This window comes from Mauremys mutica, chromosome 8 (genome assembly GCF_020497125.1).
Source record: "Mauremys mutica isolate MM-2020 ecotype Southern chromosome 8, ASM2049712v1, whole genome shotgun sequence".
In the NCBI taxonomy this organism is placed as follows: Eukaryota; Metazoa; Chordata; order Testudines; family Geoemydidae; genus Mauremys; species Mauremys mutica.
The window spans coordinates 88814173-89390888 of NC_059079.1; the positions used below are offsets into that span (position 1 = coordinate 88814173).

Here is a 576716-nt window from a genome sequence, read left to right on the forward strand (position 1 = left end):
AATAAAGTATACTAAGCAAAACTGTTTGTCCATTTTCATTCAGAAAGAGGGAATGTGGTCTTTGATGTCTCATACAAACTCTTTCCAGATTATTGGAAAAGCATAAATTAGCATGGCTGGTCAAGAAATTATTTTCTTTTTACAGTGAAAAATTTCAGGTTTATGTCAAAAAGCTGAAAACCCAAAGACTCTCATGTACATTGCTATGTGTGTTGCAAATGCTGCTTATTCTCAGTCTGGTTTCCCTACCGTGGAAGGGCCTCTCCTGATGAAGCTGTGGAGCCAAAGACAGCAGTTGTCTTTTCCAGTTCTCCTGATGTTTGCTGCCTCTGTCACAGTCCTAGCTACAAGGCATCTTCTAAAGCAGGCTAGTTACCCTTATCCCTTGCCAGTATGAACCTGGTGGACCTTACTGTTCAGATACACAACTCTGGTACTTTTTGTCGCTTATGAGGTTCCCCCCGTCTTGCCCCAGCCTAAAGTAGCTTTGTTATTACCTTGTCTCTAGTCAGATTATACGCTTGCCTTAAAGTGGTTCTGGCCGACAGACCACTCTGCCCTGCATCTGTGGGCAGTTATATGGACTCTGCCCCCTAGGCTGCGCTGCCCTGAATGCAAGGGCACTGTAATTGATTCTGGCCAATGGGCCGCACTGCCCTGACTGCAAGGGCAGCCATATTGTCTGCGGCCTCTGTGCTATGCAACTTTCAGCCTAAAGACAGTCAGGTAGACTGTAACCATGGTGGTATCACAACTCCGCCACGCCCCAAAGGAGGACAGGGTATGCATACCGTGTGACACGCTTCCTCACTTCCCTAGCCCCTCATCAGATATAACTTGGTACTGAGGAGAATCTGGCCCTGTATGTGTAAAAACAACTCCATGGAGTTCTATGGGTCTAAGACTGGTGAGGTGGAGAATAAGGCCCTTTAGAGCTTTTTTAATTCTTCCACTATCCCCTCTAACCTTTTAAAAATACTAAAAGGCTTTTCTCTTCAGCAGGGCCAACTACATAAATCAAATGCAGAGTTTCCAGGCCAGCCCACTTTGGAGATGTTATGAATCAAATGAAAGTTAGGAACATTTTCAAAAAGGAAACGGACAGGTCAGTTTTCAAAATACCATAACTTTGATACACCTTTTTTATTTTAACCAAAATTACAAGGAAAATGTTACCCCAGGATGTGCTCTACATGCAATATTTCAAGATCAGATTCCTGTTTTAAGAAGGGACAGTAAAAATCAAGCTTATAGTGGGAATCTAGCCTCAACCTAATGCTGCTTCGAAGCAAACAGGAAGGGTTTCATGAGAGGCCACAAATCCCCCTTTAAAAAAAAAAGAAAAATAAAGAACTTTACAGAATTTACTTTACCAAACAAAGAAACAGAGATAGTGATGCAAAGTGCAACCGCTATATAGAAGAACAAATAGAGAATGTGTTTCTACATAGGGACTTTCTTATGGAAATTCAAAACAAGAAATCCACTTTTATGCCTTCTTTTTCTCATGGCATGGTCCAGGGTGTTTTAAGCCAAGTTTTCCACATGCTGCCCTAAAAGAGAGACACACGGACAAAGAGATAAGATAAGACACAAAGATTTCAGTGGCCTAGTCTTGGAGGGAAACCCTCTAACCTTTCCCACTAAACTTATGCAGATAACAGTAGTTATTCACATGGGCTAGATCAGATTCTGCCCTCATGTGTGCACACTGGCATTAAGGGGAGTTGTGAATGCATATCGACTGGAAGAAGTTACATTCATTCAAAAATGCACTCTTTCCTCAACACTACCACATTCCCAAAGCAAGCACACACCATGTCGGAAACAATCATACCAGCATGGCTAAGCCATGGACTGTCTTTGTGTTTATTGTACAGCTCCAAGCATAGTGTAGTAGCTAAGCTAATAATAATAACATTTACAATTTGCGCTTTTAGAGAGCAACACTAGAGGCACCCATCCTGCTTAATATTGATGCTTTATAAGAAAGCACTACCATAGTAGAATAGCCCCAGGCACTACAGCTAGCACTAGTGATATTTCACTGTTTGGGTGGGACTATTTCTGTAGGATTTGGTGAAGTGGTGCCTTTAAAGGCTCAGTTTTAAGCATGATGGCTGCCTCCAGTGTTACTTTCTAAAATGCAAATTGTAAGTAAAACTTACTTTGGAACTATTAAAGAGATGCCATTTGCTTTCCTTGCGATACTGGACTCCATTTTAAGAAATGGAGATTTCAGGGTATAGAAATTTAGTCTTCTGAGTGATAATAAGTACTGAACTATGAAAACCTCTTGGCGCTGCAATAATGGGCTGGAAATGTCATGAGAAGAGGCCATCTTTAGCTCCCAGAGGCAATATCAGCCTCTGTCAGGCTCCTTCAAAAGTTTTGCTTTCAAATAGACTGGGAAGGGCAGAGATCATAAAAACAAAAAATTATTGTGAATTAAAAACAAACTTTCTCAGTAAGCTGATTGAAAGTCATGGGAAAAACATTTTCCAGTGAGAACAACTTTTTGTTCTTTTTCATAGAAAGTGGTCTCTATACTCTTGTCAATATTCATTGAAAACCCCACATTTTTCAATGAAAATAGAATTTTTTTTCTGTGAAAATGTTCCAAAAAGTCATTTTAAAAAAGTTTCAGTGGAAAATTTCCTACCAGCTATTACTCTGACCTTCAAAAAGTTTGATTCAGTTTTTGTGGAGGTTTGGAACATTGCTTATTGTCTGATGAAGAATCAAAGAAAGAGCCGATATCTTCTACCACTGAATAAGAAATAGAATTTATGAGAATAGAAAAATGTTTTTACCCCAGAAATTACTCTGCCCTGTCAACTTCACTGTAGAGCTTCTGCTTAGAACCTCTTTCAGTCCCCCTATCTGGCTTCCTTCTTCATTTTTAAAGAAACTATGCTGATATTCTCAGTCTCGAGCTGGCCAAAACCTTTCTGCAAACACACATTTTCAATAGAAAGGTCTTCATTTTTTTTGGCAATCCCCACCACCCCCCCAAAAAAATCAAAATAAATTCTTGACAAAAATTGTTTTCACCAAGAACTTTTTCGGGGGGCGGAGGGGAACCATTTTCCAACCTGCTCTGTCTCATTTTATTCAGTTAGGTTTGCTCATTCCCAGTGCAAAGATATTTCCATCCTGAGCGAAGAAGAAGAAAATGTAAACATTTAATATTTTCATATGAACTATTTTGTTCAATTACTTTAGTTCTTTTAAAGCCAGATGGCAACTGATTACAGTACACCGCTACCTCGATATAATGCCACCTGATATAACACGAATTTGGATATAACGCAGTAAAGCAGTGCTCCGGGGGGAGTGGGGGGGCTGTGCACTCCGATTGATCAATGCAAGTTCAATATAACATGGTTTCACCTATAACGCGGTAAGATTTTTTGGCTCCCAAGGACAGCGTTATATTGAGGTAGAGGTGTATCTGGTACTGAGCTCCCACCAGGGCCGAATTAGGCACAGTGAGCATGTGCTTACGCGCCAGTGTTAACTACCGTATATACTGGTTCATAAGCTGAAATTATTTATCAAAAAGGGAAGCATCAAAGAAGGGGGTCGGCTTATGAACGGGTATAGAGAGGGGGAGAGTGGGACACAGCCCCCGCCAACAGAGGGGGCAAGGAGAGGCAGCACAGTCAGCAGAGCCAGAAGGGGAGAGGTGGGGTCAGAGTCTCTTCTTCTGGCCACGCTGCTCTCCCCGCAGCCGCCGAAGCAGCTGCAGCTCTGGGGCTGGCAGGCTGCAGCTGCGCTGCCCAGCCTGCTGGAGCAGCTCTGGCCGGGCCAGAGACATCCTTCCCTGGCCTGCCCCAGGTAAGGTGGGAAGGGATGGGATGAGGCGAGTGTGGCGGTCCCGGGCTAGGGGGTAGGACGGGATGGGTTACACGGGGAGGGGTCATGTGGAGAGGTCCCAGGTTAGGGGTGGGGTCATTTGGGGAATGGTCACTGGGATTACTCCCCTGACCCTCAGCTTCTCCCCCCCCAAAAAATTTCCCCACCAGTTGCTGTCCTGGCCTGTCAGGGTAAGCTGTTGGTGGGCTGGGACATTTTGTTTTCTTAGATTTACCTCCGTGCCTGCGGACGCGCAAGGTAAACCAATCGTCTCGGCCCGCCAGAGGCTTATCCTGATGGACCAGGAGCGAAAGTTTGCCGACCCCTGAATTAAAGGGTCTGCTTATGAATGGGTCATAAAAAATTGCCATTTTTACTTATCCATCTTGCGGGGGTCGGCTTATAAACAAACTGGCTTATGATCGAGTATATACGGTATGTGATTTTCTAGCCCAGTTGGGCTATTTTTAGCTGTCAATTACCGGGGTTATTTAGCAGTTGTGAGTTTTGGTATTTTGGGTTGTTTTGCTGCCACTGTCCACATTGCCACTGGCTGCACTGCTCGGGAGTTCTTGGGAAGGAGGGAGCCTGGCAGGTGCATTTTTTCCTTAAGTGAAAAGCCACAGCATTCTTCTTGGAGCCAGGTTAGGAGGCAGAGTGGGCCACATAAAACTGCTGGGGGCTCCAGGCAGGCCACATAGGAAGGCAGAAGGGGCACTGAAGATGCTTTGCCTCGGAGCACAAAAAGTATAAATCTGACTCCCACACAGCTGAGTGCTAACAACATTGCTTTTCAGCCAGATGACTGCCAGCTGTACATTTTAAGAAAGCAGCTGGCCAGATTCTGACCCGTTTATACCATTGTAAGTTCAGAGGAGCTCTATATGCACTGGTATAACTAAGATCAGAGTCTGACTCAGTGAACTTGAAGAGAGAAGTGGAAAACTCAGGATCATAGCAGGTTTTCCTTTATTATTCCTAATCAAAGAAGAATCTGTTCTGGTCATCAGTGGGCAGGATTGAACCTCGGGCCTCTGGAGCTAAATGCATGAGCCTCTACTCCATGAGCTAAAAGCCAGCTAGCTGTTAGCTAAGGCTGTAGAGCAGCTGGCTAGAGCTCACTCGCTCTCTGTCTCTCTCTCTCTCTCATATGAATTTGAATCAATTTGGCTTTGTTAGAGGACAGCTTTTCCATGTCAAAGCAATTGCAGAAGAAACTTTAAAAACCTGGAAGCAGATGAGTAAATTGAAGGGTGCTGCTCCTATGGGAGGAAAACCCTTCTGGAAAAGGCAAATAGATTAGCTCTGAGTGTTGTTTTTATTACTCTGCATAAGTGGTTTATTTCAGTACTCACCTCATGGCTCTGCCAAAGTAACAGTAGTTTCTATAAGTTCTGCCATCAGTGGCACAGACACGTTCCCGGACTGTGGGGCACGGGATAGGATCATTCTTTGGGTCATAATCACATTTTGTCTGCAAATATAATATATCATTTTAATTCCCTTTGCCATCTTTTCCTCCTATGGCTCTATACTGACTTGCCAGTTCTCCTCTTTCTACCTCTAACCCTAATCTTACCAGGTCCCGTGGCCATAGTGTCAGCCTAACTTGGGTTGCTAGCTCTTTGAGACATGGGCTCTTGTCTTCCTCTTGATTGTACAATGCCAAGTACATTGACAGTGCTCAGTAAATAATAGTAATGTCGGGAGGGAGGGGAGGTAAATCCAACATCAGAAGTAAGACCCGTTTCCCCAGTCACCACCAGCAGAGCCAGGCCTGTGAACAGAGGAACGACGCATGAACCCAGTCCATGCTGAGGGTGTATTTGGAGGAGTGAGGTAGTGTTATTTTTGTGAAGTAGTTCAGGTTCCCAAAGATGCATTTAACTGGGTTTCAAAGAGTTAAATACTGAGGCTCTTCCCACATCTCTCAAATTGGCAGCTCTCTGTTGGACCAGCAACTGAGGTGGCAAAATTGAAGGGATTTTTCAGTTACAAAGGTTAAAAATCTGAAAGAGCATAAAGGCAGGAGAAGCCCGATTCATCCTTTTCTCCTAGTGCACCAGCTGCAGACCGCTCCTGTAACTAGGGATGGAGAGTTAGTTCAACCAGAATAAGAACCAGGCCAGACCTCAATCTAATCCCTTATCGAGACTGACCCAATCCTTTAGTAAGGCGTGTAGTGCTTCCAATTAGTGACGGGCTCCTCTTAGCCCCATAGTGTCACTGGGAGTTAGTCTGGAAAGATCTCCCGCAAATTTTCTGGATGCTGGGATCCTACTGGGAAGGGAGTTGTAGGAAACATTACCTGGTTGCAGGGTGAGGGTTTGGGGGATCAGGAGTCTGATGGGGAATTTGGGTTGCAAGGAGGAATACTCTGGGTCTTTGGTGGAATTGTGTCAAATGGACAGTGGGGATGCAGTCAAGGGAAGGAAGGAACTCCACACAAGCCTCTCGAAGTATGTATAGGGTGACACTGGGAGAAAAGAGTGAGCTGGGGCTATCAGGGAAGTTGCTGAGGGCGAGGAGAGCACTTTTGAATCAGAGAGACATCCTGAATTTTTTATGCGTATTGACAGTGTACTGAAGTGAGGGACACAAGAAATAATCTTGTCCATTGCTTCTACGGTCCAGTGGATATGGCACTGGGCTGGGAGCTAGAAGACGGGTTTGTGTCCCAGTTCTACCACTGACTGCAAATCACTTCCCTTCTCTGCGTTTCATTCAAAACTCCTACTCTGTAGAGCAGGGGGATATAAATGGTCCCCAATATGCCCCACCTCCACAGATTAGAGTTAAAGATTTTACCCTTTCTTTCCCTACATAGACACAGGAAGGGAAAAGTTATTATTCTGGCTGTTCAGATTTATCTGCTGCTGATAGAGATGTAGGACAGAGAGACTCTCATAGCCTTCTGTCTGATTTGTAACATGAACTGGCAGTAACTGGTCATTTGACTCAATGAACAGAAGAAGTCAGTCGCCAGTATCCAGAATCATCTGTAGTGGGAAAAGATTCTTCCTAATAAGGTATATAGGCAAACAATGGTTTGAAATTTCAAACTCTCTCCTTGATATTTTCCCCATCACTTCCCTTGCCGGTAGCTCTTTGATTCTCAAACAATCCAGCCAGGTATTGTATCACATCGAATTATGCATGGAAAACAATGATCTGACCATGTACACCCAGTGTAACTCTCAGTTTATGGGCACCAAGGTAGTCCCTTTTTGATGATCCCAGCCTCTTCATTAGCTATTTTGGAGAGGGGAGATGATTCTAATACAGAGTTCATGATAACATAGTGCTTACAAGGGTCTCTTGAGAGAAGGGAATGTGAGGGTTCAATAACAATAAGAGCTGGACTCACCTTGCCATAGTGACTGGCAACATCTGGAACAAAATCACAGACATACCAGATAAAAATGAGGGAAAACATTGGAAAGAAATTAAATGCAAAACATTCATCTGTCTGGAGCAAAACTGAATGCAGCTTCTAACCCAGCAAACACCAGGGAAAGCAAGTTCCCTGCACTAATGGGCCACACATAAAGCTGTACGTCTTATTAATAAATAATGTCTGCATTTAGCAGAGTCCATTCTTCTGGGTTTGGTGCTCCATAAAACGTTGCATTCCTAGCAAAATGTTCAGAAAACAATAACAGTTGCTAAATGTTGTGTATTTCTTGGCTACTTGGATCATTTATTGAGTCTGAATATTTAAAATGGATGCTGTCACTGGTATAGTCTGTGACATCACAGCAAGTGGAGCAGGAACCCCAATGGTGCCCTTTTTCAGGAGAATGGGATCATCACACGCCACTAATAAGGGGAACCTGCAGGATAGTAATAGTCACACTAAATCTATGTTACTCTCTGCTTTACAGGCATCTAATGCCCACTGAGGTCAATGAGAGGCTTTCCATTGACTTTAGTGGAGCTTGGCTCTGGTCCATATATTTAAAAAATGACATAAGGAGAAGATGGAGATAGTCTATGCTAAGACACATAAATGCAAGAGCTCACTTTGGTGCCCAGGACCCCGTGTCCTGTTGAGGTTCCAAAACCTGGACATACTGTCAAACACCAGCAGCCTTCTCAACAAAGTGTAGGAGAAGCCTTAGACTGAAGAACTAATATATCTGAATGAAGAACTTCAGAGTGAAGTGCACTCCCACAACCTCTTTCTCCTTGCTTTTTGAGGCCAGGACAAGATTAATTAATGCTGGCAGGTGGCAGAGAATTGGGCCACCCCTCTCACTACAGGGGTTAGTAAAAGTTACTCACCAGAGCAGCAGAAAACTGCCAGAATAAGAAGCACAATGACACCAGCTATCTTCATGGTGGAGACAGTTGCTGTCTCTCTGGTTGAGTCTCTGCTTAGTGGATTTCTCTTAATAAATTCCATGAGTTGAGCTCACATACATATATATAGATCTGTGTGTAGAACTCCAGATTCTTCTGTTTGATTATGAAATCACCCTCGTGGCTTGGTACTGCTAATGGAAACCAGAAGATTTTTGAGGAGCAGTTCCCAACTCTCAGGAATGCTTCCTTATCTATATGATTTCCAGAAAATCAGGATGAGCATAAGTTACATTCTTGATCTTTGCACCATGGAGCTTGTTAACAAGATTTATTGTACAATCAGTAATCCTCACTTCAACCCCACCTGAATATTTTCATGGAGGTACATTTCAAAAGGAGCAACTCTACAGAGAGGACAGCAATTTCTCACCATATTTACATCTTTATTGAGTCCTAGCCTCATGCACATTTCCTTGCAGTGAGGGGTTTACACTGGATTGAGTTATGTTCTGATGGATTTATTCAAAATAATTTAACCATGAGAAATGGTTACCAATTTGTTGGTATGACATTTATTTTCAAATAAAATTAGAATTTGGGTCAGCACTGGTGTACGGATGAAGTACAAAGCAGCAATTCTCTTGTATCAGTGAACGATGTATTCTACAAAAACATTGATACAACAGTTTGTGGTATATTAGGATTTTTCAGATCGTGTCAGTGAATGGATAAGAATGTGTTTGCGCTGCACGGGTGAACGTGTTGAAGAATACAGATGACCAATGATTGTTTAACATCCCATAAGCATCTAATGGAGACTGGCGATCAACAAAGGCCCTTCAAGTACAGTCTAATGTCACATAATGTCTAATTTTTTTCAGCTCTTCTGCCCTGTAAAAAGACGTAATGGAAGTGCAGGTGAAGAATGTGTTAGCAGGTGGCTGAGCCTATCATGGGGGACTGAATCCCTCTCACTCTTAGAAGCAGAAATGTGCAGACAAGGGAACATTACTTTCTGTAGGAAGCAGAAATACATCAAAAAGACATGGGAGGTTTGAGGTGTAAAATAAATATAGTAAATCCCAAGAGCATAAAAGCAATGAATGGGGAACTCCTAGAGGAACAGGGGTAAGAGGGAAGAGTGCAAGGCAGGGAGCTGGAAGAGCCTATCACAGCTCCCTGCTTCCCTGCCTTAGCCCTCGTCTGGACATAAATTAGAGCAGTCTTAAAGATGTTTCAACTTGTGACAGCCAGAAACAGAGCTTAAGGGGCCATCTGCCAGCTGAGCAAAGCTGGAGTGTAATGCACGTTGCCCCCCCCTTACCCCTCCCAACCTCCCATTGTTAGGAGGGTGATATAATGGATCCAGACACACCAGTCCTCCCCACAGTGGAGATTCCCTCACGCTGACAGAATCACCAGGAGAGGAGTTAGGGCCAGATTCCAACCCCTTTGTGCAGCAATGGCATTCCGACATTGGCAAAGAGATCCGAAAGATATCGGCAATTCACGTAGTCATCTTCGTGCCAGGATCCAACTCGGAGTGAATTTTTATGGCTGAATAATAAACTATTTGAACTGTGGCATGTAGAATGAAAATACCAACCTAACTTTAACTGCTGGTATTGCAGTAGAGGAAAGTATGCCTTTTGTCCAGAAACAGAGGGGTTAAAATTTATAGCATTGAGGTCTTTACTGAAATTCTTTGAAAATCCAGTAAAGTTACTACCATCTCCCCAACCTGAGGGTGAGATACTGTAGATAAGGCATCTGTCCAGGGGACAATTACAATGAAAAGTCCCTCCAAGTGCACCTCTAGGCCAATAACTCAATACTATTTGCCCTTTTTAACATTCCTTCTTAGTTATCTTGATCTGGTTACAACAAGTGACACTAGCTGGATATACACTTAGGGGGAAATCTCCCCAATCACTAAACACTAAAATAATCTGTATAGAGAGAGTGTGTCAGTCAGAACCAATAATGTCAACAAACCCAGCCAGGCACAGGAGAAAGACTCTGTAACAACCTGATAGCAAGAACTAGGCCTACATTTGTGTGTACATTTAGATCTCATGAAAGATTGTCCTTTGGGCCATACCAGAGCAGGATCCCTCTCTATCTGCCTTAGCCTTGTCCTAGAGGCATGACCTCTAGGAGTGACAGAGTAATTCAATTCCTGTGCCACAGTCTGCTGTGCTGAGATTGCCAACCAAGGTGTCCAATAGTTTTAGTTGTGCTGGCATGCTGGTAGTTTCTGTGACGAGGACACCTGCCCTCTAGGACGTGGTCTGAGACTCACCAAACTTATTTCATAATGGTCACAGAACAGCCAGCACATGGTAAGAACTTTGGGTCACTACTGACCTACGCTGGATTTAAACTGGGAACTAGGATGTAAATAGTTCAATGAGAGACCAGGCACTGAAGGAATAAACTGGACTGTGACACAGAGAAGGGTTACACAGCATCTGTAGGCACAATGTAAAAATCCATGCTAAACTTAAAGAAGTGACTTTGCAGAAATCCCCAAGCAGCACACTAAACAGATGCAGAAACTGGGGAACATGCAAATGTTGGCAGGAAGGGATGTCCCTTCAGAACTCTCCTGAAGAACTGAGCTGTATTGCAATACACAACCATGAACTCTATACTCAGAGCTGAGCTTGATTTTCCGAAGTGTTGAGCACCCAAAACTCACACTGACTTCAGCAGGAGCAGTGGATGCTCAGCGCTTCTGAAAAGTAGGGCAGTGTAATGTGGCACTGTCCTTTCAACCAACTTAAAGAGTTCTAGTGACACTTCATGCCTTCGTAGAATCTTAGAATCACCTAAAAGCAACTAGAGACAATGGGAGCTAAATGTAGAGGCAAGTTCAGAAGTGCATGTAATGGAGACCTTTAGTGTAGCTTCAATGCTGAGATGATTGGAAGAAGGAGTACATTATATCTTCTTAGATGAACCTGTGTAATTGTCCGAATAATATTAAGCAGGTTTGTTTCCATTTTAGGTTTCTAGACATCATTTATATTGTCTGACATGACCCTGGCTCAGAATCCTCACTCTCCAATCATTTCCCTCTTCAATTAGTGCCATTCTGTTGTATTTATCATATCAAATCCTCCTTTTCTGAATCTTCTTTATCCCCATTCTCCTCATCCCATTGTTCTCTCCCTCCCTCCAATCAATCCTGATACACCCCTTCCCACACCTTTCCCTTCCTCTGAACTCCTTTTTTTCTTATTATTGAGCCCAATGCCAGATCCTTCTTCATGCCCTCAGATCACAATCAAGTTCTCAGATGATCTCTTCCGTCCTGAATTTGGAGACTCCTTCTGTTCTACCAGTTGTTCGTTATCATACCAGTTCTCCTACCAGCCTGTTGATGCTATCTTATCACCGGTTGCCAGCAGCAAGAGGAAGCTTGAGACTTCATGGAGAAATATACCTGTGATTGTCACATACAATAGAAAAGATGATAACCTGCAAACCCCTATAAGTGTCTGTTGAAAAAAATGTTGAAGCAGCAAGATAATCTGGACAATCAAGTCTGTGGAATGGAGCAATCACTTAGAAACAAAGGACGGCGGGAAATGGAAAAACTATAAGTGACATGGCCGAGCTAATAAAACAATCTGTCAACAGATGGAGCCCAATGGTTCCTGTTCCAGGGTTCAGACACTGGAAAATTAACAGAGAGAGACAGAAATGGAGCTATAATAGAAGACAAAGGAAATCCCATTGTACTCAGAGGGCCTGATCCTAAAGTTTTAATACTGTATATTGAAAAAGATCCCATATATCAGTGGGGTATTAAATTGTTGCTTCTCACACTAATAATTTTCTTTTTTTTACAGCTATCCTAGATCTATAAGATAATACAAACACATAGTAAGAGACAGTCCCTGCCCCAACGAGATTAGAGACGGACAAGAAAGATGAAGGGTGGGAGGTGAAAAAGAAGACTGGTAAAGTGACTCGCCCAGATTCACCCTGAGGGCAAGAAGCTGACTCAGAACCAGAACCCCCAAGTCTCCTGACTCCCAGTACACTGATAAGCTCCTGAAAGTCAGCAAAGGCAACAAGAGACGTTACCTACTTCACCACAGCACTGCTGCTCTGTAAAGTGTTCTTTTAATCAGACCTCAGTCCCACGCCTCAAGCTACAAGCTAACGAAAGGAGTTAGAATGGAGTTAGAACGGTGAAGCATAATAGTATGGTAGTAATGTTCATTGCTGAGCTTGTAAAAATAATATTTTGGGGTTCCTTAGTTCTCAGTGACCCCAGCTCAAAGGCCTGATCCTGCTTTCATTGTCATCCATAACAAACCGTCCTGTAAATTTAAAGTTCTGGGATACAAAGTCCCTCCGTTTACAACAATATTTGTTTTTACCTAATTGCCAGTGCTGCAAATTTACTGTGGGATCTGAAAATTGAGCTGTGTTCCTTCTAGCTCATGCACTGTGGCCTGTAATAAAGACTTGATAGTTGCTCTCAGTTACACCCATTGTCTTCATCTTCACTCAACTACAGCTCTGCAACCCCATTAACTGTAATAGGTTGACACAGCTGCTATGAATAGTGGATATTACTCCAGCAATTGGAACTTGATGAATATTTCTCCTGATGGTGTTAGAGCCAGCATAGAATCTAGCTGTGTCTCCTATAGCTGTACTAGCTCTGCTGTGCTAATAGGAGTAAAATGTAGCAAAAGCTAATTTTTGTCAATAAAGCCAACATATATTATTATTTATTATTAATAATTATTACTACTACAGTAGTGTCAAAAATGTGCTAGGCACTGTACAAATATATAGGCAGATAAATCCCCTTTCCAAGAGTTTATAATCTAAAAAGACTGAGCAACAAACAAAGAGAGAAGCAAAGTAGTCAGGGTGATACAGGCATAGGTCTTGCAGGACTGCTTATACACATGCATATTCACATGAGTATGACATCTAGTGACTTCAGTGGCCTTTGGATCAATCCGAAAAGGAGCTGATTTAACATAAGAACGGCCATACTGAGTCAGACCAATGGTTCATCTAGCCCAGTATCCTGTCTTCCGTCAGGGGCCAGTGCCAGATGCTTTAGAAGGAGTGAACGGAACAAAGCAATATTGAGTGATCCATCTCATCCAGTCCCAGCTTCTGACAGCTGGAAGTTTAGGGATACCCAGAGCCAGACCATGGGGTTGTGTCCCTGACCATCTTGGCTAATAGCCATTGATGGACCTATCCTTCAGGAACCTACCTAATTCTTTTTTGAATCCAGCTATAATTTTGCCCTTCAGAACATATCCTGGCAACAAGTTTTATAGGTTGACTGTGCGTTGTGTGAAGATGTACTTCTTCAATAAAAGTTTGCTATTTTTACATAGTCATTTTTTCCAAGCAGAACAGCTTAAACCTGCTGTTCAAATGCTGAGAGTGCTCTGACGCAGCCATAGCAACTGGAAAACACTTCTGATAGATGAGACATTAGGTCAGCACCTGTCATTGCTATAGGCAGAGCATTATAAGATCCTGTTTTCAGTTGTTCATAACTTTGCCAAACTTTAATCACTCGTGCTGAAATTAACTATCCTAGATGTCTGCCTCAGGCTGAAATTATCTGGAAAGTTTCAGATAAAACACATTTGCCATTTACAAGGGAAGGGATGTATCAGGATTGATTGTGTAGTTTTGTCCATCTTAAAAAAATGCATCGATTTCATTAAGAAGCTCCAGCTCCTCCATACTTTGGAGGAGGGCCTGGTAATTTGGTCGGAGAGGGGAGTGGGGAGGTTGCCCTGGTGTCAAGGATGTGCCTTTTGCTGTTTCTGTGAAAATCTGCACAAATTTGACCAAGTTAAGAGTGTCTGAAAATCTAATTTTCCACATGCTCAGAAGAGGCTTGTTAGGTTTGGCAGCTAAATTCACCAAAGATTTCATCTGCACAGAGTATGCTCTGTCCCTTCACAACTCCTACACCCTGAATGGACAGCACATGTGCCATCCCCACAGAGTGACTGAGCTTGATATTCCATTCAAAGGCTATGGAGCTGAGCAAGACTTTCTCTCCAGTTGCTGCTCCTCTCCGCTCCAGTGCTGGGCACGGGAACTGAGGTAAGGAATATTGTCTCTCCTGTGTTCTCAGTGCCCCACTTGCTGGTGCTCAGCATGTGGAGAAGAAACAGCCATACTCCAATGCAGAAGGGTAAGGAATGCATATGGTGAAGCATATGGATAAGAGCTGCAGGAGAGGGGAAACTTTAGGGGCACAGAGAAAGAATGGGCTATAACCACTAGAAAACCTGTCCTTCCAGAACCTAGAATTGAAACTTGAATGCTGAGTTTCACCATTCCTTTGCTTTCAGCAAATAGCTGTGAAACCCGCTGGCAAAACATCCCATTCCACATCAAGGATAACAGCTTACTATTTCTACCAGTGACTCCTCTAGCTCAAAAGGTAGAGGTTTATGCTGTAGACTTAATGGTCCTAATCCTGCAGATGACCCACATTGGGAGTTGCTATGGTTTCATATGATAGAATTTTTTTTTCAGTTTGTATTTTTAAAATTAGTTCATTACACTGAAAGAACAACATTAACAGACTGTTCAGATTGCTAAGTCAAGCCCTTAGAAGCTAAGATATGCCAGCATTAAGGTTCCCTGTGCAACTTTAATTCAGCTCCCTCGTGTGTATGCCTTATGATGCAATCTCTGATTACATGATCAGATATTTTTTCCACAGTACCCTGCCTGATTTAGTGCATGGAATGGACAGTATTCTGGGAATGAATCAGGGTTGTGTAGTGAATGAGGCAGTTGTCTGGAGGATCTCAGCCTTGTTTGTCCAAGAAGTTCGAAGGTGTGGGGTGATTGATGCAGGGAACTTCAGGAAGAGAAAAGATGGTCTCGTGGTTTATGTAGTTGAATGTCACCCTAGAGAATTGAATTGGATCCCTGTCTCTGTCACAGAGTTCCTGTGTAGTGCTTGTCAAACTGCTTAAACCAATCTCTTCACAGGAAGTTACTAATTTGTGTGTTCCTCATTCTCTGGGTGCCCAATATGAGATGCCTACAATCCAATTTGAAGAAGTGTTCACTGTTCACAACTGCAACGGACACTGATTGTAGCTGCGTTTTGAACATATAAAGTACCATAAAAATGCTAAGTACTCTGAAAAATCAGGTCCTAGGGCACCCCAATTAGTGGGCACTTGTGGCAATATGGTCTGAATTTCTCAGTTCCTCATCACATGGGGATAAAGATACTTCCTAAACTCACAGTGATGTTGTGAAGATAAATTTATTAACATTTGTGAAGCATTATAGTGATAGTCTCTGTGAAGCCCATGGCCTACATCCCTTGCTTCATAGAAACACCCATCAGGAGATTAAAAAAATGTTATTCAGCGCAAGATTTGTATTGTGTGCTTTAAATAAGGCTACACACTTCTGTGGAGGATAAAAAAAAATATTGCGCTTTCATTGAATAAGGAAGGCCCTTTGGAAAATGTAGTATGTGATCATGTAATTAAAGATTGCATAGGCAATCTTAATTCTGGCATTTGCTAACTTCTAAGTGCTTGACTTTGCCACTTGAACATTCTTTTATTATATTTTTTGGCTGTGATTATATTAATGCTATATACCTGCAGAGTGTTCAGCCTCATTCAACACTTGAGAGTGTTGCATGCTGAATTATTGTAACAGAGCGGTCTGCCTCTTTCAGGTCCAGGGAGCAGCCAGCCCTGTTCTGGAAAAGGAGCCAAGCAGGTGTGGGGAATCATCTGATCCAGCTGGACAGCATTTAGTGATTGGGGCTAATGATTCCCAGCTAGGGGATGTAAAAAGAGCTCCAGGATACAAAGAGGGCTTGGATCAGTGGAAGGGTGCAAATGTGCTTTCCTATGGCTGCAGCAGAAGGTTGTGAGAGGGTAGAAAAGCCCATCTACAGAGTTGTATTCTCCAAGGCTAGATTACAGCACTCAGATCTCCCTCACTGGAACACTCCCAATTAAGTTCAGAGGCCTCTCACCTAGAATAAGGTGCCTATACTACTAAATACCAGTTCAGCAAGGATTCCCCAGAGCTGGTAAAAAAAGTCTAGTTAATGAATCAGGTGCAGAGAAAAAGGGTCATTTTTAAGAATGGAAAACAACTGGATTCTTGAGGATTCACTGATATTCCCCTCACACTATTTCATTTCCTGGTTGCTCTCTGTATTTCACATTATGTCGCAAACATTAATCTCTGACTGTATAGAAACCATGTATCTGGATCCAAGGGATTTACAATTTCAGTGTCATGGCACTTGATGAACCCATGTATTTTCCTGGGTTTAATGTTTTTCCAAAACAGAGATCATGGCACAATGGTATCACAAAACATTTATCTTAAACCAAAGATTGGCAGAAGGTGATAATTAACAGAAAAAGCCATACTGACCTTAGCCCTGGGTGTTTGGCAGCATCTGCAAGCAGGGCCGGCTCCAGGCACCAGCTTATCAAGCAGGTGCTTGGGGCGGCAACTCTGGAGCGGGGGCGGCACTTTCAGGTATTTGGCGGCAATTCGGTGGAGGGTCCCTCACACTCCCACTCAGAGCGAAGGACCTCCCGCTGAATTGCTGCAGATCGCGATCGCGGCTTTTTTTTTTTTTTTTTTTTTTGGCTGCTTGGGGCAGCAAAACCCCTGGAGCCGGCCCTGACTGCAAGAAAAGCAGCCCCAAAAGCTCAACAGAAGTAAAGTTTTGGACAGAAATGAAACTAAATCTAGCGCTGCAGAATATCCAAATGTAGCTGCCTAATTCAGTACATTTATTGTGCGACGGTTTACTTCTCTTAAGACCATGTGTATGGAAATTTAAATTGTAAAATAGTAACTAATAAGAGCATAGTTGACTATTTAATAAAGCAATTTCCTTGATTTACTATTTAACTAAACAAAAAGGTATTCCTGGAAGGACATTTTCAAAAGAAGTTGGTCCAATAAAAGATATTTCCTCACCCAGCTTGTCTCTCTAATCTTCAAAAGAACACATTTTTGTAGCATTTTGTCTTGCACCTACTTACACTGCATCTGGATTGATTTTTCAGTTACACCCTAATCTGTTCAAAGATATTCATTATCCTGAGTATCTGTCTTTGATTTGAGAGGGTTAGCAAGTGTCAAGACAGGACTCTTTCCAGGGCCGAGAAGCAGCATCAACAGAAAAATACCAGAATGGAGAGTATTAAGACCCTGATTTCCTTCATGCTGGAGATAGTGGTTTAATCTGTGTTGAAGATTAGGGCTCAGCTCTATTGATGCTCTTACAGTAAACTCCACAGATGGAGTACATGTATATAGACACCCAAGAAGTCAGATGTGTCCCCTTTGATTATGAAGGTGCTTTCTAATTTGTCATGGAAAATGAAACCTAGACAAAGTTTGTAGGGGCTGTCCTGCCTAATGAGGAATGCTTCTTTCTCAACTGCATTCCCTGAAAAATGGAGAAAATAGGAGTCAGACCCTGAATCTTGTAGATAGCGGAGACTAACAATTGTCATGACTTTACCCAAACAGGCACATTTGAGACTGACTACAGAGGGCAGGGAAATTTAATTACCAGATTATTTTGATCATTACAGACTACCATCTTGCCACAAGACTCAGTTGCACAGTGGTGGACCCGTGACCAGTTTAGGACAAAAATTGGCCACACCCCTTTCAGACAGTAGCCCTTTTCTCAGGGAGCAGTATAATCCCTAAAATAAGTAAATTAAAAGAAAAGAGCAAAGAAAACAATCAAAAGCAACAGTGTTGTTCCTCATTTAAGATTGCATGGCCTTTAGGTTTCTAATAGTTTAATGTACTAGACTTTCACCCAGCTAGGATGGTTGTCCTGATGGTTGTCCTCGGAAATTAGCTCACAGCCAGCCAGGAGCACCCTCTACAGGCCAGTGATCCACCTGTCCTCTGGCCCCATGTTCCTCCCTGGACTCTGGTGCCCCTTTAGCTGGGGTTCTGCCCCCTGGCAGTACCCCACCAATCTGGGTCTCCCCTCCCTGGGGAACCTCCAACCCACTATCCCCACTTTGCCAAAGTTTTGGCTACTGCCCAGTCTCCATCTAGCCTCCATTCACTGGGGCAGACTGCAGTATCAGCCACTCATCACTAGCAAGGAGGATTTGATCTGCTGCCTTGGCCTACCTCTGGGCTGCCCTCTGCAACCCCCAGTACCCCTTGGCCTTCTACTTGTTAGCTCCTCTGCCTTTCCCCAGCCCTACTTCACTCAGGTACCCTGTCTCTAACTCCCTCAAGCTAAAACAAGCCCATCTCCCTGCAGAGGAAGACTATCTGGGCTTCTGGCTCATTGCCTCTTATAGGGGCCAGCTGGGCCTGATTGGGACCTGACCACAGCTGAGCCTGCTTTCTCCCAATCAGCCCAGGCTTCTTGCCCCAGCCACAGCCCTCTCCTGGGCTGTTTTAAGCCCTGAAGGGCAAGTGTGGGTAACTACCTTGTTACAAACTCCTATGATGTCTAGGAAGAGAGGAGCTTCCAGCCAGGAGATACAGGGAGCGCATGCTATAGGCTCTATCTTGGGTGGGGAACTGAGATCCTGGTCAGGGGAGTGGAGGTTGCTTTGAGGAACTTTGTCCAAGGTAGGAGCTGCTGCTAGAAAGCCAGAAGCTGCTGCTGAAAAACTGTTGAGGCTATTGCTGGGTTTCATTGCAGCCAGGGCAGAGACTACTGCTGTGCCCAGAACTGACTGAAGTTGGCATGTAGTGAAGGTAGTGTGAGTAACCACCCGTTGTTTGGGAAAGTGCTTGCAGGGGAAGGAGGACAGCAAGGTTACTGTAAGGGGTCTGATAAGAGAGGGCATGGTTTTATTGGATCTAGGATTACTGACTTCTGGTTAGAACAACTTGTATTTTGCAGCTAGGCCCCTTGTTGCCTTGGCTGGACTGCTTTACTGGACTAACTGAGTGCTGTCTGCAGCTTCAGGATCTTCAAGAGCACCCATGCAACTAGCCAGTGCCTAAAACTCTGACATTAAGAGGAGTGCGTGCACAGGGGTGGGGTAAATGGTGCCAGGGTAAATGTGAGTTGGTTATGTTTCAATTTACTTCTGTAAATACATGTATTAATTGACTTAGTGATGTGCCTCCTACTGAGTTAAAGTGGCTGAGACATTTTAATTTATCTGTCTGTTATCATGTTTTTCTAAATTAAGTAAACATGTGTTATCTACTGGCTATCTATTGTTTATAATTGTACTTTGGGATTAGATCCATTGCATAGATTAGCTCAGTTTACCAAGGCATGCCAGGACCCAGCCAGCTGGAAGCATTGACAAAATTGATGTCCTTTGTAAGTGAAAGGACTGTAGCAGAGGGGTGGATAGAGGATTCCCATCTATCCAACATCACCATTGGGATACTCAGGATCTCCTTTACTCTCAGGTGCCCGGGCACACACGTGAGTGCTGCCTGCTCCCAAGTAACCAAGGAAGGAAAGAGGGACTGGGGCTTATAACAGTTTTGCTTATCAGAGCTGATTTCTTGTATTTACTAGCTCTGATGTTAAGTTAATGCCAATGAAACTGAGCTGGGTCACATGTTACAAATTATGACCCTGATCCTGCAAACATTTCATATGACTAAAGTTATACACATGATTGTGTTTGCAGGATCAGGACTTATGTATGAGAGGCTGAGAGGGTCCCTCCCTTATGATAATTCAGCAACTCCTCTCCATTGTCACCAGCTGATGATCAATCTGGATACACAGGAGTGTGACTTCCCCTTTTCCCATTGTGATCAATAATAGTGAATAGGTGAATTCTAAAGTCACTTCCCGTCTCAAAAAGTGGAACTGTGGGGAGATGTATACCAGGCTGCAACCCAGTTAAATATCTCCCAGCAAGTCAGACAAGACATAAACCTTTTGGGGGCAGTCCAATCCATGCCAATAATAATCTTGCTCCCAGTGATTCCATATGACACCCAACAATAACCTATTGTTGTTGACATGGAAGAGTACTGGGTGTCCCATATTGAAATAGGACACATACAGAAAATTAGTATTTATTAGATCCTTGCCTTCTGAAATAAGTCCCTCGTTTCAGAATACCTGTTAATGTCTATAGGAAAACTAGGCTACTTGGGCTCCTAATTGAAGCACTTGCATACCTGCTTAATGTAAAGCACCTTAAATCCCATTGACTTCAATTAAACTATATTCATTTACACCTGCTAAGAATCTAGATCTCTCTAATCTGTCCCCCTATTTCCCTCCAGGTCAAGTGATAAACTCCATTTTAAGCATTATGGCAAATGTTGAATATTTGATACTGCTGATCACTGAAAGCCCACTACCTAGCACCCTACACAACTCTAGTCTACCTCATCCTTCCTTGCTTCTCCATTGCTTTTCAGTTGGCCCAGAGCAATGAACCACGGCCACTGGGAGCCGCGATCGGCCGGACCTGCGGACGCGGCAGGTACACAAACTGGCCCGGCCCACCAGGGGCTTCCCCTGCACAACCGGCGGAACAAGTTTGGGAACCACTGCTTTAGCAGATCCATGAACAGACCTATTCTCTGCTCATCCTGTGCTTCTGATAGTATCGCTGTCTTGATCTACTTGTTCAATAAAGTAAATCCAGCTGAATTTTTTCTTTTGTTGTTTTTACTAGGGTTTGGGGAAGGGATATTGTTTCTGATATCTCATACTACGTGTTTACAGTTAACAGGAAAGAAAAAAGTTCCCCTTGTAGGATTGCCCTCTCTACTCTAGATGCAAAGTCTTTTTTTTTTTTAATTATTAGTCAAAATGTGTTAGCTAACATGCTTTAAAATGTAACCTGTTTTTCTAGTGTAGACGTGGCCTGTGTATCCAAGCATAGTCCTGAGTGTTCCTACTAGATATGTAGCTTTGCTACTTTCCTGGTTCCTTGTTGGCCCAAGATAATTTTGGTCTCCTTTTGCTTTTCCACTCCATTTCTGCCAGATGGGTTCTGTTTGCTGATCTGATCATCTCAACTGTTCTTCAGTTCCATTCTAAAAGGAATGGATCTGCCTTTTGCTACATGGATGGTTCCATTGGGAGAATGACCTTGGGAAAGTCATTTCACTTCTATGTGCCTTGGTTTCTCCATGTGTACCACAGGGGTAATAACACTGAGGATAATAAATCAGTTATTAAGTTTTTTGTTTTAGGGTTGTATTTAGAGTGACCAGATAGCAAGTGTGAAAAATTGGGACAGGGGTGGGAGGTAATAGGTGCCTATATAAGAAAAAGCCCCAAAAATCAGGACTGTCCCTACAAAATCGGGACGTCTGGTCACCCTAGTTGTATTAAAAATAGAAATGAGCAAATGAATATCAGCAATCCCTGCTGGCCACCACTATCAGTTGACAGCTAAAAGTTGCTACAAGTTGGGCAGTGTAAACACTGTTTGACGGCACTTTTGTGGTCAAAATACTTCCACCCCCTAGAAGCAGGGTTGCTGTTGTCGACAGGAGAGCACTCCTGTGGACAATGAGCCATTTACACTGCCAGTTGCCCCAGCAAAACTTTGGGGCGGGGTGGGGGGGGGGGAGAGAAGGGGAGAGGATTTTTAAGCATTTGTGAATGACAAAAGTTTTGTTGTTCAATTGGCACCGTAGACAAAGCCTAAGGGCTAGTCTACACTGGCTTGTGTAGTCACAGCACAGCGCTGAGAGAGAGCTCTCCCAGCACTCTAAAAAAACCCCACCTCCACGAGGGGCGTAGCTCCCAGTGCTGGGAACGTTACACTGGCGCTCTACAGCGCTGCAACTTGCTGCGCTCAGGGGGGTGTTTTTTCACACACACACACACACACACACACACACACACACACACACCCGAGCGAGAAAGTTGCAGTGCTGTAAAGTGCCAGTGTAGACTTTAAGATACACATAGGTGATGAGGAGGGATTTGAATGAGAAGAGGATAATTACTACATAGATTAGCTCAGGAAGGGTATTCCATGTGAAAGGGGCTATGTGGACTGGAAAGCACAAAGATGTTTGCAGCCGATTAACTGTCATTTACCTTTACATTTTATAGAAATGTCCATGTCTTTACTCTTCACCTGCGGGAGAATTTCTGAGTAACAAGGCCTTGTTTAAAGGCATTACCCATGCACATTTTAAAGTTTGAAGAGTTAACATATATTTGAGCACCTTATGACAGAGACTCAGAACATTCTGTCCTTACTGGTTAGGTGATTATTCTGTACTGGAGAGACAGCCATGGTATTATTACCATTACATTTTCTGTGTGTACTTATATATCAAGTCCAGCATTAATCGGTCAGAAACTGAAAACACAAATGCAGTTTAACCGATGAACAAGAAAAGGTGCTTAGATCCCACAGCAATAATCTTGGGGGGAACTTCAGGTCTTTAAATCTGAAGGAAACCAAATGCCAACAACAAAAAATGAAATCTGGTAGTATAAATTCTCTCAATCACAGGTCTCTGCTGTGCAAGGCAGCATGTGGGGGTGCCATCTTATTGCAAAGGGTCCCACAGCAACAGGATACCCTGAGCCTGACAGGTCTCGCAGGGGATATGATTGCCACATATAGTAACCCAGTGAAGTGAATAAGTTGCAAACTCCTATAGCATTAGCTAAAGAAAAGTCTGAAGTGATGTCAGAAAAAGTAGACAGTTGAGTGAAGCAATAACGGTTGGTTCTGATGAAGGATGCTCAAAGGGGAAGGCTCCTGGTGCCCTTCTCTCCCTGTGCATCAGCATAACATCCAGATTCAATCTGGCCTAAAAAGTCATTATCCATCTAAGGAACGACATACTGTAAGAAGGATGAACTGTGAAACACAATTGAAGGGCATCACATCTGTCTTCCAAAAGCCAGGAGTGTGTGTTGGTGCAAGAACTGGAAAGCACTTTTGATGGTGAGGACATAGAAACACTTCAGGCCACACTGTCCTAACTACCATTCAATGCACTATATTTTGCTAAATTGTAAGCCCCTTGTCAGAGGGTGACTGAGCTTTCAAGAAAGGTGGGATTAGTCCCCCTTATGACTAAACAGTTGTGCCCAGGTTATGCCTAATGAGGGGTGGGGTAATGCCTGGGGTTGTAAAGAGACGTGTGGCAGGCTCATAGTAAGGGAGTGCGGGGGAGGAAGAGAAATAAAGGAAGGAATTACAGAAGGGAAACTAGTGTCAGTAGTGGGCTATTGCCATGTGGGGGTACTCTGGATGTGGTGACCTGGTTACACCCCTCTCTCTGTGTGTGAGGCATAGGTGGAGCAGATAATAATCTCTATACTTTGGCCTCCCTGTGGAGCCACTGTAAGAAATATGCCCACTGGGGGAAATAGTCTAGTTTTTACTAATGTTAATGTCTGTTTTTTAAATATATGATTTCGGGCATGTCACACATTTGATGCAGTTTTCAGGGAACTTGGTTGAGAAAGAAGCATTCTTCTGAGACTGGGGTAGCCCCATAAATAGCCTTGTCTGGGTTTTATTGTCAGTGACAAATTAGAAAGTCTCTCACAATCAAAGTGGAGAATCTGACTTCTTATATGTGTTTACATAACCGACAGCTTAATCTGTGGTGTAGACTGTGAGAGCCTCTATTGAGCAGAACAGTAACAGACCGAGCTCAAACTAAACAGCCATAAAGATAACAGATCATGGCCTAGTGCCCCTCTCTCCAGCATTTTTCCTCTGTTTCTCAAGTAAATAACCATTGCTGCAGCCTTACAGAGCCCTCTGTCTGACACCTCTAACCCAGGGATCGGCAACCTTTGGCATGCGGCGCACCAGGGTAAGCCTCCTGGTGACTAGCACATCCTTTGGCCTGTGCCCGCAGCCTCCATTGGCCTGGAGTGGGGAACCGTAGCCAGTGGGAGCCGCGATCGGCCGAATCTGTGGATGTGGCAGGTAAACAAACTGTCCCGGCCCGCCAGAGGGCTTACCCTGGCAGGCCGCATGCCAAAGGTTGCCGATCCCTGCTCTAACCCTTGGGAAGGGTTTGACTATTAAAAACAAGTTCCATAGAATGCTTATTGCTAAAGAGAGTCTGATTTCTTTTTGAAAGATGGGTCTGATTTTTAAAAAGGCCTCAAACTGACCTCCAATTTTGCATCCATAAATATTTGCATTATCAATTAATTGTGGATGCCAATTATGGCATTTCTGTGTCTGATTTTGGGACTGAACTTAGATAGATTTAAACAAATAACTATTCCTGCAATAAACTTTGGATATAAAAGTATCTGTAAAATTGGATCCTAAGCATAAAGCTGAGTCTCTGGCCAGTAACTCACCAGCAATTATTCCAATCCCTCATGGTGCTGAAGGGTCCTGGCTCCAGGTGCTGTGTAGTCACAGGTGAGAGGAGAGCTGACTCATTAGTTGAGGAATGGTAAACAATCAAAATGTCAATAGGAAACAATTAGAATATTATAGTAAACAATCAAAATTCCCTCCATGGTTTACTAAAGTGACTGCAAATCTGCATAGCAACACACTGGGCTCCTTTTTCCTCTCACATTGCTATAAATCAAGAGGGATGCCAATGAATTCCATGGAGTTACACCTGTGTGAAGTGGGTGTATATAACAGAACAATCAGGCCTCTGGTGGATTAATGCAGGAAACCTTCACTTGGTCATGTTTATTGGGTTACAAAACTTCATTCAATCTTCCTACTGACAGATTAATGTTTTTAACTCAGTGTCCAACTGATATTTTCTTTCATTTTACGTCTTGTCTGTGTTTTGGTTCCAGGTGTTACCAACCAGGATGATGAGTGAGTCCAGCTCCTAGTTGTTTATTAATTTATGCTTTTCCTCAATCTGTGGTTGGTGACAACACTGACCATTATATCTGTGTTGGAAAAACACTAAAACTCACGGGAAAAGTGAGATGAATAAAGCAGCCAAAACTAGCCTATTGCCATAGGCATGAGAATAAATTTCTGGGATTCAGATATGTGGGTTCCAGATATGTGAAATTCATGGACAGTTGTTGTATGGGATACAGTCTGTGGTTAGAGTGTGAAGTACAGAGAGAAACAGAGGAAGTGAAATGTTAAGAAATCATGAGGCTGTTAAATGTTTCTAATTTCTGAATCTTGCTTGTTAACCAGAATCTTTCATCATCACAAGTGAATCTTTCTGAAACGGACATTTGATAGTTATGCATATAAGGCATATCTTCTGAGTTTATGAGCTCTGTTGTCCAGTTACTGCCAACATCTGGGTCACACAGTACAAATCATACACTGTAGGAAAGGCTGTGCGCATCATACAGAAACTCTCCCATCCTTCAACTCCAACAGAGAATGATGAATCCATAGCAGTAGGAGGGGTGACTTGTCCCCGATGCTGCTGGGAGACCCATCTTTTCACACACCTTGTTATACTGGAAGAATATCTCAACCCAAGAAAATGGGCTTTGTTGTTGCTCATATTTAACTCCTCCTCCTGGGAGAGAGGAGTGGGGTTGACTAGTCTGTCTCAGAAAGAAAGTGTGTGGGGATGGACAGATGCTTTGGTCTGACAGATACTGAATATACAGAACAAGATCCTCAGTTCAAAGGGGTCTTAAACCTGGGGCTTGATCTGTGGTTAAAAAAAAATCTCTTCCAATGGGAAGAAGCCAACAGAGCTTGCTCTGTAATATCCACTCCTCTCCCTCTCTCCCCCCAAGTATGGTGGCCACAGGCTAACTTTCTGGGTACTCTGAATTCTACTTTGGCATTGTGAACGTTCCATCACCTCTGCTCCTCCGTTGTTCTTCTGTGCACAGTTCTTTTACCCTGGCTTTGGTCAGTTGGGGCCTAACATTTGTCCCACTGAAAACTACTCATAGTTTGACAGCAGACAGATGCAGTAAATATGTCAAGTGTTCCTGCATTGCTTCTCCTCTAGCAGGGGTTCCAAAACTTGGTTTGGGGCTTGGTCAGGGTAAGCCCCTGGCAGGCCATGAGACGCTTTGTTTATCTGAGCGTCCACAGGTCTGGCTGCTCGCAGCTCCCAGTGGCCGGGCCACTGTTCCTGCAGCTCCCATTGGCCGGGAAAGGCAAACCGTGGCCACTGGGAGCTGGGAGCGGCCATATCTGCAGACGCTCAGGTAAACAAAGTGTCTCGCGGCCTGCCAGGGGCTTACCCTGAACAAGCTGCAAACCAAGTTTGGTAACCCCTGTCCTACAGAAAAGGAATCCAGTTCATGTTAGCAGTATTGCACTTTGTTCTCAAGCTGTGGTTTCCCCCCTATAAACTGGAAAGATTGTGTGAGACATTGGAGACCAACCTCTCTGTTTCTCATATTGATAATTAATAGTCAATATGTAATAATTTGTTGATCATCAATAGCCAATTAACCGATAGCCAGTAATTGATAAAATTTTAATTGTGGTTATAGTTTTGATGAGAATGGTTGTCTTGAGTTTAGTTTTGATTAATAATAAAACTCAGATACGTCAGCTTTTGATTGGATTTTATTGATTAAAAGATAGTAAAGACAGGACATTACACAGAGAGGTCTACAATTACTCACAGCCGTAGAATACCTTCCCCTGTAGTTGTCTCTGACAACGTGCTTCCAGTCTGCAAATGATCTCTTCCCCCTTCACAAATTATTTCCTTGTTACCCCTTTTTCTTTACCACAATGACCCTTAACTACTTCCTCCTTTTGGTACATACTTCTTCTTAGCTTAGGTTATTTCCTAAGTCCTCTGTTCCCTTGTAACTTTCCAACTGTCTCAACACCTGGTAATTAGTCATTGTTTATTCCCTTATTTGGATCATTTTATTCGTTATACATTTTGCACATATTTCATGGTTAGTATTACTAAAATATCTGTTACAATAAGTTCAAAATACATGGTTACTGCTTGGTACAGTTCCAGTCCTCATAGTTAGCCAAACTACAAAGCATCATGGGACTCTAGCTCCCAGACAAGCCGTAGATTTTTCCTTTGGCCTTAGATGGCAGGCCTTTTTTATGTTTAATCTCTCATGGCATGTATCAATAAGAGGAAACTGAAAAAATAGACACTTCCCTTTTGGCTAGCAATCCCCATGTAGCATCCATTGAGTTTCTTTCTGTCACTTAAAAAAACAAGAGCAAGAATGATAATTCCCAATAAAGATTTTTATAGTATGATCTTATGTTTATATTAGGGCTGTCAAGCGATTAAAAAAAAATAATCGGATTAATCATGCGATTAAAAAATTAATCACAATTAATTGCACTGTTAAACAATAATAGAATGCACTTTATTTAAATATTTTGGATGTTTTCAACATTTTCAAATACATTTATTTCAATTACAATTCAAAATGTACAGTGCTTACTTTATATTTCTTTTGATTAGAAATATTTACACTGTAAAAAGCAAAAGAATAGTATTTTTCAATTTTTCAAAGTACTGTAGTGCAATCTCTTTATCATAAAAGTTGAACTTACAAATGTAGAAGTATGTTTAAAAAAAGTATTCAAAAACAAAACAATGTAAAAGTTTAGTGCCTACAAGTCCACTCAGTCCTACTTCTTGTTCAGCCAATCACTAAGACAAAAAAGGAGATACTGCTGCAGATATTTGCAGGAGATAATGCTGCCTACTTCTTGTTTACAATGTCACCAAGGCATTCATATGGCACTGTTGTAGCCAGAGTCGCAACATATTTATGTCCCAGATTCGCTAAAGATTCGTATGTTCCTTCATGCTTCAACCACCATTCCAGAGGACATGCATTCATGCTGATGATGAGTTCTGCTTGATAACAATCCAAAGCAGTGTGGCCCCACACATGTTCATTTTCATCAACGGAGTCAGATGCCACCAGCAGAAGGTTGATTTTCTTTTTTGGTGGTTTGGGTTCTGTAGTTTCCGCATTGGGGTGTTGCTCTTTTAAAACTTCTGAAAGCATGCTCTGCATCTCATCCCTCTCAGATTTTGGAAGGCATTTCAGATTCTTAAGCTTTGGGTTGAGTACTGTAGCTATCTTCAGAAATCTCACGTTGGTACCTTCTTTGCGATTTACCAACTCTGCAGTGAAAGTGTTCTTAAAATGAACATGTGCTGGGTCATCATCCGAGATTGCTATAACATTAAATATATGGCAAAATGCAGGTAAAACAAAGAAGGAGACTTACAATACTCCCCCAAGGAGTTCAGTTACAAATTATTTAACACATTATTTTTTTAACAAGTGTCATCAGCATGGAAGCATGTCCTCTGGAATTGTGGCCGAAGCATGAAAGGGCATACAAATGTTTAGCATATCTGGCATGTAAATACCGTGCAATGCTTGCTAAAAAATTCCATGCAAACTCCTGTTCTCACTTTCAGGTGACATTGTAAATAAGAAGTGGGCAGCATATCTCCCATAAATGTAAACAAACTTGTTTCTCTTAGTGATTGGCTGAACAAGAAGTAGGACTGACTGGACTTGTCGGCTCTAAAGTTTTACATTGTTTTGTTTTTGAGTGCAGTCATGTAACAAAAAAAAATCTACATTTGTAAGTTGCACTTTCAGGATAAAGAGATTGCACTACAGTACATGTATGGGGTGAATTGAAAAATACTATTTCTTTTGTTTATTATTTTTACAGTGCATATATTTGTAATAAAAAATAATAATATAAAGTGAGCACTGTGCACTTTGTATTCTGTGTTGTAATTGAAATCAATACATTTGAAAATGTAGAAAACATCCAAAATATTTAATAAATTTCAATTGGTATTATATTGTTTAAGAGTGCGATTAAAACTGTGATGAATCGTGATTAATTTTTTTAATCACAATTAATTTTTTTTAGTTAATTGTGTGAGTTAACTGTGATTAATCAACAGCCCTAATTTATATATAGACTAATGTCTAGAGAACCTAGAGAACTCTACTTTCATGAAGTGCTTGATGAGAGAAGACTGTGTACATGGAGGAAGGAATAAAGCCTGAATGTTGAACTGTTTTGGCTCTCTCTCTTCTTATACTTAACACTGAACATAGAGAGAGAGATTTAATCAGGAAAATAATATAACCTCTGAGGTAAGTGAATCTGGGCAGTGATACTTAGGGAGGCAAGAACCTGAGAACTGCTTAGATAGGATCCATCATTTTCCTCATCTGTTTTATTTGTCATCATTTTAACAGCTGCAGCATCCATGGGTATGTCAATGCTGAATATCTTGAAATAATGCCAGATAGACAAGGATCAGGTCCTGTAGGACTATAAATCAACAGCAACATGTTGAATTGAACCTGGAGCAACTGAATGTTTCAAAGGGGGATTAATTCTGAGCTATGAAAGAAAGGTAACTGTCATCTTGGAAACTGGTGGTTGAAGTTGAACAGTCCATTTTAAGAGATTTGGAGTATGATAGGAGATACACAGCTATCAGCCAATACATGCTGCATTTCTACAGTGCTGTTGTAGGGGTGTGAAGGAACCTAAAGGGTTTCTGCAACAATGCAAAGACAGTTTACAGAGTGGTTTATGGGGCCCATAATGAAAATTTCCACAAAAACCTGTACATTATCAGACTCACTGTGGTCAGTAGGTTTTTTTTTCTTGCCATGCATCAACCCACAATGCTTATGAAAATGAAAAATTATTTGGGACAAAAGATCAAGAGGCCAAAGGGGAGGTTGAGAAAGAATGTATCATTTCAACCACACTGGGACTTCCTCAAAAACAACTTGTTCTGGTATCCAGTATCATTGGTGGCTTTTGCATGTGATTTCCTAATCAGGATGGAGGTTCTGGCCTTGGGTATAAATATATGAGATCTCCCTCTGGGTGTACTGCATCTACTGAGCAGAGCAGAGCAGAGCAGCTAACCTAGACTGAGCATCTCCACCATGAAGACAGCTGGTGTCTTCATGGTCCTCACTCTGGTACTTTTATGTTTCTTCTCAGGTGAGTACTCTTTGCTGTAGCCTCTATAGAGCTATGTGTTTGCTGCTTCCTAGTCCTCTGGAAGCCTTGACTATTAAGGTCAATGATATTCTTGTTTTTATGAAGAATCCTGAGATCTGGTCTGTTTTGCTTGGACAGTAGACAATCCAGGGAACCAGAAGAGTACAGGATAGTGTTAATGTCCTTTAACAAAATCTCCCCTCTCCCATGGTGCTGTGAAATGTACCATATGACAATTGGTTGCAATTAGAGACGGTGGTAAAACATTCAATATCAAAATATCAATGACATTCAAAATTCCAAAAAACTTGGGGAAAAAATCAGCGAATTTTTTGGGGGAAATTCCCCACCACCACCTTCATTTTTCAACCAACTATAGAGAAGGTAGACATTTTTCAAGTTTTTGAATTTTCAATTTTTTAAAACATTTCTTATTAAGGCAAAGTTACCATAAAATGTTAACATACTACATCATACATTATTTATTAAGGATCAGGTTAATATTCAAATAACTTGGATACAGATGCCATATGTATAACTGGGACATCAAATTTGTGAAAGGACTCATTTCAAAAAGAATTGAAATAATTCTGTAAGATGTTACTGAGAAGACTAAATACTAAGGACCTGCTTAACATCCAATGACTTCAACGGATTCCTAAGCATAAAGTTAACTTCCTGGCTTGTAACTTTCCTGCCTTATTCCCACTCCTGTGCACAACACATCATGTAGAGCACTGGATCCAGGCGCTGAGAACTCCTAAATATTGCCAATGACTGAAAAGGTTTTTGAATGATCAGGCTTAATAGAAGAAAAAAATATTTTCAAAAGTTGTAAGGTGCTATTAGTTACCCTGCATCTTCAATGGAGCAGAAGACCTGAAAAATATATAGTAATATTAAGCAAATGATAAGCCCCTTACTATATTTTCAAATGGTGCAAAACACCACGTATGGCCCATTTATTGCAGAAAAAGAGTTCAATGGACATTTTTCTTGAATTAATGCTTATAACTTGATTTCCATCACAGGGATTTGTCTTATTGTACATTGAGTATCCATATTTTTGCTCTAGGTGGTGCCAGTGAGTCTTCGAATCAGGTTAGTCCAGCTTTTTAACTGTTTAGTAATTTTCACTTTCCCCTAATCATTAGTTAGGAATTGCATTGTGGCCAACTTTTCCATGTTGGAAGAAACACTAAAACGAGCGGAAAGTGCTCAGATATTAGTGATGAGTGCAGTCTAGGAACCTACATCCAACAGAGTAGTGGGCAGGGCTGGGTTAATCAAAAAGCAAAATGACCCCAGATATTATCATTATTGGTATTAGTTATTATATATTGGTACTGTGGTACTGATATTTCCAGCTGGGGGATAGGAATACTTATTTTGGGGTGGATTAAAAAGTTCACTTACTATAGGAAAGAGGATATCCCCATGTGTTTCATATGGTCAGTTACTGAGTTTACCACACTGATAGTCGATAGTTCCAAAATGGCCAGCATTCCTAATATACCCCTACAAGAATTAACAATAACGGTTATCATCATTCATTCATCTGTATGTCTAGAAAATTATATATTTACAGTTGCAGAATGATTGTAGTGCTTTTCCAGAACCACCAAAGGGCAAAACCCTTCACCGCACATAGTGTTTTTCCTTCCATATGCTTTGTTAACTACACAATATTTATAGAGCATCATGGAAATGCAACTCTCACTTGGGCAGAGATTAGTTCCAAACTACAAAGCACAGTACACCAAAGGTAGGGAGGGGAGAAGTACTAGCAAAGACACATGGAAAAAATCTACTCTCACCTGTGTCACAACTGTTCTGCATATAAATGCCAGGGCTGCCATTAGGGGGTAGCAAGCACGGCAGTTACCTGAGGCCCCATGCCAGAAGGGTCCCTGTGAAGCTACATTGCTCAGACTTCAGTCCTGGCTGGCAGGACTCAGGGCCCTGGGCCCCAGCCCCATGCAGTCGGGCTTCGGGCTTTCTGCCCTGGGCCCAAGCGAGTCTAATGCCGGTCCTGCTTGGTGGACCACCTGAAACCTGCTCATGGCTCCCCGTGGGGGCCCAGACTCCTGATTGAGAACCACTGCTCTAATACACCCCAAAAGAATTAACAATAATAGTTATCATCATGTATTCATCTGTGTGTCTAGAAAATTATACATTTATAGTTGCAGAATGATTGCAGTGCTTATCCAGAACCACCAAAGGGCTAAACCTTCCTCTGTAAGACAGAGTACAGGCCTGTCTGTGGCACCAATGGTGTGACATACAACAACAAATGTTTTTTGTGCCTCACAAAATGGTGAGTAAATAGATCAATATTTTCTATTAGCAGTAATTAGATCTACCCCGGCAAATGATAGAGGAATGCTGAAAACATAGTGTGGTCAGAGAAGATTAATATCAGGGGTAGGCAACCTATGGCACATGTGCCAAAGGCAGCACACGGGCTGATTTTCAGTGGCACTCACGCTGCCCAGGTCCTGGCCACCAGTCCGGGGGGGGCTCTGCATTTTAATTTAATTTTAAATGAAGCTTTTAAAACATTTTGAAAACCTTATTTACTTTACATACAACAATAGTTTAGTTCTATATTATAGACTTATAGAAAGAGACCTTCTAAAAATGTTAACATGTATTACTGGCACGTAAAATCTTAAATTATAGTGAAATAAATGAAGACTCGGCACACCACTTCCGAAAGTTTGCCGACCCCTGATTAATATGAATATATCTGTCCCAATCACATATTATACATCCCATGTACTTCTGTGTAATTCCACAGTGATCTTATAAGATGTATAGCTGTGTAGGGACATTCATTTTGGACCTCTTTTTGTGTTTCAAGGCAAACTGGAGGCAGGCTTAGCCTACAGCATGAGGAAGTTTGTATGAAAAAAGTAAAACCAAGTGTATTCTATTTTTCATTTACATAGTGTTTTTCCTTCCAAATGCTTTACTAACTACACGATATACATAGAGCATCATGGAAATGCAGCTCTCACTTGGGCAGAGAGTAGTTCCAAATTACAGAGCACAGTACCCCAGAGGTAGGGAGGGGAGAAGTACCAGCAAAGACACATGGGAAAATCCTACCCTTACAAAAAGTCATGGGGTCTGTAATGCTGACTTAGAGGAGACAGAAACTTGATATGCCAGATCTCATCACCCCCAACATAAACCCCGCCACTCTCACTCCTTCCTGCCCCCACCTCTCCTCCACACACACATTGACTATAGGCGAGTGATTTGTCACTTTTGGAAGAAAGAAGGGCTGATCTAACTGATAGTATTTCAGCCTCTGATTCCAGGCAAAAAGCTGTATTTCAGGGTTTCAGTTTAGAACACAAAGCCATCCCCGCCTCCTGAAAGCAAAATATATTCCTAATCCCAAGGCTGCCAACACATTAAAGGGGAGTAAACCAAGATGTTTATAAGAAGGAATAGTAAAACTCTATTAGCAGTATCCATGTAGTCTCTCTTTAGATTCTTGTACTAATGAGAATGAAGTAAACAGTAAGTGAACTTTTTAATCCATCGCCAGATTAAGTATTCGTATATTCCAGCTGGAAATATCTTTACACTGTGAAGTCATTGATAAAAGCTAACTCCAACCAGGTTCAGGGCTTCACTGTCTTATGGCACCACATAAGGAGATGCTGCCCTGAAATGCTTCTAAATCTCCACTCAAATAACAACTTCTTCGTTTGGCAGATTAATTGCAGAAGATACCAACAAACAAAAGACCCACGCAAGATAGCCTGCCCACGGATCTATAGACCTGTCTGTGGAACTAATGGTGTCACTTATGACAATGAATGTACGCTGTGTGCAGCAATCTTGTAAGTTCTTGGAATAACGGAATCAATGGAAAGAGATGCTAAAAATAGTTCTCTTGTATAAGCATTTTCTTTAAGCAGGGATATATCAATGTCCTGAGGTAGGTGAGTAACCTCCATATTCTTTTGACCTCTCCTAGTTATCCCCCATATTCCCAGGACACCATACCTAATATGATCCACTATCCTCTAGCTTATGGGTTTATCTTTATGTATGCACAAAACCACAAATCCCAGAATGCAGTGGGAATCCATGGTTGGTTAACATCAGATCCATGCTGACTTCCATCGAGATGATGATTCTCACACCCCCAGTAACTTCTGAGATTGTATCAAAGAGAGAATTTGATCATTGCAAATCGTCCCTCTGAAATATTCCATATGTTCTTAACTGTTTCTGTAATTTCATAGTGAATTTTGAAGAGTGTTACTCACCAGGTAGACAATTTTATTAATTCACTGACAATAATTGTCTTCTCTCTTTCAACTTTTCATCCTGTAGAAATGGGGCTACCATAAACCTGGCACATACAGGAAAATGTAAGGAGAAGGTAGGGACACATTTCTCTTGTTTTGGTTATCATTAAAATTTACACTTAGCACAATCTAAATACTGATTACAAAATTGAGATAATACTTGAGCCAAAGATACATGGAAAAATCCTACTCTTACAAAAAAGGCCTTGGGATCTGTAATTGTCACTTAGAGGAGACTGGACCTTGATTTTCCAGCTCTCATCACCCCCAACACAAACCCCACCTCCTCTTCCTCCCCTCCACACCACACCACACCACACCATAACACACACACACTAACTATGGGCAACTGATCACCTTTGGAAGAAAGAAGGGCTGATCTAACTGATAGTATTTCAGCCTCTTATTCCAGGCAAAAAGATATATTTCAGGGTTTCAATTTAGAACACAAAGCCATCCCTTCCACCTGAAAGCAAAATATATTCCAACCCCAAGGCTGCCAACACATTAAAGGGGAGTAAACCAAGACGTGTATAAGAAGGAATTGTAAAACTTTATTAGTAGTATCCATGTAGTCTCTCTTCCTATTCTTGTACTAATGAGAATAAAATAAACAGTACGTGAACTTTTTAATCCACCGCCAGAATAAGTATTCTTATATCCCAGCTGGAAATATCAGTACACTGTGAAGTCATTGATAAAAGCTAACTCCAACCAGGTTCAAGGCTTCACTGTCTTATGGCACCACATAAGGAGATGCTGTCCCTGCCCTGAAATGCTTCTAAATCTCCACTCAAATAACAACTTCTTCGTTTGGCAGATTGATTGCAGTAGATACCAACGAACAAAAGACCCACGCAAGATAGCCTGCCCACGGATCTATAGACCTGTCTGTGGAACTAATGGTGTCACTTATGACAATGAATGTACGCTGTGTGCAGCAATCTTGTAAGTCCTTGAATATTACTTTTGGAATAACTGAATCAATGGTAAGAGATTCTAAGAATAGTTCTCTTGTATAAACATTTTCTTTATACGGGGATATATCAATGTCCTGAGGTAGCTGAGTCCCTGAGTCACATCCATATTCTTTTGACCTCTTCTGGTTAACCCCTATGTCCCCAGGATGCCATAGCTAATATAATCCATTATCACAGGGGTGGGCAAATTTTTTGGCCCGAGGGCCACATCTGGCTGGGGAAATTGCATGCAGGGCCATGAATGTAGGGCTAGAGCAGGGGGTTAGGGTGCAGGAGAGAGTGTGTGGTGTGGGAGGGGACTCAGGGCAAGGGGTTGGGGGCTCAGGGCAGGGGGTTGACATGCAGGAGGGGTGTGGTGGGGGCTCAGGGCAGGGGGTTGGGGTGCAGGAGGGGTGTGGGATACAGCAGGGGGCTCAGGGCAGGGGGTTGAGATGCAGGAGGAGTGCGGGCTGCGGCAGGGGGCTCAGGGCAGGGGGTTGGGGGACTCAGGGCAGGAGGTTGGGGTGCAGGGTGCAGGAGGTGTTCGGGGTGCGGGCTCCGGCTCTGGCTCAGCGCTGCTTACCTTGAGTGGCTCCGGGCTGGCAGCAGCATGCAGCGGGACTAAGGCAGGCTCCCTGCCTGCCCTGGCGCCATGCCGCTCCCAGAAGTGGCCAGCACCACGTCTCTGCTGCCCCTGGGGGATGGAGGAGCAGAGGGCTACGCATGCTGCCCTCGCCTGCAGGTACCTCCCCCACAGCTCCCATTGGCCGCAGTTCCCCGTCCCTGCAGCCCTCTGCCCCCTCCTGCCCCAGGGGCTGCAGGGACGTGGTGCTAGCCGCTTCTGGGAGCAGCACGGGGCCAGGGCAGGAGTTTGCACTATCCTCTAGCTCAGGGGTTCTCAGTCTTTTACTTTCTGAGTCCCCCTCTCCCCCCAACATGCTATAAAAACTCCATGGATCAGCTGTGCCAGAACTGGTTTTCTGCAGACAAAAGCCAGGGCTGGCATTAGGGGGTAGCAAGCAGGGCAATTGCCCTGGGCCCCATGCCACAGGGGGCCCTGTGAAACTAAGTTGGTCAGGGTTCAGCTTCAGCCCCAGGTGGCAGCCGTCCTGTGTGGTGGGGCTTTGACTTTCTGCCCAGGGTCCTAGTGAGTCTAACGCCAGTTAGGCTTGGTGGACCCCCTAAAACCTGATCATGGCCCTCCAGGGGGCCCCAGACTCCCGGTTGATAACCACCACTCTAGCTAATAAGTTTTTCTTTATGTATGCACCAATCTACAAATCCCAGAACACAATGGTTGGATAACATCAGATCCATGCTGACTTCCATCGGGATGATGAGCCTCCACATTTCCAGTAACTTCTGAGATTATATCAAAGAGAGAATTTGATCATTACAAATCATCCCTCTCAAATATTCCATATGTTCCTAACCGTTTCTGTAATTTCATAGTGAATTTTGGAGATTTTTCCTCACCAGGTAGACAATTTTATTATTCACTGACAATAATTGTCTTCTCTCTTTCAACTTTTCATCCTGTAGAAACGGGGCTACCATAGGCCTGGCACATAAAGGACAATGTAAGGAGAAGGTAATGGCACATTTTTATTAATTATCATTAAAATTGACATGTCTCATAGTATAAATACTGGTCACAAAAATGTTGATAACACTTGATAGATGGAAAAATGCTACTCTTACAAAAAAGGGTTTGGGATCTGTAATGGTCATTTAGAGGAGACAGGACCTTGATTTTCCAGATCTCATAACTCCCCAACACAAATCCCACCTCCTCTCCTTCCTCCCTGCCCTCACCACCCACCCTTCCGCACACAGATTAATTATAGGCAACTGATTTATCACCCTTGGAAGAAAGAAGGGCTGATCTAACTGATTATGCTTTTTTCAGTGAAGCAGATGGTGTTTCTTAAGACGGTGAATATGGTGGTGCTTGGAAACCATGATGATTGGGGCATTTTAATTATTTATTATACATCGAAGAGATGGGTTGGAAGTATGTCCTTTGTGGTAAAAGGAAAGCTGGGGAGATAAGAAACATGGGTTCTATTCCTGTTTATGTCACAGACTTTCTGCATGACCTTGGGAAGGTCTTGTAATCTCTCTGGCCCAGATTCTGCTTCATGAAGTGGCCAGTTCATGCCACAATGGCAGCATAATAGAGATTAAAGATCCCCACAGAGTACTCCTGTCTAAACGTTTTCTCCACACCCTTCTCCATTGTCGGGAGGTCTTATAATATCTATAGCCCTGATTATACTTCATGACATGGTCCGTTTATGCCACAGTGGCAGCATAAGGGGGGTTAAAGAGCCTCTTTACTCCCATCTCAAAGTTTTCTCAGTATAGTATCATACTAAAGTAATAACTGTGGGTGCAGAAAAGTAGGAATGGAGAATCTGACCCACTCTGACTTTCTTTCCCAATATGTAAAATGGCAATCAAATGAACTACTTCCTAGAGAAGCCTCATTGCTTAAAGAAAGGTGCTATGTTAGCTCAATAGATGAGTCTTACAACAGATGATTTATTACTCCCAACAATAAATGTGGTTAGAACGTTATATAACTACTTTTGCAGGATGACTGTGGTGAGTATCCAAAACCACAAAAGGGTATACAGCTTGCCTGCGCAACGATTTACAGACCTGTCTGTGGCACAAATGGCATCACATATAGCAACAAATGTAACTTGTGTGCAGCAAGATGGTGAGTAAACTTGTAAAGAATTTCTTGTGTAAAAGTCATTGCACATTTGGTGCAGATAATGTGAGAAAGCAGTTCCCAATTATGATGATATCGGGAGACCAGGTGTGAGTGGGACAAAGCACTCTTTAATGCTTTTTCTATAAACACAGGGCAGGGTTTTCACTGAAAGATCTGACTAGGCCAAACCTGTCCTGCAGATGCCAAGGAGTAAGAATATGATGGTTTCAAACTGGAAAAATTGGCAAAACATGCCAGATAACTGATCAAGATATTAGAGATTATTAATATGAATATGTCTGTCTCAGTCAAATGTCTTGTACTATACAGTCTATTTCCTTTATTTTTTTACATGTGACAATGAGATGTATTACTTTGAAGAAATACACATTATGCTTAATTTTTCTCTTCTCAAGGAAAACTGGAGTCAACATTCGCATAAAGCATGAAGGAAGATGTAACCGCAAGGTAAATCTACACGTATTATATTTACATTAATATAGTGCTTTTCCTCCCAAAGACTTTACAAACTACAGTATGTACACATAACACCAGTTATGCAGTCATCACTTGGGTGGAGAGCGGCAATGAATTTGCACACAGCAAACTAACCAAGTAATGGGGGTGGAAAATATTGATTGAGGAGATATGTAAAATCTTACTCTGACAAAAATTGTAATAAAAGCTTAAATGTTCATGCAGAGGAAACAGGACCATCTGCTGATTCTGAGAGACCTATGCACAGTAAATGGTGGGGGGAACTGAATTTATCTACCATGCAAGAATGAAGGACTCTGTGAAATTTTATCTTGTGAAATCTGAATCAAATAGATAATGTTTAGATTAGAAGGCGTTTTGGAGAAGTTGCTCATACAAGACTGTTGCATTGAGATCATTATCTCAATTTTCCCCCTGTTCTAGTTAAGCTTTTCTACGTCACTCATCCTAACAACTCTAAATATTGTCTCTCTTTCTCTCTCTCTCTCTAGATCAACTAACGGAAGAATTGGCATAACATAGAAAATATTCTGCTTCAGTATAAATGATAAATTCTTCTGATTCCTTTATGTAAAGATATAGTTGTCATTCGTCCTGTCCATCCAGCACTCCTGATGGCATTACCATCTTGAATTGGTGGTTCAATAAAGCAAACTTAGCAGAAATGTTTGCCTTTGTTCTTTTATCAGCACAAAACATTATGGGGTTGCTTGAGGGAATCATTGAATAAACAAACTTTTCTCTTCATTCTCTATAAAATGAATAATCCAAAATTAAAAGAATCAATTTGATAATAAACGGGTTCTGGGATTGGATTCTAGGGGGGAATCCACAGGAAACACACACAGTGGAGGACCTGAGTTAATATCAATCTTCCCCTGGAATCAATCCAGGGAGCTGCTGATCAAATAGTAATCCAGGCTCCACCCAAACATTCACCTTTCCCTCCCCGCCATCCCCTTAGGTTGCTACATGGGCAGCTATCAGGATTTTCATCATTCCCTTCATGCTGGGTAAATGCTTTGAAGGTATGGATGGATTTCTGGTAACGCAAAGCTGTGCCTCCAAGATACATGCAACACTACTCATCCAAATGTACTTGTCAACCATCCTTAAAGGTGAAGTGTACATTGCATATGCTAAGGGGTATATTTTCATAATCCAAGAGAAATTAGATCTGTTAAATTGTTGATGTCCTAAGCAAACATCTAAAGACCAAGATTAAAATCTTAGCAAGATACTTTCCTGTTCTGTCACAATAGAACTCGTTAAAAATCTTTTATTTCCAACATAATGGTCTTAGATTTCAGTTTTTTTAACATTTTGAATCTACTTTATATAGTTCTTGTATTAAATTGCTGTGGAGGTGGTTTGGGAATTGAGTCGTTTGATTCTGAAATGAACAGTGCCAGGAACACATCAAAAGAAATGACCAAGGATGAAACTAACATTAAATTCTTACCAGTACGGGGGCCGGCTCCAACCCCCACAAGGGGTGGGGCCTCAGGTGGAAGGGGTGGGGCTAGGGTGTCAGCCTCCCCCAAACAGCCCATCCATGCTGCCTGGTCCCCGCCACCCAGGGCTCCGGGGGTGATTTAAAAGGGCCCAGCACTCTGGCTGCTGCCGTGATAACGGCGGCCAGGAGCCCTGGACCCTTTTAAATCTCTGACTCAGGGCAGCTGCTGCTTTTGTGCCATCCATTCCCCCCCACCCCTGCCAGTGGCGGGGGGGGGGGGGCAAAAGGGGCAATGACGTTAAAGTGCTGCCTACAGGCTCATACAGACCCGTACCAGCCCACTTCCACTCCTGGAAATGACACCTCGTTCCATGATGCTCTTATGCCTTTATAACAGCTGAGGGATTCCTGCACACAAACAACTTCAGTGATGGGAGACAGAGGAGGGACTAGTTGAAGATACAGTACTATGCAACCTCAATTCTCCAAATCTTATAGGAGGCCTGGAGTAAGTTTTGATAAGCAAGGCTGTGGATTTTTTATAGCATTAGCAATTAAATAGGAGATTAGGAGATATGGAATTCTGAGTAACAGATGTTCAGAGACTCAAGAGTCTACAAAATATGCAGAAAATATTCTAGATTTTACCCCATGCAAAGTTCTGACACTTCTATCCCTCCATAGTAATTAATACTAATCCCTTCATGGGACAGTCTCATTTATCATTAGCAAAGGAGCTCTCCCCTTCTTTAGGTCTATGTATTCTTCCAAGAAATGGGAAGTCAGAACATGACATTCACAGGCAAGGGAGCTTCTGGTGAGTTTTCTCTGTAGACTCTCACTCTCACACATTAGTCACCCTGAATTTCTGCCAAGAAGCGAGGCATGCAAATTTTGTTTGCCAAGTAAAGTTTGGTTCTTGTCCTATGTCTTTCTACATACTCAATATCCTAATATCCAGACACTAGCTGTATCTGCAGTTGGGAGACAGTTAGCATGTATGCTACACTGGTGCCATCTAGTGCTGCAAATAATGTTCTGTCAGCAGGTTCTAGATTTTAAATCTCTACAGAACAGCAACAAAGAACAGATTTCTTTTTTCAGCAGAGTCTACCAGCTCCTTACTGCTGGTTTTCTCTGTTCAAAGGAGAGGCCCGCCAAGGATGGTTGAATGCAGATACCTCCAGTTCAGACCTTACATATCAGTGCTACTTCTGGGTTCCTGGGAGCATTGTGAGTAGTGTGAGATTGTTTGTCTTCATGGGAGACTGAATGCAGGTTCAACCACAAGTTTTCCTCTTAACCCACTCAGTAAGCAGGCCCCAACTCATCATTGTCATCAATTCATTTTGGCACCTCCTCCTTATCCTCATATACATGGTGAAGCACACAACATACCCCAATCACATATAGGGAATTAAACATTTTATTAAAGCTAAGGTTAAAAAAATTATGTAATACATAGGTTGAGAGAAGAGTGTCTGTACATCTGGGTATAGTGCTTAGATTATCCACAAATACAAAATGTGTTTTTAGAAGTCATATGATACATAGAGTACATAACCAGCAATAATCCAAATTTAGGTGAATAAATTTAACAATACAGTTTAGATATTAGAATCCGAATACTCAGGTATGTCGCTCATGAAAAGTTGTACAGAGATTTGGTTGTGGAAAGCAAAATATATCAATGAGTGGAGATTGTCCCTCAGTAATCACATGTAGGGAATTAAACACACTACAGTCTAAATGAGTCTGTACCCAGCACTATTTTGCTTGCAGTCAGCCAAAGGTACATTCCACCATCCTACACTTGCTCAATGTGTCATTAAGGAGAACAATGGACTAGCTCGCCCAGATGGAAAGAGGCCAGACATCTAGAGCACCTCGCCAGCGCATCCTGTATAAGTGTCCATGAATGTACCATGGTGTCCACAAGAGCTTATGTAATGATGGTGTCATATCCTTTCCCATTAAGATACTCATTTGCTTCAAATGGCATTCAGAGGATGGGTATTTAGGCATGCCACCAATCACCTGCACAGCTCAAGAACACATCCATGCAAACACCACAATTATTTCAGGGATATTTCCAAATTTTACAAACCTGGCCTCCAGCACAGCGTTAATTGCCTCATGAACTTCCAAGACTACTGAACCAGCCATGGACTTGCAAAGCCTGAACTGATTGCCAACAGTTCTGTTAACAGCCTGGAGTTGCCAGCTTCCACAAGACAATAACAACACGCTTCTGGACCATTATTAACTCTTTCATCTGGATGTCCTGCCACTCCAGGACCAGGGCAAACTCACATTTTTGGGTTCCTCATGGGAAAATCCTGGCCCCCTACTGGTCATCCCATGTTTCTAGCACAATGTAGTCCACCACTCTGCACTTGCAGTCCTGGTCCAGAAGCAGTGGTCTGCATGGCTGGGGAGAATCCACCCTGAAATACAGTATTGGTTCAGGCCAAATCTCCATGCCCACATTGTCCCGATCTGTTGCTATACTTCCACGTGTTACTGCAAGTCACTGCCTCTGTCTTCTCCAGGCTAACAGCCACCTCTGAAAGGCTCACTACCATTTCCTAGCAGCACTTTCTGCAGAGGTCCACCAAAGAAACACTGCTTTCATAAGAATCAGCAGCTATTGCTCCCAAGCAGAATTCATACCTTCAGCACTATCACACCACCTCAGGTCCCACCAGGAAATGAATTTCCCAGGCCTAGATCATTTCCACCCACCATCCCCAGAGTGGGCAGCTAATTTGTCTCACAACACCCTGGTGAAAGCAAGCATAGAGTGACACAGTGAATTAGGGCCTGGTGACATATTGGATATGCACCTTTGTATCTGTATTATCTCTCACAACTAGACAGCGCTCTAATGCTGATGTGGGACATGACACTAGCATTCAGTGCAGATATTGTGGTTGCGCTCTAGTGAGTGAGGCTACTGTGCATAGACTAACTTGCAATTGCTTAACCTGTGGTTAGCCTGAGTAAAGACATAGCCACAGGCTTTCCTACTGCACACCATTACGTCTGGATGTTTTGGCCTTCTCTACAGTACTTAATTTGTGCCAGAGCTGAGCCCTGGCACTTCTAGGCTTGGCAGTTCATAGCACCAGCACCTCTGGGCTTGCCACGTCACTTATGAAAGTAAAAAAGTTATTTGAGCCCTGGCACCTCTTGCATTACAAATTAAGCTCTGCTTCTCTAGTGGTGGCTGGCCCACACATAGAGGTTGATGAAGCTGCTACAGCTGTTGCCAAGAGTGATGAGCTCTTTAGTTCTGGTAATAATAGCCCATGCTTTTTAAATCCAGCAATCCCAGTTCAAATCCCACTGCTGATACCCCACCCAGGAGCATCATATTATACATGCAACATTTGCAGAGCTCCCAACCTAGCCAGGTCACAGTTTTCAAAAGTGGACAGTGATTTACGCTCCCTCGTTTTTGGGTGCCCAAATCTGAGACATTGGGTCTTATCTCCAGAAGTGAGGAGCACCCACAGCTCCCATTGAGTAGGCCCAATATGACTCAAATTGCACACCCAAAATATGAGGCACTACCCAAAATCAGTGACTGCTTTTCAAAATATGGCTGTAGATTTTTAAGCTTTCCAATGGATTATTTTGTATTGCGTGCTACCTAATTTAACTGGTATTTAAAGTAAAATAAATACTCAAGTTGTTTGTGAAATTCTTGTAGGGCAGAAAAAAACTGATGTTTGCAAACAGGAATAAGAAATATCTATTTATAGAATCTCACAGTGCTAGGCTAGCCCTGAGGATTTTAGGAAAATTTGCAGAAAATAATCATTAACATCTTCCAGTGTGTAAGGGGGAGAGCTGCAAACCTTTGAAAAATACAACGTATTATTTTACTTTGGTTTTGCCTTAGATGTTACTGAAAAACAGAGGAGGCTTTCAGAGCAGTGAAATATATGAACAGAAAATTGAAACCTGGTGGGGCTACCCTCTGTGAATTTTGGAGAACACCTTGTATGGCAGGACTCTCTCATTGCCCTACTTTTTTAGAAGGTTTTGGAGTACAGAGGGGAGTTGCAAATTCATTACTGCTGATTCATTGGTTCAGATGTGGCTTGTTAGACACCACTTTTAATATAAAGGAGATGGGAGAAGGCTTCTAATAGAGAGTCCAAGTGTTTGGGGGCAGACAGAATCCCAGAAACTGCTAAACCTGAGGAGTAGATTTAGGCTGGAGTGGTGGAGGTGCTTATGGTATTAGTTTGCAGTTGCCCTTTTGTTTATAAATCAGCCCTCAGGAGGGTGATTTTTTTGATTGAGTATGTTGTTTCTATCTGGAGCTCGCTGGGCACTTATCTAGCTTATACCCCAACAAGGGGGAAATGTTCACAACTGATTTTTTTTTTTACCTGCACAATGTGTTTTCCCCATTATACTTAGGGCCAGATCCTGAGATCAACTGGAGTTGAGGATGTTCAGCAGCTTGCAGGATTAGAGCTCTACAGCACATTTTCTTAATTTTATACAAGACGCACAGTAATGATTATACTATGGACACGTATAATCTTAAGCCCTCCAGGGAGTTCCTGAGGTATCAGCACTACCCAGGCTCTCTCTCTGAATTCATTCTCTTGATCCATTTCCATTAGTTTCTGAGAGATCTTACCCCATTAGTGATTGCTCGCTTCCCCCTTATCTGTTGTGAATGCCTCACATGGACTCTAGAGTTCTGTACAAAGGACTATGGGACAAATGACATTCATTGAGTCCACAAATCCCCATGGCAGCCAGTCAATACTGAACATATTTTCACCTACTGTCCAAACACTGGTCACACCAAATAACAATGTTTCACAAGCCATGACACACTCATAATGTGATTCATTTTGAAAATGTCCTTTAGAAACAGGGGTCTTAAATATAAACCCATCCTGCTGAGAGTCATGTTTTGATGTAGGACCAAATCATAGTCTACATAGACTGGCTACTGTACTTCACCAGCCCATGCCAAGGAATCACTGATAAAAATGTGGACAGTAGCAGAATGTTCCAGTTTTGTGGCAGTAAACTGGAGATAATTGAGTGTAAATCTCTGCTGTTGATCAGAGGCAGGGTCACTCTGTGACACAAACTTTCCTCATATTTTCTGCAAATTATGTTTTGAAATAAACATTCCTCCCTGCCGGCAACTGCCTGCAGAGAAATTCCCATGTCAGTAATATCTTTTGCAGGTGATTTGCTAATCCAGGTCACGAACCTGATTGCTTATATAGATATACAGAACTATATATATCTGTGAACACGGTCGGGGGTTAATTGCAAGGATACCTACTCAGCAAAGTACTAACAGAATCAGCACAGACCAGACACCTGTCTTCACCATGAAGATAAAAGGTGCCTTTGTGTTCCTTTCCCTGGCATTTTGCTGCTTCATTTTAGGTGAGTAATTCTCCCTACTCTGCATCATGTATTAACCCTATGACAGACACCTCTGGCATCAGAAATCTTCACTATTAAATGATAATGTTGCTTTCACTTATTTTCTTAAAGAGAAAATGAAGGTAAACATTTTGAAAATTAGGTGTCTAAAGTTAGGCACTCAGTGCTAGATTTATAAAGGTTTTTAGATCCCTAAAGATTCAGGTAGGTGCTTTGAAAATCTCACTAGATATATCTGCATCTTTAGGTGTCTAAATAACTTAAAAAATATGGCCCTTAGGGCTTGATTTTCAGAAGTGCTGTGCAGCCTAAACTCCTATTGAAGTCAATGGGAGCTGCAGCTACTGAGCATTTTTGAAGATCAGGCCCATAGACCCTAAATAAGTGGTCTGATTTTCAGAGGTGCTGACCAGATCTCATTGAAGTCAGTGGGAATTACAGATGGTCAGCACCAATGAAAATTAGGCCAGTAAGTTTGAAACTTTTGGCCTACAGCCCTGTCGTCTATGTGAGGTGTGGCACTTTTCCTAACATTCAGAGTTTGTGCCAGTGATCTTGGCCAAAATTTTCCCTCCCCTTCTTTGTGCAGTGTGATGTGCACCAGGTGACTATTGCTTTCCACCCTACAGGTGGCTGCACTTCAGCACTAGGTATTGCTTGTAATGCTTCTGGGGATTGTATGGGATGAAAATGTAATGACAGGAATTTACATAGACTTAAATAATTTAGACATAACAGAAATCAACAATTTGCATTCCGCTATGGCTAAGCTAGTTTTTGCCATGTTTTAAAGGTCTTTTAGTTTCATTCTGTTAGCTGTTTTAGTTTCACTGTGCTTCTCCTTAGCAGAGCATAACTCCTAAAATAATCAGCTATGTGAAATAATAAAAACTGCTTATTAATGAAATTAATACACAACCCATAAATGCCAGTAATATTAGGTGATGTTTGCTAAGTTAAAGTGCATTCTATTTTTCTACACACGGACAATTGCATTTAATCTCCTTCAAAGATTTTGTCTTATTCTTTCTTTCCTATCCTATAAGCATCCTTACAGCTCCATAGTTAAGGGTTAATTGAAATTTGCAACTAAAGCAGGAATAAAATACCTTTGTTAGACACTTAAATGATGGAAATTATTTTTTAAAATTTACACACCTGCTCTTTTGGGATCATTTAAATTTTTTATAATAACTTCTAAGACACATTCTGGTAACTTTCAAGGGTCTGTTTTAAATATTTCCTCTTGTAAAGTCCATATTCAATACAAACAGACATCTAGAGACAATCTCAGATCATTGGCAGTATTCATATTTGTCTATTGTTGTTTTTTTTCAGGAGTCACCACTCAAGGTGGGAGTCAGGTCAGTACAGTTCTTTGTGTTTATTAATAGTAAATTTCCTGGGATCTCTGTCTACAGACAATATTGTGGCCAAATTTTCTGTGTTGGGGAAACTCCTCTCCCCTAAAACTATGGGAAAAGCTGGTTGCATAAAAAACTAAAACTGTCCCATTGCTATTAAAATTAGAGGGTGTACCTGCAATTCAGATAGATCTGGTCTCCACACAGTCAGACTGATTACTTTCATACACTATTTTAAATGACACAATCTCTGGTTAGAATGTGTGAGATACAGAGAAAGAATTGGGGAAATATTTTAAAATATGACATTTTAAAATTTATCTGTTGCAACAGCGAGAGAGATTTCTTTCTATACCATATGTTAATTAAAATTATTTACTTAACTGACTTGAAACTGTCACATATTGAGGTTCTTCTTAGATTTTAGCTCTGGGTCTTTGTCTTCTGGTTTATTGTCATTAGTCTCATTATGGCAGTGACTTGTAACTGTGAAAAAAAGAACAATGACCTTCTCCTGTGAAATATCTGCAGTATTTTCCTTTTCTTCCAGCACAAATGAACTACTTTTTCCACACCCCATTCTAGATTTAGGAAACTATGAAAAACATTGCCCCTGTGTGTGCTTTCTCTTCTCAAAAGAACAAGTGAAGAGTGAAAAATGTCCACTCAAATGTCACCCTACTTATTTTGTAGCCTGACTGCAGTAAATACAAAACTCCAGATGGAACCTGGATAGGAGGCTGTCCAAGGAACTATGCACCAGTCTGTGGAACAGATGGCATCACTTACAGCAATGAATGTTTGCTGTGTGAAAAAATCTCGTAAGTACTTTGTTTGTTTCTTTGATAAAGTGAAATCACTGGTGTGAGCTACTAATAACAGCTTTTCTATTTAAGTATTTTCTTCATAGAGGGAAACATCAATTTCCCGAGGTCTCTTATCTCTTGATTATTATTTAATATTGATGTTTTTCTAATGCACAGATCAGGATGGACAGCCCTTTGTTTTGATTGTGTTTAATACCCGTCTGTCCTCTTCCACTTACTTTCCAACATTGCCCAGCCCAGATCCCCAAAGGGACTTTTATGAATACTTAAAATGTCAGAGTCACTGGGACAGAGCGAGTAAGAGAATGAACCTATAGACTGGTAGTTAGGGCACGTAGCTCGGAGACAGAGGATTCAGTCCCCCTGCTCCAATGACTCTTTAATTTTTTATCTACAGTGGAACAGCTTCATCAGGGGGGACTGAGGGAGCCCTCATCAGAATATCCCACCCCTCTGTAGTTAGAGCACCTCTTGAGAAGTGTGGGAGATCCTAGTTGAAATCCCTTCTCCCCCCTCAAGCAGAGGAGGGATTTGAACATGGGTCTCCCACATCCCAGGTGAGTGCTCTAACTAAAGGGTTAAAAGTTATAAATTGGGGACCACTACCACTCCTCCAGATTTTGAATGGGACCCAATCCCAAAGGCAATCTAACTAATTTAACAGCATCCTTATAACAGTTTTTACTCTTCAGGGTGACAACCAGGTACTTACTCATAATGGCTAATCTTTCTTCCTCTTTTCCAGGGAAACTGGAGTCCCCATTGGCATAAAGCACAAAGGAGGATGTTAGCGCAATGGTAAATCCAGGGCTATTATTGATTAATTCGGTGTCAGTTTCCTTTGTTTAATGTGTGGAATAGAGGACTATTTGGAATATTTCAATGCTCTGGACTAAGACATTGAGTTCATTTTGTCTGTTTTATAACTGTCTCTTCTCCCCCTCTAGGATGAATAATGGATGAATTGGTGTAAAGCACAAATAGGAGGTGTTGGAAGACCTCTGAGCAAAGACAGTCTCAAATCATCCTGTGCACCAGGGGTTCCTATTGGCTTCCCTGTGTCTCCTTATGTTTGTTCAATAAAGTAAACTAAAAAGGTTTTTCTTATTTTATTTTTCAACACAAAGCAGTATGTGCTTGGGGGTGGGAAATCATTAAATCAACAACTGATTTTACATATCAGCCTTCATAACATAAATAAACCACAGATAATAACGTATGTTCAATAATGAATAGGCTTTGTGGTTGGATTTATCTAGATCTGTAGGAAACACACATAATGGAGATCTTGAGTCAATAGCAAGTTTCCACTGGGATCAGTCCACATGGATTGATTAAAATAGATATTCTGAATGAAGAAACACAAATTCCACCAACACACTTTGGCACAGACAACTATTAGGATTGCAGTCACTGACTCTGTGCCTGTGTTAAAATCTTTGAAGATAATGTATGACCATTTTTCAAGTCAAAGTTGTATGCTTGATCATGATTTTTACAAATGTGTTCATTATAATTTTTTCAGACATAGCTTATATGAAGAAATGTTATAGTTCTAGCTATTCATTATTCAAAATTTGCTGCGAACTTGTGAGAATGGTCACTTAAGTCATATGTTATTGTTTCTGTTCCCATACTAGTTAAACAAACACTTTGGAACTACTTCTGCTTCTCCTCCAAACAAATGTATTGTGTCACAAACTGAATTTTGTTTCTTGATTAAAAGACTCTCTACAAGCCCCAAATTCCTTTTCTGTGAATAGTCATATGCATAAGACCTTGCTCAGATGAATGCTTGTGGCAAATGAACAGAAAAGGGCCTGTGCATGGGTGGATTAAAATCTGTAAGGGTACTGTGCACATGCTGCCAGCTGTCCACTTTCATGGGCTCAGTAATAGTGTCTCTGCATCCAGTGGACTCTCACCATGCACGGGTGAAAATCATGCACAAGCAGGATTAGACCCAAATCCTCAAGGTATGTAACCCCCAAGCTGCTTTTGAGGATCTGGGCCTTTCTCTCTTTCCCTCTCCCCAACCAGCCTGGGCCCGGACACCGGGGTATAGATGTACAACACAATAGTGAGACATCAGCTCTGTGCCTGGTGCCATGCTCCAACCTGGTCACCTGCCTACTCCCTGCTGGCCTTGGGCCCCGGGGAGCTGCCCTGCCCTGCCCTGCCCAGAGTGGGGGCTGGAGGCTGAGCCTGGCGGGGATGGTACAGGGGACAGATAGGTTTGCTGGTGGCTGAGCCTGCTCGTGCAAGGCAGTAAACCTGGCCTCCACCAGGGAGTAACAGACTGGGGTGGTGCTGGGATTTCCCCCAACTCCCTCCCATCGCCCACACAGAGACGCCATTCGCCCGAGGGCAGAGAGGCCACACCCAAGATGGCGGCGATTGGGCTGCAATGGGAATATCCTCGAGGTGCCACATCCAAGATGGCGGCGCGGGACGGCCCCAGAAAGGGTTGATTTCCCCCGTTCTGGGTTCAGGGACCGGAAGCGCGGCTGACGCTGGCGGAAGCGGAAGCGCTGGGTGGCCGGAAGTGTCTGTCGGGATTATCCCTCCCCCCCGCAATCACAATAACAGGCGGCACTGGCGGCCAGGTAAGGGGCGGCGGGGCTGGGAGGGGGCGGTTGAGGGTTACGTGCAGCTGCCCTGGCTCGCTGCACACGCGCCCCCGGGGGCAGGAGGGAGGCAGGCGCCGGGCCTGGCCCTGGGGAAGGGAAGGGGGAGCGGCGCGTGCCCCCCTTTCCTGGTGGGCGCCGCGGGCGGCGGCCGGGGCAGCGATGACCGTTGCGGGCGCTGGGGCGGGCGGCCGTTGCTGCGGGGGTTGGCTGGCTGGCTGACCTCTCGCCAGGGCCCGCCGCTGGGAATGGGGGGAGGGGCCCTTTCCATCCCCAGCGGCCTGGGGGGGACCCGCGCTCCGGGTGACCTTTTCCCCGCTGGGGTGGGTCCCCTGTGCCGTGTAGAGGGAGTGTCCTTCTCTCGCTCTCTCCCCTTCCCCGTCTTCCCCACCCGGCACGTACTGCGCTGTAAGTGCCTGAGGCTGCCCTGGGAGACCCTGCTTCACCCCCCCTTGATGCCGTGCTCTGCCTCGTGAATATCAAAGATACACTAGGAAATGGGGATTGGTGATTATCTATCTTACATTGCCTTTTGCCTACTGCACTAAAAAATTTATAGACATTCTTTAGGATCAGCTTACCCCATAATAGGACTATCATAGTAGATAGCATGTGGTTATTGTCTCAAGTGGTACTCCTTAAGTAGTCCCTGGTGTCAGCATATATTTGCCCCCCTTGTCTTCCAGGTCAGTGCTGCTATGTCTACTGATGAAACCAAGTTTTACAATACTTAGACCAGCAGTTTGATCTGGGTTGTATTCTTCTTTTCAAACTGTCAACAAAATTGTCAGCTCACTGATTCCACAATTGCTGTTGTGTTTGAAATGGCTCAGTTTGTTTTCCAAAAGGAGGCTAAGCTGATAGTTCTGGTTGTTACAAATCAAAACAGGAGATTTCTAAACTTCTCAAGTTGAACACAGAAGTCACTAATTGAGAATATAACACATCAAACCATTGTTCATGTATTATGTTTTTTACCTTAACTATATTAAAATCAAGAAGAATAAAATTCTCTGCATTTTCTGCCTGCTTTGTTTAAATATCAAAGGAATATGTATGGATTGTTTAGAAGAGTCATTTGTTCTAAAACAGCAGAACTAAAATAGTGAGAATGTGTTAGGTTTTAAAACGTGTATGTAGAGACTTATTCCCTACAATCATTGCCTAATGGCCCACACGCTGCTCTATGAAGATTACATAGTTCTGGGTGACCAGGTATTTTGTGTCTCAGTGATGAGATCTAATTCAAAGCACAGTCATCCCCAGAAAAGTCAGGAGCTGCTCATGTAGACTAACTCATATTTTCTGCACTGGACTCCCACAGGTGGAGGTGGCTCCTTTACTTCTCTATGGAGCTCTTCCCTGTTTTCCTCCTCCACTTCAAACCACTGACTTGCCTTCTACTTGACTTAAATCTTCCTTTTCATGCGTTATCTTATATCAAAGCAGCAGAGAGTCCTGCTTATAGACCTTATAGACTAACAGACGTATTGGAGCATGAGCTTTCGTGGGTGAATACCCACTTTGTCAGATGCATGCACATGCATATGACGAAGTGGGTATCCACCCACAAAAGCTCATGCTCCAAATACCCACTTCGTCGGATGCATGCACATGCATATGACGAAGTGGGTATCCACCCACGAAAGCTCATGCTCCAATACGTCTGTTAGTCTATAAGGTGCCACAGGACTCTTTGCAGCTTTTACAGATCCAGACTAACACAGCTATATCAGACACTCTTTTTACTTTGAAATATCTTAAACTCTGTATAAAACTAAAATGTTTTTCCATTCTCTGCTGCTGTCCGTCTGTCCTCTAACTGGAGGAGTATGGTGAAATTCACTTGGAATCCATATAACATAGCAAAACTTGGATACCCATTTATAAAAATCTGTACCAAAACCCCCCAGTGTCTCTGGATCCTATTTGGGAAATCTTGTCTTAAAGATGTTCTGGGTGGCTCAGTTGGGATCCTGATCCTTGCCTGTTGGTTGGTGATAAAATATTTAGTTGGCCTGTGTATTCCTCTTTTTATGGAGGTGTAAAGAGTGTAATTTTGTGGGCTGTTGTGAAAACAGTACTGTGATCTTATAGTTACAGAGATGCTTATATTTAGAGGCTTTAAAAAAGGATCCTGTCACGTTAAAAATCATACAATTAAAGTAGATTTGTTACAAACAACCTTAATATTAATCTGACAGTTCTATAAACCTAATCTTCCTTGGTTATGTTATGTATTTACTGCATGCAGTAATCTACCAGGTTGAGCAAAATAAATAAAATAATCTCTCATTTGTTTATGAGCCATTTCTAGTCAATTTCACTCTCGTACACTTGAACAATGCTGTAATATTTCAATTGAAAATATTGTAACAGATGGATATATAAATAAACATTTCTGTTGATACTGGGATTTGTAAAAGCTAAGTTTTGTAAAGCCTACAGTATATGTAGGGCAAAATATGACTTAATATCTCTTGAGGGGAAGGAGGGTGCTATTAACTTGGTGTGTGTTGTATGATTTCAAAATTTAGAATGCTGACAAATTAGCTATTAAATAAAACCCTTTTCATCATTAGATCTCAGTGACATTCATAACGTTTTGAGGTTTTCTGTCTGATGCAAAATTTACATTTGGTGAACACAGTTTTTCTCTAACCTGTTCTAAAATGCTCTTTATATGCCCATCAACCTGCCTTTGAAATATACTTACTTCAGGTTAGGACAATGTATCAGTGCTATATCCTTCAGTCCTTTTTAAATCTATTCTCCTTCATCTACTACTTAACCAAAGAAGGAAGAGAACCAAGATCAGTTAAATGAACTGGTTGTGAGCAGCTAAAGACCCTGGGTGTTGGGAATATAAAGAATGAGGGGAAATCATGTAATGTACTATTTGTATTGTGTCTATTGCTAGAATCACAGTAGAAATACAATATGTAGTTAAATGATAACATTTAACATCGACAACATATAGTGTTTCGTAACATTAACCACAATGTTTGCAACAGATGATTTTGATAATTTCATCTTTTTACACACTCCTTGGTTGCAATTTTCCATGTTTAGTCTCAACCAAAAGATGAATTTTAGTTTGTGGAAAACTGAAGAAAAATCTGTTGTTGCATATTGTGAAGCTAGGAAACACATTTCCTACAAAACACTTATCACAGAGAAATGATGAAAGTTCTAACTTGACATGTTAGAGGACACAGTCCACTTAAAATCCAGTCAGCTTAAAAAAGTTAACTCAAAGTATTTTCATGTCCACCTGCCCTGAGTCTTCCTGCCAATTATTTGTTGTACAATCATTTTCTTGTTGTGGGAAAGACCCCAACCCCGCAAAACAGTTTTGTATTATTTGAATTAAATTGAACAAAATCTTTCATAAAAGTAATAATTTGCCATCATGATCAGGAGAAAATATAGGCCATCTAAAACTTGTGTATATCACAATTTTGGAGTTTTTACACAATTTTTGTTGCCGTCTGGAAATTCTGAACTATCATTAGTAAAATGTTTTCATCTCTTTCTGTTGAAAGTTAAATCCATGACAGAGTTAACTGGTTTAACAATGCTCTGTCAACGTAATCATCCAGAAAACAGTCTTGAACTAAACAGCAGTAATAGCAAGGATGTGAACTCTTCCTACCTCATGCCATTCATCTCTGTGAGGTGTCAACTTAATTAAAGTTATTAAACGTGGCACTTTTTCTTTAAAACCAGACAAATTAATGCAAAACCCGCTAACATTTGGTTTGGATTATTTCAGTAGCAGAAAATGCATCATCATTAACTCAGCCATATTGCACATTAGATATAAAATTATGGTGAAACAACATTTACAGAAATATAATAAGGTACAAATTTAACAATAAAAATAGAGATTAAATGTATGCAGCATTGCTGAGTTAAGAACTTTAAGCAAGATTGTAAGAGCTTTTCCTTTTTAGGACAGAATAATTTCCTTTTGGATTGGACCTAGTACACTGAAATGTGTCCACTTTGGTTAGTAATTGTATCTATTTTTCCATGAGATGTCTTTGCTCATTGATATGTGGGTGGCAATTCCAGAGACATTTTATTGTTTTCTAAATTAGAAAAAGGCTACTACAGAAACGACTTATAATTAAATTACTGGGATATGTACATAAGAGATCCAGGTGGTATTCTGTTTACTAATTTTACTTGGTTCAAAGAGACTTTCTAGTTAGTCTTCGTTCATTTGCCTGGAATTTTTTTCCAGCTTCATACACAAGGCAGATTGATTTATATCTTTCCAGAACAATCCTTCCACTTTTTAGTTGATTCTTTTGGATAATGACATTCTAGAGTTAATTTTTAGTGGCAGATTTTGTTGAGTCCTTCTGTAAACTAATGTTCATTACTCTGTACCCTTTCTCCCGCCTTTTGTCTTTCAGTTGCACTGAATTTGTATAACATTGTAAAAATTGATCCTTTTAATCAGAAATCATTGCAAATATGGGGCCTCGACGGAAAAATGTGAAACCGTGCTGCATGAGTAGGGAAATCTCTGAAACTACCAAACTAGATGAGCCAAAAGATTATATGAACCAGCTCTCACATGAAGTACTTTGCCATATCTTTAGGTAAGAAGCTATATTTTTTGTCTCCCCATCCCTTCCACTTTGGTATCTGTGAATAAAAATCAAATGACAGGCATTCAGAAAATACTAGCTGTACCACTGGTAGTTAGATGGGTATTAAATGTAGACCTCAGTATTTGCGGATGAGGTTTTGCTGGACAATACAAAGGAAGTGTATGGGATTTCTTTCTTGTGGAACTCTACCTTTATTTGTTTTGTTAAAACTAAGCACATGGGTGACACTATGTAAATAGGTTACCTCTCCAGAGAAACATGCTTCATATTCCTTGATATAGTCATGTACCCTGAAAACTAACTTATGTGAAAATTGCTATTAGGATCATGTAGAAGCAAGCAAAAGAGCAGAGAAACATTATATCTTTTATTTTTTATTTTTTAAGTTAAGCTTGACTAAAAAAAGTCTGCAAGCGTACACTGATGACAGATAATAATTTGCCTTAGAATGAATATTTTTATACCTTGTAGATGCATGTCTAAAGTTTGTCGTTTAACTTTGTTTCACTCGTACAGATTCCTGTTCTATTAGCACTGCAATCTTGCTGTTCAATCTTTCCTTCAGGTTTTAAGCATGATCGTGCTCCAAGGTGGGCAGCCATGCACTACAGTGTCTCTGATAAATTCAGTTACTGTGCATACATTACAAGAGATGCAGTGATACATGTCTGGGTATATTGGAGCAGCATTGACCCTGCCACTGAGCGTTTTAGTCAAATGCTTCATTCCATTTAAAAAATAAATGGAATACTCTAACTACAATTTTACAGATACTCTGACTTTGGATAATGTGACTGGCATGTCAATATCTTCCTGACAAGTTTAAAATGTCACACAGATTGCAAGTATGTTTGTGGGGCTAATGCAATGGCAGCTGCTACTAAACAGATCCCAATTTACAGTGAACTAGAGAATTAAAATGCATACTTTAAAGCTATAAAGTTTCCAGATCTTCATGTATGGCAACTTTGCAAGAAAGGAAATAGGTCCCTACACATTCTAAAGCATCACAGAGTCTCCCGTCTCTACTTCAGACCCGTATCGACATGGCAAGGCTACTGTTCTGTTTTTTACCTTAAGTGCATTGGCTGCCTGATGAACAAAATGCTGTCCCTTCTGCCTAGCCACTTTACATAGGTTGCTACAGTACTATCTGAAAAATCTCATTTGAATCCATTCTTTTCTAGATGTTAGGAACGTCCGGGTTTGTATAGTAATTCTTTGGATGTTCTTTGGTGTGAGAGAAAATGAACTAAAGTCTTTGATGAACAGAGTTTCTTTCCATCCCAAAGGTACCTTCCCCTGCAGGATATCATGTGCATGGAATGCCTCTCCCGGAAGCTGAAGGAAGCAGTGACTCTGTACCTGAGAGTGGTGAAGGTCGTGGACCTCTGTGCAGGCCGCTGGTGGGAATACATGCCCACTGGTAAGTAGTACACTTCATGTGGGTATTATGTTAATGGGGTATTGATGAGACCTAGCTGAGCTATGAGATCATTTATACACAGACATATGGGATGTGCTTTTCGAAAGCAGGCAAGAAAGGTGAGTGCTTACCGCTCACTGACTTTCAGTGGTAGCTGGTGCCTTCCTCCCTTCGGTACTTTTGAAAATCCTGCCTGTATGAGTGTTGAATACTACAGTGATGAAAATGGGGCGGCTCTGTAACAACTTATAAATAATGTATGTTTGTTGTAAGGGGGTTTACTGTATGAATACGTGAGGTAATTCAAGAAGAGGCTGTTTGCATGCAGGTAAGAAAGAGTACGACTTCATCTAGCCACCCATCTGCCAACACTTCAAGGTCAGTGCAAGAGCCATTCACTTGGAGGTTCTACCTCCAACCCCTTGCTGAGCTCACCCATTGAATTTGTCAGGGGTGGGAAGAGCAAGCTTCTGAACAGCAAGACCTGCACTGGATTTAAAGATACACTCTTGGCGGCGGGGTCGGGGGGGGCAGGAGAGCTATGGTGAGCAACACTCCAGAGGTTGCAGGGTCTGGGAAGTTAGACTTACAGGGGTTACTGTCAGGAGGATGTTGAGATGAGATATACATGTATACAGGCTCTTTATTGTTTTTAAATCCTTTTTCTCTCGTATTTTGTTCCTATTGTTATGACTAATCAGTACTTTGGTTTAAGCAGGCTGTCTGATTACTGTATTCACTGCTGTTCACAGATTCTCAAAGGGAAGAACCACAGGTACCAAAACCCTCAGACCTGCTGGGTTAGCACCATTGATACATGGGGTCCTGTAGACCAGGGCCTCATCTAGGAGTGGGAGAATAATGAGATTTCCTCCCACGGGAAGGTAAATGGATGAGGCCTGACACTCATGGAGGTGCACTGAGAGAGACCTGGGAGAGGACAGAAATGCAGCTAGCCCTGTAGTTTTGACAGCTGCCCTGAAGGATATAAAGGCAACAGAACATGTAGAATATTAGTTCGTAAAAGCTGGGGATGGAACCCATCTGTTATATCATCTAATACCTCTTCTGGCATTGGAGGGCTGAGAATTATTTTTTTTACTATACACAGAGAATTGCAGCATAAGTTCTGTCCATACAACTAGATGTTTACTGTCACAAGAAATTCAAAACTTGTGTCCTCCTCATAGGTTTCACTGATTCCAGTTTCCTAACATTGCTGAGGAAGATGCCAGACATTGAACAACTCTATGGTCTTCACCCCAGGTACCTTGAAAGGCGCAGAGTTCGTGGTCATGAAGCTTTCAGCATTCCTGGAGTGCTAGAGGCCTTGCAGGCCTGCCCAAATCTGCTGGTAAGTGTGCAGGTTCCAAAGATAAATGCGTTTCATCAGTTGATATTATGATCCTTGATAAAGCTGCAGAGGAAATAGATGGTTGGGATAAAAAACTCAATGTTGTATCGTCTTGCTAGGATGCAGTAGTGTTGTGCATTTAATCCTTGTCTTGCATTGATGGCAGCTGAAGTAAACATTTACAAAATGTGCTGCTAGTTTACAAATGAGTGCAGTTTTTTTGTAGTCGCTTCAATGGGAGTTATAGATGCTCAGCATCTCTCAAGATCAGGCCATGAATTACAGCAGCATTGCAGCTGATTAAGTAGTTTCCTATGACCACTTCTGCTTTTAAGGCAAATGGCTCTGCAAATTTCAAATGAATTAGTGCATTGCATCAAGCTCTGGGCATTACCGAGATGTTTACTTGGTTAAGAGAAATATTATTGTTGCTTAATATAGAAATTTGAGCCTTGCCTTTGCTTATTGTTGTACTTTTATCCAGGGTGTTGAGACCTCTCATTTGGAGCTGGTGGAAGCCATTTGGACATACATGCCACAAGTTCATATTTTAGGGAAGTTCCGTAATCGTAATGGTGCTTTTCCAATCCCGCCTGAAAACAAACTGAAGATTCCTATAGGAGCTAAAATTCAGACGTTGCACTTAGTAGGTAAGAGTTTATTGGTGAAGTAGTTGCCTTAGATACAAATGAACTTTAAAAGATTTGAAATGCTGCATAATCTGAAACTTATGTTTGACTCTAGGCCAGCAGAGGTCCAGAGCACAAACTCCGGTGTGACTGTGTTGACAGATGGTGGTGAACATAGGCTCCGACCCTGTGGGTTCTCCGGGGCTGGAGCACCCACAGAAAAAAATTCCCTGCTCTGCCCCCCTGCTCCAGCTTACCTCCGCCTCCTCTGTGAGCGCGCCGCCGCGTCCTGCTTCTCCCCCCTCCCTCCCAGCGCTTGCACCGTGAAACAGCTGTTTCGCGGGTCAGGGAGGGATGGGGGAGGAGTGGGAACACGGTGCGCTGGGGGAAGAGGTGGGGCTGGGGCAGGGATTTGGGGAAGGGATCCAATAGGGGCAGGGAGGGGGCAGAGTTAAGGTGGGGAAAGGGGCAGGGGGGACGCGGGTACCCACCTGCACCGGAGAAAGTTCGCACCTATGGTGGTGAATTCCCAGTTCAAAGGCCCATAGTTTTTGAACTGTTCCATTTGCTCTTGGGGCGCAGTCTATAGAGATGGGTGTAAGTGCCCCCCATCAAAGTCAAAATCATTTATCCTGAGAGATGTGTTGTTAGACAATAAAAATCATGGACTGATTAGAGACACTGTATTAATGATTTATTACAACAATCTATAACCCATTTACAATCCCTACCCTCCTGCTTCTCCCCCACCCTTAATGACTGGAAGGGTGTTAACAGGCCACTTCACTTGTATGGTCCTTTGAAATATGTGTTAACTACTTATGCTAAACAATCTGTTCCATCTTGAATATAGCTGTGACCACTCTGAGGGCTTGTCTACATTTAAAAAGCTGTAGCAGTGCCACTGTAACACTTCAGTGAAGATGCTACTTATGCTGACGCTAGGGTTTCTCCTGTTGATGTAGGTAATCCACTTCCCCAAGAGGCAGTAGTTATATCGACCAGAGAAGCCCTCCCATCAACATAGTGCTGCTTACACCAGGAGTTAGGTCGGTATAACCGCGTCGCTCCGGAGGTGGATATTCTGCACCACTGAGTGATGTAATTATACCGACATAAGTTGCTTGTGTAGACACAGCCTGAGGAAGTTTCCCAGGCCTGAAGAAGAGCTCTGTGTAAGCTTGTCTCTCAGCAACAGAAGTTGGTCCAATAAAAGATCACCTCATTCATCTGGTTTCTCTAATTACCCTGAGCCCTGGTCTACTCTACGGAGTTAGGTCAACGCAAGGCAGCTTATATTGACCAAACTCTGTAAGTGTTTATACTAAAATTTCGCTCCCGCTGACGTAACTCTCCCACTACACCAACTTAATAATACCACCTCCATGAGAGGCATAGAATCAATATTGATGTAATTAGGTTGACACAGTGTCAGTATAGACACTGCATTGCTTACATTGACTGTTCCTGACTTTCAGAAGCTGTCCCACAATGCCCCACATTGACAGTTCAAACAGTTCAAACGCTCCTGGTGAGGACGTGCACAGCCAACACAAGGAGCAAACTGTAGACATGCACAAGCGATGTAATTACTGTGACAGCTGTATGCGGACCTAACTTAGGTTGACTTAATTTTGTAGTGTAGATGTGCCCTGAGAGATTCATTCTACAGTTGACATCTGAAAGTTTGTTTAATGTGGGACCTGATTTGATTTTTTTGTTGTTGTTCTGTATTTTAGGGGTAAATGTTCCTGAAATTCCTTGTATCCCAATGCTGAGGCATCTTTATTTGAAGTGGGTGAGGCTCACCAAACCACAGCCCTTTAAAGATTTTCTTTGTATCAGCTTACGCACTTTTGTCATGAGGAACTGTGCAGGTAAGAGACAAGAGAATCCTTCTGGGAAAGGGATGCATGTATATAGGAAAAAACTAGTACCTGTACTAATGATATTGCAACTGCATTAGTACTAGACTACCAAAGGACACTAGCTCAGAACAGTTTTCATAACATGATGGTAAAAATGCCTTAGCCCTGTCTACCATAGCACTTACACCTGTACAGCTGCACCATTGCTGGCAGTTGCTGTAGTAAGTTTACTAAGTTTTCTAATGCAGAGAAGGCCTTGGGATTGCCCATCATGCAGGACTCCAGAAGCAATCAAAGGCTTTATTTCATGTTTCATATTGAGAAAAAAATATCCTGTGCTGTATTGAGTTGTTACATTAATAGGAGAACACCTCTAGTTCTAAGTTCTGATGACTTGGTGAACTGAACACGTGCAGGTCAGCGTATCTGATGGCTGCATTATTTGAATGATGTATTCAATATAATTAAATAAGCAACTTTCTGTGTATATGTTCCCTATCAGAAGATTTTTTTTTCTCTGCAGGACCCACAAATTCTTTGAAATATGTCCCTTTAGTGACGGGTTTGGCTTCTGCCCGAAACCTGGAGCATTTAGAACTGGTTCGAGTTCCTTTTCTTGGAGGACTTATCCAGCATGTTGTAGAAGATAGCTGGAGATCAGGTATACAACTTCCTACTGCCTGGAAGAATAGAACAAAATTACCTAGGGCACCTGATGGGTAACGCTCTTATTCTACAGTTTGTTCTTTTAGCTGTGTTCAAAGGGTGTTAATAATGGACTTCTGTTTTATTTTGGGTATTGTTTTAATCTTATATGTATAACTATATGCTTTAGTGACACATTTTTGTATACTAATACTGAAAACAAACAAAAGCTAAGTTAAATTGAAGTTATATATTTCGATAACAATGGAAACTATTAAACAGTTGCTACCTTTTGACATGGCAACCAAATGTCAATCTTTACTGTCATTTCACTTTCTAGAGCAGGGGTGGGCAACCTGTGGCTCTGGAGAAGTTAATATGCAACTCCTTGTATAGGCACCAACTCTGGGGCTGGAGCTACAGGCACCAACTTTCCAATGTGCTGATGAGTGCTCACTGCTCAACCCCTGGCTCTGCCACAGGCCCTGCCCCCACTCCACCCTTTCCCGTCCCCTCCCCTGAGCCTGCCATGCCCTCACTCCTTCCCCCAAAGCCTCCTGCACACCACGAAACAGCTGATTGGGAGGTGCAGGGAAGGGGAGGCGCGTGGAGCTGCCAGTGGGTGGGAGGTACTGGGAGCCGGGGATCGGGGAGCTGATGGGAGGCTGTATTACTGTGGCTCTTTGGCAATGTACATTGGTAAATTCTGGCTCCTTCTCAGGCTCAGGTTGCCCACCCCTGTTCTAGAGGATAGAACTAGCAGAAATAATTTGGAGGAAAGTCACTTTTAATTTTTTTTAAAATAACTTCTTGAGAAACTTCTGTTCTGGTAATCAGGGCTACCTCCTACCAGTAGGTGTCAACATAAGGAAGCTTATATTAATTTGCTTAAAAATGGCATGTATTCTTGTTGTTAATTGCAATAGTGCATTGGTAAAATAACATCAGGAAAGTGGGTAATGTTTTAATGCCACAACCCGTTGACTAAAGTGAAATTTTGCTTTTCTTTTCCCTTATCAGGTGGTTTTAGGAATTTGCACACTATAGTTTTGGGAGCTTGCAAGAATGCTCTTGAAGTGGATCTTGGCTACCTCATCATAACTGCTGCACGAAGGTACTTGCCTTCCCCAGCCGTTGTCTTTCCTTTCTGGTTTCGCTCTCTTCAAATCACAGTTGTTTAGGTAACTTAATAAATTCCCAGTGTTTGAAGAACAAGAAGTTTTAAATGTTTAAGAGAAAACCCATGTGAACTTTTACAATCTATAACAAGAATACCAAATGGCTAGAGGAAAAGACTGGGAATTACCATGCCTGGGTTCTGTTATTAGGTCTGTCACTGACTTGTTCTGTGGCCTGAGCCAAGTCACTGCACTTTGTCATCTGTAAAATGAGTATATTAGTATTTTCCTCACAGGTGTGTATGAGGCTTAATTAGTGTTTATAAATTGCTTGAAGTTCCTCACTCTATAACTGCAAAATACTGTCACTGAAAGATGCAGGTATCCATTGGATTTCACCATTGTCAAATAAATGTTTTCATTTTACTGACTAGCGTGGAACAGAGGCATTCACTCAGATGTTTTCTGTACTAAACAGTGCTTTGTTGCATCTCACCTTGAATGTGAACTGTACTTGATTGCTTTTAGGTTGCATGAAGTGCGAATTCAACCTTCCTTGACCAAAGATGGTGTCTTTTCTGCACTGAAGATGGCAGAACTGGAGTTCCCACAGTTTGAAACCCTTCATCTGGGATATGTTGATGAGTTTTTGCTACAATGTATGAACATTTTTTTAAAAAAATTCTTAAATTACCTGCTGAGGGTTAGGGTTAAGGATAGTGCAAATTGATGGTTTTGGTGTATTTTTCCAAGACTTGCTTTTAAAAGAATATAAATAATTATTGCTCTTGTATCTTGTGTCGTATAGTCAAATATGTTTTTTCTGTACCCTCTGAAACTTCCATTGTAACTAGGACAGAGATTTTGCTTTGTCTAATGAAAGTAATATTCTGGTCTTTGTGTCAAATGGGATTACAGTATGGAATTCAGAAAAGGCTTATCTAAAAGGCTGCAACTTTCAGCGGCAGATTGCTGAAATCTTCTATTGTCTTTCTATAGGCAAAATGACTAATGGGGACTTGGTAAAGTATGGCTTGGCTGATGTGGTTGAAAATCCAGGAATCATCACAGACATTGGAATGAAGGCTGTAAATGAAGTGTTCTCTTGCATCAAGTATCTGGTCGTGTACAACTGCCCACATCTGCACAACCCAAACAATTGGATCACAGGTATTGAATGCTTTTGGAATGCTGGAGATACAGTGTGAATGCCTCACATCAGGATGAAGATTTGTAGTTAAACTCCTTTCAGTAAATGAACATCATAATCCTGCAATTTAAGGAAACATTTGAGACCAAGAAATGGTCAGATATTTTTTTAAAGATTTGGTAGTTGAATGCCATGCCTTCTGTGTGTGTGTGTATATAATGTATACACACAAGCAGAATATTGTTAATTTGCACTGTAGATTGGGATAGTAGTTAGGAATTATTGATGTTTGCAAATTAGTAAGTGAGAAATATAGTTGAATAGTGCATCATATAAAATAACATACCCATTTAATACAGATAGTCCAATTCAAAAGTGTTCACGATGCTTCATTGTGCTTGAACTCTGACTCCAGGACTACTACTGTTGATGAGTGTATTTTCGTGTCTATTGCCGATTCTACTCTGGTCCCCTTTCCCGAGAGTTGACAAGAGTGCAAATTAGTGCTAATTACGATAGTGATTTCTGTGATGCGGATGCTTGTCTATTATGAGCTAGACTGAGACTACAAATGCTTTTCATATAGGTCGTGAACAGTCATTATAGATGTTGGCTGTATTCAGACTGGTTACAGAAAGATGAAAGTAACACAGTTAACAGACACCTGAATTATCCCTTTCCCCAGTCAGCGACATTTTAAAGAACAGGTAGGGCAAAGAAAACCCCAAACAGAGAGAGAGCCCTAATAATGATGGAAGGTTTTCCATAATTCTGCTAACTATTCTATCCCATGATAAACAAATATGGAGATGCAGACATTGGAACCCCAATGATGCTGATAAATTTCAACTGTCAGAGCGGTGGTAATGGAAGGCTAACAGTCTCAAATCTGCAAAAGTTCTAATGGGAGATAAGAGGCGTGAAATCCTTCAAGGAACATGTATCTCTCTCCTTCCACAGATCATTCAAGATGGACCCGGCTAGTTGACCTCACCCTGGTGCGATGCCATGCAATAAAGCTAGATTCTTTTAGTCAGTTCATTGAATTACTGCCAAGCTTGGAGTTTATCTCTCTGGACCAGATGTTCCGGGAACCTCCTAAGGTAAGTTTTGAGGTTTGTTTTTTGAAATTGTTGCTAGGGCATCTGAACTATACCAGAGTTCTGTTAAGGTACATGCTTTTTATAGTTATAATTAATTAAATAGTTCAGTGAGTGACTTAGGAATATGATTTCCATGAAAGATGTTTCTCTAAAAGATATGTTCTGAAGTTCTATGGCCTATATTATGCAGGTCAAACTAGAGTATCACAGTTTTCCCTGCTGGCCTTATGATCGATGAATCTGTGAAATGCAATGAAGAACAGTTGTATCCATTTGCAGACAGCAGTAGTGGTGGAATGTAGTACTAATGATTGAATATTTTGTTGTCCTCAGAAAAGAAGGTTTAGATGTACTGTCCAAATTTTTATTAGGGTTTTCATTGCTATTTTGGGGTTGGTTTGATTTGGTTTTATTTTTGATTTATTTATTTTTTGCATGAGACTTATTTTTGTATTGAGAGAATTACACATTGTACTAAGTATTCTTATGATTTTGCAGCATGGTAAAAATGTGGTACTATTCCTTCGTGTATGTGAATACTTTCATATATAGATTCTCTGATTTTTGTCTCCCTTCCTCATTCCCTCCCCCCCCCCAACTGTTAAATTACTTCTAATAACAATTTTCACAACTGTGGCAATGTACTAAATACTGCTTAATGATAAGATTATTCCAGAAACCTTTATATGTTTTTGTTTTTTACTAGAAAATCAACAATAGCATCATGTTAATATCTGTCCTCTGTCTAGGGCCCATCTTGCTCTGGAAAGGAAATACAAACTCTTCTACTAGATTTTCTTTCATTTCTAGCTTCTCTGATCCTATGACCTATGCATTACAACTTCTTACCATAAGAGTGTGCTATTGAACTTTACATTTTTAATGCCAGATTAAAAGAGGAAAGGGAAAGGTGTAAATTTGGCAACCAAATATGCAATCTGTGCAATGTAAGTACAGAAAGTTTTTTGAGCAGATTCTTCTCCATATCTACACACATACTGCCCAACCACAAATATGACAGTATTGATACAGTGGTTTTGTATCAATGTTATGATATGTTGTTGAGATTTGACATCAGCAATTGAGAATCTTTTTGTGTTTTTGTTTATTTCAGGGCTGTGCTCGTGTGGGCCTGAGTGCTGGCACAGGGATTGGTGTTTCATCTGCCCTAGTCAGTAATCAGAACTCCAACAATGATAATGACAACAACAACAACCACCAGAACAACAACAACCCCAACATCCATCACAACAACCATCAACACCCAAATGACCAGAACGAGGAGAACGAGCTGCGGCAAGATGGGCAAGTGGAAGAGCAGCAGATTGCAGCTGAGGGTAAACACTGATCTTTTGTGAGCCTCTGAAAGAAATGGTCACATTTTGCATTGCTATTTGCACAGGACTGTAGGCAAAAAATGAGTGTGTATTGAAAGACACTCTTAAACTGTGTAGCCTTCAAACTATGGAGTTAATCTCCTCTATTTAGTATCTATCCATAAGACCAAACTTGATCTGCATATTAAATCTAATGGTTGAACTATGCTATCATAACAAGAAGTCATTTAAAGATAAACAATAATATAGATGCTAGCCCAGCAGTTCAAAGATTACATACTGTACTGTTCCACAGAGAGATATTAATTTGTGATTTGAGCTCACTTGGTCAGGGTTGGAATTGCATCACGTTACTTTGTAGTATACCATCCAGTTTACCCAGAAATTATACAAATGTTCTGGGGAAAGCAGCATAAAGACCTCAAGCAGATGGACTCGTCATGGTAATGCAAGGAACCTTTTCAGGGTGAAGAATGGAGAATCCTGAAGGAGCCACTTCCTTCAGCAAAACCAAGAGTATAGAATTGGGCCCGAATCCCCTAGAAGTTACAGAACCAGTAATCTCTGAGAGGCTTCAGCATGACTGAGTGAGGAAATAAGGCAGCTACTGTTAGTGATATCACATCACTACAGTGCCTCTCTGTGACTTCAGTGTGATTATCACTTGAAATCCTTCTACATATATTGAGCTATGTGCTTTGGCTTCTTTTTCTTGACGGTTGATTTTTATTATCTTGATCTTTTCAGCACTGAATGATATGGAGGAAGTGGCACAGGATGATGGAGTGGCTGCAGGGGATGGTCAGAATGAGGCCTCTGCTCATAATCCAGCAGTTATTCCTATGGATGTTGATGAGGAGCAAGCAGGTAATTCTGATCCTGGAAAGTACTCATTACTTCAAGATCCTTCGAGTTGCAAGATTCATTAGTTCAGTTTGACTCTATTCTGACTTGACTTTTCTTCAGCTAGGACATGTGAGACATTTGAATTAATAGCTCTAGTATGGTGGGATGCTGCAAAGAAACTTGTGATTTATAGTCTGCTCTACAGTCCCCACTTTTCTGCAGTTCATTTGGTGAGGGATTATGCTTTGAAGGCCTAATTTTCATACTGCAGTGTAATGAGAGTGTCAGAAGGCATGAATATTCTTACTTTGCCTTGTTCCAGCCCTCGCATTTATGGTCTCCCTCCTCCCACTGCAGTTTATGGACTCCTCCCCTTTGGGTGTGTTTTAGCCAGAGCATCTTGTATAAGCACTATTTTAAATTGCATTAATGAGTCGCATCAGACAGTCTCAATTACTGATGCCAGCCATTTGCTTTACAGCACGTTGCACTGTAGATATGCCAACAGCTTAAAACAAAACCAGGGTGTCTGTTCACTGGAGTGTTTTTCCAAAAAGCCCCTGGAAATTTACTTTCATGCTGATGTTCATTTCTTGACAGGTACATATACTGTGCCAGTTTGGTACAGCTAGCAGCACTCTATCCCAACAGCCAGAAGCATGAGAGTTGAGCCCTTCAGAGAGCATGGGTTTGCACTCAGTGCGGACACTCTGAGATGTTACTGAGAGGAAGATTGCTGCACCACTAGGGGTCTTTTCTGCCCATCTTTGAGGGTTGCCTGGGTGGAAGTTTGACATCCCTGGATGCTCTTTCAAAAGGATTTGAGAATAATCCCAATGTCCTGGCTAACATTTGCGCTCCCAGAAACACAGATTCTAAGGGATCAGCACAAAATGCCTTTCAAATTAGCACCTCAGTTACTGCATTATCAGTTTCTCACTGTTGTGGAAGATACTTCTGGGATACTTTGAGTGTGAGGCATGTCATAGAAAACCAGTATTCTAATCTATCAGAAAAAGGGCTGACAATAGGTCAGAACATCTTTGATTGTTTTAAGTGTGTTTTAATGCTGCATCTTTAAATCACTTTTGCAGCATTTGAGTTTTTATGCAGGATCCACATTAAAGAGTGCAGAGTTGGGCTTTCTATGGTATTCCCAAACTGCTGGAGAACTTCACCAGACAGGAACTATTGCATTATAACACTCTACAATCAGTGCTTGCCTTGCATAAATGAACTGTCAGCATTCTTCTCCTGTTTCAGGACCCAGTGGCCTTCAGCCTATCGTAAAAGCTGCACCTATTACTGTCCATGACTCGGACAGTGAGGATGAAGAAGAGAACATGGGGTCCTCAAGAGCCTGCATTACTAACAGCATTGCACAGAGTTACTCTGATGGAGAAGAGAAAATCAGAGATCCAGTGGAAACCAGAGAGCCGTCAGGTCTGAAAGATTTTGTATGGGTTGGCTTATTAGTAAGGGCTGGATTACACTAGGCAAAGTCTCCCAATTTGGAGACTGAAGCTTAAAAGAGCCCATTTTGCTTCTTTTCCATGCCTCAGGTAACGACTAGTCATACAGATTCATTACAACCTAGAATGGAGCAGTAGGATACATCCCCATAATGCTGCATTCACATGTGTAAAATGGGGACACACCATAAATGCCAGAAGCATAGCTGCAGATTTTTGCAGGCACAGGACTGCTCGTACATATTTGCAGGTACATTCATTGCGTCAGTGGCTTACAGTAGACATCTGTATGTCCAGATGCACAACTGTGTTGCTAATAGGAACTCTTTATCAAAGTGCCTACAGTCACAGGTTGAAAAGCTATCAAGCAAATGCTTAGGAGAGGAGTAGGAAATGCTACTGCCATCTAATGGATAATGTAGGCTTCCTGGGAATGTCCCAGAGAAAGTAGTCCAGATCCAGTCTTCTCTTTAAAGAGAATGTTATAGCTTAGGAATGAAGTGAATCCTCCCTTTTTTCAGCTGTCAGGCTCCTCTGCTTTGGAACAAGGCTCATTATTGTTACTGTCATTGTTTGTATTACAGTAACACCCACTGGCTCCAATAAAGGTTGAGGCCCGGTTGTACAATGTGGAAAAATACAGCAAGAGACTATCCCTTTCCTGAAGAGCTTATAGTCTAAATAGGCAAGACAGACAATGGATAGAAAGGGAAACTAAGGCACAGAGAGGTAAAGTAATTTGACAAAAGTCACACGGTGGCTTTGTGGCAGATATGGGACTGAAACCCAGGTGCTTTATCCTGGGTCTGTGGTACCTCTCCAAAAAAACAGATGACTTGAATAACATTTCTGAAGTCTTCATCTGCTCACTCTGAGTAGGACATTGGTCCACGTGTGTACGCAAGAGGAGGAAGTAAACGTTGAATTACACTCTCTATACAGGAAGCCAGATAATTGACATGAAGTACATATGGCCTGGTTCTTCTGGGGCTTGTAGCCTACAAAGAGTTTAGCTAACTGAACAGTATAATAATAATAATCCTATATTGGATAGAGCTGAGTGGTATGTTGGCTTAATGTACTCTACTAGCCTTTCATTTCTGCAGATCTGAGCGCACATCAGCCTTAGTTCAGAAGTGAGATTGAATTTGGTGGCTTCACACTAGTAGTTGGTGTGTATCTGCATCTCAAAATTGTTAGTGATTTAGTACTTTTTGACAGGACTTCAAAGGAAGTCCCAGGCAAGCTACAGTGTAGCAATGAGGTCGGGGACCCAGAGTTGAAATAGCAGGGGATAGCTACAAGTCAGAATTAAGATACGTTTGGAGAGCTGTTTGCAGAAGCTTTCCCAGTGATACCGGTGCCGTTGGGAGCTATCTGGTCTAGTACACTGAGCAGGGGTCTGGGAGCTAGATATTTCTGAGCTTTAATGCTGGTTTTGACGTTGATTCTGTCTCTATCCCTCTGTAAAATGGGAAAACAACTTATCTACCATACCTCACATGTAGGTGTGTAAATTAATGATTGCACAGTGCTTTGAAAGTCTGAAGCACTATCCGTTCTAAGTTGTCATTTAATTCCTTATTTTCAAGAGAACTAAGAATTGCTACAAATACATTCTCATATCATGTTCTTGCACATTGGACTTTTTAACCAGTGAGCTGCTTCCAGAAAGCCCTAGGGCACATCCAGCAAATGTGTACCTCTTGATGTGCCTGGTACATCAGTTCAGATGAGCAGCTCCAGGACATTAGAGAGATTCAGCTGCCGATGGGATAAGTGTTAACTTCCCACCACTTCAGAATAAGTCCTAATTCAAAATATTGGTTGTCACTGACCTCCCCACGGCCTTTGCTGCTGAACTCCTGGCTGTCTACACTTTTAGGTGGTGTCCTACCGCGTACTATTCTGCATGTTGTCCATATGCGTTTATTGAAACCTTGCATTCGCTTGCTTTGTTGTTCTTTCATGCTTAATGTTACTGTATCAGCAGTGAGCGGCAAAGGCAAGACTCCATTGCGGAAGAGGTGCAGTGCCAACCAAGTGGGCCAGGTGAAGCAATTCCATGCTGAGGAGAGCAGCTGTGAGAAAGGCTGTCAAGTGACCAGTGAACAGATTAAAGCAGATATGAAAGCAGCCAGTGACATGCCTGAAAGGAATAAAATCAAGGATTCTTACCCAGGTTGCGCCAATGCTGCTGGATCGACCGGGACCTCCAACTCTTGCAGTGCTGCTTCTTCAAGCCCTGATTGTGCAAGGACAGCTAATAGCCACTCTGCTGGCACCAGTCCAACAATTGCAGATGAATCCAGGCAGTGTGTCTGCTCCCCTTGTAAGAGCGAAGGCTCCAATGAGAGAGACAGTGAGGAGGGTGCCATTTGCTCCAGGTGCTCCTGCTACAGGCAGCAGGAGCCACAAAGGAGGATTAGTGGGTGCTCTGATGCGGAGTGCCCATCCACTAGTGGTGCCTGCACTAGGAATGGACCAAATAGCACTGGGTCAGATTTTTCACTTAGGACGCTGCCAAACAGTGGGTCTCCAGGAGAGGCAAACACTGAAAGGACTAATGGGAGTGTCTGTGGGATTGCTGGTGAGGAGGAGAGCGCTGGCTCACAGCCAGGGAACTATGAAATGGAGTATAATGAAGATTATCCCCGCCGGCCTCTAACAAGAGCCAGAAGCAAACTGTCCCATGTACCTCTGTTGTCTGAATCAGGTATGGCCTACACTTGTATATTTTACTTCAGAGTTACTGTTTCATACTAAAGTAGCAACTATCAAATAAAAGAAGCACCCATATTTTAATAACTCCATAATTCTGCATGCCTGTAAATAAAAAGTTTTATTGATTGACAGAAGAGCCAGAGAGTTGAAATGACTGATTTATCAGTTTCATAGCTGCTTGTGGTCACACACATCTTTCTGCAAGCGTGACCATGATCTCCATATTCTCTCATATGTTTTCATGTGTGTCATGCATATATGGTAAGGTTGGAACAATGATTGATCTATTATTTTGAAAAACACTTACAAAATTGTTGACAGCTCATCTTGGTGTTTCTGTCTTTATAAGCTATTATTCACTGAAACATAAGAATCGCTCCCCCATTCAAGAATTTCTTCTGTGAAAGAGGAAGCAGGGGTGCTCCACTCTTTGCCAGAGGAAAAAAGTTGATGAAATAATTGTGATAATTTATCAGCCAGTAAGGCAAAATGTAATTATTACCCAACCTTAGTAGTATACAAACACACACCTGCATAATGGATCCCACTTCCAATTGCTGAATAAGAGACGTTGAAAATGCATTTCTCATGAAACAGTTTGCATGATATCCAGAATGCTAAAAGAACCCATCTAAAGAGATGAAACAAAGACTAAAATTTGGGATGGAGGGAGGGAACTTGCTGGCATCTTCTATTTCTTCACTGTACGTTAAGAAAGGTTTCTCTGTCCAAGCTGCTATTGATTCCACTTGTCAGTCTGGGCTGGCACTTTTCAAAAATATTTTCCACATACCCAGAATTCCTGTCTGGAAGCATCTAACAAGTAAAATGGGACAGAAAACAAAGGTGTTAATTATAGAATCATAGACAGTGAAGATGGAAAAGATTTATTCAGTCATCAAATCCATATCTCTGCCAATGCAGAATTGATTTCTACAGTATGTTTTCGAGTGTTTGTCCAGTCAAGTTCAATGTCCCAAGTGCTGATGAAGCTTAACTCACTTCCCTTAGGAGACTACTCCTTAGCCTAATATATCTCAGATTCAAAACATTATCCTGATATTCATCTTGAATTTTCTATTTCCTAACTCGCTCCATTATTAATAGTAATGGAATGAAATCATTAAAGTATACAGTGCATTGTGTGCATGCCAGACAGGTCCTCCTGAAAATAGTGCTGCTCTCCTGTCTCAGTTAAGGAAAGGGTCTGTTTCTTCTGCATGTTAAGTGTCTTCACATTTTATATTTCATGGCATAAGCTGATTGCCTGCAGAAGTCAGGAATTATCCCCCCCCACCCCAAAAAAACCAAAAAACTACCACCAGCAGCCACACAAAGTGTGTGCACATCTATGCCCTTGTGCAGCATTTGCCTGCTCTGAAGCATTAGGTGTTGGCTTATGCTGGAGGCAGACTCTGTCTTGATGTCCCAGTCTAATCTGGTGTGGCCCAGGCCCAGATTCATGCTGTGTATGCCTGGACATATACAACAGTGAGGCTCCATCTGTCTAGCCATTATAGTCTACTTCCCTTCTCTTCCTCCATGCGGGAATGTAATATTTATTTACACTCAGTGCTAAACTTGAAAATGGTTTGTTACAAAACTGAAGAGATTTTCCTGTAATGGGTTTGAATAAACGCATTGAGATTCATGGCTCTTTATTGTTTTGCCTGTGAGTTCCAGAACAAAGTGACATTGTGGTTTTTGGCTTTTGTAACAAACTTTTATTTATGAAAGTGAATCTTCTATAATTGTTTGTCTTGAGTAATTGTTTAACATTTTCTCAGACATCCAAGTTTTAACTTTTTCTATTGCTTAATATGGTAAAGAGTGAAATAATCATAAAAATAATTACTAATACCGCAGATAAGTTGGCAAAAGGGAAAAAACCTATTGACTTGTATGATATTCTAATTACAGTAAAAAGCATCAAGCAAAACTGGTTTTGTCATTTAATAAGCATTTTATTTGAAGCTTGTCTTAGGTTTAACTTATAGCTGAAGGCAGCATTTTGGAATTACATCCATGGTAAGCCCTTTGAAGAAGAGATCTTTGCCTGGAGCTGTACTGTGCACAATTCAACATACATTTGGGATGTTTTTCTTGTATTACAATAACTGAATATATTCCTGGTCACATATGCTATATGTACTGTCATTAAATCATACTGGATGATGGTTCATATGTACAATGATTTGCTTATTCCAATTGTAGAATACATTTTTTCATTGTTATATTTCATCTCCCACAACTACTGGTCCTCTAGAGAGGATCCTGAATGCTGCAGGCTCAGTTAAAGTTTGAGTGGCAATTGTAACTCAAACTCCTAGTCTCAGCTGTAACATTATCAAACAGGCCTTTGTGTTCAACTTCCTTTTTTGTTTTTTAATGGCAGTATAACTTTCCTTGACATTGTCTCAATGTCATAACATCATGTCCACGGACTTGCATTGGTATCACCGTGAGAACTTTGTAACAGTGCCACGGTGAATAGAGAGAAAGCCTTGTCACAAAAGGGTAACTTAGGGCTTGGCTACACTTGCAAGTTGCAGCGCTGGTAGAGGCTTTCCAGCGCTGCAATTAGTAACTGTCCACACCTGCAAGACACATCCAGCGCTGCAACTCCCTGGCTGCAGCGCTGGCTGTACACCTGGCCAGGTTGGGGTGTAGCGATTGCAGTGCTGGTGATCCAGCGCTGCTCATCAAGTGTGGACACACACCAGCGCTTTTATTGGCCTCCAGGGAATAAGGAGATATCCCAGAATGCTTTAAACTAAATTACTCCCTTTGTTTTGTTATGCAGCCTCTCTTTGTTTTGTTGTGAACCTCCGGAGCTCCCCATTTCTACCGGAGCTGCTTATCAGCTCCTGTTTGCTGTGATCAATCTGTGAACAATCAAATGAGATCCTCCTCCCTGTTGTGAATGAGCTCTGTGGAGCTCCTCCGTTGCTGCTGCTATCTAAAAAACAAACACAGCTCCTGTTTGCTGTGATCATCTGTACCTGGCTGTAAACAATCAAATGAGAGGCAGGCAGGGAAACAGCGGGGAGTCGTGTTGCCTGCATGCTGTTTGCAATTAAGAGTTAAGACTAAGGGGTCGGAAAAATGTTCTGATTTTTCAAGTCAGGAAGCTAACACACAGTGTTGGCTCCAAAAATCCACTCTCTCTTTCCCCCCGCTCCCTGTCACACTAGACCCCACTCCACCCCCCTCTTTTGAAAAGCACGTTGCGGCCACTTGAATGCTGGGATAGCTGCCCATAATGCATCACTCCCAACAGCGCTGGAAATGCTGCAAATGTGGCCACACACCAGCGCTGGTAGCTGTGAGTGTGGCCACACACCAGCGCTGCTCCTACACAGCTGGATGACCAGCGCTGCAAACTACCAGCGCTGCAAACTGTAAGTGTAGCCAAGCCCTTACAGGCCATCCTCATTAGCAGGTTATCCAACTTTAGGGGACACGCTCAAGATTAGTCAGCTAAAAATCTGTGCCTCTGTAAATGTTAAATTCATCTCTTCATAGTATCCTAAAAGTAGCTTAATTGTTTTTCCTAAATGGAGGCAGTAGAATATTATTAGATTAAAGAAAATCTAACTAACTCTGACCTATAATATTAAAGTGCTGCCCAGGTTTTTTCCTCCCTCCTCTGATTTCAGGAGTCATATTAACTATTTGTCCACATTCTGCCACCTTCAGTTCTTATTGGCTGTACTCTTGTAGGCATTCATTGAAGTAAAATGTACATATGTCCCATTCTCCTGAACACTTAGAAACATAGGACTTGCCAGAATGGATCAGACCTGGGGTCCATTTAGTCCAATGTCCTGTCTCAATAGTGGCCAGCACAGACACTGCAGAGAAAGGTACAAGAACCATGGAATAGGCAGATGTGGGATAATCTGCCCTTCCTCCTCCCCATATTAGTTCTCATCCTGATCTAATAGTGAGTTAGGTATTGATTTAAACCCTGGGTAGGTCTACACTACCCGGATTGGCGGGTAGCGATCGATCTATCAGGGATTGATTTATAATGTGTAGTGTAGATGTGATAAATCGATCCCCAATCGCTCTCCCGTTGACTGCTGAACTCCAGCAGTGCAAGAGACGGAAGCAAAGTCAACGGGGGAGCCGCGGCCTTCAATCCAGCGCCGCGAGGATGCGAAGTAAGTAATTTTAATTCGATCTAAGATACGTCGACTTCAGCTATGCTATTCTCATAGCTGAAGTTGCGTATCTTAGATCCGTTTTCTGCCTCCCCCCCCCCCCCCCAGTGTAGACCAGGCCCCTGAAGCATAAGGTATAAGCTCCATTTTGAAATTTGTTAGCTTTAGCCATTATAACCCTTACAATATTCTTGTCATCCATATAAATGTGCAGTCCTTTTTCGAATATTGTCAAGTTCTTGGCTGCAACAAATAACACAGTTTTATTATGTGTTTTGTGAAAAATGCTTTTATCAGTTTTGAATTTGCTACCCATTAATTTCATGCAGTGTCTCGTTCTTGTGTTTTGAGACAGAAGCTCCTGATCTACCTTCTCTAGACCGTTCATTATGTTATATACTTTTATCATGTTCCGTCGTCTTGGTCTCCTTTTTCAAGTAAACAATCCTGCTCGACTAGTCATCTTTCTCCAAGCCTTTCTAATTCTGCAATATCCCTTTTGAGAGGATTCTTGTAAATGTCACTTTCCTGGAGATGTGCAGGCCTGGGAAAACACTAAACTTGAGAGTATGTGGGAACAAAAACTCAAACATTTGGCCTCTTTGGCTTGACAACATCCCTTTTAAACTTCCTATCCATTTCTAAATATCAAAGGGTATTTCATCCTCAGTGAAAAATTAATCTGTTTTACTTAACTATCTCACAGGGGTGTTGAAAAACAATCTTTATAAGGTATTCAATCCTGGGATGGAAGGTGCTATAGAAGTGCCAAGTGATGGTAGGGTCATTTGTTATTACTGTGTCCCTGCAAAACCTTGAATTTTAAATTGCAAAGAGAAACCTGCCAAAGTGTGAGGTCAGTGTTTCCTCTGAAATACTTGTCACTACTGAACCAGTGTAGGAGGCTGCTGGGCTCCAAACTCTGCTTTATGTGTTAGTGTCATCTGCAGCATCAGAGATGTGGCCAGGAAAATGAGGTGAGAGCAAGCTTTCAAATAGTTTGTTGATTTGTACAGTTAATTATTGAAAAGCCTATTACGGTTCTTATTTTTCCAAAAATTTCCAATTCTCTGTGGGGAGTGGCGCATTGTCTAGTTGTTACAGCAGAGGACTGGGATGTAGGGTTCTAAACCTGGCTCCCTGTAAGACATTGGACAAGTGATTTCAGCATCTTTGCCTGTGAAATGGGGAATTATATTTACTTTTTTCATTTGAACAGACTTGGACATTACATCTGAAAGTGGTGGTGTTGCAGTTGATGGGTTATGGCCCCAGTTGCTAGACTAGAGTGGTCCAATGACTACACTAGTGGGGCTAGAGCATATGAGGCTATTGGAGGTCCAATTAGGAAATGCTTCTGCTTTTCTCCTGGCTGTAGCTTAGTACAAAGGAAAGACTTCACTTTAATTTTCCCTTTTTGTTTTTTTCCAGAAGTGGCCAAGCCGAAGCCTCGACAAACAATGAAGCGGAAAAGGACCGCTGACAAGTCAACAAGCACTAGTGATCCTGTTATTGAGGATGACCATGTTCAGGTGAGACCTCTTTCACCATCTGCCACAGGTTCCCAACCAAGAGGCTTTATGAACATATGACTCACTGCAGGCTTGTTTTCACTGCAGAGCTCAGATTATAAATTGAGTTTGGTCCCCAGCTCAAGTCCCATCAACACACACACATCCTTAACTCAAGTGCAGTGGTGTTGGTAACTCAAGTTGGCTGGCCTGAGAGGGAGTAGATGCTAAAGCTCAAGTTAACACAACTCCTCAGCTGCCCACACAATTGCTTTGTAGTGTGGACTCAGGATAGAGTGCTTCTGTCCCTCCAGTGTCTTCCCACAGTTCCTCCCATATGCCCAGAAAGGACAGACAAGCTCTCCCACAATTCACTGGGAAAACATTCTTAGAGCAGTTCAGCTTACTGCAGCGCTAAGAACCATGGGATAGTGCTGCCCATGTGTGGGTGCAGTGCCAGGGTGAACACAGTAGCTCAAGTGTTATTTTGTAATGTGATGCTCTTACTCAACCTAGACTAACCTGAAGAATAAATTGAGTGTAGATAAATTTAATAACTCTGCCATGAAGATGTAGCTTAAGGATACATCTATACTACATACTTCTTTCAGCAGCATGTAGTGTACATGCTCAGCCCCCGTAGCATGGGCATAAATAGCAGGGTAGCCGGTGAGGCACAACTTAAGTAAGTAAAGGCACGCCTGAAGGGTGCAGGTATATATACAAGTACATACCCTACATGGCTCTCTACTCGCCCAAGCCACACCTCCCCATCTGTACTCTATTTTTAGCAGTGTAGTGTCCCACTGCCTCCCCTCAGCTGGAGTCTTTCTCTGCTGCAGAAAAAGACGGCAGCAATGGGGAAAACCTCGGGCAGCTCCCCGCTGCTGGAGCCCTTCCGTGCCACAGGGAAAGATCGAGGCAGCTCCCTGTTGCTGGATACTATCCCCTTAGCAGGGAAAGGCTCTGGCAGTGGGGTTTCTCCATTGCCTCCCCCTGCCAGAGCCTTTCCTTGCTGCAGTGAAAGGTTCTAGCAGTAGGGAGCTGCTGACGGTTTTCCCTGTTGCCCGACTCTCACCGACACGTATAGTTACACGTCGCAGGATGGACGCACACATGTACACGACACTCCTCTGACTCTGGTGTGTTGTATAGACATAGCCTCAGTGTGATTTCTTATTTCCTCTCTTTTATAACAAGAGGTTCTGTAAAGGGCATAGAAGTTACTTCTGAGTATGAGAGGAGTTCCTCTCAAAATAGGCTCTGTTTTAAAACAACACTGTTACGCTGAAAGTCATTTTTTGTTCATTCTGCAGTTACAATTAATACATTAGGTCACTACAGCTGAAAAGTTACCAAAAACCTACTTTCTCTTTTTTTTCAGTATGCTTACTCTGTGCATTTGACAGCACTTTGTATGTCGTCTGTCTGCCAAACAGATTCTTCCTTGCTATAAAGGTCATTACAAAATTTGCTGGATTTCTTTTTTAAATTCAAGTTGTCTTCCCTTAATTTTATATTGTTAGTGCCCTTCTCCCAGTCCCTGCAGTGTTAAAAGTGACTCTGCTCCTGTCCCTTGAGATATCAGAGTTTACATTTGCTTTTTCTTTAGTTCCCTAACACTAATGTCAGATGTACAGGATTGCATGAGCTTCAGAGACTAAATTTTCTTCTCACCATCTGAAGTTTTCCTCTTAGAGGCTCCTTGATGAAAGGTAGTGTATATGGGAATGTCACACTGTGATTCTCTGTACCATATCTTTCTGTATTTATACAGAAGAATAAGGCTCCACAACTGTGAGTCCCAAGTCAGCCCAGTATTTAGAATATGGCTCTAAAGCATAAATACTTTTTTAGATTGTTTGTGAGAGATAATACAGTGAGATTTTGGGTAGTAGGGAACTTGAGGTATTTTCTATCAAGTCAATGCTGCTTATAGGAATTTTATTGATGCTTTGTGGGTCTGAAAAATCACTTATTTTTAACTCATTTTGTAACAGTGTTGATCAGTAATACAAGTCCTGCTTTTCCCTTGCCAATCTGTTCTGGGCAGAGGCCATTATCACATTGGACAGTGTCCCAGAATGAATTTTCTCCTAGCATATTTACAACAGAGCTGCTTTTCCCATTTTTGGCATGATTTTTTATTTCTATTCCGACTTAATCCTTTCAATTAATTTTGTATTAATCCTATCCTGTGGATTATTTTTTAAATCTTCACCAGGTGCTGACTTTGAAATCCAAAAACCTTGTTGGAATCACATTGACCAATTGTGGAATAACAGACCTGATCCTGAAAGATTGCCCCAAAATGATGTTCATCCATGGTATGTTATTAATGTCATTGGTACTCATAGCCAAGCCTAGTCTTCCATTCTGTTTTTCCCCAAGAGCTTGCCACCTTTTCCATCCACACTGAAAATACTGGAAACATTTTAAAATATTCTCTTAGGAGCTATCCACCAGCCTTTTGCTTACTCTGTATTCATCAGCAGCTAAGCTACATGCCAGTTTTACTCAGAACACTGAGTAGCTGTAGGAAGCATAATGAAACATGTCATGGCGTCTCAGTTCCTGAGTTCCTTATTTCTCTAGCTGTAATAGATTTAATAAAGGTTAACACTACAAACAAACAAACAGTATTAAATAACAATCATAAGGAGAGACCTGTCCAGTAGACAAACCTTTCTTGGAGTTAATCAGATAACTGAAAGTTGACTAAATGGATTTAGAGTGTTTTGTTTTCCTTGTCACTTCTTCCTTGTTCCATATAGCTCTCCCTACAGTTATTTATCTTACACAATAGTGTTTCCTTCTTGAAGTGCTGATGAATGATAAAAATCTGTATTGACTAATGGCACTTTGAGTATATTACGTGCCGCATTCCAGTCTTCTCTGATTAGTTCTCCCTAAATCATCAGGTCAGTTGTTCTGTTTCCTTCAACATCTACAATCAGTAATAGTATTGTCTATCTGAATTGGTGACTCTCTCACCAGTCTCCATGAAGTCATATAAAACAGGAACGTGTTAAACCTAATCTCTGCAATTAATCTCAGAAGGCTAATCAAAGCGCACATTTTATTTTAACTAATCAGCTAAGTACTGATGGATCCTGACATGACAGCAAGGAAGAGAACTATATAATCCCAGTATATAGTGCTTTGCTTTCCTCCATATTACAGGTGGCGATGTGATGCCATGATTAGAGGTAGATTGCTCTAAAATAAGCACACCCTCAGCTGATTAGCTGTGCACACCCTTCAGTAACTGCCCTTTACATATATATGACTCATTTGCCTTATGTACCAAACAGTCTGCTTTTAGAGATCCCCTTAGGAAAATTCAAAGCCCTTTTATGTAGTATCTTGTTTGCTGCTGCTTTTATAGTTTTATTCATTTGTAATTTGTAGCTACGAGATGCCGTGTACTAAAGCATTTAAAAGTAGAGAATGCACCGATTGTCAATCGATTTGACTATGCCCAGTGCAAGAAATTAAACATGGATCAGGTACTAGATCAGATACTGAGGATGCCACCAGAGAGAAACCGGATCATTTACCTTCGTCCAATGCAGCAGGTAGTTTTCATTTAACCAAGACAAACTTTGAAGCTGTGTTCTTATTCTTTCATCTGTGCTTGCTTTATTATTTCTACTTACTGCAAGATAAATAAGTGTGAGCATTACAGGAAAATCATTCTCCTAAGATCATACCACCATCAGCTTCTTTCCTTTTTAATGCTTTCATTGCAGGATTTGATTGTCACTGCTAACATTAATTAGTGAATTTGTTAGTGTCACGTACTGTCTCCAATGCTAAGTTCATTGCATTAGAAGACTATACGTCAACTAAGTAAGGTGCTGAATTAATGCTGTACTAGTAACTAGAGGTTACATAATATTCTGCAAAACCAACTAGTTTTTATGTACACTGCTACCCTGATATAACACGAATTCGGATATAATGCAGTAAAGCAGTGCTCTGGGGGGGGGGCTGCGCAGTCCGGCAGATCAAAGCAAGTTCGATATAACGCAGTTTCACCTATAGATTTTTTTGGCTCCTGAGGACAGCGTTATATCGGGGTAGAGGTGTAGTTGCATAGTCATTTTCCTTTATGACAGGAAGTATGCCATAGGCCCTGTGTGTCTGGAATAGTTGGGTGGCTACTCTGCCACCCAACACCTCTACTTAGCATTTATATACTGTTTTACATCATCAAAGCAGACTTTCATCAATCTGCCAACATTGCAAGGTAGTTAACGTAGTATAACCTGTGTTTACATGTGGGGGAACCAGACACAGAGAAGTTAAGTGACTTACCCAAGGTCACAAAGTGAATAAATAGCAAAGCTAAGACTAGAACTCAGAACTAGTTCTTTGATTAGTTGATGTGACCATGCTGCTTGCTTAGCAGGAGCACTCTGAATGTCAAGTAATGTTCCCTCTTATCCGTGGTGTCGGAATAGTGGAACATTGCTTGGTACAGAAGACTATATTCTGAAAAACTAGATCACTGTTTGCAATCCAGTTCTTGGTTGCAGTGTGATGCATGATAACACTGTGTATAACAAAAACTTACACCAGGGCCACTTTCTGTAGGAATGAAGGCATCTTTGGCCACTGTGTTAATTAAACTAGTAACATGCAATTACTAAATCAGACAGTTTTATTGATTTATTCCCTACAAATCCTGCAGTGTGGCATAAGGTGCATTGGCAAAGCTGTGCTAAGAAAGTTGTATAGTGGATCTTCCCACTATATTTTAACTCTTTACTAACATTCATATTTTTTCTCCTTATACTTTGCTTCCCCCTAAAGTGGGGAGTATTGGTCAGATATATGCTGCTGACTCTAAAATCACCTCTTCTCCTTTCTCTTGGTTGTAAGTCCCTGTCTGACTTTTTCCACAGGTCGACACATTGACTCTAGAGCAAAAGATATTTAGCGGTCCTTACCCATACCACATTTGCATAATTCACGAGTTCAGCAATCCTCCTAACGTCCGCAACAAGGTGCGCATTCGCAGCTGGATGGACACAATAGCAAACATTAACCAGTGAGTATCCATCTCTCAGTGCTGAGCCAATAGACTAATATAGACTCAGTACATTATATTGGCCAGATAAAGGGGTACCCTAACATGTGGGATCGCTAATGTATAAATGATGGGATGAGGAGAATTCAAATAATATTTAATAGTTCCTGCACTGGGTTGTTTTCCATATGTAAAATAGTACAGTATTGTGCATCCATCTCTAATGCTACACCAACACAACTGTAAACTGTAGTGTTTTGCATCTTTGCTTTAGAAAGCTGTAGCATTCTCTTTAAAGGAGGCCGGGGGGATTTCTTCTAAACTTGTCTCTCTCATTGTTAAGTTCATTTTTTTTTTAAAAAGAGAGGCAGACAGACGCACGCAGACTGACTCTAGTAGATAGAACTTTAGTTTTGGGGGGGAAATAGAAATAATGTGCAAGGTTTCCCCAGCAACAGGAAATTATATGTAGCAGCACTTGTCCACCATTTCAGGCCAGGTTTCCTTTCTTCTTACATTTCCTTGGCAAGATTAAAGAGAGAGAATTTATTTAGCTCTAGTTCTGAAGGACAGTCCCCTACAAACGGGAGGCATCACAAACAGTTGTCTTTCATGCAGCAGACATAGACGTGATCTTTTACCTAACCCCGTGTCACATGTAGTTGCACTCAGGCACGAAGGGATTGGATACTGCACCCAAGTGTGTATCTTACCAGTGTGTTTCTATAGGTTCAGCCCTATTAAATCAGAGGTCATGTTGTTTCAGGGTTTCCGGTCTGATTCCTGTCCCTTTTTGTAACATTTCCCATTACTGCCACCTGTATTTTCTTCCTTCCTGTCTCCAGAGAGCTTATTAAATATGAGTTCTTCCCTGAAGCCACACGAACTGACGAAGACTTGAAGAAATACACCAAGTACCCTTGGGGGCGGGATATTTATACTCTAGAAGGTGAGTATTACGGAGGATTGGAGGCTAATCTGTTGCAAAAGCAAATTATTTTGTTTCCTCATGAAGTTGCTGGGGAGAGTAAAAATAGCTGGGGTAAATATGCCTTCTGACTGAATACTGGAGGTCACCTGCACACCACGAACTGAGACTGGCCCTTGTCTGGCCCTCAAGCACTGCAGTAGTTGATGTGGAATTAAAAACGTAATTGGGAAGTGTTTGAGATGACGGTGTGGAAATGGATAATAACTATCTCAGGAGATGACAGAGTTCTGGCTTGGACAGGTGTTGAATAGAGCATTCACAGCCTGAGGAAGCTCTGTACCAGCGTGATCTGCCTGCCTAATAAAATTGGATTCTTCCTGGTGAGACGAGAAGCACTGGCATTAAAAGGGCAACAGTATTTCCCCAACAGATCTCGCCATTTCCCTGTCTTTGTTTCTTTTAGGCATTGTGGATGGAGCCCCTTACTCTATGATTACAGATTTCCCCTGGCTGAGATCGCTTCGAACAGCAGAGCCAAACAGCTATGCCAGATACGATTTTGAGGATGATGAGAGAAGTGAGTAATTGCTGCCTTAACAGGCAGCTTGGATTCAGGCTGTGTCTTTTTTTTTTAAATAATTTTCTAAAGTTTGCATTGTGCAGGAGGTCGGACTAGATGATCATGGTGGTCCCTTCTGACCTTAGTCTATAAGAAGTATTGGGCATAGAGCTGTTTCTGCACCTCAGAGACATTGGGAACCCCTTGCACCAGGGGTATTTCCAGACAGCCCCTTCTATACCCCTAGTAGGTGTTAAGGGGACAAAGTCTGGCCTTCGGTCTGGAAATGAGTTTATCATCAGTTATGGAAAAGAAGGTTAATCCAACCATAATGAAGACCATTTAACAAAATAGAGTGACTCTTAGATGCATGACTTTACTTTATAACATGGACACATGGGAAAAGATCACCCTGTTCTAGTTGTACGGAATGCATTTTAAGGCATCTATAAAACATGTATAGTTAAATGACTTGGCAATTTTTGACAGCCAGATAATCTGTGGTCTGTCTTCAGCAAGTTCCTGAGTTCTCTGGTGCCATATCATTGGCAAAACTGATTCACCTGATAAATCTTAATAGTCTGAATCAAAGTAGATCTGTATTGTTTTTAACTGAACAATGAGAAGACACCTTTTAACATCTGGTTATACATCTACAAAACATTCAAAACTGAGGCGTAACTTCATCTTTAATTTGCCCCTGTTGTTTAGACATTTCAAAATATATGATTTTACACCATGATCTACAACATCTAGGCACATTGGGATAAGTTGTTAATAAAACCTAGCTTGTATAGTGCTTTTCATCACTAGATCTGAAAGTGCTTTACAAAGGTGGTCAGTATTATTTCTATTTTACTTCTCTATCCCCTCAGAGAAACTGAGGCACGGAAAGGGGAAGTGACTTGCCCAAGGTAGACCTGGATATTGAACCCAGTCTCCTAGGTCCCAGTCCAGTGCTCTAGTCATTAGGCTAGGCCAGAGTTTAACTGCAGTAGCATTTGTGATTTGTTTAGTAGAAAAACAGAGTTCCTGTACAAAAGTTCAATCTTAAAACAATTGAGACATTGGGGAGGTTTAATCAAAAAGAAAAACCTCAGACACAATTTCATCTTCTTATTCCTGACTAATGATTCTTAGCCTTTCATGCCCAAAGGGACATTTTCTCTGTGCATGTTTTACTTTCCAGGTAAAGGTTCTTTACATTCTGACTATTAGTTCTAACGCAGAGATTGCTCAATTTGTGACTTTCTTCATAGCAACTATCTATGCTCCCCGGAGGAAAGGACAGCTATCTGCAGACATCTGCATGGAAACAATAGGCGAGGAGATCTCAGAACTGCGCCAGATGAAAAAAGGTGTTTTCCAGCGGGTGGTGGCGATCTTCATTCATTACTGTGATGTCAATGGCGAACCGGTAGAGGATGATTACATTTGATTGGATCCCCCAGCAAATCCCTGGCCCTCCCTACCTTCCAGTTGGCACTGCCAGCAAAGAAAGCAGATGGATCCATTCCTACTGCCTTAGTACACTAAGGTGTCTTGGAAATTGTGTACTTCGCAGTTGGCCTGACTCAGTTTGGTATAGAATATGTAGTAAATGTATAATGAAATATAAAAATTGTATACTAAGGTTTGTACATAGAGGAAACAAAAATATTCCTAAAGCTGAGACTTTATTTCATATGTTTATACAATTTAATTTAAATTCCATTTTAATGAAGGCGAACAATTGGGACAAGGTGAAAAAGTTTGAATTTCTTAGCCCATACAATTCATAGCAGTACATTTTTTGTTTGTTACAAACATAACCCCATTTGCTGTGTTCAAAAGAATCGTTGGAGTCTCTCTTAATCTGTGCCTTTTTCTTCTTGAGCATCTAAGAGTCCAGTCCGAGTAAATCTGTTGAACACAGTCTGTGTGTCTTGTGTGCATTTTTGGGAGCTTGGAGAGGAACTAACTTAAAGGGGCTGCAAAGAAGGGCAAAAGCTGAACGGGACAAGCCATGTCACTGATCCATAGGAAGTTGTAATTATTCATTTCCTTTATTAAAAAAAAAAAAAGCTGTGAACCAAATTTCATGTTTGAGTGATAAATTCCAAAACATTTTCTATCATTATTTATTTCCTCATTCAATAATGTATGTGGTGCCTCTTGGAATAGGAAAATAAACCTTTATTAAACATTGGGTCCACTTGCTTTAAATATAAAGCTGCATCTGCGATATCTAACTGAAATCTATAACGTTCCTGTAATTCCAGAAGGTAAAGGGCCATGTAATTACTGGCAAATGGCTGACAGCACAGGGTTCAGCTGGCTTGAATTATGGAATCAGAAGCCCCTTTTGAATCACTTTGAACTAATCAGCCCTCTGGCTGCTTCATGCTTGCCTTTCAGCTGCACCTTTTTACAGATGCAGTAAGTTGTACTGTTGTGTGCTCCCCTGAACAACCATGGAGACTGTCCTGGTTTTTACTGTACTAACAGAATGCCATCAGTTTCCACTGTATCTACATATTCCCTCTATGGTTCCAGCAATAAGAGCCAGAATTTTGATTCTGTTGTACACAGTACATGCACTTACTGAAGTAGGGTAGGGTAGGCTTGAACTGCATTAGACGTTTGTCATAATAGATAGAACTAAATAGAGAAAGTATCTGAACATTTCCTCAGCAGAAACTGCCCCATATACTTATTTTGCAATGCAGCAAAAATATACCTCCTCTACCCACACAGGAATTGTTCTGAACATCTCTTCTGGCGTTCAAACAACCCTCAAACCCCCCCCCCCCCCAAATATCTCCAAACTCCTCACCAGAATCAAGTTTCTCAGACCTGAAGAAGAGCTCGGTAAGCAGGGAAGGTTGTCTCTCTCACCAACAGAAGTTTGTCCAGTAAAGATATTACCTCACCCATCTTGTCACTTATTGGTACATAACGTAAGCTAGCCTCTACAGCAGGGGTAGGCAACCTATGGCATGTGTGCCAAATGCAGCACACGAGCTGATTTTCAGTGGCCCTCACACTGCCTGGTCCTGGCCACCAGTTCAGGGAGCTCTGCATTTTAATTTAATTTTAAATGAAGCTTCTTAAACATTTTGAAAACCTTATTTACTTTACATATAACAATAGTTTAGTTATATATTATAGACTTAGAGACCATCTAAAAATGTTAACGTATTACTGGCACGTGAAACCTTAACTTAGAGTGAATAAATGAAGCCTTGGCACAGCACTGCTGAAAGGTTGCCAACCCCTGCTCTACAGCAATAGCAGGCTAAGAAGTTAATGGAGATCAATTATGGTCTGATCTACATTTAAAGTTTTATTGGAATGATTGTCAGTACAGGGTGAGATTTTCTGATACAGTTATGCCAGTAAAAGCTTGAGTGTAGATGTGGTTATACTACGGTGAGGTGCTTTATGTTGGTATAGATTTTGCTTCACCAAACTAAATTAAGCATTTTTATACCCATATAACTGTGCCTATGCTAGGGACATTTTGCCATTTTAACTATGCCGGCAAGGTCGAAATAGTAAAACTTTCCATTGTAGACACACTACTCACACCTGTGTTACCATGTTTGCAAAAATATTTGAGGGGTCCCCGCTACCACTTGAAGTGAATATATATGGTCATTGGATAGCCACAGGTCTCCAATTCAACAAGTGGAAGCAGCAAAAGATTTTGATCAATTAATGTTCTCCACAATGGGTGTAAGGAGTGCATTCCTGTGCTCTTCCAACAATGAACAGTGAACAGTAAGTATATTTTACACATTAACTGTATCTCTAGTCTGAGCTCTAAGTTCTTGCTAAATCACAGACTTGGTCTCTATAGTCTGTTATGCGTTTAACCAAACATACTCCAGTGAGGTTGAGGCTAGGGTCAGGCAAAACAAAATGATTCAGCATAACCCTTACTAGCTGGGTTACCAGAACTCTGGGTCACTGGCGCACACAGTTCAAATTTGGTGAGGGGCAGAGCCAATGTTTAATAGAATCATTTCTACTGCAATATGGCAATATATTTCTGGAGACTCTAGACAGCCAGATACCATCTACTATTTTCTGTCAGTTAAATCTTGGCCACTTGAGGAATTTGTGTGTACAGATGTATATACTACTTTGCCCTTATTTAGTCAACTTTTCCTCCTGGTAAACTATTAATGAAACTTTACAGTACTGCAATAGGTAGGTTATATCCATTTTACACATGGATCAGTTGAGGTACTGGGGTGTTTAAATGGCTTGCTCAAACTCAGTAACTCAGTGCCAGAGTATAAAATAGAACCCGCGAGTATTAGTACCATCCTTGTGTTCAGCTATGGACTATAACAGTGGTTCTCAAACTTTAGCAACCTGTGGACCCCTGTTTTGATTTAAAATTTTTCATGAATCCCCCAAGCCACTTCTCAACCCCAGGCCCTGTCCCCCCTCCACCCCACTCTTCTCTTCCCCACCTCTTTCCACTCCCTCCCCTGAGCATGCCCCATCCCTGCTCCTCCCCCTCCCTCCCACCCAGCACCTCCTGTATGCTGCTAAACAGATATTCTCCAGCGTGCAGGAGGCACTGGAAGGGAGGGGGAGGAGTTGATCAGTGGGGCCCACAGACCCCCGGAGTGTCCAAGGACCCCAGTTTGAGAAACGCTGGACTATAACAATTGATAATTCTGAATTTCATCATCTGAAATTGAGCCAAAGGATATTTGCCTACTTGACACAGGAGCCTCATTGCTTTTGTCATTTAAGACTGCTAGAGAATATAGAGTAGGAAGCAACTGACCAGTGTCCCTGTAAAATACATGAATATAAAATGATTAGTGATGGTTTTTTCCCCAGCTCTACATTTTAGGAGAGCAAACCACACTACACAAACATTTGCCAGCAGTTTCTGCTAAAATTGCCCAGCAATGAAATAGTTAATTCACCATTAGGTTTCAGAATCAACCCTGCAACTTGCTGAATGGGAGCAGTTTGCCTCTCTCAAATCTCCTGTGTGAAGTTAAGTCCTGTCATCGCTCCTTGACTTCAGTGGATTACACCTATGATGAATTAACCCATTCACTACTGCATCAATTCACCATCAGGAGGTTTTCTTGTTAATTGAAATGGCTACAAACTTTTTTCTAATGAAAAGAGATGGAATGTTGTTCAGGGCCTTTGCTGCTTACATGGAGCCCTGGAGAGTGAGGGGTAAGATTTGCATTTGTAAAGGTTTCTCTGACACCAGATCAAGTACATTGAGAAGGGATGGATAGTAGTATTGGGGAACGGACTCAGTCACAGTGTTCAACTGATCGTATAGTAAACCAGCCTGCAAAACCTAAGGGCTTGTCTACACCACCACGTGGGGTCGATCTAAGATCTGCAACTTCAGCTACATGAATAGCGTAGCTGAAGTCGACGTACTTAGATCTACTTACTGAAGAGTCTTCACTGCGGTAAGTTCACAGCTGACACTCTCCCGTCCACTCCGCTTGTGCTTCTTGTTTTGGTGGAGTACTGGAGTCGACAGGAGAGTGCTCAGCGGTCGATTTATCGTGTCTATACTAGACACAATAAATCAACCCCCGCTGGATCGATTGCTGCCCACCGATCTGGTGGGTAGTGTAGACAAGCCCTAACAGAAGCGAAGCCTGGTGTTAAGATGGAAGTTGAACCATTTCCTTTATAAATGTGGTATTCAACCCTTCATTTTTAGGGCTTTAAAGCTGAATTTGCCTAAATTTTTAGTCTACCAGGTGCTTTTTCCCCATCTCAGGATTTCAGCAAAACTTGTCTTACCATTCATATTTCAGCACTCCGGTGACCTCACATTGAACATTTCTGGAGACTGACTGTATATCTGCTCCATCTCAAATGGTTAAACACGTTCACTCTTCCATGGGCTGGGCAAGTGGTCTGTAACTCATCACTGCTTAATCAGCTTTAAAAAAATAATCTGATAGTTATATTAAAACTTGTCATAATTGTATCAAGAGAGGATGCTTCTACATTCCAGATACAGAAGCATTGCACATGAAACTTCCAGGAGGTGCCTGAAATTTCACATCACAAAGCCTCTCCTTGTTCAGCCTCTTACGTCTCAGATATGTCTGGCTGATTGTTAACCACGAACATAAAAATATATGATCTTGTGTTGCAAAATGGACCCCACCTTCAGGTGTCAGTTGTCAAAACATAACCACCGAACGTACCACTTGCAAGCTACCTTATCACCTTGCCTTATCAGCGGCTGAATGGTTAGTGTAACACAGTGCAGTTGTAGCCATGTCAGTCCCAGGATATTAGAGAGACAAGGTGGATGAGGTAATATCTTTTATTGGCCCAACTTCTGTTGGTGAGAGAGACAAGATTTTGAGCCACACAGGGATGGCACAACCCATTAGGCGACCTAGGCGGTCGCTTAAGGTGCTAACATTTGGGGGGTGGCGACCGAACCTTCTGCCGCCTCTGTCGGGGGCAGCATTTCGGAGGTGGGACCTTCCGCCACCTAGGGTGGCAAAAAAGCTGGCGGCGCTCCTGAAGCCACACAGAGCTGAAGAAGAGCTCCTCTATGATCTCACCCACCTTCTCTCTCTGGTTCGTGTAATGTCCAATTCAGACACTAGATGTAGCTACTCTATAAAGCTTAGGCCTGGTCTACACTAGGACTTTAATTCGAATTTAGCAGCGTTAATTCGAACTAACCGCTCAACCGTCCACACCAGGAAGCCATTTAATTCGAACTAGAGGGCTCTTTAGTTCGAATTTGGTACTCCACCCCGGCAGGTGGAGTAACGCTAAATTCGACATGGCTAGTTCGAATTAGGCTAGGTGTGGATGGAAATCGAACTTAGTAGCTCCGGGAGCTATCCCACAGTGCACCACTCTGTTGACGCTCTGGACAGCAGCCCGAGCTTGGATTCTCTGCCCAGCCACAGAGGAAATGACCCGCGAAAATTTGAATTCATTTTCCTGTCTGGGCGGTTTGAATCTGACGTTCTGGTTGCACATCGGGGCGAGCTCCGCAGCACCGGCAGCAATGCAGAGCTCTCCAGCAGAGGAGTTCATGTAATCTCTGAATAGAAAGAGGGACCCGGCCTAGACTGACCGGGAACTCTTCGATCTGATCGGTGTGTGGGGCGAGGAGTCTGTGCTTTCGGAGCTGCGCTCCAACGAACGGAATGCAAAGACCTACGAGAAGGTCTCCAAAGCCATGATCCAGACAGAGGATACAGCCGGGATGCAACGCAGCGCCGCGTGAAAATCAAGGACCCCAGACAAGCCTACCAAAAAATCAAAGCGGCCAACGGACGCTACGGAGCCTGCCACCACTGCCCCACCAGTGACCATGGACTCTGATGATGGGACAGTGTCGACGGACAGTTCCTCGACGATGTTCACAGACGGGGAAGATGAGGAAGGGTTTGTGGAGGACGAGGCAGGCGATAGCGCTTACAACGCTGGTTTCCCCGACAGCCAGGATCTATTCATCACCGTCACGGAGATCCCCTACCAACCCTCCCCGGCCAGGAACCCGGATCCTGAATCAGGGGTAGGATCTGTCGGTAAGTGCTTTAACCATGTTAACTTTTATTCTTAATATAACAGGAATCTGAAGTGTGTGAAAAGGAGGTCTGTCTAGATATGGGGATAGAACAGAAATCCTCCTGGGAGAATGCCACGAAGCTCTCCTGCCGTTAATCGATAAGCATCAGCAGGAGGTTCCTGGGGAGAGCTGCCTTATTGGGTGCTCCGTGGTAGCACACTTTTCCGCGCGAGGCTTTCACGCGGTATTCAGGGAGCACTGCCTCCCAGAGCACGGCTGCATAGGTCCGTGGTTCGTGCTAGATTTCACGCAGCATGCGCTCTCTATCTCCTTCAGTGCCCGTCCTCACGGTGATCTCGCTCGGAGACTCCTGCATCTAAGTAGGGGAAGAAATGTTACGTTACGCCTGGTCCAAAGTATTTTTAATAAATAAACGGACAGACGGCATAGCACAGACTCAGCACGCAGCTGCGTGACGAGCGTAACGGAAAGCCAAAGAATCAAATGGACGCTCATGGAGGGAGGGGGGAACGAGGACGCAAGGTATCCCACAGTTCCTGCTGTCTCCGAAAAGCATTTGCATTCTTGGCTGATCTCCAAATGCTTCTAGGGTCAAACACAGTGTCCGCGGTGGGTCGGGGCATAGCTCGGCAATTTACGCAGCCCCCCGACCCCCAGAAGTTAAAGGGAAAACAATCCTCTGTTGACTCTTTTACATGTCACCGTATCTGTACTGAATGCTGCAGATAGACGCGATGGTGCAGCACTCAACACCAACATCCTTGCTCCCCCCACGCTATGGATGGCTGATGATGAGGATGCATTTCCATCTTTTTGTACCATCAGCCTATTGGCACATGGGGCAGTGCAAAAGGGCTGGTAACCATGACAACCGTACCAACTTGCTTGGGACCGGTCGGTCAAGGCCGCCTGTTGCTAATTTTTCATGGTAGATGGTGCAGTATGGCTGGTAACCGTCCTCATCATTGCAACAGGGGGCTGAGCTCCATCAGCCCCCACCCTTCATTGTAAAGAAAAGATTCAATTGCCCCTGGACTAGCAGAGGGATGAGTGGCTCCCTCCTCCACACCCCTTAATGTCATCTCTGGACTATCATTGCAGCTGGAGGCTTCCTTCCACTCATTTCTCACAAACGACTACCTGTGTCTTGTTCATGCATTCTATATTACTTCATCACACAAGTGGGGGGACAATGGTATTGTAACCCAGGAAGGCTGGGGGAAGAACGGAATGAACAGCTGGGGTTGTTTCAGGAGCACACCCTGTGAATAGCGTTCAGCTCAAAATTTATGCAGGATTGGACAGAGAGCAGCTGTGGTCTCTGGTTGTATGATACAGTGGTTCTCTAGTACACTTGCCCATAATCTAGGCAGGACTGATTCTATTTTTAGATACCCAAAAAGGAGGGATTGACTCTGGGAGTCATTCCCAAATTTTGCTTTTGCGCCCCTGGCTGATCGACCAGGGGCACTTATGACAGCACCAAATGGCGCAGTGCAAAAGGACAGGTAACCATGACCATCTTATTACCGTCTTCTTACCAGTTCATGGTATGGTAGACGGTGCAGTATGCCTGGTAACCATCGCTGCTGTCATGCAAAAGCATAAGCATGCTGCTGTGTAGCGCTGCTGGTCCGCCTCTGTCAGCGGCATCCAGTACACATACGGTGACATATACAAAAGGCAAAATAGGGTCCATTGTTGCCACGCTATGGCGTGTGCCAGGGCATTTCATGGAAAACGTGCTCGAAATGATTGTCTGCCATTGCTTTCCCGGAGGAAGGAATGACTGGCGACATGTACCCAGAATCCACCGCGCAAATGATTTGTGCAACAGCAGGCACAGGGGTCTCAACAAAAAATTCACAGAGACAGCCTAGACTCAGTTAATTGTTCGCAAAAAAGTATCATTGCAAGGAATTAACTAACTGTTTCCCATCTCACAGTTTCCACTGTCTCCAGACCTGCCACAGCATCCACCTCGCAGAGGCTGGCGAAGATTAGGCGGCGAAAGAAAAAGACAAGGGACACGATTTTCGATGAATGTGTGGGCTGCTACCTAGCCGAGGCGGACCAGCAGAGGCAGTGGAGGGAGAAAGTCTCTCTGTACCAGCGCTCACACAGCGAATGGGAGGAGAGGTGGCGTGAGGAACACAAGCAGGCGACTCAAGCAATGCTTGTACTACTGAGGGAGCAAACGGACACGCTCCGGCGACTTGTGTATGTTCTGCAGGACCGCTGCAGGACAGAGCCCCCGGCAGTATCTCTGCAACTGCCCTCCCCCGCCACAAAGTCACATTCCCCCCTCACCTCAAATAACCAGGAGGATGCCCGCCCTGGGCCGTGAATACTGTCACTGCACCCCAGCAGAGTGCTCAAGTAACCAAAAGCTCTCCTACCCTACATTTGCATAAGTCCTTCCCTTCCGGACTCAAACAAGTCCCAATCCCAGTCCCATCCCATAACTGTGTACTTAAGTAATAAAAATACTTTGCTGTTAAGTACTGTTTCCGTCATGTTTCTTCACTGAAGACTGTGTTTGAATGGGGTGCGTGGGGAAGTGCGTTGCTAATTGCATAGGACAGGCACCTTTCGCAGGGTACAGACACGGGGGCCGGATCAGCAGCGGGTAACACACACAGTGCAGTCAGCAGGCACCGTGGTCGGTATGGGAGGTGGTTTCCAGGTTCTGTGTGGGCGGTGGGGATGTGACTTTTTAGCGGGGGAGGGCAGGTACAGATCTTATACAGCGGTCCTTGTCGTGGACCGCTGAGTCACGCAGCAGAGGAATCTGTATCCGTCCTCCTCCGCCACAAGGCCACATAGCCCCCCGCACACAGAATCCCAAAAAGGAGGGATGGCAGGCTCCGTTGAAACAAGCAGTCCGGCAATGCGGACCGCTGTATGAGCAGGAGCCTGTCATTCCTTGAGTTTAGAGGCGGTCTTTACATCAGCGCACACCCTACCCACCGCAGTCTGCGTTCCAGTTTCGACCCTTTAACGAAAATTCATGAATAAAGAAACCTCTCCTCAGTAACAGTGTGACATGTATTTTATTTTTACACGTGTCTTGGAAGTGGAGGAAACGGGGAGAACGGGGTATTTAACCGAAGAGGAGAGTCAACAGTAACTGGGTAAAGAAACAGGGGCAGGTTCAGCTTCTCTGTAAAGAAACTGAACAGTCACAGGTCACGCTGCTCGCTGGTATTTAAAGAGTTCCTTGTCGCTGTCCCAGGCGCCTGTATAGGGCTTCATGAGCAAGTGCATTAGCGGGCAGGCTGGGTCACCGAGGATCACTATAGGCAAATGCACATCCACAACAGTTATTTCGTGGTACGGGAAGAAACTACCTTCCAGCAGGCGTCTGAGCAGCCCACAGTTCCTGAGAACACACGCATCAGGAACCTTGCCCGGCCATACGACGTTCATGTTGGTAAAACGTCCCCTATGGTCCCCCAGTGCTTGCAGAACCATTGAAAAGTAGCCCAATTTCTCAGCAGCTGAATGTGGAAGAGGTGGACGATAAAGTGCGAGGAGGAGAAAACGGCGAGGATCGCAGCGGGCTCCATGCTTGCAGTGCTGTGGCGTCCACGCTGTCACTGACCAGAAAAGTGCACGAACAGATTGCCCGCAGGCGCTTTCAGGGAGGGAGGGAGTGAGGGCGTGATTGACGGTTCAATGACGACAGTTACCCAAAACCACCCTCGACACATTTTTTCCCCCAGCAGGCATTGGGGGCTCTACCCAGCATTCCAATGGGCAGCGGGGACTGCGGGAACTGTGGGATAGCTTCCCACAGTGCACCGCTTCGAAAGTCGACGCCGGCCCCGTTAATGTGGACTCAGAAGTTCGAATTAGTGTATTTAGTATGGATACACAAATTCGACTTCATAAGGTCGAATCCACAAATTCGAATTAAGTAGATTCGAAATAGTCCTGTAGTGTAGACAAGGCCTTAGTGCTCTATAGACAACTTTAAAATGCTCTTCTGCATAGACATTCCAACCTGCCTGTTAAGCTCTTCACGCTTTTACATACTTTTGTTAACAACCCCTCAATGACCTCCTAGAAAAGCGGTGCAGTTCCTGCAGAAGCTGCTTTTCTTTTATCCTACCATCTCCTCTCGTGCCTGTTCATGACACATAGTCCTAAGTATCAGAGGGGTAGCCGTGTTAGTCTGGATCTGTAAAAGCAGCAAAGAGTCCTGTGGCACCTTATAGACTAACAGACGTTTTGCAGCATGAGCTTTCGTGGGTGAATGCCCACTTCTTCGGATGCAAGAAGTGGGTATTCACCCACGAAAGCTCATGCTGCAAAACGTCTGTTAGTCTATAAGGTGCCACAGGATTCTTGCTGCTTTTATAGTCCTAAGAGATCAGGACAGAGCTGCCCTAGCTGGGCCGTTGCGCAGTTTTACTGCTAGTGCAACTTGTACCTTCTGCTTCTGTGAAATGACTAAATTGGGCTAAATCTGAATGTTGTGTAAACCTAGTGTTGACTTTAGTGGAGTCTTCTGGGTCTAACGAAGGGCAGAATTTGGCTCCTCATCCTAATTTCTTTGTCTTCCCACCCAATCCCCAGAACCTTTCCCCAGCTTCCAGCCAATTGGTTTGGAATACTGGCTCACTCAGCCTCCTGAAGGCTGTTTCAGGAGCACCTGATATAGAAAGCAAAACTTCTTGCAAAATTTCAGATGCTTTGGTTTCCTGGAATTCAGAGGCAAATTTGTTGGCAGCCTTGGGCCTGGTCTACACTGGGGGAGAAATTGATCTAAGTTATGCAACTTCAGCTACGTGAATAACGTAGCTGAAGTCGCCGTACTTATATCGACTTACCGTGATGGCTTCACTGCGGTGAGTCTGCTGCTGCTCCCTCGTCGACTCCGCCCACGCCTCTCGCGGCGCTGGAGTACAGGAGTCGACGGGAGAGCGCTTGGGGATCGATCAATGCTGGCCGATTCGGCCGGTAGTGAAGACATACCCTCAGACAAGCTGAGGCTTGTCATAAGGTGCCTATTCACAGTGAAAAATTAGGGTATGTCTACACTGGAAGATTTACAGCACCGGCAGTTACAGCGCTGCTCAGAGAGCACTGAAGGGAAACGGCTGTTGTGTGTTCATGCTGTCAGCTGCCTGCGCAATAGCGTGTTCACACTTGTGGCACTTGCAGCAGTATTTAGAATGGTGCATTCTGGGCAGCTATCCCACAGAGCATCTCTTCCTCTTCTGCCGCTAAGAGTTGTGGGAAGGTGGAGGGAGTTGCGGGGCATCCTGGGTCCTGTCCCAATGCCCTGTGATGCATTGCTTCGCATCCCAGCAATCCCTGTGCATCTATCCCAGAGGTGGGCAAACTACAGCCGGTGGGCTAAATCTGGCCCACGGGACTGTCCTGCTCGGCCTCCAAGTTCCTGGCCTGGGAGGCTACCCCTGGCCCTTCCCCTGCGGTTCCCCCTCTCCCACAGTCTCAGCTCACCATGCTGCCAGCACAATGCGCTGGACGGCAGGGCGGCGAGCTCCTGGGGCAGTGCCGCTGCAGAGCCCGGCCTGACCCAGTCTCGGTGCTGTGTGATGGCAACGGCAGCATGGCCTGGCTCCAGCTGGGCAGTGCGGCTGTAGTGCTGCCAGTCACCGGTGCTCCAGGCAGCACAGTAAGGGGGGCAGGGAGTAGGGGTGGTCAGGGGGTGGGGGTATGGCTAGGGGTCAGGGTGGTCAGAGGGCAGGGAACAGGGGGGGTTGAATGGGGGCAGGTGTCCCGGGGGGCAGTCAGAAAGGAAGGGGGGTTGGATGGGGCCACAGGGGGCAGTCAGGGGCAGGAGTCTCAGGTGGGCCATCAGGAATGAGAGGAGGGTTTGGATGGGGTGGTGGGTGTCTGGGAGTGGTCAGGGGACAGGGGGGTTGGATGGGGCAGGAGTCCCAGGGGGGCAGATAGGAGGTGGGGGCTGGGCCACAACCCCTTCCCCTAACTGGCCCTCCATACAGTTTACGAAACCCAATGCGTCCAAAAAGTTTGCCCGCCCCTGTTCTGTCCACATTTGGCGCCATCTTTTAATGGTTTGTGTACTGTGCGCCCTGCCTCTTCGGTCTGCAGGAACGGATCCCGCACTGTTGACCAATATGCTGCTCACTCTCACTAACACGTCATGAGTGGCAGTGGAGTTATTCCTTAACCTACAAAGGCAAGAGGAGTTCCACACTGATCTTGCCAGGCATAGTAGCTACGACATGAGATTGCTTGTGTTCGTTATGGAAGATCTCTCTCTGCTAAGGGTGAGCAGGGAATCAAGGGAGGGTCTTCTCCAAGACCGTGGCTTCTGCCCTGGCCCTTATGCGGCTCGTCTGTGTGCAGCATTGGTGTCCCCCCCGCGCCCAGTGATGGCAGAGTGGTGCAGCAAAGTTACCCTCAGTGGGGCAAGAAACAAAGCAGCTCTGCCAAAGAACCTGCAGCAGCGGATTGCCCAGTATCTCCATGCGTGTTTCCTGGAGATCTGAGGCAGATTCCCGTGAAGTGAGGGAGTCAATCAACAGCTTGTTCCACCACTCAGACTAGGCATGTGCTGGTACATGCATCATACAGACACACACAAGCCTGCTTTCTGCAACCCTCCTGCCCCCAACAACTTGTTTCAGCGATTCCCCAAATCAAAGCCACTTACCAGGGGCCTCCTCTCCTATTTGCACTTTGCCAAACTCCAACAGCTGTGACTGGCTAGCCTCCTCTGGGGTAGAGAAGAGCTCCTGGCTGCATGCATCTCTGGCCTCTGAGTTGTCCTCTGTCTCCGAGTCCCCCTCCACATCCTCGTCCAAGATTTCCTCCTCCTGGCTTGGTCCACGCTTGACTGGCACGCTAGCTACCGAAGTATCCACAGTGGCCTTCGCACTGGAAGTGGGGTCGCCAACAAGTGTCGCATCTAGCTCTTTGTGAAACCAGCAGCTCGTGGGCACAGCACCTGAGTGGCGCTTTGCCTCCGGCGCCTTGTGGTAGGCATCTTGCAGCTCCTTCACTTTGACCCTGCACTGCAGTGTGTTCTGGTCATGGCCCCTTTCTGTCATGCATTGTGAAATCTGTCCATGGGTATCATAATTCCTACAGCTGGAGTGCAGCTGGGAATGGACAGCCTCCTCTCCCCAAATGCTGATGAGGTCCAGCAGCTCGGCACTGCTCCAAGTGGGGGATTGCCTGGTGCGTGGAGCAGGCCTGGCCACCTGGAAAGATGTGCTGAGACCACTGCATGCATCGCCGAGCAAACAGGAAGGGGACTTTCAAAATTCCAAAGGAATTTATGGGGTGGGGCTCGCAGTTGGTCACCTGAAGGCAGGGCAATAGAGTTCAAACCGATGACCAGAGAGGCGAAAACAAGCATTGTGGGACACCTCTTGGAGGCCAATTGCAGTGCTGTAATCAACCAGGGCGTCTACACTGGCACTGCGGCGCTGTCGCAGAAAGCTGTACCCCTCTCTTCGAGGTGGTTTTTTTACAGCGCTGCAACTGCGCAGTTTCTGTGCACTAAGTGGCTTGGCAGTGTGCACACCTGGGGATTTATACCACAGAAAGCCGCTTTAATGCGCAGAAACTTGCCCGTGTAGACAAGGCCTGAGTTTCATGCTAAAAAGAACAGTTGCTTTTTCTCCATGCAGAAGCCCTTTCAAGGAAGTGGAAAGGAGTAGCAGGAACACACTCCATTTGTACAGATGGGTCCCTAGCCCCTTTCTGATCTCTGACAACCAGCAAACAACAACCTATTACAAATACATACTTAAATTAAAAAAAAACCTCTGAGGATAAATACACCCCACAGCTCCTGTGTTAACTGACATGGAAATCGATCACATCCTTGTATTGATGTTTAAACAATTTGATTCTGAGAGATCAACAGAGCTACAGCAGACCAGGTTGTGTGTTTACACATCTGCGCTTGTAATGTGTTATGTCTCAGATTTTCATCATGCCAAGGACTAGGTAAACAGTACTAATTTCAAGACAGAGATTAAAGTGGTATCTAAACACCTTTTAGGCTTTGCTGCAGACAGTTGTTTGTTTTTTAATGTTAATACTTTTCATGTGTTTTCAAAATGATTTGCACTAGGGCTGGGCCAGGTGAGCCATTTTGAGATCTATGGGCCGGAGCCGCAGATCGTGTATATTGACATCTCTCCACTGAAGTTGATGGCACTATGCTGATTTACACAAGTTGAGGGCCTGGCTTTAAATGGGGATGATCGGGCTCTTTGCTCTGGCTCTTCACATTTTAAAACATGGGTGCCTAAAGTTAGGTATCTAAATAAACAGCCCGATTTTTTTTAGAGGACCTGAGCACCTACGTCTCCCACTGACATCACTGGGGATGGGGCGTTCTGGTCTGATTCCTAACTTTATTTGCACTTCCCCTTGGGTTACAAATTTCTTTTCACTTGTCAGTTATGACAGTCTCTTGTGACTGACATTTTCCCGTCTCTTGGAGAGAGTTCTATCAGACATTTGCTCCTCCTGGGCCTCTAGGCATCTGTGCTCTGTTTGCCTTGTCAGACCAAAAATAAGGGGTACAAATGTGTTGCAGGGGAGGTGGGGTGAGATATGTCTTACCCCTCAGTTCTTCAAGTCCTTCAGCAAACAATCAAGCCCAAATGATATTTTTCCTCAGTAAGTACAAGACCCTTCCCACCTTGGATTCCAGTAGGAGTCCTCCGCCCTCAGAGTCCTTGGCACAAGAAGCTGCCTGCCGTTGATGCAGCTAACAGTGCCTAATTCATCTTTCCTGGAGACAGAGCAATCTCCTGCTGGGGTTTCCCATTTCCCTTGTTTGCATGCTGCAGCTCTGGAATGAGTTTTGAAATTCATTTACAGGCCACTTCACCAACGGTGATTACCCTGATGTGCATAAAAACAAACCAAGCTGCTTGCTGGAGTTTGAAGGCAGCTTGGCAAATATTAAACCTCATGGGTAAAGTAAAAGTGATTCCATTGCATGCCCTATTATCCCTGACTTGCTACATATTTGGGAGGGGTCAGGGATATTAAACAGAGAAAAGAAGGTCCATAGGACAGGACACCAGCCTAGGATGTGAGAGCATCAGCTTCAAGTCTTTGCTCTGCCACAGACTTCCTGTATCACCTTGGGCAAGTCTCTTAGGCCCAGATTCACAACATTATTTAAGCTCCTAACTTCCACTAATTTCAAAGGACTTCAGGATCCTAAATATGTTTGTGGCTCTGGGCCTTACCCTCTCTGTGCCTCAGTTTCCCATCTGTAAAAGTGGGGTCAGTAGCACTGCCCTACTTCACAGGGGTGTTGTGAGAATCAATACAGTAAAGACTACAAGGAGTCCGGTAGCACCTTAAGGACTAACAGATTTATTTGGGCATAAGCTTTTGTGAGTAAAAAAACCCACTTCTTCAGATGCATGGTTTTTTACCCACAAAAGCTTATGCCCAAATAAATGTTAGTCTTTAAGGTGCCACAGGACTCCTTGTTGTTTTTGTGGACACAGACTAACACAGCTACCCCCTGATACAGTAAAGACTGTGAGGCACTCAGACGGTAATGGGGGCCATATAAGAACCCAAGTTAGAGCTGGATGTGGGATAGAGGAGCATAGACAGAGCACCGAGCCACAGGAAGAGGCAGCAAGAGAGCGGGTATATCTGATTGCTGCCTCCAGGGGTGGCATCATCAGCTTCACATGGGAGGAAGATGGACTAACAAGCAAAACTAAAATGCATTTGGGGCATGGGGAGCAGGGGACCTTGGAGGGTGATCCCATCCCAGAGACAGGGCCGGCTCCAGGTTTTCTACCACCCCAAACGGCACCAAAAAAAATAAATAAAAAAGCCGCAGCAGCACGATTGCGCCGCTCCACTCTTTGGCGGCTGGTCCTTCGCTCTGAGTGGGACTGAGGGACCCACTGCCAAATTGCTGCTGAAGACCCGGACATGCCGCCCCAATAGCGGCTGGAGGGCCGCCCCTTGGTATTGGCCACCCCAAGCACCTGCTTCTTTAGCTGGTGTCTGGAGCCGGCCCTGCTCAGAGAGACCATGAAGTGTTTGTAGGGGTGGGGCATCTGGGTCTTGCTTAGCCCTAGCTTCAAAGGAAGACTCTTATTGGTGCCAGAAATTGCCATGGTCTCACCTCCTTGTCCACAATCTCTACACTGTCTGCTGTGTCTGCCATGCAGGAGCCACAATCATTAGCAGACTTCAGCTTAGTCCTGGTCCAATGCATTGCATGTGTGGGTATGCCTGAGAGCATGTTCAAACTCAAACCAGGGGCCATAGAGAGCTGCACCTCCAGCTCCACAGAGTCCTGATGAGCCAGACAGCTGAGATGAATGTCTCTCTCAGAACTAAGAGAACTAAGTCACCACACCCATGCGTGCAGGGAGGAAATTATCTTTGCTGTTGTCTGCAGAACCTCCCCCGAGCTGGAAACAATTCATTTGGTAGAGCAGAGATGAGCAGCATCTTAGCACATGCCCAAACCCAGCCACCTTGTCTGGAAATGGGAGGTTTTCTTCATCCTTGAGGGACTATTTAATCCTTATTTGTTTCTCTTCATAGGGGCTGTTCATTCAGAATGGGTGTTTTCAGATGTAGTCATCCTTCCAGAGAAGCCTGTGGGTAATGCTGAAAACTGCTGCCCTTTAGCAGAAAGCCTCATGGCACTTAACAATTTAGAAGGCACTGTCTCAAAAGCCTTGATTCATCTGATGCTGGACTCTCAGCATATGCTTCATTGTGCTACAGCCCTTCATTTAATAAACAAAACAAACAAAAGCAATTCCCAGTCCTTGGGAAAATGGCCACCAGGAGGAACAGCTGCTGAGGAATCAATGTGTTTGGAAATAAACCTTTCCCTGAACTCCGAATGAAATGATTTCCAGAAAGAAGCATGTTTGCAGCATGCATACTATTAGTAGCTGCAGAAGAGAGCAGGCCTCTGCTCCCACAGCATACATGCACAGAAACTAAGACATGGCAGAGCGGTCAGTTCCTTCCTTTACCCTCAGTAAATACCCCCATATCCAAAGTTCAGATCCAATCTTTTAAAAATATTAGCCACAGGGACAAAGCAAGCACTGAACATCAGGGCTTTAAAAGGGCAGAGTAAGAAGGAAAGTCTTTACTGCAAACAAACAATTATTTTTACCTGTGCTCAGTAGACAAGCTGTCAAACCTGTGACCAGAACAAGTCCCTGGCTGGGTTAGACGTGTGCAGATAGGGCATTAGAGAAGAGTGTTGAGGTTCTACAGATCCATCCATAGCTCCACCTACCATGGCAGGTGCTGCAGTTATACTATGCAATCTATGGGGCACTTTACACAATGTAAGGGGGCACCAGTTGAATGGCTGTGCAAGGGATTCAGAATGTCCTTACTCTGACCCAATCTGAAGGTGCTTGAATCCATGCTGAGCAGCTGAAGGATTTATGAATGGCTGAGAATAGAAAAAGGGAGGGACAGGGATTCACAGTGGCAGTGTGATCCTGCTGCCATTAACATTGTACCAGGCTAGCTTGACTCTAAGGGCCAGCCAGCCCTGTTCAATTATCAGACTCAGCTGGGAAGGAGTCAGGTGATCCTTATATAGGGCTGGGAAAATACAATTGAAAGGAGCTGTAAGGGGGAGCTTCTGAAGTAGACCCTGAAGCAGAGGGCTTGAAAGGAGGGGGTGTCCTTTTAGCATGGAGAGAGGCAAGGGGGAAATGCTCTAGGAGCTATAGTCTTGGGTAGGCAGAAAAGGTGTGTTTTGTTTGATATTTTTGCTTAAGTTTTATATTGAAGGTTTAAACTGTGCCCCGAGAGTCTTTGAGCATGGCAGTGACTCCTTCCTGAGCCAGGGAAACAGGCCAGAGGATTATAAAACCCCCTAGCAAAATTCTCCCTGACTTCCATAAGTGAAAGATCCCTCTCCTCCCCTGCCCCTCAGCCAGGGGGTGGTCTAAATCTTCCCAGTTGCGGCACTGAAGCAAGTATTGGTTTGAGACTTATTTCCTGGTGATCTGCCATTGTACTGTGTGACTATGGCACTGGTGGAAATGATGATTCAACTAATATCCCACAATGGATTGTACCACTATGCATGTGTGACTTTGATCTCTGTAGGCCACACTTGCCTTTCATCTGCTCTAGGTTCTAAGCTACCTTCTCCTGACTTCTAAACCAGCCTCTGCAGCTCTGCTTCCCCAGTGCTGTGGAAGTGAAACTGAGAAACACAGCAACTGTGATGAAAAGTGACCAAAACTGCAGCTTCAGTGTTAAACGATAACCTAGATTCCACTTGCCAGCTCAGAAATAAAGAGCCTTGTGGCCATGTAGGTCAGGAGGGTTGGTAATCAGATACAGAGATCGTTAGTCAAAACTCTGCCTGTTCCACTGGTGGCCAAAAGTCTGACAGCTTGACATGAGCTGCTGGGTTCAGACAGAACAATTCATGGAGGGTCGGTGCCCATGTCTCAAAAACTTCCACCACAACTGGCTTTCATGGTCAGCAGTGGCCGGACAGGCGTATTGGCTGGGGTTTGCATGGGAGAAGCTTGCATCACTTTTGCCTTTGCTGTATTTGTACGCAGGGTTAAACCAAAAAAGACTTCAGGTGCCTAGGCTGTTTTCTGGCCTCTCTCACTGCCCCTAAATTAATTTTAAAATACAGGAGTGCAACATCTCTGTCCAAGAGGCTGAGAGACCAGCACCCACTCCACTGCCTTTCACAGCACATTGGGTCAGTCAGTGTGACTGATGTAGGATGTGCTCAATTCTGTATGCCAAAGGGGTAATGAAACAGAAAACTCCCTGTGTTCTTTGTTCGTTGTGGCTTCTGCAAGATATGCCCAGATGGCCACAGCTTGAACACCTGTGTACAGATGATTCTGTTACATGCCCTCAGACCACTAGCTGGCAGCAGCGATGGAGGTAACAGGTGAATCAGCTCTTTCAAAGAAAACATTTCCACAGGGTGACAGTAGAACCCGGCTGTGGGAATCAATATGGATTAAACACATCTGTTTATTAGATGTCACAGGCTGCTAGTGTTAATCCACTTGGTGGAATGTATATCAATCCTGAGCTGATGACACTTGCTCAGTTATTGCCAGCTCTGTGTCACCTGTGATATCTTTGAGACCATCCCTGCTGGTTTCTGGCTTAATACATATAGGTGGACAAATCCTGGATCTTATTTGGGGATTGAGTTGGGACATTAGGGGTGTGAGGATCACCCTGTTGATGTGATCTGTGACCCACAACTCTTTCAGTGACATCCCGTTTATGTCTCTAGTGCCATTTGTGGCAGGCGGGAGACAGGATTCAGCTGCAATGAATCTGAAAAGGGATTTGTTACTGAGACTACTGGACACAGACAGGATCCTGTAATTCTCCTTGCTTCACTAACTTGCTGACTAGCTGCTCACAACCCATGCTGCTTAATGTCACCAGCCAGGGTTTCCCTAAGTCCTGGCCTGGAACAAGCAGTCATGGAAGGGAAATGTGGCGTATGCCACAGCACCCAGAAGGGTGATGAAGTTATTTATTGTAAACCAAAGAAGACTGGTGTGTGCACTTCTTGGGATCTCTAAGAGATAACAATATACCTCTTGACGATTCTAAGGTCATCTTTTGTCCTTGACTATCAATATGGTATCTCCTAAAGGTTCTCTTACTTTGTCACCCACAATATACTGGGATGGGGAAGTGACTTTGGCAGTCAGCCCATTCCCAGTCTGAGTAAATATAGCACGGGGGATGTTGGTTTTTAAATTAATTTCAGTGGCTTTAGATGAGTAAACGAATCATTGAAAAACAAATGACAAAGCAAATTCTGTAAACTGTCAAGGCAAATAATGTACATCAAAATAAATACCTCAGTGCAAAATCCTGAGAACGCATCAAGTAACAAAAATATATTAGAAAGGCCAACAGTACTAGAGGATTTCCTTTCAGCATATGAGGCTTATAACATATAATATAGAACTAAACTCAAATGGAATTTTTAATCAGGTAAATTTGAGTTAAACTAGACATTGTTATTCAATACAAAATCCCTTTAAGATTAAAATTGAATCACATTAATAAAATGCTCAATGAATACAAAGAGAATACTCTTCAGTTCAGAGAGATTTAAGATAAAAAAATCAATGAGCTAAATCAGAACTGTTTTTTTTTAATTGATTGGATTATCCAGTAGAAAAATCCACAGAATTAGGGATGAGTGACACGATAATAAACAGAGAGAGCTTTGTCACTCCAGTGCTGTGGCAAAGGCTTGATCCTGATAATCACTGAACTCAATGAGAGTTTTGCCATTGGCTTTAACAGGCACAGGTTTAGGACCTAAGAAAATGTTCTCCACCTCTGCTGTAGTATGGGTGAAGCCTCAACTAGTGAGGCTCTTCTGGGTGGCCAGTAACCTGATAAATCTGGGCTGCCTCCTCTAAGAAACAACCAACTGTGATGAATTTTCAATCTACATGAGGGATAAAATTCGACTGGATTTGGACAGGATTGGCTGGTTCCATTGTGCAGGATTAAGTGAGGCAGGAGTCAAGGTAACACTGCCCCTTGGGTTTCTTTCTTCCACCTGTTGCTCTGAGACATTTTTTTCAGGCCGCTCTGGATGTCTATTCGATTGTAATAGTCACAGTCTTTAAGTCAAATGATTTTGAGATCATTGCAAGTAATTCTGAATAACAAACAAATTCAGTCATTTTAAGATGGTGCTCAGAAAAAGTCCAAGCTGAACAATGAAGTGAAATTTATCTAGTAGTTTATTGCTTATTTGCTCACCTCTAATTTCCATGTAGTGGACTTCAGGAGCAGCCCGAGCAAAATAAGTGCCTTAAGTCAAGGGCAGCATATATGACCATCAGCTCTCTCTCAATCAAGTGTTTAACTAGTTGCCTAGCTGATCCTAAGCATTTCAAGTGTATGTTCTACCTGGAGTGTCCTTCATTGAGGCAGCCACACCTGTACAGCCAAAGTTTATAGACAGGATAATTGACTCTTTGAAGCCAAGATTTCATATCACACAGAATCAAGTTGACTCTGATAATGGCTTTAGTAGCTCACATGCGTCCTCTGTTAGGCAGATATAGCATGAAATGCTGCAACACAGCAACAGAATTAGTCCAAAATTATAACCCATTGGCACACAAGATTGTACTTCACCTAGCACTATAGGGGCATGGTCTATGACTAGGGCTCCTAGGGGGCTACAGTAATACCCATAAATAATTACACAAACAACAATAATAATGCAAGCTTACTAACAGCTTAAAAAAGTGAACGGTACAGAGTTTAGGCATAGAAGTTTCTGGTTATCAGGGAATAACATACAGATTATCGAGGGTGCAAAGTTTGGTTTAAGATCGGGTGGCATAAGGAATATATCATCTGTAATATCCCCGATTCTCATTTTCTACACCCCCTGCAATCCTCATATAGCTGGCAAAGTAGAAAGATGGCTAAGGGTCAGAGTCCACACTTAGATGAAGGCAACATGGTGAGATTAGGGCACAGAGAAAGGGGTCTGCCATGTGCACTAGGTGTTCTCATCTTTCTATCTGAAGCACTGAGAAGTAGCTTATGTATTTATTAGTGGGTGGGTGTAATTTTAGGCTTTAAAAAGCAAAACCGTAGGGAATAATACATAATCTTATTGGAGATATATGTTTATATAGATATACACACATATACACCCTCCCCACAACTTGATCTCAGTTATTTATATCATATTTCAATTATTTTTCAGGTGTTGGTGAATTTTAATGCTCAAAAAAGGTTAGATATGGAAAGTGTGGAAGAGCTGTATAAGTGTTCCCTGGATAGCTCTGCCAATATACTTCAGTCCCAATATCTGGCGCTATCTACTATTCCAGTCCTTCCTCTACAGCTCAGCCAATATACTTCAACCCAGCGGGCATAGAAGAGCACAGAATATTGCTTTTATGTAGGTCCTACATACATTTCTTGGCCAAAGATCAGTGGATTTCTTTCTTTCTTCTGTTTAGACAGACACCATATTCTGCAACTTTAACATTGGTCAAATGTTGGGCTTTCAGACGGCTTGAAAAAGAGTCTATAATTTATTGTAAGCTATATTTCTGATGGTTCCTTCTAAGGTACCCCTCTCTTCCCTTTTCATTCATTGCTCTACTCCACAATTAACAGCTGAGAACATATATTCAACCCTGAAATAATAGTGAGGGAAGGAAGTAGGATGGACATAAATCCCCAGAAGATTTCATCTCTATGTATGGTGTTTATTAGATAGTCTGCTTGGCCTGCAGCCATGTATCTGTATATCTCAATAAGGAATGCAGCCTCTGACTATCTGAAGTGCTGGCATTTACAGAGCACGTGTCATCTAGTTATTGCCTCATGTCCCTCCTGACAGCCTTGATCATCTGTTAATTAACGTGTATGGCCTCTCCTCTGCACTCTGCCTCAGAGCTTCCATTTCGCAGGCACCAACTTCTTCTTATTTGTGGTGTAGTCATTTATTATGCTTCTACATTTCACTTAGAAAAAGCAACACAGCAAAACGGTGACTGAATTCGGGGGGCTGTGTTGACAACAGAGCAAATCCTCTGAAGATGGGTGGTTAGCAATGAGTTGAGCAGCCAACTTCCTATTAGTTAACTGTGATGCTAGCCCTTTACCTCTGGCCAAAGGCTGGAGATAGAAGGATCTAACAGTCAGAATTACAGTGAGGCTCACAGTCTACACTTCAGAGACTTATTGCATGCCCAAGAATGCAAAATGATGCAGGAAGGTAAATTTTGCAACTCAGCGGTTTGATGGTTAGTGCTGAAGTGCATGGATGAGGCGGTAAAGAATTTGGTCATTGGTTAAAATGCAAGAATTCATTCTTAGCTTTAGAACGAGCATGAAAGAAAGAAAGAAAGAAAGAAAGAAACTCTCCTCTCAGCTCTGTGATGTTCAGTGAGGAACTCTGAGAATTGATACTAGCCCTACAGATCAGTATCACAAAATTATACCTGTCCTCTCACCCTACAGAAATCGGTTTTTGAAAGGAAGAGCAGTAAAATATCATTATTTTTAAAATATCACGCTGAGCAAGGGAGTCATAGTATTAGAGCAACCTAGGATGTGTACATAACACAGGAGAGGGATTCATTGGGAGATGAAAAAAGTGTGTTTTGGAGAGGGGTCTGAAGGAGGTTGGCAAAGAGTGAGAGAAGGTCTCGAAGCACCTGGAAGGTTAGCAGACTTCTTAAGGATAAGGAAACTTTAAGGATCTCTTTGTGTAACCCATGAGCTCTCCAGTATTTTCTAAGCTGAGGTCCGATTCTCCCCTGATTTGCATAGTCACTTACAGGCAGTGCAAAGCAGGTGTAAAACCATCCCAACTTGCTTGGGTGGTTTTTAACACTAACTTTGCACTGGTGTAAATGATGACACAGGATGCCAGGCTGGGGAGAATCAGGCCTAACACTGATTCACTAGATAGCAAATGCGGAAACAACTTCAGCACTCTGGGCCAGATGCTTAGATGTCATAGATCCATTGTCTTCAGTGGGGATCTGTTGATTTACAAGCTGAGGATCTGATCCTCTTTAAAAAACTGGACCTTTCTGACCAGCTATAACATGCTATGTAGCCAGCCTGATTTTCCTAACTTTTGAATGTTGATTTCTTTCCATAACTGGTGATAAAGTGCTGCCCTGATGTTTCGGGATGATTGTTACAGTCACTGAGCAGTCCAAAGCATTTGGAATTCATGTCTCATTGCCTCCTCCCCCTATCACGGCATGGTATAATTGTTCAGAACTGCATAGCTTTCCCACCAAGTGTAATAGCACTAACCAGAAAGGCACTGCCTCTCACATCGCATCACCAAGAGGTGCTCGTCCAATTGGGTCGTCTCATGTAAATACAGTGTAAACAATGCAAACAAATTGGAGTGAACTAGACAGTAATATACATAGAGGAATTTTATTTTTTTCAATGGCTGATGCATTACACCTATTCAGCACCATACTTCTGCGATGCTGAATCAGATTGAGACCAGGTCTCCGGGTCTGTGATCCAAAGTGGCATGGAAATCACTACCCTGAATGGTCCATGAAATTATGAACTCACAAACCACTGAAGTCAATCAATGAGCAGCAACTGAAATGTCAGAGAAGGAAAAAAACAAGGATTGAGACCCCCTGTTCTTCAGAGAAGCACTAGATTGCTTTGGTGTTTGAAAATACGATTTACTTCGACCAGAGAAGAGTTGCTGAAACTATTGAGTAGTTATAAAATAATAGCTGCCAGGTGGCTAGTGACAGGTTAACTTACATGAAACCGCTTGCACTTTGGTACCAACCAGTCATTAGCCAGAAATGACACAGATCATGGACACTTAGGTTTCCTAAATGTTCTAAGAGGTTTTAGAACAGGAGTACTTTTTGTTTCAGAGCAGCTGATTATTTTGGCTTGTGAATCAAATGTCCCATTGAGAACCCCCTTGGACATTTGCCATGAGTAAGACAGTGTTCAGGATTTTATTTTAAATTAAGATGAGATATACTGTTAAAGCACATTAGAATACATTAGGAAAAAATAACACTCCAAGAGCAAAAGAAGGAAAAATGAAACTCCATTGCACATGTCAACATGCTAATGGTCTCATCTCACTCACAGAAATCTTCCACTGATCTTTTTCAGTGCCTTTTTATGAGGAAAGAGAAAAAGGTTTACTTGTTTTTTGTTTGGTTGGTTGGTTTTTGTTTTGTTTTGTTTGTTTGCCACTCAGGGCCAGCTCCAGGCACCTGCAAAGGAAGCAGGTGCTTGGGGCAGCCAAAGGAAAGCGGCAACATGTCCGGGTCTTCGGCAGCAATTCAGCGGCAGGTCCCTCACTCCCTCTCAGAGGGAAGGACCTGCCACCGAATTGCCCCGAAGAATGAAGCGGTGTGGTAGAGCTGCTGCCAAAGTGCTGCTGATCACGGCTTTATCTTTTTTTTTTTTTCCCGCTTCGCTGCTTGGGGCGGCAAAAAAGCTGGAGCCGACCCTGTTGCCACTTAGGATGAATGCAGGGTCCCAACACTACTTGGGCTACTGTCTCAGAACTGAGTCCTGCAAACACCGTTCACACGAATAGGTCCACTGAGAACTAAATCACAGGAGTAAAGTTGCTTGAGGATGGTCTTCTCAAAAGCACTCAGCAGTGGCCTAACACTTCTCCCATTGAAGTTGCATCATTGACTTCAATGGGAGCAGAATTAGGCCAATCCTGAGCACTTTTGAAAAGCCCCCCCTACACAAGCATGTGATTACCGAACTGGGCCTTTGTGATGAACCAGTATTTATCTCAAATTGTGTCTCTCACGCGCTCTCTTAGAACATCTTATATTTACTGCCAGTTCCCATAGTAAAATATGAAGTGTCAAAGCCAACAGCTTTGTGCCTGCTGCAAACCTCTTTGGGTTTTCTAAATTAAAATTGTTTCATCTAATTAGGGCTGTTCCTGGCCAGTGCACTAATGATTTTTAAAAGAAAAGCATGAGAAACTTTAGCATGGAAGTTTTTCCAAGTGCAAAGAACATTTCACAGAAGTCAAGGATAATGGTTGGAAACCTGCTTGCTGTTATCATGCACAAAATCCACTTTCTCAGCAGTACTTTTTCTTTGTTCAAAGCAGGTTGTTTTTACAGTAGATACCTGTCACATAGCAACAGAACATTTAATAAAATAATATTTATATTTATATGTTAAACTCCCATGTTTTAGAAGCTTAGAATGGAAAAAAACACTTCTTTTCAAAAATAATAATAAATAATGTCAACTTTTTTCTTTACATTAAAAAAAAATCTGTACATGATTACACAATGTAACAAAATACATTTCTGTTTTCCAGGCTAAGGCCGTCATCTTTGGGTTAGATCTTCATCTAAGGAGGTTACAGGCCCACAGTGTAGAACCTGCGTATTTCCCACTGCACGAAAATCAGACTCCCAGGGTTCCTAGATCTACAGCGTTGCCTGTCATTTACATGCAAAGGAGGAAGCTGCCTACAAGGAATGTAGTAATATCTGCATGCAGGAAGTAGCTAGGATATGAGATTATTGTAAAAGGACAGGTACATAGGGCAACATTTGAAAGTTCTGAAGCTTGTTTTATTTAAGCCTCACAGGTGGAGTGGAGGAGGGGAGGGAAGAAAAAGCAAAACACCCAAGTAGGAGTTTGTCTTCCAACTGTAGCTAGAAAAGCTCTTTAGATGGCATATATTTATCAACATGGCACTTAGTGAGCTATTACAGACTGATACTCCCTAAGGACTTTGTCTCTTGATCAACCTTTCTTTTACAGGCGGGATGCCCAAAGTTTGCCCAAATAAGAACTACTGCATCTAATAGGTAGAAAATGGGGCAGACTGCAACTCCTGTCTTCTGGCTACTGTAGAGCAGCACTTGCTGGGACTTGCAGTCTCTGTGGACCATGTCTCCATATCAAAGATTATATGTCTCTGTGGGCTGCATTTTAGATCCTCATGGGCTATTTTTGCTCATTGGCTCTTTTACCAGAGATCTTGGTCAGGACCCTCACTGGAAAGTATCTACAGGAAAACACTGTTTCCCTTTGATATTGCGCTGGACAGGGGGAATTGTCAGCTCACACTGACAGATCTCACCATTGACGATAACTGAGAAGGAAAAGAATTCCTTTTCTTTTCAGAAAGAAAACATAAGCACTACGTCTCTCCTGACAGCACCATGTTAGGCGTAGGTGTGACCTTGAGCAGACAAAGGAGGCATTTACTGCTGTTCAGCGTTACAGCTTCAAGTCAGACTTTGAAATCTTTAAGATCACAATATTGTGGCCACAAAACAAAGAGGCGGCATGCAGCAAAAAATGGCAGCTGGCGAAAAACCATCAATCTCAGTGTGGGGATGTGTGTGCGAGGGCTTGCGTGTGTGCTCTTTGTATACAGGGATGGAAGTTTGCACACCTCTGTAAAGCACTGACATTAAGGCCCTGCTGCGTTAATAAAGTCCAGACATCCTCCTGCAGCAACAGAGAGGTCTCCTCAATTGTTCTGCACATTGCGTCCCCTCCTCAGCCTTATCAGTCACCATATTCATGCTGTTAGCCATTCCTATCAAATCAATACAGGAGGCACCAGGGAAATGCAGACAAACGAGCTTGCATTAGAGTCCTGCTGCCCCAAAATCATCTGGTGTGCAGGTGTGTGGTTCCTCTGCCAGGGTCTTCATTAGAAACAGGACTCCTGGGATTCTGGGTCATTGTGGATGGGAAGCTTCTCGTGTTCCTGATGATGCCCATTATGTAAAACTGTGTACCTGGGAGGGGGGAAAAGCAAAACAAATAGGAGTCACTAGAGCAAATTCAAAAGGACAGGCTGAGCCTTTTCTTTTCTCAGGAGAGTCTGAGACCTAGGCAGGTGTGACTTCAGAGTGCTCCTAATATCCCGTTTCCTTGCTCCACCTGCCAAGTAAAATGTAAATCCAAACGCTGTTCATGATGGCAGAAGACGTCTGTGACCATAATGTTAACCCCAACCCCTGCAAAGTAGGAATCTGCCGGTTCATGTAGAACTGAGCTATAACAAGTACCCATGAGGAACCAGGCTAATTAATTAGGAGACCCGGGACTCTGGGGTGGATTTTGGTGACTGAGTTGTCAACACAGAATTGAATCTCTTTAAAGCAAGTATTAAACAATCACTTTGCTTTGGCTTGGAATGTACGTGTCCTTTAAAGTGACACAGAGACCAGCCCTCTGAGTCATGTGAACCATACACTAAAAACAATTGATTGCTAGTAATCTCAGTTCTTTTAGTACAACTGTCCTGAATACTGATCATTTCATGTCCAATCAGATCATTGCCATGCAGGATTACAACCTCCTGGAGACTCCTGAAATCCACACACTTCCCCAATTGAAAAATGAGAGCATTCTGCAGGCTAAACTCCACTTCATAGTCACAAATTATTGATTTCCTGCATACTCTGGGCCCTAACTGATGGTGCTGTAAATGAAGGATGGGGGAAAGGACCTCCATCTCTGCCTCTTCATCCACTATCTGAACTACCAGGCAGCCGCACGCTGCCCTTCTCAAAACAGCTTTATCTACAGCAAGTGGCGTGGCTGGCTTAGGCTGGTGGAGACCCATTGTTCTGGTTTCTGTTTCTCCTAGTAAAAGGGATTTGGAGTGCAATGCTTAGTGAAAAGGGGTAGGCGTGAGATGATCGGAAGGCTCCCCAGCAACTGGTGCCAAAGTGGCTCATGCAAATCCTCGCAACACTTCATATCTAATAATCAGTCTTCCTTGCAAGAGTCCAGACTCCCCCTAAAATGGAATTGCTGCACAGAACTAGAGGGGAAAAACACTGTTCACCGAAGCAATTAATTATAATGACTTCTCAGGTGCCACCTTGTGAGGCCAGATGTTCAAAGCAACTCAGCACCGCATGTGGCTCCAAAAGCTGGCATAGTTAATGCTTCTCCACGAGAGGTGGTTGTTATGTCAATGGGAGAAGCTTCTCCCATCAACACAGTGAGGTCTACATGGGGGGTAGAACTACGTTGCTCAGGGCTGTGGATTTTTCACACTCCTGAGCGACATAGATTTACCGATATAGGTCTGTAGTGTAGATCTGGCTTAAGTGTCCATGTAAACAAGCCTTTATTCCCCTTCATCTGAAACTTACACATCTGAAACTGAGGAGTATAAAAATATTGCTGAGGCATGCAGGAGTGAAATCAAGAAGGCCAAATCACACTTGGAGTTGCAGCTAGCAAGAGATATTAAGAGTAACAAGAAGGGTTTCTTCAGGCATGTTAGCAACAAGAAGAAAGTCAAGGAAAATGTGGGCTCCTTACTGAATGAGGGAGGCAACCTAGTGACAGAGGATGTGGAAAAATGTGGGTTTTTTTGCATCTGTCTTCACGAACAAGGTCAGCTCCCAGACTTCTGCACTGGGCAGCACAGCATGGGGAGGAGGTGACCAGCCCTCTGTGGAGAAAGAAGTGGTTCAGGACTATTTAGAAAAGCTGGACGAGCACAAGTCCATGGGGCTGGATGCGCTGCATCCGAGGGTGCTAAAGGAGTTGGCAGATGTGATTGCAGAGCCAGTGCCCATCTTTAAAAAAGGGAAGAAGGAGGATCCGGGGAACTACAGGCCAGTCAGCCTCACCTCAGTGCCTGGAAAAATCATGGAGCAGGTCCTCAAGGAATCAATTCTGAAGCACTTAGAGGACAGGAAAGTGATCAGAAACAGTCAGCATGGAATCCCCAAATGCAAATTATGCCTGACTAACCTAATTGCCTTCTATGATGAGGTAACTGGCTCTGTGGATGAGGGGAAAGCAGTGGACATGTTATTCCTTGACTTTAGCAAAGCTTTTGATACGGTCTCTCACAGTATTCTTGCCAGCAAGTTAAAGAAGTATGGGCTGGATGAATGGACTATAAGGTGGATAGAAAGCTGGCTAGTCGTCGGACTCAACGGGTAGTGATCAATGGCTCCATGTTTAGTTGGCAGCTGGTATCAAGCGGAGTGCCCCAAGAGTCGCTCCTGGGGCCGGTTTTGTTCAATATCTTCATTAATGATCTGCAGGATGGCGTGGACTGCACCCTCAGCAAGTTTGCAGATGACACTAAACTGGGAGGAGTGGTAGATACGCTGGAGGGTAGGGATAGTATACAGAGGGACCTAGACAAATTAGAGGATTGGGCCAAAAGAAATCTGATGAGGTTCAACAAGAACAAGTGCAGAGTCCTGCACTTAGGACAGAAGAATCCCATGCACTGCTACAAACTAGGGTCAGAATGGCTAGGCAGCAGTTCTGCAGAGAAGGACCTAGGGGTTACAGTAGACGAGAAGCTGGATAGGAGTCAACAGTGTGCCCTTGTTGCCAAGAAGATTAACAGCATTTTGGGCTGTATAAGTAGGGGCATTGCCAGCAGATCGAGGGATGTGATCATTCCCCTCTATTCGACATTGATGAGGTCTCATCAGGAATACTGTATCCAGTTTTGAGTCCCACGCTACAAGAAGGATGTGGAAAAATTGGGAAGAGTTCAGCGGAGGGCAACAAAAATGATTAGGGGGCTGGAGCACATAACTTATGAGGAGAGACTGAGGGAACTGGGATTGTTTAGTCTGCAGAAGAGAAGAATGAGGGGGGATTTGATAGCTGCTTTCAACTACCTGAAAGGGGGTTCGAAAGAGGATGGATCTAGACTGTTCTCAGTGGTAGCAGATGACAGAAGAAGGAGTAATGGTCTCAAGCTGCAGTGGGGGGGAGTTTAGGTTGGATATTAGGAAAAACTTTTTCACTAGGAGGGTGGTGAAGCACTAGAACGGGTTACCTAGGGAGGTGGTGGAATCTCCTTCCTTAGAGGTTTTTAAGGTCAGGCTTGACAAAGCCCTGGCTGGTATGATTTTGTTGGGGATTGGTCCTGCTTTGAGCAGGGGGTTGGACTAGATGACCTCCTGAGGTCCCTTCCAACCCTGATATTCTATGATTCTATGAAACAATTACCCAGTCCTGAAGTGCATGTTTAAAAAGGAATATGATCAGTTCTACTACTTTAGCATGCGTGAAGAGGGGAGGCAAATAGCATTAGACCCAGGATTTGTTCTTATAACACTCTAGCCACAGAATGTCTCGAATTGCACACACCTCTGTGCAGAGTAGGGCCTTTGGATGCATGTACTAAGTACCTATCTGTTAGGGCCTGTATAACAGAAAAGGGCCTAAACCAAAAGCTGGGATATGAACACACCCAAACTTTGGGGAAGACTGGCTCTGGATCTAAATTTGTCCTGACTCAAGCCCATTTCTAATATATCTATCAGCTGTTTTAATACTGATCATTATGCATGTGGATATAACCATGGAAACAGCTTACCAAGGGATGGGGTGGATTCCCCACCATTTGAAATCTTTAAAATAAAGATTAGATGGCTTTCTAAAAATATGCTCTAGCTCAACCACAAAATACGGGCTTGATGCTGGAATTAGTGGGTGAAATGCAATGGCCTGTGCTAGACAGGAAGTCAGATAAGATTAACATAATGGTCCTTTCTGGCATTAAAAATATAAGAACAATTTGCAAAGACTTGATTTTTGTATATTGTGCCAAGCCCGAATGAACATGTTTGTGCAAGAAGCTCTATCAAGGAAACATCAGCAAGCCAGGATCTGTGCCACAGCTGAGTTAAGAGAGACCATGTGCTCTGCGAGCAAGGCAGCCATGCTGCAGAATGATGCACAGTCTGTTCAGCAGCAGGAGAGACAGCTATTGAAAAGTGGCTTCATATAAGGCACCCAAAGAAGGCAGCATATCATCCATCTCTGCTTGTAGTCAGAAAGGAATTGTCCATGTTCAGCATTTTAGCAGAAGGTGCCATCTGTACGAAAAATGCGCAAGCTAAAGAGAAATTGTTAGTGTGCTGTAGAATCTCTCAGGGCAGAAATTTATTTTCATGTTGCTTCTTGTGCTTGGTCCAAAAATTCCAACTGTTTGCCATCTGCGGAGATGGGCATATGGGGGAGGGAGAAGCATTCTGTATCACAATGAGCAATCATGCCACAGTGTGAAAACTAAAACAAGGGAATAATAGATGTTCTGTATTATTTAACGCCTGGGAGATTTCATAAATATACAGCCTAAGGGATTTTCCATTGGTGGACTACTGTGCTATGTGATGGTTTCTCAGTGGTTTCTTCTTTCACATGACACTTCAGACTGCTTAATTGTTACAGTGCTAACTTTAAAATCCAGATGTAGAAGATCATAAGGCCCTGCCCTTCTCAGATTACAACAGTTTATTCAGTCTGCTCCCTGGGATTATCATCTTCACTTTACAGGCACAAACATTCACAGAAAGCACATTTCAAATTGAAATGCACAAGCATTTGTGCAACTGAATTTGACATTCACTCACACTTGAAGCACTTTCGTATTTATCCAGTCGGGAAACAACATGCCATGTGACTTATCTCACCAATCACTACTAAGCCACACTACGTGGATGCTGAATAGTCAGGATAAATGTGTAAATCTGAGGAAATCACAATCAATGAACAGAAAAAGAGGCTAAACTCATTGAGTAAATTATTCACTGCAAATTATTTGCTCAGCTCTACTACCTACAATGAGTCTCTAATATGGGACTTTTAAATGCTGGTATATCAAACTCCATTAGAAATAGCTCCCTATCATGTATGAAGCTGACTCCTCCCCTAACTCAGTAAAGGGGGCTTATTGCCATTTCATTTCAGACCACAAACGCATCACCCAGCAATAATGCCCGATAAGGGAGAGCCATTATTACCCATAAAGGAACTTCTGCCTCAGGCTGTTTGCATGCTTACCAAATGGTATTTTAATTGTGATAATGACCAATTTGGAGATAATTGCTTCTGCAGCACACACTGTTTCTGACAGTACAATGGGCTTTTTAATTAAATGGTTGGAATTAGCTTTCAGCACAGTTGAGGGGACTGTTTGGATAAATCCTTGACAGATTCATGATAGAAATGAGGAGGCTGTGATCCTAAAATATCTTGGGAATTCATCAAATACAAGGAAAATAATCACCAATAAGATATAACTTTCTTGCAGTTTCTCCCTTCAACTCTCAGCTGATCACACCCTCCCCTCCCCCCCTCACTGATTTGTACAATTAGGAAAGCAAAGCCAAGATAGTTAGTAGTTTTTGGCTCCCCCCAGGTACCCTGTGCTGCAAAACAGTCCCCAGAAATGTGGAAGTCTGTTGTGCCTGCTTGTCCCGCTCCTTCCAATGGGAACATTGAAACTTGGATGAACTAGTTAGGAGGCTCCCTATAGAATTATCTGTCATCATGGTGGGTCAGTCTAGGAGATTATTTATGGGGATTTAATACTAGTTATAGTATTAAAACCAAAGCAGGAAAGAAGCCAGCAGAAGCAAAGGTGGGCATCTCTGCCCTAGAAGAAATGCCTCTGGAAAGCTCTCTCGCCAAGGTGACAGCCCAGGATAGTGTGTCACCTGCAAGAATTATATGAGCTAACACTGGAATGAAGCTCAATGTGCCATTGTGCCTGAGCTTCCTGGATGTGAATTCTAGCATGAGCCCAACATTAGACCCAGGATTTGTTCTAGTCAAAGGGTCAAATTCATCCCAACTCCCATTCTGAGTGTGGACCAGGGGCTGGGGTAAATAGTGGCTTGACACTTTTGCACCTCCTCTTTCTGGGGGCTGCTCTTGATAGTGGAGCGCAACATAGGGTACGTCTACACTACGGGATTATTCCGAATTTACATAAACCGGTTTAACAAAACAGATTGTATAAAATCGAGTGTGCGCGGCCACACTAAACACATTAAATCGGTGGTGTGCGTCCACGGTCCGAGGCTAGCGTCGATTTCTGGAGCATTGCACTGTGGGTAGCTATTCCGTAGCTATCCCATAGTTCCCGCAGCCTCCCCCGCCCCTTGGAATTTCCGGGTTGAGATCCCAGTGCCTGATGCGGCAAAAATCATTGTCGCGGGTGGTTCTGGGTAAATGTCGTCAGTCACTCCTTCCGCTGGGAAAGCAACGGCAGACAAGCATTTCATGCCTTTTTTCCCTGGATTGCCCTGGAAGATGCCATAGCATGGCAATCATTGAGCCTGTTTCGCCTTTTGTGACTGTCACCGTATGTGTACTAGATGCCGCTCACAGAGGCGATTCAGCAGCGCTACACAGCAGCATGCTTTTGCTTTTGCATGATAGCAGAGATGGTTATCAGCCATATTGTACCATCTACCATACCATAAATTGGTAATAAGATGATCATGGCTACCAGTCCTTTTGCACTGTTCCATTTGCTGCTGTCATAAGTGCCCCTGGCTGCTCTTAGCCAGGGGCGCAAAAGCCAAAATTGGGAATGACTCCCTGAGTCAATCCCTCCTTTTTGGTATCTAAAAATAGAATCAGTCCTGCCTAGAATATGGGCAAGTGTACTAGAGAACCACTGTATCAGAGAACCAGAGAGCACAGCTGCTCTGTGTCAGATCCTGCAGAAATTATGAGCTGTATTCTATTCACAGGGGGTGCTCCTGCAACAACCCCACCTGTTGATTCCGTTCTTCCCTCAGCCTTCCTGGGCTACCGTAGCATTGTCCCCCCACTTGTGTGATGAAGTAATAAAGAATGCAGGAATAAGACACAGTGACTTGTTAGTGAGATATGAGTGGAAGGCAGCCTCCAGCTGCTATGATAGTCCAGACAGGACAGTAAGGAGTGTGTAGGAGAGGAGCCCAGCATCCCTCTGCTAGTTCAGGGGCAATGGAATCTTTTCTTTACACATGAAGGGTGGGGGCTGATGGAGCTCAGCCCCCTGTTGCTATGATGACGATGGTTATCAGCCATACTGTACCATCTACCAGGAAAAATTAGGACCAGGCGCCCTTGATCGACCTAACAGATGCTAGTCAGCATGGTTACCAGTCCTTTTGCACTGCCCCATGTGCCAATAGGCTGATGATGAAGACGGGTACCAGTCATTTTGTACCATCATCCATCCATAGCGTGGGGGGAGCAAGGATGTTGGTGTTGAGTGCTGCACCATCGCGTCTATCTGCAGCATTCAGTAAAGATAGGGTGACATGTAAAAGAGTCAAGAGAGGATTGTTTTCCCTTTCACTTCTGGGGGTGGGTGGGGGAGGGTGCATAAATTGCCGAGCTATGCCCTGACCCACCGCGGACACGGTGTTTGACCCTAGAAGCATTTGGAGCTCAGCCAAGAATGCAAATGCTTTTCGGAGACTGCAGGAACTGTGGGATAGCTTGAGTCCTCCAGTCCATGAGCGTCCATTTGATTCTTTGGCTTTCCGTTACGCTTGTCACGCAGCAGTGCGCTGAGCCACTGCTATGGCGTCGGTCTGGAGATTTAAAAAAAATGATTTTGAATTTCGTCTTCTGTAACGGAGCGCTGATAGAACAGATTTGCCTGCCCTTACAGCGATCACGTCCACATGGTCCATGCGGGAGCTCTTTCTTTATTTTGATTTTTAACTGCATCGCCACACGTGCTGATCGGAGCTCCATGCTGGGCAAACAGGAAATATTCAAAACTTCGCGGGGCTTTTCCTGTCTACCTGGCCACTGCATCCGAGTTCAGATTGCTGTCCAGAGCGGTCAGTGGTGCACTGTGGGATACCGCCCGGAGGCCAATACCGTCGATCAGCGGCCACACTAACCCTAATCCGATATGGTAATACCGATACTAGCGCTACTCCTCTCGTTAGGGAGGAGTACAGAAACCGGTTTAAAGAGCCATTAAAATTGATATAAGGTGCCTCCTAGTGTGGACGGTTGTGGCGTTAAATCGGTTTTAGGCTCCTAAAACCGATTTAAACGCCTAGTGTAGACCAGGCTATAGAGTGCCGGGGCCCTTCTAGCAGGCAACAGTAGCTGGAGAACAGGCACGTTTCTGTCCCCATTCCCTGGCATGCCCCTTATGCCTGGGTCTCTGTGAGGGTAGCTATGCTGACTCTACCTGCCCAGGATGCCCCCTGCACCAGGGGAATTCCCCAGCGGCCACATGCAGCATTACAGCATTTTACACCTGCAGAGACAATGTAAAAGTGCTGTAGAACTGTCATGAATCAGTGCCCTTAACTTTAACAATAGCCCCGGCCTAGCCCTAACACTCATATCCATTCCCCATCTCAAGGACCCTGGCATAATTCAAGTCTGTAATCTTACATTAAATTAACCTGGGTGGCTACCGCAAGGACGTGGGGCCGCTCCACACTCAGAACAATGTCACGAACAACGTGCGAGGATTTGGGTTGCATTAGCAGGCACAGCACATGAAAAACCGGTGGGGAGTGAAGATGGCCCCTGCTGGCTGGAGCTGTCTCACTAATAGACTACAGAAGGGAACTCATGCGTGGCAACTACCTGCACTTTTCGAAGCCTTTGAATAAACATTGGGCTTATCGCTAGCTCCAGTCTTGTTAACCTTTACAAATAAAAATATTTATTCCCAAAGTGTAATAACAGCAGAGGAAAAAAATCCAAAAGCGAAATACTCAGAACACTCCAAGCATGGCAAAAGCATCAATCTCAGCCTTGCTGAGGACAGATTGATAGAGAATACCTCAGCCTCCCTAAACCTATTCCATGTAGTGCAGCCACATCTGCTCTCCATTTGGTAATCACCCCCAAATCTGCCTGTTCATAGTATCAAGTGCTTGCTGAACAGGAAACTTTATTTTCAATTCACGGGAGCCTGGTTTCTGTTGTCGTGGTGGGGAAACATTTGTTGAAGTCTTATACCAAGTTCTGCAGTTACTTACAGTCTAGGCTTGGAAAGATTTGATTTGATTGGGGGGTTGTTAATTCTGTCCCCCACCTAGAAAATGAAGGAAACCGTTTTTCATCATCAACATTTATAGAGATAGATAAGGGTTTTTCTTTTATCCCTTGAGGGTAGTAAAAGTCGCTGTATGTGCATGTTTGTTTTGTGTTTGTACATGCATGCTTTTGCTTCTCCACGTACATTGAAAATTTGTGTTCTGCATGTAGCTGTGTTAGTGTATGTGTGGTTTTGTGAGTATCTAGCTGGGACTGGTTTCAGAGTAGTAGCTGTGTTAGTCTATCAGCAAAAACAGCAAGGAGTCTTTGTGCCACCTTAGAGACTAACACATTTATTTGGGCATAAGCTTTCGTGGGCTAGAACCCACTTCATCAGATGCATGGAGTGGAAAATACAGGAGCAGGTATAAATACGTGAAAAGATGGGAGTTGCCTTACCAAGTGTGAGGTCAGTCTAACGAGACAATTCAATTAAAAGTAGGATACCAAGGGAGGAAAAAGACCTTTTGTAGTGGTAATGAGAGTGGCCCATTTCAAAGAGTTGACAAAAAAGTGTGAGTAACAGTAGGGGGAAATTAGTATGGGGGAAATTAGGTTTAGGTTTTGTAATGACCCAACCACTCCCAGCCTTTATTCAGGCCTAATTTGATGGTGTCCAGTTTGCAAATTAATTCCAGTTCTGCAGTTTCACCGTGGAGTCTGTTTTTGAAGTTTTTGTTGTTGAAGATTTGCCACTTTTAGGTCTGTTATTGAGTGACCAGAGAGATTGAAGTGTTCTCTGGGTTTTGAATGTTAGGATTCCTGATGTCAGATTTGTGTCCATTTATTCTTTTCTGTAGAGACTGCCCAGTTTGGCCAATGTACATGGCAGAGGGGCATTGCTGGCACAGTTGCACTGCTGTAGCTGTTCACTGTAGGCACTCACTACAACAGTGGGAGGGGTTCCCTCTTCCACTGTCTACACCAGGGGTTAGGCTGGTTTAACAACGTCTCTCAAGACTGTGGATTTTTCACACCCCTGAGAGACATAGCTATGCCAATGTAAGTTTTCACTATACACCAGCCCCTAGTACATAGTAAGAACATTCTGTCTGCTACTTAATACACCTGTTTAAAAATAATCTGTCCCCACCTTGGGCTTTGGGTACCAAGAAAATTTTAAATCTGAACTCTAGGAGAGATGAACATATTATTATTTGCAGCACTGTAGCACCGGATAGAAACCCCATCGTGCTGGGCTCTGGCTAGACATATTAAAAGACCGTGTCTGCCCTGAAGGGTTTACAATCTAATTTAAGACGCAACAAGTGGGTGTAACAGATGATTGGAGCGGCTGGAGGAGGGAGGTTCAGGGTAACTCTCACAGGAACATGCAGTTACATAGACTTGCTACATGACAGTTAGCAGGCTTCAAGTTAAAATACATTTTTAAATAAACCAGAAATAGTAGTGATCTCAGGGATCCCTAATGAAGCTTGGTAGCAAATGCAACCTGCCTTTCAGCTGCTCCCTGCTCCGCCTCTGCCCCTGCACTCTGGGCGCTCAACGCAACAGCAGCCTTGTATCATTATACTTAGTTCTCCATCTGTGCCCTGAAAGTATTTGCATTGCATCAGTGAAGTACTAAAGGATCCTGCAGCTGTGTCATAGCTGTGGGTAGGAGTGATGCTGATTCCTCTGGTGTTCTAACTGATGAGTGGAGGAGGAACAAAGGCTTCAGTCGTTTCTCTCCTGATGAGGGCTGTGAAGAACATATCTGATGAGAGAAGCTTCATTTCGTAACTGCTTACCAGCTTAAGGCAGTTAAACTGGGCAGCCCCCAAACCTACCTAGTGTAATGGACTAAGCTAATTGCTATGGAGTTGTGTGCTGAAGCCGAAGTGGGAAGCAAATGCACATAAATAGGGTATGGTAAGGGGGTTGGAATGTAGGTAACACTCAGAGCTGGGTCAGTATAGACCATTGCAACTTAAAGAGGCCTTGACACTGCATCTCTGCCTTTATTTTTGTTAGATCAGATCCTGAAGTCTTCATATGAAAACTAGTGGCACAGAAGGCTCAGAGACAAAATAATCCAAAAGATTTAAAATGCACATTATTATCTGTCTGAGCAGAATGTCCAGTAGAGAGAAGAGTTGAAGCACCCCACAAAATAACGAAGAGGGAGATGGTGAAATGAGATTTCAAGAAAGGAGCCTGGTTGACAGATGTCTACTTCCAATTCCAGTAGGAGATGACAAGGAGCCTCTGCTATTGTCAGACATGTTGAGAACCCTGTCACTGTGGGTAGATAAAGGCAGGCAGGATGTCCTTAAGCAGGATGTCCTGAAAGGCAACAGAGATAGAAGCATCTATCTATGCTGAAAAATTTGAAGACCTAGGACTTTGTCTATGATTAGATCTTAACAGGTTCAAGACGATTTAAGTCCCAACTACATTATGCAGACAAACTGCAGTAGGAGCAGTTTGAGTGAAATCAGAACAAGAAGGGAGGTGGGCGGGTTGGTGGCCATATATCACTGGAACCTAGCAAACAAAGTGAATCAGGAGCTGAGGGCACCTCTTAGGGTTGAAAACTGTGTTGGTCTAATAACCTTCTATGCCTGCCTTTTCTTAGGAGACTGATACATAAGAACATAAGAACGGCCCTACTGGGTCAGACCAACGGTCCATCTAGCCCAGTATTCTGTCTTCCAACAGTGGCCAATGCCAGGTGCCCCAGAGGGAAGGAACAGAACAGGTCATCATCAAGCAATCCAGGCCCTGTCATCCATTCCCAGCTTCTGGCAAACAGACATATTCCGGGCTGGCCCATTGTGGCTGTTTACAACACCCCTTTTATAACAATCACCCAATATAGTGTCTATTTCTCAAAGCTGTTCCATTCTGATGCATTGAGAGAGAAATAACCCTTTGCTATAGTGCATCAGGATTACAGTGAACAATCACTAGGCAGCTCAGAGTAGGTTATTTTAATGGATACATCATTCTGAAATAAGCCTTCCACCATCTGTTTGGCCTCATAATTACAAATGCAAACAACATAATTCACAATTGCAACATAAAAAAAATAAAATAAAAAAAATAGAGATGTGATTAAGATGATTGTGTAAGGCCATCAAGCATCTGTTCTGCTTTATTCCTGTTTCAGGCACAGGTGGAAAACAGCCTCTCTGATTCTTTATTTTGTAGCAAACAGTAATTTGCAATGTGTTTTCCTACAGTAGTTACAGATGTAGTAAGAAAAAGTAGGGAAGGTTTGGGGCAGACAATGTGATATACTCATGTCCGCATTAGTAGTGGGGTGAAGAGAACCATTTAGGCTGTGCTGAAGCAGAGTGGGCCATGAAGCATTCTGGGCAAGGTCACAGGTTTATCCCAACCCCAAGTGGAAGAAGTTGCAAAAGAGTTAGAAAGGGGGAAAGGCGGGGGGGAAGGAAAGAAACACTTCACTTTTAAAAGTAGCATTCCCCATGTTTAACGGTGTTAAGGGAAACACAGTAGCTCCCAGAGATCCCAAGATGTGTGAGTGGGGACTTCATGGGCAAGGTTAAGCAGCCCATGGCTGTGTTATCTTTCGCAAATGACTTCTATGAAGCTGGAAAAGGGACAATGAGCTGCTCCACCTCCAGCCCACTCATTCCTCTCCCTGCTCGTTTATCTCCACCCTTCCTCCCAGTAGATAACTAGTTAGATAACTAGTTCCTTACATACCATAGGATGAATTTCACCAGGCCCTGTTGACTTGAATTCCTAGTACTTCTGTTCACTTAATTCTCAGCTGTGATACTTAGAAAAATGCCTGGCAAAAAGCTATGGAGTAAAATTTTCAAAAGCACCTAAGTGACACAGGAGCCTAAACCGCATTTTCAAAAGCACCTGAAGTCGTACTGACTTTCACTGAAACTTAGGTTCATCTAAGGCCCAGATCCTCCAAGGTATTTAGGCACTTAACTCCCATTGAACTCCCAGTGACTTTGAGGATCTGGGCCCTAAGCCACGTAGGTTCTTTTGAAAATTTTACCCCAACAATGTTGAAGAAATAGTTACACATTCTAAATTTCTTCAGGGACACAGAATATACGAGGTATACTCCTTACTCCTGTTTAACTGTGCTGGTCCAAAAGCAAGCAGAGTTTGCAGTAGATTATAATAATAATATTAATCACTAATTATTTGCACTCATGTAACATCTTTCATCCAAGGACTACAAAGTGCTTTTTAAAGATTAAATGATACTTACCTACTTACTCTGATGTAGATAACAATTATTTTCTCTGTAAACAGATGGAACACAAAGATGTGAAGTGGTCACACAGGGATTCAATGACCAACAGTTCTGTGCTACACTCACTAGACCACTCTAACATATTAGAGAGACAAGGTGGGTGAGGCAATATCTTTAACTGGATCAAGAGACAAGCTTTTGAGCTTACACAGAGCTTGAAAGCTGTCTTCTCTCACCAACAGAACTTGGTCCAATAAAAGATATTCCCTCACTCACCTTGTCTCTTTAATATCCTGGGACCAAGATGGTGACTACAATACTGCATACATTGAAACATATCACATTTGGAGGCTGTGTGTAAGGAGCTAAGAATCAGGCCCAACTGATTCTTTAAGTTACATCAAGGAAAATCCAGAGTAACTCCTGTCTGTGTTATTTATATGGCCTCCATCTAAATTCTGCACAATCTTGAATGTATTTATACTGTAAGTTATAACATCCAGTTAGATAGGGAAGTGCTATTCTCCCCATCTAATGGGTGGGGAACTATGGCTCACATAGACTAACAGCTTGGCCAAGGCAACACAAGAAGTCTGTGGCAGAGAACTGAACCTGAGTCTCTCGCGTTCCAGGCTAGCACCCTAACCAGTGGACTGTCCTTACCATAAGTAGAATTAATTTCCATTGATGTTAATTCTGTACCTTAATTTTGATTTGCTTCCCTCTTTAGTCACATGTTCTTTGCTGATGAAGCTGCTATGAATTTTTCATTAAAAACAGAAGCCCCCTCCGTAGCCTATATTTGTGGTGTTATGCAATGGAAGTGAACAGCGGTCATATGTGATTAAGTTTTCATTTCAATTGCAATATGTGGATTTACTAGCCGTAGCAACCTACATGGAACCCAAAAGGTGCAAACAGCAGTGACTTTAAGTCCTGGTAGGTTCTGTTAGTTAGTTAGTTTGTTTGTTTGTTTGAAATGCAGGAGTATGCTTAATCCCGTTACCAGGCTGGGGTTAGATTGGAACATTCTGCTTGATCAAGCACGCAGCCTAATTTGGACAAATTCTTCACCCATTTTGTTTTGAATTGACATTTTTGTTCTTTGCCAACCAGATCAAAAAGAAAAATTCAGTTCAAAAGGAAACAAAATGGAAAATATTCAATGCAAATTGTGAAACATTTTGGTTAAACAAAAACTGCATTTTTCTTGAAAAAAAAATCTCGCTAGAACAATTTTCACCAGCTCTTTCTCTGCACATCATGGTATAATTACAAATTAGCCTTCAACAAATCCATCTGGGAAAATCAAGATTCTACATCTTCAGGCTATTTCCTGTGGCACTAATAAGCAAGGCACACCTTTCCCCTTATGGCTCCATATGAGCAAGCATTACAGAGTCTGTGGTAAGGAAGATGGAGAGCAAAAGTAAAGGGATAATTATAAAAATAGATAAAACAAGACAAAAAATTCACCCCACAGCCTATTCCTATTGGGCTGTTGACCCAATGATATAAGAAGCTCCATCACCAGGCAGAAGTTCCAGTTCTTCCTCCACATTTGGAGGCATTTTTAATCTGTGGGTCCAAACCTATATTGGAATATACTAATCACAGATGGTTCTCATGCTTATCCCTGCTCCACTCTTAATAAGTGTGTGGACTTCATGGAACAAACTGGCTTCCTTCTCTTTGCAGGCTCTGAGAGGAATGACTCAGGCCTCCAGCTAGGGAAATTGAACCGCCATATTTGGGCAACAGTTGAAAATCGTTACAGGATGTTAAGGAGGACACCACCACCTACTCTACCCCGTGAAACAGTGACTCTGTTGGAAAAAGATTTGGGGGTTGTGGTGAATAATCAGCTGAACATGTGCTCCCCGTGTGACAGTGTGGACAAAAGGGCTAATTTGATCCCTGGATGCATAAACAACCTCAAGTATAGGAACAAAGAGGCTATTTTACCTCTGCATTTGGCACTGGTGTGACATCTCTGGAATACTGTGCCCATTTCTGGTGTTCACAATTCAAGAGGGATGCAGATAGACTGGAGAGGGTTCAGAGAAGAGCTCCGCGAACGATTAAAGGATTAGAAAACATGCTTTATAGTAACAGGCTCAAGGAGTTCTATTTAGTTAGCTTAACAAAGAGAATGTTAAGGAGTGACTTGATTACAGTCTATAAGTACCTACATGGGGAACAAATATTTAAAAATGGGTTCTTCAATCTAGCAGAGACAGCTATAACACAATTCAATGGCTGGAAGTTGAAGCTAGACAAATTCAGACTGGAAATAAGGCACAAAATTTTAACAGTGAGCATAATTAACTACTGGAACGACTGACCAAGTACTGTGGTGGATTCTCCATCACTGCATTTTTTAAGTCAAGATTGGAGGTTTTTCAAAAAGATCTGCTCTAGGAATTATTTTGGGTAAGTTCTATGGCTTATGTTATACAGAAGGTCAGGCTAGAGGATCCCAGTGGTCCCTTCTGGCCTTGGAATTTATGAATCTCTGAACCTGCTGAATACAATTTCTTGGGTGAAATTGAGCTTGCAATTTGGCTCTCATTCTGCTTTTTTGCTGATGTGTTAATGTTGCAGAACATCTTAAATTGATCTCATATTCCCTGTTGGTAACCTAGCTAACGTTTCTGGTACAACTGCTCAGATTGTCTTTCTGTAAATTACTCATTTATCCTAACTTCAAGAGAAAGAAAGATTTTGGTTTCCGATTTGTAATCTTTGTGTTTCTTTGCATGATTGACATCCTTTCACTCAGAGACAGACATATGGTTTATAGAAGGTGTGTTTGTTAAAGATATATTAGCCCTTTCACATACATATCTGCAATTCCTTAGGATCTTCTTTGCCTTCTGAGTGGCAAATTTTTAAGGAATTTCTTTTGAATGGACCAAAGCAGCAATGATGTTTAAGTGTATGCAAGAGCTAGGAGACCACTATAGAGCTGTTCTGTTAGTGTTCACTGATGTTTAAGAATGTATTTCCTTTACTCACATGTATGCTCTGTTTTGCTCACTTCCTGTGAACATTCAAGCATATGTTTTACTCCCACAAATGCTTGAGGAAAGTAAATTTTAAGCTACAAGTGCCAAGTTGAAACTCTGCTAGTGCCAGCATTCGGACTTGCTCCCTGCATCTGCTTGGGAGCTAAATTTGTCTGCCTAGCAGACAAATGTCTCCATCCTCTGCTGCCATGACTATTTCTCTTCATTGCATACTGACGGTCAGTAAGCATATTTTATATAAGTCACTGCTTAATGAGGCAGGAGTGCAGGGTTCCCTTACCAGACTGCTGGCAAAGAAACAGTTAAATAAGTCAGACTAGTATCCGACTGCACCCTTTGTAGCTAGAACCATACATGCACATAAGTTATACTCTTCAACAGTCAGCCAACAAATCCTACAATAGGATACATCTCGACAACGGATACAGAGCTGGTGTGTTGAAACCACAGCTTATCCAGGCTGACCAGTATGATTGCATTCTTTCCTTGTGCTCCCCATCTGTCTGTCTGTATCCATTTCTTGTTTCTTGTCTTATACTTAGATTGGAAGCCGCTTGGGGCAGGTGCCATCTTTTCATTCTAAGTTTATATGGCCCCTAGCACAATGCGAACAATACCTCTGGCAACACCAGTATTTCCCTGAAAAGATTCAAAATTTCCTAAAATACCCCAATCAAGTTTGAAGGTATATTTGACCGGCTATTGTCTCCTTAATATTTTTTTAAAGGAAAGAAAATTTATAGTTTGGGCCTAAGCAGTGCACAGTGGACAGTGTGGTGCAGTGTGTAAAATGTACATAAATATAGTCAAAAAATGCAACTTTCACACTACAACTGCTTTTTATTAGCGGAACTCTTCCTAAATTCTCACTCTGCCTGTCCAGCTTCAGCTCCAGTGGACTGGCTCTACATTAGCTGCAGTCTGCAGGCACGTTTCAAGACCACATCCAATCAGACACACACAATCCCATGGAAGTCATTGGAGTTATACCAGGGTGAATCTGGCTCCTTGAGTTTTGTCTGTGTCAAAGTTACATCAGCTTAGTTAGGTAAAGTAATGTGATTTATACAGCTGAGGACCTCACTGCATTATGTCAGGAAGTGAAATTGAAGAAGCCAGTCTGTTAATTGGATGGTAACTTTCAGGAGATCCAAACTCAAGAGTGGAATACAGGATGGGGAATATCAAACACTTGGTGGTGAGTCTATAGCCTCCAGCTAAGGTGACCAAATGTCCCATTTTTATAGAGACAGTCCCAATTTTGGGGTCTTTTTCTTATATAGGCTCCTATTACCCCCAACCCCCTGTCCCGATTTTTCACATTTGCTGTCTGGTCACCCTACCTCCAGCCCAATCAACAGCACTGGAGTGAATTTTAGAAAACATTGGTCACTGAGCCTCTTTTTCCTATGTTATATGGCAAAGCTCACTGGTTGGGAGGAGTGAGCTGGATTGAGAACCTCAGAGACTGAAGTTCTTTATTTATCCACTGGAGCCGTACAGCTTGGTCAGCAATAGTGCAAGTTTGCCTGTACTGCCTCTCTCCAATGTGCCTCAAACCTGACCCTGACGGATCATTTCTATGGGTGTGGACAGTTCAGCTTGGCCTCTCAACGGAGATTGCCAGGCACTGCTGTCCCCCTGCCACAGACCCCAGGACAGAGAGAGATTTATCAAAAACAGGAAACTAGTTTGAGACAACCGATGCACTTCATGTGGGTCACCACGGTGGCAGTGACTTACAATCACTACAGACAGGACTGAGAGGGCAAAGGCTCTGCATTCCATTATCTCTGTTAGCAGCCCAGATCCTCATGCACGATGCTATAAAGTCTGGCCCTACTCAGAACAGTCAAGCTGAATAATAACCTTCTAAGAAGGCAATTGTATGCTTTATACACCATGGAAGTGTAGAAGAAGAAGAGAAAAGCATGAGACTAAAACCATCTGATCTTAACCCTATTTACAAATACTGACTATGCACTAATAGAATAGAGAACAGCTGAGCTCTTAAATGATTTCTTTAAAGAATTTGTTAAGAGAAGATGGTCTTGGAGTTAAGACACTGTTCTGGACCTTAAGGGAACTAGGTTCAGTTCTGAGATCTGCCAGATTTTCTGTGTGACCTTTGGCAAGTTACTTAATTTCTCTGTGCCTCAGTTCTTCATCTATAAAATTGGGAAATTAATACTTCCTTTGTCCATCTTGCCTTTTGAGATTGTAAGCTCTTAGAGCTAGAGGCTGTCTCTTGCCACCTGTATGTAAAGTATAACACAATTTGGACATTGTCTTGGTTGGGGTCTTGAGGTGCAATTGTAAGAAAAAATAATTAATATAATAGTTTATTCCAAATAACGTATGTAGTTTAGTTTAAAATGTTTTGCTCATGTAAGATGGGACTAGGCTAAAATACCCTTCAGTACAGTACAGTCTGAGGCTGTATTAAGTATTTTTTAAAATTCCAATCGCTCTACTATTATTTGCTAAAATTCCTCCTGCCTTCATTTGTAAAGTCGAGTATATGTTTCCAATTAGATAAGTAACTGGTATTAGATTATATTTGCCCAAAGGCCTTTGCTGCAGTTATCTAAGGGCATCTTCCTCATGGTTATGATTCTCATTTTCCTCCTTATTATCATCGTAGCATAGGAAATACTTGCATCTAGATTACTGAAGTTTCTGAAGTGTTGAAAATTGGCTAAATGGGAATGTAGAAATGATTGCAGGTGTATATATAAAGTCTCAGTACTTAGACTGTACATTTAATCTGCTTCATCTAGCAGTGATTCTTTTTCTTTTTTTTTTTCAATAAATGGAAATAACTATGTAATTATGGCTGTCATTCAGAGCAAAGATTTCAGCATGAATTATAGCCAACAAGTTCTTTCAAAGGTCAAAGTTTTGGGGAGAGAGGCAATAAGCTCTTGCATGGAATATGTTTATAGCAGCAATGAAAATCAAATGCTTGGTTCAGTTCTAATTTGCTTTATTGGCTAGCAGGGCAATAAACATCTCTCTCTCTCTCTCTCTCTCTCTCCCAAACACATATACTCTCTCTCTCTCTTTGCCTCATCAAATGCTGGATCCCATTCCATGCTATAATAGTCACACTGCAGGTATCAAATACAGCACTGCTTATAAACCAGACTCTCATTTGAAATCTACACCGTCCTGCTGAGCACAAATCACAATGGAAGGTGCTCTCAGTGCAACAGCAGCACTCTCCAGCTGCCAGCCCATTCGCCGGTAACAGCGTTTCACATTCCCTCCATCACCAAGAAGCCTTCAGCACGTCAGTTGTTTCAGACCTCACAAGATGTGGAGACACGCCAAATACAGGGTTCTATGGCCTTAGACCCCGACCCCTCCCTTGTTGAAGACAAATGGAGTTTTTCCATTGGCTTCAAGAAGCAGTGGACTGGGCCTTCAAAGTCCATTCCTTGTTGATCAGTGATTGATTGCTAGGTGTGACATTGCTAAGGTAGGCCTGGTTTGATTTCAGATGACAGCAGTAAATTCGTTTTTTCTTGTGACCTAGAAGAGGATCTGAACTCTCAAATCAAGCCTGTGTGCATGTGTGGCTTGCACATCTGCATGTCTGCTCTAGTTGTATGCAAATAATCTCTCTCTGTAACAGGCCATGGAACATATTAAAAAACTGTTAGTTCAAAATTTAAATCTGCATTATCCAGGGGACAGAGCACTCAGGAGAGTGGTTGTGGGGTGCAGAGTCTTTTTCCTCTACAGCACTTGTTTGAATCCAGCCCAGGTCAGCGCCACAACTGAAAGCCATTGATGGCTTGGTTTGGTGGTCTTTGTCAAATGAGCAACTGAAATACAGTTGTGTCCTAAACAGAGAGGTATCCACATCCCAAAATGCGCTATCACTGTTGTCATAATTGCCCGCCTTGTTGTCAGCCTCAGAGAGAACAATGACTTGATGAGGATGAAGGCTCAGCACCAAAACATGGTCCTTCAGAGGTAGGAGAAAGGAATGTTGGAAGCTTTTGCTGCTGTTGTCCCTGTGCTTAGATAGTCCATCAGTCTGATCTCCCATGTTCCTATTCTGTGCACAAGCAGATGACTACATCTTACAGAGCTAGCAAACGTGGGAGCTTTCACCAGGTACTTTAAAAGCAATCTGCCTCATTTTCCTAATGACAGTTTTGATTCCCCTGAGAACAATAGATGCTGTGTTCCTCCAGCACATCGTTAATACATTCACCACACACCTCTCTTGAAAATGACTAACAATTTATCTCTCACCTCTTCATAGATGAAAGGAGGAAGCTCCCAGACAAATCCTACAGACTTGAGACGCTAAAGAGTTCCGAAAAAACTTCAGAATTTGGGTGTTTACATGAACACAACCTCTAAACATTTTGGCCCAGATCCTGAAAGGTATTTAGGGTCCTAACACCCATTGAAATAAATGGGAATTAGGAGCCTAAATACCTTTGCCGATCTGGGCCTTTGAGACTTACTCCTTGCTGTTCACTATGCACCATACTATAGAGTCTAGCTTGGAACCTTAATCAGCTAATTCAGCCTGAATTCTCCACCTCCATTTACAGTGACGATGGTGGCTCAGTATCCCTCAGCTACTGGACTGTTGCTCTGTGAGTTACAAATGGAGGCTGAGTGGATTTGTTGAGCTAAGCACCTGAAAGACAAATCTCTAGACAGGCTGAGAAATGATGATGGAGAGCCCCCTGACTAATCAATCCTCCTTCTCTTTGTATTTATAAAGAGCTCATCACCACGGTGTCCAAATACCAATATGATAAAATACCAGGTTACATTGTGTTGAAATATATACAATTTTTTAAAACATATTTATATTTTAACTGGGGATTTTGCTTTTTGTTCACAGCTGCTCAGAGGATCCCAGTGGATACAGCTGCAGAGCCTCATATCTCCTCTCAGAGAGCAGTAGGGGGCAGTTGGATGACATGGAATGATTGGTGATTTTTGTCAGAAGTAAATCCTGCTGAACAGCACTCAGGAGCATAATCATTCTCAGTAAAGAGAACCCTTCCCAAACTCACTCCTTTTCTGACTCATACACTCCTCATTATAGACATTAGAGATGGTAAAGACCTATTAATTCACCCAAGCCATCTCTCTGCCAATGCTGGATTGTTCCCGAAAGCACACTTTCCATTGCTTTGTCCAGTCTAATTTCAGATGTCCCAGGTAGTGGTACTGCACTTGAGAGACTATTCCACATAGACTTCAGAAAAGCAGGCTTTGACTCCTTCAGGGAACTGATGGGCAGGATTCCCTGGGAGAATAACATGAAGGGAAATGGAGTCCAGGAGATCTGGCTGTATTTTAAAGAATCCTTATTGAGGTTGCAGGAACAAACCATCCCGATGTGTAGAAAGAATAGGAAATATGGCAGGCGATCAGCTTGCCTTAACAGTGAAATCCTTGTTGATCTTAAACACAAAAAAGAAGCTTACAAGAAGTGGAAAATTGGACAAATGGCCAGGGAGGAGTATAAAAATATTGCTCAGGCATGTAGGAGTGAAATCAGGAAGGCCAAACACTCACACTTGAAGTTGCAGCTAGCAGGGTTTCTTCAGGTATGTTAGCAACAAGAAGAAGGTCAAGGAAAGTGTGGACCCCTTACTGAATGAGGGAGGCAACCTAGAGACAGAGAATGTGGAAAAAGCTAATGTACTCAATGCTTTTTTTGTCTCTGTCTTCAAGAACAAGGTCAGCTCCCAGACTTCTGCACTGGGCAGCACAGCATGGGGAGGAGGTGACCAGCCCTCTGCGGAGAAAGAAGTGATTCAGGACTATTTAGAAAATCTGGACGAGCACAAGTCCATGGGGCTGGATGCACTGCATCTGAGGGTGCTAAAAGTGTTGGCAGATGTGATTGCAGAGCCATTGGCCATTGTTTTTGAAAACTCATGGCGATCGGGGAGGTCCCAGATGACTGGAAAAAGGCTATGTAGTGCCCATCTTTTAAAAAGGGAAGAAGGAGGATCCAGGAAACTACAGGCCAGTCAGCCTCACCTCAGTCCCTGGAAAAATCATGGAGCAGGTCCTCAAGGAATCAATTCTGAAGCACTTAGAGAGGAAAGTGATCAGGAACAGTCAGTATGGATTCACCAAGGGCAAGTCATGCCTGACTAACCTAATTGCCTTCTGTGATGAGATAACTGGCTCTGTGGATGAGGGGAAAGCAGTGGACATGTTATTCCTTGACTTTAGCAAAGCTTTTGATACGATCTCCCACAGTATTCTTGCCAGCAAGTTAAAGTATGGGCTGGATGGACTATAAGGTGGATAGAAAGCTGGCTAGTCGTCGGACTCAACGGGTAGTGATCAATGGCTCCATGTTTAGTTGGCAGCCGGTATCAAGCGGAGTGCCCCAAGGGTCGGTCCTGGGGCCGGTTTTGTTCAATATCTTCTTTAATAATCTGGAGGATGGCGTGGATTGCACTCTCAGCAAGTTTGCAGATGACACTAAACTGGGAGGAGTGGTAGATACGCTGGAGGGTAGAGATAAGATACAGAGGGACCTAGACAAATTAGAGGATTGGGCCAAAAGAAATCTGATGACGTTCAACAAGGACAAGTGCAGAGTCCTACACTGAGGGCCAGGAACGCCGCCAGCTTTTTTGGCGCCCTAGGTGGTGGAAGGTCCCGCCCCCAAAATGACGCCTCCGAAAGAGGCGGCGGAAGGTCCCACCCCCAAAATGCCGCCCTGACAGAGGCGGCGGAAGGTCCCGCCCCCGAAATGCCACCCCCGACAGAGGCGGTGGAAGGTTCCGCCCCCGAAATACCGCTGGCAACCAGGGTGGCCAAAGAACCGGCTGCCATGGTCGCCGCCTCCCAAATGTTAGCACCCTAGGTGACCACCTAGATTGCCTAATGGGTTGCACCAGCCCTGCTTAGGGCGGAAGAATCCCATGCACTGCTACAAACTAGGGACAGAATGGCTAGGCAGCAGTTCTGCAGAGAAGGACCTAGGGGTTACAGTGGACGAGAAGCTGGATAGGAGTCAACAGTGTGCCCTTGTTGCCAAGAAGGCTAACAGTATTTTGGGCTGTATAAGTAGGGGCATTGCCAGCAGATCGAGGGACGTGATCATTCCCCTCTATTCGACATTGATGAGGCCTCATCTGGAGTACTGTGTCCAGTTTTGAGTCCCACACTACAAGAAGGATGTGGAAAAATTGGAAAGAGTTCAGAGGAGGGCAACAAAAATGATTAGGGGGCTGGAGCACATGACTTATGAGGAGAGGCTGAGGGAACTGGGATTGTTTAGTCTGCAGAAGAGAAGAATGAGGGGGGATTTGATAGCTACTTTCAACTATCTGATAGGGGGTTCCAAAGAGGATGGATCTAGACTGTTCTCAGTGGTAGCAGATGACAGAAGAAGGAGTAATGGTCTCAAGTTGCAGTGGGGGGAGGTTAAAGTTGGATATTAGGAAAAACTTTTTCACTAGGAGAGTGGTGAAGCCCTGGAATGGGTTACCTAGGGAGGTGGGGGAATCTTCTTCCTTAGAGGTTTTTAAGGTCAGGCTTGACAAAGCCCTGGCTGGTATGATTTCATTGGGGATTGGTCCTGCTTTGAGCAGGGGGTTGGATTAGATGACCTCCTGAGGTCCTTTCCAACTCTGATATTCTATGCTAATGGATGTCACTGCTGAGAAACTTATCCTGCTCATCATCTTAAATATCCGTGAGCTCTATTCCATCCCCATTACTCCACGCTAGGTTCCCCCCTGGTCCAGACTGGCCAGTTCTGCACCCTCCTCAGGTGTTTACACCCTTCAGACCTTCACTCACACATGGCTATCACGTGCCTCCATTTTCCATCTCAGGCTATTCCTGTCCACTTTAGCAATAAGTCGTGGAACTTAGGGACTATGATCCTGGGTATGGCACAGAGAGATAGTGGAAAAAAGAGGATCCACAGGATGAAGTCAATCAAGAGAAGGTGACTTTTCCCACTTCAGATATGCTAGAGCTCTTCCTCTCTGCAATGTCCTTTTTCTGTTATGATATTTAATGTGTTCATAGAAGTAAGGCAAACAATCAGACCCTGCACGACTATCATGGCCCTGACATCACTGAAAGAAATACTAGTGTTCAGGGTTCTAAAGCCATTTTATCATTATTCACACCAGGGAGAGAGGAAATGTGTGTGTGTGTGGGGTGGGGGGAAGGCCATTTAATCTACACACTACAGAATCCAAACCCATTCCCCTCCTCCTTTTACATTTACATTTCTCCCTCATTAGCATTAAATTTGGAGTTACATTGTCTACTGTGATTACCTGTGTATTTGGTCTATAGTTCATTTTTGCACCATAATTAGCACAGCACATATAGCAAGTCTGATAATCAGCAGAGTAATTAGGTCCTCAGTAGTGCTCAGCAATGTTAGAAATACACAGCATTCCATTATGAAGGATTTATTTCTATCCACACATGTAGGATTGTTCACAGTAGGTTTCTTGTAACAAGATATTTTAATTACTAAAATACAAGGAAGAACCAGGAAGAAAATTCAGATAGAAGGTTATGAATGTTCTTCATAATAGGAGATCTTGCAAATACTATAATTAGATCTTTCATCTGCTTGAAAAAAATATAGTCCATTTCTAAAAGCATGTAAGTGGTAACAAAAACAACTGAGGTTGATTCCTCATGGAATGGAAACATTGCATTCCAAAATAGTTGGCTTCCCAGTGACTCAGACCATGAAGGCCACTATTATGCCCACAGTGCCTGGAACTCTGGTTACTTAGGGCCCTGTCCAAGAAGCTAGTTAAGCTTGAGCTGTTTGGGAAATATTTTTTTTATTCTTGCAAAAAAATTGATAAAAACAAAAACTGATTTTTTTTTATTCAAAAGTGTTTGGAGTTTCATAAAAAAATGAATTGTAAAAGTTTTTTTTTTGACAGAAACAGAACATTTGTTTTGTTAAAATCAGACATTTCAGAGGGAATTTTCCATTTTGACACACACACAAAATTGAGAAGTGTTTTGAATAAAAAATGTTGACCAGCTCTAGCCTAAGCATGTGCCTAACCTCAAATATAAATGAGACCCTTATAGAAGATGAGCCTAATATAGTGTTTCTCCCAATCCCCCAAGGGATGGTAGCCCAAGTGATCTCTCTTACCCTGTCTGGTCCCCCACCCCCATATACACATCCCTTTCCCTGATAGCTGATCCTCATCTTTAGCTTAGTTAAACATAATACCAAAATAAAACAATGAATAGGTATGTTTTTAGTGCCCGAGTTTTGACATATTGACCTTCCAGGGAGGAGCCTCTCACCAGATTATTTCTCTCATTCATTCACTGGCAAGTTAATGGCACATTGTGCACTAGCTGCCCTTCATGGATGCAGTGGGGAGCAATAGGAAGTGACACAGGTGGCTAAACATTTGTCACTGCGTGCTGGGCTGTAACACCCCCCCTGCCATTCATTTTCATATGATTCAGTGGCTAAGTCTAGACATGTTGTGTTAGATATACACACTCCCAAACATCCTGGTGTGACGGCCCCTTATCTGAATACAGCTCTCCCAGTCCTCGTAACACTGCTCTTGAGCATCTCCTAGCAAGAAGCCCAGGCAATTGCTATGTGTCAGTCTCACCAGTTTTTCCCAACAAGGTCAGGGGGTTCACATAAATACACTTTTATTTGTGACACTAACCCAGGGGAAAAAACTGCCCCCCAATCTTTCTAATAGGAGCTGGTTCTGGTTCCAAATACCATAGCGAAAAGAGCTCCCCCTCTTTAGAAAGTATCCTGTTAAGGTCACGCACAGACTATCTGAATCAGTAAGAACTGAAGGACTTTTCCCCAACTGGGGAGCAGTGAGAGAGACAGACTGAGGAGTGAGGGACAGCCAGTCGGAGGCTCCAAGGGAATGGACAGCACCGTCACAGAGCTCTGTTTATCCTCTGAGGGGTCTGATGAGAAAAAAGAACAGTGGGGCAGGCCATTTTCAGATCCACTATTGCACATGTTGCCTGCAGACTGCAATTCACTCTGTAAGAGCCTTGGTTGCATTGGTCAGTGCATTGATTCTGGCCAGGGGATGAGGTAACTAGGCCCATTCAGAATGTCTGGCAACCAGCTGAGAGGAACACATACACCAATCCCCAACAAAGTCATCTCCCTTCCCTGCTCTGGCATGACCCTCTTTCTCCAGAAAGTCTCCGTTCCATACAGAAGTCAAAGGTTCCTGGAGTCCTTTCATTTAGCACCTGGAGCTCTGATGCCATCTGGCATGCAAGGATCAGTTGGAAGGCTCATAGTTACATTGCAGGTAACCTCAAATATAAATGAGACCCTTATAGACGATGAGCCTATGAGCACAAATTAGTGCTGCTGTCTGCACCATGCATGAAACTGAGAACCCTTTGCCAAGACTGCAGTAAGCCATGTTCCTTGCAAGTTTTAGTCCATTTACATTTAACTAGCAGGATAACACTGGGCACAAACAAGGTAAAATCAAACCAAACCCCTTGTATTCATGAAACGTAGTAAATTAGGGCCAAAGGCATGAGGTTTAACATTACCAGCAACTATAAGTTGAGTGTCTGTTTAATATCCTGCAGTACACTTGTTTTGTAAATAATGCCCATTAGACAATGCCTCCTTCTGCAGTTTAAATTATGGTGATTAGCTACGTAGCTATCTCAGGATCAAAGAGACACTGTGTGACCTCTATTGAAGCAGGCAACATGATTATTATTTATTATAGGTTTCAATAGAATTTAATTCTCTGGGTTTAAAAAAAAAAGCTAGCCTTAAATATATATCAGGGTCGGCAACCTTTCAGAAGTGGTGTGCCGAGTCTTCATTTATTCATTCTAACTTAAGATTTTGTGTGCCGGTAATACATTTTAATGTTTTAAGAAGGTCTCTTTCTATAAGTCTATAATATATAACTAAACTATTGTTGTATGTAAAGTAAATAAGGTTTTTAAAATGTTTAAGAAGCTTCATTTAAAATTAAATTAAAATGCAGAGCCTCCTGGACCGGTGGCTAGAACCCAGGCAGTGTGAGTGCCATTGAAAATCAGCTTGCATGCCGCCTTTGGCACATGTGCCATAGGTTGCCTACTCCTGATATATATCTATATCTATATCTATATATATATCTATTCTCAGATCATTAGAAATGCATATGAAGAAATGTGTGCCCATTATCACAACTGCATGTTCAAGCCAAGGTAATTGCTTGTGTAGCTAGACATCCAACTGGTCACAGGAAATGTCAGAGTTACCATTATTGCATTCACAGGTAAAGTGTTCATTTATATGCACATACACCTTTGCTACAAATCTGAGCCTTCACAAAAAAAGTAGAGGATGCCCATATAATATATCTTCATTTAGAAACCATGGCTTCTTTTAAATTCTATTATTTTACCCTGCAGCTTGCATAGTAAAAGTTATTAAAGATGGGTAGCTACCAAATGAATGCATTTGGCATTGTCTAATGAGCTTTCACTCAAAACTATGCTTTGCTTTAACTATGCTTTGCTTTACGCTAACTGACAACATTTGAAAGGTTTCCTAAGCAAATGATTTAAAATGAGAAATGTACTGACGTGGGGCTCAGCACTTACAGGACTGGGCCCCCGTTAACGGACTAAGGGCAAAATTCCCACTGACTTCAACGGAGCTAGGATTTCACCCTTACAGAGTAAACTGTAACAAGTGCAACTGAAATCACCTGAGAATGAAGTGACTATTAGATTACTAAAGTGAAAGAGCCAAGCTTCCAAATCTGTTAGGGCACAAATGTGTGAGGTGCTATATGTCAGAGGGCGTGTCACAGAGCCCCCAAACAGCAAAGCAAACAGCTGGGCATAGTTTGTAAGCTTCTTTCTGAGGTGAGTGATTTACAACGAGGGAGCGAGTGCACGCACAAGAGAGCAGGTTTTTTCAGGACACAGATGAATCTAGATCTAAACTGAGTGAGTTACCTGGTCATCAGGGAAGGATGAAAGGACCAGGATGAGGATCATGCTGGAGCTCAGTAAATCCTGGAAGCAAGAGAAAATTGAAGGGCTCAACAGAATCAGGAAAAACAACACAGTGGAGTCTCATTGGATTCAAAGGCCAGATTCTAACAATTGCCACAGTAGAAATTACTTGCTTAACTCAAAAGCAGCAGCTCCCGGACTCGCAGCCATCAGAAGTAGCAGAGAATGTGCTTCCTACATCAGCACTCTGCCCCGGGCAATCAATGATTCTATTCCTCTAAAGTGAATTCTATGGCTCTGTAGCAACACCACACGCAGAGAAGGAGAGGAGCAGAAAACTCTGCAACGGTGCTGATCAAACACCGGAGAAAAAAATTCCCCAATACTTCATAAATATTTAGTCTTTGATTGACTCAGTCATAGTTAGCCCACTGGCATTCATAAAGCTTTGGAACTAGCCTGAATGATTCAGTCAAATACATATTTTCAGCCCTATTTAAGTAACATATCAGTTACATGAGTAATGTCCATATGACTGAGAACAACCCACTTGCAACTTGGGTATTGAAGTCTGAATACTGAATTTCAAGATCAAATAGTTAATGAATAATCCAGAGGCTTGTCATTCATGTGCCTGTAATATTCATGGGATATTTTAAAATACCAAATAGATTCTCAATTAATAGAATTCTGTAAATACTTTAAGATGCAACAAATAAGCCCAAATTCACCAAATTTGCATTTGGCAAAATCTGTTTGATCAGCCCTACTTTGTAATAAATCAATAATCACTGTGAGGCAGAAGTGCGAATTTTTCTACAAAGAAAAAAGTAGTGTGAATTTAAGGACAAGATATAATTGCTTGAACAACTTCTTTTTAAAATTAAAACTAGATTAGTGGTGTGGGTTTCATGTAAACTCTAAGGGGTGAATTTTCCCTTTGATCCATGCATGAAACTTCCATTTCGAAAAGCACTGTCAGGATAAAAATGATATATTTAAAAGAAATTCCTTATCAACCACATTGCTAGTAGCAATTTAGTTAAACCCAGACAATTTTTTTAAAAAATCGAATTGATTTTTCATCCGTTTATGCTGTTTTTATTACTTATTATTTGCATTTCCTTCAGTCTGAGCAGTGAAACTGGATTGGTTAGTTTCACTTTCCAGGCCTGATCCTCAGCTGGTGTACATCAGCATAGTTCCATTGAAGTCAATGGGCCTACACAAAGTTACATCGACTGAGATCTGTCCCTCTGTTGTGGTCCAATTCACTAACTGGAACTCATGTGCTATTACAGACTTTGGGCTTCCAAATCTGCAGTATGGTTAGAATAAAAACAAAATGTTACCACTGCAATAAAACATAATCATGAAAACATTTCCAGAGGATTCACATTAGGCTTTGTAAAACCTGTTAAAAGATTCATTTTTGGACCTAGAACTTCCTGGTTGCATTCTTTACCTTTTAATACTAAAGGGAGTTAGAAAAGTGCATTGAAAGGATACTTGACTTCATAGTTTGATTCCTAAAGTCCAAATAATTTTCCCTACGCCATGCTTCTATGACGGTGATTCCTCTGTCCCCGCCAGTTAATGAATCACTCTGTCGCAGATGACTGCTTGGGACTTTACTGTGCTGTATGTTAATTGAAGGACTTCACCAAACCAATCAGAGTTTATCTTTTCTAACTCTCAGAATAAGATTTATTGGAATATCCCAAAGCTCAGCATGCTCTGGTGTGAATATGACCTTTAAAGCAATATTTGTATGTGTGAGTGCAAATGCAGGGTATTATAGCAATATAAATGTTGACATTTCATGACATCCTTTAGAGATGAAGTCTTTCTACATGTATGAGGATTGATCTAAGCAAGACAAAAACAGCAGCCCCACTCAATGGCCTGTTGGTTTATGTGTCATTTTATAATTTCAAGTTAACAAGAAACCAAATAAGGTAGAATTGCTTCAGGAAGCAATATCCTGTTCTTCGATTTTCTTAGGGTTTCTGTATTTTCTGCCTCAGAGAGAAGACGATCCTCTCTCTAAGCCTGGTCTACACCTAAAACTTAGGTGAACCTAGCTACATCACTCAGGGATGTGAAAAATTTTGCTCCCTGGACTATGTAGTTAGGTTGATCTGACCCAAGTGTAGATGTGGCTAGGTCAATGGAAAAATCATTCTGTTGACCTAGCTACTGCCTCTCATAGAGGTGGATTAACTACAGCAACAGGAGAACCCTTTCCACTGATTTAGGAAGTGTCTATTCTACAGCGCTGCAGCAACACAGCCGTGCTGCTGTAGAATAGACATGCCCTCATTCTCTGTCTTAGTCTGACAGCTTAATGATTCTCCCATTGCTTACAGAACCTTGCTCAGATTTATCTTTGGCTCTATTCTGAGACAGCAAGAAACAATAATCAATGTCAGTCAAAACAGAACGTTACAATTTAGCTCAGTGGTCTCAAATCTAAGTGATCTGAGACCTTTGAGGGCAACCAGCTGTCTGTTATTTTGAGAGACAGACCTTACTTTATGCTTACTGTTCCCCGTTCTAGGTCAAGCCAATACCAGATGAACTTTGCCCCTTATTTTAGAAATAACCGTTCAAAGGATCATACACATGCATGATTTTGTGCAACAAAAAAAACAAACAAACAAACGAAAAAACATTATGAGGTGCAGCCCCTTTTTTATCTGTACAACACATAGCACAATGTGACCCTGTTCCTTGAGTGGGGTTCCTAGGTACTACAGTAAAACGCATTCTAAGATTTTTGCTATTCTTTTCATACACTTATCTGTTATTGTCTTGTAAAGACTCATCCTAAGTCCTCTGCTTACACATCCAGTCCTTAGCCTTGTTCTATGTTTGAAAAGTGCCTAGCACAATGGGGTTGTGATCCATAGCTAGGGCTTCTGGGCACTACGTTTATTCAAATAAATAAATGATGATGATGGTGGTGATGATTATGATGATGATGATCTGGGAAAACTGAGCAGACATCCATTCTCTCTAAACAGGAAGTGATTTATTCTAGAGCAAAGATCTCTCTTTCTGTCAAACTGTGTGTGGTTTATTCTGGAGTACAGAGGCAAGGTGTAAAACTCATTTCCTTGAACCAACACACAATGGCCCTCATCAAGTCTTGAAGCCTTTGTTTGTGCCCACTGTATTATCAGTTGCTATTTATGAACATCCAAATCTAAATATTTACATCTGAATTCATGAGCAGAATTTAGCTTACATCTGAACTCTCATATTTTAAAATGGAATTAAAGGCTAGGTCCTTGGGTACCTAGCTATGAGACGTGATCAAATATATGCAGACAATTAAATGAAACCTACCCGAATGTCCCCCAGGATGTAGACAGCATCAGCTCTCAGCTCTCAATTTAAATTTTCTGGTTTTAAAGCTTAACATTATTACACAGACAGCCTTGACTTTCTGCAATTGCCATTCACGATAAAGGACGATGATGGGGGAACATGAGAACAGTCAACAAAATGTTTGTGGGGTCTGACCATCAAGAAGGGAGAGGAATTATTTAGTGAGACCATGAAGGTAGAATTAGGAGTAATGGAATTAAAATAAGGAGGGGAAAGTGTAAACTGAATATTAGTCTGGGGAGTAAATTCCCCAGGGGAATAGTGGAAGCGTCATCATTTTGGACACTAAAAATATGTATAAAGGGGAACAACCTGCATTGGCACTGAGCTGCAGTGGGAGAGCTAACTGGCCTTTCCAACTCTAATTTCTAGGATTCTTTGAACTAACAAAATAGGAGGGTCCAGATCATCAGCTGATGTGAACTGGCCTAGCTCCTTTGAAATCAGTTGGTGTAAAACTGGCAAGAAGACTAGAGATCTTTTGGAGATGTTGAGAGACAGCAGGCTGACAGAGAAGGAAAATTCATTATATCCCTTTATGTTCTTGGCTTCCAGCATTGCAAATAAATGAAAACAGGGGTTGGTGGGTCTTTCACCTTAACCTGGCAGATGGGACCAGGCAATTAAAATGTTCTACATCTAGTAAACTATATTTAAAATAACATGAAGGTGGAATGACAAGAAAGAAGAGAAGACTGTACGTTCCCTATAAATACTAATGCGCTCTCCTCCTTAGATCCCATGTGTGCAGAAAGAAAAGGCACAACAATGTGAGGGGTGGGGAGAGAGTTTGGGGCGTTAGTTTTCCTGTCCTGGCATCAATCAAGTACAAACTCTAAAACTCTTTGTCCTGAATTTCCTGTATCTTCTAGTGAATCCCTAGCTGAAATCCTCACCACGTCAGACTGACCCTGAGCTTGTAGCCAAACTTACACCCTTCCTGGGGTCTGACTTTATGATGTTTCTCAGTAACATTCACACAGCATAACATCTGTCTAAACTTCTTCCCTGAGCCTGGCTGTTCCTAAAGGAATCTACTCTAGCTCCTTAATTTTCCCTCTTGTCAAAACAGACAACTCCCACCTCCTTTGTATTGTGGGGGGGAGCTAATTAGAACCACTAGCCAACATGATTCATCAGTGAGTACTTTGCATCTTAATGGAAGGTCTTAGCTCCTGAGTCTAGGGTGAATCAGTAGAAGAGCTCCACTTTCCTACAAAGGCTCAGGCAGGTCACCCAGCCTCCTATAAATCACATACTTTTCAGTGCAAAGTTAAACCATCTCTGTTCACAGTTAGGAGAGGGAAATATGAACTTGTTTAAGGATCAATTACATACAAATTTCAAACAGTTCTTTGGGTCAGAAGAAGCCATGAGTACAGCATCTAGCCTGTTTCCTTACACCATTATAAGGTCATTTAATTATCCCAGACTTCACTGATTGGTCCAAACTTCATTATCTCCAAAGGTAGTTATTCCACCACTTCCTTTGGAAGATTATCCTACCTCCAAATAATTCTTACAATTACACAGATTTCCCTAATGGTGCAGAAGGGACCAGTGCATTCTCCCTGAAAAGTGGGCCTTACTTTGAAAGAGAAATTGGAAATCAGATTTGCACCTAAGTATCTAGTGCAGTCTAAGAATGATTTGACTGCAAACTACACAAGAACCTCTTACGGTTCCAGTCGGACTCAACTATACTCACCTCTGATACCATCAAAAGGCAGTTCAGTTGTCAAAATTAAAAACTTCTTAAATGTTTAAGATAATTCAATCATTTTATACTGATGTATTAAGCAGTGACAATGAATACAGGCACAGAATCTCAACTGTTTCCAAGCCAAACGAGTTTTAGTGCATTCCATTATTTTAAATCACTATACAAGGTCTTAGACTAGTGAGCAACAACAGTTGCAAAAGTGTGGGTTTAGCGACTAAAACTAAGTATTAGACTGCCAGTAAGAAATCAGGAACTGTGAGCCTTGGAGCATGCCATGCAGATGTGAAAACAGTACATTACTGAGAGAAGTCAGTCTGACCACTACAAGGACGATCGGTTTCATCAGTCCAGAAGGAAACCACCATTAGTAAGGCAACACGGTCCTGGTAGATAGATAAAATATGGAGATTATCTTTCCATATACATTCTATATATACACATTATGTCTGCAAAATCAGAAGCTCAGAAAGAAGCATAATATTAAATCCAGCAAATAAATTGATCATAGAATCATAGAATATCAGGGTTGGAAGGGACCTCAGGAGGTCATCTAATCCAACCCCCTGCTCAAAGCAGGACCAATTCCCAACTAAATCATGGGATTTAAAATTATGATGGCATAATTATCTTTGCTGCACCAAGAAAGAGAAGCACTGTTTGCTCTCAGCATGTTCCAGGAATGTTTTAGGCCCTGATTCAGCAAAGCACATTTGAGCACATGCTTAGCTGTAAGAGTTGGAACAATGGCTTTAATGGCATTATTCACACGCTTTAAGTTAAGCATGTTTATGTGCTTTGCTAGGTCTGGGCCTTCGCCATTATGGGCCTGATCTGGCAAAGTGTTGAGAGCCACCTTGGAGATGCTCATCACTCTTAACTCCCATTCACTTCAACAGGAGTTGAAGTTGCCCCACACCTACTAGGAGGGTTCGCTATACAAATATTGCAAGGCCATCTCAGAGTTATACTCCAAGCTTCCTATTGTTACTGGCCACTTATAACAAAATGCTCTCCAGGATTTAATAGTTAAAGTGTTTTACGATCATCAGCTTCGTACTGTAAACACTTCACACAGTTAACGTCACCCTAGTATTTTAAGACCAGCTGACAGTAAACATAGCACCAGCTCTTACTAGCCATGTTTATGTGATGAACAGACAGTTGTCTGTGCACATTAGATTTCACACAGATTTGCACATTTGAAAGTATGTGGGGAAAAAAACCTACAAAGAGCAAAAGCAATTCACCACTAGGTCGTATAGTCTAGTGCCTAGAGCACTGGATTGGGACTTAGAAGACCTGGTTTCTATTGATTGCTCTGCCATGGGCCTTCTGGGTGACTTTGGGTAAGTCACTTCACCAGTCTGTGTCTAAGGTTCCCTATCTATAAAATGGAGATAATAATACTGACCTTCTTTGTAAAGCACTTTGAGATCTACTGATGAAAGTACTAGCTAGGAAAAAGGCTCTGATTCTTTTAAGTGCCGAGCATCTCCTGTGAGATGCAGTGTGCTCTCAGGACTTGAACACAATGATGAGCAGCTGGTTGTTTGTGAATCCTGGATTAAATAAACATTTCTTTGGTATACACTTTTTCTTTTCATTTTTGTAAAATTTAGCTCCAATTCTGCATGTCAGATTTGACCAGGAGCAATGTTTTGTGGTGGTGTTATTTCTGAGTGGGGGAAGAGACAAATTTGAACTCCCCTCCTTCTAAAATAAGAAACACTGACAATTATTATAATTATCTGTCATATTTGAATACTCCAAGATGCGCTAGCTATTTCCAATCACTGAGCAGCATTAGTGACCCCCATGAGTAATCATTCTATCATGCAGATAAATGTGTTGCTTTTAAAGTAAAAGATGAGACAAATCATGGACCAAACTGATCTACGTGCTGGCCTCAAGCATGGTTTAGAAAGAAAAACTTCTTTATATTTTGGGAGCTCTTCATCTCTCCTTCCATCTTCTCTATGGCCAGGCTCTTAACATGTAAGCGCTCAATAGACGTGTTTTAATATTTGCTTATCAAATCACAGAGATTTATTGGAACACTGCAAGTACCAACTCCAGCACATGCAGGCAGGACTGAATTTCCTGCTAAAAGCCTCAGATCAGATACAACAAAATAACAACATACAAGACAGTCACTTATTACTAAGTTAAAGATACAGTACCATCTATTGAGGGAGGAGCTGTCTGCACTGATCATTACAATATCTGTAGTTCACCAAGAATGTGGTTGTATTCTGGGGCAAAACACAGTTCATTGAATAAACCTATTTTATGAGGCTGCTTTTCTAGTATTACTGAACAGCATGTTCCTGAGATATAAGTAATGAATACAGTGTGTCACAGCTGCTTCTCCTAGCCAATAAAAGCATTCCTTAGTTTTGTCTTCTGTAGTTGTAAATCATTTTGCCTAATTAATCCTAATTAATGACTGTAGGCAATTTCTTGAGCTCAGTTATCTGTTTATTTAATTACAGTAACATACTGTACTGTGTCCTCTGTTTGACAGGATGTTCTGCACAAGAGTTTCATCCAGGATGTTCTGCACAATAGTTTCATCCAGCAAATAAAAGGGTTAATTAGTTCTCAGAATAAACACAGAGTCTAAATTAGAATCTAAATCAGCTACTGTGTTCATATTAACCAGAAGTGCTTGGACTCATTCATCATTAGCGATAATTATTGTTGTTATTACTTATCCAGTATAGAAATATACTGCCTAGCACTATGGGGCCCTGATTCCTCTAGGCTCCATTGCAATATTAATTGTAATAATAACAATAAAAATTAATAAATGCTATACATGGATAATCTTAAATGATATGGGTGATCACAAAAGGAGATACAGAGATTGATGATGTCCAGAAAAGTTTGGTGATGATATAAAGCTATGGGTTGGCTTGGCTAAATGTGCACTGGCAACTGTAAAGAGGGGTAGACTGGTACAGTCAGAGGGCATACAAGCTAACAAAGGTACTATCCAAGATATTTCTCAACATGGCCCCTACAGATTCCTTGGGATAACAGAACTGTTGGAGTTACAACATAAGAAGTCAAAGAAGAAGTGAGGAAAGAATATTACAGACTAATAAGAACTACTCTAAAGACAAAACTCCACTTGAATAATTTGATCTGAGCCATTAATACATGGGGGATACCAGTAGTACAGTACATCGCTGGAATGATCAAGTGAAATCAAGAGGAGAAGAAAAAAACTTAATATCCAAACAAAAAAGATCCTGGTGATGCATAGTGTCATGGATTTCAATCAAGACATGGACAGGATGTACATCCAATAATGAGATGAAGGAAAAGTTTTGATTTCTGTGGAGGAAGCAATTGACAATGAATAATATAACATCAACATATATGAGGATTCAGTCAAAGTAAAAGATTATCTGGTTGCAATAACAAGCAATGGCCAAGTGTGATCCCAGCCCCAGAAACCATCAAAGAAAGGAGATGCAAACTGCCAAATAAAGATTCAAAAGATTTACACAGAAATCACTGTACGGGCAGTGGTGGAGACCCCACACACTCATTAGTAATTGAAGATTAACAGATTCATGGCTTGTAGAAAGATACCTCAAAAGAAAAGTGGAATGTCTCATGAGTGTACCAGAGCAGTCCTTAAGGCTTAATTATGTTCAAAACAAAACTGACTGACAGAACTGTCCCCTGAACTGCAGAACTGAAAAGGAAGAGACCATGGCGCATGTGTTGAGCAGCTGCAGGTGCCTGGCTGGCAGAAATACATGAACAGACATAATTAAGTTGCCAAGTGTCTGCATTGGAGTCTCTGTGGCAAGCATGTATTTAAACAAACCATGCAGTATTACGACCACCAAACTGAAAGCGCTCTAGAGAATGAAAGAGGCTATGATTTTACAGAATCTGGCAGCGGGGAGGGATAGCTGAGTGGTTTGAGCATTGGCCTGCTAAACCCAGGGTTGTGAGCCCAATCCTTGGGTAATCCACCTCCGTGAGAGGCAGTAGCTATGTCAACAGGAGAAGCTCATAGCACTGTCTACCCGGGGGTTAGATCAGTTTAACTGCATTGCTCAGGGGTGTGGATCTTTTATACCCCTGAGCGATGTTGTTATAGCGACCTAATCTCCTAGCATAGACCTGGCCTTAGCACCTTTTCCAGGCCTGAAGAAGAGCCCTGTGCAGCTTGAAAACTTGTCTTTCCCACCAGCAGAAGTTGGTTTGATAAAAGATATTACCTCACCTGCTCCCCCTTGTCTCTCTAAAACTATAAGTAGACAGAGCCAAAGCATCATTACAGGAAACAAGCTCTGCTGCGGATTGTATGGGAGGTTCCTATTCATTGATGAAAACTTGGCTTCTGTTTTCACAATGAAATATTTACTCTGTGCCAACACATTCATTCTCCTGCCACAGGTTTTAAAAATCTCTGTATGGTTCCCTTTTTTCATTTATAGAGCTCTGTCATCATGTTCTTCTGACTTTACTACATAGTGCATCACTGCTATCCATTCACCAATAAAAATGTAAGAAAGCACATTATGGATTGTATTGAAAATCAGACTAGTCTATAGCCACAGAAACCTGATTGTTTAAGAAGAGCTCTCTCTCTCTCTCTCTCTCTCTCTCTCTCTCTCACACACACACACACACACACACACACACACACACACACACACACACACACTGTGCCATAAAAATAAGTTGCTGTGGTAAAGAAAATGGACACAGTGTGATTGATTTGTCATCAAACATCTTCATGGACTTGCTGCTGCTTCTTGCATTGATCAAAAAGGTTTGGCTTCACAACGAACCTCTAGGAATGCAGGACACTTGCTTTTTGCAGGTTAGAGGACAGATGAGAAGATCCTTGGAGATTCAAGAATAAGTACCGGGGAGGGGGAATCCCGCCAAAGCAGCACGATGTTCACTCACACTTCAGGATTTGACTTCATTTGGGGAGAAAATCCAGCTGGCCCATAGCCCTTACAAGCATAAATGCTGATTCTCCAGTACATATGGCAGTACCATTCAAAGAGCTATGACAATGATACTGTTTATAGCTCTGAAAATGGCGCTGCCATCTGCACCATGCATGCAGCGGTTCTGCTCCCCAGGAAGCGAGGGTTCTGTAGAGGGACAAGTTCTTGGACCTGCTGTTCTATTGTGCTAAAGGGTGGCTATGGCACAATGCAACCCGTGGAAACTGGAATGAAACAAAATCACCCTCTATTCTATGAGAAAAATCACCCCTCCGAGCTCCTGTTCTGGTTGTCTGGAGAAAGGAATGATGGGGTGACGCAGATTGCGCATTCTTTTATAGTTAACACTAGAGCTGGCACTGAGGATAGGATTGGCATTGAGATGCTAACACACTCGTAGCCATTCTGGCCAGTTGTCATACTGTAAGGGCACTGATCATTATATATACAGATCTCCTCTTTTACCCTGTACCCTAACAGGAGAAGAGGGGCATTCCTCTCTTTCCTCCTCCCTCTAATATATTGGCATGTTCTTGTTTTTCCTCTTCCTTCCATGCAGTTTCAAGGTGCTGTGTGGATGTGTGCTCCACTCTACTTCGTTGACTAGCATGGTTAGTAAATGCTGCACAATATTTGGACATTAATTCACACCCCCACAAAAAAGCATTCCTGTGAAACTTCATACAGTGTGCCACCCACAGTAATACCTACTGAGTAAATCATCAGGCACAATTTTTCCAATTAATCCCATTGGGCTGCTTGTGATGAAGTGTGACTAATTGTTATTGTCCTTTTGAGCAGGAAGCCAGGGCTCAGCTGTATTATTTGCGGTTGGTCCTCAGTAGCATCCATTAGATCTGAAGTCTTTCTTGATGATACTGTTTGGAGAATGGTACATGCATTTGTGTATCTGTTACCAAAGCAACTTCTGGTCTGGAGCAATTGCTGTGGGGTGGGGAGCTATAGCAAATACGAGAGTGCATCCCTCCTGCACTAAAGAGCTCTTGAAAGTGGGGAAAGGGACAACACCAAAGTGGGAGCTTTAATTCATCTAGGGCAGTGGTGTCTAACCTGCAGCCTTCAAGGGTGACTTTGGTAAGGAGGAAGTTTGTATTGGATTATGGTGTGAGTTACAAGTACCTTTCCTGCTCGGTGCCCTCTGATTTTTAACCAGAAGTATTTGAAACCTCCTTATCACTGTGGGGAGAAGGTGGGGGCTCTCCTGCCAAGGCATGCAAACCCCAGGAAGAGCAAGACAGGAGCTTGAATGGCTCTGCCTGAGCTTCAGGGAATACCTAGGAAATGACGACTCCTCTCCCCAGTGCTGCCTTACCCTAGGAGAGGGGGAAAGGGAGAAGCTGCAAAACATCCACCAGTTCTCACGGGTGCCAGGTTTATATAATCTTTGGTGGTGCCCCAGAATGGGTCCAAGCAGAGCTGTCCTGTCCATAGGATGGACTGGGGCAACAGTCCTGGGCCCCATGCTTCAGAGGGACGTGGGGTCCAGGGCAGCCTGGGGTGTTAGTGCGGGTCCCCCTATAGTGCAGTAAGCCCAAACATTGGTGGAGCTGGGCCCACGTTCCTAAATATTGGTGGAGCACGGGCATCACGGGCCCATATAACTCACCGCCTATGCCAGTTCTAGTCTTTGAGTCTTTTCCCCCAGCCCAGGTTAGACCAGCTGATATAATTTGTGCCAGCTGGCAATGGTCTCCAAGGATTCATATGCTAACTGGGGATAACTAGAGCACCGTGTACCCCGCCCCCTCCAACCCTCTGACATGTCTCTGTGCTTGGACTGATAGGAGGGAGGGAGGCGTAGAGGCTGGCTATGCTGGCTGTGTGCTCATTGGACATTCCCCGTGCAAGAGAATCCCCAGCAGACAATTTGTTGGGTGGTTTCTGCTCCTGGTGCGCTGCCCAAGTGGCAGCAAGGATGCAGAACAGGGCAGAGAATCTACCTGTAGTACTGTATTTAACCCTCAGGCTATAAAAGGATCTCAAGTGTGATTCTGGTACATGCCGAACATTTGCAAATCCCACTGAAACCAAAAGGAGGGGCTCAGGGTCAGGCCTTTAGTTAATTACATCTACATATTCTCCCAGGGTTATATATGTAGACTACACAGACAAAGACATTCACTGCAAGGTACATATTCACCTTAAGTTTCATAAGCCGCAATGCATACATCAGTAACTCAGATTTTAAAGCAAGATTAAAGCAATGGCTAAAATTTATTTTAGGAAGCACATTTACCTTTCAGAAATACAAACTACTTTAGTTTCCACTGACAGAGCAATTTAAAATGCATTAAAGAATGACCCCAAGTTGGGGGGGGAAAAGGGCTCTGCGTGGGTTTGAACATGAATTTCTGACTAAAATTAATTGCATCCTTAGTTTAAAGACTTGGAAACACTTTTTAGTTCCATGGTAGATTCAGGGAATATTCTCAAGCAGGGTACAGTACTTTCTGTATAAATACTGCACTGTATTTACCCTTTCAGACTCCTGGCTCTGTCAGACAGTGATGCTGTTCTCTATGTGATATTTCAAGGAGTGTGCACCTACAGCACTATATAATAAAGTTTACGGGGGGGGCAGACCTGTTACAGCCCCATTGTTCTGCTCTGGCTATGCAGAGTCATAAAGCTGCCTGAACCAGCTAGCTGGAGATTTTCCTGGTGCAGGGCAATCCCCAGATGGAGTCACTCTCTCTTGCAGGTCCTAGTGCAGGCAGCGTGCCGTTCTTAGTGCACAGACGTTTTAGGGACAGCCCAGGGTTGAAGATCCTCGAACAACTTACAGCCAGGGTCTGATTCTTGACTCACACCTGTTTTACAGTGGTGTAACTGCACTGGCTTTACTGGAGTTAATCCTGGGTTAGACCAGTTTAACTCAGGGGAGACTCCACCCCACTGTGTCTGTTTCAGCTATTTACAAGGATGCAGTGTATCTGTTTAGAAAAAAAATCTGACCTACTTTAATTTTTTCCTATACTTTTTTCTTAATTTCAACTCATGCTCAATGAAAAATTAAATTAGGAAAACTGCCCTTCTTCAGTCTGAGACATGAAAGTAGTATGTGTACATTCCCCCAAGCAGTTAACTAACCAACCCTTTTCTCGGCGCTATGCACATCCCTCCATCAATAAAACTGGTGGCACAGAGAGAGAAGTGAACATTTATCCCTACACATGCACGGTTACAGATAAACACATGTATTCATGTACACCTTTGCCACATCCTCACCGCTCGCAGACCCATTTAGACCCATGCAGGATTACTTTCACACCCTAGATCCATTCACAAACAACCACTCGTACCTATGGACTCACAATCGTTTAGACACAGACATACATACACAAATTTAATTTGGCGGAGCATTTTGGTCTCCTGGTTTCTTTTCCTTTCTGGGACTTTTGCTGCTTTTTTTCATGGTTCTGACTGATCAATTTCTAGCAGAATTATTTGTGTCCAACCGGTGACCCAAAATAGGCTTCACCAATTTGCACCAAAAATCCCATCACGACTGAGCTGAATGTTGCCTTCGTAACTTCCAGCCACAGCCTTCATCCTATCTGCAGTGCATATTTTGGCTTGACGAACTTCTAATTATTTCCCACCAGGGACCCTTAACCCAAGACACCTGTTTTCTTGGTCACAACAAACTGCAACTGAGCAGGCTCTATAAAAAAAAAAAGGCACATCTCCCCTCCCCTCATCACCTTCCCCACTGCCACCTTTCCAGCCTGTCACAGTTAATCAATTCATCATAACTAGATATCTCAGAACAGTTAATTCCCTTCTGGATGAATCACTTGGTTTGGAGATTGCCATGGCAACGTAAACGTTTTTCTGTGTCGGGGCCTAATCAAAGTGATGACTTTGAACTCTCTGACAAATCAGGGCTGGTTTTGACAACAGCAAATTGTGAAATATGCTTCTGCTTTAACTCCAGCTCTCACAGTGCCGTTATCAAGAAAGCATCCCAGCACAGAAGCCTGCTTAGCTAATGAAGCCATTGGGCCAGATCCTCAGCTGGTGTAAACAGATGCAGCTCTACAGAAGTCAAAGGGTTTTATGCTGATTTTGCACCAGCTGAGGATCTGGCCCATATAAGTTCCATTCTCGTCTCTGTAGCCTTCCTCCCAGCCACCTTCCCTCTTGCAAGACCTTAGCCCTGATTCTCCCTGCCCTGTCTGTACCATTTATACTTAAACTAAGAGGATGTAAAAATGCTGCCAAACTCCAATGGTAGTGTTTTGGACCTACTTAGCACAGGAGTAAATGACTTCACACGGCAGTGGAAATTCAGGCCCTCTATCTACAGCTAGCAGGACAAATGACAGCAAGACAGCTGGGCTATCAGTTGGCCAGCAGGGCTGTTACTCAAGTTGGAGAGAAGGAAGGAAACTGGGTATGCTTTTCTCTAGCATCCCAATCATGGTGGCATGCATCCCCTGGAGTGATCTGTTACATTGAGCCCAGTGTCACTTGGCAGTGGAGGGAAGCAGATGAAGAAATACTCCAGGCTGGAGATGAGGAGTAATGCACAATTCTTGGGAGCGGAGGCATAATACTCACGCACCAATGGCTAGCAGGAATGAGACTCATCCTGAAAGACTCTGAGCTGGATTATGCTCTTGTATGAGTGTAACTCCAATGACCTCAGTGCAGCTCCTCCTGATTAACACCAGAGTGAGGGAGCAGAGAATAAGACCCTGGATTTCTTGTGCTGCTGATGGCAACAGTAGATGTTTTACAGTGTTTCTGTAAAGATGATGAACCCTGCTCTGGATGCACTGAGCTGTGCTAGTGGTACAAAGCAGCTCTAAAACTGGCTTAACTGGCCTTTTGAGAATTCCCCACACATTGGGAAACCCTTGGGTGACACAGAGATGCTGTCAGGGCTCCTATGTCACCATTTTCCTGACCTTTACTGGTACAGCAATGTAGCTGGGGAATCCCTATCCCCTGGTAATATCTGCCTGCCCTAACAGCCTCTTGGGGGTTGCGGACAGTCAACATAAATTAGAGATGCCTACAGGCTGCTCTAAGCTGTGCTGGGCATCTTCTGGGCCAAAGTGGAATAGCCACAGGATCCAGGGCCTCCAAATGGGACCTAAAGCTACTGCCTTTTACTACCCCTACTTTTACGGCTCAGCCACATTAGAGAAACTGGTCCAAGATTTTTTCTGTATAACTCAGGGGCCCTTTTAAATTTCTTTCAGCAGACTCCAGCCTCCGGTGGGTGAAACGGAAGTCAAACAGCTTGAAGGGCAAGAGTTCTCTCTGTTCACAGAAGACATTTTTCAAAGAGAAATAGTAACAACTATCAGAAATTAGATGAAATAAGAATTAAAACTAAACAAATTAAAAAAAAAACCAACTGGAAATAACCCAAAATGGAGTTGAGCTTTCTTTTCTTTTCTTTTTTTTCTGATTGAATTAATAATTAACCCCAGGCGGGGAGCTACCAGGGGACTTAGGTGTTGCAATGCTTTAGACCCCTTGAAAATCACTGGTATCCACAAACCCTGGGTTGGCTGCCAAGGATCCCCATACAATGAATGGGAAGACTGAGAAGAGGTTCCACAAAAGTGATTGTGATAGGTGGCTCCCCACCGAAGCTGGCCATGGGGAAATGCCAATGACTGAGTGTGTCCTAAACCCTGCACCTCTTATAGTCCAGGTTGCAGGGAGCCCCCAATCCCTGCTTGCAACCCACAGCCAGGAACCCCTATCTCCTGGAATCAGATGCCTTTGTTGTTCTTGCAGAGAAAGAGTTTGAGCCAGGGTTCTCCCACATCCTGGATGAGCATGTTAACCTCTGGCCTAATAGTTATAAGGAAGGCCTAACTATACACAAACCAGGTAGTGTGAAGGAGGCAGTACCCTTCATTATAATCTTGGCCCAGTGGTTAGGGTACTTACTGGGGGTGTAGGAGACCCAGGTTCAATCCTCCCCTCTGCTTACTGAGGAGAAGGGTTCCCTACCTCTCAGGTGAGCTCCACGCTCTGGAGTATAGTCATCCAATCACTATTTAATATGAAGTGGAATAGCTTCAACATGTGAGACTGAGGGAGAGCCACATCGTAAAGTCCCATAGGCCAGTGGTTAGAGCACTCACCAGAGAGTGGAACTGAACTGGGATTTCCAGTATCCTGGGGGAATGCACAAACCCCTGAGCTAAAGGTTACTATGGAGTCCCCTTTCCACCTGGACATCTTGTGTGGAGTTAGGAATACTCAGAGCACACCTACTAGATTGGGCCCCACAGGCAAGACAGGTGTTCTACCATCTAGCTTCACCTGGTCTGAGGCTCACATGGGAGCTTAGGTTTGAGACAGGCACCTGGATGCCTGCCTGAGGCAGCAGTGTGCATGCCCAGAGACACCTAGGGAACTTTTACCGCAAAAACTTAGAAGTCAAATAAGTTTAGAGTTAGGCGGGGAGTTTGTGGATTGTAGTTGTGCCGAAATCAGGGTCCTAGGTGCCTAAGTCCCTGGGCCCTGGGGTTTGTATGAAAAATGGATCACCACCTCATACACGCATACTGGAGGTGCAAGGTCATGGGAGTCTGTAAGGAGGTTACACAGAAGTGACACAAGTTCTTGGGAGTTTGTCTGTTGTCTCTGACTGTCCCTGCTGGAGCCAATTATTTCAATGCGAGATGCGACTGCAGCAGGCATATATGGAGACTGTAGAAGAGAGGCCTCTAAATATTTTTGGCAAAAATCCCACTATCTGCTACTTTCATGCTGCCTTCAGTCAAGCTGCTTGTGAGAACCCCAGGATCTGACAATATACAGTGCGTCATGTGCCGATTATGTTATTCTCTGTGAGGAACTTAGGCTGTACAGCCATTTATTAGGAAATTAATGGAAATGACAGTGGAAGAGATACCAGGGTCAGGGAGCGAGACCCAAAACCTCACATTAGGGTTCTCACTAGCAACTTGTACAAGAAGGCAGTGGCCTTAATGATTAGGAGAAGGGCTCTTGCACAGGGTCTGGCAAGGAAAGGGTTAAAACCCTCTTTCCAAACAGCCAGCCATCCTTGCTGTGTGCTAACATGGGTGGGTGCAGTAGCAGGTGCTCTATACAGAAATGTTAATTTGCCTCATTGGCAACAGGCACCTGATTGCTGAAGGAAGGAAATAAAAGAGCAGGGAAGAGGTGCTAATAGCAGAGCTGGGAAGGGGGTGGGGAATATGGCACAAGAAAGCTGTGGCTAGCACAATGCTAATACCAATTTTTTCCCCCAAAGCGCAGTTATGCAGGATGCACCTAGTATATGATGTAAAGACATTACAGCAGCTAGTTCTAGCAGTGATAATAAGAGTAGCTATGTTAGCTGAAGCCAGCTTGGCTTTAGCTTGTATAGATTTGGGCTGCGGAAGCCCTGTGGTTCTCTTCAGATTATAGCTGATAGAGGCCTTTTCTTCTGCAGGGGATCTTCATTTTCTGTTTGTGTGTGTCTGTCATTTTTCATTACCTAAAAAAAGACAGGCCATATTTCTCCCCGACCTGGTTCCTGAACTCCAGAGTGAGAGTGCAAACTCCCTTATATCATATATGTGAAATTCAGCCCAAATCAGCCATAGTGGGAAAGTTGAATGCAGCTGGATTCATTAATAATCACCTCTTCAACATGGGGTCTGGGTGCATGTATCTCCTGGCTGATCTGGCTAAAAGCTGATTGTTTGTGACCAGTGAGGGCACTTCTACACTGCAACTGGGACTACGCCTCCCAACTCAGGTAGATAGATTGTGTTAGTGGGGTTTATGCCAGCATGCTAAAAATAGCTGTGTGGATGCTGTGACACTGGCAGAGGCTCAGGCTAGCCACCTGAAATCAGAACCACCCTGGCTCTGAGCTCAGATGACTAGGAATTCTTAAGCACAGTGAGGGGGGTGTGGAGTTGCTAATTTCCATGTCAGAGCAAAGAGGAGCTGAGCTAATAATTAGTTAACAATAATAATTTTGACACATTTTTCCTCTCTCTGTCCATGGAAAAGACTGGCAGAGAGAGAGGGTGCAGAGGCAGGAATTAAGGTGCTTGTCAGAGACCATCTGATGTTAATACCTGTTTGGAAGGAACCTTTCAGAATGAGGCTTAAAGAGCCTGGGTGCAGTTCTGACAGCCTACCAACTAACTAGGGGAATGTTCCGTGATCTCTAATACTTGTGAAGCACTATGTAAAATTCCTGACCATTAATCTCAGTTGTGCTCAGAAAAGAATCCTGCTTAGGAGAGAGTCTGGTCACACACACACATGCCCAGGATTCTCTTCTTGTCCCTTAAAAATCAGGGTCAGACAAGGTGCAGTGGTGATGGGGTCAGAGATGCCAGAAAAATCTCAGTAATTTTCAGCAACAGGTACTTTATAAATTCCACAAAATGAATCCTGCTGGTTAGAGATGGAAATGACTGGCGTAGCCTCCTCATTCTCGCTCCCTCTCTCCATCCTGGTTGGCCATAACAGGTTTATTCCCTGCTCCAATGCTTTATACAGTCCACTCCCAAATATCCACTGTTATGGGCTTTTCTCTACTGCCCTTGGGAAGACTAGTACACCCCCTAATGAACCTCATTGAGAAAATTTCCCTGACATTCAGCTTAACTTTTCCTTTATTTCTACGTACAGCCCTTTACAGGAAAAAAAAATCCCTTTGCCAAATCGTTCATTGCACCCTTCAATTCCTGCAGCAGAACTATTCTGAAGCAGATGAGAAAAACCTGACACGTAGCAATGGAGCAGCTTGCTGCCCTGTGACTTGCATATGGTGCTGTCTACCCAGAGGCCTAGCTAGGTGAAATTACAGATGGCAGACACAGATACTGTATCACCCAAGTCTCACTGCTGCATTCAAACAACTGTAGATACTGGCTTGGATTTTCTTTAAACTTAAACTATGTCAAAGATTCAGTAGACATGCAGGGATCATAAGGAAATCCAGCTAGAACATGTATTCCATTTGCTGATATTAACATCCAGCAGCAATATCCACCATCAGAATAAAAAAAGTATTGAAGAAAGAAGGATTAATCCCCTGCCTGCCAGAGTCCTTTTCTACTCACGGGGCATTTGGATTCTTCTTAATCAATGGGCCACTGGGTCCCTTGCTGTTACTGCATTATGTGGACTGTTGCTGCTGGCACATCAAAATCATGCAGGATATCATTATTTTCCACTAGCTTATCCCATCTGTAGTAACCGTCAAGGCCAAGCAAAACCAGGCTATTGCTCCCTGTGGTGGAAATTGCCTAGTGGGTTTGAGGTGGCAGCTTGCACTAAGACAAAGCTCCTGCCTTCCCTAGTGTTGACATTGTGTGTGTTGTTGTTCGGGGTTGTAGGAGGCACAATTCTCCCCAAGGTTAGTTACTGTCATCAGAACCCTAGTCAGACTTAGTCAGAACCTTGGTGGAGTTCACTGGGTAAGTTTCCTGAGTGTTATATCTGGCAGAGCAAGGGGCTTAGAAAGATTTTATGTCTAAACCAGAGGTTCTCAAACTGTGGTCCATGGCCCACCAGTGGTCTGCGAGCTCCATTCAGGTGGTCCGCGGATAGATCCCTCTAAGGTGCTTGGGCAGCCGCACATGACAGAATGAAGGGCCACCCACCTAATTAGTGGAGCCGCGCAGGGGTGGCTCCACTAATTAGGTGCCTGGACCCTGGAGAAGCCGCACATGTAAGGTGAGGTGGTGGCCTTGGGGGCAGTGGGGTGAGAAGAGGGGGTGGGGGGAATTTGGGATGTGCAGGGCTGCGGCAGCCAGAGAAAGAGGTGACTTCCCCAGTTCCAGGGCTGAGGCTGCCCCCCTCCTTCCCAGGCCCAGCTTGGGGGCTGCTGCAGTGGGGGAGAGAGGGCACATCCATCGCATTAGAAAGGGAGACTACTGATATTAAAATATGAGTTGTGTGCTTTTATTTGTAGAAGAAACCAAGTTTTTTTTATATATATATATAACGCTTTTATCCAAAGTGCTTTACAATACTTAGCTAACGGTACAAACAACGTTTGGAAAGATCATTAAGTGGTCCACCGAGACCCTCAGCAATTTTCAAGTGGTCCGCGAAAAAAAAAAGTTTGAGAACCACTGGTCTAAAGACAGATCAGTATGCATAGTGCTGTGCAACTCTGGCATGCAATTAATATCAGTCTGTCAGCTAAAGCTTTGTCATCTTTGTTATTCTTTTGTACAGCATGTACTGCAATGGGGCTGTGAACTACCATAATATAAATAATAATCCTCAAAGTCAGAAGAGTACCATAAAAAGAATGCATCCTACCCTTTGTATTGCCAAAAATAAGAGTATTTGCATACAGGAAATGACACACAACATTCTGATTTAACTTCCTGACATGATTTATTTAAAGTTTCCCCCATCAACCCCATCCCTGGTGAGCCACACAACAAGGGAAGTGTATTAAAAGAAATAATAAACACACACACACGATGCTACAGTAATAAAAGAAAAGACTTACAGAGCATGTTCAGGGTTAGACAGGAACTGGTCTATTGCAGAACAGCAGGAGGAACTTGGAGATAGAAGAACAGCCACTTTTAGTGCAGACGGGAGAAAAGACAGACACAGTGAAGGGGTAAAGAGAGAAAGGAAAGAAAACACAGAGATGGTTAATAGGAAAAAGACCTCCAGCTAACCTGTCATTAAACACCAAGAAATGATGTTAAAATAACCTCAAGCTCCAAATACACCTCTGTCCTCAAGGGAAGGGAAAATCTCAGCTAATATTGATGGCAATTGGGTCAGAGGAATTAGGCATATCATGTGGTTCCTTGGTAAATAAACCCTTTGAAATGCTCAGGAGGGGAGGTGTTCCATCTTGCTCCACAGGTGTTCTCTGTCTTCTCACTCATGCTTTCTTTAGCAAAATAGCCCCACATTTTCCTTTTCCAAAAGTTCTCAGGTTTGCTCCAGGGAGGTCTAGTTGGATATTGTGATGTTTATATGTCCCATCCCATACACTAGTCACATGACCAGAATCATCTGACTGGAGGGGATGGCACATATCCTCCATGATTATATCTCTTGGTTGAGCCTATGAAAGTGACCTGTCTCTGTTAAGGGAGCAGATAAATTCCACATATACACTGCAAGGCTACATATCAGCTTTCCCTCATTCCCTCCCATCATAAAGAGCTAACATGTCAGCCTCTGAGAAACCGGATTAATGGTGGAAAAGTAGACACATCATTATCTACAGAACCCTTAGCTACCGTCATGTCCCAATCTACCTTCTCTCACTTTGTGGAAGAGGAAGAAGAATTGAGATTATTTTTCATTGCCCCTTGTCTAGCCAGCAAAGGAGAAGCAGAACCTTTCTAAGGCCTTGCCTACTTGGGAAAGACACTGTGTTAGAAAACATGACGTCAAGCATTACTCTATGTACCTGTGCAGAAAAGGACATGCTGTGCTTTAAAACACATTAGTTGGCACCAAGACGAGCTAGCATATTTTTAACATGATTTGTATGAATTGATATGTTAGTTAACTCTAAAGTTAACCACAGCCAGCTAATATATTTTTAAACACAATTTATCCTCATCCATGCTAAGCATAAAGCTTTGTTTAACACTCAGTTAGTTAATGTGTTTTCTAACATTTTCCCAGTGCCATTTTCCCTGTACAACCCCAAACTGGCTTTCTTCCCACTGAAGGTGCCATCGATATTCCCACCAGATCACCAGGGCAAGAGACTTATTCCAGTTAATTTTTCCAAACACAAAGAAAGCATGGAAAATATCATTTAAAACCCCATGCTGACAGTTTCCCGCATGTTCAGGTGTTTTAACACCTAAGCAGTTTATAGCAATGTAATGCAGTACCCAGCCAGCTGCATGGGGCTTGGAGGAAATGGAAGACAAGATACCTGGGTGACTTGCATACATGGTACACTCTTGCATACCCCGCTTTGAATATCCAATTGAGGTTCAGGTTATGGGAAGCAACGGTGAATGAACACAACCTATTGTCAGAATTCCCATGTTTTATGGTGAGTATTCAAATGAGCTTCCTCCATTTAGAAGCTCACCTTGTAATGGGGATGCTGCCAAGAATCTGCCTGGAAAGTCAGAGGAAAAATTCCTGATTTTTAAGTGTATAAGATTTCATTGCTTTTTTTTCCTTTGGGTTTCTTTTAAATCCACTACTTCATTGGGAAATTTAAAAATCAGAAATAGCTGTGAGATTGGGGGTGGGTGGGAATTGAGCTAAGCCAGTGCTTTTCCCTTCTGGTCACAAAGTTGTCTGTGGAGCTCATACCTGCCTGTGTCTGCCTTCCTTCTATGGATGAGGTGATGTTTCTAGAACAGATGAACTTTGGAATGGCACAAAAACAGCTTAACCTTTTGTTGACTTGCTCTTTAATTAATTTCCCTGAAGTCAGTGCCACTGAGTTGGTTTAACAAGCTTTAATAGTGGTGTAAGTAGCATCCCAGGCAGTGCTAATGTAATTCTCCTCTGTGAATAATCGAGCTTGAGGAGGAAAGCTACCAGAGGCTCAGCTGACCACTGGCGATGTCTGCCTGGTTCTGTGTTATTTATGTGTAATGCAGCTGGACAAAAATGGCAGTGGTAGAGAAAGATGCTCAGGGTGCTGCAAGAAAGGACAGGTGAAGAAGCCAAGTCATAGGTCTGTCAAGGTTCAGCTGTACTAAATGGAGAAGGATGGGGCTGCAGGGCAAAGGGAACACCAGCATGGCTCTACCATCTCTTAAGCTTAGGACTGCAACTTGGGGACCATTCTTTATTGTACATCCCAGTTCTGTCCCTTCTGTCCCTTCCAAATAGCTTTAGATTGATTTTTTTCTTAAAAATGCACATGAACTTTGCAAATCCATAAGCACCTAAGTTTCAGAAGGGCTAAGCACTCACAAATCCATCTGAAGCCTCTGAAAACCAAGGCCTATCAGTTTATTTTGTTTTTAAAGCAAATACTTCAATCCTCCTCAGAGCTGGGGGGAAATGTCAGCAACGCCCACAGTCCTATACAGTAACAGCAAACCAGTGTGCACTGCTTAACCATCACGAGTAACTCTACAGTAACACACCACTGCGAGCATTCTGTGTTTAAAGACAACCGAACTGTTACAATGACAAATCAATATGAACATGTGCATGATATGAGGCATATTATTCTAAGGAAGCCAATTTACCTTCTCACTAGCAAGGACTTGTTAAAATTATAAACAACAATGAGTAGAAACTATTGTAACAATACTTGCCAACGTGCATTTTTAGCATCTTTTAAATATAACAATACATTTAAAATATTTCAATAAATAACTTGTTTGTATGCATAATGGGACCTTCTCCAATAAGTGAACCAACCTGTGGAGATACCGTGTGCAGCGTTTCTGTCTGATCTTATAAGCTAAGCTGGGCAGTATTTTGAAGGGGAGACTTTCAGTGAGTGCCTAGGTACAGCAGTAGGTGATACTGATGATTTTGAGAGTTGGAAGTGAGTATACCGGCTGAGTTACTGCTGAACGAATGACCCAGCGTGGTGGTAGGCATCACTACGCTATTGCAGGTGCTGACTTTTGGATGATTTCAACTGAGCTCATAGCCACTTGAGATTTGTTAAAGATACCATGGTAACACTTTAAATGAAGGTGTCTTTTATAACTGCTTTATCCTTACCTATAAATGAAATCTCAGTGCAGTTACCCCCTTAGTATATTATAAAGTATGTTATAAAATGCATTAATAATAAATGCTTAACAAATTATGCAATGGTGATCTGTCAACAAAAGAAACTATAAGGTATAAATTGTATTGAACCAATGTATATCTTTAATACATGAACTTAATCTGTTATTGCTCTCCAGTATATTACGTAGTGGCTTATACGTTACTAAATAATAAAACTATTTATAGAAGTCTCCTTAACATAGGGTGCTACCAATTTCATGGTACTTTTTTTTTGTAAATATATAAATGTTAGTGCGTGTATCTGGACAAATTCCACCTCTGATAATATTACTCTGCCAATTTACAAACTCTCTGAAATAATAAGTGAATATGTTTTTTCCTTCACTTCCTGTCTTAGGCCTTGTCTACACTACAAGACTATTTCGAATCAACTTAGTTCGAATTTGTGGATTCGACCTTATGAAGTCGAATTTGTGTATCCATACTAAATACACTAATTCGAATTTCTGAGTCCACATTCACGGGGCCAGCGTCGACTTTGGAAGCGGTGCACTGTGGGAAGCTATCCCACAGTTCCCGCACTCCCCGCTGCCCATTGGAATGCTGGGTAGAGCTCGCAATGCCTGCTGGGGGAAAAATGTGTCGAGGGTGGTTTTGGGTAACTGTCATCATTCAACCGTCACTCACAAACGCCCTCCCTCCCTGAAAGCGCCGGCAGGAAATCTGTTCGCGCACTTTTCTGGTCGGTTACAGCGCGGACGCCACAGCACTGCGAGCATGGAGCCCGCTGCGATCATCGCTGCACTTATGGCCGTTGTCAACTCCTCGCACCTTATCGTCCACCTGTGCAACAGTCAGCTACTGAGAAATCGGGCGAGGAGGCTCCGGCAGCGCGGTGAGGAGAGTGGCGCAGACCTCTCACAAAGCAGGGTACGCCGGGCAGTGGAGATCATGGTGGCAATGGGTCAAGTTCATGGTGTGGAACGGCGATTCTGGGCCCGGGAAACAAGCACGGACTGGTGGGACCGCATAGTGCTGCAGGTCTGGGATGACACAGAGTGGCTGCGAAACTTCAGGATGCGTAAGGGCACTTTCCTTGAACTCTGTGACTTGCTGGCCCCTGCCCTGAAGCGCCAGGACACCTGGATGCGAGCAGCCCTGAGTGTGCAGAAGCGAGTGGCCATAGCCCTCTGGAAACTTGCCACGCCAGACAGCTACCGGTCAGTAGCGAACCACTTTGGCGTGGGCAAATCTACCGTGGGGGTTGCTGTGATGCAAGTAGCCCACGCAATCGTTGAGCAACTGCTCTCAAAGGTAGTGAACCTGGGAAACGTTCAGGTCATCATAGACGGCTTCGCCGCGATGGGATTCCCAAACTGCGGTGGGGCTATAGATGGGACTCACATCCCTATCCTGGCACCGGCCCACCAGGCCAGCGAGTACATTAACCGAAAGGGCTACTTTTCCATGGTGCTGCAAGGACTAGTGGACCATAGGGGACGTTTTACCAACATCAACGTCGGGTGGGCGGGCAAGGTTCATGACGCGCGTGTGTTCAGGAGCTCTGGTCTCTTTAGACTCCTCCAGGCAGGTACTTTCTTCCCGGACCACAAAATAACGGTTGGGGATGTGCAGATGCCTACAGTGATCCTCGGGGACCCAGCCTACCCGCTAATGCCCTGGCTCATGAAGCCCTATACAGGCGCCCTGGACAGTGAGAAGGAACTCTTCAACTACCGGCTAAGCAAGTGCAGAATGGTGGTGGAGTGTGCTTTCGGACGTCTCAAGGGGAGATGGCGGAGCTTACTCACTCGCTCGGACATCAGCGAAAAGAATATCCCCGTAGTTATTGCTGCTTGCTGTGTGCTGCACAATCTGTGTGAGAGCAAGGGCGAGGCCTTTTTGTCCGGATGGGAGGTTGAGGCAAATCGCCTGGCTGCAGTTTACGCTCAGCCAGACACCCGTGCCGAGAGAATATCCCAGCGGGAAGCGCTCTGTATCCGGGAGGCTTTGAAAGCAAGTTTCCTCGGAGATCAGGGTAACCTATGACTCTCCACTTGCTTTCAAGAGAAACTGACCCTGGGCCTGTGTCAGTTTGTGTCGATTTGGATCTGCGGCTACATGCCTTGTTCTCCAAGTTTCCCCCACTTCCAAAGCACGTTTTTAAGCAAAGTAATTGTTACACTCATTATTAATAAATCTTTCTTTTACTTTGCATTTCTGTTCTGGTGTTGAGACATGGACGCATACTGTGCTGGGCACGGTGTGCACTGACGTACAGACCGCTTCCTCCATAGAGGACTGACATCCTCCTGCTCCTACATAGGTCTCTGGGGTGGGGGACGGATGACAGTGGTTCTGCATGAAGGGGAGGGTTTGCAGGAAGGGGCGAGTGGTGCCTTCTTTGCATAGGGGTTTGGATGACGGCAGTGGGCTGCGGGTTTCTGCGTGGGAAGGGGTGATGGGTGTGGGAGAAGGGTGACTATCTGTCCGTGGATGAGGGCTCTGGTTGGGGCTCAGGGCAGCGGATAGGCTCGTGGATCCGTTGCAAGTGCATCGTAAGGGCAGCCTGCCTTCACAGTAATGGCGTGACAGGCGCTAGGACCCTGGACAATTATACACATTACGAAATGAACAGGGGCAGCATACACAACACAGAATGACCCTGGTGCCTACTGACTGCAGTGTGTGTGTGCCCCGCAGTTGATCCTTTCCCCAAGTCTGTACCCTGGTACTGTAGGCTATACCGTGCAAGTATGAAACCCCTGTCCACCCCATACACCGAAAAATCCTCTGACAGGAAAGACATGACGGAAACAGTGATTAACAGCAAACAGCTTTTATTAATCTAATAAACAGTGGGGGGATGAACCTTGGATTTGGGACTGGCTGAGCCTATAAGGGAAGCACTTCTACAAATTTCTAACGTGAGAAGTGCGGGGTACACGGCCGCTCTGCTCTGGTTCAGTGACAGTTCTCACGTCCTCTACCACCCCTCCGTCTTGTACTTTTGGGTGAAAACTGTTGTGTAGTGTTGTGGTGTGCAATTAAACAGCTGCCATGTTTCATATTAGAGTTGGCTTAATTTCAGTAGCAAATAAAGTGCTCCCTAAATATAGCTCGTCTATCATTTGGTAAAGAGCCCTGTGGTCCTACAGCGCTACAGAAATTTCAGTGATTACCTAGCAGTGAATTGAAGGCTTATGAGTGGGTTTCACAGCAGTGTGATGCTCCCATGAGAATGTCATGACGCGCTATCATACTTATTCAAAGATCAAACACTAAGAGAAAAACAAGAGAGGATATAAAATGTTCCATTCCCTGTGCAGGGACAGACTCGGGTCAATCTGATAGCCACTCCCTTGTGTCTGCAAGGCTCTCTAAAATGTAGTCTGATAACATTACAGGGGACAGCCAGCACTAGCCAACAGTCAGATACAGGGGAATTGACATCTAGGAAAACAGGCCAGTGACGAAGTGGACTCTTAGGGTACGTGTAGACAGCCACTAGATATCCACTGCTGTGCAAATGTCTGGACTCGGGCTGTAGCCTGGGTGGTAGGACCCTGAAAGGTGGCAGGGTCCCAGAGCTCGGGCTCCAGCCGAAGTCTGAAAGTTTACACTGCAGTGAAATAGCCTCACAGCCTGATCCCTGCAAGCCCGAGTCAACTGGCATGGGCCAGCCACGGGTCTTTCTGTGCTGTGTAGACGTACACTTACCCCCTTCTAAGCACTGGGGCATAACTAAAGATAAAGAAGCAAACTCTGCTCCCATTAACTTCAGTAAGGACCCAGATTTGGCCCTAGCTGAACATTTCTTTTGATCAATTATCAGGAGGGTTAAAGACCTCATCCAGCCTGTGCTAGGGACAGTATCCGCTCTACATGTGGAGAGTGCTGTGCAAGCCACACTTAGATTCACACCAGAAATAGGAACACTTGACAGGAAAACAGGATGTGTGGGATCTGCTGTCTACCCCCTTATTTTTCCAAGTGGATTCGCATTACAGAGACATGCACACAAACGGATGTGATTAATAAAAGAAACTGTGGTACTGACAGCCATTGTAAGCAATTTGGTTCATAGCTATACACAGACTGATGCTGTTTGACATTCCTTTCCAGGACTTTAGTATATTTATCAGATAAAGCAAAATGCTCTTAAGTACCTTGTTCTCTCTTAGCTAATATTCTGCTCCATTTTATTCAAGGAGCCCTGGTGAATGGCACAAATCAACAGGCTGTGAACTTCCCTACAAGTTACATCTGTAAGAACATCTCTCTGAGCTACTTAACCGTCAAACAAACTCAGCAGCACTGCCTGGAGAACACAGCTGTGTATGTCGCTGCTAATATGGTCACTTCCAGGAAAGTGCTTTAATTAGATATAAAGTTATTTTAATTTTCCTCCTTTGGATGGAAAATGGAACTGGAAAAGAAAGATAGATGCAGTATACGAGGGGTCACAATTACATTCTCTGTCCCCAGAATGGTACTTTTAAAACAAGGAAAACCACCTCTAAAATGACCCTTAGCTGCCCTGGACTCAGGGTGAACTGATGAGCTGCTGTCTGGTTCTACTGTTAATGTAACATTGTGGCAGACTCAGGACAGCTAAGGCTTTGGAGGTGCTGAGTGGTCAGATTTGGGGTATTGATTCTTGGACAGAAGGGGAAAAGGTAGTTAGGTGTTTGGTACCTGTATCCTGTTCGCTCTAGGAACAGCTCCTCTCAGTGTGTTAGGGGAAGGAATCAGGCTATTATGTAAAATTAGAAACCTTCTTTGCAAAACAGCAGCTGCTAGGAGCCGTGGCCAATTTTTTGTATCTTAAAGGCATCGCTGCATCAGGGAGGATTCAGATTCATGGGGGAGGGAATCTAAAAGAGCCCAGATCTGTCAGTAGCAGGGGAGCTCTGGAAGATGCTTTGGAATGAAGAGTAAGATCTGGGCACCTGAAGAGAGGCTGACTCAATCTCCCCTGGGCTTTCTGCAGAGTTTACCAGTTAACCTCTTGAAAGCTTGCTTGAAATTACAACCCATTTTTCAATGAGCTCTGGGTTTGATGATCAGTAATTCCACCCTGGGGCCAAATCCTGCCCTCCAAAACATAGACAGAATTCTCATGGAGGTGAGGACTGGAGTCTCCTAACAGCTGACTCATCGAGACAATCATATGGAGATGAACTATTCTGAGGTTCCAATTCCTTATCCTCCTCCCCGCCCCCCCCCCCGCCACGGACAATCCTTCATGCTGCTTGCGCCCTCCCCTTCCTAATGCCTAGCACACCTGTGATTTATACTTGGGACAGGAGGGGCCCATGAGCATCTCCTTCTAAACAACACGCCAAAGATGCTGCTGTGGATTCCATTTTGCAGAAGGAAGAGAGATGAGATATTGAGTCCAGCTCAGCAGTAACAACTCTTGCTGCCACAGCCTAGTTATGAATGAGTCCCAAGCCTATTCACTAGTGCTGGGTTTATTATACACAGGAGCACAGTACTTGAATATTCTACAGCGTTTTTCTCTTTGTCTCCATACCTCCATGCATGCGTGAATGTGTGCACTGCTTGGGAGAGCATGCTACAACTAGAGATCGGTCTGAACCAGAACCCTGGATCTGAAAACACCTTCAATTTGATGGAACTTTATATCTGCATCTAAAGTTCCTCTTTCTCCGGTCTGTATAATGGGCAAAACTGAATCCCTAGATAGGAGCACTCCCCAAATTTTGTGTATGTCCAAAATCCAGACTGGCCTGAATGTAAAATTCAGATCCAATCTATTACTATGATTTATGAAGATTAAGCCTTTATATATATATATATATATGTGTGTGTGTGTGGCTATCTATCTATCTAATCTATCTATCCAGGCTCTGTGTGTGCGTGCGTGTGTATATGTCTCTATTGAATTGAAAGAAAATGCAGCAGCTAGCACCATAGTATGAGTTCCTTTCTATTGCATCTGAAAGCCCAGAAAACTCTATCAAGTTTCTGTCTCTGAAATGTCCTCCCTCACTTGATGAAAGAAAAAAAACAGAAAGAACAACAATCTGCTTGAGTCTGTCACCCAGCCATCAGCTTGTCAGCTCCTGATCCATTAACAGGACAAACCAGCAGCTTTAAGATAGCAACAGAAACTCTGGGAACTGCCCAGAAATAACGCTCCAGAATGAAACAGTTTGATTCCAGTTGTCTCATCCTGTAAGACAGTATCTAAACTCTTTTTCCTACTGGCTGCTCACAGCACAGCAATTGATGGAAGACGTATGTATCTTTTGTAGGAAATACTTAACAACATTTCACTCCGAGTACGTGGCAGCTGTGGAAAAACTAACATGCTTTTTATGGCCATAGCTCTACATATTACCACACCTCATGAATGATCTTTCAGCAAAATCTACCTTCCCCCCACAGCTACCTGCAGCTCTATCCTGTTATTGATTATTTTTCATTATTGACATTAGAGACAGCAAATCAGGAAACTGAGTTTCTGGGAAATGTTGTTTCTTCTAATCCAAACAAATGAATTCCTTGTCATTACAAACTTCCTCTTCATTTGTCCTTCCTCTGTTCCTCATTTGGGTCCCACAAGGTTGAAGTTACTATCATGCACACTTCTCAATGTTATTGTGGGAGAGAATTGTGTTTAATGTCAGCCAGGACTTACTCGTAACTTGCTTACTAACATCCCTCATGATCTTTCTGGGCTCTTTCTACCTATGATGACTAATGTATATAACAGTGCTGAAGTTACTAAAAAAAACTTTACACTAGCTACCGTAAAATCTAGGGTTACTTTTCTCCCAGCACCTGCAGTGCAATTAATTATACTTGATGCGCAATGCTAGCAACATTTCTATGCTTCAGTAATCTCCTGGGAAATTCATGGAAGATGATTTAAGGGGTAGAACGTGTAGGCTAGTTTCAAACATATAAACTCACGCAGTACCAAGGCTCTAACTTGTTCTCTGCTAACTGCACTAATATAGACTTTCTGTGCTAGATATCATGGGTGTGAATATCAAGAGGGCGAGGAACTGTTCAGGTTGGTATAATTTTTAACTATGCATAATAGGATGAAATTACAGAAAGAGAAATGTTAGGCTAAACACCAGGAAAAAAGTTCCTACCCATGAAATCTATTACGAACCATGGAACAGGCCTCCTCACCCAGCCCACAGGAGGCAGTAGAAGTTCCCTTGTTTAAATTAGTCTGCAAAAAAGTTACCGTAGGGACCAATCCAGCTTTGGCCAGCTTGGGGTTAGACTAGAAATTCTTGTAAGATTTCCCTTCTCTAGTATCAATGGTTAAACTTCGTCATTTAATTATGGTAGTGTATATATAGACATTTTCCAAACACTCAAGAAGAATGGTCCCTACCCAGAGGAGCTCATAGTCTAGCTTTAACAAAAAATGTAGTAGGCCTTGAGACAGATCACAAGGTATCTGAGTAATACCTTGCACCATAAGTAGCCCCACTGACTCCAATGTGACTTCAAGATCCTATTCAATAGGCCAGATTCTCTGGTCTGCTAAGACTACTATGTTCCATTAAAGCACTGAAGAGCTAAGTGGCCTTAAATTGGCTGGAGATGACAGATGGGCCATTTCTTGGGGAATTCCACCCATACCCAAATAGAAAGCTGGTGGTGGTAGAAGGACAGGTTCAGAAACAGAATAGGGAGGGGAGAGTATAGGCCTATGTTGTGCCGGAGCTGGACACCTGAAGCTGTAAGCAGCTTCCGCTCTCTGTTCTGTGTGACTGTGAGGCTCGGACAGTGTGGTGAATCAAGGCCAATGTGAATGATGGCATCGCAATCTGGCCCTAGAGGAAGTGAGTTTCTTGCAAAATAAAATGTAGCTAATTATTTTTAATCTTGGTTCATTATCTCACCCAGTTCTCTTCATAGGCTTCACAGAGACAAAGTACTTTGGTGTAAGTTCTATCTGAGAAATACCTTCATCCAGCTCATTAGCCAACCTGTTTACAAGGCATTCACCACCACAAAGAGAATTGGTAGGAACAGATGGGATGCTGAGCGGGCTTTGCAACTTCACCTTGAACAAATATTGACTCATATATTGCACTGAAGGATTATCTCTTTGATGTCTGGGCCAGCACATGGTGGGCAATGAAGAGTGATGAACTGGGTTTTCAGTGCACCAGAGAAAAATTCCCAGCACCTCTGACAAGTTATTTGAAGTCATTTCAATGGCCATTGCTCATCACACTTTGGACTTTCATTCTCCAGATGCTCCCTTTCCAAAATAATAGACGTTATCAGACTTGCACAAAAGGCTTTTTATCCTTTAGATCTGAATGTAAAGTCAGGGACATGCAGGTATCAATTGGATGACTTCAACAGCTGGAGAAGGGCCAGCCTCTATGTGTTAGGCGAAGGGTTTTTCCCACTTTTGGAAAATAATTAAGCAATTTCAAACATATATTGAGCAACCTATTATCAAAGGTTCTGGAAGAACTTTACAGACACTAGTTTAACCCTGAACCATCTCAGAGGTAGGCAAGGATTAGCATGCCCATTTCTGCAGATGAATAAAATGAGACACTCAGAGAAGAATGCCTAGCCCAGTCAGTTGAAGATTTGGAAGAACCCAGTGTTCTGACTTGCATGAGTCCTCGTGCTACCTCCTAGCCCATAGTACTCCTTCCTCCTCCTTCTCCAGCCAGGATGTACCTTGGGTGTTACAATATGGTTCCTGTGGAATTACACATTTCACACCTGAAGAACCTCTGACTATGAACGCAATGAATGCCAAATGAGGTGGATTGATTTGACTTTCACTGCAAAGATTGTCCCATTAGTGAATCTACTGGGTTACACTTTCTATTGCACTCATCACCCTGGAATCTGAGCCCTGGGGCACAGTGTTCACCTTATTAGATGTAGCCCCTTAGTGGCAGGGCTTTCTGAGGCTCAGAGCCAGTGAAAGATGGATTAATGCTGCAGGAAGCTCCTATCTTATTTCAGGACTTGTTAGAGGAAGTTATATGTTAGAGGACTGTGCTACATTGATTCTCTCTTGAAGCTGATGTGGACTTAATTTGTGTAGCCCATGCAATTCTGATTTTGAAGGGGTATGAGAGGCAAATTTTTCCCTCAGTCCTTCTCATGAAACATTCTTTGTGTTCTCCATTGGAAGTTAGATGAGAGCTAAGTTCTTCAAATCTCTCTAAGACGGGGTTTTATTATATCAGGCAACCACAGAGGACACTTGCACATTTTCCCTTCAGTGATCTTCTGGCTAAATAACATATGGCAGATTTACATACATTTTACACATGACCCAGGAGCCTTTCCTACTTCTGAGTTTGTTAAAACCTTGTAGGACTCGTTTAAAAACAAATAAATCCAACAAATATAACACAGACTTATATTAGCAACTGGAGACGGCACATATGAGCAGATGGAGAAAGTCCATGCTCAGATGGCATAGAGAAGAAGGGAAAGTCAATGTTGAGGTGCTTAGTGGTGAGGAAGGTATTGACAAATGCATGTTTGTGTTGCCAGGAAGTGGATGGGATAGGCCATGATTAGATCCCTACAGTGCTCTGTTACAAACAAAGAAAACACATACAATTTCCAAGCTTCAAACAACTTTTGAGGTAATTGTTTTTCCTCTCCAGTTACCACGCTAAACACAGGGCTTATAACACCCAGGAAGTCACTATGAGATCCTATGAACTTGTAGTGTTTACCATCCACTAAGTGGCCACATTCTTCCTTCAGGACTAGGGAGAAAAGCCTGGGAGATCTGTGTGAAATATTCCCAGAACAATTCATGTGGCATTTGATTGAATTAAGCAGCTCTTCAAAGTCCCCACTTTCCCCTAGAGATACACTCAAAATGCATTTCCTTCAGCAGCAAGGAAGAAAAAGAGTTTTTAAGAAAGTCAGCCTAAAATTAAAGTGTACTTAAATGATTACCGTATTTTTCCGTGTACAAGACGCCCCCATGTATAAGACGCCCCCAACTTTTCTAACCCCAAATTCAGGTTTTTTGTTTTGTTTTGTTTTCTTTGCCGCTCCAGCCGCGCTTCAGCTGTCCCCCCCGACTTTGCCGCTCAGGCACAGGAAGAGAACGCCGAGGTAGGGGTAGAGGGGCCGAGGAGGGCCATGCGCCCCGGCTGGTCTCCGGCGGCGGCCCTGCCCGGCTCCTGCCACATCCCTCCCTGGCCGCACGACTCCTGCCCTGGCCCCGCATCCCCGGCCGCCCGGCTCCCCGTGTCCCCGACCCCCCAGCTCCCCAGCCCCCCGGCCACAGCCGCCCAGCTCCCCGCGTCCCCAGCCGCCCGCTCACCGGCCGCCCAGCCCTGCGTTCCCAGCCGCCGGCCCCCCGGCCCCGGCTCCCCGCGTCCCCGACCCCCCGTATCCCCAGCCGCCCGCTCCCCGGCTCCCCAGGCCCGCATCCCCAGCCGCCCAGCTCCCCGCATCCCCAGCCGCCCGGTTCCCCAGCCGCCTGGCTCCCCGGCTCCCCGCATCCCCAGCCGCCCGGTTCCCCAGCCACCTGGCTCCCCGGCTCCCCGCGTCCCCGGCCGCCCGGCTCCCCGCGTCCCCGGCCGCCCGGCTCCCCACGTCCCCAGCCCCGCGTCCCCAGCCACCCGGCTCCCCGCGTCCCCAGCTGCCCGGCTGCGGTAGTGCGGTCTGGGCACTGCGGCGGCCACGACCCCACCTACCCGCATGCCCGGCTCTGGACACTGCCTGGCCCCGTGGCTCCGGCCGCATGACTCCTGCTTCTGCCCCGGCCCCGCGCTCCCAGCTCCAGCCGCGGCTGGACTGTAGCGCCGCCAGCCACGTGCAGGCAGCGCGGTAAGGGGGCAGGGAGGGGGTGTTGGAGAGAGGGCAGGGTAGTTCGGGGGTGGGGGGGTGGATAGGGGTTGGGGGGGGTCAGAGGGCAGGGAACAGGGGGCTTACTTCCGTGTATAAGACTACCCTCAATTTTTAGTCTAAGGATTTTAGGAAAAAGTATAGTCTTATACACGGAAAAATACGGTAGTTCTAAGTTTTAGATGTAAGTATGTCTGCAGCCACAGTGAATAATATAACAAAAGTAGCTTAGATTTATATAACACCTTTATGCCCAAGGAACACAAAGCACTTTGCAAATGTTGATATGGACTGTCCAAGAGTTACTCTGTCCAGAGATGAAATGCAGCAGCTTCTGGGGAGCAAGACTGATTAACAGTGCACATCAAAACTATACAATGATATAGGGCAGGAGACAGGGCGGGTGCAAGGATGTTTCGTGCCCTAGGCGAAACTTCCACCTTGCCCCACCCCACCCGAGCCCTGTGGCAGATCTCCGCCCCGCCCCCCCACCCCACGGCAGCTCCCCCCGGCCCAGCGAGCCATGCGGCAGCTCCCCGCCCCAGCTCACCTCTGCTCCGCTTCTTCCCCGAGCACGCCATTGCCGCTCCACTTCTCCCGCCTCCCAGGCTTGTGGCGCCAATCAGCTGTTTGGCGCCGCAAGCCTGGGAGGGAGAGAAGCAGAGCGGGGCAGTGTGCTCAGATGAGGAGGTGGAGCATAGGTGAGCTGGGGCAGGGAGTTCCCCTGCGTGCCGCCCCGCCCCTCCTCCCCGCGCCCTCCTGCCCCAGCTCCCGCCACCTAAATGCCGACGACGACTGGGGCGGCCAAAGATCCAGCCGCCACGGTCACTGCCGAAGGACCCGAAATGCCGCCCCCCAAATGCTAGTGCCCTAGGCGACCGCCTAGGTCGCCTAATGGGTTGCACCGGCCCTGGCAGGAGGCAGAAAAGATTGCCGTATGCAGTTGAAACTACAGAAGGGGGATGTAGGTGGAATTTAATTGGGATACCAAGGCTAATACCACAAATCCCCCTAAGGGCCTGATCCAAACCCTCCAAAGGGCTTTGGATCAGACCGTAAATCTTCAACAAGTGTTCACGTCTCAGGGCAGGAAGATGCCTTTTGGGCACTGCCTTGTAATGGGGGATGATGTTGAGCCACCCCACCCCACAGGAAGCTTTGGGAGATGTTGAGTGTAAACTGCATGTCCAACAACACACATACATAGTTCCCATTAGTGTCAGTGGGAGATATGGTTTTAATGGCGGGGAGACCAGACTCAAGTATAGGGCAAATCTCCACACAACCACTTCCTTATTGCCACACTGTCCCTAAGCTTCAAGCATTCTGAGTGTTGTAAGAGATGTGCCATTGGTACAGGGTTCATTAGATATGAGAAGCCCAGCTACGGTGCCCTTGAATGAAAGAGAGAGTGAGAAGCGCTGAGTACACATGGAGCTTTGCATTTAAGGAGCAGCATGTGCGTTCCATTTGTGCCTTGTGGCTAAGCCTGCATAAATATCTATCACTACAATAAAGCTGATGTGGGGAACAGGACTGGAATGAAATTATACAATCCAATAATGGCACTCGGCTGATGCTCTCTAATCTGATTTCACTTGAGCCCTCCCCAATACCAAGTTTTTCCAACAGCTAATGTCTTGCCTTTTCATCAAAGCCTCCAAACCAATTAAAATTACCATTCAAATAGCTTTCCACAGAACAGGAGCTGCTGCCTTTACTGTCAGGAGACCTAGAAGGATGCAAACATAGTACTGAAAAGCCAGTTTACTTTCATTCAGGGCAGTGTCCCTGCAGACATGTGGGCTGCATCTTTGTGCATTCTTTCTGTCAGCTAGTACTTACATCAGAGACACAGCTTGTGGCAAACATGCAAGATAGGAGGAGCAGTAGATTCTCTGGGCTTTGTGCACGGAGATGCTGGGTAGAAGGAAAGTTGATGGGAGAACTGAAGTAGCTGCCACAGGTTCATCTGTAGCGATGCATTGATGAAACACCTGGGAAATAGCTACCATTATTCTCCAGCACTCCATATGAAAATAATTATCATACTACATGCCAATGTTTCCAAAATGCAGGAGACAAATTATTCATTATGCAAACTGGCCAGACAAAGCAGAGAGCATTGGGAAACAGTTGTGCATGTGAACTACCAGAGAGGTTTAATTTACAGACACATTTAATTTAAGTTAAAGTTTACATTTGAATCAGGGAGACAATGAAATCAAACCAACAAAAATTACATACAAAATAAGCCTTGGGCTGCTTGTCAATCTACAGCAAGAGCAGCCATTGCTGTCCCCCTTTCCCCTCCATTGCCTCCACTTTGCTTTTCATAAACACTGCCCTTCTAATCAGGGCTGCCTTCCAACAGAGCTGGACAGGCCATTGTCAATGTAAAGATACCACATTATTCTCTGCAGGCTTCTGTAAGCCAAATTATTTTCTATTACTCATAAATGATAGACAGATTAATTGATGCTTTGCAGAAAGCCACTAGGTTGAGCCAGGAGCTCGGGGGGTGTGGGTGTCTGATGATGCTATTGGATGCAGAATGGCTGACTACGGAACTCGAATTGAGCAGAGAAGGGAGCTAGAAACAAGAGCTGTTGCAATGCAGCAAGCTTCTGAAAATGCCAATGGAGCATCCCAATTGCTCCCTGAAGAAGGGGCTTTCAGAGGAACCCAGACACAAAGTGAATCATACAGCAAATCAGGATATAGGTGGATGTCTCTAGTGGGATGCACAGCAAGAGGTAGCCTTAGAACAGAGAGACAGCCTGACCAAGGATTCACAGTGTCACCTTGCAAATATATTGGCTGCTTTCATTACCCAAAGCATATACTGTACAATTAAAAATAGACTTGAATGTATTGATATTACAGTTGCTCCCAGGATCGAGGTACCCTGGGTGTAATTTTGCTTCTCCTCCAGAGTCAAACTGACAGACTAAGTAGAAGTTCTGATGTTAATCGTAAATCTTATCTTCTGCCACATAACAAAAGGGGTTATTTCAGGACTAATCTGTTTTTTTTTTCAAAATACAGACATATTGAGAAAAGAGATTATCTTACGTAAAATAAAGGAAATTGTGGTATTTTAAAGCCATAATCCATTCCCCCTTGTATAAAATAAGATAAATATCTTGATTTAATTCAGTGCCATTACAAGAAGCTTTTATCTTATCATAAAATTCTTGGCTTTTTCTGATGACGCATTTTTAAGCTGTGCACCTGGCCACAGCACAGCCACCAGAGTTAACACTGTCAAGGCTGGCAAATCATGGCCCATTATAAGAAAGACTCCCCACCAACAAGGATATAGCTCAAATGCTGGTATTAGAAATGACAACTGTAAATGGATAGAGCATTTCAGAACAGGTACACAGCAGGTGTCTCATTCAGAACAACATGAAACCAGAGTTGGCATATGTAGTCTGTGTATTACCTGCCTAGTGCAGGGCTTCACTGGGCTGGTGAATGCGTCACACAGATGAAGCAGCACAATTGTTGCACAGGTTCCTTAAGTGACCCCATCAATGTCAATGTCACTATAACCCGACAATCTGGATAAACCAGGGATGCTACAGGTCCCCCAACAGGGGATGGATGCCAGTGAACATTTGAGGTCTGTGGGAAGAAGGCTGAACCCCTTCCACACCCCTTTTCCTGAACTTTGCACGATCATTCTAAACAACCAGGTTTAAATTTTGCACCAAAACTAGGAAAGAAAAAAAAAGGGGGGTGTGGGGAAACTCAGCCTAAACTTCCAGGTTGACAGCCATGTAAAGAGAAATTAGCACCTCAGCTTTTTATCCTGGGTGAACCCAAGTCCAATAAATTGATTGCAATTACAAGTAAAAAGGAAGGATTAGGCAAAAGCTGCAGGAAAAAAAACATTAAAAAATAACTACAACCTTCCTTCACCCCCATGTTGGAGGGTTTTTGCTTCAATGGTTGTGAAATCTTGTCACCCACTCCAAACAAGGATTAAAGCGAAGCTGTGAATATATTTCACACATTAAGCACAGCCTCCCAGAATCAATTCTTCAGTACAATTACTAGCCACAAAAAAATCCCCAACAATTTTTCTTGCTTTGATTTAGTAACACTACAATTCACACTCTTTCCATTCTAGATATGTTTCAGTCTCCTCTCTATGTAGCACTGGTCCCGAGTTCTTGCCTTTGAAATTTTGTCTAAGGTTGGCTTTTACATGAAGGCATTTTGAATTAATGATCCAGCATAAAGGCTGGTTAGCCTGGCAGTAATGTGTAATGAACCTATAGCTCAAAGACACCTCACATACCAGCGTCCCCACTGACTTCTTCTGCTCCATTCCACTCAGGTTAAACTTCAACAGGTCTAAGGAAGCCTGCGAGATGTAGCTGGTGTGCTTGTTGAACAACATAGGCCAGATCCTCAGCTGGTGTAGATTGACATAGTTCCATTAAAGTAAACAGAGCTAGAAGAGGCTGATTTACACCAGCTGAGGATCTATCCCCATATGTATTACTGGCAAATATTTCTTTTAAAGAAGGTATTTTTCCTCCTAAATACACCTCTTTATATGAAGCAATTAAAATGTTTATATAATGGTGGGCCTGCTCTTTTTCCATTGCTCCCAGCTCTGCTTTTTAACTCGTCTGTGCTAACGCTGAAAGGGAAGCAGCTAAATGAAAGCTCAGAAGGCTGCATGAGACAGAACTCAGTAATGAGAACATTTATTGAAGGAGTGAGTAGGGGTAGGTCAGGCAGGGAAAAGCCACTGGAAACCTAAAGGACAAGGAAGGAAGCCCAGTGCTGGGTGAGACAGACAACCACTTCTAAACAGTCTCTCACTTCTCTTCTGCCTCACTGTCTATATCTCCATGTTCTTCCCATTGTATGCACGTTCTGACCATCACAAATACCCTTGCTCCAGATTGGTTTCACACCTGCAGTCTGACAGCCCTTTAAAATTGACTAAATGTGCTGCTTTTCCACCTAGCTCAGCAAGGGGGGAAAGGGAAGGGCAATTATAAAGAGGGTGTTGATTGAATCTTAAATTTAACTGCCTTTAATACTGAACAGAGCACACCTAGTACTCAGCTCCTTTGGTGTACGTGCAGTTCTCTTTTGGTTCTGGTGAGGGGTTTCTCTGCTGTCAACTCATAGATTTTAAGGCCAGAAGGGACCATTATGATTATCTTGCCTGATGTCCTGCATAATACGAGTCATAAAACCTCCCCCAGTAATTCCTACATCAAGTCCATCACTTCTGTTTGAGCTAGAGCATCTCTTTTAGGAAGAGATCCAGTCTTGACTTAAAGCCCACCAGTGATGGAGAATTGACCACATCCCTAGGTAACTTGTGTCAATGGTTAATTACCTTCAGTGACATTTATGGCTCTTCATGTTCTGCCTTTTGATCCTATGTTTAAAGATCTGCCAATCTCAGCATTTGTAAAACTTACTTCAAAAATCTTGTATGAAGGCAATGACTATGATGCCAAAATGTAAGATACTGTGAGATGCCAAGTGTCCCTGGGAAGTTGGAACTTATGTTTTATTGCCAATATTGGAAAAAAACATTTTTTAAAATTACAAGAAATCTCATCAAATAAACTGCAAAGTTTTTTCTTCATTTTATGTCTAATTACCCCTTAGGTTTTTATAAAACAAGTCTTCAAAGTGGAAGTTAATGAAGGTAAAATCAAAAGCAATTTTGCTCTTGACTAAGGTCAACCTAAAATTAGAAATGGAAAAGGCCTGTTAAGTTATTTAGTCTAGTTCCCCTTCTCTCACTCACACTTTCCTCTGCCCGATGCAAGATTGTCCCCCTACAATATATTTTTTCAAGTGCATTGCCAAGTCTAGGTTTAAATATCTCAACCAATGCTATTATGAGGCTACATTTACTACTGTACCATCAATGCTTAACCTGAAGGAGAAAGACTGGGCAAACAGAACAGCTGTACAAAAAGAAATTTATTTAGGGCCTGATCCAAGTTCCATTAAAGTCAATGAGAGAGTTTTCAGTGATATTAATGGGCATTGGGTGCAGGCTATAAACCTGTATATTTGTGCTCCCTCTGCTATTAGTTCAGTTATTTGTAGTTGCATAAAAGCTTTCTCTTTCTATTATCTTTTCTCCAAATAATGGGGCTGAATTCACCATTAGCATAAGGGTTTTTTGTCTACCAAAGAGCAGTTAGGCAGCTGGTGTACTCAGACTATTGTCTATCACACTGACCAATACTGTGTCATTGTCTCCCTGTGCTCCCCCATCTGTCTGAATCTACATGTTGTCTCTTGTCATATATTTAGACTATAAATGCTTTGGGGCAGGGACTGCATCTTTGCTCTGTGTTTGTATAGCACCTAGCACAATGGACTGGGGACCCTAGGTGCTACTGCAATACAAATAACAATGAATAACAACAACTAGCGAACACATATCCATTTAAGTCAATAGAGCTGAGCCACTTTTGCCAGTGGTGAATGGCATCCATAATCCTGCACTTATGACAGCACACACCGTTACGCTGGAAATGATGCTGCAGTGCCACAGAGACATGTGCTATACCAAACGCAACCTCAAAACAAACTTTATATGATCATCATCAATGGCATTCTGTCCCCTCTCAGTGGAACTTGCAAAATGCTAGGTTCCAACAGCTCTAACCGAACAAAGAGCTTTTATGGCCATATCTGTGTCACTTCCTCTCTGCAGAGTTATAGGGTTAAGAATGATCAGCTACTTATAGATTCATAGATTTTAAGACCAGAAGAGACTGTTGTGATAATTTAATTTACTCTCCGGAATAACACAAGCCACAGAACTTCCCTGAATTAATTCCTGCTTCAACAGCTGTGGTTGAATTAGAGCAGATCTTTTTGAAAAACATCCCATCTTGATTGAAAGCCCACCACAACCGTTAGTAAGCTCTTCTGATGGCTCTCTCTTAAACAATTGTACCTTATTTCTAGTCTGAATTTGTCAACCTTCAATTTTCATCTGTTGTCATATCTTTGCTAGATTTAAGAGCCCTTTATAACCAAATTTATGTTCCTTATGTAGGTAGTTATAGACTGTGATCAAGTCACCCCTTTACTTTCTTTGATAAGCTAAATAGATTGACTGCCTCAACTCTCTCACTATGAGGTATTCTTTAATTTTTCTCACAGCTCTTCTCTGAACCCTGTTTCAGCATCTTCCTTGAATTGCAGACATCCAAACTGGACTCTGTATTACAGGAATGGTCACACCAGTGCCAATCCAGAGGTAATAAATCTCACTATTTCTACTCGATATTCCCCGTTTATACATCCAAGGATGCATTAGCCCTTTTGGCCACAGCATTACACTGGAAGCTCATGTTCAGCTGATTATCCACCAAGACCCCCAAGTCTTTTTCAGACTCACTGCTTACCCGGATAGTCCTGTAAGTATGGACTGCATTCTTTGTTCCTAGGTGTACGACCTTATAGTTGGCCATACTGAAACACCAGTTTACCCAGCAATCCATATTGCTCTGTATCAGTAACTTGTCCTTCTCGTTATTTACCAGTCCCCCAAGCTTTGGGTTAACTGCAAACTTTATCAATAATGATTTCATATTTTTTCTAGGTCATTGATAAAAATATTAAACAGCATAGGGCCAAGAAACAGTCCCACTAGAAACACTGCTGCTCCATGACAACTCCTCATTTACAACAGTGCTGTAACAAGGGCGAGGTGAGTGAGGCACTTGCCTCAGGCGCACAAAGCGGAGGGGTGCAGCTCTACTGTGATCGTCGGCGCATCAGCGGCAGCTCTACCGCCACCGCTTCTTCGGCGGCAATTCAGTGGCGGGTCCCTGAGTCCCTCTCGGAGAGAAGGACCCGCCGCTGAATTGCCACTGGCACTTCATTAATTCTTCGGCCACAATTTGGCGGCGGCTCCTTCTCTCCGAGAGGGACTCAGGCACCCGCTGCTGAATTGCCGCCGAAGATCCTGGAGCTGGCCCTTGCCATGAGCGCAAAAATTCCTTGTTACGGCTCTGATTTACAATTACATTTTGAGACCTATCAGTTAGGTGCCATGTTGTTTTTTATATAATTCTAGTTTCTTAATCAAAATGTGCCTTACATAAGTAAAAGTATATTATATCAACAGTGTTACCTTTATCAACCAAACCTGTAATCTCAGCAGATAGATTTTCCATAAACACATGTTGATTGGCATTAATTATATTCCCCTCTTACATTTTTTATTAATCGAGACTTGAATCAGCCATTTTCAAAGTTCTGGTTATCTCACTATCATGTGAGGATAGATTCTCTCTGTCTTGTTTATGCTCGGCCAAGCAGGCAGAGGACTATCAATTGGCTTCCTGAGTCTCTGTTGGTCCCTGGTCCTGGGCACAGGTTAGAGCAATCTCTTGGCTGCTAAATTGTGCAAGCCAGTTATGACCCTCCAAGACACTTTTCCAGCTGAGGGATAGCATTCCACTCCAACCACTACCCCTCTCAGCCTCTATATGGCACCTATACTGGGAGTGGGTGGGAGGAAAGCATAGTAGCCAGATCTATACTTGCTGGAGTATGCCCAGTTTGGGAGTTGTGGACAGTCTCTGCTCTCTATATGCTGAGTGATGCAAAGGAGTGGAGTAGGGTCGAGAATCTGCCCCTTAGTGCTTTATAATAACAGAAGTAAGCCAACTTTTACTCCAAGTGATGAGGTCAGGTCATGACATGAGCTGCAGCCACACAATACAGCTTCTGACTTCCTGCAAGAGGGATGCATTGAAGCTATAAAGTGCTATTCTTGTCTCTTAACATTATTCTTGAATTGATATATTGTATTGTAAAACACCTCTCATTACATTGCCAGAGAACTGAAACCGACAAACATTTCCAAATTAAACCCTGGAGGGAAATGTTCTTTATCATCATTAAATGTTACAGTTTAAATAAGCTTTTCCTCCTTTTGCTCTATTAGTTTAAACTGACACCAGATGAAAACGGAGAGATATAGCAAATCCTAAATTCATGCCATGTGGTAGTAATTGCGTCTAAATTATGTTCCCTAAATCTCTGAGCTCTGTGTTCACCTGATGCTCATGCCATAAAGAAAGCACTAAACCACCTAAGTCTACTTTGTGTAATGATTTTGTGTGCTTCAGTTATCAGCCCTCCCACATGCTAGGTCATGAGGGCTTCACTGAGAATAGAACTCCGGACGTTCTGCTCCAAAAACATAAACTCTGCCAAAGGAGTTCTGTGAAGAAATCTCCATTAGCGATAAAAGAGAAGGAAACCTATTTCTCCCTGGCTCTCCAGCCCCTAGAAGGCAATATGATAACATACTTGAGCAAGTCGGCAGGGGGCAATGGTGCACAATCACACTTAATCAGCCCAATAAATTACAACAGCACATAAAAAAGAATTCTATTTACCTAAGTGGAGAAAAATAGATCTCTGCAACATTACATTTGAAAAAAACTGGAGAGGTTGGAGTCCATTTTAATTTGACAGATGAATCAAAATAGTACTTTATCAGCTTCACTAATAAACCAATTAGGTCTCTAATACCCAGTCCATAAAGTTTCCTTTAAAAATCATTTCTCAAAGAGGAATTAAATAGACACACACAGAAAAGCAAAATTGCTGGAGGGTGGGAGATTTCATAAATGTGGCTTTTCTCAAATTCTTGGGTCAGATATTTCCTTAGTGGGAATAGTGGGACTGTAGTCAGTTGGTTATTTTATGTACTTTTGCAATCAGGTGAATTACATGTTCAGTGGATTTTATCATTGAGAAGGTCACTGCTAGAAGATAATATATTACACCTCCTAGAGTTCCATGGGCTGTGATCATATCAGATCTCTTAAGCAGAGCAAGTTTACTACTGATCATGTATGGGAGAACATTCATGGAAATCCAGTGTGCTGCAGGAAGCGTTGTGGATGATTCAGAATATGACAATATCCCATCCCTAGTGCTAAAGAACATTGTGATCCTGGAGGTACTAAAGCTACCTCTAACAGATGTAAAGTCAACGTTTCCACCATCTGGGGTCATTCAAGTTTCGGTGGCAGTTTTTGCAGGAATTAGGGATGTTAGCCCTTGTGGCCTGGTCAGATTCCATTTTGGGTAGCAACATTCTGCCCAGCTAAGTTCTCCCTGGGTATCTTTACACTGCAGCTGGGAAGAAGCCTCCCAGCGTGGGTAGATAGATGCACACTAGCTGTGCTCGAGCTAAAAATAAATGCAAAATGTGTAATGAATTTTTTTTATTTGAACTTTGTCATAGGGTTTTTCTACCATGACCAACCCACTCTTGACTGGGTGTGTTTCTGAGTTTACTGCATTGCCTAGTGGAGGTGCTCTCGCTACATTATCCTATTCCACGCTCATCAGGGACAAGCGGCAGCAAAAATTCCAGTAACTCTTGGAGGACTGGTTGAGGTGCATGTTGCCAATTGACTTAGCGCAACAGAGCCCACCCTAGCAGCCTACAAGCTAAATAGTCACTCCAAAATTCAAACAGCATCAGGGGTCAGCTTGTTGGCGTAGAAGCAGCAGGTATTTACCAGCAAGCAGGAGATCCTGGGTTTGACTTAATCTTTCACCTCTGAGCAAGGGGAAGATCAGAACGTTTAGCAAGTTTGTCCAAGCAAAGCTGCATTCTGTACTGAAAAAGCAAAATGTTAGTTAAAGAGAAATCTTCCCCCATCTCTGGTAGAAACTGTTGCACCCTCAAGATAAAATCCAGGTCCTTCTTGAAGTGTTCAGACATTCTATTTCCAGCATCATAAATATCACAGTGGGAATGTAGCAACTTGCTGGTCAGATAGACTGTGCACAACACATTTCCCTCTCCAGAAATATTTGCCTTCCAGTTTATATAGCGCATAATGGTAGTTTTTTCTAATTTGTGTGTATGTGAGAGAAAGAATGAATGGGTGGAGGAGGCATGTTTTTTACTGTAGAGCAAAAAAAAAGACAAAAAAATTCTTCTCTACTGTTATTCTACTGGCTTCCATGGAATTCTAACAGAGGTGGGACAGGGGGAAGAAATTGTCCCACAGTATCTTGCACTCCTGGGGACTGTCTCTTTTTAGTTCTTGCAGTCCAACCTTTCTACTAAGCAGCTGTTTTGGTGCTTATAGACATCTGAATTTTATGAGTGAGAGAGGGAGACAATGGAGGAATAAGTCATGCTACAGGTTAGCTCATACCTGAGGCTAATGCACTTTCCCTGACAAAAACCGCCCATGCTGTCAGCTTGTCATGTCTCAAGGGACAGCCCTGACCTTGGAAAGCTGGAGGAGGCAAGTGACCAGAAAAGAGAGAGGCTGCATTTGAAAGGCTGTCATCTGAAGATACTCAGGGTGTAAATCTCCAGCTGTTTGGGAATAAGGAGCCTGTTCCCTCTGATCCTTAGTATAGCCTGATCCGTAAATGGGAGAAAACGCTGGCGCTTCCAAACCCTTGGGTAAATGGCAATGAATGCATTTTAGTCCAACGCAGGAAGGTCTGCTAGCTGGGTGTCTGTTTAATGCCCAGTAAAGTATAACAGACAAGAGTAAAGGGAAGCTGTATAGGCAGAAGTAGGGATTTCTAGCCATAAAACTAGAGTCCTTGAGAGACACTTCTCAGTTTTATCAGAATGCAACATAATGGCACATTTTTAACTAATCTCCGGATTTCCTGATTCAAACAGCATCCCCTGTGTACAAAATCCTACCAAAGCACGTACAAATGCATCGTTCCCCTCAGCTCTCTGGCTACCTTGTTAGAGAAGACTGGATTGACTAAGTGATGCGTAGAGCACACTGGTATCATTCAGCGAGTGCTATTACCAATTTGTGCGTATCTGGACGGAAAGAAGCAAATTTTCAGACTTAGGCACAACATGTACAGACCCGGGAGTCTGTGTGTGCAGGTTGAGAAAAGTGGGGCACCGCTACCTAATGTGCAGGTGTCATCGCTTGCTTGTGCTTCCCAGTTTTGCAGGCACACTCATTCTCTGCGGCCACATTTGAAAATCCTAATTCCGTAAAAGAGAGTGAACATGAACTTGGCCATAGCCAGAGAGATAGTGCCTGGGAGAGTTGAAGGTAGAAAGGGAACATGCCATCAAGAGTGAATTCCTGTGAGGACCCCTCATTAGCACAGCCTTTATTGCTATGGTGATTACCCATCTGTTTAAAACTGTTTAGAGAAATGAGTAGGATTTGTAATTCATCCCTTTCAGAGTCATGTCTGTATTGTTCTAAAGCGTGACTCTCAGGAGAAGTGTGGAGAGCACAGATGGTGCCAGACTGGAGCAGGCACAGTCCACAGATGGCACCATGAGGGAACAAGCAGATTGCAGGTGCATGGGTGTGCAAAGGGAGAGAGATGTACTATATGCCTTCTGAACTGATTTCCTTTCCTGCTGCTTTGGCATGTTGCTTCAAATCTATCTACTGGCTTCCACCTTCCACAACAATTCAACCTTCTCATCTTCACCTGCCAGGCCCCGCACAGTTCTGCTCCTGCCTATATCTCCCGGTCAGAATGACAGGGCTAGTGTAATTACACCACTGCCTTAAGCTACATGCCTTTATCTATCCTGAGGAGGAATTCCATAATTCTCCCATCCTTAGATCGAGCCCTGAACTACAGGACCCTGTGGATAACCCATGATACCCAGCAGGTCCCACTGGATTCAGTTCCTGAGACTCCTCCTTCAGGAGGCTGTGACCAAGCAGACATCTTAAGATAAGTGTTGTTTATTTTGAAGTAGGAAAAAAGAATTTATAGAAAAAGGTTTTTAAAACAACAATTGACCCACATGTCTATCTTACCTACAGGCTTATCATTCCCTGATGGTAAGCTAGGTAGGCCTAACATCTTCAGACACCCTGGGGAGTCCTCGTGTTTCGGTCCGGTTCCCCTGAACAATTCCCTCTCTCCCAAAAGAGAGACCCTTTTTAAACAGCCACAGTTCTTTTGTTCTTCTGTATTTGTGGGCTTTGGCCTTTCTGGTCCAAATCAGTCCTGTAGGCTCATCAGAGATTGAACCAATGGTCTGGCACTGTCCCATAACAACTCTCAAGTGTTTCCTGAGGGGTGTCTTATCTTCTGCCGTTCTTTTTGTGCTGGTATTTCCTCATAACTAAAGCTATGATTTAGTCACGGAGGTCGCCAAAGTCACGGAATCCATGACTTCGGTGACCTCCATGACTTCAGCCTGCGGTGGTCGGGAGCTGCAGGGTCCCCTGCCTCCAGTGGGGGCAGAGAGCTATGGGGTACCCCCGCTGCCTCTGGTGGCCCCGGAAGTTCCAAGTCACTGCAGGTGGCTGGGTACTCCGCAGCTCTCAGCCGCCACAGGTGGCAGGGTCACCCCCAAGCCCACGGCCACCACAGGTGGCGGGGAACCCTGCAGCTCCCAGCCATGGTGGGGGAACCCCCACAGCTCCTGGCCTGCTGCTGATGGGGTTACCCCACAGCTTCTGGCTGACATGGGAGGTGGGGGCACCCCACAGCTCCTGGCCCCCATTGGCAGCAGGAGACCCCCGGTGCTGCAGGTGGCAGGGGTACCCCGCAGCCCCTAGCTGCTGCAGGTGACTCCTAACCCCTGCACAGCTGCCCTGCTTCAGGTGGCGTGGAGACCGGCAGATCCCCATTTTGTCAGGTATATTTTTTGTAAAAGTTAGGGACAAGTCACGGCTTCCGTGAATTTTTCTTTTTTGCCCCTGACCTGTCCGTGACTTTTACTAAAAAATATCCATGACAAAATCTTAGCCTTACTTATAACCCCCTGTAATACAAACCCAACATATTCATACAGTAAACATCCCATTAACCAGGTCAATATGTAGTATTCCTAAATTAAATATAGCTCCAAATCAGTCATACTCCCCTCTTGCTCCCTTTGCTCTTCCCTCCTCACTGCCTCTTTTGTATCCTTCTCCCTTCTCCCTTCCTCAATTCATGCTTATTCCTCAATTCCTTATGCTTGGGTAAAGTCTCCCTCTTATGCCCAAGCAACCCCTCTCAACTCCTTGAACCAGACATCTTCCACAAAGCCTTTCAACCCAGTTAGGTTCTTACATCATCTCAAATTCATACAGGGACCCAATGTGCTTGTAGGTGTCGGTATCGCTGAGGCTGTGTGTCCCCTATAGTCTAAGAATCGGCTTCTCCGGCTGTGCAGTGCCAAGCATGATATAGGTTCTCGGTAAATATTGCAGGCTGGGGGCACAGCCAGAAACATCAGAGCATATATAAGCATGGACAGACCAGTACTAGAGTACACCTGGTGTGCGGGGTAGTGCTATGCCCACAAAATGTATCGGCAAAGAAGACCTCAGTAAATACTAATCCAAGTGTAGATTGGTTCCGACCAAAGCTCAACTGCTCAGAAAGGAGTTGGTGGTTGGGGGAGGGGAGGACTATGTAGAATGCTAGTGCCACCCTAAGCAAAGGAATCCTTCTTCAAAAATATTTGTGTGAGGAATGGGGAAGGTGGGTTGGGTATTCAGAGGGCATTGAGAAGATGAGGTGTCCAGGCACCATTGAATAGGCATGGTGAAGGTATGATACTAGCTCTTTGATGCTCCAGAGCAGCAATGCCATGCAGGTGAAACTTTATCTCGCAGCACCAGCTGGTATCTCCATGATCACCAGCGCATAAACAGCAGAAGAGGACTGGTGCGCTGGGCTTCCCACTCCACAATACTGACACATCAGATGCTCTGGACTGGTTGGATCTGAATTCTGCTGAGACAGCCAGACTCCTTTCACCTGACTTCATTCTTCCACACTGTTCTCTATTGCTTTGTCTGTCTCTTTAAATCACTCACCCTTTAAATCATTCATGTCTTGGGTGTAATTTTAATTACTGTTTGGAGAGACAAAGATCTGCTCTCCTGGGAATTAATTTATTGCCAAAAACTATTGACCAAGTCCCATCTTATTGCAATGAGGACTAATTCTCTTTCGGTAACTCTTCATATCTCAGGGTACGGCTACACTACCCGCTGGATTGGTGGGTAGCGATCGATCTATCGGGGATCGATTATCGCATGTAGTGTTGACGTGATAAATTGATCCCCAATTGGTCTCCCATCGACTGCTAAACTCCAGCTCGGCAAAAGGCGGAAGCAAAGTTGACGGGGGAGCTGCGGTGCACCGCGAGGATGCGAAGTAAGTAATTTTAATTCGATCTCAGATACGTCAACTTCAGCTACGCTATTCTCAGTGTGGACCAGGCCACAGATACTTTTCCCGGCAATCAACCCCTGGAGAACCACAGAGGGTACACTCAAGGTCTGCCCACTTTAATGGGGTGTAATTTGGTTTGCATAGCATGCAAGGGAGAGAAAGTTTGTAGCTAATGGCACAGAGGGAGACTTCTCGGCTGGATGTAAGACATAATGCTATTGATGGGCCAATGATCTCTGTGGAGATGCAATCAGGTGCTGAGGGGGTTAAGGGCCTTGTGACATTGAAGCCATCTTAAGGGCACGACTATTGTCAAAAATCACATCTGAAAAGAAGCAAATTAGTTCCCTTCCACAGCACCAGCATCTTGAGATTTATTTATTGCAACCAGCAATCAGCCTGTACAATTTGTACAGTTTGTACAATCTCGCTGCTTCCTCTCCACTGCGATGCAAAGCTCACTTGGAGGTGGCAGAGACAGCCCTAACGGCAATGGTCTCCATGCAGGAGGATTTACAAGGAAGGCCTCAGAATGGTTGCCTGCCTCTGAAAAGAAACCCCAAGAGGAGGAAGGAGCAGAGAGTAATATTTCTTCCCCTGGGGGAGGGAAAAGGTGGCCTGCTGATTTAAAAGGACTTACTGTGCAGGTGTTTTATTTATTAGTTTCCATAGTGTTCTATTGCATAGTCATATAATTCTCAAATGTGTCAGCCCCTTCTCTCCATGTGTGCAATAGCCTGTTGCACAATCTCCCATCCACCACTGCCAAGGCAGACAAAAGGACAGGAGAAAAAAAGTGCTATTATCCCAATTTTGCAGATGGGGAATTGAGACAGAGAGACTAAGGCCATGTCTACACTACAGGCGTTACAGACACGGACTACAGTGATGGAAGTGGGTTTTCCATTGTTGTAAGAGCTTCACTTCCCCGAGTGACAGTAGCTAGATCAACGGAAGCATTCTTCCATCGGCCTAGCTGCATCGAAACTGTCTGTTAGGTCAGCAGAGCTCCGGCACTCAGGGGTGTGGATTATTCACACCCCTGAGCACTGTAGCTATGTCAACCTAAATTGTAAGTGTGGACTAGACTTAAGGGACTTGCCCAGGGTCACCTGGGAAGTCTGAGCGATGCTCCTGTATCAAGAGAAGAACAGACCCGCTGTGTTCATCCAGCACAAACATGGGTGACTGCTGGGAGAAGGAGACATCCAAAGGAATGTATCTGCCTGGATACAGATACCTGGTTAATACCCTTTTCATGCAAGCTTCTATATCACGCAGCAGTGACCGTCTCCCCAACACATTCCAAACAGACCTTTCAGAGGGATGGAAATACCATTTCACACAACAGTTCTCTCTTTCTTTTATGGAAATTGCAACCTTTTCCTCCCAACAACCAGGCTGGAATTATTTTTACACCTACTGAGTTCTAAGCCATATAATTGCTAAACTTTAAAAAGTTTAAAGAGAAACTGGTGACAACAGATCAACTGTCCAAACAGCAGAAAGAAAGCACCGGATCAAGGTGGCTTCAGCTTTATAGAAGCAATTACCTGTGGCTTCTAGGGGCTGGGGCAACTGGTAAGGCTACAGCACAGTGCTAGACATTAATTTCTGCATGGAATTCAAAGAGTTTTATACAGCCTTGCTGTTCTGAGAGTGGAGCAAGGGGTAGGTGGGTTATTTATTTTGTATATATAAGGACCAATGGTTCATCATTTTTAGAGCCTGTATTTTCTCCTTCTCCCTTTGCTCTTGTTAGAGGAAAAACGTGACTTTGGATGGCTTAGAGAAATAAGATCAGCAGCAGGAGGCTGCTGCCCGACGGAAAGAGAACAGACATATTATTTGGTCTGCTTTTCTGCAAGAAAACTGATGGATTTATCACTTTATCCCATCTGAGCTCACCAGAGTACAAACTTTTCTATACGCTCTATGTCCAAACAGTGCCCAAGACGGAGAAGGATGGTGCAGCTAAAGCACAGAACTGGGAAACAGGAGATCTAGATTCTGTCCCTAGTTCCCCCATTAACTCACATGGTGACCTTGGACAAATCTATCCTCCAGCCTGTGTCTGTTTCCTGCCTGTCATGAGAATGCTAACCTCGCAGTGTGGGTCTGAGAATTCATACCTTCACTAACCTGCCGTGAGACCTTCTGACAGAGGTAGTTGTAAAGTGGAAGCATAAAGCATTAAAAGATCATGTGTGAAAACTATTCCCACAAGTACTCCTGAACACTCTCAGCATCAGAGGTGACTTTAGGACCTCCACATCCACTGAATGTATGCAAGGGGTGCAGTGGCTCTCCTTTTGCCCATTTTCCACTCTCCCTCCCTTTCCACAGCACAGAAGATAGCAGAGCCCCTACTGGAATTTAGAGCAGGATGCAGGAGTACCAAGGAGTCTAAAGCCTCCAAGGTTGAGGGGTGAGTGGTTCAAAGGCAGCTAGAGGGTTGATTTCAATGGGAGTCACATAGCAAAATCCCCAGACAGCTTTGAAAATCTCAACCAAGTTTCCTATGGATTATGGCAGCTACCTCTGGAGAAGCAATGAAGGAGTCTGTATAACCCATCTGTAGCAGGGTGCTGGTGCAAAAGCACCTAATTAGCCCCTGCTCAGCCAGCCCCAATCAGGAGAAATAGATTGGGATTGGGGAGAAGTCTGGTGCCTGGCCTTTAGAACTGGCTGCACCTGAGGGTTCAAGGGCTATAAAGGCTGGCTAGCAGCCAGAAGAAGGGGGAATGGCCAGGGGAAGGTTAGTCTCCAGGCTGAGACTCTGTGTAGGAGAGGAGATTGTAAGGCCTGCAAGCTCTGTATATACTATATCACTGGTGGTGGGAGAACATGTGTAAATAAAGCTATGGGTGCTGCAGAACTAGAAGCCTCTCTGAGCTTTATTGGGGCAGCCAGTGGGCCCCAGGAAGAGGGGTGGGCAGAGGACCTTGTTACGCCATCCAGAACATGGGAATGAGAAGAGATTACTATAATGAGAGGAAACAGACATGGGTGCACCTCGGTCCCTCCTGTTCTCTGCCTGAGCCACGTAGCAGTCTCATCCCCTGTGGGCTGTAGCACTTTGGTCTTATTTCGTTTGTTGCGTTTAGTGCATGGGTGCTGGGTGGCAGAGCCGGTGCTAGGCATAAGCAGACTAAGCAATTGCTTAGGACCCTGAGCAGCTCCAGGGGGTGCCCTATTTGCTTTTTATTATAAGAACTTGCCTATTTTAGTATTGTGGTATTGGCAGGGGGGGGAATATTCCTGCCTAGGGCCCCCAATGATCTAGCACCACCACTGCTGGGTGGTGTTGGTGGCCTGTGACATACAGGAGGTCAGACTAGATCAGTGACTGTCAACCTTTCCAGACTACTGTCCACCTTTCAGGAGTCTGATTTGTCTTATGTACCCCACGTTTCACCTCACTTAAAACGACTTGCTTACAAAAATCAGACATAAAAATACAAAAGTGTCACAGCACACTGTTACTGAACAATGGTTTACTGTCTCATTTTTACCATATAATTATAAAATCAATTGGAATACAAATATTGTACTTACATTTCAGTGTACAGTCTATAGAGCAGTATAAACAAGTCATTGTCTGTCTGAAATTTCAGTTTGTACTGACTGTGCTAGTGCTTTTTATGTAGCCTGTTGTAAAACTAGGCAAATATCTAGATGAGTCGATGTACCCCCCTGAAGACCTCTATGTACCCCAGGGGTACGTGTACCCCCTGGTTGAGAACCATTGGACTACATGATCTGGTGGTCCCTTCAAGCCTTAAACTCTATGACTATATGACTAAACCTAAAATCACTGCAATCATGAAAAATTACCTCTCTGACTCACAAAGCACTTTCAAAGTCACATTTTAAAAAAAGAAGCTTTCACCACAAGCCTTAATGATTGAGAATGAACCCAAACAAATTGCAGTTTAGTGACAACACAGTCATCCAGCTCTCTAACAACAATTTTTCAGAAACATTGTCCCCATGGTATGTTCAGTCCTGTGCAGTTGACTGGACTTTCCAACAGAGATACACTTATCAGCTCATTTTCATCAGCTCTCCTAACGTAAAAGTGACCCCTTGAATACTTTCAGGGCTTGTCAGCTCTGATCATTGCTCAGTTACATCTTCACCACAGCCACATTCTGCAACATTCTGGAACTTGTTCTATGTGGGAATACCACTGATCCTAATTCTTTCAACAAATAATTTCTGAATCTGCAGTTCACTAGAATTGTGAATTGCAAATATCACAATTAAATATGTAATTCATGCTGTAACTTAAGTAGCTAACTCAGGTAAATGACATAAATTGTAAAGCACTAATACAGTGTGAATTCCACATTGTAGAGATGACTGCAGACTTTATAATTCACAGTTTGCACGGACACTGCTTGAATTTTGCAACTGTATGTATAGTTCAAAAATTAATGTAGGTGAAAATTCAGACATTAAGATAAAAATGCTCTTTGGAGGAGTATTTGTTCTAGTAAAGTTCAAGTGCTCATATGTTTGCAGAAAGCAAATCCAAAAGGGTTGTAATATGATCAAATAAAAATGCACTTTCAAAACTGAATGAATATCTGTACAGAATTTTATTCCCTCTGCGCATACAGTTCTAGTTTCAGAGTAGCAGCCGTGTTAGTCGGTATCAGCAAAAAGAACGAGGAGTAGTTGTGGCACCTTAGAGACAGTTCTAGTTGTGATTGCAACTTGTTTCCATCTAATAGCTATTCAGTAGTATGTTTGGGGGGGGGGGAACTTGGTGGTCTCATTCAAAGTCCCAGTGACAGAGGACCTTGGCACTGATTGGCAGACAGATGAAGAACTGAATGAGCACTATGGAAACTGATGTCTGCTGGCACCTCCAAGTGCTGATTTGTGATTAAGGCATGTGGTCAGAGTGGCATGCACTATCTCTGCCTGGGTTATGCCTATACCCTGGAGAAATTCAGTCTTCTAGGACTACATTGCTATTATCTTTCATGAGAACACACACACACAAAAGGCAATAAAATCTGTCTCCAATTGTGTCAGTTTGTATTTGGTGAGGGAAACATTACAGTGTTTTTAGCACACTCTGATCCTCAGAGTGGTTTATTTTTTTTTCATTCCTAACATAAATGTGAAAAATCCTAAAATGGTTCTGTCAGAACATTTTGACACTTAATGTTGTCAGAAAAATAAAACACTGCATTCTTTGATGAGAAAACATTCTTAAAAGTCAGTTGCATCCCAGAACAACGTCTGTGTCTCATCTTAAACAAAGACAACTGCACCCCTTGCATCTGGAACCTCCAGTCCTCCTTAGAAATTCATTAGATGCACAGTACTCAGCGAGAGTAAAATGGTTTGGATGGGAGGGAACAATGTGACCCAATGAAAATTCTGAGCCAAGTAAGGGTTGAAGCATCTGATGTGTATGAGACACCCATTCCCATGAACGTTGTCATTCATGCCTGCTCTCCTACTGGGTTGAATGAGTTAAATCCCTTTAACCAAACCCTGAAATTCCCTGAATTTTTGGAAGAAGGACTCAGCAAAGGGTCTACTCTAACTTCTGCCATCACTGACTCTGGTAGAATGGAGAAAACAGCTCCTGCTGAGGGACCCGTAGAAGTTGTCAGAGCCCCATAAATGGGAGATGTTGGCCACAGAAGGATCATTGGCTCTCTATCCTCGCAATGTGTTGATTCAGCACGTCCCCTGCACATCTTCTCCAATGGGGCTCCTATGAAGCCTGGGACATAACCTAGAACATCCCCAATCCAGCAGAAAATTCCATGGTAGGTCATCAACACCCACCTGCTGAGTGAAGAGCCCAGGGTTACCAGGCTGGTGAAGAGAGGTGTAAGTTAGGGCTTGGGAGAATGTAGCTCACTGAATTTATCCTCCTTCCTTGCTGATAACAATGTGCTTTGTGTTTAAAACAAAAGTGTTGATGCAATTTAACTAAGAAAAGCTTTCAGGCAAGAATAGCTGCCCACAGATCATAACTGGGCAGATTTCCGTTCTTAAACCCCAAACCTCTATCAGCATAAATGTATGCCACTGCCCACCCCCACCCTGTGGGAAATAACTAACACCTCCCTCCTCAGTTTAGAAAGCTGAGGAAACCAAAAGGTAATTGGCCTCTGAAGGACTGGTGTGCAGAGCAGGCATTCTTGAGCAGCCCCATTTGATCATTCCAGCCTCCAAGGGGGAAGAGATGGAAACCTGCAATGTGAAGCAAGCATCTAAGTACTGCCATGCTAAGCAGGGTTTGGGAGGTATTGGGAGATGATGGTGAGCCAATGGGAAGTGATCTGAGTTGCAGTTATGTAAGAACACTAGAGAGATATGATACAATCTTACCCAAAAGCTTTCTTTATGGCTTATCATCAGAGTCAGAGAAGGTAAATGTGGAAAAGATGTAAAGGTCACCTAGCCCATCTTCCTGCCCTATGTAGAATTACTCTCTATGGGGCATTATACTAGCGCTCCATCCAGTCTAACAGAATCATAGGAGCACAGGAAATCTATGCAAGTGGTTCCAATATCTGCCATTCATTCACGTATTGGGGGACTTACAAGAGGGTGAACACAGGGAAAGGGATGCAGATAGAGAAGGTTGCAAACAGAAATAACCCTCCTGTGATCTCAGCTAAGATATGAACTCCCCTTTGTTATAACCCATTATCCTTCTCCAGCTGTAGTGTTTTTCCTTGTGATGATCTTGTGTACATTTCTAGCTCTGCAGGGATTGATTTTCACTATGCTCTCTAGCTGCAGGACACAGCTGTGTCCAAGAAGAGTTTGATGGTAAGAGGCCATTGTGATGATTGACTGGGGTGCTCAGTGCTGGAGATAGGAAAACCACAGGCAATGCATCCCCTCCAATCATGATGAGCTTCCTTCACAGCTCCCTTTCCCCCAAACTCAAGTCATTATGCATTGAAGAGTGGAAGGAAGTGCATTGCAGACCCTCTGGCTTCTATCCTTGGTAGTCAAGTGTCAGATCTCAGTACCCACTGACTAAAACTAGATGCAGGTCTCTCTCCCTTCCTCTCCAGACCACTGTGCCGTCCTCAGAATCCTGCATCTTCTAAATGTCAAAGCCATTGGCTAGTCCCAGGAGTGACAGGTCTCATAAAACACTGAGCCTCACAACAGTGAAACACCATCCAGCACTACTGTAAGACCACAGTCTTTTCCCTCCCAATGATGTGTTTACAACATCCACTGCTATAGAGCCCCAGAAAAATGACTGATTTGCTTATGGTGGACTGGAGAGGTTCTTCAAAATGAGCAATGCCAGAGACAGCCTGGCTGCTCTGTAAATCCTCCTTCAGCCTTTGGCTCATCCCTGAGAGCACTGTTATGATATAAATAACAGCTCACACAGCAGAGTGGCACAAAGCCAAGACTCAGTTACAGAATGAGGGCACAAGGAGCTTAGCCCTGGAAACCCGATTTTAATCAGCAGAAGGTATTTTTAAAAACCCCTGTTAGTGGCCTGGAAACCTAAAAAAGGGCCTTCTTGAGTGCATGAGTTACTGTGCTGAGTCATTCCCCTCTCCCATCCATTATACCTCAGAAGCCCATTCCAAGAGGACATGGATGTTTACAATAAAAATATGTCTGAGACAAATCCCCTGATGGAACCCAGTTTGGGGGAGTTCAGCTTCGGAACTGAGCCTCCTGGCTGTAGATAATAGTCACCTGGGCATTACACTCTGGGAGTTAGAGCTGAGAGCTGTTCATTACTATCCTCCCCAATCAACACACCACTGTGTTGTGGAGGTGCTGCTTACATCCCCATTCATCAGAGAATAAGAGGAGCTCACACTGACATTCCAGGGAGCACTGATTTTCTCGTTCCCCCATATAACTCCACCACCCACTTCCCCAACCCTCTGACAGGGAGTCAAAAGGGAGTGTTTTTCACACAGCACTGGCACTTCCTCCAGAGATTCATCAAGTGCCTGATCTTCACCAGCCTAGCTTATCCTGCTCCCAATCTCAAGTGCCCCTTATCTGCTCCAAGCTCTAAGTGCAGATAGCTGTTCACAGGATCCATATAGGCTTAGATCCACTGACTAGAATGGAGACATTATTAAAATACATTAGCTAGAGGCCATTCGCTGCCTGTGAACATGACAAAAAACACAGGGTAAACCATTACAATGACATGCCATAGAATGAAGGCCCCGGGCATTGGTTTAGAAAATGAAATGACTGAGATTTTAAAGAAAGGAATGATAGAACATAGAAAGATAATGGGTCTTTGCTAACCAGAGAGAGGAATTACAGCATCTCAGTAGTGTCAATTTTGACTGATTGGGGTGAAACATTTAAACTGAGATGCCCCTTCAAAAATGTTCACATGCCTATTGCACCTGCATAATCTCTTCTGTGCACACAGAAATCAAGGAATTGAACACAGTGGCAGGCATGCCATTACCTGCTGTGTGCCTACAAATACCAGGGCGCAGGCACAAATCCAGATTCTTCAGGTGCTCCTATTGCACCTCCTTTGGAAATTTAACCCTTCCCATGCCCTAACAGAAGAAGAAATCTGCCGTTCAATAAAAGCCCACTGACAACAGTGAATTACTTTCAAAAGTACTCTCTGCTTTTGAGGTACTCTGCTGCTTCTGAGGAGCACTCACCTTAGCACATGCGTTGATCCATTGATAGTGGTGGTGGAACAGGGGACAGTTTGCCCCAAGATGGAAGGCCTTCGGTAGCGTTCGTCCCCACAGCACAGAATGATGAGGAAGGCACGTCTGAAAGACTTGTTCAGGAAGGCATACAGGAAGGGGTTCAACCCTGAATTGATGTAGCCCAACCACAGGAAAGCTGTCCACAGCTGCTCAGGTACAGTATAATTTATGAACGGGTCCACGACATTAGTGATAAAGAACGGGGCCCAGCACAAACAGAAGCACCCCATGATGATACACAGGGTCTTGGCAGCTTTGGTCTCAGTCTTCATACGGTGAGTGCTATGCTGGTCGGGGTGGTGTCTCCCCTCTGTGGGCGCCCCTGCACGCTGGAGGATCCGGATCTGGCGGGCGTGCTCCCTGGCTGTGATGTAGATCCGATAGTAGGCCAGCACCATCAAGAGGAATGGAATGTAGAAGGCCACCACTGAGCAGGTGATGGCGTAGGGTTTGTTGACCATGAATACGCAGTAGGTTGAGTTGGAAGCCTTGTTGAACTGTCTTTGTTGTATCTGAAAGAAAAAGCAGGGACAAAGAACAAAAGAGGCTTATCACAGCTTCTCCGATGACAAGAATCACTGAGTGCTTTGGTCACTGTGCCAACTTCTCCACCAGCTTCTGCTTCTGTCTATCTCTTCCTTCTCTCTCTCATCTCTCCACTGTCTTTTGTGTATGTCTCATCCATTTGCTCTCTCTCTCTTATTTTCTCTCTGGGTACGTCTGCAAAGCCTGGGTCCGTGGGGCCTGGATTTGTGAGGTGTTTCCAAGCCTGCACTTGAGCATCCACACTGTGTTGTAAAAACTGGGTTTACAATGGCGGGACCTGGGTCTCCCAGCCTTGCTGATGTGTCCACTCTGCACTGCACAGACCTTTTCTATGGAGCAGGGATTGGCAACTCTGACCTGACTCCCCCCCGGCAAGGTCCTAGCACCCAGGTTCTGAGGTTGCTGACCCGAGTCAGACTAATTTATGTGTGGACGAAATGGGGGGTTAGGCTCAAAACTGAGACATAGTCCAGGATTACTGTGTAGTGTAGACATACCCTGTGTGGTCATCCTCATAGAATTTGCTGCATTGCGGTTCTTAAGCCCTACTACTCTGTAGTTAGTGTCACAACTTCAAACACTCCAGAGAGGATCTCAACATGGCTATCAAATATTTACTCCCTCCCTAAAATAGAGACCAAGGAATGTAGATGGAACAGAACAAACCCTGACAAGAAGTGGGGGGTGGGGGGAGATGAAGGAAGGTAACCCATTTACTCTCTGCTATTTACACATTATGCACCTGTATCCAGTTTTAAAGCAAAGATAGCCAAACTTTGCCCAGCCAAGCTTCACGCTGGGAACAAGAAAGGAACCTGAATGAAATGCACACTCTCTATAAAACAGAGCAGATTGCAGCCAGTCTCTTCTTTCTACTATGGAAGTGTGGCCCACAGAGAGTTCCTGTCCATGTGCAGTGTTCCATCTTGAGCCAAACAGACTGTAAGTCATCTTGTGCTGGTCTACCACATTAAAGAGGAGGAGAGCTGCAGGCTATATCATATAATTCAGAGGGCTGCATTTGGCCCAGGGTCTACAACATAGGCACCCACTGGTGAAAGAAAACCCATGAGAGAATGGAGGGAAGTGAAGTATGTGAGTTTGCGGGGAAAGGGAATCCTCTGGGAGAACATTCCTGCTACAGAACAGTGGCAGCATCAACTCCCTTGATCGCGTAATGCCTGTCACTAGGTGTCTGTGTGAGAAGTACCTCTGCCTCTCATTTTCTCTCCTGCACTGATTTTGACAAGACAGCATGTGAATAACTCCTTCTTGTTCTTTATAGCTGTGGTCAGCGTCATCTTAGTTTAAAGATGGTGAAAAGGGAGCTATGATGTGTTGTCACACAGTCACATCTGAGCCTCTTGGAAACCGTTATCGCATTTCCCCCCGGTGTACTGCCCGGGGTGCACCCAGTAAACTGCGTGGAGGATCAATTTAAACACAATAACAAGGAGTGGTGGGGATTGTGCTCTGGTATGTAAAGGGTCGATGGCAGAGAAATAAAAGCGGAGCCTTTTCTGAAAGGACACAAGCAGAGAAGTCGATGGAAAAAATCAATAGGAGAAGTAATGATTCCTTTAATCATCCTTAAATGATCCCCAAGCCCAGCTGGAGGAATCTTTGCGCTTATCGCCCAGTGAATTCACCTGACAGATTGCCCTTGGTATCCAAAGGGAGCCCACAAGTATTAAAATCTTCTTTCAGGGTTTCCAATTTTGTCTGCTCTGAGATTCACATACAAGGCACTAATCCCAGGCCCTCTTTAAATGGCTCATTTTTACTCTATTGTTTTTTATTATCATTAATTCCTTTATCTACATGCTGGCAGGATGGAGAGTGACTTATGGCTTTTATGCCCCATGTCCCACAAGAGAGGTTCTGAAAATAAAGCCAAAGGAAGTGGTATAAAACTACCAACTAGATGACCCACCTGGTGGGGAAGGTTCCCCCCTCCCCAATCAGTGCAAAACTGAAAATGGAGTGTTGGTGGGACCAGCAAAAAAAGGCAAGAGAAGCAGCACCCTTCTTGGTGGCTCACTTGCTAGAGCGTGTGCCTTCAAGCCATCTAAGGATCTCAGTTCAATTCCCAGCTGTCCAGGCATGTTTGGTCCGCACAGGAGATAGACCCCACTATTGGGCTTTCCATGGGGCAGCACTGTTATAGTCAAGGGCCAAGATTTTCAAAAGTGAGTGGGGATTTTGGGCATCTCTGTGCTGGAGTGCCCAACTGGACACACTTTCAAGGAGCTTGATTTTCAGAATGTGCTGAGCACCCATCCTCTGAAAATCAGGCCCCTTTAAGGTGTCTCAGGCTGGACACTCCAAATCACTATATAGTTCAGAAAACATTGGCTACCACAAATATCTTCCTGTTGCAGGAGAACTGCAGGTCTTTTCATTACCCTGCGTGGGCAAGGCTATCAGTCATACAATTATAGGGGGTCATTTTCAATACTGGGAGTTAAATCATCCCCCTTCTGCAGGAAAACCCACAAGAAGGGAAATGTTAAATTTAAGAGTGTGCTAGGCCCATACACAGTCGATTGAACTTGTGTCGTCAAATGGCCTGGCACCCACAGCAGACCACTGCGTGGCACTTTCAAAAGGCCACTTGACTAATAAGCACACGTGCAGCACTGGTGAGTTAACCCTCGTCTAAACTTCTGACCGAGAGCTGCCGCTATCTCTGTGACATGCTCCTTAGGGGTCTAATCCTGAAAGGCCTAGCGCACCTTCACATCCCACGGAAATCAGTGGTGAAGACGCAGCTCAGCACCTCTTAGGATCAGGCCCATGATTTCTAAATACAAATGTCTCCTTCCCTAGATTTCAGGGAAATCCTGCCGTTCTTACTCAGGCAGATCTCCCACTGGACCTAAAGCAAAGGCCTCATCTCCATGGCAGGCACCCTCTAGGCATTCAGCAGCACCTCTACAGAAATATCACCGAGTTTGTAATTCAACACCTCTCTCCTTCAAGTCTTTGTGGACAGTGATATTTAAAAGGGGGAAGGGAGGAGGGCACCTTTGCTGCAATCACTGGAGGCATTTCACATCAAGCAATTGGAATTATAGTTATTACTCACCAAGTCTAATATACCAATGCTATTCCAGCCTTGCATTATAGGGAGAAAAGAAATAAATGTCGGGATAGTCCAGCACCCTCCGAGCATTAGAGCAATGCGCAGTGGTGTCATCTTATTCCTGTAAACCAGAGGCTGGCAGCAGATAGCATAGTACCTAAAAGGGGAAGGAGAGACACTGCTCATCAATAATGGAGATCGCTCCAGAGCTTTTAAAGACAAAACAAAAATACAGTTTATGCCACCTTTTTCTTCTCCTTTTTAAAAACAGAAACACTGTCTTGCTTTTTATAGCTGCTTTTCATCCAAGGGTCTCAAAGCACTTTAAAAGGACGAATGAATGAAGCCTCAACATTTTCCTTTGAGGGAAGTCAATATCAGTCTTTTACAGGTGGGGAAACTGAGGCACAGAGCAATGCAGTGACTTATCTAAAGTCAGAGAGCAAGATAGTGGCAGAGCCTCTAATTTAGCACTGATCTCCTGACTCCTACTCTTGTGCTTTAGACACTGAGCCATCTTCCTCCTCTTAATGATGATGAAGAGCTAGTTCATCTGCCTTCAGTTCAGCCATTGTTGAGATGGGTTTTTTTTAAACTTCAGGACAATGGACTTGATTTTTGGGGGTTGAAGGGGATGGGATAGCAAAAGCAGTACACAGAAATAAACAAAGCATTTCATAGTCACAAAAATGTCTTCTATAAAATGTGACCATATTTATGCGACTCCCTTGGGGTTTCCTCTTTCTTAGCCCTCTTCCTGTCTTCCTTTCTTTCACTAGACTCTTTCCCTGCAGCACTTAAACATACAGCCATGAGGGCAGACCAAAAGTCTGCCCTGGAAAACTGATTATTTTCCATTCTCTGCCCATCAGAGAGGATCTGAGAAATTTAAGTTCTTTCATATCCCTATGTGCATTTAGCATTCATAATAACAACAGGATATAGCACTTTTCTTTCATAGATTTCAAAGCACTTCACGAAACAGTGTCACTATTTCCCTTGTACACATGGGGAAACTGAAGCAGGAAAGGGTGCCTTGCCATGCCCAAGGCCACTTAGGACTGACTCCCAGCCCTCTGTACAATCGACGTGTCACTTGGAGTTACCCATCTGCTTCAAGAGAAGCTACCTACTATCTGCCTAAAAATATCCCCAGGCCTTGAACTCTAAGTCCTTTTCAGAACTTAGTATGTGCCCATAAACAAAGCAGTGCACCAGCCATGCCACTACGCTGCAGGTTTATGTTGGGCCTGATTCAGCAGGGTTTGCTTGGGCAATACTTTCCCTTAATAAAAGCTCTTGTATGATATCTTTGATCCATGGTCTTGCTGATCTTTGATCAACAAATTGCCTAGGGAGGTTGTGGAATCTCCATCACTGGAGGTTTTTAAAAACAGGTAGGACAAACACCTGTTAGGAATGGTCTAGTTATTACGTTGTCCTGCCTTGAGAGCAGGGGAATGGAGTAGGTGACCTCTCGAGGTCCCTTCCAGTCCTACACGTCTATGGTTCTATGAATCTCAAAACATTTTCCAAAGCTGCACCAGGATTATTATCCCTGCTTTTCAGATGGAGAAACTGAGACACAGTGACTTGACCAACGTCACTGGCAGAGCCAGGAATAGACACCAGATCTCCTGACCCCTAGTCAAGTGGTCTATCCAGGCTGCTTTGCTATAGAGGTCTCTGCAGTTTGCCTGGATTGTATTTGATGGAGTGGGAGGAATCAAAGCCAAGTGGTGTCAGTATATAGATATTGGGATGTGGACTGATAGAGGGCAATATAACCACAATACCAACGAAAGTCCCCAAGCTGCGCCTTTCACCATGAGAACAGATAAGGAGTAAACTGAATACTCAGGCGACACAACACAATTTCTTCCTTGACCATATTAAACGAGATTAAGCAAGCACATTTGCAAAGTGACTTTTTATGTGAAGTGTTTGATAGCTCTGCTCACAAAACTGCACTAAAATCTCCTTTAGTACATCAGCCATGCACTTCACAAACTAGAAGCATTTGCAGATGAGAACATTTTCAATTTGCTTTTTAAAGTCCCTACGGATCCAGCAGATCTGATAGCTCTTAGAAGACTGCTCCACAGCCTGATTTAACTAGACATACTTCTTTATTAGCCTGAAAAGGGAAGAGAGGACCATCAGGGGAATACAGGAATTGCCATAACAGATCAGAGCAGTGGCCAAGCTAGTTCAGCATCTTGTCACTGACAGTGGCAAGTCCAAGCTGTTTCAGAGGAAGATGCAAGAATCCCTGCAGAAGACAATTATGGAGTATCTTGCCCATGGGGGAAGGGGGAGAGAGAGTTGACTCTTAGGTGGCAAAGGAAATGTTCAGGCTGCTGTGCTGCCTGAGAGAATGCTACTGTGGGAGTAACCTGTTGTGTGGTGTTTCTGCTCACTGACAGGAGGAGCTGCATCTGAAAATGACTTGAGATGTCTTCTAGTGAATTTCAAGGAACCACAGTCTCCAGGATTACAACAAGCCCTTAGCAAGTAGGAAAGACATGACCCACCATTTGCAGAAAGCGTCTCCTCATATCAGGGCATATTTTTAGGGTGGAGTAGTGGTGGTTTGACTGGTATATTTCACTAGAACTGGTTGAGACACTTTGACAAAATCATATTCTGACAGAACATGTGGCTCCATCAAAATCAATATACTTCATGAAATCGGGTCACTTGTCCAGGAAAAAAAGTTCTGACTATGTCCAAACATCCCATGTTGATGTTTTTGGAACGAAACATTTTGATTTTTTGTTTTGAAATGAATTTTAATTTTAATTTTTGTATTTTGTGTTATATTTTGAAACGTTTTGATCAACCAAAAACACTTTTGTTTTTATTTATTTAAGAATGTTCCTTCACAAAGAATTTTGAAATTTTCTGTGTTTATTCCAATTTGGCATGAAGCCACATTTCAAAATCTTGAAAGCCTTCACTTCCGTCCTCAGCCCAGCTCTATAGATTAATCCTCATTAACTGAGACAAAGGATGTGTTTCTTCACTCAGAATATTGGATCATCGTCAGTGAAGTTAATTATGGGTGTAGCATAATACCAATTTACATTTATGTCATGTCTTTAACCCAAATTTCTCAAAGCATTTTACAAAGGTGGGTAATTATAAGTATCGTCTGCTTTTTACAAATTGAGAAACTGAGGTGCAGAGCAGAGACGTGAGTGGTTCAGGGTCAGAGACTGTCAATGGCACACTCAGGAACAGAATCGAGGTAGAGCTAAGTGAAAAATGCACAAAACAAACAAACAAAACCCTATCCCTGAATATTTGGCTGTATTTTAAGTGAATTGTTCTGACCCTGTTTGCACCCTACTAGGAACAGGTGGGGAAAGAGCATACCCCTCTAAGCACCTGATCTAAAGCTCAATGAAGACAGAGGAAAGGCTCCTAGTGACTTCAGTGGACTTTGGATCCGACATCCAATTGAACAGATGACTTCTAATGGAAAATGACCATTAAAATCACATGGAAAGGTACTGCAGGGCATAAAGTTACAGTCAGGAGATTATAGACAGCTGTAGTGAAACAGCTAAACTTGGTTCCTGAGGGGGACAGTAGGTCCACGTGTGTGGTGCTAATTATGAGATGGCAACGTGCCGTTTTGTGATTGTGGGTCAGTGAGGCACACACACAAATGTTGAGTCACAAGTGGCAGCGCAAGAAATCCTGTCTCAAGAGTGTTAACACCTGATGCACTCTTCAAATCCACACACCTGAGTGCTACTGACGCTTGGGGATGTGATGTGCCTACAGTGATGGAAGAAATGTTGCTGTAGGCTGTGTCTACACTACAGGCTTATACCAATATAGCTACAGCCCCAGAGCTATGCAACTATATTCCCTGTAGGGTAGACATGTGTTAAATATTTACACATAATAACTTAACTATAGGAATGCTGTATGTATTTTAATATTGAATGGGCAATTATGGTTTGGAAGAGATATTTTGCAGATCTGGCCTGCAAAAGCTCGGAATCAGTGCTATGTAATGCAGCAACGGTATCTGGGAACCCATGGGATAAGAGCACTGCATTAAAGTAGTTACCTTGGAATAAAAAAGCCATTAAAAATAGGAACAAACCATGTCTGGCTGCCAGCAAAGAGAATTACTTTGTGTGAGGCTTGATGCTGAAATTGGCCTAATCTCTGAATGGAGGCAAGGGAAGGACACCTGTGACCATAGGAGCTGACTCTGTGGGTATTCTGGGGCTGGAGCACCCACAGAGAAAATATGGGGAGTGCTGAGCACCCACCAGCACCCCCCCATCAGCTCCCCTCAACCCCCCATCACCACCTCCTGCCCGCCGGCCGGCAGCCCTGTGGATCAGCACCTCTCCCTCCCTCCCTCCCCGCACCTCCCGCCCAATGCAATCAGCCATTTCGCGGCATGCAGAAGGCTGGGCAGGAGGGAGGAGCAAAGACACGGCATGCTCGGGGGAGGGGGTGGAACGGGGCAGGAAGAGGCGGTGGAGCGGGGGCAGGAAATGGCGAGGCCTGGGGCAGAGCTAGGGGTCGAGCACCCCCCGGCACATTGGAAAGTCGGCTCCTGTGCCTGTGCCAGTCCACTTTATGAGTGCAATAGCATCATCCTAAAATGTGACAATAAGAAGCAGCAATGGCCAGGACACAGTGAATATTGTAACCACTGTTCTGAGAGAGTCCCTGACTAGATTGCACAGGACACAAAAAGCCAGACTTAGAGAGCAAACATCCCATTTCTATATATTACATCCTCAATTGCATAAATAATATAAGCCATGCATGTTAAAAGATGGTTTCCATAATGATTTCACTTGCAATAGCAGATATACTTTGTCTAATATATCCCTCTTCCAGGGTTGGATCCAATTCCCATTAAAGTTAATGGAAAGAATACTAATCAGCCTGATTCTTATTTACATTTAACATCACTCTAGCAATGTAATGGGGCCTTAGTGTAAATGGAAATCAATCCTGTTTACCTTAATGGGAGGTAGTCTTGGGCCTTAATTTACTAGGGGCAGGTCTTGAGTTACTGCTAAGGACTGGTGTGAGCTTTAGGTCATTCTCATGGAGTGAGGGAATAAGAGATGTTGCAAACAGACAAGAGGGTCAATGTCAGCCTTGAAAAGGGACAAAATAAATACTTCCTTACATAAGACCAGCCATACAGGGTCAGACAATGGTCCATCTAGCCCACTATCCTGTCTTCCAACAGTGGCCAGTGCCAGATGCTTCAGAGGGAATTAACAGAACAATTTGGCAATTTGGAATGATCTATCCCCTGTCGTCCAGTCCGATCTTCTGGCAGTTGCATCCCTGACCATCTTGGCTAATAGCCACTGAAGGACCTCACCTCCAGGAAATTATTTAATTATTTTTGTTGTACGTTTGGCCTTCACAACATTCCATGGCAACAAGTTCCACAGTTTGACTGAGCACCGTGTGTCTCTGTGATAACCAGTCAGTACACATAACCTTGTGCCATGTTTACTGTAGCTTATTGATGCTGGGTTTTCCCTCATTCTCTATGTGCTTCTGTGCTAAGGAAATAAACAGTTTGACCCTTGAGATCAAACAAGTATTTCCAGTAAAGTCATTTACTTCTTAGTGAGACAGATGGTACTACTTTGGGCACCATTTACAACAGCCCTTGTGTCACTAAGTACCAGGGACACGGAGTGAGATACTTTTTTTCCCCCGTCCCTGAAGAGATGCCTACTAGAAGGTGCTGTTCAGTGCTGGATGGTTGTAGCATTCAGCAGAAGCAGCTTTATAGCAAACAATTGCTGAGTCCAGACAGAATGTGGTTTTTGCAGAGAGGGTACAAAATGAAAATAAATAAATAAATGGGAGAGAGAAAAAGAGAGCTCAAAAATCCCTCTAGCAATTAACATGTTGAGTCAGGAGTAGTAAACTGATAAGGAAATCATCAGGAAATGTTTCCAATTAACCATATTGGAGAAACCATTCATCCAAGTGGTTCCAGTTGTTAGCTTTCTGAACCTTTATCTGCACTGCAGCTGACAGCATTACATTGGCTTGTGCATGTTATTAAAGGGCTATTAAAATAAAAATTAGGACTGTAAAAATAACATCATAGGCTCTCATATTTCTTCCCTCTCAGTGATCCCACAGTAATATTTCTCCACATACATGTCAAAATGTGATTTTTTTTCTAAATGCCACTGCTGCACACTTCACCTGGGACTGGAAAGTCAAGTTAGGTCCCTTCTGCTTTTCATCATCATTATCAATAATAAAGGTTCTGCAACCAGAACATGGATAACAATTTTACAGATGATGTGTGAGCCAGAGAAGAATCCAGCTCCCTATCCCAGGTTCAGGTCCCAATGGAGGTAATATATTTTACGGGATCAACTTCTGTTGGTGAGAGAGACAAGCTTTTGAGCTACACAGAGCTCTTCCTCCTGACTTCCTCCTTAACTTCAGTGGGATTCATATCTGGCTACATCAGGGATGAATTTTGTGCCATACTTCCTGATTCCCAGACCTACACCCTAATCACTAGAGAACACTCTCTCTCTAACTCTGAAGGGATGCTGAAAGACCCCATACCATGGCCATAACAGTTTATGAGAGCTATAAATAAACCCTCATGCTTCGGGGCATAAGTCAATCATTACCTACCTGGGGTTAGGAAGAAACTTCCCCAAAGGGCAATTTATTGAATAAATTGTCTGTTCTGTGGCTTCTTTCACCTTCTTCTGAAGCTGCTAGTATGGGCCACCATCAGAGATGGAACACTGGACTAGCTGAACGACTAGTCTGATCCTGTATGTAATTTCTGCCATGTTCCTATGTCTCTAACCAATGGGTACTGCCACGATCAGCTGAGTACATAAGATAAAATATGAGGCTCATAAAATCAAAGTGTCATAAGAGCAAATGTGTCCTGTTCCTGCTTGTGGGACTCCCACTTTTCTGGCTGGCTACCAAACAAATCAGGCCACGAAGAAGACATAAATGCTGGTGAAGTGTAAGATGTCCCCTATTAACAATACCTTTGTGCCTAACAGCTCTCAGTGCTCCACAGAGAGGAGACATAGATCACATTCCCTGGAAGCAGGAATCGTCTAACAGTAAACTGTGGAGACAGCAGAGAGGGACTGTGAAGATGAAGAGGAAACAGAAAGGAAAATGCCCCTCATTTCTCTCCATGAATTTCTGCTGCAGAACACCGAAGCTGTCATGCTGGCCCAAGACTGTGCCAGGGAAAGTGATATATCCTGAGTCATGGGTGCCTACTGATATGATTTAAGTCAGTGTTTCTCAAACTTGGGATGCTGCTTGTGTAGGGAAAGCCCCTAGCGACCGGGCCAGTTTGTTTACCTGCTGCGTCTGCAGGTTTGGCCGATCACGCCTCCCACTGGCCGCGGTTTGCTGCTCCAGGCGGGAAGCGGCGCGGGCTGAGGGACATACTGGCTGCCGCTTCCAGCAGCTCCCATTGGCCTGGAGCAGCGAACCACGGCCAGTGGGAGCCGTGATCGGCCAAACCTGCGGACGCAGCAGGTAAACAAACCAGCCCGGCCCACCAGGGGCTTCCCCTATACAAGCGGTATCCCAAGTTTGAGAAACACTTATTTAAGCTATATAGGAGTGACTCTGCCCCCACAACCACCTTCCCCCAAAAAACCCTGCAAAACCAAAGGAAAATGAAAATACAGTGCCTGATAATCAAACCAACCTTCATGGGATTGCAGTCTTAGTTACTGCAAAGGTGCCTTCGCCTGCTAGGCTCACAGAAGGGAGAAAGGAAAATGAAGGGGTTCTGCATATTTGTGACTCAGGCTAGCTGGGAGCATTGTGGGGCCTGGAAGTGGAAGGTGTAGATCATGGTGTGTGTTTGTACAGCACCAAGCACAGTGAAGCCCTGATCTTAATTAGGGTCCCTGGGCACTACGGATATACAAAAAATAATAATAATGTAACAGACACTCCTAGGCCATGGAGTGTCTGTTACATTATTACTTATCCTCAGGGTTTCTAATACAATTTTGTTTGAGCTGAGCGTATCTGTATACCGTGATGAGGATTGCTCCTTAGTTACAACAGTCAGGCACTTATACACCCACCTCTACTAGGCAGGCTGGTCCCTTGGGTGTTCTTTGTATTTTAAATCTGCTGATGTATTGTCATGTACATATACCATGCATGTAGCACATATTTTATGAACACAGTTAGACCGAGGAAAATGTATTGCATTTCCATTTGAATCAATTAAAACAAAAATCCCCATAAAGTGTCTGGGAAAGTAGTAGTTTCTTGCTGAGAGGATAGAAAGTCTGTCACTTTTGTTTGTTCTGCCTCCATACTATCATACACCATGCCACATACAAGCAGGCTGTGTACATGGTGTCTGAACACCCTTCCATGGCAGTATTGTCTGCTCCGATCTGCTTTGTATAGCAGGGTAGGACCAATTTATGTTCACATTATCCTATGAAGCCACCATGTTCAGCCAGCATAATACACCAAGGCACAGCAAAACCTAGACTAACAGTCACCTGCCAATTGTGCCCTCATGCCCCAACAGCCAGGAAATTCCTGAAGGCTCTCTCCATACAAAGTGCACTGGTTTATGCAGCCATGTTGTAGAACAGTCCGAGAAAGAGCAATCCCATTGGAAAACTCTTCTTTCCCACTTGCCTGTGTCAAGTAAATTTTTTCTTTGCAGATCACAACTTGTGTAATAATCTGGCTACTAAAGAAACCCTGTTCTTTGCATTTGCCATTTTTTTGTTTATTTTAGTCCAGTAAAGCACAAAATTTTACACCACCCTCTCAACAAAAAATCTGGAGAAGATAAAGTTTTGAGTCAATAATTCCGCTACCATTTGAAATCTAAAAGGCAGCATCTCGACTTATTTATGCCAATGTAAAATTGGATCAACTTTTATTGATTTAAGTGGCTTCACAGAGGTGTGAGATCGTCCCCAAGTTACCAGATTCTTCCATCTTTGAGTAAAACAACCTCCCCTTTTCCCTGCAAAGCAAACACACATTATGGCCCCCCCAGTATTCCAAATAAAGCACTTGTCAGTTCCTGGTCAAGAATGAAGATGTCCAAAAATGATTTCATCTAACAAAATGAAAACCCTTGTTAGAAAAATAATGGCCCTCTGGTGTCAAGATAATTATTCTGGGGAATAATCCTAAAGAGAACAGTTAATTGGAGCTGGGTAAATTTAGCTACTAATACAAACAAATGCATGTTGCCAAATGGAGACAGAAGACTTCACCGTAGTCCCTTGGGGGAAGGGGAGGAAATTGGCAGCAATAGCAGCAAAATATATTTATAATACATCTAGGGATTTTGTAAAGATTAGTAAAGGACATTGCTTCCCTCAGGCTGTGCCATGACCATCTGCTCTGTTATTTTTCTTTATACTTTCAGCCCTTGAATTCTGCAGCCATTGCCTTAATTTTCCTAAAGAGCAAAGAAAGTACGGAGCTGAACGCTATTATGGAACATTTCTAACATTACGTATCAAGTCTTCTTCCCTTTGTAAATGGTATTCATTTACTCTACTTTGCCCTACTCTTTTCCCCCAAGTTTCCATTCTCTTTTCACACAGGTTGTGCTTCAGGTGAATGCTGTAAGAGGCAGGGTTCATTTGTAGCTGGAAAGGGGATAGAGAATTTATAGACTGGTTTTAAATGGTACCAGATGGAAGGTGTGCCGTACAGTCAGATTGCTGATCATTACTCACTGGTACATGTTTAAAACACAATAACTCTCCAAAAATAACCCACTTTCAGCAAGTCAGAAACCCCAAAGCACTATCTATTAAGCTGCAGTGTTATGAATAAGCTGCTTTCTAACTTGCTTTGAGAAGGAGATATACTGTCTAGAGGTCGGTGTGCAAGGAGTTCCTGAGTTCTAATCACAGCTCGGCCACTCGCACCCTCTTTAGGCAAGTAACTTGACCTCTTTATGCCTCCCTTTTCTCATCTGTAAAATAAAGATCAATGCTTACACACCTACCTACATTCCTGAAGCCCTCAAAATCAACCTGTTATGAAGGGAGAAAATTCTTCAGGAGACATTCCATTGAATAATACTGACTTCCCGTAGGGCACATTGCACTTTAAGGCTCCAGAACATCATCTCCTTAAGCGCTTGTGTTAATTTAATGTTTGAACATTACATTAATGTTAATTAATGTTTGTACATGGCACAAGGAGCAACTGTCATTCTACTGCTCCAACACTCCCCAGATGCATCTGTTTTGCCTTAGCACTTATTTAGCAGTAGGAGACCACTATTACATGACATGTTTCTATTCCATTAACATTAGCTCTTAATATACACACACATCTGTTATGCGGCATGCTGTATAGCAAACCTGCAAATGTTTAGTTGGGGCAGCCAGACGACATATCCGGTGCCTAACAGAAATTTAGACTTGGATGTGGATTTAGCTGACCAAGATACCGGCCAAACAATATTGAGGCAGTGTTTGCAGGCTAGGTGCAATGACCGAGGTTATTTTGGCTCCACTGATAGGGAGAGTATGCCTGCTGTTCGCTATGTGGGTTCACAATCTGAGGTTCTTGTTGGATCCCCACCTGCTCCAGGCTATCCAAGCAGCATCAGTGGGTTTTTCCCCATCTGTGCCTAGTGAGAAGTTTTGGGGTGGGACCTTGCTGTTTTTATCCTCTCCAGGGCATTCTGTGTAGGGGCCTGCTCCTGATGACCATTAGGAAATTCAGCTAGTGCAGAGCAGTGGCCCAGTTGCTTAGTGGTGCCTCCGCTGGGGAGAGCTCTACACCTGTCCTCCAAATCTACACTGACATTCAATTCACTCCCCATGCAAATGAAGAGGTTGTGCCCCTCTCCATGTGGGGTACAAGGGCAACTGGGCAAACAATCCCTGGGTTTAAACAGGAGGCAGCTTCTGGCAAAGCATCCTCATTAAAGGGCCCTTGACTCTGGAACCTGCTTCTTCTTTGGTCTAACAGAGCCCAGGTCTGCTGGTATGTAGGGCCCGTCAGTTTTCGAAAAGGAGTTGGCTTGCAAAGGCATATATGGAAGGAGCTAATTGCTAGTCCTAGTAAGTTAATTGTGTTTGAAAGATTTTATTATTTCTCCTTGGTCTCTTTGTAAGTGATGTCATTGTTTTTATTGTACAGACATCTAAAGCAGGTGGTTAGACATACATAAAAAAATACTATAGATAAATAAATATTCAGGTCTAATTCTCTCCCCAGCACAAAAGAGATGATCAAACAGCATAACCCAGTGGTAAGAAAATCTGGATTCAATTTAACATTGAACTTCTGACACATTGTGAAAAACAGTTTATTCCGAGACCATTCTGCTAGTCTCTGCATTTCTCTGCTCTTTATATTTTGTTGCCAAGGTCATGTCATCTGTTTCTGTTGCTTCCCCACCTGAAGGCAATGCCAAATTCATTTGAGTATTTTTCAGAGACAGTAATGAAAAGAGATACAAGATGTTATCAAATAAAAGTCTTGTAAAGCGGCACCTTCCGCCCTTTCCTGAAGTGATCAACAGAATTACTTTCCAAAGTGGATTCTGAGAATTAGCTTAACAATGCTATTTCCTAAAAAATATAAGTATGCTCATAAAATAAACAGAAGGCAGGGGATTTATGAATCACAGAAAAATACTGGCTAGAAAAATAGACTCCAGTGAAGTCTGAATGAATGGAATAGCAATAGCTAGAGAAAATAACAAGAGAAAAGTGCTCCTGTCAAGAGAATCTTATAAGAAAAGAGGCCCAATGAGATGTGCCAGGACATAATCTCTGTTCAGGCAGAACCTTGCTGTCAAGGCTGCTGAAATGCCAGTGATAAACCGTGCCTAGATGCTAGGCTGAGTCATACTCCCCTGGACAGAAATCCTGGCACTTACGTAGCTGCTGTTATCTTTTCAGTGCCGTCCGTCATGATCACCTCATCTACTTGCAGCTCTAAACACAATTTCATGATTCAATATTCTCTTGGAAAAAAATGATAAATTAAACATCCACATCTTTGCCAAGAAACTTTACCTAAACTGAGAACTCACTGGTAAGAGATTAAGCAAAGGAACATTGCTCTAACTAGAGCTGTGTGGAAGACAGAAGTTTTGTTTCGCTAAGGATTTAGAGGTTTCAAAATCTGGCTTCATTCCAAATTGGAGAGAGAACCAAAAATTTCAAAATTCTCTGGGAAGGAAAATTCTGAAAAAAAACTTGTTTTGGGTCATTCAGAATGTTTCATTTTGACAAAACTGAAACTTTTGATGTTGATTTTTATTTTGTTTTATGATACTTATATTTATAATATTTCACAAGGTATCAGAGGTTCATCAGTGTTTATTTTGTATAACACAATACAAAATGAAAAGTCAGTTCAAAATGAAAAATCAAAATGTGTCATTCTGAAAAAGTGGGACATTCTGATATTGTCAGAACTTTTTTTTCTGGGTTTTTGTTCGGAACCAAATTCCAGATAAATTGACCTGATTTCATGAAGCTTTTCAATTTTGACAGAATTGCACATTACAACGTAAAATGGTTCCGTCTAAGTTTCTCCAACAGCATCCAAGTGAACATTTTGAGTGAGACTGAAGAGCCGGCTGAAATGCCTGCAGAACCCTGCAAAGATCATACTACTTAGAAACCTTTTCAAGTCTCAATTAATGTTTGTACAAGGGAGAGGAAATAAGCCTTGCAAGTCTGAAGGCCAAGTTCCAGGTGAAAGCTTTAGAACTGTGATTAGAAATCAGAAGCTTTTCTGAGCCTCCTAGATCCCTTCTATAATAACAAGTGTTACACGCACAGTGCATTTGGATTACACAGTGATTACACAATGGGTCTGTCCAGTCATTAATTACTATTAGAATGCATGGTACGGTGTACCTATTTCTTTTAGTCTGTAGCAGTCCCACAATAATATTTTGTGGTCTTTCTGCAATGATTAAAAAGAATCTGAAATAAAAATATTAAAGAATTTAAAGGAACTGGTGGAATTCTTTTAGTGGTTTCTATTAAAAATGTGTGTGAGAAATGGGCTTTTTACCTTTCGTTTCTGGAACAGAAGTGAAGCGACACTGAAATTTCCATCTTGCCCCACTCAAGGGGCTCCCAGATCAAAACTGGCAATTTTATTTCAAGGGAGGAACACTTCCCTTGGGGTAGTCCCAACAAGATAGTGGCAAATTTAAGAGTAGAGAAATACAGTTTGCAGCCCCCAAGTTGTCAAATGGATCCATGAATCTCAGTGTTTTCACCAATTCCTAGTTCAAATTTATATTGTTTTTCTTGTAAGAGAGGTTTGGAGCAGGAGCCAACTTCTTGAAAGTGGAGGTTAATTCATCTCTACCAAAAGTCATAAAATATCTAAGGACCACTTAGAATGCTCATGAACATCAGGAGTGATATTCTGGCTCCGTGGAAGTCAATGGGAATTTTGCCATTGACTTCATTGCTGCCAGGATTTCACCCTAGGGAGTTTAAAACACTCCTTGCAGCCCTGCTGCAGTGCTTTCACAATATCCCCTGAGCAAGGAGAGCTGGCATTATGCTGGTAACACCATTACTACTGCACCTGTATCCATGTTACACCCTAAACACAGTTACACATGTTCCTCGTGTAGATGGGGTCCTACGGCAGTCTTTGCTTTCCCTTTGCTCTTCTGTCCAAACTCCTAATATGGGACATGGAGAGGGAAGCCTGAGGATTCATTTTAATTAATGAGCTGTGTACAAGATAAGCCAAATAAGAAGTCGACGTTCATATCCAAATCTTGAATGGACATGCCCATGAGGAAGTTAATGTGCTTTTGGTCTTTAATCATTTTGCCCGGGGTGCATGAATGGTTTCAGGCTTCTTAATCTGCAAACAGCATTTTGTGCACTGGATCGCCATTGCCTATTGTAGCACAGATGGGTTGGGGATATGGGAATTTCCAGATTTCCGGAAAGCTGCCAGCTCACATTGATGAGTCAGTGACACACAAATACAGTGTAGATGATGGCAGATAATGAAGAAGGAAAGTCTCATGACACAAAGGAACACAGAAATTAGAGATGAAAAAGACTTTCATATGGTCATTTTGGTTTATCCACCTGCCATGCAGGAGTGTTCCCTGCAACACACACTGAGGCACATTGTCCAATCTGCTTTAAAATGACTCCAGCACCTAGAGTGTGCTGCACAAAGATGCTATATTTTTTTAATTGCTGTAATAAGTTTAATAAAAATAATTCAGCTTCCATCACTCCTCTCTAGAGAGAGGGAGAAGACTGGAAAAGAGAGACTTAGGGTTACTCTGAGGAGAGAGGGCTGGCAAATGGCTTTCCCTGACTCACTTCCATACTGTTTTTATTTGTGGCAGTTTAGAACAGTTCATCTGCATTTCGCTAAACTTAGGTACCTGGCCAGAGATGTCTGATGCATCTCAGTAGTGTTGGGAACCTAACTATGGAGAGGACTCCAGTATCCACTGCCATGTGATTTCCTTTGGCTGTTCCTATAGGTGGAAAGGTGACACATCCTCTCACAGAGGATCTGCTCACTAAAATAGGTGACTTTGTCCTTCGTCAGCTTGACAGCTGTTATTCTTGGGACTGGGACTTTTACAGAATAAATAACAGTCTCATCTCTGTAGAATCTCATTGAATGGAAACAGCTAAAGACAGCTAATTTGATTATGAATTCTCCACTCCTCACAAGCCAGAATATCCTCTAGTCTCTCTCAGATGAGACTGTCACTGTAGGAGAGCACAGGGTTTATTGGATCCATTCGCACTGCGACACATAACTTGTCATGTAAAAAATATTGAGTGAAACCTTGGCCCCTTTGATGTCAATGGCAAAACTCATTGATTTCAATGGAGGTCAGGATTTTACCCATGGAGTCAGACCAGGTAACTTTCCAGGTGAAATTCATAATGAGATCTAAGGGGAGAGGGGCATATGTCCTGCATAGACAGAGAAAATCTCATTATCCTATGGCAAGTCCAAGTACCTTTGGAGAGGAACAGCATTGCACAGGGCTGTTTTTGCTAGTGCTCTGGTCATGGTATAGCCTGTAGTGGTCACTTCTGTAGCAGGTATTTAAAGTCATTTTGAAAAGAGAACCAAGACAATTACAATGCCAGAGAATTACTTGGAATTCTCAGCAGACACAGGACTTGTGCCATGGAAATGTCAGTCTCTCTGCATGAAGGCATCGAGCGGCAGATAAATGCTGTGATAATTACCAGTGTCAGACTGTATTCAGCAGCCAGCCTAGAGAGCTTACTTCTCCTCACCTCCCTCTGATTCAGAGCAAAGCACTTCACACACTGTACACAGAGCAGCATGTGTATGGAGAGCAAGAGAGAGAGAGTGCATGCCCAGAAACAGCAGCCTAACATCTGCCAGTGACCACCTGACAACACCAAAAAGAAAGGAGAAGAGCTGTGACCTTCTGTTTCAGTCATTGCATCTCTATGTCCTAACTCTCAAACATGGATAGAATTTCAGTGCACTCATAATTCATTTAGTTTCTGAGTGCCTTCTGGTTCTTCTCAAACAATTACACCGCTGTTTAGTCTAATATTTCCCTGTGACTACATATTATGGGATTTCTCCTGGGGCTCTGCTGTTTATAACAGTTTATAACTGCCAGTGAGTTCATAAGCAGACGGGTATAAGATTTTCTAATGATTTTACTGTGGCCCATCCACTTAGGGTGGCATCCAACTCCTGGAATTTGCAAATCCCAAGGTTTCCAAAATGGTTCATTTCTCTCCACCAGTTCTGCACCTGGTCTAGGTGATTTTGACTCTTTAACCAGGGAATATATATATCCTTTTTCTATTAAAATTTATTTTAAATTCTAAAAGAATAAGAAGAATATTCTATGTAAGTGATAGGTTGAAAACCATACTATATGAAATTTGCAAAACCAGGATACTAACTGTCTCATGGAAGTACAAGCCTATTTCCTTCTGTTCCTTTGGCTGATCATTTAAATGGAATGGTCCTCTTTCTGAGGACCTTACCATGTGGACTGCTGAGCACCCTCAAATCTCACCGAAGCCAATGGGAAGCTGATGGATATCTTTACCTTGCAAGATGAGGCCCTCAGTCTGATAGTTCACTCGGGGTCAGGATGCACCATTCCATAATGTTTAAGGGTGGTGTTTTCAAAAGAAGTGAGCACTGGCTTAGCTCTGTTTCCACTGAAGTCAATGAGCATTTTACCAGAACAAAGTTAGGCCCATGCTGAGTATTTCTGTCTCTCTCACCCTAAGTACTTCATTCCAGAATGCATACATAAACGGACAGTCCCAAAGCAGATGTATTTGAATGAGCTAGGCACTGTACAAAAATGAAGTACAGTCCCTGCTTCATAGGCCCCATCAGACTGAATTCACCAGAGATCCAGCGGGGCTTGCCTTTTATACTTGTTTGTACATAACTGCCACAATGGAGGCCTGATCCTAGGGCCTCTAGATATCACCATAATACATATAACAATAGCACTGTAAATAAACACACAGAGAGACACTCTGCAATATGCAATAACTGCACTGAATTATTGTACTGCAACAGCATCCTCTGCATCTACTGCCAAATTAGTGGTACCCATCACTTTCACATGGTTTCAGTGTTTGCGCTTCAGCCTTGTGACTGGAAAAAGTTTGTCGTCCCCCAACCCCACCCCATCTTTAATGATGAGCTTCAGATCGGTGCCCCACAAAGTGGTACTACTAAGCTCCCATTTCTGGTTGTGCTGCTCCAAACCCCAGTACTTTGTTATACACTATTTGTGGTATTTTCCATCATATGAGTAAGGGTGGCAGTTGCCACAGAGAAGTTGTAAGATTAGGATGAGGAGCTGCTACCTTCCAATTGTCCCCTTTTGACTCCCCTTTGCTCTGTTAACTCTTCTATTAACCCTCACATAACTTCATGATTTATAAACTGCTTTCCTCTGTTCTTTCTTGAACCAAACTAACTGTGGCCCAAGTCCATAGGAATAAGTGAGTCCTCAGTACCTGGTTGCAGAATCCCTTTTACCTGGTGCATTGTGTGTACTTTTAGCAGCCCTTGTTTTATTGGGCAGGCTTCATATAGTAAGTTTCAGGTTAGTTTACAAAAATCTCTTTCCATATAAAACTGTGATCACTGCAAGATCTGCATCACCAGAACATTAGAATCAAGCTACACATCTTGACAGTAACTGATCCAACAGTGGCTCAAATACAGCGGCTCTAACGATGTTAATGAGAAACAAAACTCTGCTTGTTGCTCGAAAAATCTCAGCATCTTCCCTGTTGGAAGGAGGCAGCCCTTAGAAGACAGAATTTCCTGGGAAGTTGGACAGGCACAGAAAGAAAGTGGAAAGCAGCATTCAAATAAGTGTGGAGTAGACACAAGAGCCTGGGGTCTACATTAAAGGAGTAAGGCCTTGCTCTTCAAAGAGATGCAAGAAACCCACAGTGAGGAGAGATCCCTTTTCACTGTTGATTGTCTCAGAACTTTTTTCGGGAGGGAGCCGAATGGCCTTGGTGTTCTCATGTCTGTATGACCCACTGGGTTTAATTAAAGGCTGGAGGATTTAACTCGCTAACTTGGCAAATGTTTATCAGGAATTTCAATTTTCGCAGCTCAGTGCTTAACATCTGCTTGATTGATAATCAGCTAAAAATGGAAGTGTGTGAACCGCCCTGAGGTAATGAACGTCTCAGGTGGCACCTTCAGATTTAATGCTTCATTTTCACAGGCCAGCTATCTTGAATTCCAGGTCGTGTTCCAAGACAGGAAATATGTCTTGGCTATCAAAATATCCTCTTCCATTTCATTCAGATACACTATTACTTCACTTGCCACTCTGAACTGTTGCACGGGGTTGCTGTGTAGTGTTAAACAGCTGCTGTGTCCCACCCCAAAGAAAAGCAGCATTTTAGTGGTGAATTCAGCGTATTAAATATCTTGCAAAGTGTGTAGGTGGCTTTGGAATCTTTGGACAAAAGACTACATAAATATTAGTTGTCCTCACAATTAGTTGATGTTAAATATTAGTTGTCATTAAAATCAGAAAAGTTCCTCTATCCTTCTCAGAACCTAGAATGCAAAACTTCACCCTTACTTATTAGTACATCTGGTCCAAAAAAAAAAAAATCTCAAAACATTTTCTGATGAAACCACAATGAAACTTTTTACAGAATGTTTTTCACTGAGGTCAAAACAAATCTACGGTAGTTTTTCAATGAACAACTGGAAGTAAAAAATCAAAACATACTTTTTGGAGAAAGAAATGACAGTGAAAAAAGTTTTGGTTTTCAGGGAGGAGTTTATTTTTTGTTTTTGTGGAAAAAATAATTTCTTTGCAGGAAATTTTGAAAAAGCAAAAATGTTTCAAAATATCATATCAAAAAAATTGCCTTTTTTTTTGTTAAACCAGCTGTACTTATTAGCTATCACCACAAGTGAAGTTTAAAAGTGACCAAGGATGCCTTGGAATAACAAACATTATGTGCTGCTGTTTATTTTTTTCTACAATCTAGTAATAATATGCCAAAATATATCATACATTAATATAATTTTCATCTGGTTATACAGCTGCTAATAATAGAAATAGCAGTACCGAATGCACTTTACATATGTCAAGGAGACAGCATTGTGAATATAAAGCTGGATAGTAATTTGGTATATCTATGCCTGTGGATGTAAGATTCGTTATAATGAATCAAACCAGTTGCTAATCAGGTCTGGAATCCAGCCTCCAGACCAATACCTGATATTTCAAAAGAAGACAAACTCCTACTAAAAGTGTACCAAGTGCTGCATCAAGAAGGAAAAGCCCTTTGTGACTGCCGGGAATCTCTTCTGTAATACATGTTTTAAATATCTCTTTTTTAAGAAACAGAGGACATGGTTCTTGCAAGATACTGAGCCAGAACCTCAGCTCCTGAAGTCAACAGAATTTACACCAGCGGTGATGAGCTCACTCAATATAAATAATACCTTTCTTCAACTCTTGTTACATTGATGAAGCTTCAGTGTGCTCTCTCCATTAGCTGCTACAATAAGATGTTTACAGCTGTGCTATACATTATACAACATATTCATACATGCCTCTGAGCTGAGAAAGAACCCTTGGATATGTTACTTTTTCTTAAGACCTAGTGGTGCCCATCATGACAAAAGAAATGGCTGGCAAAAACATGTACCTGTACATGTCTTTCTGCTCATACCTGTCTAGGGAGATACAGCAGAGGTGAAGGATTGATGCTGTGGTGAGCAGGACATCTAGAGATGTTCGGACCAGGCAGAACATCTCTCCATAAATCCAGTTATCCTGAACCAGCTCAATAGCTCCAAAAGGCATCACCAGCACCGACACCAGCAGGTCCGCAAAGGCAAGTGAGACAATGAAATAATTGGTCTTGATTTTCCTACAAGACATATATTAAAAAAAACTCAGTGGGACTTTTCAAAGCAGGACATCCCATGTGCAGATAGACCCAATTGTTCACTAAAGGGTCCTCTAACCTACCTCTGAACGATTTTAAATGGTTGTCCCTAATTACTTTCCTGGTTTGGGGGGTGATTGTTCACAAGGTCCTTGCATGACTGCATGGGTGTTTCTACCTGTGCACACAAAAGATGCAACTGGACATGCACATGCCTGTTTGTGTGACCAAACTGGCATGTTATATGCACCACTTTTCATTCTGTGTGTGCAGAATGCAGCACTGTGCACATACAAACAGACTCCAGTTGAGTGCATTTTCAGTGGCTCTTATTAAAAGCTGAGAAAGCCCCAACATTTTCTCTTGTTTTCCTTGTGCTCTGTAGCCTCTCTGTTTGATTCCCCTCTTTATGCCACTAGTCTTACCATAAATATTAATAGAAGTATCAAGCCTGGGTGTGTCCCTCTCAAACCACTCATTTCTCAAGCAGTCACAAAGAGTCAAGGCTCATCTTCTGCAGCTACCAGGGTGTATTAGGGGCTGTCTACGCTTCAATCAGAAGTGTGACTGCAGGACATGGTCATAGAATATCAGGGCTGGAAGGGACCTCAGGAGATCATCTAGTCCAACCCCCTGCTCAAAGCAGAACCAATCCCCAGACAGATTTTTGCCCTAAATCCCTAAATGTCCCCCTCACAGCCCTGGGTTTAGCAGGTCAATGCTCAAACCACTGAGCTATCCCTTCCCCTCCTCCCTAGCCTTACCTAACCTAGCTTTGATCTAGCTAGTGTAAGTACTAACAGCAGTGAAGCCACAGCAGCACTGTACAAGCCCACCCAGGATCCTTGGTATGTACTTGAGCAGTTAACCCATGCTGTTACGGCTTCACTGCTATTGTTATTTGTGCTAGCTAGATCAAACCTAGCTCAGATATGTCTGCAAGTGTTGCAGTCTCATCTCTGATTGCAATAAAGTTGTACTCTTAAACACACCTTCTTCTCCTTCCCATCCTGTTATTCCCTAAGGAAAGTGGGCTCTAGCAACCTGCAAAGAGTTTCAGTTTCAGAAGAAAAGTCATTTTGTTTCTGGGGAAGCCCTGTTCCATCTGAAGATGGCAGCAAAGTAGGAGGTGGGGCAGTATGGTAACAGCATAAAAGGCCTGGGCTTCCAGGAGATGGGTGAGCATTACCCAATAGGAACTTCTGATGGGATAATGTTGAAGGTCTGGGCTTTCAGGAAATGGGTTGGTGACAACACTGTGCTAGAATATGTCTTCTAAGGCATGCAGGACAGGTGGAAGGAGAGCAAATGCCCAAGGAGAAGTTGGGGGAGGACTGAGAAAGAGACTTTTCTGAAACATACAGACTTTCCTCAGCACCTCCAGTGCTGCACGCAACCTGATTAGAGCTAATGTGCCAGTATCAGGATGGGAGCTCTCAGAAGCTGACAGTCAGATGATGAATTGCTAATTAGCAGGTCCCCCAGCTATTACTCTAGCAGGGGAAACACTCGACTTACCATATCCCTGTCCAGTGACTGAGTGAGTCTCACTAGACTAGATAACCTGCAGGCTTTATCATGGAAGCAAAGTCCACATGTATGACTTGTTTGTCCTCTTGATAGGCTGTATACTATTAGGTAACCTGTCCTACAGGGAGAATTAATAGGGTTTAATAAAACGTGGTCTCTACTTTTATTACCTGCATGTTAATCATCATTCATTTGAATTTTTCTTTCAGTTTTTAGTGAAGACAGTTGAAAAAGGTAACGGCTGCATGATTAGACTCATTGGCAGAGTTGTGTGGAAGCTCAGGGCTGGAGTAGCAGGAAGTACTGCACATCAGGGTAGAGCTGCATTAGCAGAGCTGGGGCAGGTGGGGCTTTGGATGGAAGAAATGTGGATTTGAAGTGCTTTTATTCATGTGCGTGGAGGTACAGTCGCAGAATCCAAAGGCTATCAACTATCACTAGAGAAAGCAAGTCCCATCTTGGCTGAGGTTTTGAAAGAAATCTAAGAGAGTTCCCAAATGTCTGTTGTGAGCTGGGTGCCTCACTTCTTTAGGCTCCTTTGTAAACCCGACTGTATGCCCCGCTGCATCCTGGTAACACGCTAATTGTGACAGACCCGGCTCCTGCTCCCTGACATGTTTTGTTTAAAAGGAACTGGAATAGGAAAGGGAAGGCGCTGTAATGCTTCTCCTGCATTCCCCTGTTTGGCTTTCTGCAAGTGATTTATCTGTTTTTGATGCCTGGAGTGCTAAAAATATAATGATTGGATAATAAAATGATCACACTTCTGCAGTATAAATCTGAGGCCAGACACATTGGGAACAATTTCGGAGTCTGACTTTGCCATGACTTCAGTGGTGGGGAGAAGAAAGGAGAGAGCGTTCTTTATCACAATGTTTTATGTTCTTAGCTGTCTGGGTTTGGGTTGGGTTTGTTTTTTACCCCCCTTGCAAATTACTCGGCCATGTCGTCGTAAAATCTCTCCTAAAGGAGGGGACTGAGTGGGCTTGCATGCTGGCTCACCTGAGCTGCCTGTCTCTGCATACTGCCACCATCACCAGCAAGTTCCCCAGGATAGCCATGAGTATAACCGCCGAGATAAAGGTGAGCAGTGCGATCTTCTCTGCCACGCCGAACCCCTCACTCGAACTGGAAACCATAAAAAGAGAATGCATCAGAGGAGGGCAGGGAAAATGAGGGTGTGTTGAACCACAAACTTTCAGCAAATAACTTCAGGCAGATGCATGTGTTTAAACAACTCTTTCTGATCACAGTTTCCTCTGAAATCTGCCTCTGCACCAGACACGTACATATATATATATATATATATATATATACATTAATTTCTTGCTTATGGAAAAGATATGGGACACGTATGTGTTCTGGATTTTTCAGAGGAAAGGTTAATATGTAGAATATCTGCAAATACTCTGCCTGTTCTTGTTGACCGTGGGGCTAAATAAACTGATCACAGAGAGCTATTTTTTTGGGTGCTGAACTTGGGACAAAAAAGGTCCAGTTATCATAGGTAGGTGCTCAGCACTTTCTGAAAAAAAAATTTCAATAAAACCTTTTTTTTATTGAAAAGCTTTTTCTTATTTTCAAAATGTTCAGTTCTTTCACCAAAACTGAAAATTTCAAATTTTAGAATTGTGAAATTTTGTGTTTCTGTTTTTTTCCTTTTAGTCACTCTTTTTGTTCCTTTTTTCCCCACTACAATAGAAGGAGTGGTGTCCATGTCATTGTTCCTTTACTTTTTACGGTTGCCACTTTGTAATTTTTCTAAAGTTGCAAAAGTTTTCAAAAATTTGCTAAGTAGCAAAAGGAAAAAAGGAAAAATTTGAAAAAGGGTTAAAATACCCAACCCTAGACATGGTTAATCTTATGTATTTAATTTTTGGTGGGTAGGAAGATTTAATACAGAAAAGGAAAGAAAGAAGAGAAAAAATATGAAAAGTAAAACCATTTTGGAAAAAAAATACAAATTGTTCTGTTTTGAATCCTTCAGAACTAGATCAACACTTTGAAATTTTTTGTGAAATTATTTTTTCATTTTTTAACCTACTCTACCTGGTGTCTACAAGAGGTACCCAAAATCTAAGACATCCAAAATTACTACATACTTCTGAAAACAAAAATATTATTTATTACATAAACATGTAGATGGGTGTGTGTTCCTATAATGGAGATGCTGTAATGTCTCTACAGTTAAGATTACGTTAATATTTGCCCTTGAGGCAGGGGTTTAAGCAGAAAAAACCTCTTCACAATGTAGGAATAAAATAGTGTATCTTCCCCTAATGTACAGAACAAGGAGGACTTAAAATACAGAATGAATTTTGATAGAATTTTCAGATAATTGAAAATCTGCCAATTAGTTTGAGCTATAATCGTTTTTAAATGGTCCCTCAGAATTTTTGTTTCTTCACAGGTAACTTTTTCTAGGATGTATCTACTAAATACATTTCTGATTTATGAAATTTGCTAATTGACTCCTTTCTAGGTTGGCAAAGCTAAGATAGAAGCTCCCTTTAAACTTTACTACTGGTTACACCACTTCCATATTCTTTCTAATGATTACCAAATATCTTCATCATGGAATCTATGTTGTCATTGGGTGGATGCTCCACAATCTAAGCTTTCATTTTGAAAATTTTTCAGTAATTTGATGTGCACTGCTGAATTGAACATGAGTATGGCAGAGAGGATATTAGTGTGTTACTGTGCTGGAGTGTCATGATGGTAACAGGCTAGTGCTTGGAGTGTTGTCTTAACTTAGGAATTCCTTGCTTTTTAGTGTTTTTATCAGGAAATAATACCTGTGCGCCCTCAACACTGAGTTTAGCAAGTTTTTGGAGTGAAAATTTTTATAAGTATATGAGGGAGAGAGGCGAAAAGATGCTCTGTCTCATCAGAAATCCTTTATACTTGCTACATAGAGGTATTATACTCAGTAGCATAGTCGAGGGTAAAACTGGTAAATAGAGTTTACCCACTTCTCACTTGGGGAATATAGTTTAGTTTATTCATTTCTTTTTTTTTTCTTTTTTTTTTTAACCACACCACCACTGGTTATACTGTCCTGCAGCCAGTTAAGCTAGGTTACAAAACAAGTGCAGAAGATAGTATTATAACTAGAGCTGGGCTAAAAGCAACCCCTAGTTTTGTACACCCCACGCACCCAATATTTCCCTCTCACAACACCCATGAGAAAACATGTGATGATGTGGCTTTTAACAGCACAGCTTTGTATGCTTTCCAGAGGGTGGCTACAGCAGCAGGAATACTGCACTCTTTTACCCAAGGAAGAGATTTTGGATGCTGGTGCCAGTGAAACCTCAAGAGCAATAAAGACTGAAGGTTTTCACCATTCTGTGCAGAGGATCAAATTTAACTACAGGTGAGGTTCAGCAGGAAAATTTTGCCAATTAGGAACTGCAAACCTTTCACGGATGCCCAAGGCAAGGATGCGGTTTATTTAGCACCTGAAGGAAATGGCACTTAATTAGGACAATGTCTACTGAGCCTCTGTGCAACTTCAGTGAGGGCAATTAAGGCTTTGAGAATCACCAACATGTGTCTCTTGCTCCATTCAGAAATGCTGACAAGCCTCCACTGTAGCACAGTTAGAGTTTCGTAGCATTTGTTGAGGAGCTGTGCTTCCAGCTGCCTCGGGTCATTGGTTCTTGGACAGCTGCTGAAATGAGTGCTTTTGTTTTTCTAGTCCCTGCAATTATACTCACGTGGCTCTTAATCACTGGCTGAAATTTGGCTAACTCTGTCCATGGACACTCCCTCACACTTCCTGTGCTTCCCTCCCCCTGCCCCACTTTTGAGACCACTCGTAGCATGGCCAATGCTAGCTCCTGGTAGCTTTCCACCTACGTAAACTCACCCACCAATTCAAATCTAGACAAATGTTACCATTTACTGCACTTCTCACTCGTTAGTCCATGGTCTGCACAGACCCAAGGGGCAGCAGGAAAGACTGTTGATGGATAACCAAGCTGATTAGTGTAATCTGAACTCCTTGCCCCTTCCTTCTAACCCCACAATCCCAGGCCATCATCCATTATGAGTCAGTCATCATGGGGATGATCTAAGAAAAGGAGTGTTAAAGAAGTCGTCTGATTTCTATCCTTTGACAGTCTCCCTCTCCCACTTCCCTCTATTTACATCTGATTTGAAAGAGTTTATTTGCCATAGACACAAAGGTTTTCCTGACAGTGTTAGGAGAAAAGATGCTGGTAATTATGACAACTTAATCTGCCTTGCATCACTGCACTTTAGAAAAGAACAAGAAAACAGCCGATGAGAATCAGTCCCTGTCTGATGTGAATTATGCAAAACTAGAAAGGACAAGGTAATTTTCCTCTTTTGGAGATGAACAGAACTCTCTCTCCCCGTTGTTTGATACTTCCACAAATGGCTATTGCACAGCTGAGGAAGGTTATGCACTTGCCAAAACACGAGTTATGTTGAGCAAAACTGCGTGTCAGAACACCCAGCCTTGTTAATAACGTTCCTCAGCAGAGGAAGACAAGACACCGTGTATATTTAGGGGGGGAAACAAAAGACAACTTCAAAAAGCAGGTTTTACAGCCACAGGCTCACTTGCTGGGAACACACTGGGACTAAAAGCAGCCAGAAACAACGGGGTTGCTGTGATCAAAGGCACCTTGATTAGGGAGCTGTAATTGTGCCTGCCTGAATGGAGTATTCATAATAGACTAATGGTAGCTCAGTGGCTGCATCTGTGAAACAAAACGTCAGGCTGCATTGAATATCTCTATACAAAAGATGTTCCTTTTCCTCCTGGGAGAGGGTGGCAGTACATGCTGTCACCATGAAGATGATGATGGGTTAATTTATACAGTGCCATAGTTGTTCATGGTGCTAGGTTTTTTGTTTGCTTTTTTTAGAGTTGTCTGACTATTTTATCTCTCTCGCAGTCCCTCCTTCTTTCCTATATGGTGCCTATCATCATGATATCGGAACACTTCTCCACATTCTGAAGTGTACATATGAAGATATATGTATTTCTTTCCCCTTCTGTCAGCAGAGACAAGGCATTAGCTGGTTGGTTTGTGCTGCTGGTGTGGGAAGAGGAGGCTGGAGGAGTGGGCCTTGTATTTTGCTCTGAAGGTGCCAATGTTTGTGATCATTTACCATCCTTTGGGGTCAGCTCCATCTTTGTGAGCCTGCCTGCTGGGAGTTTCACCCTGGTGAGGGACAGTTTTGCTGACCCAGTGGAATGCAGCTGTCATGGGAGGCCTTGATGTTGCAGGATCTTCCAAGCAGTTTGGGCCAGTCCTTGAGACCTTTAATTAGGCTTCATGTTCACCAGGGAGCTGTGCAAAGTGGAACCTGAGGACAATGGGCTCTTGGTGGCCTGTGTTAGTGGACAGCCAGGCTGCTGGGTTCTGAACCAATTATAGCTTCTAACAGGCCTTGGTTTCACCCTTAGATACAGAAAAGGACAACCATCAAACCTGGATGTAAGAAATCCATGCATCACTGTGGCTAAGTCTGAATCTAACACTAGGAAGTAGTCATCCAGAAGCAGTGAACAGTTCAGGTGGACACCCAGGCTATGGACTCTCTAAAGGCAGGGTGATGCTATAGACAAGGTGGTAGGTTCTTCAAAGAGCATCCCTCTCCTCATTAGCATTGCATCAGTCTTTCCAAGTGTGACACTTTCTCGGGGTACCCAGGACTACACGGGTCACCTCATTACTCCACCCTCATTTCAAGCATGAGGTAGTCTTCCATGTGGCAGCTGGAATGACACACAACGATTAGGAGGATCAGTGTGATGTGAGCTTCCAATAGACCCCCAAAGCAAGACCCTTTTTGGGTGAATACTATGACAGCAGTGTGGTTGGAGTAGTGAGTTTGCTAGACCTGCTGTTACAGAACAGTGAACCCTTTGCTAGCTGGCATTGAGGGGTTATTAGTCACACTCAGGCTCAGCTTTAGCCAGCTGCTCTTCATAAAGAGTATTAGTAGTGTCTAGGTGATGTGAGAGGTGGGCCCTGGCAATCTTCCCACTTAGCTTGCTCAGGAATGAGAGTGATGGATCTGCTTACAAGAGGAGGGATGCTGAGCAGTAGCTGGGAGAGGCCAGTTGTGTTGAGTGATGACATTTTGAGTACTGGCTGGACTACCATGCACTGTAGGTAGACTTGTCTCTGCAAATGAGGTGTTGACAATCTCAGTTAGTAGGAGTGCGACATGCTCTTGAGTGTTTCTTACTAGTAAGGAGTGGCAAGGATCATTCAGGGCAGTAGGTGGTCACTCAGTTTTCTGCTGTGATTCTAGCCTTCCTAATCCATGAACAGACCAATTTAGAGAGGAAAGAGAGCAATGAGCCTGTTATCTAACCCCCTCCAGCTTTGGGCTCATCTGCAGAAGTCATCATGGCTGAACTGACACCAAAGGAATACCCCACAATGGAAGACAAAGATATGAGTTTAACTGGTCACAAAATTTTCTGGAAATCCTAAAAGAGGCCTGGACTAAGCCATAATTACTAGGAAATCCAGTGTTGCCAACTCTCATGATTTTTGTCAAGAGTATCATGATAATTGTTTTCCTTAAAGCCTGAGCTCCTGGAGTCAAGTGGATATGTGATGATTTCAGCCTTCATTCTTGAAGAAAAAATAAGTTTCTAATCCTCATGCCTGTGGAGAAAGCTTCAAAATGTGACCCTAGTGCACCCTAAAGGCTCAAAAAGCAGAAGGCAAATAAACACCCTCACCAAATCTATTATTTTTATATAATCTGATGATTTTAAAGCCAATCTCATGTTTTTTAGTGAGACCGACTCATGATTTTTGAACATTTGTGGTTGGCAATACTGGCAATCTCACGGACAGTGTTTCAGCATCAAGAGGTAAGCAGGTCTGCAGAGCTCCAGGAGTCCAAAGGGCACAGTTAGAGGCTCACTCCAAGTGAGGACTAGCAGGATATTGTTTCAGGACCAGACTGTGAGCTGCTGTAAATTGGCATAGTTCCACTGAAGTTGATGGAGTTATGCTCCTTTTAACCAGCTGAGGATCTGGCTTTTCCATTCTAATTTTTGAGGATGTGGGAGGAGACATGCGTCCTCATTGGTGTAGAAACACAATGTACAACGGGCAGAGAAATGCACATTTATTTGCATACATCCACGTGCACCCCCTACATACACAATAATTTTTGACCCGCCAGGGAGAACATATGAAATTTCTACAGACTATTCCCACAAGTTGTGTGGTACTGTGCCCCTCAGGGAACATAAGTAGAAGCATGTATCACTGAAGACACAGCATGAGTGCTCAACCATGGAACATTACTGTGCATGTGCCTCTGGAATAACCCATTGTCAAATGGGAATATTTGTTAATTATGCAACTACAGTAATTCAAAGCCCTTCATAATGGAAGGAAGTGGATATGGATGTAAATTAAAATCAGTGGTTTGGCATGACATTGTTTTTCTCAAATCTGAACATTTTGCTTCCTGAGCATGCTTGCTTGTTGAATACTGTGGAGACTGATGAGTCTGCTGTTATCAGGGAATGAAGTTCACACAAAATAATTATTGGCTAGTAAAAATATAGAGGACACTTAAGGAAAAAAGTGAAACGTTGATGCTGAATGAATGTACAAAATCCCACATATAAGGAGATACTAAAACAGTTTTTCAAGTACATTGAAAAAGCTTATATCTAGTTATTAGTGTGGGCTGGGTTTTTGTCTTCTATAATTATTTGTCAAGTTCAGTTCCTAGTTTCTTGTAAACACCCAATGTTTTCCAAATGACACTACATGCTTTCATATATTTTACCTAGCAATTAGAACATATGGATTAGTCATGCTGTATTAACAGTAGTATTTCTCCATCAGCTTTTATTATACATGTTATGCCATGGGCTCCCTGTTGTTATAATGGTTCAGAAGTGAATTTGATTAAAATCTTTAAGAATCATTCAGGCATCAATACTGCACTGGGAATGGACATGTTGCTCTTCTGCATTGGAGTCAATGGGACACCTTACAGGAGCAGGACTCTATGCAAGCAGAGCTTCCAAGGAGTTCCACAGTGAACCTCTACTGATAGTGGGGTCTGCCTGCATTAAGTCATTGCCAGGATCTAGCCTTTAGACATGAGAGTGGGCTACTGTGAAATAATTACAGCTACGCTTATTATCCAGTTTAAGGCTTGGAGAAAATGAAAGATGAAATTAATGTGATTTCTGCAAACACAAAAGGAGAGAGAGAGAGAATGAGAATGAAGGCACAATAGGATTTACATTTCCAGGATAACAGAGCACAGCAGACAAAGTGGGGGATTGGAAAGGCAACTGGGCGCCAAAGAAGAGAGAAAAAAAATCAGAATACAGAGGAAGAAATGATTATGCATCTGCTGGAGGTGGTCAGGGACATTAATAAATATCTTATAAACAGGACATACTATGATTCTCATTGACTCACTGAGGATGATGAAAAGATTAGGGTGATGTCTTGGACTATGTTGACCTAGTGTTAATAACTGATTTCACAAAGACCTTAAAGCTTTGGGAGAATGTATGGAATCAGATTTTTTTTTTAAAGAACCTTGCTTTTGCACTCAGGATCTGCAGTTGCATTTCACTTAAATATTTTAATTAATAAAATGAGCATCCAGTTATTTGCACCCACAGTTATTTCCAGGAACAAAATCAGAGGCTGAATGGAAATGCTTTTTAAATTGGGACGTGTTCCTTTATGAGTAAACTAATGACCTGTGTCTCAGTGCAGAAACATTAGAATAGAAAAGTAATTACCCGACCTATAAATGTCAGGCTCTTACAGTATATATAACCCCCACAAATATTAATTAGAGGTCAGCATTCATTTAGCATGATATCTTTTCTGCTATGTGGTGTCCCATTGAATCCAGTACATATTTTCATGAGTTATACAGCCTGAGCTATCCTCCTCCTGCTTGTGCACATGGGAGGACCATATCTAATGGTTTAAAATGAATTACACATTTCACTTCTGTTTTAGAAACAGATTTGGATGAATTAAATTATTGACAAGGCACAAATAAATGACTTTACATGCAGCAAAATAATAAAATCATGCTCTTGGTTTATTTGTTTGGGGTTTGTTTCTCCCTTAATAATTTGAAAAAACAATGTTGCTTTTTTCTGATGAAAGCTCAGGAGAGGACTGCTGGCTGCCTGGCTTCCACTGGATGGTGTTTGCTGCGGAGTGGGATGTGAAGAACATTATTCTGTAGCAAATAACATCAGATAAAGCAGAAACAAATATCTTTCTATTGAAAATCCATCCCCATTCAGCAGTACCAGCAAATCATTCCCATCTAACATCAATTCCATAGGCTTTGCCAAATAGGTCTCAGCCCAGTTCCTGTTGGATCAGTGTATGCACCACAAAACCAGCACTGTTAGAGCTGGTGGAAATGTTGCTCATTAACTTTTTCCTGGTAGAAACCGATGTTTTGTCTAAACCAAAAAATTCTGCAGAAACATCAATTTTGTAGGTCCAGGAAAAGAGAGAGTCTCAATCTCGACATCCCAGGGATATAGGAGACCCAGGATGAAGTCCTTGAGCTGCCTCATTTGAAGTGATTAGGGAGGAAAAACTCTACTCTGAATTAGGCAGAGCAGGGACTTGAACATGGGTTCCCCACATCACAGGGCAGTGCGTTAACCACTGGGCGGTAGAGGGTCTTGCTTCAGGAAAGGTTGTGTGTTCCGATACATAATGAAAACTGATTTTGAAAACCTCTACACACTTTGTGAAACTGAATTATTGTTTTCTGGCCAGACCTACACACTAGTTTCAGACGAGGAGGCCAAGGAGGCTGAACCCAGTCACTCAGAATTACAGATGGTCTCTCTGTAATGGGGATGAGACACCCGGATGGGGCCACACAGGTGAACCTTGCATTGCCACTGCACAGCCTTTACCTTTTCTCAACTCTCATCCTATCGCCTTTCACCACCAATAACGTCATTCAGGACAGCTCTCCCCTACAGCTGGGAGTGTGCTTCCCAGCTCAGGCAGATAGACGCAGACTAGCTCTGCTTGAAGTAGCACCCTAAACATAGCAGTGTAGTTGGGGGCAGTATGGGCAGCAGCTTGTGCCAGACCCCTAAGCACAGAGCTGCAAGGACCCCCTGGGTATGTACTCGGGCAGCGAGCCCCAGTTGCCCTACACACAGTACGCTGCTATTTTTAGTGTGCTAGCTTGAGCAAAGCTAGTGTGCGTCTGCCTGCCCAGGCTAGGAAGCACACGCCCAGTTGCAGTGCAGATGTGCCCTTCGAAAACCAGAATCCAGCCAGGGGCGCCCATGTTGTTTAGTATCAGAGGGGTAGCTGTGTTAGTCTGGATCTGTAAAAGCAGCAAAGAGTCCTGTGGCACCTTATAGACTAACAGACATATTGGAGCATGAGCTTTCGCGGGTGAATACCCACTTCATCGGATGCAACATGTCTGTTAGTCTATAAGGTGCCATAGGACTCTTTGCATGTTGTTTAGGTCTTTAATGACTTAGAAACCCAAGCTGGGGAGTTCGGGGAGAGAGAGTATATCCTCCTCTCACGGTGTCAGGTGGCGGAAGTGACTGTAACTCTTAATAATGCTGATATGCTCATTCTGATCCACCTCTGACCATAAGACTGGGTGTCTCTAGCTAGCACCAGAAGACAGAGCTAAGTAAATAGCCAAATGACTAATAATAAATGCTGTGGATGACGAGCTAGAGCAGCACACAATAACGCTGCAGTATACATGCCTGGTGGACCTGAGGAAACTCAAAAACTTACATATTATTTGGGAGCGTAATTTATGTCCAGCCCCAGGCTGTTTAAAATCATTGATGCTATGTGCCGGCTGTACACACCAGCTCAGCTAGCTGGACCTAAAGCTAAGATGTCTTATAGGATCAAAGCTTTTAAATAGCTGCTTGACACCACTTAGAATCAAGTACCAAGAAAAGAAGACAGACTAGTTAAATGCTTTTAAAAATGCTTTGTGTGGGATGCGTAGTCAATCAAGTACGTGCTAATAACACTCTCTCCATTTAGACATCAGGTGGGTACAGGAACGGCTGGTGCCCTGTGGGGCCCTCCATATGCTCCCACAGCAATTTAACCCCTAGCTAATTAACTTACAGAGGGAAATGTTAGCATCTGACATGGGTTTGCAAAACAAAATTTGGATCTGGGTTCATTTCCTCCCACCTCTCAGATGCAAAGTGCTGGTTCAAGGCCTCATAGAAATAGAGAGCTCCTGGGTCACATCCTCTGCTGCTGTAAATGGGCATAACTCCCTTGTAATTAATGGACTTTCATCGGTTTACACCTGCTGAAGCTTGAAAATTTTGGCCCACATGCCCTCACATCTGACTGCACATCATTGTGTTCCTTACTTGTACACACCATAAAGTGCATGGGAGATGGCTGCAGTGCTCTGTTGCAGTATCCCTTTCTGTTTTGTAGGTACTGAGTGAAACCAAAGATCAGACACCTCTTTATTCAGAAATGTCTTGTCCCATACCTAGCCCAGGATTCCTTCTTCAGAAACAAGCCCATGATATCTGCCAAACAATACATTTCACTTTAATAAAGCAGATAGAGGACAAAACAGAGAGAGAACCCCACCAAAGTACACCTACAATCAGAATAATGTGATTATTCTGTATATTCAGGGTAAGTGGCTCCTGCCCATCCCTTTCCCTTATGTATGCCTAAAACACGGAGAGCTCTATATTAAAAAGATGAATACCACACAGCTATGCTAACTAGATCAGATTTAATCAGCCACATTATTTTCCTAGCAGTGTTCCCATTAATTGTCATTATTAATCTCAGACCCAAAAGGCAAAGTCTGTTCAATGCTTTAGACCAAGAATGATGATAATTGAGTCTGTTTCAGACTCTGTTCTCAATTAGAGTGGTGTAAATCCAGAATAACTCCATTTACACCAAGTTAACTGACATGACCATTCTCTCTCTCTGGTATATTGATATACACACAAATACCCTTGTCTCTTATTTAGCTCAGAAATACAGGGAAATGAAGGGAAATGAACGTATTTGATACACATCAGTGGTATAAACTCATTTTGGATGATGAGAGTTTTTCAGATAATCAAGATTCAGATACAAGAAAATTGATAAACAAACTGAACTGTACATGTTGTACGTACACAGAACAGTCTCAGCGTATTGCTTAATGTATCCTGTTGTAACTGGGTGCAATACTTCGATCCACTGAGGCATCTCAAGTGAATTGCTACTCTTGTGACTTTAAGTTAGGAAATCTACAAAGTTGCACTGGTTTAACTAAATTAAAAAGTCTTTTAATTTCCATTGCAGTTATTTTTGTTGGGGAACGGAAATAATTTTGCATGGTTTATAATGAAGTTAGTATCTTTATAAGACACTTCAGTAACATCTGGCTGGGATTTTTAAAGGTGCTTAAGGAAGCCAATGGAAGTCGAGAGGAAGGATGGTCCAGTGGTTAGCGCATTAACTTAGGACCTGAGTTCAATTCCATCCTTTACAACAGACTTCAGGGTCCTTGAAAATTCCAACTGCACAAGTTATAGGATAGTAGCTTTACACTGTAGAAAGCAGGCTTATAACAAAGAGCTGTAACATGGAAAATCTGTATTTAAATTAGAACTGGCTAGAAAAATACCTATGAAGCTGTTTTGTCACAGTTTGCCACTATGGTAAAACTGAAACATTTCACGAGGACCATTTAATTTCACTGACGTTCTTAGATGGGTGAGGGCGGGTTGGCAGAGTCACTCTTCCTGTCTGAGTTCACAAGTTCAAAGCAGGCATTTTTACAATCATAAAACAAACATATTTTACCTTGTATCATGGAATACAGACATTACAAGTGAGATTAACACATGCAGCATTTTACAAGCATTTAATAGAGTCTAAAGACTAAACACATCCTTACCAGTCTAACACCTATCTTGAACAATAGTAACATATAGATGAACTGGTCTGGTTACCAGCTATGAATTTGTCAGTGCTCAGCTGACGCCTACAGAGCTGGCATCTGCTTTACCAGTGTCACTACTTCTATTTAGAAAGACATCCTAGTGCACTGAAATAGACCTCAAGGTATGTCATTGAGCTGAAGAAGCTCTTTTGCCTCTCTGATGGTTTTCTGCGCCAGTCTGTGAAAATAACCGTCCCCCACCCCCCGGGTAATTATTGATAAGAACCCAATAATAGCAGTTCTTATTTTTAATTTGTCTGAGGGAGGCAAGGTGGGTGAAGTAATATCTTTTATTGGACCAATTTGTCTGACAGCACTGAGGTCTTGTTTTCACATCAGAGTGAAGCCTCTATTCACCTCCTTGTTGAAATCTTTCAGGTGGATTATTAAGAATTTCAAATAAAAAAACATAAAAGTCGTGCTCAGCTCTCCCAAGATACATTTGCAATTAGGGGTATTAAAGGAACAAGTGTTCAGGAAGAGAATGACAGTGTCAACTTAGCTATTACGAGATTTGTGGTGTGTATTTTTCTCACTACCAGTTTCTGTTCTGGACACAGTGGGATACACACAGCTATCAGATGTCCGACTCCTAATGTTTCTTGGACAGACTCCCAGTTTCAAGAGTTCAGGTGAATCAAACTGGTTCTCACTGTCACTAGTGCTAATGGAAGATTTGGCACAGAGAGGCTAACTTGTTGATTTCAGGAAGGTCTTTTATTTTAGATATTTCTCATAAAACCACATAGAAATCATTTCACAACTCATTCATTATAAGATGATGACAGGAAGTTATTTTGTCTCCCTCCCTCTGAAGGCCACAGGGGATTGTACGTCCTATTGAGTTTTAAAGCATGATCCATCTGCATGGCTAGGGTTCGTGTGTTCAGCCTCTCAAGTGCATGCAGCTAGTTAACCAAATGCTGCTTGATTCACTTCCCAATGGACTTGCAAATTTCCGGACCTTCTAGAAAATGCACCACAGATACAAAATACGTTCCTTGCACCCAATCTGCTACCCAGATCCTGTTCCAACACAAACCTTTTGGGAAAGGGAGGAGTCTCCCCATCTAATACTGCTACTTTTCTGAAAATCCATCTGCTTGCCTATACAGAACAGAGCCCAGCAACACAAATGCCTGAGGTAGCAGCCAGCGATCTGCCAGAAAACAGAGCATATATTTGTTACTGTATTGCCTAAGTGAATCCTCCCTTTGCATTTAGGTTCAGATGTCTGTTCCTGCTCAGCCACCTGACACAAAATCCTGGACTAGGGCTCTGTTGTTTTGTTTAAACCTTGATCTTATCCCTGCAGCTTAATACTCGTTCCTTCTGAACACTTCCCAAACCAGCCTCATCACAGATCTCATGCTCAAATTAAGTAAACAGGAGGAGAAATCAACTAACAAGAACAGGCAGTGGGGCCATCAATCTCAGATGAAAATATAGCAAGAAGGGCTACTTTGCATGTTATTGCACAGTGATTTTGAACGTCAGGTTGTGATTTACATTGGTAAAGATGTGCAAGGCTTTCTGAAGGGAATTCTTCATACTATTATTATTTTGCAAATGGAGCTCTTCCCTGAATTATCCTAAATAACCACTTGTCTAAGGATACTGGGGACAAGCATCCGACAGAACAGGATAAGTCCAGCAGAGACGACAATACACATATGTTCTAGAGAAATCATGTGAATGAGTGTGTATAATCTACAGGTTAAACCGCAAGACTGGGAGTCGGTAGCAATGGGTTCTCTTTGCAGCTCTGCCTCGCACTGATTGCTTTATGATTTTCGACAAGTAATTTAACCATTCTGCAGATTAGTTTTCTGATCTGTAAACCAGGGATGATATTAATTAAAAAACAAAAACAAAAACCCCACTGTTTGAGGAGCAGGGTCAGATGATGAGTGTGCACAAGGAAGCAAGCAGCTGCTCTGTGGTCTCCCACTGAATTCATTTTAAGTTTTATTTTTAACAGCCTGGAGCTGACCCCTTGCACATAAATTGTGCTAAAACATGTTGGGTAACATCCCTTCAGGATTTCTGGCCAGAGACTGAGAAAACTGCTCCAAGCGAAGTGAAAAAGAAGAAAATATAGCCAAGTGTAAAGGGAAACTCCCGAAGATACAACCTGCAGCTCCACAATGGCACGGTATTTAATAGATGAATTCCCCACTAGAAAGTCAGCAGATTTAGATGATAAGGTCTCCTCCAGCCTGGAAAATAACATTGTACCAAGAGTGGAAGACAACTCTGGAACCCTACTAGAAGTTGATGCCTGTAGGCTATAGAGGAAACAATGAAGGAAGTGCAGGAGCAGAAGAGAGCCTGGGGGATTGAGGAAGAAGTGAGTATGTGCATTTCAGATGAGTTTGTGTGCCTACATACTCCCATGGAGCTTTGAGATTAAAGGACTCATGTATCGTGTTTTCTATCACGGTCAGGTAACGAACAGTATCTTCTCATGAGCATGCTGCAGCCTCTGTTCTTCAGGAACTCAGAATATGACCAGGGAAATAAAGTTTAAATCACAACTCTCTTTATTAAATACAAATCAAGGTCACATCTAGACTCTGAGCATTCAGACCCTGAGTGTGACTAATTTTAAGGAACAGTATACAACAGGGGTCGGCAACCTTTCCGAAGTGCTGTGCCGAGTCTTCATTTATTCACTCTGATTTAAGGTTTTGGGTGCCAGTAATACATTTTAATGTTTTTAGAAGGTCTCTTTCTATAAGTCTATAATATATAACTAAACTATTGTTGTATGTAAAGTAAATAAGGTTTTTAAAATGTTTAAGAAACTTCATTTAAAATTAAATTAAAATGCAGAGCCCCCTGGACTGGTGACCAGGACCTGGGCAGTGTGAGTGCCACTGAAAATCAGCTCGTGTGCCGCCTTCAGCACCCGTGCCATAGGTTGCCTACCCCTGGTATACAATATACTAGACTACAGGCCTGAGACAAAGCCCCCTGAAGGGAATAGGGAATAGGACTCTTTCCAGTGACTTCAATGGACATTGGCTCTGGCCCTATGTGAACGCCAAACCTGCCTCTTAATTATACAAAATGGCACTGAAAGCTCAACCGCTTAAACTTAATCCTCATCCTTGGGGAAGGGACAGGCCCAGAGCCAAACAAAGCGGGTCTAGGGTCAGGATGAAGCATTGCGAGCTGCGTGCCACCTGTAGTCTCCGTGGGCCACAACTGCAGTCTGCTCAGATCAGTTAGGTGCTGCCCTCAGGCTCCTGGCAAGTTGCTAAGGTGCCTCTTAGGCGGGCAAAAATTGGGCACCCATGGCCAAAAAGATAAGGAGGTGCTGCCAGTTGTGGTCACTTTGTGATTAACTCCCAAAAGTCATTTCCTCTTTTTGGCTTTTGCCATTTAAACTGTGTTACTAAATTTAATAAGAGGGTTTGGGTGGGTGGGGGAGCTATGTCGGTTTACAGCTTTTGAAACAAACTCCCAATAAACTCAGGCTCCCATTAGATCAACTGCTGTTTTCAGTGCATCACTGGATGTAATTTTAAACAAAGATCCCTGCATTGCTGCAGGGAGACAGCGTAATGAGGGTTTTGAGCATGGCTTGAAGGAAAAAGAGCAAACAATATGAAAACATAAGGCGGCTGCTTGGATGAGACCTAAAGCTCTTGGGCTCGAAAGAAAAAGCTCATAGAACAGTAGCTGAAATGCAGAAAATAAAGAGCAGATATTTCATTGCAGCTGCCAGATCAGCCTGACCACCTTAGCGCTATTATTGCCCATAAAAGCCAATATTGTTAATAGTGGTCGTTCCAGGGCCAGATGTCTCCCTTCCTGCCCTAGCAGCAGAGACCAGCAGGCTGTGTTTTCTGCAAAGGGGCTATGCAAAGGAAGGGCAGTTTTAAAACCTGGCCCTAGTCTCACTGGCAGAAGCTGGCAATGGACTGCCCCTCCCCAGCCAGAACAACCTACTCTTTCAGCAGAGATTGCCCCTGTGAGCCCAAGTACTTTGGAGAGATTGCAGCTGCTTCCCTCATGGGCTACCCGCTGTTCAGGAGCCCAGACTAATTTAGTCCAAAGTTTTCAAAAGGTTTTAGAAAGAATATTAACCTCAGCTGGCTGGATCCTCCTGGCCTTTCTCTGCCAAGCCAGTGGAAATTCCCATCAAAGCAAATGAGGGCTCTGACTGAGTAAGCAATGAGTATGAGCCACAGACTAATGCCCTGTTGTAACTATATTCCTGAAAGGGTAGCGGCTAGGTTGCTGGACTTGCCATCCCCAGGTATAAAAAGCACAAGGGACTCTTGCAAACATGGGACTAAATTCTGTCTCCAGGTTACCCAGGCCTTCCCCCTCTCCCCTGGTGCGCACACGTACACACACACACACACACACACACACCAGCTGCATCGGTGGGTGTAACAGAGAACAGAACTGGGGAAAGGGGAAGGTGTATAAGGGTATGGCTACACTTGCGAGTTGCAGCGCTGGTGGAGGCTTTCCAGCGCTGCAATTAGTAAGTGTCCACACCTGCAGGGCACATCTAGCGCTGCAACTCCCTGGCTGCAGTGCTGGCCGTACACCTGGCTCAGCATGGGGAATAAAGATTGCAGCGCTGGTGCTGCAGCGCTGGTCATCAAGTGTGGCCACACACCAGCGCTGTTATTGGCCTCCAGGGTATTAGCAGATATCCCAGAATGCTTTTATAAATTACTCTCTTTGTTTTGTTGTGAACTCCGAGCTCCGTAGCTCCCTTGATCCCGGAGCTGCTTATCTACAAACACAGCTCCTGTTTGCTGTGATCAATCTGTGAACAATCAAATGAGATAATGAGGCAGGCAGGGAGTGAGTGTTTGCTTGACAGAAACGGGGTAGAGGGGAGAGAGGGAGTCCGTTGGCTGCAGGCTGTTTGCAGTTAAGAGTTAAGGGTAAGGGATCAGGAACATGTTCTGATTTTTCAAGTCAGGAAGCTAACACACAGTGTTGGCTCCAAAAATCCACTCTCTCTCTCTCGCCCACTCCCTGTCACACTACGCCCCACCCCACCCCACCCCCCTCTTTTGAAAAGCATGTTGCTGCCACTTGAATGCTGGGATAGCTGCCCATAATGCATCACTCCCAACAGCGCTGCAAATGCTGCAAATGTGGCCACACACCAGCGCTGGTAGCTGTGAGTGTGGCCACACACCAGCACTGGCCCTGCACAGCTGGATGACCAGCGCTGCAGATTTGTAAGTGTAGCCATACCCTAAGAATGAAATCCCACCACACCACCATTTTCACGGGCACACCTTTGGCATGCTCCTTCGTGAATCTGACTCAGAGAGTTTACGTGGTCAACAACATTTTCTCCCCTTTGGAAGTCGGGGTTGGAGTATTCAGAATGACAGAAAGATGAAGAAAGTTCTGCTACAAGATTTCAACACACACAAATCTGGCTATGCAGACAATTTTCTGTCCTGTTACACTTCCCCAGACACCTCAATGTTCTCTCTTTACCTTGAACTACACTGAATTAACTCTCAAACTGCTGAGCACCTCCTGAAAACTTCATTCCCCCAGGATTTTCTGCATCATTTCAAGACACCAGGGCAAATGTTCAGAGGAATGGCATTTTTAATCAGGCCTTATCATTAGAGAGGCAGAGACTGCTGTTCAGAGGACACATTATGCTAACTACTGGGCTAACAGATGCAGCAAGATGATAAGTTACTGTAGTAAATGGCTTCCTTCTGCACAGTAGTTAAGAGCAGCAGACAACATAATATTTGCCAGACCAGTACGTCATATAATCAATGATTCATTGCCACAGTATATCAGGGGCAAAATAAATAGTGGAAGCACTCAATTGGGTAAGACAAATGAGTGTCAATCCCATATGCACGGTGTATGCACATTATCTCAAGGAGACAGTCCACCAACAGTGCTATATGTTATCCATAACAGGCCAACAAAAAGACCTATCTGCCATAGATATCTGATAGGCCAAGTACATGCAACCAGAACTGGGTTTTGTGAGGTATCATTCATATTCAAGATATTGCAAATGTTCTTTCCAAACCAGTAATTTAGATACAGCCAGTTCAGTAACTGCCCAGGCTAATGGGGCACTGCAGTAGGCGTTCTGCACTCAGCAGTAACTCACTGCAGCTTTGGACATTACAACTGTCTCTACTAGGAGAGAATCATTTCCAGAACACTGAGCTTGTCCCCCTGCACTTTTCCAAAAGCCCTGGGAATTTTAACTTTAATTTTAATTTTAACTGTGGGTAGATATGAGGCAGACAGAGACCCATCAGGTTCCCACTAACAGCAATGCCAGTGCACTTTAGTTTTGTCTTGTAACACTACCAAATATTCCAAACCTGATTACTAGATACAGCATTGTCAATGTAACTCATTCATGACCTGTACTAGACCTATTAACCCTGACCTATGACCCACACTGCTAATCAGGTCCTGAGCTCCCACAGAACTCTGCGTATGCAATTCAATCCTGAATTGCAGTGCCTCTTTCTACTGCTTTCCTGGGGCCCCTTCACAATTTTACCAATGTCCCTTAATCTTAACCTACAGCACCTCTTGCTATTCCAATCCTGCACCCCAGTGCACAATATTTTCCAGTAAACTCCAAAAATCTCCTCTCCCCCCACCGAATCTTTAACAAGAGACAGCTGTGATTATTTGCAGAGGCACTGAAGTTAAAGAAAGACTGCACTATCCGATATGGTCATAAAATTCTACTGCTTAAGTTACTCTGTATTTGTGTTAGATTACAATGAGGAATCTTCCCAGATAAAAATGTCCTTGCTAAAGAGTCAGATTGTAAAATTTAACACTGCTATACTTCCCAATCCAGGATACTGAAGATATACAGATAGATCAGGGAGAGATGCCCCACTGACACATATTCACCCTGTAAATGTATTGCATGTATACATACATGTCTCCTTAGTTCCACAGCTGTTGTCAGTGAGCACTCTATTAACTTGCAGTAGTTGGAGCAAAGCTTTAAAATTCCATTAATTAAGTGCTGGCGGAGGTGTTTGGAAAGACACTCTGATAAATATAGAGCTATAACATGTTTCCCTAGAAACTGAGAGAAAAGTTCACAAATACGAAAAGTACTCTGGCTGATACATTGTGCCGTTGTACTAAGCCATACCAAAGCTCTGCAGAGAATTCAGCGTAGACAGCATTACACGCTGCTTTATTCAGTTAATAAGGATTTTAGACAGACAGGCACAAAAATATAAAGCCACACCTGACCCACAAAAGCAGTACAGTGGTGGTGGTGAATGCGTTGTCATAAGACAGAGGACCATGTGCTGTTAGAAACAGCCATCACCTCTACTCTGTTCCTAGGTTTAATATACCTTTCAGTCTCCCCACAGTTTCTGTACCTGTGCATTAGAGCAAATTAATCATGCTGCTCTTTTGTGTCTAGACTTTCACAGCTCACCTTTGTGCTTCCTAGATCATGGGCCCAACGCTCGGATGATCCCATGGGGGCCAATTACTCTGGCACTATTGCCAGATTCTGCCAGTGGTGCAGTACAAATGGCCAAGCCACACCTAATAATTTGGCCCCATGTGTCTATACAACACACACATATACTCTGTTTTCTTGGCAGTGTCAGCGGGGTGCCTCATGTGGGGCCAGATCCTCAGCTGGTGAGAACTGACAGAGGGAGTTTTGCCTCAGTAAGGACCTGCAGGATTGGACTGTTAGTTTCCATTTCTTCCTCTTTCCACTGGCATTTCCTGTTCTTCCCACTGCCACTTTCCTTAAGAGATTCTGTCAATACCTTTATCGGTTTAACAATTTGAACAAGAGGTTAATGTCACTGGAACAACACTGAGGAATGCAAGTATCCCAATCTCACCTAATCATGCCTCTGGTCACGACAACCCTCCTGCTAGGAGGACAGGGTTCGAGAAAGTAGTGGTAGCAAAAGGCCTACTAACTCAAGTCCATCTCCATGCAAGCACTGGATCTAGTGCCCCATCCCCAAGAGAGGATGCAGCAGGGGTTACAGAATGGCTACAACTGATCTTCACCGGGAAAGGAGCCTGGAGAGAGGGAGGACGAGCACCCTGCTGGTCATAGTTCACAAAATGAGAGACACGGTAGGTGAGGAAATATCTATTGGACCAACTTCTGTTGGTGAGCCACACAGAGCTCTTCTTCAGTCATTTTAGCCTGGCATTTGCCCTGATCTTGACTAATGCACCTAAAAAGGAATCTGAGCTGAAAGGCTGAGAGAAATTATATTTTAATAACTTCAACTGAAGCTAGCAAGGGCTCTACAAAAGGCCCTCTGTGTTCTACGGACATGCACATGCTGCAAACAGTAAACTGTGTTTCCTGGAAAGCAAACATACTTCACTGTGTTCAGATAACTTTAATCTAAGGGCTTGTTCTCTTCCATTAACCCACGAAAGCATGTAGCTCCTCTAATCATCCCTCCTTTAACCCAAGTCCATTTTCTGCCTTACCTGCCACCATGTGTCTCCTTTCCCTTCTGAGTCTCCGCACAGTGTTTCTATCTAGCCAGCTGTCTCTGTGTTCCCTCCTGAAGGCAAACACAAAGTCTGAGTGACTACTGGAACATGTTGTGATCCTTTGACCCTTTGGACTAAGCCTGAGGTGTTTTAGGAGAGGAAACAGGCTTGTCTCAGGCCTGCCTCCTCTACTCATTGAGCAGTGCTCATATGAATATCCTACTCCCTTGTGCGAGTGCTGTTCCATGCAAGTAAGGGTGGCAGAATCTGTCTCTTTGTGCCTACCCACCTCTTATTGTGACTCTTGTGTCCCTCTTTCCCAAAGGATTAGACTGAGAGACGGCTCTGAGTCCATCCCTCTTCCTGCATCTTCTCCATCTCACTGTAAAGTTATCAATGACTCGTAGCTAACAGTAGACAGCTCTGCTCATGCACCTTCTACCATGGCCACTTGCCACCTCTTCCCTACCTTCCCTACAATACCTCAATAATCCTACCCATGGCATTGCTGAAGCAAATCTCTTCCCACTGTTACATGTGAGAAGTGGCCGCATTGGCCAATACAGTGAGGTTCAGGAACTGGGACTCATTCTGACCAGAGACCTGACTCTCAGGGGATGTGGGGCTGCAGAGAAGGTCTTCTCCTTCCTGGATTCCTAAGTGCTCTGAAGTAGCTGATGTGCAAGAACACACTATGCCAAATGGCGGGGCCAGCCAATATTGATTTTTTTTTAAATGAACCATCTAGAGGGATGCCGTCTGGTTTAAATAACAGAATATCACCCTTGCTTCCAAATAAACAAAACTAATTCAGTCAATTTGGTTCCCTGTTCCTTCCCCTTGATTCTCATTTCTCAAAGTCGGGATGAGATTAATGAACCATTTGCTGTATTCCTAGCAGGCCCTGCATTTCTCAACATGCCCTGATCTGCAAAACACCTTTAGCAACTGGCTGTCAGAACTTTAGCTGATAAAACCGAGAGTTTGGGGGCAATTAATATTATCCTAAAATTCAGTCATTTCAGGCACTTGATTTCAAAATAAAAAGCAATTATCAGCATGACAAACCCAGACGGCTTCTCTTTTGTTTATTTAGTAAAGGGAGTCTACCACCTACGCGAGGTGCCATGGGAGTGTTTATGGGAAGGCAGTGAACTCTGTAGCAATGTAAGGCAAAAGATAATTCCTAAATAGCTCTAAGTCCTCAACACCTGAGAAAAACAAGAGACCTTTTACATAACTCTGTTCAGTAAACAATATAGCTGTGATCACACCCTGAACTGAAACCAACTAATTATAACACTTTGTGCTTCATCTGAAGATTTCAGTGTGCAGGAATAGAGGAACTGCTCTACCAGATCAGCCCAGTGGTCCATTTAGTCCAGTAATACCTCATCTCTGACAGTGGCCCAGCACTAGCTGTTTCAGTGGAAAGTGCAAGAAACTCCCCCATTATAACCTGTCTATAGAGGAAGTGCCTTCCTGTCTAACCTGTCTATAGGGGAAGTCAGGGAGCTGTTAGTGGCTGGCAAAATTCCTTCCTGACTTAACCAACCATTCCTTCTGGAGCTGGGACTAACATACCTTGCTGTGATTTAGCCCCCTGCAATCCTTGTGTTCCTGACTTACTGCTGCATTTCATTTTTCCCTACCTTCACAAGTCTAGCTGGACTGCAGAGTTAAGTTTATGATTATGAAATTAAATAAATAAAACAAGTTAAACCACATAGAAAAGTGTGCCCTGGAGCTTGAGGTTTGTTACAGATGGGGAAAACTCGGGCCCAGTTGGATTCCGTGATTTGCCCAAGGTCACACAACGAGTCAGTATCAGAGCTGGGAAAAGAACTCGGGTCTCCTCATTCCCAGCCGGGTGCCGTACCCAAGGGCCGCAATGCCAGTAGAGATACCCAGTGCTTCTCCCTCGACATGATTATAAAGAAGACATTCTACCCTTAATACTTTAAATGTGGTTATATGTAGCGTAGTGAGCATGTTCTACGGGATGCTTATTCAATGGAAATCCGTCAGCTAGAGGTAGTGTTTGATCAGTGGTTCACAGCTTCTTGGGGACAAGTGGACCAGTTTACCAGACAAAGCCCTAGGCTAGCTGGTGTCTGCAGCTTCCCAGTCGCTTGTGCACCTTTAACCCACATCGGAGCTGGTGCTGCTTTTGGCTGGGGGAAGGGACTTTTAAAAGGCTTAAGCCAGCAGCCCTTGAGCTGTGTGATCTGCAAAACATTTCCAGGTAGTCTACAGATTAAAGCAGATGAGAACCAGGCAGTTGAGGGTTGAAAGGGCAAGAAAGCAAGCCAGTCCACCGGGGAAACTTTCTCTTAAAAAGTGGCCCACAAAATGAAGGAGCTGAAATCCCATCCACCATGCATGGTGGATTAGAGCACATGCAGTTGTGAGAGACAATGCCCCAAAGCTCAGCACAAAGACTACACATGGGAGCTTAGAGCGGCACTCTCAAATATCTCTGCCCTGGGATGTATGTGTTGGCAACCGACATAGCTGACGACATTTAAAGCTGACACTGAATCCTGATGATTATTCAAAAGACCTCACTAAGGGTCGCTTCAGAACAATGGCAAAACCAAACAGTTAAGGAAAGATCCAGAAATGCATGGGCCTGGAGTCCAATGTGGCAGCAAAGTGGTAACTGGGAGTGTTTGATTGAAGTGATCTGTACAGTAATTACTCTGAAGCAATCGATAGACTGTGTTAAAAGTCTAATTGGGTCACTCTAAACTAGAGCTGAGTGAATAATGGATTTTTCAGAATTTGGAGCAGAACCAAAAAAAAATTAGAAAATAAACTGGTTTGATTCAAACCGAAACCAAAAACACTGTTTCGAATTTCGAATTGACCTAAACATTGTGTGTGTGTGTGTGTGTGTGTGTGTGTTTTTAATTGACCAAATGTGAAAACAAAATGCCATTTCATAATGAAAAAGTCGAAACAAAACATTTTGAAATGGTCAAAATGAAATGTTTTGACATTTTGGGGGGAAAAAATCAGGTATTTTTTCAGCTGAAATTATATATCAAATTCAACCTGAATTCATGAGTATTTTCAGGTCCCCAAAAATGCATTTTTTGGTGAAACTGTATTCCCTGAAAAAAAATTCTCCCAGTTCTATTCAGAACATTTAAATGCCCCAATCATAGATCTCTTCCTGAACCTCTCTGTCTTTATGGCAACAAATTTTCCTTCGTTTTGAGGAATCCTCTTCCACAAGACAGAGGCAGCCAAACTGCAGCTATTTTCTCTTCCTCCCTCCTCTCCTTATTCTATTTGATTTTAAATAAATTGATACATAAAAGCACAAGACTTGCAGAGGATGCACAGCAATAATGCTAAGGTTGCTAGGCAACAAGTGTCCATTTAGGGGCTGAATGAATGAATGACAAGCATCAGTGCTGAGAGAGGGGGAAGGAGGTGAGTCTGACTGACAGTCAGCCAACATCAAACTGCTCAAACTGCCCAAAAGATTTCACCACTCTTGCATCCAGATAATGGGGGGAAGGGGAGATGCGTTTGTTTCTTATGAGTCAAACAGCAAGCAGATCAGTGATGAGCAGTTTTACTTTATCCTGGCTAGCGGGAACACTACCGAGTGAGATAATGAAAACCTCCAAAGGACTGGGAAGACTTTCAAAGACTCTCTTGGTAACCCCATTCTTCAGTGCTGTCTAGGCAAAGCACATTTGCTGCCCAGACTTGCAGATGCTCTAAAGAACTAGAGAATCCCCCTTCTTGCAATGCTAAATGAACAGGAAGAGTTGCACTTTCAGAGGGCCTGGTAAGATGCACCACCAAATTCTATAGGTGCAGTTCTTGGAGCATGGAATCCCCTTTATCCATACATGCAAACTGAGTTATTATGAATCTACCTGGCCATTTTATGAGCCAACTACCTGATTTGCATGCAGATATATGGATGAGTCCATAGATTGTGGCTTCTTTTAAAAAAAAAAATTAAAATCCAGAGGACGTTCTTCTCCATGTTGTAACAGTTAGGTCAAACTCTGATCCCAAACTTCTTAGTGGTACCTCGTTAACAGGCTGCATATAATGAGTATGTCCAACAACAACAAGCAGGACACAGTACGTTGAAAAATCCTGTGAAATATACATCTAAAATAGTTGCCAGGTCATTTAGTTTTCCACCCTAGAATTAGAGAGAAGGGGTCTGCTAATCACATCGACAGTGATAAATATGAGTCACAAAGGAGAATGTCTAAAACTCATTTATTTTCCAGGGATGTTTCTCTCACTTTACATCACAGCTTTGCACAGAAGCCTTCATAATCTATAATGACCTTTTCATTCAAGTAAAACATTCTGTACAACATTCACACAGCTGATTCTGACTACCTGGATTCATGCAGATAGGGAGAGACAGACTCTGTTCTTTCTCTAACGAGGTTCAGTATCACACAGGGTATCTTGCCAAAGGCTTTGCTGCTGGAATTTCTAAGGTCCCCATCAGCAAGGTATCGCCTAAGTACGTGCCTAACTTCAAACATGTAAGTAGTTCCATTGAATGACGTCAATGAGACTACTCAGATGCTTAAATACATGCTTAAGGGCCTTCTGAATGAGGTCAAAGGGCAAAATTCTGCTTTCAGGAAGTTCTGTTCCAATATGCCTGCCTGCTATCCATCCATCCCACTGTCATCCACATGGTAGCAGAGTGCCTCTCTAGAATCTGCTCCCCCTACATGTGTGGACTTTCCACTGGATTATCTGTGAGTGGCATTGGGGGACTGGAAGTCAGGATTTGTGGGTTTTAATCTCACTGATTTACTATGTGGCCTTGAACAATTTTTAAGAACAAAATTTGGAAACTCCTTGCTTCTGTAAAAATGTTCTATATGTTACTTCCGGGTGAAATAACTAATCTAATTTGAAATCGGGGGAGCATGGAAATATCAGCTACCTACTGGTAAGCTGACAAGCGAACCTCTCAAAAACAAAAATCCCTTGGCTGGAGATTGTGGAGTTAAAACAAAAATACATTCCTGAAGGGAAGTGCTGTGTATAAAACTTTCCAGCATAGTGTCAAATGAAGGCCTGTGTTATATGGTTCATGAATCAATCCAATAAGAACAAAGGAAAGAGAATTCATTTTTAAGTTATAAATGAGAGTGAGATTTGACCCCAGTGTTTGACATATCAAACCAAATGCAAAACACTGAACCAATATGTATTTAGGACAGGTTTCAAATGTCCATAGAAAGAGACAGAAAATTGCATTATGCTGCGTTTTAACATCTGAATGACAAGCAGGATTAAATAATTACTGAGTGAGAGAGAGAGAGAGCAATCTCTCATCAGAGATCCTTTCACCGTTCTACCTGGATGAGACAAAAATTGCCTCAGCACAAAATAGTTTTCAGGAGATAATGTACTGTGGGAGAGCATTTCTGTCACACTTAAAGGGACACTTTCCACTTATTTGGACTACAAATTTTATTTAAAAACATTTTAAATGGCAACATAGGGAGTCAAGGTTCTCACAACATCTAAATCTGATAGCAATGAAAATGGTGGGGGAGGAGAGTGTATTTTTTGTTTTCAATTCAAAGGAAACAGTCTGTCTTAGCATAAACATTTCTCTGCAGTGGGGGAAAGCCAATCAATGTATTTTATAATTATATGGTAAAAATGAGAAAGTAACCATTGTTCAGTAACAGTGTACTGTGGCACTTTTGTGTTTTTATGTCTGATTATGTAAGCAAGTAGTTTTTAAGTGAGGTGAAACAAATCAGACTCCTGAAAGGGATACAGTAGCCTGGAAAGGTTGAGAGCCACTGGTCTAAATGGACCATTAGCCTGATCAAATGTGCCCATTCCTAGTGAATTGCAAAAAGCCAAAAACCAGCCTAAGAAGTGAAAAGTTTCTTAGGGGGTTTTAATACTTTTTCTTTTATTAATCAATAACGAGGAGGAGTTTTCTGATGTATTCAAAGGAAGGGGAGAGAAGATGGAGGTAACACGATAGCACTCTAGGTATCAGCACTACAATTCCCCTTACAGAAAAAGAACAGCAGTATAAGCACTGTGCTATGTTCCTGGCATAGCAAAGCCAAAACAAATTTCATTAAGCAAAACACATTACCTCTCAGAATCGATTGCTGGGTTATAAATGTGACCTGTTCAGTATTCATTAAAACACTGATTTCCGAAAACATTTACAGAGTTGTACAAGGCTGCGGAGGGGGGGAGGACGGGAGACTGATTGCAAGCCAGTGGAGGAGTTTGTGCTTTTCCTGAAGTGATGACGTGTCTGAGTCAAACCCCAAGTCAGTGACAGTCTTTCCATTGACCTGAATGGGCTCTGAACAGGCCCAAACTGACTAACTCTGGGGTGTAAGGTACATGTCTTAGGGTATGTCTACCCTACCCGCCGGATCGGCGTGTAGCGATCGGTTTATCGGGGATCGATATATCGCATCTCATCTAGACGCGATATATCGATCCCCGAACGCGCTCCTGTCGACTCCGGAACTCCACCAGAGCGAGCGGCGGTAGCGGAGTCGACAGGGGGAGCTGCGTCCGTCGATCCCGCGCCATGAGGACGGGAGGTAAGTCGAAATAAGATACTTTGACTTCAGCTATGCTATTCACGTAGCTGAAGTTGCGTATCTTACATCGACCCCCGCCCCCTAGTGTAGACCAGACCTTACAAGGAACTCTCCCATCTGACATTAGTGTGAGTTGTGCACAAACCAAGGGCAGAATGCTGCATGGCCATTAGAACCCAAAAACTTAATTTGCTATATTAGAAAGTGGGTGAGAAGCAAAGATATTCTCTTGGGTGGGGTGGCAGCCCCCAAAATGAAACCTGCTGTGCACAGAAATTGCCTGAGAGAGCTAATTACCTCCCCTCCCTCCTCCCACCCAGCCAGGGAGAAAGGAATGTATTTGCTGAGGTGACCAGCATGCCTCATTCCCACCAACCAGGAACTCAGATGGCGGCCTTTCCTGATGTGCTTCTCACAGGTAAGAGAGCTAAGCAAAGCGTTCTGCTAGGGGCCCATCTGTATAGCCTCCAAGAGAAACCATTCTCACGTCAATCCCAGTGGAAAGGGAGGACAGGCAGAGTCTCTTCGGATATATTCAGCTTCATGCTTTTCCCCCTTCTCCATAATCCAACCATACAGATGTCGAGTATTACACACACCAGGGGCATGATTCTCCTGTCATCAACACTGGTTTTCCCTGATGTAGCTCCAATCACCTCCATGGAGCTACTCATCATTTGCACCATTGCAAGTGAGAGGATACTCGGGTCCCCAAAGACAAAATCTCTCCCCTCTGATTCCACTTTTATTCAACTAGTTTATTATTCAACTAATTACTAATTTAATATAGTGGAATTATGCTCCCAGCCCCCCACATTACATATCTATCCCCGCACTAATCTCAGTTCGATTCTGCAACTCACTACTCATCATCACAACTAAGGCTTTTGAAACACTTATGCTCTCTGTTAGGCAACTCATTAGGGAAAGATTCCTTGGAAAATGAGTGCAAATGCAGTTGATCTATTTGATTTTAATTGACAATTGATCTGTTCTGTGGACTTTCCCAGGCACCTCTCAAGAAGGTGTCTAAGCACGGTAATGCAGGGGACTTTTTCAGAGTAATGCTGCACTGAAAAATAAACTGAAATGCAAGCGATGGAGGAGATATAGAAAACAGATTTTAAGAAGATTGTGGAGCATTTAATTCTGGATGCCTCTCTCAATTGCTTGTGGAACTCTGCCTTTCCCCTCAGAGTCAGCAGTGCAGATTCAAGGTCTATCAGTAGCAATCCCAAATTCCTACTCTCTGATCATTGTTTGGTGGCCTTATGTGAAATGAGTTTGATGGGGTCTCAGTCCACACAAAACAGCACTGCCATTGGACTAACTGGCAACCTTGTGGCAGTCCCATCAAAGAGGCCAAGTGCTACATGAGCCATGGAGATTGAACTGCTATCTCAGGACTACAGGAGGAACTTCAATTCAGGATGGGCTACGTTGGCAGGGAAAGAGAAAGCATCCCTATCTCTCGCCCAAAAGTACCTCAATAAAAATAGGGAACTTCAGTTTCCAGGGCTGTCATTCCAGCATTTTACTGTAGCACTAAATTGGCACAAAGCAATCACAGCACTAATTTTCCTCTTGGGGACACCAGGTTTATGCCAGTGTCTCTGAACTGACTTCAGTGGTGTTATTCCACATTTACCTCAGTGTAAGGAAGAGGATAACCAGGCTCTTGATTTTTAGAATAAAAATCAAAAAATAATTTTTGAATAAAAATCTAGGAGCAGATCCTCAGCTGGTGTAAACTGACTCCTGCCCTCCTCTCTCCCCACCCCTACCCTCAACTTAAACAGCTCTCTCAGGTTAGGCTCTGACTTGTGACATGTGGGGGATGTGATACAGAGCTTAGTAATGTTGTATTACGCTACTGTGGGTTTAGCTGTGGTAGCTACACATTTATAAAAATAACAGCGCAAAGCTACCTAACCAAGCATACTCAAGGAAACCCAAAACCAAATATTGCTGCAGTAGCAGTAACCTAACAATACAGGCAAACAGAAAAATCCGACATCCTGCAGTTTTGCAAACACGCTATGTTATTATTGACCTCCTGCAGCTCCATAGCCAGAAGATCTGCAATGTACAGTATGCCGCACGGTTTCTCCTACCTCACATTAACATCAAGTTCTTCCATCACAGGCAATAGGCATAGATAGCTGGGAGTTCAGCGCCCATAGAAGAAACCTGGTCCTGGAGTGGAGACAGTAAGAAAAGATAATTATAAGTTAAATGGTCTGGCCTTTGTGTGCTTTCCCCCACTGTGGAAATGCCGTTATATTGGCACCATTGCCTTGTGCCCCTCTAGCCGGAGTTTGCTTGAAAAGAAAATGAATAAATAACACATAAAAATAAAACCAATGTGGCTTTAAAACCTTTATATAAGAGAGGAATTACTTGCATTGCCCACATGGAGGAAATGTAGATATTTATAACAACACTGAGATATACAAACCTATGCGTGAGAGTGAGTCAAAAACAGGTGTAGCTAATCCTTCTATGGTTTTGTCTCTATTATTATCTACTCATATATAATCATGTGTGTATAGCACTTTAAAGACAAAGGGCAAAAGCCTGGCTCCACTGAAGTCAATAGCAAAACTCTCATCCATTTCAGCGGGATCAGCTTTCATCCAAAAACACTGGGATCAAAATTTAATCTCATTAACACTGGTGTAAATGTAACATGCACTGAGTCTTTGGCCTGCTCTAGTAGCTGGTCCACATAGAAAGTTTATGGGCCTGCTACCATTCTTACCTAATGCAGTTAGTCCTTTAACTCAAACAGTAGAGGCTTGTGATTTTAGATGAAGACAGCCCAGGTTCAGTCTCTGCTGATGACTCAAGTTGTCATATACATCAAGAGTAATTCAATTAAAATCATTTACACAGTAACTGACCTGGACAACATCACTGAACATAATTGAGTTACTCTGGATTTACTAATATAACAGAGATCAGAATCTGCCCCTGGGTCCCTTCCTCAAGCTACAATCTAAGGGTCAGATCCTACAAACAGTTATTCACTGGACTAATCTTAGGCCTGGTCTACATTGGGGGGGGATCAATCTAAGATACGCAACTTCAGCTACGAGAATAGCGTCACTGAAGTCGACGTATCTTAGATCGAATTAAAATTACTTACTTCGCGTCCTCGCGGCGCTGGATCGACGGCCGCAGTTCCACCGTGGACTTTGCTTCCGCCTCTCGCACTGCTGGAGTTCAGCAGTCGATGGGAGAGCGATCAGGGATCGATTTATCACGTCTACACTACACGCAATAAATCGATCCCCGACAGATTGATCGCTACCTGCCGATCCGGCAGGTAGTGTAGATGTACCCTTATGCTGTCTGGCCCAAGGTTAGATAAGACACAGCATGGCAATGAGAGAGATACTAGACCAGGGGATGGGAATGGGAGACAGGCTTACGGGCCATCCCCATACTAATGAAATGAATGCTTAGACTCCCATTAGCTTCAATGGGAGCTGGTCCAGATCCTTAAGCACTTACTTGGTTGCTCTCTTTACACCTCATGTTGGTTTCTTTTCTTTTTTTGTAATGTCTCCAAGTTGAGCTGAGGCAGGAGAGAGGGGTTATTTGTATCTGTCTGTTTACTGAGCCCCTTCCCCATAACCTCCTGGCATCAGATGCCTTTATTTATTCTATTTATTTGCAGGTTTATATCACACCAATAATCATATGTAGCTAGGCAGCAAAGAGGTTACTAAAAACAAACACAAACATTAGCGCAGTAGGTGATGCAGTCACAATCAGTCAATGCCCAAAGCAGACTCTTGCTCTGAGGAGAGTAGATAAAACTCAGTGGAGCAATCAAAGGCTGCAATGAAGAAAAAGGCCTCCCAGACTGCCCTAGGACTCTCAAACTCGCCTGTGGAACATTGTCAGTAGGAGCTGCTCCCTAAGGTACAAGGGCATCCAGCTGAGAACACTCAGTCACTGGGCATGGAATGCTGAGTCCCTTTCATCAATGGCAAGAATACCGCAGTGGATCCACCTGCCATGCCACGATCTTGCCTAAAAGCTTCTCCCATAACTCAGGGGAGCTCGCACTTCATAAGTCACCAGTATGGCCTACTGTTGCATAGTCTTGTGAGAGGAGACTGCTTCGCTTCAGTCTATAGTTTCCGACCTGTGACTGCTGATCTTTGAGGTTGCCAGCATTGTCTGTTCCATTTTGTTTGCTGATCATTGCTGCGTTTTGTTATAAAGTGCAATGAAAATGAAGGGCAAGGAAATGATTTTCCTTTCTAATTTCTCAGTATTCAGTAAGCCAGATGCTGCAATGCAGGAAAGACGTGAAATGTCAGGTTCTGGCCACTATTATGTGAGTGTAGCGAGGGCTTTTCCCTTCATCTACACTCCTGAGCAGTGGGCAGCCAGAATCCTACTCCCTGAAAGAGAGAGGAGGTGTGGAGTCAGCTGGTGGTTTGCAGGGAAAACACATTGTTCCCTGGTGCAGAACACAGCAGCTGCAGCTCCTGCATTTGCTACCCACCTCCCACCTATTGACATGCTGCCCACCTCTATTCTCTGCAAACAGATCACCCCACCTACATTGCGTGGCTGATACAGCTACGGTTTGGTTGGAAGTACAGACACAACCTGTGTATATTTTCCCATGTGACTCCTTCAGACTCCAGACCCTACCTGCGTGAATTGTCTGTCTCTGCCTTAGTGCTGCATTTTCAGTTAAGTAACCTCTTTGCTGAAGATTTCCCACCATCATGAAAATAAAACAAAAATCTCATGCAAGAGAATACATCTCCCCAGCACAAAATACAAACATGGGAATTCACAGCATGAAAGCTTATGACATCTATGTATCATATAGAATTGAGTAATCAAGATTCAGTCTCCTAGGAGAGAACACAGCAGGATTTAACCAGATATTACACACACAGGCCCTCTCTACACTTGGGAAGTTCAAGTTCAACATGCTTCCTGAAAGCCTTTCAAAATATCCCACAAGCCACTGCTTCAGGGAGCAATGTCCAAAACTACAGAGCTAGGTACCCAGAAGACTGTATAACTGCATTAGCATAGTGCAATGACAGTGTAACTATGGGGGAACTTCTGCAAGAGACCTGTATCCAGAACAGCACACCTTGCTGTTTTTGCAGATGTTATTCTCTATGTTCCCATGAAGTATAGTGTCATAGGTATTCTTTCACAGCAGGAAGTGTGCAGTTCACTAACTACAGATGCAAAGGAGATCTAGTCTACCTGGCATTTAGGTCTTTTATGCAGGGCCGCCCAGAGGGGGTGGGCAAGTGGGGCAATTTGCCCCAGGCCCTGGGCCCCACAGGGACCCCCACGAGAGTTTTTGGGGCCCCTGGAGCAGGGTCCTTCACTCGCTCTGGGGGCCCCGGAAAACTCTCATGGGCCCCGGGCCCCCAGAGCTTCTTCCGCTCCGGGTCTTCGGCGGCAATTCAGCTGCAGGGGGGTCCTTCCTCCCCAGGACCCGCCGCCGAAGTGCTGGGTCTTTGGCGGCAGGGGCCCCCACGGGGGCAGCTCTAAGTATTTTACCACCCCAAGCACGGCAAGCAGGCTGCCTTCGGCGGCTTGCCTGCGGGAGGTCCCTGGTCCTGCAGATTCGGCGGCATGCCTGCGGGAGGTCCGCTGAAGCCGCGGGACCAGCAGACCCTCTGCAGGCATGCCGCCGAAGGCAACCTGCCTGCCGCCCTCGCCGTGACTGGCAGAGCGCCCCCGGTGGCTTGCCACCCCAGGCACGTGCTTGGTGTGCTGGTGCCTGGAGCCGCCCCAGGGCCCCCCGCCGCCAAAGACCCCAGGGCCCCTGAATCCTCTGGGCGGCCCTGCATTTATGCCACCAGAACATTCCTGATGCTACCTTCTAGATCCTCTACACGGAAGAATTCAACAAATCCCTCCCAGCCTCTTTAGTTAACTAGCCAATCTTGTTTGCCTGTGACAAGCACATCTGTGATGATCCCTGGTAGTGTGTTGATGCAATTGTCCTGGTTTATGCTCTTCAGGTGTTTTGCAACAAAGCCACCAAAAGAGATGTGTCACAATTCTACCCCAGTTTGTTAGTCCATCATTGAAAACATGAGTTGCAACATCAGTCACTGACTTTAGATCCTCTTCATTCTTGATGTCTAGCTTCCAAAGCATCCCTTGGAAGGCAATCTGGTGCTCCTCAATGAGGCCGTTGCCAACTGTTGCTGTCCCACCAGTTCAGTTAGCAATGGTTCAGTTACCTGGGGTAGATAAGGCCACACATGACTGCTCCCGTGACCAACTTGTCCCATTCTTACTTTCCCCTGCACGTAAATTTCCACTGGCCTCAAAGGAATATTGCATAAAACCGAATCTCAAAGCTGAATTCTGCATTAGACCTCTGTTAATATTCCTTTTATAAAAACTAAGTCACAAGAATTTTCCTTCAGGGCAGATTGGCAGAGGCCTTGGAGGGTTTTTGCCTTTCTCTACAGCATGGGACATGGGTCACTTGCTGGAGGATTCTCTGCACCTTGAAGTCTTTAATCCAGGGGTCTCAAACATGCGGCCCGCGGGCCGCATGCGGCCCTCAGAGCTCTTCCCTGCGGCCCGTGGAGCTCCCCCAGTTACTTCCTGTCGCCGCCAAACTCCCCTCACCCCCGCCCCCCTCCCCGAGTTATTTTCTGTGCCTAAGCTCCCCGCGCGCTGCTCCCCAATGTTTGGGGCCAGGTCTCTCCCCTGGCCCCATCTGCCGCCCCCACGCGCCTCCCCCCAGTGTCTACCAGCCCCCACTTGCTGCCCCCTCACCGCCCGGTAGCCTGCCCGGGAGCTCACGCTGACTCCACTCCTCCTCCACTATGCCGGCTTCCGGCATCACCTGCTGCCGCAGGGTCCTAGCGCCCCCCTGCTCTAGGGCCAGGGCAGGCTGCCCTTCCCCTAGTCCTGAGACTCTCCAATGCCCCGAGCCTCTCCAATGCCTCAAACCCCTCACCCTCAGCCCCACAGCCCTCACCCCTGCACCCCCTCCTATCCCCAAACTCCGTCCCAAAGCCTGCACCCCCACCCCCTGCCGCAGCCTGGAGCCTGCACCGAGCACAGAGCCTGCACTCCAGACCCCCTCCCCCACCCAAACTCCCTCCCAGAGCCTTAGGCAGTAAATCTAAGTGCGTGTTTTGTCCTTTGAGTGAGGTGCATTACTGAGTGTATATATTTATTAAAACTGCTTGGAAATGACTTCGTCAAAAAAAAGAACACTCATGGAAGAAAAGAGAGTTTTCCAAGACAAATGGGAGAATTTATATTTTTTCACAGAGGTAAAAGATAAAATTCAATGCCTTATTTGTCAGCAAACGATTGCTGTTCCCAAGGAGTATAACGTGCGTCGGCACTATGACACGATGCACCGTGAAAAATATGATGCATTCACCGGAAAAATCCGAGAGGAAAAAGTTCAGCAACTTAAAGCAGCATTTGCCAAGCAAAGAAATTTATTTTCAGGGATTAACAAGTCTAGCGAAGATTCAGTAAGAGCAAGTTTTGTGATAAGCGAAATGATAGCTAAATCATCGCGACCTTTTACAGAAGGCTTATTCATAAAAGAATGTCTTATGAAGGCCAGTGAAATTTTATGTCCTGATAGGAAGAAAGTTTTTGAAGGCATAAGCTTGTCTGCAAATACAGTTGCCTGCAGGATAACGGATTTAGCTGATAATGTGCAAAAACAATTGATTCAAATGGCAAAAGACTTTGAAGTATTTTCAATTGCTCTTGATGAGAGTACAGATGTATCAGATACCGCACAGTGTGCAGTGTTCATTAGAGGTGTGGACTGCAATTTGAATATAACTGAAGAATTGCTAGACTTAATGCCACTGAAGGGTATCACAACGGGACGTGACATATTTCAAGGATTGGAAGAGTGCATTGAAAAAGCTGTTGGTGGCGCTTAGCACTTTCCAGGAGGGAGGGGGGAGGAGCGGGGAGCCGCACGCTTAGGGGAGGAGGTGGAGAAGAGACAGGGCAGGGGCGGGGCCTCATGGAAGGGGTGGATTGGGGGTGGGGCCAGGGGCAGCAAGGGGGCGTATCAGTGATGCGGCCCTCGGGCCAATGCACTAGTCCTCATGCGGCCCTCGGGGTCATTTGAGTTTGAGACCCCTGCTTTAAACCATGATTTGAGGACTTCAATGGCTCAGACATAGGTTAGGGGTTTGTTGCGGGAGTGGGTGGGTGAGATTCTGTGCCCTGCGTTGTGCAGGAGGTCAGACTAGATGATCATAATGGTCCCTTCGGACCTTAAAGTCTATGGCTCTAAGACTCTAAGATGTCTTTACCACTTACGGATGTCCTCTGAACTTAGCAAATTCCCCAATCTGGTATATTTTTCACATGCTTTATTTCTATAAATAAAGGCAGCAAGATAAATCCATAACTATGGCCCCAATCCTATGAGTGGCTCTATAAGAACAACCCCTTTCACCATGCAAAATAACTGGCAGGATCAGGGTATCAATTTGTAGGCTGGGATCGAGTTGGCCAGAGGATGACAATTCCGTGTTGTGTCAACTTTTGAAGTTTCAAAATTTATTTTTGTTCCACATTGGAATGAAAAAGCAAAACCTCCCAAACATTTTTTATTTGTGTCAAAAGCCCCTTGAAAAGGTCAGATTTTCAGTTCTCCCTCCCTATCTCTCATATCGGAAGTTACCAGCGAGTCCTTGACCTCAGACCTCTGGATGAAAACTTTGTTAAAACCTATATATCTCTGTGAAACATTTCAAGCTTTAGAGAAACAGCTTATTTCAATGAAAATATATTTTTGAAAATGTTCCCACCCACATCTAGCTGGGATGTTTAAAGGAGTAACTAATTTTCTTAGGGTTCTTTGAAAATCCCTGTCATAAATAAGAGACAAGGTGAGTGAGGTAATATCTTTTATTGGCCTGACTTCTGCTGGTGAAGGAGACAAGCTTTTGAGCAACAGAGTTCTTGTAGTTCAAAGTTTGTCTCTTTCACCAACAGAAGTTGGTCCAATAAAAGAAATTACCTCACCCACCTTGTCTCTCTAATAGTCTGTGACCAACATGGCTACCACAACACTGTCATAAATGAATAATATTTTTATTTTAAAAGAATAATAATACAAAAAGAAGTCAATTGAAGAGGATTGCAAACCTGGCTGGAAAAAGCAAACAAGGCTGGGTAAATTAGTTTCACTTTTTACATGAAGTTCACACTGTCTTAATGTTAGCTGGAAATAGTTTTCCTATAGCATTGCAGAGTACAGCCACATTAATACATGGTATTGCTATAATTATAAAGAAATTAATGATTTTCAAAACATGGTAAACAAAATGCAACATGCTCCAGTGACTTTAATTGGTATGAATATTAATGTAATTTCTAATAGTATCAAAACTCCATCTTGAGTTAACAGAAATGAATATGCTTCTGTGATAAACAATTTGTGTGTTTGCTACAGGTGACTCAATGCAAAAAAAAATGGGACTAATTTCTAGGATCATGTCTTCAAAATACATTCTAAACTCTTCCAGGGCTAGGTTGGAGTTTAAGGCCAGAATGGACCAAAGATCATCTAGACTGACCTCCTGTTTATCACAGGTCACCCAGCACCCACACACTAAACCCAACACCTGAAATTAGACCTAGAATTAGGTTCTCTCTTGTTATGAGTTTACAGAAAGCTTAACAGAGTGTCACTGCTATAATGCTACAGTAACGATATACAGTTTCTTGGGATCAATGGAAAGAGAATGGGAGTTTAGATACACGCCCTGGAAATGACGCTGGAAATTTCCTGTAGGTGCATGTTTAGAACACACCTCTGGCTCAGTACTGACTAAAGAACACTGAACAGTTCAATCTTTATGAGCCAAACCCTGAAGTTGCTACTAAGCAAAAACTTATACTGAAGTCAAGGGTGTCGCCTAAATAACTTCTAAGCGAGGACATTTCAGGATTTGGCCTTTAGTGATAATCCAACTTCCCAACTGATCCTTCAAATGACACTTAAGATCAAGGTCCTGGTCATTTCTGCTCATTAAAGACTCCATGGCACATTTTGTAGGCATAGGAGCTCTGGTGTCCTAGCCAATTCACTTCTGCCTCCCTAAAATTTCACCCACCGTTTCAGTCCAAAATAATATCCTCCTTCCCTTCCACTCTTAAAGATGTGCATGGATCGGCTGTTGTGATCTGCAGGTGGAAGCTGATGGAATGGTTCCTGCAGTCAAAGAAGGGAGAGGAACCTCCTCTAGTTGGCCTCAGAGGATGTTAAATATGCCTAATGCCTCCTTCTGCCAAAAAGATAAAACAACTTTTCATCTTCAAAGAGCTTTGAATAACTCCACTATGTTCCAATAACCCATTTAGTTTGTAATACAAACTGAATTAACTGGTTAAGGGGAAAAGTGCATGTAAATGGATCTGATACGAACTTTGTTTCAAATCAGCTCAGGTGCATTTTTACCCTTGGCAAGTTAATTCAGATTTGCATAACTGACAATTATGAAATAATCTAAATAACAAACAGAGCAGTCAGTAAATGGTAGTAATAAAATGCCAACCCTTAGCCGTCACCCACCATATGGAAACAACAAAGCACTGTTTGAACATTAATTCTGCCTTAAAATTGCCCTTGAAAGTGTGGGGTCTTCTTCCCATTTTACAGAGGAGCAAACTGAGGTACAAAGTGGTAAAGTGACTTGTCATCTTAGTTCACACTGGAAGTCAGCGGTGGAGCCAGGAACAGAACCCAGAATTCCTGAGTCCCAGCCCTGTTCTCTAAACCAGTGTATTCTGCAGAATTGATGTTAAAGTACCATCCAAGAACATCTATCTTCACACTGCTTTAGAATCATTACACATGCTGCCTTTATACGCCAGTGGAAGGTAAATGGAAGGGGGTGGTATCAGTATTTTAAAAGTCATTACTGACTTATTTTTACTGAAATCTCCAAAGAGAAAAATCTGAAAGGATTTACCTTTATTCTTTAGAACTTTCCCTCTGTCACAGCCAAGGGAAATCTGTTCTTTTGCTACAGGGACAAAAAGTAGCTACTAAAAATAGCTTTAGTAGCAGGAAGTTACAGAATTGCTTCACCATAATCTACACTGGTTACAATTCTAAATCAAAATGTAAGTGTGCGTGCGTGTAAGGGATAAATCGTTACCTGCTTGTGATGCTCCTGCCCCTCAATGTCGCTTTGCTAGAGCAGCAACTAAGAAATTATTTGGGAATCATTTTGAAACATGCAAAGTTTCATGTACAATGAGAGTCTTCACAGATCTGTGATCTCTCAACATGACCAGATCACAATGAAGAAAATTCTCACCAGAGTAAATGATTCTTCAGTCCCAAATAGCTTGAGCCACATTTAAATTGTTCAAAATGTTTGTAAAGTATATTTACTTATTTGTTTATTTGTATGACCATAGTACCTAGGATCTTCAATCATAGGCCCCCATTGTGGAAGGTGCTGTACAAACAAATAGCCTTCCAAAGGGAGCAGCAGGGGCAAAAGACATATCTGGCTTCAAGACTAAGCTTGATCATTTTATGGAAGGAACGGTATAATGGGATAGCCTAATTTTGGCAATTAATTGATCTTTGACTATTAGCGGTAAATATGCCCAATGGCCTGTGATGGGACACTAGATAGGGTGGGATCTGAGTTACTACAGAGAATTCTTTCCTGGGTGTCTGGCTGGTGAGTCTTGCCCACATGCTCAGGGTTTAGCTGATCGCCATATTTGGGGTCAGGAAGCAATTTTCCTCCAGGGCTGATTGGCAGAGGCCCTGGAGGTCTTTCGCCTTCCTCTGCAGCATGGGGCACGGGTCACTTGCTGGAGGATTCTCTGCATCTTGAAGTCTTTAAACCACAAGTTGAGGACTTCAATAGCTCAGACATAGTCACGGTTTGTTACAGGAGTGGGTGGGTGAGATTCTGTGGCCTGTGTTGTGCAGGAGGTCTGACTAGAAGATCATCATGGTCCCTTCTGACCTTAAAGTCTATGAGTCTATGAGCTACTTCTGCCCTTTTTAGTTCTCGTTTGAATTTTAACTTCAGGCATTTGTAAACCCTTAAATATGCAAAGTCCATCCAAAATTGTTAACTGCTTGCAAAACCATACCTCCTACATGAAGATGATTTTTGGTCTGCGGTTTGTGGGGAGGAAAAAGGTGTCTGACATTAAGGCCCAATCATACTTTTTTCAAAGAAAGCTTCAAATATTTAAAACTTATGATTTACAATAAGAAAAAGTCACACCTAGCAACTAATCTACCAAGATGGAGCTAGGAGCATAATTATCTTAATAAGTAAGCCATCAAAACCCAGGAGTTCTCCTGAAAATGAAAAATGGGCCTTAACTGTAGTGCTGCTATCCTGATAAATAAGATTCACATAAATAAAAGAATACAGCATTCCACTGAGTTGAAAACCAGACCTTTTTCCTGAGTAAACAGCACATTTTTCAGACATATTCTACAATGTTTATAATTGGATAATTCATCCAGTCAGGAAATAATTTTTTTTCCCCATCAAAAACTGATGAAAACATTGGGGTTTTTTTCCATCAAAAATTGTCTTCCACTTTTTGGGGGTTTTTGTAGAAAAACTAAAAACCAAAACTTTCACTTAAAGCAGAAAAATGTAGAATTTCAATTGGCAGGATCTAAGTTCCTCAATGGCAATCTAAATTTTTTGGTGAAAGGGGAAGTTTTTGTTTAAAATGTCTGTTTCATCAAAAAAGTCATTTTCCATAAACAAAAGTTTTGATGGAAAGTTATTGACCAACTCTAATAGATCAGTGTATGCAGGTACACATGTGATAGAGACATGTACATTCATAGTACACCCACACCTTTAGTACTGCATGCAGTTCTGGCCACTGCATCTCAAAAAAGATATATTAGAATTGGAAAAGGTACAGCAAAGGGCAACAAAAACAGGTAGGGTTATGGAACAGCTTTCATATGAGGAGAGAGAAAAAGACTGGGACTGTTCAGCCTGGAAAAGAAATGATTAAGTAGAGAAATGATAGAGATCTATAAAATCATGAATGATGTGGAGAAAGTGAATAAGTAAGTGTTATTTACCCCTTCACATAACACAAGAACCAGAGGGTCACCCAATTAAACTAATAAGCAGTAGGTTTAAAACAAAGGAAAGGAAGTACTTCTTCATCCTACACACAGTCATCCTGTGGAACTCGTGGCCAGGGGATGTTGTGAAGTCAAAAAGTATAACTGGGTTCAAAAAAGAATTAGCTACTTTCATGGAGGATAGGTCCATCAATGGCTATTAGCCACAATGATGAGGGATGCAACCCCATGCTCTGGATGTCCCTAAACCTCTGACTGCCAGATGCTGGGGCTGGATGACAGGGGATGGATCACTCAGTAATTGCCCTGTTTTGTTCATTCCTTCTGAAGCACCTGGCATCAGCCACAGTCAGAAGACAGGATGCTAGGCTAGCTGGACCACTGGTCTGACCCAGTATGGTCATTCTTATGTTCTTATCCATATGATAAATTGTGGAATTGTGTGAGAAATTAATTTGTCATATACCTTTTACAGTCTTACCCATGTTCTGCCCTCTAATCTATTCCCCCCCAAGACACATTCCGATATTCCTAACTTCTGAACACCTTGAAACAGTTTGTCTCCCTCTCCCCCATTTTAAATCCAACTTTCACAGAAATATGACCTTTCCCCCCATAGATGTGGAAACAGACACGTGACCAGTGACACGTTTCAGGTCCCATATCTCTCAACTTTTCAGAGCTAGGAACATCATCAGTCTTAGAGCCCCCAAAAGGACAGATTAGCAACATTCTAATGGGTACAGCACTTCCAGCTAGCCCTGAAAGGTCCTGATGTACAGGGCCTTAAAACAGAGACTTCATTAGTTATTTCAGGTCATTCTTTCTATTTCAGGCCAGCACATCCCTCGGCCCGCGCCTCTTCCCGCGGCCCCCATTGGCCTGGAGCAGCAAACCATGGCCAGTGGGAGCTGCGATCGGCCAAACCTGTGGACGCGGCAGGTAAACAAACCAGCCCGGCCCACCTGGGGGCTTACCCTGGTGGGCCGCAGGCCAAAGGTTGCCAATCCCTGCTTTACAGGTTTCTAAAATAGGACTAGTTATCATTTTTCTCTCCCTCTTAGTCCAATGCGGTTGGCTCATTGCATCTAGAGACCCTTCAGGGATATGAAAAGAGCATCAATAATATTTTTTAAAATTCTTCCAAACAGTTTTACTGTAAAACATACAACACACATAGAATACAATGTGGTGTGGTATTAAAGGGTTTAATTGATGCTCATTTAGGATGACTTGTATGACTTGCTCTGTCACTCATGGATAATGCATCCTTTCCAACTCGTGCCGCTCATATACCACACACTGCCCATCATGTATCCTGCTATGTACAGAAAGTATCTCTTCTGTTGTCCCTTACAGAGATTCCCTTGCTGGCATGATACAGCTCCATGGGTTCCTGTAGCCTTGCCAAAGTAGCTTCTTCTTCCAAATGTTTAATTTATAATGGATCATGAGCAGTGTTTCTGCATTACAGAATCTGCTCCCGCTGCCAACAGAAATGGTTATGGAAGCCAAGATCACCTCCTGCCTTCTCTCATGAAGCCAAAATTCTGTTCACCTCGAGCTATCAGTGAACAAGCCATGCTTAACCTGATCCAGGAAGAATGCCTCTTTTCCAGATCCTGACTCCAGTTCCACCAGGTCTGCATGCCCTCCTCTTTCAGATATCTTGCTGCTGGTTTGCACTGGGTCAGGGCTCGGATGCATCTCTTCCACCTGTTGGGTACTCCTGTCTAAATGAGTCTTGTTTTATTTCTGATGGGGGACTTCCAGACTGTCAGAAACTGTAATGAAACAGTAAAGACCCACTCATCTGAGTGTTCCACTTAAAGACAACAGCTAAGGAATCATCTTTCCTACTGCCCTGGGCCAATGCTCAGGAAAATGTTACTCCTGAGCATCTGCCACCTAGGGGTTAAAGTAAGGAGGAGTGCAGTTCTCCTCTCTGGATCTAGCCACTAAGTACATAGCGAGAACTCTCCCTGCTGGGCTTGTGAGGTGAGAGCTCCTCCTCCTGTTTTAATCTACATTAACTACTGCTGCCATCTAAGAGCACAAAGTAAATGCTTTGTCCCTAACCCTCACAGGCTGCAAAGGAGACTGGCAGTGATTTGGGAGGAAAAGCCAAGTGTCAAGTGTGGGCAAGAATACATTGGAGACAGTGTTGAGGTCACCAGAACCCACTCAGCTGGCCAAAGCAAGACCTACTGCTGAGTCAATCATCTGTCTCACCCATTCAGCACCATGGCAGCCCCACCCCACTTCACCCCCTCCCTCTCCAATGCAATTTGCATCAGCCCCTTTGGGAGAAGGGTGCAGAGAGAAGTCCAAGAGGGGAAATATTTGGAAAAATAAATATATCTTCCCTAACAAACAGCCAATTTACAAGAAACCACAGGAAAGCTTTATTCAGAGCCCTTAAGAAATACAAACTATCTTCTCAAAGACTGTAAAACAGAGCGAGAGAGAGAGAGTCCTGCCCAAGCCAATCATGTTTGTCAGGAGTGCTTCTTACCTCTCCCCACCAAAGTTACTTAGTTTGCTGCAGCAACCCTGGCTGCTCCTACCAATAACTACCCTTGGTAGCATGGCTCTGCCCGGCAGAGAGCAAAATGTCCTACCCACCACACACAACAGTAATAGCTGAGCCAATCCTGCCAGATATTTCTCTTGAGAGCTGCTGATTAAGTGAGACACTGCTACATTCTGGATCCAATTTCCTTCCATCCCACTCAAGCGCTTCTAATTCCACATTCTGTCACTCCCGAGATGCTGACAACAGAAGCGTTGAATCATGTTACTGAAAACTTACACCTGAGTTTCCTGCTTGCTGGACTATGCACTTTGATCATTTCAGACACATTAAAGAGAGCAGGCTTTCACGCTGAGTGAAAAGTATCAAAACTCATTTTCATTTGAACGAGAGATGGGCTGCAGCTGCAACATTCAGAGACAGATCTGGATTTTAACATCCCTCTCTCCCCCTAAAAGATTAATTCAAGGGGAGCTAGAGATGGAGGGTGGTCTTGTGGTTAAGGCACTTAATCTCTCCGGGAATCAGTGGAAATAAAGATGATAACCCTCCTTCTCCACACCTTTTCTCTGCCTTGTCTATTTCAATTGTAAGCTCTTTCGGGCTGGGATTGTTGCTTTACTATGTGTTTGTACAGCACCTGTCACAATGGAGCCCCAATCCCTCGCTGAAGCCCCTAGAGTCACTGTACCACAAATAACAAACATTAATAATGTTTGGATCTGGGGTTTTGGTTCAGCTCCCTAATCAACGTAGAAGCCAGCTGCAAAACTAAAGGTGGGACTGAACCAGAAGTCCTATGTCCCCATCCTCACCACACTCAGGGCTCGTCTACACGAGAAGTGCTAGAGTGGTGCAGCTGCATGTGGTGATGATGCTCTATGCCAACGGGCGAGAGCTCTCCTGCTGAGGCAGCGCTGTTCACACCAGCGCTTAGGTTGGTGTAACTGATGTCGCTTAGGATGCGGGGTGGCTTTTTCACACACATAACCTGTAGTGTAGACAAGCTCAAAGTCTTTGGGGGGCGGGATTTTAGTTCAAGTCCATCTCTAGGTCTAACAGAGAAGCAGAAGGTGGGGATGACTGAGGCATGTGAATAACCTCACAACCCTCTCCCCCATCTTCCCATTACAGGAGACTGAAGCTGTGGGGTAAGGCTCACCTGACCCACTCCCTTATGATCTTTCTTTTGAAACATCCCCACTAAATTATTTTTCACTTTAAAAAACAAAACACCTAAGTTCTACCTGTGATCACAAAAAAAAAAGATAGCCCATAGCAACAAGTGAATGGATGCACCCTTAGCGTCCTGTTTTCTCGGGCCAATTCCCCCAGCACAGAGCAAATAGGGCAAGAATTCCGAGACTGTATGCTAGACACATAAGAAGCATCTTACAGGCTGACGTAAGCTTGGAATTATTACTGCGCTGCTGTGCTGTCAACTGCCAAATCTCAGCACGTCATCAGTTGAAGCCTTTCTACAGGCATATTCAAATTCTCATACTCGGTAGCAGAAATCTTTGCTTTTTGTTTGTGTGCACAGATCTAGAGATTTAATATGTGCTAATGAAATTATAACACTTAGAATAAATATTTCCCTCAATTTCATGATTTTATCCTTTAAAATCATGAATTTGAGAGAGATGTTTATTTTGGAGTTTTCATAGGATAAAAACCTCAAACTCTCCCTGCATTTTCAGCCAGACCTGGGATTCTTCTTCATTTCCTGTGCTGAACTCTTGTTTATTATAATGTTGCTATGCACTGTTAAAGAGCTGCTGTGTTTCACCTCAGAGGTGTCTGCATTCCATTGACACATGACAGGATCCCTGTGTATGTATCATCCTAAGTTTGTTAAAGAGCTTTGGATGGAAAACAACTCTATACGTGTAATGTGGTTAATTGTTATTATTACTTATGATATTCCAAAATCCACCACTATTACTGTTTGAAAATTATTATTAAACAGGAGTCATACTGCTCTAGCTTATCTGTGGATCATAGAATCATAGACTTTAAGGTCAGAAGGGACCATTATGATCATCTAGTCCGACCTCCTGCACAACACAGGCCACAGAATCTCATCCACCCACTCCTGTAACAAACCCCTAAACTATACCTGAGCCACTGAAGTCCTCAAATCATGGTTTAAAGACTTCAAGGTGCAGAGAATTCTCCAGCAAGTGACCCATGCCCCACGCTACAGAGGAAGGCAAAAAAAAAAACCCAGGGCCTCTGCCAATCTGCCCTGGATGAAAATCCGTTCCCAACCCAAAAATGGCGATCAGCTAAACCCTGAGTATGTGGGCAACACTCATCAGCCAGACACCCAGGAAAGAATTCTCTGTAGTAACTCAGATGCCATCTAACATCCCATCACAGGCCACTGGGCATATTTACCGCTAATAGTCAAAGATCAATTAATTGCCAGAATTAGGCTATCCCATCACACCATCCCCTTATCAAGCTTAGTCTTGAAGCCAGATATGTCTTTTGCCTCCACTACTCCCCTTGGCAGACTGTTCCAGAACTTCACTCCTCTGATGGTTAAAAACCTTCATCTAATTTCAAGCCTAAACTTCCCGATGGCCAGTTTATATCCATTTGTTCTTGTGTCCACATTGGTACTGATCTTAAATAATTCCTCTCCCTCCCTGGTATTTATCCCTCTGATGTATTTAGAGAGGGCAATCATATCGCCCCTCAGCCTTCTTTTGGTTAGGCTAAACAAGCCGAGCTCTTTGAGTCTCCTTTCATAAGACAGGTTTTCCATTCCTCGGATCATCCTAGTAGCCCTTCTCTGTACTTGTTTCACTTTGAATTCATCTTTCTTAAACATGGGAGATCAGAACTGCACACAGTATTCCAGATGAGGTCTCACCAGTGCCTTGTATAACGGTACTAACACCTCCTCATCTCTACTGGAAATACCTCGTCTGATGCATCCCAAGACCGCATTAGCTTTTTTCACGGCCATATCACAGGATGCAGGAAAGGTAGATGCTGGATATCTTTCCAGGGATCATATCAAGATCCAACTGCCAGACTGAGCTTGTGAATATTTTAGAAAGATCAAGATGTTAGAGGCTTAACTAGTGAAGGGAGGAAAGAAGAGAATGTTGAGAGCAATGAAAGTGTGTGTGATGATAACAGAGACATAGATGGGCATTCTACTAAATTCTTTTGTTTCCACTCATGCAGTTCAAGACTATTACTGTTCCCTTATCAGCAACAAGGATTAAAAGGAACATTACAATGCAGCTTTCCAATGAATCTGCCTTTGCTGGAAAGTCATAAGGAAACTTCAGAGCTATTGTATGGCATTTTGGTTCACTGACATTTGTCATAAACTTTATTGGTAGTTTATTGTAAATTTCCCTTCCTTAGTATAACCAGAGTAACTGGATGGCATTGCAAGGTGAATTGCAAGAACATCCATGCAGATAAACATGTTCAACAAATCAAACAAAAGATAGGTAGTAACTGCAGTCAATTACATGTATTTCATTGTTTAGCTGGAAAAGAAAACACCTACTGCAGAAATGTGGAATGAACGAATTAAGAGAAATGGAAACATTCACTAGTTTAAAAATCTAATGGCAGGTATTGAAGGAAAGATGGAGCAAATGAGACGGACTGAGTAAAACAAATGACTGATAGCACTTTTATTATATCAGTACCACATGTATATGTACTATAACCCAAATCTTATTGCAGTTCAATGCAGCTGTATGTTGTTATCTTGTATAGCTGAGAACCTTGCTATTATCAATTACCTGTAATAAATTATTATTTGGTAAAACATATATTTAAAATGAACTTTACTCAGAGACAGCCTTGTGCCAGAGGTTAGTATTGCAAAAGACATTCTTGGCCAAATGCTGCTCCCCCCAGCACAGATGTGAAGGTGGAGTAACAAAATTGCCTCCAGATTTACACCAGTATAATCTGGTCCATTGTCTATAAAGCAACAACACTTCTTACTAGTCAACGCTGGCTAGAGAAGAGAGGGAGCAAGCCGGGGAATCTCTCACTTAGACTGAAGCAAGCATCCGTCCTGTCATGGGAACACAAATATGTTGTTCTAAGTGTCACGAGTGATAAGTCCAACAATTGCCACACTTGAAAGATAAATGTTACCCTAGAGCCCAGAGTCACCCACAGTCCTGCCATTTTAAAATGTATTATTACTGTTATTATTACTAGTCTCCCTTCCGACTGTCCAAGCAGTACCTGTCTCCTTTCCTTTTCTGATATAGATTGATTCACACTGTGTCAAAAGCCCCCTTCATAGCTCTGCCTCACCAGTGCCAGAAAGGGGAATCCTGAAGAAGTCCTGATTTCACTTTCCACAGGAGCACAGACTTCACTGCAGAGCACATGACTTAGTTCAGTGGTTCTCAAACTTGTTCTGCCACTTCTGCGGGGAAAGCCCCTGGCGGGCTGGGCCGGTTTGTGTCCCTGCCGCATCTGCAGGTTCGGCCGATCGTGGCTCCCAGTGGCAGCTCCCGCTTCCAGCAGCTCCCATTGGCCTGGAGCAGCAAACCGCGGCCACTGGGAGCCGTGATCGGCTGAACCTGCGGACACGCCAAGTACACAAACTGGCCCAGCCCGCCAGGGGTTTTCCCTGCAGGAACAGCAGAACAAGTTTGGGAACCACTGGCTTAGTTCATGTTTGCACTTTCCCTCCTATTAGCACCATCACCAGTTTCTCGCCATATTCTTTACTCGTAATACTGGGTGCAAACTCCTTTCCATCAAGATGCCATGCATGACTGCAATTTTGTAGTGCTGTAATAATGTTAACCAGGCTCCTTTGTTATCATTATTATTTGTTATTTGCATTACCATAGCATTTAGGGGCTCTAATCATAAAGCAGGACCCCATTGTTCTACCCGTTGTACAAACACAGAACATTTCTATCATTGTCCCAAGCTAGATTAGGAGCTTGGCAACCAAAAGCAGGAAATAAAACTCAAGACCTTTGGCTTGACTCCGTGAGGTGTGATTCATCTTCTGTGAGGTTCTTGAGTTCACTGAGTTGAGTGGGAAATGACAATACTTAGCTTCTCATAGGACCAGGCCTTTGGAAATATCTTACAACAACTCATTATGAGAAATGACTTCAATGGAACTAAACTGAATTACACCTGTTGAGGTTCTCTGACTCTATAGCTTTAAAAAAGAACATTGGCAATAATTTAAGCTCAAAGTTTGAACTGTTTAAAATTCATTTGCAATCTTCTTGTAGCTGTGTTGGGGCCAGGATATTAGAGAGACAAGGTGGGTGAAGTATTGTCTTTTATTGAACCATCATTTGTTGGTGAAAGAGACAAACTTTCATTCTTCTAGTCTGTGTAAGTGCGAAACCTTGTCTCTTTCACCAACAGAAGTTGGTCCAAAAGATATTACCTCACTCACTTTGTATTTCTAAAATGCATTTATTAATTTTGGATGACCAAACTGATAATTGTGTGTTTGGGGGCATGATTGGATGGACAGCTTTGCAGCAGGAGTTATCTTACAGATGCTTTTCCTAAGAATTCTTCTGACACCACTATTATTGAACTGTAAAACTGCATGACCTCAATGCTAAATATTCTGCATCTTCACTGAGTTTTTCCTTTTTGAATGGATCTTAGCATTCAGTTGAGATAAATCCCCAAAGCTCTGAGCCATGGTACATGCAACTAACCAAACAGACTCACACTTGTGCACTTCTTCACCCTCCATTAAAAAATGACAGATTCTTCAGACAGAAAATTAGATGAGCATAATCTTACAAACCTATTCTGTTTGTAGTTCACTTTATATAAACTAAAAGGGCATGGGGAGGATTAGCTGATCAGGAAGCTAAAATGATCATGAACCCCAATCAGAGCATGTCTTTCTCCAGAGCTATAACAAATAAAGAGAAAAATACACAGATGTCTGTGGCAGATAAAAAATGTGTAAGCAGAAAAACTGTGGGGTACTTTTTATGAAACTTATACTTTACCATATACTTCTCTGATCCTCTCTGAGAACAGAGATCCTTCCAAATGTTTTCATAGCAAGGACTGTTGTTCAGTCATTGTAAATACTAATAATTTGGAGGATAAATGGCTATGGGAAAGCCTTGGTGTTATCTGCCCATGATCAGAGAACAACCACCATACTACACAATATTTCCTAAGGGGAAGCTGTTAAGATGGCATCACGGGCTCAATACCCAGCCCCTAATGTGGCCACTTTCTACTGGTCTGGCATCCAGGAAACTGCCCTACAAAGATTCCACTGATGCAGTGTCACAGGGTGAGTGGGTCATTTAAGAGACTGGGGCTCATCTGTACCATGTTCCAGGCTCAGCTCACCTTCCCAGGTGAAGGGAATAAGTCATAGGGTAGAAGATTGTGAGAGCCAGGCTTGGTGGGATACAAAGTGTAGCCCGAGTTCAGGGAGCAAGAGATGAGGAGGGAGTAGAGGGGCTCTCCTTAGCTCCTGGGCAGAGGGTCTGGGAGTGCAGTCCTGCAGAGAGCAGGCTAGAACCCAGTCTGTCAGAGGAAAGCTCCAGCCGAAGGGAGTAAAGAGACTTTTCTTAATTCCCAGGCAAAGGGCCTGTGGACAGGGACTGAGACCTGCAGGGAGCAGATAGGTTCCTGAAGGGGACCCTGGGTCAGGGGAAAGGGCCAGATTTATATCCTGAGCTCTTATAGTGAAGCATTAAAACTCAAACCCTGAAGAACAAGGACTGAAATCCCATGGCTGCTAAGTGTGAGGCACTGGCCAGAGAGTGAGTCCACTGGCTTATATATGGGCCATTCCTCCGATGGTGTAAAACCGGTGCAGCCAGCTCTGTGCTGCCCACTCCTCCTGCTCTCTGTAGCAGTGGAGAGCCACAGGTCAGAGGCATAGCCAGTGGCAGGAAGACTGGAGCTCATGGAGCTCTACCTGACCCTCAGCCAGCACTGTAGTTCCTGCAGGACCACTGCGGCTAACATAGCTTAGAGACCCTTCAATCTCCAAAGGACTCAAGGTCAGGGAAGGCAGATAGTGCATTAGAGTCACCTTCCCCCGGCCACGCCAATTCTTTTAGACTATTCAAAGGGTATGTCTACACTATGGGATTATTCCGATTTTAGGAAACAGATTGTATAAAGTCGAGTGCACACCGCCACACTAAGCACATTAATTCGGTGGTGTGCGTCATGTACCGAGGCTAGCATCGATTTCGGAGCATTGCACTGTGGGTAGTTATTCTAAACTACCCACAGTGAAGTTATTCTAAAAATCCAATGTACCTTTCACTCACAAAGGACCAATCCTTCAGCTCTTTCCTGGGATGGGTAAACTGCAGGAATCAGCCTTTACCATATGACGTGATTTACAAATACAAATAATCATGAGTTCAGGAAACAGATGGCATTCAGATAGCTCTCTCTAAATAAAGGCTGTGTCTTGCAAACCTTCACTCCCTTGAGTGGCCCTTAGTCATGCAAATAGATCCATTCAATGAACTGAGGCTAGGTGGATGACTCAAGTCTTGTGAAGTTAGTATTAACTTATTAGTTTTGTTTCATCTTGGCTTTATTGCTGTTCAAACTGGTTAAAAGGTTGTATAATACCTAGTTCTTTTAATCCATTGATTTCAAAGCTCTTCACAAGGATGAGTCAGTATCATTTTTCAGCTGGGGAAACTGAGGCTCAGAGAAGGGAAGCCATATGCCCAAGATCACACAGTATATCCAGGGCAGAGCCAGAAAGAAAAACTCAAGATTCCTGACTCTCATTCCAGGGCTCTCTCCAGTGGGCCACAATGCCTCTCCTTGCTGAAATTAATGGGAGATGCACCCATATATATTTTGCATGGATGGCTAATCATTTGAAATAGCAGTCTAGGCAATGGTTATATTTGGCCACAGGAATTAAATATCTGGCAGGTAAAAATGCAGCATGGTGTATTCTCAGTTTATTTCAATTAATGACATTTATTTCTCTGCTCTTAGACAGTACATGCACAGGAATGTGCACTTCCACAAAGGCGAGTTTTTCAAATCTAGCTGCAAGGCTAGCTCAGCACAGGACGCTAATAACTCCTGGAAAATGACCTTAGTTGGTGCATCAATCTCAGTTATTTTTTTCAGTGCTTAGACTTTGTATTACACGCCCCATTCTGTTGCCCCCTGAGTGACCATCTGCAGCAGGTGAGGTGACAGCATCTCTTTGTGTGTTGTTGATGCATTGGGTTGCTAATTGTCTGTTTATTTTACATCTGCAGCGGGAGACACAGGGAAAACAATTAATTGAAAATTCAACAGGACTAAACATCAAAGGTCTAATAGTAATAAAAATGTCCAAGCCAGCCAGAATGCAGCCAAAGTCCCAATGAAATGCAAACAGATTGGGAACATGTGATTACATCACAACTGGAACAGCAGGTGTAAAGTTTCTATTGCTACACGTAATGAGAGATGTGCTTGGGAAAGTGTTTCTAGGTGTAATCTAGAGATATACTCCTCAGGAGAGATATCATATCTTCATTCCCATTGGAAAGTGCAATATAGACCCACAGTGTTATATGCAGGTTATTACTGCGATTATTCATTGTAATTATGATGACGACATCACAGAACTGGAAGCCAAGGACTCCTGTGCTTCTAATCCAAGCTCTGACAAGGATTTCCTGTTTGGTCTTGAGCAGGCCACTTTGTGTCTCTTTTTCAGTCTCCCTGGCTAAAATAGGGATATTTGTACCTGCCTACCTCATAGGAGGTGGGGAAGGTTAATTCATTGTCCATAGACCTCTGTGAAGATGAACTGCTCTCTAGGGATGCTGATACATAGTCAAAATCCTTGAAGATTTGAATGGAATTTGAAGCAACGAATTAGTCTTGGTAACAGGGTTTGGATAATAAAGGGAATTTTCAGGATCCAAGTCCGTGAGCGGTTTCCATAATGGGCTTTGGGCTGCAAGAGGGATTTTATTGGGGGGGAGATATGAGAGGCTGGGTTCAGAGGTTCCTGCAGTTTTTTCTGCCTTGACACCAATAAATCTGATCCAAGGGACATAGATTTAACTACATTGTGAGGGTGCAGAGTCTGGGGCTCCATTCCATTCCATTCCCTCACCCTTTCCATGCATGTATTAGGTAGATTTGCAAGGATAACTGTGCAAACTGCCCTCTTCCAGCTCCCCTGCCCTCAAATGCCCATCGCTGGTGACATTACTATGGCCATGTTCTTTGAAAGCACTGACATAGATTGTGTGTGTGTTGGGTTTGCCAATGCTGACTGTGCAGAGCACCACCTAGACCACACTGATGGAGATTCCCATTAGAGAGAAAAAGGAGGGGTGAGGTAATATCTGTTGGTGAGAGAGACAAGCTTTCAAGCCACTCAGTGCTCTTCCTCAGGTCTGGGAAATGTACTCCAAGTGTCACAGCTAAATGCAAGGTGGAACAGATTATTTATAGCACATATTCTAAAAGACCATTCAAGGTAGAGTGACTCCCATTGGCAGACATCAGAGGGACTGCCAAAACCTTAGTTATTGGGTGCTCAAAGCTGGGCCAACTGGACTGTAGGGCCAGTTTTTAAATCATACCGAATAACACAGAGAAATATCTGAGTGACAGTGAGAACAGTTTGCATAGCAGACAGAGACATTGCGCAAAAATATTTCTAAGCCTCATCAGGTTTCTGCTGAACTTGGCCAGGGGAAGAGTCAAGATCTGTGAATATTGATGATATGCTAGAACAGCATGTCAGATTGAGGTATGTTGGCTAAACTGTGGAAGGTCCAGGACTGGAAGGGCAGGATTCAGAAGCATTGGTAGAGCTCTGTGGGGATTTGAGGCTAGGAGGACATACGTTTTTACATGTCAGGATTGAGTGATCTATCCAGAACAAGATGGATGGAATTTACCCAGTAGTTACTCAGCTGCCTCTACCCAGAGCTATCAATCCTTCATTTTCTTAAACATAGAAATTCACTCTCTAAAAGGAAAAATACAACAACAATCCTTGAACACGTAGCTGATGTTGATATCAAGCATCTTTCCTTTAGTGATAAAGTACTGAAATCTCAGAGCCCATCTAGCTAAGATTTTCAGCCATTCTCAACAGAACTATGGAAAAATAATTCGCACAATAGCAGCTACAGCGACAAAAACCCAACAACCCACAGATGTAAAATATACACCTATGCATGAGAAATACAACTGTATTATTTTCCCCATTGTAATGAAGGAGGAAGAAGGATACTCCTTTGTAATCAGTGAGATTTGAAGCTCTTTTCAAAGGTGCTTTATTCTCTTTAGAAAGCACTTTGGAGACTGTGTTCAAGATTTCATGCAAGTAATGGAGAACCAAGTGCCACTTCAAAACCTTAACTGCCAGAATAAATAAGGAAAAGAAAAGGAGCTTGCACGTCCCCAAACACTTCTCACTCTGTCTGATATATTTGCTCCTCCACTTGCCCTCAATATTTGATGACTTACTGATGGCTTGGGTAAGAGGTAGCCAACAGAAACTGAGTCACTAATTATAGCACGACCCGTTGCTAATTGCTGTTTCACTAGCCCCACTGTTGCTCTGTATTATGCTGAATAAATAGTATCCACTCTTCTCTCGGCAATGTTTACAGATTGTAATTTCCCACTCAGCCATGCCTCGCTGCTGTAAACAATCTCCCATTAAAATCAACAGCCTGCTGTCCAGCAAACATTGCTCAGTCCAAGCCATGCTGGGTGTGGGAGCTTTGTGTTACCTATAAATAGCAACTGATGTATAAATATGCTAAGTGAATGTGACCACCACCTTCTTGGCCGGCATATGGAGGAATGAACCTGGATTCTCCAGTGCTAAACACATGAGCTGCTACAGCTAAAGAGCCAAAGTTCTCTAGCAGGATGATATAACTACTCACATCCTCTGTGGCGGAGCACAGCAAGGGTCCTGTAACACACACACACCCATGGGTTGCATAAACATAAACAGATAAATAATTATAGTCATTTGGAAGTTGCAACTACTTGTTATCTTGTGTCAGCACAGAGAGCCAGGTCTTCCTCAGCTGGTGCTTCACTGTGGATTGATGCACCAGCTAAGGATTGGCCAAAAAGTGCTCCTTAACAGAGAATTGCCCAATTCTACCTATCTAAGGTACTTATCTGGCTCCTATTACTGTAATAATCTTCAATGTGTGTATCTTCACAACACCCCTGTGTGGTAGGAAAGTGCTATTATCCCCATTTTACAGATGGGGAGACTGAGGCACACAGTAACTAAGCACATTAATCCTTCAAAGGGCATTAACCTAAAGCAAACTAATTTGGCCACTTTACTTCTGAAGAAGAGCAACTGACTAAGGGGTTAATGCACTTTAACTTTACACCTTCAGTTCATTCATCTTAACATTCCTGAACATCCCTGTTCAGAGAAGCCCTGCATGACAAAGGCAGCCGAGAGCAAAAAAAAGACTCTCCTGAGGTAGCTGAATGCCTGCTTACCCGGAACTATTTGGCTGACACTAACAACTTGGAGGGAAGAGTGATTGTACTGATATTTGGTTTTGCAATAAAAGCTATCAACCTCCATTTTCGGTCTTAAAATACAAAAAATAGCTGCACTTAGAATATAATTTCTTCTTCTTACCAAACTGTTGAAAACGAGAGCTGAGTGAATATTGCCCAAAAATTCTGCAAACATGCACTCACATTTTTAAACAAATGCTCTTTGACTGCGTTCATGCTCCTTTTGGGCTCACATGCCAGGAATATTCTAGCAACCTAGTTTATTGTCAGGAAAGTTCATGGAAACAGCAAATTTTAGTGAATATTGGACAATATGCATAGAAAGCAAATTTGAATTGTGACTATGTACGCTGGACATCTGATTCTCGGGGTTAAATTCATCCAAACAGGAAAAAAACAAATAGCCTATGACCTGCACTTCATATCGAACTTACCAATGAAGCATAGAATTTCAATTACCAAAATGTTGTAGTGAATGGTCTACAGATAAGGAATTATTAGAGAAAAATATTCCATGGATAACAATTATAAAGGATCTGGAGCATTCTACTAGGGGAAAGAAAAACAGAAGATGGCAAGTTTCCCTTACAGGGACTTTAAGTGGAATTCACACCTTGTTCCGAATGCCTGCAGTACATTCCGGACTGATAATTGTCTCCATGGTTCAGTTCCGGATCAAACAAAGCAGCAGCTTCATAAGTAGTTTCTGTGTGCAAGTTACACATTATGAATAGGGCTTGATTCACTGCTGCTCTGCATCTTGTGTAGTTATTTACACAAGTGCAAAGGGGGTTTAAAATACTACCATGTGGTTTGGTGTCATTTTGCACTCCTTTTGCAGATGTTGTGAATTAAGACACAATGTCTAGGGTAGGAGAGAACTGGACCCATAGGAAACCAATACTACTTGAGACTGCCTTAAAAAGCTTTTATATGGGTGTTTGAAAAAAAATGTCTTTATTTCATTGCTAATGAAACAACCAGTTTTTACTGATATTTATGCAGTCAGCAGTGAAGTAAACCAATAAAAATCCATTTTTGAAGGAGCCGAAAGGCACAAAAGTTGCCAAAAAATAAACACAAACCAAAAACCAGAAGCCTTCTCCATGGCCCAGTATGCATGTCCTACTCCCAAACTAGGGGAGCGTTTAATGGGCCACATTGCAACTGGCTAGACATGGCCTAGTAGTAATTCAAGTAATATCTCTTGTTCACTTACCTTAGTTAAAAAAGAACAAAATCCACTGAAACCTCCAAATTGTAATATATGAAATCTTGTATTCCTGTTACTCTCTCCTTTTCTTCCCCCAATTCCATCCCTAATTATATTTAGGGTTACCAGATAGCAACTGTGAAAAAACAGGACATGGGTGGAGAGTAATAGGTACCTATATAAAAAAAAAAAAAAGTCCCAAAGAATGGGACTGTCCCTTTAAAAACGGGACATCTGGTCACCCTAATTATATTCAACATCAATCTGCCACATCTTGTCCCTATTTAGATTGTGGGCAGGGCCTGCCTTTTATTTGTGTTTCTGTGTTTGTACAACACCTAGCACAATGGGTTGTGGTCTGGGACTCTACTCTCATGCAAATACTAAATAAATACTAATGGAATGAACTGGCTATTGTTTATATCTATCTGTATCTATGCACTACTCTTCTCTGAGGGTTAGATGTGTCAAAGGCCCTATGCCACTAACAGCTAATGGAGATTCTTGTTAAGCAGTGGGGACTGAGAAAGAAGGTAAATTAATTATCTATGACCAACACTGCAGATGTTTTGAGGGATGTGTGTGTAGGGTGGTAACATGGATGGTAATTTCTCTCTGACTTTCATCGCTTCTCTCAATTCTGGACCGAGATGCAGTACTCCTAGAAAGCAAACAGCCCCTCCCTGGGATGGGATCCCATCCAGGAGGAAGCATTAGGATTTCCAGACCCTGAGATCATTCAGTATAAAAGATAACAAGGGGGGGGGAAGAGAACTTGCAGAAACATTCATGCTATAAATACCTTAATGATTAAAGGGACTTGAGATAAGGAAACAAAAACCCATTTACTGGGACAGAAAAGGCTTGATGTCTGCATTTTGCCTTTTCTGAGAACTGCCCATATGAGCGAGTGTGACGAGAAACAATCTGCTGCTTGTTTTAATGTCCAAACAGATTTCAGTGCAAAATGTTCCCCAAACAAACCGTCCTGCAGGTCCAGGTTCTCTCCAGAAATTGTTTCGGGGTTTTTTTAGGATTAATTCTCCAACTTCCTTGAAGCTTCATTCATAATTTGTTTGCTTGAAGTCACCTTTGCAATCCCATTTTTATAGGATGTGTTCACAACAGTATTTCTAATGCAGCAGTCGTATCTAGGTGCCTGATGATGAAATGGTGGCTGTAAATTCCATCTGGTTCCTTAGATTTGGGACAAGCACACCCTTCAAACTAGAAGTGATAAAAATTGCATCATTGTTGAAAGTTGCATGGCTAATACCATGAGGGATATTTTTACAAGTTCTCTCTAAAGACTCTGAGATTTTAGGCTTCTTCCTGCAAGATGCTGGGCACCTTAAATTCCCACTGCAATCAATGAGAAAAGAGGGTGCTCAGCACTGGCTGAGATACTTTTTACCGTGGGTAGGGAAGTAAGTCAGAAAGAGGCTCCGTTCACAAGACAGCATTATGAAAGTCAAGAGGAGAATAACCAGAATGCACAGAGTTCCACCTGATCTTAGGCCAATTGAATGACTCTAATTGGCATAACCCTCTGGCTGTTCTAATGTATATCAGAGATCAAAGCAGACCAGGCTAGCAAGGGTGTGGAAATGTGGCATAACTGTACCTCTTCTCAGCCCTCAGATGGGGCCAGATCTCAGATGTACCTGAGGATGGAGCTTGTTAATCCTCCTTTTCCTGTTGTGGTTTCCGTAGTATAGACAGTGGAAATCTCTTTCCATGTGTCTAGCTAAAATAAACTAGAGGAAGTTATGATGCTCAAATGGAAGGATGAGCTACAGTAAAAATAACCTCTTACATGTAAGCAAATGCAAGTAAAGTAATACCTACACCCTGAGTATTATTTCTGTGCTTTCTGTGCTTTGTTTCTTTATCTTCTTTATCATATTCTAAGCTTATCTAATTTAGGTTGAAAGCTCTTCAGAGCAGGGACTGTGTCTTTTTTTTCACCCAATCACTCTGAAGCGCATTGCAAAGCTATTTATAATCAAAGTATTTTGGTTCTGAACCTGCCTTTGAAATCAGCCTTGATTTCTTTTGAGGACCCTAGAGTCAGCCACAGCAAATACGGTGTCTCAGTTACAGGGCCAGCTGCACCTCTGTCCCCTTTGTGTTCTCTCTCTGAAGGCACCCCCTCAGGTGTCATCCCTTTACCTATCATCGGGTGGAATTCCACCAGTCTCCTGCTCTTAGCACTGGACTGCGGCCGGCACCCTGGGCTCCAGCACCCCATTGATCAATCGTGCTTACCCCACAGGTCCAAGAGAATTCAGATTACAGTGATTCTTCCCTTTGGGAGCCTGCAAGCAGTGTTGTGCAGTGACCAGACAGCCTTCTTGAAATCAAAGTACTGTTCATTTTAGCAGTAAGAAAAAGCATTAGAGAAAGAGGATTTTAAAACAACATGCAGGCTACACTCATGTCTATGTTACCTAAAGCCCTGCCATTCCCTGGTGGCAATCTAGACAGGGCAAACTTTTTCCATACACCTCAGCATCTTAGTCCAATTCCCCCAAATATCTCCCAATCTCTTGAGAGAGAGTCTCTTTTAATACAGCCAGAGTTCCGTTGTTCTTGTGAGCTCCTGGGCTTCGGCCTTCCTCATCAAAACTAGTTCTCTAAGTTGACTGGAGTCAGGAAATAGAGAATTTTCAAAGCTCATAGTTCAGACATTGTCTCTTAACTCTTACGTGTTTACTGAGGGGTGACTTGTCTTGAGACATTCAGAGATTCCAAGGCCAGAAGGGATCATCTGATCATCTAGTCTGTCCTCCTGCCTAACACAGGACATGAAACATCTCCAAAATAATTCCTAGAGTGTGTCTTTAATAAAGTACCCAATCTTGACTTAAAAAATTGTCAATGATCAGCCACCACCCTTGGTAAATTGTTCCAATGGTTAATTACTCTCGTTGTTAAAAATGTATGCCTGATTTCCAGTCCGAATTTAGCTTCAACTTCCAACCATTGGATCAGATTATACTTGTCTCTGCAAGACTGAACAGCCCATTATTGAATCAAACTGTAATCAAGGAACCCCTTAACCTTCTCTTTGTTAAGCTAAATAGATTGAGCTCCTTGAGTCTATCATTGTAAGGCAGGTTTTCTCTTTTTGTAATTAGAGTTTTTTAATATAAGTAATTTAATTTAATTAATAATTTGTAAATTATGGTTTTTCTCTGAATGCTCTTCAATTTATCAACATCCTTCTTGAATTGTGGACACCAGAAATGGATACAGTATTCCAGTAGTGGTCGCACTGGTGCCATATACAGAGGGTAAAATAACTTCTCTCCGGCTACCTGAGGTTCCCCTGTTGTAGGCAGCCAAGGATCAGGTTAGCCCTTTTAGCCACAGTGTCATACTGGGAGCTCATGTTCAGCTAATTATCCACTCTGACCCCAAAATCTTTTCCAGTCACTTCTTCTCAGGATATGGCTCTCCATACTATAAGGGGGAAGGAAGGAAGGAGGAATAGCTCAGTGGCTTGAGCACTGGCCTGCTAAACCCAGAGTTGTGAGTTCAATCCTTGAGGGGGCCACTTGGGGATCTGGGGCAAAATCAGTACTTGGTTCTGCTAGTGAAGGCAGGGGGCTAGACTTGATGACCTTTCAGGGTCCCTTCCAGCTCTATGAAATAGGTATCTCTCTATTTTTTTAAGTGAGTATGGCCTGCATTCATTGTTCCTTGACATATACACTTACATTTAGCTATATTCAAACATAGATTGTTTGCTTTTGTCCGGTTTACCAAGCAATCGAGAGCTCTCTTTCAGCGACCAGTCTTCTTCATTATTTACCAGTCCCCCAACTTTTGTGTCATCTGCAAACTTTATCAGTGAGGATTTTGTGTTTTCTTCCCAGTCATTGATAAAAATGTTAAATAGCACAGAGCCAAGAACCAATCCCTGATGAACCTCACTAGAAACACACCTGTTCAATGATGATTCCCCATTTACAATTACATTTTGATAACTTATCGGTCAGCTATTTAATGTGCGCCGTGTTAATTTTATATCATTCTGGGTTTTTTTAAACACAAAGTCATACAGTTCCAAGCCAAAAATGGCTTACAGAAGTCTATTACATCAATACTATTACCCTTATCAACCAAACTTGTAATCTCATTTAAAAAAAAAAAAAAAAAAAGATTCTTTCCCTTCCTGCTATTTTTCCCTGAAAAATCCTTCCTATTAAACTAAATCAACATGTTTACACAGAAAACATATATAACCAATAACCAGGTCAACATAGAGTGTTAATGTTATTACAGAACAGCTCGAGCACCGTTAAATATGTCACTGAAACAAATTAAGGTTAAGAGTCTACCCTCCTTTCTCCATTAGTTGGGAAATTCTCAGTTAAGATGCCCAAAGGAAAATTTTATTCTGCCCCTCCTATTCCCAATCCCTCCACTCCTGGGGCCAAAGGCACAAGGTGGCCAAGCAGTCATTTCCATCTGAAGGCTGTTTAGTGGCCTTAATTAAGTCAGTTTGTCTCAGTCCTGATGCCATTAAAAAGATATTTCTGTCCCCCAAGATCACAAATGGACTACATATTCCTGGGGGCAGTTTTAGAAGAAAGATTAAGGGAGCTTGACTCACCCTCTCAGCTGGCATCTCTTGGTCAATGCTGGGATACCTTGGTGGAGGGTTTGGTGGTAGAGTCGTCCATTACCTGTACTCTGTACCCACACTATTTTCAGGACTTCTGGACTCATAGCTAGAAATAGGGAGAAAAGACGCTTCACTTGCAAAGCACAAAACAAGTAGTGAATTAGTATCAGGCCAGAAGGCCCGGACAGTCTGCTGTGTGCAGCACAGGCAGTTCTTTAGCTTTCTTCTCTAATGAAACTAAAAGCCCAACTATATTAGCATAATCTAGATAGTCCATAGAAATCTGGCACTTGAACCACACAAGAGGACCAAGGACTTCACATACACTGAAACTATCTGGCAAATAGTCGCAGCCAGAAGGTAAATTCTCTTTCACAGCTTGACGATAGGAACAGCTTGGAATGCTGCGTAATGAGGATTTTAACCTGACTCGCACAGTGTCAGGTCAGCAGCTTGTCTTCCGTGGGAACCCCAAGGGGTATTATTACTCGCCTGTTAAATTGCCAGTCAGTGTTAGAGCACTAATCAGTGTCAGTGCACAAAATGCCAGAATCAACTGTCAGAGTCCTTACACCTTGCTCTATTTGAGTTTATAATTCTCAGTGTGCAGCCTGGTTCTCACAAAGCTCCTACACAGTGCGGGCACTTCCTTGCCAAAACTTACCCCAGTGCACTAGGCAAGCACTTTTCAGATTCAAACCCCTTTGTTTGTACAAATGGTAACAAATACAATAAATACTTCCGCAGCTTTTACGGGCTCTTATTGTTTAAGTGTTATTCCACAAACTGAGGTAAACAAACATGCACTTTGGAATCATTATGGACAGTAATATTTATGAGCTGACCTTCACAAGCCATCTATGCCTTTCAGCCTCTGCTGTTAAGTACAGTTTAATTACTATCTTCTGGCCAATAGCAAGGGTTACATTTTGTAGGGTTTTGCCACATAATTACATAGAGGGCTCTTAAGCTAGATTCATTGGGGGTGATTACCTATCTGATTACAATGAAGCAAATCAGCAGCAATTGCACTGAAGTCAATGTATACTGCTGTAAAACCAGAATGAGAAGAGACTCAGGCTCACTGACTCCTGCCCCACCCTCTGGGAAATTTTATAGGAATTCAAAAGAGAGAGGCAAGTAAATATGTTAGCTGAAGAACTAAGGAAACAACTTCTTAGTATATGCATAACATGCCTCGGGATTCACCACCAAATTTGGTCCGCTGGTTGGATCATTAGCTTCCCCGGCCTGGGCAGGGTACTGACAGGGAGTGCAATGTGAATGCTGACCCATGCACCCCTATGGCATCTTAGAACATGAACTGTACAGATGACAGGGACTGGATGGCTCAGGGACATAAATCATCAGTTCAAATGTGTCTCCAGTTAGTAGAGATTAGAAAGTCATTCCCATGTGAAGGTTGCTCAGTGACCTATGTCAGATGAGTTGGTGGTCTCAGTCAAGATCCCAATCAATGGGTCCACATCCTCTCCCTGCCAAATACCCCATGACAACTGATGTTTGATATTCACATGCAAAAGTTTTTGTTAGCATGAAGTTCAGGTTGCAGGTACTTAGCAGTTCCCATGCCCTTCCACACTGTGAGGGTTTAATATCCAAAACACACAGTGTTAAGGTGACACTTGGGCCCGGTCCCCATAGGGACTGTAATAGTACCTGAGAAATTGAGAATATAGCTATATTTTATCCCTCAGTAACAAAACCTGCCATTTTCTCTGTGCTCCCCACAATTCCAAATCTTATTGACACAGCACAGTGGATCCTCACAGTGGTCCATGCAGCACCATTGATCTGGGGAGTACTTGGTGGTGGCAGAGATCACACTGGACAAAGGGGCTGAGGGAGGGTTAAGACACAGTGATCTTCCTGAGGAACTGTTTATTTAAAAGGGCAGAGTTAAGGTTGTGTGGGAGTGTCACCTTACCTGCACATTTCTGGGTTTGCATCATTTGAGTTTTGGGAATTAAGCTCTCATAGTCTGGAAGGGCATGCAGAGCCGAACACACTAAGTACCTGCATTCTTATTGCCACATTAACAAAGTTTTTACGAGTGAATATGCACCAGGTTGACATTTGATTACTAAAATGTTTGCTGATCCCTATCTGCAGTATGAGTGATGCGTGCCAGTCAGATAAGCCTAAAGCAGTTAAAGAGCTAGTGGCTGTGGCCATACTGGAAAATGGAATTCTGAAGCAAAGACAGATCCGTGGGTTGTTTGGTTGGTTGTGACACATGACCAAGGCCGGCTCTAGGCACCAGCATTCCATGTGCTTGGGGCGGCACTTTTCAAGAGGTGGCACAATGGCTTTTTTTTTTTTTTTTAAGCTTTGGGTGGCAAAAAGCCTGGAGCAGGCCCTGCACATAACTCAAAATGCTTCTCAGGCTTAATTTCAAAGCAAGTGTAGGCCAAGCTCAGGGAATAGAATGCAAGTCTGGACTGTGCTGTAGAGGGCTTGAGTTCTCGCTTGTCCACTTTATAGTTTCAAGGAATATGGACTAGGTTCAAAGGAATTGGATTGGATTGAAATTCCACCAAATTTCAAAGGAGTTGGATTGGGTCACAATAGATGATGGGAAATTCCAGTTTTGATCTCTCAAATTAACTATGTCAGATTCAAGTAAGACAGTGGTTTTCAAACTGGGGTACATGGGCTCTCATCAGGGGCTCCATGAGAAAAATCATGTAATGGTAGACAACGTATTTTATTTCGTACAGAACTTTTCAAACCATGGTGCATGCCCCCATAGGGGGTGTGGAGGAACATTCAGGAGGGCAAGCAGCTCAGCTCAACTGAGTTACAATTTTTGACTGTGCAACCCCTCCTTCCTCCCTTTCCCCCCGCAACCCAGGCAGATGAGGTGGCCTGATTAAATGAGTCAGGGGGTGGAGGTGGCGCTCCCTCTCTGAGCTGCCTGGCATCTGCCACTCCCCTCTCCCCCAAGAGTTCCTCCGCTCCCTGCTGAGGGGGGTGCACCCCACAGTTGAAAATCTCTAGAGCTGTTGCTAAATGGAAGGAGGCACGCATCACCTCTGCCTATCTCAAATAGGGGTACACAGTAGATGTTATTTGGAAAGGGGTACGCAGCCTAAAACATTTGAAAACCACTGAAGTAATAGATAATCATCTGGGGGAGCTTGCCAAAAGCAAAGGGACATGAAGATCTACCAGCGGAAGCTTCTTGAGCTGCTCTGGCTCCCATGTCTACTCTTAGGCCTGGTCTACACTGGGTGAGGGGAAATCGATCTAACCCACGCAACTTCAGCTACAAGAATAGCATAGCCAAAGTCGACGTATCTTAGATTGAATTCAAATTACTTACTTCGCATCCTTGCAACACCCTGCGGCTCCCCCATCGACTTTGCTTCTGCCTCTCGCAGAGCTGGAGTTCAGCAATTGACGGGAGAGAGATCGGGGATCAATTTATTGCGTCTACACTACATGCGATAAATTGATCTCCGATAGATAGATCACTACCCGCCAATCCGGCGGGTAGTGTAGATGTACCCTGAATGTTCAGAATTCCATGTTTTTCATGGTACTGGCCTTCTGACATATGTGCCTCGCTGTAAGCTCAGAAGTGAGGAGCATGACATAAGACCAATGTATGAGAAATATATAAGTTGCATGTATTCAGGTCATCATTACAGCCACTTTAGGAGAAAGGCAGATAAGTGCTACCTCAGCCAAATGGCTTCCAAAACCCAAAGCCAAACAGCCCCCACTATCACTTGAAACTAATCATTTGTCATTATGCGTGGGAAAAGTTCTCAGGATGAGATTTGTCATTTTCTTCTGCTAGATTCTAATTTATGTAGTTCTGGAATAGTTTCACATAGTCTCTGCTCCCATTGTTAAAGCTGTTTATACTGGGAAAACATTCCCAATCCCCAACTGGGATATATATTTATAGGCACACGTGCGCACACACACAATTTGTTTAAAATACCCTTCCCCTAAAAATCTCCTCCCCGGCTCCAGCACAGCATTTCCTCAGTGGTATCTTACCTTGCCTTTGAGAACCTGTTCCAATGAAAAAAAAATCCATCACCTATCCCTTCAGGAGGGATTCTCTTCTCACACCAATCTGATAGCAGTGCAAGTTCTGACGTTGACATAAACTATGACCGTATAGATCATTGTTGCAACCACTGTTATATATTGGCAGCAAATGTTGTACAAAGGTTGTCATGTGAGGTGTCTATAAAAAGGTTATGATTTGCTGGTTATGATTATGCTATCTGTATGTTGTATCATTTTTGTAGTTGAAGTTATGAGTATTGGCTATGTACTTAGAATCAAAACACATCGAGATACAAGTAGCCTCAGTGAAGCATTTGGTCAGCTTCTTGAGAAAAGACTATTCTTTCTCAATGAAGAAACACTTAACTGACCATGAACTTTGGGAGATGCCAATCCACATCTGAGCTTTCCTGGGAATGTTCAAACTAACATGTAAACAATGGTGTCAGCCTCTAAAGGACTGAGTCATGCATGGACATGTGACTTGCCCATGTGACTCCAAACTCCATCTTGCTGTTGTGATTTTCCACAGTAAGAACAAAAGGGTGTCCTTCCACAGGGCAGAGAAATTTAAAAGGCCCTGGAAACCCCTCCATTTTGCCTTCAATCCTGCTTTTTACCTCTGGAGGAACTTTGCTACACTGAAGCTCTGAACAAAGGACTGAATGACTCATTCAAGCTATGGATGTACTCCAGAGACTTGATTTGAACCTGCTGTTTATTCTATCACTGCTACAAGCCTGAACCAAGAACTTTGCCATTACTGTATGTAATTGATTCCATTTAACCAATTCTAGCTCTCATCTATATTTCTTTCTTTTTATGAATAAACCTTTAGATTTTAGGATTGGCAACAGTGTGATTTGTGGGTAAGATCTGACTTGTATATTGACCTGGGTCTGAGGCTTGGTGCTTTGGGATCAGGAGAACTTTTTTCTTATACTGGGGTATTGGTTTTCATAACCATTCCTCCCCATAACAAGTGGCACTGATGGTGATACTGGGAAACTTGAGTGTCTACGGGAATTGCTTGTATGACTTCTGGTTAGCCAGTGGGGTGAGACCGAACTCCTCTCTGTTTGGTGTTCCTTAATAGTAAAGGAAACCCAGCCTTGAGCTGTAACCGCCCTGTTCTAAGCAATTTGTCCTGAATTGATACTCTCAGTTGTGTCCCGCCAGAGGCGGCATCATTACACAAGTCTACTGACTTCATTGGAGTTACTTCTGATTTGTGCCAGTGTGAGAAAGTGCAAACAGGTCCTGCATCTCCAATGTCTTCATGTCTTCCTTTGAAAATAATTCAAGGATGATGCTCTATTCTGGCTAATACAGATGCTTAAGTGCAATGTGCTTTTATTAGTGAGGGAAGATTAGAATTAGTTGAATCATTTGTTGCAAATGTAGTCCTTTCTACTGGTCGTGGATTTCTCAGGAGCCGAACCAGGTTTCTACAAATGTGTTCTATAGATATAGATATTCATTCACCCCAACAAATTTCATTCTAAGTCTCACTCTTCCTTGGTCACTAAAGGCCCTGTCATAAACAGATAGTTAAGGGTTAAGGTCTGTTTTACCTGTAAAGGGTTAACATGTAGTACCTGGTGACCACCTGACCAGAGGACCAATCAGAGATAAGATTTTTTCAAATCTCTGTGGAGGGAAGCCTTTGTCTGTGTGAGAACTGTTTTTGGATCTAACAGAGTACAGTCATGTCTCCAAGTTCTCCTGGAGTAGTTTCTACTAATTAATAGTGAGTATTAATTAGAAAGGCGAATTAGTCTTATGATTTGATTTCGATATTTGCAATTGTGTGTTTGCTAAAGGAAATGCTTTATTCCTGTTTGCTGATATTGCTTTTACTGAGAAAAGAGGGAGAGGGGATTCTCTCCAGAGATTGATAAGGTTATACCCTATGAGTGTCCAGCTTGGGCTCATAGAGATTCTGTATTTTTTCTTTTTATTCTTTAATAAATTCTTTTCTTTTCTTTGGACTTGGTTAATTCCTTCCCTTGGGGAAATTCAGGGGAAGGGGAGGGGGAAGTGGGCTGCTTCCCTGTGTGTAGAGATTCAAGGCATTTGAATCCAGGCAACTCTGTCTCCAGAGCAGGCTGGAGAGAGGGAAGAGGGGGGGAGGTTCCTCCTCTGTGAATTGATCTGTGTTCCCAAGGGGGGAAACAGGGGTGTCCCGGCCCACGGAATTGACCGGGTGGTGGCAGCCGAAGGGGAGACCTACCCTAGGATTTTGGGGTGGGGGAAGACATGCGGGTCCTCACTTTGAAACCGCCCAGTTTCAAGTGAGGGTAGACTCCTGACATGGTGGCAGCGGAGTTTCGAACCCATTGTTACAAGGAGTTTTTTTCAGCTAGGCTACGCTGAAGGGAGCTATTCTCTTCTTCTATAGCAGGAAAGCAACCTGACAGAAGAGGGAGTTTACAGTTTCAGCCAGGTTGGCTGGAGGAAATTAAGTTTCCAGCAGGCTTTGTTGGGAAACAGATTTTCTTTCTTGAAGCAGTTTTCAGGGTTAGGAGTTTTTTTTTCTCTGCTGGCTATGCTGAGGAAAAACTCTTCCCTAGAGGTGTGTCCTTCCTTTGTGATATCAGGTATCACTCAGGATTCCTAAGGTGGGGGGAAGTGCTCGACAAAGTACATTCCCATCCAACAGGGAAAACAGGTTTGGGGGGGGGGGGGGGAGACAGAAACCCTCCAGCCAGATTTTTTTTCCCTGTGTCTTTTCAAATCCTCTGGAGCCAGGGAATACAAATCTCTGAGAGGATTTACTACACTTTTCTGCAGGTACTAAGTAGCACCAGCCGGCCAGCTGGGCTTATTAGGAAGATTGTTTTTTTGGAAACAGATTTTCAGCTGGGTTTAGCTGAGGCATAAGGTTTCTAACAGGCTGTGTTAGAAAAGGATTTTTTTCCTTCTTCTTTTCTTTTTTCTCCTTTTTTCTTTCTGTCTGCTTAAAAACAGCTAGGAAAGAGGTGCAAGTTTTTCTAGGAGGCTTGTTAGAAAGGACCCCCACTGTGAGGTACTTAGCAAGTTGCTAGAAACAGGACAAACCAGTTTTTTTGGTCTTCTCAGTATATCAGCAAACAGCAACTACACATTTGCAAATGAAAAGGTTTTGTTTCTTTTCTATTCAGTCTCTCGGGAATAGAGAGGGTTAGGAATTGGGGAAACCAATTCCCTGACTGCAAAGGGGTGTGGCCAGCACCAAAAAGCAACACCAGCAAGCCACACATAAAATTCACTAACTGCAGAGGGGTGTGGCCAGCACCAAAAAGCAACACCAGCAAGCCACACATAAAATTCACTGACTGCAGAGGGGTGTGGCCAGCACCAGAAGGCACTGTTCCCCATCCCAAGAAATTTCCCACCTACATGGCAGGTGAGGACACTAAGGCCTTCTTCAAAAAGGTTAAAAGGACCTGCCATGGGTACAGCATCCCTGAAGACCAGTACAAGGACTGGTCAGGAAAGTGGACTTTTGCTGTCTATGACAATTATTCCATCCCCATGCTATTGGGGAAAGACTTGGCCAACCATGTGCAGCTGGCCAAGAGGGGGGGAGTGGTCACCCGCGGCCAGGCCAAACAAGCAGGCACTCCCATCCCTGTTCCTGAGCCATCCACCAGGACCCTGTCTGTGTTACCAGAGACCCAGACAGAGGTGGTGGAACCGGATCCCATGCCAACAACTACAGCAGCCATAGTACATCCAGTCCCAGGACCGGAACTGGAAAAGCAACCAGCGGCAGAACCAGCGCCAGCACTGACGCCAGCGCTTGCAACTCCACCGCCAGGGGGCGCCAACGGGCCTAAACTGGCAGAAGCAGCAGACAACTCTACCCAAGAGGCTCAGCCAGAGCCTAAAATATCACCTTGTGCACCAGCGGAGAGCGGTCCACAGTCAATGAAAACAACCTCATCACCTACATCGCTCCCAGAGGAACTGGTGTCTCCCGCCTCAAGGGAACAGTTCCAGACTGAGCAGGAAGCCGATGACAGCCTTAAGAAAGCTTTGGGCGGCGGCACGAAGCAACCCACCGCCTCTCAGCTCTTCTACCCAATTCCAGTTTGTTGTAAAACAAGGACTTTTATATAAGGACATTCTTTCTGGTGGACACCAGGAAGGCCAGCATCCTCAAAGACAGTTGGTAGTTCCAACTAAGTACTGGGACAAGCTCTTAAGCTTGGGCCCTAACATCCCAGGGGGCATTCTGGGGTCAACAAAGCAAAAACAGGTTAAAAACATTCCTTCCACTGGGAGGGGATGGGCAAGGACGTTGCCAAGTATGTCCGCTCAAATGCATACAAAGTGTTGTTCAATGTCAAATATCTTGTTGTTTACATACTTAGTAGTATATGTGATAGTGCATGTGTTTTGTTTATCTGTTTATTTTACAGTTCTAGAAGGAAATCACCACCAGTAGTTCCCACTGTTGGCGATTTGGGGGGCGTGTCATAAACAGATAGTTAAGGATTAAGGTCTGTTTTACCTGTAAAGGGTTAACATGTAGTACCTGGTGACCACCTGACCAGAGGACCAATCAGAGATAAGATTTTTTCAAATCTCTGTGGAGGGAAGCCTTTGTCTGTGTGAGAACTGTTTTTGGATCTAACAGAGTACAGTCATGTCTCCAAGTTCTCCTGGAGTAGTTTCTACTAATTAATAGTGAGTATTAATTAGAAAGGCGAATTAGTCTTATGATTTGATTTCGATATTTGCAATTGTGTGTTTGCTAAAGGAAATGCTTTATTCCTGTTTGCTGATATTGCTTTTACTGAGAAAGGGGGGAGAGGGGATTCTCTCCAGAGATTGATAAGGTTATACCCTATGAGTGTCCAGCTTGGGCTCATAGAGATTCTGTATTTTTTCTTTTTATTCTTTAATAAATTCTTTTCTTTTCTTTGGACTTGGTTAATTCCTTCCCTTGGGGAAATTCAGGGGAAGGGGAGGGGGAAGTGGGCTGCTTCCCTGTGTGTAGAGATTCAAGGCATTTGAATCCAGGCAACTCTGTCTCCAGAGCAGGCTGGAGAGAGGGAAGAGGGGGGGAGGTTCCTCCTCTGTGAATTGATCTGTGTTCCCAAGGGGGGAAACAGGGGTGTCCCGGCCCACGGAATTGACCGGGTGGTGGCAGCCGAAGGGGAGACCTACCCTAGGATTTTGGGGTGGGGGAAGACATGCGGGTCCTCACTTTGAAACCGCCCAGTTTCAAGTGAGGGTAGACTCCTGACAGGCCCATTGCATGGTTTCTGCTCCTCGAGCACCCATGACAAAGGAAGGGTGAAGAACAAAAAATTCTATGAGGAAGTGTTAGCTGCTGTAGCACCCTGGTCACTGAAGTTGCTACAGCACAGAGGAGGCTAAAGTCTTGATTGGAGTCAGTCAGCAAATTCCTAATAAAGATTCCTGACACTTGGTGTCAATTGATGGGCTCATGAGACAATTCGGTCAGTAACTGGGTAGATATATATCTGGGAGGAACAGCAAATCATGAGGAGCTCAGAAGGGGAACTGGGAGAGAAGTTGTGTGGCACATACTCTGGTAGGAACTGAAACTGGTGATTAAATAGACATATGGTAAAAAGGAGAGAGCCTGGGGTGTTTGTGACTGAGGGACCTGAAAACAGGTTCGGCAGTATAGCCCAATCTTTAGATTACAAATTAATTATATGGATTACTTAAGAATCCCCAGTTATTTCTTTGAGGATTGACAGGTTCTTGTCCCAAGATCAGGCCCAGTGTTATTCAAATTATTATATAGTTGGGAACCCCAATGTGCACAATTGCAACACTAACAAACTATAGGAACTCTTCTACAATTAATAATAGTTTATTAATACAGTTAGCACAGTCACGAACACCCCAACTCAGTAAGGTAGATAGAGATACTACAGAATGTACACCTGCACCCTCATATACTCCTGCCATCCCTTGCAGAACAGTCTTCCTCATCACCACCAGTGGACATCATTCTGGCACCTCCCAAGGACTACATCTCTCTCTCTTACCGCCCCTAGGCTGTGATGACACTTTTATACTATGATATGCATCACACATAGTGTCGTCAGCATATCAATAGGGGTATTTCCCTTATTTGTATATCTTTACTTTATTTTGAAATATCCTTCTATAGGTTACTTTATTAATGATCTTAACATATACATCAATTAGTTACCATGGCCCTCTTGTGGATGTAGCTCATCTACATCAGTTCATTGCCAGGAACCTCTTCTGGCTGGGTCCTGTTCCTATGGTCAGAAACTCCCCTTAAGCACTATTTTCAGCTCCCCAGTATTTGGAGTTTTATTGGGCCATGTATCTGTGCAAAGTTTATTTGTTCAAAGTTCATAGACCTAAAGCCTTATGCTAACTTGCTGAAGCTAATGTCTGACAGGATACAGGCCTGTAAGTTCCTTGCATTACTGCTGAATATAATTGAAAGCGCTGAATATAATAAAGGCAAACTAGCCCCCTGGGACAGATTCTGTGAAGTCCACTAGATATCTCACTTTGCCAATCTACTTAGTGGTTGGTATGCAGGTGTTTTGGTGATGAGCAGCAGTACAAACCCTATGAGATGTAGATTGACAGCTCAGACTTTTCCTAACATTTAACAGGAGACCAACAAATAATGAAAAATAAATATTGCCCTTTTCACTGAATTTTCAGATGCATAATTATCTGTGCTTAAATATGTAAAACTTCCAGGGTTCCTGAACATACTTCTGAATCAAGTTACCTCTGGAGTAATGGTAAACTAAACTCGTTGCCTTTATTCATGACAATATTGGCAAATCAGCTCTCAGCCACCTCTGAACACTTCACTTGGAGCATCCAAATGATATTTTCATACATAGAATCTAACTCTTCAGCCCCTAAAAGTAGAGTCTGTATGACTATCTGTCATAACTATAAAGGGAAGGATAACAACCCTCCTGTATACAATTCTATAACATTCCTCCTGGCCAGGGCACCACAATCCTTTTACCTGTAAAGGGTTAAGAAGCTCAGGTAACCTGGCTGACACCTGACCCAAAGGATGAATAAGGGGACAAGATCAGGGGTGAGCTGGAGCCGGTTCGCACGAACCCGTTGTTAAATTTAGAAGCGGTTTTAGAACCGCTTGTTAACTAGCTTCCCTGCGAGGGAAGCTTTGATGGGCTCTGCCTGGGAAGCCTGTAATTCCTCCTCCCGACCGCCGGGGGGCGCTGCGCTGTGCTGCGAGAGCCATGTGAGCTGCCTCCTGGCCCTGTTGCTGCTCCTGCTCTTTGGACCTCTGGCCCTGGGGCTCCTGCTGCTGCTGCCCCGTGAGTCCCCGGCTGCGTCCTGCTGCTCCCAGCCCCACCCCCGTGTGAGTATCTGCGCCCCTCCCCCGCCTTCCCTGCCCCCAGCCAGCCCCTGCCACAGCCCCTGCCCCCAGCCAGCCCCAGCCACCCCCTGCCCCCAGCCGCCCTCTGCCCCACCCCCAGCCCACAGCCACCCCCTGCCCACAGCCAGCCCCCCAGCCCCTGCCCCCAGCCGCCCCCAGCCAGCCCCTGCCCCCAGCCAGCCCCAGCTACCCCCTGCCCCCAGCCAGCCCCTGCCCCCAGCCAGCCCCAGCTACCCCCTGCCCCCAGCCACCCCCTGCCAGCCCCTGCCCCCAGCCACCCCCAGCCAGCCCCTGCCCCCAGCCAGCCCCTGCCCCCAGCCGCCCACAGCCACCCCCTGCCCCCAGCCACCCCCTGCCACCCCCTGCCCCCAGCCAGCCCCTGCCCCCAGCCACCCCCAGCCACCCCCTGCCCCCAGCCACCCCCTGCCAGCCCCTGCCCCCAGCCACCCCCCTGCCCCCAGCTAGCCCCTGCCCCCAGCCACCCGCAGCCAGCCCGTCTGCATCACCTGCCCACAGCCAGCCCGTGTCACTCCCTGCCTCCAGCTAGCCCTGCCCCACGCCCCTATCTGCAGCCAGCCCCACATCCACTGGTGCCCTGCGGTTCCCAGGGCAGTAACCCTGCACACCTGCTTTAATGAGGGGGGGCAGGGAGCAGCTGGGACCCACACATGTGCACACCCTAGAGTGACCAGACAGCAAGTGTGAAAAATCGGGACGAGGGTGAGGGGTAATAGGAGCCTATATAAGAAAAAGACCCAAAAATTGAGACTGTCCCTGATCACCACCCACACATGTGAAACGGAGCTCATTTCTAGTTCAGCCCCATCTTTTTAAAAAAGAACTTTAGGTAGGGTTAAAATACATCTGTATTTTCCTGGACATGTCAGGCTTTTTCGGTTCTTAATCACCTCCTGGGAAAATATGGACGTATGGTAACCCTATTGGTACAAAAAATACATACTGTCGCACATCCCTTAAATCAGAACTTTTTATAGGGAACCCGTTGTTAAATCAGAACTTTTTATAGGGAACCCGTTGTTAAGATTTTGGCAGCTCATCACTGGACAAGATACTTTCAAATCTTGAGGGGGAGGGGAAGGTTTTTGTTTGTGCTCTTTACTTTGGTGGTGTTCGCTCTTGGGACTAAGAGGGACCGGACATCAATCCATGTTCTCCAAATCTTTCTGCACTAGTCTCTCATATTTCAAACTTGTAATTAACAGCCAGACAAGGTGTGTTAGTTTTATTTTTGTTTTCTCAACTTGTAGGTGTTCCTTTGCTAGAGGGAGGTTTATCCCTGTTTTGCTGTAACTTTAAAACTAAGGCTAGAGGGGGTTCCTCTGGGCTCTTTGAATCTGATTACCCTGTAAAGATATTTCCATCCTGATTTTACAAAGAAACTTTACCTTTTCTTTTAATAAAATCCTTCTTTTAAGAACCTGATTGATTTTTCATTGTTTTAAGATCCAAGGGTTTTGGATCTGTGTTCACCAGGACTAATTGGTGAGGGTATACTCTCAAGCCTACCCAAAAAAAGGGGTGTAAGAACTTGGGGAGGGGGGAAGGAATTAGTCTCAAATCTGCCCAGGAAATGGGGGATTAGGGACTAGGGAAATATTTGGGGAAAGGCAGAGTTCCAAGTGGTTCTCCCCTAAGTTTTGGAACACGCTTGGTGGTGGCAGCTTACTGTTGACCTAAGCTGGTAAATAAGCTTAGGGGGTCTTTCATGCGGGTCCCCACATCTGTACCCTAAAGTTCAGAGTGGAGAAGGAACCCTGACATTATCTGATTGCACTATTCAAGAGCGTGTGAGGTCTGTATATCCTTCCAGTTCATTTTACAATAAAGCACCCTTTAAATAATCATGTAGTGCCCCTCTATTTGGGAAGATGCTGTAGCTCCCGCACAACATGAAACTGTCATTTAAAAAAAAAAAAAAAGTTGAGCAGCATGTAGCCTGCACAGCTGTAGGGAGGGTGGGCCATATTTTGCAAGTCAATTCAAATGCAAATGTCTCTCAATGACATATGGATTTCCTGATTCTCCTTCCTGTCCTCCTGATGACTGAGGTTTTATCTGACATCTCCACTGATGCATCTTGTAGGCTTTTATAATCTGGTTTACTGGTGTGCTAAGGGCGTTGTATCACTTGCAGCTAAGGCGTATCTAGTTATTTTATATATGCTGTCTGTCCACCCTTACATGGGGACTATACTAGAGATATAAGAATGCTTTATGGATCATTTATCACAATACGGTTATCCAGCAATGTCCATGTATTGTAATGTAGGCATTTTACATTGGCAGGTCAAAGAGTTTTTTAGAAGTCCTAAAGGCTCAGGGTTTAGGAACTACGTATTTTGTAGCCAAAATCTATTTTTCTTTTATATCTGCTGTGGTTTATGTTACTGAGCCATTAGTATTGGCTTTTTTTTTTTTTAATTTGTAAAGAATTTTGAAGCATTTGTCTGGGGAATAACATTCCCATAAATAACTACATGGACTTGGTAAAAAAATTAATTTAAAGAAAAAACATTAGGCCAAATATTTGGCCTAAGAGACCTTGGTCCAGTTAATAAATAGAAGATGCAGTCAAAATGTTCCAGATTTTGTTTTTAACAAAAAAAAGAGGGTCAATGTTTTATGCCAAAATATTTGCAAAAAAAAAATGTTCTTGGCTTTAAACTAGCTCTAAATAATAAGTGATCATACTAATACTTTGCACTTAGATCTCACTGTACATCTTCAAAGCACTTTACAAACATTAAGGGACTCAGCCACATGGCTGCCCTGTGACAGGTCAAAATCATTATCCCCTTCTTACAGATAGGGAATCTGTGTCAAAGACTTCACACAGGAAGTATGTGGGAGAGCCCAGTGGGAATAGGACCCAGGATGCCTGTTTCCCAATCATGTGCTCTATCCAGAAGAGCAGCTTTTCCACATCATTCAGTGATGATCCCTCCTCCAGTCATAGCTAGAACCAAATCCAAAAAAAGCATCAAAGTGTCAGGGGAAAAAAATTAGTAACGTGCACCCTATGCAATGGATCCTACTTTAACAGCTTTGTATTTCTGCACTGGTCAGATCTCTTAGAACTCCGCTGCCAGACAGGAGTGGATTCTAATTTAATCTGAACTTCCTTCAGGAGAGATACTTGGGGACTCCACTAACCACAAGCATTCTATCATTAGTCTGAAATTCCACCAGAACAGGTGCATCTGCTCCCTCTTAAACTACTGGCCTACAGCTCTGGTGTGATCCCAGCTCTGTTCCACCTTGAGCTAATTGTTTAAGGCGGACACATAGCCAAGAAACTGAGTCTGCAGTAGGCAAAAGAAAGTCTGGGCTGAAATGCTGGACAGTGTTACTCAAGTGTTTGTACTCCCAAGAGATATCAACCAAAAGCTACAACATTTCTTGGAAGCATATTTGTTTTTTAACTGGATGCGTGAGGGAACACACTATGCCCTAGTGAAGTGTGAGAGCCAGAATCAAAGTGCCAGCTATTAATATGCTGCTCTTCCTGGGGATAAGTAGGCTAGTGTTGCTTGAATTTTAAGGGGAAATAATTTGGCAACAAATTAAATGAAGTGGGACTGCTGTGCTGACTGCACACGGAGCAACAGTTGCAGATAATTAATGCTGTGTTCACCACTCAAAATCCCCACCAGGACAGCTCTTTCTGAAAGCATCATTCCATTACTCTCCTCCAGTTTAATTATAATGGCTGCAAAGACCCACAAACTGTGGAGCTTTCACCAGATGGAACCAACAATCAGATCTCTTCCAGAGCTGGGGGCACTTCTTGGGGAGGGGGCAGGTTTTTAAATCTTTGTATAGACTGAATAGTATCTTCCCCTGTGATTTCAATGGAACTGCTCAAGGAATAAGGTACTACTGAGTGGGGGAAAAGGGTATCAGAAACTGGCCTGCTGTAAGCTCTGTATCGCTCCATCAGCTTCTTTGCTTCCTCCTTCTCCCAGTCTCGTCTTTTTCCCATATTGTTGAAAACCTACCTCATTGAAAGCAACAGATCAGGTGTTCAACTTTCCACTAGCCTGACAGTGAATTACATCATGCCTTACAGGGTGAGGTTTGGATGGAAACAGAAGTTTCAGCACATTTAGTTCAAGTCACTTGTCTATTATGCAGAAGAACCATTTGTCTCCTAGAGCGGATTGTGAATTGCTTTGTTTTTGTGGAAATAGATGTCCTGGTTACACCTGAAACATTGTCAATTCAGGCTTTTATCTGAAGCAATCAGTTGCCTTTCTGCCTACTTTTCATAACAGCTAATCAGCCATTGAGATACAGCATGGGAAAGGGCAGGAGAACCAGTGGTACGTGCTGGGTAAAGAGATCTGGTCTAGGAAGAATAACTGGTTTCACTTTTTTGTTTGTTTGTTTTGTTTTACATTAAAGAATTAGGGAAGATTGCTGAAAAATGTTTGTCGGGACAGCAGCTGAATTTCATGTTATCTGCTGTATGTACATACATGTCTTTTACAATAAAGAGAAAAGTGGGTGATTGGTGACTAGCAGAAAATGTGTAGCTATAAAATAGTGCACTAATGATTCATATCAGAAGAGAAGGTTTTTTTAAAGCATTTAGAAAATTGGCAAGAATAAAATATTCCTGTCATTAGGAAGAAAAAGGAAAACTATAAAATCTTTTCATGTGGCTGGGCTGACTGTGTTTTGACCTCTCTTTTCAATGTGATTCAGGCACTTTAATGCAAAACTATAACATTGATTGCCACTTATAATGAGCAGCTCCCGCTCACCTGGGCACTGCTAGCCAAACATGCTGAATTGTGCTGCTAGGGGGTGACAGCATGGGGGCAAAGGGAAAGGAGGAACTTGAAGAAGCAGTGCATCAGCAGGAGCAGTATGAATAGGATTTTAACCAAGTGTCATGCACTAACAATGGCCTCATTGCTTCTAACTCACAGGGCAGGGCAGTTCTATCCTTCAAACCTAAATTGTCACTCGATGAATTTTGAGTACACCCTAGGGAGCAATGGGGCATGCAGATAATTACATTGGTGTAGCAGGGAATATTTGCACCTGTAGTTGTATGGTGGATCTTTTTAAAGAGCTTGCTTGCAAACAGGGCTGGCTCTAGGTTTTTTGCTGCCCCAAGCAAAAACAATTTTGGCTGCCCCCTGTCCCAGCCCTGGGCTTCTCGCCACACCCCCCTGCTGCCCCAGCTCTAGGCTCCCACCCTTCCCCCCCCCACCCACCATTGCGCGCGCGCACACACACACACACCCCTACCTCCTGCTGACCCAGCCCTGGGCTCTCCCCCCGCCCCCCCACCACCACCTGCACCCTCCTTCCGCCACAGCCCTGGGTCACTGGTAACTTGCTCCCAGGGCAGGTCTTTCAGCAGGAATTTTAGATGTGCACAGAACACAGACAGGATTGGTTCCCATATGGTTACAGAACTGTAGTAAAGTGGAACAATTTTCAGCTTGTGTGATTAGAGGATATCTGGATGCATATTATAAGACTGTCCTCCATAAATGAGGAAAAGTTGAGGTGCCTTTGTTATTCTTTTGTTCCACTCTCTCTTTCTATGGAGAATTTGCCAATGCAATATCACTGTCTTCCTTTTAAACAAACAAAAAAAGGCAATGGCTGTTGAAAATAGCAATTCCAGTCCTAATAACCACTGGGAAGCATTTATGCTCAAATTTTATCCTACTTTTTCTACAGCAAGTTACAGTGGATCAGTATATTTGATTTGGGAGAAATGAAGTAACAGCTGCCCAAACTGAACTTGAGCACTCCTGAATTTTGAGGTGTTCAAATCTGGAAGGCAGGTGCTGGGGCCGGGGGAGAGGGGGGGCTGTGGCTCCGCAGGGGAGCACGGCCACATGTATGCAACAGCGTGTCTTGCGCTACGTGGAGCCAGACACGCTGGTCTGAGTGGCACGGTACGGGGGTTGGAGAAGGGGTAAGGGATAGGGAGCAGGGGGTGTGGATGGGGCAGAGGTTCAGGGGGGCAGTGAGAGGGGGGTTAGATAGGTCAGGGGTTTGGGGGGCAGTCAGCGGTTGGATAGGCATGGGAGTCCTAGGGGTTTGTCAGGGGACAGGTAGGGGGTGCGGTCCTTGGGAGGGAAGTTGGGGGTCCCGGGAGGGGGCAATCAGGGGACAAGGACCAGCAGCACTTAGATAGGGGGTGGGATCCCAAGGGGCAGGGATCCCAGGAGGGGGTGATCAGGGGACAAAGGGAGTTGGATGGGTTGGGTTTCTGTGGGGGGCAGTCAGAGGGAGTGAATGGTGGCAGGGTGGGGCTACCCTCCCTCCCCATGGAGTGTCCTTTTTTTTTTTTGACAGTTAAAATATGTCCCTTCACAGTGCAGCTCTCCATTCACAGCAAGCTGCAGCATGAGGTCTCAGCTACCTCACTCCCTCCCCCTTCCTTTCCTGTTGGTAGTGGCCAAGGAAATGCTGGGAAATGTAGTTCTTTCCCTGCTCCAGGGCTGGCTCTATAGGCAGGGAGCTAACCAAGGAACTACAGCTCCCAGGGCCCCCTGTTGGTTCTCAACTCCCAGGCTGGATCCCTGCTGCCCCTGCAAATCGGCTGCCCCACGCACATGCTTGCTTTGCTGGTGCCTAGAGCCACCCCTGCTTGCAAAGAATATAACGGGCTTGTCTACACCAAAGCTTAAACTGAAGCAACCAAATCAGTTATTCACACTTCTTTTGGTGCAAGTCTGTATGTGGGCACTACTATTTTAGTTATATTGAAATATGCTTTTAATCAAAAATAGAGTGCCCAGCCCAGGAAGTTTATGGTATCCCATCATTGGAGGTTTAAGAACAGGTTAGACAGATACCTGGAAGGAATGATCTAGGTACACTTAATCCTGCCTCAGTGTGGAGGAATGGACTAGATTACCTCTGGATCACTACATTTCTATGAGCCTATGACACAGACTTGCACTAAAACTACTAATTACTTGCATCCAGTTTAGCAGAGCTGGTCAAAATATCCCCCTGCCCTCCCATAAGCATTTTGGGGGCTTTGGGGATTTTGACAAAACCTGAAAAAATTGAATTTTGACCAAATAGGCATTCTTAACAATAAGTGTCTGAATGAAAACTTTCAGCTAGTTCTACAATTGAGTTGTTTCCATGTATACAAGCTAAAAAGGTTTTCAAGCCAGTTAGAGAGAAAGGTTCTGCATTCATCCTTTCCCATGAATACATGGGTTTTCCTATTTACGGAAGCATCAGTGCAACTTAAATCATGTGTAATGGGCTTGAGAAACAGATTGATTACTGCACCTGGTGGGCACAAGGCCTCAGTGAGCAGCTTTTGGTCTACCCAAGTCAAGCTGCACCAGAGCAAAATGCAACTTATTGCTTCCTACTGTTAGGGTTACCAGACAGCAACTGTGAAAAAACAGGACAGGGGGTTGTGGGTAATAGGCACCTATAAAAGAAAAGGTTGGGGCCGTCCCTTTAAAAACAGGACATCTGGTCACCCTACCTACAGAGGACAAAACTGTAATGTAGTAGACAGGACACTAATGGTTGAAACTGGGGCAATTCCCCCATGTAGATAAGGCCTGTGATAGAAATGCCACTAACATTAAAACGTTATGACCTAAAGTTGTATCCTTTCCGTATCCTGTTGTAACTCCACGTAGACATCAGGTACAGACTATTGCCTGTCAAATACTTGGGGTGGGAATTTCAAAAGCACCTAAGTGACTTAGGAGCACAAGTTCCATTGAAAGTGCTCCTAAGTCAGACATTTTAAAAATTCCCTCCCTTGTTCTATTCTAATACTAACCTTCTGCCAGCGATGTGCCTCACTATGAATGCAGAAATGGCTGCACTTTCCTCCATTTTTTTTCACATGCACATGATGAAAATATGGTCAGATTTGTTTCAGAGTCAAGCCCATCTCGGAGTAATTTGATCCTCAGAAAACAGAGGCTCTACCTAGAACAGACCAAGCACCTTCCACTGAATCACAAATTCTGTCTCCATTAATGGAGTTTGGATGCAGGGTAGAAAATGCAGTGATGTGGTTAGATAACCCTAGCCCCATGCACAGCCAGGTGTATTTAAGCTCATGTTTAAAAGTGAACTCTGGCTACCTGCTAATAAATTGCCACCTGGTCATATGTAGGCAGTGGTGAGTCTGTGCACAACAGTCAGGATTGCCTGGGTAGCAAAAGTGTGTCTTTTGGGGCAATACTTTTTCATCGTTGGTGACACACAGTATAACAGAGTTGGGTTACAGAGCTAGTTCAACACCAAACAAACGAAAGCCCTGATGCTGCTAACAGATCTTGAAATAACTTTACTCGTGAGTTTAATGGGATTTCTCAAGTGAGTAAACTTATGTTAGCAGGTTTGAGTCCCAAACAGGAATTTTCACTCACATTGTTCACTTTATGGACGGCACATAAGATTCAGAGGGGTAGCTCTGTTAGTCTGTATCCACAGGTACCATAAATTCATGTGCCAATATATTTATGGCTGTATCTGTAATTTTCACTCCATGCATCTGAAGTGGGGTTTTTACCCACGAAAGCTTATGCCCAAATAAATCTGTTAGTCTTTAAGGTGCCACTGGACTCCTCATTGTTTTCACATAAGATTGTTACTGTTCATTTATCTGATACAAAAAATTGCATACAGCTTAGTCCAAGCCAGGCAACACCAAGACACAGTAGTGATTGTGTTACTGGTGAGAAGATCCAGGTGGAAGGAAAAGAAAGTAGAAAAGGTGTTCCAAGCATTGCGGGGGGGGGGGGGGAGCAGAAAGAAAAGATCATGAATGGGAAAGACAGAGGGGGAAAGCAAGAGAAAATGAAAGCAGAGATGTAAGCAATGAGGCATTTAAAATGCTTTTTCAGGTGAGGAATTTGATGCTATAAAAACCAGGAAGCCTCTGAAAGAAAGGGGTGGGAGGAATATGCAGAGCAGCCATGAGTGTAGATTGTCCCTCAGTAATTGAGAATTTAGGATGGGTTGTCCCTATTACATCCTATTAGCATCTTATAAAGATCTTCCTTCTTCCTCTAGGAGAGCTCGGTCACCCAAGAATTCACCTTCCCCATCATGTAGTTACATCCTGAGCTAAAGAGGAAATTGCAAAAGAAATATTTCTTTGTTGATCCATTTTCATATCCCAAGGAGCCAGGAGATCTTGGCTCCAAGGTGAAATATGCAGGAGAGAGGGGAAGAGACTGAATTTCTTCACTTGTACGCATCACATGACTAGGCTAAGGGCTTGGCTACACTTGCAAGTTAGAGCACATTAAAGCACCCTAACTCCTGAGGTGTCCACACTGGCAAGGCACAGAGTGCCTAGACTCTGGAGCTGGAGTACTCCTGATAATCCATCTCCACAAGCAGCATAAAGCTTGCTGCACCCCGGCTGAAATGCCCAGGTGTCAGTGTGAACGAGGTGTTGCATTACTGTGCCGTGATTGCCTCTGGAAATGTCCCATAATCCCCTGAAGTCAAGTGGACACTCTTCTCATTGTTTTGAAATCGACTGTAGCCATGCGGATATCCCCTTTCAAAGCTCCATTTCTGACAGCGAGCATGCTTATCTGCTCGGGGACAAAGCAAACCATTAGTATAGAATGCTACTGTTGTGAGAGTGTTGGAGGGAGAGGGGGGTCTGCTGCTGTCTGATTTCCTCCTGGCACAGAGTATGCCCCCTCCCACCACCATGTAGAGAACAGAGGAAGCCTCCACAGGGGGCATATTGGGATGGGCTGGAAGTAGGGTTACCAACTGTGGTTGGATGAATCTTGGAGGTTTCATCATACGACATTATCTTTAATTGAAGATCAGTCTTTAATTCCTGGAGGCTTGGAAACCCTAGCTGGAAGTGAAGCAGAGGCAGTCCATGGGTAAGCTATTGAAGGCAGGAGACATGTTAGGGGCAGGAGGAGCTATGGCCAGGGCAGACCTCCATTCCCAGCTCCCCCAAGGCACATAGGAGCTATGTGAGTGGAGAGTGCTCTGCTCAGCAGCCTCAGAGAGCCTTAGCTTGCATTGGGAGCCAAACTGGCCCCCACAGCCCCAGAGTAAGGGAGGTAAAACTTGCTCCTCCTCTTTCCCTCTGATGGATTCTCAACTAGCCCTGCCTGCAAAGATCCTGGCCAATAATGATAGCATCTGACTTTCACATGGCAGCCTTCCTAGATTGCAACACGCAAGCATGAAGCTGAACAAACTGCTATGCAGTCCATACAGTACACAGCAATCGCTGCAATTACACTGGAAGGGCAGCTGCCAATGTAGTGACGTGTGGTCACTGTTCAAAAAGCACACAGCGCCACCAGATAGCTTCCTGTTTTAAACTGGTATGCAAAGAAGAGTACTGCGAGCAGTGGTGGGGGCAAAACAAGGAGGCAGAATACAGTATCTGAAGGAACATGGGGTTAACAGCCTGACATTTACAATAAGTGCACTGCGATCGCTAGTGACCATGGACGTCAGGGCCTGTTTTACAATCCATGCAAAGAGGAGGAAGGTCAGACCTGCAAGCTGTGTGTGTGTGTGTGTGTGTGTGTCCGTCCGTCCGTCCTGGAATGTGTCTCAGCAGCATTCCCGGTTTGATTCAGTACTAACAATACTACAGAGCATCCTGTACATGATACTATTTTTGCCTGGGGCTTGAACTTAAGTGAAAAATGGTAATCACCGTATACAGTGTTTGTCATTTTTCTTTTCAGAAGTCATTGGGGTTTTTTTTGTGGTGGTGTTTTTTTAACATGCCTTTTTTGTCTTAATCACCTAAAAATGTTCTGGTGTACCAAGCCCCAGGCTTTGAGTCTCTCTTGGGTTTCCTATTTTTGGCTCCTCAAGCTATGCTCTGATTGTTTAATAAAATAAACTAGTAATAATAAACAAAAGCTGTAATAATAAACGTCCTGGGACCCAAAAGGTTATGATGGGGACCGGCCGTTTGCTGAAGGGGAGGAACACTGCCTTGGTCAAGAGAAGGCACTGATGGGGAGGAGAAAATAAGATGCAGAAGAAGGGAAGGGGTTACAGAGCCAAATGCCCCAGAAGACTTCAGGACTTCTGTCAGTTGGCAAAGCAGAGAAAAAAAAGCAAGGAGTGAATAAATGAGTGATCCAGTCAGTCAATTTGAGGTGTTGGGTTTGCTGCCAGCCATAGGTAGGAGAGCAGGGGCTGCTCACCTGATACCCCCTGGGTGGGGAGGCGGCAGCAAAGGGAAGAAAGTGGGAGGAGCCTTGGTTCTTCCTCCATCCATCCTTTCCCTCCACCCACTTACCAGCTAATTCAGTATTATCTCCAGACTACCAGATTCACATGGACTGTTGGAACAAAAGCAGAAGTATTTTATTTATCCAAGGATGGCAAAAGGCTCTGAAATATTAACTAGACCTGGACACCCACCTCATCCTCCATCGGTTAACATTCATTATCCCAAGTTTTCAGATGTAGGAGAGGAAGTTAGAGCAGGGAAGTGACACTGCACATCAGTGACAGAACAAAGATTGGAACCCACAACTGCTTATCTAACCACTAGGCAACACCTGCCCTCTCCAGACCACTACAGCCTTCCTCTGCTTACCAATAGCATCCATACAGTATTTTCCAGAATGCACCTGATAACTATAGTAAGGTAAGGAGAGTGTTTCTTCTAAACGGAACAAGAAGGTTTCTCTGAATCATGCACTGATTATTGTAAATGTAGCCAGCAATGATTTTTTTTTTAAACCAAGAAGCTCTCATAAGGACTGATTTGTAGGAAGTGGGAGGACCTAAAAAAGCTGCTGTCTATTAAGGTCATCCTGAGAAGGTCTGTGGCAAAGTGCAATTGGTAATGATTTTTTCCAGGTGCATTTCAGACAACCCTGCAGTTCCATGTACAGCAGCCCACACTGTTGTATCCAGCCCCTTTTGCCTTCTCATGTCATGTAATTACCAGAGTCCACATGCACCTGTTTCAGGAAACATCAGCAAATCAGAACTCTACCCACCCTCCTGAAGAAAAAGCCCAATGTATCTAGGAGGAGCTAGTGAAAGAAGAAAGGGCTCTAACTTCATTTCAGATGTTAACTTCTCCCCTACTGGCACCCAAACTGGGGCAGCAGGACCATTGGAGCACTTAACCTTGGATTAATAAGGATTCTCTGCGCTGACCTAGATCAAGCATTCCCTAAATCAAGCCTTTGTGAAGATTTCACGATGTCCTTTGTAGTGCCCAGAATCATCAGAGCTGTGTGCTACTAAGGCACTCCTGATCCTAGAAATCGTTTTGTGAGAACACAAGCAGATAAGCATCCATTCTGACCAGACCCCTCAGCCATTTGAGGTTTTCCCATCACTTCATCTGAACTGAGCCAAACCTCTTGGATCTAGAAATTGACTGAAAAGGCCCTAAAACAGGATTTTTGGCAAAGTCCCCAGGCAGTTGCTATTCCAGCCAAGTCTGAATATCTCCTGAGATTTTCATCACATCCATTACAGAACTGGATGGGACGAAGACAAAAATCCTGACAATATACAGTAATAGAGGAACACTTTCTAGTGTGCTGGCTGAGACTGAAATTATTGATGTGGCCCATTGAATCAAAGGGGCAGGAAGTATTGGGGAACAAATTTTTTTTCCCCAACTTCCTATAGGCTGCCTGGGTACACAGGCTAGACTACAACTATACACAAGTATGCATTAGGCACATGGCCTGGTTCTAGGTGATGTAAATCAGTGTACTGCCATAGAGATTATGGAGCAATAGCAATTTATACCAGCTGAGGATCTGGCCCACAGCATCTGGGGGAGGTCTAGGTTGGATATTAGGAAACAGTATTTCACTAGGAGGGTGGTGAAGCACTGGAATGGGTTACCTAGGGAGGTGGTGGAATCTCCTTCCTTAGAGGTTTTTAAGGCCTGGCTTGACAAAGCCCTGGCTGGAATGATTTAGTTGGTGTTGGTTCTGCATTGAGCAGGGGGTTGGACTAGATGACCTCCTGAGGTCTCTTCCAAACCTAATCTTCTATGATTCTAATCTAAGCAATCAGTAAATCTTCAGGAACCACAATGAAATGCTTTTTTGAATCAAACAAGCACAAAAGAAAAACATGCTATGAGAGGTCATTTGGGTCTCTCTTTATTCCTGCTGTCTTTCTTAAGCAATGAAAGTTGTCCTTCATTCACTGTTCTCACTGGCTTACATGTAAAGGGAGAGCTGGTCAGAAAATGGTCAGTTTGTCAGCTCAAAATGTTGATAAAAACAAAATCAAATCAGTTTCTACTAAACTTTTCCATGGAAAAATTCAGATTTTTTTGACAAATTTAAATACCATAAACTTTCAGTCAAACAAAATATTTTGGTTTTCAGCTGAAATTTTTGATTCAGAAATGCTGCTGCAATGCCTCATGCGATTTGTAGTTTGGGTGCTTCATAGTCCTATTTGTCTATAGGCCAAGCTCCCAGCTCAGGTTTCATCTCCCAGGATGCACCACATTCTCCCATCTTGGAGAAGGGAGGCAGTCCATGGTGTATCAAGCGAGATGTAGTCTTGCTGGAGGAGAACCTGAACCATGGAAGGACATGGGGCAACTGAATTACTGTTCCCACAAGGCACTGTGACAGCATGTCCAAATTGAAATATTTCAGTTTTCTGGAGTGTGGGGGTGTGTGTGTTTTTCCAAAAAAAACAAACCAAAGATTAGACACTTTTCACAAAAGAATTTGTTTAGTTGAAAATCCAGTTCTCTGTCAAACAGCTGTGATGGGAAAATTTTCAGCGAGCCTTAGTCAGTACAGCATTACAAACAGATCTCAGCAGAGATGGCCAGGTAGTGTCAGATCCCTACAGAGATTACAGTTCTGTGTAGAGATGACGAACTGACCCAGCTTCAAGTCAGGGGCACTCATTTATAACATATAATTTTACTTTATCTCCAGCAGGATAACAACTCGAATTAAAATCAGCATGCAGCACTTAAGTTCAGTCTTATCTGCCTATCTGTCAGGGCCGGCTTCAGGCACCAGCTGACCAAGCACGTGCTTGGGGTGGCACCTTGGGGCAGGGTGGCATTCGTGTTTGGGGTTTTTTTGGTTCGTTGGGGGGGGGGGGTTTGTGTTTCAGTGGTGCAGCGCTCGGGGGGGCGGGGCTTCGGGCAGCGCGGCGCTCGCGGGGAGGGGGGTACGGCAGGGCGGCAAAAAAGTTAGAGCAGGCCCTACTATCTGTCTAGGTATTTAGAAAGCCCTGATCCCCATGGTATCGAAATACAGTATCTGTTCTGGAGTGGGAATTTCCCCAAGCAGTGTATGCTGGCACAGGTGTTCCTAAGTGGTTTCATTTAGAATAATTATGCAAGATGATCTCAGTCATGGCTGTGTTGAAATGTTAGCACAGGTCCCATCAGCAACTGTGTTAAAGTTTTCCTTGTTGTACCCAGCTCCAATTCTTCCCCTTCATTAAAAGGTGACTAATGCACCAATAATCCCTGAGACCTTGCTAGTGTGAAAGCAAGAGTGAGGTGACTTCCTTCACTGATAAAAGTGAACTCTAGGTGCCAAATCTTTGAAGCCTTGAAGTCACAAGTCCCACAGGACTAGGGTAAAATCCAGAGATACACTAAGCAGCTGCAATCTTCAATGGGAACTTCAAGTTCTTAACATCTCTGAAAACCACACCATTGGGCCATTCAGTTAATTGGTGGGATTGCCTGAGTAAGGACCTCAGGATTTGGTCCAATGGCAGATGCTGGAGAAAGACAACCAGAAATTGAGGCTCCTTTATTTCTGTTTCAGAGCTTGGTGAAAGATGAACAAAAGGATTGTCCAAGAGTGTCTTTGGGAGGGTGTCCCATACAAGGCCTAACACCTGTGTGTCCCAGGGCCAGCTCTAGACCCCAGCGTGCCAAGCGCGCTCTTGGGGCGGCATGCCGCCGGGAGGGCGGCAGGCAGCTGCGGTGAACCTCCCGCAGGCATGCCTGCGGATGCTCCATCGGAGCCGCGGGACCAGCGGACCCTCCGCAGGCACGTCTGCAGGAGGTCCACTGGAGCCGCGGGACCGGCGACCGCCAGAGCGCCTCCCGTGGCCTGCCGCCTTGCTTGGGGGTGGCAAAATTGCTAGAGCTGCCCCTGGTGTGTCCTACTATTATTTGCCACCCATACTCTCACTGAATGGCACTGCATGACTGCTCCCCACTCAGTGGGACCAGCTGTAGAGTGAGCACCCTTATGCTGAGCAGTGCTGTCAGTATCAGGCCCCAGGAGAGAAGATTTTAGGAAACAAATTCTCACTTTAAAAACTATTGAGAAAATGGAGGGAAGAGGAGACAGAACATGGTTCTGAAATGTGGGCAAAGTAAAGCAAAAGTCTCTGTGAGAGTGGTATATTAATAAATCTCTCAGCCTTTTTGGATTTCAACAGGCTGAAGCCTGGGATCCAAACTGTTAGCCTGAATGCTAATTCTATGCAAAAAGCTCTTTCAAATCCCCTTAGAGACTTGTATCATTCAGTCAGTTTTTAAACTTGCCCATTTTCATGGATTCAGCTCTTATATACAAATAAAATCTTTTTTTAGCAAAATGTAATTTGCAGGAAGATAGACCCTTAATCTGAACCCAATTCCTTTTGATTTCTTATATTTAGGTTTTAATGTTTTGAAGAATTGCTGAGCAGAGTTTTTCATGAACTGTACATTTACCATCCAGCCTTTACAGATCAAACAGGATATTGCTGTAATCTTAATCAAAGTCTATAGATAATATCCCCTTGTGATGGCATTACAGTGCAAATGAAAGCCTATGGGCATTCTACTATCATAATTCTAAAAAAAAATCTTTAAATTGTAGTTGAGGTTGCTAAGCACAATTTGAAACAAAAACATCACTGAACACATCTGTATAAATAAATAAAACTGTGGAATCCACAAGTTAAGGTTCCGTAAACAATTCTGGCACCAATCTTAATACACACAGCCTGAAATAGAAAAAATTCTGTGGCTGGCACCCAAGCAATCTCAGCTTTGTCCCTGTATTTTTATTACTATGTTAGAGCTCAATCCAAAATGTAACTAGTTTTGGAATTTTTTTTTTTAATTGATACAGTATGAAACTAGGGTTCTGCTGTTTCATGTGAAAAGCTCTGGGCACTGTCTGCAATAGTTAAATTTCTCTGCCAGCTAAGCAATGCTACACCTGTAGCCATCACCCTCAGCTTGCAGTAGGCCATCATGGCCAAGGTAAACAACTGTGAAATCACATGCAGAACACTGCTCTCTCTCACTGTCCCTTGAAAACAGTTCTAACCTAAGTGCACCCTCTTTACATGGGGCCAATCCTCAGCTTTGGCCAAAGTGCAAGCAGGGATGCAAAGGTAGCTTATCTGCTGCTCTCAGCTGTTAAGATAATGTGCACTATCACCAAGAAAGGCAAGATCAAAACAAACAGCTTAAATTAAAACCCTGAATTGTGCTCTGAAAAAGATTAGTAACCAGTGCATTCCCTGGAGCAGTGTTCTCATTTGTGTACTATCATTACATAAGCAGTGTTGTTACATTCTGCATTAGCTGATGTTTCATAGTAGTTTTGAGAGAGACAAGGTGGGTGAGGTAATGTCTTTCACTGGACCAACTTCTGTTGGGGAGAGAGACAAGCTTTCCGGCCACGGAGCTTTTTCTGTCTGGGAAAGGTACTCCCAGCATCACAGCTAAATGCAAGGTGGAACAGATTGTTCAGCATAAGTAGTTAACGCATATTATAAGGGACTATTCAAGATAGAGTGGACCATAAACTCTGTTCAAGAGGTGTTAATATAGCACCTTCTGTCTAAAGATCTCAGAGCTGTACAACCATTCCTGACTTTAGAAAGGGCTTGATTTCACACAGCAGCTGCACCGCTGTAGGCCATGTCTACACTAGTGAGCTTACAGCTATACCAATACAGCTGTGTTGCTGTAAAAATTGCTCATGTAGCCGCTTGATGCTGATGCAAGAGAGATCTCCCGTCGACATAATTAAATCACCCCCAACGATCGCTATGTCAGCAGGAGAGAGTCTCCCACTGACATAGTGCTGTCCACGCTGGCACTTCTGTCGGTGTAACTCATATGGCTCATGGGGGGGAATCCCCCCCCACACACACACACACACCCCCCAGAGCAACATAATTTATACCAACAAAAGTACTAGTGTAGCCAGAGCCTTAGTGAAGATGCTCTTACACAGATGGGAGAGCTTCTCCCGTCAGCACAGATAATCCACCTCTCTGAGAGGTGGAAGCTATGTTGGCAGGAGATGCTGTCCTGCTGACATAGTGCTGTCTACACAGAGGTTAGGTCAGCATAACTATGTTGCTCAGGGGAGTAGATTTTTCACACCCTGGAGCAACATAGTTTTACTGATATAAGTCTGTAGTAGTGTAGACCTGGCCTTAGTCTCCTATCATGGTGCTCTGGGAGGGACTTGTCTTTCTGTCTGTCTCAGAGAAGGAATGGTGTAAGCAGATTCTGCCATACCACCACCAATAATCCAATTGTCATAATGCACCATTCCCACTCCCATTTCATTTGGGTGATGGCGGCGGCAGCACGGGTGATGGCGGCGGCAGCACGGGTGATGGCGGCGGCAGCACGGGTTAGCCATGCCGAGTACCTACCTACCGGTTTCAGGTGGATTTGTACTGGCATGACTTAGCCATGCTGCCACCATCACTGCCCGTGCTACCATGGCTACACTGCTATTTACATACACTCATGCTAGCTGGAGGAGACCTAGCACGAGTACGTGCATGAGTGCGGGAAATCACACCAATAGCTCATAGTTTAGATGTAGCCAAAGAGATATTTATGCATTGTCCCTTGGGTGAAATCAGCTTGATGCTAGAGGCCAATTTTGCAGTCTCACTTGGATGGATGCCTGGATTCAGATCTACCCCTGCTCTGTTCTGCCAGAACCCTGCCGCTTCAATGTTCCTAGTCATGCATCACAAACTGAAAACTACAAATTCTGGATTCTTCACTCAGGTTTTGCTTTGCTCAAAAGTCCATTAACATCAATTAAAAGTTGTGTCTCAGTAAGAACTGAATGAAACCTCAGTATGGACTTTGGCCCCTAGAAAAGAACATCTGACTTCCCAGAAGTATGACTCCCCCACCTTTATCTTCCCCCTCAAGGTCTGGACGATAGGAGACATGAGGATGTTCATGGATAACCTGAGCTTCTCCCAACCACTGATGGATTTGGGATTTCTTATTTTTAAATATATGGACATGACTGGGAAATAACAGGTGAATTCACAATTGAAACAAACAAGACTGAGTTAGGGTGAAAATTGGATTGGAGGAGAAACTGTCACCTGCCACTCCAAATGCTCTGTTAGATCGAGGTAGAACTGGTGTTCAAGGCAGTCATGGTGGAATGGATTATTCCTCCTTTAAGAGCCTTAGTGGGATGAGAGCAGGACCCAGAGACTGCTGGTTGCATGGCATTTTAGGGAACTGCTATCAGCTGCCAATGTAAAGTCAATGGGAGGACCATAGGAGTTTGTGACTGTAACCTAAGAAGGAGGGTGGTTAAGCATTTAGGGCATTAGCTTAGGACATACGAGACTCAGCTTCAAGTCCCTGCTCTGCCACAGTTGTCCTTGTCCTTTGGGCAAGTCACTTTCCCTCAGCTTTTAAGATGCTGGTAATAGCACTATCCTCCCAACATCTGGGAGAGAGGACAAATATGCCAGACTATGAGACGCTATGGTAATGGGGAACCATAAGTACCCAATATAAACATAACTAAACTATGCTGCATTTATCTGTGTGACAACTATGCCTTTGTTGTCCATCTAGTGCACCTTTATGTCTCTAATGACTCAGAGGTCTTAACAAGCCAGCAGCAAGTTTGTGTTCAGGGCAGATTGTCTCAAAACATATACACGGTGCTCTCTCCTGGGGACCATTCTTGTAGTAGCTTTTTCCTCTATCTAATAGTCAGACTATTGCGGCAGTTCTCAAACTTCACAGCACTGCAACCCTCTTCTGCCAACAAAAACTACTACATGAGCCTGGGCCCCGCCATCCCAGGCTGAAGCCCTTGGGCTTCAGTTTCAGCCCCAGGCCCAGGCCCTGTACCTGCTGAGTCTAACACTGGCCATGGCAACCCCATTAAAATGAAGTCTTGTCCCAGCCCACACAATTGGAGAACTGCTGGTTCTAACATGACTATATGGTTGCTCTTTGTGTATGCAAAATCATTAACTGAGCAGCTTGTCTGGGAAAACAGCACAAGAAAAAGGAAATCTCCTACTTCCTTATGATCCATGTTTTCTTGTAATTTATCATAGCCATGCTAGTTACTCGTTTTATTAAATGCAAACATAATTGTTGACAGTGCAGCTTGTTTTCTTATGTAAGCCATAATAGAGAAGGGATCAGATAGATAAGAGACTGCAGCAGAGCTGAGGTTAGTACACTGTACAGAAAGTTACATGCCCATAAAAACAAACCATCAAGCTGTCTTTTAATCAACTCCTGCCATCTTCCTGGAAACAGTTAAGCTGTTCACCTAACACTGGAAGAAAGTCTGTTTCTCTGCACTTCTTCTACATGCCCCTATAGTAACTGTCAGGGTGGATTATTTACCCTGGCTGCTGTGGAAGAACTTTGTGAGCCATGGGTGAGAGAGAGAGAGAGAGAAAGAACAGGTCCATGTGAGACGGAGTGAAATTCAGGTCTGAACTCATGGCTGACTTCAAACTGCAAAGCAGATAAAGGCAAAGAGGAGAGGAACTTTCACAGCTTCCCCTCTGCCACACCCCAGTCAGTAAACGGTGTCAAGGAACTACCGTTTACACAGCTGATTGAAAAAGTGGAAAAGCCACCATTTCACCTTCCCCAAACTTTCCCACATCCCTCTGGCCCAACCCAGACAGGGGAAGGAGGAGAGAAAAAGCAGCCCCCTTTGCATCACAAATGGCAGCCTCCCCCCCCAAATGTTAGATCCAAAGCGAATCCAACCCAGCAAAGCCTCACACATGCTGCAAACAAACATTTCCAAGTCTCCGCAGGAAGCTCCAGAGCTTTGCTGTCAATTTGTATTCCCCTTCGTTAGAAAGAGCATCCTTTCTTTCTTTCTGAAAACCACCAGGAATTATGAGCATGCTAGCAGACCTATAAATTCAGCCACTTGTCAGCCTGTGACACCCCCGCTCTGCTCTCTTCCCTGTTCATGCAGTTCAGATCACTGCATGTCCACATCAATAGCAAGGTACTGCTGCCACAACATAGGATGCTCTCCATTTCAAAGGCACATTCAAGGAGTTTTGCAACATGTAACTATGATGCATTTTGAAGTAGTCTGAATTAGATTGATTTTTTTTTTTTTAATATCCCTGTGGCTGGCAGGAGGTTGGCATGGCATGCTCCAGAGATGCTTTATGAGTGACCTCAGCAGGTGGGACAGAACACCTAGACCCGGTGTTATTTTGGTAAATCTTAAATTCAAAGCTGTGAGACTTGATATTAAGGTACACGATTATGAGCTTTATTGATCACGTCTAGCCTGTAAGGGTATTCACACACAGCAAAGACTAAACTTCTACACTCCTCTCTCAGCATGCACTAAGCTCAGGGTAAAGCCTGGAATTAATTCTCATGGGGACATTTTTTGTTTGTCCCTAAACCTTTCCAGTTCCTAAATCCTCATTTACACACAAAACTGCACTAGTTTAACTAGAGTTGGCTTAAAAGAATTAGTTAAACTGGTGCAAAACTGCTGCATGGGCACCCTTTAATCCATTTAAATCTGATTTAAGAGTGTCCACACAGGGGCTTGAACCCCTTAGCTAAACTTATTTTAAAAACACCCCTTTAATTAAATGGGTGCAATTGTGTGTTTAGAAGGGGCAACATTTTCAAAAGTCCCAGTGTCATTTAGGAGCTTAAATTCCATTGAATTTTAGTAAAAACGGGCAAAGTGCCTAAGTCACTTTAAAATGGGACTGGTTCCCAAATCACTTGGACACTAAACTTTTGAGAACCAAGGATTAAGCAGGATGATTTAATGAACCTGATTCCCTTCTCACACATGGGTATATCAGGAATAATTCAGATAAATCAATGGATTGACAGTGGTGTAAGAAAATGTGTATATGGGCTTCATTCCAACATCTTATTAGCACTTTAAGCAGGGGCGGCTCTAGCAATCAGGCTGCCCCAAGCAGCGCGGCGCGCTGCGCCGCCCTTCCCCGGTCCTGCGGCGGGTCCCCTCTTCCCGCGGCTCCGGTTGAGCTCCCGCAGGCATGACTGCGGCAGGTCAACCGGAGCCCGGGACGAGCGGACCTGCCGCAGGCATGAGTGCGGCGGGTGCCGTGGTCCCGCGGCTCCGGTTGACCTGCCGCAGGCATGCCTGCGGGAGCTCAACCGGAGCCGCGGGAAGAAGGGACCCGCCGCACTCATGCCTGCGGGAGGTCCAGCCGAGCCGCGGGACGAGCGCCCCCTCCGCAGTCATGCCTGCGGCAGGTCCACTCGTCCCGGGGCTCCGGTGGACCTCCCGCAGGCATGACTGCGGCAGGTCCGCCGGCCCAGCCTCCCGCCCTCCCCGGCAGCAGCGGACGCCCCCTACATTTTGCCGCCCTAGGCACCAGCTTGTTTTGCTGGTGCCTAGAGCCGCCCCTGACTTTAAGGACACTTGAGTTGCAACCATGGATATACTACTAGTAACTGTTCACTAGTATTAGGAAGGGGTAAACCTCAAGGAGAGAGACAAGTCTACAGGATGTCATTAAGAATCAAAATGTACGTTTTATATCAGGGCAAACTTCCTAATAGGGATGTGTAGGGGGCTGTTAGATAAAGTCTCAAGGGAAATGGTGGATGAACGTCATTGGAGACACTTAAAACTAAACTAGATAAAGCCCTAGAGAACAGACTGGGGAAGAATCCTACCCTGGGCCCCAGCTGGAGAGTGAGAGATTGAAACCAGACAGCCACTTGGGCTTTATTCTCTAATTTCTGCAATACTAGGATAGCTGTATCCTGCATGTAAATTGGCCAGATCCTGGACATATGCTGATTTACACCAATTGAGAATCTGGCCCATTTCCCCCCTCAACTCCTTCAGCATTGAATGCTCTAAGTGACTGGCGTCCTCAAAGTGTGGTGCCTAAATGTACTTTCAGAACTGTCCAGCTGTAAGACAATGGCTTTGAGAAAACAGCCTTGCCTCCTGGTGGAATTCAAACGTATCATCACAATGGACATTTTCAAAGCAAGCCCCCCCATGTCATCAAGAGATATAGAAAGGGGCCTGTCCTTGGTCTTTTCTTTGCTCTTGCTTTTAACATTTGCTTCCTTTATTGAGTGCTGCCGTCTGAAACTGGGTGTTCAAGCAACAGGTTCCGAACAGAATCCTCCCCCCCCCCGACCCCCAAGACGCAGCCAGGAATCAGATGGCACCATGGTGGGGGAGGGGAAGAGATCAGATTTCCACAGGCCAGCTGCTATATCCTTCACCCATGAAAGCAGTTTCAAAGCCCAAAGCAGGCTGACAAAGACCTTTCGCTCAGCTGGGGAATGCAACAGACATATGGGGCTGTTTTGTTTGTTTGATATTTTATAACTAGAAACAGATTGCCAAGGGCACAGTAGAGTCTCCATGACTTGGAGTCTTTAAATCAAGGCTATAGGAATTAAAAAAACCCTTCTAGTTCAGCCATAAACTGTTATGCTACCTGCAGAAGATACTGGGTACTGTTCTATGGCCTCTTACACATGTTAGACTAGATGACCACAGTAGTCCCTTCAGGCATTTAAAAAAAAAAAATCAGAGGCTCTGACTCTATATTCACATTGCTTTCTGCCCCTAAAGTGGCTTCATTTCAGCAGTCAGTGAAGTGATCTCTGTCTAGATAGCCATGTGGTTTACACACTTTCTTGTCTATCTGGCAGGATGAAGCATTATATAAATAAAAGATTACGATTATATCCAGGCTGGGATTTTCAAAGGCCCCCCTAGGGAGTTAAACACCCAAATCCCATTGAAATCAATTGCCTCTTAAAAATCTCCCCCTCCCACTATGGTCGAGTAGATAAAGTCTGCCCCTGTGCATGTAAAAACTACCTAGATTTAGACAAAAGCCTGGTCTACACTAGGCGATTAAACTGGTTTTAGGAGCGTAAAACCGATTTAACGCCACACCCGTCCACACTAGGAGGCACCTTATATCGATTTTAATGGCTCTTTAAATCGGTTTCTGTACTCCTCCCCGACGAGAGGAGTAGCGCTAATATCGGGATTAACATATCGGAATAGGGTTAGTGTGGCCGCAAATCGACGGTATTGGCCTCCGGGCAGTATCCCACAGTGCACCACTGACCGCTCTGGACAGCATTCTGAACTCGGATGCACTGGCCAGGTAGACAGGAAAAGCCCCGCGAACTTTTGAAATTCATTTCCTGCTTCCCCAGCGTGCAGAGCTCATCAGCACAGGTAACAATGCAGTCTCCTGAGAATCGAAAAAGAGCCCCAGCATGGACTGCATGGGAGGTACTGGATCTGATCTCTATATGGGGAGAGGATTCAGTGCTAACAGAACTGCGTTCCAAAAGACTAAATGAAATAGTATTTGAAAGAATTTCTAATGCTATGACGGATAAAGGCCACAGCAGGGACTCAGTGCAGTGCAGAGTGAAAGTTAAGGAGCTCAGACAAGCCTACCAGAAAACCAAAGAAGCAAACGGAAGGTCCGGGGCAGGTCGAAAAACATGCCGCTTCTATGCTGAGCTGCATGCAATTTTAGGGGGCTGCGCCACAAGTACCCCACCCCTGACCGTGGATTCCGAGGTGGGGGTTATAATCTCTGCCATGGCTGAGGATTATGCAGACGGGGAAGATGAAGATGAAGAGGAGGACAACCTAGCAGAGAGCACACAGCACTCCGTGAGCCCCAGCAGCCAGGAGCTTTTTATCACCCTGATGGAATTACCCTCCTCCCAGCCCTCACAAGCCACTATCCCAGACAATGACGCCATGGAAGGGAGCTCTGGTGAGTGTACCTTTGCAAATAGCAAACATTGTTTTTTAAGCAAGCGTTTTTTAATGATTGATTTGCCCTGAGGACTTGGGATGCATTCGCAGACAGTATAGTTACTTAGAAAAGTTTGTTAACATGTCCGGGGATTGAGAGGAAATCCTCCAGGGACATCTCGATGAAGCGCTCCTGTAGGTACTCCAGAAGCCTTTGCAGAAAGTTTCTGGGCAAGGCAGCCTTGTTCCGCCCACCATGGTAGGACACTTTACCACGCCATGCATGTAGCAAGTAATCAGGTATCATTGCATGGCAAAGCATAGCAGCGTATGGTCCCGGTGATTGCTGGCATTCAAGAAGCATCCGTTCTTTATCTCGCTGTGTTATCTCAGCAAAGTGATATCGTTCAGGATAACCTGGTTAAAAATCAGGAATTTAAGTAAGAGGGATGGCCATTTTCCTACTGGGTTCGTGGACTGCAGCAGCTTAAAAAAAATCCTTTCCTGCACGTAGCCAAGCGGGGGGAGGGGAGGAGTGAAATGCCGATGATCTTTTTTGTGTTTGGTCAGCGGGGCTTCCCCAAGCTACCAGCCACGCAGGGGGTGGGGGTGGGAAGGGTGTTGATTAGCAGGGAGCTAGCGTGGTATTAGCCATGCGTTGGGGGGAGGGGTAAATCACTACAGACGCCGAAAGACAGTGGCTTACCATGGCCGCATGCAAGCTGAATTCTGATGCCCGGATCTGTGTCTGTGAGATCTGTAACTCCAGAGCTGCAGGCACTCAGTATTAAGATGAAAAATGCGACCTTGTAGGGAAATCACATGTGCTATGTAAGGTGAATAGTGCTGTTCACTGTGAAAGAGTATAACCATTGTTCTGTAAAATGTATCTTTTAAAATATTTCTCTCCCTCATGCAGCTGCAAATTTTTCAACCATCCCTCCTCCATCCCAAAGGCTAGCACAGATAAGGCGGAGGAAAAAGACGCGAGATGAAATGTTCTCGGATATTATGGAAGTTACACGCAATGAAAGAGCTCATCTGAATGAGTGGAAGGACGTGGTATCAAATTACAGGAAAGATGCCAGTGAACGTGAGGACAGGAGGGACACCCGAGATGAGAGGTGGCGGCAGGAAGATCAGCGGTGGCGGGATGCAACTCTGGGGCTGCTGCGTGATCAAACTGACATGCTCCGGCGTCTGGTGGAGCTTCAGGAACGGCAGCAGGATCACAGAGTGCCGCTGCAGCCCCTGTATAACCACCCTCAACCCTCACCATGTTCCACATCCTCCTCACCCAGACGTGTAAGAACGCGTGGGGGGAGGCTCCGTGCACCCGTGCACTCCACCCCTGTGGACAGCCCAACCAGAAGGCTGTCATTACTGTGAAATTTTTTTAATGGCCTTCTCCATCCCTCCTATCCTCCTCCCAAACCACACCCTTACTTCTCTCCCTCTTTTTATAATGAATTAATAAAGAATTCATGATTTTTAAACAAGGAGTGACTTTATTTGCATAAGTAAGCTGTACTTGAAGGGGGAGGGTGAGTTGCTAACAGGGAATGAGTCAATCAAGGGGGGGGTGGGTGTTCATCAACAAACAGCAGTCACACTGTACCCTGGCCATTGATGAAGCTCGTTTTCAAAGCTTCTTGGATGTGCACCGCTTCCTGGTGTGCTCTTCTAATCTCCCTGGTGTCTGGCTGCGCGTAATCAGCGGCCAGGTGATTTGCCTCAGCCTCCCACCCCGCCATAAAGGTCTCCCCCTTACTCTCACAGAGATTGTTGAGAATACAGCAAGCAGTAATAACATAGGCGACATTGGTTTGGCTGAGGTCTGAGCGAGTCAGTAATGTCCGCCAGCGCGCCTTTAAACGGCCAAATGCACATTCCACCACCATTCTGCACTTGCTCAGCCTGTAATTGAACAGATCCTGACCACTGTCCAGGCTGCCTGTGTATGGCTTCATGAGCCATGGCATCAAGGGGTAGGCTGGGTCCCCCAGGATAACGACAGGCATTTCAACATCCCCAACTGTTATTTTCTGGTCTGGGAAGTAATTCCCTTGCTGCAGCCGTTTAAACAGAGTAGTGCTTCTGAATACGCGAGCATCATGAACCCTCCCTGGCCATCCCATGTGGATGTTTGTGAAACGTCCCTTGTGATCCACCAGTGCTTGCAGCACCATTGAAAAGTACCCCTTCCGGTTTACGTACTGGGTGCCCTGGCGCTCCGGTGCCAAGATAGGGATATGGGTTCCATCTATCGCCCCCCCACAGTTAGGGAATCCCAGTGCAGCAAAGCCATCCATTATGGCCTGCACGTTTCCCAGAGTCACAACCTTTTGTAGCAGCAGCTTAGTGATTGCTTTGGCTACTTGCATCACAGCAGCCCCCACAGTAGACTTTCCAACTCCAAATTGATTCCCGACTGACCGGTAGCTGTCTGGCGTTGCAAGCTTCCACAGGGCTATCGCCACTCGCTTCTCTACTGTGAGGGCTGCTCTCATCTTGGTATTATGGCGTTTCAGGGCAGGGGCAAGCAAGTCACAAAGTTCCATGAAAGTGCCCTTACGCATGCGAAAGTTTCGCAGCCACTGGGAATCGTCCCACACCTGCAACACAATGCGGTCCCACCAGTCAGTGCTTGTTTCCCGGGCCCAAAATCGGCATTCAATGGATAGAATCTGCCCCATTACCATCAGGATCTCCAAAGCGCAGGGGCCCGCAGTTTGAGAGAATTCTGTGTCTATGTCCTCATCACTGTCATCGCCGCGCTGCCGTATCCGCCTCCTCCTCGCCTCGGTTTGAAGGTCCTGGTTAAACATATACTGCACGAGAGTGCGCGAGGTGTTTAAAACATCCACAATTGCGGTATTGAGCTGAGCAGGGTCCATGCTTGCTGTGCTATGGCGTCTGCACAGTTCACCAAGCAAAAAAGGCGCGAAACGGTTGTCTGCTGCTTTCAGGGAGGGAGGGGTGAGGCTGTACCCAGAACCACCCGCGACAATGATTTTTGCCCCATCAGGCACTGGGATCTCAACCCGGAAATTCCAAGGGGCGGGGGAGGCTGCGGGAACTATGGGATAGCTACGGGATAGCTACCCACAGTGCAACGCTCCAGAAATCGACGCTAGCCTTGGACCGTGGGCGCAACCCACCGATTTAATGTGTTTAGTGTGGCCGCGCGCAATCGATTTTATACAATCTGTTTTGCTAAACCAGTTTATGTAAATTCGGAATAATCCCGTAGTGTAGACGTACCCTAAGTGATATACATTCTAATTCCCTGAAGGGAATACAGGCCAGGCTACTCCTAACCCTGTGTAAAGCAAAGGCAAATTTGACTCTCCATACTGGGGGATGTAAGATAGTCACACTTACACAGCATATGGTGGGGGGAAGGCACAATCCATTGCAACCATTGAGACTGGATGATGCTAAACTAGGGATCACAGACAACTTTCAGGCAGGTGGAGACACAACTTTCTGACTGTAAGGCATGAGTAGGGTGACTATTTCCCTGTGCTGAATACGGGACACCTGCTAAAATTACTCATATTCAAGTGAGTTCAACGGCAATCAATTGTACAAATGTTTAAAGTTAACATCAAGTTGACTGAGCCAGTTAAAAAGTATCCACATATGCAGTATTTCTTTATTTACCTTCTTATCTTTAAGGCTTTAGGGTTCACATGGGGAAGGTCACACACACACACACACACACACACACACACACACACACCCCTCTACTCCCCCTCCCCCCCCCACACACCCATACACCTCTCTCACACTTGGGGGGGAGGGGGAAGAGTTACCAACACCCAACCCTCCCTGCCCAGTGCTCTGCACCCTCTATGCCTGGCTGGGGCCCCAGGATGGACCTGCCTCTCCTGGTACCTGGCACCGTGTCTTCCTGAGGCAACAAACGGGGTGGGGGCAGTATGCAAGGTCACATGCCCCCCTCAGATTTCTGCCAAGGTTCACACCAGAATGTGGCATTGCAGAGTTCATCTCCCTCCTCCCCCCACTGCTCCTGTGAGGCTGGAAGCAGCTTGTCCCTTCCTGCCTGTAGTGTGTCAAAAGGCAGCTAACACCTCCACACTGCTGCTGACCACCCACATAACCCAGCTGCTTCCTGTCATCTGTCCCCTCACCTCCCACTACAGCACAGGCAAAAAGGAGTTAAGCCCTAAGGATGCATTGTGCACCAGGGCCCAGGGAACCTTACTGCAGGGGGTCAACGAACCCAGACAGAGAGGTGGCTCAGCAGAGGCGGGTGCCTAAAGGATGGAGCAACCCTGCACTCCCTGGTGGCAAGACCTGGGGGGTAGGGGCACAAGGAGATTACTAAGCACCTGCCCCAGGGGGCTGCTGTGGACCCTACAGGTTCAGGGCAAGAACAGGCTGGAAGTGGTTTTCCCTCCCCGCTGCCACTCCCTAGTGGAGGGGCGGAGAGGCTTCCCCATGCCAGTGTTGTGCAGGGCTTTGGCACATGCAGGGCTTGGCTCCTCCTGGCCAACAACCTGGGCTGGAGGCTCTTGGGCTTTCCAGCGGCACTGGCCCAGTCAGAAGCAGTGGGGGAAGGAAGGACCCTGCTAACCAGGTTGTTGGTGAGCTGAGCGTGCTGACCTGAGGCTGGTTCTCTGCACAGTACTTGGAGTGGGATGAGACATGCCCTTCTGAGGAGGACTGGGTAAGGGGGGAAAAATACAGAGGAGCAGCTGGGCTTGGAGGGGGGGGGTGAAGGGGAAAAGCAGGGAGAGGACAGTCAGGGGAAGCACATGAAGGGGCCCTGCCACCAGCCTTGCACCCTCACCCCCATTGTTGGCCACTGGATCCCCCACCACTAGGGCCCACCAGTACCCATGAGGTGGGAGGGCGGGAAACTGACCAGACAATATGGGACAATTTGCCTGTTTAAGAAAGAGTCAGGACACCTGCAGGAGGGCTTAAATACAGGGACATCTGGTCACCCTACGCATGAGCAGTTAAATATTGGAACCAACTTCATGGGGCTTGATTGCTCTTCCAAACATTCCCTTTACCTCTGGTCTTTCATGGTGTGTAGCTCTCATAGCCAGAGGGTCCCAGAGCAGTAGGAACAGCTGCATTTCCTGGGGTTTTAGAGCTGATTTACCACTGATCAGTGCCAAATTCCCTTTTGGTTCACTTGGATACTTATGCTGGGAAAGGTTTCTCATAACGTGCATCCCCCACTCCCAGGCAGACTGACACATGGCTTTTTTTCCAATCCTCTGAACTAGAGCACAGGGGTATCCTAACTCTCAGTACTCACATAATCACTCTGCATCAATAAGGCCCTTGTAAAGATTAATTCATTAAGCTTTGTAAACGTCCCAGGGAGGGAGGCGATTATGGTCATTGCCACTCTCGGAGGAAGCTGCCCTATTAACATCTCCTTTTTCCATTCCACTGAATTAATAGTTGACAAACAGTTAAACATCTGATTTCTGTCAGGCAACGGGTGCAATACGAAAATGTCCAATTGCCCACCAGATGTCAGATCCTCTGCAAAGGAAGAGAGCTGTCCAGGAATATATTTCCTGCATAAAAATCTTCTCCTGCTTTCCTTGCAGAGCTCTCTATGTAAATGAAAGGCTGGGAGAGGGCTGTCAGTACTTCACAATACCTTTAAAGAACAGCTGACCCCAAGCATTCCACAGAAGAGCAATCCTCTGTCTAATCCATCTCCATAGCACCAGTCTAGGCTCTGGATCTTATCTGCCTCTCTGTTCCTTCCATTTTGCAACCTCTGCCTCTTCCCTAAGAATAGTTGCATGAAACCAACATCTTTCCCTGTTGTCCTTTTCAGCTGTTTTGTGCTGTTGAAAGGCTCTAGAATCACAACCACGGACGCCGAAGTCCACTAGCCACAGAGTGAGTACATACGAACAACAAAGGCAGTGGCAGAGGCTGCTCTAGCGATTTCGCCACCCCAAGCACGGCAGCACGCCATGGGGGGCTCTCTGCCGGTCGCCAGTCCCGCGGCTCCGGTGGATGTCCCGCAGACGGATGCTCTACCGAAGCCGCGGGACCAGCGGACCCTCTGCAGGCACGTCTGCAGGAGGTCCACTGGAGCCACCTGCCGCCCTCCCGGCGACCGGCAGTGCGCCCCCCGCGGCGTGCCACCCCAAGCACGCACTTGGCATGCTGGGGCCTGGAGCCGCCCCTGGGCAGAGGAAACCCAATAGGCACCCACTGCCCTATCACCACCCCTGCCCTGTCACCACCCTATGAATCTATTTTCTGAGCAATAGTTACCCACCAAAAAAGGTGGAAACCTTCTTTGGATCAAATTTTCATTCCTTTTCTGAAAAGACTGGACCATATTCCCAGCTGACATAAATCAGCATGGCAATAAGCCAATTTACATCAGCTGAGCATCTAGCCATCATCATTGCATATAGCACAAAAGGTATCCATTACCAATGGGATGGTTTATCTGGGAACCAAAGAGTACATTAGAACAGGGAAGATTTTGGTGAAACTCTATAAACTATGTGTTCTCACAATCAGGTTCCAAGGAGATTGTAACCATTTCCTCTTTTTTCATGGGTATGCTGGGAAGCAGGGCACAAAACATAGGAGAGGTTGGCCAAACCTCTTACGAAATTGTATCACAGTATGGAAGAGGCCAAGAACCCCTCTTAAAGAAACACATTTCATGCATCAAGACCTAGAATACAAAGGATTTCAGCAGAATGTACATTTTGCAACTTGTCACAGCAGACATCTCATTTTGGCTTCCTGGGCCTTTGCTAAGCCTGGAGTCCAGCTCCGAGTTATTGAAACCTATCTCCCCTCTGCCCCTCAAAAGAAAGGGTTTAAAATAACATTTTGCAAAATGAACACACAAGAAAAGAAACATTCTGCCACTTCACCTGATCTCAGTGAAATCAGCTGCTTTTCAAACCTTTCACCCCTAAAGAAAATTTTCTGATGGAAACAATGACAGCTGTAACCAGTGCATCAATAAAGTGGGCCTGTGTTTCAGCAGATTTCAGTAAATATTTACTCTGCAAACTTTCTAAAAATTTAGACTTGTATGAAATCAAACTGGATCCCCTCCTGCTGCTGAATTACAGACCTAGTGCCCAATCCTGTACATGCTTGCTCAGCCAACGAGTCCCACCAAACTCTACGCATTCCTGGCATGAGGGAGGACTACTCTTCCTCATCTGAATATCCCAGAGCAGGCCACCAGGAAATCGTAACCAGGGCCGGCTCTGGCTTTTTTGCCACCCCATGCGCAAAAAAAAGTGCAAACCTATGGGGCGGCCAGAGAGGCAGAGCAAGAAAACCGTGCAGGGTGGCCGGAGTGCAGGTGCAGGGGGACTCCCAGCGCTGCAGACATGCCCCAGGCAGTGGGGGGGGGGGGAGAAGAGGGGGTGGGAAGAGAAGGGGGGCGGCCAGGGCTTCTGCCATGCTGCCTGCCGGGAGGGCTCTGTGCCGCTCCGGTCAGCGGGAAGGGAAGGACGCTGGCTGCCCTGCCGGGCTTGCTAAAGACCCGGCAACAGCTGGGGCAGATGGAGGGTGCAGCCCACTCCCAGCAGGGCGCTCCCCTCCTCCGCACCGCCGCCCCCTACAGGGCAGCCAGAGCAGCGAACCAAAAAGAAGAAAACCTGCGAGGCGGCCAAAGCAAAAAAAGGATTCGAGGGAATGCCGTTCCTTAGAATCTGCTGCCCCAAGCATGAGCTTGCTTGGCTAGTGCCTGGAGCCTGCCCTGATGGTAACTCATCTCTGCAAGTTGCTTTATGTACTCATTTGAGGTGGAAACAGCAGGACCTTTGTTGATGCCGATACTACTAGAGTGGCTGATTTGACATTTAAAGGGACACGGTCAAAATTTGTCCAATTCACATTTTATTGACACAAGTGTTATAGTCTGATAAGTCTTCTAGAGTTTAGAGACTAAATTCAGAGGTAAGGTGATGTAATAATTCTCACAATAACCCTGTGAAGGAGTTAAGTCCCTATTATACCAATAGAAGAAGATGACAGGACTTGACAAAGGCAGAGGAAGTCAGTGTAAGAGCCAGGAGTTTTGATTCACTGTCTACCTCTACTCTGTTAAAGCCTATAGAGGACTGTGGTTGAACTCAAGCTGCTAATCTGAATTAGAAGTGGAGTTGCTGTGTCTTCACAGCTATTTTAAGCAGAGTTAGCTAACCTGAATTAAGTACACACTTTTTTGGGGGGGGCGCAGCATAGACATATTCTTTGACTCTTCCAATGTGCAATATCTGTGCTCCTGGTACCAGACTACATTTAAATTAGTGTGTAGCACCTTACAGAGGTGGGAATTTTCTCACATCAAGTTTGGGTATGGCACAGGTACAGGATATTTTCCTTATTATCAGCAAAGCCCCTACTGTTTGCTAGTCGGCTTTAAGGGAGCCTACTTAGTGGATGAAGCAACAGACTGCTGAGATAACTGATGGTGCAGAGCCAGGCAGTGGGATCCACCCAGACAGTGGGGACTGTTAGCCGAGACAAAAATGCCAGCTGCCTGCCTGGCCCCTCTTCAAAGTGCAGCATCAGATCTGTCTCCATGGGAACTGTAATAAGTGCAGGACTTCTCTTTACCATCTCAAACCGAGAAGAAAAAAAATTAAGAAAATAATGAGCCTCTCCACAGTGATGTGACTCTGAGCAAACTGAGTCAGAGCAGCTGGAATGAGCAAATGCCTTTTTGTTGCCCCATGCTGTCTTTGCACTGCTTACTTGAAGCTTGGATGAATTCTTTGCAAGATAACAGGTCCGGCACTTGCTGCTGTGAATCATGTTGCTGCAGCATTAACCTTGAGCACTAGCGGGTCTGCACTCTAGTCTTGCTGGCTGTGACTGCAGCTTGTCACTGGTTTTTTTTGGCTGGACATCTCTTGCACCCTACCAAAGATCAACGTGGGCCACCAAGTCAGAGGTGTGAAAGGGAGAGGATGGGGAGTCAGAGTGGATGTGGGAACAGGAGGATGGGTGTACAAGCCTGACAGTCCAGGTGTGATTTTCAGAGCTGCTGAGCCCACGCAGCTCTGATTAACTTGAGCTGGAGCTGTGGGAGTGGAGCACCTCTGAAAGTCAGGCCATATGATGAGGGGTACAGCAGAGTGGGGTGGAGTGAGAAAATGTGTGGATATACCAGCAGAATGCTGAGCACAGAACATGTGTGTAAGCCCTGTGAAATACAGGACCTGATCCACAGCGTATGAAAAAATCATTAGAAAGACTCCCATTGTTGCCAATGAACGGGCTTTGAATCCAGCCCATGCTGCACAAAAAACAAACATTTTAAACTGGAAAGATTCATAAAAGTAATTAAAAATAAGCATTTCTGAGTCAGACTGCAGCAGGGATACAAGGGGGAAGTCATTCCTGAGCAGGGGGCCAGCACAAGGCCTATTGCCATTTTGCTCCCCCCAAAAGCCTTCAAAATAGGGCATGAGCGGGGCTGCAGTGGTGCATCTGCTTCATGGTGCCCCCTCTGCATTGGGGCACTTTCATCCCTAGAGAACAGCTGTCACCCTGCACCCAGCCTCCATCACTGCTACTTGCTGATTGCACCTCCTGCTATTTTCTGTAATTGTTTCCCTAATTACATAAAGCTGGCAAAGTTCAATTTGTCTTTTCCTCAAAGTAATTTGCTTTCCACTGTACACTGCTGGATTTGTCTCCCAGTGTAACCCATGTGTCTGCAGCCACTATTATTCGTTTGGATTCATTGCCCCACCCCAAATGATATTTGTTAAAACAATAAGTTTAATGAAATTACACAATGTGACCAGATTAAAGTCAGCTGCTTCAAAAATATGGGAGTCAGTTCCATTTTAGCCAAGCCACTGATTGTCCCTTCTCCACCTCCTGGGGAGGTAACCCACATCAGACTGCACCTCATGATGCAAACACTGAGGCAATGTGGAGAACTAAGGCATTTGCAGTGGAAGGTGTCATGAGACTAAAGGGCACCCCAGGGAACAGAGACTAACAAGGAGACAAAGGGGGGGAGGAAATAGAGATCATTGCAGTATTTATTTTTAGCATGAAAAATGTATCAGACAGGATATTGCCACAAGTCCCATTGACTGCCATTGAGCATACAGGTCTAAACCTAACCCTAACAGAGTGACACTAATTTATACCAGCTGCGACTTTGGTTCTAAGTGTGTAAGAGATTATATGGAATAGTAGCAGTCACAGTTGACAGGTCACAATCCAATTAACTGGACACCTTCCTATCTTTTAGAATCCACTTTTTGCAATAATCCAACTAAAAAATTACTACTACCATGTATGTTATTTTCCTACACAAGCCATAAAGGTGAGGGCATCAGCTAGATGAGAGCAGAGCAGAGGCAAAGAAAGGGTGTGAGTTAAAATATAATCGCTCTATCTTTTGATAGTTATTGTCTAATGGAGGGCGTATTTCCATTTCTTCTAATTCTTGTCCCACTGCCTTTCTAAGGCCTGGTCTACACGGGGAGGGGGGGGGGGAGAAGGGGTGTTGAACTAAGGTACGCAGGTTCAGCTACAGGAATAGCGTAGCTGAACTCGAACTACCTTAGTTCGAACTACTCACCTGTCCAGACGCCGCAGGATCGAAGTCCGCAGCTCCCCCGTCGACTCCGCCACCGCCGTTCGCAGTGGTGGAGTTCCGGAGTCGACGGGAGCACATCCGGAGTTCGAACTATCGCGTCTAGATTAGACGCGATAGTTCGAACTCCGAGAAGTCGAACTCTACGCGTCGACCCGGCAGGTAAGTGTAGACCTACCCTAAGCAAGGCTTTTTCCAGCAATAGTGACAATCCAAAATAAGGTTTCTAAATAGGCATCTGTCTGTTTAATTTCAATATATAGCACATTTCCCTAGAGCCCTGTTACTTGGAATCTGTGGGCCTCTGAGACCAGATTTGTTTTTAAGTTTGAGACATTACCTAAAGAGCTGAACAAAGGAATTTAAGTATTGTCACAGTGGCTCATACCATGATACCTTTAATCTACTACCCTATCTAACAATGGCCTGTATCAGATGCTTCAGAGGGAAGTGCAAGAAAATCTGAAGTGGAGAATTATGGAGTAGTCTGAGAAGCTTCTTCCTAACCCCAAGGAGGGCAATAGTTGAGTTATGCCCTGACACATGAGGGTTTATAGGCATGGTAGATTAAACTAGCTAGGATTACAATTGCTGGAGGTATTATTCATATAAATCATTACTAAACTCTTCGGGCCAGATGTTCCACTAGTTTAAATTAGCACAATTCCATTGAAGTCAATTGAAATTATGCAGATTTACACCAGCTGTGGATCTGGCTCCTTAAATCCTACTAAGGTCTTTGCTCAATAACACTTTGTGACACTGAGTTCCACAGGCTTATGATGAGTCATAGGAAGAAATTTAAAACAAAGTTTAAACTTATTGGTTTAACCAAGTGACCCCTCTTTACTGGGCTATGTACAGATATAAAGGACAGTCCCTGCCCCAAAGAGCTTAAAATCAAGGGGTGTTGCTTCTGTCACCTTTATTCATGTTGGTTAGTACCTGACTCTGCAAGCTGTCCTGTAGATTTCCACAGGACAACTCATGGAGTGCAGGACATGAATAAGGGTAGCACATGAGATCCCAAATAGGGACAAGTGGTGACAGGTGGCTGTAGACCATAATGTGTGTGCGTGGGGGGGCGGGGACACCACACACGACAACACCACCACACCAGGGCAATGGATGCAGGAATAGAATCAGTATAGTGCACTGTCTGGAGACTTCCTAGGGCAGGGGTAGGCAACCTACGGCATGCGAGCCAATTTTTGGTGGCATGCGAGCCAATTTTTGGTGGCATGCGAGCCAATTTTTGGTGGCATGCGAGGTGAGCAGAGCCGCTCAGCCCACCACCACTTTGGGGTTCCTGCTGCTGGCCCCTTGCCAGCCAGGGTCCTGCCACTGGTCTCACTCAGCACCTGCTGCTGGCCTGGGTGAAGGAACCCCAGGCTGGCAGTGGGCTAAGACACCGGCTGGCAGGAACCGGCAGCTGAAACCCCAGAGTGGGGGTTGGTGGAGATGCTCAGGCCACCAGCAAAACCCCAGAGCTGGGCAGGCTGACCTGCTCAGCCCGCCGCTCTGGGGGTTCCAACTGCTGGCCCCTTGCCAGCCGGGGTCCCCCACAGCCCCACTCACCTTGCTTCAGCACAGGCCTCCGGCCCTGCCAGACAGGGTCCAGGCCTCTGGCCCTGCTCAGCCCTACCAGCCGCCAGCTCCACTCACCTCAGCTGCCGATCTGGGGTTCCAGCAGGTTAACAACTGATCACACAGGGTTCTGAGTGCAGCTTTAAGTATTCGAGTACATGCCACCAGACATTGGAAAACTTAGCAAGGAAAAGCAAGGACAAGGATCACACTAAACTAATAAGATCTGCATTTTTATTTAATTTTAAATAAAGCTTCTGAAACATTTTGAAAACCTTGTTTACTTTACATATAACAGTAATTTGGTTATATATTATAGACTTATAGAGAGACCTTCTAAAAAACATTAAAATGTATAACCAGTAAGCGAAGCCTTAAATTAGAGTGTATACATGAAAACTCGTCACCACCACCGCTGAAAGGTTGCCGACCCCTGTCCTAGGGTATTTTGAATAAACGAGCAAGAGATAAAAGTGAGAAGATATCAGTGAACCACTAAGTCATTGTTTACAAAACCATGAGGATCAGAGACAGATCTGTCCCTAGTAATCAACTATTTAAAGGAAATTGGCAAGATAATCAACCATTAGTTAAAAACCAACTAACAGGTGTAGTGTATGCACATTTTTCTATGAGACAAAAGATATAGTGCTAACCGCTGAGGATAGCACGAGTTCCCCCTCCTGGAGGGAACGCTACAGAGAAATTTGATCAGTGGTCCTTTCAGCTTTTAAACCTGAGAAGAGATGCAGCAGCCAAACCTGTTTGTGGGCTTTAGGTGCTGTACAATGTGTACTCTTCAGTTCTTGGATACTTCACAGCCTTATGCAGAATGCAAGGCTACCTTCATTAGAGACTGAATCTCAGACTGCAGCCAGTTCCTTGGAGCGGATTTGGGAACAGTCATCATTCAGAAACAATAAAACCTAGTAACCTTTTATCAAAGCCACTGCACAGCCTTCCCTATCCCCAGCAATAGCAGTCAGCTGCCAGAGTGATTGAGTAATTAAATCTTTCCTTGTCCCCTCATTAAACGCAAGATAATATTCACAAAGCTTTGTCCACTCCCTTCCATAAAATAAGAGAAATTAAGTCATAATGACATCACATGCTCCACAGAGCCAACCCAAGCCAGCTGCCATTGCTTCATTTCGGTGCTCAGACCTGATAAACTAGGGCTTATCTTCTGCTGGCTGCACTGATGCAGCCAAAAACTGCAGCTGCATGTTTTAATTCCTCAGGACTTTATGAAGTTTCCATGGGGGAAGTTTGTTTTGGAGCCATGAAAGATGCCTCTGTGGTTAAAGAAAACTGCCAGTTCAAACTCAAATGCTCTCAAGCTGCTCTCCAGAAGGGGCTCCTCATGCGCCAGTTATTCAGTCTCTCAAACAAAGACAACATCCACGGAAGGAGACAGTCACTCTCTCTTCCCAACAGTCAGATCCACGAAGTGGCCATGCTCTTAGGACAGGATCCAAAGCCCACTGGAGTGAATAGAAAAACTCTCACGTGGAGTTAGTTCAGGTCCTTGGTGATGTGGAGTCTAACTAGGAGGAGTGTACTAAACCCTTCCTTCAGTCACAGGAGTTTGCAATGAGCATAGGTTTGCCCGATCACATCCACGTGCCATGGAAGGCCCTTCTCTGTGGATGTGACTGTCAAAGCAGAAAGCTGTTTTAATTACAATAACACCATTACTCCCCAAAAAACATTGATCCTTCCAGCAAACTACAGCAATTCTAATACAAGTCTATTTAAATGAAGGTTACCAACTCCAGCAGAGCCCAGCAAACCCCTCTTTCTCTGCACACACTCCTTGATACACCATCCCTATTCTTTGCCTCTGCTGCCAGTTGGTAGACAGTCATAAGTGCCTCTCACCTTCAGATGGATCATTACTAACAATTCCAGCTGACTGAAAAGAATATTAGCATCAAGTCAAGGGTACAAAGGGAGGTTGCTATAACAATTGCTATAACCTGGGAGGCACATGGACACTATGGTGATCAAAGGCAGTACAAAATGATGGCTAGAGAGATCTCCTTCCATCAAGTAGTACATGCCATATAAAGTTGTACTTTCCACCTTATACTGCTTTGCTATTTAAGTAAGTCTTTTGGCACCATATAAGCAATAGACTGGATTTGTAGGAGTTTGTGCCCAAAATTAGACTAATTTTACACATGTAGTTGTAGGCATTTGCACAGACAATCACTAGTTAGACAGTTTTCCCTATGCATGTACAATCACTACAACAGTAATTTTACACGCAAGTTATGTACATACATTCTTACATGTGCAATTCTATAAACCTTGCCCAGTGAGATCCAATGAAATTAGATCAATTCTTTCTTGGTGTAATGCCACTGACTTCATTGGGTTTACCTGGCAGATAAATTTGGCCCATGACACTTAGAGATTTAAGAATTACACTAATATACAAAGTCTAGACTTTGAAATTGCACACTGATAGCAATTATCTTCCAAACACGTGATGATCTGCTGTTGTGACCTCAAAATAATGAGCTTGCCCAGGTAACACATGCTGTGGTATCTAGCAGGTAATTAGAGAAGATCGTAACATGGTTGTTCAGAATACACCCTGTCAAACAGTCATACTGAAAAGTATTCCCCTGAGCCCCTCAGTCTAAAAGCACTTGTCCCCTCTGGGGTGTTTTGGGCAGAGAGGACAATATGTTGCAGTGGGTTAACTGTTAACCAGTCTTTGACAAAGTGCATTTAGGGAGGCAATACAGGTATTTTAAAGCCCGGAACAACGGAGAGCCCTTAAAGGCATTTACTCCGTTGCCTATGGCATGCTGATCAATGACAGCGCCCTCCCTCACGGCTCAGCTACACCGCCTGCTTCAGCTGCAAGGAAATGAACCTGCGTTTAGGGCTTCGCAGCCTCCGAAAGCAAAGCGATGCACCAACTCCGCAACGTTAGGCTCAAATAAGAATAGAAGCCGGAGCGCAAGAAAGAGGGAGACACCTTCTCTCCAACTCCAGTGTCACTGCTGATTAGCCCTTTTCCCGGGGCTTGCACCCGCCAGTCATCTCCCTAGTCTCTGTCCAACTAGAACGGGCCACTTCTCCGCACGGTCTGGTCACTATTGGTGCCAGAGCCGTCTCCTCCACAGCCCTTGCCTTCCCCTAGTTCTCCGCTTCATCGACCCTAGCCCTGCCCTCAAACGCCGGCTGAAAACATCGCCTGGCTTGTGCTTCGTTGCTCTCCCCCCTCGGTCGTTATTTCTCTGTATTGTAGCCTCCTGCCGTGAATCAATCGGGGGACGCGCGCGTGGTTCGGAACCGGAGCTACCAAGCGGAGTTGTCTTGCCGCAACTCTTGGAGGTGGAAATGCCCCAGGAGCGCACGGGCTCTGCGCCCTGCCCGGGCTGGCGGGAGCGGCTCTCTCCACCGAGGACGGGCTTGTTTGTTCCCCGGTGTGAAAGGGACGCGGAACTGACACGGCAGGTGGCGAAGTTCAAAGTCTCCCCCCGTGGGAAAGCTCCTGGCCGCCGCCCCCCCCCAGACCTGTCACCCCAAGGCTAATTCGGAGCACGTACCCCGGACAGACTCCGCCGCTGCCTCCGGAGCCACTCTGCCCCCACCCCTGCCCCGACGGCCCTTCGCGCACCCCGGGGGGCAGGTCTCGGCGGGCCGGGCGCTCCCTCAGGGTCCCCGGCGGGATCGCTGCGGGAAGGGGGTGCACCCCGGGCAGGGCAGCGGCGCCTTACCATTGCCGTGTGCGCAGCCTGGCCCCCCAGGGCATGGCCCAGCTCCCTACGAGGCCGGCCGCATCCTCCCGTCGGCTGGCTGCCTCTCCGGGGGCCGCTCCCCGAGCCCGCTCCCCGCGCCCGCTCCCCGCCGCCGCCGCCGCTCTCCCCGGGACAGGCGCCTCTCCCGGCCCGCCTCGAGCAGCTCCCCCGCCGCCTGAGACTAAGTCCCGGCTGCTCCGGTGCCGCCTTTCAAACCCAGGCACCCGCGGCGCGGCCAATCAGCGCCGGCCCGCGGCCTCCCCGCCGCGTCCGCCGGCGGAGCGAGGGAGGAGCCGGGAGGAGCGGGGCAGGCGGGCAGTGGCGGTGCGGTGCGGGGATCGCGCACTCAGCCGGGACCCTCCCGCTGCGTGTCCGGAGAGTGTCAGCTCTGCTCAGCCGTCAGCCTGCCGGGTCATTGTCCGGGGGGAGTCCCTGCCTGCCCGCAGCGTCCTGCGGGCAGCTTGGCACTTGCGTCCCGGCTCGCTTTCCTTTGGGAGATGTGCCTGGGTCGCCTTCCTTTGGGAGATGTGCCTGGCGTTTCTGTACTAGGGAGGAAGATAGACAGACGGACATGCGTAGCCTACGGGTAGGCAGCCTATGGCAGGTGTGCCGAAGGCGGCACTTGAGCTGGTTTTCAGCGGCACTCTCACTGCCCAGGTCTTGGCCACTTGTCTGAGGGGCTCTGCATTTTAATTTAATTTTAAATGAAGCTTTTTAAACATTTTAAAAACCTTATTTACTTTACATACAAGAATAGTTTAGTTATAGATTATAGACTTATAGAAAGAGACCTTCTAAAAACATTAAAATGTATTACTGGCACCCAAAACCTTGAATTAGAGTGAATAAATGAAGACTCGGCACACCACTTCTGAAAGGTTGCCGACCCCTGGCGTAGCCAAATCGCCCCGAGCCGGGGCAAGATCTTCAGCTGATGTCCCTGCCATACATCGACCTAGCTCCATGGCCTGCTGAGACACGGGCCTCCGGCTCCACGGGCTCCTGCATCTTCGGGGTGTTGGAAACTTGAATCTAAATCCTGCTCTGAATTTCAAAAATGCTCATTTAAATATGGGGTTGAGCCAAAACCCGGATGTGAGCACGCTAAACTAGGGTGTCTTCACAATCCCAGATCAGGATCCCAGGGAGGGCTGCACTCTGAGCGCATCTATAACAGGGAGTGCAGCTTTCAAACAGGAGAGCTGTAAGTGCTGTTCTTCTCTGACCTGGCTGTAAAAATATGACCCTGAGGCTCCTGTTTACTATCTCAGTGGTTTTCTGACCAAATCTGCTCTGTTTGCCAGGGAAATGATGTGTTCTCTAATGCCAGCCCTGCAGACCCAGCCTGGGTCTGTGTGTCAAGCTGCAGTCTTTCCACCTATATTAGCATCACCAGTATCTCCAGCTCTCCAGGACATATTAGGGCCACAGCTACCTCTGTGTAACTGTATGGTCTTCAGATTACACCCTAAGTGATACCTGTGCAATCACATTTCCACTAACAGGCGTATCCAGCTGTGACTGCCTGGAATTTAGTAACCCCTACTGTTGATCATGCACAAGATGGGTCAGAATCCAAAGCCCACTCTATCTTTGTGTTGGTCCTTAGGGCAGAATCAACTAGTTTTTACTATGAATGTCAGCAGATAGGACTCTGATACTCAACAGACCTGCTCTCATTGTGTAAGTCCCTGGTCCTGCCATGACATCAGCCCCACAAGGAGCTTAACTGAGTTCAGGTGGATGCCACTGCAGGATTAGGTTCAAAGAAGGTGCCATTTTAACACAGGCATTCTTCAGAGTAGGACCACACTGTAAAAGGGTGTTCCAGTCTTTCTTCTGAACACTCAGCATGGCACTTAGGTTGGGGCATAAAAAGGGCTATTTACACCAAAGTGCAAATGTATGGGAAAATGGACAGTCTATAAAGGTGCCTGTATTTATGAGAAAGGCTATCTACTACATTATAGCACATAATGGTGGTTGAACTTTTTCAAATTTTCAAAAATACAACAAACATTTTTCACAGAAAACCCCCATTTTTTTTTCAATATTTCAACCTTTCCCGTTTCCAACCCATTCATAGAGTGGTTGAGATTTAGATGGAAAACTTTCAACAATGGTCTGTGAAAATTTGTCAGCTTTTTCCACCAGCTCTAACAACTTAGTTGCACTAAATCTGACACACAAGGCCACCATACAATTATTTTTGTTCATTACATACATTTATTAGATGTTCATCACTTTGGTAATGAAATGCAAGATTAAGAATAATAATTGATAATATATTATGTGTTAAGAAAACTATTGGCAGGGTTGGATCCAGGAAGAAATGCCGTCTCTAACCACAAACCACAAACTTTGGCCCCACAGCACAGGCTGTATCCATTGGTCTATACTGGTCTGAGAGGAGCCCTCCCAAAGTTGAAGGTTAATTTTAATGAATTCTCAACATTTTGTATCTTCCCAGTACTGGGAGCTTTCAGTGCCGCTTGCGATCATAACTTTTGTTATTAAGATTAAACCCACTTCTCTTTGCCTCAGTCTCGTGGTTTTAGCTCCTACTGACAGATCATGATACTGCTGTACCTGCACACACACACAAACACACACACACACACACACACTCACTCTCTGTCTCTCTCTCTCTCTCTCTCTCTCACTGTGATCTCCTCCTCCAATGGAGTAGATACTTCCATGGCATACTGTCTGGCAGCCTTCCTGCTATCACAATTCTTCTGAGACAATATCAGCAACAACTACCACGGCACTATTGTGCGTAATTGTAAGTCTGACAAAATAAAATGATAAACCTCAGAGCGTATAGGTCCCAATCCGGCAACATATTTAAACACTGACTTAACTCTAGCATGAGTGGTGCTGTTGAAGTCAATGGATTTACTCACATGCTTGAAGTTAAGCATATGCTTTGCTGGATCAGAAACATATATACAGTAGAACCGCAGAGTTACAAACACCTTGGGAATGGAGGTTGCTCGTAACTCTGAAATGTTCGTAACTCAGAACAAAACCTTATGGTTGTTCTTTCAAAAGTTTACAACTGAACATTGACTTAATACAGCTTGAAACTTTACTATGCAGAAGAAAAATGCTGCTTTCCCTTTTCTTTTTTAGTAATTTACATTTAACACAATGTACTGTACTGTATTTGCTTCTTTCTTTCTTTCTTTCTTTCTTTCTTTCTTTCTTTCTTCTGCTGCTGCCTGATTGCATATTTCCAGTTCCAAATGAGGTGTGCGGTTGACTGGTCAGTTCGTGATTCTGGTGTTCGTAACTTTCTACTGTAGCATAAATCAAAATCACTTCTATCTGCCTATGTTCTTACACTGCAACCAACATTGTGGTACATGAGATCCTGTCCTCTTTCACCCTAATCCATCACACTAAATTGATGACTGAGGATTGATAAATAGGGAGTTGGAACTACATTAAAGAAAATCCCTAGCAAACACAGCTTTGTTGCATCACAGCAAAACACTCTGAAAGCTCTGATACACTCTACTGGTCTCTGGATGTTTTTTGGGAAATACACTTTTTTATTTATATTTTATTGATTTATTTCCAAAAATAAGAGATTAGGAAAAAAGACAGAAGAACAGAAAGATAGAGGGAAATACATTCTGAAATCCTGAACCCCTTGGTTTTAATCCAGAAATGTTGGGTCTAATTCAGAGGGTGGTTCCAGTCATCTTGATCTTTTAGAGCAGGGGTAGGGAATCTATGGCACGGGTGCCGAAGGCGGCACACGAGCTGATTTTCAGTGGCACTCACACTGCCTGGGTCCTGGCCACTGCTCCGGGGGACTCTGCATTTTATTTAATTTTAAATGAAGCTTCTTAAACATTTTAAAAACCTTATTTACTTTACATACAACAATAGTTAAGTTATATATTATAGACTTATAGAAAGAGACCTTCTAACAACGTTAAAATGTATTACTGGCATGCAAAAACTTAAATTAGAGTGAATGAATGAATGAAGACTCGGCACATCACTTCTGAAAGGTTGCTGAGCCCTGTTTTAGAGGCTGACCCTCAACAGTGCTGAGAGATTGGAGTACAAAGTAGATCCTGCATTGACAAGTCTCTTATTGGTTCCTGTACTCGGCGTGGAGGTGTTTGTGAGCTCAACTGAGTGACAAGGAAAATTCTTCACATCACACAAATTAAGTTTGATTTTAATGGTGCTATTGAGTCTGTTCTGAGTTCCCAAGGCAGAATCCACCCATTCTGCAGACAGGCTGTGAGTTGGGCCCTCATTGTTTTTATCACTGTTACCTCCAATGTTCACATCTGTGTGTGTATTATGGTAAAGATGTTTGGGAGTAAATATTCTGCACAATAGGAATTAGCCACATGCAGGGCCAGTTCTCCCATCCAGACAAAACAGACAGGTCACATAGGGCAGCAAAGTGTTTTTTTTGTCATTCTTTAGTGTGTGAGTGACAGCAAATTGGAAGAGGCAGATATTCCCCAGTTAGCCAAGGGCAACAGAAGTGTTGGTGTGTCGGTGCTGGTCATTAATGGAGAAATGTGCTGGACTGATTTCTCCTGCATCATAGAATCATAGGACTGGAAGGGACCTCGAGAGACCATCTAGTCCACAGTCCCCTGCACTCATGGACTAAGTATTATTTAGACCATCCCTGACAGATGTTTGGTTAACCTGCTCTTAAAAATCTTCAATGATGGAGATTCCACAACCTCCTTAGGCAATTTATTCCAGTGCTTAGCCACCCTGACAGTTAGGAAGTTTTTCCTATTGTCCAGCCTAAACCTCCCTTGCTGCAATTTAAGCCCATTGCTTCTTGTGCTATCCTCAGAGGTTAAGAAGAACAATTTTTCTCCCTTCTTCTTGTAACAACCTTTTATGTACTTGAAAACTGTTATCATGTCCACTCTCAGTCTTCTCTTTTCCAGACTAAACAAACCCATTTTTTTCAATCTTCCTTCATAGATTATGTTTTTTAGACCTTTAAGCATTTTTGTTGCTCTTCTCTGGATTCTCTCCAGTTTGTCCACATCTTTCCTGAAATGTGGCACCAAGAACTGGACACAATACTCCAGTTGAGGCCTAATCAGCATGGAGTGGAGAAGAAGAATTGTTTCTCTTGTCTTGCTTACAACACTCCTGCTAATATTTCCCAGAATGATGTTTGCTTTTTTTTGCAATAGTGTTACACTGTTGACTCATATTTAGATTGTGGCCCACTATGGCCCCCTGATCCCTTTCCACAGTACTCCTTCCTAGGCAGTCATTTCCCATTTTGTATGTGTGCAACTGATTGTTCCTTCCTAAGAGGAGTACTTTGCATTTGTCCTTATTGAATTTCATCCTATTTACTTCGGACCATTTCTCCAGGTTGCCAAGATAATTTTGAATTATAATCCTATCCTCCAAAGCACTTGAAACCCCTCCCAGCTTGGTATCATCCGCAAACTTTATAAATGTACTCTCTATACCATTATCTAAATCGTTGATGAAGATATTGAACAGAATTAGACCCAGAATTGATCCCTGCGGGACCCCACTCTTTATGCCCTTCCAGCATGACTGTGAACTACTGATAACTTCTCTCTGGGAACAGTTTTCCAACCAGTTATGCACCCACCTTATGGTAACTCCATCTAGGTTGCCTTTCCCTAGTTTGTTTATGAGAAGGTCATGGGAGACAGTATCAAAAGCTTTACTAAAGTCAAGATATACCACATCTACCACTTCCCCCCATCCACAAGGCTTGTTACCCTATCAAAGAAAGCAATCAGGTTGATTTGACAAGATTTGTTCTTAACAAATCCGTGCTGACTGTTACTTATCACCTTATTATCTTCTAGATGTTTGCAAATTGATTGCTTAATTATTTGCTCCATTATCTTTCCCGGTACTGAAGTTAAGCTAACTGGTCTGTAATTCCCTGGGTTGTCCTTATTTCCCTTTTTATAGATTGGCACTAGATTTGCCCTGTTCCAGTCTTCTGGAATCTCTCCCGTCTTCCATGACTTTTCAAAGATAATTGCTAATGGCTCAGATATCTGCTCAGTCAACTCCTTGAGTATTCCAGGATGCATTTTACCAGGCCCCAGTGACTTGAAGACATCTAACTTGTCTAAGTAATTTTTAACTTGTTCTTTCCCTATGTTAGCTTCTGATCCTACCTCATTTTCACTGGCATTCACTATGTTAGTTGTCCAGTCACTATCAACTTTCTTGGTGAAAACTGAAACAAATAAGTCATTATTGTTCCCCACCCTCATTGAGTAATGGTGTCATAGGTTTATTCCCCACTTTGAACTTTAGCGTCCAAAAGATGGGGACCTGCATGGATCCTTCTAAGCTTAAATCCTAGCTTAGATCTCGTTCTTGCTGCCACCAGCCAGGTTTCAGTGTCTGGCACACTCTCTGTTTTCCCAAAACTTTCCCTGGGAACACAGATCCAAACTCCTTGGATCTTAACACAAAGGGAAATAAATCATTCCCCAACCTTCTTCCCCCTCCCCTAGTCGTTGGGAGAGATTACCTTGATTCAACTCCTTGGATCTAAACAAAGAGGGATTCACCTCCCCCCCCCCCCCCTGTCCCTGGTGAGTCAAACTAATTCCCTGAGGTTTCAAACAAGGGAAAAAATCAAACAGGTTCTTAAAAAGAAAAGCTTTTAATTAAAGAAAAAAAAGAAAAGGTAAAATTTAGCTCTGTAAAATCCGGATGGAAGTTTACAGGGTATACCGCTTATAAAACTAGAAAGAGCTAACATCAGTACAAATACAGCAACCAAAAGTTAAATATTTCTCCAGCAAAACACACATTTGCAAATACAGAAATCAATCACAAAGACTAATCCGCTTTTCTAATACTCACCATACTGAATAGAAGAGAATACTTCAGGAAGCTTGGAGAGCCTGGATATACGTCTGGCCCCTCTTAGATCCAAAGAGAGAACAGCCCCCAAAACAAATAACACAAACAAAGACTTCCCTCCACAGAGATTTGAAATTATCTTGTCCCTTGATTGGTCCTCTGGTCAGGTGTCCATCAGGTTTACTGAGCTTGTTAACCCTTTACAGGTAAAAGAGATATTAACCCTTAACTATCTGTTTATGACAAATGGGCCTACTCTGTCCTTAGTCTTCCTCTTGCTTCTAATGTATTTGTAGCTAGTTTGATCTTGTTTTGTGCCTTGGCCTTTCTAATTTTGTCCCTACATACTTGTGTTATTTGTTTATATTCATCCTTTGTAATTCGACCTAGTTTCCACTTTTTGTAGGTCTCTTTTTTGATTTTTAGATCATTGAAGATCTCCTGGTTAAGTCAGAGTGGTCTCTTGCCTTACTTCGTATCTTTCCTGCGCCGTGGGATCATTTGCTCTTATGCCCTTAATAATGTCTCTGAAAAACTGCCAACTATCTTCAATTGTTTTTTCCCTTAGACTTGTTTCCCATGGGATCTTACCTACCTTATCTTATCACGATGGGTATCAATGCCTTGATGTCTGATTGATCGGAGTAGAGTGGAAGTTGAGTGCTACCTTACTACAAAACTGTTTATTGGAGCCCAGCAGCGTTAGCTATACTGAAGTGCATGCTATAAAGTGGGGGGAAAGACCACTGCAGATAGGAGAAAGAACACAGGAGTCTTGTACCTTGGAACCTTCACAAATCCTAAGGACAGGGAGTGCTGCATGCTAAGACATCATGCTTCTTGATGTATTGCATCAGGCCTTGTTTTAATACAAATTCCCTCCCAGACTATAAATGTGTCCAGCATGAACATGAGGCCAAAATATTAATTCAATTTTTTTTTAAAGAAAAACCTGGCAGGATTATACAGAGCGGGAAAGTAGAGGGGGGCGTTTTTTCCTCTGTAATAATAACAAATCAATGATCTAGTTTTAAAGAAACTCTAGATGATTCATTGACACTGAGTCACAATCAGTCCTCAATGGAATTCTGTCTTTGCTGCTGGGGTTGTAACTCTGATGACATTTTGCATGACTGCTGGCTGTGGTCTCAATCATAGATATGAGAAAGGGAGATAAAAAAGCCAAGCCATCCAAGTCAGTTTTACGTGTGCGGCACGGTCCCTTTGAAAGCAGCACAGTCTCCTTTGCCTGGTTACTGGGGTTGCTTCCCCCACCCCCAAAAAAACTGAATATATGAAGTTTCATAGGATTATATGACCTATTAGATCCATTCCCCTGCGTAGAACAGAATTGCACCCTCCTTTTTAGTCCAATCTAAGATTAAAATATTGAATCCATTTTAAGGTTTAACACTTCCTTGCCCTCTTACTCCAAAGCAACTTTTTGGAGGTTACCTCTGAATAGGGTTTGTTCTTGGACCAGTCATATGAGTCCAGGCCCAAGTGGCAATGTCCAGATCTGGAATTTGAATACCCCAACATTCAGGGCTGTTAGAATTCAGCTGGGTTTGGGATTAGTCCATCAGAAAGAGATGAGCCATTTGCAAAATGTGGATTTAGTTCTGGGTTCACATTTTGAATACCATCAGAATCCAGGAGTGTTGAGACCCAGCATTCTAGTTTGGGACCAGCTCAGTCCTTCAGGTGTATTACAGTCTCTGTGCTACCACTATCTTCTTTTCTATAATTTAGTAGTAGTAGTAGTAGTATTTCTTTGTCATTCCAGTAGCACACACAATATGCTAGGTGCTTTCCAAACAGAAAATAGGGCACAGTTCCCAGCCAACAACTCACAGTCTGCAGAAAGAGGGCAAGGGAGTGGTCCAAAGCACAAGTGGTCAAGGTGGTGAATGGCCATTTGTTGGTGATGAAGGTTAGAGTAGCACAAAGGGGTTTTGCTCTGGGGAACTGGTGCACTTGGAAACAGCCCGACCAATTTGCTTTCAGTGTTCGGGTGCAACATTTTCAAAAGACGTGTTGATTCTAGTGAGGTGACCGGAGTCTGAGGAAAAACAACTCTCCCTCCACAACTTTTGTGTGCAGTAACTTAGGTGGATGTGAGGTTTCAAGGGATGAAAGAGCTCCCATTATCTCCTCTATCTAGGTATCACCTTTACATCTGATACATGTAACTTCATGGCAGCCTTTCTGTTCCTCTTACAATGGGCTCATTTGTTCTCATCAGCATATCTTAGATCAAATTAGATTGGACCCAAATACATTCCTACTGGTGAGGGAGAGTGCTGGGGGGAAATACCTTTATTTTTTCTTAATTGTGTTGCTACTTTGTCTCCACTGGCGTTCAATGAAGTTTTCTGTCTTGGTCACATACTCTTTCTTGACCTGGACCTTTTACCAACTGTACCACAGGTGCTTGATGTGTGCTTAGTTTACATGTGTATACCTGGAGGGCAGAGTCAGTTTAGCTTGCATGTGTGTGTTTGATATGTGTGTGTGATCAGTGTGTGTGCGCAGTTTGTGTGATATAAGGTAGATTATCAGAAAGGTCAGTTTCCTCACACTACCTTAGGATGACTTGTCACATTTTACCCAGGAGAAGAATTAGCTGTGGTAATTCATCATACTGTATTTGTAATGCTATGTGGAAATACAAATCTAAAATCCAAATTTAGAAATGCTCAATCCTACCTTTCTGCTTTAAAGGTGAGAATTTGTATTAGTTTTTAATAGTGTATCAATAATTATTCATAATATATACCTTGCTTTTCATTAGTGGCTTCCATCTGAAGGTCGCAAATTATTTTATAAGCATTAAAGGACTAATCCTCACAGTGGCCCTTCATAAAGTATTTATTACCTCAAGAGTATAAATGGGGAAACTGAGGCATCAAGCAGCTGTGCCAGGGTCATGCAGTGAGTTAGTAGCAGCGCTGGGAACAGAACCCTGAACTCCTGACTCCCAGAGTCAGAGTATTAAATATGTCTAATACATAGTAACAAAATGTTCTTTCTTTCATTCTTTGTGGGAAATAAATTTAAGATTCCCTTGTTCTCCATTTACAATGTGTGAATAGAAAGCAAGCCATGTGTCAAACAACCCATTAGGAATGTATGCACTGGGATAGGGGGTTGTCAGGGCTGATAAACAGATCCTTCCTAAATCTGAGCAGACCCTCATATCTTCCAGCCGGCAAACATTGTGCTTATGTGTCCCTCAAGCTCATTTTCTGCTTTCCATCCTCATGGCATTGCTAGGTAATGTTGCTAGGCAGCATGTATGCAAATAGGTGGTCAGTCACCGTTTTTGGACAGTACTGACTTTAAACACATTTTCTTTTTGTCTTTTTGAACATGCCAATTCAGTTCCTTTTAAAAATATACAGCTCAGTGAGACTAAAGGGAGAAGATGCCGCAGGGCATGAGACCAGATGACATGTGGAGGTCCCTGTGCTATTGCATTCCTTAGACCAAAAATATGTCCAATAAGGAGAAAATTCTTCCAAACTGCTGCAAAGTTAGAAAAAAACCACATGCCTCACAGTTTGTTCTTTAGCAATACCTGGCATTTACTAGAACCCCTTTCTGCCAAGGACCTCAAAGTGCCTTACAAACACGAATTAATGAAGTCTTATACCTCCCCACTCCAGTTTATAGGTGGAGAATCTGATGCATAGTTAGTTGTACTGCAGCGATAGCTCTGCTAGCAAATGTCAACATCTGTCAATGAAAAACAGACAATCTTTTCACTTTTTTTGTGGAAGACTTGTCTCTTTTTTCAACCAGCTGTAGCTAGAGGTGTCGTATTGCAAATTTCTTATCATCTTTATATCAAGGCACAATTCATCATAGGGGTAAATAGGTATTGCTACTCCAGGTTAAAAATTCTCAAATGAATGTGCTATTTCTACACTGGGACACCCCCTATGGTAGGGGGTGTTTTCCAAAATTACAAGTTTTGTCAGCATGTTGGGCAAAAGGGTACAGCTGGGTAAAAAAATGTTCAGCTAATAGTTTATTTGCCCAGCCATGAAGTTTCAAGGTAACTGAACCTGTTTGTGAAATCTGGTCAAATTTGGTGAATAGTTTCAGCTGAAAAAAAAAGGAGGAATTTTTTCCCCAGAAAAAAATCAAAGTGTTTCATTTCAAAACAAGGGTTTATTTTGAAGTTTAATTAGATTTAACCAAAAACAAAAGGGTAAAAAACCTTAGTGAGGAGGGAAGATAGCTCCCTTGGCTAAGAGAAGGGACTGTGGTTTATATGTATCTAGAAATGACAGCAGGGCTGTGTGTTCTATGGGTAGACAGTTGCTGTGTGTGTCTGGGTGTGAATGTGGGTGTATGCCCACACAATAGGGTTCCTATCTGATCTTGCGCATGTGCAGACGGTGCCTCTCTGGCTGTTGCTGTGAGTGCACATGCCACTCATGCTTTCAGAGTGTGTCCATGTGACCTGTGTGTGCATACATTGGGCATCCCTGCGAATGTATATCGTATCTCAGCACCCACCTTACCCTCTGTACTTCAGGGTGATGAATTCCATCCTACAGATCCAAGGGCAATTAAGCACCCTAGCTTCTCCATTCTCAAGGCAGCAAAATGTACCCTTATGGTGACTAGTGAGAAGAGGTCAATCTCTCCAAAGAGCATCTGGTGCACCCAAGCCATCAACCCTTCCAGATTAGATTTTCTCAATTCCACATGGAGTAAAAAAAGGGGGGCATGTGGGGGGAAGATCGTATCATAGGCACTTAAAAAAGTGAAAGAAGAAAGGGAGAAAAGGTTTCTGCATCCCACACACATTGTTCTCTTTCAGCTGCTAGCTTGTTAAACACCCCGTTAGCCGGCTTGTGTGAGTCATGCAGTCAAATGAAAGGAGCCCCCACAGTGCCAACTCGGATTCGCTCCTTAGCCAGGAAAGTTTGCTAAGAGCTTTGATTTTCAAGAGAGACTTTAGCTGAGTTTGTTTTGTCTCTGTTCTCCTGCAGGAAAGTTTTCATTTAGGAAGGGGTTTGGTTGGGGAGTGTAAGTGATAGATGGGCAGCAGGGGGCAAACTCCTGTCCAGCATCCTGCATTCCTTGCCAGACTCTCAGCGAGTTTGCTTGTTCTAGTCTCTCACCATACTGGTCTTGCAGCGTCCAGCTCCTGGGTCTGGGTTCCCCCCAAACCTCCCAACTCCTGATCAAACACAGGAGGAATTGACCTGGACTGTGGCTTCTACCAGAGGGAAGGTCTCTGGGCTGTTTCCCGACCCACGGGGTGAATCTGTGAGGCGAGCAAATCCGCCAATAAGCGCAGGACCCACCAAGGTAGAGGAGGAACTTTGTCACAGTATGTAGAGACAGGGTTGCATGGGGGTACTGACCTAGATCCACAACCACTACCCCTTTGAACACTGTAAGTGAAGAAAGCAACCAAATATAAGCGGCCAAACCCAGATCACAGTCCACATCATGTATAACTATATGCAAGTGTGAATAACAGAGGCAAGTGACTCACATTCCCAGGCCATTGTGATCACCTATTCTGACCTCCTGTATAACACAGGCCAGAGAACATTCCCAGAACAATTCCTTTTGAAATGTACATAGGTCGTGTTTTGTATTATAGCATACGTATGTAGACATTCAGACGCAATGGTAATGAGCTACATGAAATGCCTATGAAATACAATTTTGAGTTGATAATGGGGACCTCTAATAATGGATTTGTGCAAAGCAACAGTGTGACGTGGTGGGACTCACCACTCTGGCGCCTCCTGCTGGCTGTCATGGGAATTAGCTCTGCTCAACAGGACTCCCTCCTCTGGTGGCCACGCCACTGTCACTTTTGTTCCTGGACCCATGCCACTCCCAGGAATGTGGTGTCCGCTTCACTGACACTACTCTCCGGCTGTGCCACACTCCATGTTCTCCCCTTCCAGAGGGACCTGCAATCTCAGTCCAGCCACTCCCTCAGTGGCAACTGCAGTCCATTGTCCCAGGGCTGCTCCCCATGTGGCTCCAGCACCCTCTTCTGCCCTTACATCAGGGCCTCAGCCTGCAGCCCCTAGCAGCCAGCCAGGAGCTTTCTCTAGCTCCCCCAGTCCCTGCTTGCAGCACTGCTATGTCCCAGGTGCTGGCGCTCCTTCTTCCTGCTAGGAGCCTGGTCTTCTCCCCTGGAGCTCCAGTCAGCTACTCAAGCTGCTCTGCCCCCACAGCTCTTCTTATATGGGCCATCCAGGCCCTGATTGGCTGCTTCACCCAGCCCTTCTCTGATTGGCTGCCTCCTGCATAGCCTCCCTAGGGCTCTATTAACCCCTTAGAGCCCAGTGTGGGGCAGGCGCCCCATCACAAACAGAAAAGTTGAACAAAGTTATTATTTTAAGAAGAGAATTTTTCTTCCTGCAACAGATTTCCTGAATAAAATTGCCAAACAATATCTAAAAATTAAGAAAAAATGACTGTAAGAAATCGTAGTAACCTTGCAAGATTTTCCATCCCTTTATTAATTGTACTTGAACTGAGCAATCCTATACAAAAGAAAAACATTACTAACTGCAACTTTATGAGGCTGCTTTTTCAGCCTTCACCATGGCTTATTTTTATGAGTTTTACCTCTCTTTCTGGTCTCAGAATGCCCACAAGCTGTGCGGGTGTTTTTCTACTTCATTCCTTCTCTGAAATTGTTTAATAGAACACAGTATTATTTCTCTTCTCTGATTGGGAGAATGCAACAATTATGACAAGGCTCCTAGTACAAATGTTCACAGAAAGCAAATGTATTTTCTGCAGGCATTGAGCAAGGAAGCTTACAAAATTCTTCCTATGAGCATTTGCATAGGTAAAGCTCCATCATGCAGGTGTTGGAGGAACCTGAACACAGAAGAGGGGGTGGAGGTGAGCACAGATGAAAGGAATTAATTTAAAAATTTAAACAAATATGCACTGAAAATGTCTTACAGTATACAGTAAATAATATGTACATTGTGCAAGCCTTGTCTGTGAGTGTGAATAAGAATGTAGGTGCTTCACAATGTGTGTGTGTGTCTAAGGGTGTGCAAGTTCAAATGAGAATTGAAATAACTAAAATTTTAGGCCAACATTTTCTAAGTTAGGTGCATAATCTTACTCTCCTTTATTTAGGTTACTAAACAAGTTACTTGATTTTCAGAAGTCCTGACGATAATGGGAGGTGCTGGATGGCCAAAACTTTTGAAAATTAAGTTACTTAATTAGGTGGCTAAATATGGACTTAGGAGCCTAACTTCAAGCACTGATCCCTGGTCTTAAATGTGTTCAAAATAAGGAGAAAAAAATGTGGCTTTCCTTTTCCTGGCTCTACTTATGACTCTGCCTTCCATTTCTCTCTTTCTCTGAGGTGGTATCTCTTTTCTTTGTTTGCTTTCTATACTTACATCCAGATTTCAGTGTGACATTCTATACCTTGGGGGAGCGTACTGTAACCCTCATATTCCTCATTTTCATATAATCTTGATCTTATATAGAAAGCATGCCTTGTAAGGTATCAGGGGAAAGGTTATGATCTGCTGAAAGTCATTTCTCTAGCCATATATTTGTATCCTTAATGCAGAGGAAGTTATGAGAATTGTGTTGTATCATGGTCACTAAAAACATGCTGTAAGTTGGGGAATCAGCCAGATATTAGCTCCCCAGGGGCAACAGCAAGGAAAGTAACCAATGCCCGGGTGGGGTGTCAAACAACCCATCGTCCAGCAAGGGAGCTACAATGCAATGACTCACCTGCATGAGGTCACACCAGGGGAATTGCTCAACCTTGCTTGGAGAGACTCAGCAATACCGCCCCCCCCAGACATGCCTGGACTTGTGCTCCCCAAGCACATGGACTGAGGATATAAAACAGACAGAGTGGACCCATACTGGGCCCTTCTCCTGTCCCCACCTTCACTGTAAGCAACTAAGACACTGAGAAGAAGACAGGACTCCAACAGAGGAAATTGGCCCAGGTTTAAGGAACAAACCTGTATATTAAGGATGGCAATATCCAGTGGGGTGAGAAAAACTGCTTCATCTAGATGTTGCCCAGTCTAATAAGGTTGAAAGTTTAGACTGCGTGCTTATATTTTCTTTTCTTTTGGTAACCACTCTGACTTTTTGCCTATCACTTAATATCACTTAAAATCTACCTTTTATAGTCAATAAATTTGTTTAATTGTTTATCTTTATCACTGAGTTTGTATGAAGTGTGGGGAAAATCTGCTCAGTTTTGCAAAGGCTGGTGTATGTCCACTTTCCATTGTTGAAGTGGTGAACCAATTAATAAATTTGCACTGCCCAACTTGAGCAGTGCAAGATGGTATATTCCTGAGGTACAGTTCTGGGGACTAGAGGGATTTGGCTGATGCCTTTCTCTGTGTGATTCATGAGGGGCTCTGGGAGCATTCATGCAATCTAGCTGGGTGTGGTGATCCATATTCAGTTGTGGTGAGTGAGCACAGCTCCTGGAGGGGTTGCTGCTGGTCACTAGCAAGGCATTGTGAGAGATAGCCCAGGCTGGGGAGAGTTCAGGGGGCACAGTCCCAGGGTGCATCCTGGTCCCAAGCTGCACCCCAGGGGAATCCCATCACATTCAGATCCTCAAATTAAGGTATTGACAATGGTTTCTGAAGAAAGTCTCTCTCTCTCTCTCTCTCTCTCCAGACCTCTGAGTAAAAGAAACAAAAATATAATAACATTTTGAAAACCCCTAAGGATGCCTTTAAATTGCTTTTCTATAAATACAAATATCATGACTGTAAAATCCTAGGAGCTTCCACGGTTAGAAGCACGTGGTGTGTATCCCATTGGAGAGCTGGGAATCTCCCCTTCCATACTCCAGTTACTATAGCTGCAAGGCAGAGAGGCAGGATGGTCCAATGGTTTAAGGTACTAGCCTAGGACTTAGGTTCTATTCCCCCAGGTTTTCAGTATGCCTATAGATAAGTCTCTGTGCCTCAGTTCCCTATCTGTAAAATGGGTTATGAAAGAACCACCCTTCCTTGCAGGGGCTTAGTGAGAATAAATACCTTAAAAATTGTGTGGCACTCAGACAGATAAAAGCCATATTGGTGCCTAACAGAGGCTAGTGCAAGACTGAATGTTGCCCATCCTGGGCTTCAAGCCATTGCTGTTCTGGGGAGAAAAAAAAACATTTCTCTGACAGGTGCCTTTTTGCTTTTCAGAATGGTGGTAGTTTGACATCACTAAGAGTCTGAGTCCCAGGAGCGATAGACTAGTGAGCCAAGATATACGATAAATATAATTTATCACATGCCCCAAAATGTATCACATACTTATCAGGACCACATAGGCGGGAAAGAGAGACAGAGTGTGAGATTAGAGCTGATCAGGTTATTCACTGCAATTAAATTAGTTTATACATTTAACCCTTTATTGTTCTTTGTCAGTTGTTGGGAAACGGAACTCACTTTCCATAGCACCAGTTAAGGCAATGGAGGGTCTCCCGCTGACTTCTGCAAATGTTGGCTCCTGTCCTTAATGCCCAGTCCTGCAAACACTAAGGCACCTGCTTAACTTTAAGAAGTGGGTGAGTCCATTGAATTCAACAGGACTATTCATAGGCATAAAGTTAAGCAGGGTCCTATTTGCTATTCAGACCTGTTCCATTCATAGTTTTAAGGTAAAACAGCCTACTTTGCATACTGTTCACTTTTAATAATTTGCTATGTGTTATTTGTGGGGTGGGATTGGTCGGCTAAGTAACTTGGTATTGTTTCTGCCCCCTGATTGGGTGCTGGAAACTTTTGAAACAGAAGAATGATGAATGGCAAGTGGTGAACAACAAATAGCAATTAGTGAATATTCTTATTTGTGCACAAATATGCTTGTTTGCATGCAACTCCAGAACATCAGTGTGAACAAAACTGCCAACACACAAATGTTTGTGAATCGTGAATGAAAAGCATGATGAACATGTATAAATCAAACAGGCACTTGGAATTTAAGTCGGTGTTCATGCATTGGTTTTGCAATATAGATAATCTCTAATAGGTATACCTATGTAAACATACATTAGTTCATATAACTGTAATTATTATATATATGATCTACTGTATGTACCCATACCACACACAAACACACATATATACATATGATTATAGCATATATTTGATATAATGTACATATTTATGTATAGCACATGACCTAACCAGCAATGAGCACTGCAGAAATGTTGCCCAGTGTCCAAAGGTCTGCTAGCATTTTGTAAATCTTTCCAAACATCCCTTCGCCCTAAAAGTTTCTTCTTCCACAGCCCCAGATTATTTTACACTAACAGGCCAGCACCTATTTCTGTTGCAGATGGCTGTAAATTGTGTTACGGACTGAACATGGTCCTTTGTTTCCATGGCAGCAGTAAGAAGATTCCACTTGTACGCTCCCCTACGATTAACATGCAAACAAAAATAAACTAGAATAGTGACTTAATTCTTGCGGAAACTTTAATTTTCTGAGCTAAGTCAGGAGCTTCAGGCTTCCAGTGTCGCTACTCCAGCTGATTTTGTTGTTGTTTAAGCTATGCCTAATAGGGTGACCAGATGTCCCAATTGTATAGGGACAGTCCCGATATTTGGGGCCTAATGTTATATAGGCACCTATTACCCCCCACCTCATCCCGATTTTTCATACTTGCTGTCTGGTCACCCTAATGCCTAACCACTGAAACCACCAGCTAAAGGACTGCACCAACTTGTTTTCCTGAGGCAGCTGTGCCACCTTGCCCTGCATGAGCTCATAAACTAAGTAAGCATGGATAGTACTTGAATGTGAGACCACCCTGGAAATGCCAGTTGTGCCAGGAAATGGTGGTGGTTATTGAGTAGGAGGAGGAGTTTTTGAGCAGACAGCTCAGTATGGCATGAAGAAGTCTGTGTTGCTAGAGTTTCTGTCTTTTGGATGAGAGTCAAAATGGAGGGCCTAGAGCTGGAAAAACTATTCATAGTCATTTATCTGACTAGTGTAGCCCTTTTGTTCTGTTTCTGACCCACCAGCGGACTAACAAAATAAAAGTTCTTTATTCAGAATTGTTTAAACCCTTTATGCAGGACCGGTTCCAGGGTTTTTGCCGCCCCAAGCGGCGGGGAAAAAAAAAGAAAAGCCGCGATCGCAATTGCGGTCGGTGGCACTCCGGCAGCAGCTCCACCGCGCCGCTTTCTTCTTCAGCGAGAATTTGGCAGTAGGTGCTTCCCTCTGAGAGGGATCCGCCCACTGAATTTCCGCCGAACAGCCCAAGTGCCGCCCCTTCCCCTTGGCCGCCCCAAACACCTGCTTGCTGGGCTGGTGCCTGGAGCCGGCCCTGCCTTTATGGAAACACACTTCAGCCTACCAGTTGTTTGAAACCATCTCTGATGATTGCATGCTAATTTGCATGTGCAGTTTCAGCAAATGTGCACCCAAGTGCAGGGCCGCTCAGAGGATTCTGGGGGCCTGGGGTCTTCGGCGGTGGGGGGCCCCCGCTTCAGCGGTAATTCAGCGGCAGGGGGGGTCCTTCCGCTTCCGGACCCCCTGCCGAAGTGTCCCGAAGACCCACGGTGGGGGACCCCTGCCGCCGAATTACCGCCGAAGCGGGACCCACCGCCAAAGTGCAGCTGGGTCTTTGGCGGTAATTCGGCAGCGGGGGGCCCCCGCCGCGTGTCTTCGGGACACTTCGGCAGCGGGTCCCAGAACAGAAGGGCCCCCCGCCGCCGAATTACTGCCGAAGACCCGGCTGCACTTTGGCGGCGGGTCCTGCTTCGACGGTAATTCAGCGGCGGGGGACCCCCTGCCGGCGAAGACCAGGAGCAGAAGCTCCAGGGGGTCCTGGCTCCGCAAGATTTTTCTGGGGGCCCCGGAACGAGCGAAGGACCCTGCTCCAGGGCCCCCGAAAAATCTTCTGGGGGCCCCTGTGGGGCCTGGGGCCTGGGGCAAATTGCCCCACTTGCCCCCCCCACCCCCCGGGTGGCCCTGCCCAAGTGCAGCAACTGCATGCGCGTATGGTAAATTACAGTATATGCGTAATGGGCTTTTTAAATGCACAAACATGGTTATGGTTGATGATTCAAAGTACACGTTTTTAATAAAAATTACCCGTATTTTCCGCACTATAAGGCGCACCTAAGAGCCTTAAATTTTCTCAAAAATTGGCCGTGCGTCTTATAATCCGGTGCGCCTTATGTGTGCACTGAGTTCCAAAATCTGTAAAAATGTTGTTGTGCGACTTTGGTAAGCGCTTTGCTTGATTGACTGTCGGACCATTTTTCGCTGACACAGGGACGTAATACGTAAACTACGTACGCTGGCAGCGATAAACCAATCAGAGAACATTACGTAATACGTACAGTACGTACGTTTACCTTCTCCACTCCTCCGGTAGGTATACTACCGGTATGCTGCAAAACAACATTTGTTTGTCTAAGGACCCCCGAAAATTGCACCAGTGAAGAGACATGCTTACGAGGCACAGTTCAAACTACATGCTATCAGTTACGCGGTTGTAAATGGGAATAGAGCAGCTGCGAAAGAATTCAACATCAATGACTTTGATGGATTTGTGGGAGAAGATTGATTAAAAAATAATGTGTATTGTTAAATAGTAGAATAAAGTTCAACTAAACTCACTGTTTTGCTTCCGTTACCTTTTTACTACACTATGAACACCGTTACCTTTTTTTGTAGACCGTATGTTTTAGCATGCGCCTTATAATACGGTGCGCCTTATGTATGGGTTAAGTACAGAAATAGATTCCGTAATTGAGACTGCGCCTTATAATCCGGTGCGCCTTATAGTGCGGAAAATACGTTAAGTTTTTTATAATCCTGTCAAAGATTATTCTAAATTCTGTGCAACAGCTCAGTGCACTAGAGGTACTAAATAAAGGCACCCCCTTCAGAAGTCTGGCATCCTTTGCTATCTCTAGGGCCTGATCCTGTAGACCCTTACTCATGTAGGCAGCCCTAGACAACTAGTGATCTAAGTTAGGATCAGGCCCCACAATCAGTGCCCACTACAAAGCATTAAATTTCATCAGATCAGAGGCACTAGCCTCAGTGTTAGGATTCCGTCACCCCTTGTTTTAAACTCTCTGCTATTTGGCTTTCAACATTGAATAACTTCTGCATTATTTTTCACTTCTCCTTTCATAATTATTTTCAAAATAAAAGGTAATGCTTGAGTGACCTCAGTCTGCCCTTTATGTGTGGTTTTCCCAGTTTCAGACTAAATCACTGGGCCATGCCAACAGGCTGGGCTAGAGGGAGAGGTACCGTAGGAGAGGAAATCACAAGTTGCACCACCAGCAAATTTAAGGCCTGATCCTGCAAGCCATCTCCATGCAGAATGAGTGCAGTGGGAATTCTGTGTTTGAAGGGCTTTCGGGAATAGGCCCTTGTCGCCCACCCCATCCCTTTTTCTCTAACACTCAGCTTTCCACACCATGACAAAAATAGACACTTCGAAAATTGCACTGTTGATGGCTGGCAGATGGATGTAGATTTGTAAGTAGCTTTGGAAAGATCTGCATCCAGCTGTCTAGCTACTGTTGCCCCATGCCAGATCTCATGCCCTCTCTGTAACCTATACCCATTTGCTCCAGCTCTATGGGACATAGAAATACATACCCTGCCTAGTTGAGATCTTTCCAAGTAATTGAGGGTTCCTACTGAAGCTGTGGCCCCAGTGTGCCTTACTCTCTAGCTGTATTGTTAGCGTTCCTCAAGGAATCTCAATAGCTCTAGGAGACTCTGAATAACTGAGTCTCTTCGCTAGAGAGAGCGGATGTCTGTATAAAGCAAAGTCAAAAGAAAAGGTGCTAGTGGAGCTGCCTTCACACCAAGAAAGAGCTCACAGGAGCTCACGCCAGCAGCAGAACATCAAGCCGCTGTGTGCAAACATTTCCTCTTTGAAGATTCATTTCTCCCAACAGGGGTGTGAATAAAAGAGCCGTATGCCAGCATTACTGCATAATGCCTGAACAGATCCCTTCCTTCAAATGTCATCTGCTTAGCCTCTCCAATAGCAGCCCTCACTGCAGGGAGCTTCCACACATTGAATTCTCAGCTTCAGTCTTATTGTTCTTCTCCTTCCTCCTCACACCTGGCAAAAGGTGAGTATCTCTCTCATCTGAAGAAGTGAGCTGCAGCTCACGAAAGCTCATGCTAAAATAAATTTGTTAGTCTTTAAGGTGCCACAAGTACTCCTGTTCTCTCTCCTTAGAGTGCCTCAGCTGAAAGGAGCCTCTGAGCTGCTTTGACTGTATTGCAAGCCTCTGCCAGAGCAGTGGTGAAAATGGTGGCAGTCATAACCTGTGGTAGGTAATTCCTTCCTTCCTTCAGTGCACATATCCTGACTCAACAGGCAGTAGCACCAGAAGGGCATTGTCAGGCTAGATATCCATTGAGGAGGTGCCTTCAGTGTCCCCTCAATGCCCAATCAGGTTTAATGGTGCTCCCAGACAGTAGCACTGGCTGTGTCACACCTCAAGACACTTGCAATATGGGCAGGGTGCTGAACTTTACAGCCCCAGGCTAGCACTGGGCAAGCAGCGCCCCCAGGATTCCTCAGTAAGACAGGAGGTTTGTTTAGTGGTTAGGGCAGCAGAATGGCCACTATTCCCAGTTCTTCCACTGACTCACTGTCTCTGGTTACCTCTGCAGACCTCAGGGAGAGGTCTGTGAAGCTCATGTGGGCAAGTCATGTAACCCCTCAGTACCTCAGTTTCCCCATATGTCAAAGGTTTATAGTAGTCTTGATACTCACAGAGGGGAGCTATGGTTTTGGTTATTTAACATTTGTAAGGTGCTTTGAGACCCTTGGATAAAAGGCAGCTATAAAAGAACAGCATATGTCTAATAAAGTTGTAGTCACAATTTTGCTTTTCTTTGTGGAAAAACTGTGGGGCCCTAAGCAGAACTGGAGAGGACTACGATCCCAGAGTCTGATTTCCTAGCATCAAAAGGCTATTGCCAATACAGTCTTCATTTAGATCAGATAACAGCTCTTGAGGCCTCAGGATTCATGAAGTCCATGACCCTTTCTTTGTATTATTCTTAAAGGACCCACAGTTCTTCTGAAAGTTCATGTGTTGCCTCCTTCAATATCTCAGAGATAACTTTTAGACTATGAAGTCAACACTTTTCTGCGTTTGTTGAGGTAAAGCAGCAGTGCCACCCTTTGGTTAGTCAAATTCATGAATGTCTTGCACGTTGCAGTCTCAGCCTGTTATTCCCTTCCCAGGCAGTGGTCGGGTACGTCTATACTATGGGACTATTCCGAATTTGCATAAACCGGTTTTGTAAAACAGAGTTTATAAAATCGAGTGCGCGCGGCCACACTAAACACATTAAATCGGTGGTGTGCGTCCACGGTTCGAGGCTAGTGTTGATTTCTGGAGCGTTGCACTGTGGGTAGCTATTCCGTAGCTATCCCATAGTTCCTGCAGCCTCCCCCGCCCCTTGGAACTTCCGGGTTGAGATCCCAGTGCCTGATGGGGCAAAAATCATTGTCGCGGGTGGTTCTGGGTAAATGTCGTCAGTCACTCCTTCCTCTGGGAAAGCAACGGCAGACAAGCATTTCGCGGCTTTTTTCCCTGGATTGCCCTGGCAGATGCCATAGCATGGCAATCATTGAGCCTGTTTTGCCTTTTGTGACTGTCACCGTATGTGTAATAGATGCCGCTCACAGAGGCAATTCAGCAGCGCTACACAGAAGCATGCTTTTGCTTTTGCATGATAGCAGAGATGGTTACTAGCCATACTGCACCATCTACCATACCATAAATTGGTAATAAGATGGTCATGGTTACCAGTCCTTTTGCACTGTGCCATTTGCTGCTGTCATAAGTGCCCCTGGCCGATCAGCCAGGGGCGCAAAAGCCAAAATTGGGAATGACTCCCTGAGTCAATCCCTCCTTTTTGGTATCTAAAAATAGAATCAGTCCTGCCTAGAATATGGGCAAGTGTACTAGAGAGCCACTGTATCATAGAGCCAGAGAGCACAGCTGCTCTGTGTCAGATCCCACAGAAATTATGAGCTGTATGCTATTCACAGGGGGTGCTCCTGCAACAACCCCACCTGTTGATTCCGTTCTTCCCCCAGCCTTCCTGGGCTACCATAGCATTGCACCCCCACTTGTGTGATGAATTAATAAAGAATGCAGGAATAAGACACAGTGACTTGTTAGTGAGAAATGAGTGGAAGGCAGCTTCCAGCTGCTATGATAGTCCAGACAGGACAGTAAGGAGTGTGGAGAAGAGGAGCCCAGCATCCCTCTGCTAGTTCAGGGGCAACTGAATCTTTTCTTTACACATGAAGGGTGGGGGCTGATGGAGCTCAGCCCCCTGTTGCTATTATGAGGATGGTTACCAGCCATACTGCACCATCTACAAGGAAAAATTAGGGCCAGGTGCCCTTGATTGACCTCACTGATGCTAGTCGGCATGGTTACCAGCCCTTTTGCACTGCCCCATGTGCCAATAGACTGATGACGAGGACGGGTATCAGTCATATTGTACCATCAGCCACCCATGGCGGGGGGGGGGAGTGATGATGTTGGTGTTGACGGCTGCAGCATCGCGTCTATCTGCAGCATTCAGTAAAGATAGGGTGACATGTAAAAGAGTCAAGAGAGGATTGTTTTCCCTTTCACTTCTGAGGGTGGGTGGGGGGATGCGTAAATTGCCGAGCTATGCCCTGACCCACCGCGGACACGGTGTTTGACCCTAGAAGCATTTGGAGCTCAGCCAAGAATGCAAATGCTTTTCGGAGACTGCAGGAACTGTGGGATAGCTTGAGTCCTCCAGTCCATGAGCGTCCATTTGATTCTTTGGCTTTCCGTTACGCTTGTCACGCAGCAGTGCGCTGAGTCCCTGCTATGGCGTCTGTCTGGAGATTTAAAAAAAATGATTTTGAATTTCGTCTTCTGTAACGGAGCGCTGATAGAACAGATTTGCCTGCCCTTACAGCGATCACGTCCGCATGGTCCATGCGGGAGCTCTTTCTTTATTTTGATTTTTAACTGCATCGCCACACGTGCTGATCGGAGCTCCATGCTGGGCAAACAGGAAATATTCAAAAGTTCGCGGGGCTTTTCCTGTCTACCTGGCCACTGCATCCGAGTTCAGATTGCTGTCCAGAGTGGTCAGTGGTGCACTGTGGGATACCGCCCGGAGGCAATACCGTCGATCAGCAGCCACACTAACCCTAATCCGATATGGTAATACCGATACTAGCGCTACTCCTCTCGTTAGGGAGGAGTACAGAAACCGGTTTAAAGAGCCATTAAAATCGATATAAGGTGCCTCCTAGTGTGGACGGTTGTGGCGTTAAATCGGCTTTACGCTCCTAAAACCGATTTAAACGCCTAGTGTAGACCAGGCTGTCAAGTCAACTACTATCTTCCTGTTGCTCAAGAGTTGATCACCAGGGTCAGAGGAACAATATCATAGTGTGTTCTGATGGTGTTTTTTGTGTCTCTTCTGAACAACCCCCACCCACCTTTTCCAAAGGACTTCTTGTTGTATCTTCTTACACTGTCAGGTGATCATGTGGGATCAGTTCTGGTTGCCCCATCTCAAAAAAGATGTATTAAAATTGGGAAAAGTACAGAGAAGGACAACAAAAATGATTGGGGTATGGCACAGCTTCCATGCGAGGAGAGAATTAAAAAACTGGGCCACTTCAGCTTGGAAAAGAGACAACTAAGGGTGGGGGAGATGATAGAGATCTATACAATCATGACTGGTGTGGAGAAAGTGAATAAAGCAGTATTATTTACCCCTTCATATAATGCACAAACCAGGGATCACCCAATGAAATTAATAGGTAGCAGGCTTAAAACAAACAAAAGGAAGTACTTCTTCACAAAACGCATGGTTAACCTGTGGAACTCATTGCCAAGGGATGTTGTGAAGGCTTAAAGTATAACTGGGTTCATAAAAGAATTAGATAAGTTGATGGAAGATAGGTCCATCAATGGCTATTAGCCATGATGGTCAGAGACAATCCTCATGCTCTGGGTGTCCCTAAACCTTTGACTGACAGAAGCTGGGACTGGACAGCAGGAGATGGATCATTAAATAATTGCCCTATTCTGTTTATGCCCTCTGAAGTAGCTGGCACCAGTCACTGTCAGAAGACAGGATACTGGGCAAGACAGACCATTGGTCTGACCCAGTATGGCAATTTGTGTGCTTTTATGGCTCAGTGTAACACAAACACGGACACAGTTTGTGTTGAGGATTACACTTGTGTTGTGTTTTTCCCCCAGTGAGAGCTGGAAGGAGGTAGGATCTTGACAAAAGCCACCTTATCCTTTTGCTCTCTGCATGTCAAAACAGCAGCCTGGACTCTGGTGAGAGAAGGAAAGTAATGTGATTGGTTGGCTTACGTCCAGTATACCATCATACACAGTGAAGGGTTTGGACTAGTTCTGTCTCTGTCTCCCACCCTCTCTGACAGAGAAAATAATGCTCACAGGAAGAATACAGCACTGGAAAATCCCAGAGGAATCCAGACCTGGAAGTCTTGTTCTCTAAACTACAAACATTAAATCTCCCAGAACTATTTATACTTGGCTTTATTTAAATACCACCGCCTCTCAAAAGAAAAAAAACATTCTCAGACATATGTGCACACAGTAAACTTTCTCTCATGCCCACACACTCTGACACAAACATACCCACTCACAAAACAAATGCACACACACAAACACACATCCCAACACACTCAACACCTTCCCACCTCTTGTGCACACACACACACACACACACACACTTCTTCTGAACCTTCTGTGCGAAAGAAAGTTCTATTCCCATAACTGTCCTGTGCCATGTAGTCCTCAAGACAAGACAAGAGACTATGATGATGTTTCATCTCAATAATTAATAAATTTAGGGTGAAATTCACCCCAGTGCAGAGGGCTAGCATGTGTCTTAAGTCCCAGAACAGGTCTGACCATCACTGCATGGGGGTGAACTTCACTCTCATTGCCTGAACAAGGTAAAATAGCTTGTAAGAGCCAGCTGAAAGGTTAGGGAAGATCTGGCGCATGTGGTTACCAACAACACTTCCCAATATGTGGCCAGTCATCCGTAACTCTCTGATAGTTACAGCAGAAAAGTTAATTTCAATGCCTTTTGTCTGGCAGTGATGCAAATGCTTGGTGTGACTAGCAGCTGTCAATGATATTTTAGGACAGAGAGAAAAGAAAGAGATGTGTATTACAGGTTGAAAATTTTCAAACAAAGACGTTTTCTCCATAAGAAAATGGCAGTTTTATTAAAACTAAATTTCTCACCACAAAAATGATCATTGTTGTTGAAATGGTTAATTTTTCATGAAAAATTTGGTGCCTTTTTTTTAATTGTTGAAAATATCACCAAAAACATCTTCAAAATGGTTATTGACTTTTCACATATACCAAAAAATTGGATTTTTGGTCAAAGAAAACTTTCCATAACCATTTCAGAAACAATTGCAAGCAAAAATAATTTTAAAAAAATTAATTTCATACGTTTAAAAAAAACAAACAAACCAAGAACCGGATCCATTTCAAACACTTTGCAATGAAAACAACTAGGACATTTAAAAAATGTTCAGAAAAATAGCTTTGCGCTTCTTCAAACAGCTCTAATAGCTTGTGACGTTATTGACATAAACTGTGAGGTTGTCGTGTGAGGTGGCTATAAAAGGTTATGATTTGCTTGTTATGATTTGCTGTCTCTATGTGTGTATCAGTTTGTAGTTGAAGTTATGAATATTGGCTAGTAACTTGTAGTTGTATCTCAATGTGTTTTGATTCTAAGTAGCCTCAGTAAAATATTTGGTCAGCTTCTTGAGAAAGGACTATTCTCAGTAAGTGCATTTAGTCAGCTTATTGAGAAAGGACTATTCTCAGTAAGTGCCCAATCAACCAAACAGCATCTGAGCTTTCCTGGGAATGTTCAAACTAACATGTAAACAATGGCATCAGCCTCTAAAGAACTGAGTCATGCATGGACATGTGACTTGCCCATGTGACTCCAAATTCCATCTTGCTGCTGTGATTTTCCACAGTAAGATCAAAGAGGTGTCCTTCCACAGGGCAGAGAATATAAAAGGCCCTGGAAATCCCTCCATTTTGTCTTCAGTCGTGCTTCTTACTTCTGGAGGACCCTTGCTACAAACTGAAGCTTTGAACAAAGGACTGAATGACCCATCCAAGCTGTGGATGGATGTACTTGAGACTTGATTTGAACCTGCAGTTTATTCCATCACTGCGACAAACCTGAACCAAGAACGTTGCCATTACTGTATGTAATTGATTCCATTTAACCAATTCTGGCTCTCATCTATATTTCTTTCTTTTTATGAATAAACCTTTAGAAATTAGTTTCTAAAGGATTGGCAACAGCATGATTTGTGGGTAAAATCTAACTTGTATATTGACCTGGGTCTGGGGCTTGGTCCTTTAGGATCAAGAGAACCTTTTTTCTTTTATTGGGGCTTTGGTTTTCATACCCATTCCTCCCCATAATGAGTGGCACTGGTGGTGATACTAGAAACTTGAGTGTCTAAGGGAATTCCTTGTGTGACTTCTGGTTAGCCAGTGGGGTGAGACCGATGTCCTCTCTGTTTGGCTGGTTTGGTGTGCCTTAGAGGTGGAGAACCACCAGCCTGCGCCTGTGACCAGTGGCATAGCCAGGTTCTAACAGGGGGAGTGAACTCATTAAAAAAAGGTGCCACCCAACATATCAAATTACTAATTACATACTTTTAAGTTTGTTATACCTATTTATTTTGTACTTAAAAAAACCCCACAAGAATGATCCAGCCACGGAAGGGTTTGCCCAGCTGGCATTTCGCAGGAGAACATCCACAAACCCAGCAGCCAGACGCGGTGCCTTGCCTAGGAAGCCAGAAGTGTGTGTGTGGGGGGAAATAAAATAAAAACTGATCAGGTCTCCTTTGTCCCCCCATCCCCAATCTGAACCACCCCTCCCTGTAGCCCAGAGCCATCACCTGCACAGCTCCCAGCTGGCTGGGCACCCAGGCACTGCCCAAGGCAAAGCACAGCCCGCCCATGCTCTGAGATTCGCACAGCGCTATTTCCAGGACAACACACACTCACGGCTACTGGAGAAACAACACCGTTCAGTGCCCCAGGGGGTGGCCCGGGACTCCTGCGCTCCGTAGGGGGACCAGGCTAAGACAGGAGAAGGCGAAGGATGGGGGCCATTAGGAGCAGTTACCTTCAGTCTTCGCCCGGTCCTGAGCGCTCAGCCCCCATCAGTTCCTCAACAACCTGCAGCAGCAGCGCTGGCGAGCTGCCTCCACGAGCCTGCTGCTCCTCAGCCCTCCCCCCCCACCATGCTGGGGGGCTGTGCCTGCCTCCCCTTCCCCTGCGCCAGCAGAGCCCACCCCTGCCTGGGTGGCATGTGCCAAGCAAGGCTCGGCTTAGCGAGCCGGGCAGCTGCGGGCGGGTGGGATCCTCCTCATCATCATCATCGCCAGGGAGCCAGGCAACCAGCCGCCGCCTGCAGCCCTGGAGCAAGGGAGCGAGCCAGGCTGGGGATGCGGGAGGGCGATGCGGAGCCGAGAGGCAGCCGCATGCAAAAACCAGCTCCAGAGCCCAGTGCTGGCTGCGCGGACGTTCTTTTGTCGGCGCATTTTTTGTCGTGCGTTATTTTGTCTCTCCACCCTTTAAAAAATTCAAAAGGTGCCACTTTTGGAGAATGTGCTCAGTGGGAGCAGCCCCTCCCCCTGCTCCCCCCCTAGCTACGCTACTGGCTATGAGTGCCCTGCTCTAAGCAATTTGTCCTGAATTGATACTCTCAGTTGTGTCCTGCAAAAGCCAGCATCGTTACATAGCTAGATTTCTGTGTTGTCAAAATCTAGATCCTGACCCCGTGTGACACAACAGTTTATAACATATTTTAGCCCTGTCTATACCAGCCCAAGGAAACCACCTAAGTACCTGTTATAACACATTACTGAGTAACACGGTCAGTATCACCAAACCCAAGCATTCAAAAATCATGAGTCAGGTCACCCAAAAAATCATAAGACCAACTTAAAAATAACAAAATGTTTTACAATAATAAATATAGGGTTCTTCTAATTTGCCTTTCAATTTTGGAGCCATTAGTGGTCAGATTTTCCTGCTTTTTCCCACAGCCATGAGGGCTAAACACTTATTTAAAAAAACAAACCAACAATTTTCACATAATCACATGACTCCATGAGCTGGGGCTTTAAGAAAAACACCAAATATTATGAGACTCGTGATGAAAGTATCAAGATGTGGCAAAACTGCCTGGTTTGACTGGAGGGCCAAAGCCAGACAGAGCCGTGACACTTCTAGTGCTGCTAATCAAAGCTGTCCATTGCACCCTGCCACATAGAAGCTCCCATGCCCCAAACACACCTGAAGTTAGTCACTGGTTTTCAGGGCTAGACAAACAAAGCTCCCCTGAGCACCTGTCCTTGGCTGTATTGCCTAGTACCGGTCTCATTTTAATTGTCCTTTTTTGAACCGTTTCTCACTTTTCCAGAGACCACGGTTCTCAGTGATTAAATAAAGGAAGGGAGAGAGGGACCCCTTTATTTTTCACTTTCAACAAGCTACAACAGCCCCCTGCCTGGGCGAGGGGAGGGGGAGGTTCATTTTATGACAGAGCAATTGTAGCCAAGCTGTTTCATGTCCTGTTTTGCTTGTTAGAATAATGACCTCGCTAGACATTCCCTGGCTGGCTGAACTACAACCCAGTGACTGCTGCTTCACGGTCTCATTACTGTCCGGCACTGTGTGTCTGATGGCAGTTAGCACCCAGGATTCCAGTCTGCACACACAGCATTCTGCTACCAGCCACACACCGCTCTTCCCCTGTGAATGCTCTCGGATTCCTAGCTCATCTCAGTTTCTCTCCCCTTTACATCTTAAGTAGCTCTGTTCTCCTGTATTCTTTCTCACCTGCAGGGTTATTGCCAGGGAGACCGTTGCTCACATAAGTTACTTATATCACCAGCTACATGAGCCCTGAATCATTCAGGAATGGGAAACCTCCCCAGTCATGCCAGAGGGGTCGCTAAACAGAGGAATACCTGCTCGAGTTTCTAAAATCCATACAACCTACCTAGGTGCCATGCACCCCCACAGTTATATGTTCTTGCACCCATATGTACATGGGCACATCCGTGCAAGAATATACGTGAAAATACCTACAGACGTGCACACACACATGCATGCAGATAGATACGCACACACATTCAAGCATGTATACACATGCACAAAAACCCCTTCTTCCAAGCACACACACTCATGCACCTGTATCCAGGAAAACACCCTTCCAGTTCCTCATCGGAGAGTAAACAACAACAGTGGGTTTTTCCTTTGCATTTTTTGAATATTGTTTTGCACTTTCCCTCTTTTCCTCTTTTCTCTGTCTTCCCCTTTCTTTCATCTCACTCTCACTGACAACACCTGGACTGCTCTTTCCTTTCCTTTCCTGCTCCCCATCCCCTCACCCCCAAACAAATACCTTTACTCAGAACAAGTTCCTGCCTTACGTACCTTCTTTGGAGGACTGCCATAGTCTAGAAGCTGGTTGATGTATTTGTAGAGTGGGTCCAAGGAAATCCCTTCTCTAAGTTCTCTCATCCCCCATTTTTAACACTGAGAATAATTAACCATTGCAATAATTTACCAGGGGCTGTGGTGGATTTGCCATCACTGGCAATTTTAAAATTGGGATTGGATGTTTTTCTAAAAACTGTTCTAGTTCAACCACAGCTATTAGACTTGAAGCAGGAATTAACTCCGAGAAGTTTGTGTGATACAGGAAGTCAGACTAGATGATTACAATGGTCCCTTCTGGCCTTGGGATCTATGTCTCAGTCTCAAGTGTCCACTGACTGCAGAGCCAGGTTATGAATTTTCCCTTCCTTACATGTGTGGTTTGCATTATCATTTGCTCAATATCTTAAGAAGCACCACTATCTATCTCACTTCACAGCTTCAAAATCAACCTGTGGCATGAGCTACAACCTGGCTAATTTCATGTGGCTCCTGAGATGGTTCAAGAGCATGATTTTACTGCCACTGTGAATGTTATTGGGGAACATTAGGCCAACACCTGAGTTGACAGGGCACATATTGCAGCCCCTCAGTGGACCATGGAAGACTGTTGCCTCATGATAGCTATTTTCTTACTGAACAGAGCTACAAGGAACCAAACAGCTCCCTAGACTGTCCAGCTCAGGTGACCAATTCCTCCTAAGCTGGCAGTCTGATGGGTAGCTAGCTCCCTTCCCTGCAGCTCTGGTCAACCGGAACTAGGCTCTAATGGGACAACCAGCCTGCAGGGATGGAGAGAGAAGCACTACAGCAGGGACTGAAGCAGTGATGAGGCTGCTAAACTCTCTCCAAATCCCTGTGCTTCTTAGAAGTTCCTTGTCCACCTTCAGGTGGTATTGGTGCTACTTGCTCTTGGATCCTCTGGCCCCCGGAGGGCTGTGGTGTGAGACTGGGGGGAATTACCCAGGTTTGCATGTCATTGTGGATCCTGCAAGTGCCTTTTTCTTCCCTAAAGGTGTTTTTTAACTGTCTTTATTTGTTTACGTATTTATTATTACTATTCAGCGATTCACATCCTCCAAGGACATCATAAACCTGAATTAACCAGCCAGATGGCTGCCACCATCATGAGTATACAGAATGCCGTGCTCCCGCCACTACCTGGGGTTCTAGCAGCTTCCTTTCTCAGTGCTGTGTCGGAGCTAAGCCCTCTGCTCATGATGTGGGCCCTGCCTCCCCTCTCCCTTCTTAGCCCTTTGCTTTTCCTCAGCCCCCTGGGCTGCCTCTGGTGGAGGCACCAGCCAAGTTCTCCCTGACTGTTCAAAACATAATTGCCAGCAGTTGAGGGTGAAGCAGTTCATTAGCAAACCTCGGGGGTACGTCTCATTCCGACCCGCTGACAGGTGTATATTCTCCTTTGCCCAGCTCTTCCTTAGTTGCACTATACTGACCTGAGCTCTGTTGCTCCTTAAATCTCCACATGTCCTTTCTTTGTTTTTTCCTGCTAGAGAACATTTTGTAAAAGCTCTTCTTATGCCCCTCTGCTTCTTCAGCTGATGTGAACTGATTCTGCTTTTCTGCTCCCTTTACCTTCCCCCTGACAAGCTTTCTCTTTATATCCTGCCTGTGGCTCTCTAACTGTGAACCAGCCTTTATGGGGATGGCTGCAGTGGTACTCAAACACCAGACCCTGGAAACTTGCTTTCCTCTTGACTAAACGATCCCAAGCAACACTGGAAAGTTTCATGGTTCAACCCAGGCGTCACAAAGCTAGTCAGGACATAGTGCATTTGAACAGTGCTTCGCAGAGTACACGTTGCCACAGGGCTGGTCTGTTGGTCTGGGCACAGTACTGGAAGCCAGCAGCACCTGAGCTCTGTGGCCTTGGGAAAGGCCTTGTATTGACTAGGATTTGAAAATGTGTTGTCAGTGTGTGTTAACTGATGACCATATTGGAGCCTGGGCTTCAACTTCACTAGCTTAGCCCGTGTTAAAGTCTACACTGGACTTTAGAATGTGTCAGTTCATGAATACTAATGCCGTCCCTTGAAATCCCAGTCTAGATAAAGCTTTGCATTTTCTTGCCACTTCTCCAAGTGATACAACATTTCAGGAAGGGCCAGCAGCTCTTAGGTGCCCTCCCAGCAGGGCAACAAGGAGCACGTGTGCTTGCCTCTGCCAGGCTTTTGCAGCAAACCTGTACCAATGACTGACCTCCTTTAAATGGAATTGTTTGACCATCTTTAGCTAGAAATAATGTTTCAATGATAAGGAAAAAGGGTACTACAGAATAGCTTTACCCAGTGGGTCCCTTGAGTGCCATCAGGCTGTGAAAGTTTAAACTGACTGATGGCACTTTAAGGAGTAAGGCAATGACTTACAAATAGATGGGAACCGCATCCAGTGCACAGAGCCCATTTTCATTAACCGCGCAATGGAGAAGTCCAGCATTATCTTTGATTGCAGAGCCTGTGCGGGGTAGCACAGGGCCCCGGAGTTGCAGTGGTGAATAAAACAGGGACATTTCGTTCAATCTCCTGCTCCTTTCTGTGACTGAACGATGGGAAAAGAACAACAACAAAGTGGAATGATTTGACTTGGCCTGACTCATGGCCAGGCAGGAACGCAAAGGGTGGCAAACAGTAGAACTAGTCAACTAACAAAATAACGGTCTTGCTGATAGATTCTCAAACAGGCTAATTTCACTCTGCTGCTAATATGGGGCTCCCAGAATTCAGACCATAGGTATTCATGACCTTGGTTGTATATCTTGGACACATCAGGGGTTCAGCTCCAAAAAATTTGTCCTCCCAAAATTCATACTTTGTTCTGTTTTAGTCCATTTTGTTTTTCCAGTAACCTACATCTTTTTTCCTCTTTGAAGTGATGTTAGTTACTATGGGAACCACAATGTGATTCGTAATGGGTGGAGCTTTGCGGCATCTATAAGCCTAACATAAAAGTCCAGCAACAGGAGAGTTTGAAATGTAGTCGTTCGGTTGGGGGATGCAGGAGTCTGTGTGTAAAAACACCCTGTGCAGTGCTGGCTCTCGTATAAAGGGCATTGGGGGCACTGCCCCACCAAAATAGCACCCACACCAAAATAGCACCTACATATTTTGTGTGTGTGTGAGACTCACAAATCTAAGGAATGCCACAGGCCATTCTTTTCCATCACCCCCGAGGCACATGCACGATAATGATATACAAAGTCTGAGTCAGATGCCAGTGGGGTTGGGGCACTGGATTCACTGCCCAAGCCGCAGGCTGTGGTGACCATAGAGCACTCTAACATGCTGCACGCTAATTGCCCTGTGGAGACCCTGCTGGCACATTTTAAAACATACCTCGCTTGCATTGCTGTAGTGCCATTTCAAATAGGACTATGTTAAAGTGCTCGAGGTACCTTTTAGCTTGTGCCAACACGTTACAGTCCTCTACAGTCACCGCAGCCTGTGGCTTGCCCTGTGAGCAAAGGAACCAAGCTAAGGAGTAGGAGCAGCAGCAGCAGCTGGGTCCCATCCCCATGTCAATTCTCCATGAGCAGTGCTGCAGGCCGGCTTAGTGAGAAAACCTTTGGGAAGGCAGGAACAACACACCAGACCAAATAGGGGCTTGACTCTCCCACAGCACCCAGCAGGCTCCAAGCATTTGCTACATCTGCTTCTCGAAACAAGCCCCCCTTTCAAGCAGCAGCAGCAGCCAAAGGGCATAGCCTGCTGCGTGTTCTGACAGAGTCAAGATTTTTTTTTTCTGCTATGCATCACCACCTGCCTCAAAGTTCAACGAGCACCACTGACCCTGTGCCTGGATTTCCAAAGTTGCCTTGACCCAGTTTGTAGCTAAAAGTTTTTGTATGCACAGAAAACTTATTTGGGCAAGCAAATGGCATTTGTTCTCCCCAGTAGAGCAATTCAATCTAACCTGCATGCAGAGATTTTTTTTTTCTGTATGTACAACTTTCTGCCTGCAAGACTACAGGTGTATAATTTAAAGGCCACTTCTGAAAATGTGTCTGGGTGTGTCTATTCCTTTGCTTCATGGAATGCTGTGATGCCATCTCAATGTAGCTCGAGGGGAAAATTAAACCAAGGTTCAAAAAGCACAGGCCACTTCCAGGAAAACCAACTCAGATACAATTATTTTATGTCCTTTCAGCATGACTTGGTTTAGGGGATGTGTACCTAGCAAGCCCATTGCTTTGTCATGGACCTTCCACTGTTTTGTTTCACACCACACACACATGAACCTTGATTTACCAGCACTCCTGCCAGGCCTCATGTACTCTATTGGAGACCACAGATCATCACAATACTGTGTAACTAATAGCATTGCTACACCTGGTGCTGTCGGTACCACAAAAGTGAAATGTGCATGCCCATTAAGACTCCTTTAGGAAACAGGAAGAAAACATTTATCTCCCCTCACTCATCACTGCTGCTTTCCTTTTATGTGTAAGGTCAATCCCTGACTAATGCTGATGTGACTCTGCCATTGTGGTCTGCTGCCAAGGTGCTTGGGAGATAAGACGTGGCTTATCATGTTCCAATCATAAATGTACCTATGCAGGGATAGACGCTCTGAATAAGAAATGGGATGGCTGTCAGCTGCAATGTAAGTGACTACTCAACAGAGAGCTCCCTGTCCCAGCCTTGCTGGAGCTAACTTGTCATCATGGTCCGCATTGATGAACCAGAACTAGAACTAGTCAAAAATTGGAATTTCCATCCCACAAGAAATTCTGGTCTTTTTTGAGATTTTTTAGTTTGTCCCAAATTGAGACAAAATGTCAAAATATCAACAATGTTCCTGGAATGGCAAGTTCAGAAAATTTTAATTTAGAAATGTCAGAATATTTCATTTAGGTTTTGATGAACAAAATCAGAATGTTTCATTTTGTTTCGTTTTGACATTAGTCTGTGTTTCCCAGAGCTGTCACAGTGCTTCATGGGAGTTGTGCATAGAGTGTGTGACGCCTTCATTCCCCTCTGTGGGCCAGGCTACCCAGCTGAACAACATCTCCCCTGATGCACCAGGGCCAAAGACCTTCCATGATGCTGTTCAACCCAAGAGGAGACTATAATGCAGCATGGGAAATGTAGTTCAGCTGGGGACCCTGGCCAATAGAGGAAAATGGGGACTTGAAGCATACAAACCACAGCTCCCATGAAGCACCACAGCAGCTCAGACAGATACAGATTAATGTTGAACTGACCCAAACCAAAACATTTTGATTTGATTAGACAAATCAAAATTGTTTCAATTCTGATTGACCAGACCCAGGCTGGCCCCAACCAAAATATTTAATTCATATTTTCCTGACAGAAAATTGAAAAAATGTCAGCAAAAATCAAAATTTTCCCATGGAAAATTTCAGTTTTGCAGATATTATATTTTCCATCAAAAAACAATTTAGCAGAAAACTCCCAGCCAGCTGTAGCTGGAATTAAAAGGGAATGGCCCAGCAAATGTGAAAAGGGCATGATAATGGCTTCACGCTTATATATGTGGTACATGGGCCTCTCATGAAATGGGGAGTTTGGACAAAAAAGCAGCTTTCAGAGGCCTTGCCCTCAAAGGACAGTCTCTTTGTGTGTACTGCCCTATGTTCTGAAGCTGGAATGCTTCCAACTTACTATTTCAGTGATTGATTGATGTGCTGCCACTTGACCCCTGCTGTTCTGGCGATGGGATTCCATGAGAAATCCCAAATCATATGGTTCAGTGAATCTCCACTGTTACTTTTCTAACTGACCACCAGATTGCCGCAGACACAACTGTACTGAGCTGTCTCGTATCCAAAAGTTTCAAAGCATGGTGCAAATATGAACTGAGTGTCACACACTCCCCTCAGATAGGTAAGTATCATTACCGTTATTTTGCAGGTGGGGAAACTGAGGCACAGAGGTTTGGGCACTCGCCCATGGCCATAGTAAGTGGCAGAGCTGGAACAGAGCCCAAGAGTCTTGTCTCCCAGGCTTGTGCTTTATCCACTAGAAACACTGCCTCTAGAGCACTGCTTTGCTGAGTTAAATGAACACACATTGGCAGGAGTTGCTACAGGGAGGTTCATAGACACCAAGAGGTATTTCCTTTCCACTCTGATCCAAGAGGAAAAAGTGTCTGTGTTTCACTGGCTAATTATAACAGGTTGGATATTAGGAAAACCTCTCAGCCAACAAGTGTTGAGGCACCAGCTTGGAAATGGTACAACCAATGAACTAGTTACCAGACTGAGGCAAACGCCTGCAGGGTGAAAAGTGTGTGTGTGTGTGTGTGTGTACCACTAGTGAGACGATGAAGGCAGCAGTTTCTGCTAGCAGCGTGTGTTATCTGGCCATATGGTGCAGCACATGAATTGTCCTTGTAATTATGATTGTAAGTAGACTACATCCAGGGGGCACCATCCATGAAAGGAAGCCTTCACTCCGAGCACTGTCTATGATAAAGACAGTATGTGCTTTAAAGGGGCCCAGGAACATGTCTCTTAGAAGAGAATGGACATTATTCATGTCCTAGCCCAGAGACAATACTTCTTCAGGAGGGGGCATTGGAGTTCAAACAACCAAGCGGAGAAATTGCTCTACATAATAAACCCTTTGTACACATAGCAACACCCATGGCAAACAAAAGCCACAGGTACAGGGTTCTGTTTCAATTTGTTTCCTAGGAGTGTGCACACAAGCAATGTATTCTTTCATTTGGATCCCGACTTGATGGCTCAGGCCTAGCTGTGTGATAGGCCAAAACCAGAACCCAAATGCTTCTGAAGTTTGGGGAAGCTTGCATTCTAATCATCCCAACTATGAAAGTAGTGCTTCAGCTTTTTCTTTAACACAGTATCGCTATGGCATCTTATATACGTCATAAAGGCAGCTCTGTCTATGTCTTCAAGCTCTGTTCAATATTCTGGAGTAGAAACTGGGGAAGGGCTTTGTCTTGGTTGATTAGGAAACATTTTTAATGTGGCCACTGCATCAATTTGATCTTTTTGTGAATGGATTTTTAAACTGAATGGCATACGCACCTCATGCTTCGAATGGGATCTCTTTTTAAACTGAAATAAATATGAGAGAGAAAGAGTTTATTCTTATAAAGAGCAGTGTTAAAAAATTGCAGAATAAAACTCCTTAATGAAGACACTAACACCCAGCTCTCCCTTAGCTTGGTTAAGCTGTATAAGGCATTCACTAGACCTGGTCTGAAACACGTCCTGTTAGCTTTCCACCTGAAACTAGTCTTCATCATCCCAAACCAGGGTCCAATGATTTGCTAATCAAGCGCTAGGATTGGTCCCCACATCTTCCCTTCCTCCCCCTGCCCCCCTGGTATAAAACTATCACATTCCAGCTCATGTTCTCCCAGTTGTTACTGATTGTCAGTTCCTAGGAAAAGCTTCTATGTCCGGGGGGGAGAGAGTAAATCCTAGGTTGCTAGGGGGGAAACAATGACTTTTTAATTGAAATTAGACATGGGGCTATAGATCCAACTTCTCACTGTGCTACAAAAACAAGCCAGGGTGTAAATGCTGCAGGGAGAGGCTCTGAGCAAAAAGCCCTCAGCAGAGCAGCCCCTTCCTGCTGCAATTGGTTTCTCATCTGTTTTACTGAGGGGAAGCAAAAACATATAATCCACTATGACCTTTGTTCCTTTAACTCCCTACAAGGGAGAACTTTAAAGTGGCTAAGGGATTTAAACCAACCCAGGTGCTGCCTGGGCATAATTAGCAGTTGCACTGTTATCAACCTGTTGTAGCTCAGAAAGCTTTAAAGGATCAGCCTCCCCGTTTAACAGAGCCCTGGAGTGTTCATGTAATTTTTTTTTAGGGTAAGTCAGGGGACAGAGAGACTAGTGACAAGCTGAGCAGCACCAGAAAGAGTAAAGCTTTGTTCTGATCCAAATCCCAGGGGTCTGATCTGCATGACAGTTCAGAGGGACCACAGGCCTGATCCAATATGGCAAGTCCTATGTAAAGCTTCAGAGAAAGGGCCCTGATGAAATGCTCCCACAGTCCTGTGGGTGTCCTTGGCAGTAGATCAAGGCAGGGCTCTGTGATAATGGAAATAAAACACATTCCTTTTTGACACAGACAGGCCCTGGATCTCTCGCTGCCAAGTTAGTGACATAGTCGACTACCGCCACATGGGGTTTTCCTAAATTCTGGTCTTGGCTGTCCAATCGTGGAAAGGTCTGCTGACTATACCATGCTCCTGTTATGTTTGACGCAGTAGCTAAGGCTTTAATAGAAAGTTCTCTATGAAGAGGTCCTGCCTAACACTTTACCCAGATGCTCCATCAGTCCTAGCAGTGAGAGAGGCTGCCTGGAGCTGACTGTCACACAGGTTCAGTCAGGACTAATGTTCCAGCAGGATGAGTGCTAAGTAACCTTTACACGCCCCCTTGTATCTGCCAAGAAATGCAGGAAGCAAGGGAAGCCTGACCGATTTCCTAGGGCACTGATAATAAGCTAATCCTTCTTGATCATTCCAGTTCAGCCCATCTCCCAGTGTGTGCATCCTCTCCTCTGGGATGTTTCCAGCACAGAAGCATCCAGACAGGGAAGGGACTTGCGTAGGAACTGATGTCGAAATGGCCAATGCCCTAGAGCTACTTTAAATGCACAACTCAGAGATCCTGAGGGACAGCGAGTAATGTCAGAGCCAAACAACCACAGCGTTCAGTACCCACAGCACTTTCCCTGGGATGCCTTACAGCTAATAGGCCACACAATTTGGCATCATAGCCCAAGTGTCAGAGAGACCCCAGGGACTCCAGTAATTGGTCGCTGGGGCAAGGGCGCTATGCGACTCGTACACACATTTGCTGTGAATGGAGATCATTTCCAGGCTCCTCTCTCTGAGATGGAATAAATCACTCCCCGGCTGAGAGAGGCCTGCTCACCTGATAATTCCTGGGGCCGGCCCTCTCTGAAGAATGAGGTTTGTTTCTGAATGGTCTGTCTCTGCATGCAGAGGTGATTAATGGTTCAGTTATTAATGTGCTAGAGTGCCAGCAGCAGACTGTTCCCTTAGGAAGCAGTGGGCAGCCCCATGGGTCAGAAGGAAGGGGGCTGTTCCTTTCAGACACCCAAGCAAGGTGAATCTGTCACTCACCAACACGTAAGGCCTGTGCCCTATCCTTTGTGGCCTTGGACTATGGCCCTCTCTGTAATTATCATGGCGATTTTCTAAATGGAGCTGAAGCTACCATACAGTCATGAGATATTTACTCTTTTTCGGTGTCAATAGGGCTGCAGTTCCAAACTAGGATGACCCTGCTTTAACCTGGCTTCCTCTTGTGTCCAGAGGGGTTCTTTCGTTCAGTCTGTCCCCCACCCCGCCAGTGTTACCAGCCTCAGCCTGCTGTTTGTCTGCTTCCCCAAAGCTACCTGGGTGCCTTCTTCCATGCCACCCCTCAGTACATAGCACACCCTTCTCAAGAGAGGTCTGCAAGATCGGTCCCCCCTCTGCCTTCAGATCCCTGCTGAAGACCCACCTCTGCCATGATCCCTACAGCAAGCTAGCCAATTAATAGTAGCTAGGCTGGGTTTAATCTTCACAAAACAGTACACCACCGAGATACCAAAATGTGGGCGCTCATGGCCTTCACTATTTTACCCCTTCAGCTGCCTACATCCAGCCTCTTTTAGATCGATCTCTTCAGGGCAAGGCTCAGATCACCTGTTCTATTTGCAGAGCTCACCTTGTCTGAGCTACTAGAAACATACAAATCAGTATCATGAGTAAGTTGGGGCTCTCTTTCTCATCGCAACATTGGGAACATGTGGAAATGGAGGATTAACAATAGGGGCATTCCCAGCAGACATAGGCTTAAAGCAGTGGTCCCCAAACTTTTTACCTCGTGCCCCCCTTTCCTGCTGTCCAGGCCTGCCCCCAGCCAGGGCCAGGAGTGGAAACACGGCTCCGGGGGGGGGGAGGGGGAGGGAGGCATGGACGGGGATAAGGGAGCTGAGATTTGGGCCATAGCTGGGGGCGAGATCAGGAGTGGAGCATCGCCTGGGGGCTGAGGCCGGTAGCCAGGGCCAGCAGCTGGGGCTGGGGCCAGGAGCAGAGCTGAGTGGCGCTCCCTCCCCATCCCCCATGGGGGCTGGTGTGGGCCCTAGCCACGCCCCCCTCGAACGTTCCTCCATGCCCCCCTAGGGGGGGTGCCCCACAGTTTGGGGACCTATGGCTTAAAGCCAGTGAGGGACTGGGCTAGTGCCAAGCTCAGTTTCCCAAACTTCCCCCAGTGAAATCTCATAGCCAGCTCATCTGCCATTTCCCTGACTGTGCAGAGACGACTTCTTCTTACTAAGGGCAGTTGTTGATGCATTGCTGTGAAATACCCATTCAGCATTCAGACAAGTATATTGGACTCTCTGCTTAGGTAAACATCCATTTCCTAAAGCAAACCCCTATGTGGCCCCCTAGGCTGACAACAAATTCATCTGTACTGTACTGCATCACGCTTGTGCCCATGAGTTATTAGGCCTGTTTGTTTCCTGCTGTGGTTTTATGATCCCAATGGGTCATAAATGCATTTAAAGTCTAACTAGGACAATTTAATTTCCCCCATAAAGTGGTCATGTAAGGAAGTAATGGCAGTGCTGTTCCAAAGGGGAAAAGGCTGTGTTCTTGTTACAAGAGACAAGATGCCACTAGTCTAAAGACTTGCTGACTCCTACCCGCCACCCCCCAGACGCATGGAAGAGCTACCTCATTAGCTGATGTAACCTCCTTGGAAGAACTGCTCAGTGTTCCTGCTGGGAAAAAACTGGAGAAAAACAGCCCCCTCTGCCAATGATCCAACCCAGATTTTACATTGGACCCAGGACATGCTGATCAGGATTCTGGGAGGAGCAGAATAAACAACACAACTTGTGCCATGAATGAACAAACCAACCTTTGATCACTGAAAAGCCCCTCTCAGCAGCTGGTCCAACCCCTGACATCCTACCTCCTCTTATCTCTCATTTTGACAGATTGTCTAAAGTGGAGAAGGGAACTAGTTCACTCAGTGCGTAATCCTACCTTTTATCTGGTTTTCGGGAGGCAGTTCTTGGCTGGGTAGTGCCTTTGGAATTTTGTTATTTTCTCTGATACATTTAGAGCTCATTGACTGTGAGCCAAGGACATTTTGGGTTGTGTGTTTCGCTTTAAGACCCTTTTTTTGTGCAACTTCAGTGAATGGCAAAGTCTTTGAAGGGGAGTTTGCCCCTACCTGTGCCTTCACCATGACTAATACATCCGTGCTGGTCTTGTTGTCCAATCTGAGAACCCAGAAGGGAATTCTTCTCTCAACCAGCTCAGAATTACAGCAGTACTGAATCCTCTAGTATTCACTAACTAGACGGGGCCTTTCCATGGACCTGGGTGGGAGACAGGGCTTTTCTGCAGACCCTGGCAGGAGCTGGGGCCGTTCCTCTGATTTTAGACCGTTCTGTCCTTCTTAAATTCAATCCTATGCACGTTCCTATCATCATCAGCCAATAACAGATGCTCCAGGACTTGGGGGAGTTGAATCTCTGCAGGCACCACTAACCCCATCCCCTCTGCTGTTCTCCAGATCTGCCAGCTTTCCTTGGGCAGGTTTCACCAGGAAATGTCTCCTCGGCTCTCTGGCAACTAGGTAACCCTAGACAAGGGCAGGGGAAACAAAGGAGGTAACTGACAGCAAACAACCTCAAAACAGAGGCGCTCTGGAGGAATGTAGTACTGAGTTCATGCAGGCACACTCCCTCTGGCTGCACACCCAGCAAAAGGAGGGAGAGGAGGCTTTTTAAGGTGGGAGAGTCCATCTTTCCTTTTTAGCCTCTTAACATTATATAAGCTATTACACAAAATATTCCCTGTTGTACTCAAGTACCCTGCTGATGCTAGGGGTGCGGGTGGATCCATGGGGACACTGAGGCTCTCCAGACATTTCTCATAAAAGCATGGACGTTTGTTCCTGACCAGAAATTCCATCCCCCTAATGCCACACTGCTGTGCCTGGCTCTGTGCCCTCCCCGCTGAGGTGGTAAGTGAAGCGATTGCTCTCTGAGAACCGTCCCAAGGGAAGGTTTTGTATCCATAGCATGCTGCCACAGGGGAGGGACTCGGTTGAACTAATGGTGGGTCATTTACAGGGTCTCCAACTGGATTTGCACCTTCAGGTCCTCCTCACATTGGGCCCTATCCAATTGCCATTGATGTCAGCGAAAAACCACCTTCATTGACTTCACTGGGAGTTGGATCCAGGCCCTATGGGCGCAGCATTTGCAGGGGCTGTGCTGAACTTGTCCCTCTGGAAATGTAATAATTTCCCATGCTATTCATGCTAATTATGATTAGAATTGGGCCCAGTTTTGACACAAATCTGAACATTAACTAAGTGTATGAGGTAGTGGTGGTTGGATCTATGATTTTGGTCAAGGCCCATTGCCCCCTTTTGTTTACCCTGGCAGTGAAGGCACAATATAAAAATCTGTACAAATATAAATCAGCTAACAAAAGGGCTAATCAGATCTCTGACGTTGCTAAGGAACAATGTCCTGATTAGCCAATGACATCTTATTCTGATGCGGTCGTGCTTCTGTCTTGTGTTTCATTGACTGAGTGTTGTATCAGTCAGTAGCCAGCTGGGGAGCTTGGCTGAAATGTTTGCTGCTTGGAGAAGATTCCTGCTCCCCTGCTCCTGTAGCTGAATGTAGCCTGTTAATAAAGCAGCAGTAATGTTTCTATTCTGCCTCTGGGCTCTAAACTCAAGAAAAGTTACACTGTGTTTGTAGAATTCTTTTCAAGTTTATCCCAGCATAAAATTCATTCCTTAAGAGACTCCCACTCTACATTTCAAGGTGCCTGAACCATGTCCTTTTTTTACTGCACTGTCCAGTGGGAAATGTGCCCATTTTTCAGTACTTTAAACTCACTACTTATTTGTGTCTTTAATACGTTAAAGGGTCTTACTCTAGCAAAGCAAAACACCCCCAACAAATCGAAAATCCTTTATTTCCTCCCACGATAATAAAAGGAAATCAATTGTTTGCAAATTTAACTCAAGAAGTGAATGCAATTATTTTATACTGCACCGGGGCATGGGGAAAATGTCACTCTAGCAAGATCCCGCATGACAGATGAGAAAGAAGCACAGTTCTCATGGATCTCTACATGTAATGCGCTTATGCCCTCTGGTGACCAGCATGCTGTTAATGTCAATCGTGCACCAGGACCAGAGAATAAAATACCCAGGCAGAGTGAGGTGAGGATTTATTTTCTTTTATTTTTTCAAAGGAGATGACCAAAGAGGGAAAGAACAGGGGAGGCACTTAGCAGAGACATTGTAAATAAATAGGGCCCTTATCAATTACAGGATTCTGTGTCATTGCGCATTACATTGATCATTTTACTAGCTCTTTCCAAATGTCTCTCATTATGAGATAGGAGCATCAGAATTGCCAGACTGGATCAGACCCAAGGGCCATCCCATCCAGTATCCTGGCTCTGATAGTGGCCAGTACGAGATGCAGTAGGCAGATGTGGGTCTGACATTAGGTCTCATCCTGATCACTGTACCCCTGAAGCATGAGGTTTAATTCAGATCCACCATTCATTCTAGACCTGGCTCCCTCATTGTGGCCCACTGTGCCCCAAAACAGTACCCTGGAACCCCCATATTCACCAGTGCCATATAATTATGATATGTTTTGTACAAAGTATGCCTTGTGGGGTATCATTTTAAAAGTCTTGACCTGTTGAACATTAATATCCTCCTGGATTGTATATGCTATCATTGTATGGGAAGTTATGAAGTTTTGCTATGTGTGTGTTACTGAAATATGTTGTAAGGTTGGGAACACCTACAACCAGCCTTTCAAGTGCAACAGTGGAAGAGCCAGACGTTCTGATGACCCATGAAAGGAATCCACACACCCAAGGACTATCCCAGGAACCATGTACAATCGAGACTTCTCAGTGATAGCACATCGACAATGGAGGCTGCTTGACCCACGTCATATCAAAGGCTCTTTCCAGCAAGCTGGAAGAAGCTATAAAAGAGGGAAAGTGACATCATCCCCTGGCCTCACCCCCCCCCCACACACACACACAAATAAACACCTGGAAGCACATCTGGAGGAAAAAGACTGAACTAGGGAGGTGATCCCAGGCTAGAAAGGAGCATGTCTATTAAGGAACTATACCATCTACCAGGGTGAGACACTGCTTGATTCAAATCCTGTCTAATTTATAGAACTCAGATTGTGATTTAACTTTTATTTCTGAGGTAACCAACTTTGAGCTGCACACTCATTACTTATAATCACTTAAAATCTTTCTTTCTGTAGTTAATAAATCTGTTCTATATTTTACCTAAAACTGTGCATTATGGTTGAAATGCTTGGGAAATCTGCTCAGGGCTGGTGCATGTCCACTTTCCTTTGCAGAAATGTTGGACTGGGTAATAAACTTACTCTGGTCAGGATTCTAACCAAGGCAAGAAAGTACAGCCTGGGGGTCCTAGGCTGTGGAGCTGAGAGACTTGGCGGGAGCCTCTCTATTGTTGGTTCATGAGTGGCTGGCAAAAGCATTCATGTAACTCAGCTGAGTGCATCCCTGCCTGTGGATGTCTGTGTAAGTCCAGTACCTGACAGAGGTTTGTGGCTTAGCAACAATATCACAGTATGGGAGGAAGCCCAGGTTGGAGGGACAGATGCTGGTGTAAATTACTATCTAAGGTGAAGGGCAATGGAGAATCAGGCCCAATGCTTGTGGCAAACATAGCAACAGAGCTTGTTCAATATTTTATTTTTCCATTAGAAAAGGTCATTTCATTGAAACTGAAATTTCTCTCAGGAATGTGTCGATTCTGAGGACATTTAGTTGTGGGGGAGAAAAGCTGAAAAAAAGCATTTCAATAAGGCCCAAACATAATGGTCAACATTTTCAGAATGGAGCATCTTGATTTTTCATTTTGAAAGACTTTTCATCTAGAATTTTCTTTTATCAATGGCAGTGATGGGACATTAGAGGGGGAGGGCTCTGAATTACTACAGAGAATTTTTTCCTGGGTATCTGGCTGGTGGGTCTTGCCCACGTGCTCGTGGTCTAACTAATCACTGTATTTCAGATTGGGAAGGAATTTTCCCTCGGGTAAGATTGGCAGAGACCCTGGATGGTATGGGTGGCATATCAACCACACCTTCAGGGAGGCTAGCCCCCCGTCCCCACCCCTTCCACCTGAGGCCCTGCTCCTTCCACCGCCTCATTCATCAGAATCCCTCCCCTCCCATCCACCATGGCCAGAGGAGCCCTGGCCAAACTGGCCCAATGCCTGGGCTACACTAGCCAGCCCCAAGTGCTGGACCAACTCCCAGCCATGCCGGTTGGCCCTGAGCTGCCTCAGCCATGCCAGCCACCCCCAAGCTGCCCTGGATTGCCGGCCGGCCCTGAGCCACCCACTGGTCACCAGCCATAACCCAGCTCCAGGCTGCTGGCCAGAGTTGAGCCTCCCCTGGCTTTGGATGAGAGGGAGGGGCCTTGGGGCGGAGTGGGGGCAGGGTCACGGCCTGCGTTAGGGGAGATTTAACCTTCTCTGGCCTTTGATACCCGCTATCCATGCAGGAGGGGTTTTGCCTTCCTCTGCGGCATGGGCCATAGGTCATTTGCAGGTTTAAACTAGTGTAAATGGTGGATTCTCTGTAACATGAAGTCTTTAAACCATGATTTGAGGACTTCAGCAACTCAGCCAGAGGTTAGGGGATCTATTATAGGCGTGGGTGGGTGATGTTCTGTGGCCTGCAATGTGCATGATGTCAGACTAGATGATCACGATGGTCCTTTCTGATCTTCTGATCCCCACACTACAAGAAGGATGTGGATAAATTGGAAAGAGTCCAGCGGAGGGCAACAAAAATGATTAAGGGGCTGGAGCACATGACTTACAAGGAGAGGCTGAGGGAACTGAGATTGTTTAGCCTGCAGAAGAGAAGAATGAGGGGGGATTTGATAGCTGCTTTCAACTACCTGAAAGGGGGTTCCAAAGAGGATGGATCTAGACTGTTCTCAGTGGTAGAAGATGACAGAACAAGAGTAATGGTCTCAAGTTGCAGAGGGGGTGGTTTAGGTTGGACATTAGGAAAAACTTTTTCACTAGTAGGGTGGTGAAGCACTGGAATGGGTTACCTAGGGAGGTGGTGGAATCTCCTTCCTTAGAGGTTTTTAAGGTCAGGCTTGACAAAGCCCTGGCTGGGATGATTTAGTTGGGTTTGGTCCTGCTTTGAGCAGGGGGTTGGACTAGATGACCTCCTGAGGTCCCTTCCAACCCTGAGATTCTATGATGATTCTATGAAAGTCTATGCGTCTATTAAAATTTTTTTTTAAAAAAAGTCAAAATCCAAACAAAATGTTTCAACTGTCCCAAAATGATTTTTTTGGTCAGAAATTTCATTTCATGGGAAATATTTGAAATTCTATGTTTTTGTTTTGATTTGGAGCAGAACGAATTTTGAAATCGTGGAATTCCCTGCAAAATGGAAATTCCAGTTCCCACATGGTTCTATGCATTTCTTGGTTAGCAAATCATTTGTAAACCAAACTTGGTTTCTGTTGATGCTTAACAGGCTAATAAAACTTTCAGCCTGTTAGAAGTTAACTAATTAGTTTTAACTATTAGTTTTAACTAATAACTTTCAGCCTGTTAGATGAGATTTGGTATTTGTGCTGCATGATTGGTTAACTAAATCATGAGCCATTGTGCTTCTCTTTCCTGATGGAGTAAGTGAGTTTTTAAAAAGGAGAATAATGAATAGTAAGATGTTTTGCTATGAATTGTGATAACATTAGTGAAATTTTTGAGATTTGTGAACATTGTCATGAATGCTCAGTAGTATCTGAATGTCCATATGCGCCTGCCCCCCTCCCACACCTCAACCCCTGCCCCAGCCCGGAGCCCACACCCTCCACCCATACATAATATGAACCCATGAATTGTACTGAGCTGGCACTGGTGTTTTTGTTTGCATAAGTATTTATAAATTGGGTTTTTGTTAACAAGGCAACCAGCTCCACTCTCCTGGCTGCTGCTACCTGAGAATCCAGGGAGTAGGTAAGCACCAGAAAAATCAATCACAGCCAACAAACCTCTATAACAGAGGAATAGAGACCCCTTCTGTCCAAGCAGGTGAAATTAAGTGGTTGTGGTGTTTGATTATGAATGCATCAGAGTTCATCAAAACATGCCAAGTATTTTTGCTGGAAAATTTGAAAACTGTTTTTTTTATTTTCATCAAATTTTCTTATGAAAAAATTTCCATTTTTTTTTCCCTACAAAAGACCAAAACCCTCAAAATGTCGAGTGTTCAAAAAAAGCCTTTTGGTTAAAAAAAAATTGTTTTGGTTTTTAACTTTTAAACAGGAGCAGATTTACCATGAAACAAACTGTGCAGTGGCACAGGGCCCCCAATGACAGGGGGACCCCCAAAATGCAGGACAAATATCTAACAACCTGCCCCCCAGTCCCGGCTGATGGCACAGCAGGGCTCAGGCAGGCAGGCTGAGTGCATGCCGCTCCCGGAAGTGGGCAGCTGCTGGCATGTCTCTGCGTGCCCTTGGCGGGGGTGGGGGAGCTCTGTGCACTGCCCCTGCCTCGGCAGCGCACGGAGACCCGCTCCCTCCCTCCCCACAAGGGGCGCACAGAGACGTGCCAGCAGCAGGGCTAAGGCAGCTCCCTGCCTGCTCTGCCTCCCTCCCTCCACACTGCTTCACAGCTGGAAGTGGCCGGCATGTCCCCGTGACCCCTGGGGGGAGTGTGTGTGTGTCTCCACACACTGTCCCCTGCCCGAGCGCCGAATCCACAGCTCCTATTGGCCAGGAACTGGGGCCAATAGGCGCTGCGGGGGCGGTGCCTGCAGGCAGCAGCATGTGGAGACCCCCAGCCCCACGCCCAGGAGCCGCTACCAGATGTGTGTGTGCCGGTCGCTTTGGGAGCCACACCGCCAGAGGTAAGCGCCTGCCCCCCTCCCGCACCCCAGCCCCTGCCCAGATCCCACACCCTCCACCCAAACTTCCTCCCAGAGTTCACCCCCTGCACCTTCTCCTGCACCCCAGCTCCCTGCCCCAATCCAGGTACCTCACCTTATTTTCATTTACTTCCCATTCCTTATAAGATAGGAGGAGGATGAAGGGGAAAAAAATGAAAAATGGGAGGGGGGAGATAAGAGAGAATGTTCTTTTTCTTGGCTGGGTCCCAAGGGGGATGCCCCGAAAATGAAGCTGCGCACAGGGCCCCACTAACTCTAAATCCGCCACTGCTTTTAAAGAAAGGAAAATTCCATAAAAATTATTTTTTTCTCTGAGAATTTTCATTTTTACAGAAGCCATATTTCATTGAAATTACTGTACATTTCTACAAAAAAAATTCTGAGCAGTTTTAGAAAGCATGTATATTCATTTAACATCCTAAGGGCATAAGGGGTATTCGTTGCACAGCTGCATACCCACCTGACGGGTAAACTTGAAGACTGAACCCTTTAAAATGCCTTTTCCATTCACAGAGTTTGTCTATTATAACATGGGGAATGTGACAGGCTAGCCTAGCCCAAACCCCAGAGGCTTAATGCAGCAGCCAATTAGCCCTGACCTCTAGAAGAAGCCCAAGGGGGAACATCTGAGTGTGAGCTGGAGTCCTGCTCACAGGTCTGAGTGACTGTCGATTGTAACTGCTGTGTGTGTTTTGTGACGTCTGTTCTGTTTGGACTCTATAAATTCCCATAAAGATGTCCCTGGAGAAAAGGGACTGAATGCTGTTTCCCTGGTTTATTTTGGGGCTAGGAAAACAGTGTGCCAGCCCCCAGGGAGTTAGTCCCAAACAACTATTGCTGATTAACTCCATGTGTGGAAGCCCTTATTCCAGAATATAAATCCCTTATTCTGAATTAGTTTGATCTACTTCAATCCACTTTGTAAATACTCTCTTACTTCAGAATAAGGGCAGCCACACCTGGAGTTCATCAGGAATAGTTCATTTGCTTTAGTCACATCCGACTCTTTTCTGGATTAACTTCCATGTGCACCCAAGCCCTAAATCCTGCTTTGTGCTGAGGTGGCTATTCCTGTTGGGTACTTTCCCAGCAGTCAGAGATATTGCCTCACAATTGGTGGAATAGTGACAACAAGATTAGCAAATGCCCTTTTGAGCAACGTCACCAGGGGACAATATTCCATGGCAGGTTTTTAGAGGGGAGATGTATTTAGCCAACTGTCTCACTTGCACTTGCTCAAATGGAAATACAACCGTTTTGTGGTTCCCTACAGCATCTATCACTGCTGCTTGCAGTAATGCTACTTTATAGGAAAACACAGGTGTTCATATTTTCTAGTCGTTCAGCCGGTCTGACCCAATCAAAGCCAGGAAATTCAGAACTAGGGCTCCTCAAGTCACCCCATTGCATCCAGACATTGCAGGGCTGCAATTCTGAAACCAAATGACACTGCCCTCTGGCTCGCTTTCCCCCTTCCCTGTTGCATTGTTTCAGTGCTCTGGCTTCCTTCTGTGGAACCCTATGACAACTTACCTCTGGTTCCATGAGGAACAGGGGATGCCTTTGCGACAGCAATGACAGTGTACGTACATCTCTGTGACCATGAGCTACCTGAAGGGAGATCCTCTGCATCTCCCAAGCTGCTTCTCACCAGCCATCTTACCTCAAAACAGGAGCAAAGAGAAGAGAATGCATGAGGCAAAAAATTTCAAACCTGTTTCCCCATCCCCTTCCTGGATTGTATCTTGCTCCCATTGAGAAGAGACCTAGATAATCCACCCATGCTGTTGGTCCTTTTTCTCTAGCTCTGCCTGATCGAAACTGTGAAGCCAGCCAAACAGTTGTATTTTGAAAACAAACAACATTCATGAGGGATATTTTGGTGAAAACTTGTTCTGCCCATTACGGAAGATTGGAAGGGTTTAGACAAATACTCCTCGCGGATGGCAGCATTGCCATATCAAAAGATTTTATTTGGTAAACAAGGGGAATTGTACCAAAGGAATCTCTCTCTACTTCCTACGGTGTCTTCCCTCCAAGTGTGGAAGGAGTCCTCTTAGTGGGCCAGCCAAGGTGGGTTTTGCAGAGTAGACGTACCCAGGGATACCAACTACATCACAGTAACATTGTGAGAATTAAATACTTAGTGTTACAAAGCACTATACCCTGCAAGTGAGTATACACTTGTATTCAGAAATTTGGATAACACTATTCCACTCACTCCTTGGGAGGCATGGATCAGCGTTCACGTCGCACTCCCTGACAGTACCCAGCCTGGGCTGGGGAAGCTAATGATCCAACCAGTGGACCAAACTGGGTGATGAATGCACCTGAGGCACCTTGCACATACGCTAAGAAGATGACTCACTCATCTCTTGCACTGAATTATGATCCAGTTTGGGGATTTGAGCCTGGTCACCAGGGGTCATTTATGCATATTGCAAAACAACCACCCAATGTGTCATAAATGGCCACATCTGCAGAGGAGATGCACAGTGGCATAGCAACCTGGAGCACTGAAGGCTGGACTGAGGGGAAAAAAGCGTGCTTCTGCCCATGCAGCATTAGCCAGTCACGTGCAATGAGCTCTTTCTAATACACTGTGATTCATGTTCATATAGAACTGTGTGTATATGTGCTTATATAAAATTAAACATAGGTGATTGTGCTATTACATTCTGAGTATGAAAATGTTACTTTGTTACTAAATTTTTAACTAATTTGGAAAAAAATTAGCTGTATGTGTCATCGCTGACAAATTTGTTTGGATGGAAATTGTTGTCTAAAGAATGTAACATTTGTATCTGTACTTGCTTAATACCCAAATGAAAAGAGCTTAAACATCAAGAACAGAAAAATTATAAATATCCTCTTTTTAAATGTGAACAAAAATGTTTATTAAAACTCATACAATTCTTGTGTTGATGGTTTCTCTGCAGCCACTCTTTCATAAGGCACATTGGTATTAAAAATATCAGTACTGTTTAACAGCTGGAGATAATACAATGAATTTGACAATCTACAAAACAAACAAACATTTTTTCTACAGTAAGGCAAAATACAAAGACTGATGAAATATAACCCATTATATACAAACGTTTGGTCAATTTGTACAGCTTTTTGGTGAAAAGTAAGATGTTCAAACACCAGGTCTCTTCTCTCTTTTGATGCACAGGCATAGTTTATGTTAACAAGTTACATGTGCTGAATGTAGTGAGATTAGATCACTTAATGGCTCTCCCCAGCTATCTAAAGTCTTCTAACCTTGATTTCTGGTTAATATTGTAGATCATCAGGTCAGTATCAAAACATCCATTGTGCAAACGGTTCACGGTAAAAAAATAAGTTATTTGGTTCATAGTATGGTACCATTCAAAACCTTCTCGTTAAACATAAAACATTTGACAGTGGGAAGATCTACTTCCTAATGTGAAATGTTTGGCTACTTGAGGTTTCGTTTACTTAAATTGATCCCCAAATTTGAAAAGGGTAGTGATAAAACTTGTCATTTCCACTTGGGAAATTGTCACTTTGATTTGTTGTGTGATACAAAATTCCAAAAGATGAGTCCAATGAACCAAGAAGCCGGTAAAAGCTTCTCAGCCACCACAATGAAGCTTTAGCTACCTTTGACTATTTCCCAGCCCATATTCCCCACCTCCACATAAAAGTTTTTCTCCCTAAAGCTAGAAGTTAGCTAATTAAAAAAAGAGAGAGATAATTTTGGCAGTAAATCTAATTAATACAAGCCTCTTAAATGCACTAACATTTTATATACTCCCAGTTTAGAGAGGCAGGCATCTGTCTGACATTACTTATAGAATATGAAGTGCAAAGGTACTACCTACATCATGTCATTTAATAACCTATCTTTGTTTTAAAGAGCAGTTATTTTACCTGACTCCAGGCCGAGTTTACTATTATTTAATGACATCAAAAGTAAAAGTGAGTCCAAAAATTAGTTTTCTGCTCAGGTTGGAGCTTGATTGGAACAGAGAACTGCTCACAGTGTATAAAGTAAAGCACATGCATAGCACCTTGTCTACACTTAAAAGTTTTGCTGCTTTAACTATGCCAACATAGTTTAGAGTGGCAAAACTCCCCCAATGTGGATGCAAGTGTACCATTATAAAAAAACACTTACACCAGTATAGCATATTCGGATTCAGCAAAGCAAAATAAGATATAAACTATACGGATATAAAGGGCCTTACACCAGGATATCTCTGTCTACAGTAAGGCTTTTAGTGGCATAACTAGATCAGTATAAGAAAATGACCCCCCTCATGATACCTCACATAGCTATGCCATTAAAGCCTTTTAAGTGCAGGTTCTCCCATGCTAGTTAATCCACCTCCCCAAGAGGCAGTAGCTAGCGCTGTCTACACGGGGGATTCGCTCAGCTTAACTATGTCACTCAGGGATGTGGATTTTTCAAACTTCTGAGCAATGCAGCTGAGTCAACCTAACTTTTTAGCGTAGACCTGGCCTTAGTCATCATTTCATTGCCTCTCCAAAAGCAGAGAGAAAAAAGCTCTCGGAAATGCATTGAAAGGAACAACTCTACATTGTCTGAGAGGATTCACTCGATGACCTAACGCAGGGGTAGTCAGGAGGCGGACCGCAGGCCAAATCCAGACCACCAGGCGCTTTTGAACGGACCCCAAAATCTTTTTAATTTAGTATTATTTATTTATTTTATTTATATTATTTTCTCTGGAGTCTGGACCTTGACTATACATTGACAACAAATAATTGACTACCCCGACCCAATGGATTTTTTCTTACTTTAAATTTCTATGGTCTTTTTCTAGCACTAAAAACAATGGAGATCTAGGATCCAATGCAGCCAGAATTCACAGTGGAGTTCAGCACGAGAGAGGCAAAATGGGATTTTTACTGAATCACAGTCCCTGGGTTCCAAATCCTTTTACAGGTACCTTGCCACCTGTGATGTCTTGATTGAACCCGTTAGACTCACCAATGTCATATGATGAGTTTTAAACGGTTTGTTAGTAACTCAGACGGCAGCAACAATAGATATGGAGGTACCACTGGACACTTTGGCGGGCTTGGAGTATAACTTTCCATTGGTTGCTGCAACCTGACAGAGTGCAGGAGAAATGTAAGTCCAGCAGTCTAGGCTGGTAGAGCTGAGGGTACAGATTTATACACAAATAAATAAGACTGAAAGCAAAGAAACCCTACTGTACATAGCATGTATGTAATGAGACACTGTGACCCACACAGCAGCATTAAACAGCAACTACTCAGGACCGTGCATTGCTCCTACGCTGACTGTGGAATAAGGCACAGAGCTATGCAAACATGGAGAAGCCAATTTCATAATAGCCCCCATAATAAAGACACTTCTGATTTGATCTTCCTGGGTAACATTATTTTTGACACTCTACAAAATTTCTCAAATCCTTTCGCTGCCGGGTGAGGGTACAGAACGTTCCTTCTGATCTAAAGATAGGGAGAAATTATGAATAATGGTATGTCTAGAGCTTTGAACTCCCTAACACCCAATAATTTCCTCTCCCTTTTCTTCAGGTGTCAGATTCATTTCTTCTTTTATGAAAATAAGAACATAAGAATGGCCATACTGGGTCAGACCAAAGGTCCATCTAGTCCAGTATCCTGTCTTCCGACAGCGGCTAATGCCAGGTGCCCCAGAGGGAATGAACAGAACAGGTCATCATCAAGTGATTCATCTCCAGTCGCCCATTCCCAGCTTCTGGCAAACAGGGTAAAATGGATAAAGGTCATAGGTAACAGCAGTATCTCAATGGGTCTCCTATTCACATATGCTATGTCTTTTTACAATAAAACATGGGAAACAAATGCCACAATGGCTTACGGCCTACATGCAATGAATTAGAAAAAAAAATGGATGGGGCTGCAGTGATTTACAAGGCAATTATTCCACCGAGGCTCGTTACAAAGCACAAGACCAGGGATAACGATGTGGTCATAAATCCAGGATTAAAATTAGTGCATGTAACTTACTGAAGTACATTTGTCTATTTTTTATTAATAAGTAGATTGAAAACTGTTTGGGTTTCAAAACATTTAAACAACTAAAGTGTTTATTAGTGAAATACTTACATTAGGAGTAATTGAAATTGCTTTAAATAGCAGCTCTAAGTAAAAGCAGAGATTAAGTCTCTTGGCAGGTATATAACTGAGACTGTGAATATTAATTTCCATAGTGCTATATCATTAAAATGAATTAATGTGCTAATGATTTCATAATCCATCATTCAGATTGGTGATTGCTGTATTAAGGATTTCTGGTATCACAGTACTAAATTCTCAGCTGGTGTAGCTCAGCCTTGCTCTGTTCAAATGAATCTAGGCCGATTCACACCAAATGAGGATCTGATCCAGAGTTTTGGAGTTATTATCTAGAATTATTGCTAGAATCTGGCGTGGAGAATGCATTCCCATATGCTGACACAAATGATTTCCTTTTCTTTTATGTATCACTAAAGTACTGAAAGTCCAACACACACACACATAATTGGGCTTTAGTGCATTAGACCTTCTTCCTCATCAGTAGTGCAACAAGTACAGTAAATACCCTGGTAATTGTGTTTCACATAACAAGCACAATGGTAAACTCTAATCTTTATTTAGTGCTCAGGTACACTTAAATGTATTATTTGTAGTTTTCCAGTTCTCTACCTTTGTTGACATTTATCTATGAACACTTCTGAGCGGGGTTGTGTGTATTAATATACAACCTGCACATAAGCTATGGCACTCAGGACACTTTTGTATTACACAAAATTGTTCAGAAGGGTGTATTTCTGCTTAGCTGTTGTTTTTTGTTTTGTCTATAATGGTATTTGGGTATAAGAGGAAAAAAACCCATTGTTGTCCATGTAGAAGAATAGCACTTATTGTGTTCAAATAACATGCATTTTAGCAGAACATAAATTAGTTCTAGATGTGTCTTAATCACGCTGCATTAACAGTTTTAAACTGTATTTCATGAGGTTTTTATGGTTCTCTTACGAAAGCTAAATATGCAACAGTTTTGAACAAGTGTTCTGCAATTTTGTGGGAAGCTCACACTTACTAGAAAGTGAAAGTATACCAAAGGACAATGTTTCTCCAACATTGGTCTGTTCTCCTGAAATATGTTGCTTGTTCTAATCAGTATTTAAAACTAAACAGTTTCATGTTTAACAGGGGGGTTGGGATAAAATTGATGTTCCAGTCACACTTTATGGTCCTGTGAACAATCATATTGAAAGCAATTCAGTCAAGCCTCCGAGTTGGCTGATATTGGGCTCATTCATTTAATATACTCTCATACTTAGTTCTTCCTCTAGTGCTTAACCTCTACATTTCTCAATATATACTGGCTTATTCTTCCTACAATACATGAACATGCAGAGCCCTCTGCTGGAATATACAGGGTTTTACACTAACATAGTCCTCTGTCAGTCTCAAGTCTCCAAGAGAGTGTCATTGTGCATACAATAAAATTGTCTCTTGACATTAGCCTAAATGTTGTGAGCTATAGAAGTATGCTTAGGTTTCTAAGCTCTCTGAAGGCTTAACATTTTCCTACTGATGTCCAGACAAGAGCTACTGTTTCTTGTTGCAAAATTGATGCTTTACACTGCCAAGGAAGTTTTTCCTGGAGCTTCATGAAAACCTGACTTGAGGAGAGCATGGCCATGGAAACTACTGCAGGACAGCAGGATCTGGTCAATTGCAATTTCTTATCTAAACAGCCCAAGCTCATGTCTTTAGAACAGATGAATTTTGGTTGTATTTCCCTCTCTCAAAACTGTGCAGGACTGTAAACTTTGTGGGAAGATCATAAATTGTATTCTTCTTAAATACTCTGAAAAAAGGAACTTGTTTAGTGCAGTTTATTTTGGAATGCATTTTTGTACTCTTTGCATTATAAAATAATTCTAATCTAATGTATCATGTATTCCTGAACTTACCTATAGTGTTTTATAGTCTGGTCAATCAAGTACATTTCTCTGAAAAAATATTTTTTTTAAAAAAAAACTTTTAAAAAAGTTCTAAAGCTCTTAACTCAGGAACCTGAAAAATCCTCATCCAATCACACCTTGTCTAAATGCCTGTATGCTACTGCAGAAGATTTGAGGATTCTGAGTTCCAGTGTTGCCAAGTCTTGTGATACTATCACAAGTCTTGCGATATTTGGTGTTTTCTTAAAGCTCCTGCTCTTAGAGTCAAGTGATTACACAATCATCTCACTTTCATGTTTAAAAAAAAAAAGTTTCAACCCCTCATTGGTTGCAGAGAAAAGTTTGAAAATATGTATACCAAGTATACCCTAGAGGTTCAGAAACCAGAAGACAACATGTATTTTTATTTAACCTCCTAATTTTTAAGCCAATGTCATGATTTTTTTTTAGGAGTGACTCTTGATTTTTTTAATGTCTGGAGTTGGTGATCCTGAGTATAAATAGAATCAGCTGAAGATCTGCTACTGGTTTCCATTTATTTTGTATTAACCCTTCCCTGTTACATTGAGACAGTTACTTTGCATGTGTGAAGGACAAGTTACTAGTTTCTACTGAACAGCACATGAAGTTTGTATTAAAGTTGCAAAATCTGGGATGGAACGGATAATCTAAAAGGCCTTCATTTCTGCTTGCAATATTGTGGTAGCTATGTTGGTCCCAGGCTATTAGAGAGACAAGGTAAAGAAAAACTGGGGTGGCTTGTCTCTCACCAACAGAAGTTGGGTCAATATATTACCTCACGCACCTTTTCAGTTTCTAATGTATATGACTCAATCTGCATGACACACAATATTGATTGCAGGGGACAATCCTTTACTGAAAATAATAGATTAGGTCTAATTCCTATGATTCTGTAGGGTTCTGTCTATAGCATGCCATTGCTCTTAAGTGCTAGCCAAATAACTGAATACAAGCAAATAATTAAATACAAGCATGAGTCAAAACAACAAGGAGCTCTTGTGGCACCTTAGAGACTAACACATTTATTTGGGCATAAACTTTCGTAGGCTAAAACCCACTTCATCGGATGAAGTAGGTTTTCGCCCACGAAAGCTTATGCCTAAATAAATGTGTTTGTCTCTAAGGTGCCACAAGGACTCCTCGTTGTTTTTGCTGATACAGACTAACACAGCAACCACTCTGAAACCTGTCAAGCATGAGTCAGGCTACACTGAGCCTGTCTTACAGCTTCCCATCCAGGGCCGGCTTTAGGCCTATTCAACCAATTCCCCCGAATCAGGCCCCGCGCCTAAGAGGGCCCTGAGCCCAGTGAGAATCCCTTCCCTGGCTAGAGGTGCCTTTTTAATTTTTACTCACCTGGCAGCGCTCCGGGTCTTCAGCGGTGGGTCCTTCGCTTGCTCTGGGTCTTCGGTGGCACTTCGGCGGCGGGTCCTTCAGTGCCGCCGAAGACCTGGAGCGAGTGAAGGACCCGGCGCCAAAGTGCCGCAGAAGACTCGGAGCACCACCCGGTGAGCACAAGCCCCACGTGTTTTTTTAAGTCATCCCTGCCGGGGCCCCACCGAAACTGTTCGAATTGAGCCCCGCGCTTCCTAAAGCCAGCCCTGTTCCCATCTATAACCCATTCCTGGTATTGTGCTCTAAAAATCTTTAAATAAAAATCTGTCAAGATTGTCCAAAGGAACTCAACATAAAAAGACAAACTTTCCCGACAAATATGCAGCCATGTGTGTGAATAAGAAAACCATTGCTCCAATCCTTATCTACTAGATAAGAATAATTGGTTAGAAGTGGTCATGAGGAGTTACTTATTAAAGCATTTCATTCCGATCTGCCTGTATAATATATACCCAACTCATGCAAGCTAGAAAGGCATCAAGTTGTTTTTCTGAAAAGATGCTTAAAAACTCTGTGCAATCAGAGGTGTAATCAAAGGCGTAGGAACATACAGAGTACCTGCTCTGCAGATCCCTCTGATAACAGCAATAGAATGTGACAGTGAGATAACTGTAATGCTTTCCCATTAGGGATAAAAACTTACACCCTCAGAGTCATGCACTCAGCCTGAACTCAAACAAATCAAGGCAGCAAGTCTCAGAGCCTGAGTCTACAGACTGGGGCTTGTGCTAAAACACTAAAAATAGCTGTGTAGACATTCCAGCTCAGGCTGGAGCGTGGGCTCTGAAACCCGAGGCAAGGGGGATTCAGAGCCTGAGCTCCGGCCCGAACTCAAATATCTATACTGCTGGTTTTAGCATCATAGTGCAAGCCCAAATCTGCAGACCTGGGCTTTGAGACTCGCTGCCTTGATTTCAAATCACTCCAAGTCCTGAAGTTCTTTCAGTGCCTGACTTGCTGCATATGTAACATGCACAGGCACACACCTCGAGGAATCTACTTGTCACTTCCTTTTTCTCAGAGTGAAATTTTAACTCTTTGTGAAAGTCAGGCCCAGGTCCTCATCCAGCAGAAAATGCTCTCCATTGTCATGTCAGAGAACAACCCAACAGAGCTGGGTATCTGTTCCCGCTCACTCATTCTTTGGCCAGCTGAGTGATATGGAGGCAGCATGCCCAGTCCTGGAACTGGGGAGGAAAAGTGTAGTTGCCTCAAACTATTCACTAAGGGGAAGCACTGACAGCTGTCAAAGGAAGTCCAACCCAGAAAGATGGTGGCTGTAATAAGGGTCTCAGGGATGCAGATCTAAATGTGGGGTAAATACTGGGATATGGAGAGCCCAACACAGAAGGATCATGAAAAACATGGTTTAACATGGTAATCACGATCAAATTGAGGATGCCTATATTCAGCACTACTTACCTAATCACCCTATCCAGTAGGGCAAGATTAAAGCATTAAAGCACACTGTATGCTCTCCACTAGTTTTTTAACAATACCCTGGTACTTTGGTGCATTTTACCTGTGTGAGTGCACGCACATTATGTATACATCCACAATTTTTCCCCCTGATCCTACACACAATTGTTGCTTTCCCGGCACCCATTTTGCTTATGTGCACCCAATGCAAAGTCCACAGCCTGGTGCACACTGTGGAAGAGGAGGTTCTGTTCCTCTTTTTTAAAGTACTCTCCCCGGTGCAGGGAACTCCTCACAGAGGCATTGCACTGGGCCAGCAGCACCTGGATGCCTATCTCCCCATAATCTTTGCAGATCTCTTTAAGCGTGTGGATTCCAGCTGTGTCCAAGAACTGTATTGCACAGCAGTCAATCACTAGGGTGTGAAACACCAGTGGCTTGGTGACGTCGGCCTGGCTGCCACCAGAATTCACCATTTTCTCTTTAAGCATTCGCTTTGCTTGCTTTTTCTTGGCTGCCTTCACCCAGGCTGGGTTGACTCCAGTCTGCTTATACAGAGTGGATTTAAAGCATTCTTTGTTGATATAGTAGAGAGGCGCTTCGAAACGGAAAATCACGACGCCTGGCTTAGTCTTCAGGTTTTTGTAGGCAGACAGGGATTCATACATTTCAGTCTCTACCACCCAGCCGAGCAATGGTGCCTCTGGTCTCTGAGTTCTCACAATGACGCACAGCATTGAGAAGCAGACACCAATCAGCAGGCCAATTTCAGTACTTAGCAGTGCCGAAGCAGCCATTGTAACTAACCAGATCACTGTGTCCACTTTGCTCAGATGCCACATTTTGGGCAGATCCCTGAACTTCCGCAGGGCTCCTCTGAGGTTCACAATGGTTATGACCCCCAGGACACACTTCTGAAGGGAGTAGAAGAGAGGTGCAATCAAAAGCAGAACTAATAGGATGACCAACGCGGTCACCACCCCAGAGATCTGAGTTCTGCAACCCGTTGACTCTTTGACAAGAGTCTTGGCAAGAGCTGCACTAGTTGTGAAGCAATGGAAGAAAGAGGGAATAATGTTGCAAAAGCCAATGGCGTACATTTCCTGATTGGCCTTAACTGTGTAACCATGCTTCTTGGCGAACATCTCTGAGAGGGATACAGTGATAGCGAAGCCAATAATGGCTATGGCAACAGCATCCATCGCCACACTAGGAATCAGATCCCATTTGGGTGGCTGGGGTGGCAGGAACCCAGTTGGAATGTGTCCAGCAACACTGGAGCCATAATTCTCCTTCAGCTTCCCAAAGTGAGATGCCAGCGTAGCTGCCACAACCACGACCAGTTCAATAGGTATGGGGGCCTTGAGCCTGGATTTAAAATGCTCATTCAGCTCTTTGGTTGGGATGAGGACAAGGAGACACAAGAAGCTGGTGATGAGGTCGCAGATGTTGGTCTTGTGGATGTTTTTGAAGATGTTTATCCAAGTGGTTATGAGGGAGCCAATGCCATTGCTGCGTGGAATGTCCAGGCCCAGGAGATACTTCGCTTGGGATGTTAGGATAGTAAAGGAGGCACCTGTGACGAATCCGCCGAGTAAGGAATCAGAGAGGTACACTGAGACAAAGCCCACCTGAAAGAAGCCCATAGCAACCTGAAAGGAATCAACCACACACAATAGATTAGAGTACAAATCTTAGCATTATGGAAATTAGCAGGAAAGTTAGATAATGTAGGTCAGGGGTTCTCAAACTGGGGGTTGGGACCCCTCAGGGGGTTGCAAGGTTATTACATGGGGGGTCTTGAGCTGTGAACCTCCACCCCAAACCCCACTTTGCCTCCAGCATTTATAATGGTGTTAAATATATACAAAAGTGTTTTTAATGTATAAGGGGGGTTGCACTCAGAGGCTTGCTATGTGAAAGGGGTCACCAGTGCAAAAGTCTGAGAACCCCTGATGTCGGTAATACGGCACAATATATGACTTTGCAGGATATTGTACTATCTGATGAGCAAAATGAAATGCAAGCCAGAATCCCTAGCCACTCATTTATGCATCAGCTTTAAATAAGATGCATAATTGCTAATCAGACACTGGCTTTCAGACACGGTCTTCATTTTTTGAACTCAGTTTTATATCATGGTTTCTTTCAACTCTCAGTAATAGCTTACAGCATCCTTACAGGATAAGAGGGGAAGCACAGGAAAAAAGCTTTTTTACATTTTTCGTAACTTGTGTTGCTTCTCCCTAAAATTTTTGAAAGCCCCTTGGCTTTAGGCCTTACAGAAGCCCAACACCGATGTTAGAGTCTCTCTTGCATGTCTCCTTGTAGCCTGCAATAAGCTATCACCCCAATCAAATACCAGCTTGCCCTTTTCACTAACGACTAACCCATGGCACGTCTAATTCAGCAAAAGAGTGTAGAAACTTCCACAATGCCCAGGTTACACAAGTAAAAGCAAATTTTTAAAGGTATCTTTTTATTTATATTTATGAATTCTGGTTCCAGTTAAATCCTTGGTGCTGTCTATAGTAAGCTCATGATGTACAGATTCCTGCAGTCCCCTGTATTTACACAGCCACAATAGTGGTGGCTAAGTGTCCCTGCTTCCCCATTTAACTTTCTGTAAGTTACACACAGGCCTCCCTTACAACCAAGTTCAGTTATTTCTCCCTTTGAACCCCCAACTAAAAGCCCTTTAATGCTTTTCACTGGCCAAACTGGGCTTTTCCCTGCTGTTATCTTAGAAACTGCCATGCCAGGATCCCACAAGCTGCCAGCTATGGTACTTTTACACCACTTGGCTCAAACAAAGTCACACGTGTCATCAGGTAGCAGAGGCAACACAAAGAAACTATAGGCATGGCTGGAAACTGGCCTAACTGTGTAAAAACTGAATAAATTTACTGAGAAGAAGGATGGTCTTGAGGTTTGACACTGCTGAGTTCAGGTCCTGACTCTACCACCGACTCCCTGTGTAACCTTGGAAAACTCACTTGACTCCTCTCTTTCATAGTTTCTTGTCTATAAAATGAGGATAATACTTCCTCTCCCTTACCCTTTCCCTCTCTTGTCTACTTAGACTGCAAGCAACCTTGGAGCAGAGCTTGTCTTTTACTATGTGTCTGTATACAATAGAACCCGAGTTACAAGCTGATCAGTCAACCACACCCCTCATTTGGAACCGGAATTACACAATCCAGCAGCAGCAGAGACCAAAAAAAAAGCAAATACAGTACAGTACTGAGTTTAAACAAACTACTAAAAAAATAAAGGGAAAGTTTGTCAAATCTTTTCTTTAAAGAAAGGAAACTGTTTCTGTGCTTGTTTCATTTACATTAAGATGGTTAAATGCAGAATTTTCTTCTGCATAGTACAGTTTCAAAGCTGTATTAAGTCAATGTTCAGTTATAAACTTTTGAAAGAACAACCATAATGTTTTGATCAGAGTTACAAACATTTCAGAGTTACGAACAACCTCCATTCCCGAGGCATTTGTAACTCTGAGTTTCTACTGTAGTTCCTAGCAAAAAGGGACCCTGTTCTTGGTTGGGGCTTTGAAGAGCTAACGTAACATAAGTAATATTTTAGTTCTATTGGCTGGTAGGCAGAGAGACCCCAGGCAAAACACAGCTAGTTGCTGTTCTATGTATAACATCTAAATCAGGCAAAGTAATTTGACTTGTCTATGTAAAGAGGCTAAAGAGAGAGTGTTCTCTGCCAAATACCAAACAGCAATTCACATCTCCACTGCCTCACAGAAACCCAACCCACTACCACCACTCTATCTCAATTACTCAACACTTCCAGATAGCGTAAGAGGGCGTCATAGGTTTTATATCAAGAGGACTATCTAGAATGTCATAAAAATGTTTTCTTTTTCTCTCCCCGACAATGTGTTAGATACAACTTTTAGATAATGTTTTCACCTCTTAGCTCATAGAGCCGAGACAATTGTGGGCACTCCAGAAATGAGGGTGCATGATTTTGGATGTATACCTTCCTCTACAATGCTATGAAAGCCAAACACAATGGCATTTTGCTAATGCACACGAACCAGAAATTAAGCTTGCTGATCTAATTTCAGTAGCTAAGCAGTGAAATACAAGTGGTAAACAAAGCATAACTGTTAAAAATCATAACTGAAAAAAAAATCCGTTACTTAATACCTTAATTTATTAAAATAGAAACATTTAAAAATCTAGTATTTTTTATCTTTGTAGCATCCCTTTAAAATAATGGTAAGGTTCTGGCTTGGAACAAAAAGTCGTCAAGTTTTACAAGTACCAAATAAAAGCATCCAATACCATGGAATTTATTTTACAATTTGTATTAACTTTCAGTGGGGAAAAAAGCCAGCTGATCACATGTAAAATAAATGAAAAGTGGTCTGGATTTGAAAGCTGATGCTGTAAATTTTGGCCCAGTGAAAATTAAAGCCCAAATACAAATCAATGAAAAGAAGTGGTTAGGGCCAGACTGTAAGAAGTGGCGAGTACCTGATAATGTGAAATCAATGGGAGTTGAGTCTTTGGCAATGCTTAGAATCAGGTCCTTATAAAGGGAAATGTTGGTGGACCTTAACCAGAAGAGCAATGTGGGACACTACTGCTATAAACAACACTGCCACTGTCTCTAGGCTGGTCTCAGAAGGCTTCAGTAAAGAGTTGAACTATAGCTAAGAGAGGAGAGGAAGAGAATTAGAAGCATTTCCACAGAATACCCATTTACCCTGCGCCCTCTTACCTGATAAACTCCAGCTATGAAGGTCACCGTGGCTCCCACAGTAATTGCATAGCAACTTCTATCACATAACAGCGCTTGTGATGTCTGGTTCACAGCCAAAGTGGTGGTATTTACATAAATGACCATCTCTCTCTGAAGGCCACTATGAACACTGGGCTCTATGTCATACCCAGCTCTCTGTACCTCACGATCCACCACCTGTCCCACCATCAGGCAAAGCACACCAAAAATACCAACTGATATGTGACGAGAGGTACCAAATAGGAAATAAATAATGCTGGCAAAAAAGGACGTGTAAAGACCATATATAGGTTCCTGGCCGGCCAACAGGGAATAGGCAATGGACTGTGGGACCAGCAGGATGGCCACTATCACCCCGGACATTATATCTCCCAGGACGTACTCCCTCAGTTTATATTTGGGGAGCCACTGCAAGACAGGGAGAAAACTGAAAATCAGGTCTTTAACTTTGGCTGGGGTGCAGCTGCAAGTTTTCTTCACTTTCTTGACCAGAAGTGCCTTCATATCAATGCTCGTCTCTTGAGGCTCCAGGAACATCGTGGGTTGAAAAATGTGTTCGTCATCCTCTCCCTCTGCCATTTCAGATGCTGATTGGACGTGGTTGAGTTCCACTTCTGCTGCCATCCTGGAAGGTCCCTACCAACACAAACATAATCAGAAAGTCAGTTAACCTTAAACTAATTTATAGATTAATCCAGACTTCTTTTTTTTTTAATGGCAGTGAATTTAATTCTCATGAAAGGCAAAGACTAATAGTACTAGCTTAAGCCAACAATTGTACAAGCAAGGTCTCTACCAATTTTCCACACAACCTGTTGTGATACAACTCAATCTTGCCCAGCAGCATCAGCTAGGGTGACCAGATGTCCCAATTTTATAGGGACAGTCCCAATTTTGTAGAAGCAGCAAAGAATCCTGTAGCACCTTATAGACTAACAGACGTTTTGCAGCATGAGCTTTCATGGGTAAATACCCACTTCTTCGGATGCATCCGAAGAAGTGGGTATTCACCCACGAAAGCTCATGCTGCAAAACATCTGTTAGTCTATAAGGTGCCACAGGAGTCTTTGCTGCTTCTACAGAACCAGACTAACACGGCTACCCCTCTGATACTTGAGTCCCAATTTTGGGGTTTTTCTTCTTATATAGGCTCCTATTACTTCTCACCCCCGTCCCGATTTTTCACTCCCGTCCCGATTTTTCACATTTGCTGTCTGGTCACCCCAGCATCAGCTGTTATTCCCCTCCTCAGCCAGGCATAGGTGGCTTTATAAACCTAATCTGATTCCTTTTGTTGTCACTAAAATAAACTTTATGATCAGACAGAGCCCCTCCATGAATATGACTGAGAGTCAAACATAGCTATGCACATACTGCAAGAAGAGAACATGCTTCTTTTTGTGTAATCAGCCCAACTGTGATATATGCACACCACAATAGAGGCCCTTTTTCTTGGAGCACCTTCCTTGCAGGGGCGGCTCTATGTATTTTGCCGCCCCAAGCACGGCAGTCAGGTGGCTTTTGGAAGCTTGCCTGCGGGAGGTCTGCTGGTAACGCAGATTCAGCTGCATGCCTGCGGGAGGTCCGCCGGTCCTGTGCCTTCGGCATTCCCACCGCCGAATTGCCACTGAAACTGCGGGACTGGCGGACCTCCCACAGGCATGCCGCCGAAGGCTACCTGATTGCCACCCTCACGGCGACCGGCAGGCCGCCCACCGTGGCTTGCTGCCCCAGGCACGCGCTTGGTATAGTGGTGCCTGGAGCCGCCCCTGCTTCCCTGATGAGTCCACTCACTGTTTCTGGTCTATTCTATTCAGCAAAATTAGAAACAGTAGGCTGTACTAGCTGAACATTCATTACAATTCAGCTGGTGAACCACACCCCTTGCAACTCAATTTCTGGTATAGCAGTTGAGGTCTAAGTCTTTCATTAGTGTTTTCTTTCCAGTGCAGTTAGGATGCCAGGCAGTTATACTGGAGCTTTACTTGTTATCTAAAAGGCATTAATCTTTATCCAAATGGTTCTGTTTCAGCCTGTGATATAGCACAGGAACACTTTGCATGCACTTTTCCATTTTTTTTTAAGAAAAAAAGTTTGGATTTCAAGCAAATTATATCCAATCAAAGGAACAGAAACAAGCATCTTAATTGGAAATACGGGTACTAGATGACATGCTCCCACCAACAGGTTTCTCCTATTGTAGGTTGAACTGCAGATGATATATGAGCAAGGTGATCGTAATAAAGAACATTCTTATAATAAGAACTTACTTTCTCAGTTTGTGAAAGCAAAATATCTGAGCCGACAAGCAAATCAAAAACAACCTGAAAAAGACATCTCTAACACATGCATGCAATTTGGCGCTTACCCAGCATTCTTCTGCTTCAGAGCCTTTTGCAAACATTACTTCCTTCTCAGATGGCTAGCAAGGATGAATTAAACATTATCGTTCATATTTTACATAGGGTGAAACTCAGCCAGAGACTGACTTGCTCAATGCCACAAAGGAGTCAAAGTCAGAGGTGGTATTAGAACTCCGGAGTTTCTAGCTCCCCATCCTCCACCTTCAAAACCAGATCACACCTCTTTAACCAGTCCAGCTCTACTACTAACAAAAATATTTATCATTTATATAGCAATTTGCACCTTCAATGTGTAGTTCAGACATTAATGAATGCAGAACTCATATTCTACATAATGTCAACTTCGGAATTAATTAGCAGAAGCGTATTTGAGCTAGGCTTGCTGAGAATATATTACAGGATTCTCACTGGGAATTCTTTCACCTAATTAACACTTTGCAAAGAGCTATAAAATGTTCATTACTACTACTACTTCAGGATGAATCTCTTAGAAACTGTGTACACATGGGTGAAGCAGGAGTCAGACTTTGGAGTTTAGATAGATTGTTTCTCCTATGGTCTGTTACAAGACACTGCTCTTTGGAGTTGTGGAAATGGTTCAGCTGTGGAACTAATTTCAATTTACAAGGGGCATTATCTACACTTCTTCATTCTTTGTCTGAAGGCTGTTAAGCAGGGGTGGGCAAAGTGCAGTCCACAGGCCTCTAATGCCATGGTCCATGCCCATAGTTGTGTTAATGCAGACAAACAACTCAGACTAATTGTCTCTAGGACCTTCAGGCAGGATTTGGGTTTGAGTTTGACAATGCAAAAAAATTTAAATGGTGAAGTATCTGCTTTCTTCAACTACTCAAACCTGACCATCACACCAGAAGCTGTGATAGCATTTAATCTTCAAAGTGGCCTCCTTTTCCAACCAGCAATATTCAGTGCACATCTATAATGAAATTCCAATTAGGAATCAATATATTCTTATTAGTTCAGTTATTCCATATTACACTGCAATGTATTTCACTTTGGAACCTCTGTTTTGTATTAACCTCCAGTGATTGCACCACCAAACTTGAACTATTCCATTGTTCAATAGCAATGGAAGGTTATAATATTTTGATTACACTGAACTGGTTCAGTTCAAGTATACATTCAAGTTCTTAGAGAGCAGAGTATTTTAGCCACCTGACACCTATTGAAACCAATGAACTAATTCACTCAGAGATCCAATGCAATTCTAATTTTAGGAGTATATTTTCAAAGTACCAGATTTTTTTTCTGTAAATAAAAACAAAGACAAAAGGACAAATAAAAGCCATGGCCATAATAAAAAGGGCGTGAGGGAAAGGCCTCAGCCTCAGTCAGCTAAATCTTCAAAGAAAGATTTGGAATTATTGAGAAACTGAAGTAGTTATTTGGTAAATTTCCTCTCTCTGCATACAAAGAGGACTGGTTGGTTTTCTGCATAAAGTGTCTGTATGGTGGTTTGGGCAGAAGGAAGGAGTGGAGTGGGGGTGGGGGGGAGACAAAGGAGAAGCACATAGAAAGAAAAACCACAAATACTTCATTGAAAGAAGAAACCCAAGTCGCTGACAGACTGGGCTAGTCACATTTTGAATGGAACATTTCACACACATTTATGACAGTGAATACCACAATGTAGTCAGCCTGCAGCTCAGCCCAATGCGAGCTCCTTACTCCAATTAGTCCAACTGTAAAGTTAAACTGAAAAGATTTCACAAACGCCACAGTCAAAAGCCTACAAACTTAACTGGTGTTTCCTGCATGAGAAATATAACAGAAAGACAAGAAAGACAGAATAGACTATAGTGAGCATAGGAATAGAAAGACAGACTCATCAATGTGGTCATTACTGCAACTGGTTAAAAAAATAATTTAATGACCATTTTATGTAAAGAGTCATCTATCCAAGCACTTCCTTGTGTCAGCTTGCTGAACGTCTAGTACTTGTTGATACACTCCAGTGAACAAAGACATTACTACATGGAACTAACTGCCTGCAAAAGTCAAACAGACCTAAATAATGTTCATCGCCAGTGAATTCATTTTACATCTATTATTATAAAACTGGGGGAGGGGGAAACCCACACAAAAAAACCCAACAACCCTTAGCTAAAGCAATGTTAAGTTTGCAATTTTAAACACCAAAATGTATAGGAATGAAAAAATATGATTCTGGGAGCAACATTAATTTATCTGCATTGCACATGCTGTATTTTAAGGTACACACTGAACGGTGTAATTATCCCAAAGTGCTTCTGTGCAACGTGGGTGAGTTAATGTTGCTGTGAAAATGCTAATTTTTGCATTTCCTGACTGTTTTTAAACTTGCAGCCTTAATGATTCATTAATATTGATTCAGTTTGTTTCAGTTTTGTTTTTTCTTTTTTTTAAAAAGGGGAAGGGGAGAACAACAACTTCAAGAAATAGAAAGTACCAGATGACTGGTAGATAGCTAATGTAATGCTGATATTTTAAAAAGGCTCCAGAGGCGATCCTGGTAATTACAAGCCAGTAGACCTAACTTCAGTAACAGGCAAATTGACTGAAAGAGCAAAGAGCAGGATTATCAGACACATAGGTGAACACAATATGTTGTGGAAGAGTCAACACAGCTTTTATAAAGGGAGATCATGCCTCACCAATATATTAAAATTCTTTGAAGGGATCAAACATGTGGACATGGGTGATCCAGTGGATGGAGCAGGGGTCGGCAATCTTTGGCACGTGGCTCGCCAGGGTAAGCACCCTGGCGGGCCGGGCCGGTTTGTTTACCTGCCGTGTCCACAGGTTCGGCCAATCGCGGTTCCCACTGGCCACAGTTCGCTGTCCCAGACCAATGGGGGCAGCAGGAAGTGGCGGCCAGCACATCCCTCAGCCCACGCCGACCCCTGGAATAGAGTATACTTGGACTTTGTGAAAGCTTTGACATGGTCCCTCACCAAAGATTCTTTAGCAAAGTAGGCAGTCATAGGATAAGAGGGAAGGTCCTCTAATGGATCAGCAAAGTCTCTTGAGGCACCTTATAGACTAACAGACATTTTGGAGCATGAGCTTTTGTGGGTGAATACCCACTTTGTCGGATGCATGCAGTAGAAATTTCCAGGGGCGGGTATATATAAGCAAGCAAGAAGCAGGCTAGAGATAACGAGGCAACGTATTCACCCACGAAAGCTCATGCTATAGTCTATAAGGTGCCACAAGACTCTTTGCTGCTTTTACAGATCCAGACTAACACGGCTACCCCTCTGATATTCTAATGGATCAGTAACTGATTAAAAGATAAGAAACAAAGGGTGGGAATAAATGGTCAGTTTTCACAGTGGAGAGGTAAATAATGGGGTCCCCCAAGGATCTGTACCAGGACTCGTGCTGTTCAACATATTCAATAATGATCTAGAAAAAGGGTAAACAGAGAGGTGGCAAAGTTTGCAGATGATACAAAATTACTCAAGGTAAGTCCAAAGCTGACTGCAAAGAATTACATAGGGATCTGGGTGACTGGGCAACAAAATATCAGATGAAATTGAATGTTGATAATTGGGAAATAAGGCACATTGGAAAACATAATCCCAACTATATATACAAAATAAAGGGGTCTAAATTAGCTGCTTCTGCCCAAGAAAGAGATCTTGGAGTCACTGGAGATAGTTCTTTGAAAATATCTGTTCAATGTGCAGCAGCAGTCAAAAAAGCTAATAGGATGTTAGGAACTATTAGGAAGGGATAGATAATAAAAGAGAAAATATCATAATGCCACTTGTGATGGAGTGGACTAGGCCCAAAGGCCCACTTCTGGAGGCCTCAGGGTTCTGCCACAGCCATCCCAGGGAAGAAGCAGTAGAAGGTCCTCCAAGCAGGCTAGAGTGGCTGCAGGGGAAGCAGCCAATCAGGGCTCAGGGGGGCCATATAAAAGGAGTTGCAGCGCAGAGCAGTAGTTAGTTGCTGCTAGGAGCAGGAGAAGAAAGGAGTGCAGGCCTGAAAGAGCAGCAGGGCCATGAATGGTTTGCTAGCAGGGACTGGGGGAGCATTGAGGAAGCTCCTGGCTGGTTGCTAGGACTGAGTAGGGACTGAGTCTGGGGAGGGCTGCAGGAAGATAGCATCACTCGGGAGGAATCCCTGGGAATACAGTCCCATACCAAAGCTGGACTACTTAAAGATCAACGCCTGAGGAGGGCTAGAGAGAGACAGGCACCAGTAGACTATATACCCTGGAAGGGGGTTGTGTTGGTTAACAGGCAGACAGTGTGACTGAGCCAGAGTGCTGTCACTGACAAACCCACCTGAGAACTCCCAAAGGGGGTCACCAGAACTAAAGAACACAGACATGCCTATCCAGAAGAGGGCACTTGCGAGAGGTGGGTGCCAACCCTGTTACACCACTATATAAATCCATGCTATACCCGCACCTTGAATGGCATGCAGTTCTGGTCACCCCATTTCAAAAAAGATATCTTAGAATTGGAAAAAGTACAGGCAAGGGCAATAAAAATGATTAGGGGTATGGAACAACTTCCCTATGAGGAGAGATTAAAAAGACCTGGGACTGTTCAGCTTAGAAGAGAGACAACTAAACAGGGGATATGATAGAGGTCTATAAAATCATGAATGGTGTGGAGAAAGTGAATAAGGAAGTGTTGTTTACCCCTTCACATAACACAAGAACCCAATGAAATTAGTAGACAGCAGGTTTAAAACAAACATAAGGAAATACTTCACACAATGCACAGTCAACCTGTGGACCTCATTGCCAGGGGATGTTCTGAAGGCCAAAATTTAACTGCGTCGAAAACAGAATTAGATAAATTCCCAGAGGATAGGTCCATAAATAGCTATTAGCCAAGATGGCCAGGAACACAACCCCATGCTCTGGGTGTCTCTAAACCTCTGACTGCCAGAAGCTGGGACTGGAAGATAGGTGATGGATCACTCGATAAATTGCCCTGTTCCGTTCATTCCTTTTGAAGGCATCTAGCACCAGCCACTGTCGGAAGACAGGATACTGGGCTAGCTGGACCACAGGTCTGACCCAGTACGGCCATTCTTATGTTGTGAGCCTCAGAGCCACTAGCTGGAGCTTCTCCCACACAGGAGCATGTCAATCAACAAACCCTTTATGTAGCAGCAAAGGCAAGGCTGTGAGACTTGTTTTCCTATCTCCACCTATCAGCAGGAGGGATACATCACTCACTTTTTGGGCAGCCATAAAAAGACAATAGTGGATGTATGTTTTCTGTAATTTATACACATACTCAAATGGCTGAATAGATTTTAATTCAAGCTTTCAAGAGACTCTCACCTTTGGAGTGAGGCCAAGAATGGAAAGTTTCAACCCAAAAAGGTATATGAGAAAGCTGAGAGTGAAAAGAGGATTACTATGGAAGCTAAGCTGCAGCCTTTACTATAATGTTCACAGCTATATACAATACCTGTATTTTTTTAAATCCTCCGAACAATACCACTGAAGATAAACATGATAATTAGAAGTTAATGTAATATGGTAACCATGTGACTCACTATTATTATAGATTTAAGCATTAATCACATGAGATGACAAATTAAATAACTCTGGGCCTCTTGCAAATTACATGAGTTGCAACGCTGGTTTGCTAACTGCTAAATCAAACAGAATAGAGGTTTTTGTGCATCCGAAAGCACACATGACCCTTTCTTTGGCAACAGAATTGGGGGAAACTGTCTCCAATTATATTTTTCTTCATATCTTCCACTTAGCACTGATGCAGCACTGAGGAGGTTAGAAATAATGGTGAAAACACCAACTGCTAGTCTATACTAGCCAGCCACAATTCTACCACCAGTAGAGCTTACCAGTGCTAGTGCAATGGTGGGTAATTTTAAGAAAAATGCCTAGGACAGCCAATTCACCATAAATACTATTATTATTATATTCAATGAAATCTGTGTCAACCAGTTACATTAATAGATTAATTTTGGTCAATCAGAAATTAATTGATTCATGAAAGTGCGGTTTACAAAAAAGCCTGATCTTCTGTGAACAATCATTGAATCCAGAAATAAGAAATACCTATTAGGTCCTGTGACCCACTAAGACACAGTGTCCTGTCTAGGTCACATCTCTAACATTTCAGGATTGTTCTCTATTTATCAACATTTTGCCCAGTTTAGTTTTAAAATGTTCCAAGTAATGAGACAAAGAGGAAAACAATAGCTTATTTATGACTAAATGAAACCCAATACAAGTCCATTTCTGAAGAAGACTACAGTGCAACCTTTTAATGTTTGTTACAAAGGCCTTCTTTTCAATTAACTGTTATAAAAACAAACATCTGCCCAGCACAGTGTCCAGGGACAGCACTACATGCTCTAACACGGGGAATCCAAATTTAGGTTCCACATTCATAGGTGTTGGAACTAGAGGTACTGGGGGTGCTGCCACACTCCCTGGCCTGAAGTGGCTTCCATCATATAGAGGGTTTACACTTTGGTTCAATGGCTGTCAGCACCCCCACTATACAAATTGGTTCAGCAGCCCTGCCCACATTAGCTGGCTGGAGTGTGCTTCATTTTAGACCCAAATATACATCCATCTTACATTTAACATGAGGGCGTCCCCTCTTAATTGCTCTAGAAGTGTAAATCCACAAACCAGAGTCTATTAAATCTCCATCTGAACTATAGTATCACTACTGTACTGATCTAATAAATCCCTAATGATTCTGAACTTCTCTCTATGCTAGTCTCATATCTGGCAGGATAACACTACCATTATCATATAGAACTATAACTACACAGTTATTTGATAATGCCGTCCATTCACATATCTTTAAACGCTTAATAAACATTGATTAATTAAGCCTCATAACAGCTCTGTGAAGAATGTATTCTGATCCCTATTTTTCAAGGGGAAAATTTACACAGAGTAAGTTACCCAAGGTCACACAGCAAGTCAGTTCCAAAAGAGACCTTAGAATTCATGACCCTTGCCTCATCCAGCACCCACTAGATAACATGCCCTCCTACATGGTATTGCAAAATTCTAGTTGGCTGTTATTTATAGCGTGTGCATATAAAACAAATACTTCAAGTCAGCAAGGATAAACAATGTACGTCTCTACAGTAGGCACTATAAGCATACACTGTATTTGTGACTGAAGCCTTTTTTTCCCCAATTTATCTGTCCACAATTATGAACCAAGAATCATTCTGCCAAAACCCTTTTATGAATGAGTACAAGAAAATGCTGACATTTTGTTTTTCAATTTAATCTACAAGCTACTTATAACTGTTACAAACTTCTTAAACAGGCTCACTATTTTCCTACATTACAGTAATCTAAATCTCTCTGATCCCCTCTTCTCCAAAAAATCAAAAAAGGCTCGCAGCACCCTTGGAGTTATTCCTAATTTCTGTCAGAAAACTCTGAAATGACAGCCAGCTATATTATTTTATTCCTGTTCGGTATTCTTGGATTCAGACATCCCAAGTGACATCTGTTTGTACATCTTTTGACCACTATATAATGTCTAGACGGCAGAATCATGGTCTAAGGGAAAATGATTTGCCAGTTATTTGTGGTCATACTAGTGGACTAACTTACACAAAGTCTTTGTATGCATCTGTATAACAGCCTTCCTTATGTGGTGTGAAAAGGGTCTTTCATCAAAAAGATAGGCATTGCCTATAAGAGTGAAAGGACACTGGGCAGTGGCAGAATTTTCATCCAGTTACACTCATTTCTGACCAAAAATGCTGCTCTGTATTATTTCTGTAACCAGACAGCCCAAGCCAACTAGCATAAACCTTGAATTCTTTCTGTTCAAGGCTAGAGGACAAGAAAACCTCAGTTAAGTACAGCGAGCACAGCATTTCATTTCAGAAAAGGAGATTCCAAAGTCTGTTTACTTTCAGAAGATGTTATTTTATATGACCAATTTCCATGCATAGAATTCAGTCTTACCAGTTCCTTTCAGCCTGAATATAGTCTCTGAGGAGTGCTTAATTGCTTCAGATCCATTACAAATGCTGTGAAGTAAGAGAAACGGTCACAGATATCCCTCTGTCACGAGAGACTTACCACAAGTACCGGTCTTAAAATCAGATAAGGGGACATTTTCTAGTTATGCAAGCTTAAAATTTGTACAATATCCAGATTACATATAAATCAGTATAAAAAGACAGGGGATTCATTTCCCCCTTTTACTAAACCATTAGCAGCAATCTGCCTAGTAGTCTAGCCTCATGGAACCAGGAACTGCGGCAAGCAGTCTATGCTGGCGTGGATTTCCATGTACCCATCCCAGAACATGGTCACTTTGACAGTGAGAGAACAGTAATGGAAATTTTAACTCACTTATATGCTCAAACAAGTCATTACAACCTTAAACTCAAGTCAAGTTTGCGCTTACAAGCAGAAAGAAAATCCTGCTTGCTTTCCAAAATACAGACTCCAGATGTCAAGATTGGCTACCTACACTATATGTGCACAAACACCCACTTAAATGTGTAAATACCCAGTTTTGTGCACCAACAGTTGTGCAGTTTCACGCAGCCACTTTTAAACACTAAAAGCTACTTTATACTTGAAAGTTCTTTCTGATTAATGCATGGTGTGAATTTTAAGTTCAATAGCTATTCCTGTATAACTCAGTTTGTAAACACACTTATTCCAGAATAATAAGAGTGCACAAGCAAACTTCCTAAAGAGAAGTTTGGATTTTCAAAGGCACCCAAGTCCTATTGAAATTAATTAGGAGTTGTGGCCTAACAATTTTCAGCTCCCTAGAAAATCCAGCCTAAATGTCTAAGTGTAAAAGCAATACTTTGGAAAACATGCCCTTTCACCTGTGGTTATTGGAGGCAAAAAACTACCCTGTACTAAGCAGTCCATCCAGGCCCGCCGACAGCAATTCCAGGCCCCAAGGCAGAACAGTCAATGGGCCCCCAAGCCCAGCGTGGAGTCGCCACATGGGCACGGAGCTGGACCATGTGCAGCTTCAATTTAAGCCCATTGCTTCTTGTCTTATCCTCAGAGGTTAAGGAGAACAATTTTTCTCCCTCCTCCCTTGTAACAACCTATAATGTACTTGAAAACTGTTATCATGTCCACTTTCAGTTTTCTCTTTTCCAGCCTAAACAAACCCATTTTTTTTAAATCTTCCCTCACAGGTCATGTTTTCTAGACCTTTAAGCATTTTTGTTACTCTTCTCTGAACTTCTTCCAATTTGTCCACATCCTTCCTGAAACGTGGTACCCAGAATTTGACACAATACTCCAGTTTAGGCTCAATCAGCACGGAGTAGAGCAGATGAATTACTTCTCATGTCTAGTTTACAACACTCCTGCTAATACAGCCCAGAATGATGTTTACTTTTTTTGCAACAGTGTCACACTGTTGACTCATATTTAGCTTGTGATCCACTATGACCCCCAGATCTCTTTTCGCAATACTCCTACCTAGGCAGTCATTTCCCATTTCGTATGTGTGCAACTGATTGTTCCTTCCTAAGTGAAGCACTTTACATGTGTCCTTATTGAATTTCATCCTATTTACTTCACACCATTTCTCCAGATCATTTTTAATTTTAATCTATGATCTAAAAGAAACATTTCCAATTCATGAAAGTTTTCGTATGGACCAGGGAAGGAAAAGCAGCAATTCATCCATTAAATACGATTTCTCTCTGGCCCACTGTTAGGCAAGTTAAACAGATACACAGTGCTACAGTCATGTACAGATTCTGCATAAAACACCAGCAGAGGAAGTTTTCCCCAAAGAAATTTCCTACCATGTATAAGGCCAGCTCACATCACATGGCCCTCTCTGACTGAATGCCGGGAACTTCCCAGCTCCACCAGAAAAAGAGAAACTGTTTGGTTTTCACATGAACAGGAGACATCTGTAAATGAATCCTGCCAGAGACTGAACTGAACAGACTAGCACACAGAAAGCCAACATTTACCTTGGATAAAGGATAAGTGAGGGCGGGGGGAATAAACAAGGTGAGAAGTGAAACAGATCAAACAAAAAATCCAAACATTTTTTTCCCCTTGAGCTTGAAAGTCTTCTATCCACGGTCACAGCCATACTCTCTTTGAGGCAGTGTCCCATCCTGATATACTAGGGCTGTGGAGGCCTATTTTTCTCATTTTAGAAGCCAACACAAATTTATTACTAGATTATTTAAGTTTTTCAAGATGACAGTAAATTACAATGAGGTTATAATAATACTTAGCTCTTATAAAGTGCTTTTCATCAGTAGATCTCAAAGCATTTTATCAAGGAAGTCAGTATCATTATCCCCACTTTACAGATGGGGAAAACTCTGGCAGAAAGGGAAGTGACCCAGGCCCAGCAAGCTGTGGCAGAACTGGGAATAAAACCCAGGTCTCATCAGACTCAGGACACATTGCCTCGTACAGACTATATCTGCAGAATTCCGTTTAATACTGCTTTTTTTAAAAGGAATGTTTTTTGTAATTCATGTACAGCAGAAAAAAACAGAAATCCCATGGTTATTTACAGGGTTGGACAATTTTATCAAGACCCTCAGCCCTACCCTTTTTTGATCAGGTTTGACATTGCAGTTCCTACCATCAGTGAAATTATTTCTTTTTAAATCATCCCTTTGATCGTTTCCCACTTAAACTATCAGAATTTAACCGACCAGGGTCTAAAATAAGAAGGGACCGGTGCCTTCTCCATCTTCCCTTCTCTCCAAATCTAGTACTTATCAGCCCCACTACAGCTCCAGGCACTCAATCTGCCGCTGTGATACGCTCATCTATTTTCAAGTCTCACCTATAAACTTATTCTCTCTTGCCTTTGTCTCTCTCAAACTGAGATCTTTCTGCTATTATTTCTTATTTAGCCCTGGAAGGCGTTTTGGGATAAAGTCTTTAATAAAGATGCAGTAACCAGATGAGTCAAGTTCTATTCAAAACCAGTGATGAGTTTGCAACAATATCGTAAATTGCAACAACCTTAAACTCCAGATTTCATCTCTCTATGAAAAACTGGTCTGTTTGGTTTACTCATGTGAGTTTAAATCTGTAATAATAGAACATCTTTAAATACTACTGCCCCTCCTAATTTCACCCCAGGCTGGACCAATCAAAATGGTGCTGAGAGGGGGAACCACCATTCAGGATCATCATCAGTTATTGAATGTGATACAGGCAGAGTAAGAAACCTGGCAGAAGTTTATAAGTGGGTTAGACAGAGCAGGGATGCGACGGGCTGGGACCAGGTCCGGCTCCAGACCCCAACGCGCCAAGCGCGCGCTTGGGGCGGCATTTTGCCGGCAGGGCGGCAGGCAGCTCCGGCGGACCTTCCGCAGTCATGCCTGCGGGAGGTCCACCGGAGCCGCGGGACAGGTCCACTGCTGCCGCGGCTCCGATGGACCTCCCGCCGGCATGACTGCGGAGGGTCCACTGGTCCCGCAGCTCCGGTGGACCTCTGCTCCACCGGAGCCGCGGGACCAGCGGACCCTCCGCAGGCACGTCTGCAAGAGGTCCCCCGGAGCCACGGGACCGGCGTGCTTGGGGCGGCCAAATTCCTAGAGCCGCCCCGGCTGGGACAGCCAGCAGTTCTGGCAATAGAGGCTCTATCTATAAGGCACTGCGGGGCTGAAGGAGAACAAAGCAGGGAGGATTTTTGGACAGAGCAGATTTGGAGGGTTAGTTATAGAAGCCCTGACAAAGTTAACTGAGTATCAGAGGGGTCGCCGTGTTAGTCTAGATCTGTAAAAGCAGCAAAGAATCCTGTGGCGCCTTATAGACTAACAGACGTTTTGCAGCATGAGCTTTCGTGGGTGAATGCCCACTTCGTGAATACCCACGACGAAGTGGGTATTCACCCACGAAAGCTCATGCTGCAAAACGTCTGTTAGTCTATAAGGTGCCACAGGATTCTTTGCTGCTTTTAAAGTTAATTGAGAAGTTTGAAAACAATTCAGAGTGAGACCAACTCTTAACCTACATCCCCAACAGGACCCCCAGCCCCCTCTCCTCGGGGTGCACCACCGCACCTCCTCACTAGCAGCCCCCTTCTCGGGGTGTTGCCCCCATTACCAGGGGGATCCCTAGCCCCGCATTCCCCCCGGGGTGTCGCCCCTTCCCACTCCCCAAGACCCCCCTCCCGCTGCTCTCCCTGGGGCTCACGCACCGCACCAGGATCCCAGCACCGGGACTCTCCGCTCTCCCCGGGGCGCCCCCACCGGAGCCCCCTCGCACCCCGCTCCCAGCAGGGGTCACTCACCCGGGCGCCCCGCTCCCAGCGCCGGGGGATAAACTCAGATCCCGCCCGCGCCGAGCTCAGCGGCCGGTCCGGAGCGGAGGGGGCGGGCCCGGAGGAGGATGGGGGAGGCCAGAAGGGGGCGGGGCAGGGAGGGGGAGGAGGAGGAGGAGCGGGCGGGGCAGGGCAGAGGATATAGGGGCGGGGCAGGGCAGGAGGGAGAGGAAGAAGAAGGGGGGGGGGGCAGAGCCGAGAGAGGAGAAAGGGTCTTTCTCTTTAGGGATCCCTCCCTGGGCAGATGGGGTCGGGGGAGCAATTTCTCCTGGGACCAGCCAAAGCCCACACCCCTTCCTCCCCCCATGACAAACAGGCAAGGAAGTGGCACCTTGGGAGACGGGACGGGACCACACAATGCCACGGGCAGGGGTGCCAAGAGTGCCCCTGGTGAGAACCCCCGTCACAATCCCAGCCCCAGGCCTGGCTTTCAGGCCTCCTGAATTGACCTAAGTGACACTTCTCATGTGCTACTTTGTTCATAACAGAAGGATTGGTGGGGAGGGGGAGATAGGCCTGTCTGTCTTTACACAAGGGAGTTCTGTCCTGTACATAACACTAAGGCCAGGGCTACAGCAGAAACATATTGCCGGCTTAGCCATACTGGTACAGCCATACTGGCAAACCCTCCTAGTGGAAACACATTTTATACTGGCAAAAGAGTGCTTCTGCAACCTGTTCCCCACACGAAATAATCTGTGCCAGCAAAAGAACTTGTATGCTACTGTAACTGTTAGTATAGAAATGTTGTTGTTTAAAAAGATCACACTCCTGAACTGGCAAAAATTTCTAGTGTAGACCTAGCCTAAGGGTGAGATACAAACCAACACCTCTTGCCAGCAAATTCAGTGTTTGGGCTAACGCTGATTCTTTAGTCCCAGCACACACAAACCCTTTGGCATTAGTTCTTGGGTGCACACGAGAGACGTGTTGTATTAGATTAGACCATTGCTGGCTTGCTTTATGCCCTGTGTGTAGAAAAACTACATCATCACAAGGTCTTGTGAACAACATCACATCACTCTAACTATCTCCCTTGTCCCAAATGCAATATGGAAGAAACCTTGTTCACCTCGAAAAAGTAACAATTCATGGGGTGCTAAAATAGAAAAATACAGATTGTAATGGTAACTGTCCCCAAATTTTGTCAAATGAGAGAATTTCTGCGGAATGGTTGGGACTCTGAGATCACATGCCTGTGTCTATATTACAAAGCACTACTGCAGCTATGCAACTGCTGTAGTGCAGACACTTGCTACACGGACAGAAGGGTTTTTTTCCATTGCTGTAGTAAATCTGCCTCATTAAGAGGCAGTAGCTGGATCAACCGAAGAATTCTTCCATCAATCTAGCACTTGGTTTAACTACATTTCTTAGAGGTGTGAGCAACATAGCTAGTTTGACATAACTTTTAGGTATAGGACCAGGGCGAGTGTATCAGAATTTATGACAAAATTCTGCCTCATGCAGATGGTTTCTTAACTGCCAACAGATATTGTAAAAGAATGACCAGTGGACCAGAATAAAAGAGGAAGACAAGAGAATGGAGGATTACAAAGGAAACAATTACTAGGTTTGCAGAAGAAGGAGTAGGCAAAAAACTGAAAACCAACCCTGCAGAGTAACACGCTACTTCTTGGGTGAGACATGGGGCTGACAAAAAACTTCTCAGCTTCCAATAAACGAGCCATGGTATGCAAGAAAAATTGGCACATGGAGCTGATCACAATATTTCATAAGTCTGGGACAAATCCTGAAAACAAGTGAGTATCTGCAAAGCACTTGCGTCCCTCACTGATATAAAAAAGAGTTGAGAGTGCTCAGATTTGGCCCACTGCAGAAGTAATAATAATACTTTCAGCTTTACCTTTCAAATATGATTACTTCCTAGCATGTCCTGGACTCCCACGAGAGCTGAAGAATTCTCATACAAAGAGTGATGCATTGGCACTAATCTTTCTGAAGAAAAAGACCAACTGATTATTTCAAGTTTGAGAACCAATTAAATCATCTTAATCCTTTTAATTTACAAGATTAATCATTTGTTGCTAACAAACAGACAAAAGAATCTAAAATTTTCCCATATTTCTCACATTTAAAGATACTTCAGTAATTCCTTAAAGAGAAAACGGTCTCATCTTGCACTAGGATGCCGCAAATATTCACAGAAATGTCAAATGCCTTTTGAAATCTTACAAAGCTATTTGCCTCAGTGTCATTGAACTACGTTTTCTCCTTGTCCCTCCTAACCATGAACCAGAGATAGGCGTGGCATAATTCAATTTTTTTTTTATAATTTTGATAGGTAATATCGATGTTAATTTTGAAGCACTCTTTTTATTTTAAACACTTTAAATTTTCACAGTTGCACAAAATTATGGATGGGGGGGGGGTCCAACAATAATTATTTAATAATGGTAGACACTGAAATTAAAAAGGTAAAATTTTATAACTGCTAACACAAACTATCGACATCACATATAAAAACTAAATATTTTTAAATCAAACTGATAAGTTCTCAGGCAGCATTTTTCTTACTTTGCCTGTCTATAAATTTGTATTATTATAGATGGAAATATTTTTTCATCAGTTTGTGTGAAATTGACATTTACCAACAAAAATCAAATCCTTCCAAGCCAAACCACAGCGAATCTTTGACATTTTACATATTCAAAAACACTAGTCTTCTAGTCTTCTGTGTTTCTTGCTTTGGAATGTTTGGGTTGAATCCAGCCCCACTTACCTTTTCGGCTGGGTTTTCATGGAAAACCAGGAATGCAGTCCCTGAAACTGAATGTTGCCTAATATTTGTTTTTCAGATGCAGCCTTGAGGTGCCAAAGATCAGTCACGTTCAATGTGCAAGAATAAGGAAGGTGCCAACAACTCTAGGTCTACTGACTCCCCCACCCATGTCTTGTCTTGTGATATTATACAAGAGCTGAAATATCCACCTTTGCTTAACTGTATAGATTAAAATGATACATTTAATATTATCCTTTCCTAAGGCTCTAAACATGCACAATGGTAATTGATAGTTGTGTCACAGTGGCAGAGAAAAAGGTGTCTGACCAGATTTTTCACTCTTGACCAAAGATAAATAAAGCTGAAATGTGCTGATTATTTCTTTGAGTGGCAGAGGTTTAATGTACTGCCTTGATTGTTTACTGTACCACGCTGATAAGGTCTCAGCTGGAGTACTGTGTCCAGTTCTGGGCGCCACATTTCAGGAAAGATGTAGACCAGGGTTCGGAAACCTTTGGCACGTGGCCTGTCAAGGAATTCCGCTGGCGGGCTGGGACGGTTTGTTTACCTGCAGCATCCACAGGTTCGGCCGATTGCAGATCCCACTGGCCGTGGTTCGCCATTCCAGGCCAATAGGGGCTGTGGGAAGCGCCGGCCAGCACATCCCTCGGCCCCCACCGCTTCCCACAGCCCCCATTGGCCTGGAATGGCGAACCGCTGCCAGTGGGAGCTGCAATCGGCCAAACCTGCGGATGCTGCAGGTAAACAAACTGTCCCGGCCTGCCAGTGGGTTTCCCTGACAGGCCACATGCCAAAGGTTGCCGATCCCTGATGTAGACAATTTGGAGAAAGTCTAGAGAAGAGCAACAAAAATTATTAAAGGTCTAGAAAACGTGACCTATGAGGAAAGATTGAAAAAATTGGGTATGTTTAATCTGGAGAAAAGGAGACAAAACTGAGGGGGGACATAACAGTTTTCAAGTACATAAAAGGTTGTTTAAAAGGGTAAAAAATTGTTCTCATTAACCTCTGAAAATAGGACAAGAAGCAAGGGGGTAAAATGTAGCAAGGGCGGTTTAGGTTGGACATTAGGAAAAACTTCCTATCAGAGTAGTTAAGCATTGGAATAAATTGCCTAGGGACGTTTTGGAATCCCTGTCACTGCGGGGTTTTAAGACCAGGTTAGAAAATACTGTCAGGAATGGACTAGTTATTACTTAGTCCTGCTTTGAGTGAAGGAGACTGGACTAGATGATCTATTGAGGTTCCTTTCAGCCCTACACTTCTATGATTAGGTAATAGAGGGCAGTTCATTGAAGAGCCCTCTTAACACACCTTTCACATGAAAAGGTGAGATCCTAAGTCCACTTGCAATAGAGGAAAACCGAGCACTGAGTTAGTGGCTGCCATTACATTAAACCAATGCTTAATTGTATTGAAAGAGGTGCTGGGGCTCAAGCAATTTTTTTACTTTCATAACTGACACGGCAGGCCCAGAGGTGCCGGGGCTATGACCTACCAAGCCTAGAGGTGCTGGGGCTCAGCCTTGGGAAGGCCTGGCACAAATGAAGCACTGCACTAGACCCCAGTGCTGAAAAAGCCAATAAAAGGGATAATGAACTGGAAAATGAGGAGATTGAAATAGATTTGGGGAAATGCTACCTATTGGGTATAAGGAAATACAGCTATGGGAAATGATGTGGCAATAGAGGCTAGAAATGATGCCAGAAAGACCTGCTACAATGAGTTGGACACACCTGTTTTGTACACTTACTAATGCAATGTTATGGCTGAGCCCTTAAATTTGCAAAAATCAGGAAAACACCTGCCACAACTATCATTTGGCCACGTTGCAATAAGAATTAATAATCAACACTGCGTACAGTAATACAAACTGTTACATCAGGTCCATAGGGGAAAACTATCTTTGAATTTCCAGACTTCAGTGCATTTAACAGCTGTAATGTTGCATTTTTTCCTGCTCATTTAATGGCATCAGCAGCAGCACTATTGCTGGTTCCTCCTGGAGACTGGTCCTGCTGGTGCTTTTCATATGGGTTTTTACTGAGCATGAAGTATATGGGGACTCCAAGACTAGAACTGTGAGAATAACAGATTTTTTGGTTTGGTGGCAGGCCTGAAAAATTAGAAAAAAAAGTTCATTTTAGATCAACACCAAACAATTTATTTTAAATACTCAGCAAATCAAAAAGTTAAAAAATGTTTTCAGTTCCATGAAATATTGTTTTGTTTTGTTTTGAATTTTTAAATTTTTAAATAAAACTGAAGGAAATTTCTAATTCATTTCAAATTGAAAAATCAAATTTCATTTCTAAGATGAAAAAATGAAACATTTCAGTTATTTCAGAACTTTTGTTTTTTGTTTTTAGTTAGGTTTTTTTTTTCAACTGAAACAATTTGACACAAATTCACAAAATGGTGTATTGGTTGACCCATAATCTAAATTTTTCACCAAAAAAAGTTTCAACCAAAACATTTTGCCCAGCTCTATCCAATACTGGTAGGGCAATCGCAGTAAAGAGTGGCAGCTATTATAAAAGCACTAAGGCTTTGGCTACACTTACACTTCAAAGCGCTGCCGCGGCAGCGCTTTGAAGCGCTAAGTGTAGTCAAAGCACCAGCGCTGGGAGAAAGCTCTCCCAGCGCTGTCCGTACTCCACCTCCCTGTGGGGAATAACGGACAGCGCTGGGAGCCGCGCTCCCAGCGCTGGGGCTTTGACTACACTGGCGCTTTGTAGCGCCGCAATTTGCAGCGCTGCAGCAGGGTGTGTTTTCACACCCTGCTGCAGCGCTGCAAATTTGTCAGTGTAGCCAAGCCCAAAGAGACAGATCTTTGTGGAGTGACTCTACAAAACCCAAATGAGAAACAACAAAGAAAAGAAACAATTTCTACAGCATTTTCACCTTCTCCCTGGAGAGGTTACCCATAGAGGAATTTGGCCTATCAACTGAATTGTGTCAACTAAAGAGGAATACGGAAATAATATTTGCTGGAATTGCAAAGCAAACAAACAAAAAATTCTCCAGATTTAATGTTTTGAATTCTGGTTGTTTTTTCTTCCTGCTGTACAGTGTTTTTGTATTTGGTAAAAATCACAAGGTAAATAGTTAAAGATTAGGCAATTAGCCTCCATCTGTTTTACCTTCAGCAGCTTCGTATGGTATCAGGTTCTATAGTTAATGTACGTGTGTGTTAACAGGACTTTTGTCCCAGGGAAGATCTGGTTACTTTTCTTACATTTTAGTGTCATGCAGCTGTAATCTTCAGTATTTGATCTAGGGTGTGTTGATGTGTAACCCACACACCGCCTCGGTGTGGTGTTTTGTCCCCTCTAGTGGCATCGAGACCACTTAGAGAGAGAGATAAAATGAGTCTGCTCTACAGCCTGAGCTAGTAGCCAGTTGGCCTTTAACTCATGCGGTAGAGGATCATGTATTAAGCTGCAGAGGTCTCTGGTTCAATCCTGCCTGATAATGACCAAGGTCTGTCGGTGTTACAGATGCACAGTGCAGTAAGATGAGGCCCTGAAACATTAAACCCTTATCAGAGGCCTGGTATGAGGCCTAAGGCCTGAACTAAAGTAATGGTCAAGACTTTGCTAAGTTAAGGTGTGAGCCAGAAGCAGGCCCTGCTCACAGAAGCTGGCAAGGAAAAAGCTGATGTTGGTACTGGACACCAGACATCAGAACATTCGCATACTTGTACACTCCACACAGATAACAAGGAACAAGCTAACCCATCCTAAAGACAGGGGCAAAAGGGTAATATGATGGATAGAGTTGTTTTGTTCGAAGCAACATGTACAAGGTGAGAGGCGGCACCTTGCACCCAGTGGCGTAGCCACGTGGAGGGAACAGGGGGGGCAATAAAAAAAAAGGCGCCACCCGTTGCGGGGTTTGAATTCACCCAGCAGCGCTCTGGGTCCTTCACTCGCTCCGGGTGTCTATGGCGGCACTGAGGGTCCCGCCGCCAAAATGCCTTCAAAGACCCGGAGCGAGTGCAGGTCCCGCTGCCAAATTGCCGCCGAAGACCCGGAGTGAGTGAAGGTCCCATCGCCGAAAACCCAGAGCACCGTCGAGTGAGTAAAATAAAAGCCCCGCAGCGGGTGGCACCTTTTTTTTTTAATTGCTCCTTCGGGTGAGTACAAAGGCACCAGGAAATTGACAAGGCACCACTCATGCTCAGTGGGGGAGCAGCTGCTCCCCCCTCTCCTTCCCCCAGCTACGCTACTGGTTGCACCTCAACATGTCAGGAGTGATGTGTAACTCGTTTGTACCTGGGTATAGGAATACATCCCTGGGGCGGTATCTCTGTACAGCCTAGGGGGCAGTGGAGTGTCCCACCACTGACTGAGCTGTGTCCATTATCAGGGAGCACATATGTACTAGCAGAACTGTAGACATCTGATCCGGGGAGCCAAAGACTGTGTTTCGTTTGATAATAAACCTGGACGGGTCCCTTCGTACCTTATCGGAGTCTGTGGTCACTGGGGGTTCTCTCGGGATCTGCTGTGTCAGCTATCTGCGCAGAGCTGGGGCAGCACACAGAGGGAACACACGCACGCAGCCAACTGTTATCAACCTTGAACAGAGCAGAGCACCACACCGGTGGCGTCTGACAACACACAGGTCCCTTCTCTCTCTCCCCCATGTTCTTCTCCTTTAATATTGTTTGTGCCCTGTTTTTAGGAACAGTTACTGATATTAAATAGCAGCTGTCATGCCAAAGGTATTGGAACTTATTGTATTTACACCATGGTGGGATTTGGGGGAGGCAAAAGTGGGAGAGGAGAACCCCCATTTAACAGCATGCATTAATTGCCTCTTAAATATCAGCTAGGCCATACCAAAATGTTCCTAAAAGACAGAGCTTCAAGGCTATTAGTGTACTTGGTTTCATCCAGTGACCTCCATTACAATCATCACCCTTTACAAGATCACCTTTGTGTGGCCTATTTCCCATCTGTTTTGCCAACCCAGCATGGTGTGTGTTTCAGGTGGTCCATAGGTTCATTTTGGATGCCTATTCAAAGCTAATGTATTGGAACCTCTTGGCTCTGGATCTTGGCTCTTTCTGATGCGAGCTCCTGGTTTTGGCTGGGGCCCAGATACTTTGGGAATAGCCTTTCTTATAGTATTTTGGTATTTCCGTTTGCAGTAACTGCGACTGCAGAAAGTGAAGAGGTACATATGCATTTTAAAACAGAACGAAAATATTGCTTGAACCCACAGGAAAACTGCAGGCTTGGGCTCTATTCAGTTTTAATTGTGGGTGAAGGTTCAGTTTGTTTTATCTGAAGCAGCTTCCTCATCCCTAGATACCAAGAGGGTGGAGCACAATTATATCCTTTGAGCATGCCAGTAAAATGAGAGAAGACATTTCAAAAGGTTGAAGTTCCAATTTGTGTCAGTCACCCATCCCAGGAAGTAAAACAGCCAATGCTACAGGCACCAGTTGATATGTAGGGCTGGAGGCTAGGAATTGCATGCACAAGCACATGCATGGCTTGCTGTTCACTGAATCGGGTACACAGGATGTGTTTATAGCAGGTATATGCAAACAAGCATGATTATCTATGCTAACTGGTTTGGGTTTTTTCATTCAAAAAATAGAAGGAAGGGGATGAAGGATGAGGGAGGTCACAAATGATGGTTCATTAGTAGGAATGTCGAAGTAGGATTGTGCTGATGTAATGCTGACGGACCCTGGTTGTCGGATTGAACCGGGGACCTCTGGAGCTTAGTACATGAGCTAAAAGCCAACTGGCTGTTAGCTAAGGCTGTAGAGCAGACTCAGTTAATTCTCTCTAAGTCAGGGGTCCCCAACACGGTGCCCGCGGGTGCCATGGCACCAGTGTACTGGCCAGTGGACGAGCATCTGCCAAAATGCTGCCGACAAGCTGCGTCATCCAGAGGTGTCGCCGCGGAAATGCCGCTGATTTTTGGCAGTATTTTAGCAGCACCGCCTCTGGATGACGCTGCTTGTTGGTGGCATTTCAGCGGCGATGCCTATTTATGTTGCTGCTTGTCGGCGGAATTTCGGCGGATGCTCCTCCGCCACCACGGTCTTCCATGGCTCGTCGTCTGGTGCCCACCAGACGAAAAAGGTTGGGGACCACTGCTCTAAGTGGTCTTGGTGCCACTAGATGGGACAGAACACCACACCCAGGAGCTGTGTGGGTTACACTGAGCTGCTCCCATACTGTTTGGGCTATTTAAGGCAAAGGAAAAACTCATCTAAGAGCAGTTCAGTTTTGCAAAGGGTATGTCTTGTAGCAGGGGTGTCTCTGATCACATCTAGCTGCTAAATGCCTCTGTGGTTTTGGACTGGAAGAGGACCCACCCAGGAATCCGGTGGCCATATCCTGAAACATACAGCAGCGGTTCCAGTCTGTGCTTTAGATAAATGGCTCTTTGGATCTGAGTCAGGGAATCTGAGAAGTCAAAGCCAGAGGGGCCAGTGTTTGACTCTGAAACGAGCATCATCTGCCACCGTTCAGGACCAGGCGGATTGAGGCCATCCTCAGTGAACAGACGCTATCTCCAGGACCACTACCATCCTTTCTTTCCCCTGTAAGCTACAGCTGCCATCGCCGTGCAGGCTTTTAGCGAGATGCGGGGACAGTCTGTCAGTGTCAGGAGCTCTAGAGTTGCACACACGGCCCAGATTCAGACCCCTGTGCTCACCGTTGGCTCCTTGGGGGCTTAGACGGTCTTTACATGGAGCCAGAGGCACGTAGCTGTGCTGCCCTTGGAGCAGGTCAGGGAGGGAGCCGGGATCCTCCTCTAGTTCCGCCTTGCTCCGTGGGAAAGCAGTCGGCTCCTGCTTCATTCTGTCCTTCCCGTTCAGTGCCGGCTCAGCTGGTCTGTCGGGTGCGGCGGTAACTCGGGACTCGGGGAGCCGCCCACCTGCACGGGCATGGCAGCCGCAGTGCTGCGGAGGCTGCTCTCCACCTGGTGTGACCGGTGAGGTGCGCAGGGGAAAGGGGTCACTTTGCGCCCAGCTACTTTGCTGCCCAGGAATGTAAATGCAAACAGGGTCCGCGCCCTGGCTTCTTAAAAGCATCTTATTTATTCCTTTAAGTGTAACTGCAGCCACACCTCACTCTTGATGCAACGCCTGGTGGAAGCTGCAAAACTGCCTTCTCCTCTTTCACCCTACGAAAGATGTCAGTCAAAGATGGGAAAAACAGCAAACAGAAAAGAAAGTGGATGGAGGGAAGAGTGCATGACAATGAACACCGCCCCCGTAATTCAGAGCCATGGAAATATCAACATTAAATAACACTGAGCATGCATTAGGAATGCATAGCTCATACCTCAGTTCCTATCAGGCCTCACAGACAGACAGCTCAGTCCACAGAGCTGTATCCAAAATTGTTAGATTCTGAGTGTACAGGATGGTGCACTATTGGGTCCTAGAGTCAACAGCTAAGCAGGTATTACAATTCTCATAGGATTGAATTCTTCTTAAATAATCACTGGGCTCAGGTATATTTCCTCATATCATCTTCATTTAATCATCTTCATCCTTTCCCTCCTCCCCCAAGGCATATGTAAGGGGCATTAAAAATAGGAGTAGTCTCAAACTCATATTTTCTCATTCTATAACAGACAACATGTGACCTGGAAATAAAACTGCAGTGTCAGCTTAGTATCCACAGAGAAATCTGTCTTCCTAGATATTAATTTTCACCTACAAGCCTTTTTCACCTTAGGCAGTATTGAGACATCTATGTATCTAGCTCACCTGCTATACAGCAGGAATGACAAAATCCTTATCTCTTCCAATCACAGCTAATTTAGCCAACAACGTGGGCACCCCCCCCATACAGAGTTTGGCAACATATTGCATTGCATCCCCAACAAATTCTACTAGAATAAGGAAGATTGTACCAATGTGGAGAAATGTTCAGCTTTTCTTCTAAATTATAGTCTAGCAAAGATGGGAAGGTCCCACCTAGGTAATTATCCTCTCAATTTTGCTCATTATAGCCCAATAATTTCAGGTTTCAGTTCTTAGCAATACTGTCAAGTGTTTTAGTTGTGCAATGGGATGTTGTATTGTCTTTGATCATACTGCAGAGAGGGCTTTAGAACTGTCTAGTGAGGGCTATAGAGGTCTCCATCACAGCAGAGACATCTATACCCAGCTGTTTAAAGTGTGAATATACCTTCCACCGCTTCCACCTACCCCTTCCAAATGGCTAAAGGAGGCACATAAGAATCAGACTGCCACCTATTTGAGTGGTGTCAGAGGAAATCTTCTCTAAGCCAGTTTCAGAAGTTTCTACCAGGGTTCAGAGATGTGGGGAACTGTGGAGGAGAAGGGAGAGGTAAACTCCCTAAATTCCTCATCCCAAACCCCCTCATTTTAGGAAGAAAAGTTTGCTGCCACTTCTCTGGCAGTGGCGCCAACAGACGTTAAGAAAAGAAGCTGCCAAACACAGGGCCTACCCCTGCAACGTGCAGAACGGGGTCAAATCCGTGTGAAAGCAGAAGAATAAAGCTCAGCAGCTTGCTGTATTGGGCTCAGAGTCCCTTGCAAGGGAGCTTTCAGTGAAACCAAACCTTAGACAACAGACAGGTTGGGCATTTTCACGGCACAGGGCAATGCTTTGTGGTGCAACAATACATCTTCCCCAAGTGGCCACATAGCTGCCTACCCCTTCCCAGGGCCCACAACTAGCACAGCCATTTATGACGCTGGGGCTGTTCCACTGCTGCAGAAAGAAGAAAATAGATCCTCATTCTCCTACAATGTCCTCCTGTCGCTGGAGGTGAAGGAAATGTGTTGTGAATTACCAAGTGCTGTCGCCATAGAAAGTGACAAATTAGCACTTCAGTGGAGTATGCGGAGATGTTGATTAATCACAAAGGTTCGCCCTCACTCCACCTAGAACAACACTGGTGGCATTTAAAGTAGCACTCTGAGAAAACACCTTCCCATCTGAACTGGTTTGCCCTAAGTTGCTGCATGCAACTAACTGCAGCACCAGGTTGCATCTGCTGACCATAGCTTCTTTGCTTTGGGTGAAAACAACAAGCTATTTTACAATCAGAAAACATGCTGGGTAATAAAAGTGAACAAGGCCAGGCTGGTTTCTTTTGTGTCTTTTGAGTGGTTGAAAGCAGCTGTTATCAATATCCTGCTGGCTTGGACCCAAAGTTAGCGTAGTGATAGGGAGAGCAGGTAGATCACCTTGAATGACTGCTGAACTCCCAAGCCTGTGTTACACTGAAGACTGATATGTGCAGCAGAGCAAAGGCTGGGGATCTATCAGACTTTGGCTTGTCCATTTATGCTGAGAAGGGAGAAATCTCAGAGACAGTTCTGTTGAGGTTACTGGTTAGAATCCTCGCTCTAGGTGCATATTGATTACTGCAGGTGATAAAAGAGAATTGAACCATCTCTCCATTCCAAAGACACTCCCAATATAGAGTGTTTAAAACTCCCACTAAAAGAGAACCAGAACTCCAGACCATCACAGGTAACATTAGAAAATGAGAGTGCATCTGTTGTAGGCTCCCTATGCTGTGTGACATGGACCCTGATATTGTGACAGAGGTCCACTCAGTTTTTCTCTTTGTTGCTTATTTTGTTTGTTTGAAGATGGCATTTGTGGACCTTTGGGGGTGCAGCTGAGGCTGGATCCTTGGTATCAGGCTAGGAGTAGACTAATTTAGGTCATCAAACTCAACATTAAACCTCACTACAGTTATTCCCCCCAGCCACACAGTGGAGAAGAGTGCATTGACCCTGGGATGAGAGAGGCCCAGGAATGGCTGGTGCTGAGAAGCTGGGCTGAGGTGGTCTTAAATTGCACTTGAGTGACCCCTTCTGGCCAATTTTTGCAGAGACTTAGCAGAGTTTTGGAAGGGACAAACCCAGCCTTTTTTAGGCAGAGAGAGGGCTCTGCGCTGCAGAGCACAGTGTGCAATAAGGGAACGTAGGTTGGGAGATCCCATAGGACCTCCCTTTCCCCTTCCACTAAAAGAAAATGTGTGATAACATGACCATTAGTCAGAGAATGAGTCAGGGGTCTCACTTCTGCTCTCGGTGGCCAAGCCTCCACATCACAGAATCCACCATCACACTGATACAAATTGTTTCCTCTCAGTAGAGACGCTAAGGACTGAATAGGCCGGAGATACATCTCCCTTTGAGGTGATTTTTCAAGGTCAAGTCTGAGTCATGTTGGGCTAGTGTATGAGCTTGCTGTGCAGCTGCTGCTCTGTACCTGTTCCTAAGAATGCCAGTTCTGCACCTTTCCCCAGCATTAAATTATCTGTTATTTTTAAAAGTTAAAAAACAAGAGACAAATAAGAGGAAGTAAGGGTGTGCTAAGGTTTTATGAATTTGCACCTTGGTAAAATCTGATTGAGCTACATGCTATGAAAGAAATCCTTGCACTTTCCAGGGCTGCATTTGAGGCCATCTGTCCATTTTCTAGTATTTGCAGTGATCGTTTGAATTTATTTAGGCCCTGCCTATTGCCACACAGGCACAAGGAGGATTATTACAAATGGGCGGGGGAGGGCAATAAACACACAGAGAAGCATGTGAAGAAAGGCAGTAGGTGTGGCTGAGCATAGGACAGGGAGTCAGGAACCGCAGAGTTCTCATCAGCAAACTCCCTCTGTGACTACAGGCAAATGCTTAACCTCCCTGCTCTGTAAAGTTGGGATAATCCCTATCATTGCCTATCCTGATGACCAATATTGTCTCATTGTTTCCTTGTAATCCCCAGCCTGCCTGTCTGTCTGCCTCCCTCTATCGTCTAATACTTAACTGTAAGCCCCTTGCAGCAGAGACTGTTCTTGTTCTGACTAGGGACCCTAAACACTACATAGTACAAATAATGAATAATGTTTGCCTCACAGGGATGTTATGAGGTTTATTTGTCTTTTGTAAAAATGCTGCTAATGATCATACTTAACACTGAGGGAGGTAGGACAGTATCCCTGCCCTTCATTTATAGATGGGGAAACTACTGCATCAACTGTGGGGGCTTTTCCAGACTTTGAGTTTTACAATCTCAGTTTAATTAAGGAAATTGCTTTAGTGATTCAGAGACACGCAGGGTGGCTGGAAAATCTGTGGCTTGGAGCTCAACTGCTCGATACATTTCATGCCAAAGCGATTACAAAACAAAGTTGACTTCATGAAGAGGGTGTGAAAAATGACTGGAATATCTCTTTATAACTCTCTTTTTACCTTTTTGAGCATGTTCGGTAAGGCATTATTCAGTTAATACGCTTTCTGTATGGTAGTTTAGTCCTTAAACCCTAATTTAATGAGAATGGCACCAGGTTAACCTAAAGGCTGCAAACATCAACCCTAGAAACTCAATTCTGAACAACGTTCTGTTGACAATCCTGGGGAATATTTCTTCACAGTCTTGTTTTGGAGATATTGTTTTCATCATTTTCTTTTGTTTTCCAACATTTCACTTGGCAGGTTTTGAGAAGAAGCAATGCCCAGTTGTGAGCCTGCTTGTTGAATCTGTGCCATTAGTGGGTAGCGAACTCTCAACTTTCCAATGAACATGGCCCACTGAGTCCAGACCAGAATGTGAACAGAGCTGACAGTGTCTGTGAATTCACCTGTGGAAGCAGGGCAACAGGGATGCATGAGGGAAGAGCATAGCAGGATTCAAAACACCAAGGCAGAAAATGTCTTGTCTCTTGATCTTGAGTGGTTGGGCCTGTCATATCTCATGGAAGTTGTAGACCGAATTAAGCCAGTTCTTTGGTGTCCTAAATAGTTAAATAATTATCTACATTTAAAAATGATTAAAAGATTGAGATAATTAATTAGTGTCCTAAAACAATTAAAATGTAACAAATGGTAAACTAATTATGAGCTGTCTCTCTGCCTATGTGTTCATTTCATTTCTAGCACTATTAACTCTGCATTAAGTGCCATAAAAAAAAAAAGGAACCACATCAATTCTGTGTCCAAAGGCAAACTTCCCCACCCAACTTCCTCAACACCTCAGTCATTCTGTAACTGGGTTACTGAGACTAGAACTGCACAAAGAGGTGGATCTTTATTGCATATTGGGGAGGGAGTGCCACAGGCCAGAAGAACATGACTGAGAACATTATGCCCCCAGCCTCTGTGAACGTCACTATGGAGGACAACCCAACTGATTGTGGCAGCCATGGTATGTCATGCAGCGAAAGGTGGTCAGCCAAAATCGCTCGAGCCTATCCATTAATGGCCTTGAAAAATCAAGAACAAAACTTTGAATTGGCTTCAGGCTGGATAGGGAGCACAGAGTGTACAGCAACCCACGTGATGTTCTTTCTCTGGCTCATTCCACTTAGGCAGCAGACAGCAGCATGCTGGGCTAGTTCATCTCAGTGCAACCTTCACAGTCACTCCCAGGTAGCATGCCAGGCACTAGCCTAGTCAAGAAGCCATGGAGGCCAGGGTCTGATCTGAGGCCATGAAGCACCTTTTGGCTTCGTTTGATCGTATTGTAACATGCTTGTGCCACGTGCTTGGTAAGATAATGATTCACCTTGCAGCACTCTATACTGGCATCTCCGCCGACATGCACACGTCTTAATCTGTTCCTTCATTAGCCCTGCTCAAGAGTCCTGACTGGTCACATGATTATTTGGTAACGTCTCTTGATACGTGGCCTATTTCTGGAACACAGATAAACTCTTGAGCCATTTCAGTCAAAATGAACACAAATGTAGCTAATAGAGCTAGGAATCAATTTAATCAAAATAGGCCTTAACTGGCACTTAGATGGGCATAGGCCTTCTTCTGCACTGGGGTGAATTTCCCACTAGGTCAAGAGCGTCCAACCTGTAGCCTGGGGAATATTTGTGGCTCTGAACTGTGGTCCTCAAAGGTGATGATGTGGGAAGAAATTGTGTATTTGATTACGAATTGAAACCATGTCCCTGAGCTGTGCAGTGCGGCTTTTACACTGGCGAGTCTGAATCAGCCCCACAACTATAGGGAAGAGGAAAGGGTTGTTGCCTCTCCAGCTGTCCCACCACCTCTCCCGTGCCCCTATTTCAGGAGCAGCTCCAGCGTGAGCCAGGAGTGCTCTGAGCAGCTGCTATTCCTTCCCTGCTGGCTGCTCCACCAGTTGAGACCAGCAGAGGAGAAGGCCCAAAGACTATTTTACAAACTTGAGATGGGAGATTTGTGTTTGTTCATTTTTCCCCCTTCTTTTTTTCATAATTGTAAGATTTGATATTAAACAAATAAAGCTGAGTGGGCTAGTGGTAAAAAATAGATTTACTTTTCCTTCTACAGCTGGTGTTGACCTGACTTTTGGAAGTAAGGAACAAGAGCCAGGACTCACCATCTCAAACCATCGGACAACAGTTACTAGGAAGCGGTACAGTTTGGGCAAATTGAAGGGGATTCTCAGTTCATGTTTTCTCTTCCCGCCAGCATTACTGGGACGTGGACACTAAACATGGACTTAATAGGGGTCTTGGAGTAATTTCATGCTTTGTTCTGATGTCTAAAAGAAACTCATATGGCTCCTACCTGGAACTAAATGGGCACTGTCTAGACATTCTTACAAGTAATGCAGCAGTTACTTGTACTGAAATGCGGAATGCTCCTCAGGAATCAAGGTGGGGCAGGATTGTGAAAGAAATACAGCGGCATTTTAGCATGTCAGACCAGAAGAAAACCTCTCATAGAGCAGCTCTTTTTGATACATTCCCCTAATTTGATGCTGGCTCTTTGACTTGTCTGTAGCAATCGTGTTAAAGATTCGTTTGGAGGCTGCCTAAGCTCCAGTGTGTTCCCATTTTGTAGGCTTTGATATAAAAACAATTATGATGCTCTGAAGTGAACCTGAGCTAATAATCACTCTTTATGGCAAGTTTTCAAAATATTTTCTCTAATACAGTGGGCATCTAGGGGTTAATTCGGTTACTCAGAGTATTATAAATTGGAGCCATGCTCCCCCGCTCCTTAATTCCTGTTTAATTAGTGTGTATTTTCTCCACACCCTGTTTATATATAGTTGAATAAAGCAGCAGATTCCCAGTCTGCCTGAGCTGCCCCAGAGAGGCGCTATCCCATGAGAGAGAGAGAAGAGCCCCTGGTTATTTAAAAAACTACATTTGTACTACATGTAAATTATGAAGAGAGGGATGTAGTACAGTGGTCATCCAGGGGTTAACTGGGTAGAGTATTATGGGTTGGGCCATGCTCCACCCCTCATTTCCTGTAGTCCCCCCCACAATCCTGTTTTTGTATATAGTTAAATAAAGCAGCACATTCCCAGCCTGCAGGAGTGTAAGTGAAGTGTGCTGTTTGTGAACTGAGGAGTCCTTTTACAACATTTTCTTCATAGGATTACTATATGGTACTGCACTGTACAGCTTCCCGAAGTCCTGCCTCGTTTACTGTAGGCAGCTGTAAGCAGACATGTCTTGAATACTAGAAATCTGCTTAATGGCATGAACTACTATAGCACTGACTTTACATCTTTGTAATCATTTATTTGATTACTCCAAAACACATTGAACAGAAGTCAAAAGCTTACACACATACAGCCACTATTTAGTCAGACTTATCACTGGTGACACGACTATAGCTTGGTTGGTAAATACTCTGAAACAAGCAGTTCCACATGTTGGTGAGACAGGGAGAAGGACAAGCCACATGGGCTTTTTTGCTGCATTCATGTTTAATTCTTTGCATTCGTATTCTATATTTTTATTTGCCGCAGGAAGTTTTTTTGGCAGAGACACTTGAAAAGTACCCAGAATTAATGGACATTTTTGAAAATGTTGAACTTAATCTCTTTGGTCTCAGTCTCCCCCACTTTTTCATGTCTCTTTATTACTTCTGGGAATCATGCACCTTGCTGGGAACAACTATTTCAGCCACCACATCCTTTCCTTTCATTGTATGTTCTAGAAATATAAAAGATTGAGAAGATTCACTTTGTCACCCTCAATAATGAATTATATTTGTAATAGTACGTTAGTAACATTTCTTAAGGGCTATTTAGCATTTCATCTTGTCCAGTGTTTTCTCCTGCTTTCTCATTTCAGTTAGGTTCTTGCTCTGCGTGGAACATTTAGTTTGACCCTAACAGAAAACTTGTCTCATAACCAAACCTGCATTGCAAACACAGAGCCCTAGTAATGAGCTATAGCTTTCTTTAAAAACAGTTAATTAGACAACACTATTGTGTTAAAATGCTCAGCTGATACTATTTTGTCAAAACCCTAAATGTCTTAGAAAAATATAGCAAGCTGTTTTAAACACTTACTATCATATCTGGGACAGGATGGGTGCTAAAGAGAGGACAGGGATACTGTTGAATTTCTCTGTAATTAATAAATTCCTCTTAGTACCTTACCTGCATTCACTGCCTTGTGTTCCCAGTCTATTTCCATGAAAAATGGGGATTTCCAAAATTAAACATCTTTTGTTCATCGAAGAAAAGATGGTATGGATTACCTGGCAAAACAACCAAACATTTCAGGGAAATGTAATCATACTTAGGACTAGATTATGAACTCTTCCTCCCACCGGTAAGCAGCTATCACACAGGTAACCCCTTTGAAATAAAATGTTACCACCATCCTGTTGAGTAGAACTGGCTGACATTTTTCCATCAGAAATAGGTTTGGATGGAAAATGACCTTTTTTCCCCCAACACCAAAATTTTTGAGGAAAATTTTCATTTCTTTTTTAGATGTTCTGGGTTTTCAATGAAACATTGTTAGAAAACTGAAAAGGCTTCCATTTTCTATTTTTTGCCCCAAACCTGGAAAACATCCGTAAAAATAATTTTTTTTGCAAAAATTTTCACAGAAACAACTCACTATTTTCCAACCAGCTGCACTGTTTGGGCACTGGATTAGTAGCAACTGAAAGGGAATGCTATGAGTCACCGACATAATGTCCTGCAGCACTGAGGTTTTTCTTGGAGGTCTCCTATCTAGTAGGCTTAATCCTGCTAATCTTATAAATTCTGACAAAAATAATAGCCCAAAGTAGCATGGATGTAAGATCAGGGGGTGAAATTTTGGTCTCATTGAAGTCAATGGTAAAGCTCCCCTTGGCTTCACCGGGACCAGCATTTCACCTAGATCTTTATATGCTTGAGTTAACATTTTGCTACTTAGCTTTTGTTATTTATGAAACATTGGATTAGACTCATCTCCTTTACAAGAGTCAATCTGAAGTTACTCCTGTATTTTCTGAAGCATAAAGGGCAAGACAGTAAAAATCTTTTACTCCATTAGTGAGCAGAACCTCATGGGAGTAGCTAAAGGAAAGAAGGCTGCATCGCACATCCATGTGGATGGCTAACTTAGCTGTGTAATGGGGAGGGAGGAGAAATGCCTCAATCACTAAGAAGCTGTTAAGGTGCTCACTGAATTGGGGGAAGATAGCAGCCCTGCCTCATTCACTTTGCAGTAAAAACACTGAAGGAGAAAAGGCAGTTATAGTAATAATTTTGCACATAAAGTAGGCATGCAAATGCACAGACGCCACATTACTATTCAGTGGCAACCCAGTAACTAGGCCTGATCCTTACAGACTTCATACACCTTCTGTTATAGTCAGAGGGAGTCTGCATAGTCTTTCCTGGGAGCTAGATCAGGCCCCTAAGGAGCACTGAAGCAGAAGGAACAGGAGTACTTGTGGCACCTTAAAGACTAACAAATTTATTTTAGCATGAGCTTTCGTGAGCTGCAGCTCACTTCTTCGGATGCAGAAGGAATCCCTCCCTAAGGCCTAAATTCCAGGATGTCTCCTGTGTGTTTTCTAGCAGATGTCAGCCTGGTGCAGGTTTTGAGCACCATGCCCTGCACCTGTCCTCTGCATTCCCACTGGCCTCACTTCTGACAGGAAGATCTGACAGAGCTGCACAATACAAAATGCAGGTGAGATACCTTCCCTCCAGAGAGGAGATATGGATCACAGTCTTTAAGAGCAACAACAATATTTTTGAACACTTACCTTGATAATGGAAATGATCTCTGGAGTCTGGAGCTGCTCTGTATGTCAAGAGATAACACTGAATATCAATGCCCATTAAAACACAAGCTGCACTTTGGGGATGGAGTTGGGTATGAAATAAATTCATTAAGAGACAGAGACACACAAAGCCCATTGTTTTGAAAAGAAGAACAACCTCCTAGGGCCTGTTCCTACCCTGGATGCCAATGGATGAGTCTGGTTGTAGAAATGTAACTGTAACACTGGTGGACCAGGTGTGAGCTATTGCCAAGGCTGTAGATGCCAGCTGAGCATGGATAAATTCGTAGCTGGTAACCAGACCAGCTCATCTGTATGCAAGTATTGTTCAAGATAGGTATTAGACTTGTCAGGATGTGTTTTAGACTCTATAAAATGCTTGTAAGTTGCTGCATGCATTAATCTCACTTGTAATATCTGTATCCCATGCTATAATGTAATGTGTATGCAGGGTTCTTGTAGCCATATTGGTCCCAGGATACTAGAGAGACAAGGTGGGTCAAGTAATACCTTTAATTTGATCAATTTCTATTGGTGAGAGACAAGCTTTGTAAGCTCGAAAGCTTGTCTCTCTCACCAACAGAAGTTGGTCCAGTAAAAGATATTACAGTACTTCACCCACCTGGTCTCTCTAATAAGGTCATATGTACGTTTTGCTTTATAATTGTAAAAATGCCTGCTCTGAACTTGTGAACTCAGGCAGGAGGAGTGGTTCCCCCGCCCATCAAGGAGGGCTGTCAATACTAAGTAGGCCATTGTGAACCATCACAATACAAAGACGGGAAATAAAGATAACGGACATGAAAATCCTTCATCTCTTTGCTGTCTAGACTCTCACAGGGCTGGCGCTAAGAAATAAAAGCGGAGATCCCCAGGGTGGACCTGGGTTAGCCCTAAAAGACATTCAGTGCTGACAGATTACTACAGCTCTGCCACCTTTTGGAACCATAGACTATACCTCATATGTGTGTATAAGTTGCCTGCTTTATCCTGTAAATAACTCTCTCATTTCTTTTTCCTAGTTAATAAATCCTTAGTTAGTTAACTATAGGATTGGCTACAAGCGTTGTCTTTGGTGTGAGATCTGAGGTACAAATTGACCTGGGGTAAGTGATTGGTCTCTTGGGACTGGGAGAAACCTGCATCTTTTGTGATCTTTGGTGTAAGTGACCATTTATCACTAAGTCCAGCTTGACTGTGTGGCAAGATAGACTGGAGTGCCCCAGGGGGCTGTCTGTGACTCCATGGTAAAACTGTTATAGTGCTTCAGGAGTTCACTCTTGTTTCTGGGTTGGTGAAATCTAATTATAGCACATACAGCCAGCTTGGGGTGTCTGCCCTGCTTTATGACAGTCTGCTCTAAGGCTGACACTCCCGGTTGTGAACAACTCTTAGAATTAGGTGGCCATGGTGAATCCTCTCCTTTTGCATTCACACTCGACTTGCCGCAAATACTCTGCTGTATGAATTTAAGCGCGCTGTTTGGGGGAGCGCTTCTGCTGGCGAACCCCTTCGCTAGCATATTCGGGGAAAGCAAAGAGGCACAGATACACTCAAAGCAAATCTGTTTAACAACGTGAACAAATGGTTGTGAGGAATGTTTGCAGCAGCGGTGCAGGTCCAGTTCTGAAGGAGGATAAAAGCAGTGAAATCTCTGTCCCTTTAGCCCAATACATAATGGCCTCCCAATGAAGAGCTGTGAACTTCTGGAAAATACAAAGGCTGGTTAGTGGCATTTGCAGTGAATATTGCAAAAGTGAAGAGAAGAAAGGGATTTACCTGTTCCTCTGTGTTTGGTTAATGAATTGACCTGCAAGGGTTGAGAGAATGTCTTAGAAGGCTGGCAGTGTATTCGCAATATAAACAGTCATTTGGAATGTGTTGCTGTGGGGTTTTGATCCCATTATCAGAGGCAGATTTGAAAATATGGGTCCACTGGGCAAACACATGGGGTGGTCCCTAAAGGTCTGACAGAGGGTGAGGTTTGGAATGCTGGGGCAGATGGAAACTGGTCGTGGGGAGGGGCTGAGGGGACAGGGTCCCATGGCAGATGGCAGACATCCATACCCTGGCCCCTATGGAGAAGGATCAACATTTGCAGCACACAAGCAATGCTCAGTTGAATAAATCAGGGAGCTATTGCACAGTCCTTGATAAAAGGTGGCCATTTTCCACTACAGACCAGTAATGTTCTGTTACTAGTTTGGGTAGTTTACTTACTGTGCACCTCTTGCATCAGTGAATCTAGGTTTGAGATATACTGCTGTGTCCAGCTTCTAGCAGCTGCAATTGTTGCCTGATCCAGCTGCAGTGCTAATACATCCACGCTGTCAGTGCTGAAATCCTGGTTATTAATCCTAGAATACCCAGACAGTCATTTAATCAGTGATCACCAATTAACAATTATAAAGTTGACTATCTCTAAAGTTAGGTAGGTACCTAGTAATTAGAAGAAAATATACAGAGAGGAAAGCGCTTTGGCAACAAAGTACTAAAGAAGTGTTCTGCATTACATCTACTCTTACAGTTATTATTAATAACATTATCATAGAATCATAGAATATCAGGGCTGGAAGAGACCTCAGGAGGTCATCTAGTCCAACCTCCTGCTCAAAGCAGAACCAATCCTCAACTAAATCATCCCAGCCAGAGCTTTGTCAAGCATAACCTTAAAAACCTCTAAGGAAGGAGATTCCACCACAGACCTAGGTAACCCATTCCAGTGCTTCACCACCCTCCTAGTGAAAAAGTTTTTCCTAATATCCAACCTAAACCTCTCCCACTGCAACTTGAGACCATTATTCCTTGTTCTGTCATCTGGTACCACTGAGAACAGCCTAGATACATCCACTTTGGAACCCCCTTTCAGGTAGTTGAAAGCAGCTATCAAATCCCCCCTCGTTCTTCTCTTCTGCAGACTAAACAATCCCAGTTCCCTCAGCCTCTCCTCATAAGTCATGTGCTCTAGGCCCCTAATCATTTTTGTTACCCTCTGCTGGACTCTTTCCTATTTTTCCACATTCTTCTTGTAGTGGGAGGCCCAAAACTGGACACAGTACTCCAGATGAGGCCTCACCAATGTTGAATAGAAGGGAATGATCATGTCCCTCGATCTGCTGGGTAGTATTGCTATTGATTACCACTGGGTGCAAACATTCAAATTTTGAAACTGTCTGATGAAAAATAGGGCCACCTTTTTTCTAAACATTACTGAATATCATTATCACTGCTGCGTAATCACCAATGTGGTGAAAGGAACATGCCAGACATATTAAACTGGTTAAGCTTCTGGGAAATGACTTATTCCCTATAGGTTAGATTTTGATTTTAGATACTGCTGTGAGCTCTGTGGTGTGTAAGGTGCACCGTCCGAAAAGTAGCCCTGGAGGGCATTGTGATTCAGTGCTACAATTCATACCCTATCAGGGCTTGTCTACATGGGGGAATTTACTGACACTACTATATTGGTAGAATTGTACCACTATAGTTATATTCTCCATATGGATACTCTTATCCTGATATAAAAGTGCCCTTTCTGGTGTCGCTTAAGTCACTTTGGAAGCAGCATAAACAGAAAACATAGTCCAAGTCACAGTCTAACCCTGATTCTTACAAGGACATTTTAAAATCCAAATCAATGTTAAAGCCAAATCGCTATGTGACCCTCAAGGGGACTTTTTATCACCTCACTGCACCACAATAAGCCTGTGATATCGCTCAGATGATTATTAGTTTTTTGTACTGATAACCATAGCAGATAGGTGTGCCAATAAGAAACTTACTAACCACCTGTGCTACTTGCAACAGGAGGCATCAACACCACTAAAACTACTATGACCATCCTCAAGCAGAACGGGCAGCCCAGCTGCTGGGAGAGTGATGAGACCCCAACTGAGTCAAATGAGACAGTTAACCCCTAATCCAAAAATGGAACTCTGCACCTTGTTCTAAGCTCAGTAGTTTTGCCCAAGCACATTATACAAGGCTGCATACACATGACAAAGCATCACTCTCAATACAATTGAACCCTACACTGTGCTCACCTCTGGAAAATACAACTATGAGCTAATAAGCTCCAGTGGCTTCCCTCAGAGGTGGGTAATCAAGGCAGTGGCTCAGGACATTGAAAACTAACCGGGCACTATTGGAGTTACAGGTGAATCGTTATCCATCCATATTTTGGGAGTGGTGAATTCTGATTTAAGACCAGCCTGACTTGAGGGGCATTGGGACACAGAATGAAGACTAGAGATACAGAGAAGTCTTTTGAGCTTTTACAGCTGCCAGCTCCCTATTGTGCCAAGGAATAAGACAAACCTTTTGGGGGAGAACTTACCTGTCTTGTGCCAGTTTAAATGCCTATAAAAATATTTAAAAAAAATAGTTTTAGTGCAATGCTGGGCAAGGGCAACTGCTTGAATGTTCATTTATTAAATCAGAGCTAAATGTTGCTGCTTACTCTGAGGAACTGGAAAGGGTCTGTTTGCGCTCTCAGCCTCTGCAGGTCCTGAAGATCCTTCGCAGCCTCATCTCTCTTCTTTTCTGTTTGCTTCTTCAGTGTGGCAATGTCTGACAGCTGCTTTTTCTCACTGGCTTGTATGTCAGCCAGAATCTGCTTCTCCTTCTGATCCACCTCTGCCTTGATCTCTTTGAAAAGGTTTGACAGCTGAGCATCCAAAGTTTTCTTATTGAGCTAAAAGAACAGGTAAGCAAATAAGGTGCTGGCTCAGGAATTCAGTACCACAGCTTAGTGTGTTTATTTATTAATTATCATTATTATACCCAATGTTTTGCAATACCAGAGTTAAGAATGAAGTGGACAATAAGAACGTTTCACTTTTCCTCGGCACAGCCAAGTAATCAGCGTAATCTGAAAATTATCTGGGTGTGATGAAAGAGAATAAAGCAGAGAAAGTTCAGATAGGACATTATAGTCTGAGAATTGCATTGGTTTACTCTGAAAATCCCATACTTACGTACAGCTCCTCTTTTAATAGAGGAAGAGAGCTTTAAGAACAATGCAATGGGATTAAGTGTGTGTAGTTTACTCATTTGTAAATGAGGGATAAGAATAACGGGGATAAAGCAAAAACGGGGATAAGAATAATAATGATCCGCTAACTTACACTGGGAACATTGTGAAAATTAATTATTGATTGCAAAAGGCTAGACTTCTTCAGTGGGACTACTTATGTGAGTAACTGCTCACAAATGTGAATTAGGGTTTCACATTCAGCCCCAAAGTACTTTGAGGTCTGTGGAAGAAAGACACTTCAGAATGCAAACAAATATTCTTTGCCTCTGTCATTTTTCCTCACATTTATGGTTGTTGTTTTTTAAAAACAAGTTGCAGTCCCATGACCTGAAGAGCCCCATAGTGGGGTATTATTAATACAGATTTATTATTATGTCATCTTCACAGTCGGAAGGGGTTGCTAGAGAACACTGATCAGAGATGCTATCTTTTTTTTTTCTTACAAGTCATTAAAGAAAGATACTTTGAATAATCCAGGGACAAACCTGGAGCTGATTCTCACTCTTCTGAAGCTCCCCTAAGCTTTTATTCATAGCACTTTTGTTTTCCTGCATCAGTTTCATAGTGTCAGAGAAAACAACCTAGTTAAAGGAAAAACAGCATTAAACATTATAACGGGAAAGTAACAGTGATCGGTTAATAAGAAAATGGCATTTTTACAGAGCTGATGAAATGAACAAGCGACCCTTTTATCGATCCCTTCTCATCGAATATGTGCACCCATTTGTTTCAAGTGAGCCACATAATAAGTTGTGTGCTTCTCGCCTCCCCCAACCCTCCTCGAAAGACATAAGACCATGGATGAGTTGGAAAACGGAAACATTCTTGGAATTGTAGTCAGAACTGATTTTAATTTTACCTCCTATATATAGAAATTGACTGTTTGCATTATCATAGCATCCAGGAGCCCCAGTGATGGATAAGGACCCTATTGTGCTAGGTGCTGTGCAAACACAGAACAAAAAGACAGTCCCATATTTGTTAGACACACAGTGACTGTGTAGGTTAAAAAGAGAAGTTGTATATGTTTAGCTTATCGCTTAATACCCGATCCTGCAAACACTTACACACGTACATAACTTTACCCAGGTGAAGAGTCCTATTATACCATGAACATAAGGTAGCGATCATGGATATTTACCCCGAACCTATCTCAGGACTTATCTGTGTGGCAAGTTACTACACAGCAAGCCAAGGTGTGAATCTCCAGCACGCCAGCTTGGCTCGTCCGGGGTAGACACTGCTACACTGCACTAAAAGTCCTGGAGTGCAGCTAACCATACTACTGCTTCAAAGCTCAGTATGCTGAACTGCAGGGCTTTCCCCGTATGCTATCTGTGACTATCACTGTACTCTAGCAGCGTCCACGTGGGCCCACAAAGGACTTCTATACTTTTCACCCTCATACATCATTGCTTGAACTGAAATTTGCCTCCTGGCTTTAACTGAGTGTGACCCAGCATAAAAAAGGGGCGATCAAGGTCAATTTCCTCCTGATTTCTACAGTTTTCTCACTTTGGGGGTGAACACTAAGACCAGCTCATGAGTCACCTCCCTCCTCCTTTACCCCCTGTACTGAATTACCTGGGGAATCCTTCCCTTACCCGCCTAGCACTTCCACCCTGAACTGAACCATCATACTGAGTGTAGCTCTATAAGGGGCTGTACATAAAGATCCCCTTTGGAATTTGTGCCCGTCAAGCAGAGATGCAGAAAGCCCCTTACCAGCTCCTTGTCATACTCCTCCTTCAGGGTGATGATGCTGTGGCCCTTGTGGGAGCCTGCGATAGAGCACATCACACAGACGAAGGCCAGGTCATTTTCACAGTAACACTCTAACAGCTTGCCATGCTTGCCACACTTCCTCTCCTGCAGGGAGCTGCTGTCACTGGGTTCCACCAGGACATGATCCTTCTGTGCAGCCTTGGCATTGTGTTTGCTCAGGTGGGCCTGACACAGAGATGCCTCACAGGTCAGACAGGTTTTCACTGCTGTGTGAGGCTGCTCCAAGCAGAAATCACAGGGGATTATCTCCTTCCCTTGCGGAGAGGCCTTCTCCTTGCCCTGCTTTCCCTTTGAAGAAGCCGTCTGGAACTTCTCCACGATGCTGCAGAGCTGGAAGTTCTTATGTAGCTCCAGAAAGGGCCCCAGCTGGACCTTGCACATAGGACAGGAGTAGGTGGCCTTGGCTTGCTGCTGTGCAGCCAGTGCTTTCTGGATGCACTCCTTGCAGAAGCTGTGATGGCAGCTCAGGGAGACAGGGTTCCTGTAGAAGCACAGACAGATAGGGCAGCTGAGCTCATCTTCCAGCTCAGCAGCTGCTCTGAATTCTTCCTCTGCCTCTGCCATGGCTTCAGAAACAACACCCTCCTAGCCTGTTTGTGAGAAATGAAACTAAACTAAACAGGAAGCTGCTGGGCTTAGTGCCAACTGCAGAGTCAGGCAGACAGGAAGACAACAGCAAAACCATACCAAAGCCTGTAAGGACCTCCTCTGTCCGCCCTTATAGGCTAACCAAAGACACCCACCCTCTGAGCTATCTGTTCTCTGGCTCCTCCTCCCACAAGCAAACATATTTGCCATTTTCTTTGTGCTGGCTGCTTCGGTGGTATCTGCAGCTTTGGAACTTTTCAACTCCCTCTTTCTCTCTCCCTCTGACACTTCCTTAAAATGACTATCAGGGCTGACAGGATGTGAAGGACACAAGGGAGGCATTTCAAAGCACACACTGAAAAATCCTTCCTGGTGAGAAGAGAAAAGCAGACTTAAAATAACCTGCACTTGAGGGAGTCGTCTTTCCCGAGCAAGGCCTGGCTGGCCTGAGCAAGCAATGTCCTTTACTTCATGTGGCCTGAAGTCCTCGTCTTCCCCAACGCAGGGCTGCAGGGAAAATGAGAGGGCTGAGCAAGATAAAGAAGAGCTCTTACAGGCAGAGGTGAAAGTATGCCGGATGGACCGCATTGGCTTTTGCGGTGGGGATTTAAAGGGCTTGGGTCAGGGCGGGCCGGGCGGCAGGGAACTCAGAGGAGCCCTTTAAATCCTGGCCCCAGCTCCGGCCACAGCTCCGGCAGCCGGGCTGGAGCCAGGATTTAAAAGGCCCAGAGCTCCATGGCAGCTGGAGCCTCAGGCCCTTTAGTTTGCCCCAGGGGCTACCAGCCACCTCTGCAGCTGGGAGCCCCCTGGGTGATTTAAAGGCCCTGGGACTCCCAGCCACAGCTGGTGCTCCAGGGCCTTTAAATCTTGAGGCCCCGCCTCTTTCTGGTTGAGGCCCCGCCTCTTCCAGAGGAGGCCACCCCCCGGCCCCCAGACTCGGGCCGTGCCGCTAAGTCCTGTGAGTTACTTTCACCCCTGCTTACAGGAGACATTTAAGACATTTCTTCTGCACCCAGCCTGCTCTAGAGGGGGTCATGTGGCATTGGTAAAACATCACTGCAAGAGGTTGGAGTGTAGAGAAATAGGGTCCTATCCCTTTATACAATTTGTGAGCCCTCTAGTGGTGCTTGCTGTGTTCTGTGTTGTATAAGCTGCCTGAAACTAGTCAACAACAGTTAGTGAGTGTGTGTGTGTGTGCGCGCGCGCACCTATTTGACAAAGTCTGGTATGTTTGTGTACAATACAGTTAGAAAACAAGGGCATTTGGGGCCCAACTATGCCCAGGTGGTTTCTTCATAATCTTGTTGTGTAAAGAGCAAAAGTCCCAACACAGCCACAATTTTCTAACACTGAACAAGGAACTTTATTGGACTATGCAAACAGTATTATCCATCTGTCTTTCTCCCCTTTGGCTTAACTGTGGAGCCTCTACCTAGAACCTTTCCGGGCCCCCTCCTGCCTCCTGTTTCACTTCCGTTTTAAAGGTACAGTGCACGTATCCTCACAGATAAGGGATGGGGGCATATATGTAATCTCTCCTCCCTGGCACCATGGAGCTTAGCCAGGAAAGAGGACTGTGGTGGAGTCTCCAGCTTCACGGAGATCTCCCTTTAAGGGGAATCCTGGGGCCAAGGAAAGTCTATCGGCGTGTGCTGCTCCATCAGAGCTGCCAGGAGGGGGCAAGCCTGACCAGCACAAAGCTGGTGTGAAGCTACAGGGCCTCTGCACAGATAACCCTGGTCTCCTGACAGAGGCGGGTCCAGGCACCAGCGCTCCAAGCGCATGCCTGGGGCGGCAAGCTGCAGGTGGGGGGCCTGCCGGTTGCCATGAGGGCAGGAGGTCCACCAGTCCTGCAGCTTCGGCGGCAATTCGGCGGCAGGTACGCTGAAGGCACGGGACCGGCAGACCACCTGCAGGCATGCCGCCGAATCCACAATACCAGCGGACCTCCCACAGGCATGCCGCCGAAGGCTGCCTGACTGCTGTGCTTGGGGCGGCAAAATACATAGAGCCGCCCCTGCCTCCTGATCCCTCAGGACCTAAAGGGATTGGGGATAGGTCCCAGTGATCAATCTGCAGTGCAGCGAACCCTGCCCCCCAGATGGAATAATCAGCAAGGAGGAACTCTGCAAGGGGATCCTCGAGGAGATTTCTTCCTTCTAAGCCCTTCCCCACAGGTGTAGTGCAGAAGGGAGCAATCCAATGGGAAGGTTCAGCATCCCATGTGTTTCGATATCAGCATTCCTTTCCTTCCCTTTGCAGGGGGTATTGCTATATGTTCTTGTGTGAAACTGAGTCAGCCTGGGAACCTGGCACCATCTGAACTCCTTCACTTTTGCAGCGTGCTTTGTGTAAACTTTGCTTTGAATGGGAAAAGCAATTAAATAATTAAAACAAATGCCAAAAATAACTAAACAATTCCTACAGGCAACACGGTGCCTCATCTGGCTGTTGTGTAGAAAATTGCAGGGTGGGGCCAAAGACAAAAGCGCCATAAGGTGTACAAAGCAGAGCCATAACACTTCCTGTTTCTACAACAGAGGCTCCCAGAGCACTTGATAAGGCTGGATAAGATCATCATTGGCCTTGATTTTACACCTGAGATGAAAACTGAGGAAAAAGGGAGGTGAAGTGCCATGCCCAAGGCTTCACACAGACAACTAATGTCAGAGCGAGGAAAGAAACCTAGGTGTCTTGGCTCAGTGTCTGGCTTCTGCTTTCATCACTAGGCTTGCTGGACCCCAGGGCTCTGTGCTGATGCTCATAAGAGGCACCATCCAGGAGTGAGAGGCTGGAGGTTTAAAATCATCTTTGCTTCTCCCTAATTCTGTAAAGTGTCGGGATGGTTTTAGCGAGTTGTGTGATGTTATAATATATTCCACGCCCATTTAACTTTCAATAGATCTACAATAATAGAAAACTGTGAATGTTTGTGTAGTATATGATATTGCTGTTAAAGTTCTTGTGCATTCTTTGTTGTGCACCAAAAGACAGGCACATTAAAATGATTGGTGGTCTATTTCCACAATACACTTTTCCCATCTTCTCTCCCTCACACACACTTTTGTCCTCCATTTCAGTCTGATACATTTGCAACATCAGTTGCCTCCATATAGCTCCTGGCTAGATATCTGCCACAGTGTTATATCAGGGCCTTAGCAGGCTGCAATCCACTCTGACCCCAAGCTCCTATTTCAAATACTTCAGGTCAGCTTAGAGCTTTTGCACAGCAGTGCTTTTGCTCATATATAGGGCCCTACCAAATTCATGGGCCATTTTGGTCAATTTCATGGTCATAGGATTTTAAAAAATTATAAATTTCATTATTTCAGCTATTTAAATCTGCAATTTCATGGTGTTGTAAGTGTAGGGGTCCTGACCCAAAAAGGAGCCAGGGGGGAGGGTCGCAAGGTTATTGTAGGGGGGGTTGTGGTACAGCTACCCTTAGTTCTGCACTGCTGCTGTTGGTGGCAGCACCTCTGAAGGCACAGCCATCACCAGCAGCAGCACAGAAGTAAGGATGGCAGGGTATGGTATCACCATCCTTACTTCTACGCTGCTGCCTTCAGAGCTGGGCCCTCAGCCAGCAGCTGCTGCCACTTCCCAGCTGCCCAGCTCTGAAGGCAGCAATGCAGAAGTAAGGGTGGCATGGTATGGTATTGCCACCTTTACTTCTGCACTGCTGCTGGTGGGACGCTGCCTTCAGAGCTGGGGACCTGGCCAACAGCCACTCAGCTCCAAAGGCAGCACACAAATAAAGGTGGCAATACCGTGACCCCCATAAAATAACCTTGCAACCCCCGTAACTCCCTTTTGGGTCAGAACCCCCAATTTGAGAAACACTGGTCTCCCTCATGAAATCTGCATAGTATCGAGTAAAAGCACACAAAAGGCCATATTTCACGGCAGAAGACCAGATTTCATGGTCTGTGACGCGTTTTTCATGGCCATGAATTTGGTAGGGCCCTACTCATATTTGACTAAGATGAAACAACATACGTAATGGCCTCACTAATATCACTACAGGAGTGTCCGAGAGCCATTAGATAGACCAAGCATTTGTCTAAAACACCCTGTCCATGCGTTAAAGTGTTTATAAGTATAGGATTCTTTGCAGCGGGCTTCTAGTCAGACATGTCATAAAATGACACCAAGTTTCTTTCACAGTCCAGCTCCACCTTGACCATATTTAGGGCTGGTTGCAACTCCTGGTTCTGAGCCACTTGGTGAGGGAGGGGGGAACAGGGCTAATACTTTGGTGTACATCTTAAGGACTAGGGTCCCTATAATCTCCCATGGCAGGCCTGCTAATGCACATTTAATGATCACCAGCATCCCCACTGCAGTTAGATACAGATTATATCCAGGAATGTGTTCATCAGATGCATGATACTGAACGTTAGCTGGATAGTTCCCATATGAAATATGGCTGCTGGGAAATTAAAAATTCTACACTCTGCCTCTTCACCTGGGGAAGGATGGGTGTGACTCCAATTGCTTCTCCAGTGAGCCCCAGGGCAACGTTAAGAGGGGCACTGATGGACGATAGGGGAAGTTACAGCCAGCTTTCCTCGTCTAGAGGACTGGTTTTATGGTTAAAGCACTGGACCAGGACTCAGGAGTATAGGGTTTGACTCCTGTGCGGCCTGGGGCAAGTCACCTAAATTTTATGTGCCTCAGTTTCCCAACTATTAAATGGAGACAATACTTACATACCTCACAGGGGTACAGTAGTTGCTTAAATACCTAGATCAATAGGATGGTCAATGCAACATGAGCTCTAAAGTGCAGGGGATCTTTGGAAACTGAAAATGTATCTAAACATCTGAGTGAAGCTGTTTCACCCACCTTTAAGAAGAAACCCAGAAAAGATCTGAGAAACCACCCAGAGATGGAAAAGCTTTGTTTTTAGTACTGATTGGGGGCCAGCCTGAGGGCCGCACCGAGCAGCTGATTGGCAGCCAGCCCCTGGGGCCTGGAACCTGGAACCACTGTGGCTCGTGGGTGCTGAGCAACTCCTAGTTTTTTTTCCGTGGGTGCTTGAGTCCCAGAGCACTCACAGAGTCGGTGCCTATAATGCCGGCCATCTTGGTCCAAAAGAACATGGGCTCGCTGGAAGGTCCAGCTCCTTGCTCAGGCTGCTGCAGAGGGAGGCTTCTGAGGGCCTGCAGGACAATTCGAAGTTTTGTAGGAGTTCTGCAGATGACTGAATTTTGTTGCCTGTTGTGAGGCTAAATACTAGTTATTTATACTGTTTTTAGAAATGGTGTCCAAGTTTCTAAGGCTCCTTCACACAGACATAATTCAACATAATTGCATACAATAGATACTCCCCTTCAGTCACCCTTTGAACGGATATAATGGGCCTCTGTATGGGGCTCTGATGGAAGCAGGGAAAGGGTTAACATTCTCCTCCTGAGCAGGGCAAGATGCCACAGCTGCCTCCCCTCAGCGCAGGGATTGCTGGTGAACCAGCCCAGCTGGGGGTTATGAGGTACTTCCTCCAGGGAACTATAAGAGGTGTGTGCTAGAGAGCACTGAGCTTTTGCCAGGTTTAGCTGCTAGATTTTATTGGGACTACAGGAAACAGTGGTTCCCCTTTTCCTTGGGTTGACTTTTTTAAAAACTGTTTCAGGGACAGGCTCTGCTGAGTTTTATTTTTATATCTGTACTTTGTCCTTGGCCTTTGCTCTCAGGTGGAGTTCAGGAAGCCCAAATTGTAGCGATACCCTTCTTGCTGGGGCTCCCTGACTAGTCTCTCTAAACTTATGTATATGCAGTGTTTTTCTAATCTCTACTGACCTGTTAAAGAAATGAGCAGATGATATTCAACTGCAGGGATTTGCGAACACCAGTGAAGACAGGAAAAACTAGAGGGATCTAGAGAGATTAGAAACACAGCGAGACGAGAATAGGATTCATTTTTGAAAAATTGTGACCTAACTTATTTGGAGGAACATAATCCAAACTACAGTTGTGAAATGGGGGGAAAATCAAGCAGCGATGCCAAAGGAGATGTAGGGCTGATGGCAATCAACAAACACAGGGTCAATGTAGTTTTGGGATACTTGTACAGAGGTGCCATATCATGGAGCAAGGGGGTACAGTCAGAGTCTTTTGCTTGCCGTCCTGAGCACTCAGTACTTGAAAGACCTAAACCAAGTGAAGGGAGTCCAGAGAAGAGCAATATAAGCTGGAGGGTTTCTGAGAGGATCCAAACACATGTAGCTTGGCTGAGCAATTAGTGTATGTGTGTGGAAGGAAACATAATGGCAGCTGAACATTTGAAAGGTGGAAAGCTCCTGCAGGGAGATGATTGATTTAGGGCAGTGCAGGAGCAGAAAACTAGGAGAAATGGCATTAAATTTAAAGAGAGAAAAAACATAGGCGAATATCAGGATATAGGCTTTAGAACAGTCTCCCTTGGGAAGTGGTGGGAGCCCCAGTGTCTGAGGCATTTAAAGATAGGCCAGGCGAAGAACTAGAAATCATACGCAAAGGCAGTGGTTCTCAAAGTGTGGGTCAGGACCCCAAAGTGGGTTGTGACCCCCTTTGAATGGGGTTGCCAGGACTGGCTTACACTTGCTGGGGCCTGGGGCTGAAGCCTGAGCCCCAGTACCTGGGGCTGAAGCCAAAGCCTGAGGGCTTCAGCCCTGGGCAGCAAGACTCAGGTTGCAGGCCCCTGGCCTGGGCCCTAAAGCCTTTGAGCTTCAACTTCGGCCTCCCTGGCTGCAGCAGTGGGGCTTGGGCCTTGCTCCCCAACCCCCACCCAGGGCAGTGGGGCTTGGGTGGGCTCAGGCTTCAGTCCCCCCTCCTGGGGTCATGTAGTAATTTTTGTTGTCAGAGGGGGGTCACAGTGCAATGGAGTTTGAGAACACCTGCACTTAAACTCTTATATAGGCAGGAAGGAGCACTAGGTGACCAGCTAGGCCTGGCCCAGTGCTAGTGTCATAACTCAGGCACTGCAGCCCCTTCATCACTGAAGTTACTCCTCTCCGAATAACGTCCAGTATCTCCGTTTGTTTCTGGCTCCCCAAACTGAAAGCAGTGTTGTAGCCACGTTCTTACCAGAGCCATGCAGAGAGGGGGACGAACACTGCTCTGGCCAGAGATGTGATGCCTTGGCTTAGGGAATAGAGCTGATTGAGTTTTTTTTTCATTAAATTGTATTTTTCATGAGAAGTTTCTGCTTCTCATGGAAATGTTGGGCTTTTTGGCAAAAAAATCAAACCCCGACATTTTTGGTTTTAATTTTCCACCCAGTTCTATTATCGAGCTGACAACTCCATTGGCTTTTCTTGTTACACTGTTTTGTTTTGGTTTTAATTACAAGTCTAAACATCACCCCGACTTTGTCTGCAATCCTGTTACTCCCTCTTTTCCTTCCCCTTTGCCTGAGATCATTTCTCCTCCATTGTTCCATGTAGCACAGAAGTTAGATTGTAAACACTCTCTTTGAAGTGCCCAGCACACCTATGGTGCTACGCACAAAGGTTTCCTGATAATATTGTCATAAGAGCTAGGTATTATTGCAGCACAAAGAGGTTTCCTATTGAGACCACAATACCCTTATAATGGAAGGTGTTGCTGTCTGTGATCCACTTGCAAAGAATAGAGTTGATTACTCCTTTGTCTAGTCCTGAGCAAATTGGGACTGGCTCTGTCAATAAAGAGCCCTGAGTCTGTGTTCAGACAAGGACTCTGGGTCTCCCTGAATAGGGAGTTAATTTTTTTTTATCCAGCAGACAAATCCATTCTCTTATAGATGGTAACAAGCCATCAATCCAGTCTAGTATGATGCATCCTCTGATCTCTTCCTCCTCCTCCCCCACTCAAAAAGGATTTAAATTATTTCCAGGTTGAATATTTTATTTCCTTTTCTTATGCCTAGTCTGTCCCTTGTATACACTCCCTTGTCCTCACTGGTGTCTGCGACGTCTCCTGATGCAATATCATCTGCACATGTAATGACTGTGCTGTTATTTCAGATTATTAACAGATGATCCCCGCTATACTCCCAAATCAAGTAACATTGCTGTACATAAAACAACCGGCCAATGGGAGCGTGGAGTCGGTGCTTGGGGTGGGGGCAATGTGCGGAGCCCAGTGGCCCCCCTTGCCTAGGAGCCGGACCTGCTGCTGGCCACTTCTGGGGCGCAGCGCAGTGCCAGAACAGGTAGGGACTAGCCTGCCTTAGCCGGACAGCACGGCCGAAGGGATTTTAAACGGCCCCGTCGGCAGTGCTGACCAGAGCCGCCGCGACCCAGTGCCTTACATTCCGCGACCCAGCACTGGGTTGCGACCCACAGTTTGAAAACCACTGCACTAGGACATGGCCTTACTGGGCAGTCTTGATGCTCTGTTTCCTCAAGTGGGCCTGGCAGAATGATGCCTCGCAGTTCAGGCAGTTCCTTGCTGCTTGCTGAGGCTGCCCCAGGCAGAAATCACAGGGGATACCTTCCTCCTGCCTTGGTGGCTGTTGGCTTCTCCTCTGGCCAGCAGGCTTCCTTGGAAGGTGAGGCCAGGAACTTCTCCACAGTGCAGCACAGCTGGAAGTTCTTCTGCAGCTTTGGGAAGGGTAGGAGGTCCACTTGGCCGATGGAGCGGGAGGTGTCCTAGGGCTTCTGCTGATTTGTATTGATCACCTCTTGGATGCACTCCTTGCAGAAGGTGTGGCCACAACTCAGAGACACAGGGTCCTTGTAGATGTCACGGCAGAGGGAGCAACTAACTCCTCTTCAAAGCTTTCTGCTACTGCTACTGCCTCTTCCCTGGCTCCAGAAATGCAGCTCACTGAGCCGCAGTGAAGGAAAGCTGAGAAGGAAGCAGAGGATCTTAATGCTGATTGCACAAAGCGAGTTGTGAATATGCCAGCAGAGCCACCACATAGTTTGTATGGAAACATCTCCCTCCCTAAAGCCTCATCCAGGCTGGGACACCAAATCCCTACGAGCTGCAGGTGTATCCAGAGGCAACTGCCATGCCTGGTTCTGCTTAATATAGTGATTATTATCCAGTGGCTAGCTTGGTCTGGAACTCCTACATGGGCAGGGCTTGAGGCTCCCCAGCTTTCAGGCTTTCTGAGCCTGGTTGCCATGTGGCATTTAACCGTGTTGAATGTGGACACAAACCAGGGTCCCTGTACATGTGCTGTGGCCCATTGTTAGAGACTTAGCTGTAGCAGTGTACAAGTTGTGGGGGTCAGATTCAGCCCTGGTGCGATTGAAGATAGTGAACTTAGAGCCTTGGGGAATGTAGTCCGTACAATGTCACAAGGGAACCCTCTTGCCCTACAAGAAATGAAAGATGAGCGGCAAAGACCTGAGAAATGTAAAGAAACAGAAACCTTCCCTTGGTCCATGAGACAGGGCTAGTCAGTGAGGAAACTTAGAAAAGTTAAGGGGAGATGGAAGAGGAAGTTAGCGCAGAGGTGGACCCAACGGTAGCTGGAAAAGAAGGAGAAGAATAAATGGAGGAGGGAAAGCTCCCTCCTGATCTCTGGAAACTTGCTGAGAGAAAACCAGGAATCTAAGTCTGAATGTGAGAAGGAGCCTGGGCAGGAGCCATGAAGGGGAAAAAATACAACCAGGGACTAAAAAAAACCATGAAGGGAAGTAAGATGGGGATCCAGGGCTAGCTGCATAGGCACAAAGAGAACCCATCTCTATAGCAACCAATAATCTAGCCAATATATCAGCAACAATAGAAGCAGGAATTTCTACTGCCTTGTAGGGAAGAGGAACACATTGGTTTGTTTTCCTTAAAAAACAGTGGGACCCTGAAGGAACAGCACGTCCAGGGTGTGACAAGGGCACAGAAATCAGCATGGTGGCTCAGATTGGACAGGCAAATTGAAGGCTGGGTAGAAAGCCCTCACAAAAGGAAGAAACCAGCATGCCATACTCCCTGCAGTTACCTGTCTGCTACTGGCAGCAAGCAAGGATTGATTTATACTGGATTGGGGAAGCGCATACATTGTCATAATTGATTTCTCTCTAGTCTTCTACATGTATTGAGTTGGCAAAGCTTTCAGAGACCTCATCAACTGGAATTTATGTCATGCAGAAGCTAAAATCAATATTTCCAAGATGTAGAGACCCTGACACCCTTCTGACCTCAATTTAAAGCATCAAGGCTTTGATTTTAAATACTGCACTAGTACCCATATCATTCCCTGAGCAATGGAGAGCAGGAGTAATCCTATAAAAGCAGGCTTGGCATTTTGGTGAGCACAGCCTCAGAACTATGCCTGGCAAAACTTCAGGTGGGAATTAGACTTAGGACATCTTGGCCTAAGACATTTGATATAACTTTAAGCTAAGAGGCCAGACCTGGAGGAATTCTGAGGGAAAAAAGCTGAAATAAAAACTCAGCGAAAAAAAAAAATCAGTATTTACCAGAGTCCTAGACTGAATGTGTTCAACAATTCTGGGATCAACAGGAACTCCCACTTCATATGCAGCAGAGACTCATAAAGGATGTCTATGCAGGAAACTAGCTGGCCTCTGCCTTATTCCCAAATAATGAAAAAAAAATTGTAGTCTGTTGGTGAGTGAATCTGCAGCAACAGGAGATACTTGTGAGAGGAAATCCTCCCTCCAGAAGTGAAAACACTGCGCAATTCCTCCTGATCTTTAGAATATATAGGATGCCCACATCTGAGCTCGGAGACATGCCAGGTCAGTAGTTTTTAAAGGAAGATCCACTCCATTTGGAGGATCAGAGCCTTTTTGACAGAGATGTTTTATTGGAACATTCCCAGAATTAAAAGGGGTTTAAAGTTCCAAAGAGGGTGGATCTGTGGAGGCAAGGGTTAAAACCATATATCTTCTAGTCCTCCTGTTCCCTGCACTGCTGTAAAATGAGCACGTGAGTGTATCTTTCTTGTGCAGCTCACAACATACCCCACGCAAACCTCACTGCAAAGCGGCCACATTTTCAAAATGCAAATGGATCGTGTGAGAGTGCAGGGAGTTAACAGGTGAGCCTGCACCCTGATCACTCTGCCACCACATAGTCCAATTCTGTCCGTGCCCCTCCTCCCCCGAAGACTAACCTGGGTATTGCAGTTAATTATCTAATCAGGTATGGTGGGGCAGGGGGCTGGGTGAGCTCAGGACTGTTAAGAAAGGCACAGGAAGGGAGAGGAGCAGTGTTGGCTGAGACCGAGTCAGAGAGATCTCCAGGGAGGGAGGCTTCTCCTCCTCCTGGGCCCTGGGAAAAGGGCTGAAGATGCAAGGGATCCTGCAAATAGCATTGCTACACAAAACTGTAAAGGTGTTGGTGGAGAGAACATGAATGAAGAGCACGCTGTGGAGATCCAGCCAGTGGAGTCTGAGCAAGTTTCTGTGGCAAGAAGGCAGGAGAGGACCATGCCCTGCTACAGATTAAATCACGAGAGTTTATTATACAAATCCTTACCAGATTTTGAGTTAGATCGGAGGGCTTGAGCTTTGCAGAGGCATGTTCTGAGGGGGTAGCTGTTTGCAGCACACCTTTCAGTGCAACGTCATGGTACTAAACTTAGGATAAGTGTATTATACTGGGGAGCCTTGCTTTTCAGGACGTGTGCACCCTTCCTAGCGGCAGCACCCTCATCCTGCTTCCACTTTAAAGGTGCAGTTTAAGTGTCTCTCTCTTGCAGGGAGGGTTAATGAGCCATTTATGTTCTCTCTCTCTCTCTCTCACCATTCTCTGACATTATCCTCCATTTGTTGGCCCTGAAATGGCAAACTTCAGCTTTCCCGTGTATGGTCTGGCCTCAGCCTAAACCCAAAGGCCTTCAATTTCCACAGGAGACATTCCATTAGGAGGGGGAGAGACTCCTGGTAAGAACTTCAACTTCTTCTGCATGTGAACCCCGTTTGCCTCCTCCTTCCATTGTACTTCACGTTTTCTGGGCAGGAACTCTAAGCAAGGCCTTAATGATAAGCCTCCAGGCCAGGTTCCCTTTGTACTACGACCCCTCATCTCCTGTACAGTCCTGTAGATTTTAACATGTCTGGGACTGCTCCAAAGTTCAGAGTCATGAGAGCAGAAGCCACCCAAGCAATATGGCAGACTAGATCCTGTACAACTGAATGGGAGGCAGCTGGTGCTGCCAAGGTCTTGGCCTGATAAACTAGCACAGACATCCAAAAAGTGTGGGCATTGTAGCTCTGTAAAACCACACTGCCTGCTCTGCTAATGTGTAGAGAGAGCAGTGGAGTGCACACACTCTCCACTACAAAAAGTACCAAGGAGCAGTTGGTTATTTTTCAACCAAGACCTTACTTGTCCCTGCTGTAGGCAAAGACATGGAGGCAGCCTGGCGCCAGTGATGCCAATCAGTCCAAGTCAGCTGTAAAAATTGCCCCCCCGTCACAAAAACAAACTATTGCCTTTTCTTCCCATCACCCAAGAGAAATGTGTCAATTTATCTCCGTGCTGAAAGGAACAGAGAGAGCACTGGCTATTGCACTGACTAACCCAGGAGTGAAAAGTATATGAACTAACAGAAAAGGCCTCTAGGTGTGCAATAAATTGATATTTTACTAAATAGAAACTGCAACCAGCATAGGGAAACTCCGTTATTTTAATCTCCATGAGAACAAATGAAACTGATGGAGATATTTGTTGCAAATAATTTATCTGACCAATTGATGTTGTTAAATACATTATTCACAAACCATTTCTTCTCATTCTTTAATCAGCTCAGTTGATGACCAGTCAACAAAAAAGGTACTTGACACAAATCTTTTTCTCCCATCAGTGAGATGTCACAAATTACTTGTGAATGTTTCCATTCACTTATCAGGATGGATGCAGTTTGTTTGTTTGTTTGTTTTAGAAAGGAATACTCCAAAGGAGGGACTGATCCTGCAAACAATTTACCCACCGAGCAATTTTTTCTCACCCATTTAGTCTCACTGGAGTCAGCAGGACTGCTGACATAAAAAGACTCCAAAACGTATGTGCAGGCCAGGTGCTTAGTCGTAAAGGACCTGATCCTGACCTCACACTGGTTCCAGCTGCATTGACTTCGTGGGGCTACTCCTGGTTCACACTGCTGTGAGTGTGGACAGAAAATGTGAATATAACATGTTGGATAAGCTCCAGATATTTCCCATTTTTATTGTGACATTTCCCTTTCCCTTCTGCTAGTGTAAAAACATACCTGAGCTGGAGTGTTGGAGGCTTTTGTGGGGGAAGAGAGGGGTTCTCTATCAGAGCACAGGCACATTCAACTGTTTTGTACCAAATCTTAGATAATTTAGTGCTGGTGAAATGTGTCCATCTGAGATCCCTACAAATAAAAGCCCACCAAACAGGTAGCAGCAGGGCAGCTGTCCTGTGCGCTCAGCCAACATGCCTTAAACCGGTAACAGACGGCATACAAACCTTCTTATTCCGCTGTAAGGGTGGCTTATTTCGATGTAGCTTAATGCAGCAAATAAAATGGATTCAGCTAAACCGAAATAAGCAACTCTTACACAGGGTTTGCACTGGTTTATAACAAAATCAGTTTAAACCCCCAATTTAAAGAAGTGCAACTTCTGTGTAACAAAAGGCAAAAAGCAACAAAAATCAATCAACTCCAGAAAGAGCCACTCTTGGCAGAATGTACAATTCCTTCCATTGGCAACACCAAGTGAAAGGAATTACTCTTTATCACTTTTACTGCAAATACCCAAGTCTTAAAATGAGTGGGTGGACACAGGAAACACCTGTTTGTGGAGGGGCATATATTTTGCTCTGTAATTAATCGTTCTTCAAAGCTTATGAGAGATGGAAGAAAGCATTTCTTTGCAACAAAAGTCACCTCCTCCCTGAACATGTATAAATGGATAATGAAGCATTATCAGGACAGAGTTTTTTGGGTTTTTTTTACGTTATAGTGTATTTGTTATAGTTTATTTATAGGCAGATCACTTCACTATTTACAGTACATGAGCGTAGAGATTCTACAGTCTTTGTGATGTAAACAAGTAACTCCGCAGCAAGGGGAGTCTGGAAAAAGAAGCCAGTTCTGAAGTATTTACACAATTTAAAATAGAACTTTTATACCCACTGGATAGATACAGATAATACACTGAGCGATTTGGTTAAATTATCTATGAAACTATAGAATCTGACAATGTAAAAATACAAGAAAACGTTCTCTCATTTAGACAGTTAAATCACACTAGAAATAAATCTCTTTTTAAAAATAAGAATAAAGGAAAGGCATAAGAATTCATGCCATTTTTAAGGTTAAAGTATATTACATAAATAAGGACACAACGGAACATAACTGGGAAAGAAATTAAGTGAAATATAAAAAACCTCTACCAATTTAAAACAAAAAATGCAGTCAACTAAAACCTTGATTCTTAAGCACAAAGGGATCAATTCTGCTACTTTTACTTACTCCAGGAGTAAGGTGCTTCTTACTCAGCATGAGCAGGGTGGCAAAATTGAGCCCTTAGAGTTATTAGCAGTGTCCTTTTAAAAAAAAAAAAGTAGAATTTAGCTTTTATTATAAATAACAAAGCAGATGTGCCCCTTTTTAGGTGCAATTCTTACACCTTTCTCAAGAAATGCATCAATTTAATCCTTCTCGCTCATTCACATACACACATGTACACACACCCGATTATTAGATTAACCTTGTTCAGCTCTCTGATAAATAATGCCCCTTGCAGCGCCACCTGGTGTATTGCAACCAGACTTTCTAAGCCACTACCTGATTACAGAATCTATATAGGAAGAGCAATGGAAACCCGAAAGCTTTACTTGGTTCTGTATTGCTCAAGATTGTCAAGGATGGACTATCACGTCAAGAACAAAAGGTTTTAAAGGCTCAGCTACAGATAATGATATATTAAGAATTCAACAGATTTCCCAAAAGAAAATTAGTACAAAAAAATAAAGCCGGTTCTGTAAATCTTCTTTACATGGACCAGTACAGAAATCGAATGCGAACACTGCAACATAGGGACTTGAGCTGCTGTTTATGCTTTGTTCAGAGAATGCAGCTCAAAGTTGCACTGAGTAGGAACTGGGGAATAGATATTTTCCATGGGGAGCATCAGCTCTAAAACCCTGCATTCCCCAGCTGTCCCTCCCCAGTCCAGACATTCAGAAACAATCCTCATCTTGAGAAGTCATGGGAATGCACTAGATTCTGCCACAAAGAACTGTATCTCGTGCAAAACAATGAGATTTAATGGGTCAGTGGATGAGAAAAGGTGACTGTGGCGTTATCATTTACTTTGCACGTCAGGTTTTGTACCTGACAGCAAATGGAAACCATCAGGGGATTTTCTGTGTGTGTGTGTGTAATATATATATATATATATATATATAATGTTTAAAAAATTAAATGCCCCTTCCTGATCACCTATTATAACACACCATTTTTACTCCCACCCTCTTCTAGAAACTAAATTCTTTCCTTATATAAGTCCCTGCTTCCCTCATAGATACATGGCTTCTTCCGCAGGTTGGCGTTATTGCTGGCACTATAGTTATTACTGAGGGCGGGGGGCGGGAGAGAGAGATACATGGACTCTGAAAAGCAAATGTGGGGAAAAGTGGGAGAGTGTCCCTTTAGAATGTGGGACTGGGCACCGAGCAGGGTGGAGGAGGCAAGGAGGGGTATCGCTGGGGAGGAGTCCCTTCCTTGGCTGGTGTGCACCGTGTCACTCTCTGTATGGGAAGCGTCGGTGAATGTGCCACAGCCTCTGCTCAGATAAATGGTGTGACGCCCACGGAGACTCTCTCCCTCTCTGTACGGAGCCGGCTCCGTGGGACTTAAAGCTATTCCTTTCACACTACTGTCCTCTCCTTGAATGGACGCCACGGTCTCAGAATAACTTTCTCCCATCACAGGGAAAAGATGTGGCTCCAAATTTAAGGTACAATCCTGCAAGACGGGGAGTGCCCCCAACTCTGGGTGACTTCAGCACCTCCCTGGATTGAGCCTTGATCAGTAGCATACTAAGAATCAAACTGCATTCTTTGATTGTGGCTGGCCTCTGTACAATTATTCCCCTACCAAGGCCAGGAAAGGATCCACATTCCACTGGCAGAGTATTCCCATCCAGAACACCATACTATATAACTCCTCCCCTAGAATCTTCTGCTGCAGAGTGTAGCACTGCAAGCCCAGAGGAGCTTTAAAAAAACCTCAGTCCAGAGGGAAAAATGTTTACACTAGACCTAGTATGAGTGACATAAACAAAGTGACTATTCATGGCTATGCTTCTCAGGTGGAAGATTCAACCCTCGGCAGCCACTAAGATAAGCCACAGGTACTGGTCTGAGCTCACCTGCGTAAACTGTGCGTACATTCCAAACCACAGCCCTCTCTGGCTTTACATTCAGCAATACTGGCTTCACTGCGTACGTGGTCACCAGCAGCACCAACAGGAGCTCATTGCCCAGCCCAGGCCATAACCATCGGTGTGTGCGTTTGTGCACCTGAGTGCATATTGCATAAGTTCTGGAGACACTTCTTGCAAAAGTAGTTTATAGGCTTCAGGCAACACGAAGACCACTTATTGCATCTCTTCCTATCCTAGGATTGCAGTACTGATTGGCCCTGTGCATCACGGGATCTTCCTTCCTCTTCAAGAGTATCTCATTTGATGCGCTGACGTTCTGCAACTGTCATTGGCCAATGGCCAACACAGGAAGTCCAGCCTCATGAAAGCAATACGAGATTTAAAACTGGGTGTATTGAAATCAAAGCTTGTGAAGCGAGTGAGTGATTCACACTGAAGGAGGCTCCTTCCAGGTACCAGGAAGTTCTCCTTATAGCTGCATTCAACCCTTTCACATTCTTAAAGTTTGATGCATTTTCCATCTCTGACCAAAGCCAGCGTTGTGGGCTTTGATCCATCCTTGTCTTGAGCAAGGAGATGGAAGAATTACACGTATCGGTTTTGATTGATCGTTTTCTGAAAAACATCAGCACAGCACAGGACAGTACTACTCACCCTAAATGTGTCGCTATATACATTCTACAGTAAGCTCTATAGCAATCACATGTAAACATCATTGTTGTGAGGAAATACTAGGACAGAAAAAGGCAAAGCTACAATGAGGCGATTGCCAATAGCAGATGCTCAGTCTAGGTCAGAGTTACTTGTGTCATTTAGATTGGGATGAGGAGCAGAGGAAGAGCCCATGACTCTGTTTTACAGTAGGGACGCAGTCAGGTAACTACTCTGGAACAAGACTGAAATAGCATGAGGAATATGCCATGTAAGTGCTCAGTAATTAACCCATTAATGAAGGTTTGGGGAAGTGTAGTTCAAGTCACCAGGTAGCTCATACCATGTAACTGGATATTTTATATTACCATGTAACTGAGCTCCGTGTTATAAGACAACTAATCAGATAATTGTCCTGGGGTCACACACAGCCAGATTCTAACACCCTTCCCCCTTTGAATAGTATCTTACATCACAAGCGATACCATTGGTGTCAATGGAGCACAGTACAATTCAGCATGAATTAGGGTCTTAGAATCTAGTCCCATGTAATTACTGAGTTTTTGGTCAAGTGTGCCCCATATGATGAAGTAATACCATTACAATACGTCAGTGCCATGTACTAGGGGAGACCTTAAGGGAATCTAATCTATCTATTGGCAGAATTTAAGGCTATTATTCTATCTACAGGGGATGGCTCAATCCCTGCGGTCTCACCTGTGTGTGAAAAACAAACTGAAAACGTGGGGGCTGTTTGTGGCGTCAGCAAGGTTGTTTGGTCCCCACTGTTAAACACTGTGTCTTGCTTGTTTTTTCTCTGACTGCCCGGTCTCTCCCCGGCTCAGATGTGGAATGGCTTTAAAGTTTGCAGGTCAACTCTACAGTGAAGCTGCTGACCGTACTGACTGTGTGCCTTAACCCCAGCCCTGCTGACAGGCTTTGCAAGGACCCCCATGATTGGGGATCTCTGGGAACCAGCGAGATGCAGGCCAGGGTTAGTGCTACCCAGCAGGCACTGAGGTGACAGCAGCAGGCAAACACCCACCAGGGCCGCAGTGCCTCCATCACTGGCACTCTGCTAGTCAGGAGCCTGGGGAAAGGAGGAGCACTGGAGAGATTGTGATAGCCAAGAGGGGTCAATAGGGAGATGGGGTTTGCTAACTTCCTAGTGGGACTGGGTAGGTCTATGGCTTATCAGACACCACTCAAAGGAAGGGTAGCATGCTGCGTGGGGCAGAGATGTTCAGCTTAGCTGCCATGCCCTCTAGCTGCCAGTCTGAGTGAAAGGAGAATTTTCTCACCCAGTTCCCCCGCATATTGTGGAAGTAGCTGTGCACGATGCACCCAGCAAGTCGCTTTGTTCCAGCTGAGCCAGCCAATGGATGGAGCTGGGGAGGGCCCAGCAGCATCACACAGAGGCTGTAGCTGATCATCTAAGTGGAGATGTGATCCTCAGCTACTGCCAGACCCATGCACCTGAACAGGGATGGCTCTTTGGGGGCTTTTAGCATTCACTCTCTCCCAGGCTCTCAAGGCAGGACAGCAGCTTCACTGGATGGTGCCTGATTCCATCACCAAAGTGGCCTGCAGCGATTAACTCCCATAGTGCCCAATTTGATAGTGTCCTAACACTACATCCTTATAACTCCCCTTCCCCCGGTCCCACAAAGCTGCACCACTGTACAACAGACCCAGTTCCGGACCAGCCGGTGCCAAACCACTAAACTCATCTCTTACCAGCATGTTCAGTCTCAGGCAGCCTGAGATTGACAGCTGGACTTCCAGCCACGCAAGCAGGAAGAATGGCTTTTCCAAGACACTGGAGTGCCAAACTCCAACCCTATCCTATTCCAGTTCACCAGGAGCTGGGACCCGGGCTGGCTCACTCCGCAGCTGAAGGGGCAAACTCTGGTTCGGTGATTAATCCAGAATGGCCTCCTGGACTCACCCCCATCTGCTCAGTGGCTAGTGCCTCATTACAGTGCATAGTTAAAAATCAAGGAAGCGATACAATAAATCTGAATTACAGTACATCTGAGCCATAAATACATTTTTAAGTATATACTTTTTTCTTCTATTAAAAATTAGTTTATAGTCCTGATTCTATTCACAATTAACAGTTTCATCATCACACACTACAGACAAAAAATGTTATGGTGAACACAGCTGCAACTCCACTCCGGGAGCGTGGGTGGATGTTGGGGGACCCAGGAAAGAGAAGGCTCACTCCAAAACAACCAGTCAGAAGCAAGGATACTAATGTGTGGCAGTGGAACATCAACACCATGGGGACTCACAGACAGAAGCAGCTTTGTTCAATGTAAACATCAATTTAAAGGGACAGCAGTCTCTCTCAATCTCTCTCTCTCTCTCTTTTCATATACTTATAATTTCTTCGAAAACGTAAACATATTGGAAGTGCCTTGACTGAGGTATTGAGGTGTTCCTCCAAGGTTAAGGCTGTTATCGATGCAGGCTTCGCTGGGCCTCCTGCAGCAAGCTGTCAAAATCCATGGTCTCGTACTTGCTTTTCACTGGAGCCGGGGATGACTCCTCCACATTGGAATCTGGTAAAGGCAGGGACAGAGTATGAGATAGGGGTGTAGGACATCTGCCAGGGTCACAAAGCACTGACATCCTGCTTCTCTTTGAAGATCAGTGTAGCTACTTAATCATACTTAAGACTTATAAAGCACTTCACATGGGTGGGCTAATGAATCTGCCCCATAAGGCAGGAATTGTCCCCATTTAACAAACAGGGAAACCGAGGCACAGAGCGGTGTTCTGACTTGCTCAGTCTCACATTATTATTATGATGTGTTAGAGCAGGACCTAGAGGCCTCAGCCACTGGGGCCTTTTGTGCTAGGCATTTGTACAAACACATAGTGAGAGACAGTTCCTGCAGCAAAAAGTTTACAGTTTAGATAGGACAGACAAAGGTTGAGAGGGAAAACAGTGAAGTGAGTTGACCAAGTTCACATAGCAAGTCAGTGGCATAGTCAGGAACAGAACCGGGCTCTCCTGAGGCACAGCCACTGCTCCACCCACTAGATCAAACTGGCTCCCAGTGAATTAGTAGCAGCAGCTGGATAGAACTCAGGAATTCCAGAGTTCTAGTCAAATAATCATCAGTCTGTGCTGCCGCCTCAAAAAGTTGGCTGAGTTTTCGGTTTAATTAGATGTAAATTAGACTGTGACTCTCACTCCCAACAGCAAACTGACCAGCCGCTCCCCATCTGACTGAGTACCCTACCAAATCTGCCAGTAGATGAGCTCACTTTCTCTTAGCCTTCTCTTTTCAACAGAGCCGGGAGGGATTTCTCCATGAAAATCCTGGGCAATTACTTGTTTTCTGTTGTAGGCAGAGCTGGTAGCAGAGCCTATATTTAAGACTGCTCAGTGCTTCCCATTAAACTGTTTCCAGTTGATTCTAACTTTTTGCCAAACTTTAGTCTGAAACTTCCCATGCCAGGTGTCAGACTCAAGCTAAATTTTTCAGAAAATTTCGGCTAAAACAGTCCAGCCATTTCTGAGAATGGGACTCAGGAAAAAATACATTGTTTTGCCCAGGTTAAAAAAAATTCTTACAGCTGATTCATTAAGAAGCTCTCACAGCTCCATGCTTTGGAGTGAGGGCTTGAACTTTGGCTGGGGAGTTACCCTGGGTCAGGGCCATGCCACTCCCCATCCCTATGGAAATGTGCCCAAATTCAGGCAAAGTCTGAGCCTCTGAAAAATGTCAGTTCAGACATGATCAGTACAGATTGGTTAGAGTCTGGCAGCTAAGTTCTCTGAAGATTCCATCTGCACTGAGTATCTCTGTCCCCTCGCGGCTACCTCTGTGCCAAGCAGCCTGACTGAGCATGCTCCAGCTCAGCGATGGAGGGGCTGATCAGGGCTTTCCTGACAATTGCTCATCCTGGCTGCTACAGGAGGCAATTGCTCCTCTGTGGCACCAGGTGACTGAAACTAAGAGAAGGGAAACTCTCCTGTGCAGCATGGAGGAGAAGGAAGAAGCCCCTGACTCGAATGGAAGAGGGAGAAACGGTGGAATAAGAGAAGAGGGGACCGGGAGAGGCTGGGACAGGACAGAGGCAGAAGGGTCTGTAACCACTGGAACACACTCCCCTATAGAACCCGGACAACCCAGGATTCCTCTGTCTCAGCATTCTTTTGCTGCTAGCAAATAGCTGTGAAACCCACCGGCAAAGTGCATGAGTATCGGCAGGCCCACAGGGACGTTAATAGCCTTCTACTGCTACCGGTTATTCCATCAGCCTTAGTGATGGAGGACTGTGCTAGGGCTCTAAAGCTTCAAACCCCATATGGGGTTCAATATGTCCACAGGATGAAGTTTTGTTTTTTAAATTTTTCAAGTTTTTAATCAATATAGGAAATTACTTAAAAAAACCCAAACACCCTATTAAAAGAACATTGAGGTTGCAAAGCCAAGCTCCCAGAAGTTAGGAAATGCCAGAATTAAAGTTGCGCATGCCCCCTTAATTCTGTCCACTCCTGTGTATGCATTATAATAAAGTCTTTAATTACATGATTACATACTATTTTTTGCACAGGAGCCCTGCATCATTCAGTTCACGGGACGGATGGTGGTCACGGGCGAATGAGGCTGTTGTTTACAACTGGGTTTCTCAACCCATGAGTCGCGACTCAAAATTGGTTCACCAGTACATTTTAAAAGGGCTGTGTGGCCGCTCCAGAGGCTCTGGTCCCGTAGGGCTGGCTGGGCTCAGTTATCTGCTCTGGCCGTGGCAACCTCAAGAGTCATGGTGCTCCTCAGGTTTGGCCCAGCTGCCTCTCCGTCATGATGCTGGGGGGCCAGCCAGGCCAAATTTGTGGGGTGAATGCAGGGCAGGCTTTGCAATGCCCCCCGGGGCGTCCCTCCTGCTGCAGCAGCAGTACCCAACCTCTCCCCCAACCTTTTTATTGAGTCACAGCATGCCATCGACATTTACAAATGGCTCCTGAGCCCCAGTTGGTTGAGAACCTCTGGCCTACAGGACCCCTGCGTCACTCGGTACGGAAGTTGGAAGGTGTGCAGCGACTGAGGCAGGGGACAGAAGGAAGAGACTGGGTGGTCTCATGATTAAAGCAGCTGAATGCTGGCCTAGAGAACCGGATTCTATCCCTGCCTCTGCCACAGAGTTCCTGTGTGATGTGAGCAAGTCACGTACACCAATATTTTCATAAATGGCCACTTTGTGCTCCTCATTTGCTGGGGCCTAGACTTGATACCCTGGGGTCTGATTTCCAGAAATCCTGAGCACTCACAGCAGCAACTCAAGGGGAGCTCTCCTCTGGACCTCTACAGTGTTCTACGCGCTAAGTGCTCGGAAAAATCAGGCTCTGGGCATCTCAAGCCCAAATTAATCGACACTTTGACAGTTTTGGCTTTAATCTCTGTGCCTCAGTTCCCCACGTAGCAATGCCCCCCGGCCCCTCCCCTCAGAGGGGGCTGTGAAAAAATTGCATTAAAATTTGTGATGCGCTCCACTACGATAGTGATAAGAACCACAGAAATGCCCATGGGGATATTAATAATTCTGTATCCATGCGGGATTCAAATGGTGTGCACTAAATAAGAGTGGGGCCCATACGCTGAATGAAGAGGATAAAAAGAAATATTGAAGAACTACTCATTCACCGAATGACGCAGGGATCCTGTGGTGAAAATAGTCTGTGATCATGTAATTAAAGATTGCATCATAACTCGTACACGCCAGGGGGCTGAACTCATTTTTGAGTGACTGGCTTTGCAACCTTAATGCTCCTTCAACAACTTTTTGGTTTGGTTTTTTTTGGATTAAACGTACACATAAAGTGTGTGGAATCTGACTGCACAAATGGTTGGCCTGGACACACCTTGAATCAGACATTGCCAGAAGCATCACACAATCATGGGACGGGGGCGCGGGGGTTTCCAGAGAGAATTTTTCCATAAAGACTGAGTTGCTACCTATAACTTTGAAAGATGTGTGATCTAGTGGTTAGTTCCTGGGACTAAGGGTACGTCTACACTACGGGACTATTCCGAATTTGCATAAATCGGTTTTGTAAAACAGATTTTATAAAATCGAGTGCGCGCGGCCACACTAAGCACATTAATTCGGTGGTGTGCGTCCGCGGTCCGAGGCTAGCGTCGGTTTCTGGAGCGTTGCACTGTGGGTAGCTATTCCGTAGCTATCCCATAGTTCCCGCAGCCTCCCCCGCCCCTTGGAACTTCCGGGTTGAGATCCCAGTGCCTGATGGGGCAAAAATCATTGTCGCGGGTGGTTCTGGGTAAATGTCATCAGTCACTCCTTCCTCTGGGAAAGCAACGGCAGACAAGCATTTTGCGCCTTTTTCCCCTGGATTGCCCTGGCAGATGCCATAGCATGGCAATCATGGAGCTTGTTTTGCCTTTTGTGACTCTCACCGTATGTGTACTAGATGCCGCTCACAGAGGCGATTCAGCAGCGCTACACAGAAGCATGCACAGAAGCATGACAGCAGAGATGGTTACTAGCCATATTGCACTATCTACCATACCATAAATTGGTGCTAAGATGATCATGGTTACCAGTCCTTTTGTACCATTTGCTGCTGTCATAAGTGCCCCTGGCCGATCAGCCAGGGGCACAAAAGCCAAAATTGGGAATGACTCCCTGAGTCAATCCCTCCTTTTTGGTATCTAAAAATAGAATCAGTCCTGCCTAGAATATAGGCAAGTGTACTAGAGAACCACTGTATCATAGAACCAGAGAGCACAGCTGCTCTGTGTCAGATCCTGCAGAAATTATGATCTGTATGCTATTCACAGGGGGTGCTCCTGCAGCAACCCCACCTGTTGATTCCATTCTTCCCCCAGCCTTTCTGGGCTACTGTAGCATTGTCCCCCCAATGTGTGATGAAGTAATAAAGAATGCAGGAATAAGACATGGTGACTTGTTAGTGAGAAATGAGTGGAAGGCAGCCTCCAGCTGCTATGATAGTCCAGACAGGACATTAAGCAGTGTGTAGGAGAGAAGCCCAGCATCCCTCTTCTAGTCCAGGGGCAACTGAATCTTTTCTTTACACATGAAGGGTGGAGGCTGATGGAGTTCAGCCCCCTGTTGCTATGATGAAGATGGTTACCAGCCATATTGCACCATCTACCAGAAAAAATTAGGACCAGATGCCCTTGATTGACCTGACAGATGCTAGTCAGCATGGTTACTACCCCATGTGCCAATAGGCTGATGACAAGGACGGTTACCAGTCCTTTTGTACCATCAGCCACCCATAGCAGGGGAAGTGCCAATAGACTGATGATGAGGACAGGTACCAGTCCTTTTGCATCATCAGCCACCCATGACGGGGGGGGGGGGGTGAGGATGTTGGTGTTGACGGCTGCAGCATCGCATCTATCTGCAGCATTCAGTAAAGATAGGGTGACATGTAAAAGAGTCAGAGGATTGTTTTCCCTTTCACTTCTGGGGGTGGGTGTGGGGGGGTGAGTAGATTGCCAAGCTATGCCCTGACCCACCGCAGACACTGTGTTTGACCCTAGAAGCATTTGGAGCTCAGCCAAGAATGCAAATACTTTTCGGAGGCTGCAGGAACTGTGGGATAGCTTGAGTCCTCCAGTCCATGAGCGTCCATTTGATTCTTTGGCTTTCCGTTACGCTTGTCACGCAGCAGTGCGCTGAGTCCCTGCTATGGCGTCTGTCTGGAGAATTTTTAAAAATGATTCTGAATTTCATCTTCTATAATGGAGCGCTGATAGAACGGATTTGCCTGCCCTTACAGCGATCACGTCCGCATGGTCCATGCTGGAGCTCTTTTTTTATTTTGATTTCGGACTGCATCGCCACCCGTGCTGATCGGAGCTCCACGCTAGGCAAACAGGAAATATTCAAAAGTTCGCGGGGCTTTTCCTGTCTACCTGACCACTGCATCCGAGTTCAGATTGCGGTCCAGAGCGGTCAGTGGTGCACTGTGGGATAGCTCCCGGAGGCCAATACCGTCGATCAGCGGCCACACTAACCCTAATCCGGTATGTTAATACCGATATTGGCGCTACTCCTCTCGTTAGGGAGGAGTACAGAAACTGGTTTAAAGAGCCCTTTATATCGATATTAAGGGCCTCTTGGTGTGGACGGGTTGGGCGTTAAATCGGTTTTACGCTCCTAAAACCGATTTAAACGCCTAGTGTAGACCAGGCTTAAGATTCAGTGTTTCCTCTTTCTGATCCTGACTCTACTGCAGACTAATTCTGTGTCCTCGGGTAGGTTATTTGGCCTCTCTGTGCCTTAGTTTCCCAGTATGTGAAACTGGGCTAATAACTATTCACGTCACATGGGAGTTGTGAGGCTTTAATTAATGTCTGTAAAGTGGTTTGAGGTCCCGGGATGAAATGAGCTGGAAAGTGCAATGTGTTGTTATAGTTATGCCATGATAATTTGGCCACTCTTCACAAAGCAGCTCCTTGGGAAAGTTCTTTCCACAGGCGTATGTATCTATCTATTCCTGCCACGGACTAGCCTGCAGCTCTGCAGCACTCAGCAGGAGCAGCTGGAGTGTGGGCTACGGGGAACCTTGTTTTTAACTCCACTCTGAAGACTAAATGCTTCCCCCCTGGCTAGCTTGGGAAAGGCTTGCCTTGCAGCCCTGCTGCTGCATTTCCCCTTGTCCTCCCTGCCGTTCAGAGATTTCCCAGCGCTGCTGCACCTCCAAGCTGTGGCAATTAAATGACCCCCTGTGGCACACTGGAGAAGTCTGACTGGGGCAATGAATCCAGATCCACGAGGGTTTAATGGGCAAGGCAGGTGCCTCCCAGGTGACTTCACCGGGGGACACTGAGCTGGAGAGTTGCAGCGCCCCGTCTGAGAGGTTTGGGCCTTGGTGTTCACAGAGGGTCATAAAAACTCCCTCTGCCCTAAGGAAATGGGAGCCTGGCTCACCAGTGGGGCCCGCCTGCTTTCTCACCCAAGTCAGTGTATCTGGTCCACAAGTTGCCGAGGCCACCGTAGCTCAGCTGGAACCAGGGCTCGTTCCTCTTCCTCAGCGAGGCGCCGTTCTTCAGCGATAAGGCGGCGTGTTCCGAACACCGGTAGGTGATGAAGCCATATTTATCCCCCCTGAGCAGCCAAAGAGGAGTCAAGAGGTGACTGACCAGGGAGAGGGATGTGATGAGCCTTATCTCCTAAGGGGCTGAGAGCCACATACCGTGTAGCTTGGTTTACGGAGGGCACATGCAGGAATCGTACAGTGCATCTCACTTGCACCTGTGGTATCTTAACAGTTCTACAGGCCTCCCACACCCACCTTTGCCCAAGGGGGAATTTACAGACAATTCTGCTTAACCTTGTGAGCCCTGGGATGCGATGTACACCCAAGGGATTGTGCTGTTTTAAGGCCATCCCCATTCATCCCATTCAAATATGAGGATGAGTCAGCCAGCATTGCGCCCTATGTCCGAAAAGCCCTAAGAGCATTCCCACTGCTTTGCCTGGTGCAGGCCTAAGCTCGCGCTTGACACACCTGTTATTCCTGGTCATAACCCGACACTCGACTATCTCCCCAAACACTTCGAAGCGTTTCTTCAGTTCACTGGAGCTCATGCTGCTGGAGAGGTTTCTGATGTACACCACCCGGCCTTCACCCTGCACAAGCACAACCAATGCAGCTCAGGCCCACCTCCTTACCAGGCCTCCCTGCTGCTCCCCTGGCATTACCCACTGGGGAATCCCACTGTTAGACAATGCCCCAAGTCTCTGAGAACATGCAATGCAAAGATCTGGCCCCTCTGTGTAAACAGCTCTCTGAGGAGCCTCAAACAGCTGATTTCTTTTCATGCACATTTTCTTTCCTTTATCCTTCTACTGCATCCTTTCAGCCTTTGCAGCGTTCTCCTTGTGGAAGTGTAACTGTAAGTATATTATTGAGAATTCCTGTCTGTGGAACTCAGCTTGTGCTGAGGAAAAATGCCAGAGATGTGTGGGGCCGTATGGGGGTGTACAAGGCAATACAGAAGAGCAATAAATTACTACCACTACACACGCACAGGCTTTCTATGTATATCTCTTGCTTTTTATATGCAGTGAGGCTCAGCTCAATAATCTCTTCGCAATTCCAAGTATTCCCCAAGTTCCCAGCCCTAACTGCGAATTCCAAGTGCACTGAAGCTGTGGCTGTAGGGTGCTCTGAATTCCTCCAGGGCCAGGGATTCTGTATATTGCCGGTGTCAGCTGCTAGCTCTTTATCTTTTCCCCATGCCCTTGTTTAAAATTGGCCCCACCCCCAGGAATGCCAGAGCCAGGGCCAATACACTCCACCGTCTCCTTTCTGGAGTGGGAGATGAATGGAGGGGCTGTGAATTGCTTTGTCCCACGATTTAAATGAGCTTCAGCAGAATGAAGCCATCTGCTCCCACTGGAAGTCCCGCTGCTTCCGCCGAATTCAGTGCGGCACTCCCCCCCCGCCCCCCCCCCCCCCCCCCCGAGCCTGCAGGTCACTTACAATGGCCTTGTCGCGTCTCTTCTCAATCTGGTCCCGGCTCGCATTTCCCCCTTGACACTCCTTGCTGTATTCACATCTGTTTGTAAGCAAGCAAGAGAGAGGAGTTCAGTGCCGAGCAGGGATCCTGCAGGGGGAGCTTTGGCAGTCAAAAGGAAGTGGAGGCACAATCAAGTTGATGTGTCTGCCACAAGCTTTTAAAAAAAATCTCTAACTCAGGAGACTCCTGGTGAGCAGGCTCCACTGATGCCGGGTGTGGATCCTCCAGAGAAGAGCCTGGCTTCCCAAACCAAACCAAGCCTCTTTAGGCCCAGTTCCGGGACTTGAGCCGCCAGGGAAATCATTCTTTACAGATACTTGATGTGGCTCCCTATCTCCTCCTGCCTCCTTGTAGCAATCCCCTTCCCCAGGAGCAACTGGCTCCTCTCCAATTCTGGCTGTGATCTTCCTCCTTGTACCACCAGAGAAACCCACCCTCAGACAGGTCAAGCATTGCCTGACTGACCAGTTTCAAGCAGCCACCGGTGTATTATCACTTACTTTTAATGAACTAAAATAAATGCCATTGGACTCAGCACATGGAGGCGATTTCATCAGAACTCTCCCCTGTTGGGCTGGACGGTTGGAAGGGATCGATATGAAGCGCATGCCAGGCGCAGACGAGGTGGTCTGCACACCCCTGTTCTGTGGCAGAGGCGCCAGCTTTGTGATTTGCTGGCGGGTGCTCGACCATTGATCCATCCCTTTCCCCAAGACCCCCCCTCTGCCCTGGGTCTGCCTACCCCTGCTCTGCTTCTTCCCGTGCCCACTCCATCGCCGTTCCTCCCCCTCCACTGAATGCGCCCCACTCCCACTCTTCCCCCTCCTCGCCAGCGCCTCCTGCACGCCATTGCACAGCTGATCGTGGCAGGCGGGAGACACTGGGAGGAAACGGGAGGAGCTGATCGCTAGGGCCCACCGGTGGGCGGGAGGCACTGTGGGGGAGGGGGAGAAGCTGATTCGTGGGGCTGCTGAGCACCCACTGTTTTTTTTCCCGTAGGTGCTCCAGCCCCGGAGCACTCACAGAGTTGGCACCTATGCTCTGTGGAGGTGTTCAGTGTTAACTCTGCACTGTTCGGTGTGTCAGGGCTGACACCTGACGCTTAACACCTGAGTGGATCTTTGGGGTTGAATGCTTGGATGTATTCCTGGGAATGGGGGGGACCACCTTGGCTTCGCTTTGGGGTCTGTGTGTTCGTCACACTGACACAAGAACATCACTTGGCACATCTCTAGCACCGGCTTTTTGTCTTGGCATCTCACAGTGCTTCACCAGGGAAAACAAATTTATCCTCATTTGACAGATGGGGAAAATGAGGCCCAGAGAGATGGAGAAATGACTTGCTCAAGGTCACACAAGGATTTGGTGGCAGAGCCCAGGCCAGGGCTCTGTTCACCTGCCTCTCTTATACCCCCCAGTATAAACCCCTAAGAAATTATTTTGCTTGAGATGTGCTTGCAGGCTGGGACTCATCAGTCCCACCCTTCCCCTCCTGCCAGCTGCCCAACTATACCTGAAAGTCCGTCTGTTTGCTGGAGACCTGGACCTGCAGCATGAAGACCCAGAACTGGATCTGCTCCGGGAACAGTGGTGCAAACTGGACCTGGCAAGTGGGTTCCTGCGCAATGGACGCTCACAATGTTCTTCCTCTTCCTCCTCCTCCTCCTCCTCCACGGGGGAGCTGCTCTCACTGCAGCTATCTTCGAAGACAGTGTCATATTCGGGGGTCTTGCAGAAGGCTGTGTCTTCGTCTTCAAGGGCACTGTCCAGGAAGCCGAAGTGCTTGGTTAAGCTGGCTCTGATCTCCTGGTCTCTGAGCTGTTTGCTGCACTCCTTCCACAGGGCCGCGCCCTTCCCCGACCCCTGATAGTGTGCGTCGGGCACTCTTCGCTTGTGCTCACCCTCCGCCTGGCTCTGGGGCTCCCAGGATTTCAGCACTTTCCTCTGGAGCGTGGCCTCGGGTTTCAGCACCTGGCAGTAGTCGTGGTCCCCGAAAGAGCGAGAAAATGGCCGCTTCAGCAGCCCCTGCTGCTCTGAGGAGGAAGGGCGCACGGCAGCTCGGCTCAGGTGTGCGTAAAGCTCTGTTCGCTCTGGGTGCTTCTTCATGAGTTTCCTGGGGGCTGCCACTTTGACTGCCACTGCTGAGGTTCTTGGCCCTGGGATGGAGGAGGTGAAGGTGGCTTCCTCTTTCGCTGACCCATGGGGAATGTCCGGCTTATACAGGTCCTCCTCAGCAGGCTTGTACGGCGGAGTGGTAGGCGGTGTGAGACCTTGACCCCCCACACACAACAAACCACAAGAGTGAAACTCTTTGAGCAGAGCTTTCCCGCTATTACCACAACTGGTCACAGCAAGAGGAGCTAGGTCTGGGGACGCTATGGAGAGCCACCAACCCTCTACTCTGTAGAGAGGGGCTCCCTGCTAGCTACTCCTGTCTTCTGAAGGGGGTCATTGCAAAACCACAGTGGATTGCAGCTAGAGGGGCCCACAGGATCCCCTTCCTGCCTCCTCCTCAAAACACATTGGTAAGAAAGGCCTTTGACTGGATTGTCAAAGGAGCTGGGCACCCGTGTGGCAGCTGAGGTCAGCAGGTGCTTGGAAGGGAGACCTCCCTGGCAAATGCCCTCAATAGCAGACCAGTTGTGAGCCCAGTTCACATAGTCCTTGTCAATCCTTTAGCAATTTTTGGAAAAGCAAGGATTTGGGGCCTAATCCAACCCCCCTTAAAGTCAGTGGAAATGCTCCCATTAACAGTTAACTTTATCCTGGGGGTTCTGACCAAATTCAAGTGGATAATGTACAATTTGGCTCTTTATATTTTCCATAGTTTCAGTTCAATACAGGATTCCTCCTCACTTCCTGGATGGATATGTTGTGCGGTGTTGCGGTGCACCGTTGAACAGCTGCTATGCTCCACCCCAGAGGTGGTTGCATTTCAGTGGTATCTGAATTGCTTAAATGAGTAGTTGTAAAGTGCTGAGGGATCCTTTCAGATGAAAGGCACTATAGAAATGTAGGTTTTTATTACTAAAATCCATTATATTTACACTGTTATAATAATTCCTCAGATTACCACAACCCCCACCACATCTAGAAGCAGTTAGCGCCAGACTATTTCACACTGCATTTTTGGTATTGTTTCCCCTCACCTTCCAACGTACACAGGGAGAATCCCAACAACAAAGGAAGGGAGCACCGCCTCTTTACATGAGTGGCTTACCTGCAGTCCCACACAGCTCTACAGTCAGCACCTGCTCAAAGTTCCTCTTCCCAAATGTAGGATCACTGGAGAGGAGAAGAACATTAGAGGAGCAGGGAGGTGTTTATATGAACATCAGAGACTGAGAGTACTGCTGAAAGAGCAGCACAGAGACCACAAGCAAAGGGGGAACAGGAGATGTCACCCATACAGGACGCCTACTGTGTCCCTCTCCGACTCTCTGTGGCATCAGGGCTAGTACATGATTGGGGGGTGGGGCAGAATCCAAGCTTCTGAAGCATTTCCATTTTCCCTCCCAGCTGAGACAGAGGAACAGGCAGCTAGAGAGTCACTCCAGCAGAAATGTATCCCTCACAGCCAGAGCTCCAATTCCTTATTTCCAGGGAAAGAAGCCAGAGAAGTGCCCCCACTATCTTCTCTCCAGCATATGGCACTTATAAGGCTTTCAGCAGAGCAATCCATAGGCATAACCTGCCCTGAATTTGAGGGCCTGGAGCTATGCTATCCCTTGCATTTAGGATCCCAGTCCAAGACACTATGCTTCAAACACATGCCACGGCTAGTCAAATGTCCCCTCCCTGCTGCACATCCTCTTTGCCTGGTTGGTAAAAGTCCTGAAGTTTTGCCTGGCTGGCTATTTTAACATTGGCTTTTAAAACGCATGTCCACCCAGGCAAAACTACAGGCCACCTGGCAGTCATGCTGGCCCAGACTGCCCCCGGGTTGGGTTTAAATTGCTGGTAAGTATTTTGTTTTACACTTACGTTTGTGCCAAGGACAGCGTGAGACACGTGGGTGTTTCTGAAAGACACGGAGAGAAGCAGAATTACTGAACATGCTGCATTCCCTTCAGACTGATTGATTGCATCACACCCAGAAAGAGGAGGCAGCGTGGGCTAGCAGATTCGGTGTGGGCTTGGGCACCAGGGGCTCTGAGTTCTAGCCCTAGTTTGGTCATGGCTTGCTGTGTGGCCTAGGCAAGTGACTTTGCCTCTCTGTGATTTGGTTTCCCCATCTACCAAACTGGATAATACCTGCCTACATTGTGAGGGTTAATCACATAATCTTTGTAAAGCGCTTTCACCATGCACATGCTAAGGTGCTGCTAATAATTAATAATATTCCAGGGGGAGCTCCGGCCCGCTCCTCAGCTGGAGGGGTAGTATTCTATAGGATGAGAAAATGGGGAGATCCTTCGCAGGTGGTTTTGCAGTGATTCACTCAGTAGACAGTGTCTTTGTGCTTTCCAGCGACAGATCTCAACGTACTTCACAAAGGAGGATCTGTGTCCTTACCCCCATTTTAAAGATGGAGAAACTGAGGCACAGAGAGGGGAAGCAGCTTGGCCAAGGTCACAGTGACCCAATGGCAGAGCTGGTCTCCCAGCCCTCGCCCTGCCCACTGGACTATGCACCCCACAAGTTGCACAGAAAAACCCCAACAGCATTGAAGAAGTTTGGTGTTTGCCCCACTGGCTCTGGGGTCTGCAGTGCTCAGCCATTCATGGGCACATGCACAAATGTTTCCTACGTCAGCCAGGCAGCAGCACCCAGCGAGCGCACTGGATCTGACATGCAGGGCTACTGCTTAGAACACCGCAGACCAGCTCAGCCTCTCCTAAGCCCCTCATGCACTGATGGCCTGGGAAGAACAGAGTCAGCCAGGGTTCCTTTAAGCATTAGTTTTGGCAATGCCAGGTCAATGCTGGCGTTAATTCACTTCTAGGCCCCTGCACACACTCTCCTCCTTACCTGTTTCATGCAACGGGGTGCAGTGCTGGCTCTCGTCCACCTCACATCCTTCCCCCTCAACTGGGCTTCCCAGCATGGGGGTCTGGGTCTCTGGGTGGTTTTGACACCTGCTGTCCCTCTCGTCTGTGCCACCCACCTCCACCTCTGCCGCTGGCTCTTCTGCATCGAAGTTCTCCAGGGCTGGGCACAATGTGGGCTCTCGGGAGGCGAGAGCGTCCTTCGCCCGGCTCTCTGCTGCCTCTCTGGGAACAGATGGCTCTGGGAGAGGCTCATCAAGAAATGACAGCCAGTGGCCAAGCTCAGGGTTGAGTCTCTTGGAGCGCCGGACAGCATAAATAGCGCTCTCCTGCTTCCGTCCCCCTTTCCCTGAGGTTTGCTGGGCTGGGAGAGTGGCATCCTCTGGGCTGCTGGTCTCTCTCCTGGCTTCGGCCTCAGCCTTGGGGCTTTGCCTTAGCTCTGCTTTCTCCAGAAGCATTTTGGCTCTGGACTGATATCTCCCAGGAGAGCCCTCAGCCTCCTGAGCAGATGCTCCATGAGACTTGGAGCCATGAGGCCTGACCAAGGAAGCGTACACGGGTTTGGCCAATCTGTACGGCTTGCTCACGTCACACAGCAGGTCCCGGGCCAGTAGCTCCTTCAGGATGGAGAACTCAGGCCATGTGGCTCTAGGCTTCTTGCAGCCGGCCGTTGCTTGCAAGGTGCAGGCTGTTCGGCTCTCCTGGCTGCAAAGGGGAGGTATCTGCAAAGGGCAGTCTGGCTTTGCTCTCTTGTAGGGGCTGTTGCAGTGCTGGTGCTTCACATCTGCAGGGTCTCTGAGAGGCAGCTTCCTCGGAGGAAGGCAGTAGGTATGCATGTAACGGATGAGCTTCACCACTGTGTGCATGGCCTTCTCGCTGGCGCCGTCCTCAGAGGAGCGAGGAGTCACCGGGATCTCACTGGAGCTCAGCGAGTCTTCGCTCGAGTCGCTGTCGTCTCCACTGTGTGCAGAGTGACTCAGAGGGGAGCGGCTGCTGCTGCCTTGGTACTCGTCCGGCGGCCAGGTGGCTTTGGTCTGTGGGCAGCGTGTGGTGGAGGTGAGGTGCTTGTGCAGCTCTGTGCAGCTCCGACTCTGAGCCTGGAGAGGGCTCAACTTTCTGTCCCGGGGACCCTCCGCCTTCAGAGACAGAAGAGAGATGTCCCCGTGAGAACAGACTCAGCCCCCAAGCCCTAAAATGAGGCTGTTTAACTACTGCAACACAAGACTCCCCACCTGCAGAAATACACTCTGTGGGAGCAACAAACCCACTAGGGGGACATGTACCACGTCCAGTTATTTCACTGAACAATGCTAGGGGGAAACAGACCCTGGGCCCATTTTCTCACCCAGCATAAGGAGTAAGGAAGTGGGCCCTCTCTGGGGAGCAGAGCCTGTTCCTGTGATGAGCCACTGTTTGCACTGCCTGCTTACATGGACAGAGCAATTGCTTCACTGAACATCTTTAGAACCTGTCTAGCACGGAGTGACAGCAGGACTTCCCTAACGGCACAGGCTGCCAGCCTTGGCTCTCAGCAAAGTCTCCACTGCAGAGACTGGAGCAAGTTCCCATGTTCCCAGATTTAAACAGTATACAACATTTATTAGGACATTTTGAACAATTATAAATAATTAACCTGCGCTGTCCCTGGGATAATGGAAGGGCCGAGGATACTTGGCGCTCCGTGTATCATCCTTGCTCTAAATGAAGTCATTTGCAGTGGCTTCCCGTCCCCTCTGCCCCACTCACACCCAGTCATGCACTGCCATTAGGCAGGCTCTACTCTGCCTGGGTTCACAAGGCCACTTTGAAACAAGGGCTGAGTATTTTTAGTGAGAACAGCTCTCCAGGCCCAGGACCTTCAGAACATGGTAAGCGCAGAGTTACTAAAGCAGGCTCAGTCATCCCTGCAAAGAATCGGCAAACAATGCAGTGTTTCTGGGTTTGTTTGTTAGCAGTGAAGGAAGGCACATCCGGCCTCAGCAGTCTGCTGGGATCTGTCCTCAAGGTGGTTATGGAGATCTCTGCCCTAGGTATTTCTACTTCACCACAGCCAGTTGAGTGGGCCGGATCACAGCTCATTACATCTCAGTGGAGACACATGAACGTTCAATAGCAATGGTTCCTTCATCTGCTGCCTGGGCCCCTACTGCTGCCGGGTCTGATCCCTGAGCTGAGACCATGAGTCGGGCAAGGCAGCACAGCAAGGACCTTCTCCTAGCCTCTGCTCTTTGGGGAGAGTGGATGAAGGTTGCTTTCCTTCTTTGAAACAGACAGGGATGAAGAACAGCCTCTGAGTGACGCCTCTGGGAGGATTATGAGAACTGCCTGCGAACAGATGAGGAAATGGACTTGGCCTAAGAGCGTATGTCTACACTACAGCTGGGAGGCGAGATTTCCAGCCCAGGCAGACAGACTTGCACTAGCTCCACTCAAACTAGTGCACTAAAAATAGCAGCGTGGACGTTGCGGCACCAGTGGCAGTTTGGATTGGTTGCTTGAATCCAAGCCCACCCAACCCCCTGACTCTGAGCTCAGGCAGCCAGCCCGAGCCACCGCCCATGTCACAATTTTTTACCATGCTAGCTCAAGCTGAGCTAGTACAAGTCTGTCTGCCCATGCTGGGAATCACACCTCCCAGCTGCAGTGTAGACACGCCCATAGTGCCTTGATCCCGATTCATCATGGTCACCCGCGCTAGCCTGCCCATCTTGTAAACCACAGGCTGTTCATTAGCCAGAGGACTGGGGTGTCTTAGTGTGATGGAATGCACCCCTGTATTCACACCCTGCACACTGTAATAGTCTTTGTACAAAATATGCCTTGTATGGTATCATTTGAAAACTAGTAACTTGCTGGTCAATAGTACCATGGGGAAATGTGTGTAGCAATTATACGCAAAGTTAAGAGTTCCCCCTGAATGCTGATGGTGGCACATGTTCAAACTCACGTAGCCCTGATTAGGCAAAACTTGTCAAGCAGGCCTATCTTAAACAAAGGAATGTGTGTTTATCTCATTTTACATATGAAGTCTTGAGACAGCCAGGAGACCAGGCAAATCTGAAGTTTAGCACAGCCCCTCTCTGGTCTGGACTGCATCCCGGAATGTCACAGGGCAAACCACAGCCTTCTGGAGCGCCTCTCTGGATGAGGGGGCTCCATCTTCATAGCCCTTCCAGGCGTGACTTTTTTGTGGAGCTGCCCATCACTGATGTGGTGGTCTCTGTGATCTGAACAGACTGAGCAGCCCGCTCCAAAATTTGTTTCATTCAAGCTGTCCAAGAGCCGGCAGATGGAACTGGCTTTTGGTTACAACTGACCTGGGCTGAATTTGCACCAGCTACCTAGAAGAGAAAGGTGCTGGGATACAGAGCCTACTTCCTGCACCATTCAGGCTCTCTGGATCTCCCTCACCCTGCAGCAGGGCTAGGATGGCAGCTGAACCCCTAAAGCACCCACTTGACTCCAGAGGGGTGACTAGCATCTCTCGTCACTGACTCAGTCCAACTGTAGAACAAGAGAGTGACTGAGCCCAACTATGTCTGCAGTGGTGGTGTAGCTGTCAGCCCCAGGATATTAGAGAGACAAGGTGGGTGAGGTAATATCTTTTATTGGACCAATTTCTCTTGGTGAGAGAGACGAGTTTTCGAGCTACAGCGAGGAAGAGCTCTGTGTAGCTCGAAAGCTTGTCTCTCTCACCAACAGAAGTTGGTCTGATAAAAGATATTGCCTCACCCACCTCATCTCTCTGAACCCAGGTAACACATTCATATGCTGTGGTTGCTCTGCTTGGGCCTCTGAGCAGAGTCAGTTCTCACCCTTCAGTTATGTGGCAGAAAATAGTGCAGGTACTATGGAAACCTACTAGCTAGATAGGCAGGTTACATGGAGGCAGCTACATGGATTCCGTCAGACACAGCTGATCTCTTTCTAGCTGGTGTCTGTGACAACACCAGTGCTTTCCTTCCCCCATTGCAGCTGATATGGAACAATGCCCTGGCAGATTTTTTCTGCCTTCCCCAGGCAATCTAAGCCCACCTATCTAATGCACTGCACAATTTCCATTATCCGAATGGAAAATCTTTGATGGTGGCTTGCGTTGGATTTCAGGGGATTAGCTTAAATGATTGGTTTGGGCTCTGCAATTTTGCATGCAGCTCTCCCCAGGATAAGTCAACTCAACCAAGAGCAAGTTCTACTATAATTGGGACGGGGGGATTTTATAAATCAGAACTCCAAAGAACTGACTTCAGTGAAACTGTGAGAGGCTTTCACCTTCAGCCCCACTGCGAACAAGCTGTCCCAAATGCACAGATAGGGTAGGTAGGCTCTCTCCAGAATCTCTTCAGGGTTAGACAGTCCACTTTGAGAGAGGCTATTTCCCCATGCATAGCACTTTCCCTTCAGATCATGACACTCTTAGGCCAAGTCTATTTTCCACCAGCTTCATCTCCAGGGCTCATTATCCCCCAGTAGCTTCACTCAGAGGCTGTTTATCCCTCCATGGAACCACCATTTGGCTGGCTTGGTTTCTGAATGCCAGTCTTGAGATTGGGTGACGAGGAGAGGGGCAGGCGTGGGGGCATCCCTCGCATTCCCTGCTGGGATGGGGCCATGGCAGCTGGGATGGGAAATACCTTTGTGCAGGGTCGCTGGGGTCTGGATTTTGGGGGCCCCTGGCGTCGTGCACTCCCTTCTCTCTGAGCCTCACAGCTTGGAGGCACGTGGGATGGAGAAAGAAGCAACTTCTTCAGCTAAAAAAGAGAAGTGTCGAGAAAAAGAATGGGAATTCCAGCGCGAACTGCAATCGATCGCGGGCTAACCTCTACTGCACACACGTGAGGCGGGTTCAGTGATCTCCAGTCACTGAAGCCAAGAACCACAAACCATTAGTGTGCCTGTATCTGCCCTTGGCTCAGGCTGGGGCTGTCAGCTGTAAGGATCATAGAACGAAGCAGGAAAGAATTTCACACCTCTCTGCATGTTACTTGGCTCCAGGTAAAGAATTTTATAGCCTGTGGAAGTGCTTTATGTCTTCAGAACACTTTACAAGCATTGACACATTGCTGCTCATAACACCCCTGTAGCTCTGCAAGATAGGAAAAGGCTGCCCAAAGAGGTGAATTTGCTTGCCCAAAACCACACTGCATTGTACCCCATGGCACCTCCTATTAAAGTCACCAGCACTGCCGGGGCATTTAAATAACCCACCAAAACAATTTTGTCCTTTTCAGATGGTGATTTTAGTTCTATGTATGCATCTGATTTGGGCAGCTCACATGAGTCCCCATGCAAGGATTATCTGGCAGTAACGATCCAAAGGGGCTTGAATTAATCAATTACCTTGAAAAATGCTTTGAAGATATAAAGCTCTGTGTAAGTGCCAAGTATTTATTGGGAATCTCCCCCAATGTGACCCCGATGTGAATTCCACTGTAATCCCATCAAGAGGGTCTGGTGACAACAGCTGAGCTAGAATTTCCTTAGGTTACACAGCATCATGGCGTACTCATTTCTGATCACAGGGTTAGCACAGTCTTCTGTTCAAAACATTTTAAAAAAACATTCCATGTTCCACATGCGTCGTGCTAGTGCTGAAGCCTAGATCAATAGCAAGGCGACTGCTTAGGCTCTATGGGAACGTACACACGTGGAATATCTAGGGCTTGGTCTTCAAAGATGGCCTGCAAATTTAGCGGCCTCCTTTTAAGACCAGGCCCATGATAACGGTTATTGAAGTGGGAGGTTCACACAACAGCGTTTCTGCTCTCTTGGTCAGGTTCTGCATTGAAATTTCAACAGGGGCTTAATTGTGCACTTCCCATTTATAAGAAGTGTAAGTGCTTTCCCCCTGCAACGTATACATCCTATATATACACATACACATTGTGTGTGATATATACACCCCTCACACACGCAGATAATTAGTGTCAAGTGGAAATGCACGCTTTCACCACTAGATGCCGCAATGCACTTTTATATAAACCATGCCTTTCAGTCATTACACAACAGAGCGGTAGGGGGGAATCCTCCCCCATGGACGGAGTGCTCTGGCTGGTGAATGAGCTACAGGCCCAGCTCGGCTATATCAGACCAGCAGGGACGCTCTTATATATGGCCCAGGAAGCCTTGTACCACCTGGCGGCAATGCCAGGGCTCTCCTGCTCAAGCTGTGAGTGAAGCTGGGTTCCAAGGAGCGGTAGGATAAAGCACAGGATTCACGGGAAAGACTTGGAGGTGGGATTGGAACACAGAAACCGCACAAAGCCACAGAGAGGCCTCCTTCAGGGCAGGCGTGTTCAAGGGTTTCCCCAATGGGCATGGGGAACTGCAGGCTATGCAGGCCCAGGCCAACCTCAGAGCGCATGCAGCTCTGGCTGGGAGAGAAAAGATGGGCTGCTCTTTTTGTGGGAAGGGCTGGAGGGGTGACATCAGCTGTACCTCTCTTTCCTCTTCCCCACTTCCTTGCAGGGTGATTAACTTAACGGGAGGTTCTCAAACTCAGGCCACAGATAAGGTGCAAAGGCTAGGATTACAACCAGGCTGAGTCCCCTCTCTCCAGCACAAGCTGAGGAGCGCTGGCCCTGAACACACACCCTGAAGGTGAGGGAGAAAGGCCAGGCCTACAGGTGGAGGTTTGGGGATCAGGGGAAATGGTTGGGAACTGTCCCCAGGTGCTCTAGTGAGATGCAGTGGAATGATGGGGAGCTCTGGGGTGGAGTGGGGGCAGGAATGGGCCACAATGAGACCCCGGTAGCCCAACCATGGTGGGGTTCAGATAAAATGAGACCCCAGACCAAATCCTCCCTGGTTTGGGAGGCTGGAAAATGGATTTTGCCCATCTGCTAACACCCACTGCCCTTTGCACACAGCAGCAGTCAGCTTGTTCCCATGAGGATGGTGATGGAGGTGACAGCGATGGCGCGGCACATGTATACGTATACAATACAGGTATATGCTTTGTATCGACGGTTAAGAGTTTTAAGCCTAAAATGAAAAGATTCAGACCTTTGCTTCCTATCATACCCATGCAGCCGGCTTATCAGAGGCTCATCCAAATCCACCTTAAACAGTAGGAAGTGGGTTCTTACTAGAGACAGCTCATCAACCTCAGGGGCCAAAGGGGGCCCCCCCGGGGTGGGGGCGACTGGTTTGGGGGGAGGGGCTGGTGAGGCACAGGTGTGGTTGGGCACGTCCCTTTCTTCCATAGTGTGGAAGGCAGCCAGGCCCATGTCATCTTCCTGTATTTCATCCAGTGTTTCGGTGAGGGCCGCCAGCAGGGCTTCATTCTCACTGTCTATTATCTGAAAAGCAAGAGAGATTTGCACAAAGCAGTGAGCGCCAGCCGACATTTCCATTGCAGGCTACCTCTAGGGGGCGTAAATACAGCTCCCACAAGCTGCCCCACCATATTATTTAAAAGGGGGCCTCATTCTTCCATCTAGGTCAGGGGTCGGCAACCTTTCAGAAGCGGTGTGCCGAGTCTTCATTTATTCACCCTAATTTAAGGTTTCGCGTGCCAGTCATACATGTTAACATTTTTAGAAGGTCTCTTTCTATAAGTCTATCATATATAACTAAACTATGGTTGTATGTAAAATAAATAAGGCTTTTAAAATGTTTAAGAAGCTTCATTTAAAATTAAATTAAAATGCAGAGCCCCCCGGACCCGTGGCCAGGACCCAGGCAGTGTGAGTGCCACTGAAAATCAGCTCCCATGCCGCCTTCAGCTCCTATTACCCCCCACCCCCTGTCCCGATTTTTCACACTTGCTGTCTGGTCACCCTACTTCCATCACCGATGCCAGGTTTGCATCTGTCCTACTCCACTGACTTCAGCAGGACTGCTCCCAATTGACCCCAGGGTGAAAGCAGAATCAGGCCCAAGAGCGGCTGCAATCTGGTCCATTTTATACAAATTTATTGTGCCCTTCTGGTTCCCAGCAAGTTGCCATGGCTGGCCTCAGTAGCTCCAAGGGTAGTTGCTCTACGGTAGGCAGTTTGAGAGACCCTGGCCTACTCAACCATCCGTGAATACTCACTTCCAAATGAACGCTGTTAGATGAATTTACTTGGGCTTGGTGCATGGAAAGCTCATTCCTTCAACAGACTGACTGCATTCTTTCAGGATTCACTGAACATCTCTGAACAGGCGTATTATTTCTCTACTGGGAGGCGGGGGGGGTTAAGTTGCAAGGGGTTGGCTGTATCATTCTGAATCACACTTGCACAAGCGTCTTTAAAAAAAAAACAACCCGCCACCCAACTCAATCCCCCCTTTAAATTAGGAGCTGTTGCAGTGGATTCCCAGCAGCAGCTTCCTCTCTAACTAACTTCCATCCTTCCTGTTCTGGATGTATTTCAGACACTCTGAAAACAGGGAAGGACACTCGGTGATGTGTTCTTTCCCCAATTTGTGGGCAGCTGGCATGAAGCTGTGACCACAATTTCCACCTGACTTGTTCTCTTGCTTTTGACCAGCACTTCCTGAGACTCACTGGAGCTCAGAGGGGTGGGACGGAGGAATTGGAGCGCTCAGCAAAATGAGGGAAGGGTATCTGAAGGGCTTAGGCCTGGGCTGTCCAATGGAAGGGAGTCCGTGGTGTCGTCCTCCAGGTTGACCCTATCCCCTCAGATCCGGCGGAGCACAGGAATGGCACTTGCCAGCAGTGGCAATGCTGCCATCATGCCTTTTTGGTAAGCACTGTTTAATTCTTAAAGCCCCAATGACTAGAATCAGAGTCTCTCAGCTTTTAATTAAAACTAAGGAAGTTTCTAGCCTTTGTGGTTGCAGAAAAGGGTTGAAAATGAGACTGTCATGAATCTTAAAGGCTCAGAAATCAGAAAGCAAGGAGAAAGAACCCAGCATGTATTATTATTTTTTAAACTCATGATTTTTAAGCCACCCTCATGCTTTTGGCTCCTGCCTCGTGATTTTTGAATGCCTGGGGGTGGTAATATCGGGATTGACTTGGGGCTGTACTGTCACATGTCATGACACTGTGTCACACTGCATGCGGATATTTTGAAGAGAAAGATGCTGTCACTGGCTCTAAGGAAACTAGGAGAGTGAGCCTATTAAACTCTGACCTGACCAGCACAGGAAAACCTGATAGGGCCGCAGGCTTTTCCATCACAGCTCTGCTAATAGTCCTGACCTACAACACTCACCTGCTATTCCAGACCTGAACTCCCACACTCAGCTCTGCTGAGGCACCTCAATCCCAACCTACAACCACGACCCCCAACTATTCCAGTCTGGGGTCTCCACACAGCTCTGCTGATGCCCCTACCCTGTTGTAACTACCATCATTTCAACCATATTGCCAAAGGCCAAAATTGGGGCAAAACCTCAGAATGCTGGACATAAGAAAAGGAGTAAGTGCAGTGACCTGGATTCAGTTCTTCAGGAGGATTCATTTCTATGGGATTATTTACTGTAGCATTCCTGATATAAATAATTGACAGTAATAAGTAGGATAATTGCAGCTCTGCCTGTAGCACAGGGATAAATCTGGGTCTAAAATGAGGCCCAAATGTATGTTAGCATCTGCTAACGAGAATTAAAATACTCTTTTCTTCAACCCGCTAACCCTGCTAGAAATTTCTACACCAAGACCCAGGGAAAAGGTGTCAGGATGCCCCATTTTTGGCTGCTGTGCATAGAAATTCAGTGGGATACATTTCACTGTGTCCTGCTCACTGCTAACGGGCCTGTCTCTTATATTTCTGTTCTGTTTATCTTTTCCCCAGGAAGTTCAGCGGAAAATATGCATCTCGTGATGAAGGTCTGTCAGCTGCACTGGAGCCTTTTCAAGCACAGCAGCAACGCAGCGTAAAGGCCAGAACGTTAGTATTGTTATGGTTAAGTTCGGAAACATTGGGGCTTTTTAAAAGTCTCCAAAAAAATGTAAGCAGTGCCAAGATCCACAACTGGCTGCTAACGGGTGCCAGTGAGCTGGACTCCAACGCAGGCCCGTCGCTAAGCGGGAGAAGAAGAGTCAAGGCTTCTCTCTGTGTGCTACCATCACCTAGGGGAAAGGGGACATTGCCTTCCCAGTCCAGAGGGGATGGGGCATGTCAAGGCCACAGCTACAAGAGGAAGGATGGTCCAGTGGTTAGAGCATTAGCCTAGGACTTAGAAGCCGTGAATTTAATTCCAGACTCAGCCACAGATTCCCTGGGTGACCTTGAGCAAATCCCTTAGTCTCTCTGTGCCTCAGTTCCCCCTCTGTACCATGGAGATAATAACCCTGCCCTAACTCTCAGGGTTTTGGGAGGCACTCAGATACTTTGTAATGGGGACCATATACCTTAGCTATCTAGATAGACAGACAGGTATTTACAGAAGGGAGGGGACCTGCTGCCCATTTCTGCCTTTCCCCCCATTCTGTTACCACTTGTAACCTACCATCATGTTCCTCCTAAACTGCCTAGAGGTCCTGCTTGTGGTGGTGCCAGATGCTTCTGTGGGAGATACAGCCAGTGTGTCCAAAGAGCTCACAATCCCTCTCCAGCTACATGGAGCCTACACACTGGGTCCAACCAATGGGCCGGCCGGTCTCTTGTCCCACCTCCAGCAGGGGCTATCCCTGATGCTTCAGAAGAAAATGCCCTTACTCCATGCAGTGCTGGGATTCCTTCCCACCTCTTGTGTCGATTACTAGACGCCCTGCCGCATGAGGTCTGAGTACCTTTTCTTAGCATATCAGTGCAAATGTCAGTGCTGATGACAAAAACAATCCAATTCTTTTTTTTTTTTTTAATCCAGCAATTGACTCTATGGCTTTCTGTGAGACTCGCATGCAAATTCCCTGCTTGTTGAAGGGGCCACCCCACTGACTTGTTTTAAAAGCACCAACTGTTTTTTCTATTGCAAACCAGTGTATCTGCACTAGAGAGGCCAGAAGCAGGACACTGGACCAGCATGCTCCTTAGCCCCCTTGCACTGGAAGATCAGATCCAGAGATGAATTTGTGTGTCTGTAAGAAGCACCTAAATGTCAGTGAAGTCTGGATGTGGATCTGATTCTGGATCCAAACTTGGTGACTTAGGTCCAGTTCTACATTGTAAGCAAGGTGTTTGTTTACGACCATCAGTCTGGTGCGCCTGGTAATCTACTCACCTAACCCCCGTTTGTATACACACAGGCATAGACACACACAGGGACAATGATAAAGCTTATGCCCAACCATAGACCTCAAAGCCTTCTGGATGGGGAACACCCTTCATCATCCCCATGTTACAAGTGGGGACCCTGAGGCAGGGAAAAGCTGCTGGTCTAAGGTCACACAGGAAGCCAGTGGCACAGCTGGGCTGCACAACCACATTTCCTGTCTCCCAGCCCTGTGTCCCACCCATCCGCTGCCACGCTGCCTCCTGATTGCACAATAATGGAGTGGAGTCTGGAGTGACAGGGCTGTGGGGGAGAGAGGGTGAACTAACAATCCTGTGTGTGACCCATGAGTGGGCCCCTTCCTACTTGCTCATTAGACAGCAGAGCGCCTCCCCCCGAACGCAGATCAGCTATCAGCATGATGCTCGCATGTCTATTCAGAACGCAATTCGTTGAGAGGGAGTCTCTGCTATAAATAAACGTGTGCGCAGAATGCAGAGGTGATGCTGAAGCTGGAGAATCAGATAAAAGGGAAGCTGTTTTCTGCATGCTGGAAATTAACATTCCTGTGCCACACCGCTCCATGCTGCTGCTGAGCCTCTTAGAAACCGCCGCCGCCACCCACCCCAGCACAATCTGTCAGACCTAAAATCAAACAGGATGCACTAGGCACTACGCTGTAATTTCCTTTTAATAATACATCACAGGAGGATCGGCTCAGCAGCCCTCTTCTATTCTTCCACCTCCTCATTATAGCCTTACTCCGCTTGCCCCATTTAGAAACGGAGTGCAAATTAATGGAGCACTAATCAGCTGGGGAAGAGATATTAATAGCCCCGACCCCCTCCCCTCCTCATCCCGCCACCTGTCCTCTGCTTCCCCATGCTGATCTAGGAGAAGGAAGGAGCTGAGGTGATGTTACCTGAGGAGAAGCCCACAGGAGGCCTTGGCTTCAATGGGCTGGATATGCAGCACTGGTCAGTGACTTCATGTGTCTGTGTAGTGAGGTGTGTGCACATGGGCTGGGTGCCCCACGCTACCTGTGCTGGTTCCCTGTGCTGCAGATCGGAGCGGGAGAAGGGGGGTGCTGGCAGGGGCTGGACAGGCAGTTCGGGGAGTGGGAAAGCTGTTCTCGGTGACCGTGCCCCTCAGAGAGAACCTGCTCCAAAGCCCCTTGGAGTAAATGAGGGGCTTTCCACTGACATCAATGGGACCTGGATAGGGTCCATAGCGAATGGCCAGGACAGACTAACTCCAGATCGCTCAGCCTTTACTGCTCTTCTTTGGCTAGGCTAGGGGACAACACAGCAGTCCCTCCCCCTCCCCAGGTGCTGCTTCCTCCTTTCAGTGGGCTGAATGGACAACATCAGTGCCCTGTAGTTGTAGGTGGAGGGCAGGAGAGGAGAGGGAGAGCCAGGAGGAAAGATTCGCCCCGGAGTGAAAGTGCTGCTTGGAGGCCTCTACCTTGGGCCAGGGAGCTGCATGGCACACGGTACCTGAAGGAGCTCAGAGTCGTCTGTGCTGTACTGGCTGGACTCGGTCTCGGAGCGCTCGGCACACCACTGCAGCTCGCTGAAGCAGCTGGCAGAGTCAAAGTCACTGGCGTCCAACGGAGACAGGTCAATCTCAGGGAAATCGGAGTAAAGGTGCTCCTCGCCGGACACCTCGTACTGTGAAGAGACAAGAGGAGGTGAGCCTGGCCATCCTCTCCTCCACCTGCCAGCGCCAGAGAAGCCTGATACAGCAGCCAAAGTTCAGGGTCTCATGAAATGCACGTTGGGTTGCATCTGACTCAGGGTGCTGAAACATTGCCCAACCACAGGCCATCTTGGCAATCTACCAGGAGCCCCAAAACCAAACCCGCATCTGCTTAAAATGAGCAGATTTCAACAGATTTCAACTTGAATGCAGAGATGTGGCCTGCAGAGATTTCAGCTCCCAGCATGCAATGCTCCATCTCTAGTCAAGTGGCTGGGATAAAGACAGAGCATTGCATGCTGGGAGCTGTAGTATTAATGTGCTACCCCCAATATTAACGTTGAGAGCAGCAGAGGGAAGCATTACTGAGTATTATGGGTCATATTTACCCCAGGAGCAGCTTACTGGCATATGGCCCAGTTTGGAGCAATTACATGGCAGTGAAGTGGCACAGGAGATCACTGTGAACTTTGCCAATCAACTGGGAGTGCCCACATCATTTCAAGTTCACATCAGAAACTTCGGAACGCTGCCCTGCAAGACTGCAAGTCAAAACAGCCACAAAACTGTGCTCCAGTATCTGTGTGTCAGAAGCTCCGGCGCAGGTTCTGCCAGTGTCACAACGGGGTGCTTTTGCAAGGGAATCGCTTGGTTTCCTCTAGAGAGCACAAGCTCAAAACCATACAGGCCAGATGCTGGCAAAGCAGCAGTCCGTGCTCTTCAAGGATACTTAAGCCACTCCAGCCTTTGGTGACGTGCTGCAGACAGCCAGGGCTAAGGCTAATCCCACTGCCCTGATAAGTCAGCAACTAGAGAGGAGAGCAAGAGGCTTACAAGGCACATAAAACAGCCCTGCTCTGGGCAAGACTTTTGTGTGGATGGTTTCACAGCTAAACAAGTCAGCTCTTCTGTCTCCCAAACCCATCTTCTTGCCCCTCTGCCTTCCCACATCCTGTCACTTGACTCAAACTCTGTAACCCCAGCCATCACTGTATCACCTCCAAATTATCCAACCTTCAGTGCAGCCAAGTCACTGAGGAAGGCAACAAAGACTCTTAATTTCCCATCTCTCTTTCCATTGTGTCCAACCCAGCATGCGCGCACGCACACACACACACACACACACACACACACACACACACACACACACACACACACACACATATATTCTCTCTCAAAAAACCTAGTGTAGAGAGGAATCAATTCCTGGCGCACACAGGCCAATCTAAGCTCTAGGAACAGAGCTAAAAATATCCATTTAATCATGAAAAGCAGCTGAGACCTGCCCCGTTTCCACCTCCTTCCCGATGGCTGCCTTGCTGCAAAGCCACACGGCTCTCTGAGGAGCAGAACATATGATTGCGTTAGACACCGGCACAACGGACGCGCAAGTGGCCAAGAGCAAGTCCCCCACTGACATTATGCCAATGCCCTGCCAACCAGAGAGCGTGGGTATGTGAAAGGCACTGGCTGCAGAGGCCAGGAATGAATGTGAAGGGGGGATTTGTTTAAAGCAAAAAGTGACCCCCCCCCCCAGGCCAATGTTAATTTGAAAGTGTGTCAAATGGTTTGGGTGTCTCGGTCAATGTACTCCAATTATTGAGTAGAGAGAGGAATCTCTTCAGTCCTGACCCTCTTCTGTTCCAGCTGTCCACCGCCCCAGACAGGGTCTTATTCCCACTGAGGTTGCACAGAAACTTTTTAAATTTCTTTTACTCACCCAGCACCCGCAGGGAGGGTCCGGGTCTTCGGCAGCAGCGGCAGGGGGGGTGGGGTCCGCTCCGGGTCTTCGGTGGCAATTCAGCGGTGGGGGGTCCTTCAATGCCGAGGAAGACCTGGAGCGGACCCTGTGCCGCCAAAGCCCCAGACCACCCCCAGGTATTCAAATCGGGCCCCGCAGTTCATAAAGCCGGCCTGGATGAAGGCCTCATCTCTGCACCGGGAGTGGGCACAGCCGCCTAGTGGAAGGCTGAAATTCCCACACACACTGCCCCTGCAAACAGGTCTCCCCCTGCGCTGGGGTGAGTGTCCATCAGACTCCATGGCCTAGTCATACTCTGATCCTGCCCCTGCTAAAGTCAGGGGTCTAACTCCCAGTGACTTCAACGGCGCAGGCTCCCTGTCCTTCCCTTCTGAGTTGAGGTCGCCAACTCCTTTCATGCCACTCACCACAAGTCATTCACTGGTAATAGTTTGTCTGCCTCTACTAATGGCCAGGGCAGGATTCAAACCTTGAGGCGAACGGTGTGACACAATTCTTGCCGTTATTGGCTAATCCGTGGGTGTTTTCTGATGAACGGGGAAGCAAGTTTATTTATATGGTGAGTGCATTTCAGATCAGACAAACATCTGAGCATCCGAGAGGCTGTGAAGAGAGAAGAACACCCCAGGCGCTGCGTTAAAGCGCCCTAAATAATCTTTTCAGGATTCAACAAGTGGAAGTAAAATCTATTTCACAAGAAGTTACAGGAATGGAAGAGACAGTTTCACTCTCATTTTTTTTTTTTTAAATTGGGATAATCTGGGATTACTGGTCTAGTTTCCTGAGGCTGGGGGAATGGGACTGTGTGTCCTGTCCATATTTTCCAGTCTGTCTTAGGACACTGTTCCACAAGCAGTGAACATTACACACCCCCCCAGCTTCCTTCTCTGTTTATCAACACCACCCTCGGGGAAGGCGAAAGGAAGGGCAAATGGTCTGGAGGGTGCTTGCAAGGCGAGGCAACCACAAGGAGCATTGTGAGTGGGTTTCATGTGGCTGGGAGCTCAGGCACTAGAGCCTTAGAGAGAGACAGACCCTACCCAAGCACTGTAACAAGGCTCCAAGTACCTCCACACAGCTGCACTCATCCTGCTCAACACAGGGCAACATTCCAACAAGCGGCAGCGAAACCAGTTTCAAACTATTAATGGCTCCGAAAGCATTTTCTCCATCGTCTTTCCCGCTGGCAAGGCTGCATTACAATGTGTGTTTCTATATGCAGGAAGCACCCTCATGCCAAAGGATCCCATAAGTTTTTACAGCTACAGAGCCAAAACCCACTTGCCTTGCTACCCCAGTGGTGCCAATAAGTCTGATTCAAGCAAGAAAGGCAAACAGGATTGGACCCATTGCTCCATCTCTAGAATACACCATTGCATCAAGAGGGACAGTCAAGTGCCAGAAGCAAACTGTGTAAGAGTGGGAAGGAGAAATGCTGACCAAGGACACCAGGGCAGACCCATGAAAGGCTGCGGGATCTTTAAAGTTCACAGAGGCCTGCCAGGGCCTTGGCTTTTAACTCCTCACCCAGCCGGCCTCCCATGCCGTAAACAGCCCAAATTCATTTAGAAGGACAAAGAGTCAAGTCAAACCTGTGGGTCCAGGGAATTGGAGGATTTCAAATCAGAAGCTTTGGATTTCCCCTAAGCCAACCCCTTGTAGACTTACAGGGATACAGTTTCCTGCCTTTACCCTCCCCCTTTCTGCATCTGCTCTCGGGTGGATATGGTTTAGCTGTGGGGCACTGGTGCCCTTTGGGCTTTCAGATTCCCCCATCACCTGTTATAGTGCAGTCCTGATTTCCTTCCGTGTTTCTTGTGCCTACCCCCAAAAATATCTGTTTTCCAGCAATTGCTCTGGCTCCCTCCATCTCCCAAATCTTCCCATGGGAACAGAGGCAACCGTTTTTATTTTTAGAAACCCCCTTTTTAGATATATTTTCAATTAAAAAAGCAAACAGTCAGATTCTCCTGCTCTCTTTGATATGCCACAAGGAAAAAGATCCTGGTGTTGAGATCACAAGGAGCAGCTGACACCTGCACTTGGGACATCTTTTGATCCTCTCTACAGATGCGACACGTACCCATTCCCAAGACAGCTGTCTAAAAATAAACTCCTGCAACCTAATGCCTCCTTGGAATGCTGAGCTGCCCAGCTGGCACTTGGGTGGGGGGAGAGAATGCAATCAGTGTCTTGGTAATGCCATGCTGCTGCTTGAGCCCCATTCCAAGGGACTAGCCAGCTCAGGGTAATAGGAACCACAATTCTGTATCCAGGTCAGGTTGGTAGAAAGAAGATGGCGTTGCCAGAGTGGTATCAGCTCTGTCAATGGAGAACTTGTCTCCAGGGGATTTATCAATCCCAGCACTTTTGCCCAGTACAAAGTTCACTTTAGCAATGAGGAAAGAATTCCATTTTGGCTGCCTGCCATGGAGAAATGGAATAAAGGCACTTGGCAGGAGGGCAGGTGATAGTATTTTCAATTCTTCCCCTCCCCCTACCCTAGTCAGGTGATAGGGGAATGGTAGGTAGGACTTGGCTAGGCTGGGTCTGCTGCCCAGGGAGACTGGATCTGGGCTGGTCCCAGCTTTCCCTTTTCCCACTCTGTGCCTTTCCTGCTGGCTTGGGGAGGAACAAACTTTGTTCTAATTTCACGCAAGAGTTTATAGGGAAAACAGCCCGTTGGTTCTTGGTGTGTGGCCAGCAAACACCCATGGAGAGAGACTTGAAAATTCGGAGCCATCCGTCACTCCAGACACCTGGTTCGTGTTCACTGGAGCTCAGCGAAGTTCAGAGACATGCCCGGGGGATTTGAGAATCAACTGATCACCACTCCAGATCCATAGGGGAAAACCCACCTGACTTCAGTGGGACTGGGAACCAGTGCAGCATCCCTATGCCACAATGAGATGCACTTCATTTTGGAAATGACTCCAGATTCTCACAACCCACTGGGAACAGGGGTAACAGCTGGCAGGGGTACTCACAAGGCTGCCATTTGCAGCACTGCGTAGGTACCATGAGGTCAGTAACCACATGACCACAAAGGTGGGGAGGTGAAGGCAGAAGCAAAACTTCGAAGGTAACTCAGAATATCTACAATGGTGTTTCTATTTCTCACCTAATAAAGAGGTTTTAAGGTGGGAGGGTTGGATTTCTGCCTGTCAAATTCAAGATCACATAGGATGACCCTAGCCATGATTGACTGGCACGTGAGGGTCAAGGCTACCGCAGAGCACCCAGCAGCCTGTCGAGAATACCAGACGTGCAATTTCGGTGGCTTACATGACAGTGACTTTAAGATGGCTTCCATGGCTTTCCGGAAATCATGAGTTTCCTGCATGCTCCTTTCGGGGAGAAAAGATGGCAGTTATTGACTAAAGTAGGACAGAGAAGCTGCCGATAGTGGGATACGCACTGCAAAGAGCTGTACTTCAACAGAGACTCTGGTTACTGGATGGATAGAGCACTGAAACTATTATTAATTTACTGTTAAGCACCAAGAGCAGGCTCCCTGCTGTGAGGAGCTTATAACTTAAATAGACGATGACACAGAATGCACCGGCAGACTCAGAGACAGCCTCTGTCCTAGGGCATTTTGTGTTTGTTTTTTTAATTCTCAGCAGTCGGTGACAGCCCACAAGGGCCCCCTCTATCTGCAGCAGAGAGCCAAGCTCTTATTTTATCCCACCAGCCTGCTCCAGGGAACACCTGATGCCACACACAGACAAACAACTCAAATAGTGGATTCACAAGGCAGGAAGTGTTTTCCTTTCTTTCAGAACTGAATGTGGACTTATACGCGGACTTGGGCTCCACAGACTGAGGTGGGCTCCGGGGAAGGATTTGAAAACCAGAGTTCTGCTGCAGAAGTGCCCCTTTATGAGGATGACCCAGAGAGCGTGCCCACCCCTCCTCTGAGGCCGTGATGTACAAACTGCCCAGGGCTTAGCCAGAATTACCTTTAAAGAGAGATGAACGAGGCTCATGCGTCCAAGGCCAGGACAGAGCTGGTTCTAGAACTAGAGAGGTAGAAGTTTAGCGGTGTCTCAATAGAGTTTTTTCCATCTCTCGGGAGAGCCTAATAAAAAGGGGGGAGGGATAGCTCAGTGGTTTGAGCATTGGCCTGCTAAACCCAGGGTTGTGAGTTCAATCCTTGAGGAGACCACTTAGGGATCTGGGGCAAAAATTGGTCCTGCTAGTGAAGGCAGGGGGCTGGACTCGATGACCTTTCAAGGTCCCTTCCAGTTCTAGGAGATTGGTATATCTCCAATTATTACCTTTAGCCAGTGATTCCCTCTGACCCCTTCCCCCCACCCCCAGCCCTCATGTGCACTCTGGTGCTGAGCTGTCTAAGAAACTAGCCAGTGCCAGCCACCCTGTTGGCTTCTTAGAAGCAGGGCAGGAGAAGCCAGTGGTGAGGTTAGTTCCCTGCCTGACAGTGCTCACCAGCACAGCCTGCCAGCAACAATTTTGAATGTTCTTTAGGAGAAAAACAATATTTGACATAATTGCTGTGGGCTGTTACAACAGAGAGAACAGGGCTGGGAAATGCAGCCTGGGCTGCTCTGACATGCCAAGTTACTTGATTGCTGAATTCTTTGGCTTGGGGCAGAGACGCCCCATTGATCAGGGCTATGCCCCAAGAAGTCCTGATTCAGCACAGCTTTGACCCAAACTCTACTCTGGTTGCACCGGGAAGAGTAGGTCTCAGTTCTCTTTGCCACCTTGGACACAGGGCTGGAACGGGACATTTATCTGGAAAGCTGAAGTCTCTGAATGTTCTCCTTTCTAGAGCTGTTTAACCCACGTGTTAGCATGTGGGAGGCCTTCTCTTGAAAGCTACATGAGGTGTCTCCCTGAGACCAACTGCAATTCAAATATTGGATTCCCTTCTTTCAAAACTAAACGTGAACTTGGGCTCTACAGATTAGACAGCTCCACAAAGGCCTCCCTCTTATGCGGAGTGTGCTAGGCTTCAGGCCTATAGCCAGGGCTTTGAATGTGCTGGCTCCTTCAAACCAGGCTGGGATCAGCAAGAAAAACTGGGCCTGCAGACTCCTTGCTACAGCTCAGGAGGGACTCTATCAGAAGCAGGGAGCCTAGCTCATTTCTGCCCCATCAGCCAGCTCCAGGGAACAGTCAATGGCACATGCTCAGAGGATACAAATCGGACTTTGCCTGCAAGTCTTACACCTGAATGAAAGTGGTGGGGGGGGGGGAAGTCGGGAGTTCAGGCGTCAGGAAATAAACCACCCATCCTGCAGCCTTCAAGACAAGCATTGTGGGCTTTGCTTTTTCATCTTAACGAAAGCAAGCTGCAGAAGGCAAGCTTTAACCCAGCGCCTCACCAAGACGATATCTGCACACAGGCCCCCGTCTGTAATCTGTGCACTTTCTTGGAAAGAAATACAATTCCCGTACTATTTCTACATGATCTCTGAAGAATTGTAACTCTGCTACCACGTGGGCAGCTAAAATAGTGCAGGCCAGCATTTCAGGAGCATCACGCCAGCTGCTCTGCCTGGTGCTGGAACCCACTGGGCAATCAGTGTCCAATTTCTCCCCATGTTAATGCTTACCTGAGCTTTTAGCCTCTGAAAATGCTTACTACCAGGAAAAAAGCCTCGCCTCTCAGGGTGAGGTGTACAAAACAACCATGAGGACAGCTGAATCTATAGTGGATTATTATCTACACTGCACTGAGGGATCTAGTGGAACAAGGCACATGTAGGTCTTGCCTACACTGAGACTTTCTGCTCCTATGAAGTTACCCCAGTGTCGATATGCTGCACAAATCCCACTGCGCACTAGTGCAGTGGGTCTGTATCTCAATATCATTATAGTTACACTGGTGCAAATTTCCCTAGTCCAGGAAACCCCTAATTCCAACACTTTACGTCAAGGCAAAGTACTTTGCAGTGCAGCTCAAAGTGCCCTGGGTAATCATATGCAAATTGCGCTCAGGTTTAGCGAGGCTGCAAAAGTTTAAGCTTCTAAAGTCTGCCGCTGCTAAAATGCTGCTGGACTGACTGCAACAGCTTCTCAATAACTTAATCCTGTTTAAGCCTCGAAGGCCAGATTTACATTGTCATTTGCATAAATGTCCCCAGGATGCTTTGCAATAGGCTAGTCATTCAAACGCCGCTTTGCGGCTCTCTAGGCTGAGCAAGAAAAAGGAAGAAAAGTGACGGTACCCTGGAGAGGCTGTAGGAAGCAATAACCCCAGCCAGAAACAAGCAGCCATCTACTCTCAAAGAGCTGCGGCTTCTGCAGTGACTCATCCAACCCCGTACAGAGCCTTCCTCTCATGACTAAGTGCCTACTCGAAGCATTAAGAGAGAAATATACATTAGCACTGAGGAGAGAGCCCCAAATTAGCCAGTCGTGTTTTGGTTGGGTCACAAACCGACACAAGGTGACCAAATACACAGACCGCGCAGGGCTCTTTCAGTGACGCACTCAGAGCCCAAGGGCTGGAGACAGCACCGGAAGGGTTGCGCACGCGGGTGCAGGTTAATGGCTGTGTGTCTGAAAGGCAGGGGAGCTTTGCTCCCACTCTGGATTGTTTCTAAAAAGGACAGAAAATCCTTGTGCGGGGGTTTTGGTGAGAGCTGTCTGGGCTTACCAGGGAAATCCGTAATTACCAACAGTTTGAAATGCGGATTACGGACATCCAGGGAGACAGACACAGAGATTGTTTCGCTCTGATGAACTCCTGACCCAGCTGTCGGGATGGGCTCTCATGTAATGCTTCCGGCCCATGTATCTGACCCCAAGAGGTGCTGAGCACCCCACTGGCTGAGATGGGAGGCACAGGGCCTCCATACCTTCCTAGGGCTGCTCCGCTGAATGGCTTTGCTTTCTAAAAATAGGCATTTAGCCCTGGTGAAGCACGTGGGGGGGGGGGGGGGGAGAGTGACCGGAGTAAGTGTGTGACTAGTACACGTGGGGATCTGACATGTGCATGCGGCTGCAGGGTTTGTGCACACAAAGAGTGTGATGAGTCTGGAAACGGGGCCCTTCAATGGACACAATGGGCCAATCTCAGCTCCGGAGCAGGTGTACCCAGTTCCCACTGCAGTCAAAGTGAGCCCACGCTCAGACCAGCACTGAGCTTGGCCTGATTAGTCTGTACCCCTCCTGAAGGGTTATTTCTGAGGCCCACGTTCCCTGGGATAGCAGGGACTGGGAGCTCCGCAGAGCTGGCCAGCGCAACCCGGCGTGGGGGAGCACCTCGTGTCGCCCCTCAGTGGCCTCCTCTTCCTGGGGCTCAGAGCAGCGTTCGCAATCTAATGTCAGAGCTGGGTCCGTCCCCTCCTCATCCACTGCAGTGCAGAGCCCAGAAGTGCTGGGAAAAAGCTAAGGGCGGCCGAAGCAGCCACGCCATGTTAGAGCAGAACCAAGAGGCGCTGGGGGAGTCTGTGGCTTTTCACATCTAGAATGTGCAAAGTGTCTCGAGCTGGGAATTGAATAGGCCCAGCCTCACTGCAGCTGCGTTATAAAAGAGAGGAGCTTGTACAGTGCCACAGCCATATAGAGAGTAGAGCAAACGTTACTGTCCTCCTTTCCCCTGATGGCTGGCACCTTCACTAGGAGAGAAAGAGCTTGCAAAACCCCCCTAATCCAGGTGAGTCCCTTAGAGAGAAATGATTTCAGCCCTACCTATCTGAAGGCCTCTCTCACATGTCCAGAGCCCCACACTAGCCAGCCCCCATCAGCCACTCCAGGGAAAAGCTGCTTTCAGCAGAATCCTGCTGGGCTTCCATGGACTGCTGGCATCTTTAGGGTTCCTGGGCGGTGAGCCTTGTTATCAGCCACCCAAAGCGGGATTCAGGTCCAGGCCTCCTCTTCCTCCCTGGCTCCAGAAAAAGGGCCATATTTTGGCAAGGACAAAGCTGTCGCAACCCCTGCACCCCTCTCTACTTGAGTCAGAATATGGTGTTGGGGAGGGGGGTGGAGGAGAGGAGTGACTGGAGCAGGGCAGCCCTGGAGATGGAAAAGTAAGTTATAAATACATGTAAATAGGGAGAGAAGGCACCCGGCCGGAGCTGTGAAGGTCACCACGGCGTGTGCCCGCAGATAAGTAAAGCCCCGTGATGGCATTTGACAAAATGTCACTCCGAATGGGTAGCCGTGGTGTCGGATTGTGTCTTTTGTCAGGCTGCCCCTCTAGACGGCGGGATATTTATAGCTGAAGCCTCGAACACCAAGGGCAGCCATTCCTCCTGGGGAGGCAGCGATAGGAGCCAGAGACCCAGCCTGCATCACTCGCAAGCATAAATATTTGACGCGGGGGGGGGGGGGAAGGAGGCGGCAGGAATGCTGCCCTGCTGGGCTCCGGAAAGGAGAGACGGGTTCCCTTGGTGCAGAGCGAGCCCCCCGCCGAGGGCTTCCGCTGTGCCCCTCTCCTGGCAGAATGCAAACCTGCCAATTGGAGACTGGGCCAGGAGCCCCGATGGGGTTTTGATCTGTAAATGCAAGAGGCCGGTGAGCAGGGAGCGGAGCTCTCTCATTAGGCCTGCACTAAGTTCCCACTCTCCAGCCAAGACAGGGACATGAAAGGAGAGGCTCAAAGCAACCAAACTGGTGGTGCAGGAAGCACAGTGTGAGAGGAGAGGATGCGATCTCCCACGCACACATGGATCTTCTCACCCTTAAGCTAATGGGGAAGGAGCAGCCAGAATTCCCAGCTTCCTGTATTTGCATACAAGGATTTCCAGGATCTGACTTCCCTGTTAGAATGGGGGGGGGGTTGGGCCTGTGCATTTTCATTGTGTTTTTAATTAAATGATCATTACTTTTAAAGATTCAAATTGCTTACCAGGAAAAATACCACAGCATTATGTAGGGCCTATACAAATAAATGATAATGATTTACCCTTCTTAGTGCTTTCCTTCTGAGGATCTCAAATATCATTTATTATTATTGCCATCATTTGTATTATCATAGCAGCAGAAGCCCTACACATGGATGGACCCGACCCCTCTGTACAAACACAGAACACAAAAACAGTCCCTGCCCCAACAAACTCAAAACCTAAATATAAAACAAGAAACAGATGGAGAAAGACAGACAGATGGGGGAGCACAAGGAACTGATGGTCGTCAGCATGATGGCCCGTGGTCTTAGCACACAAAATACCTAACTGAACACTAAGCCTCACAACACACCAAGTTAGCTGTGTTTTACAGACAGGGAAACTGAGGCATAGAGCAAGATTATGTGTCTTGCCTGAGGTCTCATAATGGATCAGTGGCAAAGCTGGGAACAGACCCCAAATCTCCTGACTCCCAGCCCTGTGTTATAGCCCATAGTACAACTCACACAAACACATACAGTGTCTTTGTGTACTGGCTTTTGCCTTATATAGAAAAAGACAGCACTGAAAAGTACCACAAGATATGAGCAATAGAAAATATTAAACATTAACTTAACCTGGCAAAGTACTTTTTTTTATAGTTTTATCTTTGACATGGAGGAAAGATGGAAGTAATTACACTAAAGCATCCCTGAGTCATACCATGTATCTCAGAAAGTAAAAAAAGGGGCTTAAAATACTGGTAAAACATGCTGAATAAACAAAGGTGAAGCAGAACATTTCTAAACAAAGGTGTGTTGAGTTTGGGAAGGGTTGAAGGAAAGTATATTTTGTCACCGATTAAACAGCCCCATTTTATTCCTATAGGGATTTCAACTTCCATTTATTCATATCTTTCCACATCACACTGTCCACTCTGTTTCTCTGTGTGAACAATGAAACCCACAGTCAATGAGATGAGGTACACCCAAGGTTACTGGTGACAAATACTGGTGACAAATCCCACAGCCCCTCCTGACTTCCCCCCCCCAGTAAAGACCTGATTAACACACAGAAGTAATAATACAGTTGTGTTATTTTAGCACCTTTCATCTCAGAGGATCCCAAACTGCTTTACCAACTTAAACGGATATATAGATCTGACTGTGTTCGGGGCTCAATTCACCCAGCACTGAGACGCAGCCACTTCTGCAGTGGAATGTGGCAGTTGCTTAGCGGCATGCAGCAATGCTGCACAGCGTGTTCGGACAGAGAGAGACTCCTTCCTCCCCCACTGAAACCGCACGAGTGAGTCAGGTAGAACGTAACTGTAAAAAGGACATTCCCAAAGCAGGAGTCTCTGAACAGCGGCATATGGAAATTAGACCTATTGCTTTTGCGGGGAAGCTTGCCGCTGGCTCTGCCCTGATTTCCACGGGATGCGCAGCGCTGAGTGAACAGGCCATCCAGGCAGAATGAGCGCATTCAAAAAAATACAATACACTGACAAAGATGGGGCAGGTGCATCAGGAAGACAAAAGGCCAAATGCTTCCCCGAGGTTTGGCTACACAGGATGACTTTTTATCCAGCCCGCGTGGGCAAAAAATTCAACCGTAGCCTAGCACCACAGAAAACCAGCAACACACTAGCCCTAGGTGTAACAACAGGCTGATAACGACAGCTGCTCCTCAGCTTGCATTCAGACACTCATGCAGGCCTGATCTCCCCCAGCAAGGGGAGCACTGCATGCACTCCTCTACACACCTTGCTGTGCTAATGTGACATGCTGCACTATCCCTCAGGCAGGAGGCAACTTGTGATCGCAATCCAAGTGTGACTGGCACAGCTCCATGGGTTCAGAGTCAATTTCACCCATACTGACAAAAACCCAGTGCAAAGGGGGCCAGTCCTGAGAGCAAATTGCTGAGATTCCCAGACGTGCCTCTGAGCCCTAATGGTATTTTCTAATAAATCCATTGCTATCAGCCACACAAAAGAAAGCGGGATAAATAAAGAGCAATAACAGTAAGTATGTGCTGGGTAAGGCACAAAAATGCGAGTGGGAACTGAAACCTCAAACAGGAGCAAATTGACTGAGGCAGCCAAGCCCTGCAGCAGCAAAAGGTTGTGGGTATAAGCGGGTAAGGAGAGGAGACACTGGTAGATATGGGAAATAACCAGAGGTGATCAGGGGAATCTGTCCAACAAGGGATCTCTTTCCTACTCACTAGGCTTGATTGTCTCCAGCGTAAACTTTCAAGAGCCAGGGACAAAGATCTCTCAGCCGAGAGCCCACGGCTGCAGAATACACTAGCCCTGGAAACAGAGCCGAGACGGAGATCCAACCCTTCAGTTCCAGTGCAAGACTCATCCCTTTGGGTGGTCTTTCTCCAGTAAGGATGAATAGACGGTCCAAGGCTGAGACATCCCGGGGAGAAGGGAGGGATGGAGGAAGTGACGCAAGCAGATCAGGCTTTGTTTTTTTGATAGACAGAACCTCTGAATGAATGATTTCTGTAGAGACGAGTACTGAATGAGGGCCTGGACTCTGAGAAAACCCCATTAATGCCAGCAAGTATCTAGCCTAAGTAAAGTCTGCATAAACACGGAAGAAGGCCCTCGGGATCCAGCCTATTTTGGACTGGATCTTTAAACTGAAGACACGTCTGATGTGATTAGTGACTCCCAAGCCCAGCTGGTGCCCTGTGCTCAGCCTAGTAGGGCTCTCCACCCGTATGGCTTTCCCACGGTGACTCAAGAGCAGAACTTCCTGGCTCCAAGGCTGAGCCTGCTGGGTAGGCAGATCCCCCTTGAGACCACCCCAGAGGCTGGAAGCCAGGAATCCCGTGATAGGGAGCCAGGTTAAAATCAATCAGCCAAAGCTTCTGCTCATCCCTTGCCTGAAACTTTCACAATTGCCCTCCCTTGCTGGGCCAGGGGACGGTGCTCTGTGTTCTTGAGGCAGCCAGGAGGATGTCCTGCCTCATACTGCCCTTGTTTTAAAGCCAGCTCCTGCAAGGCCCGGCCTGCAGCTCCCTGAGCAGGAACTGTCCACCTGATCCTTTTGGCTAACACAGCACCATGCACACAATCGGTGCTCAGTGAGGAGTAAGTCAGAGGAATGATGTCACCATCCCCATGCTGGGGCTGAAAGCCTTGGCTGCCCCAGCACCCTTCCATGGGCCACCCTGGCCGCTCCAAAGATGACAGGAGGCTGCAGCCGGGATTCTCTCTTGCACCTGTGTGAGTGATGGACGACGCCAGCCCTATTCACAAATCCAGCCCGCACATCTGTAAAGCTGCGGAGAAAGCTCCAGCTGCAGCAGCAGCAGATTGATGGGGAATAAAACCAAACAAGGTAACGGAGCATCCGAGTCCCCAGCCAGCCCCAGGGCCCAGCCAGATCTGGGAGAGCTTTCACTGTCTCTCCGCAGCTCTGCCAGAAGCAGGGAGCTGAGCCTGACTAGCTCTGCGGATAAAGGGGCAAATGTCTGATTCATTCAGGAGCTATTAGCCAGGCCCATCTGTCACAGAAATTCCCCTACACAAGAATCTCCCTTGTTTTGAAAGGAACAAATGACTGGAGAAATATTTTAAGACCTTCCTCATCTGACTGTCTTGGAGCAAATGGCCACATGATAATTGTGGGCGGATGGGGCTAGCCAACGGGCAGGGCAAGGGGAAAATCGCTGGGCCCTGCACATGTTACTGCAGGCACCATATTAGCCCCCCCCCTGCCTTCCATGGTGTGGTTTGGTCATTGGGTCACTACTTCCAAACTACCCCTCCTGGGTGGCACGTGGTTACAGCATTTGGGGAGGCTGGAGCAGTGCGGGCAGGGCCACAGGGGAAGAGTGGGAGCGGGGCCTCAGGGTGAAGTGTAGGTGGGACCACAGCCCAGGCATCTGCGCTCTGAAAGGTGGCTGTTTGGGGAGGCTTAGCCGCCACCCAGGACCCTTCTGCCATGTGGCACAGGGAGCCACTGAGGAGCCGTGCTCTGTGAGGCTCACTGCCCTGCCAGCACAGTGCAAATGCGCTGGACTGCAGGCCCTCCATGACCGTGGAGGTCATGGGAGCTTATTGTTGCCCACGGCCCTGTCTACAGTGGCGATGTTTAGGAAAAAATCTCTTTTTCCCCCCTTCCCCACTCACACCAGTTCAGCGGCAGTGCTGAGAGCCCTGGAATAGACAGGTCTCTGACACTGTACCCCTGGGTCTCCTAACCTTGCTCCCAGATGGCCTAATTAATGCTGTGTAAAACGGTGCCAGAAGGCAGCGGGCACTCAACGCTACGGCGCCTAACAACATTACCACTGGTGGAGCTGAACCAGAGCAAGTGTTTGTGGGAAACGGGTGATGCTTCCCCGGGGAGTGCGGTTAGAAGACACCACTTATCGCACTGACCGATATTCAGAGTGGCCCCCCAGCGAGGGATTATACCCAGCCTCACCCCAGGGACGCTGCAATAACCACAAGGGGGGGGGATTCCTATTATTGGTATGCTTGTGCAACTCCTCTGAGTTTGAGAAATGCCTGAGGTCCTGAGTGACTAGCCAGGAAATACCAAAATGTGAATGTCACAGGGAGACAGATTCCCAAGCATATACTACATGTGTGTGTGTGTTTCCTCCAGAACCATGATCCTGTCTTATCACGCCATGTAATTTCTTCCCTATAAATCCCACTCCAAAGTGAGGCTGGGAAAGTTGTGCCTGCAATGCCAACAGTTTTATATCAGAGGGGTAGCCATGTTAGTCTGGATCTGTAAAAAGCGACAAAGAGTCCTGTGGCACCTTATAGACTAACAGACGTATTGGAGCATGAACTTTCGTGGGTGAATACCCACTTCATCAGACGCATGTGGCGGAAATTTCCAGAGCATCTCAGGTGTCCTAGAAAAAGAGGGGGAACCAGAGCATTGCAGTCTAAATGCAGATTGCAGGATGCCTGGCATCTCCATCTTCCACTGAGGAACGACAGGAGGTGCTAACGTTATTTATATGTAGTTCTACTCTGGTTTGGGAAACATAAGGCAGGACTTTATGGGCGACATCCCAACAATGGGGTATAACGGTTCAGCACACAACCCTAATTCTCTGTCCATTACAACCATAGGGAAAGGTTATAAATCTCCATTAAATTCTCTGGGATTTTTCCCTATGGAACAGTCTCTGTATCAGCAAACCAGCAGCACAGACAGGGAGACTAGGTTGAGACCAGGCTGAAAATCCAGGCTCTTTGCACACATCTGACGTAGAGGCAGATAAGCTGCCTGCAGCTGTACAATAAAAGCTGCACTATCACTTTGTTAGGTCTATGGTCCATAATCTCTCGGATTCCTTTAATTTCCCAAAGCAGCCTGCACCTTCTCAAAGCTTGCACTCTCTTAAACCCAGACCAGTATCTATCTCTGCATTTAGACCATGCTCTCCCCTAGCCTGCCTCACTCCTGAAGCATTTGTAGCACATGTGCTGGATAGTTTGATGACCGGTAAGGAAGAGAGAAGAGCATCTCTCCTGGCTGCCTGTGTCATTTGTAGTCAGGTACCAGGTTTCTAAAGTCTCCTCACTATGGAGAAGAAAATACAGAGTCCTGCATTCATTGAGTGTCATTGCCTGAGATGTCAGGAAATGGAGCACTGTCTCCTTAGTGCTAATCAGGACAAGCAAGGAGACGGAGAAGGTTCACGCTCAGGTTAAGAAAGCACAAGAAAGATCATAGCATCTTCTGTCCTTCCTAGCATTAGCGTGACCTCCGACAGGATGAAAACCCTGACGCACCTGGTGCTATAAGTACCCACACATCCATTGGCTGCTCCCTGCAGCTGCAATACAAAGCAGTGATTGTGGCTGAGATCCAGGAACAGAGAGAAATTCCTGACGTGTTTGCAGCAGAACATGATCCTTTTTGGTGGCTGGGCAATCTAGCCAGGTCCTGGCTAGCAGCACCAGGCACAAGCCCCGACAGACCTAAATCCAGCTAATTTCTAGCTTTCTGTGTTCTCTCCTCCTTCTTCTCCCAGGGTAGGAGGGAGCTGGAATCTGGCCATTTTCCCCCATAGGAAAAAATATACAACTGCCAAAAGCAGGAAATGGAAAATTTTGGACGCGAGGAAGGAGGGAGAAGAATTATTGTGAGCAGCTGAATGAAGCAGAGCTGCAAAGCTCACCGCTGCCCCACAGCTCTCTCCAAGCGCCACTCCCCAGATCAGCCCTACTGGGCAGCAAAACAGGAGCCCACCCACTTCCCCCTTCTCTCCCCCCACAGGTCAGCCCTGCCTGGCAGTGTCCCTGCTCACTCATCTCCCCTTGGGCTTTGGTCCACTGTTTCATTTTTGTCTTCCCCCACCCTCCGAGGGATCCCTCCTGTGACATCGATGAAAGGAGGCAGAAAGGAAACAGGGAAGAAGGGGGAATGTTTCCCCCCATTCTCTGTGAGTGCAAGACCCCTCTATTAGGCTACTGAACAGTATCTGCTGAGATCAGCTTTACAGTCTCCAGTTCACTGCTCTGCTTCGCTCAGTCCATCTCCACGAGGGGCGTGCGGCCTCTGAGTGGAAACCCACCCAGGCCAGGGAAAACCAGTTGCACAAGGCAGGCGACCAGGAGAAAGAGCCCTGTGATGACACCTCTGCTCGGAGTATAATGCAGAGAACGTGCTGTCTCGGAGCTGGCTTCCTCCTCTGATCGCACAATGGGAGCACTCAGTTCCACACGCGCTGCATGGGCACAGGTACTCTGGGGGCTCGACCACCATTTCCACGGGAGAACAGAGCGCTTGTCTGGCGAGGGCTGAGCTAGCCCCTCCAATGCACATGCCCAGGGCCGAGAAGCATGGTGACCTCAGAACTGGCAGTGATTTCTACTGTCATGCTCTGAACCCCGCTCCCTTCCCTGCTCCCCTCCCCAGGTGCCTCCTGAGAAAAGGCTGAACAGCTCGCAGAGATGCACAGCGAGCCTTAGAAAGCAGGTATTGTTGGAAAACAAATGACAAAGGCAGCCTGGCGTGCCAGAGCTCCTGAGAAGGCACGGCACCCGCCCCCACTCCCAGGTGTGCGGCTCCGGAGGATCCTGAGCTGCACAGAGCTCCCACGTTAAAGGGCGTCATTAGGGACCGAGTCACAAGACGTCTCAGGATTAAAGTCCGTTGCACCATTACAACTGAGGGCTGAGCTGCAAGGGAAAAACGCTGGCATCTTTTTCTGCCCCTCCACGCCCACATCCCATCTCTCCCTGCACGATATTCCTAGGGAGGCCTATTCATCGGTACAGACCTACACGCTCTGCCCATGCCATCCCCATTTTTGACTGTGAGGCACACAGAGGTGGTATTCCCTGGATGACCAATTGCCAAGAACAGCACTGCAAGTGCCACATCACAGTCACCTCCACTGCTCCGGAGAAAACATGGTACCATATTGGGAGCTGCCTGCTGCCGGCTCCAGCACGCTACACCGCGTAATGCCAGGGGAAAACACCTCTCTCTGAGCTAACAGCTCAGGTCACTTTCCACGGCAAGGGAGGCTCTTCCTTGGCAGCAGTGCCCCTGCCTATCGCACTATGGTCTCGATATGCTACACGCCGGGGGGGCGAGCAGTGGGACAGTCGCTTCTCTCTGCAGCTCCCAGTGCAGAGGAATCTGGGCAGCAGACCCTCTTTCAAATCTAAGCTGAAGTCTCCCTTGTTTCCCCCTGTGGTTTCCCTCATTAGCTCGGCACTGCAGTCTTTCTTATCATATTAGCGTCCGTCTTCTGCAAAGCCCCCGGAGATGTCGTGGCCCAAGCAGACACGTGACCAGCCAGAGCGGTTATTGCTCCACTCTGCTCCAATATGACACATTCACAGAATCGCCGGGAAACATGACCAAGGGTGCCGCACGCAACAAACAACACCCAGCCTAGTGCCTGGCTAGCCTCTTCTCAGCCCTGGCCGAGGAGCGGGAGCCCACTGAAATCAGCCACTGAGACTGACGGCAGCCATTCCCCAGGCTGTTCCATTTAGGTTCCGAGACTGCACCCCTCTCCCTGGCAGCTGTGTGGCAGTACCACTGTCTTCTATGATCCCCACTCACACCCTGTGCACGCTGGGTAGCTATGGCTAAAACACTGCAGAGGAAAGGGCATGACAAATGCTGTGGTTAGATTTTTTTAAAGGATGGGTGAATGACCATTACTTCCAGTAATATAGCTAAGATGGGAACAATCCAAAGTCATGCTTCAGGGCACCAGCTGCTCACCTTAGGGGTCAGGACAGAAGTATGCCCACCTTGACACATGCCCAGCACAAATGGCCTTGCTGGAGGCAGGAGACCAGACATTATAGTCTGATCTGCAGCCAGGTTCCCAACTTCACAGCCATGTCTGGACTCCAAAGGCGTTGGAGGAATGAATGGGTGGTTGTCTAGGTTTAAGGAGACAATAATCCGGTTTCATGGGAATTCCTCTGGTCTGTTTATACATCAACACTCTTCTCCTTCCATCCATTTACCTGGATGATTATATTACATAGTAAAACCTTTTATTCGCCCTTTAATTCCCAGCACTTGAGTGAGTGGCACCGCAGGCAGGATAACAATGCACAGGGTAGGAAGGTGGCAGGGGAAAGCAAAGACGGCTAGAACTGGGCTGCCATGTACTCTGGGCCAAGCCTCAGGGAGATGGACTAGACGGTGGTGTATTCTGGCCTGGGAGTGGGAGCCAGGCACCTCTGAATGCTCTGGGATGCTGTAATCTTCCTGCCTTAATTCCCCCTCACTGACACCAACCCAACTTAGGAAAGTGCTTAGAGATCTACAGATGGAAAATCACTATCGGGGTCAAATGTCCACTTATTTATTAATTATTATAATTCTATGTAAAAAAAAACCCCACATACACAGAGCTCCCCTCCATTCAAAATTACCCTCCTGCGGGAATCCATATAAACCTAAGAACAAACAACCCCCCACAAATCCTAAGAGCCTAAAAGGGAAGAAATCTAAGGTGAAGACCTGCTAGTTGTGTCCAAAGCTGGTTTCTTGCAGCAACTGCCTAGATAAGGGATACTGGCCTCCACTGACTGTTGACAAGACAACAGACTACAGCATAGTCCAGAAATGTGACTGAGGCTTGTGGATCTGGGGAGTGGGACTGAAGGAGGATGAGCCCCCCCCTCTCAGGGGACGGTACAGGATGGCAGGTAGACATAGTGAGTAACCACTACTGGGCTAGATGCTACATAACATAAGAATGGCCATACTGGGTCAGATCAAAGGTCCATCTAGCCCAGTATCCTGTCTTCTAACAGTGGCCAATGCCAGGTGCCCCAGAGGGAATGAACAGAACAGGTCATCATTGAGTGATCCATCCATCCATGCTAGTATAGTGTATAAGACCACCACAGAATGCAAAGCGCGTTCCTCTCTCAGTGGGGTCAGCCACAATGGTGCTGAGCTGTGTCTCCACGCCCCAGGTGCTGCCATGAAATCCAGTGGGAGCTGATGGAAGTCTTGAATACAGCACAGGTGGCTTCGAGCGCTAACCCAGCTGGCAGCACAGTGCATGCCACATCCCAGAATTGAGACAAATCCATATCTACGTAACCCGCCCTAACGGCTGCATACTGAACTGGAGCGAGATACAAGCTCCCAAACAGCTGTAACCCTCCTCCTTCCTAGCTCCGTCCCTGGCTCCTCACCTAGCCTCTTCACAGCCACCCAACGGCACGGGTCCCCCAGCAGCAGTTTTTGACATCATGTCTGGTTAACTCAGAGATGGATCAAACCTCAAAGCCCCAGGCACCGGAGCAGACAGGACCCTGATCCAAACTCTGCTCTTGGCCCCTTTATCTATAATGGCACAAACCTAAAACCTGGATCCACATACTCTGAAGAAGTTTCAATCCAGATTCAGTCTTTGCAGCGTGGGCCCATCTCTGGCTTAAGTGAATTGGAAGCGAAGGCGCCAAGACAGCGTATAGGCCTGGCAATGAGGTCTGTGCTGGAGGAAACCAGTTCCTGACATGCCTGATCACCTCAACCAGCACTGGAGGGGGTTAAGGTGGCTGTTCAACATGCCACCTTGAAGAACTTTGAAAGGCATCAGGGAAAGCTGCTTGCGAGTCATGTGAGCAGCTCCAGTTACCCGGGACCCAATCGTGTAGCCTGGCTTTTATCAGATCCATCTCCCCACTCAAAGGAAGCCATCAGTCTCTCTCCGCTGCCTCCGCTTTCTGTGTCAGGGGGCGGCTGGACTCGGAATGCAGCTGGGTGTCCTTGAACGGGCAATTTCGCCTCCAATGTCACCTTGGAGAGAAACACTGCAGTGCAAACTTTGGAGAAGAGGGGAAGGGGGAGGAGATAAAGGGAGCTCTGTGCTCTACTCCCAGCTTTGTTCAGAGAAAGGAAGAGCGACAGGAACATTGATCAGGCCCTGCTACCATTCAGGGACACGCCGGTGGGATCATCTGTAATCCCCCTCTGCCTGCCAGGCAAGCAATGCAGGTGGAGAACAGACTGAACTCAGAGGCTGTGAATTCAAGTGCCAGGACACATCAGGCTTGTGCCCAGTGGTGATCCTGCAACCAAATCAGGGGCCGTACGTTCTGGTCTTGGATGCATGTCCCTGACCAGCCAAAAGCTCCTGCTGCAGCACACAGGAAGCCAGCACATTTCTCCAGCGATGTGGCTGCACCTACCCTGGGCAACTGGGCTTACGATCGGGCCCCAAAGTTCTGAAATTCTGTTTCAAATCATGGACCACCTGGAGGATCTGAACTGTCATAACCGCTAGGGGCTGGTTTAATTGTATCAGTATTTACAGTAAACAGAGGCAACTGTAACCATATGAATTAGTTTGGCTTCCGCCTTTCGGACAGGTGGGTACTTCCCCCCTCTCCTGAAATGGTCTCTCCTGGGATACCCAGGCTCTTCCTCCCCCCACCCCTGGATGCTGCTGTCCTCTGTGCTGAACGAGCCCTGCAGATCCTCATCCGCTATCATTGCACAGGCTTCCCTACTTTCCCTGACTTATCTTCATGCTTGGACAGAGCCATGTGGCATGTAGCAGTGGCTGGGAACCACTGTTCCACAGTTTCTCTCTACTGCTATCAAGATGCTCTCTCTACAACACAAATGGCGTTGTCGGTAGCAGCTTGGTACCCATGGTAGCACTCTGCTTTTTGCACGGTATTATGAAAAGTAAGAGGCACAGAGTGAGGCAGCTGGAAACCAGCCGTGTCAGCAGGTTTCTCAGACCTTGAGGTGTCCTCGAGCTTTACGGTATTGATGATGTGAGCAGTGTGCCGCCAAGGTGATTGGAGGAAAGACCACGTTGCTGTGCACAAACGGCTGATAGTGAAGTGGCCCCCACACTGCTCCTAGCTGGGGACAGAAATCCATGTGCCATAGAAATGGGGAAGATCATGAGGGGCCTTTTAGCTTCAGAGAGGAGAGATGGCTGCATTGGGGTGTTCACTCCATGACAACACAAGACAGCAGGGTCCATGCACCACCAGCTCCAGGCAACCTGCTCTGCAGGGGCTCTCAACTCACTGACTGCATCGCTGAGGACCCAGGTTCACATCTCTGTTTAGACTCCTAGCAAAACATGTTCAGTGAGCTAATTAGAGACCTTAGAGGACACCTGTGTACATCACCAAACTATTGGGAAATGAACAATTGGATAGCTGCTCTGGAGAGGTTCAATACTGGAATAACGGACCATGATGCAAAAGAGGTACATTGGTAGAGCAGAGGTGAGGAAGAAAACAAATAGCAAGAGGTGCCGTAGGTCAGGACTGGGTACCTTGGCAGAGCTGCGTGCGGGAAGCACAGACCTAGACTAGTTATGAATGCTACAGGTCAGGACTAAGGTCCACTGGCAGAGCTGGGTGAGGACGCCTGCCTGCATTAAGGCCATGCTGTTGTGTTGAGATTTCCAAAGCAGTGCGTAGGCCAATTGGAAGATCTTCTGCACTGCCTGAAAAATCTCAGGGCTAGGCTACATTACGAAGGCTTTGCTGGTACAGCTATGCCAGCAAAGCTCCCTCCAGGAGACGCAGTGTATACTAGCCAAAGCCAGTCTAGCATCACACTCCTAACAGACAGAGCTATGCTGGCAAATCACTGTAGTTTAGACCTGGCCTCAAACTTCGACTTTAAAAACTGACGCAAATTCTTAAAAGGAACATGGTGGGGGGAGAAGAGAAACAAGCTAATATCTGGACAGTGTTTGTTCTAAACGATCCCTGTCAGGATGTGAAACAAACAAGTAACTGAGCACTAACGGGTGTCTGTCCATTACGGATCCCTGGAGACATCCTACAGCATGACCCTGCAATCCTGCATCACCAGAGCCTTTGGTGGCATTGTTCTAATTGGATACTGGAATGACTCCACTAGAGATCTGCCGTGCGGGCTGTGAGTGGGAGACATGGCGGGTCGCAGCTGAGCTTTTCCTGCTATGGATTACCCCTCTCCATCCACTTTATCTGCTTGTTTCCTCGGACTGCAGGGTGTTTAGCACGCAGTCCCTGGTTAGCAGAAGCCTCTATGGCCCTGGCTACACAAAGCTAATGTTGCCAAAACATCCCCCTATTGCACACCCCAGTTCATTGTTAGCCACGCTGGGGACATGGGCTGCTGCCAGCATTGTAAGACCCCCACGGATTAGCTTGTGCTGGGTTAGATGACACAATGCAGAAATGGCAGCGGAAGCCCACAGCACATCTGCACTAGAGGCTCCCAATGCTGCTGGACCCAAGGTAGCAATGGAGGGAAATTTTTTTTTTTTGCCTAGTGTAGAATTTCCCCTGTGCTAAACTTATGCTGCGAGCTCTACACAAGGCTGTGGGCAGCAGCAATGCAGGCGTTCGCGCGACCCTTTGTAAGAGGAATAGAAATCGATCAGCGAGGGCCGTGGTGGAAGGAGGGAGGAGGATTCCCGCCTGGCTGAGTTACCGAACGTGTCAGGAAAGCAGGATGACCACCAGGCGAGTGTGACACAGAAGATGGATCTGTCCCAGGAACATGTTTCTTTGCTATTAAACTTCCTTGCAAGTAACTGAGGCCTTTGCCAAAGCAAATGGGCTCCTGGCCACCTCACCCCTACCCTCCCAGAGCTCCTTGGAGCTGATCCTGCTCTGACCGTCCTTGACTGGGCACTAAACCCTAGGCATGTTCTTTTTCCGGCTGGTGCTGGATCTCCCATAAAATCCTTTTGGAAAGGTGGTATTGAGAGAGAGAGAAAGCAGCAGCAAGGCAGGGAAACCTGCTTGTGTTGTGTAGTAAATCTGCTGGCAACAATGTGCCGCTCCTCCAGACTGCGCCTCTAAATATAGCATCCTCATTTATTACTGGGCCTCCTGCTGGATTCAGTACAAGCTGAGCCAGGGCGCCTGTGACAACATCTCCCTGCCCTCCGTCAGCCCTTGGCCAGTGGGAGCAATCAGCCACGTGCACGGGGACAGGCACTGACACGCTGCATTGCTCTCTGGCAGTCTCACTGAGGAGCGAGCTGCTATGCCAGGAACACAAAAGCCACCAAACATGGGAGAGTGGGGGGGGAGGAAGTGCTAGAAGGAAGGTAGTGGTGTGTGTCTGGCCCCAGCATCCCCCTTCAGCCACACCCTTCCAATACAGTGCTGCCTGCACAACTCAAAGGCCAAAGTCTCAAGGAGCCACTAACTACATGCCAACGATATTCATCTACACATATAATTGTAGGAGAGACCTTTTCGGATTGAAGGACTCTGCAGGGTGCTCAGATACTCTGGTGCAGAGTATGCAATCAGCCGGACATATTGGTGTGTGAAAACCAGGTACTTGTACTGGGACCTTTACAGTAGTTGTAAGCCTGTATTTTTGGCGGCACTTCAAAAATCTGTCCCTAAAAAGAAAAAAATCAACCCGTGTGTAGCTACGGAGAGGTCTGATTGGTCTTCCACTTTCATTTAATGCACCCGAATGATCTGAAAGGCCACGCAAGCCCCAGGGCATTCTGCGATTCACTGGCGAGTCTGTCTTTAAAAGACCGTCCACATCTGTGCGCGTGGAGAACCTGCGTGTATGTCAGCCACTCGGACAATCGTTAACTGATCTAAACTAACTGGAAACAGCCAGGAACAAGTGTTGCAGCAGCAAGAGAAACCTCATTATTCATCAGTATAAAAATAAACAGTGGGCAGTGTTGGGATTAGTCATAGCTGAACAGGGGGAAGACACTGTCTACTTGTTCTGCATTCAGCACCCCAGCGAGGGTCCCCACTGCTCTGAGAGTAGGACAGTCATGCAGAGAGCACAAAATCTTAAATATGGTCCTGCTTATAAATATAGATCAAGGCTATAAAAACCAGCCTGCTGCGGGACAAGAGCCCTTCCCCACATAGTGAGAAAACAACGTGGTCTTGCCAGTGTAGATGGGAGCAAACCAGGTACATAGTCCAGGCTAAATGCTCACACTGGGATACAACTTGCTTTGGTCCTGCCCAGAACTGCAGTTATGATCCAGTTGGGCCACAAGTGAATTAAACTGCCCTGCTTAAGCCAGCCCAGGTACTAAACATAATTGTTTGGACAGTGTAAAATCTTTGGAGGGTGTCTCTCCCTGGCACTTGCAGCATTTTAAAGAAGGCCCCAGAGCTGTAGATTTAACCCCGATGCTTCACATTGTAGGCATCTTCCAAGAGAATTAACCCCATCTCCATATCTCAGATCAGCACTTGGCCATTTACCACCTCAGATGCATTGGAAGTAGCAGGGAAAGGGAATTCCCTTTACTGTTTGTGAGAGCAGAGCAGCTAAGGACCAGGAGACGCTAGCTAACCAGCCTGGGCCACCACCCCCCGCCTCCCCGAGAGCCAGTTTTATGTTGTTTTCTGCTGATGAGGTTTGGCACCTTGGTACATTTCACAATCCAAAAAGCCAGCTTATCAGGAGTCCTGACGGAATCAACTGTCCCTCTGGGACGTGGAGCTAGGAATCGTTTATGCCAAATTCCTAGGATTGCTCAGGTCACGCAATAATTTTGTTTTTACATCTCAGACCCCACAGCGGGACTGAAAATCTAAACTGCATTTTTAAGGGGACTCCCTTCCTGGGTTTCCTTCCATCATGATACTCACAATTACTGGGTTAATTTTTGCCCACTGGCTGCCCTAGGCCTGTTCAAAGTTCCAGGGCATGTCCTGATGTGGGAGGCCGAAGGGGGCAATTCTCAAATTTGACAGTGAGCAAAGACTGAGAAGATGGGCTGGCATCATCCTATACCCCTCATAATGATCTGTCAGCCACAGGCTGAGATCTGTGTTGCTGCAGCAGGGAAAGGGAGATCAGAATGGCTCTCGATGCAGATCTGAGACAGGCATGATGTAGAGACTGGATCTGGAGGGTTTGGGACCCTGGTCTGGGAACAGAAAGAGACGTCCCTGCACTGGGCTGGGAATGAGCTTCACTATTGATTTCCAAGATAATATATAACAGATCAGAAATAAATACACATGGGTAATTGCACTAATCATTTGGCCCAGTGAGTCACCACAGAGCAAACCGCGTGGCTCAATTGCACCTGGTAAGAGAGCAAAGCTGCCTCTCTGCCATCAACGGGTATGTCTGCGCTGCAAAATAACGGTGTGTTCTTAACTCAGCTTCACTAACTCACGTTAAAGTAACAGTGGAGAGAGGGTAATTTAGCTTCTAGCTCAGGTCAGCAGCTCAAGGCCAAACCTATAGGGCAGCCTAGGATTGAAGTCAAGATGCTAACCCAAATTAAAGCCAAGCTGCCGTGTCTTCACTGCTGTTTTAAGCCAAATTGTTTTTCCGTGTAGATGTGCCCTGAAGTGCCAAACCCTTCTCACCCACACCCTTCTCACCTGGGAGGAGGTTGGGAACAAAGCGGGGGAAGAATCCGGTGGAAATGGGCAGAACCCTCCCTAGCACCAATCAGGAAACAGCCGGATTCCTGATCAGACTCACCACAGGCAAGTTCAGAGCAGCAGAAACCACTACCCCACTGCAGTGGCAGAGTTCCAAGATACTCAAGACACCTAAAACCTGGCAGCAGCGGGTGAGACAAGTTACTGCTGTGTGTCACACCCAACCGCAAGAGAGCCAAATGTACAGAGCTGTGGTGCCTGCCTCCCCTGGGGGCACGCAGCCCTGAAACAGGAAGTACTCGGGGATCGGCTGTACTCCTGGGAGTAACAAATGAGATGGCACAAAGCCAGGTTACAGGAGTTCACGCAACAACACACAAGAGTCAGGTGTGGCTCTGCACAGTCTATCTGGATGGGGTTGCCACTGTAGGCACAATGGGTTAAAACAAACATCATCCTCTAAAAGTGCTGCATAAAGGCTTTTCCCATCAAATCCTTCCTACAGCAGAGCATCCTTCCCAGCAGCACTGGGCACCTGTTCAGCTCAGCTGGAGGCACATTCCATGCTACAACCAGTTCCAAACCCTGGGAGGGAAGGAGCGAGGCTGTTCCATGCACAACCTCCTCCCCAGAGAAACAACCCAGGAAGGAAACACAATGTACTGAAGGAGGGTCCAGCCTCTGTACCTGGGCAACATCATCTTTACAGCAACTCAGGTTGCTAGGGAAAGGATCCCTGAAGAAAGCTGGGGGAATTCCCAGACCAGGAATGTGCTTGTCTGACTCCAGAAGTGATGAGCCTGTGGAGGAAGGAGGGTGGGGAAATTTGCATATCACTGGCTTGAGCTCAAGAGGCAGGCACTCTGTAAGCTGCCCAAACACACCCCGCTCCCCAGCTCTGCTAGCTCCTCAGAGCGGATCTGCTGCAGCACCCAAGGCTATTCCAATCCAGGGCTCCCCTGACACAGCTCTGCCAGTGCCCTTCACTCCTGATCTGTGACACCCCAGCTAATAAATCCTAGATGAATGCCCCAGCTCTACTCACTCCTAACGTGCATCGTGCCCTGTTGTTCAATCCCTATCCCCCAGCTCTGCTGATGCACCTTAGTCACGACTCACAGCCTCCTCTCCCCCTGCTCTAGTGCAGGGCTTCTTCGCAGCAGCAACAATTCCTGTTGCAGGTGAACGTACACATCTCCCCTGTGGGAGGACAGACGAGGGGGTGGTCACACATCACTCACTGACACTCTGGATGAGACCAAACTGAAACCATGCCCTTTGGAGACAAAAGACAGTGAGAACACACAGGAAGTGGCCATTGAACTTCCTCTGCACACTTCTGATAGGGATCATCTCTCAGGTGATCCTGCCCCACGTGGGCCCAGGCTGTACTTGTCTATTCCTGCCTGTCAGTGAGAGCAGATTGTCTGATGGGGCCTTTACCAGAGGGTCCCACAGCTCTCTGTGTTGGGAGGGAAGGGAGGAAAAGATGGAGTTTTCCTGCTATCACTGACCAAATCTGTTCTAATAACAGAAGGGTCCATTCTGCCTCTTGCTGTAGGGGAGATTAAAGGCAGGTCTGAGCCACGAGTGTAATTCTAACCCTGCCTTTTCCTGTAGCCATAGCAGAACAGCCTATAGATTTATCAGCCCAGTGTCACTGTCTTTTCGGGGGTGGCTGAGTGGGAAGGGAGCCCCAGTGTCACCTGAGAAGGAGGAGGATGCTGTGGAGAAATGAACCTGGGGCCACTTACACCTCACTCCCTGGGACCCTCAGCCTGCGTTCTGATCCAGCACATAGCAGGAAATCCCACTGATCTTCCTCAGTCTGGGGGAGGAGAGACCCATGCCCTTTCTCAGCTAGCTGTGGGGGTTCCTGGGACTCTGGGCCTCAGGGCATAGGTTACATACCATTGTCAGTTACACAACCACCACTAGGCCTCAGTAACCTGGGCATACCATCCTGCCTATAAAACAGGGAAGGCAAGAGAGTGAACCCCTGGCAGCTGCACGGTGTGAGCCCAATACACAGGCAGAGCCAAAGCTACCTGAACACCAATGATGGGTGGTGCTGTTGAGCAGGGGGACACGGTACCTAGATTGGAGACCTTGAGCTGTATATCTGGAGCCCTGTCAAAGCACAGGAGCATGGGCATCCCCTGGCCCATGAGAAATACAAGAGAAATACAACTAACTACAGATCAAGCCATGAAACTCCCCTCACTCACGTCTGGTTCCAGACAGTTACCAGGGTAAGCAGCTAATCCTTGGCCAAGACAGAGAGAGGGAGCTGAAAACCAGGACAAGGCAGCCCCTTCTCAGGATGCAGAGAAATGCTCCCCTGACTGCCCTTGACCATGCCAGGTGCTCAGCACCCTATGCGCCCACTCACACCAACGGGAGCTGTCAGTGCTCAGTACCTTGAGGGAGGCACCCAGTACCCACAGGCTGGGCCCTACAGAGAGTGACAGTACATTCTGAACCCCATCCTGAGTCCCAACAGCCGGACTACCTCCCCTCAGCCTGTTCCCTTTGCAGTGCAGAGCGGGGAGGAAACATTCTCCATTTTGGTCACAATGTGACTGAATCTCATTTTGGTTCTACCTGGATTCTCCAGATCTTCCTTGTCTGCAGCCCCCTGTGTTAGCACTAACCAGGCTCACGCTCTCTACAGGGATCTGTAATCTGGCTTCTCACATGTGGTTTGTCCCGCACAGTTTCCCATAGGCTGAGTCAGCATGGAGGGGCCTTCATAAAAATGGCCTTTACCCTATATGTGACCTCAGAGAGGAAAGTGGTCCTTGAAATGGTTGGTCAGGAATATGGGGAAGCCAAAAAGATGTCCTAAATCCCTTCTCTTCTACCCAGCCTACACAGAGAAAACCCACCTATCACAGAAAGAAAGCCCAGACGTCTAGGCCCAGATCCTCAAAGCTACTGAGGCTCTCAACTCCCACCGAAATCAGTGGAAGTTAGGACCCTAAATATTTTTGAGGATCTGGGCCTTTGTGTTTATAGAGTGAAGAACCCTGGGTTCACATTCTTCCCGAGCCATGTGGGACCTTGGCCAGGTCAGCTGAACTCTTTCCACGTTGGTCACTCCAGCTGGTGGGTAAAAACAGGGAGCATCACTGGAAATTAGCTGCTGCCTCTGCAATGCTGCTCAACTTTGGAAGCCTGGATGGGAAGACGCTCTGCTGGATGTTTAGAGTAAGCATCCCATTACTCTTGGCATGCAGTCTCATTGACTCTGGGCCAAGGAGGATGGAAACGCCAGGCATCCTGCCTCCTAATGCCAATGCTTCCAGAACGTTGGTTCACTTTGGGACACCTGCTATACCGGAGGTCCAAGCGGCCCTGTGCTCCAATTGGCTGGCAGACTCCAGCAGTGCTGCTATTCCATGGCAACATCTCCACTCAGAATATTCCTGCCTTGTGACTGTGGGGCCAGCCAAGAGGAACGCCCCCAAGCACTGCATCCAACCAATGGTCAAAGCCAAAGAGACACAGGGGAAGGTGCTAAACAATTAATCATCTGCACTAAAAATATCCGAGTCCCAAAGCACATTCACCTGCAAAAACACCACACACCTGTCCAATATTCTGGAATATTAACATTCAATAGACATGCCCGATCTGTTAAAAACATTGAAATCTCTCTCTCTCTTAGATTATTAAAACCACTAGAAACGACATATTACAGGTGTTGGAATGACGCTCACTCTGTAATATGGTAACACCCTGTTAAACAGAAAGGTCTGATGAGTATATTCCTGGATAATGTCTAGTTAAACAAAAGCTCACTGTTGAAATGATTGTTTTGTTCCTGATATTTACATGGCAAGAATCTGTGAACCTGTTAATACTTCCTACGTAAATAAACAAAGAGTTAAAGAAAATATATGAGTCTAGAGACATGCATGGAAGAGCAAATCCTGCCCTGCCGAGACTCACTGAATCCCAGCACGTACACTAAAGCTGCAAACCAGCTGGCAGGTCCCTGTTGTTTCTAAAATGCCAACAACGGCCTCAATGCCACACAAGACAGTACCAGCGAGAGCTGAAAGTCAGGGCATGGTATTGTTCTCTCAGAGGTAATGGTTAGCTACTAATGAAGTAGCCCAGTGCCGTGCAAACATTATTTTCCCTGGTGGAAGGATACTGGTGTTGAGAAACAGCTCCACAGCAATGCTTGGGAGCCTGTGTCGGGACAGCGGCCCCTCTCTTCTAACTTTATATTGAAAATTCTTGAGTGGTTCATTGTATCAATAAACGCAATCCCAGGGGTCTGTAGCAATATCTGTGCTGCGGCACAGGAGGGACAGGGAAGCTACCTGATGCAGAATGTTCTCTCTCTCAAACGCCCCGGCGCAGGGGCCACGTTCCACTCCACACGGTGTTCACAATGGCCACGGGAAAAGAAGGTAACTGCACCCACTAGACGTCTGACCCACCCCCATGTCTACTCCAAGGTTTGGTGGATTTAATTGCAGAGCTCAAGGGTGGGAATTTTTCACACCCCTATGCGACACAGATTGATCTAGCTAAGCTAAGGAGAGCAGGAGGAAAGGTGGTTTATGCTACGTTCTGTTTCACTGATCCTGGCTCAGACGGGAGCCATTCAGGCCCTTGGAGACTGGCTGCAGTTGTACCATAATAACCATTGTACCAGCCAAGGATTATCCGCTCTGCCCCCTCCCACTCTGGCCCACCCTCTCACCCCTCCCAAGGATTCCCCTCCCCTTGGTCAGGGGGAATCCCTGGCTAGCCCTCCCTTTAGGCCAGTTCCTGGCTGCTTTGCTGCTCTCCCTCAGAGCTCGGGCTCAGGTGATGTCCCTCTGTGCTCTGTCTGCTTTTCAGTTGTGGCTGTCTGCATCCAGGGCTGTGCAACTAGTCCCTAGGATCGCACAGGTACACGATTTCATTCTGCCTCCCAACAGTCCCCTTGGATGTCAACAGGATGCAGAAATCTGCTTCCCTTTCTGGCCTATCCTGTTGTATAGTGTTGCTGTTCACTGTTTTCAGATGCCACGCTCCACCGCCGAGGCGGCTGCATTTCAATGGTGATGGAAGAGATCCCTTTACATGTCCAAAGTGATATACAATCTAGTTTCCCAGCAAGTCCCTTCTTCTGTGCATCCACCTGTTACACTGTCAGCGCCTAGAGGTGGAGACTGTCTGTGCTTCTGTGCATTGCACAAGGCTGAACATACCATCAGCACTGACAAACAATATGCCTATCTCATGCTCAGGACACCCCTGCACAGCACAGAGACTGCACAGATGAGCCACAATCTTCCAGGTTTGAAATTCTGCTGAAATTTCTAATTTTAAACTTTTTTTAAAAAAAGGAAAAAAGGTTGAAGGGCGATTTCTTTTTCCTGAATTTCCCTCCTGCATTTCTACCACCTAGCTCTTCATTTTTCAAATTTTAACAACATTTTAAAATACTAAATTTCTTTTTTAAAATATGGGGGCGAGGAAGGGAGTAGATTTAAAAAAAAAAAGGCCACAAAAATTCCTCCCCCATTTCTCAGCCAGCTCTGGATGGCAGTGTTCTTGTGGTTTTAGCGGGGGATAACTGAGGCACAAAGCAGTGACGGGCCTATGGGTTCAGAGGGAATCACTAACACAGACAGGGCTGTGTCTCAGGAGAGTTACTCCTTCCTCATCCCATGCTCAGATCACCAGACAATGTCTCCATCACTAGCCTATGCCCCTTCTCTTGTAAAGCCCCGTGGGATCCTTCAGGATCAAAGCTGCTCTGTCTCACACACAGAGAAGTGTTTAAATCTATGGCCCTTGCAGGAAATCACACATGAGCAGGCACACGCATGTGGACATGTGATCACAACGGCACACGCAACGCAGGACAAAAGAGCCTTCTCTGAGCCCAGCTCCATGGCCAGGGCAGCCAGGGGCCCTGCACCCCTCACTAACACACCTGGCCTCACAGGCGACTCTTAGGTCTGAATGGTGCTGGGGTAGCAATAAGGGTACAGGGAGGATCAGCACACAGGACCCAGGCACTGCAACCGGGAATGTGGCCAGCATTCCTCCGCGGCCCCCCCCCCCCCCGAGGCCTTTGCCCCAATTTTTGCTCATTTACGGGGCGAGAAACCCTTGTGACAGTGTGAGTATTTGGGTAACAGTCCACTGAGACACCAGCCAGGGACAGCTGAGAAACAATGCACTAAAATAAGAGTTGGCAGGAGCCGAGCCGGGCTTGGCAATGACTGAGGGAGACGCTCGGAGCAGGAGGGGATGAGAAAGGGAGATTTGGCTCCCTTAAAAGAGACAGGCATGGTCTGAGCCATGAGCTTGTATTCCTGTGCTCCCCCGACAGCCACTTCCCCCACGCCCACCCTCTGGGGTCCTAACCCCCCCCTACCCACCCATAGGCTCCCTTCCTTCCTGCTTGTGACCCTCAGGGCATGCAAGTTCATCCAGAAAAAAGGCTCAGAAATGAGTAGCACACTCCGGAGCTGGGACCAACGAGGCCAGGATGGGAACGGGGCTGGAATCGGAGTGCAGCTGCATGACCACCCGTCTGGCATCTCCACTCCTCCTACGGCAGACCAAGCAGCAGCAGCGCATGCTCCAGAAACTCTCCCACGGTCGGTCAGCAAGTAAACATCCTGGGGATGCTCAGGGATCCAGATGTCTGGGGAGACGTGGAGGAGTGCTGGGGAAACAGCAGGGCGGCAGAAGGGGGAAAGGGGAAGGAGGGGGCAGGTGGAGAGGACACAGCTCCGGGCCCATGGTGCAGTGCCAGGACGGGTCGGTGATTCTGACCTTCCTGTGCTGGGACACGTCTAAGCGTTGGCACTAATTCCCCTAGGCTGGGCTGTGGGTGGCTTAGCCTCACACAGAGGAACTGTTTTCATCCTGAGAGCTCATCTTGACCTTTGTTTATTTCAGACAGTGACATTTGCAGGCTGAAGCCTGAGCTCTGCTTCATCCTAGCTGAAAGGCCACCCTCTGCCTCTCCCCCCGCCCCACTCCCTCCCCCACCGCTGCCCAGAGGCCTGCTCTGCGGAGCTGCTGGGCTTGGACTGACCCCCTGCAAACTGTCTCGGGCTTTGCTCACCGTCAGCATTGATACTGGTTTTACCTCCCCATTAGTGTCATGCTCAGGCCAGCTCAGGGCCAGGCGTTCCGGGGCGACTCTCATTGGGCTGCAGCCCTGCTGCTGGACAACATGCTGCAGGCAGAGCCAGCCCGGAAATGTTTCATCAAAATACTTTTTTTAATGCAAAATGCCATTTTCGCACAAATTGAAAAGTTTCGGAAAATGTCTTTTGATTTCTACGAATGTTCCTGCCAAAAAAAATATTTCGAAATTAATAAAAATCATTCGTTTTGGGGAAATTCCAATGTTTTATTGTTTTTTAATGTTTATATTATTTTAATGATTTGTACATTTCTTTATAATATGTAGTTGTGCATAATGTGAGGCTACTGCCATAATAATATGACACAATATAATAGTTTAATTATTTTCAAAATAAAAATAATAGAATATTTCAAGGCAGCTGTTACTTGGCACTTATTGAAACATTTTATCTTCTTTTATCAAAGTGTCTCCTTTTGTGTTGTAATGAAACAGTTTGATACTTTGACATAAAGCGTCTAATTCAGACAAATTTCAAAAACACATTTCAATATGTCAAAATTTCCCACGAACCAGAAATTCTGAGTTTCAACTGGCTCTGGATGACGGTCGAAGGACACACCATGTACACAGCTCTGGTCAGCTCTGTTCCACCTCCCCATGCGATGCTGTGGCCAAAAGGACTAATGCAATCCTTGGATGCATAAATGTAATTTCAAGTAGGAGTAGAGAGCTGTATTTGACAGCTGGAATACTGTGCCCAGTTCTGGTGTCCACTGTTCAAGACAGATGTTGATAAATTGGAGAGGGTTCAGAGAAGAGTCATGACAAGCATCAAATGATTAGAAAACATGCCTTAAAGTGACAGACTCAAGGAGCTCAAGCTAGTTAGTTTAACAAAGAAAAGGTTAATGAGTGACTTGATTACCGACTATAAGTACTTACATGGGGAACAAATATTTGATAATGGGCTCTTGCGTCTCGCTGACAAAGGTATAACACAATCCAATGGCTGGAAGTTGAAGCTAGATAAATTCAGACTGGAAATACGGTGTAAATTTTTAACAGTGAGAGTAATTACCACTAGAGCAATTTACCAAGAGTTATGGTGGATTCCCCATCACTGGCAAGATATGATTTTTTTCCTAAGAATCTGCTGTAGGAATTATTTTGAGAAGTGTTATGGCCTGTGTGATACAGGAGGTCAGACTACACGATCTCAGTGATCCCGTCTGGCCTTGGAATATATGAATCTATGCTCAAGGCTCACTGATGCTGCTCCAGTGGAGTATCTCCGTCTGTATCAGTCTCACATATTATTGGCTGCTGGCCTGAAAGACATTGCCACCGTCAACAACCAAGGAATATTTCCTCTCAGTTCAAGGAGAAAAGCTGCCAGTGTAACATCTGAAGATCCCCTGCAGGGAGCATGCCCAGTCAAGAGACCAGCATGAGAGAGTGGACAAGGAATGGGAGTGGGAGCTGGAATGCTCCGAGCTCTAATCTTGATCCACAAGTGTTGGAGACACCACATGAGTAATTCAGCCACTGACTCACTCTATGACCTGAACGCTTCACTTTCATGTGTTGTGCCTCAGTTTCCCTATCCATACCATGAGGCTAATGATCCTGACCTCCCCACAGGAGGATGAATTAGTAAATGGCTGTCAAGGGCTTTGTAGCTGTGAAGGGCTTTCTAAGTGCTAAGCACTATAAGCCTGGAAAGCCAGTTGGCATCCATCTTGAATTCTGGCAGAGATTGATTGAGATTGATACACGAGAAACCTTTGCAAAACTGCCTCCGTATTGGCCACAATCCACATGAGGGGACCCGCCGGGCTTCAGTGTAGACAAACAGTTGTCAGGGACCATTTCTGCTCTTGCTAGTTTTCTGTCTGCTTCAATGTGAAGCAACAGACATAGACATGGGCTCTGGAAAGAACGAGGGAGGGAGCGGGTGGTGGTGCACAGAGCAGGGAGAAAGACCAAAGAAGGAAAGGAGTAGGACAGAGGAGATTACAGGGCTTCCTTCGCCAGCAAGCCCATACTGTAAAAGGAGCGGGAACAGGGACAGACTGGCTAAGGCCCCAGCTGTGCTAAGATGGCTGTGTAGCTGCAGCAGGGGAATTAACCCTCCGGGGTTCACGCTGCTCCTGGGTCACCCAGGCGAGAGTGTACGTGGACCTCTGCCGTCTGTAACTGCCAGTGTCACAGTTACTCCCTGAAAAGCCGCCTGGCTCCATTTAAATTATACCAGCAAGGACCCCCAACAACATTTATTCCATCAGCGTCAACATCTGGAGCCTTCCTGGGTGAACAGCCAGGTGCATTCTCCACATCTGACTGCTCAGAAGTGAGAGGAGGTTCCCTAAGGCAGATTGGACGGGCATGCAGAGGAGGATAAGCAGGGTAAAGGATAACAGCGCAGTCATATAATAGGTTGCTTCAGGGGTCCTGGAACAATTTGTATAGTGGGGGGGAGAGGGGGAGGGAATGGAAGCCATTGAACCAAACTGTAAACCCTTTATATAATGGAAACCACTTCAAGCCAGGGGGTGCGGCCACACCCCCAGCACTCCTAGTTCCAGCACTTATGGGCTGCTTCCCAAAGGAAAGTCAGCACATGTCCCTGGGATAATTCTAGCTCCTCCTGTGTAACTCTGTTACGTCTCCTGTTCCAGTGGTCACACAGGTGTAGCCAGGGCATAGCCGCCTCGCCAAACTCTAACCTGGGTGCCTACATCTGCTCAGCTACATTCTCCTGCTAGGCAGGGCTCCTCTTCACTTTCTGCCTCAACTGCCACGCAGCAGGGCTGCCACGTTCTATCCCAGGAGTGGCTGCATACCAGTGCTGGCTGAGGTGAACCCCATACATCGTTTACGTGCCAGTCTGCAACACGTGTCTGGCTCCTTCAACCGAGGGGCACTATATAAATTCAGAGTCTCAGTACAACGCAGAGGTTCAGGAACTCCCAAACAAAGTGGACAAAAATGTTCAATTGACAATATTTTTTAGAATGCATGGAGATTCAGCAACACCAAAACATTTCACTGATTCCTGTTGGTTTTGCTGAATTGTTCATCTTAAAAAAAAAAAAAGCCTAAATGTTTTGACGTTCCTATTTAAAATGACTTTTCATTTTGAAATTTCCTTCAATTGTATTTAAAATAATTTTAAAACCTTTTTAAAATGCTCAAAATCAAAGTGAAATGTTTGGTTCAACCTGAAAGAATTTTTGAAAAATTTTGTTTTCAGGTCAACCCAAAACTATTTTTTTTTCAATTTTTCAGAATTGTCAGTGAACCAAAAAATCAATTATTCGCACAGCTCTGCTCTCAAGTCTTCACTCCAGCGCCAATGCCAACTACCCTCTACGCCTTCGCCAAATGCCTTCTCCTCTGTGTAACTCACCAGTCCCACCGGCAACACTGGGACACTACTGAGTTGCCTCACGGGGAACTAAGACAATTTAGTGGCTATTGCCATGGAAGTGCTTTGAACATAACAAACCCTATATAAATGGTACAATCAACAGGAACTGCAAGACGGTAGTCCCAGGGAAAACAACTTTAGGAGCAGAACTCTGACCATTCAAGAGGAGACTAGGATACCTGGACTCACATTCAATGGAGTGACAGAGTATAGCCCAGCAGAAGGGGCCTTCCAATGGCCCAAAAAGCCATACCTTTCCTTTGTCTTTCAACTGTTGCTATGCTTTAAGGTCCTGGCATGGGTTAACAGAGCGACTAGTTCTGGGTGAAAGTACAGGCATTTGGTGTTGTAATGAACATTACCAAAGTGTTAGTCGGTTGTAACAAGATTGCAAGTGGCCTCACATGACTAGCAATTCAGTGCCTGCCTGACCTTGTCCCTACCTGCCTTCACATACACACACCCTCCAGCACTTCCAGCCAACAGGAAAAAAAAAAGTGTGTGATTGTGCAATCGCCTGCTACGATGCCAGCAACACTCCCTCGGATACTGCCAGGGAGTGACTGCACGTGCTAACTGCCAGTCTGGGCTGTGGCAGGGCCATCGCTCCATGCAGGGCCAGCCCTGGCATCCCAGCCCTGTCCCAACAGAATCTGGTGGGCGCTGAGTACTCAGCCCCGTGCCCTGGGAAAGACATCTGTGATATCCCCACTGAACAGACCAGCAAAGAGCCCTGTGAAAATAGGCAGCACTCAAACAGCATGGAGGAACCCAAGCAATCCCTGAATATCCCAGCTTTCAAACAGATCTGGGCCATCTCCTTTCGGTATCTTAGAAGGTCACTGGTTCAATTGTAGGCCAACATACATCAAAATAGGGTCTAATGATGTCAGTGGGGTGACGTAGGCTAGGAACATAGGAAGTGGGAGAAGCCCAATCCCCCTTTCTATCTCCTGCCAAATCAGAGCAGATCAACTTTCCATCCAATATGTATTAGAGCCAACCAGTGCCCTGTCCACTATTGTATCCCATCTCCTGCCACTTACACTTGCCTTAGCAGAGCAGGCCAATGGCCCATTCAGTCCAGTACCCCATCTCCTGCCATGAAAAAGCAGGACAATGGTCCATCAAGTCCACACCAGCACAGACCAATGGTCCTTCTAAATCTGATGTCTGTCCGATAGCGGCCAAGACTGAATGCTACAGAGCTGGAAGTGTAACACACTCCTCCCCATGTCCCCATGTTATATGCCTAACTGTGCAATATTCTGCCAGGGGCGTATTCCTTCTGGGCCAAAGCTGGCAACCAGCAGTATGAAGCATGAGAATGGACAGTCTTTGTGATTTCAGCCTAGCTAATGTCATTGCAAGTGCTGTTCTTATCCAGACGTGTTTCTAACCTTTTTTTGAACCTCACTAAACTATTAGCCTCACATGTCCTGTGACAGTAAGTTCCAGAGCCAGTTCCTTACACCCTCTTTTAACCTAGGAAAGTGGTTAACTGGCAGGTGTGTGTCACCAAGAGGCCGGCTGTTTCCAAAGGCCTATCCTCCTGACAGGACCTCCCTTCTCTGCCCATCTCCCTGCAACTCCCAACCCTCCCTCAGGCTGGGAACCAATGGGAGGCAGAGACAGAAAGCTACTGGTATAGAGCTGGGGCGGCTGCCGATGGGAAAGGAGCAGAGCCCCTGCCGACAATGGAGAGGTGACTGACTGGGGGAGTGACCCAGCAAGGTCGAGGGAAACTGGAAGGCTACATTCTGCTTAGGGGAGGGAGCAACAGCTGGGGGTGGGAAAATAGAGAGAACCGATTTGTTTTCTAGTGCTCGCAGGGTTACACGTATCAGTGTATTGTTGCTCCCTTATTCTGTCTTTCTATGACCCAGGGTAAACATGAGCCCCATGGATTGGCTCCATCTCACCTTTTAGATTACAGGCCACTCTTCCGTCTCCAATTACTCTGCTAGTCCTCATCTTTGTAATGTATCCCCCCCGTGGGAATCCAACCCCTGGGTGCCAACAGTCTGGGCTGCTGCCCTTCCCTGGGTTGTGCCCTTGAGACAGCGCAGCATGCAAGGGTCTGAGCGCAATAGCCAGAGAACTCACAGCTAAGGCTGAAAAGGGTGATGCAGAGACAAATGAGGTGCCTTACTTAACAGGGAGGCTGCGGTACATGCGACCTCCCCAACAGTGGGCAAGACTCCATGCTGTGGAGCTACCAGAGGAACTGCTCCAGCATTCAACAAAGGCATGGAGAGCAGAGCGGGGACACCGTCTGCTGCATCACTTCTAAGAAAATCCTTCACCTGCAAATGGGCAGTGGAGGATGTTCTGTGTGTTACAGCATGTTCAGCAGGATGACGGCAGTGGTGCATTTACTTACACACATAGAACCTGTGTGCAAGGTGGCCGGTCTCCACACAGCCAGGACAGAGCTTAGTGTACTGGTCCCCCTGTCCTTTCTCCCCCCGCCCCCACACACACACTTCTCGTATGAGTAGGAGAGCTGCAGGCACCGTAACCAGCTACCTAGCTGGAGCCTAGATTCCTCCTATACTATCAGTTTCATGACCCCATTCTTTGGAGCCAGAGTGACCTTCTTGGAGAGTTTGAGAGGAGGTGGCAAGACTGAAGACAGGTTAACCCCAAGGCAGCTGAGACACCGCACTGAGTGCTAATGCACCGGCAACCTCAAAGTGAATCCACATTGCTGCTGGCTCTGTACCAACCTGGGAGCTTTATGAGTGACAGAGACCGTCAGACGGAGCCTTAGAGAGAGGACGCCAGGAGTTTTCCCATCCTAGCAACAGCATCTCTGAGAGGTTCCCATCCCCAGAGGAGGACTCTGCTTACAGCACGACACCCAGACTCTGGTTCCCTCCCTCCCACCCCTAGCACTCCAGCTTCTATTCACAGGGAACCTCCAGCAATCAGCTTATTGTGGTTACGCTCTACTGGCATCCAACCTTGTGTGGGGGTAGCACTGTGGTCTCTGCCCCACCCGCCTGCTGCCCTAGAAAAACACCCTGGGTTCACCCCACAGGTTCTGTGTCCGAGGCCTCCACACCACGGCCAAATTGTGCTTTCCCTCCACAACAGGGATATTAGCTAAAGGCCCTTCCCACCACTGGGGCTTGGGGCATCTCACCTCAGTGTAAGGCGTGAGCATTGCACGGCCAAAGCTGAGTGTATAACTGATGGAGCGGTCATCTCCCATGGGGATGGGGAGGGTGTATCCCAACACAGTCAGTACATGCAACTGCAGGCCGAAATGGGAAGAGATATATGGTGGGCTCTGGGGGGAGTAGAATTCACATCTTCTCCAGGTTCTCTGCTCTTCCCATGTAGAGTCTGCCCTTTGCTCCGAGACCTGATTCCACTGCCCTTCCTCACCTGACTGTGTGGGTGCACCCCAGTGCTCCACTCCATGCGTCTTGCTTGGATCTAGGGCAAACCCTGGAGGCTTCAGTCCCTGTCAGGCTATATGCCTGGGCTACCCTCATTGGGAAGCCAAAGCAAGGGCTTATCAGGCTGGACTAAAAATCTAACAGGATGGCAGGGCAGCTGCATAGCTCTGTGGGAGGGAAAGCAGGCAGCACATTCAGTCTTGGAAGAGAGAGTTCCCTGAGCCATCCAATATATTAGACTGCAACCTACAACTAGCAAAGCAATAACACATTCACGCACCCCTCCAAACAGGCTCACAAACACACCCCAGACGCAAACATATACACACCTCCATGCACACTAAGGATGTAGAATGTTAACTGGTAAGCACAGTCTTACAAGCTAACCACCTTAACCGTTAACCCCTGGGCTGGCCGGCTCCAGCGGTCCTGCGCCGGCCAGAGCGGGCCCAGCTGCAGCGCCTAGCTGGAGTGGACGGAATAGCACTGCCCAGCCGGAGCAGGCCCAGCCACAGCACCCGGCCGGAGCAGTGCCATCCAGCCAGAGCGGGCCCAGCCAGAGCAGCTCCAGCCCCAGCTGTGCCGGCTGGATGGGCCCTAGCCACTTAAACAGTTAACCATTTAAATGAAGCATTTTTAAATCATTTATACGGTTAACTTTTTAAATGGTATTTACATCTCTAATGCACGCCCCTACTGGGACTCACAAACACACACACACACACACTCTCACAGATGTACAAGCACCTCCACATGCAAATACAACTCTCAGTGTTAGACACTACAGGTGGGTGGCCCTTTGGAGGAAACTGGCCTGCAGGGAAGTCTGGGATGCTGACGGTGGGTCTGGGATACACAACCCATTGCACATACCCACAACTCCCACCTTTCCAGTGGGGTTGAACTGCTGTGTGCAGTGGGGTCTCTTTTGCCAGAGGCTGGGAATGGGCGACAGGGGATGGATCACTTGATGATGACCTGTTCTGTTCATTCCCTCTGGGCCACCTGGCATTGGCCACTGTCGGAAGACAGGATACTGGGCTAGATGGACCTTTGGTCTGACCCAGCATGGCCGTTCTTATGTTCTCTTCAAATGCCAGCAGGCACAGGGGAAGAAGAGCCCCCAGTTCAGTTTTTAATTAGGGGAAGGAAACACTGCTCGAGAAAGGAGGATAAATGGAGTTCGGCGGTGACGCTGGAAGACACTTGACTTCTGTAGGAAAGTGAGGAATGGGGAGAAGAGGTATCCTCAAGGAGGTGCCCCTCTAGGGTAAGCACTCAGCCCTCTGCCCTGGCTGCCAAAACTTCCTCTACCACCTTAAAAAGCTTGTACTGTTGCTAACACGTACCCACCTTAGATCCATAGGTCAGAACCAAGAAATGGAAGGGGTGGGGCGAGGATGGCAGCACACTATGTGCCCATGTGGCCAAAGGGATAGGGAATGTCACATGCTCCAATCACCTCTTGTCCCACTCCCTGTAGCAGGAGGTGCTGTTACATCAGACCCACCTATCCAGAATCGGAGCACCATCCAACCACCTGCCTGTGCCATGTCTACCACATGATCATGAAAATGACGGGGCATCAAATCAGACTGTTGTTCAGTATATGCTGTGACAGGCACATGGACCACTCCTGTCTGTCATGTGGCTGGAAGGGCCAGTACAGTGAGGGCAGGGTGAGGAGAGGCCTGGCCAGGAACGGACAGGAGGAAAGAAGCCTGCACCGCATGCGTTCCTTCAATTCATTTACACTTCTCTGCACGCAAATGGGCTTTCCCAATATTGACCCTGAGACCTTTACAAATCAGCACTGCCGGGGGAGCATCCACCTCGGGCGTGAAGGGCCAGTCTGAGAGTCCAAATCCATCACACGGGGGTTCTACTGAGGCCTCCATGTTTGAAAACTGGTCACCCTATGTGTGTGTTGTGTGTGTCCCTGTGCCTATACATAGCAAGAGTGCAACACGCACTGCCATTTCTTAAAACCATCTGACCGACTGACGTTCCAAACAGGCAGAAACACAAGCAGACATCACAGCTCAGAACTTGTCAGTATGATCTGATTACTCAAAATCAGTGACTGATGCACACACACACACACATGTGCATGCACAGCTGCCAACACACACCCACTAAGGTGCAGCCCATGCACAGTTGACCCATGATATCATGCTTAAAATACAAAAGGAAAGCAAGATTAAAACAATTATTAAGCTGCTAAAAGAATTCCAGGGAGAGGCAGTGACCCTGTGTGACTGAGAAGCAGCTTATGAACTGAAAAAAGGTTCTATCCACAGAGTTCAGTCTTCTCCGGGGACATACAGCTCTTCCCATTCAGTAAGTTTCTCCCTGTGCCCCCCTCCTTTCTCCTCCTCCTGCTGTATCCTCTCAGTCTGCTGGGGCTTATAAAATCTGGCACTAGTTCTACTGAGCTGTGGGAGTGGGAATTGGCATGTTCTCTGTGGGTCAGCTTCATTGCCTCACCAGTTCTTTTGATCTCACTGCAGAGTTAAGCAAGAAGGGGCATTGAGACTTTGCCCAGCTGAGAACTGCAGCAGTAATTTAGGGGCCTTGTGCATACAAGGGAGGGTACTGCAATCACCTTCACTTCTACAATGGAAATGCAGCCAGTGGAGATGCTAAGTGCTACCCCCAAGCCATGTTGTAGGCATCCACAGCCTATGCTATGGCTGTCCTACAGCGGGGGTCCTCAAGGTAGACAGTCTGGGGAAGGGCCAGCCATAGTCTGAACCCTAACATCACAGACCCATTGAAATAAAGATGGAGAAGGCAAATCCCAGCCCAGCCAATCAAATCTGCCAGATCCTTCCCAGCAGCTCAGACACTGCTCTTTCCTTTATCAAGCTCACATGCTGGATTTCCTCAGAGACACTGAGAGGAGGAAGTCCTTGGCAGTTTCTCCCCGCTAGGTCTGAGCCAGAGCAGAGGTGGCATGGGGAAGGGAGGGGAGCTCAAAGTGAGTCAAGAGGCTAATGGTCAGTAGGTAAAACAACCAGAAAAAAAACCCAGTCTGTTCCCACTCCAGGGAAAGATGATTTGTCAGAACTTTTATTTAAGCACCAAAATATGCTGGCAAGAGACTGAAGTGTGAACTCTCTCTGGCGAACGGGATGGGAGGGAAGATCCCACCCACACCAATGCAAATCCCATTGACTTCAGTGGAGTTACTCCTGATTTACACCAGTGTAAGACAGAAGAATCAGGCCTGTCTCACTGCTCTTATGAATGAAGGTGGGAACAGGGTTGCTAAAGATAACTTTGCAAAAGGACTCTATTAATAGTAATACTTTGCATTTCTATAGCAGCTTTCTATGAGGATCTCGCACTGCTTGGCAAATGCTAATAGATCAGGCCTCGCTACAGTTCTCTGTGGGTAGGTAGGGTTAAGTGTCAACATAAGAATGGCCATACTGGGTCAGACCAAAGGTCCATCCAGCCCAGTATCCTGTCTACCAACAGCGGCCAATGCCAGGTGCCCCAGAGGGGGTGAACCTAACAGGTAATGATCAAGTGATCTCTCTCCTGCCATCCATCTCCAACCTCTGACAAACAGAGGCTAGGGACACCATTCCTTACCCATCCTGGCTAATAGCCATTAATGGACTTAACCTCCATGAATTTATCCAGTTCTCTTTTAAACCCTGTTATAGTCCTAGTCTTCACACCCTCCTCAGGCAAGGAGTTCCGCAAGTTGACTGTGCGCTGTGTGAAGAACTACTTCCTTTTATTTGCTGTAAACCTGCTGTCCATTAATTTCATTTGGTGGCCCGCTAGTTCTTATATTATGGGAACAAGTAAATAACTTTTCCTTATTCACTTTCTCCACACCACTCATGATTTTATATACCTCTATCATATCCTCCCTTAGTCTCCTCTTTTCCAAGCTGAAAAGTCCTAGCTTCTTTAATCTCTCCTCATATGGGACCCATTCCCAACCCCTAATCATTTTAGTTGCCCTTCTCTGAACCTTTTCTAATGCCAGTATATCTTTTTTGAGATGAGGAGACCACATCTGTATGCAGTATTCAAGATGTGGGTGTACTATGGATTTATATAAGGGCAATAAGATATTCTCCGTCTTATTCTCTATCCCTTTTTTAAATGATTCCTAACATCCTGTTTGCTTTTTTGACTGCCACTGTACACTGTGTGGACGTCTTCAGAGAACTATCCACAATGACTCCAAGATCTCTTTCCTGATTAGTTGTAGCTAAATTAGCCCACATCATATTGTATGTATAGTTGGGGTTATGTTTTCCAATGTGCATTACTTTACTTTTATCCACATTAAATTTCATTTCCCATTTTGTTAGCTAGACAAATTCAGACTGGAAATGAGGAAATAAGGCACAAATTTTTAAGTGAGGGTAATTAACCATTGTAACAACTTACCAAGGGTTGTGGTGGATTCTCCATCACCGGCAATTTTTAGATCGGATTGGATGTTTTTCTAAAAGATCTGTTCTAGTTTAAACAGATATTAATTCAGGGCAGTTCAATGGCCAGTGTTATATAGGAGGTCAGGTTAGATTATCACAATGGTCCCTTCTGGCATTATAATCTAGTCCAGGATTGGCAACCTTTGGCACGCGACCCGCCAGGATAAGCACCCTGGCAGGTCAGGCTGGTTTATTTACCTGCCGAGTCCGCAGATTCGGCCGATTGCGGCTCCCACTAGCCGCGGTTTGCCGCTCCAGGCCAAAGGGGGTGGCGGGAAGCAGTGGCCAGCACATCCCTCAGCCCACGCCGCTTCCCGCAGCCCCCATTGGCCTAGAGCAGCAAACCGCAGCCAGTGTTAGCCGCGATCGGGAGCCGCGATCGGCAGAACTTGCGGATGCAGCAGATAAACAAACCAGCCTGGCCGCGTGCCAAAGGTTGCTGATCCCTGATCTAGTCTATGAATCTGTGCATTATCTTTGTGACATAGATGGGGACACTGAGGCACGGGGGGATTAAATGGCTTGCCCACGGCTACACACCAAGTCACGGACAAAGATGGGAGTGGAACCCAAGAGCCTTAATTTCCAGTAGAACCACTAGCCAAGGCTGCTTCCCCAGTAACAAATGGCTGATCACTGTAACTGGTGGAGGGTTCTAATCAGCTCCCCACCAACAAGCAGTTCTCCATTACAATATTTCTAGATTACTGGTCTATCATGCACAGGAGCTGCACAGTGACACTGCAACCCTGCTGGTTACCATGACTACATCACTGCTCCTGCTCGGGATGGAGATGACAGGATCGGCAAGGAAAGTAACTGAAAGGAGCTGGTGTTATCCTTCATCCTGAAGGGAAGTGATGGAACTGACCCCAGGCTGTGCTCAGTTGGCCGCATGCTAAGCTAGCTCCACGGAGCTACCTACTGCCATCAGTTACCCTCCACTGGGAACTGCTCTGATGGATAAAACTCTCAGAAACATTGAGGATGCTCTGACAGCTCCGCTGGCAGGCAACTCCCCTGCGAGTGAGGGAGCCCACTGTGCCAGTCCCCCTACCTCAACTACTCTCTAATGAAGGGAGGTGCCAAAGTGTAGGCTGCATCGGTGATCCCCCAGCATGCAACACTCCAGCCTTGCTGCACTGCACGCTGGGACCTGCAGCACCAATGGACCATACGTCCTTAGTGTGTCCGAGAGTGGCTACCATTTGTTCCAATGTATGCTGACTAGGTACTGCACCATCTAGTGTAAATTAACATACTCACGGGCAGCTCTGCTTCTCTGTTGAACAAGGTGAGCACCATGCCCCTGCTGGGGGAGCATCATCTCTCTGCCCTGCCCCAAGCCCTCCGGGAAGGGCCCCGGAGTAGACACAGCATAGTCACATGGCTCTACTGCTCCACACCGGCCACACCCTATCTCCAAGGATTTAAGCCACTTCCAGGGCTTCACGTAGTTCTGTGTAAAAACTCAGGCCAGTTCCTTTTCCAACAAGCCGCATGTCCCCAGCCCAACTCTCAGGAAAGCCATGGCAGTGCCCCCACTGACAACACCATGGAGCTAATCAGCCGCTTGGTGCATGGCACTGCTCATCCACCTCGTTCCTGCATTTGTGTGATGCCCACTTAAACAATGAGCTCCTCAAGGCAGGGACCATGTCACCCAGAACACTGTCGTTCCTGTCTAGAAAACAGCAATGATGATGATATATGAGCAATGAGTCAGTGGGTTTCAGTTCAGTTCCTAGTATCTCTCTGTCTAGTTCCCTATTCTGCACCATGGTGTCTGAGCACTCGCACAGGAGTTCACTTCATGCCTGGCACTAACTGGCCTTTATGCAGACAGGCTCCGCTGGAAGCCTAAGAACTGGAAGAGCCATGGCGAATCTAGAGAAGCCCATCTAGGTTGGGCTGAGGAGCATTTATGAGGCACCTACATACCCCAGGCTGGGCCTCCTCCCTAGATAAATGCAGGCCTTTGGTCTCTAGGGCTGCCCAACCAGCACCTTTTCCAGCAAAAAGGATGTGGGGTACGTGGCTGAGTGGAGCAGAAGGTCCCTGCATGTTTCTGGGTGTGGGGAGCTTCCATGAGACTCTGATTTTTGCCATCATCAGCCACTGAAGAGCTCCTTAGGAGGCATTCAGGTTCTCCTGGAAACCTAAGGTCAAGAATTCCAGCAATGCTGTATCCAATTGATATTCAGAGACATGTGTGCTGGAGGACAGGGGAAATCAAATGCACTACATTCCGCTCTCAGCACATGACTCAGGAAATTGGCACAGGCCCCCACAGAGCCTGCAAAGTCACCCGAACCCAGCTGAGCGGCAATTTTGACAGGCCCCTTCTCTCCCATACAACCCTTTCCATTGTTTTCCCAAAACACTGGTAACACTATGTACTTGCACCTGTTTGTTTGGAAGATCATGCAGCCAGTTAGCACCCTTCGTTAAGTCCTTTTGCCAGAGCGGTTTTCTTGCATGTGCAGTATTCTGCAGTCTTCTCTTTCACTACAGCATTGCAATTAGCCCTGCTGACCTCTGAAATCCTCAGCCTCTCTAAGCAGCCATGCATTAAATCCTGGATTCAAGAGTGGAAATAGACTTCGTAAAAGGCTTATGACCCTATTTATTACATTATACGCATGACGGATCCCGACACTATGGCATAATACCTCATTTAATGCATTGCAGTCGTTGCTTTCTCTGCCTCTGTGCCAAGACAGACAAACAGATGGACAGGTAGGTAGTGGAGAAGACAGCAGAGCCTTGACAGATGTCTATTACAGTCCATATCTCGCATTGCTAAAGGAGCATGCGCACAAGCAGAGATGAGGATCTAAAAAAAGGTAACACGCTGCACTCTTATATGGCATATCTGCCACACATATGTACTCTTTAGACCAGGTCACAACACAAGCTGACCATGTGGGGCATCACACTGACTCCAAAACTCATGCTCTGGGTAGGCCTCTCCCTCAGACAATGGATTCAACAGGCAAGAAACTCACTGGCACAGCAGCTCTTCATTCCTGGTCCACTGGGAATGGGTTGGTGGCCCGAGATTGAGTGAAAGCAGCACAGGCAGCCTTTCCCATGATAGAACTCCAGCTCAGTATTCCCTCTAAGCCGTCACCCATTCTGTACACACACATGCATGACAGCAGCTGTCAGCACCATTCCTGGGTCCAGCAACATAGGGCTAACTGGCACTGCTGACTCTAAAAACTAAACATGGGAATGTCTAATGTAAATCATTTGCTAGCGATGAAAAACGATGAGTCTGGATACAAACAACAGAAGCCCAGTGCTCGGGAAGCATGTGCTGTAGGCAATGCCATGTATGCACTGCAGCGCCTCAGAGGTTCGGCAAGCCACCCAGCAGCAGAATTCTGGGCATATTTTTTCCTTTAGTAAGGCATGCCTTGAAAAGGAAACAGTAAGAAATTCACGGAGCATAACAAGTCAAGTAGCTGAGGGACCTTCCACATCCCTGTGGAAAAGATACAGCAGCCACATCCTATGCATGTTCCAGTCAGAGACTGGATCACAAGTCAGATCAGTTAGCACTTCAAACAGCTCAGCTGAGCGACAGAGCCTAAGTCAGGGATGCCTGGGTTTGAATATCAGCTTTGAAAAGGAGGGGGCATGTGTGGGTGTCTCTGTCTATACAGTTATAAATAGATGGGTACAGAGACTCATGCAGCACACACTGTTCATCATACCCAATGTTCTTAGGACAGCAACACAGATACACACAAACGGAGGAGCCCACCAGAGGAAGGGTCAGACCATATAATCATGATGCCCAGCCTAGTAGTAAATCAGATCAGAGAGATCACAGGTTAAATCAGGGACCACACTACACATCTATGGGGAGTTCTCTTTCCACTGACATTTGGTTCACACTTCAAAAGGACTTTACATCTGCACGTTGCTATAGTGGAATCCCCAGATAATGTAAGAGAGAAACTGCATATCGCAGTGCAATCTGGCGAGATGATTGCACAACACTGACCTATACAGGGAGCCAAATCCTGCACTCAGGTTCTTGTTTGTTGCTCCCACTGAAGACAACAGGAGCTTTCCACGTGTATCTGAGGGCAGAATTTGGCCCAAGTATGTGTCTCAGGAGCTGCATGTGGAGTGCATATAGACTTGTTAACCTGAAATAAGAATGGAGTTTCAGGCCACCCTAATGGCCCAGCTGGCAGAAGAGACCAGAGTTCAATCTATTTCCTCAGGAAAGTTCAGCTCATAGGCTGTGTCCAGTTTTACGCTCTCCTTCCAGACAGCGTGACCAAGACTCAAGGAACTGGGTAGGATTGGAACTCCAGATGCTCCCATAGACCTGCCTATCTGATATTTCTCACAGTGGATTCCAGTTCTTTCCACTGGCCACTCAACTAATTCAGCCGTGGTGCAGTAAAGCAATGGCCACAAACAAGATGTTATGAAGCCATCTCTGACTAATAGAAATCACACGCGTCAAGACTCTTTCCATCCCATAGTCTTAAAGAGCAAACTGCACATTTTTTCATTAAATGAGCTAAATGTATTTTTAATGTGCTCAGTGCCACAAATACCAGGGCAACAAAGGGCATTCGCCTTCACAATTGTTTCCCTTTCCACCCCCAAATGTCACGCCTGCTGGCTTCGCTCTGATGCCCTGGAATTCATCATCCTGAGATGTCACAGCCACAGTTCCCATTAGAGCCCTGCTGAAGCACAGAACTTGCAGAGGTGCACGGAAGGGAAGTTATTTAATCCTACAGCACAGTTTTGCCTTGTGTATTTCTGAATACGATTATTTCATCCCCTCTGGCATACAGAATAGTGATAAAACAGTTGGCCAAACTTGCACTCTTGCCTCAAATTATATTTAGATATTTGAAAAATAAATCTGCAATTCACCTTTAAGGCACTTTTTTATCTGCTGCCCCCACTTAGGATGCTGGTTGTTGCTGGTAATAGCAATGAGAATAATCCCAAAGCATGGAAATAACATAGGACCCGATTTTTCAAAAGAGCCCAGCTCCCCTTTACACATCTCCAACAAACTGCTCAGAAATTACAGACCAGTGAGCTTAACATCAGTATCTGGAAAGATAATGGAGCGAATAATTAAATAATCAATTTGCAAACACCTAGAAGATAATAAGCTGATAAGTAACAGTCAGCATGGATTTCTCAAGAACAAATCGTGTCAAACCAATGTAATAGCTTTCTTTGATAGGGTAACAAGCCTTTTAGATAACGGGGAAGCAGTAGATGTGCTATAGCTTGACTTTAATAAGGCTTCTGATACTGTCTCGCACGATCTCCTCAAACTAGAGAAATATAACCTAGATGGAGCTACTATAAGGTGGATGCATAACTGATTAGAAAACCATGCTCAGAGAGTAGTTATCAGTGGTTCACAGTCATGCTGGAAGCACAGAACGAGTGGGATTCCCACAGGGATCAGTTCTGGGTCCAGTTCCGTTCAATATCTTCATTAATGATTTAAATAAAGCCATAGAGAGTACACTTATAAAGTTTGCGGACGATACCAAGCTGGGAGGTGTTGCAAGTGCTTTGGAGGATAGGATTAAAATTCAAAATGATCTAGACAAACTGGAGAAATGGTGTGAAGTTAATAGGATGAAAATCAATAAGGACAAATGCAAAGTACTCCACTTAGGAAGGAACCATCCGTTGCACACATACAAAATGGGAAATGGCTGCTTAGGAAAGAGTACTGCAGAAAGGGATCGGGGGTCATAGTGGATCACAAGCTAAATATGAGTCAACAGTGTAACACTATTGCAAAAAAAGCAAACATCATTCTGAAACGTATTAGCAGGAGTGTTGAAAGCAAGACACAAGAAGGCATTCTTCTGCTGTCCTCCACGCTGATTAGGCCTCAACTGGAATATTGTGTCCAGTGCTGGATGCCACATTTCAGGAAAGATGTGGACAAATACAAGAAAGTCCAGAGAAGAGCAACAAAAATTATTAAAAGTTGTAGAAAATATGACCTATGAGGGAAGATTGAAAAAATTGGATTTGTTTCGTTTGGAGAAAAGATGACTGAGAGGGGACATGATAACAGTTTTCAAGTACATAAAAACTTGTTACAAGGACGTGGGAGAAATTGTTCTCCTTAACCTCTGAGGATAGGACAAGAAGCAATGGGCTTAAATTGCAGCAAGGGAGGTTTAGGTTGGGCATTAGGAAAAACTTCTTAACTGTCAGGATGGTTAAGCACTGGAATAAATTGCCTAGGGAGGTTGCGGAGTCTCCATCATTGGAGATTTTTAAGAGCAGGTTAGACAAACACCTGTCAGGGATGGTCTAGACAATATTTAGTCCTACCATGAGTGCAGGGGACCAGACTAAATGACCTCTCGAGGTCCCTTCCAGTCCCAGGATTCTATGATTCTGTGTTCCTATGATTTTCAAAAGAGCTCAGTACTCCGATTCTGGATGCTGAGTACCTCTGAACATCTTCCCATCTCATTTAGGTGCCAATGGGGAATATGAGCTCTTTTGAAAGTATGGCCAATAGTATCCTCCAAAAAAGTAAATACATGCATATATTATAACATGGTGTTTTCAGATGATCTTCCAATTGATCACAGCAAGCTAGTAGCAGAGAGGGGAACAGGATCCAGGCCTCCAAGCTCTCAATCTTTTGTTCTAACCTAGACATGCTGTCTTCTGAGTTTAGTGGGTTTCAGTCTAGGACCTCGGAGACAGAGAGCAAATCACAAGACTGGCAGTCTGAAGACAGAAGGCCATGCTGACTGAACTTCCCATTGAGCCCTAGATGAGATTCCTCTAGGTCAGGGTGATATTGAAACTGGCTAGATGGTCGGGCTCAACGGGTAGTGATCAATGGTTCCATGTCTAGTTGGCAGCCGGTATCAAGTGGAGTGCCCCAAGAGTCGGTGCTGGGGCCGGTTTTGTTCAATATCTTCATTAACGATCTGGAGGATGATGTGGACTGCACCCTTAGCAAGTTTGCAGATGACACTAAACTGAGAGGAGTGGTTGATACGCTGGAGGGTAGGGATAGGATACAGAGGGACCTAGACAAATTAGAGGATTGGGCCAAAAGAAATATGATGAGGTTCAACAAGGACAAGTGCAGAGTCCTGCAGTTAGGACGGAAGAATCCCATGCACTGCTATAGACTAGGGACCGAATGGCTGGGCAGCAGTTCTGCAGAAAGGGACCTAGGGGTTACGGTGGACGAAAAGCTGAATATGAGTCAACAGTGTGCCCTTGTTGCCAAGAAGGCTAATGGCATTTTGGGTTGTATAAGTAGGGGCATTTCCAGCAGATCGAGGGATGTGATCATTCCCCTCTATTCAGCACTGGTGAGGCCTCATTTGGAGTACTGTGTCCAGTTTTGGGCCCCACACTACAAGAAGGAAGTGGATAAATTGGAGAGAGTCCAGCGGAGGGCCACAAAAATGATTAGGGGGCTGGAGCACATGACTTATGAGGAGAGGCTGAGGGAACTGGGATTGTTTAGCCTGCAGAAGAGAAGAATGAGGGGGGATTTGATAGCTGCTTTCAACTACCTGAAAGGGGGTTCCAAAGAGGATGGATCTAGACTGTTCTCAGTGGTAGAAGATGACAGAACAAGGAGTAATGGTCTCAAGTTGCAGAGGGGGAGGTTTAGGTTGGACATTAGGAAAAACTTTTTCACTAGTAGGGTGGTGAAGCACTGGAATGGGTTACCTAGGGAGGTGGTGGAGTCTCCTTCCTTGGAGGTTTTTAAGGTCAGGCGTGACGGAGCCCTGGCTGGGATGATTTAGTTGGGGATTGGTCCTGCTTTGAGCAGGGGGTTGGACTAGATGACCTCCTGAGGTCCCTTCCAACCCTGAGATTCTATGATCATTTCTTAATTAACATTATGTATTTAAAACCCATTGTGTGCTAGGTGCCTTACAAACAAATAGGGAACCTAAGGCCTCTGGGCAGTGGAGCTTACAGTCAAATTGGTGGGACAATGTAGGGAAGGGGTCAGCAACCTATGGCACGCATGCCAAAGATGGCATGCGAGCTGATTTTTAATGGTACGCTGTTGCCTGCCAGAGTCCCAGCAGGCGGCAGCGTGCCATTAAAAATCCTGCCCTGCCCGGCCTGGTCCGGCCCGCTCTTCTCCGCCCTCCCCCACCGGGGCAGGGGGCAGAAGCTTGGTCCTGCCAGCTTCCCTGCCTCTTCCCATAGTGTGCTGGGTTCCTGCCCCGCCTTTGCATCTCCATCCCTCCCGCCCTGCTGGCCGATCAGCTGATGACCCTTGGTGAGGGAGGGGGTCGGGAAGGAGCAGAGTCAGCGTGCTCGCTGCTCCCGGCAGAGGCAGAGAAGAAGCGGGGGCAGGGCCTTGGGGAAAGGGGGGGTGGAATAGGGGCATATCCCCTCCAGCCCCCTGCCCTGACCCCACACACAAACCCCCAGCCCTCTGCCCTGACCCCCCGCACACACCCCAGGCCCCTGTCCTGAGCCCTGTACCCCCCTCATACACACCTAGCCCTCTGTTTGGCTCCTTCACCCATCCGTCCCACGACCCCAGCCCTGACTCTGGCACCCCCACACATATCCAGCCCGCCCACCCCCTGCCCTGACACCTGCACTGCCCTCACATGCCCCCAGCCCTCTGCCCTGACTCTTGCACACCCCCACATACCCAGCCCCCACATCCCGTGCACCCCCCACATCTTGACTCTTGCACCCCCCCCACATTACCACCCCCACCCTGAGCACCAAATGGGAGCTCCTGCACCCCCCACCCCACATACCCACCTGCACCCCTCGCACCAAATGGGAGCTGCCCTGGTAAGTGCCCCACACCCAAACCTCCTGCCCCAACCCTGAGCCCCCTCCCTCATTCTAGCTCCTGCCCAGCCCCTTCACCCCCAGCCTTGTGCTCAGTGCACTCCCACCCTCAGCTCAGTGCAGAGAGAGGAAGAGAATGGGCCAGAACCAGGGAGAAGGTAGGTACCCACTGTGTGTGGGCAGGGCCAGGACCCCAGACCAGCAGCGGGCTGAGCGGGTCCAGCAGCTGGGATCCCGGCTGGCAGGAGCTGGAGGATGGAACCCTTGAGTGGTTTATCGATGCCGGTCTGGGGTTCTGGCTGCCGGACCCTTCCCAGCTGGGGTCCCGGCCGCAGGCCCAGCTCAGCCTGCTGCCGGCCTAGGTGAACAGAACCCCAAATCAGCAGCGGGCTGAGCAGGCCGGCGGCGTAAGATCAACATTTTAATTTAATTTTAAATGAAGCTTCTTAAACATTTTGAAAACCTTGTTTATTTTACAACACAGCAATAGTTTAGTTATATAATATATAGACTTATAGAGAGAGACCTTCTAAAAAACATTAAAATGTATTACCGGCACCCGAAACCTTAAATTAAAGTGAATAAATGAAGACTTGGCACACCACTTCTGAAAGGTTGCCGACCCCTGGTGTAGGGAGTTTTCACCGGTACTGTCTGTATGATACCTGCTCTGGTCAATAAAGGCATGCCTTCAGTCTACAGGGCTGTCAATGGAGCACTTTCCCCAGCACTAAATTTACACACATGCACACGCCATGAAAAACAAAGCAAATGCTGAGCAGATAACAGCTGGTGCAGAGAGGAACCAGTGTCACTAAGCACACCTGGAAAACCAGCACAAAGAACAACCAGGCCGGAGGCTGCAGATTTGGCTCCCAAACATCATAAAACTAGGATGGATAGAGAAAAGCAACAATCAATAAGGAGGAGGTAACAGAGACACTGAGGCACTCAGAGCACCAGGGAAGACTAGACAGCATATAAGCTCTCCAGATCAGATCTTCCCAGCTCATACCCACCCCATGGCTTCCCTCAAAGCACTCAGTCTGGTGATAAACATTGCAGCTTCTTTCCCGGGCCTCTAGTTTCACTCAGCTGCCCCTTCAATATGGATGCAATGGAGGAACAGAGAGCAAACGCATTAGTTTCTCTCATGCACCTGCTGCTTCTTGTCACCAACTTCAACTGTCAGCTCTGTAGTGCAGGGCTGTCGCTTCACTCCATGTTTGTACAGCACTGAGCACTGAGGCCTCGGCCCCTGATTGGGCCCTGTGGAACAAGACTAGGCAGTTTTACCTCTCAGTTGTCATGAAAGAGCCAAGTGGATGGTTTAAAAATCCCGTGAAAAAATCGTCACTGAGATATTAGTAAAACAAAATTATGGGAGCATTTATTTATGCTTCATACAAGAACAGCCTAGATCAGGGATCGGCAACCTTTGGCACATGGCCCACCAGGGTAAGCCCCCTGGCAGGCCAGGCCGGTTTGTTTACCTGCCGCGTCCGCAGGTCCAGCCGATCGTGGCTCCCACTGGCCGCGGTTCGCTGCTCCTGGCCAATGGGGGCTGCGGGAAGCGGCGGCCAGCACATCCCTCGGCCTACGCCAATTCCCACAGCCCCCATTGGCCTGGGACAGCGAACCATGGCCAGTGGGAGCTGCGATCGGCTGAAACTGTGGGCGTGGCAGGTAAACAAACTGGCCCGGCCCGCCAGGGGGCTTACCCTAGCGAGCCGTGTGCCAAAAGTTGCCAATCCCTGATCTAGATGATGTTGGGCCTAATTTAAACTGTAGGCTGCTTGATCATATTCCTCTTGCATGACACAAAGCTCCATCGGAGGGACTTGTTAGAGTGGTCCCTTAGTCAGCTCTAGGATTGTTGGGAAAGGAAAGCAGCTAACTAGCTATAGTTTAAAGGGGGCCAATGGTTCATGAGTGGCCAATACATTTTTAAAGTAAAATTAACAGGAAATTCAATGCAAAACTTAATCAGCTTAAAAGCAAAGGATTATGAAAGTCACATCCACGCTCTTTAAACAAGGAGAACTCAGCCTGTTAGTGTCCAGCCTGTTCAATTCCCAAGAATTCAGAGAACAGGGAGAACAGACAGGAACAAAGTTCACCGAAGCCTCACTGTATGCCAGGTGAAGAGCATTCATGCAGCAGGAAAGGGCTCTGTCAGCACTGTCAGCTGGCAGAGCACAAGTCAGCATGCAATCCCTCTTCCCTGCTGTGGATGTGGCCTGAGAGTCCCCTGAGGAAGTGATGATGGGCATTGGCCAGGCAGGGCACAGAGACTGAAATGATTAACCAGGGCTAAAGATGTTGCTCTCAGTAGTGGGTTTCCTAGTTGAAGGGTAACACCATTGCCTTAAGGAGATGGCACATTTTCCATTGCTTTGACGATATATGTACTTAGGACGCTCACATTGCCCAAGTTAGGGTTGCACTGGCAACTTGCCCAAAGCCAAAGGACCACATCTCCTTTGCATAACATGGAGCAAATTGCAGTGCTGTCTTCAATAAAGAGGCAGCCTACTGAGTTTACAGGGTCCATCTTGAAATGCTCTTTCTTGATCTTAGGAGAAGCACTATCTTTCTGAGGAGATGTAAAACGCAGGCTCCCTCAGCACTTGCCTTCAGTGGGCGTCAGAGGGGTTGGATACCATATACCCTCATTATTACTGTTACCTTACTGTATATGTAACAACCATGCTAGATAAAATCATCATCACTGTTTGCCCAAAATCAATCCAGCCGGTCCAGTAATGGACAATTATACTGGCCTGGATATTCTTTCCTGTGCATGCAAAAAGCACAGACACTATGGAATCTTGCCTCTGCAACATCTATTGCAACATTTCAGTGCTACATTTTCACTTTCATAATGCAAACATGACAGCTAATTTCTACCACCAAGCACTCAACTAGGTTAAAAAACCGCCCAGCTGCAACGACAGCAAGCAACACTTCCTCTTCCCAACAGCAACTCACGGAGGGTCTGATCCTGAGCTCACTTAACCCGTGTAGCTCCACTGACTTTAATGGAGTTACGCCTCATTTACGCCAGAAGAAGTGAAAGCAGAAACAGGCCCAGACTCAGGGCAGCAGGAGGTTATGCTCAGACAACTTGCAAACTCCACCCTACAGGGACTGAAAAGAAACCTGATTAGATGGTGATAGGCTTCCTGGTGTGTGCATGTATCTCAGCAATGGTGTTCCTCTGCACACTGCTCTGACCACACCAGCTTCATACACATGGGGACCTCAGATCTTGCGGCCTGATGAGGGTATTCTGGTCCCCTGGAGAGTCCTGTCAACTTCAAGATTTCCTTGCCCTTGAACTGCAGGGAAACTAGGGCTCCTCAGGGGAGGTGACGGTGGCTCTTAGCCTGGTGAATGCATGGCCACCCTGCCTGGGATGAATAGGTTACCTGCAGCTCTTTCTGAATAACAAATGTGGAAGCTGCAGCAGCAATGAACTCCACAAACTGAAACAAGAACTGAGCTGTCTGACCAGCAAGGGCTGTCTCACCAGCAAGAGGCTTTTTCTTCCAGCATGCTCAGTACTGCTGCTGGGTGCAAGTTCACAGCTTAGGAGCAAGACAGGGAGAGAATTTAGCAAGTCCGTCTAATCAAAATATAATTCCCCACAATGATTTCATTGCAAGAGCTGGAGGCACTGCTTTCATCCTAAGCTGCCTTTTATTGCTCCCCTCAGCAGCAAAGGAAAACAGCTGTGTAAAGAATGTGTCGTTGGGTCCCAGGAGGAACACAGGGGAAGCATCACATTAGTGTTCCCAATGCCCCAGAGTCTCTCCCACTTACATTATGATGGGAGATGAGAAGCCTCAGCCATCTGGGACTCCTCTACCTCTCTGCTGCTCCACACAGCAATAGCAAGGGGCCTCTTGTTCCACAACGTGTGAAGGGAAATTTGCGTCATGTTCAACCACTCTAGCTTCCCTTCCCAAGGCTGGGAAAGATTCTAGCTCTCACTGCCTGGGAGGGGAATCCGGAGACACAGAAAGGGATACAAAGAGCTGCTGAGATGTGCCAGCAATCCCTGTCTCTCACTGCTTCTTCATTCACTCCATACCTCAAACGTGGACTTGCCACCCCCCACACACACAAAGCCGTGATCTGTCACTTGGGTTATAATGCCGCAGCATTTTGAAAGTGGAAAGCACAAAAGAGGGGCTAACGGCAAACTTCTGCCCCATCTTGGGGCAAGGGGGAAAGAACAGGGAGAGGATAAATGAAGCTGTGCCAAGCCGCACCCTAGCACTACCACCCAGGATCCAGGGTAAATGCTAACCAAGTGCTAGCCACAGTGGAAGGTGATGGTCCACCCAGCACACCTGGCCCCGGGGCTATGACCAAGTTCATGCTCCCACAGCTGCTTGCATACATGCTGGTATTCTGAAGCAAGCACAGGGGAGTGGCGGGGGGCGGGGGGAAGCCCTGACCCTGTTCAGCTTCTACAGAAACGAAGGCCAACAGGAATGTTGGCAGAGTTTGATTTCCCTTTTTCAACCCTAAGGTAAATAAGCTGTTGTTTTTAAATCACTGTAACCTGGCGCACGAGAGCCCCAAAGTGAAATGGACAAGGAGCAAGAGCGGAGCCGACAAGACCATAAGCACTTGCTGGACAAGGTGACATAGATATAGAGGTGGGAGTACGTGCGTAAAATGCCTGCCACATCCTGGATGCTACCGCAACACAAACAATAAACAAATAGTAATTTGTGTCCTTTCGTAGTCCAGGCTGAGAGAAATGTGGAAAAGGAAACCAGCCTACCAGTACATAGTAACAAGCTCAGGCAATGTCTGGCGTCACATCCGCAGGTGTTGCTAATGGGCACAACTTCAACGAAACTAGGCCAATTTACACCAGTTGATGATTTTGCCCATTAACGTTAGCCTGTCAGTGCTCTTTATCACTACAACTTCAGCAATTTTTTTTAAATCGCTTTCTCTTCTAAGTCTCTACAACTTGGTATTTGTCTAGCATGCAGCCTGGGCAAGGAGATGGGGAATGTTCTTCCTATTCATTTAAACTTGCAAGGAAAAGTGTGGTGACTATAACGCCATTTGCGATATGGTTGCTGAGACCACAGAACCTGGTTCACCAGACACCATTTTAGGGACTTTCTCCCCAATACCAGCAGCAGCGCCCCATCCAAAACACAACTCTGCAGAACAGGCATCACACGCTCCATTGAGTACTCTGTGGCCAAGGAGAAATGTGTTGTGTTGCCAGGGTTGTGTGCCATATGCTGTTCAAAAAGCCAGCTCCAAGTCTGCCTCACTGACCAATCTGCAGTTCGCAGGGTTTAGAAGCCATCTCTCTGTTAAATCACTTTATTCTGCCAAACCACCACGAGAAACATAAGCCTTACAATGTTGCCATAGAGCGCAGCCAGGCCATGGAAGCGGAAGCTGAAAAGTGGATTCCTCTGACCAACAGAGGCTTGTTCTGTGGAACATATGAAAGGAGTCTGGTGGATTTCTGTAGACAGGCATCCATATCTCATCACCTCTGGCTCCTTGGTTGGCAGTCTCAGAGAGAAGCCAAGAACTGTACGAGCTATGGTCTCAACCCTAATGGCAGTTCTTCCAGGGAACGCGTGCCCTGCTGTCGTACCTGCTCTGTGGTGAACAGAGGGATTTGGCCTCCAGGGCTATCAATCTGGCACTAAATTCACAACCTGAAAGTGGTACCATGGTGAAAATACAAGTTTCACCTCAGCGGCTCTTTGCACACAAAGCATCAGAGCTCCTGCACTCTGCCTACCAAAGGACCATGGGACTCTGAGTTAGTTTCAGCGCTTTATGTTCATTGAAGACTCGTCCAGAGCAGAGGGGAAAGCCAAATGAGCATCTATTTTGGTTTACCGAGTGAAGCAGAAACAATACACTCTAGAGGTCCTGCTGAAGATCAGGGTCTTCTGCAATTTCCCCATTTCACCAACACAAGTCAGAATGCCCTCATGTCAGAGCCACCCTCCCTCCAGCCAAGGTGGGGTGAATCCTGCTCACTGGTGAGCCAATTAATCCTAGTCTGTGTGTTGGCCAGAAGGTCACTGTTAAGTGTCATGGAATGCTCCTTCCCTGCCTCCTGTCTCTGCTAGCCTGGAACGTGAATGCCAAACTGCCACATGACAGAATGCTCTTGGGCCAGTCCCTAATTTAACTGAAGGAAACCAAAGGGCAATGTATGAAACCTCAGTGTCTTCCATTGTGAGGAACACAAAAGCTGGGTGTCTGCTAGACAGTAGAACAGTCACATAAAAAGCACAGCAACTCGCTTCCAGCCTAATCCTCCAACTAGCTCAAAATAGCAGGAGTCACCCACTGGGCCAAAGAAAGGGGAACATGTGCATGGCAGAGACTATGCTTTACAGTGCTATCGTGCAGCTCAACAACACAGCAATGTCAGGTCTGAGGCTCAGCGGTTTAAAGCCAGTCTCCTTAAGGGGAAGAAGAAGAGGTTCTTTTGGAAATCAGCTGGGACAGTGGGGAGTTATTGGGGGGGGGGGAATGGTGTCAGTGCATTTTTACACCCTGTCAGGTTGTTGAATGAAACCCTAGAGGAAATAAAAGCAGCAAAGAGTCCTGTGGCACCTTATAGACTAACAGACATATTGGAGCATGAGCTTTCGTGAGTGAACACCCACTTCGTCAGATGCATGTGACACGTATCCGACGAAGTGGGTGTTCACCCACAAAAGCTCATGCGCCAATATGTCTGTTAGTCTATAAGGTGCCACAGGACTCTTTGCTGCCTTTACAGATCCAGACTAACACGGCTATCCCTCTGATCCTAGAGGAAGTAGAATTTCTTACTATAAAGAGGCTTTTGACACTGGAAAAGTTAATGTGGGCAGGCGTTCTGGAACAATTTTTATAGTGGGGGTGCTGATAAGAACCATTGAACCAAACCGTAAACCCTGTATATAATGGAAACCACTTCAAGCAAGAGGGTGTGGCAGCACCCCCGCACTCCTAGTTCCAGCACCTATGATGTGGGATAGAAGCTTCCTTTGCTAGAGACAGCAGGTTAAGACCTTAATTATTCACCTGTGGGGTAGATGCCTTTGAATTGCAGGATGAAACAAGGAAAGGAATGTGCTGGTACAACACAGACAAAACCCCGAACCCACACCAGGATGCAACCAGTGGATTCCTACTGTGGACAGTAAACACAGGGGCAAATTGCCAGAAATGCAAGGCTTGAAAATGGGCTGATCTGCGCATAGGTTCTGAAAAGGGACCAGTCTCCAGCACGCCCACCGGAGCTGCCAGTGGGAATTCTCTGCCTCTGCTCCTAGCAGTTAGTATCTCATCACTGAAAATGACAAATTCAGCAGCAAGCTGTACTCTGGATTTTTCACATTCAGTGCTGTGATATAAGCTGTGGCTGCAACTCTGAGCAGTGGTCACCTCACCAAAATGTCTGTATTCTGCTTTGGATGAATCAGTCTGCTCTTCGATAAACTCAGATTCGGTAATAATCGCAACACTTCTCTAGACTTGTACATGGCTACTATTCTCAGACCCTTCTTCCCACCTCTTTTCACTGACTCACACTACAAGGGAACATACCTGCATGCAGTCCAACAAAAGGTATGCTTGACACAGGTACAAAGAAGGGTCATCTTTGGCTTGGCCTAATTATTCCAGGCCTCAAGACAAAAAGCTTTGATAAACAGCTATTGAGCAAGACTGAGAAGAGGAACAGACAAGAAGTAGAACATGGGTTCGAGCTATGAGAAATAGCTGGAGTAAGGCTCTGATCTAGAGGAGAACTGCTTAATGATTAACAATAATTAACTTGCTATATGCTTTTCAACTGAGGACCTCAAAGTGCTTATGCACCCAGTAATGAATTAAGCTGTTAACAGGGTGCAGAGAAGCTAAATAGGGAATAATGTATTTCAGTCCATGTGATCTTTAAACGTCTCCAGGCAGCAGCCTGTGTTATTTTTTCCTATGCTGATTTTTAAACAAGTCAAAAATGGAAAAGTCAGACTGAGCCTCGTTATTCCAGAGAATCAGAAAAGATTCCATAACCCGACTGGTATCGTTGGTAACGTCCACTATGCCTGGACCCTTCCAACACTTGATACCCTCGACAAATTAGCTGCAATTGTCTTTATCCTTTGAAGATGACAAGAGCAGCACAGAATGCATTAAGTTGGCCTATAAATCATACGTTTCAGGTCACTTGCAAAATAAGCCCATTTTGGTAAGAAAAGTAAAACATAAAAAGAAAACCCTTTATTCTCTTTCAGTAACAATGCAGTTATCATGAGAATCATCATTGCCTTCCATATGTAAATAGAGGTTAGCATGCACCCTCAGTGCAATCCTGAATAATTAAGAGACTGATGCAAATAACCATGTTAAACTTGCACTGCGCCTCTCAGGGATTTTGTCTGTTTAGCTGGGCCGGGCCACTAATCACCTACCACTTTTGAGCACCTTGCTGTGAATTTCTGCAATACTGCTGCAAAAGCAAGGAAAAGGGGGGATGATGCAGGAGAGCTGGAGTCCTTCAGGATTTCCATGAAGGAAACAGATAATATGCATGATCTCATGGCGTCCTGACATTTTAGCCTCTTTGGATAATCTGATCCTGTTCTAGAACACTGGGGACTTTGCAGGAGCAGCTTTCAGGCTTCATTGAGAACTCAGTAAGCCAGTTGTAAGCACAGGCTAGTACAGTAGTAATGGGGAGAGACGTCAGAGGCGAGCCTAGGAACCGCCTCCCGTTTATAGTTATAAGCAAAGCATGTGACTGGAGCCTTCACTGCAGTTTCATCAGAGGTTAAGGTACAAGAACAACACACACTTACAACTTCAATCATTTCTCAAACAAATGCATACAAATCACATGCTGGGACTTTAACCCTTCTATACATGTGGGGGAGAGAAGTGAAATGAAATTAACAAAAGCACTTTCCATACATACCCTATAACCAACACAGACTGCATAACACTTCTGAGGAAACCTGCGCAGTCTATTTGCTTTTGTTAACATTACACACACAACAGATGACAGCTATAACACTATGTATGTACATAATGCTACTACTAAACTACTGTGTATGCGTGCATATATATATATATATATATATATATATATATATACACACACACATACCTCTCCACCCTGATATAATGCTGTCCTCGGGAGCCAAAAAATCTTACCGCATTATAGGTGAAACCGCGTTATATCAAACTTGCTTTGATCCCCCAGAACGCGCAGCCACCCCCCCGCCCCTTCCAGAGCGCTACTTTACCGTGTTATATCCGAATTTGTGTCATATCGGGTCGTGTTATATCGGGGTAGAGGTATATATATATATATATATATATATATATATATATATATATATATATAATGTGAGAGAGAGAGCTGCAAACTCAGCAAATATTATTTCAAGAAATGTCATGGAAAAAACACTCATTTCATCACAAGCCATTTCACAGTTCCAAACTTTGCAGAAAATGTTCACGATAGGGTGGTGTTGCAGCAAACATACAAACTCTCAAAAATGTCTGCATCGCGATATACAAAAGAAGGGGGGAAAGATCCTTATTGGAATAACATTTTTAGATTGAAATTTAAAATGCAAAAACTTCAGCTGTCAAAGTGCATGCACAGCATATAATATCATTATTTATTTCACGTTAAACATCCAGAAAAGATGCATTTTATTACTGGGTATCATACCCAAGACCTTTCACCTGCACAGAGAGCAACCAGACTTTTACAAATTGTAACCTTTCTGAAATACTTTGTTTTTGTAGAATGACATCTATCTATACAATCTCATGTTCTCTCGTGTTTCCTCATCACTAATTCCTCTGGTAATAATAAATCCTTCCAACCAGAAAATACAAACTCTGTTTATAAAATGTCCTCTCCCCACTTCTCACCTTTTCTGACCCTTCATCTGTAATCAAACTGTCAGCAGCTTGCAGTTAATAATGAAAGTTGCCACATACACATACCCACTGCCCATGTCCCATGCTAAACTGGAAATCTCCAGTGCTGGTGTCTGCTTCAGGAGGCACAGAGACCACATCAATCTAGCTTGTGGCAAGACCTGCCTAGTTCTGTCTGGCACATGCACCGGGGACAAATGAGATTTACTAAGTCTTCAACTATTATTTGTTATTAATCCAAACAGCAGTTCTTCCCCAGCTCCTGCAGTCAAAACAAATAAACCAGTGAGAGAAGAAGGGCTAGCATTTATGTGGCAGATCCACAATCAAAGCTGTTTTGTAATCTGTGGTTATGAGACTGAGGGTGTGTTGGGGAGGGGGTATAAGTAACTATGGAAAACTCTTTCCATTTGCAACAGGCTCTGAGCACATAAATCTGGCTGCAAAATGTGTGGTCATGCTCCAGATCAGTCATGGTTTCAGCTATTGCAGAGTTTATTGTTTAGCCCCTTTCCGCAACCCCCCAAAATGGAAAAGCATGCAGCCCTCTGATATATCCAGCACGCACCCTCTCGTGATCATGCAGAAGCTGCCAAGGAGACTTAATCTGATTTTAATATCCAGCTCTGTCCAAAAAGGAGCTGATCCAGATTTTTAAGTTTCTTATTTGCAACAGTAAGACCCCTCTCACTCCATTCCCCAGATCTCAACCTGCATACATGTAACCGACACACGGCATGACTCACTCGCACAGTCTAATTCTTATCTGCCCCCATACCACACAACCCCATCACCACCATATCTCTGGAGTAACGAGCAACACAACGTTTAATCCCTCTACCAAATGCCAGCCCTAGCATTCAGGCCAGGCTGTTAGTTGGGATGGGAGAAGCCAACCCAGGCAATGACCAATTCCCCTCTCACCCCCTCATCCCCCACCTTCTTTCACCCACTTGTCTGAAGAAGAAGAAAAAAGGAAACACATTGGGAAGATGGGGGTGAGCAGGAATCGATACATTAGCCTGACAACTTTAAGGAACACTGCATCCACAGGGGTTCTCAAACTGGGGGTTGTGACCACTCAGGGGGCCGTGAGGTTATTACGCGGGGGGTCACGAGCTGTCAGCCTCCACCCACAAACCCCGCTTCACCTCCAGCATTTATAATAGTGTCAAATATAAAAAAAAAAGTGTTTTTAATGTATAAGGTGTGGGGGGGGTCACACTCAGGGGCTTGCTGTGTGAAAGGGGTCACCAGTTCAAAAGTTTGAGAACCACTGCAACTAGACTGTTCCTTCCCATCATTCCCCCCCCCCACACACACACACACACACAACTATCACTTCCTCCCACAACCGGCCCGCGCCCCCCCCCCCCCCCGGCGCTGTCACCCCCTCCCCCCACAATTGCACTTCCTCAGACGGCTCCCCTCCCACAACATTCCCCCCAGTCACATCACACACAATCACCCTGCAAAGACGGATTGATTGAGCCCTGGCAGGGCCCTTGTGCCTTAATCGTCGTCCCCCGCCCCCCACCCCCATGTGTGCAGCCCGGCCGGGCTGCTATGCATGGGGAAGGTGCCTGGCAGCAGCACCCAGGAGTCCACGTGTGAGTGGTGCTGAAAGTGCTCGGGCGCAGCGAGCTTTCCCCCGAATAAGGGCTCGAGCCTCCTTGGGAGCGCAACGTAGCAGCCTCCCCGGTGCCAGATCCCCCACTGCTGCGCGGGGGGCTTTGCACGCGCACCCCCGTCAGTCAGGGCTGCCGGCTGCAGCCTCCCATGCTTCTCCCACTGGGACTGCAGCAGCAGCGTGCAGCCTCCTGGATCCCCCTCTGCCTGCCTGGTGCATGGAGGGATCACGAGTCCCTGCACCCCCCCAAGCTCCCCCTTCCTGGCGTAGGGCGGGAATCAGGGTTTCCTGCACCCGCAGACTTCTCTCCCCGTCTCTGCTGTATGCGAGGAATCAGGAATGCCCCATCTTTGGTACATGGAGAAACCGGTGTTTCTGCACCCCAGACTCCCCGGTCCTCAGTGCATGAGGGGGAGCAGGGGCTTCTGCACCCCCAGATTTCCCTCTGTCTGGGGCACAGGCATCAGAGCTCCCTGCCCCCGGTGCATGGGGGATCCGGGCTCCCTGCACCTCGCGGCTCCCCTGTTCCCGGTGCATGGGGTGCAGAGTCCCCGGTGCATGGGGGACCCGGGCTCGGTGCACGGGGTGCAGGGCTCCCTGCTCCGCGGCTCCCCGGTGCCTGGGCCGGGCTCCCTGCCCCGGTACCTGGCTGTCAGTGAGATAGCTGAACACGAAGGAGGAGAGCTCCTCGTCCAGCAGCGCGCTGCAGTCTGGCGCCGGCTCCGCCATCTTCCAGCTCCGGCTCAGGCTCCGGCAGCGGCGGACCAAGCATGCGGCGAGCCTAGAGCAGCGCGGAGCCGGGAAGCCGGCGGGGCGGAGCCGGGCCGCTCTGCTGGGAGGAGCCACGAGCCGGCCGGCTGCAGGAGCCGGCCTGGCGGGGGAGGAGCCGGCCCTGGCGGCAGGGCGGGGAGGAGGGGATCTTAGCCGGCCCGCCTGTGGGAACGGGCCCGCCCGCCCGCCGCATCGGAGCCCGGGAAGGGGCCGGGTCCTGTCCGCTTCGGGTCGCTGTCCGGAGGTTCCTGGCCTGTCCCTGTTCTCTGCGTCCCCAAGAGGGCAGGGCCCCCTCCCAAGCCTGCCCCCAGCAGCAGCCCCCTCCCCTTCCAAGTACGGGTCCCAGTTTTGGCTGGACTTATTCCTGGAGGTTTCATCACGTGATATCTTTAATTAAAGTTTAATCTTTAATTCCTGGAGACTCCAGGACAATCCTGGAGGGTTGGCAATGGTTCAGCCAAAGGACCCTCTCTTCTGGATAGCCTCCCCCGCGGGGATAGTTCCCCCCCCCGAAAGCCTCCCTGAGGGGCAAGACCTTGCCGCTGAGAGCCTCTCCCAAGGCTGCAGGCCCCCCCCCGACAGCCTCCTCTGAGAGCACCCCCCAAAGGGGCATCCCTTCCTCAAGAGCATCCCCAAAGGAGCCAGCCCCCCCCCCCCGAGAGTATCCCCCTTTCAGGTACTGAGCCCCACAGCGCCTCCCATCTGCCCCTTCCTTAGGAAGTGCCTCACCTCGCTCCCCATTCCCCTGCTAGGACACCCTTGCATTCCACCAGAGCCAATGCCAAGCCCTGTGTGGAAGCCAGGCAGCAGAGCGTTTCTCATCACAGGGGGCAGAGCTCTTCCCTGGGGGGCGCAGGATAGCTCCCTTGGGGTTCTGGGGTGGAGGACGCTCAGAACAGCTCTCCCTGGGCAGCCAGGGCAGGGGGCAAAACACTTCCCATGGGGTGGGAGGAAGGCAGCCCCAAAATCAAACCATCTGGGCAGGAGACTGGCCTAACTCATGTAATTTCCAACTCCTCGTAGGGCTGCTCTGACGTCAGGGCCTGTGTCACACCTTTGGGCCCTGGCCGGGTTGTGAATAACACTGATGATAACCCCCAGTAATGTTAAAAAGAGCTCTCCAGGGATGAGCAAATCCCTTTGTTTGAATCTCACATCAATGACGTACGGCAATGCTGTCCCCTCACCGCTGCATGTTGGTGCGACAGCAAACGGATGGCTCTCCAATCATGCTTTTCAATGTTCATCTTATTCCATAAAGTTCACTGCAAAAGCTGGCTGAGCTGAGCCCTGAGGGTCTCCAGCAGACAGAGAAGCAACTCCCCTCACCTTCTCTCAATCGATATGTTAGACAGAAATGGGACAAAAGCAGAAAAAAGAATAAAAATATCCATTAGTTACATGCCGCTTCAGGTCAGAAAACAGAATACAATCAATTCAAAGAGATAAGGCCAGCTATTTACTAAGGCCTGTTCTATGCACAGAGTTTGTACTGATATAATTGTGTTGTTTGGGGGGTGATTATTATTATTTTTTTAACCAAAAAAGTTATACTGGTACAACCCTAGTGTGGATAAAGTTATATGTATAAAGGTGCCTTATAGCAGTAGAGGTTATTTTCCTTCTGCACAGGAATAAACTCTACTGGTATAAGCCACATTTATACTGATTTAATTGCATCTGCACTAGGTAGGTTGTGCTGCTTTAGCTATACTGGCATATTGTGCTGCTTTAATGACATACTCTAACTTTTGAAATCCTTTTATTACTGGCTGAAGCACTGACTGCTGTGAGAAGTCCTTCTGACTTCAGTCGGCCTATTCATGGTAATAAACATTATGCCCAACAGTAAAAATGTTGGCAGGATTGGTCCTTTAAACTGGAGAGACCAAACTTTACACCACCTCAGACTACATTGGCAGCGTGCCAGGAGCCTGAGAATTGCACCTTGTTGGCATATAAATGCACATAGTCATTAGAATTGCTTGCACGGGCCCTCAACCATGTGACTAGCCCCTGAATATACACAATAAGGAGAGTACATAGTGACCCAAAGTGAAGAATGAAGAGGAATGAAAGGTCGCCACTAACTCAGGGCTGCATTTCGTGTGTGGTGTTCTCTCTGTCACAGTGAATGGTTTCATGTTGCAGGCACAATTTTCTGGCTTACATTTTGCTGCCCACACTAAAAGCTCTTTCAGAAATAATTCATCACTGGACCAAAATTTCATGAACATTCTAACTTCACATATCCACAAGGATTACAAGGGGGAAAAGCACTGGTTGGCAGTGCAGGCAGCTAAATTAGCCGACATGAAATTGATCATAGTGGCAACACATGCAAACTATTGGGCCCAGATCCCCAAATCCTATCAAACTGCTCAGATGAGACCATATGATACTTATGTGCATAAGCTGATCATGCAAGTAAGGGATATGTACTGATTTAGGTGGAGTGCATCGTGGTTGTATTTCTCTAAATGGATTAATATAAATTTATTGTTGTTTGAGGCCATCAGCAATAAAAATCTGTAGCTGTTGAACTTTGTCTTCACATTGCTGTTTCAAAGGAAGGAGTATTTCCAACCTCTGATTAGCTCTCTGTAGAGCACATGCTTTAGGCACTATTCCATGAACTAAAATCAAGAAAAAGAAGGATTTGGCAATAGTCATTTTACAAAATAGTACAAGTTAGTGTGAGTGGTCTACAAACAAAAAACTATGTCAACACACCATAAAGAGGTTGTGGGTAGCATAGATGACCGGTGACTCCCCATACTGGAGGAGCACAAGCAAGCTAAAGGGAAGGACACATGACCACCCTATGTGCCTCCCTGGCCCAGTGACCACTCCCGCCCTGCGCCCAGCCTAGGGATGCAGCACTCTTCCCGCCCCACATTCCCTGCGGCGGTAGGGGGGCTCTCTGTCCTTCTCTCCCTGCGCCTCCCCCACACACGTTCAGCCACTCTCCCTGGCAGCTGGGCAGGGAGCAGGATGGAGCCACTTTCTGTCTGAGAGAGCATAATAATGGTTGGCACTTTTGTAGCACTTTTCATGCATAGATCTCTAAGGGTTTCACAAAGGAAGGGATGCCCTCATTTTAAAGATGGGAAGAGACACAGAGAGGGAAATTGAAACTCAAGGTCACGTGGAGAGTTGCTGACAGACTTAGGTCTCTCAGCTCCTAGTCCTGTGCTCTATGAACTGGACAGTGCTACCACCACCACCCCTAAATCTTATATATACAGAATGACACCACAGGGCAAGAGTGGTCAATGACGAGAGCAGTGCTGAAGGCTTCACAAATTAAGTGTGATTTATGGAGGAATTTAATGCACAAAAGTGGGAACCAAGTTTATGTATGATTTTATATTCTATATTGCTCCAAAGAATAAGATAATTATAAAGTTTCAACCTTGCATCTGAATTTCCCTCAAATTGTTGATTTAAAGCCAGACCATAGTTTTATATTTAACAGTGTGTGTGTGTGTGTGTGTGTGTGTGTGTGTGTGTGAATTTTTTTTACACATGAAAGTGTACCGTTAGCATGATTGATCAGACATGGGCTATAACACACATATCATATCTAGCCCACAAGGACATCGAATACATAACTAGTGTTCTGGTGTAAATCCATAGAAGAATCCATAGAAGGAAAGCTAGATAAAGCATATGCCGAGTGGATTTCTTTGTAAGTTAAATCTCTCCATGTGAAGTCTTTCCATTGATTTGAATGAGAGCTGGATTCATTTCTGAATGAGGAACTCTGCATTAGATTACATCACTGGGAGTCAGAGCTTCTGCATTCCCAGCTCAGCTTGTGACTAAAGTTGTGATTCTGGACAAGTTATTTACTGCTCCGTGCCTCATTTTTTCCACCTGTAACATGGGAATAATGATACTTCCCTACCTCACAAGATCATTGTGAGAATTAATTAACTAAAGTTTGCAAAGTGCTTTGAGATCTTCAGATGGAGAGCAGTATAGAAGAGTCAGTTATTATCGTTATGATTGTTGTTTACCTCCCCTTAGAAATAAACTACATGGCTGCATTAAAAATACCCAACTCGTGGGGTTTAGGATGTGCCATTTGCATGTTAGTTAATCATACATAATGTGGGATTATATATACTTCTTATGGATGTAGCGTGGTTACACAACAACATTATAAGCTAATTGGTTGCCACATCTTTTTTAAATCAAAACATTTGAGTTGTGCAAGGAAAGAAAAGTAGTTGACAGTGCTCAGACTTCTTGTTTGTTTATTTATGTAACTGAAGAAAGCACAGCCAAACTCATTTATAAAACAAAACGTTTTGTTAATTAAAAACAAACTTTCCCCTTTTATTCCATGCTTCAGGCAAAACCAGTTTTTTATGAATGAGTTGTGAACCCCAGAGAAATGAAGTGTTATAATGGAATGCCTGGCAGACATAGAAGAAATACCAGAGGCAATAGGATAAGTAGGGTATTGTAAAGTGATTTTTTTCTCCTGTGCTAGTGAAAGGCAGTGAAATTTCCTGGTTTATCCAAAACAAAGGGGCAAGAAGCTGTTATGTTTCTGGGTCCATCTCCTGTGAATTTCTGATACCTCAAGATCCGGTGCTATATATTCTTTGCTCTTTTTGGAGCATGCCAAGTGGTCCTACAGGCCATACTGACCCAGGAGCCCACTGACTTTTAAGCTAAAAAAAATGTTCAGAACATCTTCCTTGTTCATAATTGTATGGGTTTGTGTGAGTCATGGATTATAACCAGTGTGATCTCCAAGAGTTTTACAGCCAGCTGCTGCAATGTGATGCTTGGCCCAGAGAGGCTGGATATAATATTACCAATTTAAAGTGTGACAGGAAAAGGCTGCAAATGCCCTTTCAAAACAGCAGGACACAGAGAGCAACTAATGTCATTAGGCCACCGGTCAGGAGAGGACACAGAGTTTATATATACCATTGCCCTACCAAAGGTCAAATGTGGGACGTAAAGAAGAGAGCCAATGAAAATCAATTGAGTGGGAAACACCCAAAATGCTGTGTGAACTCTCTGGCTTTGGTTTCATGTCTCAGATGCTTCTGATGCTTGTAAAACAGCAAATGTTGTAATCATTGAGTGGGCATGCAGTGAAATGCAAGGACAATCAAATGCAGATGTCCATATTATAATACTGTATGTTCTCTTGGCTCCCCCTCGGTGGGTTTCAACATGTCCATGGGGTCTGCTAGACAACTTGGGCTGGGCTCTGGCTTACCTTTCTGTGTGGGAAAAACAAAGGGATGAAGCTAGCTCAAACACCACCTACTGGTGAGCAAGAGTACCACCACCTTTCTGCCACGCCCCCACGTCCCACGTCTGATACAATAAATTGTCCAAGTCTGCGATCCTCTATCTCCTCTCTAGATGAAGAATGAAACAGTCAACAAAGTTATAGAGACAAGGTGGGTAAGCTAATATCTTGTATCGGGCCAACTTCTGTTGGTAGAAGAGACAAGCTTTCAAGTTGCACAGAGCTCTTCAGGTCTGGAAATGGCCCTCAGAGTGTCACAGCTAAATACAAGTTGGAACAAATTGTGTCACATAAGGGTTTAGCATGTTGCAAGAGATCACCCAAGCTGATGTGGGCAGTTAACACCTCTGCAGTTATAGTAAAAAAGAGGGTTAGTGGGTTATAGATCATTGTTAATGAGCCATAAATCCAGTGTTTTTATTAAGTCCATGATTTTTAGTGTCTAATAAGTAATGAATTTAAGTTCCCAGGCTCATCTTTTGAAGTGTTGTTCAGGTTTCTGTTGAGGACAAGGTCTGAGAGGTCAGATATGGAGTCATCGTTTTGTGAAAAGTGTTCACCCATGGGTGGTATAGTGGTTTTGTCTTTTATCATTTTTCTGTGTGAGTTCATTTGAGAACATAGTGATTGTCAGGTTTCACCCACATAGCTGTTATTGGGGCATTTAGTGATCTGGATGAGGAGCACCACAGGTTGTGACAGGCAGCAGTAAGACCCATAAATTTTGAAAGGTGTGTTGTGGAGACTTAAAAAAAATTGAGGAACCATCTCCTGTACCTCACATACTCCTGAAGGGACCACCGTAAACAAGAAATCATCACATACTCCCACACACGGGAAGGAAAGCATCAGGAAACCTACCTGCAGATAATGCAAGAAACCCAAAACAACTATCAAAAAAGAACGCAATGATAGACATCCAACACAAAAATATAAAGTGGAACCAACTACAACAACTCTGCAACCCACAGAACACCACCTCTAGGAGAAACCATGACACCAGGATCCATCATATGGACATTAAATGGCACCCCAACATCATCAACTTATCAAGACCACCACTAACCAGAACTGAATTATCTTCCAGGGACTGAACTTCTGGCCCACCACAGAACCTGATACCATACTAATGTGGAGAACTAGAAGAATTATCTTGCCTACTCCACTGCAAAGAATTCTTTCACAACAGAGACGCACCACCCACAACTACCACCATGGCCTTACTGATAGTCATAAGAAAAAACAAATCATCTGACTGGACACATCACAGTGGACAAAACCACACCCTTCTTCATTATATCGTATGCTTCAGGAAAAAAATTGTGTGTGAAATCCTTAACAAACATCACATCCACCACAATCTCACCACCACTTAGAAGACTGCTGTACAATCCAAGCACCAGATAGTGATCAAACCAGCAGACAAAAGGGACACCATTATTGTCTTCAACTTTGATGTCTAGGTCAAGGAAGCCAACTGAAAACTCTCTGACATCACCTACTATAAAGAACTCAAAGATGCCACATCACAATTCAATCAGAAATGTAAGGATATCATCAAATCCTTCCCCAAACAACTCCAAGAGAAACTCTACAACATCATCTCCCACAAACCCAACCCAGGGACTTTCCTAGATTCTTAAAAAAGGGAACCCAGGCAGAACCATCATATCTGGCCATGGAACTCTTACTGAAGAATACTGGGACTCATAGAAACCATCCTCAAACCACTTAGCACACAAAAGGCCAGTTTTCTGCAGGATACAATCAACTTCCTCCAGAAAATCTGCAATATTAACAACCTCCCTTAGAACACCATCCAAGGCACCATGGCACCTCCCTACACACCAGCATCCCTCACAATGACGGCCTAGCTGCCTGCCTCAAATATCTACAAGACAATGGACAACACTCAGATATCCACCCCAAACACATTGCCAAACTCATCCATTTCATCCTCAACCATAATAATTTTACATAGCTCAGTGGTTTGAGCATTGGCCTGCTAAACCCAGGGTTGTGAGTTCAATCCTTGAGGGGGCCATTTAGGAAACTGGGGTAAAATCTGTCTGGGTGGGATTGGTCCTGCCTTGAGCAGATGGTTGGACTAGATGACCTCCTGAGGTCCCTTCCATCCTTGATATTCTATTAAACAACAAACACTTTGCCCAAACCATGGGAACAGCCATGGATACTAGAATGTCTCCCCAGTATGCCAACCTCTTCATGTGTCACCTGGAGAAAGAATTTCTGGACAAATACACCATGAAACCAGTGATATGCCTGAGATATATCAATGACATTTTCATCATCTGAAGAGATGACCTATATTCCCTCACAGATTTCTACCACAACTTCAACAACCACCTCCCATTCATCAAACTCCCTCCCACACCAGCATCAGCCTCTTAGGTACCACAATCAGCTTCAACAATGGAACCCTACAGACAATAATTTACAAGAAACCCACAGATCACCACACTTACCTTCACAGATCCAGTAACTATTCCAAACACACCAAGAAATCTGCTATCTACAGCCAGACATTCAGATACCACAGATTATGCTCTGAGGAGAAAGTCCAGGATACACATTTTAACACACTTGAAACTGCTTTCACCTAAGACATTCCACCAGAGAAGTAGATCTTATCATGGAACAGGCCACCCAAATACCCTGAGATGACCTGCTTCTATAAAGGAAAAAAAAATCTCCCATTGCACACCTGTAGTTGTCACCTACCACCCCACATTGGAATCCTTACAGGTTAGCATTAAAGAATTATAATTCATCCATGATGGGGACACATCCTGAAAGAAATCTTTGCCAAGCACCCTCCTTTGGCCTTTAAACTACCCCCCACCCTTGCCAAGCTCATCATCAGAAGCAAGCTCCCCACAGACCAGGACCCACCTGCCTCGCTGTCTGGAGTGGCTCACAACCAGGAGTGCCAACCTCAGGGCAGACTGTCAGGGAAGACACCCCAAGCTGGTGGTATGTTCTTTAATTAGATTTGACCAACCCAGAAACAAGTGTGAACTCCTAAAGCACTAGAACAGTCTTACCATGGAGTCCAGACAGTTCTCATGGGCATCTCAGACTATCTTGCCACCCAGGCAAGCTGGACTATGTGATAGATGATCACCTTACACCAAAAATCACAGCAATATTCAGGTTACTCCCAGTCCCAAAGGACCAGTCACATACCCCAGGTCATTTGTACTCAGATCTCAAACCATAGACAACACCTGTAGTAACTCCTGTAATAAACTAAAGATTTATTAACTAGGAAAAGAGATAAGAGAGTTATCTAGAAGGTTAAAACAGGAAACACACACACACAAATGAGTTTAGATTTAAAAACATAATATAAGCTTCTCTAATAAGCAGCTCTATTTGTCCTTTATGGCTAAGCCATGCCAAGCAGCATGCAACCTCTTGCTTACGTTTAGGAAACTTTGACCCTCAGAGTCCAGACAGCATAAAGATTCCAGTTTTTCCTTGTCAGAGATTTTTATCCCCTCAACCTCAGAATGCAAGCTGAGGGTATGAGTTCATGTGCAGGCTTCCCCTTCCTGGAGAGCGTTAGGAATGCAGTCAATAAGGTCTCTGTCTTTTGATGCTACACATGCCTCATTTGCCTTCAGTGGGCCATCTTGTGTGCAGGATGAGCACTTTACCTTAATTAACACATCTTTTCCTGTGTGGTGAGTTACATCAGTGGTTATCAAACTTTTTTTCCCCCGCAGACCACTTGAAAATTGCTGAGGGTCTCAGCGGCCCACTAAATGATCTTTCAAAATGTTGTTTGTATTGTAAAGTGCTTTGGATAAAAGTGCTATATTTAAAAAAAACTTAATAATAATTAACGTTTTTTGTTTTACAAATAAAAGCACAAACTCATATTTTAATAACAGTAGTCTTACCTTTCCAATATGATAGATGTGCCTTCTCTCCCCTGCTGTGGCAGCCCCTGAGCTGGGGCTGGGATGGAGGGGGTTCTCTCCCTCTCTCCCCTGCTGCGGCAGCCCCCAAACTGGGGCTGGGAAGGAGGGAGGGTCTCTCCCTTTCTCCCCCACCGCAGCAGCCCCCAAGCTGGGGCTGGGAAGGAGGGGGGTTTCTCTTGAGCGGGGGGTTGGACTAGATGACCTCCTGAGGTCCCTTCCAACCCTGAGATTCTATGATTCTATGATTCCCCGCCACAGAGCTGAGGCTGGGAAGGAGTGCTGTCTCTTCCTGGCAGCCGCAGCCCTGGAGCTGGGGAAAGTCACCTCTTTCTCTGGCCGCCACAGCCTTGCACATCCCAAATTCCCCCCACCCCCTCTTCTCACCCCACTGCCCCCTCTCACCTACCCCATAATCCCCCCAAGGCCACCACCTCACCTTACATGTGCGTCTTCTCCAGGGTCCAGGCACCTAATTAGTGGAGCCACCCCTGCGCGACTCCATTAATTAGGTAGATGGCCTTTCATTCTTTCATGTGTGGCTGCTCAGGCATGCACCTTAGAGGGAACTATCCGTGGACCACCTGAATGGAGCTCACGGACCACTGATAGTCCACAGACCACAGTTTGAGAACCTCTGAGTTACATAATTACGGAGGTTTACAATGCAGATACTCAGTATAACTTTCTACCATGGGATACAGATATTATAAGTAGGATTAATACATGCAGCATCCTACAAGTATTCCATAAAGTCTAAACACATTCTAACACCACTAATATCTATTTTAACTATACTAACCCACAGGTGAGCCAGACTGGTTTCCAGCTCAGTGTTCAGTGAGGCTTTGGACCTTTAGCCTGAGCTGGCACTTGGTCTGCCAGTGTCACACCACCAATTCAAAGTATCACCAGACCCTACCACAGCAATAGATTCAAAATCTGCAGATATATCTCCACTGACCTGTATTTTGTGGGTGAAATCAGACAATCACTGATCTGTATGATGCGCAATACAACTTGCAATACACCTTTCAAAATTCATGGGTCCTACACATGCCTATTACAACATGTAGTGTACCTCATCTAGTGCCCTAAATGCCACAACAACAACTTTGTGGGTGAAACCAGACAATCACTGCCCTCTCGAATGAACTCATGCTGAAAAACGATAACACTGTATCACCCAGGGCAAACACTTTTCACAAAACAATCACTCCATATCTGACCTCTCAGTCCTCGTCCTCAACGGAAACCCGCACAACACCTTAAAAAAATTAACCTGGGAACTTAAATTCACAACTTTGTTAGATACTACGGCCTGGTCTACATTAAAAAGTTAGGTCGACTCAGCTACATTGCTCAGGGGAGTGAAAAATACATACCCCTGAGCTACGTAGTTAAACTGACCCCATCCCCAGAGTAGACAGCACTAGGTTGACAGAAGAATTCTTCTGTTGACCTAGCTACTGCCTCTCAGGGAGGTGGATTACCTACGCCAACAGAAGAATCCCTCCGGTTGCTGTAGGGAGTGCCTACACTGAAGTGCTACAGGGGTGTAACTGTACCACTGTGGTTTTCAAGTGGAGACAAGCCCTAAAAATCATGCACTTAATAAAGAAGCCAGATTTATGTGTCATTACAACAATCTGTAACCCACTAACCCGCTTTTTCCTATAACTGCAGAGATGTTAACTACCCACTTCACCTTGAACAGTCTCTCACAACATGTTAACTCCTTAGGCTAAGCAATCTGTCCCATCTTGTATTTAGCTGTGACACTCTGAGGACCTTTCCCAGCGCTCAAGAAGAGCTCTGTGTAAGCTTGAAAGCTTGGCTCTTTCACAACAGAAGTTGGTCCTATAAAAGATATTACCTCACCCACCTGTCTCTCTCATATCTTAGGACCAACACAGCTACAACAACACTGCAGTCAACAATACTGGTAATTAAACGCTCATCAAGGAGCATCTAAGCTAATCTCTCAGGGAAAGGAATGGGACAGATCACACCTTTCAGTGCTATTGTTCCAGGTTCTCTGCAGACACATGTAGACAGGACTTGTAGCTGTGCTGCTGTAGCATCCGGAGTGTAGACATCACCTAAGTTCATATTTTAGAAGTTTTCTCCACAACCACATGAGCTAGAGACTAGCTTTTTTAAACAAATGAAAAATCTGGAGAACAAGCTAGTACCTTCAGAGAGGTTCCAGTCTGGTGTATAGGTGCATGCCAGCTGTTTCCAGGCCCTGCATCTAAGCACTTGCTTGTATTGGGGATTCTTGAGTGGCTGAATTGTTTTGAAGCTATCATTTTATCTTTAACAGTTAGGCCAGGTCTCCCCCACAAACTTCTGCCGGCATACCTACGTCCATCAGGAGTCTGAAGAAGCATGACCCGTGACCAACATAGCCAGTAAAAGCCCCTAGTATAGATGCAGTTATACTGGCAAAGCTGCTCTGTTTTCAGTATAGCTGAAATAAATTATATTGGCAAAAGCACAGTTTTGCCAGAATAAACCATGTCCACCCTAGCACTGCTTTGCCAGTAGAGTATACCAGCACAGCACTATCTGCATAGCGCTCCTAGTGTAGACCTGACCTAGTGTTTGAATTCCATCTGGATGATCTAGTGGGATGTTAGAAATTTAGCTCTTGGAGGTTGCGGTCCGAGGCAAAACCCATCGATTCTAAAGACCAAAACAAAGGCAGGAGAACCTGCAGCAAAGTACACAAGAATACAATACACTTGTACAGCACTGCCATACAGTACAGTTCACCTAATTTTACATAGTGACTTTCTCAAAAATATATCTCAACACACTGTTTATAGCATTAAAATAATATATGTACGGAGAAAAGAAATGGAGAGATGCAGAGGCAACAGAGTTAAGGGAGGGTTTTATTGAGCTATTAAAATAGATGGGGAGTTCCCGAGGCAGAAGTTCACAGGATGATGGAGTTTTCAGAGGAGAAGGCTAGAGTAAAGTTGACTTTTATGTGTCAGCTCATGTTAACAGCCATCCGTCTGGTCTGAGAGATTACGCTGAGGCCACTGACTTCTTTCAGTGGCAACTTATGGCATTTGAGTGACTCGCAGACGAGTATGTGAAGAAACAAACAACAGCTGAAGCAAGGCTGGGCTTTCTTAATGAGTCTTTCTGCTGGCCTTGGCCTGGTACACTAGGGCATACACGTGCCTTGGGGTTGTGGGTGATGGTAGGTATGTGTGAGGGAACAACGCAAAGTTGTTAATAAAGGGCCCAGTTTTGCAAAGTGCTCAGCCACTCTGTTCCCTGTGAAGTCCATGGGATTTGAAGAGGGCGAGCACATTGCAGAATTTGGCCCTGTTTTTGAATATTTCCCCATGCGTGGTGTGTTTCTTTTCCTACTACAGTATGGTCATGCCCTCCATGTGCTCTCAGTAAGCTTTTGGGGCAGGTTCTTCTGGAAATCTCACACAGCTCCCAGTTGGTAAGAAGCCCTAGTTTCTGATAGGGTAAAGGCCAAGTCAGAAAGCCAGTTATGCTGGGGAGGCCAGTAGAAATCAACCTTATTTCATATGACAGCATAAATGGATAGCCATAATACTGGGCCCTAGACCGCACCTTTCTCTTGGTGCCAGTCATTCCTGGAGAGGGGATACTCCAATTGCCCTGTACCTGAGAGCAAGACGCCTGCCCTGTCCCCTTTTAGTTTTCCAGGCACCAATACCTTCCACCTCATTTGCCCTACCAGCGTAGTCAGACATTAGCTGATTCTTCTCCAGGATTTGTAAGTGTAGACAAGCTCCCCTTGTTTCTAAGGGGCAATTTCCCAGGGACACAGGCCATCAAAGCATGCAGCTCACTGCAGCCTGTTTCTTTAAATCTGAGACGAAATCAGGAGGTTTATGTTACCCTAATTACAGGGCTGTAATGGTACTGAACAGCCACATCTTTATCTGTGCAGTTTTCTGCGTCCTTGCCTGACTCCAAGGCACTGACCTTTCCCTTTCATTTCTACTTTAGATCACTGACCTATACCCCTCTAAAGCAATTTGTTCCTTTGAAGGAGATCTAGGTGGATAAAACTAGAAAGCTATTTACTTTTAGTGACTAAACACAGCAATCTCCCAGCGTATATTACACTATCTCTCTCTCACTCACTCTGGACGAACTCGGCTTACCCTGCTTTACTGTACCACTGCAGGCTGTTACACTCGACTTATGGTGTCTGTCATATTGTATTGATGTCATCTTGCTGTAACCTAGTAATGCTGCCTTGCTCATTTGATCCTGCTGTAGGTCCCTTCCAAGCAGTATCTCTTAGCTTCTCCTACAATCAGATTGCTTACCTGGCCAGTCTCAGTGGTTAATAATGTCATGTCATGCAACAGCGGCCACATCATCTTTCCATTTGTCACTCTTGTGTATTTTGTATTTGTCTCCAACAGAGGATCAGCAGCTTCAACTCCAATGTCCCTGAATGCATGAGGCCAACTTATTCAGGCAGAGCTGGGACCTGTTACCTGTTACCTGGGAACCCCCTGGGCTGACCTGCTTGTCCTGGGGAAGTCTTGGTCTTACTGAGAACCATACTGAGTGGCAGGCAATGCAGCAAAGTCTGAGCCTCTCCCATCTGAGCAGGAATCTCCTTCCCTTTAATAACCCATATAGATCTTGTCTCCACATTCCTGCACACAGCATGGGCCCGCTGGTGCCATCAGAGAGCCAGACAGTTTGGAAGGCAAATAAACGTGCTATCTCAGCCCGGAGAGGAATAAAACTCAAATCCCACAGGCGCTAGAGCAGCTCAGTAAAAAGGTGCCTCCTAGCCTTTATCTGGATATATCCTGCTCCCATTGAAGCCAGAGGGAGTTTTACCATTGATTTTAACAGGAGTGGTACCTGGTCCTTTGGGCCTGATACAGCAAGGCACAGAGTCCCCTCAGACCCCATTGGACTCAATGGGAGTTGCGGGCTCTCAAGAGGCACTGAAGACCTTCTCAGATCAGACTCCAAAACTAATCACTGAGGGCAGGGCCCTTGTCCTCCTTTGAATCATGTTGAGCGCTGAGCTCCCCACTGAGTGTTCAACAAATAATAGCGAATAATAATAATCCAGTTCCTAATCAGTCACAGGAGGCACAAGCAGCTTGCAAGTCTGGCTCAGCATTTCTAGTGCAGGTGTCCACAGCAGGGGCAGGGGCACACACGGCCATTTGCAGAATGACCTAAGTATTTCACAGCCAATTCGAACCACAGGCAAAATGCCCTGGTGGGGTGAGAGGCTACGAAATGCTGAGGTTTGTCTCCGGGTGGCTAGGGTGGGACCTGCCCTGGGTGGGGACTAGCACTCAGCCAAATGGGATGAAGTCACCACGGGCGGGCAGGGAGGGGGAAGTTTTCCGAGTGTATATGTTATAGTATAAATGAGGCTCGTGCACATAGAAATCCCTGTGCATGCTCTCATTTTTCCATGTATACCGACATTTCTCTCTGCACCAATACCCTGGGGTGCACTGACAGCCTGGTGTGTGCACAGGTGTCTTCTTATGCATGCAGATGTCTCCATGCACGTTGATATCTGAGTGTGCATGGTGCTATCTCCATGCCAGTGTGCACCAGTTCTCCATGCCTAAACTTAACTCAGTCCTTATCAATAGAGATAGCTGCTGTTTATCTGCTTTCAGGTTTTAATTGTGTTCTCTAGGGCTTGCGATGCTTTTTTGTGGCCAAAATTTGGACCCCAAAGAACTGTCTCCCAGTCCCCACTCTTCTCTGGTCACCGTGGCCCCAGAGCACAGAAATTCCATGCACCTCTCCTTGGGGGGTTGGGTTGGTTTTTATCTGAGTGCTGAGATAACTGTTTTCCTTCACCTCCCTCTGTTTATCTATCCCCCTCTGAAGGAGCATCATTATCTCATGGAACAGACCCTTGCTCCCTCCTCAGTGTCAGCAAGTGTTGAATGGGTAAGACAAATGAAGGAAGCAGTGGTGGGATCCAGCTCTCTGTGGAACTAGGACTTCTTGTTCTTTAAACTGCAATTGTTGGCAATGCCATCCCTAGGCGCCATCCCATTCCTTATGGCTCAGGTCCCAGAGCTATCAGCAGCTAGTCCGTATCCCATTTTACTAGAGCAAAGAGCCTAAGGGTATGGCTACACTTACGGTTTGCAGCGCTGGTAGTTTGCAGCGCTGGTCATCCAGCTGTGCAGGGCCAGCGCTGCAGTGTGGCCACACTGACAGCTACCAGCGCTGCAGTGTGGCCACATTGGCAGCATTTCCAGCGCTGTACTGAGAGGTGCATTGTGGGCAGCTATCCCACAGAGCACCTCATCCCGTTTTGGCGCCGTTTTGGCGCTCAGTATTGTGGGAAGGGGAAGGAAGTGTGTGGGTCATTCCGCTTCCTGTTCCAACGCCCCGTGGTGCATCGCTTCACTTCCCAGCAATCTCAGTTTCGCCGTCCACGTTTCTTGCCATTGTGAGTTCAGCACGCTGTGAAATGGAGCCTGAGCTGCTGAGGAATTTGCTGCTGACTGTCGCCAGCACATCACGTTTGGCAGTTGAGCTACTCCTTCAGCTCCAAAGTGACAGTGAGGATTCCGATGATGATATGGATTTTCCTAAAGCGGGTGACATGAAATTGCTTGTGGCGGTAACGGAAATGCTCAGCACCGTGGAACGCCGCTTTTGGGCTCGTGAGACAAGCGAGTGGTGGGATCACATTGTCATGGAAGTCTGGGATGACGAGCAGTGGCTGCAGAACTTTCGTATGAGAAAAGCCACTTTCATGGGACTGTGTGCTGAGCTCGCCCCCACCCTGCGGCGCAAGGACACAAGATTGAGAGCTGCCCTGACGGTGGAAAAGCGTGGCTATTGCAATGTGGAAGCTGGCAACTCCAGACAGCTACCGGTCGGTCGGGAACCAGTTTGGGGTGGGAAAGTCGACCGTTGGAATCGTGTTGATGCAAGTTTGCAGGGCCATTAATCGCATCCTGCTGAGGAGAACCGTGACTGTGGGGAACGTGCAGGACATTGTGGATGGCTTTTCAGAAATGGGTTTCCCTAACTGTGGAGGAGCAATAGATGGGACGCATATTCCTATTCTGGCACCACCCCACCTAGCCTACGAGTACATTAATCGCAAGGGGTATTTCTCTATGGTTCTCCAGGCGCTTGTGGATCACCGTGGGCGTTTCATTGATATTTACACAGGCTGGCCTGGAAAAGTGCATGATGCACGCATCTTTCGGAACAGTGGCCTGTTCAGGAAGATGCAGGAAGGTACATTTTTCCCAGACCGAAAGATCACAGTAAGGGACGTTGAAATGCCCATTGTGATCCTTGGGGACCCCGCTTACCCATTAATGCCTTGGCTCATGAAACCATATACAGGGAAGCTGAACAGGAGCCAGGACCGTTTCAACTACAGGCTGAGCCGATGCCGAATGACTGTGGAGTGTGCTTTTGGCCGTTTAAAAGCTCGCTGGAGATGTCTCTATGGGAAGCTAGATTTGGGGAAAGCAGCATCCCGCGGTTCTATCCGCGTGCTGTACCCTCCATAATATTTGTGAAGGGAAGGGTGAAGCATTCAGCCAGGCATGGACCAACGAGGTGCAAGTCCTGGAGGCTGAATTTGCACAGCCAGACAGCAGGGCTACTAGAGACGCCCACCACAGGGCAACAAGGATTAGGGATGCCTTGAGGGAGAAATTTGAGGCTGAAAGCCAACAGTAATGTTTTTTTGCCTTGACCAGGAGTGACGTGCACTGGTTACAGTGCTTTTCAGTGCCTGTGTTTTCCTTGATGTTTGTTACCTGTGTTTTCATTGGGGTTTGTTATCTTTCAGTTTATGCAATAATAAAAACTGATTCATAATCAAAGAAATCATTTATTTAAAAAAAATGAAGTACACGGGCAGGGGGGTTGGTTGTTGAACTGTACATTCATAGTTTCTCATATGTACTGCCAGGAGTGCTGTGCACTTCAGGATTGTACTGTTGCATGGTGATGGGGGTTGAGTGCAGAGGGTAAGGGTCGTAGTTCTCTGGGCTCATAGGTGACCGTACAGGTGTCGGGGGCAGCTGGTGATGGTGTAGGTAAGAACCTGGATGCTGGGGAACGGGACTTGGAGCTGACATTGGTGCATAGGGGAAAGAGGTTTGGGAGGGTGGGGGTTTGGCACGGTAGTGCTCTGCCTGCATTGCTACCATTGACTGCATACAGTCTGTTTGGCGCGCAATGAGGTTTATAAGCTGCCTCGTGGTTTTCTTCAGCGTCAACGCCTTTCTCCTGCTTTCTGTTTGCCTCCAGTGATGCATCTTTTCTCTCCATTCCTGCGCATTTTTATTCTCTGTTGCACACTGGTTCATAACTGCCTTCACCAGTTCTTCTTTGCTCTTGTTCGGTTTCCTCCTCAGGTTTTGCAGCTTTCTTTCAGTCACTGATAAGACTGGCCCAGGACTACTCAAGGTCACTGTAAAAAAACAGCAAATGATACATTTAAGAGAGCTTCCATTGTGTATAATCTGAAGTTATTTTAAAGTCTCACAAGCATTCCTCACACATTTCAGCAACTACTCGAGAATTCACAGCCTCCCAGAAATGGTAATGGAAATTAACCCTGGGCTTTCCTTCCGCGGTCTGCTCGAGCAGGGGGGGTGCTTTCTTAAACGCAGCACCTCCATCTCCCTCAGGAATTAACCCTGGGCTTTCCTTCCGCGGTCTGCTCGAGCAGGGGGGGTGCTTTCTTAAACGCAGCACCTCCATCTCCCTCAGGAATTAACCCTGGGCTTTCCTTCCGCGGTCTGCTCGAGCAGGGGGGGTGCTTTCTTAAACGCAGCACCTCCATCTCCCTCAGGAATTAACCCTGGGCTTTCCTTCCGCGGTCTGCTCGAGCAGGGGGGGTGCTTTCTTAAACGCAGCACCTCCATCTCCCTCAGGAATTAACCCTGGGCTTTCCTTCCGCGGTCTGCTCGAGCAGGGTGCTTCTTGCTTCATGGCTAGACTGCCTGTTTCGGGGCTTTGTTAACCCTGGGGTTCCTGGGGTTCCTGCCTGCCGCGCTATGCAGTTGGGGAAACCAGCACTGAAACACTCCCTCCATTTCCCACAGGACTTAATACTGGAAGATATCTCCCTTCTGCGGGTTACCAAAGAAGCAAGGGAGGGTTTCCTACAACAATGCGGATTCCGCCCGGGTCCTTATGCAGCGTGCCTCTGTGCAAGCATGGTTCCCCCACCCGTCCTGGAACAGTGGCGCGGACGCGTTAGCCTGAATGGGACAGGGACCACAATGGCTCTCCCTTTAAACTTGGTCACGCGAATTGCCTATGCTCTTGCAGAAACTTTTGAAGAGATTACAGAGGCAGATTACTGCGACGTGATAGACCACATCAATGGGATATTCCATGTCTAGGCATGCAGGCATGCAGCCATACCATCCCCCCGAATCTCCCCAAACCTTTGCATTGCAATAAAAGCTGCTTACCTGGGACCTGCTCCTGTGATTCTTCTGCACCAAGTTCCAGGGGCTGCGACTGGCTAGCTTCCTCCTGGCTTGAGAAGAGCTCCTGACTGCATGCCTCCTCCGGGCTGGCTTCCCCCACCACAGTAGCCTCACTGTCTGCCTCCCCCTCCCCCTCCCCTCCTCTACCGGCTCTGAACTGTCCATCGTGGTCCTTGGATTTACAGAGGGGTCACCCCCATAAATCGCATCCAGCTCCTTGTAAAAGCGGCAGGTCGTGGGGGCACTGCCGGATCTGCGGTTTCCCTCGCGTGCTTTGCAATAGGCACTCCGCAGCTCCTTTACTTTTACCCTGCACTGCACCGCGTCACGCTCATGGCCCCTTTCCATCATGGCTCTCGATACCTGGGCAAAGGTATCATAATTCTTACGGCTAGAGCGCAGCTGTGCCTGCACAGATTCCTCCCCCCAAACACTGATGAGGTCCATCAGCTCGCCATTGCTCCATGCTGGGGCTCGTTTGCCACGTGGAGGCATGGTCACCTGTAAAGATTCACTGATTGCATTCCATACCTGGCTGAGCAAACAGGAAGGGGATTTTTAAAATTCCCGGGGCATTTAAAGGGCGGGTCACCTGAGGCCAGGGAAGTAGAGTCTGACCTGATGAGCAGAGTGGCTGAACAGGCATTCTGGGATACATCCTTATACCCTGGAGGCCAATCACAGCGCTGGTGTGTGGCCACACTTGATGACCAGCGCTGCAGCACCAGCGCTGGAATCCTTATTCCCCATGCCGAGAGGGGTGTTCGGCCAGCGCTGCAGCCAGGGAGTTGCAGCGCTGGAAGTGCCTTGCAGGTGTGGCCACTTACTAATTGCAGCGCTGGTGGAGGCTTTCCAGCGCTGCAAATCGCCAGTGTAGCCATACCCAAAGACTCTCATTAGCCCCAACTTTAGATACTCCCTTCCCTTTTCTTTATATTTGCTCTTAAAAGTCCTGGCCCCATCACTGTGCTGACCTAGAATAATCATTCTGAATGACCGGCACATGGATTGCCGTTATTGGCACAGCAGGCTTCTGGGCAGGGTCGCTGGACATGCCATCCCTCCCTTAATGATGGGCTTGGGTCCCAGGGCCCCTATTACCTACCATCCCATTTGCTTGTGCCTTCTCTAACCTTCAGACCACTCCAGACCCCAGTATCATGAGCACTTTTGTAGCCTAGAGCTTGCATAGTTGAATAGAAGGCCACTGGTCACTACAGCCAAAGTCACAAGGTATCTCTACACTGCAAGAAAAACCCTGTCCAGGTGACTAAAAATCTGCAAGTAACTATCATTTTTTTCCCTCACCCTCCCACCTTGTCTGGATTCCCAAATCCTCCCTTACTTACTGTTTGTCTGACTCCTTCCAAAGAAACCCCTTATATATATAATGTGTGTGTGTGTGTGTGTGTAAATATTTACTGTTTAGTACAAAGGATGACATGAGCTAACTTCCTAATAACTAGGGTGACCAGATAGCAACTGTAAAAAAACGGGACAGGAGGTGTGGGGTAATAGGCACCTATATAAGAAAAAGTCCCCAAAAACGGGACTGTCCCTTTAAAAATGGGACAGCTGGTCACCCTACTAATAACCACATCATAACATTCAGCACAAGATAGTGTGCTGGATACCACTGGAGCTAGTAGCATTGCTGTGAGTGACTCCTCTGCATGCAATACGTTATTACAGAAGCAAGCTCACATCGTTACTACATTGAGCACATATCTTTGTCTATTTCTCTCTTCTGTACACCTTAGACCTGATTGTCAAAAAGTTAGGCAGACAATTGCATATCTATTTTGCATGCACGCTTACCACATTTGTGTGCACAGATCAAGCGATTCCATGAACAAAGCCAATAGTGTTTTGCATAAAAACAAATACCCAATTTTCACATTTAGCTGGGGGTAATTGTGTGAATAAATTAGACATGGAATTGCATGCACATTTATGCACCTAACTTTTTCAAATCAAATCTCTCTCTCTTGCTTGCCCCCCCCCACACACACACAGATGCAAAAAACAGGATCTAGAGAAGCAACACCAACTATTCTTACAAGCTAAGGTATAGGAATACAGAGTGTACGGTATAGAAATTTTGCTATTAGCAACCCATGGATGGTGATACAAAGAAAACTTAAGGATGCAATAAATTGGGTTTGCTCAAAATAGTTTACCACCAAAGAAGAGCATTATAGACACCAGAATAAGAGGGGGAAAGGCACTGTTGGAGAAATGCCTGTTTCTGCTCTGCTAGAGCAAACAGATTGTAAACTCTTTGGACCAGAGACCATCTCTTCCTCAGTGGATTTTACATTGTTAATGCTTGATAAATAATACATATTAATAACAAAATAAGAACCATCCATCATCCATATGGTCCTTAAAACAAACAAGAACCAATTGTTTTCTTAATTTCCAAAATGGTTGGTTAGCCTTTTAAATTTATTTTTCTTTTTGGTTCTCTCTGGCACAGACATGTAGAACTCCGCAGAAAAGGCAGCTCTCCTTGTACTGCTCGCCCCTCCAGAAGCAGAAAGCACTGGCAGTCTTAGGAGAGCAGATGTTCTTATGTGAATTACAACCCAGAGGTTCAGATTTGAAGAAGCAGGCCTTGTCTGCATTCTGGTTTTAGCTACCAGTGTGGTTACCCCGATGTAGCTGCAGCAATGCAAATCCTTAGTGCAGAGAACTGGGGTAAACCATTAACTGGAGTAAATTGCCCCACTCAAGTCAGGGTTTCTACAATGCAGTGCATCTACGTGAGGGCTTTCACTGGTACAGCTACAGCAGTGTAACTATGCCAGCGGCCAAACCCCCAGAGTAGAGAAGGCCATAGGTAAGATTCCAAAGGATGAGGTGTTTTTCCTAAAGGAACCTCTGAAATTGTCATCATTCTCCCATCACTGTTGGTAAGTTTACACAGTGCTTAGAAGTTACCTCCCTTTGTTTCAGAGGGTTGTGGAGGGTTTGCTCAGCTGTGCCTGCAGGTCTTTGGCTGGAATGCCAAGGGCTGACAAATAAGTTGTGATACACTTGGAGTAGCCCTATATGCCTGTACACTGCATAGGGCCTTGCGTATGTGTACAGTACAATGAAGCTACATATAGGTTATTACCAAAGCCCAGGGACTGCATATACTGCTTGTTAGTACTCTGCTTGGGCTCACAGAGAAGAACCAATTAAAAGCATGGAATAATGGTCAAAGGAGGAATGCATACAGAGCTGCAGTCTGGAAAAAGGTCAATTAAGACTATAGAATTCAGCTCATAGCCATAAATGTGTCTCTACCATCTGTCTTTGCTGCATCTCCAGTTGCACTTTTGTCCAGTGTTCTCAGTGTCGTTTCATTCAAAGTGTCATATCAGCAGAAGCGGGTCTGGTCCTTGGGATCCACGCCTGGACATCTGAGGTGGCCCAATGAAGCAGTGAGTCAGTGATCAAGAGTTGACCTAGGCTCGGGAAGAGCTAGTAGCCTATGAACATGGAGCAGAAGGAAGACTCTGGGAGGAGGTGGGATGTGGGTCAATGACGTTTGGAGAGCTCTCAAATACCACAATAATGGTATGAAATGAAAATGGGGTGCAGCAGTACAAGAACCTGAACACAATACAAGTTTTCAGGATCAGCGTCCCACTTACTCTCAACCCAGTCTTGGTGTCTGGGCTTTTCCCACATTCTCACACATCCTGGATATTTTACCCGCAGGGAGTTTAGTGAGTATCTTACAACCTCTATCACAGAAGCACTCCCTCTGGTTGGGAGAGCATGCGAGCAAAGCTTATGCTAGTCTGGAGACTGGATGTGGTATGGGACTTAAATGTATCATAATTGCTGGTTCTTTGCCCTCTACAGATGAGACACAGAGCAAGAACCACCCTTTAGTTGTCTCTCGTATTCGGTTCACTTCCCTGTCTTTTCCCACTACAGTGTGGTTAAGAATGAACCAATATACTAGACTTCAACTAACCAGTGTGTCCAAACTCATGATGCATTCTGATCCTGGGGGCAGATTTTTTTGGTCTCATAACATAACTTCTCCACATCATCATTCCACCCTCTCCCCTCCTACTCTTCACAGTTCCCAACATGGACTGTTGGATTCTTGTTTATAAAGTTCTTTGTTATTCTTAGAATCTGAGATTAGAGCTCAGAAATGACCCCATGGTGCCCATCTCCTGGGGTCCAGTACAGGATTGTTTACTACACAATATTTTCTAGCACTTTGTCCTGTCTAGTTTTAGCTGACCCAAGTGAAGGGGCTTCTAACACTTCCCTTGGGAAAACTAATACCGTTCACTGTCCAGAAGCTTTCCAGCTTTATGTTACCCTTGTTTTATTCTTGCAAAGCAGCATCGGAGGAGGGGACACTCTTTGTGTTATTCAGTATAATTGTTCTCTTCTTTTTTTAATAAAATGTAAAGTCATGTGCTGCCTGTAGCTTCCCAGTTGGGTCAATCTCAATTATTGCAGCCCGAATGATTCTTGGGTAAAATCAGGTTTCTGTGAATTGTCCCTCAACTTTCTCTTTAGCCCGTCAGTTGCTGGTTTTCTTGAAATTTTCTTTCTTAGGCATTCTGGGTACACAAACATTGTACCATGTCTGTGACAGTGTCCCCCATAAGGCTTTATGGAAATATGCTTATGAATGTATATATGGCATAACTGGAATATGTTTTATGCTTGTAGCAGGGTGGACACCTGCTCCTGCCCTGAAAGGCTTAAAACAGTCAAGAAGAGGGCAAGAAGCCTGGGCTGATTAGGGAAAGTAGGCTCAACTGTGGCCAGGTCCCAATCAGGCCCAGCTGGTCCCTATAAGAGGCAGTGAGCCAGGAGCCCAGGCAGTCTCCCTCTGGCTGTAGAGGGAGAAGGGAGTGGCTGCAGGGAGCCAGAGACAGGGTACCTGAGTGGACCAGGGCTGGGGAGCTCCAGCCTGGAAAGCCCCAGGCTGCGGCCTAGCAGAAGGCCAAGGGGTACTGGGGGTTGCAGAGGGCAGCCCAGGGGTAGGCCAAGACAGCAGGTGCAAACCCTCCTTGCCAGCAATGAGTAGGCTGATACTGCAGTCTGCCCCAGGGTGTGAGGCTAGATGATGACTGGCAGTAGCCTTATACTGAGGCGATGTGGGAATAGTGAGTGGAGGGTCCCTGGGGAGGGGAGACACTAAGACTGAGGGGGCAGCAAAGAATCCTGTGGCACCTTATAGACTAACAGACGTTTTGTAGCATGAGCTTTCGTGGGTGAATACCCACTTCTTCGGATGCAAAGGACTTGCTGGTGAAAGCTCATGCTACAAAACGTCTGTTAGTCTATAAGGTGCCACAGGATTCTTTGCTGCTTTTACAGAACCAGACTAACAC

At 45.0% G+C, this 576716-nt stretch overlaps 7 protein-coding genes across 13 annotated transcripts; 3 read left to right on the forward strand and 4 right to left on the reverse strand.

Annotated features, from left to right (window-relative positions):
- Positions 1–29989: 29989 nt before the first annotated feature.
- Positions 29990–39199, forward strand: LOC123376242 (ovomucoid-like). Its single transcript, XM_045028125.1, has 9 exons — positions 29990–30068; positions 31144–31169; positions 33801–33928; positions 34428–34476; positions 35223–35350; positions 36904–36952; positions 37959–38086; positions 38500–38551; positions 39073–39199. The coding sequence occupies exons 1-9, from the start codon at positions 30011–30013 to the stop codon at positions 39079–39081; spliced, it is 627 nt and encodes a 208-aa protein (XP_044884060.1). The 5' UTR covers positions 29990–30010; the 3' UTR covers positions 39082–39199.
- A 6166-nt stretch (positions 39200–45365) lies between these two features.
- Positions 45366–49150, forward strand: LOC123376243 (serine protease inhibitor Kazal-type 1-like). The gene is made up of 5 exons (XM_045028126.1): positions 45366–45470; positions 46809–46834; positions 47528–47655; positions 48407–48459; positions 48609–49150. The coding sequence occupies exons 1-4, from the start codon at positions 45413–45415 to the stop codon at positions 48450–48452; spliced, it is 258 nt and encodes an 85-aa protein (XP_044884061.1). The 5' UTR covers positions 45366–45412; the 3' UTR covers positions 48453–48459; positions 48609–49150.
- Positions 49151–50172: 1022 nt separating this feature from the next.
- FBXO38 (F-box protein 38) lies at positions 50173–84859 on the forward strand. 4 transcript variants are annotated; one of them, XM_045028120.1, is made up of 22 exons: positions 50173–50267; positions 54713–54901; positions 56206–56339; positions 57530–57693; positions 58178–58343; positions 60062–60199; positions 60714–60851; positions 61856–61949; positions 62482–62612; positions 62953–63123; positions 64064–64206; positions 65321–65543; positions 66291–66410; positions 67653–67832; positions 69852–70577; positions 76183–76283; positions 78487–78589; positions 79674–79840; positions 81173–81318; positions 82143–82246; positions 82692–82805; positions 84047–84859. In XM_045028120.1, the coding sequence occupies exons 2-22, from the start codon at positions 54774–54776 to the stop codon at positions 84223–84225; spliced, it is 3570 nt and encodes a 1189-aa protein (XP_044884055.1). In that variant the 5' UTR covers positions 50173–50267; positions 54713–54773; the 3' UTR covers positions 84226–84859. The 4 variants fall into 4 exon arrangements, with proteins under 4 accessions (XP_044884055.1, XP_044884056.1, XP_044884059.1 ...); XM_045028121.1 differs by having other exon boundaries at positions 69855–70577; positions 84047–84855; XM_045028122.1 differs by lacking the exon at positions 50173–50267 and having other exon boundaries at positions 54767–54901; positions 57606–57693; positions 84047–84855.
- A 24382-nt stretch (positions 84860–109241) lies between these two features.
- On the reverse strand, positions 109242–335583 carry HTR4 (5-hydroxytryptamine receptor 4). Its single transcript, XM_045026269.1, has 8 exons — positions 335493–335583; positions 284124–284241; positions 253249–253330; positions 224055–224180; positions 221304–221504; positions 202063–202216; positions 198375–198940; positions 109242–111638 (listed from the first exon to the last, which is right to left on the reverse strand). The coding sequence occupies exons 3-8, from the start codon at positions 253272–253274 to the stop codon at positions 111551–111553; spliced, it is 1161 nt and encodes a 386-aa protein (XP_044882204.1). The 5' UTR covers positions 253275–253330; positions 284124–284241; positions 335493–335583; the 3' UTR covers positions 109242–111550.
- A 58856-nt stretch (positions 335584–394439) lies between these two features.
- Positions 394440–414205, reverse strand: SLC26A2 (solute carrier family 26 member 2). The gene is made up of 3 exons (XM_045028353.1): positions 414147–414205; positions 399512–400168; positions 394440–396417 (listed from the first exon to the last, which is right to left on the reverse strand). Exons 2-3 carry the CDS (start codon positions 400154–400156, stop codon positions 394921–394923), a joined length of 2142 nt encoding a protein of 713 aa, XP_044884288.1. The 5' UTR covers positions 400157–400168; positions 414147–414205; the 3' UTR covers positions 394440–394920.
- Positions 414206–427290: 13085 nt separating this feature from the next.
- LOC123376463 (tripartite motif-containing 13-like) lies at positions 427291–441964 on the reverse strand. 4 transcript variants are annotated; one of them, XM_045028472.1, is made up of 10 exons: positions 441744–441964; positions 440694–441234; positions 439454–439549; positions 438393–438626; positions 438270–438292; positions 436154–436290; positions 435713–435743; positions 433916–433953; positions 432303–432403; positions 431413–431850 (listed from the first exon to the last, which is right to left on the reverse strand). In XM_045028472.1, exons 2-9 carry the CDS (start codon positions 441132–441134, stop codon positions 432330–432332), a joined length of 1074 nt encoding a protein of 357 aa, XP_044884407.1. In that variant the 5' UTR covers positions 441135–441234; positions 441744–441964; the 3' UTR covers positions 431413–431850; positions 432303–432329. The 4 variants fall into 4 exon arrangements, with proteins under 4 accessions (XP_044884406.1, XP_044884405.1, XP_044884407.1 ...); XM_045028471.1 differs by lacking the exons at positions 431413–431850; positions 441744–441964 and adding an exon at positions 427291–428547 and having other exon boundaries at positions 440694–441451; XM_045028470.1 differs by lacking the exons at positions 431413–431850; positions 441744–441964 and adding an exon at positions 428554–428700 and having other exon boundaries at positions 440694–441451.
- A 14702-nt stretch (positions 441965–456666) lies between these two features.
- Positions 456667–552626, reverse strand: PPARGC1B (PPARG coactivator 1 beta). The gene is made up of 12 exons (XM_045028474.1): positions 552518–552626; positions 486431–486604; positions 480911–481123; positions 478457–478573; positions 473806–474958; positions 472819–472855; positions 472055–472119; positions 470348–471104; positions 468798–468873; positions 467820–467941; positions 467265–467416; positions 456667–460866 (listed from the first exon to the last, which is right to left on the reverse strand). The coding sequence occupies exons 1-12, from the start codon at positions 552599–552601 to the stop codon at positions 460763–460765; spliced, it is 3054 nt and encodes a 1017-aa protein (XP_044884409.1). The 5' UTR covers positions 552602–552626; the 3' UTR covers positions 456667–460762.
- Between the last annotated feature and the right edge of the window lie 24090 nt (positions 552627–576716).

Coding starts and splice junctions, on each gene's coding strand:
- SLC26A2 (XM_045028353.1), bottom strand. CDS start 400,156: ATGGCAGCAGAAGTGGAACTCAACCACGTCCAATCAGCATCTGAAATG. Junction 396,418..399,511: donor TCATAGCTGGAGTTTATCAG/GTAAGAGGGCGC, acceptor GATTCCTTTCAG/GTTGCTATGGGCTTCTTTCA.
- PPARGC1B (XM_045028474.1), bottom strand. CDS start 552,601: ATGGCGGAGCCGGCGCCAGACTGCAGCGCGCTGCTGGACGAGGAGCTC. Junction 472,856..473,805: donor CACCCCGTTGCATGAAACAG/GTAAGGAGGAGA, acceptor CGTGTCTTTCAG/AAACACCCACGTGTCTCACG. Junction 468,874..470,347: donor GCAAACAGACGGACTTTCAG/GTATAGTTGGGC, acceptor GCTTACAAACAG/ATGTGAATACAGCAAGGAGT.
- LOC123376463 (XM_045028471.1), bottom strand. CDS start 441,317: ATGGCAGAGGCAGAGGAAGAATTCAGAGCAGCTGCTGAGCTGGAAGAT. Junction 436,291..438,269: donor TTTAAACTGGCACAAGACAG/GTAAGTTCTCCC, acceptor TGGGTATTCTAG/GATTAATAACCAGGATTTCA. Junction 433,954..435,712: donor AACCAAACACAGAGGAACAG/GTAAATCCCTTT, acceptor CTTGACATACAG/AGCAGCTCCAGACTCCAGAG.
- FBXO38 (XM_045028120.1), top strand. CDS start 54,774: ATGGGGCCTCGACGGAAAAATGTGAAACCGTGCTGCATGAGTAGGGAA. Junction 61,950..62,481: donor ATCATAACTGCTGCACGAAG/GTACTTGCCTTC, acceptor GATTGCTTTTAG/GTTGCATGAAGTGCGAATTC. Junction 76,284..78,486: donor TTGAGGATGACCATGTTCAG/GTGAGACCTCTT, acceptor AATCTTCACCAG/GTGCTGACTTTGAAATCCAA.
- HTR4 (XM_045026269.1), bottom strand. CDS start 253,274: ATGGAAGAACTTGATGTTAATGTGAG. Junction 221,505..224,054: donor TGCAGAGACAGGCAGCTCAG/GTGAGCCAGCAT, acceptor TATGTCTTGTAG/GAAAATCAAGACCAATTATT. Junction 198,941..202,062: donor GCATTGGTATATTAGACTTG/GTGAGTAATAAC, acceptor TTTTTCTTTCAG/ATACAACAAAGACAGTTCAA.
- LOC123376243 (XM_045028126.1), top strand. CDS start 45,413: ATGAAGATAAAAGGTGCCTTTGTGTTCCTTTCCCTGGCATTTTGCTGC. Junction 45,471..46,808: donor ATTTTGCTGCTTCATTTTAG/GTGAGTAATTCT, acceptor GTTTTTTTTCAG/GAGTCACCACTCAAGGTGGG. Junction 47,656..48,406: donor TTGCTGTGTGAAAAAATCTC/GTAAGTACTTTG, acceptor CCTCTTTTCCAG/GGAAACTGGAGTCCCCATTG.
- LOC123376242 (XM_045028125.1), top strand. CDS start 30,011: ATGAAGACAGCTGGTGTCTTCATGGTCCTCACTCTGGTACTTTTATGT. Junction 35,351..36,903: donor ACGCTGTGTGCAGCAATCTT/GTAAGTCCTTGA, acceptor TTCATCCTGTAG/AAACGGGGCTACCATAGGCC. Junction 36,953..37,958: donor AAGGACAATGTAAGGAGAAG/GTAATGGCACAT, acceptor CTACTTTTGCAG/GATGACTGTGGTGAGTATCC.